The sequence below is a fragment of the Hydractinia symbiolongicarpus genome, chromosome 8 (genome assembly GCF_029227915.1).
Source record: "Hydractinia symbiolongicarpus strain clone_291-10 chromosome 8, HSymV2.1, whole genome shotgun sequence".
NCBI lineage: Eukaryota > Metazoa > Cnidaria > Hydrozoa > Anthoathecata > Hydractiniidae > Hydractinia > Hydractinia symbiolongicarpus.
Window position 1 is genome coordinate 2,338,287 of NC_079882.1, and position 530,017 is coordinate 2,868,303.

The 530,017-nt window shown below is 34.0% G+C and overlaps 50 protein-coding genes and 2 long non-coding RNA genes across 71 annotated transcripts; 22 read left to right on the forward strand and 30 right to left on the reverse strand.

The window, feature by feature from the left end:
- The first annotated feature begins 4,640 nt into the window (after nt 1-4,640).
- LOC130655042 (uncharacterized) lies at nt 4,641-8,860 on the forward strand. 2 transcript variants are annotated; one of them, XR_008984549.1, is made up of 2 exons: nt 4,641-8,388; nt 8,527-8,860. It is a non-coding gene; the product is annotated as an uncharacterized LOC130655042 (long non-coding RNA). The 2 variants fall into 2 exon arrangements; XR_008984548.1 differs by having other exon boundaries at nt 4,641-6,572.
- A 1,452-nt stretch (nt 8,861-10,312) lies between these two features.
- LOC130655041 (uncharacterized) lies at nt 10,313-12,170 on the reverse strand. Its single transcript, XM_057457742.1, has one exon. The coding sequence runs from the start codon at nt 11,780-11,782 to the stop codon at nt 11,345-11,347; it is 438 nt and encodes a 145-aa protein (XP_057313725.1). The 5' UTR covers nt 11,783-12,170; the 3' UTR covers nt 10,313-11,344.
- An 823-nt stretch (nt 12,171-12,993) lies between these two features.
- On the reverse strand, nt 12,994-13,709 carry LOC130655564 (leucine-rich repeat transmembrane neuronal protein 4-like). Its single transcript, XM_057458336.1, has 2 exons — nt 13,619-13,709; nt 12,994-13,550 (listed from the first exon to the last, which is right to left on the reverse strand). Exons 1-2 carry the CDS (start codon nt 13,707-13,709, stop codon nt 12,994-12,996), a joined length of 648 nt encoding a protein of 215 aa, XP_057314319.1.
- Nucleotides 13,710-27,215: 13,506 nt separating this feature from the next.
- Nucleotides 27,216-27,950, reverse strand: LOC130655608 (uncharacterized). The gene has a single exon (XM_057458374.1). The coding sequence runs from the start codon at nt 27,948-27,950 to the stop codon at nt 27,216-27,218; it is 735 nt and encodes a 244-aa protein (XP_057314357.1).
- A 16,348-nt stretch (nt 27,951-44,298) lies between these two features.
- Nucleotides 44,299-52,281, forward strand: LOC130654685 (uncharacterized). The gene is made up of 2 exons (XM_057457301.1): nt 44,299-44,768; nt 48,696-52,281. Exons 1-2 carry the CDS (start codon nt 44,378-44,380, stop codon nt 50,423-50,425), a joined length of 2,121 nt encoding a protein of 706 aa, XP_057313284.1. The 5' UTR covers nt 44,299-44,377; the 3' UTR covers nt 50,426-52,281.
- A 504-nt stretch (nt 52,282-52,785) lies between these two features.
- On the reverse strand, nt 52,786-59,693 carry LOC130655639 (uncharacterized). The gene is made up of 7 exons (XM_057458412.1): nt 59,616-59,693; nt 55,777-59,105; nt 55,374-55,693; nt 53,436-55,090; nt 53,297-53,383; nt 53,057-53,107; nt 52,786-52,812 (listed from the first exon to the last, which is right to left on the reverse strand). Exons 1-7 carry the CDS (start codon nt 59,691-59,693, stop codon nt 52,786-52,788), a joined length of 5,547 nt encoding a protein of 1,848 aa, XP_057314395.1.
- On the forward strand, nt 58,810-64,716 carry LOC130655408 (uncharacterized). Its single transcript, XM_057458160.1, has 8 exons — nt 58,810-61,015; nt 61,126-61,168; nt 61,421-61,468; nt 61,547-61,711; nt 62,101-62,359; nt 62,813-62,851; nt 63,207-63,254; nt 63,700-64,716. The coding sequence occupies exons 1-5, from the start codon at nt 60,950-60,952 to the stop codon at nt 62,199-62,201; spliced, it is 423 nt and encodes a 140-aa protein (XP_057314143.1). The 5' UTR covers nt 58,810-60,949; the 3' UTR covers nt 62,202-62,359; nt 62,813-62,851; nt 63,207-63,254; nt 63,700-64,716.
- A 5,240-nt stretch (nt 64,717-69,956) lies between these two features.
- Nucleotides 69,957-73,487, forward strand: LOC130654566 (uncharacterized). The gene has a single exon (XM_057457176.1). It carries the CDS (start codon nt 72,264-72,266, stop codon nt 73,314-73,316), a length of 1,053 nt encoding a protein of 350 aa, XP_057313159.1. The 5' UTR covers nt 69,957-72,263; the 3' UTR covers nt 73,317-73,487.
- Nucleotides 73,488-76,218: 2,731 nt separating this feature from the next.
- On the forward strand, nt 76,219-79,669 carry LOC130654568 (uncharacterized). Its single transcript, XM_057457177.1, has 3 exons — nt 76,219-76,851; nt 77,192-77,326; nt 77,406-79,669. Exons 1-3 carry the CDS (start codon nt 76,462-76,464, stop codon nt 79,260-79,262), a joined length of 2,382 nt encoding a protein of 793 aa, XP_057313160.1. The 5' UTR covers nt 76,219-76,461; the 3' UTR covers nt 79,263-79,669.
- LOC130654570 (uncharacterized) lies at nt 79,550-80,279 on the reverse strand. Its single transcript, XM_057457179.1, has 2 exons — nt 79,746-80,279; nt 79,550-79,680 (listed from the first exon to the last, which is right to left on the reverse strand). Coding segments are annotated over exons 1-2 (387 nt in total). The 5' UTR covers nt 80,131-80,279; the 3' UTR covers nt 79,550-79,678.
- Nucleotides 80,280-80,859: 580 nt separating this feature from the next.
- On the reverse strand, nt 80,860-85,441 carry LOC130654569 (uncharacterized). Its single transcript, XM_057457178.1, has 12 exons — nt 85,324-85,441; nt 85,029-85,065; nt 84,876-84,929; nt 84,282-84,437; nt 84,117-84,187; nt 83,855-83,972; nt 83,699-83,737; nt 83,478-83,510; nt 82,902-83,219; nt 82,226-82,447; nt 81,727-82,070; nt 80,860-81,265 (listed from the first exon to the last, which is right to left on the reverse strand). Exons 1-12 carry the CDS (start codon nt 85,384-85,386, stop codon nt 81,029-81,031), a joined length of 1,692 nt encoding a protein of 563 aa, XP_057313161.1. The 5' UTR covers nt 85,387-85,441; the 3' UTR covers nt 80,860-81,028.
- A 4,533-nt stretch (nt 85,442-89,974) lies between these two features.
- On the reverse strand, nt 89,975-99,781 carry LOC130655377 (uncharacterized). Of its 2 annotated transcripts, XM_057458126.1 has the most exons (13): nt 99,667-99,781; nt 98,167-98,253; nt 97,454-97,487; nt 97,137-97,184; nt 96,634-96,801; nt 96,481-96,554; nt 96,292-96,400; nt 95,758-95,796; nt 95,049-95,108; nt 93,625-93,930; nt 92,949-93,173; nt 90,600-90,928; nt 89,975-90,277 (listed from the first exon to the last, which is right to left on the reverse strand). In XM_057458126.1, the coding sequence occupies exons 2-13, from the start codon at nt 98,248-98,250 to the stop codon at nt 90,089-90,091; spliced, it is 1,665 nt and encodes a 554-aa protein (XP_057314109.1). In that variant the 5' UTR covers nt 98,251-98,253; nt 99,667-99,781; the 3' UTR covers nt 89,975-90,088. The 2 variants fall into 2 exon arrangements, with proteins under 2 accessions (XP_057314109.1, XP_057314110.1); XM_057458127.1 differs by lacking the exon at nt 99,667-99,781 and having other exon boundaries at nt 98,167-98,812.
- Nucleotides 99,782-102,656: 2,875 nt separating this feature from the next.
- LOC130655657 (alpha-1B adrenergic receptor-like) lies at nt 102,657-106,462 on the forward strand. Its single transcript, XM_057458436.1, has one exon. It carries the CDS (start codon nt 104,272-104,274, stop codon nt 105,229-105,231), a length of 960 nt encoding a protein of 319 aa, XP_057314419.1. The 5' UTR covers nt 102,657-104,271; the 3' UTR covers nt 105,232-106,462.
- Nucleotides 106,463-114,370: 7,908 nt separating this feature from the next.
- Nucleotides 114,371-116,085, reverse strand: LOC130654753 (forkhead box protein E1-like). The gene is made up of 2 exons (XM_057457368.1): nt 115,960-116,085; nt 114,371-115,496 (listed from the first exon to the last, which is right to left on the reverse strand). Exon 2 carries the CDS (start codon nt 115,449-115,451, stop codon nt 114,630-114,632), a length of 822 nt encoding a protein of 273 aa, XP_057313351.1. The 5' UTR covers nt 115,452-115,496; nt 115,960-116,085; the 3' UTR covers nt 114,371-114,629.
- Nucleotides 116,086-120,613: 4,528 nt separating this feature from the next.
- LOC130654406 (uncharacterized) lies at nt 120,614-123,420 on the forward strand. Its single transcript, XM_057456977.1, has 7 exons — nt 120,614-120,721; nt 120,930-121,132; nt 121,216-121,582; nt 121,775-121,887; nt 121,969-122,158; nt 122,268-122,411; nt 122,534-123,420. Exons 1-7 carry the CDS (start codon nt 120,622-120,624, stop codon nt 122,704-122,706), a joined length of 1,290 nt encoding a protein of 429 aa, XP_057312960.1. The 5' UTR covers nt 120,614-120,621; the 3' UTR covers nt 122,707-123,420.
- A 2,293-nt stretch (nt 123,421-125,713) lies between these two features.
- LOC130654808 (FRAS1-related extracellular matrix protein 2-like) lies at nt 125,714-142,316 on the reverse strand. The gene is made up of 23 exons (XM_057457445.1): nt 141,814-142,316; nt 137,384-140,012; nt 136,716-136,901; nt 135,283-136,441; nt 133,629-135,118; nt 133,150-133,275; nt 132,956-133,053; nt 132,633-132,789; nt 132,396-132,545; nt 132,088-132,297; nt 131,757-131,977; nt 131,377-131,503; nt 130,979-131,160; nt 130,379-130,663; nt 129,886-130,076; nt 129,343-129,511; nt 128,888-129,186; nt 128,226-128,635; nt 127,774-127,958; nt 127,464-127,665; nt 126,860-127,047; nt 126,481-126,627; nt 125,714-126,293 (listed from the first exon to the last, which is right to left on the reverse strand). The coding sequence occupies exons 2-23, from the start codon at nt 139,983-139,985 to the stop codon at nt 125,838-125,840; spliced, it is 9,240 nt and encodes a 3,079-aa protein (XP_057313428.1). The 5' UTR covers nt 139,986-140,012; nt 141,814-142,316; the 3' UTR covers nt 125,714-125,837.
- A 3,286-nt stretch (nt 142,317-145,602) lies between these two features.
- Nucleotides 145,603-149,059, reverse strand: LOC130655144 (solute carrier family 15 member 4-like). The gene is made up of 5 exons (XM_057457851.1): nt 148,183-149,059; nt 147,919-148,081; nt 147,408-147,633; nt 146,739-146,903; nt 145,603-145,991 (listed from the first exon to the last, which is right to left on the reverse strand). The coding sequence occupies exons 1-5, from the start codon at nt 148,998-149,000 to the stop codon at nt 145,651-145,653; spliced, it is 1,713 nt and encodes a 570-aa protein (XP_057313834.1). The 5' UTR covers nt 149,001-149,059; the 3' UTR covers nt 145,603-145,650.
- Nucleotides 149,060-153,296: 4,237 nt separating this feature from the next.
- LOC130655106 (N-acetylglucosamine-6-phosphate deacetylase-like) lies at nt 153,297-159,197 on the forward strand. Its single transcript, XM_057457807.1, has 8 exons — nt 153,297-153,541; nt 154,074-154,213; nt 155,201-155,255; nt 155,502-155,714; nt 156,266-156,493; nt 156,879-157,008; nt 157,311-157,357; nt 157,840-159,197. Exons 1-8 carry the CDS (start codon nt 153,337-153,339, stop codon nt 158,052-158,054), a joined length of 1,233 nt encoding a protein of 410 aa, XP_057313790.1. The 5' UTR covers nt 153,297-153,336; the 3' UTR covers nt 158,055-159,197.
- Nucleotides 159,198-163,538: 4,341 nt separating this feature from the next.
- On the forward strand, nt 163,539-164,429 carry LOC130655702 (uncharacterized). Its single transcript, XM_057458483.1, has 2 exons — nt 163,539-163,581; nt 163,939-164,429. Exons 1-2 carry the CDS (start codon nt 163,539-163,541, stop codon nt 164,427-164,429), a joined length of 534 nt encoding a protein of 177 aa, XP_057314466.1.
- A 4,360-nt stretch (nt 164,430-168,789) lies between these two features.
- Nucleotides 168,790-174,295, forward strand: LOC130654966 (tetraspanin-33-like). Its single transcript, XM_057457665.1, has 8 exons — nt 168,790-168,876; nt 169,547-169,744; nt 170,089-170,163; nt 170,348-170,443; nt 170,524-170,634; nt 171,063-171,113; nt 171,470-171,586; nt 173,717-174,295. The coding sequence occupies exons 1-8, from the start codon at nt 168,805-168,807 to the stop codon at nt 173,825-173,827; spliced, it is 831 nt and encodes a 276-aa protein (XP_057313648.1). The 5' UTR covers nt 168,790-168,804; the 3' UTR covers nt 173,828-174,295.
- Nucleotides 174,185-176,857, reverse strand: LOC130654967 (uncharacterized). Its single transcript, XM_057457666.1, has 2 exons — nt 175,635-176,857; nt 174,185-175,102 (listed from the first exon to the last, which is right to left on the reverse strand). The coding sequence occupies exons 1-2, from the start codon at nt 175,803-175,805 to the stop codon at nt 174,569-174,571; spliced, it is 705 nt and encodes a 234-aa protein (XP_057313649.1). The 5' UTR covers nt 175,806-176,857; the 3' UTR covers nt 174,185-174,568.
- Nucleotides 176,858-177,563: 706 nt separating this feature from the next.
- On the forward strand, nt 177,564-183,477 carry LOC130655505 (golgin subfamily B member 1-like). Of its 2 annotated transcripts, XM_057458271.1 has the most exons (4): nt 177,564-177,691; nt 178,501-181,441; nt 182,579-182,885; nt 183,225-183,477. In XM_057458271.1, the coding sequence occupies exons 2-4, from the start codon at nt 178,722-178,724 to the stop codon at nt 183,453-183,455; spliced, it is 3,258 nt and encodes a 1,085-aa protein (XP_057314254.1). In that variant the 5' UTR covers nt 177,564-177,691; nt 178,501-178,721; the 3' UTR covers nt 183,456-183,477. The 2 variants fall into 2 exon arrangements, with proteins under 2 accessions (XP_057314254.1, XP_057314255.1); XM_057458272.1 differs by lacking the exon at nt 177,564-177,691 and having other exon boundaries at nt 178,379-181,441.
- On the reverse strand, nt 183,400-197,860 carry LOC130655506 (histone acetyltransferase KAT6A-like). Its single transcript, XM_057458273.1, has 14 exons — nt 197,593-197,860; nt 196,761-197,008; nt 192,154-192,517; nt 191,789-191,966; nt 190,897-190,965; nt 190,275-190,384; nt 187,348-187,528; nt 186,997-187,069; nt 186,789-186,878; nt 186,118-186,258; nt 185,889-185,982; nt 185,648-185,797; nt 185,158-185,242; nt 183,400-184,909 (listed from the first exon to the last, which is right to left on the reverse strand). The coding sequence occupies exons 1-14, from the start codon at nt 197,831-197,833 to the stop codon at nt 184,027-184,029; spliced, it is 2,907 nt and encodes a 968-aa protein (XP_057314256.1). The 5' UTR covers nt 197,834-197,860; the 3' UTR covers nt 183,400-184,026.
- Nucleotides 197,861-203,963: 6,103 nt separating this feature from the next.
- Nucleotides 203,964-207,271, forward strand: LOC130655512 (transmembrane protein 258). The gene is made up of 3 exons (XM_057458278.1): nt 203,964-204,122; nt 206,346-206,461; nt 207,089-207,271. The coding sequence occupies exons 1-3, from the start codon at nt 204,120-204,122 to the stop codon at nt 207,213-207,215; spliced, it is 246 nt and encodes an 81-aa protein (XP_057314261.1). The 5' UTR covers nt 203,964-204,119; the 3' UTR covers nt 207,216-207,271.
- Nucleotides 207,272-208,328: 1,057 nt separating this feature from the next.
- Nucleotides 208,329-215,986, reverse strand: LOC130655510 (nucleoporin Nup37-like). The gene is made up of 8 exons (XM_057458276.1): nt 215,699-215,986; nt 214,910-214,982; nt 214,184-214,262; nt 213,730-213,839; nt 213,365-213,552; nt 213,162-213,212; nt 213,007-213,088; nt 208,329-208,517 (listed from the first exon to the last, which is right to left on the reverse strand). The coding sequence occupies exons 1-8, from the start codon at nt 215,971-215,973 to the stop codon at nt 208,401-208,403; spliced, it is 975 nt and encodes a 324-aa protein (XP_057314259.1). The 5' UTR covers nt 215,974-215,986; the 3' UTR covers nt 208,329-208,400.
- Nucleotides 215,987-216,253: 267 nt separating this feature from the next.
- Nucleotides 216,254-216,748, reverse strand: LOC130655511 (endoribonuclease YbeY-like). Its single transcript, XM_057458277.1, has one exon. The coding sequence runs from the start codon at nt 216,740-216,742 to the stop codon at nt 216,260-216,262; it is 483 nt and encodes a 160-aa protein (XP_057314260.1). The 5' UTR covers nt 216,743-216,748; the 3' UTR covers nt 216,254-216,259.
- Nucleotides 216,749-218,015: 1,267 nt separating this feature from the next.
- On the forward strand, nt 218,016-223,019 carry LOC130655507 (lysosomal acid lipase/cholesteryl ester hydrolase-like). The gene is made up of 7 exons (XM_057458274.1): nt 218,016-218,516; nt 218,838-219,151; nt 219,385-219,628; nt 220,619-220,774; nt 220,847-220,918; nt 221,323-221,391; nt 221,695-223,019. Exons 1-7 carry the CDS (start codon nt 218,418-218,420, stop codon nt 221,941-221,943), a joined length of 1,203 nt encoding a protein of 400 aa, XP_057314257.1. The 5' UTR covers nt 218,016-218,417; the 3' UTR covers nt 221,944-223,019.
- Nucleotides 223,020-223,145: 126 nt separating this feature from the next.
- Nucleotides 223,146-229,563, reverse strand: LOC130655509 (uncharacterized). Its single transcript, XM_057458275.1, has 9 exons — nt 229,072-229,563; nt 226,738-226,866; nt 226,472-226,637; nt 225,698-225,861; nt 225,483-225,539; nt 225,293-225,403; nt 224,870-224,999; nt 224,326-224,434; nt 223,146-223,327 (listed from the first exon to the last, which is right to left on the reverse strand). The coding sequence occupies exons 2-9, from the start codon at nt 226,848-226,850 to the stop codon at nt 223,182-223,184; spliced, it is 996 nt and encodes a 331-aa protein (XP_057314258.1). The 5' UTR covers nt 226,851-226,866; nt 229,072-229,563; the 3' UTR covers nt 223,146-223,181.
- Nucleotides 229,564-232,385: 2,822 nt separating this feature from the next.
- LOC130655851 (A disintegrin and metalloproteinase with thrombospondin motifs 16-like) lies at nt 232,386-257,457 on the reverse strand. The gene is made up of 32 exons (XM_057458664.1): nt 256,820-257,457; nt 256,203-256,275; nt 255,281-255,390; nt 247,804-248,007; nt 246,633-246,795; nt 246,421-246,521; nt 246,135-246,348; nt 244,841-244,989; nt 243,900-243,983; nt 243,611-243,738; nt 243,228-243,247; nt 242,728-242,833; nt 242,261-242,410; nt 241,252-241,378; nt 240,485-240,595; nt 240,221-240,393; nt 240,053-240,116; nt 239,386-239,491; nt 238,925-239,083; nt 238,510-238,775; nt 238,212-238,308; nt 238,003-238,133; nt 237,764-237,884; nt 237,364-237,599; nt 237,017-237,149; nt 236,116-236,242; nt 235,209-235,913; nt 234,640-234,818; nt 234,070-234,207; nt 233,611-233,870; nt 233,303-233,396; nt 232,386-232,953 (listed from the first exon to the last, which is right to left on the reverse strand). The coding sequence occupies exons 1-32, from the start codon at nt 256,883-256,885 to the stop codon at nt 232,832-232,834; spliced, it is 4,917 nt and encodes a 1,638-aa protein (XP_057314647.1). The 5' UTR covers nt 256,886-257,457; the 3' UTR covers nt 232,386-232,831.
- A 2,130-nt stretch (nt 257,458-259,587) lies between these two features.
- LOC130655853 (MAM and LDL-receptor class A domain-containing protein 1-like) lies at nt 259,588-265,741 on the reverse strand. Its single transcript, XM_057458666.1, has 8 exons — nt 265,725-265,741; nt 265,416-265,542; nt 264,376-265,080; nt 263,790-263,968; nt 263,575-263,712; nt 262,433-262,692; nt 262,166-262,274; nt 259,588-260,283 (listed from the first exon to the last, which is right to left on the reverse strand). Exons 3-8 carry the CDS (start codon nt 264,930-264,932, stop codon nt 260,156-260,158), a joined length of 1,371 nt encoding a protein of 456 aa, XP_057314649.1. The 5' UTR covers nt 264,933-265,080; nt 265,416-265,542; nt 265,725-265,741; the 3' UTR covers nt 259,588-260,155.
- LOC130655852 (A disintegrin and metalloproteinase with thrombospondin motifs 18-like) lies at nt 265,724-277,610 on the reverse strand. Of its 4 annotated transcripts, XR_008984764.1 has the most exons (16): nt 277,171-277,610; nt 276,765-277,026; nt 276,489-276,585; nt 276,282-276,412; nt 274,519-274,639; nt 273,770-274,005; nt 273,423-273,555; nt 273,005-273,131; nt 272,098-272,802; nt 271,527-271,705; nt 270,958-271,095; nt 270,496-270,755; nt 270,238-270,281; nt 269,586-269,719; nt 269,277-269,403; nt 268,800-268,941 (listed from the first exon to the last, which is right to left on the reverse strand). XR_008984764.1 is itself a non-coding variant. In XM_057458665.1 (14 exons), the coding sequence occupies exons 2-14, from the start codon at nt 276,915-276,917 to the stop codon at nt 265,780-265,782; spliced, it is 2,403 nt and encodes an 800-aa protein (XP_057314648.1). In that variant the 5' UTR covers nt 276,918-277,026; nt 277,171-277,610; the 3' UTR covers nt 265,724-265,779. The 4 variants fall into 4 exon arrangements, 1 of the variants encoding a protein (XP_057314648.1); XR_008984766.1 differs by lacking the exon at nt 270,238-270,281; XM_057458665.1 differs by lacking the exons at nt 269,277-269,403; nt 269,586-269,719; nt 270,238-270,281; ... (2 more) ...; nt 271,527-271,705; nt 272,098-272,802 and adding exons at nt 265,724-265,858; nt 266,377-266,420; nt 266,635-266,894; nt 267,097-267,234; nt 267,666-267,844 and having other exon boundaries at nt 268,237-268,941.
- Nucleotides 277,611-277,852: 242 nt separating this feature from the next.
- Nucleotides 277,853-291,622, reverse strand: LOC130655854 (A disintegrin and metalloproteinase with thrombospondin motifs 2-like). 10 transcript variants are annotated; one of them, XR_008984767.1, is made up of 11 exons: nt 291,341-291,616; nt 290,526-290,598; nt 286,775-286,884; nt 284,201-284,384; nt 283,713-283,866; nt 283,329-283,408; nt 282,754-282,838; nt 281,681-282,436; nt 281,256-281,602; nt 281,015-281,098; nt 280,694-280,873 (listed from the first exon to the last, which is right to left on the reverse strand). XR_008984767.1 is itself a non-coding variant. In XM_057458668.1 (7 exons), the coding sequence occupies exons 3-7, from the start codon at nt 279,752-279,754 to the stop codon at nt 277,939-277,941; spliced, it is 540 nt and encodes a 179-aa protein (XP_057314651.1). In that variant the 5' UTR covers nt 279,755-279,844; nt 279,971-279,990; nt 282,754-283,310; the 3' UTR covers nt 277,853-277,938. The 10 variants fall into 10 exon arrangements, 4 of the variants coding, with proteins under 4 accessions (XP_057314651.1, XP_057314650.1, XP_057314652.1 ...); XR_008984770.1 differs by having other exon boundaries at nt 281,015-281,179; XR_008984769.1 differs by having other exon boundaries at nt 280,694-281,179.
- Nucleotides 291,623-300,812: 9,190 nt separating this feature from the next.
- On the reverse strand, nt 300,813-308,680 carry LOC130653867 (G-patch domain and KOW motifs-containing protein-like). Its single transcript, XM_057456366.1, has 14 exons — nt 308,448-308,680; nt 305,738-305,847; nt 304,997-305,130; nt 304,802-304,908; nt 304,046-304,166; nt 303,866-303,947; nt 303,719-303,780; nt 303,391-303,450; nt 302,386-302,452; nt 302,250-302,313; nt 302,040-302,151; nt 301,629-301,698; nt 301,365-301,450; nt 300,813-301,048 (listed from the first exon to the last, which is right to left on the reverse strand). The coding sequence occupies exons 1-14, from the start codon at nt 308,636-308,638 to the stop codon at nt 300,911-300,913; spliced, it is 1,404 nt and encodes a 467-aa protein (XP_057312349.1). The 5' UTR covers nt 308,639-308,680; the 3' UTR covers nt 300,813-300,910.
- A 77-nt stretch (nt 308,681-308,757) lies between these two features.
- LOC130653863 (DENN domain-containing protein 5B-like) lies at nt 308,758-336,883 on the forward strand. The gene is made up of 26 exons (XM_057456362.1): nt 308,758-308,948; nt 320,932-321,050; nt 322,302-322,414; nt 322,585-323,227; nt 323,356-323,543; nt 323,678-324,734; nt 325,431-325,511; nt 325,587-325,647; nt 325,854-325,947; nt 326,022-326,063; nt 326,295-326,408; nt 326,864-327,016; nt 327,803-327,859; nt 327,931-328,030; nt 328,213-328,477; nt 331,682-331,810; nt 332,213-332,334; nt 333,329-333,471; nt 333,842-333,893; nt 334,017-334,083; nt 334,181-334,293; nt 334,534-334,617; nt 335,212-335,288; nt 335,614-335,737; nt 336,035-336,197; nt 336,476-336,883. Exons 2-26 carry the CDS (start codon nt 320,936-320,938, stop codon nt 336,660-336,662), a joined length of 4,344 nt encoding a protein of 1,447 aa, XP_057312345.1. The 5' UTR covers nt 308,758-308,948; nt 320,932-320,935; the 3' UTR covers nt 336,663-336,883.
- Nucleotides 328,310-331,512, reverse strand: LOC130653871 (uncharacterized). The gene is made up of 2 exons (XM_057456372.1): nt 331,345-331,512; nt 328,310-330,767 (listed from the first exon to the last, which is right to left on the reverse strand). The coding sequence occupies exon 2, from the start codon at nt 330,765-330,767 to the stop codon at nt 329,697-329,699; it is 1,071 nt and encodes a 356-aa protein (XP_057312355.1). The 5' UTR covers nt 331,345-331,512; the 3' UTR covers nt 328,310-329,696.
- Nucleotides 336,884-338,412: 1,529 nt separating the features above from the next.
- On the reverse strand, nt 338,413-341,625 carry LOC130653866 (E3 ubiquitin-protein ligase MYLIP-like). The gene is made up of 4 exons (XM_057456365.1): nt 341,400-341,625; nt 341,091-341,284; nt 340,573-341,001; nt 338,413-340,454 (listed from the first exon to the last, which is right to left on the reverse strand). Exons 1-4 carry the CDS (start codon nt 341,484-341,486, stop codon nt 339,701-339,703), a joined length of 1,464 nt encoding a protein of 487 aa, XP_057312348.1. The 5' UTR covers nt 341,487-341,625; the 3' UTR covers nt 338,413-339,700.
- A 3,290-nt stretch (nt 341,626-344,915) lies between these two features.
- Nucleotides 344,916-357,445, reverse strand: LOC130653870 (TAR DNA-binding protein 43-like). 4 transcript variants are annotated; one of them, XM_057456369.1, is made up of 9 exons: nt 357,158-357,445; nt 352,107-352,417; nt 351,459-351,637; nt 350,947-351,087; nt 350,661-350,855; nt 349,542-349,931; nt 348,466-348,999; nt 345,751-345,887; nt 344,916-345,483 (listed from the first exon to the last, which is right to left on the reverse strand). In XM_057456369.1, the coding sequence occupies exons 2-6, from the start codon at nt 352,390-352,392 to the stop codon at nt 349,545-349,547; spliced, it is 1,188 nt and encodes a 395-aa protein (XP_057312352.1). In that variant the 5' UTR covers nt 352,393-352,417; nt 357,158-357,445; the 3' UTR covers nt 344,916-345,483; nt 345,751-345,887; nt 348,466-348,999; nt 349,542-349,544. The 4 variants fall into 4 exon arrangements, with proteins under 4 accessions (XP_057312352.1, XP_057312354.1, XP_057312351.1 ...); XM_057456371.1 differs by lacking the exon at nt 357,158-357,445 and having other exon boundaries at nt 348,466-348,561; nt 352,107-352,638; XM_057456368.1 differs by lacking the exon at nt 357,158-357,445 and having other exon boundaries at nt 352,107-352,634.
- LOC130653865 (dopamine D2-like receptor) lies at nt 346,668-348,602 on the forward strand. The gene is made up of 2 exons (XM_057456364.1): nt 346,668-346,804; nt 347,035-348,602. The coding sequence occupies exon 2, from the start codon at nt 347,037-347,039 to the stop codon at nt 348,600-348,602; it is 1,566 nt and encodes a 521-aa protein (XP_057312347.1). The 5' UTR covers nt 346,668-346,804; nt 347,035-347,036.
- Nucleotides 357,446-362,117: 4,672 nt separating the features above from the next.
- On the reverse strand, nt 362,118-371,539 carry LOC130653862 (uncharacterized). Its single transcript, XM_057456361.1, has 13 exons — nt 371,426-371,539; nt 370,137-370,275; nt 369,500-369,787; nt 368,852-369,357; nt 368,412-368,580; nt 367,661-368,221; nt 366,939-367,267; nt 366,600-366,744; nt 364,816-366,525; nt 364,418-364,570; nt 363,714-364,004; nt 363,353-363,510; nt 362,118-362,990 (listed from the first exon to the last, which is right to left on the reverse strand). Exons 1-13 carry the CDS (start codon nt 371,525-371,527, stop codon nt 362,406-362,408), a joined length of 5,136 nt encoding a protein of 1,711 aa, XP_057312344.1. The 5' UTR covers nt 371,528-371,539; the 3' UTR covers nt 362,118-362,405.
- Nucleotides 371,540-371,669: 130 nt separating this feature from the next.
- On the reverse strand, nt 371,670-372,138 carry LOC130653875 (lactadherin-like). Its single transcript, XM_057456375.1, has one exon. It carries the CDS (start codon nt 372,082-372,084, stop codon nt 371,737-371,739), a length of 348 nt encoding a protein of 115 aa, XP_057312358.1. The 5' UTR covers nt 372,085-372,138; the 3' UTR covers nt 371,670-371,736.
- LOC130653873 (lipoxygenase homology domain-containing protein 1-like) lies at nt 372,124-374,637 on the reverse strand. Its single transcript, XM_057456374.1, has 4 exons — nt 374,062-374,637; nt 373,116-373,263; nt 372,651-372,753; nt 372,124-372,396 (listed from the first exon to the last, which is right to left on the reverse strand). Exons 1-4 carry the CDS (start codon nt 374,117-374,119, stop codon nt 372,217-372,219), a joined length of 489 nt encoding a protein of 162 aa, XP_057312357.1. The 5' UTR covers nt 374,120-374,637; the 3' UTR covers nt 372,124-372,216.
- Nucleotides 374,638-376,699: 2,062 nt separating this feature from the next.
- Nucleotides 376,700-396,549, reverse strand: LOC130653864 (reticulocyte-binding protein homolog 2a-like). The gene is made up of 11 exons (XM_057456363.1): nt 396,277-396,549; nt 392,466-392,586; nt 391,743-391,959; nt 390,372-390,964; nt 380,435-381,159; nt 379,705-380,192; nt 379,312-379,531; nt 378,963-379,074; nt 378,621-378,751; nt 377,830-378,005; nt 376,700-377,625 (listed from the first exon to the last, which is right to left on the reverse strand). Exons 2-11 carry the CDS (start codon nt 392,506-392,508, stop codon nt 377,337-377,339), a joined length of 2,994 nt encoding a protein of 997 aa, XP_057312346.1. The 5' UTR covers nt 392,509-392,586; nt 396,277-396,549; the 3' UTR covers nt 376,700-377,336.
- Nucleotides 396,550-396,890: 341 nt separating this feature from the next.
- LOC130653869 (T-complex protein 11-like protein 1) lies at nt 396,891-403,074 on the forward strand. Its single transcript, XM_057456367.1, has 8 exons — nt 396,891-397,139; nt 398,809-398,929; nt 399,488-399,708; nt 400,032-400,168; nt 400,249-400,406; nt 400,847-401,025; nt 401,364-401,527; nt 402,045-403,074. Exons 1-8 carry the CDS (start codon nt 397,027-397,029, stop codon nt 402,248-402,250), a joined length of 1,299 nt encoding a protein of 432 aa, XP_057312350.1. The 5' UTR covers nt 396,891-397,026; the 3' UTR covers nt 402,251-403,074.
- A 254-nt stretch (nt 403,075-403,328) lies between these two features.
- LOC130653872 (uncharacterized) lies at nt 403,329-407,491 on the forward strand. The gene is made up of 6 exons (XM_057456373.1): nt 403,329-403,607; nt 404,430-404,572; nt 405,599-405,773; nt 406,067-406,195; nt 406,635-406,894; nt 407,258-407,491. Exons 1-6 carry the CDS (start codon nt 403,556-403,558, stop codon nt 407,420-407,422), a joined length of 924 nt encoding a protein of 307 aa, XP_057312356.1. The 5' UTR covers nt 403,329-403,555; the 3' UTR covers nt 407,423-407,491.
- A 159-nt stretch (nt 407,492-407,650) lies between these two features.
- LOC130653861 (protocadherin Fat 4-like) lies at nt 407,651-425,509 on the reverse strand. The gene is made up of 6 exons (XM_057456360.1): nt 425,174-425,509; nt 418,291-419,999; nt 411,767-417,934; nt 411,331-411,506; nt 410,284-410,562; nt 407,651-410,135 (listed from the first exon to the last, which is right to left on the reverse strand). The coding sequence occupies exons 2-6, from the start codon at nt 419,957-419,959 to the stop codon at nt 408,510-408,512; spliced, it is 9,918 nt and encodes a 3,305-aa protein (XP_057312343.1). The 5' UTR covers nt 419,960-419,999; nt 425,174-425,509; the 3' UTR covers nt 407,651-408,509.
- Nucleotides 425,510-428,626: 3,117 nt separating this feature from the next.
- LOC130653954 (ras-like protein RAS2) lies at nt 428,627-437,145 on the reverse strand. The gene is made up of 7 exons (XM_057456452.1): nt 436,787-437,145; nt 432,508-432,530; nt 432,287-432,366; nt 431,973-432,023; nt 431,029-431,128; nt 429,954-430,030; nt 428,627-429,288 (listed from the first exon to the last, which is right to left on the reverse strand). The coding sequence occupies exons 1-7, from the start codon at nt 436,965-436,967 to the stop codon at nt 429,222-429,224; spliced, it is 579 nt and encodes a 192-aa protein (XP_057312435.1). The 5' UTR covers nt 436,968-437,145; the 3' UTR covers nt 428,627-429,221.
- On the forward strand, nt 434,942-435,670 carry LOC130653957 (uncharacterized). The gene is made up of 2 exons (XR_008984310.1): nt 434,942-435,037; nt 435,263-435,670. It is a non-coding gene; the product is annotated as an uncharacterized LOC130653957 (long non-coding RNA).
- A 138-nt stretch (nt 437,146-437,283) lies between the features above and the next one.
- On the forward strand, nt 437,284-441,708 carry LOC130653956 (BLOC-1-related complex subunit 6-like). The gene has a single exon (XM_057456453.1). It carries the CDS (start codon nt 441,197-441,199, stop codon nt 441,620-441,622), a length of 426 nt encoding a protein of 141 aa, XP_057312436.1. The 5' UTR covers nt 437,284-441,196; the 3' UTR covers nt 441,623-441,708.
- On the reverse strand, nt 439,398-440,368 carry LOC130655799 (uncharacterized). Its single transcript, XM_057458599.1, has 2 exons — nt 439,835-440,368; nt 439,398-439,784 (listed from the first exon to the last, which is right to left on the reverse strand). Exons 1-2 carry the CDS (start codon nt 440,366-440,368, stop codon nt 439,398-439,400), a joined length of 921 nt encoding a protein of 306 aa, XP_057314582.1.
- Nucleotides 441,709-442,990: 1,282 nt separating the features above from the next.
- Nucleotides 442,991-447,401, forward strand: LOC130653953 (uncharacterized). Its single transcript, XM_057456451.1, has 7 exons — nt 442,991-443,238; nt 443,399-443,564; nt 443,746-443,842; nt 443,965-444,066; nt 445,143-445,245; nt 445,770-445,837; nt 446,456-447,401. Exons 1-7 carry the CDS (start codon nt 443,160-443,162, stop codon nt 446,600-446,602), a joined length of 762 nt encoding a protein of 253 aa, XP_057312434.1. The 5' UTR covers nt 442,991-443,159; the 3' UTR covers nt 446,603-447,401.
- A 26,014-nt stretch (nt 447,402-473,415) lies between these two features.
- On the forward strand, nt 473,416-477,521 carry LOC130655387 (uncharacterized). The gene is made up of 2 exons (XM_057458139.1): nt 473,416-475,685; nt 475,807-477,521. The coding sequence occupies exons 1-2, from the start codon at nt 475,409-475,411 to the stop codon at nt 475,890-475,892; spliced, it is 363 nt and encodes a 120-aa protein (XP_057314122.1). The 5' UTR covers nt 473,416-475,408; the 3' UTR covers nt 475,893-477,521.
- A 196-nt stretch (nt 477,522-477,717) lies between these two features.
- Nucleotides 477,718-482,975, forward strand: LOC130655386 (uncharacterized). Of its 2 annotated transcripts, none has more exons than XM_057458138.1 (5): nt 477,718-480,069; nt 480,156-480,490; nt 480,571-480,676; nt 480,765-480,856; nt 481,041-482,975. In XM_057458138.1, the coding sequence occupies exons 2-5, from the start codon at nt 480,371-480,373 to the stop codon at nt 481,194-481,196; spliced, it is 474 nt and encodes a 157-aa protein (XP_057314121.1). In that variant the 5' UTR covers nt 477,718-480,069; nt 480,156-480,370; the 3' UTR covers nt 481,197-482,975. The 2 variants fall into 2 exon arrangements, with proteins under 2 accessions (XP_057314121.1, XP_057314120.1); XM_057458137.1 differs by having other exon boundaries at nt 477,718-479,666; nt 479,742-480,490.
- The last annotated feature ends 47,042 nt before the right edge of the window (nt 482,976-530,017 follow it).

The following is a 530,017-nucleotide window of genomic DNA, read 5'->3' on the forward strand; positions in this document are numbered from 1 at the left end:
TGCAAAAAACAGAAGATAGTTTTTTCCCACACTTCGGTAACTTCTCCGCTTGTTTTTTTTTTTCGTTCAAACCTATTTTTTCAGATTTACTTCGATTTTGACGTCAATACGATGCTCAGGGGTGCGCTACTTATGAAAGGACGCGATAGGGGTTGTACAATCGCTATTTCCCTGTTTATGTTTTCATCGATCCAATTTAGGATTAAAAATAGCGGCTTTGTTGATATCTACAAGTTTTCTATAAAAGTTTTGAACATTTTGCCGACGAGCAAAGTAATTTACGCGGGAGCTCTTATCTAAGTTTGCGGACGGAATCGCATGTAAATAGCATGTCAATCCTTTGTGTTTTATCTTACTCTCTTGTGAATCGGGCAAAAGAGATATTTTCTCTAAAGTACTAATATGAGTGTTTTTGATTGTTGTTTTTTGAAGTGGAAAGTAAGGTCCAAATTTACTACTGACATTACCAGACTAACGTATGCCATACTAGTACTGTAACACACCAGTGTGGCCGCCAGACAAATTTCTCTTTGTTTAGAAAGGCTAAGTTAATATTTAAACGGGACCTGCTTTACTGTGTTACTTTTGCCGATACAAACTAGCCATCAGCGTCGAGAACTCGTCCCTACGTAGCGACTAATTGAGATAGTCATCAACACACAAGTTCGAGTTAGTGAATATGATCTCCCTCATCCAAAGATTATCTATCGTTTTTTCTTTGCAAAAACAATAGATAAAATGGCACCGAAGCTGCGCACCAAAGTTTAACTCCATACAAAAACCGAATAATATCAGGGAAAATATCGCGCTAACCGACTCATGATAGACCTGCCTCAGGAGGTCGATCAAAACTCGTTCCCAGGGTATTTTGTGTCTTTTTAACATCGAGACGGCGATACGTTTGATGTCAGAAAAGATACCAGATTCTCTGGGGATGAGGTTGATGCTATTTAATGTTTTGCCATTGGTTAAGATTCCATGCAGGAAAAAAGGAGAGTGAAGTCAAAATTAATTACGTTGAAATTTGAAAGCAAGGCCATGAATGAAACAGAATTTTAGTGACGTGATGTCTCTGTGTGCAATAGGGAAGACATTTACATACATTTGTGGTAGGGTTTCTATCTAGGGTAAATAGGAGAGATAAGTGGTTGAATATACCACCCAAGACATTGCAAGTAAAGACACCTAAAAATGTCTATTTTTATGGCGTTTCAGCACACAGCGAGAATTCTTCGTTACCATGTCGTTTGATCTTGACGACTTCCCTATACGGCTGCTGAAAATATAGTCGTTCAGTACTTTTGTCAAGTTGTCCGTCTAAGTTATCCGCACCGAATTACATAAGAAAAAGTTTAATTCAAAACTTAGGCGAGTGTAACGTGGTGCTAAAAATTGAAGTTGTATATCTGCAAGAAAAATTTTGTACACAAAGACGTTATTTAGAGGAGTGCAAGTGCAAGGAGATCATAACGCATAGCATATGCTACCTTAGCAACTCTGAGATGAAGGGTTCATCTAGTTGTATATACTTAAGCTTTACACGGTTCATGCAAGACAGAAGCCAAAGCGAGACAAAACAACCTGAGGATAGCGACTGCAAGTTTACGCATAAAAGAAAGGTAGAGAATGTGTAGGCAGAAACTATATGATGAAATCAGAAAAGTCAAGTTTTACGATGATTCGATGAGGCCATGGAATCCCTGTGTAGAAATTGTGCAGCCTGAAAGGCTGTATATGCATGAACTAACTTAACAAGAAACTGGAAGCATAGTCCCTGACGGGAAAGTACTGATCGACAGAGATACTGGCAGACCAAATTTGGAGCATAGGTTGCATCAACGCAAGTCATAAGCCATATACATTGAAAGATATCTAAGAGAAAGTTGCATACCGTACAGGCTAAAGTTTCAATCGACCCACTTTATGAATTTATACTTTTTGACTTCTACATTTAGTCACTATTTCATGCATTATTTAGCCCTTTCTTCTTCACTCCCTTTGACAGAGCAGTGCTCTAAGGCTGCAGTGAGAAGTTTCAATCCTGTTGCTTGTGCCAATTCCAACCAAGACTTGATGTACTTCTCTTTAGAGATTTTTAGCCTGTTATCACTGTGTGTTCTGTCTATATCGGTAGCGGTAAAAAAACTCGGCAAAAAAGTATTTTTTGCTGACAAACCATTTTCTGCCGATTTATTTTTCACAGATTACAATTTACAGATTTTTGGCCATTTATGATTTTTTGCCTACTTTTTGATTCAATACTTATGAGACCATAAAGATAATAAGGCTGATTTCTGATTCGCAATGTTGTATGCGATGCACAGTCCGGTAAAATATTGTATGCTATGCATTTTAAAACTAGATTTCAGGCAGAGATGGTGTATTTGTAGCGAATTCGGCTTGTACTCGTATGGTTTCAGGTTCGACTTACTCACTTTATGTTAGAAAAACTGGCGTTTTTTCTATTTCTTAATTTTTTATACACTTGGCGTTCTCTTTCTTTATCGGTTGCACTATATGATAATAAATGATGTAATTTCTCCTGTTCCATATGAAATTTATAAACACTTACGTAGTAATTGTTGTGACCACTACTTTTTTATTAGCGTGAAATTATTCGATAAAGGACCCTTCAGAGAAAGGTAAAGCGGAGAGTATCAAAATTCAAAGTAAGCATGATTCCCCAAGTTGCTTCTTGATAGGAACGTTTTGCCAACCAGAAGATCTACTCTTCATCAAAATTATATTACGATAAGCGTAGTTGATGTTACTTGTTGCTAGGACATAAGATAAGATAGGATAAAACAAGATAAAATAAGATAAGATAAGATAAGATGTAACAGCCTTGTAGATCACTCTAGAATCCCAAAGCCTCTTAGATGTTTGAGTCTTATATACAAACATACATGCTTTGATTCATTAATCCGGGTCTTGATGCTCTCCCTGTCATTGATCATATTCGTCTAGTCGTTAAAAAGATAGAAACATAGAAAAAGTTGCTTTTTTTGCTTTTAAAGGTTTGCGAGGAGTGCGATATATGCTTGCGGTAATAGCCAAAAGCTATGCTTTCGTTGTCTTCGATTCGTCCGTCATACATTCGTCAATTGTGAATAGTGTTTCCTCGCCGGACAGGAGCGACGAAATTTTACAATCTATTAACCCTATTCATACCGGCCTTTTTTGGGGCCGCTTAAATCCAGCAGTGTGCATATAGGGCACATGATCCTTTGTTCAGTTAGCCCCATGACTCGTTTGTCTGGATAACATTTTAACACTAATGTACCACTAAAAAAAATATTTTGGAAAAAAAACTTTCTGGGCGGTCACACGGGTACAAATCGAGTTGTCGGCCTTTTTTGGTAAAATGGACCGAAATGTAATAAAGAGCGAAAATAAACAGGTCAAAAATTGTATGCCATGTTTTTTCTTTTTGTTAGATTATAAATGGTTAGTCTTGCTTATATGTTGAAAAAACAATTTTGTATTAGTGAGGAGGACCTCACAGATTAAAAAAAAATTTGGATTTTTTGAAAAAAAAATTTTTTTTAAATTGTATGACAATATTCGCAATGAAGGAAGAGGTGGTAGGTGGTTATTTAACGATATGCACAAGTGTTACAGAGGTGCTTCCGAAGTGATCTATCTCTATCTCTGCATTATTGGGATGTCGTTGCAAATAGCGTTGGTCTCTCTGCTGGCAGGCATCAGAAACACTTCTGTGAAGGTCAATTTAAGTGATGTTATAAAGACGAACCTTTGCACTCCCTTGCTAGAAAGATAATAAATATAAAGGGTCGAAAAGTGTAGCAAGGGGTTTTAAAGGGAATATTAGAAAGAGTAATAAGGGGGGGGGGGGGGGGGGGTTATATTGCTGATTCCATTATTTTTGTGTGACAACTTTGTTTATTATGAGTTGATAAGATTGGCTGACGGGTGAATATACGCTAAATGGTTACGACATATTTTGTCACATTAAATTCGATGTCAATTTTAGGACACATATTTAATTCTAGGAATAAAAATGCTGAAACATTGGGATTTAATTCTTAGGTCACATTTCGCGACCCCGTTCCCATAGCAACACTATAAGTTGGATTCCAATATATTTAGCGGAAAGTTTCAAAGTAGAAAGATTAAAATTTTAGTTTTTTCGGAACAGCATTTTACGAGTTCTAATGAGCAGGTGGTGAATTCTATCCTTTAAACTTTATTCGATCCGGGGCTTTTAAACATATTATGACCGGGGGATTTCGCCTTACTCCTCCATAACCTTTGATTATAGTACGTCGTGAGAAATAAATGGCAGCAATAAATTTTGGCTAATGTCAGCACTTTTTGCCTTAAGTTCAATTACTTTATTTCTGGAAAGAATTTTTTACTTTATGTTTGGACAAATTAAAATTATTTGACATAAATTAACCGCCGGATATTTTCTAATTATCTTCCGTTCTATTTGCACTAATTCTTTTTTTGTTCATTAATTAACTGCGGACAGTGTAGTAAATACTCAAAGGATACGATGACAAATTATTGAAGAAAAATGTATCAAGGTAGAGTAAAAAAAATCGTTTAGTGATAGAAATTTTTCCAACGAACAAACTTTTTCTAACAAAAACCCTTCCGTTGACAAAAAAAGTCAATTTAAAACTTTTCATCCATGCAAGGTTGTAAAATACTCAGCTGCAATCCTGTTCATAAATTCCTCGAAATAGCAAAACAGCATTTCCTGTCAAATGCTCCCCAGTTGAAAGGGGACAAGAGTTCTGCTTTTACTGAAGTTGAGGGCCAGTGAGGAGCGTTAAGAATACGCTAGTCACAGTTTCTTGTCTCCCTTTGACAAATTAAAAGTGCTTTGGTGTAAAATATTAAAAACCCGTAAGTCAATGTTTGTGTGTGTGATATGTGAAATTAGGCATTTATTCCAATAATTTCTTAAACATCATTCTAGTAAGAGGTAACTGTACACTGATCCAATAGTCAAAAAATTGTGTTGATTCTCGAATTACCCTGGAAGAAGTATCTTGGGGGGAGCAAAATATGTGCTTATCAACGTTTTTCATAACAAAAATACAAATCAAATTTTTTTTTTAATTTCATTGAAAATTTGTTTGATTTTTTTTTTTAAGTAATTATTTCTCAATGTATCTCTTCCCGACAAAATATAAAGCAATAAAGTTTAGTAAGGTCATCTTGATCATTGATTTCCGCCGCGTAAGGCGTAATCTTTAAAATCGCTTTGGAAGATAGAGAGATAGGGACCACCTATAGCCTGAACGCGCGGTGTCCAGATTAAAGTATTTTACCCTGGGCCTGGAAGTTGTTTAATTTCTTAAAAGCCAATAGAAATCCGTTATGTGATTTTTTAGCCAATACCTTATCGGTAAAAAAAAAGTCGGCAAAAAGTGACCAAATTTTGGCTAGGTGACTAAATTTTTTACCGACCAATTTTTTTACCGACATTTTTTTTTGCCGACCGAAAATTTTTACCGACTTTTTTTTTACCGACTAGTAATATTTGCCGATTTTTTGAATTACTTTTTAACCTCCAATTTTTTAGTTTTTTGACTTTCCAAAGTGATTCCAGGGATTCTAATCAAATTTAGACTTTGTCGTTTTATGAAGCCTCATCCGCAATATTATACGGAGTATACACCAAATAGCGGAGCTCCGCTATATTATGTCTTTGTATACACTAAGTTTGAACCAATTGAACCAATAGCTTTCTCTTAAACCCACGTGAGATGATAAAAGCAAATAATTTGAGAGCCGGGAGATGTCCAAAATATTATTGATAAAATCATTAATAAAGATGTTATTGAAATAGATTAGATTGTTGTAAAATCTTTGTTCTCTTTTAATTCAGCGGTGTCAAAAAAGTCGGCAATAAGTGACCAATATTAAAAAAATTAACCGGTAAAAAGTGACTAATTTTTGCAAAGTGACTAACTTTTTTGCCGACTAAATTTTTTGCCGACTTTTTTTTACACCGACCTTTTTTTTACCGATAAGGTAGGGTCTCAGATTGTCAGAACCTGATATCGTGGCTTCCTGTGATGCTTTGTAGATAGATAGATAGATGTGCATATTTTACATGGCTAGCCTCACAAATATACAGGGATATACCCTGTCTATTATTTCCAGGAGGGGCCATGGCGTAGATGGAGAGTCCTAGAGTATTTAATGCTCATTTTGAGCTACGCAGACCCAATTAGAGCCCGAGCTCTACTAGACAACTCCCGGCAACATCCAACGGCCCACACACTGTGCCATCTTCCCATCAAACCCCGGTCTCCCGCACAGAGTACGAGAGCTATAACCACTAATCTACGGCGCCACATGGCTTGGGTTAACCCGGGGCTATGGTAACATTCACACTCGCCCATGTTGAATCGCCGTCAAGAGGAATCGAATCTACGGCGCCACAAAATTATTGTCTCGAAGTTCTTCGAGTTTCAGGTCCCACACGCCAAAGTTTCTTGCCCAAAACAATCGGTTACCGTTCCTCTTGATATGTTTGAAACTCCAAATCAATGTTTTGCAAAACAGGATGTTTGGTCGATGAGTCTTCTCAGGTAAAAAATGCTGTATGTTCTAGCTAGTTTGTTACTTAGCTATGTTAAAGTGATTTACATTTGCGATTCTTCAGAGTGTTTAAAGCTCTTATTTAAGCTACGCATTTCCCTAGCATTTCTGTCCAACTATAAAATGACCTTCCTTATACGTAGTTAGGGATCAAACCCATTACCTGACTTAACAGTTTGGGAACCAAAACTGATGATTAATAGCCTAAAAGGTGCAGTAGTTTTCAGGAAAGTTTGACCGATTTAAGCTACATTTGCATGTCATGTAGCTAGCTAGCTCTACAGACTGTATTGCATATAAAGTTTCACATAAAGAACGTAAAATAAGCGTTTTCTTATATTTAACACGACCATCGTTAAAATGCAGCATCAGCAGCAGATCAGAATTACAAACTTTGACAAGCAAATCTACAGTGCAATTTTCTGATAATATTCTTCATGAACTTTATGAAAAGGGCTGTGTACTTTTGTACTAAGATAACAAGTCCTTTATTAATTGCTATTTTGTTTTGTACACAAATATTCAAAAAACATTTTTATAAATTTGAATCCTAAATCGAACATTTTTTCTTATATATTTTGGCCTATGGACTACATTGTGTTACATTGTGTAACAAGCAAAACAATTTGCTCCATAAAAAACCTGACATACGAGCTTAAGTTGTATGTAAGTGTGTCGTAACTTACATAAATGAGGTTATGAATAAAAATTCTCCCTGATGTGCACAAAAACATGTGAATGTAGCTTTAAAAAAGCATCAAGTATACTGTACATATTTACTCTATTATCCAGTTTCCCTGTTTTTCAAGTAATCCTGCCTTTTTTTGCCATGGATTGTAAAAAATATTTTCAAAATTAGCATATATACACTATCTGTAGAAGAAATTTTTGTGGAACTTTTTTTTGCAGAACTTTGGGCCAAATCTGTAAAAATGTTCCACAGAAATTTTAGAAATCAGTCAAACATCGCTTCTGAAAAATTATTCCGCAAAATTTTCCATTTCAGCTAGCCGCAACAATTAAAAATTTTTTTATTTCTTCATACTTTGATTTCTTTAGGATGTAAGTTATTGGGTTCTATGTTGCTCATTTGTAAATGCCCTAACTTCTGAATACTATGTTAGAAAAAATACTGATTTTGCCTCCGCTGAAATAATTGAACTTTAGGCACCCAAAAATTAATATTGCACATTTCGCATATATTCTGCAAATTGAAGCATTTTTGTGTACCACTCACCCACAAAAATAAGTTTCAGGAAAATTTATTGTGCAAATAAATTGTACCCTTGGCAAAGCAAGCAAGGCTCTTACAACAAGTTTGAATGCATATTGAAATTGAAAAACAAAAAGTTATAAAGGTATTGCTTATAGCCTGGAAAAGATTTGAGGTAGGTGTTTATACTTCTTTTGCTTCATATTTCCAAACTTTGTTAAAAAATTCCTAAGTTTTGCTAAAAACAACACTACACTCAGGTTTTTTACCCAAAAATAATTCAACATATCCGGCCTATATATCCTGCAATATAGGATTCCTGCTAAACCCACCTTTATTTGTAGGTTAAAACACTAATCCAGTGGTGAAGTAATAATAGACTAGAGTAAATATGGTATTCTTGGTCACTGTTGAATATAACATTTTAGGGATGCTTTTAGGCAAGTTTAGGAACTTTCAAATAAATTAAATATTTATAAAACTTCCAAAATTTGTCTTTGAACACGCAGGTATTCTTTTTGGAAAGACAGACATCACAAATACTTGGCGTTTCACAGTATCACCTGATTTTTTTATCAAAACTTCATAAAATGGTGAAATATTTTATTTTATCTTGCATTTATACCTGTCATCTTTAAATATATAGGGCACAGAACAATATCACATTAATGTGCTAAGATTATTTTGAGTTCTTCATATATGTTTTTTTAGTATTTTCCTTTCTTTTTTAGGTCAGCCATAATCTAACACAGCCATTATCAGCATTTCCAAAAAAATGTTGATAGAGTAAACTGCAAACATTAATTTGTGAAAAATGAATCACTAAAACTAATATATATTTATATAATTTATTATAGTCTTATTTTGGTTAATAGTATTTACTTCACATTATTTTTAAGGGAAACTAGACGTCTATGGTTCTTCTATGATTTTACAGAATTTGTATCATGAAAATTTTTAGAACTTTCTAGGTAGATCCCAAGTTTTTATACTTTTTATAACTGTGTGTAAATCTGTATATTTTTGTTATTTATTCAGGTGTAATTAAATTGAAGTATATCTAAATTGCGTTATTTGTCGCCCATATTTAATACTTTTCAGACCAGGTTACTTTAACCCCTTTTTTTATATAAGAACAATGTTATAAGAACATGAACCTTAGACTCACAATCCCAGACTCAAATCATTGTTTTTACAACTAAAACTACTCAAGAAATGGAATAGTCAAAAAGCCTCAAAAAGCGGTTAAGTCACATAGTTTTGCGCAATTATTTAATCATTTATCCTGTTTTTAAATTGGAAATCTCAGCCTTGGGTCGACCATTGGACGTTTTGCTCTGTGGAAAGTTTCTCTTGACAAGGCGGAAATCTTCAAGCCTTGAGGCTTCTTGTGTGTATTTGAAAGACACTACTTTAACGTCAATATCCTATGTTAAATTAATGAAGACATTACAGTGCCCGTAAAATTTTGAGGCTAAATAACTTGAAACGAGTTGGTGACGTCAATGATTTTTCACCGCGTGGGTAACTTGGGACCACCTTGGACCAATTTGGGTAAGTTTCCCAAACCTAGGTCCCCAAATCCGTTTCGGACTGGACGGGTTGATGACGTCATCAAAAAACCTTTAAACTTTAATATCTCTGCAACCGTTTGTCCAAAGTACATGATCCTATACATGTTCTTGATCAGCGTTTTAAGATCTATACAATGAAGGCAACAGGTATACAAATTTCTAAAAAAAGTTTTTGAGGTTTTGACTGGCTATTGGTGACGTCAGCAAAATTTTTGAACCCTTAAATCTCATTAACCGCTCATCAAAAGCGCATGATCATATACATTTTCTTGATCAGCAGTTTAAGCTCTATATATTATAGGCAACGAATAAACTAAATTTCGCCAACTTTTTTTTGTATCTGCACTGCTGTCGTCATCAAAAAACTTAAAACAACCTATTTTTCCATTGTCCTTCTGCCTAAGTAGATTTCTCCACGGGCTTTATAGACTAGTAATAATAATACTGTCTAACTTTTCGTTGTGGTAAAATGCATTAATATCTTCGAAAAATGTTAAATCAATTGTGTCTCCTTTTTTTGACCATATTTCATTCACCCAAAGTCGTAAAATATGTAAGCGGCACATAAAATAAAACTCGAAATAAACACCCGCAAAATAAAAAAATAAAAATCAATGGGGATGTATAGCGGATGGCGCTAATAACAGCGAGGGGGAGAGGGGTTTGGGACTTTAGAGTTATCTGTTTATAAGTACTAATACAAGTTCATTAAAAAATTATTATATTATAAAAATTAAAAAGACGGAAGAAATGTGGACACTGGAAAAAATGACTTAACAGACGCTAGAGGTTTGTAATCGCTCGAGGAAAATATTTCAGTTCTGAGAAATAACAAAATACTTCTATTTTCCACCACGTCCACCTTGAATAACTTGTGACGATTATTTCTCGATAGGATTTCACTGTCTGTTACTGTAGTTTTCCTTAAAAAGGGAAAGCGGAACGTCTTTTAAGTAAAGGAGTAAGTAAAAGAATGGAGCACGTTAGCGTCTTATGGATGCAAAACAACATTATTCATAATAAATGTTACAGTTTTTTAGTGCTCGGAATGTATCTTATTCGTAGCAATAAAATAATAATAATTAGCAAATTGTAATAAAAATAGATGAATAAAAATACAAAAATAACAAACCCTTTTAATAAGTCAATAAGTAAGCAATGGAAAGTTTAACAGAGCATATTCATCTACTGGCTAATCTCTTACACTCCAAAAGCAGGCATCTTTAAACGGTCGAAAAGTGATCGCATCAGCAATACCACTCCCAAATCCTTACAATGGACTCTCTTAACATCGCACATTAAAGCTAATGAGAGCGTCAAGTTATGTTGTTATTTATCTCATTACAAAATGTCATCTTAGCATTTTTCATCACGAATAACGTTTTTTCGTATACTCCGTTATCACGTATATTAGCTTCATCGTTTTCTTGACACTCATCTTCACTCATCTTCACTACACGTTATAAGAGTTCATGTGTTCAGACATTCATTTCTTTGCGCTTTCTCATTTGTTGTGTTTCCCTAGTTCATTATTTTGCCGAGTTCCGCCTTTAAAAGAGTAGGTAGACTCAGTATTTTGTTTAGTGTCATAAAAAAATTAAAAAAAGAAAAGTCAAAGATTTTCTTTCTTCATAATTTGTGCGATATTGGTTGCTACTTGAGTTGACCACACAGCCTTTCTCCTGTATAAAAAGTATAATTGCATTATATCAAGAATAAATACTTAACCCTTCACAGCCTGATAGTTTCCAAACATTTTCTAAAATTTTTTAGACAGTTTCAAACTTTTCCTGCGAACTTCTCGTAAATAGCTACTTGCTTAAAGTTCTCCAGTCATCATTGGAAAGCCATTTTACCGTCTTGCGCGTTCATCCAGCGTACATACAAATAAAAAGGTTGTTGGAAATAATTATCCATACCTTGGCTGACTTAAGTTTCTGGCATCTCTTCAAAACAAACACCCCAACAAGGATTATTAAAATGCAAAAGAACGCTGTATCCAATCCAATGACAATCCATTTCTTAATGGTATGTTCACAAAACTGGCCATGATATGGAGATTATATCTAATGTCAAGTAACTGAAGTCTCTCAAGATGAATGGGGATCCAATGATTTGATAGAATTGTTAGCCAATAGAATTTGTCAAAAGTGTTTACAGAAACACTAGTAATGAAATTTTCGGATAGCTCGAGCACTTTTAGTGTGTTGCGAAACAAATCCTGTGAAATATGGTACAAACGACTTCCTCTGAATAATATTTCAAGTAACTTCTTTTTCGTCTCTTTCAAACTAATATCTTCCAATTCGTTTCCAGCTAAATATAACTTCTCCAGATTTTTATTCTCCAACAACAAATTTCCAACGTGTTTTAAACGGTTCTGTGACAAATCTAAGTATTTTAAAACTTTCATTTCCTTAAACGCTGCAGGAGATATGCCTAAAATCTGATTAAGTTCAAGATCAAGTTTTAATAGTTTCGAAAGTTTTGAAAAGTTTAAAATCACTTTAAATTTGTTGCCGCTTAAATCCAAATAATTCAAGTTAATGGTATTGTCAAACAAACCTTCTGGTAAAGTGTCTAAAAGATTATTTGCGCTGTCGAGACTTGTAATTTGTGACAGTCCAGCAAATTCGTCACCGTTGAACCGTTTGATATAGTTGTTTCGTAAATTGAGATGTCTTAACCGATTTAATCTATTAAAGACACCAGGTGTAAGTTCATTAATAAATTATGACTCAATTCAAGATGGTGCAAATAACTTAAACTTCTAATGGACAAAGGTAACACAGAAAACTAGTTATGGTTTAGATTAAGACTGGTCAAACCTCTGGTGTTATTAAATATTTCAGTTGAAACTTTGTTAAGCATGTTTGTGCTTAAATCTAAAGTTTTTATTTTTGACAAATTTGTAAATATTGTCGAATGCAGGACTTTCAGTTGATTTTTAGAAAGGTCGAATGTATTCAACGACACTAAGTCTGCAAATGCGTCCTCTTCCATAATTTCGAGCCAATTATTGCTGATATTTAAGGTATGTAGATTTTTCAGCTGATTAAACGTGCCATCATATATGTATTTAATGTTGTTGTTATCCAATCTGATTGTGTGTAAGGCTGGGTTATACAAAAATAGATTTAGTGGCAAGCTGGAAATGTTATTTTTACTCAGGTAAACAAAACTTAAGGATTTTAAACCATTTAATGACTTTTTATCAATATATCTTATTTCATTGTTACCCAGATATAACCTGCTTAGACGAGCTTAACTATTAAACATTCCAGATTGAAGTTTTCTGATGCAATTACCCTCAATGTTCAAACTTCTCAAATTCCTAACTTTCTCAGAAAATCCTCTTCTATATTCTTCAGCGCGTTATTTTTCAGATTGATGTCTCTAATACTTAGCATTTCAGGGAAGGCTGAAGTTGATACTTTAGACATTCTATTGTTATCCAAGGAGAGCCGTCTTAGGCTCTTCATACCATAGAATGCGTTGTGTGGTAATGTTACTATTTTGTTACTGCTCAAATCGATGTCTTAACTTTTTGAGTGGACGAAATATATTTGGAGGTAGTTTAGTTATCTTGTTTTTATTCAAGTATAAAAGCCATAAGGACGAAAATCAAACAAAAACTGTATCTTTTAAAGACATCATTTTGTTGTTGCCCATATCTAATTTCAGCAAATTTGGCAGTCCTCTGGAAAAAGAATTTTTCACCATTCTGATGTAATTAGAATTGATGTATAGACCTGTTAATCGAGAGGTTTTGTTAAAAAAAGCAAAATCAATCTCGACTAATTTGTTGTGTGACAAATAAACGGATAACAGATTTTGTAAACCTCGAAAAGGTGCAAATGCATGAGCATCAATTCTGGTAATAATATAATTATCCAAATATAAATTTGTGAGAGACTTACATCCTTCAAATGTTCCATCTTCCAACATCCCAATGTTATTATGTGAAAGTCTTAAAGTTGACATGTTACCCAGTTGGTTTAATACACCACGATTGATGGATTTTATCAAGTTGTTTTGGAGATATAATGTTCTCAAACTTCTTAAGCTGTGAAATGCATTTTGTTCGATATTGGTGATGATGTTTTCGTGTAGTATTATGCATATTAAATTTGTTAAACCATAAAACGTGTTATTTTTAAGGATCGTGACTTTGTTATTGTCTAAGAACAAGTCCCGTAATTAGTCTCTCTAAAAGTCATAGGTTCTATACTTTTAATAAGGTTTCTACTCAAATCAACGAATTGTCTGAAAGTTTCACGTTCCAACTTTTTGATTTTATTGTTGGAAAGTGTAAAAGAGTGCACTTTCAAGTATGCCATGCGGTAAACTTCCAATCAAGTTATATTCCAGATGGACGTATTTAAATGTGACAGATTTTCAGATGTTGACCTCGATATTGTCTGTATTGCATTGTGATTCAAATAAAAATACTTCAGGACAGAATCCTTAGGCATTATCAAATCGATATAATTAATGTTGTTACCAGAAAGATGCAAGGATGAGAGATAATGAAGGTTTGAAAATGCTTCTTTAGGGATGATTTCCAATTTGTTTACTTGCAGTGCTAAATATTCTAATTGTGTTAAATTCGTGAATGTTTTTGGATGCAGCACACGTAGTTGTGAAAATTTTATGACTAAAGTCATGAGGTTGGAAAGTCCAGATAAGGAATACTTCGAAAGCTGTCTAAAATTACCCCAAAAGAACCTCAGAGATTTCAATTTTCCAAATCGTTGGAAGAAAAAATCAGAAATTTCTTTTACTTTCGGATAATTCCCCTTTAATATTTCCAACTCATAGGAGGTTATATTCGGCAAGTATTTCGCAGTAGGGCTGTCGCATCTCAGGTTGCAACTGGAACACAATTTTTACCATATGCTAATCCAACACATAACGAAAGAACGCAGAGCATACAAGTTCCGAACAAAATCGGCATTTCTTTCTGCTTTGTAACCATTTAAAAATCTTCTTTTCTGGAATTTTTAAAATGTGATTGGTTATCAAAGTTCTACTGCTACTAAAACATGTAAACTTTCTTTCGTTCAACATATAACTTTTTAATTGGACGCTTCGTTTTTAACAAGCGGTTGTCATGTCAACACGATCTTAAAAAATAGTGAAACAAACAACTTCCATTTTGCGGCAACTGAGAAATCATTCAAGTATATCCAAAAACTTATATTATTCCATGTTCGCCCAAAAGGAATCTAGTTCCCAGAGTTTCTCGGATCCTGAGCCGCTATTACGAAGCGGCAAACAATTTCGCCGCTATTAAATTAATTAAAAAGGAAAATCCTCTGTGAATGAGATTAAAGTAAACAGGAAATGGTATAAATCACTGAAATATAACGTAGCGCAACTACTGTAGTAGAAAAACATTGTCAAGTTGCAGAAACATTTAGTTACCAATCTTCTTTTTTTGTATTTATCCTTGATTAGGGTCAGAATTAAGCGAGAACTATTAGTCTTTAAAAAATCCTAATCTATAGTAAGGTTCTAAGACAATTCCTCCGCTAATTCGTCCCCTCCCTCTAGTACAACTACCCCCAACCCCATCCCTATGACTTGTTAGGCTGTTTATATATATTTTAAGGCCGTCAAATATACAAAGTCCGACAAGTCCTGGGGAAGAGGTTGAATGAGACCATTTGCGCTCAAAACAAAGGATTTCTCTGTTATGATCACATGATTAAAGAATAATAGCCCAATTAAAAAGTAGGAATTGCCTCTATAATTAGTTATAATTATAATAAGTAACGATTGCCTCTATAATTTCCCTCATTTCAACTATGTTCTAAATTCAACATTTCGAAATAATTTCATGCATGTAGGTTGTGTCCGAGCCTTTCAACCTGGGGACGAGGTTGCAAGCCTTTCTGTTTACACGAATTGTGCATTTCTGCTTCCGATTCGCATTTTAAGTAATAAAAAGTTGTAGTGTTATTTTGTCTGATTCTTAAAAGTAAATTTTGATATATAATTTTATCTTAAAAATTGCTACATTTAAAAATTAAACCCACCTTATGACCTAGAATTTTCAAAATTGGTAATTCACTTCTTATATCCCTGTAGACAAGATAAACCTTGCTCTCAGGCTCTTTTGGTAATTTCTGCTGACTTAATTTAGATGAGTAAAAAAAATCGTTTCTGTATGTGTTAAGGTGCATATTTTTAAGAAATAGTAAAGGAAATTTGTATACATAAAACACTGAGTAAATAATTCAGCTGTTTGGGCAGCTAAAAAAGGGTTTACTTAAAAAGTTATAATCTTTGTCATATTGTTATTATGTTTGCTGGTGAAAGAATTTCTGATAAATGCAAATGCAATGAAATAAATAGGATGTGTATTTTATTTGATTTCCGCCAGCAAAGGCGGAATCTTTAATATCGCCTGAGGAGATAGAGGGGGAGATAGATAGAGCAGCGCAGCTAGGCTAGGCTGGACGCCCGGAATTTATCCAGGCTAAAGCCTAAATCTTGGTTTTGACAGAATTTTTTCTGAGAACGAGGCTAAAATGAGTTTTAGGTCAATAAGAATCCCAACAGTGCAACAAATTGTTTTACTATCCAATGAACAATACTTTATTTTAAAGTTTATATGCTATCGAAAGTTAAAGCTTGTGCAGTGTAGCAGAATGAAGATCGTTTTATAATACGCCATCTTTGATGTTATATAATTACGTCATTTTCTTCTGTACTATAAGCTATATTCAATATTCAAAAGAACTAATTAATTACCAATGTATTATAGCTTTAAAATCGTGACAAGTATGTCACGATTTTATATCGTTTTTCAGATTATTGCTAATGACGGAAATCTTTAAGCCGCAGGGCTTCTTGTTGTTAATTAGAAACACCTTGTGAGAGACTTAGCGTTGTTAACCAAACCGGGTTACATTTGTGTATGGTGATCGAGTGCTTTTCTGTGTCTCAATTATAGGTTTTAAAAGCAAGCGGTGACATGTGTCAGGTGTCCTTTATGCAGTTTATCATATTGCTAGGTTATCTGGAGTATTTTTTGAAGCATCAAGATATAAACAGAAACATAATTGCAGCAGCGTGTGGTTTGTCTTGTTTTATTAGAACTAATAATTTTGTAACAAAAAATCTAACTTATTTTGTAATAAGATTATAATACATAGCTAATTACTAGTTTTTAAAACAGACTGGTGATAAAAGTTCTACGAATCATAGTAAAACAGCTACAAGCCTTTTTTCGTAAAGATAATGTATTTTCGTTTAAACATGAATATTCTTAACTCTTAAGCATAAAATATATAAAACTCTTTTTATAGTGCTGTTGTTTAAGCAGCCTAATTTGACTGACAAACAGACAGCTAAATAGATCAAATGCAACCTGAGCAAAGACAATTTTACATTAAGATGCATGTTTATATGAGTTGAAAAAGAATAAGTATATTCTTACAAAAAAGCGTGTTTCTTTTCACTTTTTCCCAGCAATGGGTGATTAAGAGTAAATAACAACTCAATATGGTGATATTGGTATTCTCGCCTCGTTGGCTTGGCAAAGCACATATACAATACACACAACTATGATGAACGGCATGATGATCAACAACTGGATGAAAAAACTAGACCATGGAGCCAAACGTGGGAGCTTTATAGCCTTTTTTCTAGAGAAGAAAAATGTGAAGATGACCATTTTTTATGCCGTGCATCTTACAATATATATCTTCGTAGTCGATTTTCGTCATAAACTCGAAGTTTGGTGGTGCATGAAAAAATAAAATATATGAAGAACATTAAACACTGTTAGCAAAAGTTTGCGACGACAAGGCCAACTGAAGATCGAGGAAGAACCCTTGCGAGAATCGCCTTAAATACTAACTCACTGCGTATGAGCAGTCACACCTGCAAAGCATTGCCGTACAGAATCTGAAAAGAAACTTAGTTTCCAGCAATCTGCAACTATTTCAAAATTGTAGTAAGCGCTGTATGCAAACCTATTTAATTTTGGCTTATTAAACTGTATGCTTATTTGAAAGTGAGAGGTTTTTCCAGGGTAAACTAAATGACAAAATTACGTTTAGTTTATGTTTGTCAACACAATACTTCGCGAAAGTTGGAATGTTATCTGAGATATACGTTCATTACTTCAAGCTGTTAAAAGCACGTATGGTTATCCCCACACACCCATAGTTTCCATAACAACTGGTGAACTTTTTATATCATTTTATGTCATGTTAATTATTTCTTTTTTTTTGATTTCTACTCGATTTCCGACGTTTCGGCAGTCGCTTGAAAAGAAGAAGGAAGAAAAAACAAACAATTTATACTTCATATGATAACAATTTTTGGATGCATCATTGTTTTTCGCCGTATGACAAGACACAAAAGCAACAATGAGCATAGCACTGTTGTGATAACAAAAAAAAGGGTTGAATTATCTACGATATATGCAGATAAAAATCCACCCATTAAGTAACCAAACTGTCTCCACACTGAACGAATACTTTCCACATAACCTTGATACTTTGAAGTGACCATGTTTAATGAAACTAGTATCAAAAAAACCTGTTCTCCTATTTCAGCCATAGCTATGTTACTTGAAAGAATTATCAGTATGGCAATTTTCCCAGTTGTTGACATGTGTCCTTTAATAAGTAGCATTTGTGACAGAGCCGAGATAAACATAGCTAGAACACTGATTATGCCACAAGAATAAACTGCTTTATTAGACAACTTACATGTCGTGAAACCGAGTAATAAAAAAAATGCACCAATTGAATAAATTGCGTAGAACATCGTAACGAAGTCATAAGGAAACAAGATAGATTTTAGAACAATAACTGGCACCATTTGACAATAAGCCATATCGTAAAACGCATTACAGAATGTCATTGTCATTATGAATAGAATGTCAAAACGCTGAAACAGGTTCCACAACGCAACGTAAAATGTGTAGTCTGTAGGCTCCTTTTCCATCTCTCTCTGCTCTTCTTCTTCTTCTTCTTCTTCTTCTTCTTCTTCTTCTTCTTCTAGATCTTCTTTGTCTTGCTCTTGAAGAAGACTGTATTCAGCTTTAAAATCGTATTCTTTAGATAAATCACTAGCGAAAAATATGATGACTACCTGCGTGATTGAAATTATTGCAAACAATATCACACCTGAAATATTTCCCAGTGTTATTGGTATACCAAGGATTGAAAAGTTGATGTGTTGACAAAAAACGATAAGAAATGGCCCCACAGATATGCCCGCAAAAAGGGCAGACATTAAAATTGTAATTTTATTTCGCATTTCATGAGTGGGGTACGATCTGCTTACTTCTACGCTTGTTATGGGTTTTGTGATGACAGTAAAGCCAATCAACATTTGTCCGACGGTCACAAAAAGTGGTGAGTAGGGAATGATGTATATAATGCAACCAAGCATACTAATGAAGTTACAAATTAATAAGACGATCTTGATTCGTCTTGTTTTTTCGCAATACCTTGCAAAAACAAGCGATAAAAACACTGGCGGTAAATAGAACATTAATGTTGTGAATCCATACACAAATTCCGGGTTTGTTGGTTTTATTAACGTTGTTACATATAACCACAGCGTCGAAGGATTCGCTCCTCGTTCAACCCCATTTAAAAAAACTTGAAAAACGTAAGCCACCATAGTAAATTTTCTTTTCTTTTTCCACGAGTGCAAATCAATACTTTTTTGCATCATGACGCAAGCTTTGGAACTCTTTATGGCTTTGACTTGACTTTGTGTAGTAATAGCGATTTTGATTTTAGCCACTTTTCAAACGCAATTATAATTTTGATTAAACATTATACCTGTTTAACCAGAACACAGACAGTGGATAAATACTGGCGCACTAATTTGTTGTACATTCTTATGTTCTCCTATTGCTTGTTGTCAATAACTATTAATTCCTTATTAAATTAGGATAAAGAAGTTAAGTGCAAGTTAATAAATCACCGTGGAGTTAATAATTTTTAGCAAAACCATAACAAAAATAATTAAGGCTTTACATTCTTAATTAATTTTTATACAAGGTGTTTTGTTAAAAACATGAAAATTAGAAATTACGGAGTTTAATACCGCGCAGGTCTGGGCGCTAGCGAAGCGCTTTGTAGGGACAAATTTTTGGCTTGTTTTCATTTGCCCTGATAGCCCAAATAATTTTCATGGTCAGTTTTTCATAACTATTCTGGTTAGTGCTGCGAAAAGAGGCAGAAATGCAAAATCCTGCCTGACGTTTCTTCAACTAATTTTTTACTTTAACTGACGTTTTGCTTTTTAATAACACGTTTGAATGGTGTTGCTAAGCCTCTTTGTGACATATTGACATGGGTAAGATGTTGGAATCAAAGAAAACTTAAATTACTGACTTTTATAGAGAGGCAAGAGAAGACATATTGTTGATGTTGGTTTTAGGGATTTTAGCTTCCTGTTGTTGCAAGCTACATATACCATACATTTTGTGTTGTGATGAATAAAGTAATGGTTAAAAAGAAACACTATTCTATCATTATCAGTGCACTTTGGCAAGAAGAAATAAAAATTACAGCTAGCTATAGGAAGACTTAAAGGAAGTTTTTTTACAGTAAGCTATAGCTAGCTATATATGGATCTGTAAGTTTGAAATGGATTAACGTGGAAGAGCATTTAATAAAGGATTTATTTGCAAAGTATAGCTAATTAGTTATATAAAAAAGAGCACAGATGAAATAGATTGAAAATAAAATACACACTTCAATGATATAATGACTGGCTTTGACTTTTTGTTGGAAATTATTGTATATATATATTACATAACTAGCTAGGAAGAAATATATATAATAGCATGTTACACTGTGTTACTGTGTTCTTAATTTTGGTGAAATGCAAGAATAAATTGGCAACCGAAAATATTTGACGAAAACAGTTAAAGTCACTAAATTTGTTTAAAAAGTTATTTTCCATTAAATTTGTTTATTTAAACCACATTATATTATTTTATTTTATATTTCGCAGCGGTTGAAACTTTGTACTCTACAGATTAAAATTATTCCAACGCAAAATTGAGGGGTAGCAATTTTTAAGGTTAAGTTGGTGTTCGAACTGCACTGTTTGATATTTCTTGAAGTTGAGTGATATTAGAAATGAGTTTTTATGATCCTATTTTTAGCATCTGGGCACTTGCCTATCCTATATATCTGATTACTGTATGAATAAGGCTATGATATATATGAGCGACCCAGTGTGACCCCAAGCTAGCAAAAACTACATTGAGACAGATACAGCCAGTTTTTGACAATTTGGTATAAAAAATGTAGGTATCCCAGCCCTGGTTAGTTAAATAAAGTTTCTAGCAAACACAAAATAAGAACTTTTGAAATTGTTTTTTTATATTATAGCTAGCTATGTATCTGTTTAATGAGCTACATTATTTTCGCTGTACTAGTAGCTATATAAATCTTGAATGACATGCTAGCAATCCCTCCTTGATCAGCACTGTGATATTTTTAAGACAATATTAAAACTTGTGATGTAACTAGCTACTAAAAATAAGGTTTCTTTCTGTTTTGACTGCTATCAATGTATCGCACCAGTTTAAAAAGCGAAAATACAAAGGAAAAAGTGAATAATTGTCTGCATGCTGCATGTTTTTCTTAGCAAATGCCTTACACTCTGCGGGGGATATAAAAATTTGACCCTACAAGCGCTTCGCTAGTGCCCAGACCTGCACGGTATGAAACTCCGTAATGCAAGGTCAAAATGTTTGAGGACGTTCTAACCTAATTTCTGGTCACGCGATATATTTAGCAGATAAAAAAGTTTATGACATATATTTGTACGGGCTCTCCTCAGATGGTAATGATGGAAAAGACAAGGTTTTTAATAAAAAGTGACAATTTTGCGGAGAGTAGCGTAGCGAGCGGAGAGCGAAGCGTAGCCTATTTCCTCATTAATTAAGGCAAATAATATAAAAAGTTACTACGGTGGAGAGTATTTCGTATTTCTATCAATTTCATCCCGATACATCAAAAACGGCTAGATTTCATTTATGGAGCACTCGATTTCCCAGTATTATTATCTGGTTATATTCTTGTAAATTTTTGATTAAGCAAAACTACGTTTTTTCTCATATAAACTACGATGGAGTGCTTTTGTTGTTTTTTAAAGATGGCTAAGCGGGAAATCGGATGGTTTTAGTTGAGACCAAATCAGCCTACACTTTTTAGCCACGTGATACATAAGTCACCTTTACTAATATCACATGACCACTTCTCGGACACATAGCGCCTCAAACTCAAACTTTCGCTAACCTAAGCTATATCAAAACTGACGGAAGAGCTTGTTCAAGAAAACGAAGAAAGGGTATGTTTTATCACTATTTTTTACATGTCATGAACCCTTTCTTATTCTAACTCACACCCAAGACTATCTAACATAAATCTATTGACTGAGCTGGGATTATAATAGAACTTAAATAGACTTTTAGCTGGCATAAAATAGAGCAAATGTAGGCTTGGTCTTATTCATAAAGAATAAAAACTCAAGTTGCAAATTACTTTATCTTAACTAAATCTGGTTTTCACAAGTTTTCTGTCCTTTCAGGTTGAAAGTCTATGAACAACTGCAACTCCCAATGTAGGGTCAGAGCTCAGAACCACACAGGGGGCTGAGACTAGAGAGCTCTGAACTCCTGCACTGGGCCCCACAAAGCACAAACGAAGGAGAGCTTGGGGGGGGGCAAGATGGGAGAAGACTCTAGGACAAATATGGCTGCCACTGTCCCATCTTGCCAAGGGCACTACAAATATGTACAAAGTATCTACATATGATTTATATACAACAGGATTAAAATAAAACTCTTTTAGCAGGATATTTCTGTGCTGCCCACATTCGCCCCAACTTTAAAGATGACATCACCGTCGAACAATCGTCATACCCAAATCCACTCCAAGTTGGAATCATATTTTGATACAGCAGTCGCACCAGTAAACGTCCACAATCCTCGTATTTTGAAATACAGTTTTTTTCAACGTCGTCACTATTCTCGAACATTGATCATGTTTTTCATTGATCATAATTACGAATATGCTAAACATATACTAGCACGAGATTTTTCGTTATCGTCGACAAGTTGGATGTTCTTGAGAGCCAGTTGTAGGTAACTTTCCGCACTCGATTTTTTTTTTTCAGAAATTGTGTATGCATTCATGCCCTGTTGGTCTAATGGTTATGACACTCATTTTTAAATGAGTGATCCAGGTTCAAGTCCTGGACAGGGCTAGGAAACACATTATTATCTCCTACCTACAACGCTAGCTATATCCTGAGGAAATTGAGAGTTGCACACAGCTCTCTATCCCTCATAGCACCGAGTCACCAATTTCATTCACAGAATATAAAAACACCATATCAAACAGAAAGTGTAGCTATATGTATTTAACTATAATCTACATTATTCCATCAGAAAAGGCACATCACTTACACTGGATAATACACATATCATGTTGGTCAAAAATTTTAAGCGTGGGCAGATAAAATTAAACTTTTAAAAGTTGATACTACAGTATTTAGTTATCTGAGAGCATCTGCTTTTGTTGGTCAAAAAATCGTCTTTTTAACCATACGGGCAGGCAAATTGACGCCGGATGCCATGATTGTTTACATTTTTGCAATTCATGATTCGTCGGATTATAAACAAAACTAGTCGAAAAGACCCATGGAAAAATCCACTTAGGTAGGATAACAGAGAAAAACAACCGTCATTTAAATTTTACTGACGTCAGCAGAGGCCTGTAGGAATACAAAAAATAATTTTTAGAATTTTCTATGCCTGTTGCCTTCATCGTATGGATCTTAAAACGCTGATCAAGAAAATGTATAGGATCGTGTACTTCTGACAAACGGATGCAGAGATATTAGGGTTTAAAGGTTTTTTGGTGACGTCATCAACCCGTCCATTCCGAAACGGATTCGTGGACCCGGGTTTGGGAAACTTACCCAAATTGGTCCCAGGTTGTCCCTAGTTACCCACGCAGGAGATGACGTCAGTTATTTCCACCCGTTTCCAAGTTATTTAGCCTTAAATTTAAAAGTGCAATGCAATGGCTTCACTAATCCTTATATTCTTTCCTTTGACGTCAATATTGCTCTAACGTCAAAGTTTGCTAATTTACAAAACAAATTTATAGGCGATGTTTTATAGACTTTATTAAATAACTTTTATCCACTTTGCAAAAGTCACAGACAGAAGCTCCGTATTATTATAAGAGACTAGTCGATAAGGCCCGTGGAAAATCCACTTAGGCAGGATCACAGAGAAAAACAACCGTCATTTAAATTTTGATGACGTCAGCAGAGACATGTCAGAACACAACTTTTTTTTCAGAAATGTGTATGCCCGTTGCCTTCATCGTAGAGATCTTGAAACACTGATCAAGAAAATGTATAGGATCGCGTATTTTTGACAAACGGTTGCAGAGATATTACGGTTTGAAGGTTTTTTGGTGACGTCATCAACCTGTCCATTTTCCAAAACGGATTCGGGGACCCAGATTTGGGAAACTTACCCAAATTGGTCCCAGGTGGTCCCTAGTTACCTATGCAGGAGATGACGTCAGTTATTTCCACCCGTTTCCAAGTTATTTAGCCTTAAATTTAAAGTGCAATGCAATGGCTTCACTAATCTACTTTCCTTTGACGTCAATGTTGCTTTAACGTCAAAGTTTGCTAATTTACAGAACAAATTTTTAGGCGATATTTTATAGACTTTATCAAAAAAATTTATCCACTTTGCAAAAGTCACAGACAGAAGCTCCGTATTATTATAAGAGACTAGTCGATAAGGCCCGTGGAAAAATCCACTTAGGCAGAAGGACAATGGAAAAGTAGATTGTTTTAGATTTTTTGCTGACGTCAGCAGTGCAATTACAAAAATATTTGGCGAAATTTAGTTTATTCGTTGCCTGTACTATGCAGATGTTAAAACGCTGACCAAGAAAATGTATATGATCATATCTTTTTGATAAGCAGTTAATGAGACATAAGGGTTTTAACATTTTGCTGATGTCAGCAATGGCCAGTCAAACCCCCCAAATTTTTTTTTTTAGAAATTTGTATACCTGCTGCCTTCATTGTATAGGTCTTGAAACGCTTATCAAGAAAATGTATAGGATCGCGTATTTTTGACAAACGGTTGCAGAGATATTAGGATTTGAAGGTTTTTCGAAGACGTCATCAACCCGTCCATTCCGAAACGGATTCGGGGACCCAGGTTTGGGAAAATTATCCAAATTGGTCCTAGTTGGTCCCTAGTTACCCATGCGGTGAAAAATCATTGACGTCACCACCTCGTTTTCAAGTTCTTTGACCTCAAAGTTTTAGGTGCACTGTAATGGCTTCATTAATTTAATATAGGATATTGACGTTAAAGTAGTGTTATTTTCGTCGCGTCGTAACGTCAGAAAATTTAACATATTAGACATGCATATTGCGGCAACATCAGAGGAAAATGAAGACATCCACTTTGCTTGTCACAGACACACAGACAGACACACCTAGCGTATTATTATAGAGATTATAAGAGATGCAATGTCATTGGCCCATGAAGCACTGTTCTGCCCGGATTATGAACGCTGCCCGGATTATGTACGGCAGCTTGTCTTGTTTATAAAGAAAATACATAATCGGGGCAGGCCGGCTTATGTGCCCCGGAATCATTATTTTGCTTTGATTGGACAAAGAGTAAAGCTACGGGGACACGGCAACAATTTTCATGCGATTGCAACAAAAAAATTGTTTTGTTGCAATCGCATGAAAATGTTTCACTGTGTCCCCACATCAAATATCCTCATTCTGCAACATTTTTCGCTCAAATTTTTTGTTGCTGCAACAAAATTTTCATGTTGCAAATGAGGATCAGGAAAATTTCCTCGTGTCTCCGCACTTTCAGGAAAATTTTTGCAACATTTTTTTATTTTAACCAATCAAATTCGTTTAAAAACTCAAGACAAATCAAAACAAAAGTTTTTCAATCACAACAAATTAGACAAGACTAGACGAGACTTCGAACTAAACTACATAAGACTTCAACATGGCGGAAGATCAAGCGAAGCAAAAACTTTCGGAAGAAGAAAAAAATGAACTTATTAAATTTTATAACGAAAACAAATCACTGTGGTCTTCCGAAGTCAATTTTCGGAAAAAAGAAGAGAAAGCGGAGGTCAAGGAAGAACTAACAAAAGTTTTTGATGGAAAATATACCGAAGCTTTCCTTGATAAGAACTTTCATGCTCTCCGTACTGCTTTCATACGAGAGCGGAAAAAATACCAACAGAAAGAGCCAAAGAAGAAGTGGAAGTTTTTCGATCAACTTTCCTTCTTAACAGAAGAAATTGATAGAGTTGAGAAGAAAGTAACATTTAATATGGAGGAGAAAGAAATGCTAATTGACTTCTTCAATTCCAACCCATCGCTTTGGAACCACCACCTGACCGAGTACCGAGATCGCAATTTGAGGGATTCTCTTTATGAAAAACTAGTACAGCTATTCGATGGGAAGTTTTCAAAAGAAGGTATAAAGCGGGAATGGCATAATTTGCAGACAGTTTATAAAAGAGAAAAGGCGAGAGAAGAAGGCTCAAAAGTTTCTGGTTCGGATTCTTGTGATGTGTATGTCTCGACATGGGAACTCTTTAGTCAAATGGAATTTCTTGACGTCACAGGTGATGTGGATGCATCCTGTACATCACTTGACAATAATGAAGGATTTTTTCAGCCGCCAAAAAGATCAGGAAGCAAACAAAAAACAGCAGAAGACGATGCCAAAGCAGAGTTGTGGAAAACGTTGGCTGCTTCTCTGAAGCCACAAGTAGCACCGCAACAAAATACCGCAAAGATAGAATTATCTGAACGTGCAAATTTATTCGGAAAGGTTGTTGCGGATTCACTGCTTCAATATGAACCCGAAGATTGGTCGTACTTAAAAAAGAAAGTGATGGACGTGTTCTACGACTTCGAACAGCAGAAATTAACTGGTCGTTCAAACTATCAAATTCCACTCTTCAACCCGAATCAATTCCAAGGAAATCAGTTTCAACAGGGACCATTCCTTAACATGCTCGCCAATGCTTCGACAAGCCAAAATGGACAGTTTGATCCTTTTTCACCTTCCTCAGCATCATCTGATGCTTCTTAGACACTCAGAAAGGACATGTAATGAACACTTTACGTAGTATATTTTTTACAAATAAACTTTTTACAACTATAGCAAAAACTGATAAAACCTTTCTCGTTTAGTCCAGTATTCACTTGTTGTTTCATTTTATTCCCTTAGACACCAAGTCTCGCACAACGCCACTCTCACGGAACACATCCCTCATTGTAGAAATATGCATTAAATTCCTCTCTGATTGCTTTCGCCTCGTGAGTAGCGTTACTAGCTTTATTTAATGACAAAGAATTCCATGATTCAGTTGGTGGGTCTCTTCGCCAAGATCCCTCTATTATTTCTCCCGTTGTCACATCTTCACTGTCAACCAAATCCTTAGGAATATACACTTTTCCGTAGGTGGAATCTTTCCGTAGCCAATTATGAAGCGTTATGGCAGCAATTGCGATGGTTTTAACCTTTTCTGGTTCCAGTGAGAATGGGCGTCTAAACACTCTCCAACGATTGGCTAAAATACCAAATCCATTTTCAGAAATGCGTCGCATCCTGGAAAGTCGGTAATTGAACACACGTTTTTCGGAGGTCAAACCTTTCTGAGGGTATGGTTTCATCATAAAAGTAGAAAGGGGAAAAGCATCGTCACCTGTACATACATATGGTACTTTTCTAAGACGACCAGGAATGCTGATGGTTCTGGCTAATTAAGTGCGCCGGACTCTAGGGCAAGTTTCAAGGAACTTTGGGACCAATTCCCGCCATCTGAATTTCTGCCATTCATCCCTACATCAGCGAAAAGGAATTCGTATTCTGGTCCAATCATTCCCATCAAAATTATACTATCACTCCCTTTGTAATTTCTATAATGCGAGCCAGAGTTTTTTGGTTGCTGTATAGCAATGTGTTTTCCGTCGACACCACCTAATCCATTTGGAAAATTCCATCGATGATAAAACTTTTTTGCAATTTCCATCCATTCTTCTGTTGTTTCCGATGTTTTAAAGTTATTTTTTCCCAAAGCTTCAGCGATAGCACTACACACTTCCTGAACTATATAAGATATTGCTTTCTTACTGATACGGAATTGATACTCCAAAGATCTGAATGATTCACCGCTTGCAAGATATCTTAATGTGATACAGCACATTTCCTCTGGTTTTATGCATTCTCTCATGTTGGTATCTTGCTGATGCAAAACTGGAGCAAGTAGATGGACCAGTTCATCAAATTGGCCAACGTCCATCCTTACATATCCTTTGAATCCTTCTAGATCTTCTTCCTTTAATTCTTTGAACAAGGTGTGAAAGGCTCCATCGACCTTCCTACGTTGTAACCATGGCCTTGTCCATTTGGATTGTTTTTTCTTTGTTTCTTCTTCATCAAGAAGAAGTGCAATAGAAGCGATTATTATACTTCGATCAACTGCGACGGCCATCATTAATTACTGTCACACATGTTTTGGTTTCATTTTCATAAATTTTGTTTCATGTGCCGGAACTCATGCGACACGGAAACAACTTTGCATGCGATTGCAACAAATTTTTTTTGTTGCAATCGCATGAAAATTGTTGCCGTGTCCCCGTAGCTTAACACGTGAGAACTCGGTTTTTCAGTCACCTTTCAACCAAAAGTGGCATCAAGTGCCTGGTACATGAAGGCAGAAAGTAAACCATCGTTTCGCGGTCGAAATGCGTTTTTTCAAACCCTCTGGAAATTTACTGGAGCGTGTTTGTTTGCGAGAACTTTACTGATATTGCATTTAATGAATTGATCTCCCTGGAATATTGGATAAGTATTATTTAATAATTTCATGCTTTTTCATTGTTGAATTTATCATTAGGTTCACTGTTTGCATATAAATAACTGAATTATATATTTGATTATTGTTTACATCATATTATTTGTCCCTGCTTTTTGTCCTGTATTTGGCGTCTATAGGTATCACCAATTTACCAGACCACAACCGTAGAGACAAATTCATCATGATACCTGTCCAAGTATATCGTGTCACCATTGGCTCGTTTTATAATATAGCTGCTAGTCGCTCTAATAACATTAAGAATGAAATCATAAATTTTCACAGACAGTCAGGAAAGCCTTTTGAAAAACTGGATAATAATAACGACTTCATTCCTTTTTTGAAACTTTTTATTTCAATAATTTTGATGTGTTGTCTGAACTTTAATATCAATCTTGCATCAGTTAAATTACTGTTATTGCTATCTGGTGACATTGAAAGCAATCCTGGGCCCTTTAACAACAATGACATTGACTTTCAAATAGCCCAACAGGAATCTTATGCCAGCCATGTTCTAAATATTTAATAATGTTGGTGGGGACTATTTTGATAACATCTGATACCAGTACTGTAATACACCCATATACCCTTATTAGTCCCACTCATGATGAAACACATGATATTGCTGGGGAACAACAAGTGGCACATCTGTTGACTGATGGTACCACTGCGGGTGCTTTTATTTTGCTTGGTAGGGTTAATGACAATCACTACCAATCATTGATCTTTGATGACAATGTGAGCATTCCTTTTGCTACAACATCCACATCACTTAGTCCACCTAAAAAAATTCCCTGTTTGTCATCAAATAATTTAATTCAGCCAAAAAATATAACCAATCAACAGCATCATGAGAAGGAAGGGATTGCTTTGAAAGAAAAACAAAATATTCTAGTAGAAAAAATAATGAAATCTTATATGTCTGCTGCTGTACAAAAACAACAACACAAACGAGGTCCTGCTTTAAAGGAAAATGCTTTGAAGGAAAAGTGTAATCAGTTGAATATTCATTATGAAGAACCTAAAGTCAATGAAACAAGTATCGAAAAAAATAGAAGACACCAGCGAATAAATTATAGGTGCAAAAAGAAACTTTCCAAAACATCTGTAGATAAAAAAACACCTGTTACGTTGCCAATTACTCCACATTATCATGGAAATATTTTGTCAACTAATGTACCAACTAAATGCTCCTTAGCAACAACACAGTCAATACCAACAAATTTATCAACTAAACAGTCAGTACTAACAAATTTTTTAACTACACAACAGTCAGTACCTACAAATTTAATAACCACACAACAGTCAATATCATCAAATTTAACAACCACACAACAGTCAATGCCAAAAAAATTAACAATTACACAACAGTCAATGCCAACTAATTTACCGGCCACACATTCAGAACCATCAATTGTAACGGATAACCAATTCGGTAACAAAGATGATGACATTGATTCGCGTATCACTGTCATTATGAATATACACCTCCTACGGTATGGCATGCTTGCATCAAAAGGTCATTGCATCAGTTTTCCTCAAAGAATGCAAATTGCTACCGAACTGCCATCATTACCGTCAGAGGTTGGAATAGTAGTTCCTACCAAATGAATACTATAAGGATGTCTCAATAAAATATGACCGCATTCAAAATTTACCAGAGATGCGTTCTGAATTACCTGATTTGCCAGTTGTGGAATTGCCAAATATCATATCAGAAGGAGACAAGGGTCCTGCTGAAAATCAATTTCAACAAAACTTTCCTGAAGATGATGAAAGTATAACCCGTTCTGGTTTAGTTTGCCCGGTTGAACCTAACGATGCTGACAAAGAGTTACGAACAATACTGGAGAAGCTCTTGGGTTCTGAAGATGCAGTTAATCAAGCTCTTCAACATGGCACAGTAGCGAATGCAAATTTAGAATATACACGAGAACATCCTATTCGGGAATTAAAAACTCCTGGTTTTTTACTATGGCATACCCGACTGTTTTTATTAATGGAAATTGTGACTTAAATGTTCCAAGGTTGAATAAAATTAACTTTGAAGAATACATCGAACATATATATTATTGTTCTGATAATCGTGTAGCACGTCATCCGTACTTAAAATTTTTCTTATTGAATATGCGTTTGAGAATGCAAGCATTGCAGCAGGGTAGCTTTCTTGTTTCCCAACAATTGAATGATGCTCATCTTACAATCGCTGAACTGAGAGATAATTTACAAAATGATGATGATTCAGTTCCACGAAAAATTATTAGTATTGGAAAAAACCTGGTGAATACCGATCCATACTGGAGAGACCAAAAAAAAAATTGGATGCCATGTTGTTTTTTACACGAAATGAATTTGGCGATTTACCAGCATATTTTGATACCAACAGTTGCGCAGAATTTCATTGGAAACCATTGCATGAACTACTTATTAAGTATTATGCGTTAATAAACAATTTAAACGAAGATGCTGTACGCCAGCAAATGGAAAGTGACAATAAATTCAAGCGGGAAATGATTCTACAAAATCTTCATATTGTCACGCAGTATTTTGATGCAAGGACTATAAATTACTTTGCCACAGTTAGTAAGGAAGTATTTCAATATGATGACTATTGGTTGCGATATGAATTTGCTAAAAGTCGAGGTGAGATACATGGACACGCAATAATATCGTCATCTAAACATGCCCGAAAAGTCAAAACTATTATGGATAGCTTGTCTGATGATGTTGTAGATTCACAAGCATTAAAACCTGCAGCGCAAGAACTTCAAAATTGGTTACAAACAACAAATGAAGACAGTAATGACTTTTTTTCACCAATGTTTACTTCACTGCATCCTGCTGGTGGAAATGAATTTATAGATACTTCTGGAATTAGAACTTGGGTTCCAAACAAAGATCAATGGGCCAGACCAGAAGGGACTCAAGCTCCACCGGACTATAACCAAGGGCAAGAACTTTCGGATGTTGCTAGTCATGAAGGTAGTATAAAAGAGCAACATACCCATCTTGTGAACAGAATTGGCCTCCATAATTGTAATTCCAATTGTTTGCGTTATCGCCGTAAGAATAAAAAAGATACTGCTCCACAAAAGTACTGTCGCTTTCATTTTAGTGATCTTGATCCACAAACCAAAAAAACAAGTGGTAAAGAGATTCATCCTTTTAATGCTGTCATAACAGAAGGGGAACATCCTAAACATGAGGGACCACGCGATCATCCTCGTTTGATGATGCATGTAAAAACACGACTACTTAGTTGGCTAGCAAATTGTGATAGTCAACCCATTATCGATCAGGACCTTCTTGCTCTACAAAAATACATTGCTAGTTATGCTTGCAAAGGTGCTGCTTCAACGGAAGATTTAGTACATGTTTATCGCCATCTCATTGAAAACACTGATGATGGAAGCACTGTTAAAAATTTGGCTCAACGACTACTTCAAAAAATTGCTGGTCTAGTAGATGTTCCGGGTGCTGCGGCGGATTTCATTAATAGTGGTGGTCGTCTGATTAGATGTACCAGGAATTTCCGATACATTGGTATCAGTGGTTTCCGAGCCTTGGATACGTCTGGTGATGATGGAACTGTTACAAAAAGTAGCACATTAGACAAATACTTAAGCGATAAGCGTAGAGAAACTGAGCCAGAAATATCATTATGGAACTGGAGCAAGAAATGTAATTGTACCTGCAAAGTAGATCACGTCCCAGTTTTTACAGGAATATCTACAAAACCTGTCTGGCCTGTTACTGAGGACTATGCAAAAGCTATGCTCATTATATTTTCTGTTGGAACATGGCACAATACCGAAGAATTGAAGGGACAACATGAGTCATTTGCTGCTGCTTTGGCTTCCCTTGTTCAAACCAAAGAATGTCCATCAATATTAATTGATTCATTGAAAGAGGCTAAACAATCATTTGATAAAAAGAGCGAGAGAACACACAGTCACACTCGTGCAATCAATATTGAAACCAATACTCAGTCTTCGGATCAATCATCACAATATACAGATGCAAGTTCCCAATGTTCCCAAAATTCAGCCATTGCCCAAATGAACATTGGTAGAGCAATAATGAGAGTTATTGCTAGGCACCATGTTGCTGATATCAATGAGCCGAATTTACAACAAGTTCTTTCCGATGGAATTTTTTAATTTTGAAATATTTAAACATAGCCACAAGTCAGCATTGATACACTTTGTTATTTCTCATTTTTATGTTGTAGGAGGAACAAAAGGCGGAGTTAGCCGCCCTAAAGAGGCAAATGGTGAGCATAAATTTTTACTTTCAACATCGCATTAGTAACACACCCACACGTTTTAGTCATAAAGTCAGCATTTATTCAATTTGTTATTTCTCATTTTTAAGTTCTAAAATTAGCATTTATTCACTTGTTATTTTTATGTTGTAGAAAAATGAAAGCGAAAAGTTTTTAAACGAGTTGGCCTCTTTGAAAACAACGGTAGTAAGTATATACAATTGAACTTTAGTTTCATTTTTGGTGAAAGATATTTCACGGTGTGTAAGTTACTAGCAGAAATATAATTTCACAGATCAAATTAAAAAAGGCAAAACCTCGTAAATTTAAACCAGTAGCGTATTTCTTGCCAAAAGCAGCAAATCATGTCATTTCATATAAGCAATAAGTCATGAAGGAGATGCCTCCCTAAAAGTTAAGTAAGTTCGCAATATTCGTCGTATCATGTTTACCCTGCACATTTACTTGTATTATGACTGATTTTCCATTTAGAAGCAGGCTGAATTGACGTGGGATATTTACAAGGAGGGTGTGGTGTTATCGAAGGATATAGGTGGCTACGCTTGCCGCGAGAATTTTGATTTGTGGCGTGCTGCTGGGGGAAAAGGCCTTTTCACCCGGGAGGACGCCATAAATGCCCGGAAGCGTAGGCACCCAAATCCTTCAACACCATCCAGCCACAAAAGGAGATAATTCAATTAAAATCTTCTGAAAATTAACCACTTTTCTTTTTTCTTTAACTTGGCTGGTCTACCGAAAATTTAAATTTTTATTTTATTGTCCTATTTTTACAATCTGCTTTAAAAAAAAAATCGACGCGGAAATTTATCTCCTATGTGGTCATATTACCGTGATATTGTATTATATTTTATAATATCTATTGTGTTGACATTTTTTTAAAAAAAAGTCTATAATAAACCTTTGGGGAGAATAAAAGAAATAAAATCGTGGAAAAACAACAATCGATCTGCTAGTCTTCGTAAATTTGTATTTACATGTATGTATAATATGTATTTATATTATTTATTACGTTATTAAACACTGAAATTTTATATATTTTTATATGTTTTTACAACAAGGTAGTAGCTGAGAGCTAGTAACGTCTGATTTTGACAAGTCGACAGGTAGCAAAAGCGCGATTTAACCAAAGCCAGCTTTCATTCTCCACAAGGGTACATACAATCAAGTGCCTCTAGGCGATTTTTAGTTTTCGTTCAAAAGACTTACCCATGCATTTTTTGACTTTATAAATTTTGTCCGAAAATTTTTCCGCTGAAATAAAAAATTGTGTCCGAAAGTTTTTCCGCCGAAAATTTTAGTTCTTAATTTCTGTGATATAGGCTTTTAATATTTTATTAAACTGTTTAGCACATGGCTATTTTATGAAGTTTATCTGTAAATAAATAAATTAAAAAATCTTACTGTTTTTTTGCTGCTCCCTGCATACCTGTTTAGGGGTGAAATAGCGGTATATTGTGCACACGGGATTTTAGATGAGCCTTGCGGCTGTGAGTGCCTTATTATGGGCTGGGAAAAACAATTATCTCGCACCTACCACCACCAGGTAATCATCAGTATATGATATATATAGCTATCTTGAGGATAATAGGTCATCTTTGAGTCGTAGAGGGGAGAGTTGCATACAGTCACCACCACTGTCATTTATAGAGCACAAAAATGCCATGTTGCATAAAGAAGCTCTTTTTTATTCCATCGTAAGAAAAGGCGGCAATACTTGTTCGCCTCGACATGTCTAAAGGCATCTTTTCAGGATAAGACTTGCTGCGATTTCGGTTAACAAGATAAAATATATATGTCAATGATAAAACCGAGTGAAGTACGTGGGAACTTCGTTTCTATACGATTTGACCAAAAGTGGCACCTATAAATTTCCGCAACACTTTCTATATGAAACACCTTAATGCTGTGTGTGCTTTACACGATTGTTGTCATTGGAACCAAGTTAACTTTTAATCTCAGAATTATCAAAAAATGATAGTTTTTTTGGCGTTATGACCGATTGTTTAAATACTTGTATTGGCACATAATTCTGCTATGATTCACTGTATATTGACCTGAGATAAATTTGAGATTTTTGTTTTTAGATATTGAATTTGAAATATTTGCACCTCAATATTTTCTATACTCCTGGCCTAATATGATACTTATCTTAGATATATTGAGTATACGCAATCTTTGAGTTGTAGGGGGATTTTCTATTAAAGTCAGGCACCCCTGCCTTGCCGTTCCATTGCCTTGCCAGCACTGACCTTCCCTTTGCCTACCCTTCCTATGCCTTTTCTGGTGCCTGCCTACTATGCCCTTGCCTGTGCCTCCCATGCCTTGCTGATTCCTCTCCCTCTTCCTGTTTCCTTGCCTGCCTTTGCCGTGCTTAATGCCTTTGCCTCGGCAACCTCTCCGCAACACTTTCTATACTGGTAACGAACGGAGATATTGCGGTTAAAAGTTTTTTCGATGACGTCATCAACCTGTCGGTTCTGAAACGGGTTGGTAGACCGAGCTCTGAGAAATTGCCCTAAAATAATTGGCTTTCAAATAACGGTTAAGGGAAAATAAAGGTCAGCAAAACTCGCGAAAGTACAAACTTTTTAAAGAAATTTTCGTGTTCGTTGCCTTTATTGTATAGCGCTTAAAACGCTAAGCACAGCATACATAAGCATACGTAAGCTTAAAATCTTGCAATAATGAGCATAACTCTACGCATACCTCGAAACCGAGAAGTTCAGCTCATCAAAGTTGAATACTGAATATCAACATGTGCAAAGATAGAATCTGTCAATATCAGAGGTAAAAGGAAAAACAAAAAAACGCAATCAATTTTAAATATCAGGAATAGCAAAATATGTACAGTACATGCATGCTATTAAGTCAAAAACAGTAAAAACTGACATGCCTCCTTAAAACATTACCTATGCACTGGGATAAGCATAACTTAAGGCTCAAAATGAAAAATTCCTAAGCATACTGAGCCTAAGTGGAAGTTTACCGCATGCTTCTAAAAAAGGGTGTATACAATCATGTTATTTAAGCTATCGTTTACTTGAAATTCAAGCAGTTTAGTTAAAATTAAGCGTATTTTACTGAATTGGTTGGTCAGCAAGCACTATTTTACAAAACTTGTAGCTAGTGGAAACTTGTTGGAAATTGGTTAATGATTTGCCCACTTGACTATAATACTGTGTTATTTGTGCAAAAATGGCTACATTATTTTCACATAATTATGTGATTCCAGGTACATGACTGAAGGTAGCTAGGCAGAAACTCAACTTTATATTAACATTCTTATTTTATTCACTTCCTTTAAGTGTATATCTGCGTTTTTGTATTTCATCTTTTATATGATGACCAAAATTTTGGTTAAGGTTGCCTTTTTATAATAATCTTGACAAAATGTCATCAGAAAGTGAAGACAATACACTTCTTCACATTCTAAGTCATTCGCTCATGTTCTGTATCAAAAGAAATAAGTAAGGGCATTGTGAATATTTCTTATTTTCTAAAAAAATAATTAGTCTCATGGCATGAAAATTTGGTATGTTGTTGGCATTGACCCTAACTCTACTTAAAACATATGTGAAGAAGTTGTTACTTCTTTTTATGATCAGGGCCTTTTGAAGTCAGAACAGTCTTCTTCTTCCTATTCTCAACATCGTAGCAAAAGAATAATATTTATTTTCCCAATGGTTAACATAAAATTATGAATCCGTATATATTGTGAACTCACTGTGTCCAGTTATATTTAGCAACTGGAGCTGGAACTGGAGGAGGAAATCTTACATGTCGATGAAAAAGATGACTTTAAAAAATAATTCACTTAAGGAGGTTTCTCGTCTTTGATTTTACATTTTGTGGCCTTTACATTCCCAAAAATGCTCCCATTTACTGATAAATTCTGTGTTTACAACGTTATTCAGCGTTTTTATATTTCACTCGACAAGCTCACATTTTAAACAATAATAATCCAAAAATTTAATCTAGGTTTTTGAGAATTGAAAATGACAAGTCTACATGTTATCCAATACCTTATCGGTTAAAAATATGTTGGACTCTTATTTCGTCGTATTCTCGCTGTTAATTCGTTATTAGTACGTGTTTTAGCATCCTCTTTCACTCCATCCACATCTCCCAATGTGATGTTGAGATCAATATCGTACTCTTCATCTGGTGAACTCAGTTATTTTAATTAAAAAAAAATTGCCGAATAAAAATTTTCGGCGGACGTTTATTCGGTCGTCGATTAAAAATTTGCATCATAGAAATTATTCCAATTTGCCAAACCAACCGTGAAGATTAATTCAGCATTCTCATTATAAAGCATCCAATCATAAAATATATATAAACAAAAACATATTTCTGTAATAAAATTTTTTGTTTACTGTAATAATTGACTGCCCTAAATTTAGATTGAACCTATCAGACCTATTTCTAAGGTTAGAATTGCTTTTCATAGTTCCTGAACCAATATCTTAGTCAAAATTAATTATCTATCAAAAACGTTGTCTCTGAAAAGGACTAAATTCTGGAACTGAGAAATAATGATGATAATGAAACTATTTTTTGGCTTAATTTCATCAAACCAGTTAAAAACCATATAATGTTAAATCTTAAGTTAATATTTTAATTTGTACTGAAGTTATGGAACTTGTAATTGAAAATGACACCACCTTTTTTGGACTTATTTTGTGATTTTTTCATGGTCACTGACTTGTATTAGTATCGATAGTATATCACTCTTCAATATCATCAGACATTTAACTTCACTATATACGGGCTTTAACAACATGATGCCAGTAAAAGAAGAACTAATATTATTATGCGTTATTAGAGTAAGAAACATTTTTTAAATTTGAGGGGATTTTGTGAGACCTGATTTGGTAGAAAAGCATCTCATATTCTTTAAAAAGCAATATTATTGACAGGTGGTATTACATGTGAAATATTAACACTATCTTGGGAATCTTGGACTTGACAATATGTCATGATAATATGATTACGGTTCGATTTGTCTGAAATATCTTCATTTCGTGTCCATAGGCGTAGCAAGAATCATTTGACCAAAATTCTTCTTACATTTTTCATTATTTACTCAGAATTTAGAATGTTTTACTTTTCCTGAAAGTGCCTATATATTTTTTTAAGCCCTATACAAGATTATCTTTTACCAGATTGGTTTGAAAGTACTCTAAGAAGTTGCAAGTCAATTTATTTACTAAAGTTATTTCACTTTTAATTTTCTTAAATTACGCTGATAAAATTGTGCTTTCCATGATAAAATGGTTAACCTTCGTATATTTTATATGGTAATTAAAAAATCAAGTAATAATACATGCTTGTTAACGACAACCTGATATGAATAAGTTAAAACATGCGATATAAATTTGTAAAAAAACATTTTCAACATTAAAAAGCTATTTGTCTATAATAAAGGAAAAAATGTCAAATAAAATGGCTGAAGTGACATGTGTAGTGGGCGACACTGGATCTCTGAGCTAGTAATTACATGTACTGTCATTCTCTGCATAAAGCTGCAAATTAAAGCTCGCCACTTAGAAACAAGTGGATTTTCTTTATATGGTCTTATCTTTAGTTAGCTAGTAAGTGTAGATAGCTTGGTATTACTTTTCTACTTATTGAACTTTTCCAGCTATTAAAATATTTCCATGTAAGCAGTATCACCCTATGGTGTATTTTCTTGCACTTTCATTGTTTAGTGATACTTTTTGTGCATTTTCACTTTGAAAAAAGCATGCTACAGCCCACCCACCAATTTAATACGAACAGCTTTCTCCTGTTCGTCCCAGACTCGCCGCCTCGCCAAAATGTTTTTTGTAACGAAATAATTATGTCACACATTCGCGCCCATCACGTTTTATATCGGATCAGCCTTTTCCAGGGTCATGTTCGTCTTGTCGACCAATATAAAAAAGAGACGTGGTCGCTGAAAAAGCAGAAACCTTTCCTACTTTTTTTTCAATCGCCGGCGAACAATTCATTGCGTATTTTACTCCAATTAAAATGTTTTTTATTTAGTCAGCAAGTACGATATATTCATGCGGCAAGTCCTTTGCGGACATCAGGTTAAAAGTGTTGCGCGTGTAGTAGTGAAGTAAAGTTAAAATGGAAGAACGGTATAAAGAACTTGCCACAATTAATCATGAACTTCTAAGACGGTTTATACAATAGAATTCTTTAATTAGTCAACAACAACAAAGAACAGGAATCGCAGAGAAAGAAGACGTAGCGCAATTTTAACCTTACGCTAAGCAATCATCATTTCGATTGCAAGAAATGAAGGCAAGTGCAGAAATAGGTCACTAGAGGACATTCTGGTAGTAAAAGTTCACAAGTATAATTGTCTGTGGAGCACTAAGTTCTCTTCTTTCAAAGAAAATCAAAAATAAGTGTCAAGCATGGCGCAATAATTTTGACAAACTATGAAAAGATGGTATTTTTTTCTTTCTTTCTAATTTTCTTTTTTTTTCCATAAATAAAACAGATAAAAATTTGTTCATCAATCCATCATTAAAGTCACTCATGGTTTGTTTTTGTCACGTTTTTTAATCGCCTGCCAAAATTTAAACAATTGAGATTGAGCACACTAACTTGTCCTGTGCGCTTTTTGCACTCCAAATCGCTAACAGGAGACCCGGCTTGATGTAGTCCAGTTAATAACTACATACAATTTAAGTGGTTGCATTTCACAGCAGTTATTTATTTGTCAGTGTGTTTTACCGTTACAAAAAGAAAGTAAGTGTTTACACAAAAAGGAAGGATCCGACCGTGCTCAGGCTTATACTATCAAACTACACTGTATTATACCATTTTATTCTACAGATACTGCTTAATTAAATTATTTTTGTTTCGCTTCTTTCGCCAAGTTCCGCTCTCGGATAAGTTGCTTTTAAATATATAGTCGTTAAGATAATTATAATACCAAGCAAAACACAACGTTTTGGGAATATGCACATAGCAAGATATATCGTCCTTTATATAAATCATGAATAAAATTGATCATATTAAAAACTTTAGTGTCTGGGGTATTCTGAGCTCTGCCTAAGACGAGGGTGCTGCCATGCTGCTGCTAACGTGGATTGTATGTCAATTCTTTTTTGCCATACGAGAATTGACATTAAATCAGGCTACAAATAATATGACAAAAGGTGAGACTCTTGTTATAATTTTGTTGGAGTTGTAACTTCATTCAACATGCAACATCTTAAGCTTTCCACATTAGAAAACCAATCACCTGTAAAAGTAAATTTTTTGTCTACCTATGCTATTGTACAAATTACAATTTACAAGTAGTCGATTCAACCGTCAATTGGAAAACTAGATTAGCACATTACAAATCATCTGTACTTAAGTGGCCAACCTGGCGCTCAACGCTGGGTCATGTAGTAGATTTATATTCTAAATTTCGAAAATCTTCTTGAAACGTTCAAAGATAATCCGAATGTTAACAAAATTTTGCGGTATTAACAAGGTTTACCAACCAACCAACCAACCAACCAATCAACCAATCAACCAACCAACCAACCAACCAACCAACCAGCCAACCAACCAACCAACCAACCAACCAACCAACTAACCAACCAACCAGCCAACCAACTAACCAACCAACCAACCAATCTCTATATTAATAATACCTGTACTTTGTCTGTCGTGGTAATCACGAACGAATTCATCTTACGAATACACATTAATCTAAATTAACATTTTAGGAACGTCGTGGTAAAGCGAATCATAGGACAAAAAATGCCGACAGTTGAAAACATAGCAATGAAACGGCTGTTTTCGTACGTACATGCTTGTCTGAAGACGTTTGTCCAAACTTTCAAGTATATTTCGAATTGCGAAATCACAGAACGAACACAAAAATAACCAAAATATACTAGTATTGGAAAAAAAATATTTTTATTTCATTAGGGCAAAATTATATAATGACGTACCTATTATTGTTAAAGGAGAAAAATGAGTAAATGATTTTTTTAATTTAACTAAAATTTTTTAAGTAAAATTATTTTTTGTGACTGGCTTTATTCTTTCTGACTGTTTTGAATTAATTCTGTTTGTTTTTGCGTCCGTTTACATTTTTTAGTCTTTATGCTTTTTTAGTCTAGTCCCAAGAGAGAACACATGTTGATAACAGTAAAATGATAAATAACTGTGTATCCTCTTTAAAGATCCAATAATACTACTACTAATACTACTAATAATTGTAATAAGAACTGTGCTTTTATTTCAGCCGAAGTTGCGGAATTGTTGACCCGAATCACTGTATTGATGTGATCGCTTCACGGGATCGACATACTGTACAGTTGTACTAAAGCGCTTTGCCCCAATATACGACACGGTTTACCTGTACTTAAGCCCTCAACCTGTTGTCCAACATCCGGTTACTCAGCTAATTTCCGTGATAATAGCCGTTGTCTGTATGTCGGCTAAAATTGGGTTATGCTTAACCACGGACGAAATCTTGAAGCTGCAAATAACAAATACGATATAAGTTTTATGGACTTTTATTTTGATAGGCGAACTCCCGTGGATTTTCCACAGGCTAACGACTAGTCTGTTATGGTAATACGCTGTCTGTCTGTAACACCAAAGTGAATATGACTTTTCTTTGATATTGACTTTTCTTTGATGTAGCCAAAGAGTTATGTCTTTTTTGTTAACCTTTTTGACATTATTGTACGCCGTTTATGCATAAGATTGACGTCAATATTATTGTTACTCGCAATTCTTGACTTAACTCAAACCAAGGCCATAGCATATTTATCACGTAAAATTAAAATATATTGAAAAGTCGAAACTGAACTATTAGATTAATGTGACGTAATTTTTGATCTTCATGACGTCATCACATTTTTACCTAGAATTAGTTTGTATTAACACGTTTTACATCTAGCCATGTCCAGTTTTATCGCCTGAATACAAGTACTTCAGGGTATATGCCTCGCGCGCACTTTATCCCCACCCCACCCGCTCCACCCGGTGCTACACATACTCATTATGACATTCTCAGTTAACCCTATTCGGTCCGGGGTTTTTCGAACATACTATGACCGGGGGGGGGGGGAGCGGATTCCGCCCCCCCCCTCAATAACTTTTTATAGGATTTTTCAAATTGAATCTAACTTGGCACACTTATAGTACGTCATAAAAGGAACAAAATGGCGGCAATAAATATTTGCTTGCGTCAGCACATTTTCTGTGACGTCATCAGAAGCTTGAAAATTGTTAAAAATGCCACTATCTGCTTAAAATATAATTACTTTTGTTCTAGAGCGAATTTTTACATTCTGTTTGAAGTTTCTGAAAGCTAAATAAAATTTTTTTAACATATCTTCCGGTTTTTACATGGATCGAATAAAAAATTGCCAAAAATTGGCCGAAAAAAAGTTTTTTTCCGATTTTCGGGTGAAATCCGACAAAATCGGGAAATCGGAATAGTCACGTGTCAAAATTATTCAAAATGATTCTTCTTGATGAAACAAAGTTGTGTTGCAAGTTTCAAGTTCTAAGGATAATCCTAACAGGAGTTATTATATTTTCCCCATTATAAGGATTTCATAAAGATTTTTAGGGGTAGTTTCGAGTAATGGCCAATATCAACGCCTTTGAAAGGTATGGCACCTAAAAATTTAGCATGCAGGTGTCTAATAGATAAATGTTGAAACTCAGTAAGTATCATAGCCATATAAGAAAGCAATCAGGAGTTATTAAAAAAAACCGTCAGGGGGGCTGAATCCGCCCCCCCCCCCCGGACCGAATAGGGTTAAATAAAAACACCTTGAATGGACTCTCAAATGTAAAAAAAATAACGTGACTTTTGAGTTGTTTTACAGGAATGTTTGTAGTAAGTAATTTGTAAAAAGTTGATGTAACATCGTTAAAAAACATTATTGTTAGTTAATTGTAACCCCCACACAAGAGATTCGCATAAGAAAGATCTCATTTCCTCACGAGGAACCAGATTTTTTTGATCGTACACAATTCTGATAAGGAGAGTTAAGGGAATCCGTAAGGATGAAAAATAAAATAAAAATAACGCCTGCACAGAATTATTTTTATTTGGATCCAGTCCGAATTATATATTACTCCACCCTGATTATGTCCTCCGATCTTTAAACTTTTATGTATCTTAAACCTAACAGCTTTCTTATTGACTAAATTAATTTCCACTTATAGATTACGTGATCAAATAGTTTATACTTTCATATATGACCTCACAAGCGTTAATCCCAGCAAATTCTCACAAATATTATCTAAACCTCCAACGGAGTGTACAAACATAACCCTTTTATATGTTAAAACATGTGAAACCTCTTCAAATATTATAAACCACAAAAACAAAGAACTTGTGGACACAAAACTTTGAAAATATTATTTTATGTGCATGTAAATATATATGAATTTAATACTGATCAAAGTGCGTTTTAGCAAATACGTGTAATTTTACGATGTATTGATTCTCGACTTCTGAAACTTTAATCCAGTTTTTAAGATTTTAGAAAAGAATCTACGAGGAGAAAATAAGGATATATTGGCCACAATTTACAAGACAGAAAATGCATGCACGTTATAACGTGATCCATCTTAACAAGAGATTTGAAACATCATCGGATGAGAATAAAACAAATAACAAGAATAACTCAGATGAAATATGGAAGTACCAGCATCGATAAAGGTATATTCACAAATCATGAGAAGAAGTGCGTACAGTTTCAGCCGGTAAAACACTTATTTATTCCTGTAAACGCAACCACTTTTGTGAAATACCCAGAGATACATTAGAACATGGTCAAACGCAAGTTTATTTTTATGGCATGTATTTATTAATGAATTCTTTGTTTTATGAAATATTTTACAAGCTTTGCTAATCTTGTGCTGTTGTGTTTGCCTTTATAAGTGTGAGAAAACATAAAGTACATGAATTTTTTTAACTATTAGCCTTTTTTTATTCCTACTATTGTTTTTACTTTTATTTTTTATTGATTTGTATTTTTTCTTTGTATGAAAGTTGAGTGGTACTCTTCCCAAAGGTTAACAAAATAAAGCAGTTACTTCGTCTCCAGGGCTTTATGATGGAGGGGCTTCACAGTGGGGTTTCCGTGAAAAAGCGTAGAGACGAGGTTTTGTTAAACCTATGAAGTGTACTGGTTTGCATGGTGTTTAATTTCTGTGATGTTTCAGTCATATTTTCCCAATAATTCCGCTCTTCTTATGACAACTATTTCATTTGGAAATTTTGGATGATGTAAGCGCTACAAAGGTTTCGCCAAAGATTTGCTTTGCGCCGTTTGCTCTCCAATTTAATAATGGTGTTATCTTTAATAATACATCGCATTTTTAAGATAATGTTAAATAAAATGCCTTCGGCTATATCGTATTTAGCCCGTTTTTGAGAACTTTAAAATGTTTTTTCGAAAGTTTTTGCTACTATTGGCCTTCTTTCGTTGAACAGCCATAATATTCCAACGATTAACTCATTTCAGCCTTCAGTCTTGAGCCTGACAATATATGTTCTTTTAAAAATCTTCGCTAAATATTTTTTTCTTGTATGTAATACTTATATCAAATCAATTTATTGTTACATCCACGAGGCTGATTCACGGCGCGGTTTACCGCAACGACCGACCGAGTCTGCTAGGGAATGCTTTTATTGTCTAAGCAAATCTGTTCGGCAAATTATATATTTCAAGTCACATAAACAAAAAATAATTTCTAATATGTCGGCATGGTTTTGTCACCAACTTGAGATAAAGTAATTTTTAAAATGGGTAAATGTGATACTAATAAGGTGATAAAACATCATTTAAAACCTTATAGAAAAACTGTTCTCGGTAGCAACAACTTAGCTATTTTTTTGCGACCGTCTTTGACTGATATTATCTCCTCGTCTAAAGTTACATCTCAACTGCAGCATGGTAATGAAAATCTTGATGGTCTGTCTGCAATAAACTTATTCGAAATGTTAAAAGATATTAATAAAGTTATGGTTAAAGGTACAAAACTATACGAGAGTTTAAAGGAGTTGCGTCTTTGTGGCTGGATTATGCCTTATACGTTGATCTTAGCTGGACCTCAGGAAGACATGAAGATTGTTAAGCATGCTTGGGTAAAAAGGCATTTAAAAAGCCCACAAGGTTATTTTATCAGAGATATAGGTGTGTACCTGTGTGTATCTTCTTTGTAAAACAACTTCTTTGTTGTTATATGTAAGCACCCATAAAGCGAGCATGTATAAAAGTTGAGATTGCAGGTCACCATACAACAGTACAGCACTGGATTGGGGGGGGTCACCTAGCCGTTTTGGTGTATCCTGTAAGTATGCAGTAGCTGTCATCTGTGCACGTAATAAAAGACTCAAATATACTTATTATTCACAAGCTAGCTAGCTTTGCTTGCTTCAGGACATCAAAATAATAAAATCTCTCTAGCATGTTAGCCAGAAACAAATAGTATTTTACCATGTTGTTGATCCAACGTAAATAAACATTAATAGTGCCAGAGCGGCATGGTAAATTTTTTTAAATCATGAATCGCTGTGAAATACGTATGTGACTTCATATAAAAAAATTGTCCAGCGGGTTGCCCTTTTACAAAACAATTTTTTTCCAAAAAAAGTACTCACCCGATCCAGGTAACTCTCAACTAATTTGGAAGTGGTGTTCTGCCCGGATAATGAACATTGGCCTGATTAAGTACGGCAGCTTGCACCGGTTAAGAACAGGGCAGAAAATACATAATCAGGGCAACATAATCAGGACAGGCCGGCTTATTACTCAAAAATTTTATTTGGCACTTATAAAAGGGACATATAATCAGGGCAGGCCAGTTTATATACGACAGTGTAATATTATTTCTCATTTATTATAGAACGAACATAATCGGGGCAAGCCGACTTATGTATGACACAGTCAAATATTATTCGAGACTTATAGAACGAACGTAATCGGGGCCGACCGGCTTATGGATGGCATTTTTCTATTATTTCTCACTTATTATAGAACGCACATAATCGAGGAAGGCCGGCTTATGTATGACAGTCAAATATTATTCCAGACTTATAGAACAAATATAATCGGGGCCGACCGCTTTTATATCATTCGTCATCACTTCTGACAAGCAAATAGCCCTGGTGGCAAAGTTGTTGTTGCTCTCAAATGAAACGAAATTTCGCGGAAAATACTAAATTTTGGGATTCGCAAGTTTAATAACTTTTCACCAAACTTAATTCCCGCAAAAAGAATAATTTAGGTTCTGTAAAATTTAGTTACTTCAAAGTATATTATGCTGAAATGTATTTACTACAAGATTAGTTTTATTACGTCGAGACTTTTTTCTTCCGCTATCTCTAGTTTTTAGGGGTGTTCTATCTTCCAGAGAATGTTTAATTCACAAAAGTTCGAAGAAAATGCCAATCACAGCCTGCCTGACCAGCCATTATATCAGCGTTCATAATCCGGTCACCACTACATAACCAGTGCAAAAAAAACATAATCGGATCATGTGTACATAATCCGGCTGTCCCGGTTGTAAACAGGCCGTTTTCGCAATCTGGGCAGAACAGTGGCGGACTCCCCTGATCGGGTGATAGCTAGTGTGACTATAGCTATTAAAATTTTTCTGCTTTGACGTCGAAACTTTTAACCGATTTATGTCACCATTATTTTATATATACGAAACTATAGTTGAAGTAAAATATTTTTTTTGAGCACCTTTCTTTTCGTAAATTTAAAGTTTATTAGCATGACAAATAATATTCACCTATTCTTCATCGTTACATTGTCCTTCAGTATTTTTTTTAACCCAAGTTACACAAAAGATTGGTTAGTTGACAAGATTTTGTGGTCAACTTAAAGTTCGAACAACGATGAGGAATTATTTATCACACACTCAAATAAACCTAAAGATTTTTATTACTTTCAGTAATAATAATTTTTAGTAATACTTTACACATAAAAAACTGAATACCTGTGATTTTTTTTTAAGCTTTTAGCATTTTTGTGGAATAATATTTCATGGTTCAAAACAGAAAGAAAGTTTCACAGAATTTATTTTTGCAGTTTGCACAAAAATCCTAATATTTCACTAAGTTAAATTTTTTAAATTTTCAAAAAAATACGTGAAACCACTAAATTTTCTTCCTGTAAAGATTTTTGACAATGAAGTAGTCAAAGTTTTTAAGGAGTTTCAGGATACAAAACAGCAAAAGAGAATATTGTCCAAAGCCTTAAAATGTTTATTAATAATTAATTTCTGTGAGGCAGGAAGTTATAAAATAGTACACTTTTTAATTTATTTGCTTAAAATCATTTTTTATGCTTAAATTAAATTCACATTAACACAAAAAATATGTTTTTTTATCAAAGCCTTCTTTATGATAGTATATATAAGATCTTTTGTCTAATGCTTGCATATGTGATTCTATTCTGTTGTATGTTACATTGCTCAGTGTGTGCCTTAGCAACTTTTAAATAAAGAATGCTACTACTGTTTTTGTTAAGAGGATATAAAGGATTAAAACAAAATTTAGTTTTTGCTTTGCTGTTAATCGTATTTATTAGATCAGTGCAAATCATGATTAAAAAGTTGATATTTTGCAGAACCGAATATGTTTTATTTTAACAGGCCAACACAGCTAATGAAGAAATATTCTCTCATGGTTTAGCTACCTAATTTTTTTCACTGTCAACATAGCATTCAGGATAATGTAAAATTCTATATTGCTTTAGTTCTGGTTTGGTTGATTTTGGCTTACAAAACACAATGTGGAATTAATGCCAACATTAAAATTAATATTTTTAATGATTCTATTTCCTCACTTTTAAGTATATATTTGAGCTTTGATCTTTCATAAATTATGAATGAATCTTTTTTTTACTTAATAAAATATTAAATATGAATTAAAACAAGAATCCTGATATTAGTATAGTTTCTTTACATTTTCTTTGTATAAATTTTGACAAGTTTACAAAACCGCTTTTTGCATAACAACTTGATGAGATTCTTTAAAAAAATCATATAAAAAATACTGGGTGTCTCTTTAACATGTCTTTTAAAATGCTGTGATAGATTAAACGATTCTCTAGATGTTATTTCCAAGTTTTGAGAATTCTGATTATTATAAGTATTACCAAAAGCACGATATTTTAGTGATTGGATAGCAAAATAAATTGCAAAATGTAAGTTTGGCATCTTTTAAGATAACGAAAGTAAAGTTCTATAAAATTAAGTGTTAACAAGACAACCTCTTGTAGAGTTTAAAAAATACAACTGTTTGTAAAAAACAGCACATATAGCTTTAATAACAATCATGTCTTTATGAATTAAGCGATGTCATGCAATGTACTACCAAATATTTGTCCTGAGTTTTGTCACAATACAATGTCTCCTGCACTTTTGATGGGCTTCAATGTTCAAATTATACACATTATGTCTCCATCTCGGCTTGGTGATGGGGCTCGTTAGGCTAGCAGTAATTACCCCCTCTTTAAAAAACACAAACGTTAATCTAGCGTTCTCTGTCAACTCCCCTTTTGCACTTCCACTATTATCCAATACAATAGGGCAGAGCCTGACAATTTTTTTTTTAAGTAACTTTGAAAACCCAAATTTACGCCTAAGGAATTGAACACGCGTCGTGTTTTTCATGTTTCTCTAGGACCTATTAAAACATGTTATTTCTAAGTTAACCATTACCTGTGGTTCTTGTTGACTAATATTTACAGTTCAATGCAACAGTTATTTAAGACCATTGCGGAAGTTTAGTGTGCAGGCTAAGTGTGATATACTGTGCAAGCTGACTGTTATATATGTCCAGGTTATGTGAAGATTAAGCTAAACCTTAAAGTTAATATTGCACTACTGTATTCAGAAATATAAATATACTGTGAGGTTTAAGCTTAAAGATCGCCATGTGATGTCAAAAACATTTCTGTCTCGCTGCTTCGCAAACGGATTTTTGTATTCTGCGTTGTCAACTACTGTGTTGAACTGTTCTTATTTTTCATTGTAAAAATAATATCATGATTCTTAGTAAAGGTAGCGCGATATCGTCGCTGTTTCTTATCATATTCTTCTACCTTTAGGTATGGTTCAAGATTTTGTGGTGGAATTGATACCTCAGTCTCCATTTATGTCTCTGACAACAGCATTGTTTGATGCTGTTGCTGATCTCAACCATCAAAACATCTTCCCTACCAAGCACAACCTCTACGATTATCTGAAGAAGCATTACCCTGAAATCAAAACACCAGAAACTAGAGTTATCCATGACTGCTTGGGTAGGCTGATAAAAAGTAGGCGATTATATCACAACGGGCGTGGTTATTTTGTGTTACATAACGAGAATGTTTTAAATGAAGTTATTGCTACAAAGGTATTAGAGAAAGAAGCTCATGCGAAAGATGAAGCATTGCTTTCTGTGAAAGGTTTTGCGCTCAGCAGTTCAATGACAACGTCAAGTTCACCTGGACAGACAGACCTGGAGGTAAACGGTGACACTTCTGCTGCCCAACAGACCACCCCAGATGTGACAAGTATAGACAGTGGTGCTGGTACACCACATAATATGAAAAAGTTTTTTAAGCGTAACTTTAATAAAAGCGAGAAGAAAATCGAAAACAAGGTATTAAAACCGAAAGTGTTTTCTTGCGGCATAGGCGGTACTATGACAGACAGCGTTACTATCCTTGCTAATAAGCCTATTTCCCCAAACGAAAGCAAAACGTTCAAAATCAACGGATCTGCTTTATCACATAACAAGGACAATTTGTGTGATGACAAAAATAAAACGATTCTTAATCAGCATTTTAGCTCGGACAGTGAAACTGTTTGCGAACATTCTTGCAGCGATGTCACAGTAACTGGGAGTGAAAAAGCTAAAGCAAAGCGAAGTCGAAGTTTCGGCGGGAAAGACAGTAAGAAATGTCACAAGGAAGTCTCATTTGCTTTGTTTGGTTCACCAACCCATGGTTTGGAAGGTGATAGTGACAATGATGACGACGGCAATGATGGTGAGGGACGAAAAAATAACAATTATTTCAAGAAACGCAGTTATTCATTTGGATATTCCAAACGTCTACACAAAAGACCTGTTTACACTGAAAAGAATGAACTAAAAAAGACATCGGAAAGCAAAGGTCCTGTGAATAACAAGGAAAACAGTTCTAACGCTATAGACTTAGATAATTATTCCTCATATGTGGACGTTGAGAATTCTTTTGTCGATGACAGCTTGCCTTTGCATTTAACACTACAAGATCATCTTGTACATCAACCTGACATGAGACCAGTTCAGACCCATCCACACGAGCAACTATTTAATTATACCGATTTGGGTAGTGCTTTGAGTTTGCAAGTGAAAACAGTGCCATATTCTGTGTGCGATTTAGCGTCCCCACCTAAAAGTGTTTCTTTAGCAGCGGAACTTTGTGAAGCATACGATGTTAAAGAGTCGTGTGCTCAGAACGATCAGGTGACTGAAATAGAACAACTTGATAGAAGTTTATTAAGTCCTCGATCAAGAAGAAAATTTGGTGGCACTCCTTATGAAAGTCATTATGTTGAAGATCTTTTGGACGATGTTAAAACTCGCGATGAAAATATGAACGTTGCAGAAACAAAAAATGTATCAAAACAATTTGAACTTGAACATAAAAACGATGGAAAAAAAGAAAAGAGTAAACTAAAGAATAATGTAAAGCTGAGAACGAGATCTACGAAATCGGCTGAACAAAGGAAAAAAGACCAAAAAGAGAGAAACTCGCTTTTATTTGAAGAAAAACGCGCTTCATTAAAAGTGATGGGCATAGTATAGCATTTGAGCGCAAATTTCGACCACGCTAAGTAACTTGTATAATAAGTTATAAGTGTTTAGGTTCTCCAGGTCACACCTTAAGCGTCACTGGAATCCTTAAATTTCAACCTTCAATTAATCAGGATAAATTTCTATGCAGATGAGAGCTGGGCTGGGTGTTGTGAACCTGCTGCTAATTAAAAAAAACACACACTGAAACTATCGACGCCGACATTTATAAAATGAAATCACTTGATAAGTTAAAATCGTTACACAAATTTAATTTGTGCGGCATGTGGCTGCTAAAAGAAAGTGAATTTTCGTAAGAATTATTTTTCTTCAAAACTTTTTGTATGCTGCGTTTTCATTTTTGGTAACATCGAGAGATTAAATATAGGTCAGAAATCTTACTTTCTTTGGCAAAAATTGATTTATGCAACAAATCTATTAAAATTTGGGGTAAACCTCATATGTAGCTAAATGATTAAAAACATGCATTTAATTGTACGCGATGTGAGGGGAACTACGCCAGCTTTGATTCGCATTCAATTTTTCTGTTTTTCGTTTAAAGGTAGATAAATAGGTAGATAATAGATACCTGCTAACTTTTGTTAGTTAGTGATTTTTACCAACAAAAGTTAACAGGTATCGATTTGTGAAGATTTCTATTCGCAAAATCTTTTAGTTTGGCACAATTGCGAATGTTTGTCTTCGCGTAAAGCAAAAACTTCGCGAATTTTCAATTTGCGAATGTTCTGTCCGCAAAAGTTTCTTCCTCTTGTTATCACGTTATACGCACATAACTTGATTATCATGCGGAATTGTTTTCTTTGACACTATTGTTTGTATATAACATATATTACTCTTTATTTTTCACACTTGTTTTTTTATTAACATCCTATATTTTTATAAGTGCTATATAATTCTCTCTTTTTATGAGCATTATTTATGCAGAGACTTTCTGCAACTTTGACTTCATGACACTTTTAATAACTTTTAGACTTATTTTTTACCATTAATTGCATGTTTATTTGCCTTTAAATTTTTGCCAAACGATTTTTTAAGGAAAGCTGATGTAACATTAAGTTTTACACATTACACTTTTAACAGGGGCAGTGCATATTATCTGCTCCTTTAAGCAAATATGTACTCCATCCTACAGAAAAGATCTATTACAGCCGTCTTTCTATAATGAATTCTTATTTCCCCTGCTATTTTCAGTTACTTAAATCGTAACCCATCAAATGCCATAAATTTGTTTACCCGTTTTCATAATGATTTTAAAGGATGTTCACAAGGACGTGAGCTGGCATGATAACCTGAGCTTGTTTGCTTCGCAAAGATCTTGCTGTTGTTTTAACTTTGAAATAGAACATTGGTTCTTATAAGCGACTCAACCTACCCTGTAATTTTGGCTGATTATGTCCGATGAATTTGATTTTCAAACAAATTTCGTACCTGCAAATAAATACAAAGGGACTAGTGATGACGCTAGGTATGTTTATTTTAATTTAAAGAGCTATTTATTTATTTATTTGTTAATTTATTCGATGCCAATTTACGTTTTTATTTTTCTGCATGATTCATTTATTTCAGTTGTAACTATTTAAAATCAATGTAATATATTTTTTCATCACCTAATTGATTCTTTTCTATTTTTTTTTTTTTTTTGTGTGTAGCCGCGTTTTACACTGTTATTACCCAGTCATAGCAAAGAAAATCACTCAATATAATTTTATTTTGTATAATAAGTTTCCGTGAAAATTGTACACACAGCTATGATAGTAATTACACCTTACATTTAGCATAAGTGGATGAAATTTCTCATGGTCTAATTTTCGAAAAAGTACATTTCGTGAGGATTAATTTTAGCGAATCGGCCGTTTCCAATTATTTCGCGTGGACAAATCTTCGCGAATTGACCATTATCTAATCTTTCGCGGGGGTTTATTTATATTGAGTGTTGTGTTACCGTCAGAAGTAACAAATGGTTTTTGTAAAGAAACTATGTATTCGCTGTAGTAGTAAAGTTACAAAGATCTATATGTCATCACAGATCTACCTCACATTCAAAAAAAGACGAGTCAAATAAATGTGTGTGAAGTGACGGTCACCATTCCAGTATTAAAGGCCAATTGCTGTTGCAACGCTATGAAGAAATGGTACAAGAACTCTATTGTGAACCGAAAGATGAAGTAATATGGGTAGTTTTATTAACAGGAATGCTAATGCCAACGTTCAGTTTGATGTACACCCGAAAGCAAAAAGGAAAACGGTCCTGCTTAAAACCCCCGCAGAATGCAAAGACATTCGATGTGTCTTTCAGAGACTGTAAATATTAATCTATGTATACTGCAAGCACGAGGCAAAAACAAAAAAGATCAAACTTCTACATGACTTACAGAATTCTATGAAAAAAGAAAAAAAGATGAAGAAAAAATGCTGTTTTTAAAATTTTCGCGTGGATTTATTTTCGCGAATGAGCCCTTTTCAAAATTTTCACGAGGATTAAATTTCGCGAATTGAGCTTCTTTAAACTTTTCGCGAGTACTTATTTCCGCAAATTTGGCCGAAATTCGCGAAAAATAATCCTCACGAAAATAATCCACTTAAGGTAGCATAAGAATTATTGATTTATTTAATTATTGATACTTTCACTTTTAAGCCAGATATAAATAAACAGCTAGCAGAATAGTCATAAACCTAAACATAAAAATAAATAATTTTAGCTAGCATAAGGAGCTCTTATATCTAGCTAACTGAATAACAACTTCAAAAGATTAGAAATAAGTTAGTCTAGCTAGTGTTGGATCCCGGGAAAAGAATTACGATCAGACGGAATATTAAGTTTTTCTCTCTCAAACATAAGGTTTTAACTATTACCTAGTTCACTACACACAAATATATCCAAAGTGAGGGAGGCTCTCCACCAGAGAGATCTGACGCACTCCCCCCTTGAACAAAAGTGTTCAACAAGTACTACGTTAAGATGCATAAAAACTAAAGAGTATATACAATGTCAGATTTGCGCCAGAATGCGTCGTATAAGAATGCAATTGTCTGCTGCAATCCTTCTGGGGCGTTCTGTTGCAGTGTCATCGGCTATAACTGTCATATCACTGTCCATAATTTTCATACTTTCTTGTTTCTCCTCGTAACTCACAGATTCAACGCTCTTTACCTCTAAGGGATACAATTTTTCAATTGGTCGCTTCATATAGTTAATGACTTTGGTATACGGCGTAAACACTTTAACTATAGCTGCACGCATGTTATTGTCCCTGCTCGTAATAAGGTACGTCACCTTTCCCATACGCCAATTGATGCACTTCTTATCAGAATGAATAATGACTATTTCTCCAAGCTCAACAGAACGACTGTGACTTGGTCCTTGTGCGTGAAGCTCTCTCAGATTGGTTATGTATTCGTTACTGAATCGATTCCAAAAATGCTCCTTTAAGGTCATTATGTACATCATTCGTTTTGAAAGTTTTGCCTTGCTATCAAGTTCGTCCGCATCTCCAGACTGAACACAAGGCCTACATATGTTGCGACCATGCATTATATGTGATGGAGTGAGCACCTCTTCGATGTCATCGTTATAGACGTATGTTAAAGGTCTACAGTTAAGAAAGCTTTCAACTTCGCATAGCACCGTTTGAAGTTCTTCATAAGATATACTACTTCGAAACAAGGCCTTTGTTAATGACCTTTTAACAGATTGAACCAAACGTTCCCAAAATCCGCCCCACCATGGGGCTGCTTCAACTATATATTTCCATTTTACGTTTAATTTAGATAACTCTTCACTTAACCTAAGTTCTTCGTTTTTAAAGCACGTTGCGTTGTCGGAAATCATTAACGTAGGTATGCCGCATCTGGCTATAAATCTTTTTAAAGTTCGTATAAACGACGAGGCTGACTGATCAGGTACTACATCCAGATGGACTGCACTAGTAACAGCGCAGGTAAATAGTGCAACATGTACCGGAAACATTGCACTTTGATCTTCGTTAAATATAGGTTTGACCATGAGTGGTCCCCAGTAATCCACTCCTGTAGATTGAAATGGATAGCTTGTAGAAACACGAAAGGGGGGTAAGTTGGCAGATTCTGTAGACTTGTAAGCCTTCCCAAACAACCTTTTACAGTAAACAAATTTGTTTACAATAGCATGTACATATTTTCGACATTGCAGAATCCAATATTTTTCTCGAATGCGACAAAGCGTGTGTTTCACACCTGCATGAAAGGTTTGTTGGTGGACTCTTCGTATAATTAACGTTGATAGGTACGAGTCACCAGGCAACAAGATGGGATATTTAGGGTCGTTAGGCAAGTTGGCATGCAGGAGTCGTCCTTTGCAGCGGATGATGTCATCTTTGTCAATAAAAAGCCCAAGAGTATTATTTAACTGATTTAAACGGCTTGTTAAGTCCTTTTGACATGTTTTAACCCACAAAAGTTCTGCATGTTCAAGATCTTCAGTTGACAACAAGGTTTGTTTCGATACGTTACCATTAATTCGAGATTTTAGACAATCAATAAATTTAATCACGTAAGCTGTAACGCGCAAAAGTTTGTGCATTGAGCTGAATCGTTCGACGTCAAATATTCGTAGTAGGTTTACAGATGTGGAGTTGACCAGCTCCTCGATAGGTAGAGTTCTTGAATTTAATATGCTACCTGAAAAATAGGGCTGTTGACCTTGGGGTCGAACCCCAACGTCCCCAGTCCGTTGTCTAAGGCTGGGCCGTTGATCTTGAAGATGATCCTCAAGGTCCACGGTCCGTTTGCAAATAAAAGGTCATTCATCAGATGAAACAGGCTTAGTAGAACAAACATTTTTTTACAGTGTCTAAGTTCTAGTGGGACAGTACAGAATGCAGGGTAAAAAATTTATTAGGAACACTGTTGGGCCGTTGATCCTTGACTGACTGCCCAGGATCAACGGTCCCGGGATTAACACTTGTAATTTTTATTTTATTATTATTTGGTTCTTCCGGCCATTGTAGTTGATCTTCATATATAAAACTAGGTCCGACAGTCCATGTTTGAAACCAATTGTTTTTATTCGCCTTGTTCACACCACGAGATGGTAAATCAGCAGGATTCAACTTTCCGGGACAAAATCTCCACATAGCTGGAGGCGTTAAATCCCTAATTTTTGTCACTCTGTTCTTAACAAATTGCTTACTAGAATTATTATTTCTAACCCAACATAGGGCATCAATTGAGTCGCTCCAACAAAATTTCAAAGCTACTGGAACGGCGCTACCTAACGACTGACTAATGCACGCAATTAAGAAAGAAAGAAGTAAACATGAGAGAAGCTCCAGTCTAGGGATAGACAGTTCATTGAGAGGGGATACTTTTGTTTTACTACACACAATGCCTCTAACGTTCCAATAATGTAGACAACAGCAGCGTATGATCTTTTACTTGCATCACAAAAGCCATGCAGGGTGATGTCTTTCAAATCACTTAAAGGATAGTTAGCGAAGTAATAACGTGGCAATCGATATTTCGACGAGATTGAAAATAACTGTATTAACGAATTCCATTCGTCCTTTAATTCCTCACTAACCTCAGTGTCCCAATCGTTTACGGTTGTGCATAACTTCTGGAAGAATACCTTAACCGGTACAGCGAGGGGCGAAACCAAACCGACTGGGTCGTAAATCGATGCGATGATTTTTAGGATGTTGCGTTTAGTTAGAAGGACGTCGGATTGAGCTAACTGTTTTTGTCTTGACAGGTCCATTTCCATTTCGTCATTGGCCGTATCCCATGTGATGCCCAAGATTTTTTCATCGGGAGGAGCTGGATCCTCAATTTCGAATTTGGAGATTTGCGATTGGAGAGTTGGACTGTTAGAAAGCCATTTTCGTAAGATTAAACCAGCTTCCTTAAGCCGTGCTTTTGCTTTTTGGTAAAATGTGAACACCTGATCGCTGGTATCTCCTCCGCCAATGCTGTCGTCGACATAAAGGTTTTCTAAGAAAGCTAGCACAAAGTCAGTGTCGGCACTTTGGTATTTCTCCAAGTGCTTTATAATTGATGCAGCTAAAAGGAACTGTGAAGCGTTCATTCCAAAGATTACACGAGTGTATCGGTATATCATGAGTTGAGGATTTTCTTTTGTTATATCGTCAAACCATAGGAAGCGTAAGAAGTCACGATCAGGTGTGTTGATCGCCACATTTAAAAATGCTTGTTTAATGTCGCTTGCTACCGCAACCTTGTAGGTCCTAAAACGGATAAGGATGTCCATAAGTAGAGGAAGAAGAGAAGGACCCTTTTCCAAGCAATCGTTGAGTGACGGAGAATTTGAAGAAGCATCGTAAACAATGCGCACCTTGGTTGTGGACTTATCTTCCTTTAAGACGTAATGATGGGGCAAGTAATGGACTTTACCTGGCGGAGGTGGCGGCTCTGTCACCTGCTCGATGATACCGTCACGTTTTTGCTGTTTAATGATGTCGTCGTATTGTTGCAGAAGCTCGGGCTTAGCCTTAAGTCGGCGGAAGACTGATGTTAACCGATTTCGGCTGTTTTGGAAATTGTCCGGTATCTGTTCATGATCTTGTTTCCATGGTAATGGGACGGAATATCTTTCTCCATCGAAATCAATTTTCTCGCTGAATTTACCTATGTTAAACGTAGTATCTACTTCATTTATGTCCTCGATTTGCCAAAATTTCTTTAGATTATCAGTTGACAGTTCGTGCCCGCCATGCAAAAGTAAAACGTGTGCAACGTTAACAGTCGAAGAAGATGCCCGCACATTTCCGTTAAGAGTCCAACCAAGGATAGTTTGAACAGCGGTAAGAGCGTTCTCGGTTTTTATAATTTGTCCTGTTACAAAGTTCCAATAATAATTTGCACCTATAAGAACGTCGATCTGTTTATTGTCAGAGGCGTTGTTGTCAGCAAGACAAATGTTTGGGAGAAGGGTTTGCGCTAAATCGACTCTTTGGTTAGATAGAGGTGAGCATATCATGTCCATAACATACGCTTCGATTACGGAATAATCGTTAGAATGGGCGTTTTTAATTTTAACCTTTACAACGTCTAATTTTCGAGGTTTTTCAGAGTTGTCGCCAAACACTTTTACGTTTAAAATCTCGCTGCGGATGATTTTTAATTTTAATCGTTGTTTTGCGTTACTTGTGATGAATGATTTTTGCGAACAGTTATCAAAGAGCACACAACCAGAAAAAACAACGGAATTTTCGTCAGTATTTAACAAGTGCGCATTTGCTGTTTGCAGCAGCGTACTGTCATGGCAACCAACGACGTTCACATTTGATAATGGATTTTGTTCATCATCCTGAGAATGCGGAACCTGTCCATCGTTGTTATTTTTGTTTCGCTCGCCTCCACCCTTAGGGTCACAAAGGGAGATATGATGTCTTCCCTTGCACTTAAAGCACGTGTTTTTAGAGTTGCAATTTCTAACGAGATGTCCGGACTTTAAACAATTAAAACATCTGTTTTTAGCACGAATGATTTGCTTCCTTGCTGTGACGTCTGTAACTACGGTACACCTGTTAGAATTATGGGAACCCTTACAATAAGAACAGGAGATAGAGTTGACTCGTCCATGCTGCTGTTTCCGAGGGTTTCTTTCAGCGTTATATTGCTGAGAAAAAAGAGTCAAAGAAGGGGATGTGGAAGCAAAACCTGTGTTAGGGTCCATCGCACAACAGCGCTCGCGCGCCATGAGTTCCTCTTTAAAGCAGTTCATTAAGTCGCCTATTTTCCATGTTCCCTGCTGCATTTTACGAGTAATATCAAGTTTAAAATCACCTGGTAGTTTATTCATTACAATAGAAATTAAGACTGGACAATACGCCTTGGATTCAACGTCAAGAGACTGAAGATTACGGGTATGCACTTCTATCAAATCAAAAATTGTGCGCAATTCTGTCGTATCACAACTTTTAGCAGGTGCGATATTGAGGAGCGCATCCATGTGAGCACTGATAATAGTTTGAGTATCGCCAAATCTTTCCTTTAGAATTTGTACAGCCACCTTGTAATTGTCAGTTGTAAGCGCCAATCCTTGAAGGCTCAAACTAGCGCTTCCTTCAAGCAGTCCTTTTAAGTAATTAAATCTCGAAATATCATCAAGCATTTCGTTTGAGTGTATAGCGCTCTCAAATCCGTCCCAAAATGACTGGAAGCTTAAAGGGTCGCCGCTAAACTTTTGCAAGGTTAATTTAGGAAGCTTCGCGGACTTAGAGAAAGAAGTGGCAGAATGAAAACTACGCGCTTCGTCAGCCGAAATAGTAGACACACTATCCAAATGAGTTCGCTTCAACCAAGATTGAATATTAATTATACCCTTCGTTACACTTCTTTGAAATTCGTAACAGTCCAAACTAGCGTTTTCCATTTCATGTTCTTCATCAATATTCGATAAAATTTTCTCATCCAGATCCTTAAGAATGTTCATCTTTTCGTTAAGAATTTTCTCATTTGTCAAAAGTTCTTGTTCTAAGTTATGAAATGTTTCTGTCGTTACGTTTTGCTGCAAAATAGCATGTGTTTCAGAAAGACATTTTTTAGCGACTACTCTGTGCATAACACGTGATCTTTTCCATGTTTTAATTTGTTCTTCCATCTTTGTGAAGGTTGTGAAAAAAAATTTCTTTGGTAAAAAATGTCCAAGTAAGAAAAGTAAAACCACGAATAACTAAGCACGTGTTTGTAAAATATAAATCAACAACAATAAACTTTGGTAAAATCTCCAATCAACAAGAATATTCTTCTGTTTAATTTTAATCACTAAAATTTCCTATATAATTATGAACTAGATTTTCTAAAAATTTCCCGGGTCTCGGCACCATTTGTTGGATCCCGGGAAAAGAATTACGATCAGACTGAATATTAAGTTTTTCTTTCTCAAACATAAGGTTTCAACTATTACCTAATTCACCACACAAATATATCCAAAGTGAGGGAGGCTCTCCACCAGAGAGATCTGACAGCTAGCATGCTAAAAGAGCTGGACTTAGCTATTCTTCTTCGAAATCTACGTTTAGCCCAAAATCCTAAAAAATCGTTTGTTTAAGATTTAAGCATGGCTAGAAAACGTGACAATATCTTATGTTAACATGCCAAACATATAAAAAGCACAATACAAAGTTTTTTGAATACTAAAAGGTCAAAACGACCAACAAATCTTCAAAATGGCCACCATTACATTAGATCCTCCACCAACCACGCTGTCAACGCTAGAACTTTGAAGCGTACGGGGGTTCATAATTAAAATGGCGTTCATATTTCATGTTTTGTTTTTGATAACACGCTTTTTTTAAAAAAAAAATGTTAACCATGTAAACTATTCTTTTTAATTAATGAATAAAAACAAATAGCATAATAACAGATAATAAAATGAGATGTTTCACACCCCCGGTTTCTCAAGGACTTAGCGAAATCAAAGAAACCACCGCTACCAGTTTGCGTGACTGACAGACAGCAAACACACAGACGTCATTTCATTAAAGCAGAGGTTTCTCGCCAAAAGACTACTTGCTTTTGTCTCCCTAAAACACTAGAATCAGTCGAAGTCGCGAAAAAATGCTTAATAATCAGTTTTTATTCAGTTGTAATTTTTTGACGATTGTTCTTCGTTTTTGGTTTTTAAAAAATAACTTTACAGGATATGGGGAGGGGGCAATGGAAAAAACTATGATGCAACCATTTTAATCAGAAGAAAGACGAATATCGTATCATCGTTAAAGAGGCGCGTTAATTGGAGTTAACGCCCAAAATGGGCGCACTTCTTTTGACTCAAATTAGCTCGCGGGTGTTAACACGAGTTAACGCGAACATACATTTGTATTTATAATGAGAATATTTTGCTGTGCAAAAACTTCTACAAAAAAAATTTAAAATGGCGGAGAAAAAAAGATTAATCATTATAGTTATTGTAGAAGATGGTGATATTACCCTTTTTTAATAAAAATTACGGACCGATAATATAGGTTTTATTTCTTGCTTTTGTCTCTTTTAATTTCTCTTATAAAAAGACATAGCAAAAAGTCGCCCCCTCGAAAGTATTAAACATATTTCGAATTCAATCAGCGTTAATTTTTACTTGTAAAAGAAATGACCCGCGCTAAATACTCAAATAACTAATTCTGAGATCAGGAAAAAGCGCGGAAAAGTTAACGCGCATTTAGTGAGTTTTCTTACGTACTTTCAATTTCCGCACGTAATGCAAAATCCTTTTCTCTAGTCCTGTTTATTCGCTTGTCGGAGCAGAGAAAACAAAAGACAAAGCATATTAGTGTCTGTTTTTTTTTAGTTTCTAAAGTTCTTCGAAACCACTTACTTGTATAAATTAATTTTTTTGCGTATATATAACGTAAAACAAGCTAAGCAGTTAGTGCAGAAATTAATATTGCGGTAAACTGTGTTTGTAGTGAAGAACAGTTTTGAGTTGTTCGTTACTTTATGTACAACATAGTTAAAATAATATTTTTGTTTGTTTACGAATTTATACTCGCGTAAAACATCAACCGTAATTGTATCATGTATAAACTAATCTCGTTCGTCGTTCTAATAAATACGATGGTATGTTGGGGTAGAAGTCTACAGGTGAGAAAAATTAAATTTGCAAGAACACCTTCTCTTAAAAGATACTATAAATTTTTATTGTGCTATATTTTGCGTCGAGTTAAGAACATGCGCCCTTTTTTATACAATAGATTGTTCAAGTGGCAAGAGAAAAGGCTTTTGAAAAGGTTCAAGGTAAGGAGAGTAACATTTTGTGCTACATGGATCTGTCATCACTAACAAATTGAGTTAGTAAAAAGTTAAATTTGGGAATGTTATTTTTATGTCTTGGTGTTTAAAAGTAAAAGATTTACCTATGCAGATTCGAATATATCAGCATGTTCTTATCTCAGGATATTCTATTAGTCAACCAGCAAACGAAAATATTTACTGTCCTTGGATAATTACCTATCGCTTTTTACTATATCATTGTTTTCCTCTTTTTAGGGATTCCACTAAAATGTCAAAAAGAATTATTTTTGAAGAAGTTAAAAGGTAAAGGACTAAACCATATTTGACATTGATATCTGTAAAGCAAATCATTTTTGTTGAAATAATACTTTTACGTTTCAGGAAGTTCTGGGGAAGCATTGAATATTAATGAGATTAAAAGATGTAAAAGATTTTATCCACAATGCAACGGAAAATACACTACAATACGTAGCACGTATGGGTTTGATCCAAAAACCAAAACTGTTTCAATAGTATGGGGCGTAGCAATGAGTGAGAAAAGTCAAGGTAATTTAAATAAAACGGTGTAAATGTATAGTGTAGGAAAATTAGAATAAATGGATATAACTAATTGACTTGATGACGTCAATACCTGCAAGTCCAACACCTCTAATTTTGATGTCAATTATTATTCCTTTCATAGTATCAAAATTAATCTGCAATTCGTAACTACTCTGCTTTGAAAATATGAATTTACACTGTTACCTATTTGAATGTTTTGTAACTCAATGGCGCCATCGTTGGATGTATTTTCTCTTGATTACGTGATTATTTTTATTTTTTATTAAGGAAACCCACTGCTAAGATAAGCAAAAAATCCAGCAGTGCTGTCCTTCACTTGGTCATATTTTCTTATTATTTCTTAGGTGATCCATATGAATTTGTTTTATTTTTAGGATGTTGGGGATACATTCTAAACATTAAAAATACGAAGGGGTCGAAATCAAAATATCTTAATTTGGACACTGAGGCAAGTCCTTATTTCATTTCTACCTAAACAAAAAATTTTCATTTTTAAAGTTATTAATGCATGATTTCTTTCATAGAATCACACGTTTCAAGATGAAATACCTGCCATGTTTGGAATGTCGTATAACATTACCGCGATTTCATTACCTGATGGGAAACACGTATCAGTCGTTGAGACAATCCCAGGTAAAACTGTTGAAAACAAATATGATAAGTGCTTTTTCTGCATACTTCTGCACAATAAACATGATTTATGAGGCTCCTAAGACTGATAATTACTTTTTTCCTGGCCTGGTTCAAGCGCAGTTTTCGACGTCCGTAAAAGAGTCCAAAAATTTAGTTCTTTTTCGGATTCTGCACTACAATACAATCGGCTTATCGGACATGTGCATGTGCATTTTTTAGAAAAAATGTTTCACGTTGTGTCACATCAGTCTTCTTCGACAGTTAGGATGTGGATATGTACAGTCCAACAGATATTTGTGTCATATTGTTAGAAAGATGTGAAAAGAAGAAGGGACACTCTATCTTTATTCAGAAATTGTTATTCGAAAAATTCCAAAAGATTTTCCAACATTTCAGAAACTTTTATTTTTACATATTTTCTTACTAATTTAGTTGTGAATAATTTTATTTTAGATAAATGTGAGGTTGAACTCCTTGACAAAGCCTTAAAACGTAAGCATATGAAATGTTTGACTGTTGATGGATTTCTTTCCATTACAATAATGTTTTTAAAACATTTGTGCTCTTTCTTGACGACAACAACTTCACAGATAGAAAAAAAAAACTCATTTATAGATATATAAAGGTTTTTTACATTAGGACAGTGAGAGGTAGACGAAGTTGATCTTTGTTATCGTTTTCATATAAAAGGATTACAAATGTTTTAGTAAACAAAGTATCCTGTTTTTTAACATAATATGGCCCATTTAAGAGGTGGTGCTTATGAAGTCCCGTTGTTAATTTAGACAAACCTAATACTGCATATTTTGTGAAGAGTTTCTAATCATGTATCTTTTTACACCACTAGTATACTTAACTGGGCAGATTCACATGAGAAAGGATAACCTATCATGGGGTATGTATTTTTTATATTTCGACGTCTTTTTTGACATATGATCTTACAAATAATTTTTTTTAATTCAAACTTTTATTAACCATCTTGCATACTAACTACCAATAAGTCCTAAAAACGAATAAAGTTTCTATAGCTCTATACTAATAAAAACTATACCAATAAAAACCATACTAACAAAACATAAACTCAATTCATATGTTGTTTCCAGGTTGTCCTATTTTCTGGTTATTTTTATGTTTACTAGTGGAATATAATGCACACTAATTTATAAATACTACATCGTTATCGTAGACATGAAAACCTAATTTGTCGTCGCGTCTTCAAAAAATTGAAGTTTGCATTATAAACTGCTTTTTTAACTCAAGAGACTTAAAATTTATAAAGGTATTTGCTTCTGGTTTCTTTTTGTTTTGAATTTAAATAAGTGTATGATTTACTTTATTAGCGATCAAGAAGTACTGCAGGGACTAACGTAACATGCTTGATGACTACGGATGGTGACATACAACCCATGCTGGAATTCTTCAGCCCGAATGTTAATTAACTGTTAGATTATATGATTTGTATTCTTTATTACAATAACCCTTAAACAATTAAGTACACCTATTGTCGCTTTTTTAAATGGCTAGAGTACCTGCCTTATCTTCCATAAGCTAAACGCATGAGCATTTACTTTTAGATATCGAAATAGAGGCTTATATAGAAAAAAAATTAAATTTACTATCTGTCAATGCTCAACTTGGTCCATGTGGGTTGTTTTGAGGTTTTCGGCAAATCTAAGGGTTAAATTGATTAGATAGACATTGCTTGAATGTAGCGTTTAATTAGATTGTAAATATATTGCTTAAGTAAATATTACCTAAAGGGAACATATCCCTAAAAATATATATCATTGTCAAATTTTTTTTTCCGGTATGTTGTATTATTTTCACGATAGCATGCTAGCCTTCAACTTTACGTAACACTTTTTCTCTATTATAAATGTTTTAGGAATTAGTTGATTTAATGGAATGAAAACATAAAAACATCTAACATCCTAAGTTGACAGTATGTTATAACAAAAAATCTATATTATTTTAACACACAATTTTGAAAGAAAGGGTTAAAGGCAGCTCAAGGTTTCTTGCTTTTCAAGGTGTACAAAGTGAATTCCTAATAAAACTGATAGCCTTGTGGTAGAGCGTTCGCTTCCAGTGCGGGAGGTCTTGGGTTCAAACCCCGGCTGAGTCATGCCAGAGACTATAAAAGTGTGAATCTATCCTTTCTGCTTAGCGCTCAGCATGAGAATAGGATTGATATCTTAGGCGGTTGTCTAGTTGAGCGATTGCTGTGCTTCCACGACTTTCGTAGCTCAAATGGGAGCTTTAAATGCGCTAGGACCCCCTTCGCAGGACCCTCGTTGATAGCAGTACCAATAGGAACTGAAGAGGCTATCCTGAGAAAATAATAGTACTAATGATAATAATAATAATTATGATTATAATAACAGTAATTGATGACTACATCGAGAATAAACGCTTTATTATACCTTTCACTGTCAAATAACAAAAATGCGGAAAAGAGAGCCTTTGATAACTTGGTATAACTTCCAGCCCAAGAATTGACGAACTTTTGTTGGACCTAAAACTTTTGTAAAATGTCAAAGAAGTAATTAGTAGGGGTCAGGATATAACTACTGTATCTTTACATTCGTGACATCGTGTGGTGCATGCCTTATTGAGTGTACCATTACAGAGTGTCTTTATGCTATAAGACTATATTGCTAAAATACAAAATAAGCGAACATCTTCAAACGTTCTTTGTGTGTCTGAACAGCGCTCAAAAAAGTAAAACGATTTGTGATGATTTTTTACACCCTTATTTCCTGTCTTTGTACTAATACAGTGTGTTTTGTGACGAACGTCTTACTAAATAATCTGTCAAAATACATTGAGATGTGTCAATTGAATTTTACGTAAATAACAAAATATAATTCTCTTTGTTAGAATGACTGCACAGCGTCTACACAAACTACTTTAATACTATGGAATCTTTTTGATGCAGTTCAACGACTTCCAATTTCTACACCTTTAGTCAGAAAGTAACAAGATATCAATTAAAATGACATTTTAATTGATATCCAAATGGATGCAAAATACGACAAAAAATTGTGATACATTCCTAGTGAAATTAATCTGATTCTAAATTTGTGAAAGAAATATGTCTTGTGTGGTACAACATGTAAACAGAAATGCGAATGTTATTATATTTTTAAGTGTGTCCCTCATCTATGTATTCCTTCCTTCTGTGAATTTGACTTTTCATGCTCCTAACACAAAGCTTTATATTTTATCAATGGGAAGGAGTATACCATTCTGCGTGTTTTGGCTCAAGAGCTTGTTACTTTTAGACATCTTCTCAAAAAAATTTTAAATATGTTTTTCGTAGATTTTGGATCTGATCACTCTCGTGTAGCAATTGACAAAAAACATGTAATTCAGTAGTAGGCCTTTTTTATCTACAAACTTTGATATCTCAGCAAAATGCGACTATTTTGAAGCGGTTATCATTGTTCAGAGACGGATGTAGCATATAAAAAATGGACAGAATACCTAGGGTATTGTAGGAATTTGAAGCCATAAAAAAAAAGGGTATAGGGCTTTGGCCCCAATTTTTCTATAATAAGCTCAGAAGCTTTTCTGTTCCGCGGAACATTTTCTTGAAGTGGAAAACAGCCTTTAAAAGGACATTTTACCCAGAACATGCTCATAGAAGTCTGTTACAAAATTCCAGTTTTTACGTTCAGCCTTGAATGTTGAGTTAATTTATTTATCTCTTTAATAATAGCCGTATTCCATCTATCTGTCTGTCCGCGAAAGAGGCGTCCTGTTACGGAAACACGAAATGCGATATATAACGGACGGGCGACCCCGTGGATTTTTCCACGGGGTCGCCCGCAATCTTCTTTGCAATCTTAACTCCAATCAGGTCGTAAAAATGGGCAAATTATTATTCAATATATGAATTTTACGAGAAACCGGCGTTACACTACTTTCGATAAACTATACTATGAAAAGAGAAAAATGTGTAGTTTAAACTGCTTCCGTGCCTATAACAGATACGCGAAATAATTTTATAAAAGTTGCGCAAAATAATCACGTTGGCTAATTCCCGTTGATTGTTCCACGGGTTAACGACTAGTCTACATTATAACACCCGTATACGTCTGTTCGTCCGTCTTTCTGTCACGCAAAATGGTAGCTTAGCTGCGCAAGTAGCGAGACGCACGCAATGCAATAAAAAAAGGACCGGCGAAGCCGTGGATTTTTCCACGGGCTAATTATATTTCAGTATTTTTACACAATTGCGAAACTGGTTGTTATATTCAGAAACAGTATTAAATCTTTCTCTATATTGTAAAGGCCACGCGTCGATGATCACACTGTTTTATACTAAACTAATTAATGTTTGATTTATTAAATTTGGCGCCATCTTATGGCAACAAACATGATAATACGTTCAAAGTTGGAAGCATGTTGTTAAAAAACAAACCAAATTACGAAACAAATAATATTATTATTGTCTGTGACAGATGTTTATAAAGTTCCAAGAAGTATTAACGAAGGTTATAAAATGCTGGCACTACAATTATATGTAAAATATTCTTGGTTATCTTGAGTTAAAGGTTTCATAAAGGTGTCATAAAAACTTTGTGAAAATGTTGCTTAAAATTTATTTTGTGGCTGCCACAGAAAAGGTTTTTTGTTTCTTTTACGGAACCACAAATCAATCACCTTTTAGTAAAATTTAATGAAGTGTCAAAAAAACGTTATATAGAAAAGAAGGGACCATTGCAATTTTAAGATATGTAAGCCATGAAACTATTAAGTAATAACCTGGATTGGCTTAAAGATAATAAAATTATACATTATAATTCTAGCTACAACTCATTTTTATAAATGCAAGTCATGGTGCAAAGTGTCTTGCGTTGATTGGAGAATATAAAAAACTTTCCTATATTATATCTATAGCCATTTTTTATCCAGTTTAAAAAAGTATATAATCCACACAATGTTTTCCCTGTTAATCTGTGACTGGAGAGTGACAACATTCCTCTGAATTTGTTAGTTAATACTCTTCAAATTCGTTAATGCCAAACTCAGCCTTACCTATATAATCACCAAGTGCTTTTTGTCCGAATTATGTTGTTGTTAATATCCCAAAGGTGAGAACAGTGTACTGATGTTCAAAATTTTTGACAGTTGTAGTACAGCAAATATAATTTAAGATATTGTCATTCTTATCGAAATCTTTAGAACATATGTAATTATTATTATTATTACTAGTCAATAAGCCTGCGGAGCCACCACTCAGACCACGTTTACACGCAGGCGGGATGAAATCTAATCCTGGAATGAAACTCATCCCTCAGAAACGCAAAAGTATGGTCCTGAGACAAGAAGTTTAATATTGTTGATTACATTTATATCCACAAGTTTAACTATAGCATCTCTTCTGTTACAGTTGCATATAGTAGATATAGTAGATATAGCGATGAAATAAAATAAAAATTGAAGGTATATAAATTAACGAAAAAAGTTAAAAACAAACTCTTTATATTTGTTGTGTTTTTTTTTGTTTTTTTTTGCTTTGTCGGTCATCACGGAAAGAAAGAACGAAAAGTTTTAATGGCTCCTGTATGTAAAATCATGTTTAAAGAGTGAGATGGTGAAATCTCCACGTACACAGAAAAAAAATTTTCATCCCGAAATGAAACTACGTTTTTTTCTGAATTTTCTTCGAATAATTTCATAATTTGAATTATTCAAAACTCGCCCCGGGATGAAGAAGAGATGTAAACAAAAAAAGTTTCATCCCGGGATGAAATTTCACCCCGGCTACATGCAAACGTAGTCTTGAGTGTTTACATGCATTTTTGTCTTCATCTTATCCCTGGTAAGCTTATTACTTGTTATTATGATCAAACGTTGTTTAATAGAGACAGTGGTGAACTGGTCCTGGGATGAGATTTCACGTGTAAACGGCCACTCATAGACAGAAAAAGAATGGAAAAGATCTGTATTTGAATTTTGATGACATCAGCTGCGACCTGTCGATATACAAAATCTTTTAGAGAAACTTGATTACCCGTTGCGTCTATTATGCAGAGCTTAAAACGCTTATGAAAAAATTTTACAGGATCATTTCCTTTGACTAACAATGTAAAATATAGGTTATAGAAATTTTGGTGAGTCGCTAAAGCGTATTCAAAACATTTTTTACAAATTTATAACCTTTGCTGACGTTTTTTAGAAATTGTATGTAAGCAGTGGTGATATATCAACTTGTTCTGTACAAATTGTGGATCCACGTCGTGGAACTAGCACAACTTTATAATGATTAAAGAATTGTTGTTAACGAGTGATAAGATAATAAAGGAATTTATTTAAAGCGAGAAATTTAGAGTAAAAAACATGAAATGAATGCAACTGATAAAAGTTGCTTGTCTATTTCACACTATTAATTACAAAGTGATTAGCCTTTGATTTCTGAATTCAAGCCTCCCCTGGATAAGGAGATCCTTAATAAGTTTATCGATACCATCGATACTGAGAGATCGTTATTTCATTTTTTATCAGGTAGCTGTAGAATATAACAAAAAAATTATTTTGTCAAAAATCTTTTCTATCCTAAAAAACTATTTTAATGAGTGTAAGAGAGTGCTTCTCATCTTATGGTTTTTACTTATTTGAAGATATTATTATTTGAGCAAGCAATTATATTTCTGTCTAAATATTTAAACACATCAGGAAAAGACATCAACGGGCATGAATCTTTCTATAAATTAAAATGTAGAGATGGAAGTAATGTTATGTGCAACACTGTTCAAACTTTGTTTACAGTTTTGTAATTTTTATAAAAAGTTTTCTACTTGCTTAGCCGGGTGGGTGAGTTAGATGACTTTAACACAGTTTAGTATAGAATCACCTTACGTCGATTTCTAACTTTTTTCTTTAAACGATGAACCTTCAATACGAAACGTAGATTTTTTTCATCTGATTGTATTTTATTAGACAGATATTTCGTTGTAGCTAATATTGGCGTGAATATTTTTTTCAAAAAACTTTCCTTTGTTCAATACACACCTTGTCTTCTTTCTTTAACTTTTAAATTCATTCATCTCTTTCTTATTTCTAAAACTTATATTGGTCTTTGCAAGTTGGAGAGAGTCCAGCAGACTTTTTTAATCATCAGGTATAGTCTAATACCACTCACAGTTACGAAGTGAGAGAATATACAGGTCTGCGCCAATACATAATTCGAGCTAAAAGCGACAGCTCATGTTCGTTGAAAAAATAAGACGTGCTTCAAAGGTGGTTTGAAATGTATGCATTACGCACCTAAATCGACTCAAGTCGGATGTATCCTTTAAAAAATAAAATAAAAACAAATTTTAAAGAACACTTGTTTTGTAAGTAAACAGATGTCACCCTCTCATCCTTTTAAATTATTATCAATAAACACGGTTACAGCTGACCACACTGCTGTGTTGGTGAAAACAATTTTTTTGTCAGATTTTTTCTTCGCTGTTTAATACACCTTTTTTATTTCGTTGAAAGAAGTTTATTTTTGTATTTATTGTTTGATTTCTTGAAACAAAAAATCTAATATTTGTCGCATTTATTAAAAGGTGTAGGCTTGAAATAGACAGTATTCAAGTTTAATTTTATGCAGGTGAGTAATGTGGTACCATTTCCATGTTAATGAAGTTACATAAAGTTTTGAGTAGTTTTATACCAAACTGTATTAAAATAATGTCTCTTTCACGATATGTTATTTCTGTGATAATATTAATATATATTGTCTTTTCATAACTTGTTTTTAATTTTAATTTAATTGAAATGTACACACGAAACAAACATGCAGGAGAAGGAGAGAGAAAATATAATTATTGATGAAAATGCCAGGAACGAAATTTAAAATTAACAGAGATAAATTATTGATGGTTGGGAAAAAGAAGATTGTTTGGAATAAATTTACTCTGCGTAGATGATGAACTCTAAAGAGATATTATAGAATTCTCCCACGGGAAGAAAACTGATTCTAATCGATTTTTCTGGTGTGACATTTCTTATTACTCCCAAGTTTAAGTCTTTCAATAAAATTTTCTTTTGAAAGTAATTTTGTAATAGTTCTTTCTTTCCAGGCGCAAGTTCGAGATCAGTCTTATTAGGACCGCTTTGCCCGCTGAATCACCCACTGCTTGACCTAATCTCTTCTTTCTTCTGGATTTACTTTTGACACGATTACAAGTTTGAAAACAGTAGCAGCAAATTCTCATCGTTGTGTTCATATAAAAAAGGTAATTAAAGTAAAATTTGATGAACTATATATAATAACAACAGTTCGTGCGATGAAAAGAGCAGGTGGTTTATATATCATATATCATATAAAATTTGTTTGTGTAAGAGCGGCTAGAGTTAGCCGTCCTTATTCATTTCTTAGATAAACAAATTTCTTGTCGAAACAAGGAAGGAAGGAAGGTGAAGAAAACAGCAACACATTCTCTCCTACGTAGATATTATTTACTTTCTAATGGCTTCCCACTCCATCCCTGTTTATTTCTATCAGCATTTCGATGATTTAACGTGCGGCCTTTGCAATATAATATGTTTAAGATCTCTGCACATATAAAATAAAGGAACAGAGATTGGAAATTAAAATGCTTTTGGAAGTGAATATTTAACTAGTCAAAAAAATAGAAGAAGTGTTCAGACGATCAAAAGGAGTATAAATTTACATTAATCACTTGTTCGGAACGCGCTCCTTTTTTCCGTATTGTATACGGTACCGAGAATTCGGAAAAGGTTGATACAAATACGATTTAGGTCAGAAAAGAAAATATGAATACGCTTTTAGTTTCTCATTACAACGTAGCAAGTTATACGAGTTAAAAGCACTGCATGTTGGTACAGAAAAAAGTAAACGAAAACCACTATTATCTAGCTGTTTTCCATCGCTAAAAATATCAGAGAATCAAATGTTTAAAGGATTACTTCATGTAAGTTACATAACATTTACAAGATTTTTAGGTCTGGTGACTTCTTTCGTGGCACAGCAACAACCATAAGTAACCAATATTTCAGCCTTAAAATGCGTCATGTTAGAACCAGTTAAGTGAGAACTCACAAAAAGTCTCTTTCTTATTTCTCGCACACGATTCAACCGAATGAAAGATATTCACACACTTTACAAACAGTACTACAATTCGCCGAAGAAGGGTTGAAAAAGCCAATATAGTTATTAGGGTTAGAGCGGCTACCCCTTGAAATAGAAGTGTGCGAGGGAAAGTTTTTCTCTGACATGATTTGTTTTCAAAAAAAATAGAAAAGTAAAGTTTGATGATCAAGCGCCATTTTTTATTAAGTTTTTAAATACGACAGCTTTTAGGACATGTCTTAATGCTGTACGGTTGTCATAGCATCTAAGTTGCGATTTTGGAACTTCTAACGAACGTTCGTTTTCGCATGTAATTGTAACAATCGCAAAGATATCAGCCAAACAAATGGTGTTTTCCTTCAGACACCACCTTAAATGTGCCTCTTCTCCAATGTCAAACATTTTACAATCTGTATCCTTTTTTTGTCTTACTATTTAAAATAAGTTATCTTAATATTCTAACTCTTTAAAATGTTAAAAAGCGATGTTTAAAATCAGAATATGAATGCTTGCTTGTCTTCTGTCAGTTGATATAAAAACGTCTTTCACTTTTTGGCAGACTTGTCATAGTGAGGTAACACGTAATATAGATATATTTCGTAATAAACTGATACACCCATAAATAGCAGCATGAAATGACATGTCAAACGTTATGTCAATAAAAAAAGTATGTCAGTTGTTGACATATCTTAAGTGCTTAGTTGTTAGTTTATTCCTCTTTCGTCAAAATGACACAGATTTTTTGTGTGTGTGGGAAGACATTATTTAATCATGTTTTGAAAATAGTTAAGCATTACATATTTAGAAAAAATGCAAGAAGAAATACTCTCTACATTCAGCAAAACGTCCATCTCATTGATGGCAGAACCTGAACCATTTACACCAAGTGATCTCTCACCTGAACCAGAACCAGATTTTGAAATAGCAAAAGAAGTATGGGGAGATGCATGGCCAGTACACTTTTATTTATTTGGCGCGATATTTTCGCTACTGCTGTTATATAACATAAACAGTTTACTTGGATTGTATTTTAAAACAGCAAGAACAATACGAAGAAGAAATGTGTTTATAGCAATTAACTGGTTGCTTTTGTGGTTTAACTTTAGTTCAGCAACCCATCTTCTTATCGATCCTTATGAATCGAATGAGTATTTCAATTCCAACCTAGTTCGAAAATCATTCTTTATTATACATGGACTACGAATGCCTTGCTTAACAGCCTCGTTTTCGTTAGTGTTTATTTCATTATTGGAAACAACCAAACTAAACTTGTACTCACCTCGACTACAAGACAGACGATACATATCAACACTTATAGCTATCCATTTTATCACGTCGTTAACAATCCATTTATATTTGGTTTTTGAACCAAGTAAATTTCGTATTTTGATCATATGTAACGTTTATTTTATATTATTTGGGACCATCTTAGCAGTACTATCAGCGTACGCATGTTATCGAATCATTATGTACATACGAACGTCGAATACAAACTTACGCGACATGATAACTCCTAGTACAAGCAGAATGGCTATGCTTGACATGGAGTCGGACTTACGCAAGTCAAGAACGAGCATTCAAAAACTTTTAGATTACGATCCTTCGATGTCAATATTTGCTGACAAATCATTGGAAAGACTGTTAATCTTGATAACAATAATATCAGGAAGTGGATTGGTGTTATTTAGTGCGGTTGTTTACTCCTTAAGATTGCTATTGGACAATCAGGGAGACGGATTACTACCTTGGCCTTGGTATATATATCAAACAACTGCACGATGTGCTGAAGCTATGATGGTGTTTGCAATGTCAAAAATTTCACGTAGGTCAATACTACCGCATTGTAAACAAGGGATTGTGTAAGCAAAGAAGGTGCAGAGTATAAAGCAGTAGATATATGTTTGTTAAAGTTAAATTATTAGAAAGATATATATTATATGTTACCATCTATTTGACTCGGTTATATAGGTAGTAACATAAATCTTGTGTAATACAAAGTTTGTGTCTTTTTTAGAAGTTATAGAAGTTGTTCTATATCTTTTTGTTCTATATCTTTTTTATATTATTTTGCACTTTAAGCGTAATAGGTAATGTCGATACCGGATTTGATTTATAATGTATTATTGTTGCTGACGCAAGCATGACCAATTTTGTTACCTTTATGGAATCCCATTCTAACATTTTAGAGGGTTTTATTAGCACATTCTGAATACGCCAACGCATCTGTACCTGCAACAGACTGCGAAATTAGCCCTCATAGTCACAACTAATCTGCGGAATATCATGGTGCAATCTACTGACCGCTAATCGGCTTGTGTGGCAAGCAAGCAAAATGGAACAATGCTACACGTACCTCTAGCGGTAATTTAATGTAGTTACAATCGGAGTGGATGAAGAGCCAGCCTTTAGGGTAGAATTAAAACTTCCTGTTTCTTACTTACTTTACATACAATATTTTAACCGACCACACACCGGTTTATCAAAAGTAATGCGTTACCATTTCGCCTAAATCTTGTCCACAGTACAGTAAAAGTAACTCAATTTTAGATTTTGTATAAGAATGGAAATTGTGTGCTGCATATGAAGTGATAGAAGTAAAAATCTGTCAGATTTCCTGATTATTTGGTTTCCTAAGCAACAACGTCGTTATTCAAGGTACTAACGTTTTAAATTTTCTTTTATTTGTTAAATTTCGGGGATTTTTTCTTGTTTCTTGACGTGCCCTTAGAATCCACATCAAAGTATAACTCAGTAATTAATAATTTCTCTAATACAGTGAAATTTTCCACGGTCCATCTGGCTGCTGGATACAATATGTGAAACGGCATATTACGTTAAAAGATGAATTTATGGCAACAGAAATGCTCCGACGCAGCAGATTGACTAATTAGGGTGGCAATGTGAAGTGTTTCTTCTGAGGGTATCCATTCTTAAAGAAACTAACCAATATAAGGATAGATTCAGCCATATTGAGTGGCTAAACAAGAACTTTACACTATATTATCACGGAAAAGTGTATGTCGACGCGCGAAAAACCTAGTACAGAAACGTGTTTGTAGGAAAATATTTATTATTTTCTTTGAAGGATTAATGGACTATAGATCCATTCATAAACAGGAACACACGTCGTAGGCTTAAATCGAGCTGCAAACCTGCGGCTTTTTATATACTAATAACACGGCGGCTGTGTCAAAGCTTGACCTTGATAATGATCTCAACTACGTGTTGCGTAATATGTAACATTGCTTTCATGATTTGTGGCTGCAAGAAAAGCCTAGATGTTGGTACAGCTGTGTACAGACGGACGGATGAAGAAACAAACAACTTCCCTTGGAAACGCAATTAGCACATAATATAGTTGTGCGCAACCATTTTAAACAAAAATGGTATATATTACGAGTTTCCGTGGCACGACCTTTTTTCCTTCGTCAAATAGACAGAATACAGCTATTACAACTACTTTAATTCTTCGAATAAACGCCCGGGCGTTTAACAGAGGGGGCGTTTATTAGCGTTTTTACACTTCGTCTCTCTCGCAGTTTTTAAGGATACCTATAGTTGATAATATATAATTCACAACAGAAAATAAGAGATATTCACATGTTTTAGAGAATGAACTTCAAAAGCGAAAAACTAAATTTCCAACCTCTTTTAACCTTAGGAAAAAGGGTGTTTATAGAATATTTCCTTATTTTAACGATGTATCAATATGAGACATAGTGTTTAGTTGTATTTATGAAATTTCTATATTATAATAGCACCATTAAAATTGTCTTTTAATTAAAAGAGCAAAACAATAACAATTATTGATTTTTTCATATACTTTTACTATCGCCTCGAATAAACGGTCCCTTAAGAGGGAGGGGCGTCTATTCGAGGGGGGAGGGCGTCTTATTGCGGAGGCGTTTATTTAAAAAATGACTGAGAAAGGGGCGTCCATTCGATTAGGGCATTTAATAGAAGGGGGCGTTTATTCGAACCATTATGGTATTTCGTGTATATACAGTAACTTTTATATTGGTCGCCTGTTCTAACGTTTTTAATTCAGAAATCTAGTAAAAGCCTTATAGTTAACCTGCCGATGACATCAAAAAATGAAAGTTTGTGCAAAGTCTTATACAATAGGTATTATGTTACACCATTACCAAGAAACAAAAGAATAAGCAATAAACAAAAGGTGCCAAATTAAGGGCGCTAAAAATGGGTGTTAATTTTTAACCTCACAAAAGTTGAATTAATGGCGGTAAAAAGGTCTCAAGCACTGAGGACAAAAACAACATCTTTATTTAAAGTATGATATAAGATGCCAAAAATGGCTGAAAAGAACATAAAGATTTCCCATATTCTAAGTATCCGAATTCAACAACCCTGTAAAAGAATAGAAATGTGCCACATAAAGCCAGTCGAGACAACAAGAAATAGCTAGCTACAGCTCTTCTGTGGTTGACAGGAAATTTAACTTTGCATAAACTGGAGAGTCTAGACGTCTATGTGGTTGTAAAGTATTTTTAATTTCTTGCACTTTGATCTTTTGGTTGCTTCGTTTATTACATTTAATTTTTTATAATGTGCGAGAATTCAGTGTAGCATCAATGACACGTGGAGGTTAGGTTAAACGGCTTGGTAGCCCCTTAAATCCACGAAAAAGTTCATTCCGTATAAACAACGTTAAAGACAAAGATTTTGACGTCTTTAAAAGTTGCATTAAAGGGAAACTAAGGTCAAAAATTTTTTTTTCATAAAAACGTTTATTATACTATTTAAAAAAGATACCTTAAATTTTTTTTCAAAAAAAATGTATTTTTATGAGGATTTTAGTGTAAAAAGGTTATTATTACATCTCCGTTAGAGTACATAAAAAAACTCTACGATGGAGAGCAATGACGTATGATCCGCGAGTGAGTAAGTGAAACCATACTATAAGGTTCGCCTGATTTGATGTATGAAGACATAAAAGATGAATTTTACTTCTTAACTATAATTGTACATTTTGTCTTTACTACTCAAAATGCCAAGTTGCCTGGCATATGGATGTTCGCAAACCACTGGGAGAGTAACTGCTAAAAAAAGTTTTTTCATGATCCCAAAGCCAGTGAATACAACTGAGAAACTTCGCGCAGCACAATGGTTGCATAATATTGGTACTGGATTGAATGTAGAAACATTTCCATTTGGGAAAAATAAAGTTGTATGTGAAGACCACTTCCATCCTGACTGCATAAAAGATGATTTAAAAGGACGTCTAACGGGGATACCATCGAAACGGAAAGAGCTACTTTGTGGAGCAGTTCCAACTATTTTTAAACACAAAACTTACGAATTTATTAACATGGATGGCACTACCGTATTAAAACGTGATTCATCTTTAAAAAGAAAAATGCAGGAAGAATGCCTACATGTGAGTTACAAAAATCATGTTTTTTAATTTCAACCTTTTCTGGTACAACTCTTTTAGCGAACATATTTAATTAGATAGCCTGGTTTCTATATTGTAATTAAAATATAAATGTGTTTCGTAATTTTTTTTAAGTAGTGAAAACAAGTGGAAATTTTATAAAAATTTCCATGAAAAATTCTTAATAAAATTTGGAAAAATGCACGAATGGTATTACTTTTGATTATCATATGTTATTTTTGTTATCAATGTTAATGAAAACCAGGTTAAGTTTTCATGCGCACCTGGCTGGACTTCGAAGAAAAATATAAGGGTTGATCTACACTTCATTTTTTTATTCTAGACCGTAAAGAAGTTACTTAGTGAAAACAAAGAAACCACACTTTCACAGACATTACCGACATCATCATGCGTCACGGAAAATTCAAGTACAAACCAACTTGGGCTAACAATTGATCTTTGTTCTAATGAAAATGAGGTAAGAATATAAATCCTGGAAACAAGGTTGGTGACATTGAAAGATGTATCCAAGTATAATTTTTTTTTTTTTATTTTAGTCTATTGAACAGCGTTTCAAAGACATTGGAATTCAGTGTTGTATTAGAAACGCCGTTTCAAATGTTGCAGCTCAAACAGGATGTGAAGAAAGAAATGATTTTAGCGCCCAATTCCCAGAGATATATTCACCAGATACCTGTCAACTGGACCCCACTTACAAATTAAAGGTTAAAGCTACGTCAACTCCCAAAAAGAACATTTTTGAAGTAAATAATGTAAACATTTTGGAAACTACCACAGATATATCTATCACTTCTCTATCGCTTACAGCAGACAGTAGTCAGTTAGAAGACGCCATTGAGGAGGATAAAGAATATGTGCCTGGTAATTGCTCAAATGAAGACGACATGGAGGAGGATGAAATAGATCTTATAAAAGCAAAAAAGTTTGTAGTTTACGAAAGCATGTTGGAACAACTATTTAGTTTTGTTCGATGTCCTGAATGCAACTCCTCAGTCACCGTTGAAAAAAGCCATGTCGGCACAAGTATGCATTGTAAATTCACATGTTTGCTGCACACTCATGTCTTCAAATGGAATACCCAGCCTCTACTCGGGAAACTACCAGCATTTAATTTGCTATTGTCTGCGACAATTTTCTTTTCTGGTGAAACATATGATAGGATACGAAAGCCATTAGAATTTGCTGGAATGAATTTCATCAATCACACAACATTTTATTCTATACAGAGAACACTTGTTATTCCCACTGTCAACAAACAATTCCAAGAATGCATCAAAGAAGCGCGTCTTGAATCAAATGGTACGGACAACGCCATTCTTGGTGATGGAAGATTTGATTCACCTGGTAAATCAGCAAAATATTGTACTTATTCGTGCCAGTCTCCTACAACAAAAAAAATCATTGCCACCTCAACTATACAAGTTTCTAAAGGAAAAGGTTCGGCACCACTCGAATTACAGGGCTTCAAGAACTGTCTTGCTGAATTAGAGGAAGATGGATACAAAGTTAATACTGTAGCTACCGACCGCAATAGGCAACTTGCAAAATGGCTGCGTGTAGAAAGGAACGATATCAGCCATAAATTTGATCCATGGCATTTTGCGAAAAACATTAAATCAAAACTGAGACCACTTGGCCTAAGAAAGGGATGTAAAATTCTGCAGGAATGGATCAAACCCGTCGGTAATCACCTATTTTGGTGTGCTGAAAATTGTGATGGAGATGCAGAAAAGTTAGTGGACATGTGGAAATCATTGTTACACCACGTGACAAACCGTCACAAATTCAAATGCTACAAAAAATATAAGCGTTGTGCTCATAAAAGTTACACTAAAGAACAAGTAAGACGAAAAAAGTGGATCGAAAAGGATAGTCCTGCTTATAATAACCTGGAGAAGGTGATAATGGATGCGAAAAACCTAAATGACATGGTACATTTGACGAAACCTTATCACACTGGAAGTTTGGAAGTATTCCATTCCCTGATAAATTGTTATGCACCCAAACGCCAAGAATTTGAATTGAACGTGATGGCCTCGCGGGTAAATTTAGCTATTCTCGATCACAACTGTAACGTAGACAGAAAGCAGGCTGTTATCACTAAGGAGAGAAGTGGTTGCGGCGCTTTGGGCGAGAAGAGATGGCGATATTTATCAAGTAAACTTTCAAAGGAGTGGATTGCGAAGCCAGTCATGGAAGCAAAATCTCATGATTTTATTGAAAAGTTGCTTATGGAGGTAGTGCAACGAAAACTAGATGGCCAAAACATCTACAAGAAAGTAGAAAATATAGAAGGCAGATTTGACACTCCAAGGAATATTGCGTATACAGATCGTCCAGAAAAATTGAGTATACTTGAAAAAAATAAAAAAGTAAAACGATTTTCTAAGTAGATTTGATTTGTTTGTTATACACTTTTTTTTATAAGAACAAGGAAATTTGGCTTGTATATTTTCTGTATATTTTCCATCTTTTTCTGGGAAACTTTCACGAATTTTTTTCACAACGCATGCCGGTATAACAACTCTACATCCTTTTCCCAGTGTTTCATAGTAATGCACCCAAGCCGTATATTGTCTGTATGCTGAAAAGCGTAGTTGTCTAAAAAGAATATAATATGTTTTGTTGTTGTGGAACCTAGGCGTTACAAAATGTTGTATATATATTTTTAAATATTCTTTGACTCACATTCAGTAAACGAACTTTTATGTAGATAAAGAACGCATTTTTTTTTCGCATATGAAGTAATATTTTATATTTGTTTTGAAAGGTAGAATAATAAGCTTACTTGTTTTGAAAAGATTTTATATCCTTGAAATTATTTTGATATCTGCGATGTCTAATGCTTGCTGTCTCTAATACGGTGCGATTTAAACAAAGAATATTAAAATCTTTATGCAAGGTAATACATGTATTCTCTTCCAGCTTTTCTCCCAGTAAAGTTGTAAACTCCAAACAACACTTGCATTCTGCAACAGTCATTAACTCGTGTATATCACATTTTTTACACTTACACCAATGTAAGTTTTCTAACCTGCTTGAGTCTAAATCCTCATCTTCGTCGTCGTCTGAAATATCATTCGCAGTTTTTGATGAACAAATGTTTTTCAACTGACTTTCAGTATATTCAGGTTCGTTATCATAACACCCTTTGCAAATACTTTCATCTGTTTCAGAACTATATACTTCGCTATGTTCACTAGCACAACTACTTTCTTCGCTGCTATCCATGTCTAAGTGATTTTGAGTCTCGCGGCTCATACGTCATAATTCTGTATGGTTCACGAGGAACCGTGAATGGAGTACACGGTTAATTTCAGAAAACCTTAGAACTTTAATGGGCTAAAACAGCCTAAATAATGAAAATTAAGAGTTAATTTTTTTTTCAATAGTTTATTTAGATGTTATACAACGTTCTTAATTTTTTTTTAATAACATTTTTTTTTGACCTTAGTTTCCCTTTAAACTACATGGACCTAAATTATTCATCTACTCATATCTCAGACAGCTTTAATTTTTCGTTAACCTAATATTTTGTCACTTGTTTAAAAATTTTTCACCACTACTACTATATAAACTACAAAAGCGAACGATAAAGTTTGTTATCATGCGATGGCGCCAAATTTTATTGTTAAATCACTGTGTACATTGACCCGTGACAATCACAATAAAGAGAAATATATCCTGTTATTTTTTAATTTAGCTACTTGTTGGGCAAATGTGTAAAAGTATTCAATTATTAATAATTCAGCACTTACAAAGATATAAACAAAATTGATTTACAGTGAGGGCCAGACGACCATTGCCGCAGAGCAGTACGCTTCTCCTTTAAAAGTTCAATACAAGGTGATTTCGTATTAAAAGCATATTCTGTGATTTAAGTTTAAGGGTGTACTTGTGGATTATATTTATTCTTATTAGCAAAAAAATTTTTCAAACTTGCAAGGTATTTACATCACTTTTATTACTTCTAACGAATAAACAGATCCATCCGTTGCTGTATATTTCTCTATTAACAGATCTATTAAGCTATTTATAAATTTATACACATTAACCCGGTCATTGATTCAAAGACCAAATTGAAATCTACATCTTTTACATCTCTTTACATTGATAAATATTTATTACTTTAATAAATAATTTTTGATGATTATGAAAATTAGACTGCACCAAACGGAACATCTTCCTCTTTTACCCTAGTCAGTATATTGTCGTAACTGTAATATTTGTTTCGCCAAAATTGCTTCGACTTGTGAAAACCTAGAATATCTAATTTGCTGTTAACCAGCAGTTCAGGTTTTATGTCGCATGCTATTGATGTGAAAGATGAACATCTTGAATTGATTGTAGATGACCATATTGATGACAGATTACTTCTGCTGATGTAAACTTCTCCCTTAAAATAAACAATAAAATAATCTTGAACTAATCAACCAACAGACTCTATCAATGTGGTCAAAATAAATTAGTGAACCTTATTGTTTCCCGCAGGGCGACTTAAGTTAGAAAGCTCCCCTCTGTAAATTACCCTATAGTGCGACATTTCACGCAGGCCCTTTTACGCTGCGTTAAAATGTTTACCCCTTGAAACAACGTGTAAAAGAGGGCCGATACGAGAGTTAATTAAGACGTTATAGAACCTCAAGTTTTTTTGTTTTTTTTGTGGTGAAATTTTGAAATAATGTGACGCCATTGTCCACCTTAACCATAAAAACAAATGTTCTGACGAGGTAAACACAGAAAGATTGTTACGGGGACAGTTTGTAATCAAAACTTTGATTCTGATAATCCTTGTAAAGGAGATATATGTACTAAAACGGTTATTCTTCCAGTTCACAATTAAATCTAAAGTTTTACCTTTCTGCATTTTTCCCCATAACATTCTTGGTGAGATTCTTCGAGATATTTTTTTGATAAAGTTTCCATGCGTTTAAATATAATACGATTATGGTTTTTCTTTTTCTCTATTGTATTTTCATCCACACTTGGAGATAGTAATGCTATAACGTCTTTAAAATCATCTGGTATTTTAAATCCTTTATGTTTAGCAGCAAGTAAAAAACTTGGAAACCAGCTCACTGTCTCTTGGTAAGAGGATAAGTAAAGTGGGAAATATCTAGAACAATTATTGGTATTTAATGCTATTCCACTGATGATTTGAAGAGCAAATTCGTACGGTTTATGTTTCAGTAAAGGAGGTTCTAAAAAGGGAAAAGAAATAAAAACTAATACCCAAACACTTATGCAACATAAGATTTTTGATATTTTGCGCATGTTGTCATCTGATGTAGTTTTTATAATATTAGTCTAATTTTAAAAATCGGTTTAAAACAAGTCTCTTTTACTTTATTTATACCTTCTTTTTGCTCTGTTAATAATGTAAATATGTAATCACATGACTGTAGATTTCTTTGCAGATATGAAGCTATGCCACCTTCATTATCCAACGTTGACTGCTCCAGCAATGCCACCTTTACCTCAACACCACAAACTGTTAGCACATATGCAAAATCACGAATAAATTTTTCGAGAATATCACATCCTGGACGATGTAGTATTAATACTGATTTCTGCTGATCTAAAAAAGGTAAGTTCTGAATTATAGTTATGTAGGCTTACAGCCTTTCAGGTGTTTGATGCTGGGCAAATAATCAACCTGCATCTGTATTATAATTCTCTCTATGCGTTTATCTTTGAATTACAATGTTAACTGCGTCAATACTCGCAATGATTTCACAGACCAATGCCCGTAGATTTTTCATGGGTTAATGTCTAGTATATTAATGTATACTACTAGATAATCCCGTGAAAATATCCACTTTGTCAGAAATACAATGGTGAACATTTGTCATTTGAATACTGATGACGTAAACAATGACCTGTCCATAAGTTTTGTAAACTTTGTTAAAATATATTGTGAAAAGTATAATCTAATTTGCGGAAGTCACAGGGAGATATGCAGACGTAGCCCATTATTATATCCCGATAACATTGTATATAAAACGTTCGGCAAACTTTCCCGCTGAACTTACCATTGAGAGCACATTCATCACGTTGAAGTGGCTTTAGTCTCCTCGGGAATAAAAGACATTTTCCATAACGAACACCTCGTTTTAGCATTTGAAAAACCGCAACCGCTAACACAAGGAGAAACACTAAGATTCCAAGAACTACGTATAAAATGTCTTGCGTATTTTTTATTTTATATGTTACGGATGGTACAGGTCGAAGCTTTCCATCGCAGTCCATAGTTGATAAAAGTTTAATTCGTTGACTAAATGATTTAGGATGTTCGTAGCAAATTCGAGTAGCAATGCTGTTGGCAGTATTTGTTTCGATTTGGGCATAACCTAAGCAAAAACACCTGCAATCATATCAACGTAGACAAATCAACGTTATATAGATAAAAGTTGTTATTATTCCTTGTCACACGTTTCTAAGCAAGAAAAAAATTTCTAGTGGGGACATTTTAAAGATAGGAACATGTGAACATAAACAGCTAATACCTTTATAAACTACCAGTTTGTACAGACGTATTAATAAACGTTCAGGAAAACGGTGTAGGATTTAAAAACTGTGTAGGATTTAAGAAAGATGTATTTGCGTACCTTTGCACTTCTCTTCAAGGTTTTTTACACTTTCTAAATAAAAATGGTAATTGTAGTAGTTATTATTGTGCATTGGCAATGTCTATAATAAAAATAGCAATATTAGTAACATAAAATTTCACAAATAAAACCAGCACTACAATAACTATATTTAAACAGTATTTGGAAACACATAATGCCCTTCTTTTAACTTTCGGTGTAAAAATAAATAAAAATCTTACGATTGTAAACACTTAACACCATTTCCTCTCCACATTCATCTAGAAAAGAAGCAAAAAATTTAATTAACCATGCACAAAAATGTTTCTTAGCTCCTGTGTAGTAACTTATGGAGTGAATTTTTTTATTTTTAAAAAGTTATCCTAGCTGGATCTTACCAAGAGATGTATATTCTAATTTTCTGCTAACCATTGTAGGAAGGGAAATTATGTCTGCTTCATATTTTTGGCTTGGTTTTAACATAATCGCATTTGATATGTAATGGGTCTTGGAACTCTAAAAAAAACTAAAATAAGTAAGGTTTGTTCTTTTTTCAAATAACCAAAATTTTTTTTCAATTAACCAAAAAATTGATTTTGTTGGCATTAATATATGCATACATTTTTGGAATGTAGAAGGAAATAGGTATATGTTTCATACCTTGTTTCTTGGGATGTACATCTGTTTATATGAAGTAGGCGTCCATATATTAATAAGATACCCCCAGCAATCTAACATAAGAAAACTTTGCATTGACTAAGTCCCCAATATTTAACCCAAATATTAAGATTAAGAAAATATACCACAAATGTAGTAACTATTCACCTTTGTTGTCTATCATGTTATCCCTAAACACTAAAAGCATCAGGTATGATCCGTTATGAAGGAATGATGCTTCCAACACTGCTTTATCACACTTCAAATTCTGATGAGCGCAAGCTTGAGCAAGTTGGTTGCGTGTGTCATTGCCAATAAATATTGCTGAAAAGAACATTATCGTATGAATTTTTACGTTTGTTTTTGTCAAACAGTATGGTTGTAATTCTGTTGCATATTTAAGCAGAAAGCTTTTTTGCACTTCTTAAATGAAACAGTAAATATATTGTAATGGTTAAAGTATTGGATCAGTCACGCAATAGTTCAAATGATCAGTTTTTTTGGTATTCTTTATTGCGTAAATATCTTTCTCAGAGATTTTAAAATGTTTTCTTGGTATTTCCCTGATGACATGGGCTCTCTTATCAAAAACATACTAAAAAATGGTAGCATAAGACTATCATAAAGCAAAAGGTAATGGCGGGTGTAAGCACAGACACGTCATTACTTAGAAAATTGAAAAAGGGTATGTTATTGACGAAAACAAAAACAACTACAAAATTAAAAACGTGTGTCTATCAAAATAAATATCGGCACGCTTACATTTGTCCATGTACTGGTTTTTAAAATAGGCAGCATCGCACGTTAAGTTGTGATCTAAACCATAAATAGTTTATTAATGTACATGAAAAAAAACAAAAATTAATTGTAAATAAAAAAATTATTATAAACAAAAGAAAGGATATTCATAAATACCTTGGGATGAATGGACTGTATCGTTCTTTAAATATAGCTAAAATTATACACAACATACAAGTTTATCAATGTCTCCAAATTATATGCATTTAAGTCTCGAAAAAAAAGGAAAACTATATAAATTCGTAGTCAGAATGTTTTCAAGTGAATTCTATACGCGAACTTAGAGCAAGCAAAAATAAAATCACGCTCATTATCCTACGGATTCTCTTAAGCTATAGAATCCCCGTGATAAGATCAAAATTGATAAAAAATAAAGACAAACACACAACACATTTTACAGAAATAGGCTTACATGCACTGGTACAATGACTTCAAGCAACAATAGGAACCATATCAGATAAAGGCAGTCTGCCATTTAAACTGTGTCTTGTTCTTTTTATGTTTTCTATAATGAACCACAAGAAAATTAGTTCAACACTTCACTGCATGTAAAAATACATATTTCTAAAACAAATTACCTAACAATAAGCATTCAAGAAAAGATTAGGTATTGTATGATGTCGTGTTACAAAGACATGGGGTCCTAAATCTCCTTTCAACAACACTAAAATACGCGAATTTTTCTTATTGTTGCGACATTTTAAGATTGCTGTGTTGCCCGAGCGATAATATAACATTCTAATATGTCTTCGCATTGCAAACAGCGCTATTGAAAGGCTATATACCCTGTAATCACCCACAGTAGCTTAGGCATTGTTAATTAAATTAGTCACAATAGACATTATGACTACCCTTTTTTATTAAAACTCAGACCAAAAACTCATCGTGCAAAATAATATCAAGCCATCCTGATGAATTTAGCATTGATGACGAAAAATAGAGTGAAACATTTGGGCCAAGGAGAATTAAGGCCAGTGAATATGAATCTTTTTGACTAAAAAGGATAGTCTGGTTTAAAAAACCAACTATAACAACAGTGCCATTTTATTACTTGGTTAAAGCCATACAACTCGTAAGCCAATTAGTGCGTCTAATTGCGACCATAGGTGTATAAAACGAAAGAACAATACAGGTCCATTGTTTTGTTGACTAAATGTTTTTGTGAGTCATCATGATTTAGATTGCAATCAAGATAAACGAATTATTGGGGCGAGACGAAAATTACAAATATTTGTCTAACCTAAAGTTTTAATTACAAACTTTGTATGATGCAAAAAAGAATGATGATGATATATTAAATTGAATTACATTTAAAAAATAAGCTACATTCTCTTGTTTTGTAAGAAACCATGTTACTTTAAAGCACTACGCTTGACCAAACTTGACTGAGCTTTTTTTCGTCATAAAAAATTGTCATACCATAACAGAAATATCTCTCCTGATTTGAATGATGAAAACGAGTTATAAAATCGTACTGTCAACGATATCTTATACACTAAATTTCACAAGGAAGAATTAAGTACTCCACAAACCATAACAGACAACACAAGAAGAATGTTAAAAATAGTTAATAAATTAGGGTTAGCCAATCAAAATGCGCGTTCAAGATTGTATTTAGATCTATTTTTAATATTCCCTCTAATTGGGCTCGTCGGTGACTCTCACTTCCACAATATGACAAATGTTTTTCCGAAGCAATCTCCGAAAAAGGTTTTTCTTTGAAATTTTTTCTAAAAACGTTATTGGCCATAATGTATGTTTTGAACAAGTATGCAACACTATCCTGGAATTAAACTGAAACTAAACTGAAAAAAAACAATCAAGTGCCATGTTCGTGAACAAATTATAACTATTTTAACAACGCATTTCAACATAGTAGAGTCACAAATTGGAGAAAAAGTTACTAAATTTTGCTTTGTACGCATTTTTAAGTTGTTTTATTATTATATTCACAGCTCTCACCAGTTGTGCGGTAAATTATATTCCTATTGTCCTTTTCTGTCGTCAATGGCAAAGCTATTAAAGTTATTGTATACCTACAATACACTAAATGTCATTGACAGTGCTTGCCAAAAAATTAATCTTTCGGATTTTATTAGCTTGCAGAAAAAAAAAATCTATAGCCATGAACTGCACGAGTTAATGGGTCTTAGTCCATATTTGTTTGTTTGTTCTTAACTTATTAATAACACTTAAAAGAGGCTGCATGTCATGTAGTGCTCTTTGCGAATTCTTTATGTAACTTATTCTCTTTTATATTGCTAACTAAACTAATTGAATCAATTTAATACATAAAATAACGCAGAATGATAACTAGACCTTACGAGTAATTCGTATTTGATAAAAGCAAAGGTTGGAAGATTTTGTGTTGCATCTACTAGATTAATTTTAATAAATACGACCATTTCGATGAATAGATTCGATTGAAGCTGTAACAGTTTTATAAATTCCACATTTTAAACGAACATGTGCTGTAAATAACAAAAGAAAGAAAACATACTTCAAAAACAAAATCACATGAAACAAAGTGTTTGTAAAATTTAAAGAATTATGTTCATTCATGTTTTTATTTGTCCTTCATTGAAAAACCTAAATTATTTTAGCAATCTGACACCTTAGGTTGAGAGCGTTTATAATCAAGTGTGGTTTGAAACATATATTTAAGAAAGCGTGTTGTTTTTCTATCTATTTGAACCATAAAGTGATCCTGCCCATATCGAGTGGGTTACTAGGTGCTTATGATACAATTTTTATATTAAAAATAAGTTCGTATTTTCGTGTTAAAAACTACAAACAAAAAACAAACATCATTACACGGACTGAGCACCACAAACAAACATGCAGAACACAAAATCTGGCAAAGACTTTAGTTCCAAAAGTTCTCTGTGAAATTTCACTCTGTGAAACTTCACTTTTGAAAGTTTCTTAAATTTAAAAGCAAGTAGAAAAAGTGCATTATTGTTCTTGAGAATCTGTGTTAAAATTACACCAAAATATCGCTTGTTGTTGGGTTTACAAATACTGAATCTACAGGAGTAACGAAAACAACCTTGTTCAGTTTTTAAATGTTTTCATACAAAATTTTTAGCCAGATTTATGTTTGAGTTTTCTTACAAATGAACTTCCTATGAAAAGGTGTTTAAACATACGAGACAGACAGTTCAAAAATAAAAAATGGGTTTCCTCTCTCAACTTTTTGTGTGATTCTTTGACCTATGAGATCCCAACATTTGCTCAATATTGTTAACCCTACAGAGAGCTTTCGTAACAAAATTCCGCCACTAGTAGCCTTTTGTCGAACGTAGCAATAGCAAGAGGGGTAAATAAGGCAAAATCATTGGTTTTTCTTCTGATTTGGTCCTGATTTGTCAAGCAGCTTTTTACTACAATCTTAAAGCTGAACGAACACACGCATTCGTGCATTTTATGTCCGCTTATTAGGACATACTTCCTTGTACAAATATTAATAATGTAGTGTGTGATAACTAATACCAATTAACATGAAGTTGTTTTGTAAATCGTATTTCTAGCCTAACTAATGCTAAACTTTGTAGGTACATACACATCAACACATTTATCAGAAAGTACAGTATATGCAAAAATTCTTCGGCTGCCGTCTTTTTTAAACCATAGTATTGTATTGTATACTATGGTGCGGGTTTAAACACTTGACACTGAATAACCTTTAGAGGAAATCTAACGTTTCTAAATAATTGTGTCGGGTAATATACAACACACGTCGTAGCATATACATATGACGCGTCATATAAATTAAAAAAAAATAAAAACACGCAAAACTTTTCTAATATTTCCGAACCATCACCACCACATGTGCTTGCAAGTAAATCTTTAGTTTGTCCGAATACAACTAACAAAAAAAAAATTCAACTTCAATTATCATCACTCTCGTGTTGTTAATAACACATGAGCTTCCAGCTCCTCAGCGTAGCACTTAAAACGCCATCAGGGTAAGAAATTGTGTTTGCTTTTTATTAGACACTCTCCACCGTTGTGATTTTTAGACATCTCTAACGCTTTTGTTTGCAATCTATTAAACACAGAGCTGGAGTTTTAATGCGCTTAATCTTATATCGGAAGGCAATTACAAGGCCTTGGTTATAAAGGCATTAATTTCTGTGGTAATTTCAACATTTTTATGAAGAAACAAGAAAGACATAGGCTTATATTTGTTTATTTATTTATTTGTATATCTTTCTTAATCTTAACAATTTTAGCTTCAATAAAAAGCTTCTAGCGCTTCATGTAACTATAACCTAAGATAAACAGGATCTCGATAAGAAAACATTTTTACAGCGATATTTGAAGAAAGATGTAAAGACTATAACAGAGATATTTTTGTATCGCAGCCTCTTTTAAATAAATACGTCAATTGATATTAAAGTTTGATTTGTAACTTTAAGGAATTGCGTTTCTATGATTTAAGAACAGAAGTTTTAAACATCATATCAGCGCGCGCAATTAAATTTGATAATCAATACATTGCATAGTGAACGATCCTTTATTTTTCATCTGATTAAATAATAGTCATAATTTTATAGCCAATTTCCACGTACGTTACATGTTTATAGCTTATAATAAGTCACTCCATATTTTAGTTTGCAAGCTTTTTCGCTATTGGGTTTAATAAAGAATGCAATCATTTATTCGGACATTGTAACTCATATAGCTAACTATGTCACCTAACTACCCTGTGAGATGAATGTGTTTCCAAAATAAACATATTTTGATAATTTTATTAACAATGATACTAATTAAATGGTAATTACTACGGTACCTTGACTAATGAGAATTGTAATCTTGACTTGACTGTTTAAGAATTAATTCATCATCAAACAATTTTTTATTAATACTTTTGATCTAAAAGCGTGCATAATTATTATTATTGTTCCCTTGGCAAGAAGTAATTGAGATCAATGACAATTAAATTGGAGCCCTTCTCTATAAGTTTATTTCATCTTCCAAGAATTAAATTTTTTTTTCCAAAACCATCGAAATAAGAGTAATTCTTGCTGGGTAGCTATTTATTTTTATGGCAAAATATGTAAGTAAGTGAATAAGTGAATAAATAAATACAAAAAGTAAAAAATATCAGCTAAATCAATTTTATACATGACTTGTTAAGCTCTCTCACTTTTAAATTCTTTGCAGAACTCTTGTTAGATAACATGTGTCTTTAAATTATACACACTGTTCCATTTATATGTGTGACTGTTGCTTGAGATCTGCGACGCATGTGACATAACGTCTGTCTCTAAATTTATTCTCTCATTTAATACTCTGCTGCATATAGAATCAACGGATTGCCAAACCGAACACAAGCTGCTTGCACTGATAAATCGTTTACCCTGAAAGAAGCAAAATTAAAGTTGTTAAAACATGATGATACGAATTGACCGGCAGAATCGCGTTGTGACGTCAGTGGATTAAAAAGGATAAGAAAAGATTGTTAATCTGAACAAAAATAATATCTCAAAGAACAACAATAATGTTTTTACACTGTGATAAGGGGCAAAGGGAGTTTAAAAAAAAGTTATTGAAAATATTGATGGTAAAATTTACCATTTTGAAAAGTTCATTTATTTTGCGACAAACGTTCTAGCGTTGTTGATGGCAAGTAAGAGAAACTTGAGAGCTGTGTTAGTCCACTATCAGTAACAATGTTCTAACCTTATCGCATTTGTCTCGAAAGCAGCACAAGTGTTCCTTTTCTTTCATCTTTTTTGCTAGCGTTTTCATCCTGTTGAGAATAATGACGTGTTTGTTATCTGGGTTGCTTATTTTACCATTCAGCACTCTCAATAGTTTTTCCAGTTCGTCAGGTATTTTAAATCCTTTATGTTTAGCAGCAAGTAAAAAACTTGGAAACCAGCTCACTGTCTCTTGGTAAGAGGATAAGTAAAGTGGGAAATATCTAGAACAATTATTGGTATTTAATGCTATTCCACTGATGATTTGAAGAGCAAATTCGTACGGTTTATGCTTCAGTAAAGGAGGTTCTAAAAAGAATATAGAAAATAATGATATCAATTGCAATCATGCCTTAAGGGAAGAATTCGTTTGCGAACAATTCTTTTATTCCGGAAACAATTTCTTTCGTCACGATATTCTTTTTAATTAAAGCTAATTTATAGCGAATACTTCTTCCTATTTCTCAGGCACATAAATACATAGTTTGTTCCTTGTACGATTATTTTTAGATGAAATAGATGACAATTATATTCAATCGTGACAATAGGAAACATGTCTGCTTTTGTTAAAACAAAAGAAGATTGTATTTTCGGATTAATCTGTTTTTGTAAAAAACATTAGGAAGGATGTCTAGCGAATGTTCCTGTTTTGTGCTTAGCGTTTTTTTATAAGAACACTTGTTTAAGAAAGCCTTGAAAATTTAGTTGCATTTTGAAGTTCTTTGGTTTACCAGTTCTTCTTTTGTGCGATTTTCTTAAGTAACAAGTCATTCTAATCCTACAATATCTTTAATACATATAAAAGTTTTGACCAATTGTTATTACAGTTTTTGTGAAGAAAACATAGCAGTTTTCATTTTGAGCTAATCTTAGTCCAAAATGTAATTTAGGTAAAAAAAACAATCATCATCGTGACGTCACATTCGTTTAGCATGCTTTTTTGCTTGTAATGTTTTTATAGTATGTCGCTTTGTGACAATGTTTGACGTTATAAAGGAAAATACAAGCGTTTGAAAAGAGAGTCCGATTAGCCAACATATTATAATACGTTTATTTGCTTAAAAAATAAACGTAATGTCATTATTATCAATGAGAAGAAAGGGACCGACTGTTTTTGTTTTGTGATGGTTGCAACCGGTTTTTAACTGTTCTTGCTGACGTTACCAGGCTATTTGGCAAAAAAGACTTTGTAACGGTTAATTAGTTCTATGATGTACTTTCACAAACAAACTAGATGTCACAGTTAAAAAGCTTTACCGAAAGCACGAAATGTCAAAAAAGAGGAAAAATAAGGCCTCAGGCTTGTAAAGTAAACATACTTTATCACATTGTGTGTCTTGTCAACTAATTTAGGTAGTCAATGAAGATATATATCGTACCTAACGAATTGTTGTGAAAAGGTTAGAGGTATCACATGACTAACCTATACTTTGCCCTGTATTCGTAGCAGTTGCAAAATCAGCACTGTTGTATTGGCCAATTTTTTTCGTCCAATAAATGTGAAGGGTATGTTTTGTTTATTAAAGTTGTGACGTGTTAAAGACGAGAGATGTAATTAATACTATTTTTATCATAGAGCTTAAAATTGACCGCAGTATCATCAACTAGTGACTAACAATGCACGTGAACATCATTTCAACCACGTGATGCAAATATGTTGAAACAAATTAGCGAGTCAGTGACAATGCAAACGAACGTCAAACTGAAATTAATTAAAAAATAAACAAAATAAAGTAAAACCAGCTTAAGGTTCAAATCAATGTGTTTTCCAATCCATAAACAAAGCAGTCTTAATTTTGCCATAAATTAAGAACGGATGTAAATTCGTTTTTTCTTTTCTCACTTGTTATTCATGTCGGTTTGATTGTTAATAAAAGCAATTGCAAAGCTCAGTTAGCAACAAAGCATTAAATTATTTCATAAACCTAAATTTTAAGGAGATTTAAAAGAAAGTACATAAACAAGAACAAAATAAGGCCGACTTGAAATATAAGAACTGTCAGTCCCAAGTCAGATGTTACTGGTTCTGATAGAAAAGAAAAGTTTTAATTCCCCTTCGATAGATAAAGGAATAACTTTTATTCCTTTCTGATGAGTCATGTCTCATGTAGACCAATGGAAACAGTAAAATAACCTTAATTTTATAATTTGTGCCAATGCGTTACAATTAATAAAAATTAATGCTACCGTTTGGAATTCGTTGTTTATTATCCTTATCAGACAAAAGAATTCGTTGGATAAATTTTCGTCACCTGCAGAAAATTTTGTCACTTTTGTCCAACAGTTTTTGTCTGATAATGTAAGCGAGATTTGAAGAAAAAGTTTTAACCTTTTCTTTGCTCTGTAATTAAAATCAATATATAGTCACAGGATTGGATATTTCTCTGCAGGAATGAAGCTATTCCACCTGCAGAATCTAAGGTTGATTGCTCTAACAATGTCGTTCGCACTTCAATGTCATGGATGGTGAGAATGTAGGCAAAATCACGAAGAAATCTTTCTAGAATATCACAACCAGACCGATGAAGAATCAACACTGAACGCACATTCTTTTCTAGAGAAAAAAAATGTCACTATATAGTTTTACAACATCATAAGTTCTTTTACAAGATATATTATATGCTGCTTGTTATGGTTCAAACGGAGCAAATAGATAGACTGCAATAAGGACCTGTGAATAGGCCAATTAATATCTTTACAGAAGAGACTTTTTCCTAACTCAACGTGTGATATTTAGGGCATTTAGGCAGTAAAAATCAAACAATGCATCATACTCGACATTTGACAATTTTTAATTTGTTTCAGTGTCATTTTCAAGCACAAGTCGAACAGTACAAAATCAAATAGTGTCAAATCTAATTGATTATTCGTTATACGATTCTTAAAAATTTAGATATGAGCAAGCTTCAAGATTTTAAACATAGAGTCTAATTTCTGCAAAAAATATGAAAAGGCTGCCGTTGGTTAAGAAAAAGTAAAAAAGAAGAGGAAAACGTATCACTTACCCTCTAAGAGTAGAGTACTTGAACTTCTCATATTGGAAAACAATTTTATGGAGATATGTTTAAACATTTTTACAAATGTAATGCTTAAAATGATCAATGTGAGCGAAAGGATGACAAAGGCTAGTGGAATATCAACATTGAAGATATTTTTGTCCTCCTCCTCATTTTTGTTTTTGTTATTAAAACCTTCCAAATTATAATCACAATAAGTTCGTCTGACATTTTGCAAAGCTTTAAACCTATCCTGACCAGATTCTGGATGTATGTTGCAGAGCTGTTTGGCAATGCGTCTCTTTTGGGAAAATGCTGGAAATAAAATTAATAACAGCAAAATATAAGAAGGTCTATAAGTAAAAGTGAGCACATATCATGTTCATGCAGACAAAATTTTTTTTGCCTGTAGAAAGCGTTTTGCTAAATTTAATCAAGTCTCAAACAGCTTGTCGGATATAGAAATAATTTAATAATCGGAACAATTAACATTACAAGTCTTTTTTGGGCACGAACATTAATCAAAGAGAGCTGTTGACGAATTTGAGGAAGTTAAATCCCTAAGTAATTAGTCAATCATAAGTTAACGATGCTTGCTTAAAAAATTAAGTATGTGTATTGTGGTTAAGCCTTAATTTTCAAGTAAATAAAATGTTTAGTCTCATCAAGATATGTTTAACTAAGGTAGCCTTTACTTGAAGTTTTATTTCGGGGTCGAAAGTAAAAAGCTATTGCGCATGCTCAAAAAGTTATTGCACATGTGTACAAAGTTATGGCGCATGTGCAGCTCACACAACCCCGTTACGAAACACTTGATGTACGATATTTCGGATCCAACGGGTCCAAATGATCCGTTTTGGAATATCTTATCTTTTGTTAACGTCAGCAATATTAAGAACGTTAACTTTATGACGTTCCAATTTGTGTGTTCCTAATAAGCATTTCCGTTGTTGTTGTTGAAGATAAAGAATCTAAACTTAATTAGTAAAATATTGTTTTGTCAATAGAAAAGGTATTTTAAGAACAAATTAATTTCATAGTTCTCAAACGCCGACAAAATTTGATTAATGTCTGTTCTGGTAAGACTGGCTAATTGCTCCTCAAAGAACTTGTTTCCACGTGGCAGATTTAATGTTTCGTCATCAAAATAAAAACATAAATATCAGATCAGTGGAAAAACTTCAGAACTAAGCATCGATGTTAGCCTGTACTGAATTGAAATATTGCCAATTATTGCAGATATTCGCAGAAATACAGACATAATAAAAGTGAAATAAAAAGATTTCCAGTCTAGATTTTGTAATTATTTGTAAATTTAACATAATAGTAAGACAGATAAGTGATGCATGTAATTTTAAGATAGTGGGGTCAGCTCATTTTTAATACAATTTTTACTGATAGATTTGAGTACCATGGAAAGATAGTTGACATACCACTGTATTGATTTTGAAGTTTCTTTACATGACATGTTGAGTCAATTAGTGATGGAAAATCTATAAATAGATATATAATTAAAATTGAGGTTCCTCGAGCTGTCAACATTTTGCGTCATATAAAGCTAGTGAAATTACAGAGCGTGGTTTTTGTAACTTATCTTATCGTTAAAAAAAAATCGGTATACTGTATCGAACAAAATCTTTCACTGACCATTCATTTCTACCAACTTTATCTTTTGATGACTAAGTGTTGATTTTATTTTGAGACCAAATGCATATAGTGATCTTCTTTTTCAACTCAAAAGTGACCGACATTATTTAGAAAATTTACTTGGTAAAAAATGTTACCAACCCTTTTTATGCGACTTTTTTTTGGTGATTAGCTAATAATGTATCGAATTTACGAATCAGGATTATAATTTAGCCGTAATTGACAACACTAAATTCCAAAGTAAGATTTTATATTCTTCAAAGTTTATTACTGTTCATTGAGCAGAGTTAATTTGAATGACGCAAAATTTTTACAGATTTAAGAGTTCTCTTAAGGGTGCCAGTATGCTCGTTATATATATTTGCTTCACTTTGTAAAATACATCTTTCTAGAAGTTGATTAATTTCCGATCCAGCTTAGTTAGTTACACGCCACTGATTTAATCCTTTAATCAGAAAAAAATGAGAATGAATAATAAGAAGTATAAAAACTCACTATGATGCAATTCCAGCAGCGCGTCTACTTCACATTGGTCTTAAAACGAAATAAATTTAATAAATTTTAAATTGAGACTAAAATATGCATTCTTTTAGTTCGTATATTGGTCGAAAAACATGACTAAAATGGCGCGAGTTGCCCAGCGAGAATAAGGCATGGCATTCTGTAAAGACAATAAATGCATTATGTTCGCCAATTAGTAGGCAGTAATTGTGCCAAACGTTTTATTTGTTAGACTATGCATCACAACTAAGATTAGTATGGCCTGGAATAACGCCTTGTGTCTTTATCCACCGTTAGTTTTCTCAACAAACACTTTGTCTTCTATAAGAAAATCCTTTATAAGAATATGATGGCTGCGATTTCGGGTTAAAAACAATAGGTCTATTGTTTAAAACAATAGAGAGATAAGAATAATAATGATTAGAATTTTTGTATTCTTTTTAAAAAAGGTTGTAGTACCTTATGTAGTACCAATTGCAAAATTTCTTGTTTCGCACACTGGGTAAGAAACAACAAAATATAACTCACTTGGTACGTTCAGCGTAAGTTGTGCTTTAATATTTGCAGGTATGGAGGTGATGCTGATTACATATGTAGAATTAAACTCCACTTTTTTAATAAGTTCAATTCTTGATGCCTATTGAAAGACAAAAGGTTGTTGGTTTAAGTGACGGAAAATATGGCGGCGAAAGTAGAAAAAGTATTTAAATCACTTACCTTTTTGTAGACATTTATGTATTGAAATGAAATGTGTGACGAACCTTGGACTTCTGCAATATATCCCCAACAATCTTAAAAATGCAAGATTATTACATTTACTTTCAAGTCACAGTAGAATTATTCTACTTCAACAAACTCCAGCATGCCTACCTTGATTTTCATTGGTTGAAAGGTTTAAAATAATTATATTTGTATGTGGCACCGACGTGTGCTCATCTGTCATAAATTGCAATTGAATTTTCGCACTGTTGCACAAAAAAGAACGCGATGAACATTTCTGTTGAAGTTGCTTCATCGAGGCTTCATGGAAGAACAAGTCTAAATACAAACAGACCAAAAGTATAGAGGGGAACGTACCGACTTGTTTTCGGGCCTTCTTAAATTTTTGTAACGCTACGGAATCCGAAAAAAAAATAGCCCCGAGATTTAAAAAACTGGCGTCAAATGAAGGCTTTCCTAAAAACAATAGATAGAACCTTGATGTCGCCAATAAAATAAAAGAAATATTAACTGATTTTTGACGTAATTTTGTAAAAAAAAGAGCTTTTTAGAGAGAAGGTTTTCGGAATCGTCCTAACAAAAAATCGTAAACCAAGTCTATATTTATAGATGGCGAAATGTATGGTGATTATTATGGCTAGTGATGTGTTTACCTTTATCCACGTAAGTTTTTGTGAAGATACCCCTCTCGCATGAAATATCTACAGATAGAATGTGTTATGCAAGTTAAGTAAATTTAAAAGTAAAAAACAATGACTATTTCAATTAAAAAAGTCGCGATAGCTTTAGTAAAATTGTTACAGCGCTACAGTGACGTTATTTTAACGGTATGGTATGAACGTTGTTCAAACAGCATCTTCGCAACATTGTTATTGCGTTCGAAAACCATATCGTTGCAGTTTTCATTCGCAACTTTCATGTTACAATGTTTCTGTGTTTACTGCGAGACAATATCATAATTAACGTTTACTTTGATGCTGTTTCGTGGAGTTCTTTAGCCAAACCTACAGGGAAAAAAATGATAAACCACGTAATAATTTACTATGCGAAAGGTACATTTTTTGATTATATTATTTCAATGCAAATAAACGGTGTGAAGCATCGCAATAAATTTCCCTTGTTATTATTGCTGGCAAAGTAAAGAATAAAAAAAGAAATACTAATATTTAAAACAAACAAAGGAATCTTATAAAGATATTCTGGACTGGCCACTTATTTAATTTAGGCGTTTAGCTACACGATTTTTTTTATAAAAAACTTTACTCGCTTCAAAAAATTATTAAGCAACTTCAGTTCTGTACAAGTATAAGCACGAGCCACACAAAATAATATTTGTTGGGAAAATAGCACGCTTTCGAAATAAGAGAAATCAAATTACAAAAATAGAACTTCATTGTTGCACACTTCAGTTCATATTTCAAGAACTTTTTTTTTACCAAAAATATGAAATTAGTTGAATAAGACCAATAAAAAACTTCAGATTTAGATATTGACTAAAAATTAAGCTAGTTGAGATCTGACGAAAATCCTAATTGGTTTAAAAAAATCGTGAATTGAATTTCTTTGAGTTGCATAAGCGCTGATTCTTTGAGATCACTTGATTGATGCATGATTGATACTGGGAGGTATATATATCACTAAGAATTGGAAAATAGTTTATTACAATGAATAACATGTACAAACCTTCCAAGATAACGTCTCTGAAATTGCATAAATATTCAACAGAAGCAGAAGATTACAAATAAACCTTTTCACTGCCATTGGCATTCTCTAAACAATATAAAATGTATTAGACAGATAACGCGCTAAAGAGTTAACAGTATTAAGTAGTTTTTGCTCATATTTTTATCATTTATATAGGTGGTTTGCCTCGAGAGTAAAGATTCTACTTTTTACACTTAAAGTTTTGGTAAAAATTGTAATTTTAACGTCGAAAAACTTTCGATGTGAAAATCATTTTATTTGTCCTAGGTTGTCGTTTTCACTGTTCTTAAGATCTCAGCCTGCCTACCAAGACAGGCTTGCATATAAAAACGCAATATAATAACCATCTCCGCAAGGCATAAGTTTGTTTGGCGCCTAGCCTGCCTTTACACAAACAGCCCAATATCAATTTGATAATCATAACTTATCACATTACGGTGTAACTCACCTACGAAAATACACAGTAATCAAAAATATCACGTTACGTAAAATTACTGAAAACACACAAATAAGACATTCTCAAAACCCTCTAAAGGTTTTTTTTTAAAGTATTTTTCAATCAAAAATTACAATAGACGACATGACATTACAACATATTATGTATTTCGCCACCTTTTCGTTTTTTCACATCGCCACGCACCTATCAAAATATTTTTTTTGGTTAACTACATCTAGTATTATTTTCATAAAAAAAATCAGAAGCACAAATGAGCGCTAAAAAATGAAGAGAAAAATTAAGGATGCTAAAAATTAAATGTATTGTTAATTTGTTTCAAGAAGTTTTAACGCTATTAAAAATCCGGCATATAAACCTGAAAATGTAACTGTCTAAAGAAATGTAACGAAACAATGAAATGAAGAAACACTTAATATAGCATGATAAAAATAAAAAGTAGTACTAGCCTATATACATGTATATATTTGACTACGAAATTTATTAATTATGGTAATCAATGCATAAATTATGTATTTGATGTAAATGAGGTGCTGTTTTAAGGCAAGCTATACTAACTTTATGCTGATGTAAACATGTTCTTCACTGTCCAGTTTGATAATTTGAACATAATACATAAATATTAACATATAGTTATTCTGTTTTTCATATGTTGAGCAGCATCTAACTTGTGATGTCAAAATTTAACTTTTAAGGACAATATCTCGAAACCCAATAAAAGTGTTTTTCAAAAGGTAAGAAGATTCATTGACAACTTTTAAAACTTTTTCTTCTGAAGCCAACTTGTTTTTTCACGAGAGGTAAACTTTAAACAAACTTATAACAGTATAAAAAAGTTTAAAAAAATTTAAAAAGCATACTTTTCTAAAGATTTTGAAGAGGAACATACTACCGAGACTTACAACAGCCCAACACTTTAAGATTGGGCCACCCTTTTGGTTGTTCCAACCACAAAAAAACGACTTACACCACAAAAAAATATATTATAAACAACACATAGTTTCTAAAAACAATAAACCACCAACCTTTTATAAAATACTGTATCAAAACACTGTTGACGTATGAAAAATCCGATCCAAATTTGAACTGTCAAACTTGAACTTTTCCTTGATTTATAAAGAAACAAAAACAATAAGTGGAACCAGGCGCGTTTTAAAAAAAATCATATTATTTTAGTATGAATGCGAAGAATAGCTAATTAGGTACAAGTCCCTTTTTTTAAAACTTTGTTCTGTAAAAGATTTATTCCTGGGTAGAAGGTTCCAGAGTGTGAACTTTGCTTGTTATTTTCAGTATAAAGATCAGGAATTTGTTGTTAGCGATCAGTATAGACATGTGAACCCATGCGGAACACTTCGGCTTCAATTGCTGAAAAAGTGCTGAAAATGATAGTAGCTTTCCAAGGTATAGTTCCTTTATTTAACTTTGTGAGAATAAATACATATTATATATAAAAACTAAATAATACACCTTTTCCTACCACATGTTTTAAAAACCTTTGATGATTTAAAAAACGTTTTAAACAGTATAAAGTACTCACACAAATGTTGAAATTAGCATGTATAAAAAATTGTCAACGCTATGTCACAAGGGAATGTAATAAACAGGTTCATTGTTAACGTTTTAAGGCAGATATTTATTAACGTAGAATTGTAAAACAATAGCTGTAACTGGTTTATTTATTTTGACACATTCAAAATTCATCAAGTTTTTTGTCAGGATTTCAAATATTACCGTGATATTATTATGAAATTACAACTATTTATTGGACCATATTATTCCCCATATCAAGCCACCTATTGAAAAGCTGGAAAAGATTCGGTACTTCAAAGAACATACATCTAGAAAAAGGAAAGAGAAAGAGAGATAGAGAGACAGAGAGAAATGAAGAACATAGAACAGATGTTCTACTCATGGTCAAAATCACTGAATGTTTTAAGAGGCAGCACAAGTCCAAATGTGATGTAAATTTTCTAAGAAGTTCTGGCACCGTTAAAATTTTTGGTGTTCTTATCATTTTTTATATTATTGTAGTCGTGTAATGTAAATATGTATCTCTTTCTATCTTTTGGTTTCTGATGGAGATTTTTATCTAAATTTTGATGCCAATTAAACAATGCAGCTTTTCTAAATTACAAAAATATGAAAACATTTATCGTGGTTTTAACATTGAACCATGAGATCGTTGACGTCTTGAAGGGCATTTTCCGAGACGTAAATTTTAAAAATTTCCCATTTGACGCCCATCAATTATTGTTGGCTACGTTTCGACTACGTTTTAGCCTAGAATTAAACTCACTTGTTCATGACAAATTAATATCTATATTATTCAATGACAATGACTGAAAAGGTAAGTGGTATGTAGTATTTTTAAAGATATTTTCTATTGTCTAGTATTCTTTAAGGTTTTATCTTTAAAAGGAATACGAAACAATAGAACATATATTATTGTGAAAAAAGTGTAAATTAAAAATAAGTTGTATAAGTAAATAAATAAACAAGTTTAAAAGAGGAAACAAATTAAAAAAGTAAGTCCATTTTCAACATTGTAGATCTTAAAATGAAATTCAAAGTTTTCTTCCGTTTGTTCAATTTTTTTTTTGGTATTTAAAAACATGATTTCATATAACATGATGATAAATAGCTACGGAAGCTCATTAGTGCCAATTTAAAAATAGATTTTACGATTTCTTCTACTATTAATGCTACTTTGGGTAAAAACCTTCGCGGCCAGAATGTATAAAAATTGCGAAAAGATCATGTTTTTTGCAGATTTAGGGGAGAGGGGTTATGGGGAGGGAGGGGTACATTGACGCGTAGAACTAGAAATCAATTTATATTTGGCTTTGCCCGCACTGGATACATGGACACAATACGCAATCATCGCTTTTTTATGTTGCAGGATTAAAGGGTTCATTAATAAGGTACTTTATCTGCCCACTCACGCAGCAGAGAGAATCTTTTTCCAAATAATAACAATTCAAGAAAAAATAATGTTTTTTAAGAATGGTCGAAAATTGTCTTTAAGAACTAAAAATAAAACTAGCAATAATATAAAAAAGAAAACTTACGGAGAAAGAGAGAAATCACTTATTGAATATTATGGATGGTGAAAAAACAACAACAACAACAACTTAACTGCTTAGAAGAAACAAAAAACTATAATTACAAAACTGAAATAAAAACTAGACGATGAATTCATAAGATTCCTGAAATAAAATAGCAAAAAATGTAAAACAATAGAAAATATAATAATGTATACAGGATGTAAATGAAAAAATATATTGAAAATAAATAAATGCATAACCTGAAGAAAGTTAAACAAAAAATATCCACCATGAAATATGACACAACCTTCCGCATTCGTACTTTTACGTTTATTTGAAAGAAGGAAAGTGTAGTGGTTTAGACTCTCTTTCTTCTTTCTCTTCGTCCTGTTTTTAAACCGATAAATTTATAAGCTAAGTACGGAAATTTATCCGCACGTCACTGTATCTTCAATTGTATTAAATTGTAGTGTAATAACCGAATGTCTGATTTTCTCAAACAGTAAGTATGTGCAGCTACAGTGCAGCTCTATAACCTGTTATACTGTAAGTTATCTAGCTCACTATGATACGATGGCTCTGGGTGGTCACTTTTATTATTTGTATTTGTTTGATGAATGGAGCTACTCGGTCAAAACACAAGTGTGCCCTGATATTCACCCCCCCAGAAGAAACAACTAACCAAATAATCAATAAGTGTATGTATTAAGCATCCTGGCTCGAGACTTATTTCACTGCCTTTACAGTAATAGGAAACATCCCGCTGGATCTCCTGGCTATTTACATGATTAAAAGTTACAATTTAAGTGCCTAAACTCGTGAAGATCAAGATAAATGATGTTACTGACATATCTTAATAGAACTTGTCTAATACCTTGCACAATTGATGGAAAAAAGGTCCCCGAATCTGACGCCATTGATATACATCATTGAATCAATTTTCGTTTGCGTTAGTCCACGACAAAATAAGATGTTAGATATAGCTTTTTATCGTGAAGAAGAACTAGAAAACCAGTCACTACCGAATGCAACAGATTTCATTTCACAGATTTATTGCGTAAAGTCTTGATGTCAACGATTGGGAGAGATTGGAAGAAAGCAAGTCCTTGCTGAAGACAGCACTTTATATTTTACCGCATTTATACAGAAGACGAAGTTTTTTATAGTAGACGAAGCAAATAAAACGTATTACGCCGTTACTTGTGATCTTGATAATTTTTCCAAATTATTTTCGCGCAAACAGAATAGATTTAAGTTTTAAGTAATAAAGTCAAACTTGTCACAAAAACGGATTTATATGACCCATTACTAAGCGTATTTCCTATGGAGAGATCAGGTCTAGGGGATGATGTAAGTTGGGACCTTAAATGACGTCTGCAGTAAAGAAGCCTCCGCGATAAAGTCTTCTGCTACGTGGTAAGAGCTTAACCGCAATTTCATTAGTTCCTGAGCAGAAAGGTGTCCGCTGTAAGAAGGTGTCACTGTTTATGAGTTACATGACATTTCATTGCAGTCCGATACAGTTTCTTGCGTTCTCGTGTGTCGAATTAATTTAATTAGGACGATCAGTGAATTGGTTTGGTGCTTCAAATAAGTTGAATACTTTTCCTATCTTATTAAAATACATAACGTAAGAGGCAAAGGAGGGATGGAAGAGACTATTGTTTAGTACTCTGGATGTTGTGAACGGACAATATGCGCCAGATTATGTATTGTTGACTTAGTCTTCAGCATTGAGAGATCTCAAAAAAGTACGTCTCTAGCACCGAGTCTTAAGTAGGTGGGGGCACTATATACTGATTTAAATTAGAAAATTTGTCGTCTTAACCACTGAAGAAAATAATGCAATGGTGTTTTTCTGTCTGTCCACAAGAAAAGTGTCGTGCAACGGGCACACGAAATAGCGTGTAATTTTAAGACGGACGCCCCGTGTATTTTTTACGGGTTAACAACTAGTAATTTATAATTATTGCCCTCCAATATACTAACAAACATTTTGCTAAGTGTTTTGGCAATATAACCTCTTCTTTGTCACTTTTAAACACCGCCTAACTCTATACAGTGCTCCTAAATTCCAAGCCTGAATGGAGTTAACGTAAAGTTTCAACTATCTTCAGTATACATAAATATTTTGATATTTTTTATACATATATTGTAAGCAAAGAATATACTGTTTTCTGAAAGAAAAAATAATTTGTTTTGGTTGAAAATTAAAAAAAAAACACTTTCTAACCATTATAAGGATAGAAGATGTTAAATTACAGTAACCTTGTTTTTACTGAAAGTAAAATGAAAAAAGTGCAAACAGTAATTATAAACATAAAGTAATATGTAAAATACAAACATTATTGTTAATTAAAAACTAAGAAATAATAATGAAACAAAATATATAATCACACATAATCATAATAAAAAAAAAAGGCGAGAGAAAATGTTATGTGAAGTTAATTATAAATATTTCTCACTAATATTCTTTTTTTTTTCTTTTTTTTTTTGCCTAAACAAAATATTCAATCACGCTTTAAAAAAATAGAGAAGAAGAAATCATCAAAAACATCGAAAAATTCCAGATAAAGTTGAAGGATGTCAGCCATAACTTGTTTTCCTGGCACATGGGCGCCATACGAGCTTTCTATCACCACATCAATTATTTCAGTTACACTAGCAGTAACAGCTTGTAGTGGAAACTTGTTAGTCATAATTTCTGTTATCAAAGATCCAAAACTACAAACACCTTTCAATTATTTTCTCACGAATTTAGCTGTAAGTGATTTTCTTTTTGGTGCCATTGCGTTACCGATATCAACTTACGTACATTATAAAGAGTCCCGGAGAGAGCTGAGTATTCCGCTAATGCAAGCTGTTCATATGTCCTATTTCATTGCTGCTACAGCAAGCCTGCTAAGTTTGATTGCATTATCAATTGATAGATTCATAGCTATTGTATACGCTGCAAGGTATAAGTGCATTGTATCTCCAAAGCGAAGTCACTTTGCATCTTTTATGATTTGGTTGGTGTCATTGACCGTACCATTTGTGTACTTTAAGTTAGGAATGATCAATTATCTCATGTTTTTTGCCAATACTGTTTTGGTTATTGGTCTTTTCTTACTGATTGTTATATACGCAAGAGTCTATAATTTTCTTCAACGTCAATCGAAAGAAATGCGGCAGCATTTAAATCTGTCAAGAGCTGTTGATTTGGATAAACTTGCTCTGAAGAAAGTTCTTCTAGAGAAGAAAATTGCCGGAGTTTTTATCACAATTCTATTGGTGTACATACTAACCTACCTACCTGCCATTGTGATGGTATATACACTGCATTATTGCACACAATGTAATTGTATATTGCGTCACGTTTTCCGAGATGGTCAGTTCTGGTTGATTTCATTGCATTGCGCTGTCAATCCGTTTATATGCACTATTCGATTAAAACATTTTAAAAGAGCAATAGTTAGGCTGTTTGGTTGCCTGTCAAGAAATAAAGTCGCTACTAACGAATTTATAAACACACAAACAAGTATTGATATGCAAGCCCTTTAAAGCTATAACTTCTGCTTAAAGTTTATAAGCAGTCTAAAATACTCGCGAAGAACTTTACCAAAAGCTTTAAAGAGAATTACGAAAGCTGAAAATATTGCCATAATTTTCAGGAATATATAAAAACTGATTTGATTAAAAGCACAAACATTTGAAGAAAACTGAGGTATTATTTGTTTAATAATAGGAAGACATTGTGCGTGTTTTATTGTCGGATTTTTGTTGGCGGAAGAAGAAGAAGAAAGTTTTGATGCACTGGACTTCTTACGGATCTTAATGTTTGATTTGTTTTTCTTTATTGTTAATATATACATAGTTTTTCGATTAACTATTAATTTGTGTGCCTGGAACAGTATTTATTTTAAATATATAACAGCCTTCACTAAAATGTAAAAAGCAGCATGGTCAACAAAGATTTTTTAGTGAAATATTTTTTGGTGAAGGAGGCCTATACTTAATGGTGTGTTATATCTAAGTACTATTGATATTAATGTTATCGACGTTTAAAAATTATAATTTGAGCATCTGTTGTTTTTATTTGTTAGCGATTAACCATGCACGATTCTTGTACTTTTATTCACTGTGTCAGAAAATTACATTAATGTGTCTTTAATGAGCCAAACCACATCTTTCAAATCCAGCAATCACTGCGACCTTAGAGGTCTTTTTTAATGACTAAAAATAACCAAATTTGGTAAGTATCTGTCTGCAAAAGCAAAAACGTCTTTAAGCTTTTCAAACAGGGTATTCTAGATTAACTATAAACATACTGTGAGCTATTCCTCTTAAATATGCTTTTAAAATTTATACAAGACCCGCCTAAGCTACCTAGCTCCTGTCATACAATATATGTCAACAATATTTATTTGCTGCCCAGCATCTTTTGAACTCACTTCACATACATTTCAAGGTTTTGTCTTTTTTAAAACTTTTGGTGAATTTCCAACAAACATGGCCTCGCAGCAAACGATACTTCGCAAGTCAATGCAAATAAAAAAATTCAGGAAAAGTGAATCTATGGGAATAATAACTGTGCAAAGAACTTTACGCGGAAAAGTATCAGAGGCGGTTTAGTGTTATAAAGGCACTACGTGCATTATTTTTTTAGCTTTCTAAATCATATCCATCAATATGTTGTTCATGTTCGTTCTCTCTTCGTAAAAAAAAAACAACGTGGTTGACTTTTTTCTTTCCTTTTGAAACTGAATACAATATATTATTTTACAAAAATCAAATTTTATATGCCAGCATATATATGCTTACAAAGTAACTAAAAATGTTCAATTTATTGCCGGTAAAATCTAACGGTGAATTTCCAATCACAAGTGACGAATCAGATCGAATTGGAAAATTAGAATTACTCGAATCTGGTTGGTTAGTAAGATTTTTCGTTCCGATCCAAACTGAAAGTTGAAATCATGTCAATATTTCTTGTGGAGAGGAACGAAAAAATCTCTATCGACTAATAATTACCAGAAAGCCAATCAAATTAAGGTATTACTATTTCCAATTTGAGCTGTCTTTTTCTTGAGCATAAGTTCAGTTTAATAAATACATTATTACTTTTAAATATATTAGTAGGTTTTTTTTAGGTTATTTTAAGCAATGATGTTTATTGCTTTGACCAATCCAACATACAGCTGATGTTTTTTAACTCATTTCTGATGATATACGTCTGCATTTTCTTGTTGTCAGGATATGATTTGCAAATCTTTTCAGCTGCTAACCTTCTCTCTGCAAATCCTAAAATTAAAAACGATGAAATTAACATGTACTTTGCGTAGTGGACGCCAAAATGCAGCCTACACAGTAACAAACAAGTATCTCCTATATACGGAAGTATTTTAATAAGTTTGCCTAAAAACAGGTGCATCCAGTCTAATTATGATTTGGCGCTCTTTTTCTATACAATCAGACGGGGATTTTTATTACGAATAAGCACGAATATACTAATTTTTCCATTGTGTTTCACAAAAGCAAAAGCAACATAAAATAGACTACCTGGCAATTCACAACCGTCAAATAGGTTAGACTGTTGGACTTCTAAAATATAAATAAAGTAACATAAGCTTTACAATAAGAAGTCTAGTCGTAATCAATTGTGTTTAAAGCACTTAGAATCCCTTTTGCTGTAAACAGTCTCTTAAATATGATATAATTACCAAACAGGCTCCTAAAAATTGGAGAAATGTGAGAAGAATTTTTCGTTTATTTTTTTTGCTTTTGCTACCTACTGTTGCAAAAAAGGAAAAGATGCCAAGCGAAGTTATGCTTACCAAGGGTTATTCCTTGCAAAACTTCAGATACGCATGTACCTAAAACACAAAGATATCATTTAAAAAATCAAACAACAGTATATATGTTATATATATATGTTACAAAAATTAACAGAATATTAATTGATATTTTACTGAAGGTAACTTACTTGGTGATTTGAAGACCAACTTTTTAGATGGCCCATTTGGTAATGGTATCACTGTAAAATTATAGGGAGTACCCATTTTGAGATAAACAACTTTTTTAAAATCTTTGTTCTATAATTAAAGAAAAAATGTATTTAATGAAAAAATCTCAACCAATGATGTAATGCAATCTGGACTAAATATAACAGCGTAAATCTCTACATTTCATTGGACGCGAAGTATACTGTAATTCAGAATCTCAGACAGTACAGAAATGATCATTGTACATTTTATTACTTACAATGTCATCGAAATTGAAGTATTCTTGTGTTACTTCTGAACCTTCCCGTATTTGCAAATAAAATCCCCAGCACCCTACAAAAATTTATTAATTTGGTACTGTATCTAGTCCCTTGCTACGGTTACATAAGATGTGTTCAAAAAAACTTTACGATGGCCAGAAAGGTTAAATCAGTGTTCTTCTACCTACCTTCTGCAGAAATTTTATCAACATAAAATATCAGGGCCGTTTTTCCTTCTTGATTTCTTGCAAAAACACCGCCAACAGACATCTTTGTTTTAGCACATCGTGCTGGTAAGCTCGGATTGGAAGTCAAGTGTAGGTAATGCATATCTGTTATCCTGCTACCTATAAGAAAAATGTTTTAAAATTTCTATATTGTGGCACTAGAGTGAAATATAATTAAAAAATCTATAATTCCAGCCATTTTAAATCTAAGTATTGTCGCAAATAGTAAGCAAACTGATAGCGAATAATACCAATGCTTCTTGATCCCTTTTTAGCATTGTGCTTCTTTTTTTAATATGTGCAAGATTTATTCTCATTTTTATTGATGAAAATAGAAGTCAAATGGTGTAGGCGAAAATTGAAACTCATATAATACTTGATACTTACTAGTTTCCACAAATGATGCTACAAATTGACTCTTTGAATAGCCTGAAAAAAAAAAATTTGCAACATTTTTAGAAATTAATGCTTTAGTTATACATTCTAAAGGTATATGCGGGATAAGATTAAATTAAAAATCACCTTTGCTATCAGTTGCATCTTTCGAAATTTTGTCCTAAAGAAAATTTAATAGAATATTTTAAATCTAGAACATTGATTGTATTCTTGATCTGAAGATTTTGCTATTTTTCTCACTGCATTGCATAACGTTGCATTGCAGCCACGACACACAATGTTAACTTACCAATGGATTTCCTAAAGTTACTTGGAAGAACATGAGAACTAATACATTTGCTGTATTCATCATGCGTTTTTTTTTCAAGTAAAAATATATTATTCCAAGATTCCAACGAAAGTGATGTTCCTAAGGTGCTGGTAAATGAATTTATATGGTTAAATGACTTTGTATGGTAAATGAATTTATATAGCACCAATAAAGGCGTAGGTTGGTGATCTTGCAGAAAAATATTCACTAGTATTCGAACTGTGCGTCACAATGCAAACAGTAATAATTTAGAAGTCTAAAAAAAGTAATATTGTGTATGATGTACAGTTTGTTTACTTAAACATACAGAAAGTGTATTCTTAGTGAAATTTGAGTAAAATAAATGAGTAATGGGGAACATTTTCGCCTACACATTTCATTTTAGCTTGCAAAAATATTTTCTGTGTGGGAACTTCGTGTAAATACATAAAATATTTACAACAAAATCGGGAACAATTGTTTCTTTTTAGACTGACTCAATAAACTAATTTAACAAATTAATTTATAATGAGGTAAAATCACCTTTTTGTTGTGGGAGGAAAAAATATGTGCGAACTGTCATTTGTAAGTTTGTATTGTATTTCAACGCCTTTAACCTGATAACGGTTTATAGATTACATTCCTGGTATACACTTCTCTAAAGACGCCTGCAAGGTAACAAAGCTGGAAACTCAATAATATATTTAAAAAGCATGTCGGATAGGAAAAATGATTTTGTTGCTAGTTCTTATATTCCTAAGCAAAACAAAGTAATGACGTAGAATTTCTGTCTGATAAAATTAGCCACTTTCTACATGTCCTCAGATTCCAGTAACTATAGCAAAACTCTGTCCCCTAAGCTAATTATTTTTCTTCAGCTACTAAAGGAAATTAAAAGTTAATGTCAAAAATAGATGCGGGACATTTTTGTTGTTGTTGCAAGAAATTTTACCTAGTGTTGTTTGGTGATGACTATTACTAAAGAAACGCATTTATACGCGGCTGCTGTATGTTATTATTTTATCTTATTTTTTAGATTTTGATAACATAAAACAACTTGTAGGCTACCCTTTAAGTTCCTCGGGCCATGTAAAAAACATGTCCGCATACTAAAACTAAACTGGTTGTAGTTAAAGAATTGTGCAATTAGACTCTAGTCTTTAGAAACATGGGGACATCTGGCAACACCCTAAGAACTTGCCGTTCCTCGTGTTAGCAAACAATAGTAAGAACAAATTTAATTTAGGATTGGGTTTAGTGTTTCTCATCTCGTTTTCAAAACAGAAAATGTGAAAAAAATCGGGTATACAAGAACGTATTGAAAATCACATAACAGCTATCAAGCTTTCTTGCATTATCGAAGAATTGTTTGGATACAATGTATTGAAGACAGCTTCGGCCTTGATCCCTTAAAAGAAGCATAAAAAATCACAATCAAGACGTAGCATATCATTTTTTTAATAATATATCCTCTTGCAAAGGCATGGATAATACGTTACTATTAACCCGACGGCTCGGAGCCAAAAAAGGGTCATAATAAGTCAAATCTTGGAGGGAAGGGGAAATCAAGAAATTATAGTCATATTTAATCACTAAGTTTTTATGCGGTAGCTTCATTGATTTAGAAAAAGAAAAATTTTTGAAGATATTTGGCACTCGTGGCCTATGCAAAAATTCATACAGTGGAACTTCGACAAGACTCATAGTTTGAAATGTCCCGAACTTTTTCTTTGAGAAACTCTTACAGCGCTACCCTTTAAATGAAGCACACACTTCCTAAAGTGGACATTTTTTATTTGTTTATTTTTAATTATATTAGTTACCTTTCTTCGGGCTTTTCTTTAGGCATTTAGTAATGATTGCAAGGTGTTTTATAGTTGAATTCTATGAGTTGTGTGAAATATCTTGAACAAATATACTCAAATCAGACACCTTAAAACGGACAAGATTGTTTTCTCGTACGTAGCTGCTTAAAAGAGCTTCTTAATAACATATTTAATTCATTTAAGTCTTTTTTTATTTTCCCACTAAATTCAGTTGTTTGTTTGTTTGTTTGTTTGTTTGTTTGTTTGTTTGTTTGTTTGTTTGTTTGTTTGTTTTCCTGTTTTCTAAGTTATGATTTATGTTTTTTAAGCATTTCAGATGTTTATATTAAAGTAATGTAGAAAGCTGGAGAAACTTGAAGCCTACCCATATCTTATTCATTAAAACGATATTTTTAAGAATCCGTATATTTAGAGTCCGACATTTTCTTATAAGGGACGATAAATTTAGAGTGCTGACATTTTCTATAAAAAACGATAAATTTGGAGCTCTACACGAATCTAAAGTTTGATATGCCGATGCATTCGCTGCTTTAAGTGCTGGCCGACTTTTTACGGAGATTTAGAACTCTTAGAAAACGTTTTTACAAAAATTTCAGGAACAACTACCTACCGTTAAGTTTAATATAAAGGCAAAATACGCTGAGAACAACGTTAACATAGGGACTCTTTCCACACGGTCCAGGTCAAACACATTTTTAGCCTTAGCTGGGGACTTTCTATTCCTTAGAAAAAAATTGGTTTCGCTTCTGAAGTAAGTCTACATGAATGTAAACAATATTTTTATACTTCTAATAAAATCATTATAATCACACACAAAAACTTCAACATAAATAGGTGGAAAAACTCAGCTGTCCACAACTTCTTCGTAATTCGTTTTAGAAGTTCACATAGTCTTGATTTCTTAAATTTACTAAAAATGACATTACTAAAAATTCAAGATGCCCTACAAAAATGCTCCAAACACAACTAATTTATTGCGAGACAATATACAAACTTTTATGAACATATCTATAAGAAACCTAGCGAAGAGTCTACACGCTGCTCATCAGGGGCGGCGCTACAATTTCTAAAGTGGGGGGGGGGGCTTAGGCATAGTTAGGGATTTTGAGATTTTATTGACAATCAATCAGCCAATCAAGTTGCCGAAACAGCAGGGGTCCAGGGGGGTAAAAACGCATTTTTAGAGTCCTAAAACACGTAAAACGGCTATACCTTGGACTTCAGAAAAGCTTTGTTTATTAGCAGTAAATATAAATCGTTACTTAATAGAAAAGTGGAGGGGGGGGGGGGCTGTTCATAATATTTGATTGTGTTTTGGCTATTTTTTGAAATGAATGAAAGCATCACTTGGCCAATACTTCATTTTGGTTTAAGTATAGGTTAAGTAACGAACGTCAAAGATGCGCTTTTCCATAATGTCTTCATTATGGATAAATCAGATTTACGACTCGGAAAAGTTCAAGAAATAAGGAAATTGAAGGTTGCTGACGCTGAATCTAACCAAATAAACTAAGCTCCAGATTTCTAGTCCCAAGTCTGGTGCAAACATTGCCAGCAATTTAGAAATGGGTGTTACTTAGACCTATCTATTCTCCTAGCTAAGACAGGAACGGCGTTACTAATCCTCCGTCAGAGTATACCGTTCCACTAGTTTATGTTCGGAGTTGTCCTCCAAAATGCCATGTTTCTGTTTTTTATTTTACTTCTTAGTATTTTGTAACTTTTCTTATGTGTTTTTTCGTTTCATGGCGACTGTCTAACAAAATGACAAAAATAATTTAATCAATTAAAATCACATCGCGTTTAATTAAAATCATTTAATCTCAAAAATTCTTCCAGATTATCGCCATAAAGGTGTCAAAAACATTTATTATCGTATTATTACTACTAGAAAATCCCTAATCTTCAAAATCCTGCATGTCTTTCTTTTAAAAAAGTTTCATATCAAATAAAAAGTGTTATGGACTAAAACTAATTAACGTTAAAAATACGCACCCATGTTTGTAAAGACCTGTTTTTTGGTCAAAAAAGATTTAGCTTGCTGACATTTGAGCTGTAATCTGTGACTAAGTAAAATTTGTGTTGAACATCATGCGTGGGAGATTAAGGTTTCACATTATATCTTCATCCTCCCTCTCCTTCCTCCTTTTTTAAAAGTTAGGTTTAAAGCTTTCACTAGTAGGAAAAAACACGTCAATGCTTAAAGGGTCCAATTCTTTTTTAATCCTTCTTTTATACTTTCATACTGCCCTGTTCTTTAGCTCGTACCGCCCTGCTCTTAAACTCGTACCGCCCTGCTCTTAAACTCGTACGGCTAACTTAGTAAATACCTCGTTCTATATGAAGCTAGTTAATTCTAGTTAACAATTCTTTAAACGAATGCTACAATTGACTTCTGACCATGAGACCCATTTGGAAAAGACCGCTCACATGCAAGTGCAACGTCATGGTTGTTATGTGGTCAAAGGAAGCCAACGTAAACAAGATTATTTTTTAATGAAACTCAGTGTATATTTTATTCCTGTTTTCCAGCACTCCTTTCCTTCTTAAAATAATTAGATTGATCAAATGACCAAATCACAATTTGATTATAACATTATGGATAGTGTGAACGGTTCTTAGTATAACATAAGAATTTAAATTACAGTGACACACCTTTACTAAAAGTAAATTCGGTATCGCCAGTTACCACATTAAACCTACGTAGCTGCAAGGTGGTATCACATATTTTGTGATCAAGTCATTTGCAACTATCAATTCTATCAATTCTTACCTCTTTTACAAATGTGTGGCACGCGTCATATTTTTTCTGATTTTGACAAAATGGAATTTGTTACTATCGTAGGAAAACATTGCTTCGTGTCCCATTGGTTGAGGAAACATGTGGAAATTTTGATTCAATTCCTTGCGACATTAGCTCAAAACAAAAAATATTGTAAAAAGCACAGTATGGTGTTACTTAAAGGGGCTACGAACCAGTTAAAATGCTCACATTCCGTATATCCCACGCACATATTAAAAATCCGGCAAACCCGTTTTGCGCAATGAACAGACCAGCGCACTTTGCTCGCCGGTTCAATTATTTTTTTCGAAAAGTAACAAAGAAATATTTCAGCGAGACTCATTCTGGATGAAAACATGACCAAGGCTTGAGAAGATAAAAATTCTAGATATATCTATATGCTCGAGTCTGTAAATTACATACATGTCGGAAAAATAGCCAGTTTGTTTTTCGCCGCCAACAGCTCGACTTTTGTGTAAGTCACTAAAGTCGAAAACCAACAGCTGTTCCGTAGCCCCTTTAAACACTGTCTCTCAGAATTTTTTGTCAAACCAGAAACATTGTTAAGTAAGGGGAAATTGTTCACGGCGTGAATGTGAGGCCTAACGGTTGTTAAGAAATTTGCTCAATTAAAGTCCTAGACCATGACGTACTTACTTGCTAAGTGTTTCATTAAATATTAAAGTTGGATGTAAAAACCATATCATAAAACCTCCTTCATAGATATTACACTTCATAACATCAGTAATCTTCGGCGAAAATATGATGAGCTGCTTACGTTACAAATCCGATATTAATTTGCACGCAGTAGTTGGCCAAGTGTCTCATTGTGAAAATCTGAATATGTTTTTCCACCTCATGAGGAGAGGAATAAAAACGGAGATTAAACTGAAAACTTAAAAGACGCCTGGAAAAAATTTCTTTGTACAAAAAATGCGGATTGTGATTAGACTCAATTTTTATTTATTAGATACAATATTATATAATAATTACAAAAAACTAATTTAATTAAAAGGAGGAAATAATTATGCAAGTTATTTTCCAAAAATAATAGCTACTTTTATAGCGTTAAATCTGTATATTGGAATGTATTCGTTAAATTTCTCTGTTGTAGACTTTCATTCAATTCTGTAAGTATTTGCGTCGAGTTGTGTCACCTTGATCGTTTTTTCAAAAGTTAATAACAGTGGTAACAACCAAAACAGTATCGTTTTGAAGCATGAAAACGAGGCTCTTGGTTGGGAATAAATAATGTGTAATGGGGCAGATGCATAGGTGCAAACAGAGGAACGTTTAAATCCGATATTGCTCTGTTTGTTGAGCTATATCTAAATTCCTTTGACTGGCATAATTTAAATGCTGATTTGCAAATTTCATTTTTATCCCCAATTAAGGTATTAATTGAGAAGTCTGTGTTTCTCTTTTCTCTCTCCTTGACTTTATAGTTAATCTCTTGTTTTTCATGACACATGTTTGGAGATGTGTATAAATCTTGGTGTTTTCCGTGTGAAGTTAAATCCACACAATCATATCGTCGGGTAATATCATGTTTATAAGGGTTGTCAGAAATACTATGTGAATATAAATGCGATCGTTTAAACCTTTTTCTTCTTCTTAGAAAACTTCCATGGTCGAACATGTCTGAACTTTCAGGATCCAATGCCCAGTAATGTCCCTTTCCAGAATTTCCTGATTCTCTGGGAACTTTCACAAAGCAATCGTTTAAAGATAAATTATGTCGTATCGAGTTTTGCCATGATGGGAATCTATCTTTATAGTATGGAAATTTCTCCATGATGAATTCACATATACCACTTAAGGTGAGCTTCTTATGAGGAGAATGCAAGACTGCCATTGTAATAAGAGCTATGTAGCTATATGGTGGTTTTACACATTTAGTGTTTAAGTCATTTGCAATATTTTTGTCATCCTCCGTGACTTTTTGCACAGATTCTTTCTTTGCTTCAGTAATAAATACCTCTTTTCTTATTTCATCCATTTCAGATGTAATTGCAAATTGGCTTACGTACGTTCCTTGTTTTAACTAAATAGAGATAAAATATGTGATCAACAATACTTGTAAACTATCAAAATCCAAGATAGAGAGAACGACATTAATTTAAAATATGAGAGAGATGTCTTCTCTTACTTGCTCTCAACTTTTTTGTGATTCTGCTTACTGTACATAAGCTTATAAGGTATCGCAAACGACTAATCACAACTGAACCGCAGGAGGTCTATTTATTGTCAACCTCAAAGGTAGGTAATAAGCCGTTTGAAATAAACAATAATCTTTCCAGACAAGTTTTCTTTACAAGTCGAAAAACATTTTGTTTTTATAATTTAACAATCTTCAGAGGAAATAAAGGTTTTTACAGTCTTACCTACTTGATTGCCTGAGTTAATCAATAAAAAGTAGTGAAATCAAGGGAAACGATTTTAAAAATCACAAAAACACCACCATACAAGCCCATATATGATATAATATGTTAAAAGTATACGCTTACTTGGTGCAAATGGGGTCTGACTACTTTTCTCACTACCTGTATATTTTTTTGTTTAATGATTTCCACAAATCGATTTAATTTTTTTCTTTCGCTTGCAAAAACTTGCTAATAAGCTATTAATCTATTCTTAAATGATTTTTAATGATCACTAATTGTTAGCAAGCATGATAAGCACACAAGAAAGCACAAATAATTCTATCGATGTGTAATGCCATCGAAAGAATGTATGTTTTATTAATCCGTGCTAATAAGCTTCAGAAAAGCTCTCTTTATCTCTTATTTTCACCAAACAATCAAGTTAGTTTGCGCTTTGCTATGATCTTAACTAAAATAATCATATCCTTACTAAGCTAATTGGATCGGATTGTTTTAAAAAAAGATATCGCACCATGCGTTCTTTGCATATACGTTTGTTGTTATAACTTGCCAGTGGGTGCAACTTAAAGCTGATTAGACTCCATACTACAAAAAAAATGCACAGCATGTGTTTTTTCTTGTTTGTCTAAGTGAATCCATTTATCTGCCAGCAGGTTTGATATTATCAATTAGACGAAACATTTTAAGAGCATGATAAGATCGTGAATGCCAAAAGAATAATCTTGAAAAAGGATTGCAATGTGTTCGATTTTTCTAGAAATACCAAGAGGGAGAATAAAATTTAAAATTCTCTACCTCATATACTCATAACACAATAATGTTGCTATTATCGAAATATTATTTCCTACAAACATTTATATAAATTGATTTAAAGTAGTCTTCTTATGAACCTTCTAAACCTACATTTACCGGCAAACGCATGTGTATTTTAAAGCTACAGATCAGTCACATGTGCAGGAAGTGATATTAACCATTGATGTGTCTCAAATGCTTAATGCCATACTTGCTAATTGTTGGGTTAAAAATTGACTATACCTATTTTTTTTATTGTATTTTGATATTTTTCTGCAAATATTGACACCTATGCGAAAAACGCAACATTTGACTAATATAATTTAGCTAATTATTTCCAAAATATAGGTAACATTACTAACTGGGGCGTCGGATCATTTAAAGTATGAATGCTTGCCCGAAATTTTTTTTAGGATTCAAAAAAAATTGACAGCAAAGTACATTTATAAAATTTTGTGCTTTAAATAAAAGTAGGTAATATACCGCCATCTAATTATTTCTTCTTTTGTGGCAACAGCTTAAAAATTAGAAAGGGGATAATATTTCTTCATTACTTTATAGATATATACAAATTGGTATAAACAAGCGTGAAGCTATTACTAACTGTGAAAGTACAAGAGAATCAAATTCCCCATGGTGTTGGGTACCATTTTGAGTAACGGTAGTTGCTAAGCAACGATAAACTTAACTTCTACTTTGCTTGGTATTTTTTATCGTTCTTAGAACGATTTTATACATCGGAACTTTCAAAAAATGATTCCACTTAGCTAATGTTCCACTTAACTGGGGTTGAACTTATCCAAAGAAATTGAGAGAGTTTGATAAAGCAAATCCAACAGACCGGGTAAAATGGTTCCACTTAGTAAAGGTTATTCGGGGTTTCACATGTATCGAGTGACAACTGCATATAAAACCTTTTCTGAAAAACTATTTTACGTCACGTAATGCCTTTCTCACGGCTGTTTCAGCTAGCGAGATTTCGGAAACTCAGACTGCGCATGTCAAAAAAAAATTTAAAATAAGGACTGGGGCGAGTTGCGCTTAAAAGTAAACAAATTTTAGGGTAGCTAGCACCAGGTTTAATAGGCATTTTAATCACATAAACCAACTTAAGGACTGGAAACTAAGTGGTTTAAATAAAATATAGTCCTATACCAATAAGATTAATTCAAATACAAAGCTATTCGCTTGTTGCCTAGCTAAAACAAAACAAAAACTTTCAACCTCCATTTTGAAGACTGTGGACACCATGCCAACTTAAAGCAAAATATTTTCAGATACGAAGTTATCCAACAGATAATTTTTATAAAAATCATTCCAAGATAGTTACGAGATACGAATAAAAAAAGAACTGTAGGTGTATCAGTACATTACGAATTGATATTGTATCAAACATTAGGTACTTTTTTTTCAAAATTTTTGTTAAAGTTCAAGATGGCTACTGGGGATTTACACCTAGCTCGGTTGAACAAGCTGTGTCGAATATGTGGAAACACTCTGCCTGGACGATCACATATTGTCCAAGAGCACATAAAGAACTTGGACAGTATTTTCAGAGCTGATTTTTATTCTGATCGGGCAGGCATTCACCCAAAAAAATTCTGTCACTCGTGCTTTGCTACAATAAGTAATGTCCTAAAACGTGACTCAGCTACCGCTATTGTGCCTGTTAAATGGTATACACATAAAGACACCGAGTGCAAAACATGCATATTAAGTGCACAAAAAAAGAGAGGTGGCAAACCTATGAAAAGAAGGGGCGGTGGTAACCCAACACACAAAGCTGTGGATTCCGCAGAAAAAACTTGGACACCCCTAGAACTTAATAAAATTTACAGAAAAACCTCTGAACTTTTTGACTATAGTGGAAACGTTCTCTCAGACATAAATATCAGTGAAGGCAACTGGGAACATCTGATTTGTGCTTTGTGTAGCAATATTTTAAAAAGGCCATTAATGATAAACCAATGTAACCACGTGTTTTGTGCCTTGTGTTTAACAAATTGGTTGGAAAATTCAAATAGATGTCCCACCTGCAGCATCCCAACAACACCCGGGGATGTCTCGCCTGGTTTGTGCATTTCCAGGATTTTAAACACACGAGTTGTCAAGGGAACATGTGGTTGTTCATTTAAACTGCTGTCTGCACAATCGCACACATGCTCTCCAGCATTGTCATTTACAACACTAGAGATGATGCAGTTGAGCCCTTCCAAGCCTGTACCGAAAAAGGTAGAAGAATGCATTGCTCATGTGGTTGGAATAAAAATGCAGCAGTCAAACTTGCCGAATAAAACTGTCCAATTGCCCAGTGGAAGTTCACAAGTAAGATTACTTATGTATGGAGTGGACTCAGTAAAAGTGATTTGACATTGACTTTTTTTAACAAGCAACTGATTTTCAAACGGCTGATCTTAGCTGATCTTTGATCTTAGCAATTTTAAGGCTGAAATCAAAACTGAAAATAAGTTGCTTTTGTATATGTCTATATATGTGCATACCTAGGTTATCATTTTTTTACAATTCCAGTGAAATGTTTCTTATACACATTTTTTATACAAAAAACAAGCCATAATAAGAACAAGACAAATTTTAAAATGTTCAGAGTAAATAATTAAAAATAATAATAAATATAAGTAAGTGGCTAGAGGGGTCACAGAATATAGGAAGTTTTGGGGGTCAATAAAAACCATTCTATATATTAGGAGATTTACTAAAATTTTGATGTGCCCACCCTAAATGCTAAGGCGTCTACATCGTTAAGTGATCTTATATAAAAAATGTGTATAACTACTTTATACAAAAATACAAAACTATGCTATGTTATATTAAAAATAATGTACACATAATTGTCTGTAACAATATGATAATTTTAATAGTAATATTACATTTTACATAAAACAAATTAATAACATATGTTCCATATTTTAGCCATTGACAATAACACCCATTAGAATTCCTCGCAAGTCTTCTGATGAAACATGTGAAAGGAATGTGCGGAAAAGAGCAAATACAGCCAAGGAGTTAATCCATCTGATGTCTGGTGAAGAAACCCAATCTGTCACAAAACAGACCACAGCACTGCTAAAGTCTATGGAAGAAAGTGACAGAAATACTATCATTAAAAATTTGGGTACAGAAGTCATTATTCCAGCCAATCACATCACAGCAATGAAATCAAATTTAAACATGCCATGGAATCAACTACGTGAAATATCACGTTGGTTGAAAACATTCAACATAAAAATTGAATCAGAAAAAAAAGCAAGAAGTGTCGCTGCTGAATGGGTAGGCCAAGGACTGAGAGTTGAGCTGGCTCCTCTCACCAAATTATCAGTTGGAAACAGGGTATCCGTTATACCTAGGCCCTGGGGGTATCTGTATAATGTAGTTGGCCACATTCTGTATCAACTCAAAAAGCTAGAATGTCACAATTTACTTGTAAAACATAGTTTCATTCCTGACAATGAGATCCATGTTAAAATTGGTGGAGACCATGGAGGAAATAGTTTTAAAATGGCATATCAAATAGGCAATGTTCTAAACCCAAACAAGAAGGAAAACACAATAATGTTTAGCATTTTTGAAGGTAACAAACATTAATGCAATATATTACAAATATGAAAAAAAAAAAATTAAAACTGGAATTTCCAAAATTCTATGCATGTGATGTCTAATTGTGATCTAAAGTAGAAATGATCTAAGTGATCTAAAGTAGAAATCAAAACATTTTTTATATTTTTTTTTTAAATTAGGGAAAGACACAAGAACAAACTTAAGAGTCTGCCTTGAACGGTTTCGACCACAAATAAAAATGCTGCAACAAGTCAAATATAAAGAGTCGATATTCCGTGTATTTATGTATGGCGACTACGAATTTCTGTGTGCAATGTATGGTATAACTGGTGCAAATGGTAAATATTAATTACTTAAGATCTGGGGCAAGTTGCTAGTTGATAATCAAAATTAATTAATTTTTGACCACAAATAAAAATGCTGCAACAAGTCAAATATAAAGAGTCGATATTCCGTGTATTTATGTATGGCGACTACGAATTTCTGTGTGCAATGTATGGTATAACTGGTGCAAATGGTAAATATTAATTACTTAAGATCTGGGGCAAGTTGCTAGTTGATAATCAAAATTAATTAATTTTTACAGAACTTTTTTTGCAACTTCATAAAGTTCCTGTAGTTTAACAATGGGTTTTTACTACGCAGATATGGGAAATGCATAGTTAAAAATGGTTTATTTTTAAAAGTTTCTAATAAAATATGTATACTTTAACATTTGTGTTTAGGGCGTCACAGCTGTTTGTTTTGCAACATTACCTCAAAACTAATGAACATCCCAGTGTTTACTCGCAAGAAATTTAAGAAAAGGTCACTGGCGACACTTGAAGAAAATTTAGCAGATTTCCGTGAAAGTGGTGGGAGCCCTAAAAATGCGAAAGAATTTTATAATGTCATTGACAACATATTTTTTGACATACCTATTGATCAAGTATACATCATATTTTTATGCTTTTCCACTGCAAGTTGATTTAATAATCCCAAAATAAAATCTATATAAACACCTAATTTTAGGTCTGTATTCCTGGTCTTCATATTTCCTTGGGTGTATATCAAAAGATGTTTAAAATGTTTGAGTCTTCTTGCCAAGACTATGATGTAAAAATAGCTCTGCTGTTGGCAACAGAAGACAATGAACTGGATTCAGATTATGGTGACTACATCGAAGTCCTTAAAGAAACAAATGACTTGCAGCAAAAGCTGGAAGATGAAAAAGCCAAATTAGCAAACCAGCAAGATCAGTTAAACTGGCTTGTAATATCTGGTGGCTTACAACGAAATATACTGACGTACGAGAAAAGTATAATAAAAACTGAGAAGAAAATCACAGAATTAGAATTAGAAATCTCAACCTTGGGAAACAACAAAAGAATTTTAGTGGGTATGATCATTTTTATTACCTAAGTAATTTTTTGTGATATTCGCAAATGTTTTTTTGTCTGGAAATTCCAAGAAATTTAATTCCCGAAAAAAAACTTTCCAAAATTATAATTTTCATTCTGATCTTATGATGCAAGCCTTATATTCTCTCCAATCTAAAGCTATGTTTAATAGTTTGTTCATCTTATTTTAGGTGTTGGTCCTTGTGCTTCTTCAATAGATAAAACGCTGCAAAAAATGGGTGTTGAACGTCAGGCCTACCATGGCCAAAGTTTTATCGGCAACCATGTACATAAATTGCTAAAGGTTTGTTAATACTAACAATAATGTAGCAATTTAAAAATAACATATTTAAAGAAAATTAAAAAAACAATCTTGCTCTTATAGAAAGAAAACATCCAAAATTTAACATCCAGCATTAAAGAGATTGTTGCAGCACAAAAGCATGATGACCAGCTTATTCACAGTGTGAATTTAGAAATGGATAAGTACGACATGTTATTTACTTACTTTGCAGAAGTTCATAACATTTACAATTCGGCAAAATATCTGTCATGTGAGGAAATACTGGCTTTAGGTGAGAAACTTGTTCCTTTTTTTAATAATAAATAAGTTTTTTTTAAAATTTCATGTGCCAAAAACAAAACAAAAAGAAAGAATAATATACATATAGTACATAATTCTAGAAATTTCAATTAATAAATTCATGATGCATCTGCGAACTAACTGGCCAAAAGTTAATATTTCACCAAAACTGCATATGCTTGAAGATCATGTCACTGAGTTCATAGCAAAATGGAATGTTGGATTTGGGTTTTATGGCGAACAAGGTAAACAGCCACTTAAATTTGTAACCTGGTAACACCAAAATTTGTGTTTTTTACCAAAATGTGTTATTTTTCAGAAAATGTGTAGCTAGCTAGCTTAAATGTCAAATTATAACATTTTTAAGGTGGAGAAAGCTTGCATCATGAAATCAACAGGATGTCGAGCAGGTACAGCTGCATCAAAAACCCAGTCGAGCGGTTACGAAATACATTAAAGCAACATTTTGTTAATGTAAATCCTGAATCGAGCCAATTAAAACCAAAAATTAAAAAAAGAAAAATTGCACGTGAAGAATAACTTTTAGACTTACAGCTTAGATAGCTAGTTATATCTTTAACTGCATATTAGCATTACTTTGCAAGCTCCTTTAGTCTTTGCATTATTTCAAAGGTGGATCAGCTGGTCTAGAAAGAAAAAGAATTGAACAGTTAATTAGCTTACTACATGCATAGTTCATTTTTATTTGACTTTTTGTCGAGCTTACGTTAGTAGTGTATGAGACGCAGAAACCTTATTTAGAGTTACAGAATTGTTTATATAGAATGTTGTTTAGTGTTGTTATTCTGTGAAATATTAGCTTAGTAAACTACAACAGTTTTAATGCCTACAATAAATCATACAGTAGATTATGTCAAAGAGGGAGTTAAAATTTTCAGGTTTTACACTAACTTTTATTGCCAGAATTCAGCGCTCTAGCATTCTTTCAGAAGTACTGATACAGTTTTTTCGTTTTTCTTACCTTGTAGATGAGCCTTTCAGCTTTCCAAAAATATATAATACACCAGCCACATAACTTCGCAACGTCCACAAAACCAAAAATTAGTTGGAACAAGTTGCCATGTTAATTTTAACAAAAAAAAGTATGCCTTCAAAACTGCCACAGTATTACTCCAACAGCATGCTTGTCGCAAAGGTAAAAGAAAGATTTAGCTTCCAGCGTGTTGAAATGCTTTAAAAAACTAAATTAAATCCACTGAAATAGATTCTATCATGCAAAAGCGATTTCAAAAAGTTAGTTACTTATTTATCATGATTGTTTTTATTTGCGCCCGCCATCTTGCGCCTCAACGTGGCCGTAATTATTGACGCATGCGCAGTCTTAGTTTCCGCTCTGAAACAGCCGTGTTCTCCAAAAGGAGCATCGCAGTCATGGAAAATACAGGGACAGAGAAAGACACTCAGTTATGAGTTTTTTCACTCCATTTGATGCGTTAAAATGTTTGTTGCCTTTATTCTCTGTTTTACTTTACGTGACACAAAGTGATAATCTCTGCCTGTCCCTACACATCCGCCCATTCTCCTGACCAAAAATGATTGGGTGAAAATAGCATTTGTGGTGGCAAAATTCACAGAAGGAAATTTGAGTGGATTAACAATGCTTCGTATCAGGAAAACCAAAATATGTGTAGCTATTTCTTCAAACTTCGCTTCTTGAAATGTGGCATAATTCAGTTCAATATCTTCCAAATAAACAAAACCCTTTGAATTGCAAATATATTTGCCTCATACTATAGTCTCTTGGATTTTCATTTCATTCACTTGAATAATACCATACTTCTTAATATCTTTAAAGTATTGCTCAGCTCTTTACTTTCATTCAGTAACGGGAAGTTTTAACGTCTTTAGAGATTCCATCGTAACGTTTGACTCTTTTACCCTTCCCACGGTAACTAAGGATTAAGTCCTTGCTGTGGACGAATATAATTTTCATAATCCCTTAAGCATCTGCGATTAGGCAAAATCAAAAAACTCGTTTAATTCTTTTTCCATTACAATGTCTTCGTTTGCAGACAAGGCAATAACGAATTGTCATGGGATGATATTACACCTCTTTTTCTGATATAGATAGGTACTTTTGTTGCTCTTCCCAAAATGTTTTCATAAATGGAGTAATCTCACTTTGATCCGCACAAACATAATAATTACAGGTTTTTGTTAATCTCAATGCGTAACTGTTTATTTTCTTGTCCTACTTTTTGAATAACAAGTTTGACACGGTGCAGAGAAGGTAATTTTTTTTTGGCATTTGGTTTTGCTGTGATTTTATGTTAGCATTTTTTCTCTTCAAGCTCAACTCCTCTTTCTTTTACACAAGAATACTTTTAGAGTATTTATCATCTACTGACCGCCAATTGGCTTGTGTAGCAGGCAAGCAAGTTGGAGCAATGCTATCCGTATCTCTGGCGGTAAGGTAATATAGTTAGAGTCGGAGAGGAGGAAGAGCCAGTCGTTAGGATGAAATCCTCAAGGACGGTAAAACTTTCCGTTACTTGCTTATTAAATGTCCAAGTCATAACAATAAAAATACTAGAAAATAAGAACTTAAAATAATTTTCACAGAGCGTTGTTGCATACTGTAAATATATGTCATGTTTTATTGGAACAGACCACAACAAACAATGTACTGTGATCAACATATACTTCACATTTTTGACCTGAATTAGTGTGATCGTGGTGAATGAAAAGGCAAGCAGTTTGTAGATGTTGAAGATACCAGCCATCCAATTAATTTTAACGAACTGGCTTTTAAACATTTTCAAAGGATTTGTACTATGAATAATTCGTCTGAGGAGTAAGACGTCTCTTTTATTTTTTAATCACGATATTAAAAATTACAATGTTTATAGATCATGGATGACATTTTTGGCAAATTAAATACTCTCGGACTCAATGTTGCTTTTGTGTCACCTCTATACTGTACTGGTCCTCTGTGAAATGACGTTGGCAAATGTATAAATTGTATTTTTCAATTTGAGAACGAATAAAAACATTTGATTACACGATCTTTAGTGATGACAGAGATGAGTTTTTCCATGCAATTATTGTCCAATTCAATTCTTCAAGCTGAAATTGGAACAAAGACAAGACCATTGTACTCTGGTCGACGAGAGACTAAACAGCTGTAAATGGAACAATTAACATTCCGCATGACTGCTACCAACTTTCAAAAACAGAACCAATCTAAGCAATTTAATTTTCACTTGAAAGTGCAGCAAATTCTACAACAACTATTGTAGAATTTGATGCATCGTTGAGAATGAGCCTGAGGTTCAAGATCACAAAAAATCAACAGAATAATAGCCGATTGTTTCTGTCCAATCATATTTGAGAATTTAAATCTGCTTAAACTCTTTGCTTTTACCGCCATTGCTACGATATTTGTGGTCACGTGCTCGGAGCAATGACATAGCATGAGTTCTCCATGTTCCCATCGAAATTCATTGCTTGACAGTAAGCTATATTAATACGCAGGCTATTTTTTTATCTAAACGTCGTCCCGATAGAAAGGTGAAAAAACTGTGCGTATAAAAACGTCTAAAGATGAGGTTATTTTATAGAAAATTATCATACAACGGTTAATAAAAAATAAAAATCTAATATATAATATTTACACATCTATGTTAAGAAATAATATTTTTTCTGTATATTTATATTGCGGTACCACCATCCTCTCCACTCACCTGAGAGTCACCACCACTGGCTGCGCTTTTACGTTTTATAAATACCGCACCCAAAATGAGACCAATAAGTATAAGAATGAGGAGGATAACAATTATAATAATCAAGAGATTACTACTTGGACTTCCATCGTTTTTCTTGCCGCCATCTTCTTTTTCGGGTTTCTTTTCCTTATTAGCTTCTATATTTGGTCTGTCCAATAAAACCATTTGTATGTTTGTACCTTTCTCATGACCAATCGAGCGAATTTCTCGACTTGATTCACTAGATAGCTCTCTCCTTCGTCGTATTTTCTCCTTAACAATGGTTGACAGTGCATGGTAATGTTCTACATCAATGCTTCGTCGACCTAACCCTCTGTTTTTCTCTTGTTGTGAACGTAGAGTATATATAACGTGTAGAAACCAGTTTCGACCAGCAGACACCTAGGAGAAGTGCGAAGGAGACAAAAAGTTTACAACATAACAATGTTACAAAGAGTATCCAATTTAAACAAATGCACAAAATATATGAATTGCTGGTATTTCCATTAGCATATTCTAGTCAACACCGGAAATGTATTAATAAAATTAGGTATTTCAGATTTAAAAATTTAACATATTAGAAAAATACCTTGAAAAGTGGAGTGCTTTCAATACGAAATCCATCTGAACCAGCTTGATTGACAAGGTCGTCTGCTTCAGGATCGTCAACTGCTAATAATGCTTTGAAGTCAATGTTACCAAATGATTTTTGTTCAGTCTCTGGATTTAAGCGATCCTAAATGAATAATTAAGTTAACTACTTTTGAAAGAACTGAATATTTAAAAAAGCTAAACTGTGAATAGGCATCAGTTTAGTACTCCAATAGCGTCTTAACTTTCCCTTTCGCCAATAAGCAATTCGAGCATATATTTACAGGACAGTTTTATCAACTTAATAATAACTGTTTTCTATAAATAATAAGGTTAAAATGGTCAAAAGCAAATGGCAATTCCTGGGAGATACATACCAAAACTTTGAATCGGTACATGAGATTAGGAGAATCAGCTACGCAACCATAGTTGTTAGTTGTAGGGTCGAAAGTTGGAATGAAGCCATCTAAACCGCTGCACAAAAACACTTTCTCAATCACAGTGTGATAGGCGTTACCAAGAGACTGCGATGGGTCAACCATCACGCGACCAAATATTTTTTCCTCTAAAGAAAACAAAAAATAAATTGGGATGGAGCCTGAGATTATTTTATTTATTTTGCAGTACAATATTCAAAACCTAAGCAACAATTTCTAAAAATCGCAACAATTGATTTTGCTAAAATTTCTATTGTCAAAGAGATATTTTTTTTGTGTGTGCTTTTTCAGAAACCTTTATCCTTATTTTCTTTTCAAGCCACTACCTGGCATATTGTTCTTTTAAAATTATTTTTATAAATAAATGTGCACGGTTTTATGATGATACTTAAATCATTTTTCTTAATAGTTAACACTAAAATATCTGCGCAAAAATCTAAATGCTGCGTAATTTACAAATTTCAAAACGACTGCCAAAGAATGGTGTCATTCGAAATATATTTCGAGAATCCCTTTCCTGAAACCCTTTCCATATTTATCGTACCTTCCTTGAAGTAGACATCTGTTACTTGTGAACTGGATAACCGAGACGAAAGCCATTGTTCTCTACTGTTCAACAAGAAAAAACGAGTATTCAAGGTGAAAGACGCCTCCACAGGTTCACTGGTCTGTTGAATTGTGAAATTCAGATTAAATGAAACTGGTTCGCCCGGGGTACAATCCGGTGGCAGTGAAAACTCTTCCTCCTAAAAAAAACAGTTAAATTATCAAATTCCTTGTCACATTTATTATATCCAGTGCATCAAAATTTCTATCCTTTGTTTTTTAGGTAATGCGCTTAAGCAGTAACTTACGTCAGATACAGTACAGGGTATCATTTTGAAGACGTATGACCCTGTATAATCACGCACGGCGTACTTGGATTCCATCTGCCATAACTGCTCTGGCTCAGCATAAGTTGGATCACTTCGAATTAATTTTAATGTGAACGGTAACTCGGATCTTTCACGCAAGACAACTTCACTTTTTGCTTTCCCATCTAAATTTGTAAACAAACAAAATTATCACACTATTCGTTTTATGTTAATATTTTCATTCCGTCAACATCATATGTATGGTCAAGAGTAGTTGCGTAATGGAAGTAATAGTTAATTTTAAAATATTTTTTTATTGAAAAATACTGAACAGCCTGGGCATTCTCCTACTAAAAAATAGAAAAAAAATTATTCAGTTCCATAAAAGGTAGCCAGCAAATACTATAATCAATTTATTCGTTTTCTTTACTAGAAAAATCTTTTCCCTTCACCTCTTGTTTGCAGAACAAACAGTCCCCTAAATCTTGCTTTAGTACGAAAGTTCATCTGCAACTTCCGATCGTTCTTTCTAACAATAATACTGGCTGGATATAAATTTCCCTTTAACTTGGCTTTTTCTGGCAATCCAACTCCATCTTTCCAAAGAATACCAGTGTTATACACAGCTGTTAACCTGATCGATGATTGATGGTTGAAATCAGTCCAGCCGTCTTCGTCGTTTGGCGAGTGGTATATATACGACACAAATAACGGCAAGTTTATAGCTAAATGCGACTGGACGGCGTCCTTTACCATTCCGTCAGTAACAATCTTTCCTCCACATGTCTGGACAAGCTCGGTCATATTGAAATAACTCTCAAACGTCCACAAGCATGCATCAAGGTTTAAATGGTTGTAGAATCTAAATCAATAATGGAAAAGGATATGGACGCTGCTTAACAGAATATCATTATCAAACTATATTAACGCCTTGTTATGTTGAAATTGTCCAAATGTTAAAATTGGGATTTTCTTAAAGCCTTACCACCAACGTGATAGTATTGTACCTCTTTAACTAAGGAAGCAAAATATAATTTTTTTTAATAAAAGAATTATTTTGCTTTAATTCTCTGGCCTTTAGTAACATAGAAAATATTGATAAGATTATAAATACCTGGTTGTGTCGTTGCCCCTTAACCGCCAATCATATTCGAATGGTTGACTATTAGACTGTTGGATATTGTTTTCCTTTTGTTTTGCATTAAATCCGTACTGTGTTGTCACCTCCCCAGGGTTTAAAATGTTTGAGCAGGTATGTTGTGCGACACGGCTCGCATCTGGACTTAGGGTTAGTTCAAAGTTGGATAACCTCTTCGTGGAAATGACAGGCAAAAGACCATCGAAATGTGGAATCAATACTTTTATTTTGATCATGTTCTTGTGAGTAGGATGTGAAGCACCAGTGTAGGCTACCTGAAGATGAAGTTTCAAGTCATTTTCATAATACTGCACATGTTTTTAAACAAGAAAACAAATTTCATTCTTGTTAAATTCTTTAATTCTTCCCATATAAGTTTTATATTGTAATTGAGTCTCATTTAGCTGCTCTTGATAATTCGATTTATTTACCTGTGCAGAGAATGTTTCTGCGCCGATATCGCTTGCTCTTTTTGGTGTGCACAGACCGACTGTTGGATTTATAACTATGACGTCACTAGAACTCTCCACCCCTGTGTTTCCATCTTCAGAGAATGGTTGTGCAATGCAACGTATTCTGGAACCAGCACTGAAGTACACGCTACGAAAAAAACAGTAAATATTACCAAAGTCAGTGATTTAGATATGGATGAATTGCACACCAACAACAAAGGTTATTAAAAAAGGAAAGCATAGTGGATACTTTCCATTTGGAATACAGACAGCGTTAAAAAGCCTGGAACGTAGATATAAACATGTTTTTTGAATTATAGAGTACAACATTGAATCCTTTTTTTTTCAAGAGAGATAGCAAAGTATACTCAAGCCACAGAGCTTTCTCACTTTCTTATTCGCTATAAGTGGAAATGAAAATCACGGCTGCAGTTTTGGTTGCACTGGCAGGTATTAAATAAATAGATCGTAGGAAACACTTTTTCTTAAAAAACAACGGTGTTTTTTCACTGTATAGCATACCTATCTAAAGTGATTTGATTGGGCGAGGTATAAAATAATTTCATATTGACGTCTTTCAGTTTGTTCTCGATTCCGTCAGTGTAATCAGGAGCTGCTACTTGCCACCTGTACTTAGTAAAATTGTCGTTAATGAGTTCTTCTTTACAAATTGATTTGATTTCGTCATATCGTGGGTGTCTTGGATTGCACGCCTGAAAAAGAAAACATAGCTTAGATATTCAGTCTTGATATCATACATTATATAAAGCAAATTAGCAATAGCTGGTGCGTCATGATTTCTTTTTTTAACAAAAACATTTTATTACTTCTTTTTATTAGTTTAACAAATTGGGAACGGTGAATACTAGGGGTCTGCATTAAAAATCAGGATTTACTCCTCTGAAAACTTTAGTAACTTTACTTTAATAAGACTCTTAAAAAAAGTTATTACAAATTACAACTAGATAAGATAAAAATATAAATCTTTTAATAATGCTGTTTGTAGCTAACTTACGGTGACACAAATCACTGGATATCCCTGTGCAGGCATCTTTCTTGCCAATTCAACTCTGTTGTAATCCATTAAAGATGCAACTACAGGTTTCAAAGGGAATGTTACACCAACTCTATGACCAATCTCCTCAATAAAGATGACAGCTTTATTCTGACCAAGGTCATAGGTGTGTTCAGCATCTGATGTAAGTACTAACGAGAATGCTGTTCTAAGATTCGTATCTGCTACGTAATACACTGTAACGTCGATGTCAACTCGTGTAACGTTTACATCAAATTCTAAGCGCTAAAAATGTAAAATTGTTATGCTATATATGAGTTTCTTAGAAATTTAATATAATTGGAAAACTTGAGTTCGTTTCGAAAGCTATTTTGGGATAGCGAAATAAAATATTATTTTCTTCGCTGGAATTGGCATTAGTCTATTCTTAAAAATCAAAATTTCAATATTTTTTACTTGTAAACCGTGTTCCTGCGTGGATTATAAGATTAGTTTCATGATCATCTCATTGAGACGATAGTATTAGTACCTTTATCTTTATTACTTAGATTGATTTGTTTAGAAAAAACATTGGAGAATAAATACATGCTATATTTGTACCTTAGCCAAAGGCTCATAAGATTTTCCGGACTTGGCAGATCCATCTTTTGTGTGGACTGTTACAAAAGAAGCTTTTGAAACATCACCTTGACGCTGCACAGGTATCGTAATCGTGCGATCTTTTTCACTTGAAGTTGGTTCACGAACATAAAAACGTTTCTCTTTAAATCCAATTACAGGCACTGCAGAAAAAAAAACATGTTACAATTGTACATTATCATACTATTGCATATTTTTTTCTAAGTATATCATGGAACCACAAACCATAAAGAAGTCCGGAGTCCTAACTGTGTTTATTATATAAACTTTTGTCATACAACACTGGGACGATTTAAAATTAGTACTGGTTTGGAGAAAGCTTAACCTTATATAAAATAAAATAAAAGAAAACAACTCACCGTCATCGTCAATAACCTTGACAACTGCTTCCTTGTTAGCATCAGTGACGATTCCACCTTTTGATTTTCCAAGAACAACTTTAAATCTTTCATCACTTTCATAATTGTTGTCATTAATGATAGTTACCTAAAAAGAATGATTTGTTTTTGTTTATTATTTTAATACTTTAATCTTTTGTCCAATACAATGTGATTTGAGAGATATCAAGCAAGATCTGTAATTTTTCAGAGACCAAAGTTAGTAGCATCATATTATCAGCTCGTCCATTAAACAAAAAGTAAATAGAAATGTGTATGCAGAAAGCAGAAAGGACTGAGGTGAGAGGTTAACAGACACTCCTAGTCACGTCGTGCACTTTTATTTTATAACATTTTCGAACCTGACATTTAGCTTGATGTTCTTTCCTTTCAAACTTAACAAACGATACGTTCGTGTTTCTTCGCTCGATAAAATCTTCGTTCACGCGAGCGCTCATCTGACGAGTGTAGCAACGTACATAGGTATGGTGTCTTAAGTCACCCTCTCTTTCAAGCAGAATAGTCACATTTCCTACGTTTTCTTTCACAGAGTATTCTGATTGGGCGAAATAAACACGTGGTTCTAAAGATAATAAAATACATGATATAGAGAATAAATCTGAAGTTTGAATAAGCAATTTCCCTCCAGCATAGAGACAACGATTTCTACAACGCATATATGATAATCCTTACGATCTGATTTTGTGTCGTCAATAATCACGGTTGCTTCTGAAGGTTCACCTAACCTGCCATTTCTTGGTGTTCGAATTAAAACGTCAAAATGTTCTTTCCCTTCTAATCGCACGCGTCCTGTGTCGTCAAGTATCTTTACTTTGACAATTTTTTCAGTTTCGTCAGGATTAAAACGGAGCGATGTTACAAGTGGATGATAATCACTGTATGCTATAGGGGAAACAAGTGTTAAAAAAGTTAGAAATTGAGCTGCAGTAAATCAACCATGAGTTTTATATAAATCTCTCCCAGCTAACACAAACTAATACCTTTCGCTGATACTGGAGAATTTTGTCGAGTGGCAAAAAGAACATATGACGTCATGGAAAGATCTGTTCCAACTCTTTCTACACTGATTTTCACAAAACCAGATTTTTCTTCCACATTGTAAAAGTCTGATGATAATGAGAATCTTGGTTCTAAATGTGAAAGAAAAAAGATCAAGGATCTTTAGTCAAAAAAGTGAATCAGCTATGGTCCAACATGAGTGTCAACATTATCATTACCATCTTTAGCGTCTTCCTTTATTATGACGTCACATTTTGCTGCTGAGTCAGCAACTCTTCCACCATACAAAGAAAGAATTTCGACTTTAAAGTTTTCTTCACCCTCATATAAGGAGTCATCGATTATTCTCACTGGACAAAATTTAATGATTTCGTTCTAAACAATGTGCATGTAATATATTATTGCAGCTGGATGTTTTGAGAATCAATTTGATGTTACGTGTAATGAGGTAGTCTTAACGCACTTCTAAGTTACAAGGACTAAAGAGGTTGGGAAAGAGGGTGTTTTATGTATTTGACAGTAACATGAAGAAAATAATTACCTCTTGAAACGTGATAATGCTTGACCGATCATCTGCATATCTCGAGATATAATCTCGATATGACGTCACTTTTGATCTGTCAGTACCATTTGCCGTATCTAGGATCATACATAAAGCGACGTGTTTATAAACTATGGTAAATGGATCAGCAGGTTAGTTAGTTAACAGATTATATTCAAGATATTGTGACATACCTGATCGGGTTACACATTTAATTCGTATAATGCTTGAGACATCTCCTTTTCTTCGTATCGGAATGTTGACCGTTCCAATTGATTCGGATATTCTAACAACTCTTTCACTGATCATCACGGTTGGTTCTAAACAAAACATGAACAGGTGTTAAATTCATGTTCGAAAAAGCTGGAACACGTGATCTGGCATGATGGTAAATTCATAATGGCCTTAATTTTTATATCATGTTCAAACTCTCACGGATAAACATCACGCGCTGATGTTTTAAGCCATGTCTTAAAAATTACCGCCATTAAAGAAGCGGCGTAAAAATGAGTTCATAATGTTGATAACGTTAAAAGTAAACGAGGCAAGGAAAGGGGTTGACTCGTTTCTTCTAAAACATAGTTGCATAACAATAATGACATTTTTGTGAGGTCTTGCATGAAGAATCTGTGTTTTAAATAAGCGAATGAAACAACAGTTATATAAATCATACCGTCTTCAGGATCATAAATCTCTATCGTAGCGTTGTTTCGTGATGAAACGAGTCCATTGTAAGATTTCTTCAATAAAACTTTCACAGATTTTACTTTCTCATACATATCATCGTCAAGTATTGAAAAATGGAAAGAAGCCTTCGTTTGACCAGGACCAAACTGAATCTGTCTTTTACTCCTTGTATCAGGTTGATTGTTTTTGCTTCTTTGAACAAATTCTACAGTGACGAACGAAGTTGTCCCTAAATACCCGTTCCGGTGAAAATCTAATTTTACGTGCTTATCAGTTTCATTTGCTTTGTAGTGGCTGTTAGCTATTGATACCCACGACCATTTAAAATGGAATGTTTGTCCGTATAATACATTCTTTTTCTCGTCATAAATATCAAAATGAAAAAAGTCGTTCACAGCTGTGCTACCCACATCCAAAATATAAGCAATCTGTTTTTTATTGATATCCTCTTGAGTAAACTTTCTCACAGGTTTCTTCTTATTTGTCATGCGTACTATTTTTCCATGTTTTGGCTGTTGTTTTATAGAAAATTTGATGTTACTGGCTGCACTCGCATAGTCTTCTGCTTTGAGGTACGAACTTGTAAATTTAAAGAGAGTATACGATCTTCGCACTCGCAAACTTGATGCGCCAGTGTTGGTCACTAAAACTGGAGCATGAGTGTCTACCTCTTTAATTTCTATGTCAATTTTTACGGGGTGTATCGTGCTTGCAGTTCTATCAGGACTCACAAAGAAATCAGTATGTCTTCCATCGGTTGCCGTCACAGAAAACGAGTCAGATTTACTGAGAGATTTATCATGCTGGTACGATATTTTGTTCATATCAAGATCATATTGTGAAAATACAATCACTGGTTGAGAATTGAGCAGAATTTTACCATGCTTCGGCATGTCATGAATTTTAAATCTAACATGCACAGCTTCAGTATCATTATCAACTGCTTTTAACTCAAATGGTGTTATAACAGTCTTTTGTCCTCTCAAAGCTTTTATTATTTGTCGGTATAATGTCGGTTTTTTATTATTTACGTCACCAATATTTATGCGGAAAGTACGATACACTTTATTTCTGCCGTCCGTCACTTCGAACTCAAAGTTATCTAAATTTGTTTCATCCAAACTATTGTGAACATAGGATATTTTATTTGAGGCTAAATCAAGTTGAGAGAATTTCGTAATTGGAAAACCAACATTGTCTAAATGCTCGACATAGCCCTTTAAAGGTGTTTTTGTGATAATAAATAGTAAATTTTCATCTGGAGTGTTCAAATCTGAAGCGCTTAGCATATCAGTAGTTAGGATAACTCGTTTATTCTCTTTTAAAGTTACTCCTTGGTTAACTATATCTGGCATTATATTATCCAATGGTGTTATCATGATATTAAACATCTGATTGATAAGTCTATTAAATCCATCCGTCACATCCAGCCGAATAATTTCACGGTCGCCGACATCTTCGCTTGTATGAGTGTATCTAGAAAAGAAATCAGAAGCTATTATGCATTCTTGTCTCACATTGCCCATACTCTTGTAACCCCGTATTAATTTTTATCTTTTTCCTATCATGTGTGGTAAGAATAACTAGGGACCAATTCAGACTTGATGAATAAAAGCAGAAAAAACGAGAAAATCTCTAACCTAATTTTCCTGGTATTAATATCATGTTGAGAAAAATTTCCTCCTTTGTTAATATCAACAGTCATTGATGGTGAAATTACTCTTTGCAGTTTTCCATAAACCGGTTTCATCATGACGTAATACATCAAGGAGTCGTCGTTGCTATCTAAATCAACGGCTTTTAAATTGTACGCAGTGATCACTTTAGTTTCACCTCTATCCAAACGCAAGCCTGTATTGACCGTCAATCGCGGTGTTTCGTCATCCATTGATATGACAGTTATATTGACAACTTTGGTGACGTTATGAATACCGTCGTCAACACGTAATTCAAACGAATCACTCGTCGTCTCGGTACCTTTATGTTGATACATAACTGTAGCGCCTAAATCACCCATCAACGCCGTTTTTGTAAAAACGTCGGCAAGCTTTAACTCCGTTGTCTTTTGTAGCAACAGTTCTCCATTGATTGGTTGCTTAGTGACAGTGATAGTTAAGTTGTCTTCCGGTTGGTCTTGATCATAGGGATTTATTTTTGATAGATCAAGTAGGATTAAATCGTCTTCAACGCATATTATGTTCGGTTGGACGAAAATCATCGGTACTTCGTCGTTAGTCGGTGAAATTACGACATTTATCGTTATTGTACTTGCAGTATTGCTTCCATCACTACATCTTATATCCAATTCGTCCATAACAGGTTCAACTTTCTTGTGTTTGCTTTGAACATAAGAAATATGGCCATGCTTAAGGTCATATGCTGAAAATGCTTTAACAGGGATTCCTAATTTTGTTACTTCAGATCCTTTCCATGTCGCAGAAGTTTCGATAAAACCATGCTTTGAAAATTTTGTTATGTTGCACAGCACATGTTTAAGATTGGTATCCGCATCAGTAATGTTCAGTTGTTGTTTAGCTATTACTGTTTTTCCACCTTCATCAACTTCAACAAGAAACGTTCCGGAGACAGTTGGTGGCTCACTATCAACAGGCTCAACTACAACTTCAATTATGATCCCAGAAACAAGATTCCCGCCAATAAATAAGTCTTCAGACATATCAGTTAAAGTCAAATTTAGTAGATCCATTTTATGCTTAGTGCCGATCTCGCCACTTGTGTGTTTGTATGAAACAAAACCGCTCAAGATATCTGTTAGTTTAAAAGTGTCAGTGGGTTTACCTAAATAGACAGTCAGATATTTAAATATTGTTACTCTCAGTGTAAACCACTTATTCTTATTGCTAAAACGTTGTGTTCAAATTTCCAGCAAAAAATAGCTAAAAAAATAATAAGAATGATAAAAAAAACCAACAAGATAAGAACAAGTTGTAATGAGCTAAAAATGGTTTTTAATCACAAGTTTTGGAAAAAATATATACAGAAAAAATGCCGTCAATCAAACTAGAGCTGACGAATGTCTTACTTGCTAAGTTCAAACATGTGCAAAAAATACCTTTAACTTGTAATTGTCCATGCTGTAGAGGTTTGGTGACTAGAAAGGTTAGTTTCTCATCAGCTGAATCTTTATCTGTAACCTCCATGACGTCACTGGCAATTTTAACAACGCCATTTTCAGGCACTGTCAATCTTTTCTTTAGAAGTTTTAAAACAGGACGCTCGTCATCCGATGGTGTTATGACTAAAGTAGGGTATAAATAGTACTAATTTGATGATAGTTGAGAAAAGATAAATGATAAAAACAAAAGTAATTATTAGGCTCCATGTTACAAAATTTAAGTTTTAAACCTCAATTTAACTTGAACGTTTATAACAACGTTTAGTCAGGGTCCAAACCCAAAACCAGAAGACCTCCGTTCTTGTAACTATGAATCAGTGTGACTACCTATGAGTTTGAGATTTTTGTCTCCCAAAATCTCTCCAACGAATAATTTTTGTGAGAAAAAAAACGCATTATTTAAAAAACTCTTTGTTACTTGTGATTGTCAGAATTTGGGTGTTGGCGATCGCGAAAGACGTTAAGATTAGATTGAAAGCGAATATGTAAAAACTGATGAAACTTGTTTTCGCTTTACACTGGTATGTCTTATTTCAACTTGCAAGTTATGCTTATAGGAATTTAAATTTTAAAGTTAGTAATTGACTCATTAATAGCGTGCTTACCTACGGGAAGTTCTATATGCACCATATGAACAGTATCAGTAAGAATTAACTTGATTTCGTCTGCCGTAGTTTCTGATGAATCATGAACATACTCCACTCTTTGTTGTTTTATATCGTCCATGCTAAATGAAGCGCCAATAGTCAGTTTTTGTTTGTTTAACAACACCTGTCCATGTTTTGGTAATTTCTTTAATCCAAATGAAAGTTCTTCGTTTAAATTATCAGGATCATATGCTCGGAGTTGTTGTGCTGATATTAAGCCTCTTTTTCCCTCCTTTAATGTTATTGTATTAATGACAGCAACTGGTGCCATGTTATTCACAGGTTGAATGTCAATCATGAAAGTCTGTCCCGCAATAGAGTTACCAGCGTGATCGGAAACCGTAAAGTTAAACAGCACTTGACGTATCTTTCCACCGATTTCTGTCACTGGTGGTACATAAATCACTTTAAAGTGGTTTACTTGTTTCTGTGTAAATGAAGAGATTTCTTTTTGTAGTTGATGACTAAACGCAATCTTTCCGGCGTTAGTTTCCCCTGTTGTATCGCCGACAAAGTATGGTTTATTTGTGACGACGTATCGAAGTGATTCGTCGAGGGAATCGCCATCTGTGTATTGCAGAACCTGCTTTGAAAACTCTTTAGGTTTGCCCTCAATTACTTTCATTTTTAAGGGACAATCTACATGCAACGTTGGCTGTAAGTCATCTTTTGGAATAACGTCAATGATAAATGTTTTGAGTCCAGACTGGTTTGGTGGCTCAGCTCCGTCTGACAAGCGAAAAGTAAAGACGTCATTGAATATTTCCTCTCCGAAATGACGGTAAAATATTCTTCCCAGAATAACGTCGACTTGAGAGAACTCTGTAATACGATCCTGGTTGTTGCCGTCGCGTACCACAACGCCTCTATTTGTATTGACCCGAAAGAGAACTCCAGCGACAGGTGGATCAACAACTTTAAACAAAACTTTTGTATCATCAGAGTCAACATCACGCGCACTTAAATCAAATTGATTAATTTTGACCAAAGATCCTTCATCTACCGTAACTCCTGTGTTATAAGCTAAAACTGGAGGTTCGTCATCCACTGGAACGATAGTGATAGCGAATAATAAATCCACTGAGTTCGTTCCGTCTGATATTCGTATTAGTAAGCTATCACTGTAAGTATCTGAATCATCATGGACGTAACGGACCAATTTGTTGACAATGTCATTTATTGTAAAATGGCTGACTTCCTTTCCATTCTTCTCAAGTTTTCCATGGAAGAGACCACCCACCACGACAATTTTAACATCCTCTTCGTTATCAGGATCACGAATTTTTAGCACATCTTTTGTTATCGGGCGAGATTGTCCCTCAAACATGGCCAATCCGGAGTTTTTTATTACTTGGGGTGCGTAAGTGTTCATCGGCTTAATGACGATAATGACATAAAAAGGCTGGGACGAAGCACCATAGCTATCACGTGCTTCCAACCATACTTGTTGTAATCGTTGATTGGTGCTTAACTTGTCAGGTGGTTTAAACGCAATTTTTAGTTGGTCGATTTCTTTTTGATAAAACGTGGTTAAAGGCCGTGTTGGGTCATCTGTATGCACTAAATAACCTTCACCTGGAATATTTTGTGTCGTAACGTTGAAGATAATCGAACCTGATTCGGTTTCACGGTCCTCTGCTTTTAAAACTGTGGAGGTTAATGCTGTCAGTACAATTTGGTCCACCTGTAAACTGTAACTTGCTGAATTGTAATTTACTATCGGTGGTGTGTTTTCAGGTGCTCGTCGGATCCTAACCGGCACTTGAATAAATTCGCGCTTTTGGACTGCTTCAGTTTTCTTATCGGACAATTCAACCATTAGAGGAACATAGTCACGGTTAGAAGATCTTCCACGTCTTTGATGTGCATACCGTAACATTCCACTTAAAAAATCATCACAAGGGATATATTTGTACTCCTTTCGATGCAATAAATTTAAGCCATACTCTCCATCGCTGGTGTTAACAATTGATCCAAAAAATGGTGGACCATTTTTTCTTGGCAGGAAACATATTCTACATACTTGATTTTCTTTTGTATATCTTACATTCAAAATTTTGGGATCTATGGGATCAGAAAGACCTCCTATTTCGTCAACAAATAAGTTTTGAACTTTCTGCAAAATATCAAGAGGTTTGGTGAAAATGACTTTAACTTGAATTGTAAATGGAGCTATTATAGTTTCATCTTTGGTATCCAGCCTAACTTGCAGTCTTATTGTGTCTGTTGTCCGTGTCAAGCTACCAAAATGTTGATACGATAAAGTAAACATGTCGAATTTGCACGGAAACGAAGATGGTGTGATTTTTCCTAATTGGGAACTCATAGGATCGTTTTTAAGAACATAAACTTGACAATGTCCTTCAATGTCATACGATATAGTCAAATTCTTTGGATTTAAATAAACCTCCCTGCCATAAGGTACATTAATTTGAAAATTTCGAACAATTTTAACCTGCGATGATTGTCTTTCCACAACATATACGTTCGCTTCACATGAGTAATGTATAAACATCAGACACATAACACACGCGCGAAAAATTAAACTACTTCTCTCCATTGTTCTGAGATGTCAATTTCACTGCATCTACAACAAAATAAATTTTGTACAAAATGGCGGCAACTCAACACAGCCAGGAGTAATCGTATTCAGATTTCCCCTGCGTTGGCTGCTAATAAAACGCGTGTTAAAATAAATCTATTCTTGTTTGTCATATTGCTTATAAGTAAAAATTTTTAAATAGACGCCTTTATCTAATCAATTTCGTAAGAAGTTATTTCAATTTCCTAGCGGGTAATTAGACTAATTAATTTGGTTTCCTATTTTAATCAAGCGTTATGGCTTGACGATACCACAAACACCTAGCAAGCACAACAAAATAAAAAACGTGCACATGTTTGGATCAAAAGGCGAAGTCATTGGATTAATCCTGAGCAATTGTCCTTAGAATTACATTAGCAACCATTTGTTATTAATTACGGATTAAGAAAAGTACACAGAAGAGGAAATAACAACCTACTATCTAAATGAATGAAGAAATAACTTAAAATTATCTTGGTGCCTGTATGTTTAAAATTGTGATGCTCTTCTGACCTAAGGTTGTAAATGCCGTTACAATAATACACGTGTATTAATAGCTTCTAAAAGTCATACTGCCCATACCACTCATTCAGACGAAAACTATGGACTATACTTCTGAAGTCGAATTCTTTCAGTAAATAAAAGAATAAGTCAAAGCAATGAGAAATTATTGTTCTATAAAAACGATAAATAAATAATGTGGATAAGAGAATGATTTTACTACATTTCAAAAGCCCTACATTTCAAAAACCCTCACAAACACAGAGTAGACACAGACACGAAATTACAACATGCGTTTCATACCAAGCTTTTTAAACTTTGGTTGGAGTAAAATAAAATTCTATCAACATTGCAGGTGCTCAATGTATACACTTTTTTATAAGAACACCAAAAAGACTAACCAGGCTGTTCATTATTCTTATTTCTCTATTAATTTAGAAAATTGTTTTTAACCTGAAATCCCAACCTGATATTTTTATACAATGTCGTGTACTCCAATGTTAAGCGTCCAAGCAGTTCGATTATTTTTCTTTGTCTTGTAGTATTACTTTTATTTTGAATTTTTTTGAGTAGAAAATGACATTTAAGGAACCTGAATTTAATTCAATTCCAAAATATTTTTTCATTCGATGTAGAATGTTCTTATAAGGAAAGGTCACCCGGCTTGTTACACTCACAGGTTGGGAAGGATAAAATATATATTGTGATCATGTACAGTTTTTGTCCCACTGAGCTTAATTGACAGCCTTTCTATGTCACATGAGATGCATTGTTTCCTTCCCCTTAGTCTGGCTGGCATGATTCCTAGTTTATTTGTAAGATAAGTGAGAGTCCATTGAAATGAACTGGTCTACTTATCATACAAACATAATTTTTTAAATAACATCTCGACCGAATAGACCAGCAATAAAAACCGGATCAGCTCACCTCTACGTAAGCAACGTCTTGGAAACGCTGACTGACTTGTGCCAAAAAAATTCTCGGTATGCCCAATTGTGCAAATTCTCGGTATGCGCAAAAACGAAATGAGTTTCTAGTCATGTTTTAACGATATTTCAAAAATCAGTGCATATGAATTGGAAAACATATAAATATATAAATATAACCAAATGAGGTTCACTCCCTTTTAATTTTAAGTCACTGGCTAGAGTTAATGCAAGCAAACTTATCGCCGGCGTGGAATTTGCACGAACTCATTTGGAATGTAAAAATACTTTTGAAATTTATTAGCGTAAACCACACAATTTTATCTTATAATAAACGTTGTCTCGTTCTTTCGATACTATCAGGTAAATCTTTAACTTACCAAACACCACAAAAATGCAATTAAAACTACCACAAGTTTGACCATGCACGCGTGCGTGCCAAATTCTTGCAAATTCCGCTTCGCTTTTATTACTGCTAACTCCTTTATCGCGTTGTCTTCTTTTATACTTGCACCATTCCCAGCGAAGTTTTTTCTTCGTGACAGCTTTGTAAGAAAGCTTAAAAAAATAATTTGTGCAAATTACTTTTTTGAGATTGTTGTTGTTGTTGTTGTTGTTGTTGTTTCAAAGCTTTATTACTCCTTAGCATTTTCACCTTTTTAAACTCATCATCTTTTAAGAAGACAATTAAAATCCGATTTTTCTTTTGTGTATTTATTATATTATTTGTCTCCTATAAGTCTATTTTTTCTTTCATCCTTGCCTCCCGAATGATGTAACAAAAATATCTTGTACATAGTACTCAACAAAAATGTCAACATTTAGACTCCATGAATAAGAAACAGTCATCAATCTGAAATTAGAGTGTCTGTGTAAAAAGATTAAAAAAAATTTTGTAACACAGAATAGAATTTTTTTCCTTTCCTAAATCATCAAGCTTTATGAATAAATGGAGAAGAAAAAAAAAATCAAAAATAATATTTTTATAAGCTATGTACATAGTTTATGTACAGGTCTGTCTGATGTTGATATCAATTACGTCAGTCCTTTAATTAGCTAGTCGCCAGCTTGAATAATAATGAGTTTTTCGAGCCATCCTTATTGCATGATGTATTATTGTTGTGCAGAGCCTATATACGTGCTTGTCAGAAAGGGTGGAGACTCCTATATAAATGAAATCGTTTTCATGTAGAATGAAGAGTAAAATATTAACACATCTTAACCGGACAATCTCTGGTATGCTTTAAAAAATGTTTTCATCTTCTGCAACAGTAAACCAACACGGGTAAAAAGTTGCAAATTTTTAATCCATTAAGTGGATAAAACAGAATGCAAATATCCCAATCCATTTTATTTAATTTTTCCCTAAATGAAAAGAATTCTGATTTTTTTGTTGATTTTTTAGGTACCTTAAATTGCTTTGCCGGTTTTAAATATTATATATCGGTTTTTGCCATATCTGGACACATAACAATCAACGTCACACTTTATTTGCAGTAAAATTTTTGTACTTTTGGCTTTAGTGCCAGCATGGATGTATAAGAAATCAAATGTAGTTATCTGAATGGCGTTAACTTACAAGGAGAATTCAACTGAACAATTATTTTTACCAAAATTAGTGAGTCACATTGAACCAGCTAAAAATAGATAACTGTCTTTCCTCCCCGCTATTGTTATCGCCCTGCATTTTGTTACAATTTGAAAAAGAAAAAATGGCGGGTTTAATTCATTAGACTATGATCTAACTACACGTTTCATGTTTTATGTGTAGGGAAAACAAAACATGTAAGAAGTTTGAGCGTGGTTATTCGGTGCAAAAAAATGAAAACACGGTGAGCACGAAATTTTCTGCACGGTTAATTGAGTGTAAAATTACACCGTAAAAATACAGGAAATCACAAGTTTGTTCACAGTTCTTGTTTTGAACTCAACATTAAATGTAAGTTTATTAGATAGGAAGTTCCCTGGGTTGATTCATTGTTACACGTGCTTGTAAGAAATGATTATATTTGTAGCCGTTGTAGAAAAAGCTGGAAGCGACGTGTGGAAAAAAAACATGTTTAAATCTATAATCCGTTTACACTCGTCGTTTTGTTGCTATGGTGATATTGTTATTGTTATTTTAAGCCCATTATGAAATTAGATTCTTATAACACCGACCAACGTTAAACAACAACGGCTAAGCCGAAAATAGCATCATTTTTTCTTTTATCTATTTATTTTCAATATAGGATACGCTCTTAAGTCGAGTGACTGATTGTTCTAAAATGATTTTATTTTCAGCCTATTTAATACTTAAATATTTTTGCATCTATTTTTTTTAAAGATAAGGAACTCAAGTCTGGGTTCTTTAACAAATAGGGAATAACGCCTGATTTTCGCATGCAAAGTCGGCACTCTCTCTGTAATAAACCTAAAAGAACGCAAGGCACTTAATTACAGTTTTGTCTGTGTAAAAACATCGAACTCGTCTCAAAGAACTTTCCTTCAAGACTGTTGCAATACCCCACCCTACAAAATTCTTCGGATAAAATTCGTCTAATATTTGAGATAAAGTGTGGCTGCCCAATGGAAAAAAATGTAAAGGTTAAAATAAAATTGCAAAAACCCAACACCGAGTATTCGAGTTGATATGGTGCGCAGAACTGTCACTACGTCATGAAATTTAATCAAGCGTGCTGACCACTTCTAATCTAACAACAAGACAACAAAAAAGACATTATTGCCCTACTAATCACATTAAAAATATTTGGATACTTTCTGATTTACTGACTTTGCTCTATATTATAACTGTGTGCATGGTCTTGCATGAGGGTACCAGCCGCCTAATTTCAGATTCAGAATGTAACTCTGTTTCAACATTTTTATTGTATCTTTTCTCTTTACTAAGCGCTACGAGTGACGTCACAGGGAAAGTATACTCCTCCACTCCGTCATGAGAGTCGAGCTCTTTGAGATAAAACCTCTGCGGTCGAGAATGATCCCTTGCAAATTTTTTAAAGTATGTTCACAAATTTTTTTTTATAAAATCCAATAATTGTTTCGTAAGTCAACGCCACACGCTAAGTTCAGCATTGTGGAATACATATAAAAGAAAAGCATTCGCGTAAAAGTGATCAATGCAACATCGTTCCCAAACTCTTTTTTTATTATATGATATAATTCTAGAAGTCTTTTTCTTTTTTATTGAACAAGGGCTCTTACTTTCAACAAATAAAGCAGATTTAATTTATGAAAAAAATTTGAGCATGAACATAATTATGCAAAGCGATGCCGCATCAGTTCAAGAAAAACAAAAATGGAGTCTCGAGTGGTACTGTTGCACAGACTGGCGTACACACATCATGGTCGCTGAATATTAGATTTTAAATTTTCTTTTAATAATATTCGAATTACATTCCAGCCCTAGTCAAACAAATATCTATGTTTTACCCAGACCTCTGGGTAAACAAGAATATCGATTGATTTGAACCAACAACATAAAAAAATCGAAAATTATTTTAACGGATATTATCACCTACCTTACCTTACGAACGTAGAAAACCTGATCCAGTAGAAAAACATGCGAGGATTAACTAAAATTCGCAAAGAGTAGAAGAAAAATATTGTTTGTTCTCAGTTAGATTGCAGAGACATGATGCATGAGACATCTTTACGTGTCTACTTCGCACAGCACATGGCAAATATAAACATCAAAATGATAAACATGTTATGTGAATGGCGAGCGATAAAATAAATAAATAAAAAACGACAAACCTAACGTTCGTACCTTCGCTTTGTGTGAGAAATAAAAACATTAGGCCTTGGGACAATTATAGGCATGCGACATGTCGTATTTAATGTCGGGAAAACAATCAGAATGACGTGTAGCGTTGCTAAGTGTGTTGGATTGTTAAGCATGAAATTGTTTCCCAGTGACAAATCTTTGAATATACACAGATAAAGCTGATGGTCTATAGTTTTATATAGATAGTTTAAATTCAAAACCATATTAATATATTTAAAATTGGCACGAAAAAGATTTTTTCCCGATCAACATTGATCTAACAATTTCTCACGAAGTTTACAACATTTTGTAATATGGCCTGCAAAAGACAAACACCAATTACAGGCTTAACACGGGAACCATATCCCTTTAAACCGTTATAAGGTGATAAAAAGATTAAATGTTTAAGATTTATGTCTGTATTTACATTATAAAATTTAAAAAAACTCTTTTATACAACATTTTCTTCTGTGTGACCAGGGAAATTATCGTCATGCGCACAAATCTCCACGTGAGACGACTCGTATTCTGTATTGTATCTACTTGAAGCACTGACGTAATCTTGTCTCGATTGTACGAACATAAACAGCAATAATCCCAGTAATGCCACTCCAGCCAAACCGAAGAAATATATCACCATTTCATGCCGATTAAAATACTCTCCGGTCGGAAACCAACCAGATCTCACAACTACAACGGAAATAGCATTTCCCATGGCAACCATGACGTAATATACACTGGTAATAAGTTTTTGAAATATTCCCGGACATAACTTGCATGCCAAACCAAGACCTAAAAAAAAACATCTAACGTAAGTCAAAGGGCAATTCATGTCTAAGAGGGTTCTAACATTAAAACTGAGTGAATTCACACCTTATTGAGTTTAATGGGCGCACTCAAGGAAAGCAAAATATTCGTGAAAGCATGGTTAATTTCCAATCAACTGGAAGTCGCTGTTTTTATAGCAATAATGAAAAACAAAAAATTGTAAAATATTTAAGTAGTAAAAATGGCAAGAAAAAGTAGTTAAGAAGTTTAAGTCAATTTTTTTCTCTGCTGTTCAATGAAAAGTTATTGTGATTTGTGCGCGAGGGATTATATTATTTTCCCGAATTTTTGAGTTTAATTCAACGTGTTTAGTTTATAGTACAATCATTAATTTTCCCGCTTTTCGCAGATTTTAATTAAACTCGTAAAACTTAAAACCTGCGAAATATTTTCAAGATACGCGAAAGCCAATATCCGCGAAAAACGGTGTACCTATGTGAATATGTCATTCAGAAAGGAATTTTCTTTTAAAATATTTGATAAAATTTACCTTAAAATTATTACTCCCGAAATTATTCTACCAATGAAATTAAATCTCGCGAAAAAAAGGTTAAGGTTAGTTTATAACAGACACATACTATATATTTTGAAAACTTTGTGCAAAATCTTATTTTTCTCACAATTTAAAATTATTTGCATAAGTTTCCTCTCCATTGTTTTTTTCTTCTGTTTCTATTTCTTGTAATTTGCTAGTAATATAACTAGCCTTACCTGTTAAGCCAACTAAGACTTCGCTGATACCAAGAAAGATGTACTGTGGTACTGTCCAGAGGATGTGAATACCACTGACACAAGTCATGTTCAATTTCCCAACTGGTTGTAAACAAGTACCATTGTTGGCGTGAATTCTATGTGCATAAAGCTGCACTCCACCGGCTGGTAAATAAGATCAATATATATAAGCTAAATTTCGAACTTCAAAAAAAGAAAATAAAAGTTCTTCAATACCGTTCTGTTCTTATGAAAAAGAGGTTTCCATAAATAAGGAGAGAAGATAATAGGATAAAAAAATAACACGAAAATCAAGAACATAACTAACTTTAAAAACAAAAAGATCATTTTTTTCTTAAACTTTTGTGAATGGCTTCTGTAAGTAAAGATTTGTACGTCTATTTTATATAAGTTGACGATTTTTTATCTTCGGTACTAGCACTTTCAGAATGCTGTGAATAAAAAATTTACTCAGATGTATTGACATGCAATGGAAAGAAAAGATATTCATCTATGAATGCACACAATTACACAGACTACCAAAAGTTCACAATCAAACTTGGACTCAAATTTTAGGGTTTAAGATGCTTAAAAGATTGACTGTCTACTACTACATAAAAATAATGATAGTACATAAGGGGAGGGGGTATGTTTTTACATAGGACTGACCTAACATCATAGAAATACAAGCAGCAAACATCCCCATCATAATTCTCCATGAAGTTGGAAAGGAATACCCCTTTCTACGTAATAACGGATAGATCAGTTTCTCCAACAACTGCACAAAAATCAAGACAGCTACAATGTTCACTAGAGCAATCCATGATACTGGAACATAAACACTTCCAATTCTTTTATCAAGATGAAAACCTTGATAAATGAAGGTACTATAACCCTAAATAAAATATATAAATATACTACTCTCGCGAAACTAGTTTTGTATTTTTTTGGCCCTATATTGTTGTATATATATACAAATAATTTTACATCCTTATGAATAAGTTTATACAATTTATATTATGAGTGGAATGAGCAAAAGAAAATAATATTCAAAATAGGTGAATAATGCAATCTTAAAAATAGTGCTTAACTATAATAAAATAATTTTCTGTCCACTATGGATAGTAAAAATTTAAAATGTAAAAATTGCTTAGGGACAATAAACTAAATATAAACCAACCTGGGCATTGCAAATCCAATATGGTATGAATGATAAAAATATTGCAAAAATCTTGAAAAAAGATTTAGCTTCTTGCACTTCAGCATGGGAAAACCTTCCACCAACTTTAATTGTTGCATAATCTAACCAGTGTAGGGTTGGTTCTCTGGAAATTGAATATCCACTGTAAAAGACAAGGAAAGCTAAATCACAACTGTTGAAAGGCATAACATAATAAGTTGTTAAATAACACACAAGTTTTTAATTTTGATAAAAAACCACAACCTTTTTCTTTTCAGTGAGACAGATTTTTTAACTGCTTTTGCTTCAGTTATTATGTTGTAAAGCAGCTTCAACACATTAACTTTTGATTTTTCTGGGCGTTTAAACTTTGACCATCCAATACAAAATGACATAAAACCAGCACCAAGGCAAACGCAACACAATCCTAACCCCACTTCATAGCTAGCAAACTCCATAATACCTAATAAGAAAGCTATCAACACTAAAGCGAACAGGTGGCCAATCCAATACAGTTTAGTTGTGTACGAATGAAGTTTTTCTGATAACCTTGTTTCGGAAAACTGGTCGTGTCCAAAATCTCCAACAAACGTTTTGCATAATCCTTCTCCCAAGCATATCAGATAAAGAGGTATAACAGTAAGATATCGTAGTATAAACGGGCCATTTAAAATGTGTGCAGATAAACCTGTCAACCCAGCAACACCGAAAAAATAGATAACAAAACCAACAACAATAGCAGTTCTTCTGATCACAAAATGTTCTGCAAATAAGTTAACTGTAGCTGCTGTTATCCATGAACAAACAGCAAAAATAAAATAAACAATCAAAGAATGTTCGTAAGTGCAATCCAGATATGTAAAAGCATATAAGACAAAGCTTGTTATGATTGTGGTGTATACAACTTTCTGAAAGATGTCTGCCAATGCAATTGCAGAATATACTTTTTTTTGTTTGGCTATTAATACATGATTAAGAAGATCCAACCCTGGTTTAAATCTAGGTGATTTAGGAACTAGTGGTGTTTCTTCATCAATTTGGTGATGAACAACGGTTTCCCTATGGTGTTGTGTGATCGACATTATATATATAATAAATATCTACAAACACCTATAAACAAATGTGTGAAACAATTCAAATTCCTTTTCTTTATATAAACTACAAATAATTAAAACAAAACAAAATTCATATAAGAAATTGTAAAATGGTGCAACTTTAAAATATGTACTGAAAAAATAGGAATGTAAAATAAAAACTGCAATGTCGTATATGCATAACAGCTTTTATATGATTCTAGAAAATTCTGACAAAAATATTAGCTACGGAAAAAAAATTCAACTTCACTTCATTAACAAAAGTCAAACTCGATTTAATTTTGCAAGTTACATCTACAAGAATTGAATCATTTTGCGATGTCCCTGTAAATTTACGATATCTTAAAATTTTTCTTGCAAAAATAAATTTTAAGGTAAGTTGAAATTGATGTTGCAGAGGGAAATTCTCTTTTAGTCACTGAAGTTAAACAAGAGTGAGTTGGGGTTTGATGGAGTGTCATTAAAGACTGACTGGGGGTCATTTGAGGTGGTTTGGGTTCATTACACGGTTTACAGTACTGTAAAAAGGTATCTTAACATCGCGATCCTCTATCATGCGCGACGCGAACAATACGCGATAGCTTTTTGAGCATATTTTTGTCTCGATAGAAGCGAATCATATCACGTCTATCAGGATGTCGCGATAGACTCGATCTATAGCGTAGTATTACTTGATGACGTAAATTGCATTATAATACTTATTTCAAATTAAATACTGAACTTCAAACAAAACAAAACAATGCTTAAAAGAGTTTCTTTTTTTTCTATGATAATTTAGGAATAATAATTCTTGTGTGAAAAAGTTAAACAAAGTTGCCTGACTTTCGACGAAAGTAATAAAAAGTAAATTAAATATTTTTTGCTGGGTTTATCTGGAGGCGTAAAACGTTGTTAGTTTACACACATTTTTATATAAAGAATCATTCCTTTTTTGTTTGTTAAAAATCGACATTTTGACTCTTGAATAATTCTTAAGATTCTTAAAATGCGATCTAAAAAAGCTTTTCTATCGCCATTCTTTGTTCTTGAAATTTTAAAATGCGATTTGTGGATCTTACGATAAAAAGCAACCTTCAAAATTAGAATGTTCTTTTACAAAAAGTATTTAATTTCTATACTTTTTTTAAAAATAGAAACTACGCTATCTAAAATGTAATACTGCATGACTTCGTCGATACCATTTAGGAAACATAATAAAAACAAGGTAGAATACGATTGTCGTAACACCCTCCTCCGTTATTAATTTCAAATATATAATTTTAATGCTGCGAAAGACTTTAACTATTGTCAACTAAACTATAGTCTGTAAAAGGATTTTGCACTTAGATTTTAGACTGTGCAAAAAACATTAAAAGAACACTGAAAATTTTTATAAAAATTATTTTTCCTGTTTTTTTCTTTTATTTGAAGTAGGAGGAGAATGACTTGCTGTATAAATTTCAAAACAGCGCAAGAAATATTCTTGCTGCATCTATAAAAAACAAGTTTTTGAGCCTGCAAGTATTTTTATCTCTTCACCTTGACAGCTAGTTATTTTAATAATTCAAAACAAGAGAACAAATTTATCCAAAAAATTTTTAGTGAGACAAATTATTATTATTTTTCCCTTCGCAACAAAAAATATTAACTGCGTACGTGATGCAATAATACATGAAAAAATGCTTGTCGTAACACCCTTCTCCGTTGTAGACACTGTGTTGAAGAATTAAACTTATTATTTAATTCTAGCACAAGCAATAATATTTAAACTTATTTAAATCTCATAAAGTAAAGTTTAGTTTTTTTATGACAAAACGCAGTGAATTTATTTTGAAAGTTTTTCTTATAATAAGACGCGTAATAAGCGTGGATAATATTTGTTAAACGAACTTCGTTAATGAGACGAATTTTGTCATTTGTAAAAAATATTAAAATATAAAAACCTAATAAGTCCAAATAAAATAAACGAACTTCGTATACTTCGTAAACTTTATAATTGTTCATAATCAAACAAACTTTATTTTAAATTATACGAACTTTATACGAACTTGTAATTTTGATGATACAAAAAAGTTCGTATTAAAAATAAAATGATACGAAAGATTTAATAAAATGATACGAAGTTTTTTATACGAATTATACAAACTAAGTATGAACGTTTTGAGACGATTCCTTCTTCTTTTTTTTCTTTACGTTGTGATTTAAGAGCAGTATATATAATAAAATTATTTCTTTCGAGATTATCGTTTAATTTTTTTTTTCTTTGCACTACAATTTAATATCAACAGATATTTAATTACTTTTAACACATCACGATGTATCGAGACTGCCTATCGAGGAAGCGCGATAAGGCTTCACGCGATAGAAATTCCACTTCATTCCTTTTTTTACTTAATTAATTCCAGCTTTGTTTTTGGACATAGCTAGCTACAAAGTTACAGAATTTTCAGCTATTCTCTTATCTTCCTTGTAAATCCACTCATTTTTTTCTATAGTATTTTGTTATATCAAGTATATTTATATACCTATTTATGTATGAGTTTGCGTGAGTTTCATGTAATATAGCTAGTTAGCTAGCTACACAAGTCTTAGTGTGATTCTTGCTTCGATTTTAAGCCCTAACAGAGCATATAGCCAGCCAATAATTTAGCTAGAAGCTATCTCAGGGCTATCATTTAGGGTGTTTTGCAATAATATTTTGCATATATTCCTACATAGAAATTAGGAAAATATAAAAAAGCAACCTAATCTGGCCTTTTCCTGGCTTTCGGCCGAGGAAAGAGATAATGAATTACTTGTTACAGGGCAAAGTAGACAAAATGTTATTGTTATTTGGCGTGATCTCTTATTTGCTATCCCTTGTTGCAAAAAATATTAATAAAACTTTTAAAGACATTATTTAAAAGAACAAACAAACCGGAACAATAAAGTAAAATGGCGGACTGACGTCTCTGTTCAATTTAACAAAAAGGGATTAGTCTACAGAAGCAAATGACTTTAAAGTCATTTGCCTCGCCTAAGATATATAAAAAATTTATGTTTCAACTTTATGTCCTTGTCCCTTCTTGCTGTAAAAGGTTTTGTAAGTTCTTAGAAACAACTCTGTTTCTATGATTTATAAAGAAGTTGTAAAATCAGGAGCTTGATCGCACAGACAACATCCCTGAAAAAACGTTTCCCAAAGTAGTGAGCGTGTTTTTGTTAAGCCAAGCAAAACAGAGACATGATAGAAAAAAGGAAGTTTTGGGGCGGGTAAGCTTTTTAAGGACGACTTTACTGGGTGGAAATGTTATTGTAGCAAACTGTTTATATCCGCAACTTGTTTAATAAACCCAACTCACTGGCTACCTAATGCTTTTAGCTAGCAAGCTAGCTTACGTTCTCGCGGCTGGATGTTGCATATAGTACTGTTTTGATGCCAGTCCAACTTTAGACACTTTCTCTTTTAAAAAACGTGTGATTAAATGGGACAGGCTTATTTTTTAACAAAGAATATTCACATTTTTAAAAAACAGTGTCATAAAGATAGGACACAGAGAATATATTGTTTAGAATATAAAAACATTGAAGACAGGTTAGGCTCAACGGTGAAAAAATGCAGTGTCTATAGAAGAGGAATAAAAAGGAAAAAAATAGGCATGATCTTAGAATACCCCTTCTCATTTTAATTTTACAATTAAATTAACCTGCATGACCAATGCATAGGTCAATAAAAAGTATGACAGACAGTGTATATAACATAGTGCCTAGGACTAAATTATTAATTGCTGTTGAAAATGTGTAGATTACATTTTTTTTGCAAACACAGAAAGCTCATAGCTATATATATACATGAAGTATGGCCTTCCAGAAATATTTTTTTAATTTCCATAGATTCTGTTTGAAATATTGTAGTGGGATGTGATTTTCATTGGAGCTGCCAAATTTTATCTAGTTTCTATTTATGAAGTAAACATATACACCATACTGCCCTGACATGCTAAACTTATGTTGCTGAAATATTTATATTCATACAAAAGCAACCTAATAAGGACATCATGCAGCCTAATGTTGATACCAGCATGGTTTTAGCCAGAGGAAAGTGCCCAGTTATGCTATAATAAGCTAATAATACTGTGCACATAATATGTTTCAGTTCCATCTTACCAAATAGAATTTGGCTGCACATATATTGGAAAAATATGATGGTCAATCTTTTAGACTATTTTAAAAATGGTTGTTAGACTTTGAAGGCTTTTTTGCCTAAGCATGATTGTCTTCTCATTTTAAAATATATTATTTGGCACACATGTACACATGTTTCACACATAACCTTTTTCTTTAGTCTAATTTAGTGTAAATCGCCATGCCAATAAGTCCAGGTCTGGTTCAATTTTGCAACTGTAGAATTCTATATCATGGAGAAATATTACGTGAAGACTTTTGGGTTAGAAATGGAAAAATTATGAATCCAGAAAAGTTGTTTTATGATGAAAAGGTGACAGCTGAAAAGCAAATAGATTGTGATAACATGTTGATTGTTCCTGGATATATTGATGTTCAAATAAACGGTGAGTGTATTATTGAGTTTTTGTTGTTGCCTTAAAATGTTAGTTTCGTGGTATGCACTTTTTTATAGTTACTTCAAATAAAAGGCTATAGTTTGCTTTTATTTGATTGAGTGAATAATGGAAAGTCTTTTGAGAGAATAAGTTGAGGTCATGTGTGTAGATGAGATATTTTACTAAAGAAAAAAAATGAGTTTAAATGGTATTTTTCTGCGTGCTCTATATTTAGCTATAGCTATATATATACTTCTTTTATGTTACTGTATATGCATATTTATTTTGCAAAAATTCTGACTTTTGAGTGGTTAAAATCAAATTAGTCATTGCGAATGGTAAAGAAGTTAATTGAAATTTCAGACAAAAGTTTACATAAATGTATCTCCAATTATATCATAATTATTTTTTCTAAAGTTTGTGTGGTGCTTTTGTTATTCCCATTAAATCATTTATTCTTTTGTTAAATCAATTGTAATGTATATAATTATATACATTGCTATGATTTTGACATGCTTTTTATTCAAGCCCTTTATTTTAGGTGGTTTTGGATACGATTTTTCTTCCAACATTGAAGTATTTAGTGAAGGATTAGATGTTGTCTCAAAAGGGCTCCTTCAACATGGTGTCACTTCATTCTGTCCAACTCTTGTGACGTCTCCTGTTAATGTATACAGACAGGTAATCTGTTTTTAAAATGTAAAAAAAGAGAAATGATTTCCATAAAGTAGGAACCAGTGGTGGCCGACAGTATTTCAAAATAACCGCAATAGAACCAGCAGTATTTCAAAGTAACCATAAGAGAGCTGGCAGTACCTTCGAGTATGCACCAAATAACAATGCAATAAACACAAATATCCCTATGAATGTACAAAATTTACTAATGTACAAACAGCTGATAACCTGTTTACTGAATTAGTTTTGACATGTCCAAAATATTAGTTATGTACATATATTGCTAAAAAATCAGCTGAAAAATCGTATTTTTTGTTCCATATGAAATATTTTACTAAATAATTTTAGTCGAAACTTTTAGGGTAACAAAATGAAATGATTAATTTAGGCTTTAAAGAGTTTCTTTCTATATACTGAAAAAATAAAATATTTAATATGCCTTTTTTAATTGATCTCCTAACGTTATATGTTTTGTAATATATTGTAATATATATTGTATTCTTATCTTTGTTTATTTTGAACTGAAAATTATACTTCCTGTATGATTTTTCCTTAAAAATATTACATTTTGTTTCAAGGGATAAAGTCAATGTCATCTTAAAAAAGCTGTTTTCGAAATAAATAAATTAATAAATAACTAGTTTGCAAGCAGATTTTGTTGAAAATGAGTAAAATATTTCGAAATAATAACTTCTGTTATTGATAATCATCCTTTTTCCAACGAATTAATTTATGTTAATTGTCACATTGCTTTGTCCCTTATGAAAAAAAATTCTCAAAAATTTAAAAAACTATTGTACCAAATATTCTGCATTAAAATATTCAGATTTATGTAATATTTGTAAATTCACTTTAGACAATTAAAGTTGTTTCAAAACAAAATGAAAAGGGGAAGTAACTGTCTGGAATGTTACAAATTCAATCTTCAGTTAGGCAAAATTCCTTCTGGTTGTTTGTCATGATGCAAAAGAAACTGTTTTACTTTTCTTGCAGGTGTTACCGAAACTGAAAAGAAGACCTGGTGGCAAGCATGGTGCTGAAATAATTGGTAGATATATTAAATAAATATTGCTCAAATCTATAGTAACTAGTATAATCAAGATCATTTGCTTCTTTTTTGCTACCTGTGTGGACATATTCTTCACTATAAATGAAAATGGCTTCTTTATTATGTTGATTAAAGTCTTTTTGTTTAAAACTCATTCGTAGTAAATTTCCTGGCTTTCTCCATAAATAAAACAGTTTCAATTTTTCCTGGTGCTTACTATAACCACTTTTTTATAACTTTGCCTAGGTGCTCATTGTGAGGGTCCATTCATTAATTGCAAAAAAAAGGGTGCCCATGATGAATCGTACATCAAAACAGACGTCAGTGACGGATTGGACTCGTTTATTAATACCTATGGATCGTTGGAGAATGTCTCTATTATTACCGTTGCACCTGAAATACCTGGCATAAACGATTGCATCAAACAATTGGTGGAGAAAAACATCGTTGTGTCTATTGGTAAGGTGTTGATTCACTAACATAGCTAATTTAATATTTGTAAAATTTGCACATCATGAATAGTCATTCAAATATTGACTTAAGTGTTTATTAATAGGATCTTGTTAGATTTTTAATGTGAAACAAGTGTGTTACTTGGTATGGAATCCTGTCAATTTCCTGTCAATGTTTATATGTAGTTTTTGTAGGTCATGGTCAGAGTACTCAACAAGAAAATTATTAATACCAGAAGTACTGCGAATTCGGAAATTATTGTGTTATAGAAAAAAATACAAAATCACAATAAATCATTATTTAAGTACTCTGCTGTTCATATAAAAGGATTGCAATAAGCTGTATTCCCTACTTTTATTTGAACCGATGTTACAGGAAATTTTTTGAATAACAAATTTAACAAATGTGGCGTAAAGTATATCTACACTAAGCGGTCCACAGGCTCACCTGTCAACATAATGTACTACCCTGCTGGAGCCCGAATAGGGTTTTGCGCAACCATTTTCAGGAGACCAAATACTGGTACAAATACAAGAGAGTCTGGCTTCCCTTTTTAGGACACAGTATGGGTAACCTAACAGATGGAGAGAAATCAGTTTGCAACGGTGCGTCTTTTATAACACATTTATTCAATGCCATGTTACCATTCCATCATCGTGATCCTGGAATTGTTGGCGTACTCACAAGTTTGATCACACCGAAGCAAGCCTTTTACGGGTTGATATCCGATGGTATACACACGCATCCTACTGCTCTTCGTATTGCGCAGAGGAGTCATCCAAAAGGTTTGAAAGTGAATTTCTAAAAATAATTGAATTAAAGCATCAGTTTGCTAACGTTTAATCTTGGGATAAATAAAAGAGTTTGCCGATAAATTTATGCATGACGCTGCTTAAATATGAAATTTTTTTGTGTTTGACCACTAACACTTCACCGTTTATTTCGATAGATTTACCAGGGTCGTTTCTCCTTCCCTTTTTTCCCCCTTTGAAGTTTGACTGAAGAAAACACGAAATGTACTTCAATTCCAAAACGCATCTGTAAAACGGTTAAATAGTGTAGGTAAAATTTCCCAAAAACCTCTTCTTTTTATGCATTTAAGCATTCTAACAGTGCTCTCTTACTTATCGATAGAGAATGTGATCGATTTAACATGTCGCTTTGTGTTAGGTATTGTCCTCATCACTGATGCAATTGCTGCCCTGGGATTGCCACCAGGGGAGCACAAATTGGGCACTATGGATTTGGTGATAGATGACAAGGTTGCAAGAATAAAGGGTACTGATACACTGGCGGGAAGGTATAGTGCTTTTTATTTGTTTGTTTTTTTTATTAGAAGAAATTCTTTGAGATAAGCGATAAGGGAAGGAAGAAAAACGGAAAACAGTTGAAAAATAAGGAGTGAGAAGATTTCGAATTTTTAGAATGGCAAAAATTCTTTTCTCATAGAATAACAAATTGTAAAAAGGTAGTAATTACTATCCCAAACAGCGTACCTTTCTTTGGTTATCACAGCTTGTTGTGGCACTTTTTTCCAAGACATCGTGTGCTCAGTTATCATGTTTTGCATTGTGCTGTGAATGATTTTGTTTTCCTTTTTAGTATTTCCAGTATGGATAAATGTGTACGGCATTTCAAGAAAGGAGCAGGTGCGTGTAAGGGCTGGTTTTCATTCAGTAGAAAATGTCACAACAGGGAAATTAAAAGGTTTCTGGGCGGTTAGCAGAAGAGTTTAATGAGGAATTTTAAAAACATTGAAAATTTCCATCTTCTAATCAGAATCTTCCATGCATTGCCATTGGTGACATTTTTAATCTCGCGGAGAGAGATATCGATATCGTGACTTTTTTAGATTTTGAGAGATTCCTTCATAAGAAACTCGGTATTATAAACCGCTATTATGCAAATCTTGCAGCTCAATTTCACACTCCAGCATAAATCCTCACCTTGTACTGTATTACCTGTCTGTTTCATATATTATCAAGCTTGATACGATGCTAAAATAATTTACATCAATGGTCATATATCTTACACCTTTTTGGCAGCCCTATCCTTCCATAGGCTATGATGTTGCTCAGTGCAATATCTTTAACCTATAAGCAAAGTAACTGAAATTATTTTTGAATAACAGGTTGTGGTGTGGTGGAAGCGATAGAGGCTGCGACTCTGCATCCTGCACAAATGCTTGTAATCACCGACAGAAAAGGAACACTCGATCATGATACAGATGCTGATTTTATATTCTTAGATGATAATTTAGCCGTCCACGCAACTTTTATAGCAGGAGAGCCCGTCTGGATCAATGAAAACTCTCCAATGGCTAAATTGAACAACTTTTATAAGTAGTCTTGATTTATGGTCATAGTTTAAAATTGCTGTGTGAGTGAGCTTGCATGTATGTTGTGAAATTTTATTTTTGATGAGTGTATATCTTTTAGAATATTTTTAGACTTATTGAAATTATTGTTTAGTTAGGAGTTAGATCGTTATCGTTCGCTTTTAATTTTTATTCTTTTTATCTTTATACATACTGTTTAAAATACGAAGGTTTGATTGTTAGACTTAATTTTACTGAAATTTTTATAATGATTTTACCGTTTTATTAATGCAGGTATGCCCCTTTGAATGCATTCATCAAGTGTATACGTTTTTCTACAAACTGAATTATTTTTTACTGAATTTACCGACATAAGGACACTCCTTTTTCCCGCCATAGTGGCTTCTTTTAGCGAAAATAACTTTGAATGTTTTTTTCGGATTGAATAGATAGATTGTGCTCAAATTAAGTGTGGCGTGAAATCACGGAGAGTCTGTGAAACTGTGTGGTTTTGTTTTACTGTTGTAAATTTGAATGTATACCTTATATTTGGCAGTCATAGATGGCTAAATTAAAGTAAACTTTAGGAGTTTCCATATATTACATAAATTGGTGAAACAAATGATATAAAAACTTTTTGATAACACTTCTGGTTTCAAATTTTAGCACGACTTGGATAAGCTTTGAATGTTGAAAAAAGTCTTTTAGCAAAGTTTAATGCTTTTGAAAATACGTTTATGAACACTGCCAGGTAAAAGATACGCTTCAATTCCCTTTTATAATTCCATTCCTTCGTGTTCCCTTCCCATTATTTTTTTATAATGTATGTACCTCCTTGGTATGTTGTTTACCGCGACGCGATACAACACTACCAAAATATTTTATGTGTGAATATTTTTTTTGTGTATAATATTTATGATGGATTTTCTCACATGTCAAGTTTTTATTTGTGTAATAGCTACCCTCATTGGAAACCAGGCTTTGGATAAATGTAATTATTTTTCGTCAACCAGGTTTTTTAACGGTTGCGAATGTGTCGAGTTTAAAAACACGAGAATAATATGCTGGTTTGTATGGATTATGCTGTGGACGAATTTTAAAAATGTGAAGGAAGGAGGTTTAAAAAATCTTTAAACCACCTTGAGTAAAGAGAATAAAAGTGTTACAGCGTATCTGTGTCTGTGTACATCCAGTCTATATTCTGTCACTCTCCCTTTGCCGTAAATAATGAACTTTTGTATACCGTAATGCATCGATTGAACGCCCTCATCTTTTAGGAGCCCACCTTGATTAAACGCCCCCTTTTAATGATTTTTTCCAATAAACGCTCCCTCTAATAGCTTCCCTCTCATAAACATTTGAAACACTGGGTATGTTGAGTTTCACCGATAAGAATCTTCATAAATACCCAGATGAAATATGAGAAGACAATATGGTTAGTTCCTAATATAATTGACAAGGACGATATTGATGATGATGTAGATATTATGTGAAAAATATATGTATTCTATCGACAAAAGAAAATAAAAAAAATTATTAAACGACCCCTGTTTTAAACACCTTCCTCAAAAATTTAATAAACGTCTTGGGCTTTTATTCGAAGCATTATACGGTATCTTCTGTTTGTAAATGGAGTTGCAGATTAAAAAATACAGAAAATGTTAGGACAATTATTTCTGAAATATTTCTGTTGTTTTAAGGTAGAAAGGGTTTTTTCTGGCTATTTTATTTTATTGAACCAGATGTAAAATGATTTTGCTTTGTTTAAGCAGCTGTTTGTCGGCTGTGATCACAAAATCAGTAAGATTACGTTGTGAGTTTGATTCACTGGGTAGTTTTTTCATCATAAGCACGGGCGTGTTCAAGTCCAGCTATTATGCATTTTCTATTCATCGGCATGATAACGGTCGCGGTTTTATCGCATGCGTCATGCGATTCTATCAGTGAAAAACACGTGTTGGTGAAACGTGGAATGATCGAAGACATGATAACAGCAGGTGATGGAACAATGTGTAAATACATTATCAAGTATTGTTTTTATTTGGCGCAAAATGTACTTTCAAAGTTAGTCGCGTATCTTCAAGCAAATATTATGGGTAAACGAGACATAGATGAATTTGAATTTCAGAGAAGAAATAAACGAGATATTAATGATGTTTTCAACTCCATTGTTAACAGTTCACGTGGAATATCGTGTAAGCTTGTTATTCGGTTTTTGAAAGCAAGCGCACATAAGCAGTTTAATAATCTTATAACCTATTTGACATCAAATATTGCAAGTATTCTTGGAAAGTAAATAATTAACTTATTATAAACTATAGCTTTTACTTTTGATTGTACAGTTTTCATATTTACAATCCAGTTGTTTGGAGGAAGGCCTACCGCACCTCACTTTCATGTCTCAATAATGTCATGTCTAAAATAATCCTTTTGAATTCAATTAGGCCCGGTCTTTTTAGCACTGTTATAATCCAGGAGAAGCATGATGGGATCGTGGGTCATATATTCTGAAGCACTTACGCTTAAGGTGTAATCATGGGCATTCTTGTCGAATGTCGTATCCGCTTTGAATATAGTGTGCCAAATATCTCATCAATAACATGCAGTATATAAACATGATGTAAATAATCAATGGCAAGCGTTTACTTTAAATTTTCCCCAAAATGCTAAATTTATAACAGTTCCAATCAATCAAGGTTAGGCACAGTTAGTTTAAAATAGACTAGCTAGAAGACCTGGCACAGAGCGTCAGCTTAAAAGTTAAGTTTCAGTAAATCGTGTCGCACGTTTACGTAGAGTACTAAAAATTCGATTTTTCTTTTTTAAAAGATTGATGAAAGTCATTTGGGCTTCTCTTTCGATGTCTTATATGTGACTTGCGAATAAAAAAGTAACAATCTTGTCCCCAGGACTTAGGTTCCTAACATTGGGACGAGCAATGGCGTTGCTAAATGGAACCTAAAAATTACTGGGTTTAAAATCGCAGAAAAAAAGGCGTGGTATAAATATATTTCAAATGGCTAAGGGTTATTTTTTAAAATCCGAATAACGTGGTAGCGTAAACATAAAAACTTTTGTTTTATTCTAAGGAGTTGTGAAATTCATGGAACGATTGATGTTTTAACTTTTTCTAAAAGTGCTGGCTAAAAGTTGAAAATATTTCAGGGTGGAGTGCCTTTGTACAACGCTTGAATTTCTAAGAAGTTTTAATTGCAAATATTAAATTCTAAAGGTCGAAGCAAACCAGCATTTCACCCGACATACCATGTTGGATTGTATGTTGGATGAAAAAATATGCGTTTCATGTGACGAATTCTCTGATTTGCACATATTCATTCAACATTTCATCTGAAATTCTCACGTCCCTGTGTTTATAAATTCAAACTCATTGATTAATAAATTGAAAATGGCAAAGAAAACATCTGCAGCTTTGTTTTTGTTTTAAATGAACTCAGCCCCGTAGGAAGCAAAATTATTTTGTAAATTAATGAGTTTAGATGGCGTAAAAACAATGCAAATTATGTATTATAAAATCTTTTGTTGGTTGTGAAAATTGCAAAAAACTATTGGGGATAGCAATTTCCCTCTCCCCTTGAGTGTACACAAACCAAGTGGAGAGGGTACAGGGCTCTATACCTCCAGTTTGATCCACTATAGTCGCTTGTTTTTTCTTGCCTGTAAGAGGGATAACTTAAACGTAAAAATGAAGAGAAAAATGAGGAAGTAGAAAAAAAAAAGGTTTTCTACAACAGGACTCGAGAAAATAAACTATCGCTGAGAGGAAGTAGACTTACTATCTAAGTACGCTGAAGCTATTATTAAAAAGCGACTCGAAAGCCATAACATTTACTATCTACGTAGATAAGAAACTAAGCAAGCCTGCATGAAAAAATGCTAAAAAAACATTTTGATGCGATGTTTGCAGCTAAAATGCAATTCAAAAGTGAGATATGGAAATAATGGTCGTCTTTGAGTGAGATACGAAAGTTTATAACAATATTGCCATTGACAACCTACAACTCCTTCGTTTATGAAATAATCTTTAAAATTGTCTCTGACTGTTTTCGCAGCAATAGAATATACATTGTGCGCACTGGGAATTTGAAGCAAATATAATGAATACATGGCAAGGTTATAACGCCATTCTCGTCTAATACTCCACCATCTTTAAGGACAATATCTGCTAAATTACTTGAGTTTGTGATAAATCATATTAATGCAATGAAAAGACGGAGAGGACTATGTTTTTGTAAGCTTCACAGACCCATATTGCATCGGTTATAAAAAGGAACTTTTATTCCATGCATCGTTAACCCGGCCGTTAGATACAACATCAAAATATAAACATTTTTTTACTCTGGGAGAGCAATTGCCGAATAGACTGGAATGGGTGTGGGGTCCTCCGAGTCCCCCGAGAGGTGAAATATTTTCATTACTATTTTCAGGCAGCTCTGCTCTATTTTTAGCAATGTTATTGTAAAACGTCAGTCACGTTGGAAAGTTTATACACATGGTATTTACTAGGGATTTTATAATATAACACCCAATCATTTTTTTTTATCAAAAAATCTGGACTGATCATAACCTGAAAGATGTAGAAGGAGGAGAAATTCATGGTGTAACGGAGTGGAAACAATAGAGGCAGTATCAATCAAAATAAAAAAACACAAAAGACACCGCTGCTAAACCATGACTAGTCATCAAAACTCAATTTCTGTGATATAAAATGCTGTTTAATTTTAATTCCTAGAACCTGAAGAAAGAGTTCCGTCTCAGCCTGACCATCTATACCTCAATGATAAAATAATTTCTAATACATGCTAAAGACGTTGAAAGTTCACGAACTGATATAACAACTGGAAAGTTTGGAGCGCCTTCATTGCATTTTCGTCGCCAAATCTTTTCAAGATACTTTCGAGCTTTATCTCAAGAAGCTGTGTGACAAAAATGTTTTCACTGAGATATCTAACAAGGCGTTGTACCAAATTTTTTGTTATATTGTTTTGCGAAGTGGAAGAATCAGATATCTTTCAACTTCCAATTTTCTTCTGTCTACATTTACCTACCACGCATAAATAGAGCATTAACGGATTTTCAACTTCACTACCATTACCAAGGCCTTGAAATTAAGAAAAAATCGCCTAATTAGTTGTACATAGCTTGTAATGTACATGTGCATTACAAGCTTCTGGTTCCTTTTCAATTGAATTTGAAGGACTGCATCACCCGAAGAATTAAGAACATACGGGAGTGACATCGAAGACGAATCAAATAGATCAAGTAGCCGTCTCTGAAAGTGACTTTGTAGCAGAAGTATTAAAAACACTTCATCGTCAACTCCCTCTCAGGGCATACTGCCTTTTTGATGAATTTGTTAGTTGCAAAAATTGTTGCCGCTCCGTTATAACGGCTCAGGGACCACGAGACCCTGTGAGGACAAGGGTGTCTAAGGCCTTGGTAATGGCAGTGAAGTTGAAAATCCGTTAATCATAGTCAAACCACGTGCCGATATAATGGATGCGGGGTGGGATCGCTTCTCAACAAGCTTAGTCTTTAGTAAGACATTCTTCAAATTCAGAATTAGTCGTTATTGTAATTTTGTGTATTATTTGATTGTTTTTTGTTTTGTTTTAAAAACCTTGTGAAAATCTTGTTCACAGAAACGTCCTTTCCGCCGTAAAGTTAAAAAGCCGTTCGTCAGCATATAAAAAACAAGACTGTTTTTAAGACAACCATATATATTTTAAAGAAATGGCCTTATATTTTTTCAAAAAAGGCAATTTATCTTAAAAATGGCCATCTATATATTTTTTTTTTAAAATGGCCATATAAATTTTAAAAATGGCTATATACGTTTTGAAAATGGCCATATATATTTTGAAAATTGTATTTTTCCTGATGTGCTGAAACTAGCGGAGCTTATACCTATTTACAAAAAAGGAGATCGCAATAACAAACAAAATTATCAACCTGTAAGCTTACTCTATAATCTATCAAAGGTTTCTGAAAGGCTTGTTCTCAAACAGGTAAATAACTTTATGGCTAATAAACTGAGTCCATGTCTATTAGGATTCAGAAAAGGCTACAATACCCAGCATGCAATTGTAAGAATGATTGAGAAATGGAAATGTACACTAGACAATAAGGGTGTTGTTGGGGCAGTTCTAATGGACCTTTCAAAGACCTTTGATACAATTAATCATAGCTTACTTATTGCGAAGCTTCATGTCCATGGTTTTGCTAAAAGTGCTTTGCTTTCCATTTATTCTTATCTTAGCCACTGTTTTCAACGAACCAGAATAAACTCTGTTGTTAGTACTTGGCGTCCTCTTCTTGTTGGAGTTCCTCAAGGATCTATTCTAAGTCCTCCATTTTTTAATATCTCTATCAATGATTTATTTTAGTTCGTCTCACTTTCACAAATTTGTAATTTTGCTGACGATAATATTTTATATGCTTGCGGCAATGCCCTAGACAAAATTAAATCAATTTTACTCACAGATTTATCTATATTACATAATTGGTTTAATGAGAACTTTCTTTTCGTAAATTTAAATAAATATCAATATATTACGATAGTAAGTGTATCGACAAATTTATTTCTTTTGAAGGTCAGACTATTAAGTGGAGTTCGACAGTTGAATTGCTCGGTATTACAAGTGATACAAAACTAAAATTTGCCGCACACATTAGAAACATTTGTTCTAAAGCCAGTAGGAAGCTTAACGTTCTTCGTATATTTCTCCAAGAAGGAGGAAACTTCTTTTTAATACCTTTATTCTTTCTCAGTTCTCCTATTGTCCTTTGGTATGGATGTTTTGTGGATGCGTAGCTAATAATCGTATCAATCGTATACATGAAGTTGTCTACGCATAATTAATAATGATAGCATATCTAGTTTTGAGGGTCTTCTTAGTTTATCAAATAGTAGTTCTATCCATGTTATTAACTTAAGAACTCCTATGAAAGAATTATATAAATTTTTAAACGGAATATCGCCTCGTTATATGTCTGAAATTTTTTGCATTAGGGAAAATAATTATAAATTACGTAATTTTATTCTGGTAAAGCGCTCGACTTACCACACACTATCGTATGGTTTAAATAGTCTTGCCAATCGTACAGGAATTTTATGGTTATCTGTCCCATCTTCCGTCAAAAACTCTCCTCCGCTTTGCAGTTTTCGTCGTTCCATACGATCTTAGAAGGGTCCTGATTTCTCATGCAAAATATGTAACCCAGTGCTAACATTTTGTTGAGCATTATTATGCGATTTTCTTTTATTTTTTTGTTTTCTTTTTTTGTTTTCTTTTTTAGTCGATTTACATTAGTATTTCTTTTTAACTACTATAAAATTGACTTTATATAAGGAAATAAATAAATTACCATGTTTAGTAATAATGTCATTATTGGCGCCTTATATTTTGAACAGTGTATACAGCGTGCTTGATATTCTGTTGTCCCACACAAGGTCCGGTTCGTATACAAAGTCGGGCGAAAATATTTGCTTGGCATGTATGAAAATTACCATGTTATCTATTGAAAAAGTCGGGTATTTTTAGGTGATTTTTGGAGAAATAAACAAATTATTTTCTTCAATAAAAAGAAAAAAAATACTTCTTCTGATAAAATTATTGAAATGTCCTTTTTGGGAAGTTATGCCTTGGTAATTTTAAGCTAAAAAGAAGCCGTTTTGGCCAAATTGTGTTGATAAAAGTGATTTTTCCTAAAATAGTAGTTCAGGCATCTTTCATTGAAAATAAATTATGATTTGAACCTACCGTAAAGCTACCAACAAAGGTAACTATGCGCCGTAAATGACGGATTAATTTAATTTTTTTTTCAGAAAAGCAAATTCTTTAAACATCATTCTCATAATTTTAATAAATAAAAAATAGAAATACAAGCAAAAAAGGAAGAAATACAATAGTAGTAATATATATTTTATGTGTATATGTTGTCCTTCGTGTACCGATCCGAAAAAGCGCCCCTTTTCAGGAGGAAGAAGGGAGGGGGCGCTTATTCGACAGGAGGGGCGCTTATCGAGCATGGGGCGCTTAATTTATTTTACTTTGTATAGTTTTTTCCTCTTGGGATACATTAGAAAATGCTTGTGTGTCTTACTTTTGGTTAGTTAAACTGTCATTTACGAAGTCCGTTATTGTGTGTTTTGTATGTTTTTTAATTCTGACTTAGGGTTAGATAAGGCTATAAGTTTAACGTTGCGTTTCGTATTTTTAGCTACCTTTTTTATAATAAAAAGCTTTGGCGTGCTTCGCTAGCTAGTTAGCTATACCCACAGCTAGTAGGACAAACTCCCTTTTTTCTCGTCTCTCTCCCACATTGTTATTGACATCACAAAGATCAGTAAGTGTACTGTTATAGTCACCGATCTGTGATACAGTCAGGAAAGATTTAATAAATGAGAAATCCATCAGAGTATTATATATTCCTTATGTCCTTATCCTAGTGCTGTTAGGTTAGTTCTTCATTCTTCTTCTCGTCATTATGCGAAATTATGACATATAATCATATATATAATGTTAACAGATCAGTTGTTTATAAACAAACAAAAACTTTTAATAAAAGTTATTATTTAAGTTTAATAAAATCCAATTTCAGCTAAGCTTATTTTATTTGGCACTTAAAATGAACATAATCAGGGCAGACCGGCTTATGTACAAATTTTTATATTATTTCTCACTTATAGAACGGACATAATCGGGGCCGAACGGCCTTCATATCATTTATAACAAGCAAATAGCCCTGGTGGCAAAGTTATTCTCAATTGAAACGAAATTTCCTGGAGAATAAACTTTTATACTCGCAAGTTTAATAACTTTTCACCAAACTTATTTCCTGCAAAACGAATAATTTAGGTCATCCCCAGAATTCAATTCTTGTGAAAAATAAAAATGAATCCACCCATCTGCAAAATCTAGTTCCGTAAAATTTAGTTGTTTCAAAGTGCATTATGTTGAAATGCCCTCACAGGAGAAATTTATACTAAGAATTACATTGAGACTTTTTTACGCTATGCCTAGTTTTCAATGTTATTTTATCAGGCAGGGAAAAATTGCGTCGAGACTTTTTTTCTTTCGGCATGCCTAGATTTCAATAGTGTTCTATCTTGCAGAGACAATGGTTCATTCACAAAAGTTCAAAGAAAATGCCAACCACAGCCTGCCTAGCCAACAAATCAGTGTGTCCTGCTGACATTATGACTATATATATTGAACTTAGATTGACGACATGGTGCATATGTTTACATATAGCCTAGATCCCACACATTCAGGTTCTGAAACTCCCCTTTTGAGTGTTTTAGACATATGGGTTTAGTTAGTTTAGTAGGAAGAAAGTATAAGTGGCTATATAACGAAAAAAAGTTATCATATCTGATTTGAAGTATATTTATATATTTAGCATATAGCCAGCTAAGCTATTTCTAGCTGGGTAAGCCAGAACTAACTACTTTAAGACTTTTAGTTTGTTTATGCATATAAAATAAAGTCTTGTCTGTTGTTTTGACATTCTAAACATTGTAGCTACCCAGTCAAAAGGATGATTTACCTGACTGGGGTACAGTCACCCACTGGGAATAGATCATGTACTGTCTTAGATAGATGTGCATATTTTACATGGCTAGCCTCACAAATATCGGGGGATATACCCTGTCTATTATTTCCAGGAGGGGCCATGGCGTAGATGGAGAGTCCTAGAGTATTTAATGCTCATTTTGAGCTACGCAGACCCAATTAGAGCCCGCACTCTACTAGACAACTCCCAGCAACATCCAACGGCCCACACAGTGTGCCATCTTCCCAATTTCCCTCACATGGCTTGGGTTAACCCGGGGCTATGGTAACATTCACTCGCCCATGTTGAATCGCCGTCAAGAAGAATCGAACCCTGGTCTCCCGCACAGAGTACGAGAGCTATAACCACTAATCTACGGCGCCACATCAAATGCAGTGTCTGTAAAGCCATTGTATTTGGTTCCTTGAAAGCCCTGCCCTTTAACACCCTTTAATGGTCAAAACCGCCTAAAAATTATGTGTTGTTTCTAATCTGCTTAAGTTATTACTTTTCTTTAGTTGTCACGATTATTTACTGTGATTTGCCACTAAACAGAACGTTAAGTCACAAAATTGCAAATTTGTTTTGTTTTTTAATTTATTTTTGTTTTTTAACTTATTCCTATTCTATTTTTTTTGTCACTCCTAATACTACTCACACTTGTGCATTGGCTCAATAAACTTAAGATTTTTTGTGCTGAAACTCAACTTTAATATCAAAACTTCATAAAGTTAGAAACTCAAGCCTAAAAAATGCTTGAAAATGTATAAAGGTTGTTATGCATTTAATTTAATCATTTTCACAAACAAAGACTTCACAGCTCTCACCAGTTTTTTAAAAGTTATGTTAATATCATATTGAGTATGTTGGGTGAAACCATACTAAAACAATAGGTGGTTTACAACATTGATTTCAGAACAACATATTTAACATGAATGAAGTTCACTTTCCTGAAAACCTGAGATATTCTTGTTTCTAATAAAGGCAGAACAAAAATCTTAAAATAAATCAAAATAATGTCTATGACAATTATAATATGACAATTTTTTTCCTATTCTTTAAAAAACATATTTTCCTGGGTACCAGATTTCATTAAGTTACTTTCATTAAGTAGTGTCATTAAAAATTAATGATTAACTCTTAAATTTTCATTTGCATAAAGTTCTCACATCACAAAACATATCATCTCTTTAGAAATAAAAAATGGCAGCCAGAAACTCTGAAGTGAGCTTGTGTATCAAGTATTTATTGTTTTTCTTCAATGTCTTCTTTTGGGTATGTATACACCTTTTTAATTATATATTTTGTATTTTAAATTTACCATCTTTTTATTCAAAAGTTTTTTAGGACTAACTCCAAGCTATTTCCCAGAAATAGAAATTATGTTTTTGGGTTTTGGAACAGAACATTTCGCAAAATATTCTGATGGTTTATGATATAAAATAAAAACATTCATTTTAACTAAAAGCAAATTGTATACTTGGCTATAAAATAACTACCTAAAACAGTGATGCATTCAGCAGTATTTTGTGACAGTTGTGGTCCTGTATAGCGTTAAAATTAGCAGGGTCATTATACGTCTGCGTTTTTCCTTCAGGACTCAGGTGTGCCAAAAAAAACCTGAATACATTGCTGTAAAAGGTTCAAAAAAACATAGATCAAAGGTTGTAGAAGCATAATTGCTTTTTTTGTTGAACTATCACATGACATATAAAACACACTTTTTTTCTAATTAAATATGCCAGGTTTTTTTTCCATTTACGTCAATGGAAAACGGATGCAATCCTATATTTTGCAGTTGTTAACATAAATCAATTCTACCAATTTCGGTTGCTTAAGTGGAAACCCTCCTTAATGAATGATGAAAAGCTTTCATAGAATAAATGGTATATGTGAGAAAAGTTTGCCTGTATGCGGTGATCTTGGTTATTTCACTATTTTTTAGTTGATTGGTGGTGTGATATGCTTTGTTGGATTATGGGCACGTGTTGCCTACACACAAGAGAATACATCACTTAGTCTTTTCAGTGGATGGGATTTAGATCCAGCCATTATCTTTATTTTTGTTGGTGTCATAATGTTCATGCTTGGCTTCTGTGGTTGCATTGGTGCTCTACGTGAAAACATTTGTTTGCTAAAGTTTGTAAGTGTTTTACTTTGTGTAGTACTGAGCTTTTTTCTGTTAAGAAATTTTTACGGTATTCATTGACTGTTATGTGTTCTGTTGTTGTTGTTGTTGTTGTTTTTGATGTTGTTTGTTGTGTTGGTGTTGTTGTTGTCGTTGGTGTTGTGTTGGTGTTGTTGTTGTTGTTGTTGTTGTCGTTGGTGTTGTTAGTGTATTTTGTTGTAGTGATTTTGTTGTTGTTTTTGTTGTTAGTGTTGTTGTTTTTTGATTTGTTGCATCCATAGTACTGAGAAAGCAAAGAGTGTATATTTATCATAATCAAAAATACAGGTAAATAACGTTTTATATTTTTTGTTATATAGTTCTCCATATGTCTATCCATCATTTTCTTCACGCAACTTGCTGCAGGGATACTTGGTTTTGTCTACAGACACAAGGTGAATATAAAAGCTTTTTTTCAAAAAATGTGATACACAAAAAATATCTATAATATCAATGGTATTGATATTATTTCAACGTAATCCTTTCTGGCAATTTATCATATTTTTTTTTATTTTTTTATTTTTTTAGAAAACTAAAAAATTGTGATGATTAATCCTTTTGATTTTTTTTTAAATATAGATAAAGGAACTGGTAGCTGAAAACCTGGAAGACACCATTATTCATTATAGAACAAACCCAAATTTGCAGAACATTATCGATTATTCCCAAGAAACGGTAAGTTGTTTTTGTTTTGTTGTGTGTTTCTTTTGTGTTGTGCATTTTTTGTATTTTGAGGTTTGTTATTCTCTTTACAGTTCAAGTGTTGTGGACTAAACAGTTATAAAGATTGGCGAAAAAATCGTTATTTCAACTGCAGTCAAATTGGACCAGAAGCTTGTTCTGTTCCCTATTCTTGCTGTCGTGTGGTATGCTTTATCAATATCATTTGCTGTTTATATTTTTTTCGTGTTTTAATACTTTTTTCCACACTTCTTTTAACCTGAAAAATTAAATGTAAACCCCCTTTTGTTTGTCCATCATTTTTTTTCGTTTCTCTACCAGGGGTTGGTTTTGTGGTAAAACTCTTTAAAATTAATATGAAATATATGAAAAACACAGCATATACTTCTGGCAAACTCTCATAATGTTCAGAAACTCGAGACTTAATCAAATCGACAAAAATGCAAGAAAGAGAAAATGCACAAGAATTTAGAATGATATGAATATGTAACCCCCTGTTGCATGCTTGTTTGTTGAAATAAAAAAAGATTGACCATGACGAAAATCCTACGTATGTTTGATGCATACATTTTTCTGTTTGTTTGTATACAATGTGTGTTACATTGTGTTTTAGGATCAACTGAACACCCAGTGCGGATATGGAATAAACAGAGACGAAATGCCCGTAAGTAAATTAATTAATTTATTTGTTTATTTATAAGAATTTAGCTTTGATTTACGCAAGTAGAGGTACACAAAATATTAAAGAATGTCCTAAAACAGTACTGATAAAATACAGATTTTGTTCTTGTCTATTTTTAGCTTCTTTAATATTGAATATTTAAAATTTTGAATGGATTCAAGGAAACCTCTTTCTGTCTGTTTTTGTATTATTAGAGGTACACAAAATATTGAAGAATGTTCTAAAGCAGTACTGATAAAACACAGATTTAGTTCTTGCCTCATGTTAGCTTCTTTAAAATTGACTATTTAAAATTTTGAATGGGTTTAAGGAAACCTTTTTCTGTCTATTTTTTATAGCATTCGAAACGTGCCTCAATAATCTACACAGATGGTTGTATCGATGGAATCACCAAATGGTTTAATCGAAACTTAGAAATTGTAGGTGGCGTGGGCGTGGGAGTAGCTCTACTACAGGTATCATGTGATGTTTTTATGCTTTAAGTGCTTTAGCAGTAACGTGGGAAATTCTGAGGTTTGGTGTTCCAAGTATCTCGAGAGTATTGACCACTTTTAGTACGGGGTATTTCTGTTAGTCTCATTTTACACTAGCATGTTTTTGTTTTGATTGAGTTCTTTTGTCTAATGTTTAGCCCCCCTTAACTGTTACGGTTAACAGATGTTTTTTTGCATCCTAAAATGCATGGTGTCCAATTATACTCACAAATTTGATCTTGGTTTTAAAAAAATAAATTGGAAAGATATTTGCATCTTTTTTATCAGAAGAAAATAACATACTTTATTTTAACTTCAGTTGCATTCAGGGTTTACAAGAAAGTTTGTGATAAGAAAGGTTATAGCGAACCTCTCATATAGTGGAACTTTTAGCGGAACCAGTTGTTTTAGGTTTACTGATTTTCGCGATTTTTTGGGGAATGAATACCCGCGAAACTGTCTTCGAACCGTTATGTAAACAAAAATAATTAAAATACAAGTAGATAAGATTTTGGGGTGTCAATTTAATAAGACTTTACCCATTCAAAAACAAAAATTGAGCATTTGTGAAAATATGTTGACGGGGTAAGTTACTTTTTAATTCACGAAAATAAATACACATTGGAAAATTACTTCGACTATAATATGCTCCTGCTAGTCCAGGACTTCTTGAAAATATATATATATATATGCATTGTGCATAGCTCTGGTAGCTTGTAACTTCCTACAAGTGTTTTATACGAAAAAAACATAAACTGGAGTTTTTATAAGAAAAGTACCTGTTGGATTCAGTCTTAATGTTTCTTTGAAGAAGAATTTGTAAAAATTTACAATGCCTGACCCCTGTTTTGTTCCTTTAACTGTTTTTAGCAAAAGCTCAATTTTTTGCAATATTATTTGAGTTACCTACTGTTATCACAAGGGTCCTTTATAATATGATGTATGTGGTTGGTTAAAGCCTAGTTATTGGCGTCCTAGAAATTAGTGGAGATATAGTTTTTTATTTAAAGGAGAGGCGAACACAAAACATTTTTTGGGCAGCCACAAAATAAATTTTAGGCCAGGTAGCAAAAATTAAGGAACGTCTAAATCCCAAAATCTAATAAAATAACTACTATAACGACACACAAATAACTATGTTTTATAAATAAATATCCATGTTCCTTACAAGCAACATTTTATATGGCTGTGTGGGTAAAAAAGAAGCAAGTTTTAGGATGTACTCACCCATAAAAACTAAAAATAAGACCTTTAACTCAAGATAACTAAGAATATTTTGCATACAATCATAGTGCCAGCATTTTATAACCTTCGTTAATAATTCTTGGAACTTTATAAACATCTTTCACAGCCAATAATAATTTTATTTTCTTAATTTGGTTCGCCTTTTCACAATATACGTCCAACTTCGAACGATGAAGTTTTTTGTGATGAGATGACGCCAAATTTGATAAATACACAGACCAGAAACAACAAATCGAACATGCAATATGGCGGTTTCAGCTTTGTTTACAAATATTTATTTTCTTTATCTTTTCGTATATTTTTTCGTCGTGTTATTCAACTAATAGCATTTTTCTATTTTGATCTTCAAATTGTGTATTTTTAATAAAACAGTGTGATCATCGACGCGTTGCCATCACAATGTAGAGAAAAATCTAATATTGTTTCTGACTAACCACTAGTTTGGAAATGTGTAAAAATACTGAACCATAAAATGAATGATTTAGCATTCAAGGATAAAAGTAAAAACTGGTATTTTGTAATAAACTTTTATTCTTTTAAACAAGCAGCTTTAATTTATTACCCCCTTAATATAAAAATAACAAATATTTTTTTGTTTATAGCCATTTTTTACTTGATTTGATGCTAACTAAATATTGCAAAAACTTAACAATTGTCAAGCTTTTACGGGATATTCCAGACCAGCGGATCTGGTCTTTGAATTTTTAGTGAGCAGCTGTGCCGCGACTGTTCGCCTCTCCTTTAATCCTCGATCTTTGAAAAAAGACAGGACCTCTTCGATAACCCTTTGTTAATCTATCTTTGACTTCGATATCTAAAATAGTAAAGTATCGGGGGTTTATCTATTTTTTTTTTTTACTTTTTTAGGTGATTGGTATCGCATTTGCTTCCACGTTGATATCTGATATTCGACGACAAAAAGCAAAATGGGACCAACCGCGTGGCTTGCACACACCCCTCTATCCAAATGACATGTAAAAAAAGCGATTGTGTATAGATGTATGAAGAGAAAAAGAACATGAAAATATAAGATAATTAATCGACATCTCACCACTTTAAACCATTTTACTGATTTTATTGAAATTTGTTGGCGCTTTCTAACATTTCTAACATTATTATTTTCTTTTAAGACAGTTGTTTTTTACCTAGTTATTTTGGTCATGTTCCATAAAAAAAAAGAAATATTCAAATAAAAATATTGAATTTTGATTTTGTTCACCCTCAGAATATGGTTATCGTATGGTTAAATTTAAGGAAATTCTAGCCTGGATATGCTTATAAACTTTATGCTTATAAAAAACATTCCTACGTCTTATGTATTGTAATGTAAATGTATTGTAGTGTAAATAAGTATTTTATTTTTGTGTTGATGTTTATTATATATTTAAGTCTGTTTGTATTTTTCATATACAGTATTTGTTCGCACAAGAATAATGTTATCAAGTTTCGTTATCGGATTTAATCTGGCAAACATCCGAATATATCGTTCTTGTTTTTATTTTTCTGCGTGCTTTTCTAGGTAACATTTAGTAACCATCTTTATTTCGTACTTCACGGAATACTTCGAATTTCCAGAGCGACTAGCTCTATAATATTACGGAGATATTTTTTTCTCTGACAGATAGAGGAAATTAATATTTACTTTCCACCTCTCTTCAAAGTTTTTTCTTTAAAACGGTGTAGCTTTGCACTGGTGACACCCTTTTGGAGACGACGCCTTTAGAAAGGCCTCAAGAAAAACATATGATTGCTGGTCTTCAAGTCCAGCATCATAAACTCTTGATTAAAATTTTGCAACTGTTGATAGGATATGGAGATGATTTTCGTCTCGCTGACGTCGATCTCCACAGCCACTGTCTTTTTTACTTCTTTCAGTCTCAGTAAAAATAGTTCTGCTTCTTTTAAATATTTAAACGTAGCAATGTGGACGTAATCTGAAGGATTGTCGTTAAGACATGTGTCAATTCCTCTACATGTTTTACTTCCAGCAGAAAGAGGCGAGTCTTTCGTATTCATATTTTTATCAGGCTTTAATACTTCGTCTCTGATTTGTCCAGTAGAATATCGTTTTTCGGAATTTCTGTTTTCTCGCATCATTGGTGACATGCGTAAAATAACTGAATTCGTGACTGAATCACATGACACTATATGATCACTGGATTTACTTTTAAAAATATTAGGTTGGCTGTTTCTTCGAGTATTTAATAATCGATCGCGAATAGAACCATGTTCAAAATTCGTGAAGTCTGACTCCTGAAATACCATTAAAAAAACAATGATACACTCTCACACTTTGCTGGGTTCTCCGAAGTAAGTCAAGGCAACCTTGTGCCTCGTACCTTTTCCCCTAATTTTCTAAACAATAGACCTTATCCTGAAATCCTAGCCTGATATTCTTATAAAGCATATTCTTATAAAAAAGCATGCCATCAAAAATTAATGTGGCGGAAAAAACTCAGTGTTTTGGCGTCTGCACATAAAAGAACACAACAAGATAGAAATGGTACAGATAACTGTAATTTGTATCTCATTAGCTGATAAACTTTTCTTTTGTTTTCCGCAGAAACATTGAAATTATTTTAACTTTCCGGAGAACTAATACGTAAAAATAACAAAAGAATAATTAGCACCATAAGCTATTAACTTTTAGTATTTTTCCTGTTTTGTTTCACAGAAAATGTTCTTGAGTTGGGAAGCGACCTTTGAAATTTCAGTAGACAACAGCCTTTTTATGTTAGTACCCAGTTTTCTACAATGGTTTTCTGAATAAAAAGACTCGACTTACCGAACGCCGATACGTAATTCTCTTACACAGCAGTTCTTTAATCTTCGTCAAAATATCGTCCAAATCTAGAATTTCCACAGGGATATAATCATTCTTTATAAATCTGCAGCGAATAATCATGTTATCTGAAAATACAAATCTTTGATCAATAGCCATTTCTGTACTACTCATGTTTTCAAACCTCCACACTTATGCTCGATTTGCTCCTGACTTTCCCTTTATGTAACGTTATAACAAGATCGCTACGTTGACACAAAAGCCACTTGATCTGTGAAGAGTTATTTTTACCGCAATAATAATAAAGTTGACCGTCATATCGCAAGTGTTTCTCACATGGGGTTTACTTAGATTTATTATGTGAAGTTAAACAATTTGATCATGAGTTGCGGTTGATGACCTTTCGCAATGTTTTGCATTTCGTGAGATAATTGTGGGAAGAGGTACAATAACAACTTCAAGCGTGTTTACTTTTTATTTGTTGAAACATAAAAGCCATTATGTGAACACACTACACGAAAACGTTATATTACTTTCCTATTCTCTAGGGAGAAATGTCACATAAAAGGTTCTCTTTTATATAGGAGGAGAAACTAGCTACGACGGAGAATTATGTTTGTTTACCATCTTCTTGAGCTTTTTAATTAGATGAAGACAAGAGGAGACAATTATTTTTTTGTTACTTTATTATACGACTTATCTTGCTAAACTTAAGCATTATCCTTATCTTTATCTGCTTTTATGGTTCCTTATATTCTTCCTCTTGATGGTCGTTTTTATAAGTCAACGTTTGAGGTTTATATTCGATTTTATTTGGAGAAAACAATGGAATAAACCGGTCATAATAAAGACTGCTTACGCACCGAAGATGCCAACGTTTCGCTTTGTATTTTCGATTTCTATCAGAATAAAAATGGTAGCGTTTTCTGAATTTTTATTGGTTGTTAAAAAAAAACATTTATCTGTCCGCATACGCTTGGAAATCAATCACATCACTAGCAAATCATCACAGCCATCACAAATACGTGGTGTAAATCCTCATTAAAAGACTGAGATAAGCGATGCATCGGCTTTGTTGCCTCGCTTAAACCTGGAGTAAATTAGCAATCTGTAGTTCAAACCACTTTATCGGGAAAAAAAGTCGGAAAAAAGTGACTAAATTATGTCAAAACGACTAAAGTTTTTGCCTACTTTTATTTTTTGCTGACTTCTCTTTCATTGATAAGATGTTAGAGCTGAACCCCTATTCAAATCAACCAATAAACACAAAAATAATTTCAAAGCCAATCTCGAATTAATTTTGCTCGGGTAAGTGATATATATATATATATATATATATATATATATATATATATATATATATATATATATATATATATATATATATATATATATATATATATATATATATATATATATATATATATATATATATATATATATATATATATATATATATATATATATATATATATATATATATATATATATATATATATATATATATATATATATATATATATATATATATATATATATATATATATATATATATATATATATATATATATATATATATATATATATATATATATATATATATATATATATATATATATATATATATATATATATATATATATATATATATATATATATATATATATATATATATATATATATATATATATATATATATATATATATATATATATATATATATATATATATATATATATATATATATATATATATATATATATATATATATATATATATATAGTAGCGTACTTTTTTTCTCTTTTTACCATTCCAATTTTCCGGTGGTAAGCAAGTTACGCGTTATGTTTATGTCATCGATCACGTTTTTTTTACGGCTGTATCCAATAAGACGGTTAATAGTTTTTTTTATCTTCCCGCCTTGCTCACACTTACCAAAACAATTGGGTTGGTGTGCACGAACAAGTTGTGAAAATTGAACAGATGTATATTATATGTAGCTTGGATATTTCTCAGGATAACTTAGGAATACGTTGGATTTTGTGAGACATTTTCTAAACGTAAGTCTTTTAACCAAAAAAATGGAATTGGAAGTTTGTTTGAAAAATTAAAGATAGCTCATAACTTGTAACTTATCCAGAGAGAAAGTGAGCGTTTATAGAAGTTAGTATTGCTAGCTGTAAATGCTGTAAATGCTGGAAAATTTCAATATTATCTTTATTTTCGTCGGAATAAATTTTATCTAACCCATTTCGTGCAAAACAAGAACAAAAATACCCAAGTTGAAAAGGGGGAAATTTGAAAAACGCAATTATAGTAGCTATCTTATTTGTAAACGTCAAATTTTATAGTTCAAACTGACGTCAAATTTATGACCCAAGTTTGGTCTTTCACTTCACAACACACTTCATCCATACAATGCATATACACGGAATGTAATCTCCATCACAGCAAACTTGAAAAATGGTCTATCAAAGGTACGATCATAGGAAGTTGCCTTTTAAGAAAAATCAACGTTTGAAAGTATTGAACAACAAAAAGAAAAAACAATCAGTTTTTAATGAGCAGCTACCTGAAGATTTAAGACGTAAATCGGTTGACATGCATGGAGGTTATCTAGGCAAAGGAAGAGTAAATGCTACTGATGTAAATGTCTTCACAAAAGAGGAAAAGAGTCCGCAAAAGATTTTAATGAAAAGAAAATACAGCAGACATGGCAAGTACATTTAGGTGCAAAAACTTTCGCGGGCAGATACTCTCGTAAATTTCTCAAATTTTCACATTTCGAAAGATTTACTAAAAGTAGTTCTGAGCTGAGTAGCTGATCATTATTCTTGTCAATATTTGTGTATTGTTCTATGTATATTAGGTACAGTTCATTTATCTGGAGTACTTCCATCAGATGGTCAAAAACATGGCAAAGGTATTATTTCCACAAGCGCTTTTAGCAAGTCTCGTCAGGATGGTTTTGTTAATGAGGAGTATGATCTTCCTAATCAACGCGTTCGGTTTGGTGACCTTGAATTTGAAGATTCGTCATCAGTTGCGATAGAAGATCCAGAAGGAGATTTCACTGCACTTGACAGCATTATGAATCGTTTTGAAGAAAAGCAAAAGCGGCGAGAGCAGGAGAAAATTAGTGAGGAGTTTTCCGAGATTAAAGCGAGAATGTCTGAATTGTTAGAAGATTATGGCGACATAGAAGACACTGATGAATTTGATATCAGAATGCTAACAGATCCTGATGGTTTTGGAAAGAACAGCGAGTCTATGGTACTTCGAGCCATCATCGACGAGAGCCTTGTCGAATTTACATCGGCATGTCAAGATAAAGAAGAAATTTTGTCAAACATCCTGGAATCCTTGGAAATGGAAGATGTTCTTGATAATCTTCAGCTAACGGTAATAGATGACATTGATGATATCTCGTCAGAATTTACTTACGCAATTGAACTGATGAATAACAGAACCCAAAGGTTGCAAAGAATTTTTCATAAACTGCTTAGAATATCAAGAACACAACCACTTTCTCATGAACAGGAAAATCGCGAACAAAAATTACATGAAACAAACCTACAAAAAAAAGTTGTAGGACAATTCAAAAAGTTACATGATATGAAGAGCCAACGCAAGGAGAAGGTTGATACCTGGAAGTATGCAGCATCTGAGATCGTTGATTTATTAAAATCTGTTCGGAAACAAGGTGCGACAGATTTTGGGAGGTTAGAAAAGGAATTTGAGAAGCTTTTAAATGCATTTAAATTGCAAACCCAATGTGTAGATGATTTGCAAAGTAGTGTTGATAAACAAAAAGAAATGCTGCAGCAATCTGAAGCTTTAAAAGAGAACGTGAAAAAAGAAAATCATATTTTACAAGATGAATACGATCGCTGCAGAATGAAATTGAAAACTGTTGAGATGAAATGCAGCAAACTTGAATCGCGCCTAAGAGAAGTACTCGACGAAAATGAAAAGCAAAAGGAAATAATGAAAAGAAGTGAAGAGGAATCACAGCAGAAAAAGAATTTATTAGTCAGTAGCGATTATAAAGAAAGTGAACTTATGGCAAAAATTGAAAAGTTGGAAGAAAAGTTAAAGAAATGCGAGGGCGAATTGAAGCAAGAGAAACGGAGAAACGAAGAATTGTTAACTCAGGAGAAGACAGAGGTTAAGATTGAAAAAGTAAAGGAACCTGAAAAGGATGAGATCGAAATAAAACTGAACAACACAAATACAGAACAGACTGATGTTGATTGCATAAAGTGCAAAAGCTTTCAAAGAGAAATTGTTGTTTCGGTTGAAAGGTATAGGAAATTGGAAATTATTTGTGAATCTTTGAAAGCACAAGTGTCTTCTATATCAGACAAGAAAGAAAAAAATAATACAGAAGTTGTGACAACTGGAAATAATAAGAAAGATGAGCAGGACAGCGAAATTGATAATGTTGACGAAGATGAACCAAATGATACTGTCAATCAAGTGAAGACAGAAGCGAATAACGAGGAATTTGTTAATACACCTTTAGAGGAATCGGTAGATTCCAGCGTTCAGGACGAAACAACGGTAGAGCAAATGTCATCTATTAGTGTTAAACCAGTTTTGAGCAACAAATCAATTCAAGTGGAAATGGCGAAGCAGCCCAATTTTATATGTGAAAAATGTGAATCTGCAGATGCTCCTCAAGGAAAGTGGAATGACAGGAGAGAAGACAGGCCACAACACGAAGACAGGGCATCTTCACCTTTACCTGAAGAAGATTTTGCATTCTTGCATAAAAAAATATTTGCGTTTGTTAAACTTGCCAGCAACTTGAGTAAAGAGAAGAAAAGCGACCCTTTGGATATTCAAGTTACAATGCCATCAACATCAGATGAAGGAACAGAAAGAAGTAATGAAGAGAAAGAAATGTCAAAATTGCTTTCACCTCCAAACGCACACGTACAAGCTCAAAGAAGCAACGAGTTAAAAAAGATGGAAAATGTATTAGCAAATGCAGGAAATGATGAAAGAAGCGATAAAAATGAAACAATTTCAACATTACCACACGCACAAGAATATAGTAAAACTGATAGTTCTGAACTTCAACCTGACGAGGATGGTTTACACAGAAGTTGGACTGAGAGTGGGTTTTTTGACAATCAAAATCTTGCTAATCAGGACAAAAGAGATGCCAATGAAAACGAATCTAAATGGAAATTGATAAAAAGAGACAAGTTAGCGCACGTGATACACTTTTTAAACAGCATTGCACAAACGAAATGTTCGCATTTAAAAGAGAAAGTTACTTTCTTGAATGACAACATACATGGAAAAGAGGAAAAGGTGAAGTCTGAATTAAATGCTTTTGCTGAACACGCAGTAGAAATATTAGGCATAATATCTTTTGTAGTCCAAAGAATGAAGCACAATTCTAAAATTGTAATGGAGGAACCACCGGAAACCATGATGACAAAAGTAAGATCAACATGGCAACCCATTTATTCTCCAATTCATGAAACTAAAAGGAGTAGTATTGAAGACAGGAAGACCTTGCAATTTAAGGAACCAGAAATTCCACCTGCAGAAATGTTCTTCCCAGACATACCTATACCAAGTCTTGTAAAAATAGAAGAACCCTCACCACCTCCGCATCAAGTTAATGCTGTACCGGCATCCAGAACGAAAATGAGCAGTGCCAAGAAGAGGTCTGCATTAGTGGCTGAGAAAAAGCGACAGAAGATACTTGACCGCCACAAAAAGTTAGTCGAACGATTAAGAGCTAGCGGATGTGGTCTAAAACAAATATATACAATCCTTGGAATTAAAAAAAGGTAGGCTTTTTTCCTGAAATCTGATAGACAATGTGGCTCCGGGCTTACTAACCAATTTTACACAAATAATAATGGAAAGTGATGTTGGAATTCTTGTAAAGCAAAAAAGTTATTTAAAGCTTACCTCCTGCGAAAAAATAAGTTGGCTTCATCTGAAAGAGCTTAAAAAGTTGTTTAGAAGTTTTGATAATTATGCTAATAAGATGCTGTTTTAAGGATTTATCCAGGTATGTGGTTACGTAAATATGTTTTCACATTTCCAGTTTGATATTTTGCACATTTTCATGTTTCTTGAAATTATGCACGTTAAATTTTATGATGAATTTGATACTTTTTATATTTTTTTTTAAAAAAGAAAATTTTCCTTTAGTGTTCGTTTTGGCGATAAAATATATTAAATATTAGTAAATCAAAAGTTTGTTTTGAGGAGGAAACAGACACGACACGAGAAGCTGTATTTATTAAAAAAATGTTACTAGCTTTAAGAAGGTAATTAATACCTCTAAAAAGAATTTACAGTCATTGTTGTTGCTTCGACTGGCTTTATGTGCAATAATCTTGTATGTTTATGCAAATTTTCGAAGAACATAGCGAGCTAGTTCAAAATGTTTGAAGTATATTTTATTAAAAAGTTTGAGTTAAAAGCAAGGTATATCGAATAATTCATTCATAATTTCCAATATATGTAGAGAAATTTTCTGTCATTTTCAATTATATTTTGATATCCAATATTATATTTAAGATGATTGTTTTTGCCCTTCAGTGATTTTTCACCACTATTAGCTCGACTTTCGTGTAAGTCACTAAAGGCGAGAACCAAAAGCTGTTTCGTGGCCCTTTAAGCCACTTTTTCAGCTCTACATTATAGTTTAACATTTTCCAACCCAGGTTCCTCTTAAATGTCCCTCAGTATTTTATTTAATTTTGAAGTATCATAATGCATATTTTAAATATGACTCAAAACGAGAGAAGAAAAATATATACTTTCAACCTTTCCTTAATTTTCCTTAAAGTCATTCCTAGTAATTTCGCGTATATAATTTCTCGCAAACATACATTTAAAAATTCACGTCATATCTGATAAACAAGAACTACGGTGCATGTGAAGATGCAAATGAAATTTAAAAACGTTTTTAGACCAAGTGATGAAGAGATGGAAGAAGATAATAGACGATACATGGAGAAGCACACGCCGTCATTCCGACACCAATGGCATGGCAAAGAAACAACTCGTCGAATATCACTGGTAGGTCATGCTTACCAAAAAAGACCATCAATAGCACCTATTCATCATCAACAAACCATGATAAATCACCCGGCGATGTTAAACCCATCACAAACCAACTCGATAATGTTGAATTCTCCGCTGACTAATTCGATGATGGTAAAGTCGCCAAAAACCAACTCGACAATGTTGAATTCGCCACAAACCAATTTTGGACAGGTAATTTACATTTACAACCTTTTGTATGTAGGCATCGAATTTATTTACTATTTTTTACCCTGAAATTCCAGTCTAATGTTCTTATAAAGCATATCTTTTTAAAAGAAAAATCGTGTGAATCAAAGACATTGTATTCAAGGAAGATCTGATAACACAATGTGAATAAACCCCCTATTAACCCCCCGTATTACACACCTATAAAAGAAAATCTGCTCACTTTATTTTTTCAACACTTCCCCAAACAAACCCTTACTATTATTAGGTGTCCAAAGGTAAGATATCAGGGCTGGCTGGGCTAATTAAACTATTGGCCTAAATTTCACACATATTTTCCCTAAGGTTGGTATGAAGCAACATCTTCCAAAAGTTGGCAATCATACGCTCAAACAATATCAACAATTGCGCATCGAATCTTCAAATCGTCACACGAAAGCAGAGCTTCCTACAACTTCAGCAAATAGACGACGCATGACTGTTTTTCCGCCAATCAGCACGAAGAATATGACAGCTCCAATTACAATGAACAATTTTTTAAAGACAAAGCCGTTAACAAGCTACAAGCAAATTTAAACATGAATAAATATAAGCACATACAGGACATCTTTTCTATATACTTTCTTCGATTACCTTACAAAGATACCTTACTCGAGAACGGCTCCGTTAAATAGTTTTTAAAGAACTCAAAAGTAGCAAATAAAAAAGCTTGTGTTTATTTATTTACTCAATTTTCTCTTACAAGTTGGTGAAAATTGCATCAGAATTTCTACAAAAAATGTATTTTAGGTGTTATGGCAAAAAAAAATTTTTTTGAAATAATTTAAGAAAGGAGTTTTTAGCAAAACACACAAATACATCGTTGCATTTAAATTTTTCATATACATCCACTATCGAAAACTAATGAAACTACATTGCAAATATTAATTGAACTAATCTTCTGTTCAGAGGAGCATTCGTATTTCATATAGCTTTCTATGTACAGTATTAAGGTCATTCATTATCTTAATGTTTATTCACAATAGAATTAATTGTAACGCGAGAAAGTGCGAACGCCACTGTCAGCAATCCATAGTTCTGTGTACCTAACTCTGTATTCTGTTTCGTTGCAGTCAGAATCACACGAGTGCACGTGTTTCTATTCGAATTAAGATTGCATCCCTTCAGCCTGTTTTTCGTCAACTGAGGATTTTTCATTCGAAGATTCTGGTTTTTCTTCTTCTTCGGGAATTGTGTCTCTTGGTGTCTTCTCGACTTCAGTTTCGGATGTATTCTTGACTTCAGTCTCACTTGGTTTCTCGACTTCAGTCCCACTTGGTTTCTCGGCTTTACTCTCATTTGGTTTCTCGACTTTAGTCTCACTGGGTTTCTCGATTTCCGTCTCATTTGGTTTCTCAGCTTCACACTCACCTGGTTTCTCGACTTCAGTTTCACTTGATTTGTCCACTTCAGTTTTAATTGGTGTGTCGACGTCAGTTTCTTTCGATTCTTTGACTTCAGTCTCCGCCTTCTCGTCTACGTTGTTGGTTTCCATCGGCTCATCAGGAGTGGTTGGTGCTACTTTGGTGTTTTTAGCTTCTTTCGTTTCTAAATTGTCATTGCCACTAGCACTATCACTTTTCGTTATATCGTTATTGTTTTCAGCAGTAACACCTTTCTTCTCAACTTCGTCTTTTGAGCTTTCAGATTCTTTCGAATCACCCGATTGTTCTTGCTCTTTTTTTAAATCTTCGCCACTCATTTCAACGTCGCTGTATTCTATCTTTTTTACAACTTCATCATTTTGGACACCATTGGGTAATTTTTCTGGTGAAGTATCAGAGCTTTCTGTAGATTTCTTTTTCTCTCCATCTTCAGTGTCGTCTTCGTCCTCGGAAGAAAGATGAGCATCTTTCATGATCTGTGCTGGATTACCGGACTGTACCAAAGGGGTCCAACGTAAAGCCTCTTCGTCAATAGCGATGCGCTTTTGCAGTTTCACCTTTGCCATTTGATCGCCAATAACACGCTCGTTAATAACGATCGTAACTCTGGAAAATAAAAACAGTGTTAATTTATTGAATTATCTACAAAACTATATAAAAAGATCGTTTCTTTTGAAAAAAGCAAACTCTAGCTTTAAAATTCATAAGTTAAAACTACAAACGCAGACAAACTAAATTTAGTCATAAAGTGTGGTGAAATTATTCGAGTTTTAAGGAAGGTAATCAATTTAACGATCATGCTCAAAACCCTCGCTGCCAGTCTATATAAGAGCATGTTCGTAATTCTTACTTACTTTCCATTACGAAGTTGCACGACATTTAACTGTTGAAGCGTGGCTGCAATATCATGTGGATCCATGCCAGTCGCTAAACTAATAGCTAGACAGAACAAAATTAAGATCAGTTAATATTCCCTCCAATTTTCATGCCAAGGCTTAATCTTAACACAATTTCATGTTTTTTACATGCAACTTTAATTTTAATAATAAAAAAGTCGGCAAAATATCTTATTGTCAATTTCGCAAAAATTAGTTTCTGTGAAAGTTATTGGGAAACACACTATTTGCGAAATTCGAGAAAATTTAATCTCCTTTTTGATTTCTTAATTAAAAGCCCTTGAAAAATGTCAATTTCGCAAAAATTAGTTCTCGCGAAAATTAAATGTTGTTTGGCAAAACAACAGAGATAAATACCAAGTACTTAAAAATTCCTAAGAACCCCCTTACTAATGCAAGTTTGTCGTGGCCTGTGACAAATTTGAATGCAATAATGTCATATTCTTACATTTAATAGTTACGGCTTTATCATACATATGGTTATATAAATATTCAGCAATGACGCTCTTCCAATAATTTCTATACGTTATCAAGCCTAGGTCACTAAGTGGCTTTTCAGGAGATCCAGGCTGGCCTTCAATTCTTGATAACAAGTAACCTAAACACAAAAACGTTAACCATTTAAAAATTCATTTGCACTGAGGGTATTAATATTTAGATACGTCAACCATCTTTGCTCGCATACTTACTAAAATCTATCAGAAAGCGACCATATCCTTGTCGTTGATATTGAGGCATCGTCATTATACACGAGACGTTGTATTTCTGTTGACAAGCTTTTTCCTAAGCAACACAAGAGCCAATAGGAAACGTTAAAAAAGGGAAAAGATATGACCGCCACACATTATAATTTGAGCATCATCAACCCGAATGAAAGAAATTCAAATCATAGAAAAAACTATAAAAAATCACAATCACCTTCGAGAAGTATCCAACAAGATGGCTTCCAGTGTTATCATTTTTGGTTAGAACGTAAAATAAAAACGGTTCGACATCATAATACAATGTTTTATGATCCAGAAATAGTTTGGCCAGTAAACAGAGGTTTTGGCAGTATATCTAAAAACAAGGGTATCATTACAATAAATTAACGCGCAACAAAGGAAATCCAAATGGGCAGTGTAAGCAATTAAGTGTGTGAGGTCAGAGAAGATAAAAAACCTTATCTTGATGTACTAGAACTTTCCTTAATAGAAGCGATTAAGGTCTGTTAAAACAACACTTCTGGTATTTTATACAGATTTGGAAATCTTAGCTGCCTGAAAGAAAATCAATTTTAAGTCTGAAAACATCATGCCATATTAAAGGGAACGCAAATAAACGACCAACATGCCCCAGTCTTATGTATATTAAAAAGTATTTACAATTTGACTGTATATGTATATATGTATATATTTTCATAAAAAATTTAATACACGCTTCCCAAATTTTTTTAAAATTTTGGAATTTGGATGTTTTGACTTTGTTTAAAAAAGTTTAAAAAAAGCAGCAGTACATCAAAGAAAACTAATTCGGGAAAGGTGCATTTACTTTTTACATTTGCGATGAATAGTAATTAAGCATTCAGTCTGACGCTAAAAACACTATACCTTGCTCACAGCTCCATCCACTTCAAACATTGATAAATTATCTTTTCTGTATATTTCGTTTGCTGGTGGATGACTCCAATTACATTTAAGCTAAAAAAAAACAAAAAATTAAAATGTGTATTTTGCGCATGCGTAATAAAAGGTTGTTTACGCATCTAAACCAACGACAAGCCGGTTAGCGTCCATAAGATGAAACTGGATAACTCACTAAATGTCTTTTTAAAATCGTCCGCGTTTTCATATACTTGAGACAGAATTCGCATAGGTAAAGCTTCGGAGCACTAAAACAAAAGCATAAAAATGAAATCGATCTGTTTTTTGTTAACAGTTACGGTGGGTCCGCCTTGGAAGTTACCTCCAAAAAAACGCTTTAAATTATTCCCTGTTACTGAATTCATTTAAACATCGTCCTCTAAGACAAGAAAAAGCACAGTAAGCGACAAAAAGATAAATCTCCAAGAGGATAAGTATCACACAAAAGCGTGAATTCAAATTTTCAGATACTGCATCAGTACAGGAATATCAAACACATGTATACGCATAAAAAACGGGGTCTTACCTTGCATATTCTTGAGGGTAAGGAGAAGAATACCACGTTTCGATTTCGTAGCGTCCAAATTCAATTCTGGGTGGAAATCTGACATTGCCTGATGTGTTAGCTGGTTCGTTGTTGGCAGTGAGATAAGAATTCGCCTTCTCGCGTGCGTTACGGAAGAGTTCCTCGTCCTTTTCAGTGACTCCTAAAAAAAATTTTAGCGATAAATTAAATGACATTAAGATTGGCAAAGGAAATTGTTGTCAACAGAGTAGATGCTACATTTTCTTCAAATACCTGTTACCTATTTTACCTGGAAGTTTTTTAATAAACACTACCTTTAATCAGTTTATATCACTCGATATATTGGTGGTTACGTCATTGAGTTACTAAACTTGAAGGAAGTTTATGCGCAATTCCAGAAAAATCATATAATCAAATTTAACTCACAAACTAAAAATTGCAGAAAAAGACACTGATACTTTTGAAAATTGCAGCAAATATTTACGTGATTCTTTTTTAAAACTGTTCACTAGGGCTTATCGATGTAGAGGTTACACACTATATATTTAAAACTATTTATTTTCTCTAAATCCAAAAACAATTTCAGAGCAAGCATTAAGGTAGCTTTTTTCAGGAAAGATATCAGTACGAAAAATAATCAAAAACAATTTAAGGAATGGATTCAGAAAGCGTTTCCAAACAAATTTAAGTTCGTGTAATCAAACTTGCAGTTTCCTTGCCAAATATCGCATATGGACAGTTGTTACTCTGGGTTATTTAATGCGATTGCATTGTTTATTGTTTCACCTGTTGAATATACGTACAACTTAATAAACATTTATAAGTTAAAATAATTTATTAGTTCGACTTTAATATGCAAACCCAAACAAAACCAAAGAAACAAGACCGGCCCAAACTAAACTCTACGGTGTTCATGCAATGCAAATGATGAACAGATGATTGGCTACGTTCTTAACTCAATAATCCTTAAAAGCGAGAGAATACTATCAAATTAAGCTTTTAAAAAGATAATTTACAGACACTTTTGAAACCCAGAACTAGCTGCAAAAATGCTCTAATTAATTTTACGTCATCCACCAGCGGTCGTAACACATTATCCCGCTAATTGTTCCGTAAGCTCGAAAATTTACTTGATGCTCACTATATTCTGAACGTGTTGATATTTAAAATCATTTAAAACATTTTAACAAGAAACTTTTTGTGTCAGAATGGATATTTTTGTTACAATAAGAAATAATTTGCATAACTTACGACTAATAATTCTGATCAGATTTAAAAGCGAAAAATAAAGTAAAAAAATGGTCCTAGTTTTTATCTGTACATTGCTGATAAACAAACTAATCTTTAGAGCTGCACCTCTCGTCAGGTCTCTTATGAAAAACATGTCTACAGGTGATTTCTTTTACTTTCAAGCTTACAGCTAAAACTACTTCTCCTTTCAATGACAGTTTGTCTTATCAAAATATTTGCATTTTCTTGTGTGAATATTTTGTAAAAGATGTAGCATTTTTAAAAAATTAGCTCTAGTAGGCACTTTTCTTTCACTCATGGACTAAATACAGAAGCTCGTTATGCGAACTGTGATAACTCATAGTAACCAAGCTCCAGCACTACTACTTGGAACAAGAATAACAAAATTAGGCATGAATCAGCGCGAAGATAAAGGTAAGGGCTTATGGTTTACCCACCATCAGAATAATTTTCTTGAGAAAACATGCAGCAAGTTTTTGCCTTACCTTGGCTGAACAAACAATGCAAACCGTCTACAAGTTCTTTCTCTAAATTATTTAACTTCTTTCTTATCGACACCAAGTTGTCGGTGGAAGTGTCCGCATGGCTTTCGTTTTCAAGTCGTTTCAACTCTCGATAATAATACTCCCCTTTCGCTTTGATAAAAACCATGTTAAGTTTATAACTATATATATGTATAAGATTTCTTTTATTATTTACTATTTTTTTCTGTATATATTATTTGTATAATTAAAATCTCTGTGTACGTGTTCCACGTAAAAAAACTTCACTTCGTCGCATTACGGAATGTTTTCTGCGTTAACAAATATACGCACACACGTTCTTTCCAGCGCTCACTTCTTTATGAACAACGTAAACACAACAATTTGTTCGCTCTATTCTTTTGATTCAGAAGTCTTTAATTTTGTTAACAAAGTGCAGAAGCGAATGCGTAATTTCAGAAGCAAATATGGTGGCTGAAGCGACGGCGCGTCTTTAAAGAGCGTTGTTCATATGACAATACATATTACGTTTAAATAGATATTTTTAAGTAAATATGAATATTATTTCACAGTATTGTTGTTTAGAAAACGTAATTAATGAAAAATGTAAGACATCGGTTATCTGTGGTCTGCTCCCGTATGCGATTGAAAAGAAACTTTTTTTAAGAGAAAGAAAAGAATGAAATTCTTTGTCATTCTTTTACTTGTTAAAGAGTGAAATTCTTTATCATACTTAACTACACTCTAGCGACTGGCTACACAAAACATATACTTTTCATTGAGGAGCTTTATTTTATAGCTATTATGAGTCAGGTGCTGCAAGTATTTTAAAGTTTCTTCTAATTCAACTCATTAGCGGCTGTTGATAATAGCAAGTAATTACAAAGTAATCAAGAAAGAATGTCAAGTAACAATTAAAAACAAGAAGTAAAATTGCGTAAAAGATATTAGAGGCCTGGAAATGAACGAATGCTTTTTTTTTGCTAGACAGAATTTTTTCGATTTTTTTAAACCTAAACAGGGGCTTCAGAACAGAAGCACTAGACAATGTGTGTTCGTAAAAAATTGAGGATGGAACTTTGACATTATATAAAAGCGTTTAGCAACAACAACAACAAATTACGTAAATAGCTGATTATTTATTATTTATAGTGATTATTATAAGACGCACGTAAAAACACATACAACTCTTACCGGGTAATCGCGGAGGAGGAGTTAATTGTCTATCCTCTTCATCGTCCTCATCCTCATCAGTTGCTCCCCGCTTTTTCTTCTGACCATGTATCAATGGACAAAACTGGGCACTAAAATGACATAACTTGAATTTTACAAAACTAATTTAAATTTCCTAACCTGACAGGATTGTAAGGATTTTTGAAACCAATCAATTTTTCCTGAATTATACCAACTGTATTATTTTATATTTCTTAAAAACCCTTTTAATCTTTACTATAACCATTCGGTCACTAATCATTTTTTAATATCAGAATGTTGATATTGTATTCAATTAATTTTATTAAAGCGATTTTTATCAGCATATAAAACTTATAATGCTTGAAGAACTTCATTTAAGGTTCAGAATATGTTTGTGGTCTTACAATATCAAAAGCATGATTTTATATTATATCCTTCAGAAATGTCAGTAAAGTTAAAAAAAAACTAAAACATTTTTTTTCTAGCAAGGAAAATTACTATTTTTTCACCTGCAACTTTTGAATCATGTTGGAATAGAATTATATCTACAGACCTAAGCCCAACCATTTAGTAAATAAATATCCATCGATTTTCTTATTAACACCAGCAAACAAGAAATTACCTTCTATGTTTTTCAAATTTCCCTACTGAGTTTCCAGAACCATCACAACCAGGAGTTGGACATCCTTTACTAAAATGGAAGAGAAAAGTGATAAAGACAAAATATATAAAACCCCATGCTTGTTGTGGTGCAACGAAAATAAAAACAATTAATCTCAAATTCTCAAATTATCAGTATATACTGAAGAAAGTAGTTTTTAAAGAGAATTGGGATGTTTGAGATAGGATAGAAGACTAACAAAGTCTTTCCTAGAATATGACGGTGTTGATCTTCTTTTAAAATAAATTATCATCCTTTTGAAATGGTTCTTCACATGCTGCTTTAACTCTTTCTTTCAGATCTATTATTTTATCTATCGTCACGTTTCTGATTCTTTTTTGTTTTACTTGACGCAACTAGTCTCATCCCTTTACATGAAACTTTAAATATCGCTGTTGCAATTGTGTTTGACAACAATCCCAATATATATATATAATATATATAAAATTTCAAGAAGTGGTCTAAAAACTATTTCTCTTTTGTGCTGCGCAAACTCTTTTTTTGTTTAATGACCAATACTTTCATTAAATAGACGGTATAGCGATGGGTTCACCTCCCAAATTAGCTAAAATTTTTATGGGTCATCGTATAAGCATTTTCTACTGCAGATATGAGACAATTTCTTTTCTATTAAATTTAAAGAAAAAAAAGCATGTTGGGTTAAGTCATTTTAAAAGGAATCAATATTCTGGGTTTAAATTTTAACTTGTGATGGGAGTTTATAAAAGGGTTTTCATTTTTTAGATTCTTTCACAGATTTTAGATGTGGCCGACCTGTTTTTTTGGATCTGTGCTAAGCAAAACAACAAACATTTAAAATTAGGTGTCACAATTAATACTAAAACAATTCTACCTATTTTCTTCATCCATAGGTCCTCCTGGCCCTTTTCTTTTTTGTGCACCTTTTCTACCCGAACTGGGAGTTTTTACAAAATGCTGTTCAGGAGACTGCAATAACAAGGAAGCAGGTATGGAAGTTCTTCGTCGTTTACCATTTTGTTCAGACACACATGGATCACACACCCAACTACCTATGAAAACGTAAAAAGTTGTTTTAGTCAAAATTCTCTCAATTTTATACCAATTCACTTTTTGGCAACTATGATTGCATTTTTTACAGTTTCTTGATCAAGCTTTGTTTCCTTTTTTGAATACCCATTTGTAAACTTAAACGATAACATAAACATGAAATGAATTGCAAATAAAACTATTTCATACCAATTGGCATGTCATCTAGGGGTGGTTGTAAGCATTCCATATGATATCCTTTATCACATGCATCACAAAACAGCAAATTAGCTGCCTCCCCTTGCTCTTTACAAATATTGCATTTTTTACATTCCATACACTGCCATGGTTCTTCCCTAACACGAGCTGTAAGATCACGAGAATACTGCATACATGTGGGATGGCCGCTGTTTCCACAATCATCGCATGTAAGGAGATCTTCATCCTCGCCATATTTATTTTTATCCCGAGTCCCTTTACAGAATCCACAAATTTCGCGCAAAGCAGCCCTTTCTTCTGCTGTGATATCTTCTTCTTCATCATCCCCATCGTTATTCTCTTTTTTCACCCTTGGCTAGCAATGTAAAGAATTACATTTCATAAAATTACAGACGATCATTAATTAATGTTCCGCAAATTTATACATAATACATAATAATTTATACATAAAGTTAACAATTGCAGAAGGTTTTCTCCCAACATTTTGCATAAGTTTGATCGTCAGAAAAAGTAAAATAGCAGTCCTACAGTTCTATGCTAAATCAATGAACTAAAACCTAAATAATAAGGTTGACTTTGTTATTTAGGTTCAGGATATTAATTATTATTATTGAAATTATTTACTCAGGATAGCCTCTTCAGTTCCTATTGGTACTGCTATCAATGAGGGTCCTGCGAAGGAGGTCCTAGTGCATTTAAAGCTCCCATTTGAAAGTCATGCAAGCACAGCAATCGCTCAACTAGACAACCGCTTAAGATATCAATCCTATTCTCATGCTGAGTGCTAAGCAGAAAGGATAGACTCACACTTTTATAGTCTCTGGCATGACTCAGCCAGGGTTTGAACCCAAGACCTCCTGCACTGGAAGTGAACACTCTACCATAAGGCTACCAGTCCATATATGGTATAGCTCTGAAATTACTTTCTTCTTTTTTAACTTTTCCAGTGGTAAGAGAAATATTGAATATGCCATTTTTTAAATACTACATGTACATTTGAGGACTTCCATGTATTCTAAGAAAGCATTGAGAATTAAAGACAAATGAAAATGTTTTACACACTTTATACAGTCGTGATCTTTTGTTTTTTCTTTATCGTCAACTTTCCTGTGAGGTGCTTTGCATTACCTTCACATTATATGCCAAGATTTTATAACTTATCATTTATATAATGAATTTAAACTCGACTTATGAATCCAAATAATATCTACTCACATAATAAGAAAGGCAAAGAGAATGAAAATATAAGATGCATCTTGTTTAAAGCTAAGATGTAACCTGATATAAGGTATATATCACAAAGATGGAAGTGCCACAAAAGGTGGTAGAAGTGGACGATGTAGGAATGAGGCTGATTCTTCGGAAATTTTTTGTAGTTTAAAGAAAAGGAAAGATTGAGCTTTTAACTAGGCTAAATATACATATTTAAAATACATGAAAAGAAAGAACAAATCTGCAACAGAGAAGTGACTTTAATTTGGAAATTATCTGAAGGTTAGGTGTGTACGGAGACTAGGGGTTCGGGAGCAGAAAGAACGGCAAAAGACATGGTTTTAACACATTGTTCAGTGGTTGTCAGATACAGACTATTTCTTGGTTAGGAAGTCTTACAGGGTGGTAAATATGTCTAGTTTTTCTTGACATTAGAGTTGCCACTTCCAGGCTATTTCAGTTCTTTGTGAAGATAGGCCAATTTTCAAAGTTTTTTTCCCCGGAAAAGTCAAAGTTCCCAGTACCCCAAACTAATTATGAAAAGGTTCATGACAAAAATTATATTCCAACGTCTAGTCATTATAACATGTAAAAGTCAGGAATGCATGGAAATTTGACAATTAGAAAACTAAAAAAATCTGTCAGCTAAGAGAAAAACATTCTGTGGGAAAATAAAAAAAATTAAAGTAATTTAAAGTTTACAATTTTTAAATCCAGCTCCATCTTTTAATTCTGCATACTCGCTGCAGACTACGTGAGGTTAATTTATTTTAAGTCAATCATCTTTGGTGTTACAACTGTAGAGATACTACACCAGTTTACCAGTCGGCCCTTTGTATGTTACTTGGTAACCATCACAATAATAACTTGCTTTTTTCTATACTCTTGTACATTTAGTTAAAGATAAAGTAAATTTGAGTGTATTAATGTGCTTTTTTGCTTGCTTGAGCTGCAAGTTCTTTTGAAGTGAAAAAAAAAACAATCAAAACTATTTAATATCATAACTTTTCATAATTAATGAGAAATTGTTTCCTCAGAAAATTATTTTTTAAAAAAATCAATTTTGGCAAAACACACCACCACAATAATGACTTGTTTTGTTATCCTCTACTCTTGCATCATTTAGTTAAGGATAAAAACAAAATAGTGATATGAGTGTGTTATTGTGCTTTTGTATGCATTACTTGATGAGCTGTCAGCACCTTTTGGCGACCTTTTCTAAAAAACTATTTAATAGTATGACTTTTCATGATAAAATTGTTTTCTCAGAAAATTATTTTTTTAAAATCGTTTTTGGGACAATGTGACCACTTTAAGGTTACGGTACACCTTTATTGTAACTAACTTTTTTTTCTGGTCTTTAAAGTGAAGAAGAGTTAAAAGTGAATGTTTTTAAAACTTATCATCCTCTTAAGTATAACTTTTAAATATAAAATATATTTCCTTTTCGAAAAGCAATTATCATTTGAAAAAAAAAAACAACACCTTAAATCTTCCAGTTCTAAAAATGTATGCTATCCAGTTTTGTTTCTGCAAGTCACAGAAAAATGTTAAATGACTTAGAAAGTTCTATTTCTATCATATTCTTAGTCACGTCTTTGCGAATAATAAAATTTAAAAGGACAACCTTCTGAATATTCATTGCCTCGGAAGTGTGAGAGTATCACCATCATTAGAATATGCTTGAAAGGTGTGTTATTTTAAAAAAACTTTTAAACACTTTTTCGTAGTGTGTTTTTCTCCGTATACCATCTATTACATTTCAAATCTCTTTTACAAAACTACAGAAGATCTACAAGGGAGAGTGCTACTATGCTGGAGCCAACGTGTTTATCTAAAAGCAATTTTTTTTTTATTTTCAAAAAATCAACGATTCTCTATTACGTCTTAAGACAAAAATTTAAGTTAAAAAATGGCTTTTTTAGAAAAAGTAAAATAAAATGAAAACAGGGACTTTGTGGAAAATAATAAAAAAATCGTTTTTACATACATCTATCACGATTCTAAAGAACATTAAATGAGATTTGGAAACGAAGTAGTTTTGTAAACAAAGGCACTTTTTTGAAGGAAGGGTGTGTTTCAAAAATGTCTCTGTACTTTTCACAAGTTAAAAAGTTTCAAATTATTTTTATACCATTTGATAGGTGTTTATAAATGCTTTTTGGTGATGTATGAATGATTAACTATCGCTGAAGAAATCACAATTTAAAAAACCATGTTCAAAATGTATACTGTCACCTTAATTAGTGTAATATTAGTGTAATATCAAAAGAATAATTTTATGTCCACCAAAAAAAGTAAATTACCTTAAACTTTCACCAGTGTCACTTTCCACAGTACTACTTCCTTAGTAATTATTTTTAATTAAAATCAGTTTTGGCCTCTCAACTGTGTATGTTTAAAAAACATTTTTAAAACTTTTTTAAAGTAACATTTTCCTTTCAATAGCATGGAATTCAAGTGTAAACAATAGTTCTAGTAGTTAACATCATAAGTAAATAATTAAAGTTTTAAATATGTTTTACCAAAATAAGTTTGATTTTTAATTACAGCTCAAATGGCATATACCATTTTGGTTTCTTCAAAGATTAATTCTGCAATAGAATCTTTTATAATTACAAAATTGTAATAGTAAAATAGTTTATGCAACGTTTGCAATTTGTTTTATTCAAGCCCAAGTTGTTAAGGCAAAATCTTAAGAATTTGCTAAGCACAATTAGTATTATAGAAAGTTGGACTCATTGGAAAAATTAAAAAATATTGGTTATAATAGAAATCTTTTGTAGATGTTGCTTCTTAGATTATTCAGGATTTTTTAGGCCCAGACTATTTTCCATATTTTTAGCCTTGTAAGTTGCTTAGATTTTGTTCTAAATCTCAGCCTCTCCTAGCAACTTGTTTCTGATAATAATTTGAATTGTTGTTTTAAAGCTGGCAATCAAATAACAACTTTTGAATGCAAATCTCTTGAATTCCACTTAACTTACGAGATTTTACTATGTAGTCATCCTACATTTACAAAGCCCTGTTAGTATTCTACAAAGTAAAAAATAATGTGACTATTGGTTTTTATCAAAGATTAGTCAGAAATGTAATGCTTTTTTACTTTCAGGCTCTTGGATTGATTGTGATAGTTAAAAAAGCCACAGTACAGACCTGTTGGGCGATCTTATAGAAGAGAATATAAAAAGACAATTCAGAGTAGAAGTTAAGCAGTTGTCAGTGTATTAGTGATAGAATGATTATTTTTTGATCAATTAGACTTTTATTATCAATCGTTATTTTATGTCAACGACTTCAACACGGATTCAACACTGTGATCACTAGGAATTGTAAAACTGCACTGTTAAAACCATAATGTAAAAACAGTAAGCAACACAAATTACCCTAGCACGTGGAAAGGATGCCATCTTTATGTACTTTCCTTCTTTCACATATCTTCTTTTGTTGACACCATTTTTTAAAGCAGCTTTGAATTGTGAAGAAAAATCTGCATTCTCTAAATCAAGCTCATCTGATTTTTTGCAACGAATCGCATTTTCAATTTCTTCTATAGTGCTACCTTCTTCTCGACAAGGATTTGCAATGATCTCATCTAAGCATTTCTTAAGTTGCAGATGGTTTATGGGAGGTGCTAAAATAATAGACAAAGTGTATATGGGTGGCTGAAAATAAAAAAGCCTTTAGTTAAATTTATTGCATAAGCTGAAAACAGTTGAAATGGTGCTAAGTTTAACAGGTTTTATAACATCACATGTTTTATAACCTGCAAAAGGCCTTATCTTCTAAAAATTAAGTGCGAAGTTCTAATTTGTTCACATCAACACAAGATATTGTGTGTGACAGCAAGTGAACTATCAGCCTTAAACCTGCAAGTGTCAATAGAAAAAATATTCAAACAATAATTTTTTAAAAAAAATTTGCTATAAAACATATTTTGCTTTGAATGCAAGGTATATCCTAAAAAGATTAATGCAATAACAACAGTCTGTTGAAATAACTCTTTCACAGTTTCTATCATTAACAACATGGACCACTTTATCTGTGGAAAATGTTTTGTTGCATATTTGTAACCATAGGGTAAAAACAATGTCCATCCTATATAGATCATTTGCTTTAATTGGTTACTTTTTTTTTAGCGAGCAAATTTGTTAAAAGTCTTTCTCACAAGTATAATATCTCTAATTAAAGTAACCAACCAGGACTATATTGTATTACCTCTGATTCCAGAAACAGATTTTGCATTGCGATATGAATATTTGCCATTCTTAGCCATACAAGCAACTACATGTCCTTCTGTGACACATCTTTGTAAATGCTCTAGAGATTCTTCCTTCTCCAATCCATAGGATTGTAACAACACTTGAGCTATTCTTTCTTCATTTGGCTGTTGTTTTTGCCCCTTTACCTTTGCAATTGCAGCCAATACCCAAGACACAATCTTTGCATCTTCACCCATTATAACTTAATCTACAGAGAATTTCGTTACTAATACAATGGAATAGGATAAAGGAAGGAACTCCTGCAGAAAAAACTTTTGCAAACCGTTATATTTCTATATATTTCGCAACAACAAAGTTTAATAAGTTTTTTTTACTAAATAGTTGGGCAGGAATGCTTTGTGGTGCAGTGTATGGACATTCTGCATTTAATTATAAAACAAATTCAAAGGATAAATTAAAGAAAACCTAAGAAATAAAATGATGTTGGACTAATATTATAGAGCTTAAAAAGTTGTTAACAAGTTTTCTAAATTTTTTAAAAAGCTCTTTTTTCTTTAAATGTGAAAGATAATGACACTCATTTGCTCTCTGAAACCCCATAACTAGGGATCTGCATGTAGGTTTGCAATCAAATTTTGTGAGTAAATATAAAATCATCTTACTGTGGAAAGTTTATCATTTCTTGAATATGATAGTTTAGTAGGCAACGTTTCGGGAGATCCTTCTCCCATCATTGGGCAAAGTAAAATGATGTATTTATATATAATTGCAGAGGATTGAAATTCATAAAATTTTTATGTCAATCAGAAAGGAGCTGATAATTACAGTTAATTACGATAATTAACATTTTCAGACCTAGATGTAGGTAACTACTTCTTCTGTAGGGCTGGTAACCAAATTTCAGGAAGTTGATAGGAGATGCTGTTTATGTGTTTGCTACGTGCTACGCTGTTGATGGTTTCTTTAATCTTCCTGGCCGTTGTTCTGGATTCTCTGTCAATGATTTTCTTCTCATCTCAATTAAACTGATGACTTCTGCTCCAGCTGTGGTCCGCAATTTCGTTTTTCTTCACATCTCCGTTTCTCACTGCGCGCATATGTTCTTGTACTCGTTACTTAAACTTTCTTTTTGTTTCCCCTATGTACACTGCATCACAATCTTTACACGGGATTTTGTAAACAACATTGCATTGTTCTTCCAGGTTTATTTTGTCTTTTGGTTGCCTACTAAACTATCATGTTCAAGAAATGATAAACTTTCCACAGAATATGAATACTGAAAAGACAAACCGAAATAATATCTTCAATAAAATCATCTAGTTTATTAAATGTAAGTTACCGATAGAATTATCATTAAAGAACCTCTTCAAAGAAATGGATGGCAAAAGTTATAAGCATCTGCTTAAACAATAAAAGTCAAGTGAGAAGTGTATTTGTTCAAACGTCAACACGAAAAGTATACGAATGAGCTTTCAAAGATTGACTTGCTTCTAGAATCACGTAAATCCCTGACAAAGAGCCAAAGAAAGCATCACTGTCGACTTGAGATACATTACAACTGATTTGTGTCGGCAATATTTTTTTCGTAGTGAAATTGTTCAGCTGGTAATATCTTTCATCATTCACCTTTTATTACGGCTAGACCTCTGATAATGAATGGATGGATAGTTCCAGTTCGAGTCTTAGTGAAATGCACCAGCCAAGCATTAGAGTGTCAGCATGAAGGAAAGGGGCAGACTTTAATATTTTCTTTATACGTTCTTCCTATTACAACCAACCATTTTTGGTTGTGGGATTTATAAGCATTGTGTTTTTGGTGGCTCTTATTTCAGATATTGTTTTAATAAAAAAAATTAAATAATAAATTAATTAAAAGTAATAAATTAAATAAAAAAAAATTCCGACCGACTGACCAACCAACCAACCGGGTCAGTGCTGAAACCCTTACCCGGGTGACTGCAAACATATATATTTTTAAGTCAAGCCTAATGGCCTAACTAACCGAAAATCGAATGTAATTATTTTGTTGTTGCAATGATTTGTTTTAGTAAGTATATATATTTTTTTACGTTTGTTATTTATGTTGTATGTATTGGCCATTCAGCACCAGGCTTGCAGAATTAGTTTTGTTTTATGTCATTTTACTTATATACATGTTTGTTATAGAACTTAGTTTTTGTTTGTTTGTAGTCAGAAGCAGAGAGAAACAGATTTGTAGATGTGTTAAGAAGGGAAGACCAGCGCAATGAGGTATTCAAGATAGCAAAGCAAATGAAGAAGACTAATCAAGATATTGTAGGTGAGAAGTGTATACGTAATGATGAAGGTGTTTTGGCTAGCACAGAGAGGAGAAAAGGGTAGCTTGGAAGAATCATTATCAGAGGTTGCTTAACACTGAGTTTGATTGGGATGAGGATAATTTGTCTGATGATGATGTCGTAGAAGGGCCAGCTATGCAGCTCAAGACAGAATGGGTAGTGGAGGCTATTAGGAAATTGAAGATTGGCAAGGCTGCAGGAGTATCAGGTATTGTTGCAGAGATGGTAAAAGCATCTGGATATATTGGAGTTGAGCTTATTACAAGTCTTGCTAACCAGATTATAAAGGATGGTGCTATTCCGAGTGAGTGGCAGTCGAGTGTAATAGTGAATTGTTTCAAGGGCAAGGGTGATGCATTAGAAAGGGGTAACTATAGAGGTTTGAAGTTGGTTGCTCAAGTAATGAAAGTTATTGAAAGAGTGATTGATAAGTTACTTAGAGAAAGAATTGATATAGATAAGATGCAATTTGGTTTTGTTCCAGGGCATGGCACTACAGATGCAATATTTTTACTCAGACAGCTTCAGGAAAAGTATTTAGGAAAGAGAAAGAATCTCTATTTTGCCTTTGTAGATTTAGAGAAAGCTTTTGATAGAGTGCCACGTAAAGTTATTTGGTGGGCTATGAGAAAATTAGGTGTGGATGAGTGGCTAGTTACGATGGTTCAGTCTATGTACAGCAATGCTAGAAGTCGTGTCAGGATTAACGATTCACTTAGTGATGAATTTAGTGTGAATGTTGGTGTACATCAGGGTTCTGTACTTAGTCCTTTGTTGTTTATTCTAGTCTTAGAAGCGCTGTCGATGGAGTTCAGAACAGGTTGTCCATGGGAGTTATTGTATGCAGATGATTTGGTTCTCATAGCAGAGTCGATGGAAGAATTAGTTGAAAAGTTTGAGAAGTGGAAGAAAGGACTAGAAGAGAAAGGGCTGAAGGTAAACACGGCAAAGTCTAAAGTCATGATAAGTAGCATTGCACCCAAGTGTGACCTTGTAGTTGGAAAGTGGCCTTGTGGAGTTTGCAGGAAAGGGGTTGGTAGTAACTCAATTTTTTGTCAGACTTGCAAGCATTGGGTACATAAGAAGTGCAGTAGTATTAGTGGAAGGTTAAGAGCTGGCATACAGTTTGTATGCAAGCGTTGCAAAGGTGAGATTATAGAGAATGAAGTATTTCCAGCTTTAATGATGTACAACAGTGGCTCGTTAGAGATAGTTAAGAACTTCTGTTACTTAGGTGATATGTTGGGCAGTGAAGGGGGTGTTGGAAGAAGTGTTACTTGCAGGATAGGTTCTGCTTGGAAAAAGTTTAGAGAGTTACTTCCTTTATTGACTAGCAGAGTCCTGTCAATTGAGGTAAAAGGTAGGTTGTATGAGGCCTGTGTAAGAAGTGTTATGTTGTACGGTAGTGAGACATGGGCAGTGAAGCAGGAAGCAGGAAGATCTCGTTTAGAAAGGAATGATATGAGAATGGTTAGGTGGATGTGTAATGCCAGTCTGAGAGACAGAAAGAGTTCAGATGAGCTAAGAAGCAGGCTAAGTCTCCGTAGAATTAAAGATGTTATCCAGATAAGAAGATTGAATTGGCTGGGGCACTTGGAAAGAATGGAGGAGGATAATTGGGTAAGAAAGTGTAGAGACTTGATAGTTCCTGGGGCAAAGCCCAGAGGCAGACCGAGAAAGACTTGGCAGGAGGTTATAAGGACAGACTTGATAGAGAGGAAGTTGAGTTTAGATCTAACACAGTCTAGATCAGATTGGAAGAGGGTCATTAATATACCCCGTCCAACCCATGCTAGCATGGAAAACGGACGTTAAGCCGAGAATGATAATGATGATGATGTAGTGTCGCAAATTGTAAAAAAGGGTAATCGTCGCACTTCGCGTCAGTAAAATTAGACACTGTAGTCGCTACTGCTAAGTTGCGGTAACAAATCGAATGGCGTGTTTCTTCTCACTGGCACCCTCAGAAAACATGTGTGTCCTTTAACTGCATTGTGTTTTCTTCTCTATTGCTGCAAATCATTTTTTTAAACACGCTGTGATTACTGAGATAAATAAAATTAGAAAAACGTTAGAAAAGAATATTTTATAAATTATTGTTGCAGACAATCAATGATAACGTTGTTTATTTTTATACTAAAAAAAAGTTGGTGGCATATTACATTTAACATTTAAATCACTGAAGTAAAAATACTTAACTATATCAAACTGTAAAATGTTTTCAAGGTGCTTTTTTACAATTGGTTGTGCAAGACCACCAAGACAATGTGCACAGTGAGAACCTTTTTTTCTTGTCAATGATCCTTGAATACCACTGCATTTTTTATGTATGACGCTACAGTCTTGTCAATGAAAAAAGGTTAAATAAAAATTTGTGTGTTTACAGAATGTACATTTTGTGTGTGGGATGTGTTTTAAATGTGAAATAGAGTTGAAATCAGCACAACCAATGAGGCAAAGTTGTGATTTGAATTTTATGAACAGAATTCAATTTTCCTAGGGTAAATTTGGAGAACTACTGGCACTTTTAATGTGAAAAAACATAATTGTCACTCATGGTAAAACACCCCTCTTGAGTTAACTCAGCATTCAGCTTTTGTTGTTGACAGGCTGTTGTGTTCCAAGTTCATGGACGAGGGTGCAGACTCACCGGAAACGCTACAAAAATTGTTTCAAAAACAATGAAAATGTGCCCCCGAGAAACCCGAAACAACATTTATTAAGCATTTATTACCATGTATAATTTATTCTTTCAATGTCCATCAGTGGTAGTGTAAGAGTTCAGAAAAAAACTGTTTTTTATATCATTTATTCCATAAATAATAAAATCCTACAAATAAAAAACTGAGAGTATAACGACAAAATAACACCTTCCTTCTTCTCAACAAAATTTAAATGAAACAATGAACTCGCGTGCGTTGCATTTCGAGCAGTTTCGGATGGGCCCAGGCTTTCCCGGGAGGCTACAGAAGAAAACCTTGAAAAAAGTCGCCCTCACAAATACAGGGCTTGTGGCGAGTCAGCACCCTCTTATTCATGGTTGCGAATTTTCTTTGCGGAAGATGTTCTGGTCAATATTTGATTATTGCCCTTATGCAATAAATCATAATTGATATAACATGGTCAATACAGCATTTGCAATAGCACACTCAAAAACACTTTAGCTTTCATAGAGTAAGAAAATAACAGAAATACAAAAGAAAGAAGACATGTCTTTTTAGTCCCATAAACCCAAATTACTAAAAGTTTGCACGATACATTTTGGTGACCTTACAAGAAAAATAAGAGACACTCCAGGGGTCAGAACGTTATATTCTCTCTTGCTCTGGGAATTTGAATTAAAAACTCACCCTAACTTGCTAAATCTTTTGCAGACATGTTTATTTTCCTTATATATTAGCATAACAAAGTCAATTTTTCAAAGTCCGAAATAACTTAAATGTGGATTTTATGTAACACATTAAATGGAATATATTGTGGCAGGTTCCAATTAAGCATGTCTGTTAATAAAATAATCATGAATCAATTCAGCTCAGTTCAGTAGCAAAATAGTTTTTTCGATAGTAGCCTCTTTTTTCGAAATACTTTTAAATTTTTAAATAATCTGTAGGTTTTAATTATTGCCAATTTAACCTGTATTCCTCTCTACCCGGATGCGCGCTCATTCGCGTAAGTTAAAATAAAAAAGTCTAGCTAGCTAGCTATAGCTGGCTAGCTAGTTACGGACAACGAACGAAAAAACTAAAAGCACTAGCCGTTTTCAACTTTTTCAAATTTTCGTTCTCAAATTTTTAACCGGTGCATATATAAAAATTAAATAATACGCTTGTTTATAAAAAAGTGTACTCTTTTGAAGAACTGATATACAAAATACGGTCCTTTGTTTTGTGTGTACTGACTGGTCCTCGTGAAGATTACCGCTCTTTACACTACCATTTTTAAAAATCCTCGTACACGATTTTGCACGGCGGGAGCAGTCTCCATATAAAAATTGCACCATGAATATTGAGGTAAATCGTTATAATTTTGTTTATTTTCCGCACCCTGAGTGATAACTATTGTACTTGATCCAGGCTGGCATGTTACACGCTTATCGCTTAGTTTCAGCTTGGCCAACTTGGTATAAAACATTGCTCGACGTGGTGGTCGGAGGCCATTCTTTTCTTCGTCACAAATCTAGTTGCCAAATAAAAATAGTTTTAAAATGGTGAGTTCTTTTCAGTTATTTTTTTGATAGATAATGCCACTTTGACATGCAGATTTTCTTTAATTTTTGAATCAGGGGAGATCTCAGTCAATCCCGGATTTGAGTTGACTGGGTTATTGTCTACAGCATTAAAATACGTACAGCAAAATCTTGGTTATTGTATAACCCAGATATGCAGATATGCACTTCTAAAAAACGAGAATTTTAAGCATCATTTTTTAAGTTAAAAAACTGGAGAAAACACGCTTTCGTCTCTAAGAAACTCTCATAAAAACACGATATTTACCTCCTTTTTTCTGATATTGTAAAACGATGGAGAGCCGTAGGAACGCATGCACAATTGAATTATCGTAAAGGTGTATTCAACTTAAGGAAAATGTGAATCCTTGATCAATAAAAATTGTTGCATAAATATATCCAAAGTTCATTTTATGTGCACTGGACAGGCAAGAAAAAAAGGCCAAATTAGCTATTTATGCTAATTTATAGATTAAGATTGAAAATGCACTGACATTTATTCTCAACTATTCTGTTTGAGAGCTGACTTTAACAAATTTCAGTGTTAGTCTTTATTTTACACTTGATATCTTCGCTCGTATCATCTATCTATCTATATATCTATCTATACTGCAGAATACAGTCTTCTGTTCTGCTAGCTATTTGTGGCGGCGTAGATTAGTGGTTATAGCTCTCGTACTCTGTGCGGGAGACCAGGGTTCGATTCCTCTTGACGGCAATTCAACATGGGCGAGTGAATATTACCATAGCCCCGGGTTAACCCAAGCCATGTGAGGGAAATTGGGGAGACGTCTCTGTGTGTGGGCCGTTGAGCCACCGTCAAAAATATGTTTGGTTAGCGTTATTTCTAATTACAAAAGTGAGTCGGTCGGCCGGATAAAAAGTTTTCCCGAAAAATTACAAGAATACTATATTTCGCAGCCATATTTTGTTAAGGGGGACCAATTATATCTTTGAGGGTGGCCTTGGTTGTTGCCAGGAGTTGTCTAGTAGAGTGCAGGCCCTAATGGGGTCTGTGTTGCTCAAAATGAGCATTAAATACTCTAGGACTCTCCATCTAAGCCATGGCTCTCCTGGAAATAATAGACAGGGTATATCTCTCGATATTAGTGAAGCTAGCCGTGTAAAATATGCACATCTATCTATCTATCTATCGTTGCAGCCTGTTGTTTATATTTTTTGCCTGTACATATGCATCTATTGTTTTCCATGCAAAATCAAATTGTTTTGTTCTGGGTACAAAAAAAAGCAATTGGCATATTATATATATGTATACAGGATGCCAGAGTGAAGTTAAGGGATTCTCACAACTTCTGCCTCAGCAGCCCAGAGATTTAAACCTGGGATTGTATAGCATTTGATGTGCCACGAGCTCTTATCCACTGAGCCATGTTGTCGACAAAAGGATTTGTTAGAATCCAGGCAATTTTGGTATTTCGACCCTTGCGGGCCTTTGTCAGTGGGATACCAGAGTCAGCATGGGGTCACTGAAAGGAACTCTGGTGCAGCTCAATGTAGAATAAACAATGTAGAGCCATAATGAGCGCATATAATGTATACAGATGTATATATATAGATACATAAATTTACCTTTTAAAAAGAACTACAGGATAAAAAATAAACTGTTTACAAAACCATAACTATGATAACTAGGGTACCATATCGCTTATGTGCGAGGGTGAGCTTCAGTGATTTTTTGAATAAAATAACCCTTTTCTCTAAAAACTTCATTTTTCGGAAAGTTACCCAATCCGTTCCCCCAATGCAAAACAACGCTTTTGATTTTGTTGATTTTGCCACAAAAAGTGCCCTTGAAGTAAACAGAGCTGTGTGACATGATTAACAACTGCATTCAGCTTTTGATGTTAAGTGTGCTCTAAATTTACAACTTTTTATGCAAAAGAAGGATTATCGTTGGTTTTGGTAAAAAAAATATTCACTGTATGCAATAAGTCACTCACATTACACAATAAATACAATAGCCTTGCACACACACAAAAACTTTAGCTTTCGTGTTTTTAATGTTAGTTTTAAGTTTTAAAATATGTGCCTGATTGTATGTGCCTTAAGGAATTCCCTTTGCTCAAATGACTTTTACACCAGATATTTGTGTTGTGGTTAAGTTTCTTCACAAAAACTTCTACACTTGAAGTAAATTGAAGTACGGAATTTCAATTTTGATTATTGTTTATTGTTCTTGTTTAGGATGTTGGCATTGAACACATGAGCAGGTATATTAGTCCTGTTAACCCTGCAGTTTATCCTCACCTCACATTAATTTTACTTGGAATTGGAATATTTTTTACAGCATGGTTTTTTGTGTATCCTTTTCATACTGTAATTGACCAATATGTTTAACATTCACTTTTCCTGTGATTCGAATAAAATAGCCCCCTAAGCCCAGAGATGATCATCAGGCATCATTTTTACAAACTATAAAATATTAATCATTTAGTTAACTATGCTGTTAACGTAAATTTATACTAAATACTTATATAAATAATAATAACAGAAAGCCTAGCTGATTTTTTCAACAATTTCTCAGAATCCCAAGGTTAAACAAAAAGTATGATTCTTGAAAAGAAAGTGCTATGTGCTACCTAAACATTGTTAAACTTTTTTGTTAATGAAGTTAGGCAAAATAAAATTTCTGGTTTGCAGTACGCTAATAAATTTTAAAATTCTTCATTGATAATGGAAACCCAGTGAACCTATGAAGCGAAAAATGACTACAAAATTAGACAACTTTCAATAAAAAATAGATCATCTTTCTTTGACTATCAAATCGACACCTTGGCAATGCCATGTTTTTACCATTGCTCCATTTGACATTTCCATTTCTTTTCGAATACTGTTAAGAATTTTAATGGTGTCAGTTTCGTGAGCTCATATCGAATTTTTTAGCTTTGAGGGTTATTAACCATTTTTCCTTGACTAGTTTGTTACAGATATGAAGTAACTTCCACGAAATACACTCGAGACATTTATAAAGAATTGTTGGTCGCTTTGTTTGCTGCGTTATTTATGGGCTTTGGATCACTATTTTTGTTATTGTGGGTTGGAATATATGTGTGACATCAAAACTTTTAAATAGATTTTTCGTAACATTTAACATCATCTAATTCTTTCAATATCGTATCTTTGTTTTCTCTGCCCATTGAAAAACGCGAAATTTTGACTAAGAAAATTCTTAGATTTTCAGGGTAAACCAAAGTTTTGGCCGAAAATAACCGGTTATTTTTAATTGTATTTGAAAGTGTAAAAGACAATATGAACAACTAGGCGATTAATTTTCGCAAGACAAAAAAAATGACATAGCCAGTTTTTAATTAAAAGTCTCAATTCTTCTTTAAGTTTTATTTTTCCGAGTAAAAACTGTTTCCAGTGCCCCTGGCACGATTGTTTAAGATTGTGACCAAAACTTTCCTCAGGGTATCGTTTAGTCAGGGCCATGGGACTGATCAAGCACAACAAGTCTAGTTTCTGAGTTAGACGCAGGCGGGATGAAACGAAAAGTCTTTACGAGTGAGCCTCATCCCGGAATGAAATCAGCATATTTTACATTTAAGGGGGCTGCGAAACGATTCAATAATCTTGATCACTGATATTTTCGAAGAATGGCGTGTAATGAACGGACTACTCAAAAGGTCAAGGTGCAAGAAATATACACACTTGAGATGTCTACGCAACCTGTTTATGAATAATCAATGTTTTATGATGAATTTGCCACTCTTTTTTTTTAAATTAATACCTCTAAATATATTTTACAGTCATTGCTGTTGCTTAGACTGGTTTAATATACGATAAAATTATGTTTCTATTCAAAAAGGATATGATAGTTCAAAAAGTTTGAACTTTATATTTTATTGGAAAGTTTAGTTAAAAACAAGGTAAGAATTTATATTGAATAAATCATGGATATCCAATATATGTAGGAACCTTTCTGCCATTTTCGGTTATATTTGGATGCCCAATATGATATTTAAGATGAATTGAATTGTTTTTGTCCTCGGTGATCATCAGCGTAGCCCTTTTAGACAACCTCGTTGTCAGGTCCTGTTGTTTTTTTTTATATCGGGTTGGAAACATTTTAGAATGAGATCGGGATCTAAGCATATTTGCATCTAATGTACGCTTCTCATGAAAGGGGCGGTTGAACACCAAACAGGTTATACATATCAAGTAAAATTTAAGCAAAAGTAAAAAGGATTTTGTTTTCTTAATATCATACACATTGAATCTATTAAACAAGTCACTAATTTACAAAACATCGACCTCGTAAAGCAAAATTTTACGATTCCCACCGATGGCACACACAGGTAACAGGTTGTGCCAACTTATACCATGTCCAACTTTCGTTTGAATAGATATCGGTAGCTAAAATAGATGAGAAAGCATGCTTTTAAGAAAGTATACTGTGTAAATTTTTTTTTTATTTTGCAGTATAGTACAATATTCGTATATTTCGCAGGAGTAGACTTCAGAATATAAAAAATACACAAGAGTGCCCACCAGGCAACAGAGAGATTTTACCAACCCCACCGTGCTGTTTGACCCTTTTAAACTTTAAGTAAAGGTGGTTCGTTCTTACTTATGCATTAAAGTGTATGACGGGTTTGCCAATGTAGGCATATTATTTTCCGAAAATTTCCTAAATACTGGATTTAAAAATATGCTGTAAAATTTGCTTAGATTTGCTCAAAATCGGACTGGTACGACAGGGATATTTAACATGGTTTTTCTCACTACCATAAACCGTAACAGTAAATCTTACCCTTGGAACACCTGTAATAAAAAGTTGCACCATGAGTAACAAACACAAAAATTAATAAAATTTGAGTTTTTGTCAGCTTTGGCATGCATCACGGAGAACAAAAAAAGTGAGAATCACCCTCATATTTCAAGACTAAATGTTTTCTACATTGAAAGATGTAAATTTTAGGTCACCTAGTCTAATTTCACGGTTTTCAATGTTTAACATGCGTGTAAATTTTGAACTTATATGAGCTTAGGAAATCCTGTTTTAGTGGCATTGTCGACGATTTAATTGTTGCGAACATAATTTCTTGTAGTCATAAATTGTTGCGGACATAAATGATTGCTTTTTTACTCAAAATCGTAATAAATTGTGTCATGAAATTAAGATTATTGAAAACATACCAAAACGGTATAATTAATATCTTTTTCACGAAAAATGAAGTTCGCGAGCAACCTCGTCCCCAGGGCATCTTGTATCTTTTCTGATCCTGGGACGGTGATACCAACATGGCCCTGGAGGAGGCCTTGTCAGGTGACCCTCCAATACAGTTTTTCTGTGTGTAATATTTAATGAGATTTGTCTCAATTAACCAAAGTTTTATATTTAACCTTGCAGACCTAAGCGAGCTCGGCGATTTACGTAACAGATACGTGCGGCGAGTTTGTTTTGATTCCTCTCACGCAACACACAAACTGCTCGCATATTGCCCTTGATTTTTTTCTAAATGTATAAATATACAACCAAGGCTGCTGTTCACTTGAAGAAATTCAAGCAATTTAGTTGTGTGTATTTTACTGAATTGGTGGGCTAGCAAGCACTGGGTTGCAAAACTTGCACTTCGTTGGTTCTCTAAGGTGCAAATATGGCTACATAATTTTCAAATGGACGTGTCATTCTAGGTGCCTGACTGAAGGCAAAAATTTAACTTCATATTACCATTTACATTTTTTATTCATGTTGACTGAACTTTAGAATTCTCATTTACCGTAAGTTCATATCTATGTCTGTATTACTGCTTTTATATGATACCAAGATTTTGCTGTACGAATTTTTATGCACAAAATTTATTTAAACAATAGTTAACTGAAAATGAATTCGTAAATATATATTATATTAGGTAAAAAAGGCTTCAAAAAAGTACTCTTGCTTCACATTTTGTGGCCTTAACATTTCAAAAAGACATTACTGATAAATTCTGCTTTTTCTTTTCCTAATGACATGTTTTTAAAACGCCTTACAGATATACAAAAACGAGGTTTTTTTTGTTTAAAACATAAATAATCCAAAAACTTTATCGCAAGCATTATGCTGGTTGAAAATTAAAATCGACACTAAAGTCCACATGTGATCTGTTTTGTCGAATCAATATATAATACTGTCTTAAAGGTTACCTTCCGCGAAAAATAAAGTTTATTGCATATGAAAGAGTTTGAAAGGTTGTCTAGGAATTTAAACATTCTTTTTAAAATTCTTGATTGGTTCTTTAGAAGTTGGACTAAGAAGATTCACTAATTATGCATCATGTCATGAGTATGCTCTGCGAGGGTGGTTTATTTAACATTTTTGACAAGCCCTAAGAGTTAAAAATGTTTTCTGGCTGTTCACTCTGACGCGTTTTAAACATTTTACATAAAATTCAATATTTAGTTACCATAATTATTCTCGATGCTAACTCATGACATCATAATTTTGCATAATTAGTGCAAATTTTAAGACATATATCTCTAAAACGGATAAAGATGTTTTAAAAAAGTAAACAGATTTCTAGAGAACTTTTGAAGATCTTTCATATTTGCTCAACTTGATTTTGCGCATGAGGTAACCTTAAATAGTTTACAGAAAGAATTGGTATACAATTTTACCAACATCAAAGTATTGCTACCTTAAAAGAAAAAAAATGTTTGGGAAATAATTTTTTGAGTAAATTATTTTGGGGATTTTAGACCAAAATTAGTTCCATGAAGTCACACTTTTTAGAGCTCATCAAAATTCTGCTGCTGTTGGGATAAATTCTGAAACTTAGAAAGTATAATGATAATAGAACTATTTTTTGGGCTTAATTTCATCAAACCAATCTAAAACCATATCATACCAAATCTCAAGTCTATATTTTAATTTTTACCGAAGTTATGAGACGCTATATATACATACTATATACTCGGTTTAGACTTTTTTTGTTATTTTTTTATGTTCACTGCTTTATAATTAGTATTAAAACTCTGGAGATAATATATCTTAGTGGTGAGCTGTTTAATATCTACCACTATCTTCAGTACATCCTGGATTTAACCAAATGCCAGATTTAGCGCTCAATCAAAGTGTGACTTAAAGTTTGATTGAGTTCGATTTTCTTAAATTTCTTCATAGTGTGTTAAAAAGGTCCAGCAAGAATCAGTTTAAGAAAATCTTCATTTTCTCTTCCTTAAAATGGCTGTGTAATTTTTTTATGCCTCGTGTAAAATTATCTTTTATCGGATTGGTCTAAAAGTACTCCTTAACAAGTTTCAAGTCAATACCTTTATTTTTTAATTCCACTTTAAATTTTCTTAAATTAGGCTGGGTAAATGTGCAGTCAGTGATAAAATGGCTAACCTACTGGCTTTTTATATCTTTTTATGGTAACCAAAGCATATAAAGTAATAAAACATGCCCACTAATAACAACCTGATATAATTTAAACGTAATGATACATATATTTTGTAACAAAAATTTTTCGATATTTTGTGCAAAATTATTTTGTCTATAAAGGACGTGGGGGACAATAGGTCTCACAGCTAGTAATGTTATGTAGCGTCATTCTTTGCATAAAGCTGCAAATCAAACCTGGGTCCTTTAAAACAAGTTGAGTTTCTTTTTTTTCTTCCCATCTTTTTGCTAGGTATAGTATGCTAGCTAGATATCTTTCTAGTTTTATTAAACTTTCCCAGCTTTACTTTCCCAGAAATATTTCCATGTACGCAGTATTACTTTATGATGTCTTATTTTATACTCTCATTGCTTAGTAATGCTTTTTATTAAATTTTTTACTTCGAAAAAAAACATGATACTGATACAGCTCCTCCGCCATTTTAATACGAACAGCTTCCTCCTGTTCGTCACAGACTCGCCGCCTCGCCAAAATGTTTTGTATGGCGCAATAATTATGTGACATATCCACGCCAATCAGGTTTCATATCGGACCAGCCTCCTCCAGGGCCATGTTCGTATCGCCGTCCCGGGGTCAGAAAAGATACAAGATGCCCTGGGGCCGAGGTTGGTTCACTTGGTAAATTTTTGCGAATTTAACTTTCAAAAAGTTGAAAATGCTATTTTCTTCCACGAAAAACCTGTCAAGTAAACCGTTAAATTAGTCTACACTTTGGTACGGTGGCATATTTGTGCCACCTCAACTTATATTAATTTTTAACTTGTTTTCTAGTTATAACTCGAGCTATAACTTATAACTTAGTTATAATAAAGTCGAGTTATAAGTTATAACTCGAGTTATAACTTGTGGGCATCAACTTGTGTGTACATAAGCTGGCTCATAAACAGACGTGTTTAAAACATCGTTGTACTTCAAGAACAGACGTGTTTGAAACATCGTTGGACTTCACACAAGTTATAACTGCAGTTATAAGATATAACTCGATTTTTAACTTGAAAACGAGTTAAATTTTACCATAAGTCGGGGTGGCACAAATATGCCACGTACAATTGCTACCAAATACAAAGAATTTAATTTTAGCGACAGAAAAGCTTGCTATTCTGTGAATTGCTTAACTTTTCTGGTCGCATAACACGGAACTCAGTACTCACAATTTCTTTACTTTTTCGTCCTCGCAAAATCCTCTGTATGTTATTAATGTCGATGGAAATTAATAAAATCGCTTTAATTAATGCCGCAAAATCATCTATTGTCAAAATGCGATAATTTATGTCGAGCATTAAAACCGCAATATATTATGTCGCAATAAGATTTTCAAGATATTAATTTTTAATATAATTTTTAATGAAGACTTTATATTTCATTCATTTTCTGTGAAATCTTTCTTAAAAAAACTGCGGCATATCGAAGAAAATAAATTTAGCAACTGTTTATTGTTTAATGATAGGATATATTATTACCTTGTCTTCACCTAAAAAAACCTTAGCTTGGTTATTCGGCGTGCCACGAGTAGAAAACATCGCATCGTTACAATTGCTCCATCTAAAGAGTTTAAACCATGGTAAATAAAAATCCTCACCGGAATCGCATTCATATACAATTAAAAACACCGTACCTAAATTCCCTTCCACACCCAGTATGCGCTTGTCCAGAAGAAACAGGGAGGCTACAAAAGAAAGGTTAACTAAAACAACGTTCTGCTTTTTCATACAAACTCGCAAAAATTGACATTGACTTAACATGTAAAGTATTACTACTTTCTTAATTATTATGCTCTGTGAGTATAAAATACAGAAATAAATGGCGCAAAATACTTGCCTTCCTCTAGACATATCCCATACATGCCACTCTTTTCCGATAACAGCACCGATTTTTAACGGGTTTAGTATTGACCAGTCGCACGAAGAAAGTCCTGACGTTGCTCGCAAACAGTTTAATGATAGTACTGGTTGATAATTTACCGTGTCATATAACCGAACGCAACCGTTTTGTTCCGCTACTAAGAGCTAAAAAAATATTGAAATGGAATTAAATGAAAACATTAGGTGTAGAAATTTTCGCGATTATTGTGTTAAGTACATTGATTTCGCACGATTTAGCTAGTGTAATATCATTTAGTTCAGTTCAATGCAATACTCTTCGCATTTCATAAGGGTTATCATATGCAGTGAAGTTGTGCTAACTTTCGTTGGATCGTTTGGATTCCACTTCACGCTCTTTCCTGCACTAGTGAGTGGGATACACATTTCTTCTTCACATGAATCAACATTCCATATTCTGCATTTTTTATCATCTATGAGTGGATGTAGAGTTAAATTAAAAAAAAATGCTTATAACAATACAACATTGCGTCATGACAAGTGGTATAATGTTATTGCTTAAAAGCAAGAATTAAAGGAAAAGTTATGGTACGTTTTTAGGCATTCGTGACTTCTCCAGGATTTTGCAATTAAACGCACATTTCAATGTTTTTCTTATAAAAATAGAGTCGCAGAGAAAGTTTGCAAACAGCTCGTGTACAAAAACATTTTTTTACAAAATTACGGAATTTGTAGGCAAGATTTTTTTTTAATTTCAGGACAATATTTATACTTTCCAGAACTTTCTAAATTCTGGAAATAAACAAATACATCATACCGCCAACACTTGCTACTTGGTTTCCTCTGATTGGTTGAAATGAACAATCATTGACAAAACTTTTGTGTTGACCTATAATCTAAATATAGTATCACAACAAAATAAGTCGTGTCGTTAATTTTTTTACAATAATTTTTTTCTTATATATAATATACATAAGAATTTCAACTTCGACAGTCTTTATTTTATGTCTCCTACATAAAAACCTTCGAAAAACGGTATAAACTGAACTGAACTTGCCAGCTTCGCGAAAATTAGTTCTCGAGAAAATTAAATTTTATTTTCAAAAAATTTCTCGCAAAAATTATTTCCCTAAAATAATTTTTTTTCTTGTTATTGAACTGCAACGGGGATCCCGTTGTAATGGACTTCCTCGACCGAGCACATATCCATTTTGTGGTGAAGGACGGAAAAAAAATTACAATACATTTTATATTAACTACACAATGCATCAAAACAAACTTCTCTGGGTTAAATAATACTCAAATAATTGCGGTGTACCATAAAAAGCACTTCATGTAGAAAATTCGTTTGCAGAGGTATTTCCCCTTCAGTGAGCATACCCACGACGCTGATATTAAAAACAACCCATCAGCTAATACTTAGTATAATATAATATCCTGTGAGACATGTTAAAATACCTTTTTATATTAGTTCTCCCAAAAAAAAGGTGTTCACACTATACGAATGAGTAGAAAGGATCCCTAAAAATAGACCAACACACACCTTTATAGAAACTTTCATTTTATTGTCCACTGAAACAAGTCTGAGTTGAAAATCCAATCCAATTGTACAAAATCTAAAAACAATGATTTTGTTGATTATTGTTAAGAAAAAGAGGAAGTGTCTCAAAATAAGCATCAGAAACAAACAGATTGGTCAGCCAAATCAATGCACACATTTTTTGAAGATTCTAGAAGGTTGTTGTAACAAGATATTAAGCTTAATTTAGATCAAATATAAATACATAAATACATTTGTACAAATAACATGGCCATTGTTAGATATTCCTGAAAAAAAAAACATTTATCAATAATCACAACAGATGACAAACAAAAAAGTGTATGCATATACAATTAAAATAATTTTAAGAACATAAAGAAATGCAAATAACTTGCTTTATTAACAATTCTAAAGCAGACAATGCAATCATATCAAAGAGGAGAATTATAGTACTTCTATCTTTCTTAAGAGATCCTAGGAGATGAAAAAATTCTTTCATGGTGGTGTTCGCAATCATGCTATGGAATGATTTGTCATGTACACTTTGTAAATTAAATTTAATGTTAGCAGGAACTAATTATAAATTAATAATAGTCATTATTGCTAAAATATGTTAATAAAAAGCACAGTCATTTAGTATTGCGAATTTGAAGTTAATTTGTAAACTGCAACACTAATGCTAGTTTTGGTAAGGTGGGATAGGAATTTAATACCTAAAGATTATTCTGATAAAAATCTCCACTCACCCCATACTTACCATTGCAATATTAGTAAAAAAATCAATATACATACATAATGCATACAGGATGAATCAACATTGATGTTCTCGGACTCCAAGCACATTTTAATATTGATGGACCATGCTCAATGTCAGTTAGGTTCTCATAGGTGAACTCTTCTATGTTTGGCTCAAATTGTGGAAAATGTAAAACCGACAATGTCACAAAATTCTCCCATGTGTGTGCTAATAATACAGGGCCAGCATCCTTTTGGTGAAACAAGTCAACATAATTTGGTGATTTGTTGGTAATGATTTCAGCAAAGCAACTTCTCTCATTTGATATCATAATTTCTGAAGGTTAAAAAATGATTGCAATATTTAAAGTCAGAAAAGTTTAAAATAAATTAAAGATTCATTGTACTCCGTTTCAAATTAAATTGGAAAACTAAACATGAACAGATAAGAAAACTGACTTGAAAATTCATTATATAGTTAAAAATTTCCTAAGTATTAATACATATAACTTTAACCAAGAAATTTGAAATCTTATTTAATAAGATTTACTTTTTATAGCCATTCTAAACATATGATGTTATAACTTATAATTTAAAATGCTAATTCTATAACCACCACTAAGCAGGAAAAAACACTTTTCCAGTCTTTTTAGAAAAAAGTTGTAATATTTCAATTTCTTTGTTATGCATCATCTCGTATTGTTCTTCAGTGTCATGTAAATAACCACAAAGATGACATAAACCATGTGTTAACAAAGGTACAAATATTTTCCTAATATTATGATCCTCAACTTCATATTTGCTTTTAATCACTTGTGGACACAAAAATATATCTCCTAAATCATGTTCTTCATGACTTATATTTCTCTTAGTACTTTCATTTATATGACTGTGTACAGGAAAGGACAAAATGTCTGTTGGTTCATGTATAGATCTGTATTTTGCATTTAGTTCTTTCATCTTTCTACTGGACAAAAATATCAAACCAATGTTAAATGAATGCAAACCCATGATACTCCGCAGCAACAACAGATCTCTGCGAACTGTCCACAAGTTCAGAACAGTTGACTTTTGAAAATTTTTAATTACAACACTCATCATTGAATCTACAAAGAAACATATTATGCACAACTATTAGAGAGGAACACAAAGTTTCTTTAGAACGTATCTTCTGTTTATTTTGGGTTTGTATTAGCAGTTTGAAATTTGAATTAATAACAATATTTTATTTATTTGTTAAACAACTTCATTGCAGTCTTTGTCATATAAATATTGAAGGGGAGTGATGAGCCGCGTGCCTAAGCTTTAATTTATGAAGGCAAGGTGTGTGATTTACAGCACCTCTAAATTATCAAGGCGTGCAATCTCAAAGAAGATAATGCGGCTGAAAATAAATTGTTCATTTTTTTTATCGGCTGTGTAGATAACTGGGAGGGCACAACAAGGCCGTAAAACTCACTTTCGTTTTACTTATGGCTTAAGCATGCATTGAATTAAAATGGGAAATTCCCTTGCCCTCTTCAAAATTAATGGGAAATACCAAACAAAAAAATCAAGAAAAGTTTTTTAAAAGTTTATTAATTGCTATGGTTCTGAAGCAACAACACGAAAGCAAACAACAACAATGACAGATAATGTTAGATGTCTGTTCGTGAACTTCACGAACAGAAAAATTTAACAATATTTAACTCAGAACAATTCAAGAGAAAATAAAATGATTGACTCAAGCGTGCTTCCTTTCGCTCGTCTACGATAAAAACGAACACTTTAGAAGTGTGATATTTCGCACGTCTAAAGTAAACATTGTCATTGGCAATATTTTTTTAAGAAGGGAATATCTGGGCCTTTTGCATATTTTATTCAACAAATTTTCATAATTTTTGTAAAAAAAAAAGAAAGTTCTTGAAAATAAACTGAAGTGTGCAACAAAGAATTTTTTGTAACTTTTTTTTCTTGGAATTTTATTTTTGCAACAAATTAATTTTTTTTGTTGCTTAATAATTTTTTAAATCTTTAAATTGCTTATAAAAAAAGTTGCTTAGCTATAAAAAAGTTGTGTTATGCCAGCAAAATTTTACCTGTGGCATGGCACTAGCAAAAATTGAATTGTTTTATTGTGCCTACTAAAAATATTAAAACCAAAAAAATTTATCAAGATAGCAAGTCATTGCCTAAATGTCCAGTTAGAAAAATCTCCTGAATAGATTATCGTATCTTATTTATAGACTAATTATAGCTACATATCCTAATTTGCAGACTGTGTACATCTACAAAAATCCAAAACACCCTGCTCATTGCTATATATACAGCACCATGCCATATTTACTAACCGGGAGAGTAAAAACCCTATAGTCTAGTAGCTACCAGACCAGGATCGACCATGCGAAATCGCTCCAAAAATCAATTGAAGACGGGCATGGAATGCTATCTCTGTATAGAATTTAGTTTAAAAGAACAAAATGAATAAAAATTTACTTGATAAGTTTTTGTTTTCGAATTTTGCGCAATATGGACTGAATTGCACATATCTATAAATTAAAAATATATCTGAAGTTAAATGCGTAGTTATTTCTTTTAAATTTTTGAGTTTAAAGGATTAGAAGTCTTTGTGCATTCTCTATTTTGATTTATTCGGTGTATTACATACATAATGGCAGCAACAAATGTAAACATAGCGCGTGACAAAACAGTCGTACGATACGCACAACAAGAAAAGACAAGACAAGACAAAGCAAAAGTGGCTATCAAGCTTTTTTTTTTCTAAAGCTAAAGGAAGATGTTAAAATTATATATTTTGACATTACTTTTGGTCTTTTTCTTATTTATCAATACGAAGACAACTTCGGCCGTTGATCCCGAAACTGGCATGACAGTGGTAAGTATTAGCAATCTATGTTACTGCTTGCTATACTGATAGAAAAAAATTGAAAAAAACTGATATAAGAGCATACTTGATTAGGCCACAAATCAACGTTAATGAATTTTACTGCACCATTTTGCTCGCATTCTCTTATAAGTAACAAAATATTCGCTTAGGCCCAGAAGGCTGGATGTTGTTTAGTTTCCTTGCCTACTGCTAAGGAAGACCAATTTTACGTGTTTGTTCAAGATTAACTTTGTGTTTCGTATAAGATTTTGCTTATAAAAAATGTATACTGCAAATTGTAGCTATTTATAGTAATTTAATATTTTGTAGCCAGAAATTATTACATATCATGGGTATCCTGCTGAAGAGCACTTTGTCACAACAAATGATGGATACATTCTTGGAATACATCGAATTCCTCATGGGAAAGGCATGAAGTCATCAGAAAAAAGACAAGTAATATTCCTGCAACATGGACTCCTTTGTTCCAGTGCTGATTGGATTGTTAACCCAGTTAATGAAAGTTTAGCTTTCATGCTTGCCGATGCTGGATTTGATGTTTGGTTGGGAAATAGTAGAGGAAACACTTACTCTAGATCACACAAGACATTAAAAGTCGAGTCAGATGCCTTTTGGAAATTTAGGTAAGTTGTTGTAAATTACAAACACGCGATCAATACTAAAGAAAAAAATTCTGCGTGTCAAAAAATATTTTTATTCCCGTAATGTTTTAAATACGCACACCGTGAAAGTTTTTTCCCGTGAAATAAAAAATTCGCGGTCGAGCTGGAATCGCAAAACTTACAAGCGTAAGTTTCTTCATTTAAATCTTTTTTAGTTGCATTACCATTAATGTTGCTATACACTTTATTTTCAGTTGGGATAGCATGGCTTCAGAAGATCTGCCTGCAGTTATCGAATATATAGTCTCAGAAACAGGTCAACAACAATTGCATTATGCAGGTCATTCCCAGGGTACAATGATAGCTTTTGCTGGATTTTCACGGAATAAAGTTTTGTCAAAAAGAATTAAGAAGTTTTATGCACTTGCACCAGTGGCATATTTGGGTCATATGGAAAGTCCACTAAAGTATTTGGCAAGCTTTATTCCAGAGATTGAGGTAAATAGAGGGTTGAAAACAACTTTATATTGCCTTAATTCGTGAAACTTTTGCGCACATCTAAATTTCGCAATCCTTCAGCGACAACAATTGGAAAAAAAGAGCTTTGGAGTATTTTACACAAAATTCTTAAATTAAATAGCTTTGAAAATCCTGGCCTAAATCCAAAGCTTTTAAAGACATAGAAAATATCCCTTTATGTAAAATTAAAAAAAGATAGGTATTGGTGCGTTCATAAAGCTTTTTTCATATTGACCTGTAAGGATTGCGCGAATATTTAATTTGCGCTTAACTTAGGTAGATAAAAGTTTTTTTCGATTCATGCAAAGAGCATTTTAGAGTTAAGGCCAGCGCAAATGCATCCAAATTTTCAGCAAAATCCATCAAACTGGTTCATCAAAATAGATTTTAGTTTCTGATGCATTTGGGTTGATTTCATCAAAATTTATTTCTTATTCCACTGCGTTGAGTGCAAAATCGTGTAAGATGGAGTCTTTCGACCTGCTATAACCATCGGAATAATAGAATGGGTATGTTTATAATTATAATAGAACGAGCCACCATTTTTCGGTTGTTGTCTCACATGTTTGCCGTCGATAGCTTCCAAGGCATGAACGATACTCGACTCTTAATTCTTTTATTATATTATTAAATATCCCTTATTTGGTCTTCTTTTCACCCAATCTCGTGTTGGTCCTCGGGTAGGCTTTTCGTCGTCTGAATCAACGAGCTCACTCATATTAAATTCTAAAATGACTGAAATACCAAAATTCGAATGTTTTTATCAAACTCATTTTGATGACATTGCAAATGACAAATTCGATTTCATCAAAATATTCGGGTTTTGATCAAAATCTTATCAAAATCAAGATACTCGATTTTGATAAAAATTTTGATGCATTTGCGCCGGCCTTTATATTACCTAAAAATGATTTCTGTAGTATGAAAAGTGAAGTTTTAAATTAAACGATTTTTTTCAAATTTTACTAGTGGCTCTTCAAAATTCTTGGTGTAAGAGATTTTCTGCCACAATCTCCACTTATCACATGGCTGGCATCTCACATGTGCACAAAGTCTGTCTTAAAGAGCGTGTGTGCGAATATTGTTTTTGTAATTTGTGGATACGATAAACCGCAGATGAATGAGGTACATATGACTTATTTTTTGTTCTCACTTGCTGATCATTTTAAAAAGTTGCTACACTATTGTTTACATTAGACTCGTTTGGATGTTTACATGACTCATTCCCCAGCCGGTACTTCTGTGCACAATATGGTTCACTATGCTCAGGTACTTCTTTCATTCTTTTGCTATGATATGTTATATCTATTTATAAAATGACAATGTATATATTTTGTTTTGGCAGGCCGAAGTTATACAGAGAATACAGCCTATGTCGGGAGAAACGTTTATAGTTTTTCCACCGTTGTTTTAAAAATACTTTGAGAAACTTTGTCTACCTTGGTTTTAGATATATAACAATTCTATGAACTTTCGCGAATTCTGTCTGTGATAGGAAAAATCCACGAGACACTGAAACGCTATGCATTGCGATTTTCGAAAATGTGTTTACACGTTTCTACTAGTTTTCTGAATGACTATTTTTTACACCTTTGTCATTTTTCCCTGACATAAATGTTTATTATAAAGTTTTTAACACATAATGTATTTGAACCTTCTTGTTTTATTTTAAGGCATATAAAACAGGAAATTTCCAAATGTACGATTGGGGAGAAAAAGAGAATTTGGAACGCTACAATCAGGTGTGTCTTTGTTTATTTTATAGACTTCAAGTTATAACGTTTTAAATTTGTGGAATATCGTTTCTGAATTAAATGCCGTACTCCAAACTTACGGAAATACGGCAGAGTTAAAAAAGGAAATGGAAATCGCTTTTACGTCTTTCTTATACCGAAATTTTTATTTTTTCTGAATGTCCAAGTTTAAGAATTTTTGGACTTTCTTACTAACTTTAAAAACAAGTTTAGTTAGCGAATATTTTGGCCAAAAAACTGTTACGCTAAGATATTTCTAAAAATACTTTTCAAGAAATATTCATTCTTTAGTCCACCCCACCATTGTATGACTTATCAAACTTCCATGTCCCCACCGTCCTGTATTATGGTGGCCATGATTGGTTGGCTGATATTAAAGATGTGAACGTATTGCTGAAAAAACTTCCTTCTGGTGTTGTCAAACTTCAAAAATTGGTTGATTCGTGGATGCATCTCGATTTTATTTGGGGCATGGACGCTCCTCAGGAGGTCTACAGAAGTCTTATTGCTGATGCGTTAGAAGATAATAAAAATTATTAGTTTTGCAATTTTTGCTATTAGAATTTTTTTTACTACTTTTATAATTTTGCAAGACAAAGTTCGGATTGATTTTGCACTCTTATCCGCAAAAATAAACTGAAATCTTGCAGAACTGTAATTATCAATATTAATATATAAATATTTTAAAAATTTTGAAAAAAATTACTAGCTTTGACGATAAAACTATATAAATTTTTAAACAAGCATACGAAAATTATTTTTATATGGATAATGATAATTTGATCACTTTTATTTCAATCCAATATTGACTAAGCATATAGATAAATGACAAAATTTGGAACTCGTTTCATACACGCTATGTTTGAAGTAAATTGCAGAACAAAAGAGTAGCTTTTGATTCATTTTCGTCCCCAAAGCTGTTTGAGATGAACCTCTTAAGACGAGAATGCCTATTTTTTCAGTGATATTATTTTTAGGGTTTGGGACATAATGGAATAAAATTAAATATTATTGGCTCAAAATGAGCGCTATCCTTTGGCCAAAACCTTAAAAATTATCATTAAACTCTAAAATAAAGCGGAAGAAAAGTTTAGGAACAAGAGCTACCCAATTATGCGAAATTCAGAATACAAAATTGCGAATGTGAATATTTTTAAAGTGCGAAATTTACGATTGCGAATGAATAACATCAAATAGCTATTTTTGCTGATGTATTATGAATTTTACACTGAATAAAGAGGAAAATTGCGACCGCGTCAAAATTGAGAACAAAATGAGAAATCAAAGATTGTGAGCATCTATCCTTACTTTCAAAGTGCGGAATTTAAGTTTATAAATACAAGACAACTCCGCAAACGTTAATTTCACTTCTTTTTCTTTCGCAACTTTTTTTTGCACCTACGAAGTGTTTCATCATCCTCGGAGATTAATACTGGTGAAATGTATTAATTTTAGCTCGCAAAATTAAATAGCCGCGAATACTACTACTATTAATAAGGTAGTATATTTTTTATTGTTTCGTTTAATAGTTATTTGAATTTTATATATCTTTTCAGATTTTTATTTACATATGAGATGTATGCAAATCAGAATGGAAATAAAAAAAGTAAACTTGATTCCTAATTCGTTAACTCGGAAAATAATTTTGGTTTCGATTTTTTTTGTCTCGAAAAAAGGGACTGTGTAATTTTTCAATTTTTGTTACTCTTTTTAATTGTTTCGTGAAAATAAGAGAAATTAAAAAATCGATAATAGACCACAATTTTCTGATTCAACATTCACATTAAATCTAAAAAATCTGTAACTTCTTCAATTTCTCTTTTTCTAGCTTCTTTATGAGCCCACCTTTCTTCTGCCAGTTCGGGCGAGATGTTCCACTTTTCATGATATATTCTAGATCCGCATTTTAAACATTTTTTACCACCTAAAAAATACAGAATAACATGGCTTCTTATCAATTATTTGGCACCTGAATTATAATTCTTTTTCTCGGTGAAGTTGTTTAACCCATACACAATTGAGGCTAGCAAATACCAGAAAAATAAGCAGAAGTGCAGGATTATCCCAGCCTTAAGATGCATAAGCATTTGAGCATGAAATGTCGGTAGAAACCTCTGAAAACACACACATACATACTCTAAATACCTTAAGGGAATTAATTTTCGCGGGAACTAATTTCGCGGACACGACCCTTCCTTAAATTTCGCGGAAAAAAAGGGAATTAATTTTCGCGGATCTCTCAGCAAAGGAAATTTTGCGGGAATTAATTTTCGCGGTTGAAGCTTTTAAAAGAATTTCACGGATATGTGAAATCAGGGAATACGTCTTTTTCACTTCAAAACTTCTATATAATCGAACACTGGGAATACGAAGTTTAGGTATACATTTCTAAAGAAGGAAATCGAAGAAAATTTATGAATTTTAAAAGGTTTTTTTATCTTGGAAAACCTTTTTAATAAATTTCTTAGTTACAATTATTCATCGTCGAGGTCATCTTGTAGAATGCTAAAAATATTTCCGTCATCATCTTTGTATTTCGACTGGCTATCTGTATTAAAAAATTAAGGATTTTGATTTTTTTAGCAAATTTCGCGGGAATTTATTTTCGCGGTTGAAAGTTTTCTACGTAATTTGCGGGAACTTATTCTCACGGATCAGGCCTTCCCAGACTTTTCGCGGGATTTAATTTTCGCCGAAATGGTCAAAAACCGCGAAAATTAATTTCCGTGAAAATTAATTCCTTCAAGGTAAAGTCTTTGAAAATTCGTTGTTGCTATTATGAACAATAAGAATGTGAACGTCTAATAATTTCGGCGAATTTTCGGGGTTTTTTCTTCAAAGAATAGCAAAATTACATTTCACGAAATACAAGGGTTTCTTTTTGAACCGCGAAACTTTACGTAGAAGTAACTTGTGTCCTACCTGTAAATGGCGGAGACTTCATGTATTTATCGAGACAAGTGTGGTGATAAATATGCTTGCAATAAACCCATTCGACAAAGAAATCAGCATATGGGTTTCTTTCGCATTGCTGTTCAAAAGTGTAAAAGAAAAAAGATGAAAATAGCAAAAAATGCGAAATTTACATAACACAGCTACAGTGGAATCTCTCTAAAGCGGACACCATCGATGCAAATACATTGTCTGTTTTACAAAGATTTTTTCAAAAATATATAGTTTTAGACAGAACTTCAACTGAAAAAAGCTTTTCAAGCTTTCGCAAAGTCCTATCATTTCTCGAGAATTAAATTTAAAAAAAGGATTGACTGAAAAAGGATTCGATGAAATTTTGTTTCAAAATTTACACCATTTTTCACGAAGACTGCTAAAGTTAAAATTTATTTATATACGTATAGTTCTAGTTAAACCAGAAAAAGAAAAGAAATAATTATTGTTAAAAATAACAGCCATTGTATTATTTAGGAAAAAACAACAGTTTTTTATAGTATGGTTATTATTACATTACCTCTGGATCTTCTGCTAAAGCTGGTTTTCCACAACATGGACACGTTTCAACAGGAAATTTATGAACGCATTGCGAGGAAACGTATTCCAATACCGGACGAATAGATGGTTTCGCTTCAAATGGTGGAGCTCTAGGAAGTGAAATACATAAAAATATTTCAGTACTTCGGGCAATTAAAATGCCATCAATGCTTGTCCTAGGCAGGGAATCCCTGTATACCTATCCCAAATACGAAGAACCTGTAAAGGCACTCTGTTGCCGTGGTTATGAAGGTCATTTGGGAGAATATAATGTCAAGGGGACAAATTTTACATCGCATATTGAGTTTGGGGTGAATATATCATTGCAAATTGTTTTCGGATTTTTCAACATTAAAGTAAAATCCAGTCAACGATTTTAACCTAATGTCTGATAATTACTTACTTCGGATCTTTCCTTAATGGTGGTTGAATACATTGTCTGGCTATTTCTTTAGCTTGACCGAAAAAATGAGCTTCCAAAATAGAAGGGAAATTGGATCCTTTGAGTTCTATACTAAACAGAAACTAGAATTAGAAACACTGGAATTTAAAAACAAAGAATAACTGATAAGATAAAATGAGATTTTACCAACCTTATACATTCTTCTGGGTATCGGTCTGGAATTGTTATTTTTATGTGTAAAAAATATCTAAAAAAAATTGATTTGATTACTGACACATGTTTTTCCTATTTGACCTTCATGGGGTATTTTAAAAATACACAAGATCTGTTGGCACAGGCTCTGGACATAGAGAAAAGGGGTAATATTTTGAACAAAATAAAGCAAAACACAGAGCGTTTACTAACCTACATGACTTTATTTTGTAATCTATAACACCAGCTTTTTGCTTCACTTTAAATTCGTCTTCTTCAGAAATTATTTTTTTCTTTATTTGAGAAATTTCTTCAGAGCATACCAACAGTGGGTTGTCTTCAATAAATTTATTTATAAATTTTACAAGCGATATAATCTATAAGGAAAACCGGACAGTTTTTTACACATGACCATTTAAAACCCATGCAGATCTTATTGGGATGATCATTGAGTTTTCATTGAGTTTGTACCCAACCTACATTTTCTAACATTTCCGCTGTGTAGCATTGTAAGAAGTTCACCAAGTAAAATATTAAGCAAAAGTTCAATTGTTTTTAACAAAATAGATTTGTGATAAGCCTATTCGTGTTTTGATGCTTTTGGCCCATCAAAATTATGTGACCCTTATAAAAATTCCGAATTTCATGTGTTGAAAATAATACAATGCAATTTTCTTGAATTAAAAAAATAATTCCGACTCTCTGATATTCCCGCCTTTCTAGCAAATCTTCCTTTATTTCAAGGTTGAAACGTTAATCCTGTTGCAAGAATATATAAGATTTAATACAGTATCCTAAAATCAGACAACCACTATTATTATTGACCCTCCTTTTTTTCTTTCTCTTGAAGGAAATAACAAACTTATGAAACCTATGAAATGTTGACAAGTATACCAAATGTTAGTTTGATTTTCATCCTATTTGTTAAAGGAGTAAAATACAGCTAGGGGGCAACAGGTATTTTAAAATATCATCACGCTTGCTTACCTGCGGTTTTCCAACCAACTTTTTAGACTCTAATTCAGTAACATTCGCAATGGCATTCAGTACTTTATCTGGAAACCGTTTACTCTTCAGTTCCAACAAAATTGGAACTTTTGGATAATCTTGAGGAAATTGGAATTGACATACACATTGCTTGTGTTTTGTTCTCCTGAAAAAATGTTTATACAAAAAAGTAACATTGTCTGGTGTTTCTACCAAGAGGTAACTTACAGAGATACATCCAATCCTTCACTTAAGCGAATACTCACGTTATTCTTATTTGCACGTTAGCTGGATGACACCCAATTATTTCTGCAGTTGGAACAAAGGTATTTAATCTGGATTTAACATCTTTTAACTCTTGTGTAATGATGGTCGACATGGGCGTACGTGGATACCTAAAAACAATATATATAAGTCAAAAAGTAAGATCAAATACAAATAAGCAATTAATAAAGTGTCGTGCCACATTTTGCAATTCTGGAGTGGGATATTTTTATGGATGAATTTCATTGTTTACATTTCCAGTAGTAAGCTCTTTTGGCACCGCCTTAGGTAAAGGTGATAGGTGAGGGAAAGTTATTTCCAGTCAATTTTGTAATGAAGTCATTGTTAGCACTTTAAAGTAACTCAAGTAAATCATACAACAATCTGCACTCAATAATGATTCAAAACCTCAAACAATGTTTCTGTGAGAAGAAATCGACATGAAAAGACCTATCTTCACCAAATCCTAGCACCTTTTTTCCTGCCACAGCAATGCCAGAATCAAAGAGCTTACTGCTGAAAAGTAAACAACACAATAATTAGTGAATTGAAGTGGGTAAACTTATATTCCCTTACAACCCTGTGACCCGAAAAATTGAAAGTTGGCACGGCAGGCAAGTGCCGATCTAAGTCGAAGGTCAGCAGAATTTTTCTGACCTAAAGCATAAATTAGGTCGGCAAACCGATCTGACAGGTCGGCATTCTTTTTGTGAAATTCAGATCACTGCTGATGCATGTGTCTTTGATAGCTTAACATGATGGGAGAAATTATTTTTTTTAATCACTGTTGCTGCTTGCACGTATTTTTCTGTTCCAATTTAAGCTACTCCTTTTTTTGCCTTTTACATGAGTTTTGAATATTCTCTGCGTTGTTAGAGTTTGTTTCAAACCCTAAGGAAGAAAATTTCCAACCCTTAACAATTCTTTTATAAATTAACATGTCGCACTTACTTCTTCGAGAACTAAATCAAATTTTGAGAAATAGAAAATGTTATTCATTTATAAATACACCTGAACTCCTCCTGGGTGATTTTTTTTAATAAAAAAATTAGGTTGATTTTTTCGCTTGTCACACTGAGAAAATACAGACGCTATACTGAGTGCAAGGGTGAATAATTCACATACTGATTTAAGAAGGTGCCAATAAGCCGTGAATCTTGCATATACAAGGGCGAGTTTGGGTGACTTTTTGAATTAAACTGGCGATTGTCGTCCAAAATCGCCCGCACTTTCCCGAATTCGCCCGGAACATTCCCGAAATGCAAATCCTAACATACCATGCGGACAATAGTTGGAAGAAGGAGCTTGAAGATAAAGGAGTTAATAAAGTTTATATATAAGTTATTTATCAAGTAAATCTTATTATAAACTATCAAAAACAGTTCTTTTAAGAACTTCGCTACCACATAGTAAGTTTATTTTAATTTTTATAGTTGTCTGTTTTTCTTTTCTTTTTCAGACATTGTTCGGGTCTATGTGGGTTTATTCGGGAAAATACTTGATTTTTTTTCGAAACCCCTGGCTCACCCGAAAATGCCTGCACTTTTTACAGCGTATGCGGCTTATCTGCACCCTCGTACTGGTTCCTGGCCATGAAAAAGATCAAGCAGTGTTAGAAATTAATAACTCTCCATAAAATTTAGTATATATACTTCTAGCGAAAAGTGAACAAAATATACAGACCATGTGAGTAAATTTACAGACAAGAGGGATAAGCTGCAAATGCCTGCATATATACAGGCGAGTTCGCGTGACTTTTCGAATTAAATTGACGGTTGTCCGCTGAAACCACTCGCACTTTCCCAAACACGCCGGATCTCGCCCGGAACATTCCGAAATGCAACACCTTGTAACACAAACATGGCGGACGACAGTTAAAAGAATGCGTTTGAAGAGAAATGGGTTAATAAAGTTTATATATAAGTTATTTATCAAGTAAATCTTATCAAAAATTATAAAACACAGTTCTTTTAAGAACTTCGCTACCACATAGTGCCCCCGGCGTATGCGGCTAGTCTGCACCCTCTTTGTAGACCAGATTTAGTTGCGAAGAGAAAGTTTCAAACCACATGCACAAAAGTTTTAAGTGCAGAAGAAGAGAAATGTCAAAATGCAGAAGAGCTAGTTTTTCAAATTGTATGATCAAACCTCCTTTAAACACAAATTCCTAATAAGTATTTTTTAAATTCCTGATTAGGGTCCAACGACAAAACTTTTGATTTCAGCTAGCTAGCTAACCTTCGTTGCTTTTGTGCAGAGGCATTTTCAGACATGATTTTATTTTCAAAAGGCCAGACTAGAGGCTAGCTAATTATATATATACAATTAATTCTTACTATTGTTCTATGTATGTATTTTCTTTTAAACTGACGTATGCCTAGAAATATAAGTATCTTTTGGTGAGTGCAATGATGAATTAATCGTTGATAAATGGCTAAATCTTAACAACTTCTTCCGCCATTTTGAAAGAAAAAAGGCAAATCGTAGTAAATTTACGGCTTTCAACACCCGAGTCAATCCGTTATGAGAAAAGTGACACCCGACGACACACTGGTTGATTGCCCTGGCCCAATACCCGCCATAAACTGACACAAATGCCCGAGACCCATACCCTGTTGCCGATATTGACATAATTTTTGATTTTTATTAACCCTAAGGGTGATGGTGCGATTTCAAAGACTTTGTCGTGTTCGTCAGAAAATATGAATGGAGATTAAGTTAAAAACAAATTAAAGTCAAAGCTAGCATCAAAAATTTGTTTTTTCTGAACAAACAAGCATGGATAGAATGATAACAAACGTTTTTAAATACGTTTGAAAAAGATTGTTTCTTTGTTTTAGGATAATGTTTCTTTATTTTACGAATGGTAAGATTCGTTTTTGAAATATCAATCAAATTTTGCGCGTGATCAGATGAAACACCAGTGGCCAAACGTACCTTGATTTTTCCATCGTACAACGAGTACGATGCCTTACTCGATGAAACACAAATGTTTCAAAAAGCTTTACCAAAATATTATAACGTAAAAAATAGTCTTCTAGATTTGCTTGCTCAAAATCAAGTCATATATGCTGCGCATGAAATAAATTTCAGCAGAAGTCTAGTTACCCAACCTAACATGTAGAGAAAGTGGCTTGATCTTCTCTTTCGAGCCCATTTTTTTTTTTCGAGCAAAATTTTTTATTTAAGAACACATTTCTGATTTTATTATTATTATTTAGGAGTATTTGTTGGTTATTTCGGCAAACTAAACTGTTTTTTTTCTCTATTTTGCCAAACCAAACATCTCATCACCTTGGGTTATTAAATTTCAATAACAAATTATACCCAGGGTATGTCCGGGTATCTCTAAGCAGATAAACCTCGAGGTTCGCCTGCTCAGAGATACCCGATGTTGACATAATTTTGGATGTCTATCAAACTTCAGGGTGATGGTCGAATTTCAGAAAATAGAAATAAAGTCAAATAGACAAATCAAACTTGTACTTTATTTTATTATGAATGATATTAGTTACAAACGTCGAAACATTAAAACAAACGCCAAGTTTTCGCTTAATTGAAAAGTAACTGACGTGTTAATTCAAAACCAGTTCTTCTAGTTTGTCCTTACACATTACATTCTGCTATGATTTTTCTCCGGAATAATACTTATTCGCAACATGTGAACACATGGTCTAAATCAAATGAACGTTTAAAACATACTGATATTTAAACTTGAAATAATATCCAAGAAAAACGCATGCCTTGCAATAATTCCAACTTATGTGGAGAAAAAGTAGAAGAGTATTTCCGGCTGCTGATTAATCGTAGATTCGCGTTGAGTAGTAACTTGTCTTTGGAGGTGTTGCAATCAAAACATTTCACGTGATGTCAGATTTACTTCTTTAAATAAATCATTGACAACCAGAAATGAAAATAAAACGTTAATTTATAGCTGTGATAAAAAGAAATCAATAAAAATCAATATAAACGAGAGACTTGTACGAAGACGTGGAAGAGTAAATGAAACATTGTATATACAGAACATTAAAGCCGTCAACGACTTGATGCTTAGATTATCGCCATTTTTCAGCACTTACTTCAAACACATCCAAAAGGCCAATTTCCGTCCCCAGATTTTAGCTTGTGGACAACCTAGTCCCCAGATTTTTTTCTCTTTCTGACAATTTTGGACGACGACGGTTTTTCTTTTATTTCTTCAGAAAGAGAAAAAAGTTCTGGGGACTAGGTTGTCCACAAGCAACAGATAAAAACTTTGATGTAATTATGGAAGGAGTGGTACAAAAAGTTTATTCTATAATAATTAATTCCATTAATAAAGAATCTGTAGAAGAATTTGCTCATCTTATAAATAACCAAAAAATGCTTTGAGGGCATTGAACGATGGTGGCTAGTAGGATGCTCAAACACTAACAGAACGACACGATCCCTATCTGAACTAATATGTGGAGGAGGGGATGAACCTAAGGACTAATTACAAGTAAAGTTATGATAGGATTGCCAAGAGGATTGTATTTAGCGGATTGCAAAACTGTATCTAAAAAGAGATTTTAAGCGAAAATAATCTGTTGCGAACTTATTTCTCCGATTTCGATTCCTAAAAAAACTATTTAATTAACTTAATTAACTATTTAAAAAAATGGAAATTCTTAGGGACAATAATGATCTACAAATAATACATTGTAGTTGACATTTGGTCTTGATATTTTGTGGGTGTAAAACGGGTGTGCCGTGCATAATGTCTTTCAAATAACAAATGTTCGGCAAAATTGATAAAAAGCATATAATGTAGCGTGAGAAAGGTAGGGTCACTATCCAACGTTGCAAGGGTTAAGTAACATTGCGTCAAAACTGCTAGATAGTGCTTACAAAGATAGATGTCGAGTACACTTTTTAAAGAAAAATTCCTACAAAAAACTACAAAAACATGATTTAAAACAAGATTGAAAAGGCTGGATGAAACTTGTATTCACATTTTCATTTCATTCATTTTGAAAAATAACTTCACAGGGTGTAATAAATATTTTTACCTATCTAAATAGCAAATTATGTCGTGTCTAACTTCGTAACAGAAATCACGATCTAAGAGACAGCTTTTTGTAAACTTTATTCGTGAGGTTGTTTACGTATCATACGTCTTGTTTATTATTACTTTGGTATGTTCAATTGCTATTAGAACACAATCTCTGATATAAAACATTAGGTATAGGGCATTTAAAAATACGTTTGCACCGAGAGGATGGAGTGTCATGTAATAACAAAAACAAACAGGGAGTGGGGTTCTATTTCTTCGTGCACGCTTGTGTAAAAAATAACCACCTGATATTTGCTATTCATTGCTAACCTGCTAAGATTTTCGTCTAACGAACAAAATTTTACCGGTACCAGGAAATCTGTATATACACAACACAGGCAAATGGTTTGTTATTTGGTATCTTCTTTCCCACTACTTATCAGATTTTACTATAGATGATCTTTCTTCTACTGTCAGTATTATCATTGGTCATATACACAATATGGCAATTTTAATCAATAAAATGAAATTTTCCTAGCACCCCTCCCTAATTTCCAGTCTGTTGAGAATCGGGGTGCGATTGTACTGACACGGCGATATCATTTTACAAAGGTGAAAAAGACATGACTCGAGCAATTGGTTAAATAAATTATATTGTCATCTAATGCACATTTTTTTACAAAACAAATAATTTTACAGGACTAGAAAATTAGTGCTTACATATACAAGTCATACCAGCGTACCAATTGAGTACTTCTTTGTTGCAATGTCCAAATACAGGCGCAAGCGCAAAGCTAAGTTGCAATGATGCAAAATTTCTTGTATTCAAAAAAAAGAACTTAACAAATGAAAATAGGTTGAATGACAAGTAAATAAAAAAAAATAACTGCTTTAGCTTATGTAACAGACGGCGAAATATTTAAAGTCTTCTTGAATATAAATCAATTTTCTGATATAATTCTTCTTTCTGTATTCCGCTTCGTGTTTTATCCTTCTTTTATCCTTTTCTTTTTAATGGATTACAGACTTTACAAAGAGTTTACACATGATGTTTCTTTCTTCTTGGACATCGTAAGATATAGTTACGTTAAAATCGCAGCGCATGTTTTACAACAAAGTTTTCGATACGCTTCACTTTTGACACAGTAGTCATTTCTCTTCTCATGTCGGCAATATGGAGAAATTTCGCGACAATTCTTTAAAACTAATAAGAAAAAAAGAAATGCACATAAATTAAAATTATTGGTAAAAAAAAAATTCTATGAAGGAGTTTACTACAGATCCAAATAAACAAAGTGACACGAGCAAGGAAAACAGCGCCTCTCCTAACATAGCAACCGCGACATAGCATTTAAACCACATTCGAAGTTCTTTTTGTGAATTATTTTCTAGTAAATCATGGAAATGTTATTTACAATATCCAGAATAAACGATGCAGTTAAATTAGGGAAATATTTCCATCGAGGATGACAAGTGGTTGCCAATGGAGTCAGAGGGCATTTTGATGAAATACAGAGTATCCAAATTAAAAATTTTTGAGATCGATTTAATACCTGTAATCTTCCCACATGATTTGTCGTGAAATTTGATGTCATCTATTGCTATGTCTCCATAAACTCCATATCCGACAATACCCTCAATCACGTACTAAAATGGAGAGCTTTGCATGCATAAATTATTTTTTCAATGGTCTTGCATTGTGTTGGCAAACTCAAATGCAATTTTTATATTTATTAGTCCAATACTGTCAGAAATCTTTATGCATGTATTGGTATTTTTGTAGTTTAATGTTATCCATAATTTAATCGTTTATTATTACTTAACACAACTGGTAAAGCAGTACATCAAAACAAAAAAATACCTTGTAGCCTGATGCTGCTTCTGTCTCGTTGGCAAGTATTTTCGCCTGCAACCAACGTCCACCTTGGTGAGCCTCTTTTTCAAACGCTACCCGCTCACCAAGGCTAGATACAGCGCGAACTCGTAACTGGCCTACCGATGGACCTTTCATGTAATACCAAAACTCCAGACAGCCTTTTTTCATCTTGAGGTATTTTGAGGTTAATTCAGCTTTATGGCCACGTTTTCTAGGTCGAGATGCTTCGATGTATGCGAAATAACCTGAATTATTGTAAGTTAAAAGTAGAAATTACTTGTTTAAACTGGTGTGTGGAAAACAAATACATAAATAAGTGAACCCTCAGACTAGGTTTTAATTTATAATCAAGGATTTTTTTTGGGAAATAAAGTTTAACAAAAATATGTGCAAGTAAAAAAGGATAAAAAATTACGTATACTCATTTGTTTTCACAATGCTTACCTGAACGCGTTGTATGATCTTTCGACGGGCCGGTATTAATTGAAGGTGTAGATTTACCAATTGTCCAATCAAAATCATCGTCTTTAGTGTTCGCCCAATCACAGTAGGTTTGTGAATCAAAATTACAGAAAAGTTTATCTAAAAAGTTAAAAACATTGCCTAGACATAAAAATACATCAAAATAAATTCCAGTATTCCCAACTCATCTACTTCGGGATATCTATCAGAATCTCAGGTTCAATTTTTCTGATTTTATACGCTTTTCTTGATCTTTTTTTTAATTTTGAAACAAGTTTGGAGTCAGAAATGACCACCAAGTATATGCACCGATGTAAAAATGAATCTTCTCTGATAGACATCATGTACTCTGAAAAATTATGATTAGTTAAAAAACATCGAGAAGACATTGTGTATTTTGTTTCCCTAATTTCCATTTGAAGTTATTTGCGTAATGCCTAATCCTCCTTCAATTTTGAGATCTTTCCCATATAGACCCCCCACCGAAACGAAGTATCCTATCACATAAGTGGAGTTCAGAAAGGACAGCTACAGTAACTTTAAAATATCTACCTGATCTCGCGCATGGTGTTCTTTGACAGCTTCTCTTTAATAACAAATCTCCCTTTGCACATTCTTTAGGAGATAAGATCGTCTCATAGTTTTCTGATACACAGTAAGCTTCTCTCTTCTGGATACCACGTCCACAAGCTGCACTACAACTACCCCACGTGGTATAGGCTACATTGAAGCTAAATATAATACAAACAATTGATACAAACAATATTTGATAATATTTCGAAGCAGATTTTCCAAGCAACGGAACTGAAAACTTTGATTTCAAACACTAATTGCGTTTCTGTCTACAGTAAAGTGGATTTTAAAAGTTTTTAAAATAAAGGAACTGGAAATTTTAAGCATACTTGCAGTGGGCAGTCATCAGAGAGGCTGTTGAGTATTACTTGGAACTTTCTACTAATTAACCAGAGAAAAACCAAGGGGAAAATAAAATGGGTGACCGTGTATTGGATTTAAAATATGAGGTCTCCTTTTCACCATCTTTCCACCCATTATCATCCTTATCAGAATAAAAAATAAATCTTTTTTTTTTACTTTACATATTGCAAAAACCAATTGCTTACCCTGGACATTTTCTTTCGTAACAAGAAATGATTTTTGGAGGCTTTTTATGCAAGCACTTTTTGTCAGCTGTGTTCTGATTGGTTGCTTTATCAACACACTGTATTGTTCTTTCTTTTGTTCCGTTTCCACACGTGACTGAACACGGACTCGATTCAACAATACCCCAAGCATATTCAGGACATTGTTGTTCATTGCACCGCACTATTCTCTGCGGTGAAGGACCATCGCAGTATCGATTCTCAACAAATAACTTAGTCTTCTCGTTAACGCAATACACTATACGAACTTTATACCCTCCTCCACAGGTCTGCGAACATTTCCCTTCTAAGTGAACGCGCCATATGAAGATATCGCACTCTTGTATGTTACAAGGCTCCAAAACGTTTGGCTTGCTTTTGGTGACACATTTGACGTCATTAACAGTGTTTTTACTTTCGGCATCAATGCATTTTACTGTTCGAGTGCGGGTACCAATTCCGCATGATTTCGAGCAACTTTTCCATTCGCCTGTGGTCCATTTATATACTCGTGGGCATTCTTTGGTGGGGCATCGTATTGTTGTGATGGGAGTTCTTCGAGGACAAAAAGAAGGTTGGGTTAAAACATTTTCAAATACATTTAAACATTCTACAACTCGAGTTTTTCTAGAATCCGCACCGCACGTCTTAGAACAGTCGCTCCATTTCCTGATGACCCATTTGAACCTGAAAGAAATAGGTTAATAGTAGCTTCTGAGACGGTCAGATGTTAATGATGAAGATGAGGAAACCAATCATTTTTATCAATATTATGTAAATGTTCATTTACAGTCAAATTTTAAAAAAAGGCATTATACAGTTACGAAAATACGTCATCATAAAAATCTATACGCAATCCTCATACATTGTTCAAACAAGCTAAACTTACTTTCTTCGGCATTCTTGCAAATTACAAGATCTTATATAAAGCGGCTTTTTCTGATGTCGACAATGTTTGTGATTAACTTCTTGTGAATCTTGTAAGCGAATGCAAGCAACTACAGATTGTTGTTTTCCTATAAAAAGGTGAAAACAAATATAATCGAATGCATCCCTTTTGTTTGTATTCTCAGTTATTCTATCTTTCTTTCTTTCTTTCTTTCTTTCTTTCTTTCTTTCTTTCTTTCTTTCTTTCTTTCTTTCTTTCTTTCTTTCTTTCTTTCTTTCTTTCTTTCTTTCTTTCTTTCTTTCTTTCTTTCTTCTTCTTTCTTTCTTTCTTTCTTTCTTTCTTTCTTTCTTTCTTTCTTTCTTTCTTTCTTTCTTTCTTTCTTTCTTTCTTTCTTTCTTTCTTTCTTTCTTTCTTTCTTTCTTTCTTTCTTTCTTTCTTTCTTTCTTTCTTTCTTTCTTTCTTTCTTTCTTTCTTTCTTTCTTTCTTTCTTTCTTTCTTTCTTTCTTTCTTTCTTTCTTTCTTTCTTTCTTTCTTTCTTTCTTTCTTTCTTTCTTTCTTTCTTTCTTTCTTTCTTTCTTTCTTTCTTTCTTTCTTTCTTTCTTTCTTTCTTTCTTTCTTTCTTTCTTTCTTTCTTTCTTTCTTTCTTTCTTTCTTTCTTTCTTTCTTTCTTTCTTTCTTTCTTTCTTTCTTTCTTTCTTTCTTTCTTTCTTTCTTTCTTTCTTTCTTTCTTTCTTTCTTTCTTTCTTTCTTTCTTTCTTTCTTTCTTTCTTTCGTATTTATATAGTAATTTCTTAGTTTGTTAGTCACTCATTCGCTTATTAACACAATTTTTGCATTAATACTTCATCAAATATCTATCGGTGAATTATTTACAATTTGTGCACTTGTACGTCCGACCCACCTGTGCCACAAGAACGAGAGCATGTTTGCCATCTTTTAATCTTGTATTGGTACGTTACTTTCCCACTGATTGGACCAAAGTATTCATAAGCCAATGAAAGAGGTCGTATTCGTTCACTGGTAAAAGTGTACGCCTGCAAAAATAAATAAATAAACGTGCACAAAGACGACGCATGGTCGCAAAAGTGGCGGGAAAATATCACGGCAAAACATTTCATGAGTAAGACTTTAAACAAACAGATTCCTTATGCGGAATACAATTTTAACACAAGCACTTTTATAAAATGTGGTATCTTCACCATTATACATTTTAAAATCATTATAATTAAGCAAATAAAGTAAACCTACAACGACATCGATATCTTTTTGAAGAGGACCTTGACATGAAATGTGTTGAAAACCATTAGAAACTTTCTGAAAGTGGAAAGAAACGCCATCAATCACAAAATAATCTTCATACTTCGTACTCAAGTAGATACTGTTGTGAAACATTTTACGTAAGCCGATATAATGTGGTTTATGTGATGTTTCCGTTATGTTGATAAACGTTGAACCTTTCGGTAGCTTGAGAACGGTTTCATAATCTAAAACATCAAGAAATTTTTAACAGGTCTTACAGTTTTAATTTTTAAGTACTGGCTACAGGGATTGCTACAGGTATTTTGCCAGCATTAAAAACCCGGACATCCCTTACGCTAGTGTAATATGTCAGTAAAATAGTAAAAGTGGCGACCAATGGTTTATTTACCTTTTGTTGCGGTCAATTCTATTTTGTCCGTTTGTCTTATACATGAAGAGCCATCGCCACCACAAACCATACAGTTGTCAAATGTTAAACTGGAACCAAACTTGTTGTCACATCCAAATTTCTATAACGATATGTGAAGGATTGTATTTAACTTGTACTTGTGTTGTCTTGATATGTGAGGGCAAAAGTTTGTTAGTTTAATTAACGACTGAATTTTGTTTCACCATGAATTTTTATACCTTGCATACTCCTTCAAGACACACGTCGCTGCTTCTATTGGAATAGCATTTTGTTCCATCTTTAACTTTTATGTTCATTTTAAAAGATTGTGCATTGCGCGAACGACAAGAAATCACACAGGGATTCTGATCTGGAAAATACAGAGAGAATTTTAAATGTTTCAACTATTATTCTATTTAAGAAGTGATTATATTCTATATTTCCATACCTTTCTGATCAGAATTACACAATCCAGCCACCACTGATATGTCATCTATAGCAATATCACTAGTCCAATACACTCCACGCACAGCTTCTACCACAATCTATATTATAATACCCGTATACGTCTGTCCGTCTGCCTGTCACGCAAAATGGTAGCTTAGCTGCGCAAGTAGCGAGACGCACGCAATGCGGTATAAAAAGGACGGACGAACCTGTGGATTTTTCCACGGGCTAATGACCAGTACATATATAAAAAACAATAAGTATAAATATCAAGAAATAGAGATAAGAAAACGACTTACCCTGTAGTCAGAAACAGACTGCAAAGAAATTTGCATGTTCTTCCAGCTATCTCCCTGGTTTCCTGATTTATTCCATACTTCCTGTTCAGTACTATTCGCATACAGAAGTTTAATTTTCAAGCTACCCATGTCTCTACCGTACATATGATAAAACATATTAAAACAAATTCGTGGTACTCTGATATTTGGACTGATCAATCTGGCAACATCTCCTTTTTTTACTTTGTTGTCGTAAGATATAGATGCTTCAATGAAGACGTATTTTCCTAAAGGATTAATGGTAATTGACATCAGAAAAATGTGTAAAAGTAAAATTATTTAACTCAGTATGGGGAATTTATGGCTTCAAACTTGATTTACAATTTTACTAAGAGAATAAAAGGACTTGGTAAATCGAAGATAAAAAGATGCAGACCTTTTTCATTCTTGAATGTATGATCATTGGAAGGACCAGTTTTGTAGCTTTTTGTTTTTCCACTATTCATTCGCCAATCCATATTGTTATTAAGACTATTTTTCCAATTGCAAAATCCTTCTTCAAATGAGCAGTTGACATTGTTATATCTTTGTTTCACTTAAAACAGAAAGATCAATATATAAATTAGATTATATGTCAATGGTTTGCATCGAAGTGATCACCCTACGCAATGCTGGAAAGGGATGGAACTGGTAAGTAAAATCGAGAAAGGTTAATGATAAATATCTAAATTACAGTTATTCTCTTAAAAAGAAACTTCATAAAAACAAAGACAGCCAATTATATTGCAGATTACGAACAACTTTCGACATTGCAATAACACCTATATAAATCTAAAAATATCGAATTCTACAACATCATGAAGTCTTTAATATGTTTCGTTGTAGTGACATACTTACATCTTACATTAAAAGCATTATCTGTATACAATGTCCATCCTTTTGACTCCAAGCTCCTGCACTGCTCAGCACGAATGGATTTATACGACTTTAGGATGGAACATGCCTGTACGGTACAATGAATACTTTACGTAAAAATTAGATTTAAAAATGTGTTATTATGCTTCTGTTTTTATCATTCGATGAAAGAAAATTCTAAGGCTTGAAGGGACTCAGAAATTGTTCAAGTAGGCGCCTCGTCATTAACATTACTCATAATACTTAGACATCATGAAGAAATGGTGTAATAAACCGAAAAGCCAAAAAGTACAAGAAATTATACACACTTTACACACATACGTCTTAGTAGTGGATAGTGTTTATAACGAATATTATTATAACGAATTATTGTGATATAAATATTGGGAAATTTTATGCCATTCTTAAAAAACTAATAAAATATTTAGGTTGATTTAAAATGTAGTTTTTGTCCACATTGACCATGAATGATTTTCACCACTATAAGCTTGGATTTCCATGTAAGTCACTAAATTCGAAAACCAACAGCCTTTTTTCAGCCCCTTTAATATTATTTAAACTCAGTTAATCATCCAACAATAATTCAATATTTATATTTTTTATTTTTCTTAGGAGTGGTGCAAATCTTAAAATAATTTTAGCAACTTACTTCAGTATTACATAAATCAGTCTCTATATTTTTTCCAAAACATGGAGAACCATTTGGTCCTGGCCTAAAAACAAATACACAGTAAAGCATATGAACAGGAAAGAATTAATTATGATTTTAATAACAGAATTCTTAACGCGATAATAGGAATCTTTTCTTATTACTCACTTAGGAGAATCACATTTTCTTATTTTTTTACGAATACCAACACCACAACTTTGTGAGCAACTCGACCACGAGTACCACGATCCCCAGTTTCCATGTACTATATTCATTTTTTTAGTTGTACGAGCAGGAAAAATTGGATTTGTATCTGGAACACATAACCCTTTTGAGCAATGCTACAAAAGAAATACCACGTTACAAGCTCTATTATACTTCTCAAAATATTGAACATTGAGATAGTTGTTAGGCTTACTTATATTCACAAACCTTGTTTCTGCCACAAATGGAACCATCAAGGGCAGGATTTGAATTTGTTTGACAGTTGTTTCTTCGTTGGGGATTTTGACACCATAATTTCTGACATGGATTAAACTTCCACTTAAATGAATAAAAAATAGAAGGTCTATAACATGCATGCTCCAACTGTACCTTGAAACCAAGAAAAAACAACCTTCGTAAACGCTTTCACCGCACTCACACACACACGCACTATACGTTAACGTCATTTTTTACGACAGACGTCCTAAGAGATTTTGTGTAATTAAAAAATGGATAAAAAAAGTGTTTGATTGTCGTAATTTAGATCTTCTGTTGTGAGGGCTTTGTGCTCTGAGTGAGCTGATTGCTTCAACTTTTAAAGCATTTAGATTCGACTCCTAGGTGCTAATTAAAAATTTAATGTCAAATGTATAAGCCTGTATATGCAAAAAAAAATTCCATTTTTTTAAATGAAATAAACTCATACGCAAATTGCTCTATAAATTGTTTGTTCATGAAAATTGCTGCGTTAATGCAATTGTTGAAAAAATGATGCGTTTCCATTCATTATTTTGGTATTTTATTTACGTTTTAAGGTTGTTGTTACAGTGTTGAAAAACAACGTTGTTAACTAACTATGGCAAGCTTGCCTGCAGGTTTATAAAAAATATAAAAAATTGCAGGAATAATATATAACGAGAACATTAGACATATTTCAGTTTCAACACAACAAATCACCATGAACGAGGAATGTGGGTCATATAAGAACAACTTACAGCTGTGCAGGCTGTTGAAGAACTGCCAAAATTGAATTGACATTGTTCAGTCAATGTATAAGGGACATCACAAGCTCCAGTACATTGCTTCTTATGCTTTGGTACGTTCTTCAAACATGAAAAGTATCTATGAGAAAGAATAATAAATGTTATTATTTCCATATACAATCACCGGTTATTTGGTACTTAAAAATTTTCCAATTATAAAACCAAAACGCATATAGGTTTAATATCCATGCATCCCAGAAACTACTATTTTTACAAACAGCATCTTCAAGGGACAAGAACTTTTTTTATAACTAAAAAGCACGTGCATTCATTATGTCATTGATTCACAGTTTAATTGAAATAAAGTTCACATTAAAAGATTTTGTGTTTGGTCAGCATTGGCGAAAAAGCTTGACCTACCATCATTATCATTATTATCTCTGTATCAATAATAGCCATATTTTGCCTGTAATATGGCTGCCAAGACCTGAAAATTCATGAAGTGTGTATGGAAGCCGAAACACAGGCTAAGCTATGCGGGGTATAAGGGGGTGAATTTATTTACTGGCTAACGATTAATCTCTATAATAACACATGGTGATTTTGAATTTCAAAGTAACAAATGTGATATATTTTTATTGATTTCCATGCATCATCCATTGGCTAACAACTAGTTAGTCAGTAACAAATATTTCCCAAAAACTGCACAAAAATTGCACAGATAAAATCTTTTTGATGCAATATTAAATATTCACACACATATGTCGTTGCAATGTACTTGTAAATAAGGATGAAGAGAAGGTCCCTTTGATGTGGGTGAAGTGATCGAGAGAGTCCTTTCTAAAAGAATGTCGAAATTGCAGCCAGGAGATTAAAATAGGAGTTTTGAGTGACAATTCTCCTGGATTTGCTTGTGCAGCTTTCCTAGCTCAAATAAATATACACAGACTGGTATTAATCAAAAACTGCATAGTATTGACAAGTAAAATTAGAACTTAATAATTCAATTATAATATCTCACTCAATGTTTTCTTTTGCTAACTTTTTACTACATGAGGACCAATGAAATCGATCGGGTCGAGAAACAATGGTAGGTGCCATGACTGATCCTTTTGATCTGTCTACATCACACTTTTTAGATTCTCCTTCCCCATCGTGATCCAGGCCTAACCTATTAAAAAATGAAATTTTAAATAAGAAATAATAAAAATATGTTGTATCAAAGTAATAAAGTAAAAGAAGAAATTTCAAGTTTCTTAATTCATCGACCTTTAGACCTTGAGAATGTACGATTTTTCTTAATGCTAAAAAACACTACGCAAACTATAAAAATTCTTGCTTTGAAATATTATCTTGTGCTAACCCAGATTATATTAAATCATAAAACCAATTTTTAAAAAAAGTAAAGGATTTTCTGTCAAGAATTTCTTTAGAGACCTCTAGATTGAGGTGCGTTTTTGACATGTATGTAAAAGTTAAACAACTTACAGATGACCAGTTTCGTGAGCAACTATAAATGCCGAGGTAAATCCCTCATCTTGGACAATAACACAGCTTCTAGAGCTTGTACACATAGAGTATAGTTGGGCATAGCCTGAAGTGAAATAGTATATTTTATTAAAGGACGTTTTGTATACCTTACTTTGGTTGCCCTAAAAGAGTTGCCACATGCCACATGTATATTTTTGTTGACATTATTCTTTAGGGAAAATATATTAGGAAAATATCAGGACAATCAGGATATCACCCTTACTTTAACAAAATACATTACTACCATAACAGACAGGTTGGGAAAAATTGTTCACAATTTTACTATACAAAAAATACACCTATTTTTAGCATCTTAGGATGCTAAGGGGTACTAAGATTTGCAGGGGGCCGCCAATACCTTTAAAATTTGTTAAAAGCAGAAAAATATTCAAAGACCCAGATCCGAAAACAAAACAGATGGGGTAAAAAAAATAGAAAATTAGTAAAAACGACTATACCTGATGGACCAAAATCTTTCCTAAAAACGAGGATAAATATATTCAAACATAAAAATTTAGTAATAGTAAAAAAAAACTGTGTGACATTGCAGATGTGAATGTAATTGCTGACATTCAATAATTAATATCTCGAAGTTTTAACTCAAAAACTAAAAGACCCTTGTTTTTGACATTCTTTGGATTACCACTTTTACCTAAAAATTGTATGGCGCGCTATAATGGACTTTAATACTAAGTTATCGATTATAATATAAGTCCTCGATTATAATACTAAGTTATTGATTACAATACTGTTAACTGAAATAAGGATTTCAAAAGCATGTTTAAAAAAATTCAGGTTTTTATTTTCATAGTATTATTTATATCCAAGTAAAGAATTTAACCTTGTAAGTGCTACAGCAAAATCAAAATGATCTCGATGCGTTTCATCATTATTTTGTAGTGTAGATATATAGTTACAAGCTGAAACTAATGTTCTGGAAGGATTTCGGCTATACACCCTGAAGCCAGTCTAAATGCAATAATCAATTCACTTTATTATCCTATTAAATTGCTTCCTCTAATTTAAGGTAACAGGGTAACAAGCACCAAAAAGAAGATTTCTTCTACGCAAATGGCAGAATGATATTTTATTAACATAGAAAATTAAAACTTTGTATAGCATATACAAACCTGCGAATTATCGATTATAACTAATCGCACCACGTGAAAATTTATTGAAATTCCCAAACTCTTGTCTTTCAACACAAGTGCTGCCTAAAAAGCAACATAAAATTCAAAAAATATCATTTATTAACATTATTTCACGATGATCACTTCAGCCTTGCTGTCTATAATTTTTTTGCAAGTAGATTTTCTGCATGTCTTGTTTTGAAAATCAATTTTTAGTTTACAGGACAGAAACGCAAAATACATAAAGTGAACATGTGACTTTGGGGCTATTTCTTTCATACCTGAGATTTAAATCTTTAGGCTCCAATTGCTCCAGTGACAAAAGAAACAATGCATATTCAAATTCAAGTGCTTCGATTTGTTGCATAGTTCAAAGCTTATAGCTTTTCTTGCATAATTATGAAATCAAAGTAGATTTGACTTAATGTATTCTGCAAAGAATCTAATTTAGTTTATGTTTTCAGCATAATTAGTTCAGATCTCTTGTGCTTTTTTTTAATTAATGCAAATTATTCAAAATGGTTTCTTACTGCAAGGATTTCAAAAAATGTGACCAAAGAAATGGGTTTTCAGAGCAAGAAGGCTTTGACCGTAGTAAGTCCAATTATTAGTTTTGAGTGCTCTAAATGCTTCAAGTGAACTGCTCCTCCAGGAGTTCATCCAGATTTGAATCTGAATGCCCCAAATTAGCAGAGATAAAGTAAATGGAGTATTTGAAGCATCCAGAAAGGAATCTCATGCGTGACAGAAATAATCCCTTAATACACAATGATCAAACCTAAGTATTCGGACAGGTTCAGCAAATACAAATACAGAAATAATTAAAAATCATGCATGTACCCACGGTCTCCCTCCTAAAGTGTAGGGTACTATGTCAACCTCTTTGAGAAAACCAGTTTGAATTCACTTTTTGTCTTAAACAATCAATCTGGTACACGTACCATTTTCATCATTGTGAAAACATATTTTTCGACTTTATCTCTTCCATGAAATTTTGTAACTGATTCATCCACAACTACCATCACTTCTATATGACGTTCAGAGCCTTCAACTTCATTCGTTTCCGGTTCATCAACAAATTTTAAACCAGCTAAAATTATAAATACAGTGTTGGCATTACAGTTGGCAAAACAATAAAGTATTATTTATGACAAGTGAAACATTACTAACCATAAAGGTATATATTCTATAAAGTCTTCTAAAGTCTCATAGAGTGTACTTTTACCGTCTATTTAAGGTAATAGCATTTTACGTGTACCATTCAAAGCAGCTATTTCTTATCAATAAAAATTGCTGTTTTAATTTCAGGCCAATATCAGATTTACACTGTTCTGTCAATAATTTTAAGCTTGATCTCAAACTTATGATATGACTGTAATAAATTTCATATAGTAATCATTCTATATACTATAGTCTCTATAAGTAATATACAGACTTATAGTCTTTGATGAAACACATTGTCATGCCATAAGGCATGACAGGGAGTGTTAGAGAATCTGATATTTATTATTTTCGACAGTTGTTACAATAACTTATGCAATCCATGCTAGTATGCAAAACTGAAGTTAACTCGAGATTACCTTTTTTCCACAAATATGTTAAAAGATTTTAATCGTTAGACTCCAAAGAATTAGCATTTCAGCAAAACTGAAATACTGACATGCTGTCTATTAGCCATAAATCACAATCATTTAACTTTGAGATAACAAGATGGAGGCCTACCCAAGAGAAAATTAAATTTACATTTAGTAATGCCTAGGTTCACCAACATCAAGGGATTTTTAGAAAGGTATTTAATAATGTTAACACTGAATTTATTTAAATTTAATTTAGAGTTTGGGAAATTAAAAATTTGAGTTTAGAAATAACACAGTCTATATTAGATTGGAAGAAGGTCATTAATAACATGAAAAATGGACGTTAAGCTGCTGAGGACGATAATGATTTAACTCTATATTATTTTACAAGTTGTTAACAAATAGGGGCCAGTAATTTTTTTATTTTTGTATATGAATTAAACTGTTTGGCAGTGTTTTATGATTTCTTCACTTCTTTAATAAACTTAAAATAACAAAAACAATTTTTGGGACCTGTGATCAACCACATAACAAACACCACACAATAAACGTGGCTTTTTAACCATGCAAAATACAGATGTTGATCATCAGAGTTATTGTGCTGCGTATTCTTGAAATTACAATATTGTAAGGGCCCAAGAAACAAAATAATACACACTTGGAGTTGTTATAATAATTTCTATCCGTCTTCCAATGCTGCTCAGCGGAGCCACATACTGTTCTTTGCCATTTAACAGGAGTTTTTTGTTCGTTTTATCATCTTTGACAATCCAAATTGTATCAATGAAGGTATTTACACCACTAACTCGTCCAGGAAAAAGTGCTCTTGGTGGAAATGGTCTTTCACGTTTATATGAATCTAAATAGTACAACTGAAGCCAAGAAAAGTATTAACTGACATCTGCATTTGTATATATAATAACTTTTGACTATGTAAGACTTACCTGAACACTACGGCCAGACTTATTTTTGAACTTTAAGTAACTGTCATAACCACTCCTCCTGACACGTGACTTCCCTTTATTTTTGTTTGCAATTACGGGCACTTAATAGAACATAAATACTTGAGGCACACTTTGAAAAGAATATACTACATACTTATACTAAAGGAAAGTTAAGTATGTTTAAGATACTGTATATGTATAACTAAACTTACTATCAAATGGTTCTTCTGTAGTGTAATCGCCAAAGCCTGTGGATTTGGTATTAACAACATCACTACTTCTGTAAATAATGTGCTGGTGAGGAAACTGTCTTTTTAATGTGTTTTTTACTGGTTCAATAAATATTGTTGCAGATTCGGTTTGTATAATGCCTTCCTATAAAAATCATTATTTTTTAAAAGTAAAGAATGTGATACTTTCAAATCTCTAGCAACAATATGAAAATCAATGTATGCTTAGTAAATTTTAAGTAATCCTTTTAAAATCCAAAATTTTTCTCTCTTAGTTACTAAAGTTGTTTTTGTTATAACACTCTTGTCATGATTTATAGCTACAATACTATCATTGTTTACCAAAAATATCCAGCTTCAACAATTCTTCATAAAACTCAAAACATCATAAATAATTATTTGTGTCGAATGTGTTATGCGTTTGTAAAATTATATATACAAAAAAGATAACATACTATTAAAAAGAAATGTTAAGAACAACAAAAATGGCGGGTAATATAGAAATGACAACTTTCATAATACTAAACTGCACCAGCTCCAACTTCCTATTACACTTTCGTTTTTTCTTTACAATTTTCAGACATGTCCAGTAAATCAAAAAGTTATCTGATAAGGTGTGTGGAAACATTTTCATAAAGGATATCTTTCTTTTAACAGTGCTGGTTGCAACAGAGGATTCTACCCAAAAATCTTTCAAAAAAAGCCTATTATAGAAAAAATATGAATAAAGAAAAATTTTGTATCAATATGGAAGCAGATGGTAATCATGAGGTAGTAAAAAGTTGGAGCTCATAAAAATAACCTTTTTCTCTTATTTAAATGAAATTTTAAAGTTTTTTTTATACATCTTAAGCTTCATATCTTAAAGAAATAGTAAAGAAAATTTACATACTCAAAGCACTGGGTAAATAATGTTTGAACAGCCAAAAAAAGGTCACTACCACTTCAAAAGGGTACTGGCGAAAGAAGTCATTAGGGATGAAAGTCTGACCATAGCTTATTAGATTAATCACTAAAATTACAAATCAACAATCTCGTAGGCCTTTAATAATAAATATCATTATGAAAAACTCATACCAGTAGGGTTAAATAACATTAGGTTTGTTAACAAATACCTTTCACAGGCCACATGATAAAAGAAAATCATATTTACCAAACCATCACAAACATTAAGGATAACATCAGCAGTCTGGTTACTAAGAGTATTGGCATGTCCTGAATATATGCATTCTTCCTCCTGTACAATTTTTCCCTCATAAGAATTATTTGTTCCAAAGTATTCCACAAAAACACTGTATGAAGAATTGGTATAATCTTTGTAAATATTGATATCAAATCTTGTGTTAAAAGCAGAAATCTAGAGTAAAAGAATATTGCTTAAAAAAAATGTATAGTGAAAAAGAAAATTGAAAGAGTTAAATACTGTGAGTTATAATTGTCTGTCAAATTAACTACACCAAACTGTGCTTAGAAAGCTTTGCCATTAAAAAGCTGTATAAAGCGCTTCAAAGATATTGAATTTCTAAAAATTCTTAATTATTATATTATAAAATTGTTGTGACAAAAGTTCTTTTAACTGGCACTTTATCTAAATCTCTTTATCTCCTATCTTTATCTAAAAAAAATTAGAAATATGCAAGCTCTGTAACTTTAGCACTTTATAATACAGCAAACTATACCTTTTATTAGTCCAATATTCCAGCTTGTAAAATATGTTGCCAGAAAGCTAACCCATATCTCATTTTGTGAAACTTAAGTTATATTTATTTTTTAGGCATCTGAGTCTGGGCCATACCAGTATGCCAATATCAAAAATATTATGTTCAGGGTTGAGGATTAGTTTTGCTTGATACCAAAAGATTTGTTTGCACTATCATGATTTCAACTTAACAAGTGTAGCTCAAAGTTAAATATGGTGTATACCTTTTAGTGCTGTAAATAGATGAGTTGCCAATATTAAAAAAGTTCAGTATATGCAGGCGCATCCTGACAGGAAAGAAAAGAAGAACTGTTCTGCCAGGATTATGAACGTTGCCTGGTTTATGTACGGCAGCTTGCCCTGTTTATTAACAGGGCAGAAAATATATAATCAGGGCAATATAATCAGGACTGGCTGGCTTAAATACGGCAGTTAAAAAATATTCTTTGGCACTTATAAAACAAATATAATTGGGGCAGGCTGGCTTATGTATGACACTTTTATATTATTTGGCACTTATCTACGACAGTTAAAAATATTATTTGTCACTCATAGAATGAATATAACCAGGGCAGGCTGATTTATGTATGACAGTCTAATATTATTTGTTACTAAAAAAGGCCAGCTTTTTTATATTATTTCTCACTTATAGAACAAACAAAATCTGGGCAGGTTGGCTTATGTGCAACACTTTTATATTATTTCCCACTTATAGAATGAACATAACATCTGCAAAATCTAGTTCTGTGAAATTTAGTTACTTCAAAGTATATTATGTTGAAATGTACTCACAATATACTAAGAGACTTTTTTCTTTCGCCATGCCTAGTTTTCAATGGCGTCTTGCAGAGAAAAATAGCATTTAGACATAGCCAGTCAATGTTTCATTCACAAAAATTCGAAGAAGAAGCCAATCACGGCCTGCCTGGCCAGTCATTAAATCAGCTTTCATAATCTGGTTACCGCAACATAATCCAGGCCATTCCTAAAAAGATTTACAAGTGCTTTTTACCGCACTTGTGACTTTTTTCTTTTTCTAAAATATTATAGAGCGATGAAAAACCCTATTACGCTGATTACATAACATTCATTTCTTTGTTATTGAATTGTTTATAAAGTATAGAGAACATTAAAGTCGGCCCGTTTCCTTCATGCTGACACTCTTATGCTCGGCTGGTGCATTACACTGAGACTTGAACGAAGACAGAAGACCATTTGGAACCATGTCACAAGTCAGTCTGACCTTCATCGTCACAGAGAATACTGCGAGAAGAGTGCGCACCCATGCAAGTTAAATATAATCAGAACATGGGAGAGGTTAGGTGTCCTGTACCTTAATACAGCTTTCGGACGAATGTTCTCATGATGTAATACCAAAGAAAAACATGTTGAATAAAGTTATAAAATCTTTTTAAAAGGGAAAAGAGAAATCAAAAAATGTCTAGAAATATATTTAATGCCAAAAACATATAGCGAATCTGCCAACACATAATTGCGTTCAATGTTGTTTCAACCTTGCACTTGTGGTTAATACGTTTTACCATGGTTTTACAAAATTCATTTCTATACAGCTTAAATAACATATAACGTTTAAACGAATAACGTTTATACCGAATATTTGCAAGTGTGAATCACACTTGCAAATATTCACATCGCACTTGTAAATTTTGCTTAAGAGTGCGATTTTTCGCACACCATAGCAGTCGTAATTTTTTTAGCGGGTGCTTTTTGTAACTCTGGCATAGTTTTATTCAAGAGATGGCCTGCATAATCAGGGCAAAAAAAGCATAATTGGGCCATGCGTACATAACCTGCCCATCCTGTTTATAAACAGGCCGTGTTTGTAATCTGGACAGAACAGGACCACATAGGCCAAATTAGCTATTTATGTTAATTTATAGATTTTTAGGAAAACAAGATAGAACATGTACTGGAAACTATATCTTTTCTGTTTAAGATAAGATAAGATCATTTTACTGTTCGTTCAAATAATGAAGAGAAAAAAAAACTATTTTTGAAGGGAGACCTTATCTAATAGCAGAAGCTAAGACGAGGATAAGGCCACCCTTGGACGAGTACAATAGACGGCACAGGACACACAAAACGGCACAAACATATATAATCACCAGATAAATAAACCGTGTGAGAACAAAGGGAAAATTTGTTACAAATTAATAAGAGGCAATAAAATACTTCTTTAGATCACTTTTAAGACCAAAGTAATCTATGGAAATAAATTTTTTAGACATTGATGTCAGTATCTTATTCCAGGATTTAATGGTGTTAAATCTAATAGAATTTTCACCAAAACAAACGGTGTTGACAGTAGGAAGATTGATCAAGCCAGCCTTTTCTGCACGAGTGCTCTGGATAGTAGCAGGCATTTTATCATGAAAGAGCTTATGAAACACAGAATGTTCTGACACTGGATAATATCATTGAATTTGAGGATTTTTAGATTGCCCTAGATAATACTAGATGTTGCTCTTCGAGATTCAAAAGTCAGTAGTCTGATAGCAAAATTTTGCAAAACAGCAATACGATTAACATCAAGACTGTTTGGATAGATTTTAGATAGACTGTTTTAGATAGATAGATAGATAGATAGATAGATAGATAGATAGATAGATAGATAGATAGATAGATAGATAGATAGATAGATAGATAGATAGATAGATAGATAGATAGATAGATAGATAGATAGATAGATAGATAGATAGATAGATAGATAGATAGATAGATAGATAGATAGATAGATAGATAGATAGATAGATAGATAGATAGATAGATAGATAGATAGATAGATAGATAGATAGATAGATAGATAGATAGATAGATAGATAGATAGATAGATAGATAGATAGATAGATAGATAGATAGATAGATAGATAGATAGATAGATAGATAGATAGATAGATAGATAGATAGATAGATAGATAGATAGATAGATAGATAGATAGATAGATAGATAGATAGATAGATAGATAGATAGATAGATAGATAGATAGATAGATAGATAGATAGATAGATAGATAGATAGATAGATAGATAGATAGATAGATAGATAGATAGATAGATAGATAGATAGATAGATAGATAGATAGATAGATAGATAGATAGATGTGCATATTTTACATGGCTAGCCTCACAAATATCGAGGGATATACCCTGTCTATTTTTTCCAGGAGGGGCCATGGCGTAGATGGAGAGTCCTAGAGTATTTAATGCTCATTTTGAGCTACGCAGACCCAATTAGAGCCAGCGCTCTACTAGACAACTCCCAGCAACATTCAACGGCCCACACAGTGTGCCATCTTCCCAATTTCCCTCACATGGCTTGGGTTAACCCGGGGCTATGGTAACATTCACTCGCCCATGTTGAATCGCCGTCAAGAGGAATCGAACCCCGGTCTCCCGCACATAGTACGAGAGCTATAACCACTAATCTACGGCGCCATTTGGTTGACCCCAAATTTGATTACTATATTGCAGGTGGGAATGCAAAATGCAATAATAGACTAGGATAAGGACATTTTGAGGCACAAAATAACAAAGTTTAGCTAAAGCTCCATTAGCCCTCTTGAGCTTGGCAACAGTATTATGGATCTGAGTCTTCCAGCTTAAATCAGAATCTAATAGAACACCAAGATATTTAATAAAATCACTAGGCATAAACCTTTTACCATTGATGAGAAGCCTAAAGTCATAATTAAGAGGTTTATATGCATGTTTAAATATAATGTACTCTGTCTTGCTAGCATTAAGAGAAATCTTATTAGCATTCAGCCAATGGCAGCTTGAGGTCTAAATTCATTTGTTTGGCCAGTTGTTTTAAAGAGTCACTATAATGCAGGAGGTTTGTATCGCAGGAGGTTTGTATCATCAGCAAAGTGGTGTACCATAGAATAGTTAATTGCACAATTCAAGTCGTTTATATAAATTAAAAATAAAAGTGGTCCTAAAACAGAGCCTTGAGGGACACAATGTCTGGTAAGAGCATTACCTCGAATTCCATAATGATAAAGCTTTGTAAGCAGAATTTCATGATCAACAGTATCAAAAGCCTTCTAAAGATCAATAAACACACCACATGCACAATTTCCTTTATCAAGAGCATTCATAATTGTTTGAGAGATATTCATTAATTTTTGAGAAGTTGAGTAATTTTTTCTGAAACCAAATTGTTGCTTATACAGGACATTGTTAGCTTCGTAAGGATTAGGTCGATAACTTGTAAGTTCCAATTTGGATCCTTTTTTATGAATAGGGATAACCCTGGCAGTTTTTAAATTAGAAGGAAAAATGCCTGAAGTAAAAGACAAATTTATAAGTTTAGAGAGTGGAACAGATAATTCAGTTTTAACAGTAGAAAAAATTTGGGCAGGAATACTAATTGGCCCAGTAGATTTACCAAGGTCCAAGGAAGAAATACAGTGGAGAACTTTAATATCATCAGTTGGTATAAGAAACATTGAATTAGGAACAGAATCTTTTAAGAAGGAAGAGAAATGTTTTGATGTGAATAAGATGTCATTCTTATATTGTTAGCAATTGATGAAAAATAATTATTAAAAGAGCTAGCAATTGTCACTGGACAAAGTATCCCACTTGACAGAGTTAAAATAAATATTATCTATAATTGTGCTGGTAGATTCAGTGACTCTTGTGGGCAAAATTATATGAGGCATTAAACTGGGAGGTAATATTAATATAATCGGAAACTTCTTTAACCGATTCAGACATTAGAAGGTCAATATTAAAATCACCAAGGTGAAAGATTGGCTTATTTTCAGAAGACGCTTTCTCAAAATGGGGTATTAAAAATTGGTTGTTGAACTCATCAACAGACATTGAGGGGTGTCCATAAATGAATCATACAATCATGTTTTTATCTTTAGCCTGTACAATTTCAATGAATTTAGATTCAAGTTCACTGCTTTTGTATGCAAGTGTATCAAGATCAAGACGTTCAATAAATTGCAAGTGATTAGAAACATAGAACAGAGCACCAACTTCTTCACCTTCAGTAGGCGTGTGTGTGAAGGAGTAACCAGGTAGATCACAATTAATAAAAGGGACATTAATCTGAAATTTAGTTTCAGTGATACCAATACTGAAGTCATGCCCAAGTTGTTGTAATAGAACCTTCAATTCATCAAGATAGCATGGAAAAGGACATTAGGCCGAGAATGATGATGTTTTGACAGAGATGCAATATTCATTCAGGGAGAATTTATCAGAAGTTACTTGAAGGTCAGTGAATTCATTTGGATCATAATATTTGCAGTTGAGACCACCCATGGTTTCAGGGATTTCATTGATTTTAAGAGTATAAAGCTTTGCAAGAAATGTTTTGATTTCAAGGGAAGAAAGTGACTTGTCGTAGACTAGAGGGGGAGCTTTTATGCCAAAGGGGAGAATTTTATTATTACATTTACAGCAAAACCATTTCTGTGTAGAATTTTGAAGAGATTCATAATCCTTGACGTTGAGACCATTGCATTTAATATGAATCAAGAAATCACAAATATCACACTGAATTGCCTTTTGATTACAGTTTACAGACTTCCCACATATTCCACATGGATAATTTATCATAATGTAGAGAGAAAACAAAAATGACATAAAAGAAAAAAACTATGGTATATACAAAAATTTATTTAACAGACTCTAGGCTTTTCCCTTCCCTAAACAACAAATGGGAGGGGAGTCAGTGAAACTCAGAAACACTAAAGCAGAACTAGGAAGTTGCTAAAAAAATAAAACAACAGTTTAAAAGTTTATAATAGGAAATGATGTTGGGATGATAGCTAATACCCAACAGGGAGACGAGAACCCGCCCCCTCTTGGGAATTCAGTTCAATCGATACATATGTTCTGCCCAATCTTGGAACGCGCCCCGTCTTAAGACTGGCCAGGCCAATCTTCCGACAGTGACAAATGGGTGGCCAGTCTTAAGACTGGACTGCCCAATCTATGGACGTACATGCCCAATCTTAGAACAATTGTGGAAGACAAACAGAACAATAAAATTTTTAGAATTTACCTCTTAATAGGAACTTTAAATTGAAACTTTTCTTGGAAAATCAAAAGCCAAAAATTTATATATACCATGTATTTTATGTATATATATAAAATTGAAACTACCCAACCATTTTAGCATAGTCTATAAAGTTTTTCTTCTATAGACTATGATATTAGCTAGCTGGCTACAGCTCGCTAGCTGGCTAAACATCTCATCCAATGAAATTAACGTCTAGCTAACTAATAATATGGTTGAATACGACTTTTCTGATACTTCATAAATATAAACATTTTATTTTTAAAATTTAGCCACTATTACAAGCTGTATATAAATGCTAAATGTATAACACATGCTCTACCAGCTACCTAGCTACGATTTTCACTCTACTGTGTCCAAAAACAGGCGGGGTCAATTTAACAGTACCCAAAATAAGATGTTTTAATGTGCCTGAGAATGTTTGTTGGGAGTCGCAAAAAACACAGCTCGTGTGGTGCATCCCTTCCTTAAAATTTAAACAGCGCCAAAGATGGGCCTAACATGGTCTTTTGCCCAATCTTGTGACGCCCTGCCCAGTCTTAAGACTGGCCGGCCAGTCTTAAGACTGGGCAATTTTATGTCCAAAGATTGGGCAGCGTCCTAAGATTGGGCAGAACACATACACCACACGAGACAACAACAATGTGCAATAAATATCAGAATTGTCTAGCGGATGAAACAAACGTTAAGCTATAAGAAACAAAGGGAAAATGTGATTATGCTGCATTATTAGCAGAAATAATCACATTTAGTTAAAATCTCCATCCATCAAACATTGTATGTTTTAAAGTACAACATAGCTAGCTAGATAAACCAAAAATAACAAAATAGGATAAACAACTAGCATGGCCAGCTAAATATAGCTATTACCTGAATGTGTTTAGAACCTGGTGTAAATTTTTCATCGCCATCAAGGTTTCCAGATGAGAATTCTATTGGAGTTACTACTTCATAATATTCAAAATTCTTTACTTGTTCACCTAAAAAACGAGTTGCAAAATTAGTGAGTCGACTCTCACGTGGTTATTAGTTTGTTTACAAATGGTGTAAACACGCACACGAATTTTTCAAAAAATTACAGTTGAGCCTCGTTTTAGCGAACGAGGGTCAACTGTACCGTCAAAAAAGCCCTCTGGGGAGGGGTATATTTATACCCCTTTTTTGTGTATGTTATACAGGCCCGTAGGCGACGGGGGAAATGGGAGAGGGATAATTGCCCTCACCTCAACTTTTCTTAAACGTGACTGAAAAGTTTTTAAATCCTTATATTCTTTATTATTTCTTTTCCTAAATTATAATTCCCCCAGAATCTCCGAGAAAGGGGACATGATCGCACTTGTATTTATAATGAGTTATTTAATGCAAACAAAGTGTTAGAAACACGTACAGAAAGTTTAAATATTTTTGAGTGTCAGTTGTTCTGTCATATCTTTGAATATCTAAACTGTTAAATTAATGTTTTTTTGTTTTTGTTTGTGCTAGTTATAACATGGGGATCTATCATAACCTTTGTAGCTCAATCACTTCTAAGGGCTTGATTAACCGCCGTGTCAAACTAAATTTATTGCAATAATGCATAAAAGTTAATACTTTTTTGCACTGAAGCCTAAAATTACTTTTTACTAGAATTTCAATGCGGAAAATTATAACTTATTTCGATTTTTATTGTCATGAAGTGTAGTAGCTTCGTGTAACTCCGCCCTGGTGCTGAGAAAACTCGTTGGAAATCTCAGAAAAGAAGAAGTTGTGATCGGCCTAGCTAAAAAGGTGTTTTTTAGCAATTAATACATACCTAAGTCTTCGACTGGTTCCTTTTGTTTATTTTCAGTTACGAAATCCCCTAATTGCTCCGTCACATTGCGAGGCTAAAAATATGTTTGAAGTGATAAGTAATAAATAAAAGTGAACAAATTAATTGAATAAATGGCTAATTACATTACTAATGAGATGGGATGGAATAAGAACTATGTATAAATGTCATTTCGCGGTTGCTTAGAAGACACCGAAACATAGAACAAGTTTTGCCATGTCAAACGCTTTGAAATATTTCGAAGGAGAAGTGAAACAGCCAGGTTTATTTTAAACATACTTCGTAATTCAATATACGAATGTCATAAGCTTCCAACTTATAACACCAAACTTTGGTTATAGAAAAGCTTATTTTTTGATCTATGCTTTGATAGTGGTGATAACTGTATTTTGATTGCTTTAGTTTATAGAAACATGTATGCAGAAGGAACGTATCTGGTAGTCATATCTATTGTGATGCATTAACATAGTCTATACAACACTAAATTGGCGATTACATTAAGACGCGAGAATAACACGTTAACAAAAGGCCAAAACGCGTCGATAAAACACACAACATGAAATAAAATATAATGAAATAAAATATGTTATAATTATTACCTGTACTAATTTTCCATAAGCAAAACTGCATAAAAATTGAATGCATACCAAGACTGGTAATTTCATACTTATAATATATACAAATTTTTATTCCCTGTCAACATAAAGAAAATCTTTAATACATAGTCTTAACTCGATGCGTTTGTGTTACACCAACAAGATAAACTGTTTCTACGTAAGCTCTTTGTAAACAGAATAATCTTTTTCTGTTTTAACCCTCTTCCCTTACTGATGTCCGTTACACCACAGTCTAATAGAAAAAAACAATATAACGATTTTTTTTATTTCACTTAAAGGTATAATTAATATTATTAACGGAAGTGATGGCTTGTTTGGCTCACCACAATCCATTCATTATAATGTTGTGTAAAAATAGTTATAAATCCTTGTTGATATAGATTACACACTTGATAATAAAAACAACAGAGGCTTTTTTGTTGAGAAGTTGTAAGAAGTGTTCAAACGAATCACTTATATAAACAAGTTCTTTTTTTTACTGATACTTCGTGTTTTTTATTTAATTATTTACAAAAATATTTTCCGGAAGTATTAAGAAAAAACCAATTAAACCGTTAATTTTTGGTCATAAAAAAGGACGTTTCAGTTATCTTGGGTTTGCTTTCAGTGCGGTCAAAATTTATGTGTAATATTGCAACAAAACGTCAATTCATCATGTCACATTGTCTGCAAAACTTCACAGTTAGTTTTGAAAGGTTGTTATTTTTAAGCAACTATACAAATCTTTCAGAAGTTTACCGCTACAGCGTAGCATGAATCAACTTTGACCGTTATATTTCTTTTTACATAACAGCGCACATGGAAAAACATTTACGGCAGAAGTAAAAAAGCTTCTTACTAGCTTAACATTAAAAGTTGTGGGTTATCAATAAAACATTTTTTGAACACTGTGTTTGTTTGCTTGTTAAGATTTGAGGTATTAAATTGCGCGGTAAAGCAGACTTGAAATTACTTAAGAGCTTTCTGAGTGTGTCTGTGTTTGTACTAATAGATGCACGTGACTTTTACAGCTTCCCATTATCCAACCTCACTAAAACTAACTCCGTCCTCGGGAATTCTTGTCAATTGTTATATACATCCGATGCGGAATATGAAAAAAGGCTTAAGAACACGGTAGACATCACATTTGGGCGGTATCGATGCAATTTTTATGCAACAGTTTTTGAAGCATTAAAATACGCAACGTAAAAAGTTGAGATCGTTTCACATTATGTCTATATCCATCAGTTTATTAAAAATCAGCTCCATTTTTTATATAGACCGTTGTCAAGTCGCCAAGGTTTCTGGAAGTTTGACATTTTGAAATCTAAGCAGTGTACCTAACACCGTAATGATGTCAAGGGTTTCGCAAAAAAGACGCAATCTCGTATCTATGCGGGAAACAAAAAAAGACTCTGTTAAAAAGCATACAACGCAGCGAGAATAAATAATATTTGGACGAGATTAAGAAAACAAATATCGTGATATTTTAATCAAAATAAGAAACAGGTAAGATACGTGATCCTTTTAACTTTGCGTCAAAATAAAATTCTCTTGCCAAAGAAAGAAAATTTTTATTTGCACTGATATTATTGATTAAAATTATCGTAGCAGCAATTGTTAACGAAATCCTAACGAAAATAAAAATAGAAGCAACTTGCAAATTTTTTTGTAGGCTTACTCTCGACAACAAATTCGTGTTTGTGTTTTTTAAAAATAAAATGTAAAAAATTTTTGTGTACTTGTATGCATTAACCCCAGTTACTTTACAAAACTATTACACTGCAAAACAAACATATGATAAGAAAATAGATTGAAATGAATAAACCCTTGTTTGTTTATGCATGTCTTGACAACAAGAGTAACAAATACGGTAGAATGATGAATTTCAAATATTTGTTATGTAACGTTTAAATATGACGTAAATGGACGGAATGTGACGGTGCAATTTAGTGACTTATTCTCTAATATCAGTCAAATTTGTACTACTGCTCCATTTTAAACATTTGTAAAGAGCTGCACCCTTATTTCTAATGCATGAAGCCATTTTGTCCTGCAAGAACTCATATACATGGACATGTCAAGATTTATGTGCTTGCATGTGCGACGAAGAATGTAGGCGTAATATGAGTAATAGTAGAAAATATGATGACGATGAAGTGCCAAGGCCACTCCATACACACCATCCTAAAAAAAGCCTTTTTTGAAGTTCTTTATTCGTGATTTTATGTAGCGATTAACGTTGTGCAACTTAGTTATTTATTTTGTGCGACATTATCCTGATCCGAAGTATGATACCCGTAGAGCTGTTAATAACAAGATCAGAACGAGGGAGTCACGCGAAGCACGTATGAACAGTGAAAATACTTTGGTAAAACGTTATAAGGATAATAATTGTGATGATTTCCGTGGAACCTCCTCAAACGGGACATCTATAAGATGGAAATCAAAGAATTATTTAAAAATGTAACAGGTACCAATGCAGGCAATTTCATAAGTGGACATCGCATAAAGGGGGCACTTTTTAGGTCCAGGGTCAACATTTTGGCTGAAATATACCTTCATAGCGGATTGATCAGAGCTAGAGGAATTTATACAATCTAAAATTCTGTCCTGTTGGGTCTCAAATATAGCCTTTTGTCAAAATTTGAAGGTACAAAAGGATATTTTTTCGCGGCGTTGAATTAATTTTATAACACAAACGTAGTGATATAATTTGACTATTTTAAATACGTACGAAATCGATGATTACTCCTCTCTATCATTTTTGTTGTCGACGAAGAAGATTTTGTTAAAAAAAAAATTTATTTCGTTCTAACAAAATAAATTAGAAAATAAGCTAATGTATTACAAATTACATTTTTTATATAATTTTACAAAAACAAAAAACTTTACAAGACTATGCAAAATAAATGATTTACATAAAATACTAACATTACAAACATTCATATTAGCGTATCAATGCAGTGTCTTTAACAAGCATAAAGCACGCGCAAACTTACTAACGACTTTATTTGAAATAGTGCAATGCTATAATTTCTTGTTTATAACTTAAACAAAACATACTGAAGAAGTTTTAAAATGGAAAGTCTTTTGAAAACGTACTGGTATTTGAATAACAGTAAATATAAACAAAATAGAGTAGCTTTTTAACCCCACTGATACAACAAAAATGACTAGCTTGGTGTCTCATTGTGCAAATACCAACTCTTTTGCAAGTTAATGATTCTTCCATCTGTATTGTAACATCTGCTATATCCAAGCTGTTGTAATGACTTGCTGACTTTATAAAGAATATTCACATGTTTCTTCTGGGACATGCCCGTCTTCGTTAACTAGTTACGTTAAAAATGCAGCGCAAGTTTTACAACAAAGATCTCGAAACGCTTTACTTATGATACAATAGTGACTTCTTTTCTTATGTTGGCAAAATGTTGAAATTTCTCGACAATTCATTGAAGTTAGAACTAAAAGAAAAAAATCATACAAAAATAAACTACTTACCGATTCTAATTAGTGGTGACTAAAGGACTCATTACACATACTAGAATAGAGACATATGCAAATACTTGTACAATATGATTATATTATATGAAACAGCTGTTAATATGCTTTGATTAATCAATAATTATCACCAAAATCAAGATAAATAAAAGTTTGAGGTGTACCCTAAACTTGAATCCAACGTTTAGATTTTTTACACCCGTTTTACTGTGCCATAAACGTCAAGAAATATTTAAGTGTTGTGCATCCCTGAAATAACAAACACTTTAACATACGCTTCCGTAAACCATGAAGACAACATGCCCAGTTAAAAATACTTTCTATTATTCGAAAAATCGATGTTTCACAGTATGAAATATTTAAAAATCGAAGGATGTTGTTACCCCGCCCTTCCTAACATCAGAATGGCGTTCAGCGTACATTTTCCGATTTGTGAGTCACCCCTGAGTGGTATGATGAAACTATAAATGACGTCATAAAAATAGTAAGAAAAATGAAAAACTAATTTCTAACAAATCTGTTTTTGGTCAAAAAGGAAATAAGGATTGAAAATTACCCTAGCTCCCACGTACTATCGTAGATATGTCGACGACATTTTTTGATGCTCTTTGATCATTATCATAATTTCTTTGATAATTAAAATAGGTTGTTCTAGCTCACAAACTCTACTAGGCATTAAAACAAGGGTTTGATAAGAACCCTTATTGACTTGAAAAACAAACAACGAGTTTTTTTCTTCTAAAATAGTTTTTCAACATATTTCTAATTATTAAATGACAAGCTAAGTTCACATTTCTTCTATTGGTCTAACGAAAAGGTAGCAGCATAACTAACCATTTATTGGTTAGTGTTGGATGGTTACTAAAAGTATAAGCAATTCATCAATTCTATAGGAATTAAGTATTAGTTGGCTTCAAATTACACAAAACTAAGAATTTGTACTCTTGTTAAGGTTTTATGAATCAGCTTTTGTGCTAGCTGTATTGCTTATTACGTAGGGTAGAACCACTGAACACTTTTCTTGTAGAACTATGAAGTATGGTAACAGTTTACACATTCCCAAACACCTGCAGATATGCCATGCTTGTACAATGATGTGTTCTACACTTTTTATTAAAACAATTCTATACGAACAATGAGATTGAGAAAGGCTAAAAATAACAATAAAATAAAATGACGATGCTGAAATTTTGTTGTTATTCTTTTTTCTTCCTGAAAACAAAACACGATAAATATGAGAAAATATATCTTTGGAGGCAGAAATTTTGGCAGAATTGTTGCGATTTTTAGAAACTTAAACTTAGATTTTACATCACAAATATATGTAACAAAAAATGAACAAAAAATAAAAGCAAAATATGGCAATTTCAAGTTAAACATGTAAAAAAAACCTCAGGCTGAAGCAAATTTATCAAAATATTGGATCATGATTGGTAACTCGAACTTAAAGACGGTTTGCACATTTTATGGTTGAAATCGGGTAATCGGGTGTTACCGATATGTCTGTTTCATATCTGTTTATTTTTCGGACATCTTTTTATTTTTTTTATTTTTTGGATATACTGTGCATTCTTGTGTTGCTCAGATGCTATTATACATTGTGGGTGGGCTCATACAACAACCATTGCAGTTCTGATTTGACAAAATCCTCGTTTGGTATATAGCAAGTAAACAATAAAAATGTTTACATGTACGAAACTTCACCAGTTTAATCATTATGTACTTGTTTCTATTTTTTTTCTTATTATAAATTGAAGTAATCAACATTATAAAAAATGTTTAGCTGTGCGAAGATTTCTTAAAAGTTAAAAAATCAGAGTCTTTACTAAACAAACAATGAATAACCTGGTATAGAGTGCTTTCCAATCTCCCCACATGATCTTTCGTGAAATTTGATGTCGTCAATAGCTATGTCTCCATAAAGGCAAAACCCGACGATACCCTCGATAACATACTACAAATTTCAAAAACAGTTTTTCTTAATACAAAATTATTCTAGTGGTATAAACGAAAAAGAGACTCAAAAACTAAGGGTGCAGTCCTTACACACGGAGTTTCCTGGTTAGTTAAAGATGTGGTTTATGCAGTAAATTGAAAGAAAAGCTTATTTACCTTAAAGCCTTTTAATGCTTCTGTCTCATTGGCAGTTATTTTCGCCTGTAACCAACTTCCACCTTGGTGAGCCTCTCTTTTAAACGCTACCCGTTCACCAAAACTTGATATGACGTACACACGTAACAGGCCTATGGATGGACCTTTCATATGATACCAAAACTCTAAACAGCCTTTCTCTGCATTAATGTATTTAGAACTCAATTGAGCCAGCTCTCCACGTTTTCTAGGTCGCGATGCTTCGATGGATGCGAAATAACCTACATTATAGTAAGTCAAAAGTAGAAATTACTTGTTCAAATTTGAGTGGAAACAATAAACATACGCAAAACACATTTTAAGTGTAAAAGCAATTTCAACGAAAAAGCGTCGACTAGTGCTAGGGTTGATAATCATCTACCTTTTTAGCACGATTTTGTTAAAAAATATATTTTAAGCATTTTTTGAGAAAGGGTTTTCCACAAATACGCGAAAGCGTGGATTTGTAAGGGAGGAGTCATTTCTCAACGTGAAATTGATGTTTACCGTACACTTTCAAGTCGTCAGTCATCCTTACGCTTTCAACAAAAAAATTATTTTCGCAAAAATGTTGAACATGCTCTCTATAAAAAAATATGCGCTTCTGAAGTGTACCTTCTATATAGAGCATGAATTTACCTGCCCGTTTTAAAATAAATTACATTACCAAAAATACTACAGAGCAATCCTGGCGCCGAAATTGGCTCTTAAAGTTACATTTAAAAGAGAATAACACAATAGAGTCAAAAGGTCATTTTCATTGATCTGATAAAGTCTTCTACATGTAAAAATTTCTATTGTTTATTTAATATCGCGAAACAAGGATTTTTTAAAATCATTTTTAAAACCTACACAAGCTTTCTAACAAGCATATTTATTGTGGAGTTTTAAGTTTTGAGTGAACTTACTTCCTTGCGCCCTAGTAAGATTTTAAATTTGGCAGAAAAATGTTGAGAGTTCCTACATGGCTTGACTGCAAAATGAATCAAATTGAGTGGCTGGATTTATATCTGTAAAATCTAATTTAAAGGAGTCAAAAATTGAAGTAATTTTCGTAGAGAATGGTGTAACAGAGAAGAATTATTTCAAAAAATAAAAAAAAAACGCAAAGAAACCTTTAATACCTGAGCGCGTTGTATGATCCTTCAACGGTCCAGTACCAACTGAAGGTGTAGATTTACCAACTGTCCAATCAAAATCATCGTCTTTAGTGTTTTCCCAATCACAGTAGGTTTGTGAATCAAAATTACAGAAAAGTTTATCTAAAAAGTTGCAAACAGTTGTTAGAAAATATCCTGCAACACTCCTTCAGACCAGAAAGAAAGTCCAAAAAACTTACTTGGTTTTACGCATAATTCTCTTTCACAACTTCTTTCTAATATCATATCTTCTTGTGCACATTCTTTAGGAGATAAGATTGTCTCATAATCTTCTGTTACACAGTAAGCTTCTCTTCTTTGGATACCACGTCCACAAGCTGCGCTGCAGCTACCCCACACAGTATAAGATACGTTGTAGCTAAAAATAATAGAGATTTAGCAAGGTGGATAATTGATAATATTGGGGGAATAATTTACAGAGTGGTGGTATTTCAAAGCACACTAAAAAAACGAAGAAGACTTAAAGAGTACTATTATTTAGAATGTTTTACCCGACGGTAATCAATGTTTTAATTTCAGTTGGTTCAAATCAATAAAGATGAAAATCTTTAAAAGAATTGTTTAATTGGACATATATTTACGTCAGTGCCTTTTCTTCTACCCCAAACATCGTAGGAAGGGGTTATTAAAAACAAGGAGTTTACAAGAGCATGTTTTAAGGTCTTTTCAATAAAAATTAAAAAAGTACTTTAATAATTCAAGGTTGCTAGAATGTTTTTCAATTTTTTATTCATATAACAAAGTCGTGAAAAACAAAACGCTTACCGTAAGCATTTTCTTTCGTAACAAGAAACACTCTCTGGTGGTTTTTCACCGAAACATTTGTCTGCAGCTGCATTCTGATTGGTTGCTTTATCAACACACTGTATTGTTCTTTCTTTTGTTCCTTTGTCACACGTGACTGAACACGGACTCGATTCAACAATATCCCAAGCATATTCTGGACATTGTCGTTCATTACATCGCACAATTCTCTGTGGTGAAGGACCATCACAGTATCGATTTTCAACAGACAACTTAGTCTTCTCATTTACGCAATACACTATTCGAACTTTATACCCTCCTCCACAGGTCTGCGAACATTTCCCTTCTAAGTGAACGCACCATATGAAGATATCGCACTCTTGTATATTACAAGGCTCCAAAACATTTGGCTTACCCTTTGTGTCACACTTAAGGGGATTAACTATGCTTTTACTTTCGCCATCAATACATGTTACTGTTCGAGTGCGAGTACCAACTCCGCATGATTTCGAGCAACTTTTCCACACGCCTGTTAACCAATTGTACATTCGTGGACGTTCTTTAGTAGGACACTGCATTGATGTAATCGGAGCTTTCTGTGAACAAAAAGAACGATCCGCTAGAAGGTTGTCAAATACGTTTAAGCATTCCACAACTCGAGCTTTTCTGGAAGCAGAACCGCAAGTTTTAGAGCATTTACTCCATTGTTTGATGACCCATTGAAACCTAAAAAAGTAAGGTTTTTTACAAACTTTCTAACTATTATATTTGAATGAGAAGAATAACAATGAGTCATGATGCACTTCTGGGGTTGGACCCTTTCAAATAAAAAATCTCCGCCATAGGTCCTTGCACCCTCCCATATCTCAAGAAAAAATCCCAGGGGCCACAAAAATTAATTTTCAAAAAAATGTTTGCCCCTTGTCTTGGGAAAATGAGTAAATTATGTAAGCTATGTTTTTTTTAATCACAATTTGCAACTAAAGTTTGTCTATATCTGAAGTTACTCGAGAAAAAAGTTCTATTGCTTATAAAGTCTTAAGTCCTTAAACTAAACTCACTTTCTTCGGCATTCTTGCAAATTACAATATCTAATATAAAGCGGTTTTTTCTGATATCGACAATGTTTGTGATTAACTTCTTGTGAATCTTGTAAGCGAATACAAGCAACTACAGATTGTTGTTTTCCTGTAAAGAAAAAAACAACAATATAATCACATGCACTGCAAAGGCAACCTGCTTTATTTACCGATTTATATTCTTACTCGTTCACTCACATAATTTATTCATTCATTTATTTATTAACCCTTTTATACTCGATCAATTATTCTATTATACCTATTATGGATTAAACAAAAAAAATTACCCACCTGCACCACAGGAGCTGGAGCATGTTTGCCATCTTTTAATCTTGTAATTGGTACGTTACTTTCTCAGTGATTGGATTAAAGTATTCATAAACCAATGAAAGAGGTCGTATGCGTTCACTGGAAAATGTGTACGTCTGCGGAAGGAAAAATAAATTGTCTATAAAAGTAGCCTTAATATGAAGTTTCATTTAGACGGTGAAACGAAAATTTCAGTCTAGTCTTAAACAATGATTGGATTAAATGAAACTTAGGTTAGTATTTTCTGCCTCAAAATTTTATTTTAAACACGAGATGTCTGAAATGAAACTTGTGAACGTGCACAAAGCTATTGAACAAGTTTAAAAAGCTGTTTCCCATGTGTATAAGTTTGCACAACCCTGACTTAAAAAACTTCATACATAAACGACGAAATTTTAATGTGGTTAGAAATCTTACTTCTGGTGCATATATAGGCTACTAAAGATGTCGCAAAAGTGGAAACTTCTGACGAATGAATCATTTTTGAGTAAAACTTGAAACAACCAAAGTAGAAAAAACACGCTTACTCAACTTAACACAAGCACCTTAAAAAAATGTGAGTGAGACTATTTTTTTGCATTTTCACATTATACATTTTAAAATCATTATAATTAAGCAAATAAAGTAAACCTACAACGACATCGATATCTTTTTGAAGAGGACCTTGACATGAACGTACTAAAATGGAGAGCTTTGCATGCATAAATTATTTTTTCAATGGTCTTGCATTGTGTTGGCAACCTCAAATGCAATTTTTATATTTATTAGTCCAATACTGTCAGAAATATTTATGCATGTATTGGTATTTTTGTAGTTTTATCTTATCCATAATTTAATCGTTTATTATTACTTAACACAACTGGTAAAGCAGTATATCAAAACAAAAAAATACCTTGTAGCCTGATGCTGCTTCTGTCTCGTTGGCAAGTATTTTTGCCTGCAACCAACGTCCACCTTGGTGAGCCTCTCTTTCAAACGCTACCCGCTCACCAAGGCTAGATACAGCGCGAACTCGTAACTGGCCTACCGATGGACCTTTCATGTAATACCAAAACTCCAGACAGCCTTTTTTCATCTTGAGGTATTTTGAGGTTAATTCAGCTTTATGGCCACGTTTTCTAGGTCGAGATGCTTCGATGTATGCGAAATAACCTGAATTATTGTAAGTTAAAAGTAGAAATTACTTGTTTAAAGTGGTGTGTGGAAAACAAATACATAAATAAGTGAACCCTCAGACTAGGTTTTAATTTATAATCAAGGATTTTTTTTTGTGAAAAAAAGTTTAACAAAAATATGTGCAAGTAAAAAAGGATAAGGAAAATTACGTATACTCATTTGTTTTCACAATGCTTACCTGAACGCGTTGTATGATCTTTCGACGGGCCAGTATTAATTGAAGGTGTAGATTTACCAATTGTCCAATCAAAATCATCGTCTTTAGTGTTTTCCCAATCACAGTAGGTTTGTGAATCAAAATTACAGAAAAGTTTATCTAAAAAGTTAAAAACATTGCCTAGACATAAAAATACATCAAAATAAATTCCAGTATTCCCAACTCATCTACTTCGGGATATCTATCAGAATCTCAGGTTCAATTTTTCTGATTTTATACGCTTTTCTTGATCTTTTTTTATTTTTTAAACAAGTTTGGAGTCAGAAATGACCACCAAGTATATGCACCGATGTAAAAATGAATCTTCTCTGATAGACATCATGTACTCTGAAAAATTAAGATTAGTTAAAAAACATCGAGAAGACATTGTGTATTTTGTTTCCCTAATTTCCATTTGAAGTTATTTGCGTAATGCCTAATCCTCCTTCAATTTTGAGATCTTTCCCATATAGACCTCCCACCGAAACGAAGTATCCTATCACATAAGTGGAGTTCAGAAAGGACAGCTACAGTAACTTTAAAATATCTACCTGATCTCGCGCATGGTGTTCTTTGACAGCTTCTCTTTAATAACAAATCTCCCTTTGCACATTCTTTAGGAGATAAGATCGTCTCATAGTTTTCTGATACACAGTAAGCTTCTCTCTTCTGGATACCACGTCCACAAGCTGCACTACAACTACCCCATGTGGTATAGGCTACATTGAAGCTAAATATAATACAAACAATTGATACAAACAATATTTGATAATATTTCGAAGCAGATTTTCCATGCAACGGAACTGAAAACTTTGATTTCAAACACTAATTGCGTTTCTGTCTACAGTAAAGTGGATTTTAAAAGTTTTTAAAATAAAGGAACTGGAAATTTTGAGCATACTTGCAGTGGGCAGTCATCAGAGAGGCTGTTGAGTATTACTTGGAACTTTCTACTAATTAAGCAGAGAAAAACCAAGGGGAAAATAAAAAAAGTGACCGTGTATTGGATTTAAAATATGAGGTCTCCTTTTCACCATCTTTCCACCCATTATCATCCTTATCAGAATAAAAAATAAATCTTTTTTTTTTTTACTTTACATATTGCAAAAACCAATTGCTTACCCTGGACATTTTCTTTCGTAACAAGAAACACTCTCTGGTGGTTTTTCACCGAAACATTTGTCTGCAGCTGCATTCTGATTGGTTGCTTTATCAACACACTGTATTGTTCTTTCTTTTGTTCCTTTGTCACACGTGACTGAACACGGACTCGATTCAACAATATCCCAAGCATATTCTGGACATTGTCGTTCATTACATCGCACAATTCTCTGTGGTGAAGGACCATCACAGTATCGATTTTCAACAGACAACTTAGTCTTCTCATTTACGCAATACACTATTCGAACTTTATACCCTCCTCCACAGGTCTGCGAACATTTCCCTTCTAAGTGAACGCACCATATGAAGATATCGCACTCTTGTATATTACAAGGCTCCAAAACATTTGGCTTACCCTTTGTGTCACACTTAAGGGGATTAACTATGCTTTTACTTTCGCCATCAATACATGTTACTGTTCGAGTGCGAGTACCAACTCCGCATGATTTCGAGCAACTTTTCCACACGCCTGCTAACCAATTGTACATTCGTGGACGTTCTTTAGTAGGACACTGCATTGATGTAATCGGAGCTTTCTGTGAACAAAAAGAACGATCCGCTAGAAGGTTGTCAAATACGTTTAAGCATTCCACAACTCGAGCTTTTCTGGAAGCAGAACCGCAAGTTTTAGAGCATTTACTCCATTGTTTGATGACCCATTGAAACCTAAAAAAGTAAGGTTTTTTACAAACTTTCTAACTATTATATTTGAATGAGAAGAATAACAATGAGTCATGATGCACTTCTGGGGTTGGACCCTTTCAAATAAAAAATCTCCGCCATAGGTCCTTGCACCCTCCCATATCTCAAGAAAAAATCCCAGGGGCCACAAAAATTAATTTTCAAAAAAATGTTTGCCCCTTGTCTTGGGAAAATGAGTAAATTATGTAAGCTATGTTTTTTTTAATCACAATTTGCAACTAAAGTTTGTCTATATCTGAAGTTACTCGAGAAAAAAGTTCTATTGCTTATAAAGTCTTAAGTCCTTAAACTAAACTCACTTTCTTCGGCATTCTTGCAAATTACAATATCTAATATAAAGCGGTTTTTTCTGATATCGACAATGTTTGTGATTAACTTCTTGTGAATCTTGTAAGCGAATACAAGCAACTACAGATTGTTGTTTTCCTGTAAAGAAAAAAACAACAATATAATCACATGCACTGCAAAGGCAACCTGCTTTATTTACCGATTTATATTCTTACTCGTTCACTCACATAATTTATTCATTCATTTATTTATTAACCCTTTTATACTCGATCAATTATTCTATTATACCTATTATGGATTAAACAAAAAAAATTACCCACCTGCACCACAGGAGCTGGAGCATGTTTGCCATCTTTTAATCTTGTAATTGGTACGTTACTTTCTCAGTGATTGGATTAAAGTATTCATAAACCAATGAAAGAGGTCGTATGCGTTCACTGGAAAATGTGTACGTCTGCGGAAGGAAAAATAAATTGTCTATAAAAGTAGCCTTAATATGAAGTTTCATTTAGACGGTGAAACGAAAATTTCAGTCTAGTCTTAAACAATGATTGGATTAAATGAAACTTAGGTTAGTATTTTCTGCCTCAAAATTTTATTTTAAACACGAGATGTCTGAAATGAAACTTGTGAACGTGCACAAAGCTATTGAACAAGTTTAAAAAGCTGTTTCCCATGTGTATAAGTTTGCACAACCCTGACTTAAAAAACTTCATACATAAACGACGAAATTTTAATGTGGTTAGAAATCTTACTTCTGGTGCATATATAGGCTACTAAAGATGTCGCAAAAGTGGAAACTTCTGACGAATGAATCATTTTTGAGTAAAACTTGAAACAACCAAAGTAGAAAAAACACGCTTACTCAACTTAACACAAGCACCTTAAAAAAATGTGAGTGAGACTATTTTTTTGCATTTTCACATTATACATTTTAAAATCATTATAATTAAGCAAATAAAGTAAACCTACAACGACATCGATATCTTTTTGAAGAGGACCTTGACATGAACGTACTAAAATGGAGAGCTTTGCATGCATAAATTATTTTTTCAATGGTCTTGCATTGTGTTGGCAACCTCAAATGCAATTTTTATATTTATTAGTCCAATACTGTCAGAAATATTTATGCATGTATTGGTATTTTTGTAGTTTTATCTTATCCATAATTTAATCGTTTATTATTACTTAACACAACTGGTAAAGCAGTATATCAAAACAAAAAAATACCTTGTAGCCTGATGCTGCTTCTGTCTCGTTGGCAAGTATTTTTGCCTGCAACCAACGTCCACCTTGGTGAGCCTCTCTTTCAAACGCTACCCGCTCACCAAGGCTAGATACAGCGCGAACTCGTAACTGGCCTACCGATGGACCTTTCATGTAATACCAAAACTCCAGACAGCCTTTTTTCATCTTGAGGTATTTTGAGGTTAATTCAGCTTAATGGCCACGTTTTCTAGGTCGAGATGCTTCGATGTATGCGAAATAACCTGAATTATTGTAAGTTAAAAGTAGAAATTACTTGTTTAAAGTGGTGTGTGGAAAACAAATACATAAATAAGTGAACCCTCAGACTAGGTTTTAATTTATAATCAAGGATTTTTTTTTGTGAAAAAAAGTTTAACAAAAATATGTGCAAGTAAAAAAGGATAAGGAAAATTACGTATACTCATTTGTTTTCACAATGCTTACCTGAACGCGTTGTATGATCTTTCGACGGGCCAGTATTAATTGAAGGTGTAGATTTACCAATTGTCCAATCAAAATCATCGTCTTTAGTGTTTTCCCAATCACAGTAGGTTTGTGAATCAAAATTACAGAAAAGTTTATCTAAAAAGTTAAAAACATTGCCTAGACATAAAAATACATCAAAATAAATTCCAGTATTCCCAACTCATCTACTTCGGGATATCTATCAGAATCTCAGGTTCAATTTTTCTGATTTTATACGCTTTTCTTGATCTTTTTTTATTTTTTAAACAAGTTTGGAGTCAGAAATGACCACCAAGTATATGCACCGATGTAAAAATGAATCTTCTCTGATAGACATCATGTACTCTGAAAAATTAAGATTAGTTAAAAAACATCGAGAAGACATTGTGTATTTTGTTTCCCTAATTTCCATTTGAAGTTATTTGCGTAATGCCTAATCCTCCTTCAATTTTGAGATCTTTCCCATATAGACCTCCCACCGAAACGAAGTATCCTATCACATAAGTGGAGTTCAGAAAGGACAGCTACAGTAACTTTAAAATATCTACCTGATCTCGCGCATGGTGTTCTTTGACAGCTTCTCTTTAATAACAAATCTCCCTTTGCACATTCTTTAGGAGATAAGATCGTCTCATAGTTTTCTGATACACAGTAAGCTTCTCTCTTCTGGATACCACGTCCACAAGCTGCACTACAACTACCCCATGTGGTATAGGCTACATTGAAGCTAAATATAATACAAACAATTGATACAAACAATATTTGATAATATTTCGAAGCAGATTTTCCATGCAACGGAACTGAAAACTTTGATTTCAAACACTAATTGCGTTTCTGTCTACAGTAAAGTGGATTTTAAAAGTTTTTAAAATAAAGGAACTGGAAATTTTGAGCATACTTGCAGTGGGCAGTCATCAGAGAGGCTGTTGAGTATTACTTGGAACTTTCTACTAATTAAGCAGAGAAAAACCAAGGGGAAAATAAAAAAAGTGACCGTGTATTGGATTTAAAATATGAGGTCTCCTTTTCACCATCTTTCCACCCATTATCATCCTTATCAGAATAAAAAATAAATCTTTTTTTTTTTTACTTTACATATTGCAAAAACCAATTGCTTACCCTGGACATTTTCTTTCGTAACAAGAAATGATTTTTGGGGGCTTTTTATGCAAGCATTTTTTGTCAGCTGTGTTCTGATTGGTTGCTTTATCAACACACTGTATTGTTCTTTCTTTTGTTCCGTTTCCACACGTGACTGAACACGGACTCGATTCAACAATACCCCAAGCATATTCAGGACATTGTTGTTCATTGCACCGCACTATTCTCTGCGGTGAAGGACCATCGCAGTATCGATTCTCAACAAATAACTTAGTCTTCTCGTTAACGCAATACACTATACGAACTTTATACCCTCCTCCACAGGTCTGCGAACATTTCCCTTCTAAGTGAACGCGCCATATGAAGATATCGCACTCTTGTATGTTACAAGGCTCCAAAACGTTTGGCTTGCTTTTAGTGACACATTTGACGTCATCAACAGTGTTTTTACTTTCGGCATCAATGCATTTTACTGTTCGAGTGCGGGTACCAATTCCGCATGATTTCGAGCAACTTTTCCATTCGCCTGTGGTCCATTTATATACTCGTGGGCATTCTTTGGTGGGGCATCGTATTGTTGTGATGGGAGTTCTTCGAGGACAAAAAGAAGGTTGGGTTAAAACATTTTCAAATACATTTAAACATTCTACAACTCGAGTTTTTCTAGAATCTGCACCGCACGTCTTAGAACAGTCGCTCCATTTCCTGATGACCCATTTGAACCTGAAAGAAATAGGTTAATAGTAGCTTCTGAGACGGTCAGATGTTAATGATGAAGATGAGGAAACCAATCATTTTTATCAATATTATGTAAATGTTCATTTACAGTCAAATTTTAAAAAAAGGCATTATACAGTTACGAAAATACGTCATCATGAAAATCTATACGCAATCCTCATACATTGTTCCAACAAGCTAAACTTACTTTCTTCGGCATTCTTGCAAATTACAAGATCTTATATAAAGCGGCTTTTTCTGATGTCGACAATGTTTGTGATTAACTTCTTGTGAATCTTGTAAGCGAATGCAAGCAACTACAGATTGTTGTTTTCCTATAAAAAGGTGAAAACAAATATAATCGAATGCATCCCTTCTGTTTGTATTCTTTCTTTCTTTCTTTCTTTCTTTCTTTCTTTCTTTCTTTCTTTCTTTCTTTCTTTCTTTCTTTCTTTCTTTCTTTCTTTCTTTCTTTATCCTTTTATTCACTAATTCATGTATTTATATAGTAATTTCTTAGTTTGTTAGTCACTCATTCGCTTATTAACACAATTTTTGCATTAATACTTCATCAAATATCTATCGGTCAATTATTTACAATTTGTGCACTTGTACGTCCGACCCACCTGTGCCACAAGAACGAGAGCATGTTTGCCATCTGTTAATCTTGTATTGGTACGTTACTTTCCCACTGATTGGACCAAAGTATTCATAAGCCAATGAAAGAGGTCGTATTCGTTCACTGGTAAAAGTGTACGCCTGCAAAAATAAATAAATAAACGTGCACAAAGACGACGCATGGTCGCAAAAGTGGCGGGAAAATATCACGGCAAAACATTTCATGAGTAAGACTTTAAACAAACGGATTCCTCATGCGGAATACAATTTTAACACAAGCATTTTTATAAAATGTGGTATCTTTACCATTATACATTTTAAAATCATTATAATTAAGCAAATAAAGTAAACCTACAACGACATCGATATCTTTTTGAAGAGGACCTTGACATGAAATGTGTTGAAAACCATTAGAAACTTTCTGAAAGTGGAAAGAAACGCCATCAATCACAAAATAATCTTCATACTTCGTACTCAAGTAGATACTGTTGTGAAACATTTTACGTAAGCCGATATAATGTGGTTTATGTGATGTTTCCGTTATGTTGATAAACGTTGAATCTTTCGATAGCTTGAGAAAAATTTCGTAATCTAAAACATCAAGAAAGTAACGTTTTTAACAGGCAATCTATGATCTATGATGATGATGGCAAAAAATACTACTGGGTGTGAGAAAACAAATTTTGCCTAAAATAGTATTTTTATGTGACACAAAAAGCAACATTTTTATGTTACCATTATCAAATTTGTTTATCCTGCTAAATTTAAACGAATCACGAAACATTTTTGAAACAATGTTAGCTTAACACATTATATTTAGGTGACCAAAACCCATTGTTTTTATGTTCTATTCGTTCACTCTGTGCCAAACTTTGTTTAAAAAGGGATTGACGCCAGTCAATCAGTTAATCTGTCTTAAAAAACCACTAAGGGCATGGAAACGGTACTCATGCAAGAGAATCATATCATAGTGAGATAAAAATGATCTTACCATGACTGCAGAGTCTGTTTAAATACATTTTATCAGAAAGCTTTCAAAAAGACACGCAATACAAGAGTACTGTAGATTTATCAAAAAAAATACACTTTAATCCCACTAATTACCTTTCGCTGGAGTTAATTCTGATTTGGCAGTTCGTCTTATACATGACGAGCCGTCGCCACCACAAACCATACAGTTATCAAATGTTAAAGTGGAACCAAACTTATTATCACATCCAAATTTCTATGATACATAAAAATTGTATTTACCTTGTACTTGGTGTTGTTGGCACAAACAGAATACACAAATAATACAGGATGCTTATAATAAACGCGAAATTGTTCACAAAAACATATAGTGCACCACTTTTCAATTTTTTTTACCTTAGTAATTTGAAAGTTATATTTTTTCAAAAGCTGCACAATAATAACACCTGCATTGTTAAAAGTTTTGTAACTTGTGAATTTAATCTATTTTTCAATGTTTAGTTCTTAGCATGGGAGTATTAACAGATAATGACTAAATTTGGGTATTGTTAACCATCTGGATTTTACAAGTGTGCAATACAAGTTTAGCCATTCTGATTGGCTTAGCGCTCTTGACGACGGGCTGATATGAAGCGGTATTGCCCGTCGTCAAGAAAAAGGTTGCTTAAAATGTAAACAAGCACGACAAAACAAGTTTCAAGAAGCATTCGAAACGATTATACCTCTAACTCCTACAATACATTATCGAGAAAAACATTTCAAAGGAAAGAAACAATGTCAAGTTTTACTGTTGAAGTACCCAGATTTTGTGTCAATAAATTTGTCTACAAGCTTCTTTAACATAGCTGGTAACTATCTACATTGCCTCTCAAAAACAATGATGAGATATCCAGTTTTATCGAAAATGCAAAATACAGGACGACCAATTTTTTAACAACTGCATCCTTCCTTATTTGCAGACTCGTTCCTTCAGTTTTTTTAGTTATCCAGTCAACAATAAAAATCGTGAAAGCCCATGTTATTCTTGGCTACCTAACTAATAAAAAAATCTTTAATATTCGCTGTGTCTCAACTTTAGTTGCACATACAACTCTACACATTCAAACATCGTAATGTTTTGTTTACAAAGATTTATTAAATAATGAGTTTCGCATTTTGATAGTATGTTTCTGTTTTTAGACAGGACTGTTTGGAATTTTGACCTCGAGTTTCAACAAAAGTAGTAAATTATATTCTTATTTAAAACCGAATTTCTGATTTTTAGACGGTTAACAAATACAATAATAACCGACTACGTCTTGCTGTACCAAAATTATCGCTCTAGTCTTTACAGCAAGCTTGCAAGCTCGGTCGGCAATTAGACCTTGGACGATATTTTGCGGTATAGCTAGGCGTAATCAGTTAATATTGTATTACTAATAGAAATATAAGTCTAACTCTTGGTATCTTTCACATATCAGAGTTCTATGTTCTGTGTGTAAATCACTACTCTGATATCAAGAATCAACTGGAGGAGTCTTTAAATTTGTGCTTTAAGAATGTGGAAATAATTAAAAGAACAATGACACAAAAATTGTATTACAAATGATGGATTGAGCACCCAGGAGAATATTTTAAACCACCCTTTAACAAAGGAAGGGGAGTATTTAAGAAATGGAGAATAAACGAGAGGGTAGGTTGGTACAACAAATTGAATTTGCCACTCTTTTAATCTTTCCTCTCTCTGAAATACACACAACAACTAAAGTCAACTTTGTCGATATTAACGTTAATTAATACAGTATTTTAATTACACTCACTTAAATTCCAATAAGTTGCTCACTCGTATTTAAATAGACCCTTAAGTAGGGCATTTATGGTATAACTGAACAATCTTGATTCACCACAAATTTTCTAACCTTGCATACTCCTTGAATACACATATCACTGCTCCTATTGGAATAGCATTTCGTTCCATCTTTAACTTTTATGCCCATTTTAAAAGATTGTGCATTGCGTGAACGACAGGAAATCACACAGGGATTCTGATCTGGAAAATAGAGAACATTTTAAATGTTTCAACTATTATTCTAGTTAAGAAGGGATTATATTCTATATTTCCATACCTTTCTGATCAGAATTACACAATCCAGCCACCACTGATATGTCATCTATAGCAATATTACTAGTCCAATATACTCCACGAACAGCTTCAACCACAATCTATGAATACAAGTTGATAAAAGACATTCTAGCATTGTTACTTACAATGCCAAATTAACTATTCACATTTATTCTACAAGTACATGCAAATATAGATAATATTGCCTATAATAAAGCAAGCTTGGAAGGGGATAACAAAAAGCACACGAAATGATTTAAAAAATGAGAAAACGGTTTACTCTGTAGTTAGCAACAGAATGCAAAGAAATTTGCATCTTCTTCCAGCCATCTTGTTGGTTTCCTGATTTATTCCATACTTCCTGTTCAGTACTATTCGCATACAGAAGTTTAATTTTTAGGCTACCTATATCTCTACCGTACATATAAAACATATTGAAACAAATTCGTGGTGCTCTGATATTTGGACTGATCAATCTAGCAACATCTCCTTTTTTCACTTTGTTGTCGTAAGATATAGATCTTCAATGAAGACGTATTTGCCTAAAAGTTTAGTGACATCGGAAAAAATGTGTAAAAGTAAAATTATTTAACTCAGTATGGGGAATTTATGGCTTCAAACTTGCTTTACAATTTTTCTAAGAGAAAAAAAAGGACTTGGTAAATTGGAGATTAAAAAATGCAGACCTTTTTCATTTTTAAATGTATGATCATTGGAAGGACCAGTTTTGTAGCTTTTTGTTTTTCCACTATTCATTCGCCAATCCATATTGTTATTAAGACTATTTTTCCAATTGCAAAATCCTTCTTCAAATGAGCAGTTGACATTATTATATCTTTGTTTCACTTAAAACAGAAAGATCAATATATAAATTAGATTATATGTCAATGGTTTTGCATAACTTTTTTACAACTGATCAACATGCACCTACTTTTACAGAATTTATTTTTGCATGAAGAAGTGGAAAAACATCATTCCTTGGAACAAGTTTCACTATTATCCTGTAAAAATGATACCTACATCTCATTTCAATAGCTTTATCTGTGTACAACACCCATCTTCTTGGTTTCAAGTTTGTACACTGTTCTGTGCGAATTGCTTTATATGACTTTAAGATTGGACATGGCTGTAATGCATAATGATTAATTTAACATGGAGATAAGGGGAAGCTTTAGGTGGGTTTATTAGATGAAAATGGTTTGCAAATTTTTTAAAAACGATAAGAAAAGAAATTTTTTGTTATAGTTAGATGAAGACACCCTATTTTTAAACTTTCATCAACTTACTTGAGTATTGCATATATCTATTTCCACATATTTTCCAAAACAGGGAGAATTATTTGGTCCTGGCCTACAAAGCAAACTTAATAAATAAAACCATGTAATCACTTCAGAATGTACAAAGATTATGAAATACACACAAAGTTTAGAGGCAATAGTTGAATTTATTATTTTTTACTTAGGAGAATCACATTTTCTTATTTTTTTACGAACACCAACACCGCAACTTTGTGAGCGATTCGACCATGAGTGCCACAATCCCCAGTTTCCATGTACTATATTTATTGTATTCTTATCTACAACACATGACCAATTTGAACAATGCTATAATGTAATTACAACGTTATGGGATTCGTATTTGTTTTGTAAATGCTAACCAGCCAAACAATTGTTAAGTTAATCTGCTAATATGCACAAACCTGGTTTCTGCCACAAATGGAACCTTTAAGTGCAGGTCTTGAGTTTGTTTGACAGACTTTTTCTGTGTGTTTTTTGCACTGCAATTTTTGACAGGGATTTAACTTGCGTTAAAAGAACAAAAAGAAATATTAGTTGCAAGACCCTTGGTAGAATACACTTTTTAGAAAAAGTAGCTGTAGTATATAGGATAAATGTTGTACAAAGTTTTGTTTTATCTTTCTATTCTGCCTGTTACTTTCACATGTAAGGGACACACATACTAACATAAAAAACAACAACAAATAATGTAGAACAAGCTACAGCAGAGGCACACATTGACAACACAAACAAAGACAGAAACAAAGGTAACCTAACGTCACATTTTTATTGGACATAAAGTTAAAAGCAATATTGAAAAAGATGAGATTATAGAATTTTACTTATTTAAATAATAATAATTGAGAAATATATTTTATCATCTCACATTTTTATGGTAACACATTTTGTTTATTACAGGATTAGAATGTTAGTACTTATTTTGGCTCTAAGACAAATAGACAGAAGCCACAGCATAATGATATAGATAACTTGATAAAAGAAAAATTGCTTGCTTATTCTGACTAGAATTCCAAATAAGAATTAAAAGCAATGCATGTGAGAAGGTAAGATGTTGAATATTGGTAACATTCTCTTAGAGGTTAACAATCTGGGACAAGAAAAATACGCTCTTTCATTAATAAGAAAATGCAAAAAAATAAACTAAAACAAACATTCTAAGGATATAGATATTAAGAAAAATTATCTCTAAGGGATATAAATTTGATAAAATGTAAACAATGTTCTCCAAAACTCGAAACTTACAGTAGTGCAAGCTCTGTATGATTTACCAAAATTGAATTGACATTGCTCTGTTAATGTGTATGGAATGTCACAAATTCCAGAACATTGCTTCTTATGCTTCTGTACGTTCTTTAAACAAGAAAAGGATCTATCAAAATAACATATAATTATTTATTAATTTAATTTATTTTATCATTAACTTTATATACCAGTTGAGGTGGCCTGTAAGATTAAAAAATTAAATCATGACAATTACAAACTGAGAATTCAAACCTTGAAGCACTGGGAAATTCTCATTCTGATATGGGGTATAGTTTATTGACAGAATTGAATAAGGCTTTAAATAAATGAAGCTTTAAATGCAGTATCATTGGAATTGACCACAAAAATATAATTCTTAAATCCAACACTTGTGAATTTACACACAGGGCGTATTAACACCAAAGCCTTCTGCGAAGTTACTAAAAATTATTTTACCCAATTGTTTTCTTAACTGTATTCCTACTACACGAAGACCAGTAAAATCCATTAGGTTTTGAGACAAGAAAAGGTGCCATGACAGAGCCTTTCGATTTATCAATATCACATTTGCTGGCACTTCCTTCTCCATCGTGCTGCAAGCCTAAACTAGTGAAGTTGCATTTCATTTACAAGGAAATTGCTAAAAGTCCAAGTAATATATATTTTATAGCTAATAAAAATGGAAAATTCGAAAAAACAAAAAAAAAAACTCACAGATGGCCAGTTTCATGAGCTACCATAAATGCAGAGGCAAATCCTTCATCTTCAACAATTGCACAGCTTTTTCCTCGTTTACACATAGTGTTTAAACGAGTATAGCCTAAAATATAATGATGTTCTTACCCTTGTTCCTATTACTTCATCTATCTCTATTTCAAAACTTTTGGATAAGTCTATACAAAAAAATTAGAAGTAACCAATAAGAAAGAGAATGGGAAGAACTTACCTGATGGACCAAAATCTTTCCTAAAAAATATTACAATACAAAGTTTATGTGAATGCATATATAAGGGTTTTTGTTAAATTGGAGAGCATTATGTTATTAGCGATAGAAAAATAAGATCATAATCAATAACTTTTAAAGGAAAAATCAGTTTTGTTATATGTTATACTTTGTTATATATCTTGATTTTAGAGCCTTTGTCAGTGAATATGGTTGTTGAAGTGTGAAAATAGTCAGTTTTTATAGCAAAAACTATGAGAGATCAAAGAAACAGAAGACAAGTTGATAGGTAGTAAAGTAAAAGGGTTTAAGTTGTAAGCACTGGGTCCACAAAATATATGTATATTTAAATCTTAAGCACTACTATATTATTAGTCAGGGGCGGATCTAGGATTCTTATTGACGGGTGTAAAAAAGCCTCATAGAGGCTTCACCGCTTGCAAGGGTGGTAATTTTACAACTGGAGGTTTCTGTGGCGTTGTGAGGTCCCCTGGAAGCCAACGTCCTAAAACGGCCTCAAATGGCTAAAATAGCTTAAAATCATCTCTCAGACTTATCTTTGGTAAGTAAGTGTAAGGTGGTTTTTTTAGTTTTTTAGTCGAGGAAAATTATATTTTTGACTGTTTATTGTACAACTTGAGTAATTATAATGTTGTTTTTAAAAATTTTGGTGTCATGACTTATTACTTTTAGGGAATTTATATACAGGGAAATTTAAACAACAGATAATAATATACAAGATATATTCCTTTTTTTATCAAGACTGTTACACTTTTAATCGTCGTTCAGGATATCTAACATTTTAAGTCTTTTTGGATATTTTATTGCCAGCATATGAATTGCGTCATCTAAATTTATTTTTATCTCTTCGTGGATATTTAGCAACACCAAGCCATTAAATCAATCCTGAACAAAAGTTTCAAAATTATAATTAAATGCATTAATGTGGTGTTTCACAATCAAAACAATAAATTGATTGGGAAGATACAAGCAAGATAAAAATGTCACAATCTCCTTAATACGCAACGTGATATTGTAGAAACATACCTGGGTCATTTAGTTTTTTGAATATGTTCTTTACTAGTCGTAGTGTTGGTATAGATCTCTCACAGGAACATGTCATTACTGGCACTACGGCAAGACAATGTAAAATCTTGAAGATATTTAGGTACAACATAATGCATAATGCACATAATGCATTATTAATTATTTCTAAGAAATAAAGCTGAATGTTTACTTGCAATGTATACAACTTTGTCTTTTAAAAACACAAGCATAAACTTCTTACCTCTCAAACCCTTGCCAATTAAATTCATTGTTGCTGACGTTTTGTCTTTTTTCATGGTGATTGGACGTATAAACAAAGTGATTTGGCTCAAATAACCCAAATGACATTTTTTTCACCTTACCCATTCTTGACCACATATTGGTTATACATTAGCTCGTATATTCTGGGGTAATCAACCCATTATAAAAACTTTCATGGATGTCATCTATATCATGAGGGTATCCAACTCTTGCACCCAATTCTGATACTTCTCCAATACATGTCAAAAAATGTTGCTTTACATCTCGCTCCAAATCTTCAATTAACTTCAGTTGTTTATCTGACATCTACTCCGCCACTTTAACACTCTTCAAGACATAAATCAAGTAAAAAAACACTGACCTGTTTCACAACAATCGTAAAGAAAAAGTTTGCAAATCACTCACCTGAATATATGTCCTGGATTGTCATGTCATATAGTTTTTTTTTACAACAGTTGGCTAGACCAGAGAAATACACCAGGATATTTTTCGCCCAGAAGAATGTGCAGCTTACACCAGTTGAAATAGTGTAAATAGTGAAGCTGGTACCGATTATGATATATAAAATTTTGCAGGATGAAACAGCTGCATTCGGCTAAATTGACACAAAAACAGGACCACAAAACACAAACAGGGGGAGGGACTCCGAAAATCAGCGGGCGGCAGTTATTCTAGTTTATTTTAATAATGGGCATAAAAATCAGAGAGCAAAAGGCTCACAGAGATACACCTTAATTTTTTGAGCAGAATTTTTGCTGGTGTATTTACACCAGTACACCATAGCTAAATCCGCCCCTGAGCAAAAGTGTTGAGATAAGTGTAAATAGTACGATATGAATAACATGAAATGTCACCTTTCTAAACCAGTTACATATTGTCACTTTTTAGCAGTCAGATATTGTATGCATATGGGACATTGGATTAAAAGGAAGGAACACCTTGATTAATTGGGCAGGAACGGCACATACTGGGTTTCACTTGACTTAATATTATTTAAAGTAGGAAAGTGGCATTGACAAATAACAAAACAGAGAAAAATGTTAGTTTAAGTAGTAGTTTAAAATAGTGAACAGTAGTCTGTGGTACAACAGAAAAGTTAGAATAAAAAACAATGTTACCTATTTTAGAACGCATTCATTAGTAAACCTAAGCCAAATATTTCTAGCGTAAAAAGGTTAAAGCAATGATAAAGATAATAATCTTAGGTGCCAAATAAATGGGGGTCTAATAAATGGGGTCTTAATAAATGGCGGAGGGGGGAGGGGGGCTGTTTGAAAATATTAATAAACGGGGGTCTGGATAATAAACAGGTGTAAAATGTTGAAATATACAGTTTACAGTTTTATATATACAGTTTTAAGAAGCCTTAAATTAATAAACAGGTAGGGGGGACGTTTATTTTGCACCTACAATTATCCTTAATCTATTTTAGAGCAGAAAGGTTTGTAGGAGACAAAAAGACGAAACAGTATACATACTTTCACTGGAAAAAATTGGATCTGTCTTCCATCAAATGTTGTTCCATTTAGCAAATTCGTGAGAAGGCAAATACAAACGGTTTTGCTAAAACCACAGAAATTATAAATTGCCATTTTGCATTTTAGGGAGTTATCAACAATACATTAAAAAAGACCAAGGGGTAAAAGTCAATGTTACTAAGAAAATATATAAAACCTATTGAATACGTTTCTTTAGTTGTCTTATGTTCTTTTTTTAAAAAAATACATTTTCCGCCTGGTACTTTTGAGTTGTTTCCAGCAATGGAATGCACATAACTGTAGAACGTTTTTCTAGCCTGTTTCTATAATGCTCGCAATATTGTTTTAGCAAGATTGAATTCATTTTTTGACAGAGTTTCGAAAGTTGGATGCTCTTTTTACTAATATTCAGTGCTATAATAGTTAAATTCAAATAAATAAAAGGATTTAAAGTAGTTCTTTTTTATTTGTTTGATTTCATTTGCTAGGGGTGTGGGGTCACCAACTTAGAAACAAATTTTAGAAACACTTTGTTGACAAACACTAAAAACTTTGTGTTAACTATATGAACTTACCAGACATTTAAGATTGTAATTTTTCCTGAATTTTAAATAACTGTCATAAACAATTCTTTTCACACGAGATTTAACTTTATCTTAACGAAAACATAAACAATGTGATTAACTATCACAAAAAGATGAAATAAATCAGGACAGACTTATTACTGAAGCTAAATAATACAGTTATAAGATGAAGACTTTGATATATATTTTCCTGGTTGCAGAATATTTATTCAAAAATCTATTATGAATTTTTTTTTTTTTCAGGGTGAGATTTCTTAGAGAAATTCTTACAGACATGGAAAGAACATGATAAACTTTTAGCACAACTTTTAAAAAACTTTTTACCAACTTTCAGCCCAACACCCAGCAATGCTTGGAATAATTAATAAAACTTACTTTGAAAAGGTTTTTCTGTAGCATAGTCACTAAATTTAGTATATTTAGTAACAACATCTCTCCTTCTGTATATAATGTGCTGTAGTGGAAATAGTTCATTGTTTTTCACAGGTTGAATGAATATTGTTTCAGACTCACTTCGAATCATGCCTTCCTACAAAAAAGTTTACCATCACTACTAAAAACAATTTCAACTTTAAGCTTCTTAACATTTTAACTTAAAGAAAATTTTGGTACATATATAGCAAAAAGCATGCATACAGTGTTTACGTGTGCTATACATTGGTCAATTTCTTATACCATTTGGCAACTTTCACATGCTTGAAAAATTGTTAGAAATGGTAAGAAAGACACTATAATACGGTTAGTATCAAATGTTCAACACTATCAATGACAATGCTCATTTAACTTTCTTTAGGATGGGCATAGGGCTTTGCTAATTAATTGTTGTTCAGATGACAGCACAACAGACAAAAGCACATACATACCAAACCTTTACAAACATTAAGGATGACATCAGCAGTCACATTATTAGAAGTATTGCCACTTCCTGAATATATGCATTCTTCCTTGTGCACAATTTTTCCTTCATAAGAATTATTTTTCCCAAAGTATTCCACAAAAACACTGTGCGAAGAATTTTCATAATCTTTATTCACGATTATATTAAATCTAGAGGAAACATATACTTTAAAACATTAAGGCACAGTGCAAACTAAAATTCTGTAATGCTTGATTCACAACAGTGGCTTAAGACTTATCTTTGCTCAGTGACACGAATTTGGCTCACTGGAAAAAATATTTTGACTTAAAGTAGTGGATTAAACCACAGGTTTGCCTGTTTATCCATTAAAATCTTCTAAATTAGAAATTTGGCCGTGTTCTTGTATGAAATAAAATTGGAGGGAATATTCTGCGGGTACCGGCGGAATAGTAACACACGTTAGTCGGACAGTACAGGCAGGTTAAGGCAGAAAATTATTCTGCCAGCAGTACATTTCCCACCAAATCAGGTGCATCAACATCATTCAGGCATTATCGTAATGTTGGATGCGGTTGATGGTCCATTAACTGTTGGACAGTTATAGATTAGAACGTTTTGAAACATTTTGTAGATTTATGGATTAGAAATTCTTGGACAATAAAACTTCTTAAGGTAGAGTGAAGAAAACACTAAATCCTGATTTAAAATATTATTATGAGCTTAAACTGTCAAACTGTCTTGTGTTGTGTTCATGGTGGTCGTAAATTTTAATCAGAAAGTTCAGGAAAATGCTTCTCGCAGTAAGTACATATAAATAAGTTGTTTACTTTTCAAGGTTGATTCTAGCTTTTTATTAAAAAGAATTTCTGGCATAGTATTAGTTAGCAAGCTCTGTTCACACAGCCAGCCTAGCTGGCTACTGTTCTTTTTTCTTTATTACATAACACTAAAGAATAACTGCCCATTAAGTATCAAGATTAGGGCATCTGCAGATGGCCAAGCGTTAGAAGTAAAAGATATAGTTGATAAGTATAATCATGAACTCAACAAGGTAACTAGCTAGCTATACACGGTGGTACAATTTTTATGATAAACATCATTTACCTTTATGGTGTTTTGCCACCCTGTTGTGGCTTATTATAAAGTCAACTTAAGAATCCTTATGTTTGAAGGTATAGTTTAACAGGAAAACAGCATGGCTCTTGTCTTGCAGTTGCAGGTTCAATTCCTGCTGCCTTCATTTATTATCTGTACATAAGATTAAAAGTAATCTTTGTATTATAAATTTGATTTTTAATTGTGTTACACTTTTGATGATACATATAATGTTATACGTTTAAATGGTATATTTTTCAGTTGTTTAACCACTTGTCAAAACAAAGGCGCCTCACAGACTAAAGCAAGGAAACAGCTAATTACCTTTTCTCGATGGGGATTTCCAAATTTATGATTTTAACAAGATGAACAAAGAAGGAAAAGCTAAAATGATTTTGTCTGTTTTGTTTTCACCCGAATGTGCTATGAACTGTATAAATAAAAACGAAAGCATAGATGTTTCAAAGGATGGTCAAACAGGATCTTCCTAATTGCACAATTGACAAATCATTCAATATAAAACTAATTAGGAGATTTTACCTAAAGAAACTTATGGTAAGCTGTACGAATACATAAAGATGCAGTTGAATCATGGAAAGAAATTTGTGTGGAAATTGTAATGCAGAGTTTGTCGAACCACGCTCTTGTGCAAGGTGCTTAATTAGATACCACAACATTTGTTTTAATAGATGGGAATATTTGCTTTTTTTTACCAAAGTTTACAATACAAAAGTCAATAATTCCTTTGTCATTAAATTCTTAAAATAATGTTACCATATTCTGTTGGGAAAAGGGGAGATGAAAAAGCAATCGAATAAGGTATATAGCCGGCATTATATTTTCCTCCACTTGACTCGTGGTTTTCCACTATTACTGCCGGCAGATTTATTCTGCTAGTAGTTAGTGCCGGCAGACTAATATTCTCTTTATCCTGCCGGCAGTTGAATATCCACGTCCGAATAAAATATTGTCTGCATGTTATAGAGACACTTTCTTTAACCAAACGATTTACTATTTTTAAATAGCAACTGATTTCCCGTTTTTCTTTTTTTGTTTCTTTTACAATTTTCCTGTAATTAATTTATGACTAATTTTAACAGCCGCAGTTAAATTTCATTTCAAAAGATGTCAGTCGCTTGCTGGTTATGATTTACACTAGATCTGCCCCTGCCTATCTTTTCTTACCAAAATCATTACTAATCTGAAAGTTTATTCCAACTATGATATGTTTAATAATTGCTTGAGCTATAACACATATATGTGGTATAGCTCAAGCAATTAATAAACAACTCCGGTAGCCCTATCACTTCACAACCACCCTTGTAGTCCTTCTTTAAAAAAATTGCCAGGATAAATCCCCTCAAATTTATTGAGCTATTGACATAAATCGCTAATTCGAGCTACAGTACTGTCTGTAAAAGTGCAGCCAAAAGTTTTTTTGCTGAACTGAAAGAAAAAGAATCTTAATCGCGTCCTAGTATACCTAAATATGCTTAGAGCTTGGTGCAGATTTTTCATCGCCATCAAGGTTGCCAGATGTGAATTCTATCGGAGTTACTACTTCATAATATTTAAAATTCTTGACTTGTTCACCTGAAAGACAAGTTTAAAAAATCAAATCGGGATCACGTGGTTGTTAGTTTGTTTAGAATTTGTGTAATCAACTGCACGAAATTCTCTGGAGAACACGAAGCACAAGCTTAACCTTGCTCCCAGAGCCTTGTTTAGTATTTTTGTTTAGCACCCCAGAGAGGAACCGAAATAGGCCGTGGGCCAATGCGTCTTAAAAGCTCTTAAAAAAATTGCGTACCCCAAATTTCTGGACAAAGGTTTCTATATATAAATTTATGATATTAATCATGCTGAATTCAAAAATAAATGTTACAGAACTGATAACCTCGCGGTTTTCGAGAAATTGAGCATCAAAAATAAAACAATCGTTTGTTTCGTGTTTTATCGTGTGTGTACTTTCTAAAGTCTTTCTTTTAATATATAGTTTAAATTATTTTATGCATATAAACACAATATAAGTACCAACTCATATTATTTTTTTGCATAACGGTAAAAAACTAGATAAAATTAGGTAAATACATAATTATCGAGTCGTATCGAGAAACGTTTCAAAACATTTAAATTTCGCGTGCTCCTTTCCTGTAGTTCCTTTTCTTTTCGACTAGAAAACGCAAGTCAGAAAGTAGCTTAATCATAAGTAAAACGAGCTATCGGAAAAATTGTATCGTGTGTTATCGATATTTTCTGTTAAAAGAACATTAAAATTGGTCGGCTGGCAGCGTCTGAGTCGTTAATGTCCGATTCATCAATAAAAAAATTGACATCACTTAAGCTGGCTTCATCATCATTGCGATCTTCTTTGCTTGTTTCTCTGTTATTAACCTTTTCCATTCCCTTATGCATTTACATATAGTTGTGCACGAATTTTTCAAATATTTGCACCACCTTTTTGTTTTATTCGACTTTACATCCTCAGCTAAATAATTCCTTCAGCACAAACTGTATGCATCTAATCTATACTAGTTTCTTCACGTTCTCTCTTGATTTCGTCATGATTTCTTACAACAGGGGCACCTTTTTAACTATAACCCTGATAGCTTACGCGCTTTGTATGTTTTTGTAATGTGCTTTGTTGAAAGAATTCTACTGTAGCTTCGTTACAACGCTCTTTACTGCTTCCGTATAATAAGCGTACGAACTCTTTAACTGTTAAGGCATCAAAATATTCGCTACCGCTAATACAACTAATTGAAAATTGAAAAGCCTTGTTGGTATTCAGGCCCTGTCAGCTCCAATATGTGTCACAGACGAAATCAACAAACAGATTTAAAACAGAAGAAGTTTAGATGTGTTTGAAATTAAGTTTTTTAAAACCACTTCACACCAAGTGGATTACACCATTCCATGATCACATGCAAAACCAGAAGTCTGTTGTCAAAAACGTTTGGGAGCGAGTAGGGATAACAAACTTTTTAAAGCTTACTCTAACACTCAAAAATGAAGATCCTTTATTGGAATTGGAAACCGTCGTTGAGTAATATAAATTCATAATAAAGTAGAAAATAGAAGGGATAAAATTATCGTTTTTTTTAAATACCCTTTTCTGTGTTTAATTAACTACTTCTTAGCTCCCATAAGGTGTGCGAATGTAAATCTGCCTAAAAATAAGTTCTACACGAATTTAATACACTCCTCAACACCTTCTCTATAATAATAGCTGTATTTTGTCTGTTGGTATATGTCCAATAAAAGCGTTTAGATATTTTGTATCTTTTCCGTGTTTCTTAATTTGATTAACGGGGATAAATAAAGACACACCCTGTCACATTGCATTTGCCAGGTACTTCTCACACTGTTGATCGTTCAGGGTGTGACCTTTAACATCCATATATCCCGATGGATTCCATGTAAGAAAAAACTAAATACTTCATATGTTTTGTTGTATTGTTTTCTAGTTCTCTGACCACATTCTCGTCACCAGAGGTCTTTGAGATAAAATAAATTTCTTTAGATGGAAATGATAGAAGAATATAAGGTGGAATAATAAATATTGGCCTCGACGTCTAACTTCAACTTTTTTGAGAGAATATTGCGCTAGATTGGTTTCTCAACCATGTTCATCAACTATTTAATATCACGCCTGCGAGGATAGTATTGGTTTCCAACTCCTAACTGACTACCCAACTATGTCCCAAATGGTCAATTGCAACGTCATTAATTTGATGCGAAATACAAAAGTTTTTTAGATTTTTTTCACGAAATGATTCCTCTTAACGAAATAAATTTGCGTTGTGACTTTCAAGTTCCAAGAATAATCCTAAGGAAGTTCCCCATTATAAGGATTTCATAAGAACTTTTAAGCGGTATTTTCGAGAAATGGCTAAAGGTTCCCAGAGGTATGGGACCTAAGAATTTCACATGCAGGTGTCTAATAGATAAATATGAAAAGTCAGAAGTGTCTCTAGCCATGCATCATATCCTTCACGCCAGGAACAGCTGTAAATCAATTTTTTTTTGTGGAATGACTCCGTTAATAAATTAAAAATATATTGTTGCAGTGATGTCTAATTGACATTGACATGCGAGATAATATTGAAGAAAATTGTCAGAAAAAGAAAGTAAAATATGCTATTTTTGCAAAATAGAATAAATATATCCGTATTTAGAAGTAACTGATATATCCACTCTCGGCTATCGATCAGAGTGAATGTGGTAGTTGCCTGCTGACAAAACACAACCTCGTTCCCAGGGCAATTTTTCGCTTTTTTGAAATATCTTTGCCATTGTGCATATGTCCGAACGAGTTAGCGCATTCCACAGAACATTGACGCAAGCCATTTTATATAGCAAGACAATGTTCTGCAAAGTAATTATATCATCATTGTTGGTAAAAGGGTGGCATTGGATGTGAACGATAAGAGAGTAGAAAAGTAACACATTTTGTCAAAATTTAAAAAAGCTGCGGATTTTGGGTTTTTGTAACATTTAAAATCGTGATCAGCTTTCTTGAAAGTATCACAATAACTCAAGATACGTTTGTCCCGAGATTTGGAGTACGCACCTAAACGTTTACGCCTCTTAGCCCACGGCCTAAAATAATTAAGTTGCAGGTATGGAACATTCTCTTTCACGAGGAAACTCACCTTACAACACTTTTTTACCACAAGTTTAAAATTACCAAATCTTGTTGACAACCCAAGCACAAGAAGAACACCAGCTAACCGAGATTAGCTTAATTAATGCTGTTCAATTCAGCTCAGATATAAAGATCCGAAATTTCTCATACTTGTTCCTTTTAGGATAAACTCAGAAGAGTACTTTAGAGGTTCATTTCAAAGAGCTCTGGGATGGTACAGAAATTTCCTAATATCTTTTTCCAAGAGGAAAACAGAAACACAAAATAATCAGTTCGTTCTTGTCCGAAAGTCTTTTATTAGAACATACGTATAATAGGAAACGCTTGTGCCCAAAGACTTTGGCCCTTGATCCGTTTTTAAGTCAACAAAAAAAAATAAGAACGAAGTTGCAATAATACTAATAATACCACTTGAAAGAGGACAATTTTATTTTTTAAGTGCAATGGTCGATTAACGATTGCCGCGTAACGTTTTAGATTCAGACGATATTCTGAGAAAGGCACTCGGCGGAGTTTTTAGGCTGCCTGTCCCAGCGGCAACAAGATTGGGAATAATGAAAACTACTTAACAACGAAAGATACATACCTAATTCTTTACCAGACTCTTTTTGTTTATTTTCAGTTACGAAATCTCCTAATGGCGTCGTCAGACTTCGGGGCTAAAAGTACATTTGAAGTTATAACTGAAAGTAAATATTTTAAATTGAATGAACTTGAAATGGAGTGGCATAGAAAAACGGTTAGAAAAGTTTATGTTAGACACGTCGGCGTGGTGACATATTTGAAATCAAGCCTTACCAAAAAAAGAAAATAAAGGAATAGAAAAAGAATTCCTTACTCGTAATAATTGTGGTGCTTGTCAAATTTCGCACAAGTTTGTTTCCTGGTCCGGATTGGAACAAAAGAAACAGGGTGCAGAAATGCAAAGATTTGAAAATTATGACCAATTAAAACGGTATCAAAATTTCGATATCACAAACAAGTATTAATTATTGGACTAATTTTGGCCTAAAACGGTATTCAGGTGATAAGAAATAAACTTTTATCATCTCGATTATGTTTGGTACACTTTTCTTATTGATCGTATCATTTTTATTTCTTTTACAAATAAAAAGAAATTTTAATTTTTGGGCATATTCTGGCCCAAAGTAGTTTAATTTTTGACCATTTTTGACCTGAATATGCATTTTGTTGACTAAAAAACAACATTTTGATATCCCCATCGTGTTTAGCCTGCTCTTCATCTTCGTTGTGCTTAATTTATTCCACAAAGGAAACGAGGCCCAGTCAGTCACTCAAACCCAAGAAACCACCCAGGAAAAACATTGGTTAGGATTCGTTATCCTGTGGTTTAATGCAGGGCAAAAAAAAGAAAAACAGAATAAAGTATATTTTCCTTACTTGAACCGATCCTCCAGATGAAAAACTGCATATTTGGACACACAATAAGAATGTCAATCTCATATTTTATAACTTTTCCTTTCACCCCAATGCATTAGCAGTCTAAGTCCATGCGTTATATATCCGTGTATTTACAAGCTTCAGTCTTCATTGATCTGAAATTTTCTTATTTATTATTAGCAAAAGTTTATAATTTCCATAATACGTCAATTCGCCATGTCACAACATCGCAGTTAGTTTCGAAGATTGTTGTTTTAAAGCAACTATACAGATCTTCAGAAGTTTGCCGCTGGAGCGTAGCATGAACCAAACATCGTACGTGCTAAAACAAATATGACACCGCGTATCACTTGAATAACAGCAGGTTATTTTATCAGAACCGATTAAACCTATTTGTATTCAGGGGGCAGGAGGGCTAAGGTCCCCGGGGCCTCTTTGTTTGAGCAAGAGTTTTGTTGTGGATGTGATTTAGACTTTTGTGACTTTACTTAACTTCTCTTAGGCTTTCTATGGTTAAAAACAAATCGAAATAATATTTGCTTTGCGTCAATGACGTCATTATTGTACCTTTCTTAATGCGAAATTAATTTCTTCAACTCAGTTTGTAATTCTGTAAGTATCATGGCCATAGCATACGTAACATGTGAGAAATTAATATGTGTTAAGAAATGGTAGGGGAGTTTCTACCTGGAATCGGTTTGTACTAAGATACTGCACAACTGTGACGAGTTATATGACTGAGGGATAAGTAGTTTAGGACATATGGCGCACGGACACTTCATGCCCCGAGTGGGAAGGGAATCCTCCGTTTAGTTAAAAACTTGAAGTTTAGTTTTGTAAAAGTTGCTAAACCTTGGTCACTAAAAACAGATAAAATGTATAGAAAATATTGTGAAAACTGAAAGCTTTTTTTCTCGGTCTTTATACCGCCTGTCTCTAATAACGCCGGCCCTTTTTTACGCCAGCCTTAACTCCACCAATTTCAGACTTCAGCTTAACTAAACTAACTCTTTGTTTTCCGCCATCAATTGAGTTAAAATAGAAACAAGAAGCCCTGGGGGCTCTAAGAATTTCCGCGCGCTACCAAAATATTTGATGAAAACCTGCTAATTCGTTGTGTTATTGTGCCAAACATTCGAAGGGGCTTGGTGCATGAACCTCTGAAGATAAAGCCCATCAGTGACATTATATCTTACAACAAACGCAAACAAAACAAAACGTGTCATAATAAACTCACATTTTAAAAGAAATTGCTAACAAAAAATACAGCCTATCATTCATGGTTGAAAGTCTTGCGATTGAGACGTTTATGGTCTTAAACGGCATTAGTTGACAAAAAATCAAAATTTTGATGTAACCATCATTTTCAGCATACTTTTTTTATTAACTGTGTCAATTTTTGTCGAAAATAAAGCAGTTTTAATTTTTGGATAAATTTTGGCCTGAAATGACATTTAGGTGACAAAAAATCAAACTTTTGTACCATCATCATTTTCAGCATACTTTATTTGTTAACCGTGCCAGATTTAGCCGAAAATGAAGTGGTTTTAATTTTTGGACCAATTTTGGTCTAAAATGGCATTTAGGTGACAAAAATCAAAATTTTGATGTCACCATTATGTTCAGCATACTTTTTTTTTTAACTTTGCCAATTTTTGTTGGAAATGAAGTAGTTTTAATTTTTGGACCAATTTTGGTCTAAAATGGCATTTAGGTGACAAAAATCAAAATTTTGATGTCACCATTATGTTCAGCATACTTTTTTTTTTAACTTTGCCAATTTTTGTTGGAAATGAAGTAGTTTTAATTTTTGGACCAATCTTGGCCTAAAATGGCATTTAGGTGACAAAAATCAAAATTTTGATGTCACCATTATGTCAGCATACTCTTTTTGTTAACTTTGCCAATTTTTGTTGAAAATGAAGTAGTTTTAATTTTTGGACCAATTTTGGCCTTAAATGACATTTAAGGTGGCAAAAAACCGAAATTTTGATGTCACCATCATGTTCACCATACTTTTTTTGTTAATTGTGCCAAAATTTGTCAAAAATAAAGTAGTTTTAATTTTTGGACCAATTTTGGCCTAAAATGACATTTAGGTAACAAGAAATCAAAATTTTGATGTCACCATCATGTTCAGCATACTTTATTTGTTAACTGTTCCAAATTTTGTTAAAAATAAAGTAGTTCTAATTTTTGGACCAATTTTGGCCTAAAATGACATTTAGGTGACAAAACTCAAAATTAATATGCCACCATTATGTTCAGCATACTTTTTTTGTTAACTGTGCCAAATTTTGACGAAAACAAATACCAATTTTGGCCTGGGGCGTCAATACTAGACTTCCCAGTAGTTAAGGAGCTTGGGTACGAAGTTTACATCTGCGACGGACCAACGTGAAATCCCAGGGTCGATTTTTTCTCAAAAAATGCTCCGTAAGAAAAAAACGACGGTTTTAAAGAATTTCCTACGCCTTCGGGCGCGGAAATTCAAAAAAACGCGATTAAAGTTTTTAACAATTTTTTATCGCGTAATAATCAAATTACAATAGAGTTAGCTAACTCCTTGTAACTCGAACCACCAAGGGACTGAGGAAAACAATTTGACTTAGCGAGTGTTGGAGTTAACCAAAGCTCCCTATGATGAGAATTATATTTCGATCCAAAGAGATTTTTTCAAGAAGTGGGGCAACAGTTTCCGGGAAAAGTTAGCAATAAAAAAAGACATGCTAGTTCCGTGCAAATTGAATTTTCCTTGACAGACAACATTATCCATCTATATTACATCAGAAGTTAATAAAACTAAAAAAAAAATATTAAAATATGACATTTATCTAGTCTTATTTTCTTTTCTCGAGTAAAAAAGTTTAAGTGATCCGAGGAAATTAGCCTCAGGGGGTACGAAAAATAGGTATTCGAGTTACCGGGATCTAACTGTAATATCTCGGTCTATTATTGTGTTCATACGCTTCATAATTAATTGATGAGATTTGATTGGTTGATTTCGATCATCTAATTATTTCCTAAACTAATAAATAGTAAAGGCTGAAATACACTATCATTTTTCAATGATCATTTTCCAATGATGCATTCCAATGAGATTAAAAATGGCAAATTTTGGCGCAAATACACTATCATTAAAAACATGAAACTTGAGCATGTTTTCTTTGAAACATGACTCTGAAGAAGAAATAGCAGCTGCTGTTGTTGTGTATATGTTATCAAAAAAAGAGAGCTAAACATAGGAAAGAAAGCAAAGAAATGTATGGGTGAAGCTGTATAGGCGAAATGAACTTGGCATCTACAATACTCTCATGTATGAACTGCATGTAGAGGAAATTGCAGAGTATACGCGATTTTTAAGAATGCCGCCGAATATTGAGCTCCTAAATCTCATAGAAGTTGACATTGAAAAAAAAAACGCATTTGCGAGACCCAATTCCTGCTAAAATCAAAGTAGCTGCAACTTTGAAGTTTTTCTCATGTGGGATAAATAACGCCGAATTACAGTATTTATTTCGCGTTCACAAAAGTACTTTGTCAGAGTTCATCGCTGAAGTTTGCGAAGCTATTTACATGCAATTAAAAGAAAAATACCTCAAGGTATATATATATTTCGTTCAGTAATTTATCAAACAAACGTACTAAACTAGCAGTCACACATTAATACCCTGCACTTTGTGAGCCCTCACTTTCTGGGTTGAGATCTGACAAACTTTCTCGACTCTGATAAGTGTTTTGATATATGTTCACTGGGTGTCGGTACATATTCTGTAATGTGTGGCATGTGTTGAAAAGTTCCTTGGGATCGGAGATTGAACAGGCGGTGTTCTGAAAGAGGCTACGGCGAGTAATCTCATCTGAACAACTACAGAAATGATGCGAAAGATATCAGGGATAAATTTTGTGCGTACTTTAACTCCACCGGTGCTGTTCCATGGCAATAAAAATTTGTCTGAAATTTATACCCACTATCAAAGAAGTTTTTTTTCTTGGGACGATGGAGTCACGTAGGAATAGCAAGGACTGAAAGTATGGCCATTTACTTTCGTAAACATCATCTGTTGCTGTTGTTTACTTTCTTCAATTCTGAGCTGAAATAACTTCGCAGTATATTTATTTTACTCCTCACTAATTTCTCTATAAAGAAAAACAGATCATAAAATCATGCATGTTTTTCTTTTCTCATCCAAACCATTCGAAATAACACAAACCTTCCATTCCTAGTCTGCCTTTAAATATCTTTTGCCTTCTCGTTTCTGTCCTTATAGAACGGGGATTTAACATCCCACCAAATCTCAAATAAACTTTCGGTGGCTTCTTGCGTCTTCATTCTCGGGTGAATTACTTGTTCAAATCTTTATTTTTATTTATGTTTACGCCTAAACTATATCGCGTGCAACAAACACGTGTGCCAAAACAATGGATTCGATTTAAAACAATAGAAAAAAAATGTCATTGAAAAATTAAAAGTTGAACATGTTCAACTTTTAATTTTTAAGGATCATTGGAAATGAGAGTGTAAAAAATGACATTTTTTCCTGTATACACTGTCATTTTTCAATGATAATTGGAAAATGATCATTGAAAAATTAGAGTATATTTTAGCCTTAAAAGATGGTAGTTGTCGAAACGTAGCCTAGAATATACTCACTTGTTCATGAAATATAATATTATTCAATGACTGAACAGATAAGTGGTGGTACTATTTTTAGAGAACGCCATTTCTTTCATTTATCTATAAATATCTCAGAAAAACGGGTAAAAAATAACCCGATTTTTGCTTATTGTTTCAAAAAATTTTCAACCTCTTTTAACACAGGTCAATACGGCACCCGGCAAAAATTAACGTTCTTTAGAGCCGGTCGAATTAAAGCCGATATAATACCTGCTTAAAAAATTACTAAAAAAGTTGTCAAGAGTAAATTTTCTTGAGCAAGAGACAACCTAAAACATTTTAAAAGTATGTGGAATATTTTCTTATTGAAACTTGTTAATGAAGACTTTCCCATCGTACGTGTGTGAGTAATCCTTGTCGAGACATGTTCCCGTTAAACAAATAAAAAGTGCAGCTCGTAAAATAATGTTTGTAAACAAGGCGCTAAATACGGCGGAATAACAAAGTAAATAAATATTTGATTTTTGATATTTACGTTTAAATATGACGTAAATTGGAAATAGCAATTGCTAGCGATTATATCCACAACAATGTTACTTCGTGTCAACGCCATTTTGAAGACTTTTTGAATGCTAAAACCTATGGACGAGATAAAAAAAAAAAAAGGTGTTTGCTTCGCTCAAAAAAATCATAGCAAGAGAGAGATAAAAATGTACAAAAGTACTGTGATTTACACTATGAAATCAGTCACGGAATAGCCAGGCTGTAACGAAATTTTTACTAAACAAATTTTTGCACGTTGTATTTTGGATATGCTTATGTGTCTAATTTTGAGTACGGCCAATTCATACCCTGTAAAAATTCGTCGGTAAAAAAATTTCATATCAATATGGTTAAAACCTAGTAAAACAGTTTATGTTAAAACATTTAGCCGGATTTCAACTTAAAAAATGGTACCCGCATCGTAGCGAAATCAATTAATCTGATTGGACATGCTTGATCTTTTGATGTGTCAATACGTGAAAAACTTGGATTTAATTCAACTTTTTTTTTCGTAGTACGCGTATCAAAAATAAAACAAACAAAATAATTATTAAGAATATTATCTTTTGAAGCAATCGTTAAAACCACAATAATACGTTACGTTACGATGTATTCCTAAGTGGAAATCCGGGTTGTCGCCAGCCGTCTCGTTTAGGAGGTGTAAACAACATTGGGATATATCTGAACATTGTTTCGGAATCTGTGTTTATAGTGGCAACTGTGTTGTCAACGCGTAATGAACAAAGTTATTAAACAATTTCGTGGGAGGGGTAGGAAATACTTTGGACTAATTTCTTCCTGTGTCCCCATAATTCTTTCTTATCCAATCCTAATTAAACAGGTCATTTTATGATTGTCTTATCAACATTACTGTGCAAGAGGATGAAAAAAATTTGCTAAAATAACAAAAAATATAATCCGAAAATCTCCTTTCATCGAACGTTATAAAAACAAGACATTTGGCATAAACAGGATTCATGTAAACACGAAAGTAAAAACATTGCATAAATTCTTCTAAGGGTTAAAGGTACTGTCCGATTAAAAAACAATATCTTTTCTTTTGTTTTATTAAGTATCAAAAATAACGAAGATTGCACTCTTAAACAACAAAGATTTATCCAATACTTAGCACCATCGTTTGTTTGTTTTGATCTTGCTGCACTAGCCTACCATCTTCACGAACTTTCGAACGCGGCAAAAGGACTGGGTCAATTCATTATTCAGCACATTTTTGCTTGTGACGTAGTTACCTGGCTTCTTATTCGGCGAACCCCCCCCCGACTTGCGCATCGAACGACTAAATGTTTATTTATAATTTTTTTCCTTTGTTTAAAAAAGTTCTTCATGAAGATAGCAATGAATGAAAATAATTCGCAGGTTCTAGGATTTCAATTCGAGCCGGAAAGAACAGCGAATGATGAGCTAGTTCCGAATTTTCAAGACGTAGACGAACATAACATTGGAAACCTTGTTGCTCCTACTCCTAAATGTGAGAGGATGCCCTCTGAAGTGTAGAATGTTTTTGCTGTCACGAGACAGACTCTCAGTCATTTTCAGGAATATTTGAGTAGGTGTGCGATGATTCGCACGTGTAAATCAAGTAACGCGTGCGATGTAAAACGCACGTGCAAAGAATGTTACGCCTGCGATACGGGCTCCGAGGTTATTTTTGTTGCGCATTCATTTTGCGGTAGAAAACTGGGGGACGTTTTAAATCGTGAACCCCAAACACGATGATCGAGCGTCTACTGATATAGCGACTCTCTCAATCTTAACTTCCTTTTCTACATGTCCGAAATAGTATGCATGACTATACTGTCATTTTTATATTTATTGTTTATTTTTCACAAGCAAATAGGCAAAAATATGCTTTGTTTTCAAATTAAAAAAAAATTTTATCCACGTGGCTTAAATAAAACTTCAAAATTCATTCAAAAAGTTCAGCTACACTTTACCAAAATTTTTACAGAAAAAAATTTATACCGCCCGTGGGTTTCGGTTTTACAGGCATAAAGAAAAAATCCATTAAATTCGGACCTGCTATGGTTTCCAATTATTTTGTCAAATGAAGAAATTATCTACAATTAAATCCATGAAAAAATGTCTATTCCGCCTGTAAGTGCAGTTTTGCAGACTTGCTTCATCCGTGCTCCGTCGGCGTTCACCTCCGCATTAGTTAAGAACCGCATGGCTGGATTTCTTGTGTAAGACCTGGTTACCAACGACGAAGGGGCCAGGCAAAAGAGATTTATGTCTACGTAGTTCTTTTAACTAAGTCAGGAGTCGGTGAATTAGCTAGGATGGTCAGGTTGGCTATGAATAGGCTTGCTCGTGGATTAAAAGGACCAGGACTATTCAATAATTTCTGAGATCTATGGATTTTATAGGTTGATTTTGAAAACTCAATATTTATTTTTCAGGCGTGCGTTAAAACCCACGCCTTAAACGATTTAGGCGTGTGCCAAGGCGTGCGCGTGCGATCGCACGCCTCTCCTGAAAAAGACTGGACTCTATTAAATATTTTCAATTACATGGTATAAAAGTTTCTACTCCTTCATGAGTAATTCTTAGATGCGAGTGTGATTGAGTAATATTGTAATATTTTTCAGATAAAAAATGTATTACGGGACACGAAGAATTCCGAGCGGTGGTTTTATTGAAGAGTACGCTGTGAACATCTTTGGTGGCACTCCATGACAGAGAGTTTCGAACGACCACCTAGTTACCAGCCCCCACTCACCTCCTTAACATCCTTTTCTTTCCTCCGTTCAGATATTTCTCTGACTTTTGGTTTTTCCTTATACGGAAGATTTTTTTTTGGATCCTTGAGCAGCGAAAAAAAAATTTTATCCTGTTTTTTTCGACTGTTGTTAGTGCAATTCACAACAGCGCACCACGACATTATTCTGCCTCTCAACCTTACTGAATGTGCGATCTGAGTCTAATCTCTCTGTGGCGGGACATCTAGTGAAGAGGAAACTAATTTTTAATTATTGATTGGTTGTCTTTAGAGTAGCTGAAACAACTATGCAACCCTAAGGCTAAAGTCATATTGAACTTCAAGTTTTATTAGCGAAAGCTTCTTACTTAGGTTCGTACAGAATTAGCACAGTGTGTGTTTACCTTAAGGTCTAGACACATCTCTCGCCTTCGATTTTTTAATTCCATATGAATAATTCATAAAAAGCGGTCTTTCACAATTCAGGGGGTAAAATTACCAAAAATTTTAAACATATAATAAAATATAAGCCCTGGCCCACGTTTTATCTATTTTGGTCAGTTCGGCGCGCTCCAGGTAAATACGTCACACGCGACATATTATTTCAGCCTCGCTTTAGTGCCTATCATCCGCCATCCATATAAACAATTGAAGCGAGAGACCGCATGCTTTTTTGTAAACAAGAATGAGATATTGTTCAGTTGGTGTTAGGAAAGAAAACAAATAATTATTTAATTATTTTATAGAAATTAGTTCCAAATAAGAATTTTTTGTCAAAATTTTAGTTGATTTTTAATCGGACAGTACCTTTAAAGACAGAGACGTACGTGACCAGTTTTCCCTTACAGACATTTCAAAATTAGCGGGATGCCTTCCGTTCAATTGACTTTGCAAAAAAAGAAAAAAATATTTTTTTTTTACGACAAAGAAAATTTTGCATTTATACAAACCTTTAGCTTGGATAAATAAAAAATGTAAAAAAAACAAATTTATAAACGGTTCATGTTTGATACCGTTGAGTATATCCCTTTGAGAATTTTTTCGGCACTTTTGAAAAGTTGTAAAAACATAAACTCGCGAATTCTCTCCAGCCAGTATGCTGTAGGAGTGCTGCCCTCTCCGATGCATAGGTTAGATGAACAGCGTTTAAATTACGCTGGTCGCACTTTCTAACATGACTGCTTTACGTAATAATCCGGGCCAATGAATGTCGTCAGCAAAAATTAGTCCTAAATCCACTGTAAACATTGACAAGGTGCTTTGACAAGTTAAAATTGCGCGAACCTAGTATAGAAATAGTCTATACAACAATCTGTGGGGACGAACTTTGAGATTTGACACAACTTAACATATTTTTTTTTTTGGGGGGGGGGGGGGGATTGCTGTTTCTTTTGCCAAAATCACTAATTTTTAAGGAAAATATCCATTTTCCAACTCTATAAAATTCAAGATAAACCAGGAAGTCCTGTCAGAGAGGTATGGATCTTTTTCTATTGTCCTAGCCTATATAGATAAACACCAACTCTTCCCCATGCTTTTAAGATATTTCGGTTAACGCAAATTGTGGTTAGGACTTCTAAGTTAAAACTTACTTTCTTGAAAATAAATACCATAAAAACATAATATACATTTAATTCAAATGTAAGAAAAAAAATCGATGAAATTATATAACAACTAAATATAATAAATGCTATAAAAATTCATCGTCGGGCAATTCCCCCACATATTCCGACATGTAATCATAGCTAATTTTCGTGATGTGTTTATTTGACGTCAGTTGAATCGTTGCTTTGCATTTGCTTTTGTCTCTTTCCATGAGTTTACCCAACTAAAAATAAATAAAATAATTTGTGAAAAATTGTGGCAGCTGGTGATGCAACTCGCAATATTTACCGACTATTTCAGCAACGCGTTGTCCCCATATGCAGCCTGTTTGCAATAATTGAAACTTTTCCTTTTGATTTGATATGGCATGAAAATAATCTCCCAGAAAGCTAACTAATTTTTTTACATTATACACTACAATTTCTTTGAAATCCCGAAACGTTACAATTTTGTTTCGTGAAATAACCCAACATCATTGTATTCCTTTAAACGTTCGATCTGCTTTTGAAATATGAACACAAATACAATAAATACCTAACCTGTCCTTGATATTTGCCACCTATGACCATCACGTAAGCTCCTTTACTTTTCGGTATCACCGTTTCTAAATCTTTTTGACGTACATCTTGAACAAGAGAGAGAAAAATTGTATTTATGAAAACATCTACAGAGTAAGCACAAGGCAGACAGTCAGGTTGCAGTTGTTTTATAGACAACTTTTTGCAGCCGCGTCGATTAGAGCACACAAATAGATTGATAATCAGAAAAAAATTGTAAACATTAGGGACACAAACTTCGCTTACCTTCTAAAAGTTTTTTCTCTTCAGTTTGGCAAGTGCATAAACTCTGGCTGATCACATCGAGAATACGAACCTAAAAGAATAGTGGTACATAACAAAAAACGTTTTGCCACCAGATCGCCAACGCAAGCAATGATACACATAAGCAAGATTAAATGAACTCCAAGGCATATCCAAAGTGACACTAAAGGACCTTTTTGCGTGTTCACAAACAATTTTTTGCACAATCTTTGGTACAACGCAGCCAAACAATACCGAGCAAAGTTATAGTAACCATTCTCGTATTTTATTATATTTGTGTACTAATACAGTCATTGCTACAGTGAAAACATGACTGTGAAAACAAATTTATGTAAGAACTACACAAGGGAAAAACAATTCTATTTTATGCAGCATCTATTTTAAAACGCGTACCTTTTTATTGTAGCATTTCCCTTGTTTATATTTTTTACTAATTATTCGCACACGTATGCCAGGTACAATCCAACTTGGTTCTGATTTTTCATCGTCTGAGCGTGTGTCGTACCTTAAAAAAACAATAAAAATTGTCAATAAAACCAACGAATAAACAAAAGAAGGCGAAGATAATGTCGCAAGAAGGGAAGAAGTAAATAAGTTTCTCACTCGATGTGTTCTTTCTGTTTCTTTTCTACACGCCCTGATTTTGAGGAGTCGTTTTTTCTTTCTTCTAAAAAACAGAAGGCAATGTTTTGTAGCAATTTCACATAAACTGTGTAAATTTTAAAAAGATTATACATACGTTTGTGTGCGGCTTTATACGCATCTTCATCAACTAAATACGAATTGTACTGGCTAATTTCGACGACCTAAAAAAAACGTACATATTATGTAGCATGAAAACGAACTTAAATTTTGGGGAAACAAAGTATCTAAAAGATTAGCATACTTATTCAACTACTAAAACATGATTATTATAGGACGATTTTAGAACATCAAAAAATCAAAAATTCACATTATTACAGGCTGATATGGTTAACAAATACACATTGAAACGATAAGTTATGAACGTATATATTCGCACGAAAGCTTAAACTATTAAGCGAGAAAAGGGATATTTTGGTAGGCGTTTCGTTAAGGCAATTATGTTCTTACTGGGATATTTTTTGAATAATCTTCAAGTAACACGAAAATTTAAAATTAGCCACTGTATTCAGAAAACACTGGCCTATTAAAATAGAGGTTATGTACAGTATCTCGAATAATATCAAAAGATACTGAAGTAAAAATACTTTAGCTTTCAATTTTATTTGCACTTTAAATCAAACATTATTTACCCATATAACGTTAATTTTTTTTATTTCAAGGTATTTTAAAAATTAAATCCGTCTACTTAATGACTGTTTCATAAAAACATTTTTGAGGGGTTTATCTATAACAAGGTTGCCACTTTTTTATACAGTCAAATTTGAGCAGATTTTTTATGAGAATTTTCAAACTTTTTTGTATTTCCATAAAAAAAATGAAGAGGATTTGAGGAAATTTTCATATTTTTTAAAGAAATTGAGATTTAGCCATGAGTGAAGAACCAATTATTGTCTTATCCATATGCAGCATTTTGTGCCTTTTGGAAAAAAAACCATGAATTTAATGAGAAAGTTGATTGAAAAATCTACCTCTAGTAGAGTTTTGAGGAGACAATCGCTTAAAATCGATTGCTTAAAAAATTAGTAATTTCAGGTGATTGTTTAAATATTTCACAAATAGAGTCATAAACAGGCAAATTTTAAATTTAATGCATGCGTACCTCTCCACTCAAAGAAAGTTCAACAGACAATCTTGCGTTATCTTCATCAACTGAAATTATCTAAAGTAAAACGCTAAATACTTTAATCGTTTATGTACTTTGGGTCCATAACTTGACAGTTAAAAGCAAAGCAACGCACAAATTTCAATTTCATTTAAAAACTCTTATCTTTTATGAAGGGCTTAAGAACAACAGATATTAGATGTTTAAGTCACAGCTTACAAAATGTTTAAGAAAAAACAAAAGTAAATTGGCTTTAGAACTTTCTACGTACACACTTAGTCAACGATTTTCAGCATTTATAAGAGCTAGGTTTATATATAATTACCTTTCCATATAGATCCCTATGCACCCCTCCTGTAATTTGAACAAATGCATCTGGAAAAAAACCTAAAACCAAAATAGATTCTTTTATAAATAGACCAATTGAAATTACAATAATATATACATCTTTTTAATTTAAACATAAACACACCTTCTGGTCTTTTTTTTACCTCTTCACCCACACCTTTCACATGACGCACTCTACCATCTTTTTCAACAATAGGCGTGTAACGCTAGTGACAAAAAAACTCAGTCTGAATGGACAAAAAAAGAAAAGTAAATCATGTAAAAGAAAAACGAAATGGAAAAATATTAGAAGTTATGTTCTCACATTTTCATCTGGTTTTACATCGCCCAGTTTTCTTTTTCGTTTTGATTGAGGTTGCATCCGTTTTTCAGCACCTAGACCAAGTCCTTTATGACGAGGAATATACTCGATTGGTTCGACTAATCTGTATGGAAACACAAAATACAGGACTCGTTACAAACAGCACAATCAGTTCTGTTATAGGAAGAAAAATATGTTTGTGATTACATACCTTTAAGGTATTAGTTTTTGCAAATCAGAAAGTTAAAGAAGTTCTATTTCACAATATTAATTCTCCCGAATCAATAATTATGTGTTTTTTCGCAAGCAATAATTTTTTGCAAAAATCTAATTTACAGACACAAAGAAAAATGTCTTAAACATGTACAAGGACATTATTAATATAAGACATTCTGATTTCTTAATTTTTTTTTAATTTTAAAATCTGACAACCGTTAATTGTCATAAAAAATTTCTTCCCCAAACATTTTATGAAATTTAATGAAACTCTCAGTGAAAATGCACACGCTTAAGGCAAGACTACGTTTTTCATAAAAAGAATCCACTGTACACAAAGTTAAAGAATATTTAGGCCACATAAATAATAAACATAAATAAGTTCTATATGACATACAAAACATCTAATGAAAAGTGGTTTTGTTGTATTCTTGACAGCCTCAGAACTTTAGAGTGTCATACGGCAAAATATATATATATATATATATATATATATAAATATATTTAAATTTGCACATTATCCAAGATATGCAAACTTCTTACCCTTTTGAATTCAAACCAATTGGTTTTCCTTCACTCCAGCCCATTCCTCTTAACATTGCTGTTCCAAATGCAGATATAGGGATGTTTTCATAATCATCCATTGAGCTCTTAAAAACAAACATGCTATTAAAGAAACATCTTCTGACTGAAAGACAATTTTAACTTGACATGACTATCAAATTTTTAGAACTATACCTGTTCTGGTCTCAATGATATATCATGCATTTCATCTCCTACATCAACGTCTTTTTTGGCAGGTAACTTGTTTCGCATCAGAATTGGAATGGACAAATTAGATGCTGATTCATTCTCAGCTTCATCTCGCAAAGCTGCCAAAATAAATTAAATTCCAGTAAATTAAATTAATACACCTTTAGGTTAAGAAAAATATTAAAAAAAATCAGATATTCCTATAATTTGGATTCAGTTGAATTTTGACATAACACAACATTCAAATATATCAAACTGAACAATGCATGAAGTAAATTTAGCACCAACTGCCAAATAAGGACACAAGCATTTTTTAAAAAATCTAATGGTTATGAGAGCTTCCCATGAGAAAAATTAAATGCATGATGGTGTAGAGACCATTTTAAGTTGAGCTTTCCAACCATTAGTTTTTTTGCTCAGCAAGAGAATTTTTTTTAACTAAAGTGGTGAAAAGTGGTGGTGTAAGCTGTGTTAAACAGTGAAAAAAGAAAAATATCAAACAACAACATTATATTTAAACCTATAGACCGTCGATGGAATATAACATGTGGAATTTATTTATGGTAGACAAGTTTAAAGGAATATTCTGATTCTGCATGTGGTTGTAGGCATAATCAATTGATAGACCTTTTGATTCACAAATAGTGTGATTTCAAGGAAAGAAAAGTAGTTTATGAAGAAAACACAAATGGAACCGCTTTAAGAAATACTGATTATTTGACTCACATTTTATTATTTCTTCAGCAGCCTCTTGGTCAGCATCATCTGAGACACGCCAGTTATTTTTCTGAATCAATGGAATAACAAGCTGTGTTGGTTTCTTTTTCGTCACTGAACTAATATGCAAGTTTACAAAGTTTTACAAAGAGACCAACCCAAAATGCATATATATTAAGATGTTGAAATACTTTACTTTTTTTTACATGCTCGGCCTGAAAATGTTATTATTTTTCAGCCATTCCAAGAGTCATTGCTTTTTTAATTAGTTTTAATAAAAACAAGAAAATTCTTACAATGTTGACACTTGTTTTAAATCAAATCTTAAACCAGGAAGGTGTTTGCCAGTTCCTCCAATATTTTACTTAACTAGAATATTCCTAACATGACAAATATAAACTTGTAATGGAAAACAAAAGATGCAACATTAAAGGGAACCCCAGACATGAGTGAGTAAACATATAGGGCTTATACAAGCTTATTCACAAAATTTTATTGCTAACAAAGGTGAAGAGTTATAAGGTCATCAGCAAAAGGCCTAGGACGAGCGAACGAGTGTCGTTTTGGCAAAAAAATTTATGTTAATCAATTTACCTTTTAAATTTTCATTGATAAAGTTTGAATGCACATCCCCCCTTTAACAAGTCTAAAATTTCTTATGACAGAAAATATCAAAATTTAATTAAATATATTACTTAAATATGACATCATAATTTATGCAGCAAAATTAAATCTGAAATTCTTCAAATGTATATATCTTGAGAACGAAAAGAGCTTTTTAAAAAATTTTAAAAGTTTGTTAACCAACTTTTAAGCTCTCTAATATCACTTTACACCTTGGATTCCCTTTAAGTAACCAAACTAAACAAAACCTGGCTAAAAACACTTATCTGAAGTTTTGTTAGTTTACTTAGGTACAGGTTTTCAGTGTATGTATAGACATGGGAGCAAATATATTTCATATTGAATCCAGATTTTATATTACAAAAAAAAGATTTCTTGCTCACAATAAAATATTGTCTTTTATATCACTTTTGCCACAAGTTTAGATGCAAATTAGTTTCTCAAACAAACTCAAATCAATGCTAGATATTCTGGCTAAATAAACCAACTGAAGAGAACATACTCTTTAAAATGTGCACTGAGGTTCTTTATTGCATATTTCTTAATATAAAACTGTTGGAATTGGTTGTTGGTTCAAAATTGTATCATTTTTTGTAAGTTTTATATAGTATGAAACAAAATATGTAAAGCTGCACAAAAATTGTTGAAAAAAATTAATTTTTTAATGTTCACAGGATGTTTACACTTCATCATTAAAAATATGTACTGCTATTGATAGTATCCTCATGGAGGTATAATTTCGATTGTTTAAAAACGAATTGTGATTGCCCAATCCGGAACCAACTTTCAAACAATTTAATTCATGCAAAGAGTTGCCAAGTGTTGTGTGCAGTAGCAGTAGTAAACAAAATTACGATCACGGTCCTTATAAAAGAGTTAACCAAATAAATAAGAAATAAGTTTGTCTGTTAGATTTTATCACATGGTCTAAAAATGTTAACAAAATCTTCCTCAGGATCTTAAGTACATTATTCTATAAAAGCGTTTCTCTCTTCAATCTTATTTCACATTAAACATTTCACATTTATTATCTTATTCTTATAGGCTAAGAAATAAAGCAAATGAAAAAAACATGATTTTTTAGAAAGCATATAAAATTAACGTGTATTAATTAGACATGTTCTGCCCAATCTTGAAACGCGCACTGTCTTAAAACTGGCTAGTCTTAAGACTGGACTGCCCAATCTATGGACGCGCATGTCCAATCTTGGAACAATTGTAGAAGTCAAAGAGAACAATAAAAATTTTAGACTGTACCTCCTTAAAGGAACTTTAATTTAAAACTTTTCTTGGCAAATCAAAAGGCCAAAAAATTATACTAAGTAAACTATTCAACCATATTAGCAGGCTATAGCTAGTTAGCTAAACTTCTCGTCCAATGAAGTTATCAGCTAGCTAACTAATATTGTGGTTGAAAACGATTTATCTGATTATTCATATATAAACATTTTATTTTTATTTTTAGGTGTCTAAAGATGGGCCTAACATGGTCTCCTGTCCAATCTTGTGACGCCCTGCCCAGTCTTAAGGCGTCCGGGCGGTGTCCCAAGATTGGGCAGAACAGTCATATAAATATTGCTTGTTTCAAAGTAGTCACAAAGTTTAATTATTGACTTAACTTACAAAGTGTAAATTGATGCCTTCTGATTCATTTGAATTTATTTCAAGTCCTAACAAAGCCTTTGTGTGATGAAATGGATTGATAATAATTTTGCTTCACCTAGACAACCCCTATTATTTTTCCCACCATGATGCCCCAGCAGAGCCAAGAGCTTACTGCTAAAAAATGTAAATAAAGACATCCATCTATGGTATCGTGTTTACAAACAGGACGCTTACAGACAGGTTTTGCTTCACTAACTGATTACAAGCAATATATATGTCCTATTTGCAAACAGACTGGCTAAAGTTTTCAACTCTCTGGATAGTGTTTAGCAGCTAAAGCTATAACCAGCTCTAAAACCAGAAAATAACATATATAATCAAGTAAAAACACATTTGGGAAAACAGCATAAATCATTTGTGGTTGTACTTAGCCTTATTAGGGTACAATATCTCAACAAATCAAACAACCTTTTAACAGGGAAATTCCTACCTTTTTAATTGTTTTCCCTCTGCTGCAACTATAAACTCTTTTTCATCGTTATTTATCTTATTTTCATTGATAAAGGATTTCGGTTGAGCATTGTGAACTTTCTTTCCCGCCTTTGCTGTTAGTTTAAACGAAAAGGCATTTGTTTTAGGTGAGTTAATTTCATTTTTTTCATCCTCTGTCACCGCCGTCATTTTGTTTTATCTCTAAAAATGTTAGGTGCAGGTTTCTCCGTGCATATATAACGAAACTAAATCAGGCTGTAGATAGTCGTATGTTTTGGTTTGTCAAACCAAGACAAAAACATTATCGAGCAAAAGTTAGATTTTCAGGAAAGACTGTAAAGTTGAGTTGAGTTGAGTCTCATGAGTTGAGTCTGAGTTGATTCTATTATTTAGCTATAGGCTAATGACAAGATTTACCCTAACCCTCTTTTAGTTAAATGCCTTTAAGATCGTACACCTGACGTTACTTCGGCTTATCTTATCATGAGGCGAAATAAAGGTATGAAATTTCTTTATTATATATTTGGTCTTCTTTAGGCTTAAAATCAAAAGCCGTAGGGGCTAGCTATAGCTATTTTTGAATGTATAATATTTCTTCTTCTTTTGTATGGATTTGTATCCCCAGCCAAACATGCAATCTGTTATCTTTTATCAACTTGGTCTTTTAAAATTTTCTGATATTGTACAAATCTCCAACATTCTCTTTAATAAAAATGTTCTCACTGATTCAACTCCTATAGCTCTAACAGAAACCTACAGTATCAAGATCCATCAACACCATTACAATACCAGGAACAAAACTGCTGGAATGCTTGACCACTTTCTCTAAAACACTACTCTTACTTTGGTACCAACTCAATTAGATCTCAATACACTACTTCCTTGGAATAATTTACACAAAAATACCTCTTTATCCTTTATAACATTGTCAAATTCTGTTATAAAATATAAACTCAACAGATTTTGGACACTTATTAAATGGACACTTATGAAATCACCCTTCAGTTAGTGTGTGCGCATGTTTGTACGTGCTGTGTATATATGTGTCTGTCAACATGGATTTATATCTTAAAATGCATGTATGTGTGTGAGTGTGAGTGTGTCAATTTTCTTTGTACTATTATTATTATTACTATTTGATAAAGCCCATGGAAAAAATCCACTAAAGCAGGATAAAAATTTTGATGTTAATGAGATAAAAGGGTTTAAAGATTTTGCTGATGTCAGCAATGGCCCCGTCAAAACCGATAAATTTTTTTTAGAAATTTGTATACCTGTTGCCTCTATCGTATAGATCTTAAAACGCTAATCAAGAAAATGTATAGGATCATGTACTTTTGACAAACGGTTGCAGAGGGTTTAAAGGTTTTTTGATGACGTCATCAACCCGCCCATTCCGAAACGGAGTTGGGCACCCAGGTTTGGAAAAATTACCCAAATTGGTCCCAGGTGGTCCCCAGTTACCCTCGCGGTGAAAAATCATTGACGTCACCACCTCGTTTCTAAGTTATTTGGCCTCAAATGTTTTAAGCGCACTGTAATGGCTTCACTAATCTTAATTAACTTTCCTTTGACGTCAATACTATTTTAACGTTAAAGTTTGGTAAATTACAGAACAATTTTATAGGCGATGTTTTATAGAATTTGTTAAAGAAAATTGTGAAGAATATAATCCACTTTGCAAAAGTCACAGACAGACAGACAGAACTGGCGTATTATTATATAGATTATTATTACCCTTTGGTTTGTATGGAGAAAATGGAATAGTATTTTCCCTCCCTATACATTTACTCCTTTTTACTCCCCCACTTGGTGGCCTTCACGTTCCTTCGCTATGGTGTTGGTCCCCAGCCATTGAATATTTTATCTAACTATTTATATAATGTATTTTATATACCTACTGTAATTTCAACTTTTCTATGGCAAATAAATAAAATTGAATTGAAATTGAATTGAATTAAATTATAGGGGGGTATAAACTTGTAATTATCATGTCTGTTGTCTGTCAATTGTCTCGTTAGTTCACTGGTATTGGATCAGCACATAACAAAACTTCAAAACTCTATGTTTTGTCCCCGGGACCTCTATTTATTTTTTGGCTACATAAACCAGATCAAGTGCATTCTGGAAAGTCATCCCATTTTGTAAATTATGTCAACCTGACAGGTTTTTCATTGTCATTTAGAGCTTGCTAAGGCCTTAATCTCAAATGTGTTTGGTTTATGTCCTTTTGATCTCTCACTTTAGGGATGAGCGGGCGGTATGAAATATTGTCACGATTTCGCTTAAAATCAAAAAGAAATACCAGTAATCTTCACTTTGTGAAGCTGTAAAGAGTAAATATTGCGCTATGAAGAAGAATGTTGGGGCGGGTGCAATCAATCAAGATCCGCTTACTTCGACACACGTTGAAGATTTTTTTGTAGCTTGTTTGCGATTAGACACTAAACATTCACCTGCGTACGCTTCCACTAAGTAAAACAAGACACTTCCACTAAGTAAAACAAGAGTTCCACTGAACTCTAAATCCACATTCAGATTCTATCATCACAGAAAGCTTCACACAGCTTGTTTAAATTTTAATTTCTGTGCTTTTTTTCTGTGTTTATAAGCAAAAACGCGCTGGGAACAATTAGCAGTTCAACCGTGCGTTGTTCCCAAGACATATACCCGACATAATATAAACTAATTAAAACGGCATTAACAAAGAAGCTACTTGTTTCTTGGTATCAAAGACATGAAATATAATCAAAATAATATCATTCCTGGTGCTTCTTCTGCAAAAAGCCACGTATGCTTATAGGTGCTGGGTATGAGGTTAAACCAAGTTGTTAAGAAATTTATATCATGGGAATAAGATCAAACTAGTAGAAATTTATAAGATGTTCATAAAGATCAGATGATTTTATATTACTTCTTATCAAAACAATAGTTATTTCTATTATCAACAACAATGTTTAAAATAATTAAAAAAAAATTACATCTCAAACAACATTTAACAAACAAAATGTCATAGGTAGTAGTAGTAGTTATTTATTCGGAATAAGAAAGTTACAGGACTTATTCATTTGTAAGGATAACAGCAAAAATAAAATACAATATAAATATAAAACTAATGATATCCACACAACTATAAATATTAGCCACAAGACCACACTATAGCATAGCTAGAAAAATGTGAGGCCACCTTTGATTATAGAACTATGATCAGTGACAATTTAGGGATATATGAAATGGGGTATATATCAATTAAATAATCTGGAATAAATAAATAAATAAAAACAAACAAACAAACAAACAAAACAAAAACTGAAAACAATTGGACACACACTTACACACACAGAACCAGCACATTGACACACAACACACGCACACATAACCCTAGTGTAATGACAAAATTTTTAAACAATTGGCTTGAAATACTTACTTGAAACACTTTAAGAAATAAGGAACTTTTGTTGGGTATAAGATTGTAAAAAAAAATCAGTTAGTTTAATCCTTAAAGCATTAGATGATAATTCGAGGAAGGATAAGTTGAAATGTTGGATAAGCTTGTTCCATGATTGAATGGATTGAAAGCGAATTGAATTTAAACTGTAGGATACCGTTTGAACAGAAGGAACACTTATATCCACCAGTACCATAGTTAACAAAAAAATCAATACCAAAAGTTTTAAGACAGAGAATGGGAGTGTGTTTAAAGTAATTTTTTTAAGAATTAGGACATTGTGAAAGTGGACATAATCAGGAAATTTTAAGATTTTAAGTTGATAGAAAAGTGGATTAGCATGAGAATGAGGATGTGAAAAAGTAATAATACGTAAGACCTGTTTTTGAAGAGTTAAAATTGTATTAACTAAGGAAGAAGTGCCCTGACCCCAAATCTGGCAACAATATGAAAGATGGGAATGAAAAAGTGCAAAATAAACTTGACGAAGAGTATTTCTAGTGACATAATGGCATAGTTTAGATAAAATGGCATTAGCTCTTTTAAGTTTGGAATTAATTAAATTAATATGAGATCGCCAGGAAACGTTGAAATTGAGTAAAATACCTAAATATTTAACCATGACACTAGAATTAATACGTTTACCATTAATCTTTAATTTAAAATTAAAATTGTGAGTAGATTTACGTCTAGGTTTAAATATAATGTATTCCGTTTTTGATGTGTTTTTCGAAATTTTATTGGCGTTAAGCCAATAAAATTTCGTTTATTATTGGACTGACATTAATTTCATTTAATATCGGACTGACATGTCTTTTGTAGATGTTTAAGATTTTTATTGACGTGTAACAAGTTGGACTCATCAGCAAAATGATGGACCTCCCCAAACTTAATAGCATGAAATAAGTCATTTATATAAATTAAGAAGAGGAGAGGCCCAAGAACCGAACCCTGAGGAACACCATGTTTAATAATGTTGGAGCAAGATGAAATACCAGAAAGGGAGACAATTTGTTTACAATTGGAGAGGTAAGATGAAAAGAGTTCTAATGAATGTCCATGAATGCCATAATGTGAGAGTTTACGAAGAAGTATAATGTGGTCAACCAAATCGAATGCTTTTTCAAGGTCAATAAATAGGGCACATGCAAAGTTTCCTTGGTCAAGGGCAGTTATGTCTATCACTCAGCTTAGAAATAAGCTGAGTGATAGACATAAGTGGATGAGATGTGGAAAAAGATTTACGAAACCCAAACTGACGAAAAAATAAAATATTATTGTGCTTAATGAAGTTATAAAGACGTTTAAATATAATTTTTTGAAATATCTTCTCCACATTAGATAAAAGAGAAATAGGACAATAGTTAGAACAATCGAGTGGAGAACCCTTTTTGAACAGGGCTATCACTTTGGCAATTTTGAGAAGATCGGGAAAAACACCACTAGAACAAAATAGATAGAGTAGCTTTGATAAGTGGACAGCAATTTCAAATTTTAGAAGGATTAGGATTTTATTGGAAATACTATTGGGACCAGAAGACTTTTCAAGGTTGAGAGAATTAATATAACTTAGTACTTCACCAGGATCAGTAGGCGAAAGAAAAAAGGTATTTGGATTTGGACTGTCAAAAAAATCAGAAAAATGTTTAAATGAATTTTGAATCTTTGACCGAAATTTGTCAGCAACAGTACAGAAATGATTATTAAGAGTGTTCCCAATGTTTTGTGGGTCATTACAGATTGAATTATTAATGTTAAGGGATTTAATTGAATTATTTGATGACTGATTAACACCAAGAATATTATTGATACCTTTCCAAATTAGCTTAGAATTAGAGCTTAGAGTTAGAGTTTGAATGTAAGAATTAAAAGAAAAATTTACATCTAGTTTACTAAGTTTTATTACATTGTCCCAATCAATTTCAAAAAAGTCAAGAATAAAATTTTCTTATTTAAAGTTCTTCCAGTCACGATATTGATGACATGATTTTATAGCATGTCTAGGAGATTTATCAACAAAGAGAAATTGAGGTACAGTACAGTCTGAATGTAATCTACCGCGTAGACGCTAATATCACACCTTTGCGTGGAGGACGGCAGTCGTTTGTCTTTTGTTATAATTAAATCCCTTGAGCGTTTTGCGAGTTTATATTTGCGTGTTAAAAAACAATGCGCTCGCGAAGAAATATCGGAGTAATTATATTTTTTCTAATAGCGAGATGCATTGTGTAAATGTATTGATAAGCTATTCCCTTAAGTATTAGCGTGAAGTAATTAAATAATAAAAATCTTTTGCGAAGTTTTATAATACATTGCGTGAGAATGTATTGTTGATTTAATAACTTAAAAAAATTCCAACGTGTTTAATCTAAGAAACATATGAGAAGCATTGTTCACAACTATTAAATGCCGCTTTTCGTTTTTAAACTTTTAAAATGCGATCTAAAAAAACATTTCTATTGCCGCTATTCGTTTTTAAACTTTTAAAATGCGATCTAAAAAAACATATCTGTCGCCGCCATTAGTTTTTAAACTTTTAAAATGCGATCTAAAAAAACATATCTGTCGCCGCCATTAGTTTTTAAACTTTTAAAATGCGATCTAAAAAAACATTTCTATTGCCGCTATTCGTTTTTAAACTTTTAAAATGCGATCTAAAAAAACATATCTGTCGCCGCCATTAGTTTTTAAACTTTTAAAATGCGATCTAAAAAAACATATCTGTCGCCGCCATTAGTTTTTAAACTTTTAAAATGCGATCTAAAAAAACATTTCTATCGCCGCTTTTCGTGATCAGATATGCCTGCTACTATATTACCAGAAATACAAGAAGAACATTTAACAAATTAATATTAAAATCTTCTAATAAGACTTCATCTTTATTATCCATAGAAAGCTTATATAAGAGAGGACTTAAGTAGTTATCACTGATGTCAGAGATTTCCATAGATGGATGCCTATAGATACAACCAATTATAAGAGCTTTGCCTTTGACTGTGGGAATTTCGATAAAACATGATTCAAGTTTTCTTGATAGATAACATATTTTATTCACATCAAGGCTTTCAACGAAGGGGATGTTATCTGCAATATAAGAAGAGACCCCCCACAGCTAGATTCTGATGGAGTGTGGCAGTAATTATAGGATTTAAGACAAAAATCACCAGAGATGATACTAGAGGGAATTTTTGTTTCAGTCAGTGCAATAATGTCAAAATTATGCCCAAGGTCATTAAGAAGAACATTAAACTCATCAAAATGACATGGTAATGCAGCTGTATTTAAGTGAAAGAACGAAAAAGAAAATTTCGTAAAATTAAAAGAGGTTGAATTGAACTCAGTTATATCATAATACTTACAGTTGAGAGAGTTAGAATCATGAGAACTAGAGTTCGCAAAAAGAGAATTTAAGAATTGGGCATTACCTGGGAGGTCAATATCTTCACTACTAGAGTTTGAAATTGGATTTTCCGAGGTGTCATTTAATGAGTCTGAGAAAAGATCTACGTTATGAGGAAATATAGAACCAGTACATTTATAACAAAACCATGGATCAGGAGAATGTTTAAGAGACTCATATACAGTAGGGGAAACTTGATTGCATTTAATATGTACCCACTGGCCACAAATGTCACCACACAGGGTACGATGGTGGTGGTTAGCCACAGATTTACAACATATATTACACATAAAACTGTACAAAGATTTTGATAATACAGCCATAAAAAACAAACAACACACAATATAAGAAAAAAAGAGCTACCTAGTTAAAAGGTGATAGCTAGTTAGCTAGTAAAAGTGATGGATCTCTAAAATGTCACGGATAGGAGTTCAGTACGTCTGATAAAAGAATGCAAAAGTTTACCAAAAATTATAAGGGCTAGCCATTATAAATAGGTATAGATATTTTAACGGATATTTCGTCTTGTTACTACAAGACATTATCAATGTAAATTGTTACAATTATCTTAAAAGTTTTTTAAATACCCTAAAACAATTTTATACCCTACGGTTGGTACGAAGATATGAAAAGCTTGGTATTAAACTTGTTAGAATTAATTGCGATATACAGTTCTTACTTGCTTGTAAAAAGGAACAGTTAATTCCGACGTTTGCTCGACCAAAGCTGAGTATATACACGACGAAAAGGAGGAAAACAGCTGAAGCCATGTATATTCGCAATAACAGTCCCATGGTTAATGTACAGGAATTGTCTGTTCCATTAAAATTGTTTTAGGATATTTAAAAAAACTTGTAAGATAATTGTAACAATTTACATTGATAATGTCTTGTAGTAACAAGACGAAATATCCGTTAAAATATCTATACCTAGCCCTTATAATTTTTGGTAAACTTTTGCATTCTTTTATCAGACGTACTGAACTCCTATCAGTGACATTTTCCGTGACAAGACGAAATATCTGTTAAAATAAAATAAAAAGATGTCATCATCAAATCAAACTTCTTGTACTTATTTTTATTGTAAAGTCATATGCCCGAATTAATATATTTAAGGTATAGATATATAAATAGGTATAGATAGGTACCCAGTTGGAGTTGAGAACAAAGTAAATAAAAATATATTGTTTTATTTTGAATTAATTCATCATTGTCATATCAATTAATCAATCAATCTATAAAAAAGTTATAGAAAAGTGGTCTAGTAACAAAGTTATTCATGCACCACGCTTATAAGTGGTGGGGTGTTGCGATGATGTTGGCCTGAGTTCAGTAATTCTAAAAACAGCAAAGAATTTATGAGATAGAAACAAAATATTTCGGACACTCTAAACCTAAAATTTTCAGGGGGGAGGTATTTTAAAAATTGAAGTGGGTGAGTGACCTCAACCAAAAATATTTGCTATTACAGAGCACAAGGAAAGAGCACCTTATGTTTTTATGTGGCTGCAGACGAAAAACTGCAATGTAATTTTCCTCATGATTATGAAAACATTAAAACTTTAAAAATTAACAAAATACGATGGGTTTTTTTAATAGATAAGCATTCGGCTTGAACTCTAGCCATGATCAAATGACAATTTTTTTATTGGTATATATACAGTTGGTAAATTCCCTAATTGATAATTGAAATAAATACACTAATTAAAAAGGTACAAAGGAGCCGAAGTTATATTCTTATTAAGCATGTGTTTGTCTTTTTGAATAGAAAGACTTTCTTTAATCTCCAAAATTATTAGTGGCGTCTGACATCAAAACTGTGAAATTATCCAAGCTAGATGTCAACAATAGATGATCGCTAACCGCCAAGGGTTAGTGACCAGAGATTCTTTTCCCTGTAAGATGGGGAATTTCAAGGTGCTCACAAGATCTGACCCTCAGGTGTCGTATAGTTTTGCCAATATAAAACGCATTGCAGCCACTACACAAAAATTTATATACAACACCAGAAAGTAGAGATCTTGGAAGACAATCCTTGAAACGAAACGTGGCAGACAACCTTAACGAAGATCGGAAAACAACCTGTAACAACTGGGCAAGTGTTCAGAGAAAGCTTTTTTTAAGACAAGACTCAGCCTGTAATGAAACGGTCCTAAATATGGTAATACCACCAATACCTTCTTCTTAGGCAAATCAAAACACGAAGGTACAGCATGTGATCTGTGTACCTTATCAACAAATTTCTTAATACATAAATCAAGAAAAGAACTAGGATTACTATTTTTTGACAAAACCTCCTTTAAAAAACTAACCTCAACATGAAACTTTGAGAGATCTGAAACAATATTAAAACATCGAAATAATAAGGAAAAGACTAATTATGTAACACTTTAGAATAAATCTAGTAAAATTTGTGTAAACACCACTAAAAGTTGGTTTACGAAAAACACTGGCGACAAACTTATTATTTTCTCTATTAATTTTTACAACTACAAAAGAAAAAGACTTATCTTTTTTTTTTTTCAAAAGTATAATAATATTAGAATGCTTCGTATTCATGTAATCTTTAAAATATACAAGATAGTTTATAGATAAAGAATGCAAAAAAAATATTATCAACACAGCGTTTATTCCATAGTGGTTTAATTGCATTTGGACCTTCCTCGATCCACTTACGTTTATGAAAACAAAGGAGGACATTTGCCAGGGTGGGCCCTAAAGGTTCTCCCATTGAAACTCTGTCAATCTGTTGTTAATATTCCTCGTTTGAAATAAAGAAGGATTTCTTTGTTGCCAATAATAATGTGCGAAAGTCATTTTTATGACTGCCATAGCAATATCGATACTTTCATCCAAAGGAATGTTTGTAAACAGTGAATCAACATCTAAACTTGACATATACAGATTTTGATCTCGACCATGTACATATTCTGCAAAAGAGAATGAGTCTTTCACCGTAGCAGAATTGGTTGGCAGATGGTATTTCCTGCTTAGTAAATTTTTCCAGAATTAATCAAAAGGCTTTGCATATTTTTAAAATAAACATCTTTGGTGGTAATTACAACAGAGTTTCCTTTCTATCAAAAGAAAAGGCAAACACAGTCAGAGCTAAAGTAAGCCTCACACTCTAGAATAGCAAAAGACCAAAGGACAATCTATGTAAAGACAAAAGACTCTCATTAAATAGCCTAAAAGTAATTAAAAAAAGAACAACAATCATGAAAATAACTATGTCAACAAACGTATTTAACACATCAACAATAGGCCTTATAAACTTCTGAAGAAAGATCATACAGCAGTTATTAAATGAGACACTAGAAACATCTTAATGGAGTAAAGAGAAAAAAATACATCGACGAAAAAAAGTAATTGAAACCCTTTGACAGACCCAACACCTTGATTCTACGGACTACCGAAAACTCACAAACAGATATCCAATTATTTGTGTCTTGCATGGGTACAACCTTTTTGCTTTTTTCTTCAACAAATTCACAGCCACTGACCATAGCAAGACCTCAAAAGAATTCTCAGAGAAGCAAATGTTCCGATGAAGGACACCCTGAACATCATAAAAGATCTCATTGAGAACAATGCATCATTTTTACCGGATTTTCTGTGTTCAGTGGAACTTGTGTTGGTAAGAACATGGTATTTGTTCAAAAACAATTATACAATTAAAAAAACAGAGTTGCAATAAGTGGTCCTGCATCGTCAGTAGTTGCTAAAATATTCATGCAAGCACATGAGACAACAACGTTGCTCACATCAGACAAAAGGTCGGAAGGTTTGGAAGGGATTTTTTGACTACATATTCATTATAATCCAGAGATCTCATCTGGAAGTGTTTATAATCACATCAAAGGCCTCCATCAACAAATCAAATTCACTGATAGCATTGCTTTCCTTGACACATTGGTGAAATGCAAGAACGGTACAATTTCAGTTTCAGTGTATCAGAAACCCAGCCACACTGACTGGTACCTTTACTCAATCAGAAATATTGCAAAGAAAGTGTCATTTTTTCATTGTTAAATTGTGCAAACAACGTAGTTAGTGATGAAAAGGAGAAGAAACGGGAGATTGGACATGTAAAGAATGCATTGATCACAAATGGATAAAGCCAAAAAGTCACATAAGTAGAAAAAAAAATAAGGAGAAAAGCTAATGTAGCTAATAATAAAGCATCAGTGATCAGTGAAGCTCACATCACCAGCATTTCTTTCGTTTGTCCCAGGCACCAGTGAGATCCTTCAACAAGTTCTAAAAAAATACAAGATTAAATGCATTTTCTACTCTACGGAAACACTATGTATAGCATTTTGTCTAAACTAAAAGAAGATCACGCCACTGTCATTTGTGATGCTGTATATATAGATGCAAAAGAAGAAAATTTAAGCAACAAGTTCAAGAACATGCTTGCAGTATAAAAAGGAGATGTGAAAAAGAACAAAATTTAAGACGGCAGATGAAGCAATAGTCTGATTGGTTAAATTTTATGAAATTTAATCCTCTGGAAATTATAAATACATCTCCAACATCATTATACTTTGCCTGATGAGGGGAGATGGAACTTTCAAAACATCGTCTGCTAAACTATATCATCAAGAAATAAAAACCTAAAATATTAAAAATAATAAAAAATATTAAAAAATTAATATGAATACTGAACTGACAAACCGAAACAATGTGTGTTTTTTATTTATTAGATAAAGTAGATTTTGTTCACAGAAAATTATTGGAATTGTAGAACTGCATATGCCCTGTATGTGTTTACTTCCAAAATTTAATTAAAAACAAATTGACATGCATACCCTAACTAAGGTGATTGTCAGCAAAATTTAAAGAGGCCTGGGATTTAGAAATGAGTACCATCTTGACATAGTTTTTGTATCCCTGGTCTGAAATTACTGATGACAGAAAATTTCAACAGTCTTTTAATGCTAGTCTTTATAATGACATTAATTATGCAGCTGAATTAAGTCTAAAAATCTTAGTGTGAATATCATGAACAAAAAGAGTTTTGTTAACTAATTTTTGACTAATTATTTTTTCCATGTTCCCTATATACATATTTTTATTCGTTATACATTTGGTTATACATTTGGTGATGTCAACTTACGCAAATATAGTCTGTATTTGTCTTTCATTTTTTTAAATCAACTTGTCGTGGAAATTGGTATTGTCGTAACTCTTAACGCGAGAGTTTTGATTTAAAGGAAAATATTGTGAAATATTGTGAAAAAGGTCACTTTACACAGAGTGTTGCAAAAATTTAGAACATGGCTGTTTTCAGATGTCTTAAATAATTCGTGCTCTTCCCTATTTTATAATAGTAATAATATTTGAGCTGCTTGTCCGTTGACATACTCTGTTCATTCTCTGGTTGTTCTGTTGAAACTACTGACTCGTTGCTGACACTCTGGATGTTTTGTGAAATCTGGTGTTTACCTGTTTTAGTCCTCACAACTAGCACTTAAAACAGACAAAGTTTTTCTCAGATATATCCTTAAATTGTCTTTTGCAGTCTTCTATCAGTTCGAATCTTTCGTTTTGATGTTTGTTATATTTTTCCTAATGGACAGAAAGCAGATTTTAGTGAAATTATTTTATGTATTTTATATCCTTTTTTTTTTAGAATAATGTCTTTGCATCGTAAAGCATCTAATGATACAGCACCAGCAGAGAGATTTGCAGATTATTTCGTTGTTTGTGGTCTAGATGAAGTTGAAGGACTTGAACCTCACCAGTCCGGTGGTAAACATTTTTTTTACATGAGTAATTTTTTCCCACGTTTCCTTGGTTTTTATCCTACACAAATAATGTTTTGCTAATTAACTTGTACCAGTGTAGCTATGTGATAGGGAGTTTGCTGCATAATCATGTTGGGCATGGTTTACATCACAGACATGCTAACTAGTATAAAAATAGATAACTATTATATTAGTAGACTAAGTTTTTTGAGCAATATCAATTTATCTCACATGGAAATCAATGTTATCTTTCTTATTTTTTTCAGTAAAAAATAACCAAAATATTTAAAAAGACAAGATAAAATAGATAAAAAAGATTTTGTAAAATATGCATTTATAAACTTAATCTATTTATTCAGATTGCTTGCCCAGTCTAAATTAATGTAACCTTGGGCAAGAAATTTATTGCTTTGGTGTTATTTCTTATTGATAGGCTTGAAATACTGAACCAGACAAAAATCTGGCTCCCTAAAGATGATATTTTTTTCCTTATAAAGAACGCACAAATTAGGTGGCAGCTGTCAAAATGTTTTCATTACAAAGTTTAATGTCCATAGTTTTAGTTAGTAAAGCCATTGCAGTGCATTTATATTTTTCACAATTAATGTTTAAACTTGCACAGCAAGTTATTTCACTTTACCTAGATGTGCAGCATGGTTTACTTGAACTTAAGTTCTCAACGCTTGGTCACTTGACTACTCTCTTATAATAATACACTAATTGCATGTGTCTGTCTGTAACAGGCAATGTAGACGTGTTCATTTTTCTTCAAATCAGCTAAAAAAATGCTTTGTTAATTTCTTTTACATTACAGCACAACTCCAATGAAATAGATTGACATCAATACATTAAATAAGAATAGTAAAGCCACAATGCTTTATTAAAATTTATGTAAAACCTTTTTATATGAACGCGCAGATAATGTCATCCTTTTTAGTCCTAATATGTCTTTACCAGTTCTTTGATAGCCCACGATCTTAAGTCTTATTTTGATCAGTATTTTAAATTCTACACAATGAAAGAAACAAGTTAACAGGATGCTATCATAATGTCTGTAACAGTTATCCTCTTAATTAATATTCCCAATATTTTTAACTTTTCAAGTGCCTTTAATACAGTATGGGTCAACCCATGCCATTGGATAGGAAACCCCCTTATATATGTATGTGTATTTATGGGGAGCACATGATCACACATGGTATTAAATATGGAGCAATAATAAGAAGTAGACTGTTTTCTATTACTGCTAATTTAGAATCTGACTTGAGTGCACTAACACCTTTGCAGTTATCTTACAAGCCAAATGTGTTGTGGCACTATCCTGAGAATGATCCTACAAATGTATTTGATCCTGATGGCATAAAAATTGTGAGTTTACTTCTTTAGCTGTTATTTCTATGCCATTTTATATTACATGACATATTATTTATAATTAGGTAAAAAATATGTGCAGAGGTGTTATATCAACAGTGTTTTGCCTCATGTTTGACATTTTTAATTTTTACATGTGCATACATTTTATTTATTTATATGTATAGCTTTGTATGCCACGTGGTTGTTACTTTCGGAAAACTATTGCCAAGAAAAAAGAAAGGTTCCATTCTTTCTTGCAAACAAGAGAAGATGGTACAAAAATTTATGGCTTTGTCTTGACGTTTTATGAAAGGATTAAAAACGATAAAATGGTTCTTGCTATGGATACTCTGTTTCGTATGTTCGATAACGAATCTTTGTTAAAATCACCCAGTCGGAGTTCTAAACAAGAATCTAAAGAGAGTCGCCTGAAAAGAACACGTAGTTATTATTCTTACAGTAAGGAACGAGAGGAATTATATGTTACAAAATGTATATGTTTAGTTATGAAAAAACCATATGTAACAATTGCTCGACGATGTCTGGAGAATATTTTATACACTGCTTTAAATGAAACAGAAAGCACTTTTCCAGTTGAAAGTTATATATATAATGTCTTGTACGAGATACCATCGCCTCCACCAGGTCGAGCCATGAAATATATTTCACTGGAAGGTGATCCAGTTATTGTATTAAATCCAAACGTAAATGAACTTCCCTTTTTTGACTATTCAATGATAGAAGTTTTAATGACATTGGGTTTTGATAATTTGGTTGATTTGTTTACATGCATGCTCCTGGAACATCAAATTTTGTTTCTTTCAAATGGTGAGTTTTATTGCATTTTAGTCACACTAAAAAATAGCTAGAATGTTTTTTTAAGAAATGCAAGTTGACTGCTTATTAGTATGATATTGTACAGTATATACCAAACAAATATTTTGTTATGTTTCTAGATATACATAAGTTAATGCTGATTGCAGAATCTTTAACTGCGCTATTCTTTCCTTTGTTATGGCAACATGTTTATGTACCTGTTCTTCCACCATCTTTGCTTCATTTTCTTGATGCACCAGTTCCGTTTATAATGGGGTTGTATTACGAGACAGAAGAAGAAAAAAATAGACTGGAAATTCCATGTGAGGTAGGCAAATAGAATATAAATGTAAACAAGGGTAAAATCTACAACATTAAAGGAACGAAATGTTGTAATGAAAAAAAACATAAGAGTTGATTATTAATAATATGTTAAAATTATAACATTTATTTTATTTTTAGGGCGGTTTATGCTTACTAGACATTGACAACAATGAGATACAGCTTCCTCAAGAAATACCTGAACTTCCCGGTCGAACGGATCTTATAAATGAACTAAAAGCAATGGCAACTAAATATGGAATACACCCACCTGAAGGTTCAATCTCTTTTAAAAATGAATTATCAGGAAGTGCTCAATCTGGATTAGATTCAACTTTAGATCAAACACACTCTGATTCTGAACAGAGCTCTTCCCTTGACACCTCCTTGACAGATCATTCACTTACAGGCACTTGGCCAAGAAAAAAAAATAGATCAGGCCAAGAAAATGGACAGGGAATGATCGGATCACCTGCTATTAACAGAAGAATGGCATCTGCCAATTCACCTTTGACTGCCAGAAAAAAATTTCCTGCCAGCAACTGGGCGGGTGAGATGACTCCCCAAGTGCATAGAGATGCAACTGACAACTATGCACCTAATAATGGTTTAGTAGATGATAATTCGTCTTCAAACTCTTCTCCTCGTCCTGTGAATCCAAGACTTGCAGCTATGATGGCGCTAGCTGAGAAAGCAGGACTAAATACCACAGAGATACTTAAAAATCAGAAAATTCAAGAAAACAGTGTTTCCGAGAATTTGTCAAAAAAAGATGATTTATTTGTGCTGAATACTCGTGCCTTAACAGTATCACGTAAACAGCAACACGAAAATGAATTTAATATTGTTGTCAGAGAACTTTTTGTTAACTGCTTTACTCAAATGCTTGTGGACTATGAGCATTTTGTTATACTGCCAAGACAAACCAAAGAAGATTGGCTAAATAACCGTGAACATATGCAAAATTTTGATAAAGCTTCTTTTCTATCTGATCAATCTTTTTTAAATCTTCCATTTATGACATTATTTGTTGAAAGCCAAGGTTTTGCTAGTTTGATAGACATGAAAATTATGGCATTGTGGGAAGAATGTGATCCAAGATTAACTTATTTCGACAAACGTATTGATAAACTAAAAGTTAAACTTGGGATAATAAGAAGCCATGCTTACGAAAAATGCACCAGTATAAATTCTGCTGGTATGAATTTTTATTTTTATATTCTTTTTTTAAAAATGCGAACCCTGATGTTTATTGTGTTGAAAGTGGATTGCAGATACTCCTAATGAATTTTCAATTGTCAGCTAGAACATTGAATAAATCAATACATTTTGAATAACAATTTTTTGAGAAAAAAGAACTATGCTTCAAGAAAACACAAACACTGAGTTGAATGTCTATACAATGCTAAGTTTTGTTCACATTGGTGACAACAATATGCATAAGTTTCTAATGTGGTATATTGCACTACAAAAGATACTATATTATTTTGATTTTTATTAAAAAAAATACAAAATAGTAGTTAATTATATAAAAAAGGCAGGGACCTAAATTCTAGCATAGTATTGATAAATATTTTAAGTTTGTTTATTGGTGTTCGTTAATTTCCTTCTTTTCTTTTTCTTTTTTTGTTTTGATTTGTTTTTTTGACCAAATATTTTTCTCTGTTACATTATCTTTTTACAGACAGTCGTGAATGTAAATTGGGTTCTGGCGCCGAAAATATTAATGATGATTTCTTATGCTTAGGCCTAGGTTTTTACTTTATGTGTATATAAAGCAGGAAGTAACTCACCTTTTGCACTTAGCTATAGAAATCCAAATTCATTACCGTGAAACTGTAGTATTAGCATCCTCAATAAAACATACATGTAACTTTTTTTCTTCTTCATTTAGTTGAGACGTACGTAAAAAGATGCAGTCATATTGATCACAACGCAGCTCAACCACACGCATTGAAAGTTGAGATTACACGAGGTGTGCACTGTTACCAACTTCTTCCTCTTACTATGTTATCCCAACTTCTTTTAATCGATGTCTTGTTCACTTTAGAAAGAGCAAATGGATACTTTCCAATTCCAGAAAAAGCTGGCATGGTGGAAACGAAAAGAAAGTAGGAACATTTACAAAGCACATACAAATATTTTTGTATCAGCAAAAAATATGTTCATACCACGATATAAACAGCGTGCAAAGATGCAAAACTAAAAATATAGTTTTCTTATCAAAATGAATATTTTGCCAATAATAACCATGGAGTGATGCTTGCAAGTCTACAAACTAGGACTTGATTTTTTTTATTGACTGTTTATTCCTTAGAAAAGCTGGCAGGATAAATTGGCGTAAACGAGACAAATTGCAACAACAGAACGAACATATTTCAATAAACGAAGCAATTAAAGTTAGTCATGCTGTAAGTAAACAACACATTACAACAAATATAAAAAAAAAGATGAGAGTCTTGTTGTTCATTCTTATTTATTTTAGGAAGGTCAAAAAATTAAAGAGAAGCTTGCTGAAAAAGTCAAGGTACAATTACTTTTCTAATTTTTTTGTAGTATTAATAATTTCTATTGATGTGATTCCATTTGTTGAAGAAAAACATGCAGAATTAAAAGTTTACCCCAACATAATACCATTATCTTACAGAGAATAGAAATTGATCAGCTACTGTTACTTTTTATGTAACTTCTGCAAGTCTACGATCATCGCTGTTACTTTCACCTTCTTAGTTGAAGTTTGCTACTCCAATATTTCTAGAAATATATGCAAGAAAGTAAAATGATCACCAAAGACACATCAGCAGTTGCAGGTGGTGCTCACAAAACATTGTCTGCATTTGCTGATAAGTTACTGAAAGAGTGTAAAATAAAGGTTTGTTATGAAGAAAATTAAATACGTTAATGTCTGCTACCTTTGCTTACTCTTTTAAAGCACCTTGAATGAGATGTTGGCACTGTAATTTTTGTGTTTGAGCTCCCAAGATCATAATCTACGTCATGTAAGGAAATCTTTTTATCTGTCTTAAAATAATATTTTTATTCCTTATTGTGTTTTCCTGATTTTTTTTTTTTTAAAACCTGGTTGGGTGGCTGTATAGTTTCTGATTAAACCAACAGCTTTACTTTGGTGACAAATTTATTTCCACCTCAATGTTCCTTAAAGATTTCATAATAGTAAAAAAGCATGTTAATTTTTTTAACATTGCTGAAAAGAAAGACGCCAAGCTTTGATCTAAAAGCAAATAATTTTGTACAAGAATGCATTTTATCTCAGTCATAAATTATTGTCCACAAAGCTTTTTTACTTTATTTATTTGTTTATTTTAGACCAAACGACTGGTTGTACTGAAGTTAGGCCAGGAAGCTGTAGAACTTGGCCATGCTGGTTCCAACACACTTGGTATTGAGGAAAACACGTTAATTGCAAGTCTATGTGATTTGTTGGAACGTGTATGGAGTCATGGTGTACAACTAAGAAAAGTAAGTAAATTGATTTGTTGGTTTCTCACAAAGGTTTATTTATAACTTTTTGAACTTCGTCGTGTGTGTGTGTTAATGTGTGTAAAAGGAGTTGATGTAAAAACTGTTATGAACACAACTAATTTTTATCAATTAGTCAGCGTTGTCCAGTGTATTTACTAGCCTTCTACACTGTTCTAAAATTAGAAAAGTTTCCTTCGTTTAGTTTTCGATTAGTTTTATTAAAGTATGTGTGTATCTATGGTGAGAGACACCAGATACAAGTGGTTAGTGTTCTTTCGCTCTCTAAAACCTTTAATTATTTTTCCCAAAGTTGGCAAGTCATAATATTTGACGAAAATTAAATTTCGCGAATTTTGAGAAAAATCAATTTGGTGACATTTTGTTTCTCAATGCTGTTGATTTTTACTGGTTCACCAACAGTTTTCTAAAATAAAGACTGTTGAAGTTGAAATTCACACATGTTGTTCTTCAAAAGGGAAAAAAAATCTTTTTTACAAGATTTAATTTTTTTAAATGCTAGAATTAATTTTTACGAATCGAGAGTAGCAAGTATTCCAATAATTTTCGCGGGAGCTAATTTTCGCAAAATTGTCAAAAAACCCTCGAATTTTGCGAAAATTAATTCCTTTAAAAATTAATTCCGTTCAGGTCTTTTTTTCTGAAACACCACCTGTTATTTTCACTTTTAACGTCGAAACTTAGACTGTGAAATCTTAGTAAAGAAGACTTGATCAGCCGTGCAGTTTGTTGTCTTAATATCACAGTGACTTAATGTTTTTTTAGTTAGAATTTGGCGGTAAGGAATCATCTAGATCTAAGTTCGTGCAACGAATGAGACAGGTAAGGTCATGTTTGCTTTTGTTTTTAATTGCGCACTTCATGGAAATTAAAGCTTTCTATATTTGTTTCAGTCAAAATCAGCTCTGTGGTCGCATTTGATAGCGTTCTATCAGAAGGAGAGTGAAAGGCTTGCTGCTGTGTATGGTCTCTCAAATGTTGAAAATGTAGCCGGTATGTTATTACTCGGTTTTTTAGTGGGGGACAAATAGTCTCATCACGGCACCAGTATTGTGTGTGAGATACTACTGAGAGATATTTCAGTCTTGCTATTTTGATTGTCCATCGTTCTTTCGCAAAGAGTAAATTTACAGGTTATAAAAGAAGCCAGGATAAGAAAAAACTTTTTTTCCTAGAGGAAATTAAAAAACTTATTGTGGAAGCCAACAAACAGCCACCAAAAAAACACAGCACCGTGGACGCACTTACTGAAAATCTAACTAGAGCTATTCGCAGTAAAAGTCCCGACTTTGATAACGAAGCATCGCAAAATAAAGAATTGGAACGCCTCATGGAAGAACACGCACCCACCTCACTACCGAACACGCCCACCATGCCCAGTGCGGAATCAAGACGCCAACAAGAACTTTTGGATAGAGTTGGATTTTTAAATAATTTAAAGTAGGTTTGTTTTCATTCTTATTTATGTAATTTCTTGAACTTGTAGCACTCGTGCTATTAGACCGTAACATTCACAACAGGCTAGTACCAAATACTTTAAAATTTCTGTGCGACGGCTCCGTCTCTCACCGTTCTTACAGACTGAGGAAAGTAGCGTAATTCGGGGCAAGACGAGTCACTTAAGGGAACAAACGTAAAAAAAAAACTAAGAAGACAATGGTTTTTTGAAAAAATTTTAATACAGGCTTAAACAATGATACAAAACCTTAAAACAAACCAAAAAAAATTTACAGAAAAAAATAAACATGGCTGCCATTTTATTTGATATACTGCAATAGTGTGGTGACTCATCTTACCCCAACAGTTGGGGCAAGATGGGTCACTATAGAAATCCAGGAACAAAGGAGAAAATATCGAGTTTTTAAACTTCTATTAGATGTCTGACAGAAGTAAAATTTAGTATCACTACTTAGTAGCAACAAGTTGGCAGGTTAAATGAAAATAAAGTACTAAAATATAGCTATAAAAATCCTAACCGTATATAAATTGTATATAAAATAATTAAAATAAAAAACATAAAAATAAAATTAGTCACAGAAGTCACAAATAGGTTTATCTGAAGAACAACATAGTTCATGAAGCCATACTGAACATTTTATACACTGTATCCAGTTTTCTCCTGGCAATGACTCGTGCCACCAATCACCGCAAACTAAACATTCGCAATCTTCTACAACCGGTGGTGTCGTTTTTGTTTTAGTCGTTTTTTTCTTTTTTAATGTTTCTTTTTTCGCCTTTGGTTGTTTCTTCGAATTTGATAGTTTCTTTGTCTCAGTCTCAGATTTCTCCAAAGATAACTTATATGGTGATCCTGTAATAATTTCTGATTCTTCACTTCGCTTCGTTTATTTTTTTCAACAATATCGGGAACTTTTAAATTTTCCCTAAAACTCACCGGCGTTGAATGAACAATCATGTCAATGGCATCAACACTGGATCCAGCTTGCGATGAAGATGCAATAGGCTCTTCTGTAATGCTGCTAACATCTGGGGTAGCAAGTGGTTCTCTCGGATCTGACAAAAATTCTTTTTCTGGCAAAATTGATGCATCGTAAGGAAAAATTCCAGTGCATCGAAAACCGGATATCGCGTTTTCAATTGTGGCTGCCTTAAGATATGCAGTGTTAAACAAGGCACCAATTTTGTCAATAGTGATTCTTCAGGCAGGATGTAGTCGCATCCAAGAAGTACAAGCTGTATTAAAAGCAACTTTGAGCGGTTTAAAAAATGTCCGATCAAGAGGCTGCAATTTATGTGAGGTGTGTGGTGGAAGGGAGACAATCTCAATGCCATTATCTCGTGCAAAGTCTATAAGTCCAATATTTTTTGTATGGCTTTTGTGCCCATCTAAAATTAAAAGGACACGATCATCCTTTGTCGGCTTAGTATGCTCAGCAAAATGCTTAAGGTAGGTCATAAACAATTCCGTATTTATCCACCCACTATCAGAAACTTCATTTAGTGTTCCAACTGGAGCACCTTCGGTTAGATCTTGCCTTTTTCTTTTACGTTTGAAAATCATCATTGGTGGAACATAACTGCCCGTAGCACTGCAACAAACAACAATGGTAGTCGTTACACCTCTTTCGCCACTTGTTGCGGTGGCTACAACACGCTTGCCCTTTGGTGCCAACACCTTTATTGGTTTATGAACACATGTTAAACCAGATTCATCAACATTAAATATTCGGTGTGGCCTAATGTTAAATTTCTCTAAGACTGTTTTAAGATTTTCGAAATATCGGTCGATGGAGGTTTTGTTTAGTCCGAACACTCTATTTAATGAAACAGCCTCTGGTTTTCGTAATGACAATGTCTGCCGACGTTTAAGAAAACCTGACACAAAATCACGTCCTGCCATTTGATGAACTTTATTAAAAGGGTGCTTAATTTTATTCCTTTCACAATATTCATATATAACCCTTCTTAGTTCATTTATGGATAATCCATAAAAAGAATTGTCTAGAGCAAGTATATATGACTCTAGATCAGTCTCTTGTTCTTCAGTCAGGACAGTACGGATAGGACCCAATTGTTTTTTATGCATATTTTCTCCCGAAAGTTGCTTTAGCTGTCCATTACAACATCGACGTAGAGACTCTAAAGGAACATTGAAAGATGAAGCAGCTTTTCGTATCGACATTTCTTTTCTTTTTACACATTCAATTGCTGTTTTCATTTGATCCTCGTTCCAATTTCCTCGATTTGTCTTTCGTACATAGTTTCGCATCTTAAAGAAACAAATGAGAAATAAGAGCCACATATTAGCAGCTACATAGTAGGAGGTCACAGGCCTTGGTGGTGTATATATATTGGAAATGAAAAGGAGCTCATCACAGTCAGGTAGCTATACACGTAGCCAAACCAGGTAAACTTATCAAATTTTCTTGAACAGTTCGCATTAAACACAGACTTAATAAAGGAGTTTGCTAATTTAATAAACAAAATTTCTTAGTACATGGTGGCTTAGTAGGTATTAGCTACCTAACCAGCCTTTCTTTAGTGACTGGATGGACTAGGTAAACTACAGTGTAAAATGTAAGCATGAGAAGAGCAGATATTCACTAATTTTTATTCATTGTGTGACCCATCTTACCCCAAGTACCCCTTTGGAGAAAACCCTAAATTATTTTCATATTGGAAAAAGTTTGACATTTTGTGTTGATATGTTTAGGTTTAGCTAGGATTAAAGTTTCTAAAACATATAGCTATGCTGTGCTTACTACAGTATTTGAGGAGCATAGAGAAATTTCCTAACATGTGTTTCATATAACAAAAATAAAAAAATAGTTTAAAAATTACGGTACCTTTATTTTTTCTTTGTAATATCTCAATCGTTGGTTACAGTAAAGTTTCAGCTGTTGAATGGCGCTCAGAGATGATGTAACTTAAACAATAGCCCTTTAGATAACTATTTTACCGAATCAATCTCGGCCAAACAAGAGATTTTAAAATCTGACTCGTCTTACCCCGCCGACCCGTCTTGCCCCGAATTACGCTAACGACGGAGATAGCAAGGGCAGCATGAGAGTTTACACCAGAAAGAACTCTCATGTAATATTTTCTATTTTTAATGTTGTTCATATTTCTTTTATTCATATATTATGAGGTGGTAAAAAAATGGTTGTTGTTTGTGTTACATAGGACAGTTATCGACATGAAGGAAATAAAAACAGACACTGGATATGCTAGAGCCTGGACCCGACTTGCTTTAGAGAAAAAAGTTCTCGCCAAAGAGCTTAAACTTTTATTAAGTCAAAAGAAATTGCTCAAGTAAGTCTGTTTTATTTTGAAAGTAATTTTTAGAATCCGTCTATCTTTAGACTTAAATTCCGCGATTGAATAATTTTGTTTCTGCCGTTGGTGTAATTGGCTATATGTCAGTTTGCTGCCAGAAATGAACGTTCCTCCTATGGCCAATCAAAATCTTCGGCCAAAATTCATAAAATTAGGCAAAAGGCTTTTTTCCATTTGACTGCATTTTTCGTCATTACGCAAAAAAAAACATGGGCTGCACTTGGACAAAACCTCTACTTTTTTTAACTGCGCACACCTAAAAGGCTTTTAACCTTTCTGTGCGTTTAGGCATTGATGCAGAAAAAAATTTGATTTGGTCACGAAGATTTAAATTCACTCGTTGTTTTTTAATATTTTGTTATTTCTTTTGAATTGTAGTTCACGTTATAAAGAATACTCTTTCATAAGAACAGACGATGAAATGGAGCAGTTTCTGTATCATTTGCTCTCACTCAATGCTGTTGATTTTTACTGCTTCACCAACGGTTTCTCAAGCACGAGTAAGTTTTTTTTCTCGTCAAAACTTACACACAGGAATTTTTAAATCCAATGAGCTCAACGTTTCCTCCATCGAACAGTTTTTAGAGTTGTTCTATCAAGGGAGTGAGTGTTATGTGAAAGACATCAAGAAAATTGTTTACCTTCTACCACAGAAGAAACTATTAAAGGATTTGTGCACCTAATTTGTAAAGTTAATATGGTATTAATATGCACATGTCATGCTAAGTAGCAAGCAAAAAAGTGCATCAAATGTCTTGCTAGAGAGGTCAAAATGATTTGGCTTCAAAAAATACCAGTATTATCACGTATGCAGGAGGATAAAGATTATCTAAAGAGATTAGTGTTGGCCTAAGTGTTTTTATGCACGGATTTATATTTTATCTTCGTTAAGACAGGCATCCTGTGTTCTGTAACAAGATAACCTTTGTTTGATTTATGATTGACATTGCCATGGAAACAAACTCAAATGGCGCTTATTACCATTGTCGAATTAAAAATTTCTTCTTCACAAGCTCAGTGCGACAGGAACACAGAATGAATAGTTGCCAACGTTGAATGTTAATAGCATGCAAAGTCTTAACAAAAAAGAGACTGTTTTTAGAATCGTGGTTGACAGAATAAGATCAACAAAAAAACTATTACCTTTTGCCTGGATATCCTCAATTGCTTACTTTCTTCAGAAATTCTGATAACTGATAGCTATCTAGGTGCCAAAATAAAAAAGTCAAAACCTATTGGTCTAAGCGCATTACCTAACCTAGGCTTTTTTTACTGATATCTCATATCAAACGAAACATAGACAAATAAACAAACAAACAAAAAACAAAAACACATGGCCAGTTTCTCGTCTGCATGAAAGTCGTCATTGCTCCCTTAAAAAATGTTGACATACTTTTTTAATTTCGGCTTCAAATTTGATAATTATTTTCAAAATGAGTGTTTTATGTGAAGAATCTTTTCGATCAAAATAATTAACGACGTATTTATTTACAGTGACCACATACAAAGTTCATATTCTTCTTGGTAAAAACATGGGTTCAGCTAGCACTGCTAATTGTTGGATCAATCTGTCTGGTAGTTTGGCAAATACTGGGACCATTGCTATACCCAGAGGTGACTTAGAGTTCCGCTTTATGGTAAGTTCCCTACCTCGAGTCCTGCTGATTTAGTCTAAGGTATTGTATGCAGACATCTGTTACCTTTTATTTTGGACAAAATAGATAGTTTCCAGTTGTGGAATTACATCTTTTTTCTTTTTAAAACAGAAAAATGCAGAAAAATTAGCTTTAAAGGCATCATTGTTTTAAATATGCAGGTTTCCACGTAAACGAAAGTAGTCGAATCGATTGGCATTAGTCGACATCAATGGATTAATTCGACTAATTTCGCTTAAGTGGAACCTGCCTGTTTCTGATTTTTTTTTCAACCCTTATAATTAATAAAACACAACAAGCTCACACTTGTTCACTTCGTAATCTATTTTAAACAGCATTTCATTTCCTTCAGCACAAGAACCTGGGCATCTTAACTGCTTTAAGGATCGGTCATGACAACACTGGTAAGCCCTGTCAACTCACTTTATTTATTTCTGTCAGGCTAAAGTTGTTTTGCTAACAATTCGCTTGGTTTGTGTAGACAATGAAAGAATTTACTCTCACATTTTATTCGTTTTAAAATACAGGTTTGTCACCTGGCTGGTTTATTGACTTTGTTGCCATAACAAACGAAGTTACAGGTCAGCTGTACAGGTAAGTTTCACTAAGAAACTTTTAAAAACTAAATATTTATTTTCTGGAGTTTAAAACATGGCTATAGTTTTGCTTAACATATTTTTTTGCTGTTCAGATTTCAGTGCGGTCGTTGGCTAGCAAAAAGTCAAGACGATGGTAGTACCGAAAGATTGCTTATTGCTGAAATGGTGAATTTAAAAAGGATGAATGAAAAGAGAACAAATTCCAGTAAGGTTTTATTTTTACCTTCTTTGTCTAAATTTTAGTGATCTTAAGTACGAGCTCTTTAACCATAATTCCACCGAAGGTGCTTGCACTGTAGCTTGCTTGATCAAATTGTTATTTGTTTTGTTATATCATTTGACTCTACGAAAGGATTTTCTCATTGGAAAAAGAGAACCTATACCCTATTTTATCTATAATTTATGTTGTTCCAAAGGGTTTTTTTATAGTTAAATTTTATTTCAGCTTTGTGTCTTGGCATCTCAGACAAACCACCTGTCCCTGCAACTCTACCAACAGTTCGAAGAATGACGTTATTTTCAAAGAAATGTAAATATTCACACTTAGTTTCTTATCCTTTTGTTGCTTATACAAGCAACTCTCGCCACGAGCTTTTTACTTTTTCTAAAAACACTTCCTCTTAAGACATTAACATCAACAGGACTAGGAAAGTTCGTCTCCAGTTAGTATGCAATTCTCAAGGCGTGGCATTTGTTGCCATAGTGAAGAAATTTATTTTGCATATGACTCAGACAGCGGTTAAACTCATAATTTATGCAAACAACCACCAGACCACGAATGTTGTTAAAAAGCATTTAATAGAGTTTTAAACGTAACATTTAATCGTTTTCCAAGTAGAAATGACGCAAATACGATCATAAGAATTTCCATGCATATTCCTACTATCACAATTAGTTGTTTACTCTTTCGCGTATAATCTTTACCTCGAAACATGAAGCACATTAACTTTTTTTTTTCGAGTCAATGACATTGAATTTCATTGTAAAAACATATGTGGTCGCTTTCTGCTAGTATTTTCTCTCGAGTTATTTAAAAAAATAAAATTGCTTTTTAGATAGTTTCAAACATTAGTTAAATTTTTTGTTAACCCGTGTTTTTATTTTTATTTATTTATTTCCGTAGTAACTTCAGGTGACGTTCAAGAAAAGGTGGCTGACGCCGTCAACAATATCGTCAAATTTTTTTATAAAGACAGTGACGTAAGTAATGTTTGCTTGCTGGCTGATCAGCTTTTCTTATGTAGATTTACATCATTACTGTTTTTTAATAACAGTCTGCGAATAAAAAGGTTGTTGATTGATCTATGCCGCTTGCCTGCGTGTACAATGCTTCCACAATATATATCTTGTGGGCTATCAAGCCATGACGTTTTGTTATTTTGAAAAATATAATTTTAAGCACCGGCACGTGACTATTTATTAAATCTGTAAGAAGTTGGTTTGTTTTAAGTAGTACTAGGTTAGTCAGTGTTGTCAAATAAAAACCACCAAATAAGCTGATGTCGCCTCTTCTTATTTCATGTAGGATAACATGACGGACTTACTCTGCGGCGAGGGCGGATTCTGTGATGCGTTACAACTTGTCTTTCAATATGGCTTTAAATCGAGCAGGTTATTTGGGAAGAAGCTCTTTGTATGGGATTACATAGGTAAGTTAGAAAAATACGAGGGTGTCTGTGCATTGCGAAATTAAATACCCTTGAAATTTAAAAAACTAGGCACTCGGGAATATTGTACTCCCGAAATTAGGCTTCTTTTAAAAAATTTTAAAAAACTAGGCACTCGGGAATATTGTACTCCTGAAATTAGGCTTCTTTTAAAAAAATTTAAAAAAGAAGAGGGTATAGTTTCTACTGTACAGACACCATCTGAAATCTATTTCTCAAAACCTTTCAATCTAGTTCCCCTTGCTGTGTGGAATTATTTAAATCTTTGTTTAATTTTAGAAAGAGTGCACGAAGATTTCGTAGGAGTAGCTACTCGATTAGTGTCAGCTGAAGAATTGAACTTGCGAACATCTTTTTGTACTGTTGTACAGACAATAAACACTGCAGATTTATCTATCGGCAAGAATCAGAAGTTTCAGGTCTTTATTTGCTTTGGTTTAAGGTAAAAGATGTGTTTTATTAACGTTTGATGTGGTTGGAGGCTTTTAAATGAACGAGTTCTTAAGCTAACATTGTGGTCGCACTCATTTTTTTGTAATCAAAGTCTAAAAAACACAATTACCTTTGATCATTAACTCTAGGCTCTTAATATTTAATATGAAAGTGAAACACGCCGTGGTTGACATAAACTTTCGTATCAGAGTAAAATGGCGGTTGCAACGTGGTATTTTACGGAATAAAAATATTAAATTTCTAATAACCTTTTTTATTGTTTAATAGGGGTCATCACCTAAAGACGTGGTTCAAATTACTGCATGAGTCATCAGTAACCTCACAGATGTACGAAAGCTCTTCATTCTTTCGTGACGTCAATTTTCTGAATTTTCTTATCGACGTCTTAGAAGCCTTGGCTGAATTTGATGTCGTACTTGACAAGTCTATTACAAGGGGAATTAAAATGAAATAGGTGGTGTGTTCGCATAACATGATCGGTGCAATGTTTTCTGTGTTGGACAGTACTGCTAAATTATGCAGTCAAAGAACGCTTCAAATATGCTAAAGGTTTCATTGCTAAATGAACGTAAACTCTAAAATTTATACAAATAATAGGCTAATATTCAAAGTATAATATGATGGAATAGTTTATATAGTTCAAATTTTTGTACAGATTATTCTTATACAAATCCACCACAAGTGTCAATAATCCCATTTCCTATCCTGTCTGAAAAGAAAATCTATGGCTATATAATCAAACGTTAAACAAACATAGGTCAAACGCTAGCTGAAACCAAAACAAACTTGAAAGTTGCAAAAGCAATGTTTGCATAAAAACTTTTTTTATATAGAAAATGTACTCTCACGGCAAACTCTACCGCAACCAGAATGTAATCTGACTTAAAAAGCCCAGAAAGTTAGGAAATGTCAGGGGGAAGGGGGGAAGGGCCATAAGTTTGGCCAGACACATGAGCGAGAAGATTTCATTGGAATATATGTTCTGTTACACAGCAAAATTTCCCCACAAAAAGGAAATGGCTTGTTCACGTCTGAAAGTCAGGGAAAGTCAAGAATTCTGTTTTTGAAAAAAGAAACCGTTTCATACAAATGTGATGAATATTTTGTTCTGCTTACAAATAGTATCCTGTCTTAAGAAAATAAACAAGACGAGGCCTTTGACTCAATTATTACGGTTCCTGTCAGGGCGGCCAGAAATCTTGCTGCTACAAAAATAGCAAGCTGCATCTCTGTTTTTTTAACAGAGAAAAACGTTATTTTGTAGTGCTTTAACACAAAAGAAGTCATAATGTTTTGATTATGAAAAATTAAAATCCCACAAACGATCTCTTTGTGGCCAACAAGAAAAGCTTAGTGAGAGTGTCAACCTGGAGCACGCACGAGATTAGCACCTAAGCGAGTAACTATCCTTTATGTCATAACAAGTGCTGTTAACCAGGTGACATTATGAATACACCATTCTTTATAATGTCCCACGTGGTTGGAGGTCAGCTGCTGCCTCGTCCCCAGGGCTTTCTTTCTTCTTTGTTGTTTGAGATTGTTAGGAAGAGAAAAAAGCCCTGCGGAAGAGGTTGAGGATAGCTGATTAAAGCATCAACAATGACACTAATATAACTGCAATAAAAAGCCGTCGCATAGAAACTAAACTCTTTAGATACTTGTTATGACAAGATTACTGTCTTCCTCTTTCCTGTTCCTCACAGGTTAAACGACATGATCAATATGTATTTGTTTTACTTAAACTTACAATAACGGATAAGGATAAAGCTTACAAAAAACACGAACTGTCTTTTTCGCGTTTTCTCTTTTTTCCGTAAGAATTACCTTTAGCAAGCTAAAAAATAGATTTATTCCGGGTATAAACATTAAACTCCGTACGTTATCTTTTGCGAAATACATCAGGCTAATTCAGATAAGATTTTAGATCTTTTTTACCATATATGGTATTCATTTGGAAGGTGCTCAGTAAATAAGTAATGCTTGGACATGAAAAAGTCCAACCCTGACATATTACTTATTCAAGACAGTTCATGTACAAGTAGTTCTCCACCACTGGCGCTTTTCTAATTCAAGCTAGGCAAAAGTTAAACATAACTACGTAATTACATTTCTGTTCAACGAAGTGCTATTTGTGCAACTAAAAAAAAATGCGTTTTTAAAAAGGAAATGAATAACTTGTTATCAGAAAAAAACAGATACCACAATTTAAATTAACTCATAATTATATTTTGTGTCAACATTAATTATGACAAATTTGGATTCTCCATAAATTCTTAACGTCTTACATGCGGATTAAATTCTATATAACACTAAGAGTTACAAGTGAAAGATGGAACTCGGAACCACAATCCGAAAAATGGGGTTTTTAGACTCAAAAATAACATAAGCAAGTAAAAAAGAAATAGGGGAAGAGGGTAGGGGGGTCAGGACTTTTCTCTAAAAACATTAACCACAATATGTCCGCATTTTTAAGGATTGTGTGTGTACAAAATCCTGTGAAATGACAAAATACAATAAACTTTTTCAATTAAATAAATTCCACATATCTACAATAAAAAGGACTACTAGATGTAATGATCAGTTTGTTATTTATTTATTTTTATTTTTTATCAATGGATTAGTAAAACAAAAATCATTAAAAAAAATACCTGACTATTAAAGGAAGGTCTAAACTATACCTTGATTTTATGTTCAAAAACATTTTAATGACATATTCACTGAAAAGATACAGAAAGGTCATACAAGTCTACGAAAGCCCAAAGGTAATACTGTCAGATCAGTACAGGACTGTGATTTGTATGGGTCACTATTTTTATTCTAGCTTTCAATCACAATCCTGGCTAAAAAGACAAAAAATTTAATAACATGGTAAAAATAAAACGCTTCCTACTAGAAGCATCTATAAAGAACTATTTATTACTCTAAAAAAAATTCTGAAATCAGAATTATATATGAACACTGCACCTCAATTTAGTTAAATTTTTCAAATTTTAGTCACAAAGGAAACTCTAAATGCAAAACATTTAACAAAACAACATATTACCTCTCAAAAAAACATTCAGGGTAAAAATTAAAAATATATAATAAAAGGTCTTTTTCTCAATATATTTTAAAGATTCATGAGCACCTTTTAAAAACAGAAATATTTTATTCATATGTGGGGAAGTGTTAATTCATCAGATGAATAGACCACAGTAGAGTTAAAAAGAAATTTTAAAGAGAAAAATATTGAAGCATAAAAAAGCAACCTAAATAAGAAATGCATAATTTATACATATTGCTGATGAAATAACATCATTTCTTTCAACATAAAAGTTTTTTATCAAGAAAAAAAAAGATAAACTATAAAAACGATAAATTCCTTTTAAACTTAAGGATTTTAAATATATTAAAATAAGCCAACGGCACATAGGACATATCTACCACAATTTTTAGGACATTACAAAATAGCTGCACACAGTATATACAAAAATTACAAAATAAAACAATCCACTAATAACCAGTGAAAAAAACTCTTTGTGCATAGGTAATCTGCATTCTACAAAGTGGACATTCTCGACACATGGTTGCACAGTCTGTACAACAAACAACATGGCCACATGGACAAAATGCTGTTGAAACTTTTGCATCCATACACACTTGGCATGTTTGATTGTCCATCAAATTATTTACAGTTTCACGAAGTTCCTCAAATGTGAGGGTGTTTACATTATTGTCTAATATTTCTTCCGGGTTGGTTGTTTTATTTTCGGATTCAGTTATAAAAAACTTCACACCTCCTGATAGTGGTCTTGGTTTTTGTTGGGGGTTTTGAAGAGAGTCTTGACCCTCATCGATTTTGCTAACACTGTAAACACTCTTTCTATTAAAGTTTCTTTCACTATGATAAAATGCTGATTGTCTTTTCTTATCAGGTGCATTTAAAAGAGACCAGGCATGATCATATGCCTGTCTTCTTGTGCGAATAACATCAAATAAAAACATTCTTTTTTGTGTATCATCTGACTTAAAAATGGACAGCATTCTTCTTAAAGAACTGTTTGAGCATTTTTCAACAACTGACTTTTTCACAGAATTGCATTGAAAGAACGAGTGGAACTCTGTAAATGTACGAAATAAATGAATAGCACCTTGATTCTTTTTAAGGATGAAACTTGAGTGTACATGTTCGCCGTCTGTATCTCCATGAACAATAGTGAAACGCTTTCCTTTGTATGATACGGTTGAGATTTCATCATATGGAATACTATTTAATAAATTAAAAAAAAACAATTAATTACAACTAAGAAGGCACAAAGAGAAGAACTAGGACAGTAAAAACACTAATAAATAGAAAAGAGTATAAAAGTAAAATAAATACTTACAGTCTAACTGCATCAGTACCTTTTCCATTTGATCCGGATGAGTTTTCTGTAATTCTCAGACCATCGTGTCGTACTCCCAGCGTTAATTCTTGAGGCTTATCTGAAACTGATTGCACTTGAAAAAACTCAACACCATAATCAGTAAATTCACCTAGAAGTTTTAAAAACTCAATCTTTGCTTCAGAAGTTGTCATCATATCCAACTTTAAATGATTGGTTTCAACCAACTGTTGAAATTCCCTCGACCAGGCTACATCTGAGGGTATAATAGTAGAATAATCGGGAAGAGAATCTGCATTAAAGTCACCATAATCCACTTGTGCGATGAGTGCAATAAGTTTGGCAAAAATGTCGTTACAAATTTTATTTTTACTAATATCTATTTTTCCATTATGAATATGGTTGAGTAAAGTAGAATAGTACAAATCTCTAAAAACAAAACATATGGCAATTAAAACAAATAATTGAACTGTTAACCAGATATAAATATAACTTGTGTACAAAGCTAAGTTAGCTACCTTGTAACTGGTTGTTGTAACTCTTGGACTTTCACATAAAATTTCACTAAAAGCTTTATCCTGTATGGAGCTTTTCCATGTAATTGATCAGAAAGTTTATTTCTTAAATTCAACCAAGTTTCAACACCAGTTGAAGGATTCGTGTAACGAAGTCCAAAATAATCTTTTTCAATTAAATGAATTCTGGATGATACCTACAGAGAATAATCACATGTTGATAGCAACAAAGTAGCCTATTAAAACCAAGTCCAATAGATTAAGGTAAGCTAGCTAATTCAAAAAAAAAACTGAAAACAAGTGAAAACTTACCATGTCCAGGCAATCCAAACCACGGCTTCCTTTGGGCAATATAAGCTCGTGGATCGTCCCATTCGGTTCTGAAACGAAGCACCACATCTCTAACTGTGTCTAAGTCAGGTAAAGTTTTTGTTATTGTCATGTGTTTTAAGGAAATAAGTGGTTGGGGGATTGTTAGTTGGTTTGTTGAGCTGGTTCTGCTTGAGTGGTCATAGAGAAAAGGGAAGGATTAAATTTGTCATTACCGTTTTCATAATTTTTTTTCAATCGACAATATTCTAATGTTATATACGGGGGTGATGTTAAGAATCTTAAATACTACAATAGGTACTTAAATAAGAGATTTATTATTATTAAAAAAAAATGGAAACAATAATGCATTATGATACAAAAATACATTTTAGTAAGCATAATTTCAGCATCGTTTCAGACCTTAAAAACGAATAAAACCATTTTAAACACCCCTTAAGTATACAGAGCATACAACATCAAAAACACTTTGTTTTCAATGTAGTTTGGCTCAGCAAGTCAAGAGGTTTTGTATTTTTTGCCGACACAATATAATTTCGGGACGTTGATCCTCTCCCCCACGTCCGCAAGCCGAAATTTTAGTATACTTAGTATACTAAAATTTCGGGGAGTATACTTTAAGAGACTACTACAATAATTTGTTATATTGTGAGGTCCCACCGCTAAAGCGACAGACGAAAATTGGACATTTTAGATTGCCCCTGAAAACGATCCTCAACTCGTGAGGGACCGTGCTCCTCCTGCCCTCCCCAAGGCTATTTTAGTTATCCAGCAGGAATGCACAATAAAACCTCCTTTTAGCGGACATCCTTTATGCGGATAACTCTCAACAACCGACACTTTTTCAACTACGGATGGAGCGACGGTATAAACTGTCATAACAAAACTTCCATATAGACCTCTCTATTAGCGGCATTGTTTTAAGATATAAATTTACATTTACCCCTAAAACTGACCCCTCTACAACGGGCAAGCCCAGAATGTGGTCACATAAAACAATTCACTTAGATGTTCTTGAAATCCAATTTATAAGATAATTGGCCAAAATCCCTGAGAAAAGAGTCCAATAGTTTCCAGATTTTACGTAGGTGTTTGGTTTCACAGACTTGTTGACAGTAAGTTTTTTTTAAAAAATTTTCCCTTTCAATTGTGTCTTTGCTCGTCGTTTTTCTTTCTTGTCAATTTTTGCGTGTAGCGAGCCAAGATATGTTCATGTTGTTTTTATTTGATTTTAATTTCACAACAGGTGTTTTGTCCTGGTGTCCCCAGAATTTGCGATTGATGATTAATGGTGGCCATCTAAACAATTATCATCTCTGAAAGCAGCAGTTACCAAAATCTTACTGCAAAACCATCTAGGCTTGACGGGGAACCATTTTTGTCCATCGCCAATGACAATATGGTTCTTTTCTTGCTGGAATAAATTTTAGTCAGGTTGGAATGGCATTAACCTAAATGCTGTCAAACTGGATATCAACCATTATGACAAGACTGCAACCTCGATCCCAGGACCCGTAGAGTTTTTTGATATGAAGATGAACACCCGTAATTTTGGATGAATCATTAACAAGGGCCAAGCGATACTTAAATCTCCATTGCTTAAAAAACCTTTATTTTTCTTGCATACGCAGTTACTTATCATATTGTAACATGCTGGACAAGCAAAAATGTTAATAAATTAAAAAAAGTTAATAAACAAAAGCATGCTTGTCGCATAACTTTTGGTCAAATTGGGGCTTGAACGTCTAAATATTTTAGTATAAGTTTTACTTTTTATGTATAAGATAAAACAGAACGTAACACCAAAATTGTTAACTACCCTATTTAATTCAATACAACATAAATATAATACCAGATTTTCAAAAAATAACTATGAAGTACCAAAGTCTAGCACATTTTCGATTAGACATAGGGGACCATACCTTAAGAATACTTTTTTATCTGATGCAATTCAAACAAACAAAACTCTTAAATTTTTTAAGAAAAATACAAAAACAAAAGTAGCTATTTACAACAGAACTTATAGACATTTATCTGTACTTTTAGATACACACTCGTATATAGACTTTTGTATAGTTAAAATATTTCTTTACTATATTTGATATCTATTTTAATATTTTTTTAACTGTCTCTGTTTTTCCTAAAAACAGGGCTTGGTGATAAGGCAAGCTGTGCCTTCTTCTTGCTCCAGTCATTTTTGTAAATATTTAAAGAAGTTAAAACCTGTAACATTTAAATAACGGGGAAATTTATACATATATATATATATATCTATCTTAAATAACGCTAGGACAAGACTGCAGTCGAATTAGGAAATCTAGGTTGGGATGAAAAAAAATCAAGAATTTCTCTAAATTCCTGTCGAAGATTAAGTGTCGTACTTTAGAAGGAATTTAAGTTTTTTTTATCTTTGTCTATTATCTACACCTACGCTACGACGAGTAAAGACGAAATTAAGAGACCAATGACTCGGTAAAATTTTTGCTTCATCACGTCTCAGCAAATTGATTGTTCATTTATTATCCTCTCTGTTTGTGAAAGCCAGATCCAGGATAGATTTAATGATTTGGTGTGGAAGATAAAAATCTTTTTATTCTCCTAGGTGTTGCTAAATATCCATAAGACGAAAGTAAATTTAGATGACGTAATCGATATGCTAGCAATAAAATATTCAAAAATACTTGAAATGTTAGACATACTGAACGGTGTTTAAAATGCGACAGTCTTGGTAAACCAACTAATAAATTGTGTACAATCTCGTTCCCAGGGAATCTTGTATCTTTTCCACCATCCCGATGTCAGAAAAGATACACGATGCCCTGGGAACGAGGTTCGAATTGTGTATATTACATCGTCTGGTACTTGTATATAAATTCCCAGAAACTAAAGTAATAAAGAAAAAAAACAAAAACACTTGCTAAAAAAACTAAAATAGTAAAATTAAATGTCGCAAAAAATCCGGGCGATAGCTAAATCGCGAATGTGTGCGAAAGCAAGTGTTGGTTGCAAAACACAAATGTCGCAAAATGCGAAAAGAAAATAACGGGGTAAATTTAGGCGAACACTGACTTTCAAATTTTTCGCTGGAATTAAGTACTGCAGACGGCATTGTTTTAGCATTTCTCCACGTACAGCAAATTTTTAATTAATTTTTTTTAAAGTCGTAAACTTTGGAAAGAAATAGCTATTTCATAAACTATAACTCCCGAAGTTGAGGGGAATGTAACGCATGAATTACTTTCTTTTTTTAAAAGAACAGCAAAATTCTAACCAGGTTAGTTATATTTTTACCTCTCTATTGTTCCAACCTACTGTTTTCAAACTGAAATCCCAGTCTAATATTCTTATAAAACGCATAGTGTGTAAAGCTAACGTACTTTTCATTTTCTTGCCCACAAATTGATTTTTAAGTTTCAGAAATTCAGGGCAAATATAAGAGATGAAATAGGACTTTTTACTATTTCTTTTAATATGACCAACAAAGAGAAACAACAAACGTCCAGTGTCTTTTTTAGCTGAAATTAAAACTACATCTAAAATAATAAGTTTGTTTCTATTCTTCATATATTTGAAGAGGTCTTGTACGCATTTTTCTTTTACAATATACCAACAGTAATCGTCTCTTTCGGTTGCCGTGTGATTTGCGCTCGATTAATTTATTAGGCTGTAACAATTCCTCGCACATAACGGCAGCAGCCTCGCCCAATTCATTCTCCAACAGTGAAAATTCTACGTCGAAAACAGGATGTCTGTCTATATTCTTGATTTTCCCTCTTTTTCCAATTCGAAAGTGACACAACACCGAAGCAGCCATTAATACAAAAAACAACATGAAAATATATTTTCCAACAAACATTTTGTCACAAGAAAAAAAAAATCTTTTATTTTCCACCTTATGACTAAAAAATAATGACTGTTTCCTTTTTAAAGCTTTTTTTTCTGCTGAGATCTAAATTAAGTGTGAACAACCAGGATTCACGTCTAATGAAAGAACAAAATAATTCTTCTTTGATTAACGGCAGACGATAAGTACCACAAAGCACCAAAATCAGAAGATGTTGTTTTTCTAAAGAATTAGAACATATGTTACAAATCTGAGGGCGAGATAAAACGGTAACAGTGCACGCTTTTCCTCTTTTATTATTAAAAAAAAGATAAAACAAGAAGAACGGACATTCCTGTGTCACATTTTTTTTCAACGCATGAAACAAGACACGAGTAAGGAAATAGGAAATAAAAAAAACGACGACGACCGAAGTGTAAATTCTAAAAGTAAATACAAAAAACAAATAAAGAAAAAAGAAAAAAAAAGAAAAAAAAGGAAAAACCAAACCTCCAAACGTCAGAGAATCTTTTCCCAAAATAACTTTTCACAAATAAAAGGAACTTCACTGCCTCCCTCACGGCATGTTTCCATTAAGTTGCCCAAGCTCTCCATCGTAGATTCTTTCAAATTTTACTCCCCAATACCTAAAATTATAAACAAGATGAAATTATTAGTGAGTCACAGCAAGACACAAAGCAGTCTTATAGCGCCCAAATTTCCCTCTTAATTTGTCACATAAAGAGACACCGTTTTGATCTGTGGTGGGCTTTTCGCAAACATCGAGTGGACTTGTAATTAAATTTGTTGGTAGCTTGATTTGTATGTAAACATGGTACCACGTCAAAAAATAAATAAATAAATAAATAAACAGAGAGGAGTAGTACACAACAACAAAACAGAAACACCTCCCATTTCAGCAGCGAAGAAAAAACAAACAGGAGCAAAAAATCAGTTCTTCATTAAAGACAGAAAAGAACGGGAAAGATGCTTTTTTTAAGTCGAAATAAAAACACCCTTTGAATTTTCAAGTGAACAAAAGAGAAGTAACATAAAACACTATACAATTACCTTGCTAAGCTATTTTTCTTTTTATCAAGTTTTTTTTTATAATTTAATAATTGAAAAAAGTTTCTTTGAAAAAAGGAAGAAAAAAATAAAGAAAAAAAATTCTTGCTTTTTTTCTGATGGAACTGTATGAGTCACGTGATAACGCAGTTTTAGAAGAAAAGAACAAGATCTCTTTTTATATAAAGTGGTTTCTATAACGAAAAAGAATTTCTTCAAAAAAAAAACAAGTTAGATGAGGAAACAATAAATCAATTTTATATTTCTGACAGGTGAAGAAAAGAGGGAGATTCATAGAACTCTTGATGGTCCTTGTGAGAGCAAATGTGAAAATAATTTTTTCCAATTATATTTCTATATGCAAGCGTTAGTTAAGACAGAAGAAACTGTAGATGTTAATATAACAAATAAATAAAATACAACAAAAAAATCTCAATCATTTAAGTAAAATAGTTCTTTTAATAAATTTCAAATTAATCGTAAAACAGCCGTTTAGGTAAGTCTGGTTTTTAGCGTTAACATTCAATGTCATCTTATTTATTTTTATCCATCCTTTTTATTTACTCCTTCACTCACCCACTCAATAACTTATTGATTCACTTATAAGTCCATTCCGGATTTGTTCATCAATTAATTCATTTATCCATCGATCCATCTACACATTTATTCATTCATTTATTTATTTATTTATTTATTCATTCATTTGTTCTTGTATTCTATTTCCAGGTATGCCAAACAACTCGAGCAACACCGATTCGCCAGGGACGAAGCACGTATCACCATATATATTGTTAGCACTATGTTCAATCGCACTTATAGAGAACATATTTGTTTGTTTTATGATATTAAACTACAGAAGGCTACGTACAGCCACGAACGTGTTTATATTTGGTTTGTGCACAACTAATGTACTATGTGCAGGCGTGCTTTTGCCAACACACAGTATGATACCCAACAGTCTAGCAGATAAATTTCTAACATTGATTGTCATACTTACATATATCAACAATCTCACCGCTGTCACCTTTGAACGCTACATAGCTATTAGCAGGCCGCTGCGATATCATCAAATCATAACCAAAAAACGCGCAGTACGAATCATTATATTTTGTTACATTGAACCTCTGATCTACTGTGTTCTTCCATTCGCATGGGAGGTAAGAGTGGACACAGTGATTCATAAGGTTTACGTCACTTTTACTTTGGCATTGTTCTTAATAACGCCTCTTGTATTTATATTGGGCGTTTACGCCAAAGTGTGCCACACTACGCATAAATTTTTCAAGAAACATAGTAAGCTCATCGTCACATCGGAGAACAACAGTGGTTCAGAGCTATGGGAGGAAGCGAAGTTTTTGTGCTGCTTACACAAATCAAAACTTCGAGACGACGACGATGATAGCAACAGCGATAACGACGACGACGACAAGTTCGACGACGAATTGTCATTATCGGATAAAGACTCCCCGATTATTCCGAAAAAATTGAATGACGAAAATAGAAACGGATTAAAATCGGTAAGTCGGAGTCAAAATGGTGTCACACACAAGTTTAACGGTTGTAACCATGCAAATAAAAATGGTGAAATGTGCAAGAATGGAGATACCTCCAATCCAATCATTTATCCAATATCAGATTTAGTTGACATTTATGAGCACGAATCAGCCCCTGGCGACTTTTTAAGAGATAATAAACGAAAAATTTCCCGACAAAGAAGCTTAGGTTACTTGGAGGGGTGTAATCGGAACATCAACAACAAAAGAAAACCTTCTCTCGTATCTTCGAAGACGAACGACACAATCCTTGTGATGACAACTTCGTCAATTCGTAAAAACGAATACGTCGTCAAAAAATATCCATTACAAAGTAGCATATCTTTCGAAGGTTCTAGCATACTGCCAAAGAAGATACTAACGAGACATGACAGCGTTCTATCTGAAGCGAGAAAAAAACAAAACTACTACCAGAAGCGTCGATCTAGCACGTTAAGAACGTCAACTAGATCTTGGGTTAGTTTCAACAATAAAGCAAAGCAAATGCTGACAGAACTAAAAGCGTCGTTGGCGTTCGCTTTAGTCGTGCTAACGTATATGTTCACATGGTTACCTGTCGTGTATATGTCGCTACTAGAGGTTATTGGAAGAACAGATTTAATACCTGTAACGTTAACTGCGCTTTCCACCTACACGATCGGTTTAAACGCCATGGTGGATCCGCTCTTGTATGGAATCATGATCAAAGAATTTCGCCAAACTATAAAGTCAATAATGAGAAAAAGAAAGTCAATTTTGTGAAATACATAATAATATAGCACAGAAACTCTTGAACTGGAAAATAGCAAACAAAACTAACCGTATATTACCTAAGAAAAAAGAACAATTAATACATTGGTCACAGGACACATATAATTCTTTGTACAGTAAACTGACATGTGTCATTACGAAACGGTAAATGACACAAAACAAAATGACAACTAGTAATGTCTAAGAACTATAAAAAAACACTCCACGGCATTCAGACACGTCTTTTCACCACTCGAAACATATATACACTTGAAAATAATAAGCTGCATTAAATACAACGTTAATTTTATTTGTCTCTACTATTTACAAAATTATTCTCGCTCATCTCAACATTCTCCGACATGTTTTGATTCTCATCTCACAACACCAGCGTCACATTTAACTGTCCCTAGAGCAAAAAACATAGATAGTACAAGACCTTTACACCGCACAGCCCTCGTATTCACTAGACGGGTTACATACAAATTACATTGAAATTTACAATACTCTTCTTACCCTAATTAAGGAGGAAGGGATGGTAATTTTCTTAAAATTGATAGTTGGGAGGGTGTTCGATCATCGAAGTGGGTGGGTATCGATTCTTAGGTCTGTAATATATGGGTCAACAATAGTCAGAGAGTACCTTTCAGCACAATGCATTTGATATAGACTTTCTTGTCAGAAAGTTATGTTATTTCTTGTATTACATCTACATTTGTGATGTTTTTGACTTTATTTAAAGTATGAACATTTTATATTTCATTTCATTTCACAATTTTTGGTGTCGTTTCCTCAATTAGATTAAAAGAGTGCTGTTAAAAAAATATGTGTTATAATAGAGGCACATACCACCTGGTTTAGACTTAGACAAAAAGTCTGCGATCAAGACTGCTGGAATAAAATCCTGTATAAATAAAAATACAAATATTGACCAAAAGAAGCATACTGCACCTTTCATTTGTTATTACTCCAAAAAGCTTGTGGGACAGCTCTTGTATCACCAGGAGAGTACGACACGCTACTAGAGATCGGCGACTGCAAAATCTGTGGATAGCTGTAAGCGTATTCGATATTCCTCGAATCTGTTCCTCGCGGAGATTTACTTGATGCCACGTAGGGATTGTAAGCTTGCGCATAACTTGTTTGGACTGTTCGTGAATTGTTATACATAACCTGGCGCATATCTTCGAAGTCAAAAGGGGGATCTTGTGAACGCGAAGTGTGTCTTACACTGCTACTACTTCCTCCACCGCTGGAGTGGTGAGAACTGGCACTATTATTGCTGCTACGAGATTTAGACTCTCCCTTAGGTTCAGCATAGGTTACATTAATACGACTACCCTAAAAAAAAGGTTAAAATAAAATGTAAACTAAGAAAAAAAAATAAGTAGGAAAAAATAAGCCAAGTATTCTCTAATTTTTTAGAAATTATTTGACAATGGCCAAATTATTTGACAATGGCCTAATTATTTTTCGCTATTTTTGTAAGAGTAATTAGGACCAACAAAAACTAGCCTAAAAAGTTTGGGTTAAGGGGTCTAATATACGAAACGAATTCATCCTGTTCCAATACAAATGGGATATCTTACAACTGATACTGCAAACAAATAGTGTAAATAAAAGAAGAAAAAAAGGCCACTGAAAAGATCAAAAGGGTAATTTAAATTTATTGCATTTATGCTACCTATGAATTGGTCACTTCAAACTTGTTTTGGTTTCACCTCACCAAACAGATCTTCCCACCTGCTCTACAACTATCTCTACATATTTCACAATGCCTTGCGGGAATGCTTTACAATATATAGTAATTGTAAAGAATAAATGCACCTAAATCTTTAACACAGCACCTACCAAGTATTGTACTTCTAATCAAAAAAATTGTACCCATCACAACAAATTGCGATGTGTTGACAACCTTTTAAACCTCTTTCATTCAGACACTCTGTTTTTACACCTTGCAATAATAAGTATATGACTATAAAGTTAATGGTTTTATCACCCTTTCATGCAAGGGAAGCTTTTTTTCAAAATTATTTACTTAACTCTATGGATAACAATACTGATGTGTACCTGAAAACTGTGAGTCATGTGCAAGACTTGTCGAGCGATCTCTGAAGATGCAAACGTAACAAAACCAAAGCCACGAAAAGGGCTTGGAATATAAACATCAGATAATTCTCCATAATCCCCAAAATATTTGTGAAGATCATCTGAACATGTACCATCAGGAAGTCTACCAATGAAAAGTTTCAGTGGCATTTCATCCTGTAAAAAAAGAAAAAACAATTAAAGGAAATTACTCTCTGGCGTTTAAGTGGAAATATCCATGGTTCAAAAAATCCATGTAATGACTTACTTTCTTTTTTGGCATTCGAACTTCGCATCTTCTACCTAGAATAGCATGGTTTGATTTCAATGCCTTCTGTGCTGCAGCAGCTGCTTTAAATCGAATAAATCCAAAACCACGTGATTCTTTAGTAACTGGATCGTATTTTACCTACAAAAAAAAAAGTTCATACAAATTTTGAAAAATATAATACAGTGTTGCAAAGCCGAAGTCTAACAAGTGGCTATCTTAAGGGTGATTATATAAATTCAGATAACATTTTCTTGCTTCATTAGAACATGTTGTCATGTTCTTAGTTTCACCAAGCATTTAAATTACAAACTTCATCCAATCAGCTAAAAGTATTATAAAATGGTGACAAAAAGAAGATTAATCTCTAAACAAAAATCACTAGAATACTTAATGTTAGCAGCTGAAATATATTTTACTAATAATGACAAATTGATGCGAAACATTCTTATGTTGACTAAATTAGTACACAGATTTTTCATACAAATGCTTTCATAAAAAGTCAAGAGTACCTCATGCATTGCTAATTCACCAAACTGTTGAAAGTATTCTTTCATGTCATGCTCTGTTGCTTTGTATGGTAAACCCAAAACAATCAAATCTGACAGAAAATCACTGTCTGAACCAGTCTTTACCAACTTAGCTTCAGGTTCACGGTTTGGCGACTCCTCCATTTTCCTTTTAACAGAGTCTAAGAAAAAGGTATTTCTTTTAGAAAGAGCTTGTGCTTATTTTTAACATTTTTTTAGTCAAAGATGCCTTGACCTGAAACTTTTAATCAGTCAATTTTTAGCTATTTGTAACATTTTTATTAATTTTTTAATATATTAGAACTTTAAAAAGTCATTAAATTTTTTTTGTCTACTTGTCCCTCAATAAGCTGGTGGTTTAGGTATTAACAGATGAAATATTGTTATCACAAAATGCCAAAATCATATTTTTTTTGCATTTCTTTAAGCTATATGGTCATCAAAAACAATGTCAAGAACCCAATCTTCAAAAACAAGAACTTAGAACATTTTTATTGGTAGTAACTAGTGCTAATGTCTAGTTTCAGACGTTATTTATAAACCATTTTATGACATGTAACAAACAAAGTTATAACGTAATATATATACCCTACTGTGTGCAAACAAATACAAATTAGATAGATAAAACACCTGTTTTTGGCAATGTGATGTGATATGTTGTGTCGCCCCAACCTTCGAAAGGAGGATCTAAAATATTATCTGATAAACGAATTCCTCTCCATGCACCAGTGGAACTTTTATACTTTAAACCGATAGCATTTGGAAATTGTGCTTGAATTGTTGATAGAAGAATGGTCCCACAACTTTCTGTTGGTAATTCAATGCAGTTTTCACCATTTTCTTCATCAGAAACTTTTACAAAACATGGATATTTTTCTGTTACCACCTTTTCCTCATGGACATCTATTTCAGCCATTTTATTTCTTCTGTACTAAAATCAACTACAAACAACAATAACAAATTAGGTGACTAATCATTAAGTAATTAGTACTGTGCAAATTTGAGGGCCAATTCTTGATGATGTTAGCTTCTACCCTGTTAACTAGTTATGCAGAAACTTCCAGGTCCTTCTTGCCCTCCAGTCCTATGTTGTAGCTGTTGAACAGGATATCATCATGTCATGAACAAGCAAGTATATTCTAGGTTACATTTCAACAGCTTAATAAAATGACTGAAAATATAAGTGGTAACATTTTTAAAGAACTACAGTATTTGCATATTTAGTTAAAAAAGTTGCAAAAAAAATGACAATAATATCAGTGTTGTTTCATTTGTTGCTTATTATTAATAAGCAACAAATGAAACTAATTAATATTTATTACATGTATGTTGGTTACCAGTTGGTTACCAAGGGGGGGGGGGGGGGGGGTGCTAAGGATGTATACATGGGTACTAGGAATAAAACACCGATCATATTTAAAGGAAATATTAGTCCAGTGGAATGATGTCATTTCTGATCCAACTGACTTCATTTTATAATTGTTTTCCTTCCTCGAAAATCTTTAAATGCAATATTCTACATATGTGGCAACAGCTCTTTTTATCTGTACTGTTAAATAGCAAACTTTGTTGCACATATGACATTACTTTTAAAACTACTTGTTGCTGCCGTGTGCTGAAGCATTGTTCTCTCCTTCGAGGTGCCTCACAAGATGAATAACTAAATCTAATACAGTCTTATTGCGCTTTGGGTTATCGTCTCTGTGTGGTTCATGTTAAAATCGCTTATAAAGTTTTTTGAGTTCTGTGTTGTGTCGCTAGTGTTGTTGTTAATGGTTTCTGTGGTGTATGGTTTAAAAAAAATTGATTTAGTAAGTTTGTGTATATTGTTGTTTCTTAGTTTTTAGTTAATGTGTTTTAAATTCTGTTTTATTCTACTCGGTTCTGTTTTTTATAAGTTTTTGAGTCTGTGTTTTAAGTTCTTGTTTTTATAATTTTCCATTTTTTTATTGCCCGGTATGTTGTATTTATTTAGCCAATGTTTATGTGAACATCAAACATGTGTTCCTTAATGTATGTTAATATAAACAAGACGCATAATTACGTAAACTAGCAAAACAACAGCCTTTAATGAATTTTGCTTTACTGTAATAGCATATGTGATGCTGTAACTTAGTGGTTATAAATCCCGCACTTTCTGCAGGAGACCAGGTTTCGTTTTACCTTGGTGGCGATACAATATGGGAAAGTAAATTTTATCAAAGTCCGGGTTAACCAAAGACATATAGAAAAATAAGGGAGATGGCACAATGTGTGGGCTGTTGGATACCAGGAAGTTGTTGGGTACAGCAATGACTGTGTGACTTAAAATGAGCGTTAAATACTCCAGGACTCCTTATCAAGCCTCATTTGGCCCCTCCTGGAAATAATATAGAGGGTATATCCCTTGCTATTTGTGAAGCAAGGCTAGCTATTCATAGACCTTTTTAAATGTTTACATTTTCACGGTAAGCTCTCCTGGCTGTGTGGCACAGAAAGATGAGAAGCTTGCTGAAAAAAGGTCTTTTTAAGTCCATTTCTTTCTATGGAAACATTGTAAGTAGTATCCGTTATCTTGTGTTGTCTTGTTATTTGTACAGTATTTTTAAGGTAGTTTTGTCAGCAGCGATTGATTTTTCCATCATCTGATTGGCTAAACGTTGTATTTTTGTCTGTAGTTAGCTAGCTAGTGAATCATTTTACTAGAGTATTTATTAAGCTTGCTACAGACAGATTTCTTTGTTTATATGCATTTTAACTACGGGCTCTTCTAACATGTGTCTGGCATATAAAAAAGATGCTAGTGAGCTACAACTTTCTACAAATGCCTTTTCCCATTGATTTCTTCAGACAATAGTCAGTGAGGTTTTGAACTTTTTGAGAGTGACTGGATTGACAACAAGGGTTATAAAATGAGTCTTGAATTCTTCAAGTCGGCATGTCACATAGTACTACTTTCAGCTGAGGGAAAGCATGGACCTTTCCGGTCAAACTCTCACAGAAGATGCTTTGATTAAACAAGAACTTTAAGTATCTGAATTAAAGTAAGGCTAAATTAGCAAAAACGCACCTATAACTACACAATATGACAGGTGTGAAGTTAAAAAAGAAAAATTCTACAAAAAATTCAGCCCCTATTTATAAAAAGGTGACTGCATGAACGGCGTGTTTTCCCTCAATTCATGATGGCTACCTGGAAAAATACAGACATGTAATTGGTTGAAAAGTATCACGTCATATTTGCTGACAAGGAGAATAGATTTTTGCTTATTAATGCTATAGTGTGAGCTTTTTAAAATCATTTCTAGCCCAAAACAATCTGCCCAGGGTAAAATCAGAAGTAAGACACAATCCCTAATATTTTGAGGCTTCAATGTTTTTTAACTTTTTTTTGGTTAAGTTTAACCAGTATATTTATATAAAAATTTCAAAAATATTTACCTAAAAACAGGTGACAATTATGTCAAAGCGACGAGTTCAAAAAAATTGGTGAAAAAGTCGCGAACAGTTGTAAAAAATATAAAAAAGAATATAAAAAATATACTAATACTGTGTTTCCTCCTGTGTTAATCGAATACAGCGTTCTTTTATCTCTTTCCTTCATGGTTTTGAATAGCAAGAATCATATCAGTGATCACATTTTACCCCCCTTGAATTTAAACATATTGATTTTTTTCAATATAGCCAATTTTCCAAGTGGAGAGTAACAGATACTTCTATTAGAAGATTGGATCAAATTTTTTAGCTGTAATTTTTGACAATGTATATTTTTGTATATGGTGGGATGGAAGTAATGATTCCAGAATTTAGTATTTTTAGGGGTATAAAAGTACCAAAGGTTGCAATAATAGTGACAAGGGGTGGAAAGTAATTTAAAAATAACAAGTTAAAAAAACACTTGCAACACACCAACGTGTCACCTTTTTTCAAATAATAAACATTTTGCAGGTGCATTAAATCTGTTTACCGCAGATAAAAACAGCGTTAGCTTTTTGCGCGAAAAGCTTTATGAGCTAATTTTCCATCAGGCATCAGTCCAGGTCTATTTCAGACTATTCCAGTGAAAATAACCACATTAAAAACGGCAGCCGTATATTTTTTAAACTCATCAACTCACCAACTCGCGACTCACCAACTCACTAACTCACCGACTCGAAGATTACCTATACTCAGCAATTAATGCCTCAGTTTTTATCTCATTTTACAGAAATGGGCATGTTTGCATGCACAGGAGTTTTCACATGCTTCTTATGGATAGGACTGTTTTAATGCATAAGGCTGTAATACTATTCAGTGTTGGTGTTTTGTTTTCTTGAAGAGCTCAGAACTTTATAAAGTGTTTATGATCCAGCTTTCAGTTGGTATTCTGTTAATTCGAAGACACGAATATACAGGTGCAAATCCTGTCTGAATCTTCTATTTAGTTTTTATTAGACCAGTGGTTATTTAAGAATACTGTTCTGCCCGGATAATGAACATTGGCCTGATTAAGTACGGCAGCTTGCCCCGGTTAAGAACAGGGCAGAAAATACATAATCAGGGCAACATAATCGGGACAGACCGGCTTATTACTCAAAAAATATTATTTGGCACTTATAAAAGGAACATAATCAGGGCAGTTTATATACGACAGTGTAATATTATTTCTCACTTATTATAGAACGAACATAATCGGGGCAGGTCGACTTATGTATGACAGTCAAATATTATTCGACAATTATAGGACTTAAATAACACAAATACAATTGGGGCTGACTGCTTTTATATAATTCGTGGCAAATACTAAATTTTGGGATTCGCAAGTTTAATAACTTTTCACCAAAATTAATTCCCGCAAAAAGAATAATTTAGGTTCCGTGAAATTTAGTTGCTTCAAAGTATATTATGTTGAAATGTATTTACTACAAGGGGTAGTTTATACTAAGAATTACGTCGACACTTTTTTATTTCGCCATGTCTAGTTTTTAGGGGTGTTCTATCTTCCAGAGAATGTTTAATTTACAAAAGCTTGAAGAAAATGCCAATCACAGCCTGTCTCCCAGCTATTTATATAAGCGTTCATAATCCGGGCACCACGACATAACAGTGCAAAAAAAACATAATCGGACCGTGCGTACATAATCCGGCTGTCCTGGTTGTAAACGGGTCGTTTTCGCAATCTGGGCAGAACAATACCAAGGGCAATATATATATGTTTTTAATTGTAGCTATATACTTTTATATGTTAAAAAACGCAGCAACAAAGATTTGCTATTATAGAGTCTTACCATGTTTCTGCCTCTTGTTTTCTATAGGGCAACCTTTATTGCTGACCTAAGTTGACTAAATCCTTTCTAGTCACTATGGGACAACTCTTGCTGTTGACCCAAGTTGACGAAATCCTTCCCAGCAGTCACTATGGGGCAACTATTGTTAAGTTGACCAAAGTTTCTAGACAGTATTCGGTCAACTTACGTCAACAAAAAATGTTGCCCCCATAGTGAATTGAGAGTGTTTGGTCAACGTGTTGGGTCCAAAATTTGGTCAATACGAGGCAAGAGGTCAATACGGGTCGGAAACAGTGCTAAGCTAGTGTCCAAATCTTTTTGCCTGCCATGAACACCAAAAGGGCTTAACATTCAAAAAGGTCTATGTAAAATATGCACATTTATCTACCTGTCTCAATACCCTAAACAATATTTAAGGAATAATTTCAGCAATACCTGCTTTGTTTTGCTACGAACTGGAAAGATTGGTGTGGGATAATACATTGAGGAAGAGTGTGGAATTTTGAGATGATTAGCCAGGTAATCCAGCGTAGTTTTTACACCCACCGGAAAATCGGAATACTAAAGGTCGGAAAAATTACGCTGGGTCGAAGTAAAGCTGGTAAGTCGTCCACGTATTACTTCCTGAATATGAGGGAGATATAGTATTTAACATGCGTTAGACCTATGTACGTTCCCAAGCCTTGTGGAGATAATGATGTGCTATTCTCCATAAAGCACATTGTAGTGAGGCTCATCAATGTCTGTTGTCGAGTGTAGCAAGCCCTTTCTTTCCTTGTTGTACAATGTAGTAAAGCGTATTTTTTCGTAGCGATCTGTAGCAGTACGTTATTTTCTGTAGCAGGCCGTAGTAGAACGTATTTCTTTGTAGTAGAGTGTAGTAGCCTGTAGTAGAGTGTAGTAGAGCGTATTTCTCTGTAGTAGAGCGTATTTCTCTGTAGTAAAGCGTATTTCTCTGTAGTAGAGTGTAGTAGCCTGTAGTAGAGCGTAGTAGAGCGTAGTAGAGCGTAGTAGAAAATAATTTTTCTGTAGTAGAGCGTATTTCTCTGTAGTAGAGTGTAGTAACCTGTGGTAGCTTGTAGTAGAGTGTAGTAGCCTGTAGTAGAGCGTAGTAGTACAGCGTAGTACGCTGAAGTAGAGCGTAGTAGCCTGTAGTAGAGTGTGGTACGGCGTCTTTTTCTAGTGCTGCGCAACATAGGCATCCACATTTAGAATGTGACAAAAAAGGCAATTACAATTCATCACTATACAAACTCTATTTACAAGAAAAATAATTATTCACAGAGCACTATGGTTAAGAAGCGCAGGGGCTTACAGCAGTTAAGCTTCATACAAATAGTTTCAGAAAATATTCTAACTTTTAAGTTAAATTGAACTGGGGAAAACGGCGTTCAAATGACTACCATCGCCATAATGGTCTCGCACTATATACAAACGAAAAATTATCTGGACATCTTCCCACAAAAAGATTCTTATCAGTACATCAATTGTAGTTGGTAGATAAACAAGCCATGATGGCCGATTCGCCAGTGGTCATCATAATATCAGAGACAAAGAAACAAATTTAGCAGACACGCCTAAATATTCATTTTCAATTTCACATCTTGTGTTTTACTGCGCTTACCCAACGAGACATGATCAGTTTGTTTGAGTCTTACAGAATGCATCACAAGCAATGTATGTTCCAAATACCATTAGTGAAGGCGAGTGATCAGTATTACGTAAGAGATACGGTTGTTTCCGTAAATTAGACCTTTGATAAAATTTTAGAAAAAAGCTCCTGTTTTAGAAGCAATCCATACATCACAGATTCGGTCGTTTCAGTAAATTAGACCTTTGATAAACATTCAGGAAAGAGCTCCTGTTTCTAGAAGCAATCCATACATCTCAGATTCAGTTGTTTCGGTGGATTGGGCCATTGTTAAGCATTCAGGAAAAAGCTCCTGTTTCTAGAAGCAATCCATATATCACAGATGCGGTTATTTCGGTAAATTGAGCCATTGATAAACATTCAGGAAAAAGATCCTGTTTCTAGAAGCAATCCGTACATAATAGAATTAGTTGTTTCGGTGAGCTAGGCCATTGATAAAAATTCAGGAAAATGGTCATGTTTCTAGAAGCAATCTATACATAACAGGTTCAGTTGTTTTGGTGAATTGGGCCTTTCATAACCTTTTAGATAATGCTTTTTGACATTCAATTTTGGCCGGAATATAAAATTTCAGAACAAAAGTTACCGAATTTGGCGCTTGTCTATGATAATATCAGTTAAACACTCCATGTTTCTCTTGTTTCGTTCAATTTTGACAATATAAAACGAAATTTCAGAACAAAAATCACCGAAGTCGGCACTTGTCTATGCCATTATCAATTAAGCGCTCCATGTTTCTCTTGTTTCGCTTAATTTTGGCCGGAAAATGAAATGTGTCTAAGGTATTGTCACATATACGAACTCTACTTGTCTTGTTTCGATGAATTAAGACCTGAATACTTTTGTATATGCCGATTATCTCTTGGTTGAAAGAAACCTTTTTTTTGTTTCACAACATTAAAACTTGTTAACATATACCGGAACAAAGTTTAAGCAAATATGTATCACGCCGTCTTCGGTAAGGATTAATCTGTTATGCTTTCGAATATAGAAGAATCCGTTTTTTGTGAAACAATTGTTAATATATATTGAACGATTGTAGTTTGTAGTTGTAGTTGAGTCTTGATGAAATCTAGTAGTGTTTGTGTATTTCACAGACTAAAAGCTACTTTCTAAAAATATGCTCATGCACTACGAAAGTCAAAATAATTAGCATCCGTGGCATCACAGAATGTTTCACAAGAAGATTGCTATTTCTTTATAAATTGCTTTTTATTAATATAGGAAGTTTTTTATATGATTACTTCAAAAATAATATGATCAAGCTTGTGGCCATCCTTTTTTAATATATTAAAATCTCTTTGTGGGAAGATGTCACGATAATTTTTCGTTTGTATATAGTGCGAGACCATTATGGCGATGGTAGTCCTTTGAACGCCGCTTTACTATAGAGAAACACACTCTACTACAGGCTACTACACTCTACTACAGAAAAATACGCTTTACTACAGAGAAATACATTATGCTAGGCTCTACTACACGCTACTACACTCTACTACAAGCTACTACACTCTACTACAGAGAAATTTGCTTTACTACAGAGAAATACGCTCTACTACACTCTACTACAGGCTTACTACACTCTACTAAAAGTTACTACACTCTACTACAGGCTACTACATGCTACTACAGGCTACTACACTCTACTACAGGCTACTACATGCTACTACAGGCTACTACGCTCTACTACAAAGAAATACGTTCTACTACGGCCTGCTACAGAAAATAACGTACTGCTACACATCGCTACGAAAAATTACGCTTTAATACATTGTACTACAAGGAAAGAAAGGGCTTGCTACACTCGACAACAGACATTGATGACCTCACTACAATGTGCTTTATGGAGAATAGCACACCATTATCGCCACAAAGGCTTGGGAACGTACATAGGTCTAACGCATGTTGAATACTATATCTCCTTCATATTCAGGAAGTAATACGTGGACGACTTACCGTAAAACTAGACTGGACGTATTTAAAAAAAAGTTGAATGTGGAAGAAGTGGTATTTTTAGCTATGTGGCTGCAGAGACAGTGAGCATGAACTACGCTGCATGAAATTCGGTAATTCGCGTAATTATGATACCGGCTAAAGATTAATTAAGATATTTGCGAAAATAATATCCGTAAAAGAAATTGAGCAATTCCTATAAAAATTCGTAGAATTAACTCAGAGTGAGCAAACGTCTATTGACAAAATAAAGAGAATGAAACACCGATGTCAAATTCATCACAAAAAGTCAATAAAAATGTACTTTTGTGGGTTTTTTTCTTTTTATCCGCGAAAATTCCTACTTGCGAAGATTAGTATTATTTGTCTTCGAATGATATTTCATCTCAATAATAAAAAACGTTTCTAAAATTTCTCAAATAAAAGCGAAGCCTGGGAGACGTCCTAAGTAAGAATTAGAAAAATAGAAAAATAAAGAATGTTTTATTACGACTTCTATTTATTACGTATTCTATATTAAGAGTTATCTGTTAAATCGTCTGCTTTCTCTACTTTTTGTATATATTGTTGTGTCTTATCGTTTTTGATACTGACCCTGGAACTCAACACACTTCTTCGTTGGCTTCTGAGACAATGAATCTATTCGATGTCACTCGGGGTAATCTCACACATACTAAATATTTCTTCATAATGTCAATATCAATGATTTCGAAAAGCATACCTCCCGCGAAAAAACAAGTCAGTCTCATATAAAAGACCTTTAAAAATTTTGAAGGAATCTTTATTTTTTTAAAAAACCTTGATTAGTTCTTAATAATTTACATTTAAAACTCCATTAACTTTGTATGACATCAACCGCGATAAGTCACATCTAAAAAGAGGCCACATTTTCCGCCTGAAAATAGCCTAAATTGAATAATTTTCACGAATATTTTTATCTATTCATCTGCTCAAAAAAAGAGAAACCTTTTGATGAGACCAACGACCCTCTATGAACTGGAGACCTTGGGGTAAAATGAAATAGTGCAATAAGGCCCACTACCTGATTCTACTTCCTCACACCCTCCAAAAAAATAGGTGCTGAACGAACATGAGTAACGCCTGGAAGCTTCAGAATACGCATTTATTAGGAATATTTTTTTCACGGTTATAACACTTACACCAGGGTCTCGGGGCACTTTCCCATTGTTCTACTGTTTTTGAGTGGTTTTCCTTCAGCTTTGTAAGCATTAAAAAAACTTAACAAAAATTCACCATTCAGATCGTTGGCTACTAGACCTGTTCAAAAACACAAAAAATTAAAGTTATATTGTTCTTGATAGGTTCTAAATATATCTTTATAGATAAAGAAAAGCAAGCACAGAATATTCTGATATACCTTAACCACTAACATGATAGCATTACATATTTCATGCATATCATCTTTTTTCAATTTCATTCGGGGAAAGTTAGAAAGGGGGAAGATATTTCAATAAAAACACACATTACTGACTTTACATGGGGTATCTAAATGATCTAATCATTCTGAGGCGACATTTAGATTCACTCTGACCTGTTTATGCGGAATTACTCTCTCTTTCGCCAAACAAAACGTGTTTTCTCCTTTCTTACGTTTTCCCTCATTCTGGAGCTCCCTGTCAAGCCACGTCAGGCGTAATCTTGTACCCTTGGTTGTGCAATAAAACTTGTGTTAAATAGGTGAATAATTTATAGGTTTTATGATACTTAATAACAGATTTGCCTTTTCTCTCTCTCTCTCTTTCTCCTCTTAGTGTGTGTGAAATAAAGGTATTAAGAAGAAAAATTATATCGCTGTTATTTTTACGTACAAAATAAAATTATTAGGCTATTAACAAAATGTCATTTAGTACCGTAAACCGGTCACTCTTTTCTTCTGCGTATCTTACATTGCATACACATATTTATACATATTTTCACTGATGAAGTGCTGACATTCAGAAGATCTTATTCTCTCATTGTTGAATATTGAAACATATTAACCAACAGAGAGAATAATCACATTCCCCATTGAGGATTTCGGTGCAGTTAATCGGGTTTCGGTGCCGTTAATATTAATGTCTATCTATGCGGCTCCTTTTTAACGTTTGTTGTTTTAATGTGACTACTTAATTTTAGGAGTTTCGGTGCCGTTGTATTCGACCTGTTTGTTCTTGATAAGTGAGAGGTTTTATTGTTTTTACTTGCAATATTTTTACCTATGATACTCTTCAAAGGTTTTTCTATGATTTTATGCTTGGCAATGTTGTTTTTGAACTTCGTGTTACGTAGCTTCTGCTTCGTATTTATCTTTGAATTCGCTCGTTCCTCGCTTAGTTTCACTCTCTTAACGTGTTCTATTTTATTGTAAAAGTCTTCGTCTTCGTTTAAGCTTCTTTTTAAATGATTATCCAGTTTCAAATTCTCGAATTTAAAAGCATCAATTTCGATTGTAGTTGAATTACCGGTGGGACAACGCATTTTGCCAAGTAATTCGAACACTTCGTCTTCACCGAGTGGGTAATCATACATAATAAACTCGTCGAACCAACCGTTTAATCGACGATCATCAAAATCATAGTAGCCTATTGAAGCTTTGTAGCCCCAATCAGCTGCAAGCAAACCCGCTCCTTCTTGACTTCCACGTTCTTTACCATCAACAAATACCTGAAAAAAAAATTCAATCTAAGATGATCTTCATGTGACGTTCTTCATGTGAAAAAGAGAGAAAGGATGAGAGGATATTTTGGTTACCAAGGATGTTTTCTAGAACATCTTTGTTACCAACGAATAAAATTCATCAAACCACCTATAATTCTTTTAAAAGTTCATTTAAAATGAACTTTATGTTGTACTGTTTTGCCAATTCCAGTTGTTGACTTGTCGCTTCATCTTACATTTAAACCTTCTTTAAGTTGATCCGAAGTTAAAAAATTAGTGAAAAAATTATTGATTAAATAATGCTTGTACATAGAGAATATTATTTGTGCAGGTTTCATACAAGACAGTATGCTGGTTAATGATCATACCTTTGCTAATCCTTTATATCCATCATATGTCACAGTATAATGCATCCACACACGTGACAGTGTTACCACGTTGGTGGTCATACTAAAAATTTCCGTCCCCTTTTCATCACGATGGAACCAACGTACTCGACCACCGTCTAGTTCGAAATGATAGCCACCTACAAAAGTATGACACATTTAGGTAAAATATGAGAACTGAACCCAACCTCTTCCCCAAGGAAGTGCTTGTTATTTCATATTGGGGTAAAATCCTGTCCTGGGGACGTACTTGACGTGGACCCGAAGTAAGTGCACACTTTCTGGAGCAGTAACTTCGCTTCAGTTAAAGTTCTGAAGGTTAATACACTTCAACAATACCTACCTATAAACGTATTATCGCCAGTTTGGCGCACAGTGCTAAATATAGAATGCTTTCCGCTGAGGTCTCCTTGTATATTTACCCAACATGCAATTGAAATGCCAGTTCGAGGCTTTCCAAAAAACGAATCCGGATAAAATAATATCTCTCCATTATTTGTAAGGTCGGCATAATGTCCACATATTTGTGGATGTTCCCTTATAACAACTTGTTGATCCAAAAATCCATTATTACTGTGTCCTGATTGGTCAATAACTTCACGGCTCTGCACAACTTCAAAATCCAACACGCAAACTAAAAAACAGGGGAAAATATCGTTGTAGCTGTAGAAACGCACGCTTTTATCGAGTACAGGTTGATCTTTCTAACGCACAAACACTAGGCAACTTCAATTTTAATCGCATTTTAAAATACCATAACTCTCTCTATTTTTTTAAAATTCAAGAAAAAAGATTCTCATCGTTAAGAAGATATTAGCGTTTAACTGGCGGTAACATTCGGCCAACAGCAAAATTAATTACATAATCTTATCCACATAAGCTAACAGAAAATTTCCCATTGTCAACGATGTAGTTTATTATTGCGCCTAAAATCTTATGAAAATTATATTTGCAATATTTCGTCGTCCGTCGTTTTTATTTATAGAATTCTAATTTAGGCCAGTGCCAAATTTCACGTGCAAAGGTAAACTTAAATTGGAAACGTACTTGGGCAGTTAGGTTTGTAGCAGCTGATCTGTTCTGTTTCATATCCATCAGCAGCGCAGTTTTCACCTCTGCACAACCTATACCTTACACTTGTACCTTCACCACATGTTGTACTACATGGCGTATAAGCCGACCAATCGTACGGATTGACTCCTTAAATAAAAAAATAAATAAATAAATAAATAAATTAAATGCGAATATTACCCTTTATAACATCGTTTTGACTCCTTCAATGGATTAGCATTACAAAGGCATGAGAAGCAAAGATTATCCAGATACCAAGAAGTAACGAATTATAAAAAAATCTTGTATTTATTCCTAACTGAAACATATTTTATATTTGACTTTCATTCAACATACATTCTCTATAGCAAACACCAGAGCAGTTGAAATCTTACCAGTACATTCCGCCTCTGCACAAGGCACCGTTTCAATTTCCACGCCACCAGAAGGACAGTCAGGTACGGTACACCTTCGAAAGCGTTTCTTTTCACCTCTTCCACATGTAGCACTGCACGAACTGTATGGCGTCCAGTCAATGTTAACTTCGTGTTCCACCACAGGCACAGAAGCAGGTACCGACTCTAATTGATGAGTGGGAAATGATGCTTGTATGCTTACCGGAGGTAGCTGCTCCACAGTAGTAGACAATTCAATATAAGGCGGCGGCGGTGGGGGTAGAGGTGGTGGCGGAGGTGGCGGTGGCTTTGTTGGAGGATATAACGTAGGTGGCATGACTGGTTCTGCATCTTTCCCTTCTAAGTAATTGTGATAGTAATTCACGTATCTTGGGTCAGGACCAGGCGGTGTAAGATAATCCGGCGTTATTTTTGTCTTGTCGTGATAGGATGTGACAACTTGGGAGGCATCCTTTACATAAATGTCTGGCTTCGGCGGTGGTGCGTGAGGTGATTTATATAAATAGCTTTCGGGTAAATCTGCGCAGCCTCCACTCCGAGTGCATGGTTTCTGATAACCATAAATATTACTCTGTTGACCATACACGGTGTCGGCTGGTAATGGACTTCCAGTGTACTCTTCAACTCTATGTTGTTCGGGAAAAATATTTTCTGGCGGTCCTGACGGATTATTCGTATCAGCGTATTTCATATAGTCTTTGTAGTTCTTCATGAATGCTAAGTTTGACATGGCAAGGTCATTTCGAATTGCATTGTTGTTATTCATGCTACTCTTCATAGCAAAGTGAGCGTATATGCGTTGTTCTAAATTCGGTACACGTGTGGCCAAACTTTCCAGAACATCCTCTGTAATTCCATTTTGACGCAGCTCTGGAAAGTTCATTAACACTTGGGTTGCGTCTATAAGAGGGGCTGGTTTTTGCTGCATAGTATACTGAGGATACACGGCATGGTTTTGTACGGGATATAAAGACGGCATATCAACGACATTAAGTTGATTAGCCACTTCTTCTGCGTTGTTAGTAGTGGCTTCGCTCTTAGATGGACAAAAACCTTTTTTGCATTGTTCTTCTGCGGCGGCTGCTTGATGTTTTCTTTGCAAATCTTCAATCAACTTTGCTTTTGCTAATTGCAATATGGAGCCTTTTAATTCAGCGGAGATTTTATCCTCGGGAAGTTCTTGCAACTTACTTACAGCTTGAAGTATGTCTTGCTCGTTGTGTAAATCTAATTTATTTTTTTCGTGAGCACCACTCTTTCCGCCATCTTGTTTATCTTTGTTTACCTTCACCAGTTCTAATTTCGGCTTGTGGTTTTTATCCAGAACTAATTTCACTGGTGCATGCGGCTTCGTGTGGGTATCGAAGGGTATCGTTAAGTTTCTAACAGGTGGTCTTAAAATCTTTGGTTGTGGGTAACTAACTTGTAAAATTTCCTCGTTTGTTGGAGTAGTCTCACCAGTGAATCCATGTGTACTGTGACCGGGTGTTAGTCGCTTTATTTCATGCGCATGCGCCTTTACTTGAGATCGTAGGCGTTCGGCAGATGTATGATGCTTCCCTGCTGATTTTTTCGGGATGAGATGTTTATCGTCTGCACGCTCGGTACTTACACGCGGACGATGAAAATGATCTCGAAGATATATACTATCAAGCTCGGGTTTAATCGAGACGGACTGTTTTGATGGACCTAAAATAGATTCAATACTAAACTTTATAAAAAAATCAAGAATAAAAAATGAAAAGGCATGATAAGCGACTTACCTTCTTTGCATCCAAATATTTCAAATCTCATACAAATGTGTATCCCATGCCACGCTCGCGGATTTAATCTCACGTATCTTGCTTGAACGGGATGTTTGAGGAAATGCTTCACGATTGTAGTGCGATCCGTGTTACCGAGAAAAAGCTATAAAAAAAATAAAATATTAAACAGTTAAAAACATTAAGGAAGGATTCTTCTTTTGTACTGACCATGACCAAGTTTGTTTTTTAATGTCAACCATCTTTAATAAGAAGTAAGAGTTTGTGAAAGGGAGAATAAGAAGAACGGTGTGTTAATACGGCTACGACAAGTTGCGCGACAAGTTCTGTTACACTCACCCTTTCGTCGTCTTTTTCACGATACCACTCAAGTGCATTCGAATCGTCGCTATATCCTAATCGATAGCTAGCCACCCAATTGTCATGCGCAACATAACCTTGAGTAGCGATTCCTGTGATCGTTTTTACTTCACCTAAATCTGCTTCGATATATTGTCGCAGATTAACATCGCGCGCACACCAGCAACCTTTAATATCTGATTGGTCGATAGACTCTCGTACAAGCCTTCCATAAAATGGTAGATGGTTTTCGTCAAGGGAAGAAGATACCGTCAAATGCATGTCGTCGACTTCACCATTGGAAACACCAAGAGGATTATTGCACGCTTCTAAAAATAACCCCATGGTAATGTTTAAAACGAACTTTACTTTTACTACCTTCCCTCAAGTGATAAAAAATCTAGTTCCAAGTATATCCAGTGTAGCAGAAACTCACAGCGCGTCTATCCGCCAGCCGTGGTAGTTTTTAAAATAGTTATATAGAGAACACTCTTTTTTTAGAGTTACATAAAAATAAATCCATTTTCCGACGGAGCTTGTCTATCCCTCGAGATAAAGAGTTCAGTGAAAGAAACACTTTACACAAACGTAAGCCTGACAAATGTTTTAAAATTCGGAGTCAGTCCGGAAGATTTTTTTCTTAGAGAATAAAAGTGTACGCCATAAAACCAGCGTAATTCGCGATATAATATTATGGCATTTTAAAACAATTAATTTACTACCTTTCGGCGAAATTTCTGCTCGCGTTTGTGCTTCGGTATCTTCCATAAAAACATGTAAACTTCCAAATGAATCATAAGGATCTGGTAACAAGTCCATCGTACAACCGTAAATTTCGACTCTCATGCATAAATGATTGCCATACCAAGATTGCGGACGTATGCGTACATACTTTCCGTCTACGGGGTGATGAAAGTAATGTCGTTTTACCGAGTTCTTATCAGAATTTGCTTCGAAGATTTTATCGTACCCTTTTTCTTTATAACAGACCCAAACGGCTCTGTTATCACTGTAACAAAATAAGTATGATGTAACCCAATTGTCAAATATGGAAAGACCCTGGGTTGCCACCCCAGTTAACGAGGTCATCTCTGGTAGCTCGATTTCAAGGTATGGGTTTTTATCGTCTTTAACAGCACACCATGCAGTGCGAGCCGGATCACCTCCGAAAGAAGCAAGGTTCATTCTAGCATAGAACGGTTTGTGCAAGTTATATGTGGAGCTGGATGAGATCTGTGAATCTTGTATGAGTTTTGACTGCATTCCAAGTGGACCTTGACATTCTGGAAAAAAGTAGAAATAGGTAGGTACTATCTAAGTAGTGGAAAGGTTTTGGAAAAATACACTGGTGTTTAGATGCTACAATTTAACGAGGATTGTTTTTAAAAAAAGTGATGAGTAGGTACTTGACGAGATAGTAAATAATGGAGTAATATAAGATAGAGTTAATAAATGAAAATAATCAAAACAAACCAGTTTCAAAGCTACAACGTCTCATCAACATTTCGATTTTGCTGGGCCTTAAGGCCTTATTAAAGATATAAAACTCATCAATTTCTCCGTTCAATATTCGCTGCCCTTTGTGTTTTCCTATACCAGCGCGTCCAGTCCAATCTTGAGATAAGGAGCCAATACCAAACCCCTATAAAAATTAACACACATGATTTATATACTTACAAATGTTTACGGAAAAACTTTTTAACCTAGTAAGTTTACCAGGTAGGTTCACCTGAGATAGGTATATCTCGCTTGCTTGCCACACAAGCAGGTTTGAGGTCAAGGAATGGCTGAAAGTACTGTCGACAATGGACAAGTTTCTAGATCACTTTTTTTCAGCTTTGAAACTAATATTTTAAACGATTAAGTTGTTATATAATTATTTTATTCTTTTGCTAATAAAATCTATTGCTGACCTGAGCTCCAAGCTTCCCGTTGACAAACACAGCCACCCTTCCAGTTATACTGGAGTATGTAGCTGCACAATGCGTCCACACGTGTGACGGAATCATTAACGGAGAAGAGATATTAAATACATTATCTTTGGCCTCGTTTCGATGAAACCAACGAAGACGACCACGGTCAACTTCGAAATGATATTGTCCCTCTTTGTGAGCCGAATCTTTTCCGCCGACTGTATCAAAGATAGAATGCTGTCCGCCATTACTAAATAGTTTTACCCATGCTGCAACGGTTATTTCTTCTCTAGGTTTATCAATGAAAAACTCTCCATCAAAAAACACGTCGCCACCGTTTAATCGCAAGCCTCTCTCGCATGATTTGCTAAACGATCTGATGTCGACCGGACGTCGAAAATGTGCGTCGTTATGGTGACCGCTAACGTCTGGAATAACGTTATCGCGCACTTCGTCGAAATCGAGATGCACAATAGGAATTATGTCTATTGAAACATCACTTTGACCTGAAAATAAGATTATAAAAATGTTAAAACTGGAGAGTAATAAAATTTCATATAGTACGGACTAAACTCGGTCCCAGTGCCTCCTTTTATCTATTCGTAACGCTTGTCAAGATTTAATATTAAGAGCAACTATATACCATACCTGACTCAGATTGTGTGAGTTGTGTATTCAATGATCTTGTTGCACCCTCCTCCACGTCGACATGATGATGTTGTGAAGGGATATCTTCAGTTTTTTCTTCACCTTCTAAACTTTCCGCTTGATTCTGTTCAGCCTGATGATATACAAGGCTCCCCGCATTTTCGGGAAGCTGATGTTGTTGTTCGACAGATTCTGATTTTATAGTTTCAAGTTGTAAAGCAGCATCGTGATGTAAAGGTTGTGGCGTGGTTGGAAGGTTACTTTCTATATCACTTAAATCCGCGCGTGCTAAAAAATAAAGTACGCAGTTGTTTAGATAAATACTATTTTCAGAATTGATCACTACCACCATCATTGGGCGAAGAAGCTTTATTATTGGTCGGGACAAAATATGTTATTGACGGTATAAACAACGTCTTAATGCATTAGTCATTCCGACATAGTTCCACTCAGCATAGCTGAAAACTAAGTAAGTAGATATAGCATTTAGGAGAGTTGGTAGACCTTTAAAGACATATTCGTTTGACCTTTCTGCAGGGGTGTCAATGTTTAGTCAAAATAACATCAATAACTCTGTCAAAATTTGACGTTCTACAGCACCGTAAAATGAGAATCACGTAATTATGTGGACGCTTACCTGGACACCCATAGAGTTCAGCTCTTAGACAGCCTTTACCATGCCATTTGAAAGGTGATATACGGACGAATCTTGCAACAAATGGACTCCTCAACCAATGAAGGACTGTTCCATTTTGATCATCGTTACCCAAAAAACTCTGCAAAGGAAATTATTTTACTCATGTTATTTAGGTACACATACTTGCATTTTCTAATTCTTTAGTTTCTTTTCTTCAAGACGGTAATAATTGATTAAAAATGGGATTCCGCCATTAGGACTTAAAGGCTCATAGCTAGTATTTGACGATTGAAACTGGTTTTGTCTATTATTTGAGAGGTTTTTAAGACATCCAAATATTGCAATTCAATTTACTGCATTTACAAAAAGAATCGTGAAAAAGTGACCTTTCAAATGTGATTTTTGTTTCCGCTTATTACTAGTGGAAAATATTGCAATATGCTTAACAAATGAAGTCATATAAAATTTTTTTTCATAAATAAAAAAAAAACATTCGAAATTTTAGAAGATCATTAGATTTCTGTTTATATCCCCCGCCTGTTTCATCCAAATAGCGTCTGCCCTGTTCCTTATTGTGCCTAAAATAGTTCAAAAGGAAACTTTTAGAGAGGTTTTATTTCATTCACTTAAATTTAATTTTACTTGGTGATATGGAGGTTTCAATGCGCTTTATTACTTTGCCGAACATAGTCATCCATGTATTTAAGGAATTGCTCGAAGAACAGACATTAAAGCTACAAAAGAACCTATTGTTTTTTAAAAAAAATAAGCGAGATTAAAAGGGTTTCCCCCATTTCTTCGATTCTAGGAAATGGAAAGACAACCATTAGAAGGATGGAAATATATTGTCCCGAAAAGGAACCATGTAAGGTACATATTAGGGACAAAGAACGAATTTGGGGTTAAAATGAAATAGTTTTTTTACTGGACTTTTTTTTTTAATGTAACTGTAATGAAAAAATCAGGATAAAAATTATTCAGTATTTATTGAGAATCTTAGAATCATGGGTCATTTGTGATTTTGACGTTGCTGGAAAAAGTATTACCCAAAGAATTTTTAACATAAAGGATTCTAATGAAGTGATTATTAAACTGCCGCGTTTTCATTGATTATACACGACAGTCTGTTATAAATTTACTGTGATTCAACACATGCCTACAGTTTTTAAATGTTATGTTACCGCTTGGAGAAAGAGATGTGAATTCCTGACGTGAAACGCAAGTTTGCCGACGTGAAGCAGATAAATGACATGCCACGTCGTGAAATAAATTGTGTCTAAACTAGCTACCTTGACGTCATTTCCATTTTCAGAATACTCTTTAAAATCGGCATCAGAATTGTTTGAATAAGCGAGTCTGTAAGCAGTCGTCCATTCGTCAACCAACCCCATCCCTTGAGTCGCCACACCTTAAAAATAATAAAGCAGAAAGGTGATCGAACCGTTTCCAATCCTCGATTCAGGAGAGCAAACTATAACTTTTTTTCCATCTATGTTTTGACTTTCACATTAACTATTTTAGTCCGTATTTCAGTTTGAAATATTCTTGATTACCAACAGTAAATATCCTGCTCACATATCGTTCCCAGGCCACCATACCACTAGTACGCGTTTGTCATGGTACACTTACCAGACACCTTTTTAATATCTGCAAGATCGAACTGCAGGTGTTCTGATGTTCCATCTTTGTAGGGACACCACCCACCTAACGAATTTGGCGCTATGTTACCAAGTCTTCCATGATAAGGAAGATGAAGATCATTGAATGAAGTGGAGGCTGATATTTGAGAGTCTGGCATATTACCATTGCCAACTCCTTGTGGCCAAGAACAATCTAAGACAAAGAAACACAATGTAATTATACCCTTATAGAAAATGGAGCACTTAGAGGATGTCGAATAATGCCAGACCGTATTAACTATATGAGTGCTTGGTAATGGCTTCCTCATATCTAATTAACAGGCTTTTTACCCTTTTTTATACGGGACTTCTAAGAATATATGAGGATAACTATGGAGAAGGTGTAAAATGAAATATGGTATCGCCAAAAAAAATTGAATCGCAAAAACTCAAATTAGTTATTAGTTACCCAATGGTTGTCGTGGTTCCTCATTTAAGATCTCATCCTTCTTGGAGATTTGCTCTTTTTGTATCAACTTTGGTACTAGCTCCCTTATCGTTTTACCATCGTCTTGATGTTTATCAAGCCATTTATGGACTGGAAATTCGTAGTAATCGCCATCTTCACTTGTTGCTGTCAACTGAAGAAGAAGCATATTGCAAAATAATTGGTAACGCAGTTTTCCCTACAGATTAGACATAACCTTGTCTAAACTACTTTTCATTTTGGCTTTCTTAATAAAAAGGTTTAAAAAAAGAATAAAACATAAAAATAACAATAATAATAATAACAATAAACGAATGAATAACGAATAAGGAATAAAAACTATCCTCCTAGGCAATAACAAAAATCAAATTGAATTCTTTTGGCTAAGGAGCAGTTGCTATCAATTACCTTTTCCAGGTACCAGCCTGGACCTAGCCAACTATTGTCATGTCTTATTTCGGCTTTTTTAATTCTTCCAACGTCCTTTCCATCCAAAAGAAATGTGTCAATCCTAGCAATTCGAAAATAAAAAAAATATAATTAAAAGAAATGAAATAAAAATATCATTTGATTATTTGATGCTGCGATGGCGTCTAAAGCCGAATCTCCACTGGATGATATTCATGACGAAAAGTAGAAACCAATTCAACTTTTCGTCATGACGAAAATCGCGATCAATCAAATTCGAGTATTAATGACGACTGTCGTTATAATCGTCCAGTGGAGATTCGCCTTAGCAGTTGAATCAGGACATAACCTTTTTGGTTACCAATGAGTGTTCACTATGTACAGGATTTTTTGCTTACTATAACAGAAAATAAAAGAACCATGCAAAAGAAACAGTTGATGAAAGAAGAAACGAATGCAACTTACTGTCCACGTTCAAAATTATCTCTTCCGGATGATTTTAATTCTTTTTCGTCCGTTTTTCCATTCGATCCGAACAATTTAAAAAACACTCTAGCATCGGTGCCGGCACCGAAGCGATCACCTGTGTACGTCGTCACGACATAGCGATACGCTACAAAATAACGAAAAAGTTTTTTTATGAAAACTTGCATCATCGTCTGGATAGTATAAGCAACATAGGTACTGGGGACGAGATTTCTTGTTTGTTTTGTATCGCGTAAAACAACCTAGTGCCTAGGGCTATGCAATTAAGTAAAAAGAAGCGCTCAAGATTATTGTATGTGATGTGATACATAAAGAAGAATGGTAAAGAAGATTGCTTCTTCCAGCCATAGAAAGTGTTTTGTTTTAGCTAGAAAAGCATGAGACAACCTTTTTTCTACGACTCTCTGTTTTGGGGGTTGGGTGAAAGAGTAAAATAGAATCATTTTACGTTACCGTTTGTAATGCCCTGCCTTTCTGATGTCACTACTTTTCAAATAGTTAAGTGATTTAGCTTATTCTATCCTTTGCTCTGGTCCAAGTTTGTTTACAAAAGGGTGGCGACAAAAGAACATAAAAACAAATGTTTTTCCAAATCCTGTCTTGATTTGAATCCAGAAAATAACAGACAGTTCTTTTCTACCTTAGTCATCGTCATCACCTGGACATAGATGTTCCTTATTTGCTGACAAACTTATAATGACTATATCGCTTAAGATAACGTCAGACCAAATATGAACTTCAGAGCTTTCACATACAGAAAATTGAGTTTTCAAAGGCTTTACAAATAAAGAACATTATTTCGTGGTTTGGACGATATCAGCTTTGCGTAGCTTAAGATTTCAAAAAAGACAATGTTCCTAAAAGATGTAACAGTAGACATCAAGCTAGTACCACACTTACTGATGATTATCATAAAACTTCTTACCGTCCGAGAAATTGCAACAACACAACAAAAATTGTAAGAAGCAGGCTAGAAGCCGCATGTTTATCGAATTAAATCAAAACTTTCTTCGTGTTACGTCGTATTAAAACGATACATCGTGTATAGTTCCTGTCGGGGATCGCTGTAACGATAATACGGATATAAAAGCGCTCCCTCGTAAGTTATAAACTCGTTGTTAACGAGATTTTAAATATTCATGATACCAAAAATTTTGCGGTAATGTGTAATTTTAACTTCTTTCACGTTCTTTTACGATCTGTTACGAATGTTGTATCGACGTGTCGGCTTAAATATTCTTTACGGTGTGTTGATGTTAAGAAAGTATGACGTAATAATTAAATCTTGGAAAAGCAAATGTAAATTAAAGTCTCAACCAAATACCATTTTTTAACAAATTATGCCGAATTCAAAAAGGGAGGACTCATTAATTATTTATGATTTTGCAAGAAGCTGCATTTTAGCTGCACTCATTGCGCGTGTAATTTTTCGTGCATGCCTCACTGCGCTTGCATTATCTTTCGGGATAAATTATAAACACAAAGAAAAACATGATAGTAGAATATTAAGAGTATTAATTTTGGCGAGTACTATTTTGGCGAGTTTAAATCATCAATGTTGTGTTTCGGCCGCGGTAATTTTCGCGAATTGATTACTATGGACTTTTTTAGCGAACATTATTTTTTCACAGCTTTGGATTAAAATGAAAAGGTTTAAGAAGTCAAAGAATGTTTCATGGTCACAATATTTTGCAGAACAGAACAAGTTGCTCAACCTCGGCCTTAGGCCTTCTTGGCATTTTGACATCGAGTTCGGCGGGGAAACTTGTTAACGGTCAAGTAAGCGCTAGCGGCTTTGGCATCAGGCAATAAACACGGGACACGAGGATGCAAGTTGCTAAACAAACACTGGTTATTTTATTTAAAAACTAAAAATTCTGAATAAGGCGAGAGCGATTCAGCAACAAAGATATTTTAGGGTCGGTCGGTCGGTCGGTCGGTCGGCAAAATAAGATACAGTGAACTCTCTTTATCTCGAACTAGCAAGGTACCAAAAAAATTTGTTTAAGAAAAAAAATTTCGAGATTGAAAAAATTTCAATTAAAAAACAAAATAATGGAATTTTCTTGCCCACCTTCGTCGCTAAACCTGGCAGTATCATTTAACACATCTAAAGCAGATTCAGTTACTGATTTTGCCTCTTTTCCACAACAGGAACAAATTTCTTCCATTGAAACCTCGTTATCTCTCTCTCTTCCTCTCCATTATTTTCTTGCCCATTCCTAAATTCTTCTAGATATCAGCTTCAAAATCTCGGGTGCAGTTGCATCGTCATCGTCTAGACTCACTGGTGGCTGTGATATATGGCACCAATGAAGAATCTGCTTTTTTAATTGATTCAAACTTTTTTGGAGATCCTTAAATGGATCGTCTTAAACAGCAATAACAGCGTGTTGAACACCAGGAGTTATACTGGCCTTCATGAAACAGTTGACGATGGTTTCTTTGGTTACAACTTTCCAAGAATCAACCAGTACCTTCATGGCTGTTAAAATTGAAGTCTTTGGGCAAGACTCTTTTTTCACCATGGCTCGGCATAGCAAACGTACAACCCTTCATAGGTAATGTGCTTTAAGGCCACCTATGACACCTTGATCGAAGTTGATTGAAGTATCGATGTTGTATTTGTTGGTAAAAACCAACGTTAATAGCTGATTAAATTTTGCGATTGACGGCTGGGCTGGACAATTGTCAATGATTAGCGCAATTTTACAATCATCTGGACAATCGAGTAAAACAATGCCTACTGTTTTTCTTGTTTGTATCCAAATTTCAAATTTCTTATGTTTTGTGTGCATTCGAACTTTCATCTTTCAAACATTATTGTTTGGTTTTATTTACTGTGTAAATCAACCCTTAAAAACAAAATGTCTCATTTGTTTTGGAAAGGCTAAACGAAAGGCGCCTTTCTTCTTCCCGCCATGCTGACGAGAAGGAGAAGTCTTTGAATATTTCTTACTTCTTTTTAAGGTAAGTGAAGCAAATTACAAAAGTTATGCGTAAAAATAATGTGTACCTTTTTTCTGATAAGATCCTTAAAATCTTTCCTGCCGTTTGTTCTTAACTTTCACGCTCAATTTTTCGTTCTTTTTGCTAAAATGGAATTCAACATTAAATTTAGCAGATTGCAAATAAAGATCAACCTGGTATCAGTATAATTTAGCATCTCCTTTTACATAAAATTAGGCGTGGTAATATTTACTGACAAAATGAGATGCAAATCGATTAAGCGTGCCCTTCAAAGAGGGGCCTATGTCAGTAAATATATTTAGGTTTTTAAGCATACGTTCGAATTTTGAAGAAGTAATACATTTTTTTAAGCCCGCGTTAATTTGGCAATGGGTCATTGTCTATTTTAAATTTAATAATTTGGCAAATGGCTATTAAAAACTTGGCCTGGTATTAATTTGGTCTGTTTTGACAAATTTTTACAGTTTTGTTTAAATATCTCTGATTCAGGTATATTGTTTCCGTTTGATGAAAAATCCTCTCGCAGCCTCTGCCAAAAAACTGAAATTATACAATGCATAAAAAATTATAGCCCAGTTTTAACTATTTGAATACTCATTTTAATTTATATTACACAAACTATTTCATAACTTACAAAGTAAATTCTTAAAAAAATTACAAACGCTACCAACTTCGTACCCAATCTGTTTGGCGTTTATTTTTATTATGACATCTGGGTTCGAAGTTGTGATTAAATAAAGGAATAAATAATTTCTCGTAAAAAATGAAAATAAAAAAATGTACATAAAAATATTCCATAAAAAATATAAAAAGTATGAAATAAAAACAAACTTAAAAAATCAATAAAAAATGCAACAATTCTAAACTTAACTAAATACAAACAAACGTCTTAATTTTTGCATAATTAAGAAATAAGAAAAAATATTGGTTTTTCTAATAAGAGGGTTTGTATTTGAAGAGAAAACATTTATTACGTAGTTATATTACTTATCCTGTGTTTACTAGTCAGGATATAACTTTCGTAATCAAAGAATTTTCATCGTAGGACGATTCGCGCCGTGAAAATTTTGGAATTTAAGAATATTTTTCAGAGAACCGTGAAAAAGTAGACAATCGACTAACAAAAGCAAATTTTCTTAGTATTTCGTTTGTTATATAAAGATGTTTAGCGAAGCCTCGTAACTAGTTTACCACGCTTGTCTGCATGGTAGAGTTAAAAATAATTCCCGTCTAGGAAACTTTAAATTTTCCTCCTCCAGCTTTGTATTTCGGTTTCTTTTGCCAACCTATAGGTAATTCCCATACTTCTCTTGGCACCTTTACAAAATACGAAAATGTTCGGGATCTGGTAAGAAGTTGGTTACGCTTGCTGGCACTCAAGCTCCGTCTTTTTTCGATGTTATTGGCTCGCCTACTCAACAATGCCGCCCTTTTTCTTTCGATTTCCAACATGGCGTTTGTTAGAGCTTCCTCCTCCAGCCGTTGGGCTTCAATTCGTTTTCTTTCTTCCTCAGCAAGTCTAAAAAGAGTGCTCTATATTTTATACACTAAGAATTCTTGAGAGCATCGACTTGGATTTTTGCGATAATTTTTGATGAAGAATAATCAAAGAAAAAACAAACTTAAAATAGTCGTAAGACCGATGAAACTTTTATCAAATCCTTAAAACCTAGGCACGTGTAATGGACAATCAACACGTATAAAGACACTTTAAAACTCGCACCTTTCTTGCTCGCGACGTTTTAGAAGATTCTTCTCCTCTTCAATGCGAAGTAACTCCATTCTTTTTATTTCTTCTTGACGCTCTTTTTCCATCTGCAATAGTTTCAATTTCAATTCTGCTTGTTTTAAAAGTTCTTCTCTTTCAAGTCGTTCTTCTTGTAAACGTTTCAGTTCAGCCTGATATATAAAAAAGAAAATGTTAATATATCTACGCAAAAATAAAGGTTAGCGTTTTTTAGGTCAACAAACGAATTTTACAGTTTAACCCCGATCTTTTTTAACTTTTCCGGGACGGACAAAATAGTTCGAAAAATCATTTTCAGATAATCAGCCAAAACACTAAATATAGATTTTTTGCCTTCGTTTCAAAACAGTTATTCCATTGAGCATCGTACATCACGAAGTAAAAAAAGTGGTATTATGTTAGCACTTATTAAAGACATATTTTCAAAAAATATGTTCTTTTTTCCGCATAAAAATTCGAAAAATCGAGGTTATTTTTTGAAGGGGCGTTTCCAGAAATTCAAAGAAAATAAAAAGAGTGTCTTGGTAAATCCAGGGGCTCAAGGAAGTAGTCCGGAAAATCGGGGAATTCGAAAAATACGGTGTTCGAAAAATCGGAATTAAACTGTATATTACTGTATATACCAAGCTTTTTAATTAGGCTAAAAATGCCAGCAAAAATCCCAAAACAACAAACAAACACAAGTGATAGGATAAAAAGAAAATATTTTGCGATATTTGAGATGACACGGAGAAAAAGGTCAAGCATAGAAAGATAAAACATTGTACCTCTTCACGTGCTGCAGCTTCAGCTGCCATCCGTACTTTTTCTTTTTGACGCTCTTTTTCTCTTTCATTCTCCAGCAACTTTTCTTCTTCTTCTCTTCTCTTATCCTCCTCCTTAAGTCGATCGAGTTCAGCTGAAAGCACAAGAAGTCAAGCATTAGTTACAACGCTTATGTATCAAGCCACAGAAACAAAATATTTTCTGGTAAATTTTAACCTTGCAGGAGATGGTAGTCTGAACATTCGACTGAGATCGATCCTGAAATGCCTAGTGATTTTAGCAAGACTTAAAAGCAGTGTCTCCATGCATTGAAAATGCTGGATAAATACATAAAAAAGAAATACCTTGCAAGACTTCAGCTTTTTCACGTTCTTCCCGTGCTAAATTTTGTAATTCTTCGTTCTTTTTAGCTAACTCGATATCTGCGAGTCTCTTTTCTTCACGGCGGCGTGCAACCTAAGTTAAATAATCATGTTATTTGCATGAATAAAAACAACACATATATACAGTCATTAAGGAGAGACCACAAAGACATGCAGCGATAATTAACTATGTAAATTGATCATTTGATCAATTTTTGAAATATTCACAGCGGGGGAGGGGGGAGGGGGGTTGTAATTGATTTTTATTGGTGTTAGGGAGGAGGGACACCTATATGCTACCTCTCGCCAATCACCAAGCTTTTAAACTTACTTCTAATCGTCGTTTCTCTGCTTCTTCCGCTCGTCTTCTCTTTCTTTCTTCAACAGTATTTTTCTTTTTTTCTTCTAAAGCTATCTTTAACTCCATTTCTTTTTGTTTCAACAGCTCTGAAGAATCTTCCATCTGCTTTTTATTTTCCAACAGTAGCTTCTCTTCACCTTGAAGCTCTTCACTTTCCTTTTTATGATTTTCTTCTTCTTCGTTAAGATATCTAAAAACGGGTATACAGGATTCTCTCATTAATAAAGATGGCAGCATTTAAGTGAGGACATCAAGTCAGTTGTGAAAGCGAATCTAATGTGCCTGACAGAAACGAGACTGCAAATCAGTTTGTTGAAGCGTCACTGAAATTGTTAATTTAACATAACGTATAATTTACAATACCTGAGCTTTTCCTCATCCAATTTCCTTTCCATTGCGAGACCTTTTTCTACAGTGGATACATTTCCCTTTCGCGCAGATTTGCTAATGGATCGGTTTTGTTTACTCGCTTTTTTGGCTTGACTGTTTGCACTCTTTATTCTTCTTGTAGATGACTTTTTACGCTGCGCAGGAGAACCTGGCTGTTCTAACGATATTTTACTTAAATCTCTTAAAGATATACTTCGGGCAGACTCAGTAAGCAGGCCATTTGAAGATACTGGGCGACTTAAAGTTGTCGAGGTCGGTTGTCCAGACGAGTTTAGTAGTCTTGTTAGGTCATTTTTCACGTTCGGTGAATTGTTTGCATTTTTAGAGCTAATAGTAGGCATCCCCTCTTCCTGTGAGGATTTCATAAGTCGTGTGTCGATATTGAACTTCTGAAGAGTGACAGCATCTTCCTGCTCAAGTTCTGCTGAATTGTCTGATTCAGATTTCGCAGGAAGAACATTCTATAAAAGTGAGCAAAAATAAGTTTCTCAAAAAATTTTGATAAGCAAAAAGAAAACGTCCTTTCCTTATACCTGGAAAAAGATGGAGAAAAATTTCGTTTCTAAAGCTTTTTTAAAACTATACTCAGTGCTAACGTTTTAGTTATAGGTTTTTCTTCACGTTATTTCAAAATGTTTTATCTTTTGATTCAGAAAAGTGTTGTGTTTAAATTTCATTTTTCCACTTTAAAATCTCTTCTCACCTTCTCAAGCTTTGTTCGAACCAACTGCGTTCGATTTCCTTCCGTTTGATGTGTTTCAGAAGCAAAATTATCCGAATCTAAATTTTCTATAAACAAAACTTCTTTACCATCCAAATCATACTGTGCCGATTGTGTAAGGTTAATTGGTAACGAGCTACTATACTGCGACTGTGTCTCGTCTTCTGATATAAAAATGCTTATTTCAGGCCTCTTGTTTATGAAGTCATTATGATGGGTTTCGCTTTCGTTGTCAGCCCCATTGTGTGCTGCTGGGTGATGCTGTTTATGCTTTACTTGTTTCTGGAAATTAATGCTGGTACTTTTACTGACGTGGTCATTTTTATCTAGGATGTCATTTAAGACATCATCATTTATCATGGTGTCGCCACGTTTATTGATATTTAGACTAAAGTTGTTGTTATTTCTATCGATGCCGTTACGGTAACTCACACTGCCATTTTTGTCAGCGATCCTATTTATACTGGGGTCATCGTCATTCTTTTCGGTGTCGTCACTTTCAATTATGTTGACCTTTTTACTGGTATCATTTCTACCGAAATCATTGTTTTGATGGATCGAACTATTCTTGTTATCGACGACAGCTGGTCCGTGCAACAAATTGAACTCATAATTTCGTTCTCCTTTTGATGTTTCTTGTGAAGGTGGAACACTGAATTCAACTTCATGTTGATGATTTTGAATTTGTGACAACGAATAGATCTCACCTAGTGAAAATAAATGCAGACAACCTGAAAAACTAATCTCTTTCAACGACATTGATGACACTGTACAAAACATAAAATGTACAGACATTTAGAAAAAATCGTTGCTTATTTATAACTTAAAAAATTAAACAAAACAATACCAAAATCATAAAACGCAAAAAGCAAACATAATTTCTTCTAAAGATACAATGAGGTTACCAAATACAGTAGTCGAAATAAGTAACATAACTGGTAAGATTATAAAGACATCCTATAAAAACCACTTTGTTTATCCATCTTATTCTAACAAAGTGACTAGACCTATGGTCATGTTCAAAAATTGTAAATAAAATCGGCTGATATTGACAAATCGGCTAGATATTGACAAATCGGCTAGATATTGACAAATTGGCTAGATATTGACAAATCGGCTAGATATTGACAAATTGGCTAGATATTGACAAATTGGCTAGATATTGACAAATTGGCTAGATATTGACAAATCGGCTAGATATTGACAAATTGGCTAGATATTGATAAATTGGCTAGATATTGACAAATTGGCTAGATATTGACAAATTGGCTAGATATTGACAAATTGGCTAGATATTGACAAATTGGCTAGATATTGACAAATTGGCTAGATATTGATAAATTGGCTAGATATTGACAAATTGGCTAGATATTGACAAATTGGCTAGATATTGATAAATTGGCTAGATATTGACAAATTGGCTAGATATTGATAAATCGGCTAGATATTGACAAATTGGCTAGATATTGACAAATCGGCTAGATATTGACAAATTGGCTAGATATTGATAAATTGGCTAGATATTGACAAATTGGCTAGATATTGACAAATTGGCTAGATATTGACAAATTGGCTAGATATTGACAAATTGGCTAGATATTGACAAATTGGCTAGATATTGACAAATTGGCTAGATATTGATAAATTGGCTAGATATTGACAAATTGGCTAGATATTGATAAATCGGCTAGATATTGACAAATTGGCTAGATATTGACAAATTGGCTAGATATTGACAAATTGGCTAGATATTGATAAATTGGCTAGATATTGACAAATTGGCTAGATATTGACAAATTGGCTAGATATTGACAAATTGGCTAGATATTGATAAATTGGCTAGATATTGACAAATTGGCTAGATATTGATAAATCGGCTAGATATTGACAAATTGGCTAGATATTGACAAATTGGCTAGATATTGACAAATTGGCTAGATATTGACAAATTGGCTAGATATTGACAAATTGGCTAGATATTGACAAATTGGCTAGATATTGACAAATTGGCTAGATATTGACAAATTGGCTAGATATTGATAAATTGGCTAGATATTGACAAATTGGCTAGATATTGATAAATCGGCTAGATATTGACAAATTGGCTAGATATTGACAAATTGGCTAGATATTGACAAATTGGCTAGATATTGATAAATTGGCTAGATATTGACAAATTGGCTAGATATTGACAAATTGGCTAGATATTGACAAATTGGCTAGATATTGATAAATTGGCTAGATATTGACAAATTGGCTAGATATTGATAAATCGGCTAGATATTGACAAATTGGCTAGATATTGACAAATTGGCTAGATATTGACAAATTGGCTAGATATTGACAAATTGGCTAGATATTGACAAATTGGCTAGATATTGACAAATTGGCTAGATATTGACAAATTGGCTAGATATTGACAAATTGGCTAGATATTGACAAATTGGCTAGATATTGACAAATTGGCTAGATATTGACAAATTGGCTAGATATTGATAAATCGGCTAGATATTGACAAATTGGCTAGATATTGACAAATTGGCTAGATATTGACAAATTGGCTAGATATTGATAAATTGGCTAGATATTGACAAATTGGCTAGATATTGATAAATCGGCTAGATATTGACAAATTGGCTAGATATTGACAAATTGGCTAGATATTGACAAATTGGCTAGATATTGACAAATTGGCTAGATATTGACAAATTGGCTAGATATTGACAAATTGGCTAGATATTGACAAATTGGCTAGATATTGACAAATTGGCTAGATATTGACAAATTGGCTAGATATTGACAAATTGGCTAGATATTGACAAATTGGCTAGATATTGACAAATTGGCTAGATATTGATAAATTGGCTAGATATTGATAAATTGGCTAGATATTGACAAATTGGCTTGATATTGACAAATTGACTGATATTGACAAATTGGCTAGATATTGACAAATTGGCTAGATATTGACAAATTGGCTGATATTGATAAATTGGCTAGATATTGATAAATTGGCTAGATATTGACAAATTGGCTGATATTGACAAATCGGCTAGATATTGACAAATTGGCTAGATATTGACAAATTGGCTAGATATTGATAAATTGGCTAGATATTGATAAATTGGCTAGATATTGACAAATTGGCTTGATATTGACAAATTGACTGATATTGACAAATTGGCTAGATATTGACAAATTGGCTAGATATTGACAAATTGGCTAGATATTGATAAATTGGCTAGATATTGATAAATTGGCTAGATATTGACAAATTGGCTTGATATTGACAAATTGACTGATATTGACAAATTGGCTAGATATTGACAAATTGGCTAGATATTGACAAATTGGCTGATATTGACAAATCGGCTAGATATTGACAAATTGGCTAGATATTGACAAATTGGCTAGATATTGATAAATTGGCTAGATATTGATAAATTGGCTAGATATTGACAAATTGGCTTGATATTGACAAATTGACTGATATTGACAAATTGGCTAGATATTGACAAATTGGCTAGATATTGACAAATTGGCTGATATTGATAAATTGGCTAGATATTGATAAATTGGCTAGATATTGACAAATTGGCTGATATTGACAAATTGGCTAGATATTGACAAATCGGCTAGATATTGACAAATTGGCTAGATATTGATAAATTGGCTAGATATTGATAAATTGGCTAGATATTGACAAATTGGCTTGATATTGACAAATTGACTGATATTGACAAATTGGCTAGATATTGACAAATTGGCTAGATATTGACAAATTGGCTAGATATTGATAAATTGGCTAGATATTGATAAATTGGCTAGATATTGACAAATTGGCTAGATATTGATAAATTGGCTGATATTGACAAATTGGCTAGATATTGACAAATTGGCTAGATATTGACAAATTGGCTAGATATTGACAAATTGGCTAGATATTGACAAATTGGCTAGATATTGATAAATTGGCTAGATATTGACAAATTGGCTAGATATTGACAAATTGGCTAGATATTGACAAATTGGCTAGATATTGACAAATTGGCTAGATATTGATAAATTGGCTGATATTGACAAATTGGCTAGATATTGACAAATTGGCTAGATATTGACAAATTGGCTAGATATTGATAAATTGGCTAGATATTGACAAATTGGCTAGATATTGATAAATTGGCTAGATATTGACAAATTGGCTAGATATTGACAAATTGGCTAGATATTGACAAATTGGCTAGATATTGACAAATTGGCTAGATATTGATAAATTGGCTGATATTGACAAATTGGCTAGATATTGATAAATTGGCTAGATATTGACAAATTGGCTAGATATTGACAAATCGGCTAGATATTGACAAATTGGCTAGATATTGACAAATTGGCTAGATATTGATAAATTGGCTAGATATTGACAAATTGGCTAGATATTGATAAATTGGCTAGATATTGACAAATTGGCTAGATATTGACAAATTGGCTAGATATTGACAAATTGGCTAGATATTGACAAATTGGCTAGATATTGATAAATTGGCTAGATATTGATAAATTGGCTAGATATTGATAAATTGGCTAGATATTGACAAATTGGCTAGATATTGACAAATTGGCTAGATATTGACAAATTGGCTAGATATTGACAAATTGGCTAGATATTGACAAATTGGCTAGATATTGACAAATTGGCTAGATATTGACAAATTGGCTAGATATTGATAAATTGGCTAGATATTGACAAATTGGCTAGATATTGATAAATTGGCTGATATTGACAAATTGGCTAGATATTGATAAATTGGCTAGATATTGACAAATTGGCTAGATATTGATAAATCGGCTAGATATTGACAAATTGGCTAGATATTGACAAATTGGCTAGATATTGACAAATTGGCTAGATATTGACAAATTGGCTAGATATTGATAAATTGGCTGATATTGACAAATTGGCTAGATATTGATAAATTGGCTAGATATTGATAAATTGGCTAGATATTGACAAATTGGCTAGATATTGATAAATTGGCTGATATTGACAAATTGGCTAGATATTGATAAATTGGCTAGATATTGACAAATTGGCTAGATATTGATAAATCGGCTAGATATTGACAAATTGGCTAGATATTGACAAATTGGCTAGATATTGACAAATTGGCTAGATATTGACAAATTGGCTAGATATTGACAAATTGGCTAGATATTGACAAATTGGCTAGATATTGACAAATTGGCTAGATATTGACAAATTGGCTAGATATTGACAAATTGGCTAGATATTGATAAATCGGCTAGATATTGACAAATTGGCTAGATATTGATAAATTGGCTAGATATTGATAAATTGGCTAGATATTGACAAATTGGCTAGATATTGACAAATTGGCTAGATATTGACAAATTGGCTAGATATTGATAAATTGGCTAGATATTGATAAATTGGCTAGATATTGACAAATTGGCTTGATATTGACAAATTGACTGATATTGACAAATTGGCTAGATATTGACAAATTGGCTAGATATTGACAAATTGGCTGATATTGATAAATTGGCTAGATATTGATAAATTGGCTAGATATTGACAAATTGGCTGATATTGACAAATCGGCTAGATATTGACAAATTGGCTAGATATTGACAAATTGGCTAGATATTGATAAATTGGCTAGATATTGATAAATTGGCTAGATATTGACAAATTGGCTTGATATTGACAAATTGACTGATATTGACAAATTGGCTAGATATTGACAAATTGGCTAGATATTGACAAATTGGCTAGATATTGATAAATTGGCTAGATATTGATAAATTGGCTAGATATTGACAAATTGGCTTGATATTGACAAATTGACTGATATTGACAAATTGGCTAGATATTGACAAATTGGCTAGATATTGACAAATTGGCTGATATTGACAAATCGGCTAGATATTGACAAATTGGCTAGATATTGACAAATTGGCTAGATATTGATAAATTGGCTAGATATTGATAAATTGGCTAGATATTGACAAATTGGCTTGATATTGACAAATTGACTGATATTGACAAATTGGCTAGATATTGACAAATTGGCTAGATATTGACAAATTGGCTGATATTGATAAATTGGCTAGATATTGATAAATTGGCTAGATATTGACAAATTGGCTGATATTGACAAATTGGCTAGATATTGACAAATCGGCTAGATATTGACAAATTGGCTAGATATTGACAAATTGGCTAGATATTGATAAATTGGCTAGATATTGATAAATTGGCTAGATATTGACAAATTGGCTAGATATTGATAAATTGGCTGATATTGACAAATTGGCTAGATATTGACAAATTGGCTAGATATTGACAAATTGGCTAGATATTGACAAATTGGCTAGATATTGACAAATTGGCTAGATATTGATAAATTGGCTAGATATTGACAAATTGGCTAGATATTGACAAATTGGCTAGATATTGATAAATTGGCTGATATTGACAAATTGGCTAGATATTGACAAATTGGCTAGATATTGACAAATTGGCTAGATATTGACAAATTGGCTAGATATTGACAAATTGGCTAGATATTGACAAATTGGCTAGATATTGATAAATTGGCTGATATTGACAAATTGGCTAGATATTGATAAATTGGCTAGATATTGATAAATTGGCTAGATATTGACAAATTGGCTAGATATTGATAAATTGGCTGATATTGACAAATTGGCTAGATATTGACAAATTGGCTAGATATTGACAAATTGGCTAGATATTGACAAATTGGCTAGATATTGACAAATTGGCTAGATATTGATAAATTGGCTAGATATTGACAAATTGGCTGATATTGACAAATTGGCTAGATATTGATAAATTGGCTAGATATTGACAAATTGGCTAGATATTGACAAATTGGCTAGATATTGATAAATTGGCTAGATATTGACAAATTGGCTAGATATTGATAAATCGGCTAGATATTGACAAATTGGCTAGATATTGACAAATTGGCTAGATATTGACAAATTGGCTAGATATTGACAAATTGGCTAGATATTGATAAATTGGCTAGATATTGATAAATTGGCTAGATATTGACAAATTGGCTAGATATTGATAAATTGGCTGATATTGACAAATTGGCTAGATATTGACAAATTGGCTAGATATTGACAAATTGGCTAGATATTGACAAATTGGCTAGATATTGATAAATTGGCTGATATTGACAAATTGGCTAGATATTGACAAATTGGCTAGATATTGACAAATTGGCTAGATATTGACAAATTGGCTAGATATTGACAAATTGGCTAGATATTGATAAATTGGCTAGATATTGACAAATTGGCTAGATATTGACAAATTGGCTAGATATTGATAAATTGGCTGATATTGACAAATTGGCTAGATATTGACAAATTGGCTAGATATTGACAAATTGGCTAGATATTGACAAATTGGCTAGATATTGACAAATTGGCTAGATATTGACAAATTGGCTAGATATTGATAAATTGGCTGATATTGACAAATTGGCTAGATATTGATAAATTGGCTAGATATTGATAAATTGGCTAGATATTGACAAATTGGCTAGATATTGATAAATTGGCTGATATTGACAAATTGGCTAGATATTGACAAATTGGCTAGATATTGACAAATTGGCTAGATATTGACAAATTGGCTAGATATTGACAAATTGGCTAGATATTGATAAATTGGCTAGATATTGACAAATTGGCTGATATTGACAAATTGGCTAGATATTGATAAATTGGCTAGATATTGACAAATTGGCTAGATATTGACAAATTGGCTAGATATTGATAAATTGGCTAGATATTGACAAATTGGCTAGATATTGATAAATCGGCTAGATATTGACAAATTGGCTAGATATTGACAAATTGGCTAGATATTGACAAATTGGCTAGATATTGACAAATTGGCTAGATATTGATAAATTGGCTAGATATTGATAAATTGGCTAGATATTGACAAATTGGCTAGATATTGATAAATTGGCTGATATTGACAAATTGGCTAGATATTGACAAATTGGCTAGATATTGACAAATTGGCTAGATATTGACAAATTGGCTAGATATTGACAAATTGGCTAGATATTGATAAATTGGCTAGATATTGATAAATTGGCTAGATATTGACAAATTGGCTAGATATTGACAAATTGGCTAGATATTGACAAATTGGCTGATATTGACAAATTGGCTAGATATTGACAAATTGGCTAGATATTGATAAATTGGCTAGATATTGACAAATTGGCTAGATATTGACAAATTGGCTAGATATTGACAAATTGGCTAGATATTGACAAATTGGCTAGATATTGATAAATTGGCTAGATATTGACAAATTGGCTAGATATTGATAAATTGGCTGATATTGACAAATTGGCTAGATATTGACAAATTGGCTAGATATTGACAAATTGGCTAGATATTGATAAATTGGCTAGATATTGACAAATTGGCTAGATATTGACAAATTGGCTAGATATTGACAAATCGGCTAGATATTGACAAATTGGCTAGATATTGACAAATTGGCTAGATATTGACAAATTGGCTAGATATTGACAAATTGGCTAGATATTGACAAATTGGCTAGATATTGACAAATTGGCTAGATATTGACAAATCGGCTAGATATTGACAAATTGGCTAGATATTGACAAATTGGCTAGATATTGATAAATTGGCTGATATTGACAAATTGGCTAGATATTGACAAATTGGCTAGATATTGACAAATTGGCTAGATATTGATAAATTGGCTAGATATTGACAAATTGGCTAGATATTGACAAATTGGCTAGATATTGACAAATCGGCTAGATATTGACAAATTGGCTAGATATTGATAAATTGGCTAGATATTGACAAATTGGCTAGATATTGACAAATTGGCTAGATATTGATAAATTGGCTAGATATTGACAAATTGGCTAGATATTGACAAATTGGCTAGATATTGACAAATTGGCTAGATATTGACAAATCGGCTAGATATTGACAAATTGGCTAGATATTGACAAATTGGCTAGATATTGACAAATTGGCTAGATATTGATAAATTGGCTGATATTGACAAATTGGCTAGATATTGACAAATTGGCTAGATATTGATAAATTGGCTGATATTGACAAATTGGCTAGATATTGACAAATTGGCTAGATATTGACAAATCGGCTAGATATTGACAAATTGGCTAGATATTGACAAATTGGCTAGATATTGACAAATTGGCTAGATATTGATAAATTGGCTAGATATTGACAAATTGGCTAGATATTGACAAATTGGCTAGATATTGACAAATTGGCTAGATATTGACAAATTGGCTAGATATTGACAAATTGGCTTGATATTGACAAATTGACTGATATTGACAAATTGGCTAGATATTGACAAATTGGCTAGATATTGACAAATTGGCTGATATTGACAAATTGGCTAGATATTGACAAATTGGCTTGATATTGACAAATTGACTGATATTGACTAGATATTGACAAATTGGCTAGATATTGACAAATTGGCTAGATATTGACAAATTGGCTAGATATAGACAAATTGGCTGATATTGACAAATTGGCTAGATATTGACAAATTGGCTAAATATTTAGAGTATTGACCGAAATATAGTGGACTTCCAGAAGATTTAATTTTTTCCTACAGCAGTGTGAAAACCAAGTCAAATTTATGTCCTTTTTATAAAATAAAATATTGAAGGCATTGAAGATGTCACACTCACAAAACTATATTTTTTAGATCTTATATTGAACTATTCCTTACAAAAATAACGAATCTTGTTTAAACCCCTAAGATAATTTAGCATTTTAGATTTTTTTAAAAATAAATGTGAATAAAATGAGTACATACCTTCATGCATACAATTTACGTTTTCTTTATTTACACCTTGTTGTGGTGTTAAAAATGGTGTCTTAATAGGTTGCAAACAAAAATTTTGATATCTAGCCAGACTTTCTTGGTAACGTTTCACATAAAACAAATCCCGATTGACAGGTGCACTGCGGCAGGCTCGTTTCCGTTCCGTGAATCTCTTTTGATGAAGGCTTTCTTGAAACTCGATGTTTGTAACAGGAATTGGAGAGTACCTCTTCAATAGTTCATTCCCAGGTTTATTTATATAACGCATAGTGTCTTGAATGCTTCTATTTGAGTTTTCAATTGTGTTGATGATGGACATAAACTGTTCAGGTCGTGATTCCTCTCTACTCGAATAATGTATGTCATTTGGCCAAAAATTATTATGGTAATAGACATTGTCTCTTTTTTTACCTTTATGTGGCTTATCTTGTTCTACATTAACCGCCCATGCCTCCTTTTGAGTTTTGAATTTATTATGTTTGACTTTCAAAGTTACAACTTTAGGTTTCTGGTCATCATATATATCATGCAGTGAGTTAAGAAGAGACACTTCAAGGTTTTGATGATGTCTGACTGGAGCATTGCTGAAAAGAAAGAAAAATGTTTTTTAGATGTTTTCTTTCTATCGTTTGATTTCTCACAATTTTGTCAATGGTAGACATGAATATGGAAATTAAAAAACTACTAAGGAAGGATGTGGTTCGACTTTTTTATAAAGGATTATCAGGAGTTAAAAACTAATGCGAGGGAGTGGCTGAAAGAAAATGTTAGTCGAATCCTTACAGTAAAGATACAAAATAACTGAAATTAACATAGTAGATTGTTAGGAAATTATATTTATTTCTGTTTTTAAAGGCTAATGCAACATAAGTTTATCCACTTTCAATCACGTCAATCAAAATTAAGTCAAAATATTAGTTTTTACATTGGCAGTTCTAATTCCTGTTATTTCCTTTGCTTTGTAAAACAAATTTAAATTATATATAAGGGAAGTAATTTTGGTGGGAAGAAATTTTCTTTATTTCCTGAATGTTAAAATTTTTTCGCATGAAATAATTTTTGAGAATTAGAGAAAATAAGAATGACTATACACTGATAAGAAAAATGAATGACACAAATACTAGTAGCAAAACCAAAAGAGTAATAGCACATAATTGATTATTAATAAAGAAGAGTCTATTCAAATTTGTGTATCTTCCCAACCATACCCTATTTAACTAGGTTATGCAGACCATGTTTTATTTTTGTGAATTAATTTTCACAAATGGCTGACTTTGGTTTATTTTGCAAAAAAATGTTTGAGCGAATCTGAAATTAATGAATATTTCTTCCTGTAAAAATTACTGAAGGTATAAAACCTACCCTGTTCTTCGTTCCAGTGATTTCAAAATATCGATTAAATTTTCATGTTCCAGCTGGTCAACCATTTTGCTGTTTATATTTATGTAGGCTGATCTTGGTCGAACAGGTTTGTAACTGTCACAATAGGGGATCTCTAAGCTTTTCTCTGGTCGAGTGTGACCGTCATTGAAAGGGCTTAACCATACTATTTTAGTTGGGATCTCCTTTGAAAACATTCCTAAAATAGTAGAAATTAATCTTACTGTGTGAAACTTCTAAATAAGCATCAAGGAAAATCAGAAATGCTAAAAGTTATAAAATCATCAAAATGAAAATGGCTAAAGCATTTTACATCAACATGGAAACCAAACTTCTTCAAGTCTGAGTTCTTTTCCTTTTAAAATTTAGACAGAATATAAAGTGCCTGTAGCCATATTTCCTGAGTATAACAACCTGTTGGCATAATTTTGAAATATCTTAACAAACTCCTTCCATGTAAAAAAATAAATATCATGACATCGTTGGGATTAGAAATGACATCATATTTGCAAGAAAGTTTCTAATTTTACCAATTAAGACTTTTTATTGGATAAAGAGACACGAAGATATGCAAAAATACTAGCAACTGAACATTTATAGTTACTAAGAGTCACTCAGACAGTAGGTCTAAAGTCTGGAAAATCTAGGTATATCGAGTGTTTAGAATTGGAGTTACTGTACTCTCTGAGGTAAAAATGTTCAAACCTTTGTATTGATCAATGAATTTTATCATTCCTGCTTCTTCCATAGCACAAATTCACATCAATCACCACATAACTTCCACAATTTCAAGTCAGTTTCTCATCTTTGTGACTGAATATTCTTTCTAACATAAAATAAAGACTCACCACATAAATATATTTTGTAAAACAATGTGTCTTTTTTCACTACAAGAATTGTAATCATTTTTAAACAGTTCTCAGAGCTGTATAAAACAGGCCAATCACAATTAAGAGATTGATATAAGACTAGGACAATCAGGTTTTATGAAATTGCATACATGCAAATCTTGGAAGTGACATTTACAAAATAAGTCTTTTATAACTCTGGCACCATTATCCCCCTAAAATTGTTCAACACAGCTGTTTTACAGGTCCATACAGCATCAACAAGTCAGATGTGGAGGATTTCTTACACATATCAGTTGGCTTATATCGGCAGTGCTGCAAAATCCCTCCTTAGTAAGAGCAATTTTAAAATCATACATCCCAGTTAGTGTTGAAGAGTGGTGGGGTGGAGGGGATAGGTGGGGGTTTTAGCTATTAAAATTATACCTATGGTATTTCTGATGTATTTGTAAGTATGTAGCTTCTGGAAGATAACTTTAAAATATTGTTTAGATGTTGTTTAAATAAGCGGTAAATCACATTTTGCATGCGCTTTTATTTTAATGTCATATCGAATCATACATACTATTCTATATAAAGCATTCTCCATAACTAGTTTTCTATTTTGAGAATGTTCAACTAGATGGATGGATGGATATTTTATTTATCAATAGCAGTTATATACAATTAAAATAAAAATAAATAAATATAAAGAAAAAGAAAATAAATATAATAATTAGTCATGGTAACAAAATTAAAACATATAATGCTATTGAAGGGAGACCATACCTAATAGCATAAAGCTAAGGCAAAGGGTATGGCCAACTTAGACAATTACAGTAAACGATACAAGATGCACAAAACAACACACACATAATAGTGGGTCAAATGATAAACAACCAAGCGAGAAACAAATGGTCAAGTCTGACAATTCAGGATGGAGTAGTAAGAGAAAACAAAGTTTTTTTTCAGATCACTTCTAAGATAAACATAATCAAGGAAACAAATTTAAAGACTGCAACTTATTCCAGGAATTAACGGCATTAAATCTAATTGAGTTTTTACCAAAAAAATAGTATTAAAGGTAGGGAGATTGATCAAACCAATCTTCTCAACCGCAAATGTATTCAAGTCAACAGCAAATGTATTAAAGATAGAAGCAGGCAATTTTTCATGAAATAGTTTATGTAAAAATAGAATATTGTGACATTGGACAATATCAGAGAAAACTTAGCACCCCTCTTTACATGTTTCACATCGAAATCTACAATTGTTAAGATAAAAAAAGGCTGTCTTGTCTTAAACCAAAGAGAGAAGTGTTTTACTTGTTACTGTTTCAAGGTATTTACCTTTGGTACTCAGTAAAATACAATTAACAAGGCAATTAGCAAATTTCCATGAATAGCAGATGTGGGAAAATTTGCTTTTTAACTGGAAGTTAATACATAAGTGAGGAAACTATACATTGAATGACTTGCATAAATTTTTTTTTCTTCACATGATACATATGTCAAAAACTATTGCATCTTTACAGAGCGTTTTAGACTAAATTTACCCTAAAACGAAGCATCAGTAGATAATCATCAAAAAAGAATCCAACCGCTTCTGCTTTATAATATTCCAATGCTAACATTTTATAACCATTTTAAAGTCATCTAAATGTGAGAGAAGATTTCAAAACATTCTTGTTGGTATACATACAGCGGCCCTGTGAATCTGAAGAATTTAAAGTCAACACGGAAGTGCCAATCTGAAACTGCCGAAGGCAGGCGAAATTTTGCCGACCTAGAGCATAAATTAGGGAGGGAAATTGGGAAGATGGCACACTGTGTGGGCCGTTGGATGTTGCCGGGAGTTGTCTAGTAGAGCGCGGGCTCTAATTGGGTCTGCGTAGCTCAAAATGAGCATTAAATACTCTAGGACTCTCCATCTACGCCATGGCCCCTCCTGGAAATAATAGACAGGGTATATCCCTCGATATTTGTGAGGCTAGCCATGTAAAATATGCACATCTATCTATCTATCTATCTATGTCATGAACAAGCGAGTTTAATTTAGGCTACGTTTCAACAGTCACAGCTGTCATTGACGGGCAATGATTGTAATCATCTATGGCTATTTATTATTTGAATAATAACAAAATGACTATTGTACGGACAAAACTGAAACAATCTTTTACGGCAACCACAGCCAGTTAAAAAAAGTTGAGAACAAAACTATCAACTGTATGGGTATTCTTTGAAGAGGAGCAAAAATCTTGGGATAACATTTGATCAAAAAATGCAATGGGAAGAGCACATTAATGTTTAACATCCTGTTTAACACTTCACACAAAAAAACTTTTAATTAATGCACTTGTCATGCCATATTTCAACTATTGCTCCTTTGCATAGGCTTGTGCCACCCAAGGTAGATTGGGAAAACTAGAAATACGATTAAAATGTGTCCGTACCTTTTTTGGGAAAGAGAGGGAATATTCAACAAATAATTTACTTATTAAAAACAATGCCATATTAGTTTCAAGGCCATGAATCACATTGCTCATGATTACATGCGCTCAAAATTCCTTTTGACAAAAAACTGTCATAATCATCAAACAAGAGGAGCTTCAAAAAACAGGTTGTGTGAACCTGTTTTTTGAAGCTCTTGGTCAACACAGAATTTGGCAAAAAGCCTTCCCATTTAGAGCTGTGATGGAAGTCTGCTTTTGTTTAAGACTTCCATCTCTAATGTATTTGGCAATTTCTAATGGAGATCACTTTTTAACTTTTTAATTTTTGTTTTTTATTCTTTTTCTTTTCAATTTTCACAGATTATAAATGTTACTATGTTTGATTGAGCTGAAGCAGTCTAAGGTTTATCATTTTTTGTTTTGTTTTTTTGTTTTAGTGGCCCCCAGTGGAAACAATCCACCAACTATAGATTTTTGTGATTTTCTAGGCTAGCCACTTTAAATATTGATTATTATTATTATTATTTTTTCTAAAAGCCAGTGTTTCATAAGCTGGTGCCAAGGTTTGAGACATATATGTTAATAATTACGACCTTGGGAAACTGAATGAAAATTTTAACACAGTGGCCCCTTTTCTAACACAAATTTTCCAGCCGTTAGGCATGGTCACTAATTTAAAGAAAGTAATTGGATCAAAACAGGCCAAAGTAACTGTGAAAAACTCTAACAAAAACTGGTTCCTGATAAATCAGACAATGCTACCTCAATAAAACAAGTAGTCCAAAACAATAGTGCTGAAAAACATGTCACCCAAAAGAAATTGCAAACACATTTAATTCATTTTTTGTGAGTAGTCGTGCCAAACTAGCCTCAAAGTTTTCTTGTGACGCTACTAAAATATTAATCCACCTATTAGCAGACACAAATTTAAATTGGCTCCTACTGAGAACAAAAGTGTCAAAAATAATTAGTTCGCCAAAACTTATCAAGCTTAGTAAATATTTTATATACCTTCAATTTTACAGTCACTGCATGTACGACTATGTACTGTACATAACCTTACCTCACCTACGCGTTTTTTTTACCTGGTTATTCTTGTTGAAAATGATCAGAAAATTAAAGTATATATATAGCTATATATATATATCGAGAATACCTAGCTAGCTAGAAGCATTAAATTCAAATTTGTAAATAAAGATTTTTTTTGTTTTTCCCTTACTTTAGCTCTAAAATTTACCTCTGCATCGTCAATTGGAACTAGGATCTATCCTCCTAAATTGAAATGAGCAACACCATGGTGTAGTCGATCCGGTTGGGAGATTGCAGATGTCAAGGTAGCGACCTCTTGTTTACATGTCCACAAGGGCGATGTTACGCGATCACGAAATTTTATGTTTCACGCATGATTATTTTCACACACACAAACTTTTTTTGAAAAGTAATTTGTTTATGAAAAATCTTGTTGGGAAGATTTAGAATTTGTGTCTTTTCTCTATTTTGCTTAATTTCTTAAAAAAAGGTAATAAACCAGCAAGCACAAAACACGTGGGTATGTTTACATCATATTCGAAAATTGACTAACTCGCACCTAGTCGACTATAATAAAAAAATATGTCTTAAAAATTAGACTGCTCAAGCAAAAATAGCCACTAACAGAAACGCAGTAAAAAAGATTACAAGCGAATTTCTTTTACTTATCGTTAGTAAAAAATATTTTGTTCCTTCTTTTACGTTTATAATAACTTTAGTAGGAAGTAAAGACCGTGCCATCATAAATTCCTGTTTTCTTGGCATTTCAGTAATATTTTTAGTGTGAAGTTGCGCATGTGCAGAAAAGCATCAACAAAGACAAAAAAAAAACAACAACAAACGAAATAGAAAGCGAATGAATGTTCTGGAACAAACAAGAAACAACCGTATTACAGTTAAAACATTTATTTCTGTGGTTAACACTTCACACTTAGCTATCAAAAACATTTGGTAAATAATGTCAGAAGATTTAACTAAAGCCTCTTTGTCTTCCATCATCGGAAATATGACGTTAGCTCACGAAATGATAATGAATGACAACTTTGAGTTACAATCACTCCCTGAAAAAAGGTATATATATAGCTAGCTAACTACTTATAAAAACTTGCTAGTTAGAAATAAATATATTTTACTTTTTTATTATTAAATTGTATCAATATTTATAACTACTGTAGGTATATAGATATGTTAATTTTAATGATAATCTCACACATTTGTGGACAAAATCTATAAAATTGAATGGCAATAAAATGCAGACTTAGGTGAAGAAAGTCAAATTATGATTAAAAACTTTTCTACAATGGCTAGTAGTAGCATCTTTTTACTGATATTGTTCTAAATGTGAAAGTGATTTTGATTCTCTCGCCAAATTTTTCTGTTCTGCAAGACTAGTGGCTATGATATGATATCCTTAACCTTACGTCTGGAATCTGTTACCAACTTCACTGTTATCGGAACTTGTGTATTTTACTTAAAAAAAGTCCAATGTGCTGAGATGTGAATTTATGTGCAGTAGGAGTTTGACATTTTAATCTATTATTATCTTCGTAATAAGTCATTAAATACAAAACAATCTTATGTATATTATCATGAAACTAGACAGGCTAAAAATATTTGTAAGAAAATTTTTTTTGCCCCATATATGTTTGCCTCCATATATCCTCTTTTTTAATTCGTTTCACAAAGTTTTCCTAATGTTGTGCCTGTGCGATCTTAAAAGCAGCCACTAGTTACACATCTGGGGCAAGTTGGCAAGTATTGCAGCCATTTTAATCATTAAATAAGCTTTATTTAATGATTATTAAAATAAAATAAAAGAATAATAAATAAAAAAGAAAATTAAAATAATTCCAGTTAAATTGAAATAAACACATTACCGAATCAAGACGTAAATCAAGCAACTAGGTTGATTCACCCATAAAGCTATGGAGAGAGCGAAGTTGCCAGATTGTTATAAAAGCTGTTTGTTAATAGAGCCTTCTAATGTGGATGGTATACACTGCATACAAACTGAAGATATACATGAGAAAACATTATTCAAAAAATTTTGTTGAAAACTGACAATCAAGACATTTCAAATGTTTTACTGAAAATCTAAGTTCTGACCAAATGATAAAATGATAAAAGTTTCTGTGCTATTCTTTAGGAATTCAAGTTTTAACTTACTTAAATCAGGCTTCTTGGCAACACCAACCTACCTCTTGTTGTTACTTTTAAATCTTAAGATTTTCAGAAATGTCATAACTATAACATAACCAAATAAATCCGAAAAATGTACATGTAAATTTTTTTTGATTAGCGTAATTACGCTCCTTTAAAAGCACACGTTTTTATGTGCAATCACATATTTTTTTTTAGCTCCGTAGGTCATTTCACTGGATGAAGAATCCAAATTAATATATATAACCACAAATGTACTAATATTCCCAGTTAATACTTTTTCATAGGTTTCTTCAGAATTAGGGAAAATCAGGAAATTATTTTACATTCCATGGTTATTTTGTTATTTTATATATATACTATAATTTTTATCATGGAAATTACAATTATTATTTTTTTTTGATAATTCTCCTGACTTATGAAGATGTTAAAGTTATAGTTCGGCAACTTTTTTCTCCTCCTGTTGTACATCTGAATAATACTTTGAATCTTGTGTTTAAAGGACAAGATATGCACCACATGACATATATAAACTTTTGGTAATTTTTTCCTCTTTTGTCTATAATTTATTTATTCTTAGTTTCGAAAAACAAGTTCATGATATCATGCACAAAGCCTTTTGGGATTTACTCGAAAGTGAAATAAAAGAAAATCCACCAAAGTACACACATGCTTTAAGTTTAATGGGAGAAATGAAAAAGGTATATAGCAAGGAAATTGTTTATGATTGTACCTAACCTAAAATGTACTATATATACGCATTTTGTTTAAAGAAATTTTTAAACAAAAAATCTATAAGTACCAAGACTAAATTTTTAGATAAAAATTATATATGATGTCTTTGTAAACTACTTATTTTTTTGGTCCTAATGACAATAAAAGCTTAGTATATATACTCTATTCAGGACTTTAAATACATGTTTAATTATAGGCACACCTATGTAGCCAACCCAGGATGGTTAGCACTCCTAGAAAAGCTTTAAATAATATGTTTCTTGTTTGCCAACAATATTTGTCAAATTTATAGTATTTTACTTAAAAAATTCTGATTTTAAAAAAATGTAGAAAGAAAAAAATATATACAAAAGGAATAGATTTTTTAGAGTGTAGTTAATTGTTTTTTGTTTTTTTGCAGCTTGAAATCTATTATTATTATCCCCTGCTGACATACAGCTTACTACATAAACCTTAAGCAATGCCCTGTATTAACTAGCAGCTAGTTAGCACCCCACCTTTAATTCACTGGATATTCTTTTTAGTTACTCCTGGACTTATTGCATGCTAATCATAAAAGTCTTCGTGAGCAAGTTGAAGACACACTAGATGAAGCACTTATCAAAAAACAAGTGGACAACAACAGTTTTGATATGCATGCATGTGCCAACTTTATATTGGATACGTTATCGAAGTTGTGTGCTCCCGTTCGTGATCAAAATATAAAAGATATTAAAGAGCTGACCGAGATAGTACCCATGATGAGGTTAATGCTTTCCCTTAGTTATTTAATTTTAATATGTTGAGCTCTTTTGTACTGATGTAACTGTATGTAAGTACTGTACACAACTGCATTTGTTAAAGAATCTGTGTTTCAGTTTATAGTATTAGAAATACGCTTTGGTATAGACATGGTATATTTTTACCCATTCAATGTAAGGATTTGATTATCAAACCAGGTTTTTGTGCTTAGTGTTGGAATGCAGGTGCAGCACTGGTAAACAGTACCTATGTTATGTTCCTAAATTGACAAGATTTCAAAGAGCATAAGTGCATACATTCTGTGATTTGCTTATGTCAATATTTTAGGGGGATATTTGAATTGATCAACTTAATGAAGATCGACATGGCTAATTTTGAACTGCAAACCTTAAAACCAGTGCTTATTCAGCAAGCTGTAAAGTATGAACAAGAGAAATTTGCAGAGTTCCTTGAACAAAATCCGGGTAAGAATTTATTTTTTTCTTGTTTTATGTACGTGGATTGTCTCTGAACTTTTCAATTGTAGTGTAATTCTTTCCTTCAGATGGATTAACCTTAACTACTGCTTGGCTGAAAGGCGCTTTTGAGAAAATTGAAGAATTAAAAAAGTCACACCCGTCAATAAACATTACGTCACCTCTTGTCATCACTCATGCATATTTATCACTTATGGAACTAAAAGATAAACTGGTGTATCCAGAGGTAATAAAAATGCACCACCTTATTTCCAGTATTTGAAAATGATAGTAGAAACCTTTAAAACGGATTCAAATTAGTAAAATAAACACATATTTTTTGGTTAACTTGACCAACTAATCTTCTCAAAATGAACGCTTTCTCTTTTAAAAGAATATGCTTTATAAGTATATCAGGCTGTGATATCCGATTAAATACAATAGATTAGATAGTTTAGAACAATAGAGAAATAAGAATAATGACTAGCCTGGTTAGAATTTCAGTCTTACCAAAATTAGCCTGTTCGTCGCAAAAAAATACGACTGTTATGAAAAAAAGTGGATATATTTTTTCTATTATTTCTTTACCTAACCTTTGATACTTTTCTCTCAAAGGCCGCAATAATTGTTTAAGGATATTAATTAAAGTTCTTCCCGATGTTAGTAATGGTTAGAATTTTTATTTAGACTCTACTGCTAGATGAAGTTCGCTTAAAAAAAGCAGCCGCAACATTTGAAAATTTGACATTCATCACTTCGATTTTAACGGTGAGCTTAAACTTTCTGGGAACTCATTTGTCAAGCGATACATCTTTTGTTGCACACTTAAAAGACACCATCAAAATATTGACTACCGATGTGCAAAGGTAAGAAACTATTGTACAAGACTACTGTGCGAAATTTCGACTCTTTTCCTGCCGCCGTAACAGGGTTTTTGCCCCTCCTTAAATTTGATATATTCTCCTATACTTGATTTCTTTCTGCATCTATGAACTTATTTTCCTTCCCAAAGTCTAACATTGAACCCTTCTATTGTGTTGTTTTTACTTATCTTTACTCACTCAAGTATATCCGTTTGTATTACTGTATTGTTTATGAAAAGGAGGATGCTGCTTCTTATGACAATCGTGGAAGGGAAAAATAAACCCAAATGTCTCAAACGAGCTCTGTTTATTTCGTTAAACAATAATGTATATTTTTGTAGAGATGCTTCTTTGATGGAGAGTATCTACCTGCAAGTAATGGTTGAAGGGGAAAAAGAATGGGAAAAGAAAGGTTTGAAAGGAAGAAATGAAGATGAAAAACATGTGTTAAAGAACCAGATAGCAGATCTCATTTCAGAAAAAAATCAGTTAAAGAGCCTTCTTAGTAAGTTTTGTTAGGACTAATAGAAAGGATGAAAATAATCTCATGATGCGTTTCTATGATCTAACCTTGGGCTTCATGCTTGCGCCAATCCAGAGTAGAAGCTTGGCAAAATTTTCAGACATGTGGTAATAAAACAGTCCTGCTTAGAAATTACATGGGATTTGTCAGGGAAAACGGTTAAAGTTTGATCTGTTTATAAATTATATGAATGAGTCTTTTAAAGTCACTTGCTGCCTATATTTAAATTTTTTGCTTGTGGTAAGCTTGTTGTATTTTCTGCGGGTTATTGCGAAGTGCGCATCAATACAAACGTTGTTGCCATCCTTTCAATATAGTGAGAAAAAGTTTGGAAGGCCAGGATATTTGACCCTCGCGGGAATGTGATTTATAAGGGTGTTTGGGCTATAAAACAGTGTTTTGCTGTTATAGCAGCGTCTGAGTTTAACCTGTAAGAATGTTAACTCGTTAGTCCATTATTTACGTAGCTAAGCTACTAATGTCGTATTCATTTGTTTAGAATCGCGCATCAGAGACCACGTGTTGTTATCAATGACGTCACAAAATGCGAACAGCCCGGTATCCAATGTACTTTCACCGGTACAAGCCGAACTGAAAGATGTAACAAGAAAATATATGCGTGTGGTACACCACAATCGGAATGTTTACATTAGTTATTATACAAATATCGTAGAAAAGCTGTTAGAGGATTCCAATGGAAGTTGATTATTGCTTCTTGATGCAGGTGTTAGCGTTAGATGGTCCAGCTTTATGTTTTAGCTCAATTCCTATGACAAATGGCAGAATCTTTAATATAAGACGCGAACTAAACCAGGATTGCAACTCGACTGCAGTAATAGTGATATGCATTACTATACTTCATTCTAAGTTCTACTTCATTTAATTCGTTTGACATTGTTCGGAAATTGGATACGCCGTCTTATATACCCAGGGCTTTTTTACTTATTGTCGTATTTATTTCTAAAATTTCACTTGGAACTTCCTACAACCTCCAATTTCATTGTTGTTGATTTTACCTTAGGAATGTAATTACTTCCTTCAGGGTACAATTTTTATTTTTCCATTGTTGGTCAAGCTTTAGCAGACGATTTTCCTGATAATTCTTGAAAACACCAAAATGAATATTTTTAACATTATTTATTAACTTTTAAGAATTTTTTTGAACGTGAATAATGTTGTTATTTATATTATTTGAGTTGTGGTAAATATTGCATTTCGTTTGATAGGTGGACACAGGTAAAAAAAATTATACACATAACTGTAAAGTGTCCATATCACGTTCGTCTATCAAACGAAGTACAATAGGTGGTCTGTGTATATTCAAAAAATGTTTAAAAAGTGGTAAATGTTTGACAATACCTTTTTTCAAAACTTTTGCGTTATATGTGCTTAGATTTTATACTTTTTTGTGTGGAGAATATAATGATAAACACGATAGTGTAAATATAGAATTATTTAAAATATTTTAAATTTATTATTGATTTAAGCTAACTCTACCATTTAATACTACTATAATACTAGAATTATAACTGTGTCGAGTTTTCATTAAGGTAGCACTTTACCGAGTACCATTGTGCTTGCATTCTCGATATTATTTCGGAGAGAAGTCTCGCGTGTGCATAGAGTGGTAGCATGTTTAACGAGCTGCGCTGAAGTAGCTTAAATTGTTGACGCTTTTGAAAGACGCAGTTTTACGAAGATTTACGAAACAAGGGGGTTAAGTAACAAAGCATCTTACAAAAAGTGTCCGAAAAAGCAACATTTTATCCCCCGTATTTTCAAACAAAATGGTACATAAAAACAGTACACATAACTGCGCAGCGAATTACTTGCCGCACTCATGCGCATTGAAAATCTGCATCAATGCGCAAAGCGTGCAAACCCACAGAAATTATTTCAAATGTAAACAAAACTTACTTTCATGATGGCGCAGTAAAGCTATGTTCAGATTTTCTTTTTTCTTACATATGAAGAACATGAAAAACAGGAGGGTGTAACTTAACACCGAAAATGAGAGGGTTTATTATAGCCCTGCTATGTTTTATTCCCTCAGTATGGTCGGGTAAGTGTATCTTTTTATTATGGTTTTTTGGGGTAGGTTTTTGCCCATCATGTAGCTAGCTAGCGAAACAGTCTTTTCTCCGAATATTTTTTGATTATTTATTGCTTTCTATTATACATAATCTGGTAATATGCGTATATTAAATCTTCCTGTATAACAGGCTGAAACATAAGAATAAACAAACATGGCGAAATATTATTCAAAGCAGAATTTTTTGCAAAATAAATTGCTTTAATTTTGCAAAACTTGTACACATCTAGGTTTTTTGTCGAATAAAATTGTGTATGTAATGTACTACAAAATAAATAGAAGCTAAAATTTTATGGTTCTTAAGTGTAGCAAGCTACAGTCTTTTTTTTTATTTTTTTTTGTCTTTTCAAATTTATGTTATTCGCAAAAATTACATGTAATTTTCTTATAACCAGACTATAAACATTTCAGCTGAAAAAAATAGCAAAAAAATTGAGAACAGCCGATAACAAAGCCAAAATTTTCAGTTTCTAATGAACGCAGCTTTTGACATTCTTCTTTGCACAGCCGCTATAACACAAAATTTTGTAGATTTTTTGCTGACCTATGGCCAAAAGAATTCAGCGGTAAATACTCCGAAGCTGGCCACTGCGAAATTGTTCTTTTGCACATGTGTAGACCAGGTCAGTAGCATGCTTTCATTACAGTATAATCCACACCAAGGGCAAAATTTGAAGAAAATAAACATGCTGACGTCAACACCAATTTAGCACCTTCCAGGAGTTTAGGTGTAAGGTTATATGTCGTAATTGTGCTTTCAAAGCATTTTTTAAAATAAATTCTTAACAATAGATTTCAAATGGTCCTCCAAAGAATATTCAGAACAGGCCGCCAAAACAACATGCAATCCGCTGAAAAGAGAAGATTCGAAGACGTTAAAACAACATAGTAGAACAGCTAATTTTACTGAACTTGGAAAAGTTTTGGATGTTGAGGTAAATAACGAACTTTAGACCACTTTTTGTACAACGTAATGATTTTGTGTTGAGAACAATAGGCATATTGCTATTTTAGCCATAAGAGTGTGTGCACATGGACACAAATCCGCAAAGTTCCGTAAACCGTTGTAAACATTGGCATTGACAAGTTTTATGTTTTAGACATTACTCAAAAGCTTATTCTTGTTCCAGGATTTTTCCTTTTATAAGTGAAAAATTATTTCCCGCGGTCTCTCTCATAGACTCAAAATCCTGTGATTTAGAGTGTTGAAAACGAGAGCGCGACGAAATGGCGATAACAAGGTCAGACAGTGTGAAATACTTTTAAAAAACCCTCTTCTCTCATACAAAACGTTAGACGTTAACGAACGTGTCAGAGCAAATCCCTTAAAATCAAATCTATCATAGAGCAAACCCCGACTTATAATCAACCAATAAGCACAAAGCCTGCGTGGTCGCATCTTATCCTCCTAATTAATACAGAAATTATTTTTTTCGGGTGAGTGAGGCTATTTGCGCTCAAAACAAAGGACTTTCGATTGATCACTTGAGTAATTAATAATAAATAGAAGTAACCGATCAATAAGTGCGGTCAGTATTCTTTCCGCACAAAATTCGTTTGCGTCCCAGCGTAAATCCATATAAGAACTGACATTATCATGAAGAACAGTTCTGGGAAGTTTTTTTAAAGTTTTATTATAATTTAACTGTTATTGTTATACTTCTTCAAATTCCAATTCCAATTGGAATGAATTTACTAATTTATATACTTCCAATCTCCAATAAAACAAGTCCACTTGAATTTTCTAGCAATTGCCTATTCACGAAAATAACTAACTAAAATAAGCTAAGAACAGAATAAATTTAGGAAGATTTACGTGCGGAATTTACAAAATAAATAAGATTGGTTTTTAAATTTTTTCATAAAATTCATAAAATCACGTGTTTTGCTTCAAACTGTAGTATGTTGTGTTATTTCAATAAATCAGCATAACAAACGCGTGCTTTTGATTTTATTTACAGACATGTGGCATTCTTTGTTGCGAAGTCGAGTCATGTGATTTGGCCTTGTTTGAAAATGACCATTGTTACGCCGTTCAATGTTCGGATTTGTCGAGTTGTGAAATGGTTTCGTCTCAAGCAAAGTCTCAAATTATAACGTTTACAAGAAAATCGGGAAGTGACGTATGGACAAATGGTATGTAAGCAACAGACCATGCAAACATAAACACAACCTCGTTCCCAGGGCATTTTGCCTTTTCGATTAATTTGATGGCTTAGGGGTGACACGACCCTGGGGACGAGGTAGATATAAACAAGAAACATAAACGCTAGGAATACAGATGGATATATTTAGTAACTTAGAAACTTAAATCAAAATTTTGCCCTTAACAATTTTGATTCAAATGAAAAACGAAGTTGCTTTAAACGGCAACCTTTATAACGATTTATTCGAAACATTCTTCATGTCATTTTTGGTATGAATTTTAGGAGATCAAGGAAAAAGTAAAAACGCTGGTCCCTCTGACCAAGAAAACAAGACGAAAATAGTTACGAAACAAGCAGCGGTTCAGAAAAGTTCTATACCTGAAATCACCACAGTCTCAAGTGAAAATAAAGGTAGGACATTTGATGTTTATGACGGCTATATATCGGGTTACTGACTAGGTGAAGTATTCCATGAACAAAGAAGACTATTTCCCTGCATTATCATTGGCTGCCTAAGGGTGATTTTCCCCTTTGTTTTTCTGCAGATCGTTGAAGAGAAAAGTTGTCACTACGTATGCTACTGATGTTTCTTTAGAAAAAAATTATTCCTGTGCAAAAAAATCGAACTAGTCTACAATATTGAGCAGTTAAATAATATATTTCAGTGGATGCGCTTTTTCATGGCCAAGCAAACACTAATCATCTATCGACTTGACTTCGCTTAAGAAACACATTTCGCTCGAACGTTTTTTAAACTCGAATCACGCTTCACGTTGCCAATTTTTTAAAATCACAAGCATCTGATAGAAATTTATTGGTCAAGACTTGTAACATTAATGTTGACTTTTAGGTTCTGTTATCACCTTATCAAATAAAGACAATAAAGTGGAATCTCCAATGGATGCCCTGTTACATAAAGAAGTTACCATGGTGAGAGATAAACAGAAACAAAATGATGAATCAGCTAAAAAAGAAACAGTAAATAGAAAGATGCCGACGGGTAATGTCGGAGAAAAAATACAAGATATCACAGAACATTATTTGAAAGCTGAAGAAAAAAGTGATATGACGGCGTTGCAAGAAAATGAAACTAGTGTCACACATACTAAGGTAAATTGTCATAAGTTTTTGCAAGATTTGGGCCTGAAAACGCAGTGTCGTTATGGAAGTGCAAGTCAGTTTGTGAAAATTTCAAGGTACCAGTAATTAATAAAAAAGCGCAAAATTTTTGCGAACATACATTTCTGCGAAAGGTAAAGAGTGAAATTTCAATTTCAGCGCTGTGATAAAATTGTCTTTTTGAGAAATCGTCGACCCTAGTTTCCGTAACTTCAAAATTTCTTCGCTCAAGGACGATAAAGTATAAACACCTATTAATTTGTGAATACAAACACGAAGCAGTGTTCATGTTAACTGTCATGGATTTCTCTCTGGCATTTGGAATGTTCCAAAGACAAATATGTTTACATTTAGGCTAAAAACCATCGTCGGGATCTACGCCATACGTTGATTTCGCCTATAACCATTGGAGCATTCACGTGTATGACCGTTATAGCTGTGAGCGGCTTTGCTATGGCTATCATCAAGTATCAACGCGAACGAAAAGAATTTGAAGATAAACAAACGCAAGAACCATAGCATTACTCCTCATATATTCTCTAGACAACTTTGTACTCCGTTACCAACTCCTTTACTGTTAATACTGTATTAACATTGAAGTTTTTGTTAAGAATTTTAAATTTAGGGCGTAGCGTATTGTAGAAGGCAGCTTTAGTTAGAGACGTTTATATTTTTTGTGCGTTAGGGTCACAGGTCTGGGAACGAATCGAGATCTTTCAAAGCAGAAATGATAAGCAGTTTTATTGAAAGGATATATTTACATGACATGTTTTTTACGAAATAATCATATTAATGTATAAGTTAAAACTAATGATAAAAACCATTAAAAAAATTACCAAGAAAATAAATTCTCTTTCTTGAATTTCGAAGGTGATTTAAATAGTTCACTTGATAAATATTTATAAAAATAAAAAAAAAAATAAAAACGCAATAGGTATTCAATTAAGTGATTTGATTTTTAACAATTTTTGTGCAATGTTAAGATTTTTGTTTCGAAAAAGAATGAGCAAAGTCGATGTTTTCGACATGCTAACACTGTTAACGATTATAATGACCGAATAATAAAGGTTTTTCTAATTGTTTGGAAAACTTCGTTGCTGATAAAACTTCGCAAAACGTACTTTTGTTGTAAGCAGAAAAGGTCGCAACATATAGAGCACAGAAATCTAGGACATTTATGTTGTATGAGATTATCTGAGGTTTACTTCAAGGTAGCGTAAAGGCAATGATTGGTTCCGTAATATTTTATTCTCGCCCCTTTTTTTCACCCTAAGGTATTCGTTTGCTGGAACGCGAGGTAGAAAAAATAACGCAAGGAGGGAGGGCCATTCTTTCAGGTGGGAAAGTAGGTAACTGGGACTTTATTTTGTTACAAACTTCAGGCGAGATTTTATCAGGCTTTGTCGCGTTACAGCAAACAAATTATTTACAGACTAACTGATAAATTTCGTTCAAATATTGAATTCCAAGCAGCTATTTAACTGATCACATCCGTGTTAAAAATAAAAAATATACATGTCCTCCTTTTTTCGAAGGAAATCTTTTGATGTGCAGCATAAAACTTTCTTGTTACAAGAAAGCAAACAATGAACCAGTACGAGAACAGTTACACTTCTTCGTCCGAAACATCAATATCGGATAACGTAATCATGCTTTCTGTCCTGTGCAATGGAGAAGTTAGTCCGATTTTAAACCCACCCGCACCGGGTGAGTGGGATCCGTAATTTTCTTGCGTACCGACCGAGGAAACCGACGGTGAACGAAATACAAGCGGCGTAAGTGCCGGAGTAAAGTTCGGCGATAGTGCACCGGACGTATAAGCTGACGGGATTTCTTGTGGTGTACGCGGTAATGATGGAACAGACGACAGCATGCTTGTTCGTCCGGATTTTAGTACTTGCAACGGGATTTCATCCGGATGATTTGGTATATTTTGATCTCTTGTACAGTTATTATAGCGATTATCAGTAGTATTCAATACGCTGTGTTCTGGTATCGAATGTGTTGCGAGTTTGTTAGTTCTACCTATCTCCGAGAAAACAGAATTCACCGGATTAAATTGTGGTCCCCAGTTATTCATATACTTATAATCATAGTTCCCTCGAAGGTCATCTTCACTACCAATAATCGTGCTCAGAGAATCGCCGTGAGATAACACTCCTTCCTCTTGGAATGGTCTCACTCCATCCATGACAGCATCTTGCTCCTCAGCGTCTACTTCTGCTAACTTGACATAAAGGAGATTCCCAACATCGATTCCACTCGCGGCTTCACCACCTCCTTCTTCTCGGAAATCCTTCAAGCTTTCGTGACTACTAGCACGCTCGGTGATTTTAGATTGCTTTTGAGCAGGCGGGCGTGTAAAAGAAGTTACTGCCGTGCTAGAACTGATGCTGTACAAGCTGCTTTGCTGGGTAGATCTAGACACGCAGCTTCTGGTTGGCTTTTTTTTAATTTTCGTCGATGGATAAGCAAATACGCTATCTTGCTCGAGATCTTTTAGGCTCATGCTGGACAATGTATCCGAAAATGGTCGGATTTCCGATTCTGGAATAGCTTGTTCATGATAAATACCGAAAGAATATGTGCTTGCTTTATCGGTAGCTGACACAGATCTTACCGTATTGCCACTCTCTGGAACAAGACCTCCTGTATCAGAAGAGGTCTGGGTTTCTGGCTTGTTGTTGTAGCTTGAAAAAAAGGGAGGTTGTAAAGGATCGAAAGACGAGGCGTTACTGTGCAAAAGTTCGCGTTCCACCGATGAGCTAGGTCCCAAATTGTCTTTTTTCGGCTTGCAAAATGGACTTTGGTTAGTTTGTTGTAGACAAGTTCTCTTGCGACGGCAATAAACCACGACACACAATAGAAACAACACTAATACGAACACAGACACTGATGCCACTATCACCAGGGTGGATATGGTTGCGGACTTAGGTGCATGTATAATTTCGGTAGTTATACGAGCACATCCTGGACATGTAAAATTAACAGCAACCGTTATCTCTGTACTACTCGCGGTCGTGTTAGGACCGTTATCTGCAAGCACTTTAAACGAAAGAGGTTGGTCGCCAACACTTCGTCTATTTCTCTTGGATTCTCTATTTCGGCGAAGGTCTTGCATAACAACAATTACACCGCTCGTTTGATTAACAGAGAACTCTTCGATATTTATCGGGAATATCAAATAGCGTACTATCCCAGCCGTGCCACCGTCCTTATCTGTCGCATTCACCTAAATGTTTTTTAAAAACATTTTAAGTCAGCAGAATTCTGGTGGTAAGAAAAAAAGACGTGAATTCAATTTCACAGGCGTCACTTAAAGTAATCGCCCTGGGTAATCGAGCATTTTCGGTAAGATTGTAAGAGAAATAGATTCTTACCCTTCCTATTTCGCTACCAACTTTTAGGCTAGCAGGAATTTTGAACTCGTACGTCTGTTTTAAAAATTCCGGTTGATATTCGTTTACGTCTTCCACAGTAATTTGATATTCGAAGCTTGCAGATCTGGGCGGTTTGCCGTTATCGATGGCTAGCACACTCAGACTGTACACACGGACCTGTTCGTAATCCAACGACTTGGTTGTGTACACCCAGCCACTGGTAGCATCTTTCATGTGGAATTTACTCACACCTGTCCCGTTGATAATGCGATAATTGACCTGTAAAGAAGATTTTGTCACCCTTAAATGAAAACCGGTTTTGAATGACAGATTTTTCGCGGGTATTTATTTTCGCGCTTTTTTGTAGCTAAAAAAACGTGATTGCACACACAAAATAAATGGAACGCGAAGATAATCCTCACAAGGGATCATAAACGTACTTGTGAGAATCTTTTGTCAAAAAATATTTGGTAACGTTTTTACGTCATTCGCGAAAATTAATACCGGTAAAATATAATTCGCGAAAATGTCTACCCGCAAAAATTAGTAACATTAAAGCAGTTGTTGAAATTAACTTAACAAATCATACTGAACAAAGATCTAAATGTGTATGCCACACCCATTGGCCACACCAACCCAGTAGTGGTATCTGTGTTACGGGGTATATGATCATATTTTCCGGATAATATGTGTAAGAGTTAACGTTAAGGTTATTATGCATAATGACCGAACAGAGGTTGTCCGCTCAAAAGTTGACCTCGATTTTTCTGATATTTCTAACATTCCTGACATTTTTAGCTTAAAACCATGATGACATTTTTACCTTAAAACAATGACATTTTGGGGGTTTTTCACCCCTTCTTTTTCCTATAGTTATGATGAACTAGCCAACTGTTTAGGACACTTCATAAAGACCAAATTTTCCTGGCATTTTATTGACAAATTACCTATATTATTAAAATTGCTGACAATTCTTGACACAGTAGACATCCTGTCCTGTCACACACATTTAGACGTGCCATCTGCAGACAGACAAAAATTACTCACCAAACCATTCGAGCCTTCGTCTTTATCTACTGCATTTACTTTTAAAGCCATGCTATTGGGAGGTAAATTTTCTTTGATTTTCAAAGGAACTTGAACTTGAACTTTAAATTGCGGTGTTTCGTCATTAACGTCAAGAACTGTTACGTTTAAACTAACGAACGTTTTTCGTCCTAATCCTATGAAAGAAAAATTGAAAGTAAAATATTTTTAGTCATTCTAAGGTTTTAATAACCTCTTTTGTTTGATCTTCTTACCATATTAATGAATGAAATTATATGCTTCTTCAATTTTGATCTGGAAAATCATTATAATTTCTTTACAAGAAAAACAAACAAACTGAATCTCAGTCATATTGACTGGACACCTTAATAAAACATTTCAAATTTCGAACAGCATTCTTCCGTTAGGGGAAGAAAGAAATAATAAGAAAAATTACCTTCCCGGTCAGCCGCTTTAATAGTCAGTTTGATTTGCGAAGTGGTTTCACGGTCCAGTTCTTTTGCAGTACTCACCCAACCAGTGTCCGGGTCTATGCTCAACCAACCGAATAAATCCTGTCCTGAGTGAATTTCGTATTTAATTTTCGCGTTGCCAGTCGTCGGATCGTCGGAATCATACGCCGTCAACTGAATCAACGACGAACCAATATTTACGTCTTCCTTTACAGAGATATTATACGAATTCTTCAAAAAATATGGCGAATTATCGTTAGCATCTTCAATCTTTATTCTCGCAACGCATTTGCCAGATATATTTAAATCGTGGGCTGTCGCAATGATCTCTAGAGTATAACCATCTTTCTTTTCTCTGTCTAACGGGTTGTTAACTTTGATTTCTCCCGAGTACACACCAATGCTAAACGCATCGCCATCATTACCTTTATCTAATATGCGATACTGTATGGGTTGGTAAACATCAGAGGGAGTCGCAAGTACCTTGTCAACATGGGAACCGATTGTTGCGCCCTCCGAAATTGTCAGGTAATACACACTTCTTCCGAAGACAAGATTGATAGCCTTTTTACCGGAGATTGTTAATAATACGGTAGCCGTGGAGCTTTTACTACCATTTCTTCCCAAAAAATCGTAAGCTAAAACGCCCAGCTTGAACGTTTTCACTTCAGAAGGAAACGTGAAGTCCTTATTTGTGAATATGATTCCAGTCTCCTGTTCGATGGTAAACGCATCCTTTGGGGGGTCGACCTTATATTGCACGTGTCCGTACCAGGTGCTATCTAAATCGGTAGCCGTTACTTTAGTAATATACGTGTGCATTTTCAAGAAGTTCGTCACGTTGACGGAGTATTCCGCTCGATTAAATTGGGGACTGTTATCGTTCGAATCGTCGACTTTAATTCTCAGCTCAGTGTACGACCTGTGAACGGTGTCAAACGCAGAGATGTTCAATACATACCGAGTTTGTCGTTCATAATCAAGTCTTTCGCTTAAAGTCAGCGTGCCAAGTTGACTGTCAATATTAAACACAGAATGGCAACGCAGGCACTCTAAGCTGTACTTAATTTCGCTTTTTATTGTATCGACATCGACAGCCGTGATTGTTGTAATGACTGTTCCCACTGGAGAGGCCTCACTCACGTGAATTGGTTTCAATTTAGGCAAAACAGGCGGATTGTCGTTTTGGTCTTGCACAATAATTGTGATTTTGCTGTCGTCCCAGTGATTGGCTGTATCCGTAACTCGAACCACCAAGTGATATTTCTTTTGTTGTTCATAGTCGATATTCTTCATAAGCACTAAATAATTATGCCTGATAGCAAACACTTTGTTATCATTACCGCTAATGATTTCAAGTTTCAGCTTGTATTTATCCAATTTATCGTTGTCACTTATAATAAATTTAGCCATCATAGTCCCTTGCAAGTCTTTTTCGTTCGTTTCGGGATAATCAAATTCCGACTCTTTCGGGTGAATGCTTGGAAAATTATCGTTGACGTCGGTTAAGTTGATAAGGACATTTAAAAAAGAACTGATCGAACTGGGACCATCACGCGTGGTTGCGAGCACACCTAAAAAAAAGCCAGGGTTTGTTTCATAGTCCACGGCTGCACTGTTATTGACGTAGAGTTCGCCTGTGCTGGTAATCGCGAATGCATGTCCTGGGTTACTTCCCTTAACTATTTGATACCATATCGATTTATTTAAAGTGCTTACAGCCACTATGCGACCAAGCTGAGTATTTGGTGCTGGGTTTTCTTGCAAACTGAACACGACCGATTTATTCAAAAATGACAAAACCGTTTTATTCGGGTTGCCAATGGTAATGAAAACGGGAACAAACGTTTTGTGCTGGCTAAAACCAACATCTTGCGCCTTGACATGTAAGCGATATTGCCCTTGTGTTAGAGTTGGATTGATAATTCGAATCGCACCCGTTCGTTTGTTAATCGCGAATTCTCGACTCGGTGGGTCGATATAGTAAGTCACCTTTTGCCTACCGTCTTCATCGGCGTCTGTTGCAGTTACTTTGACAACGGGTGTCATAGCAATGTTCGACACGGTTACTGCATAAACACCACTTTCAAAAACAGGACTGTTATCATTTTGGTCTATCACTCGTACAGTAACATTAGCCATATCAGAAAATTTATTTTCGGGACCGGTTGCTTTAACTTTCAAGTGATATAATTTTGTCTTCTCGTAATCTAATTCTTTCAGCAAGAAAACTTCTCCGGTATGTGGGTTCACGGAAAAATACCCATCCCCGTCTCCGAGTAACGTGTAGCGTATGTTTGCATTTGTGCCACTGTCTTTGTCAATCGCCTTCACTTGAACAACAGACACATTCGCAACTTTGTTTTCCCTCATATTTTTTATGTATGATTTTTGTTGAAACACTGGCTTCTCGTCGTTAACATCATCAACTATGACGGTCACATTTTGTTGCGCCCTTTGCTTTGGCGGGCTTGTGTTATGAACTTCAACTAGAAATTCGTATTTATCGATCGCTTCACGATCAAGTCTTCTGAGAACAGACAGCTTTCCGGTTTTACTGTCCAGGTGAAACGCATCATCTCCGTGAAACTTTGAAATGGCGTATTCCACTTCGGCGTTCGTGCCGATGTCGTTGTCCTTGACGAGAAATTTATGAAGAAATGTTGGCTTGGAATTCTCGAGAACATGCAACATTATACTACCATCTGGCACGAATATCGGCGCATGATCATTTTCGTCTTCGACATTTATGACTATCAGGCAAGTTGTTTTGTCGTTCGATGCAAAATTTGAAACAGACGCTGTCAGGTTATACGATGGAACAGTTTCTCGATCAAAAGTTATTTTTGTTGTGAGAACACCTGTGTTTGTATCAATGTCGAAAAGCTCGTAACCAACAAGAAGCTCGTAGTAAGGTTTTTTATATTCCGGGTTTATATCCGCATCTGTAGAATTTAACTGCATAACAAATGAACCAGCCGGTTTGTTCTCCATCACGTTTACTACGTACTCCTTCTTCGTGAATTGCGGTATATTATTATTAACGTCCACCACGTCAATAATAACATCGACGGTGGCGTTTAAAGAAGGGATTTTCTTTGCCGAGGCTGGATCTCGATATTCTTTCGCGACGATTACAAGCTTGTATTGTTTTCGGCGATAAATATCCAAGTTTTTTTGCGTTTTTAAATGTCCCTGGAAAGAATTAAGCCAAAATGTTTGATCTTCATTTCCTGACAAGATCTCGTATAAGATTGAAGTTTTAGTAGATCCTCTATCGGGATCTTCGGCTTTAATAGTTGTTACAAAAGTGCCAACAGCGGCGTCTTCCATCACTTTTGATTGGTTAGACGACACAAACACAGGCCTGTTGTCGTTCACGTCCTTTACAACTAAGTATATCGTAAACGTCTGTGAATGTCTAGCAGCTACGTCTAAAGCTAAATCCGTTATGCGGACTTTTAACACAAACTGTTCAATTTGCTCCCGATCAATCGATTCTGTAAATATAATTTCCCTTTTTATTGGGGTTATTTTGATAGGGGCATCAGCTGGGGAAGCTTCTGCAATGGAGTACATAAACGTGCCCTCCATACCATCATCGTTATCTGTAGCTAGTTTTAAAGTGGTAAACACTGTACTAGGCTTAGAGTCTTCGCTAATGGCGAATCTTTCCGGATTATTTGGATAAGAAGGAGCATCGTGATTAGTTGGAATGACGAATATATTTACAATGATGTAATCCTTGTGAGTCTTTCCGTTTTTTTTCCCTTCAGCTGTAACTTTTAATTGGTAATAACTCCTTATTCCACGATCTAGATCTAAGTCGAGCATGATCAATCCAGTCGTTTTGAGCACAGAGAACTGTCGATTAGGGTTGGTTGCTTGTTCGATTTTGTAACTTCCAATCACGTACGAGCTGTCGTAAGGAAATGCTGTAGTGATGGATCCATGTTTAGGCCGACGGGATTCTTTTACTGCCGCTTGAACACAGTTTTCGTTAAAAATTGTTCGACTTTTATAAGGTACAACAAATACAACCAACTTCTGGTAGTTAAACATGGGGCTATCCGTTCCTATCTCCATTACAGAAACCGTAACTTCATATATCCGTTTATGATTGGGCAGGATTTTGGTCTTCGTATACACGCTTCCATTAGTCGGATTTATACGAAATAAACTTAGACCGGCTTTATCCTCGTCAACCAACGCCACAAGGGAATACTTTAAAGGCAACTGAACAGCATCAAGGTCTGCTGCACCAACTTTCGTAACAAAAGCATTCTTATTAGTCCCCTCTACCAGGCAAGAGAGGTAGGGAAGACCTTGAGAGAACTTTGGCCGATGATCATTGATGTTTTTAATTTCGATCTGAACGACAACTTGGTTTTCATTTGCCGGATGCCCACGGTCTTTTGCTACAATAGTGACTGTAAAACTGTTTTGATCTGTCTCACTGTCGAAAGGCCTGCTGGATGTTATCACACATACAGAATTTTCTTTCGCAGTTGTTCCTTTTCGAGTAGTTATTTTAAACAAACCATTATCATTGAGCATGGAGTATGTAAATTGGCCATTATCACCTATGTCGTCGTCGTGTGCGATGACTTGTCCAACTTCAGTGCCAGCAGGTAGCTCTTCACGCAGTTCGAAGAAGTAAGAAGACTTTTCAAATTGCGGAATTTCGTCATTGACGTCATCGATGACGATCTTCATGGTGGCTTCACTTCGTTGCGGTGGGACTCCTTCGTCTTGCACAGCAAAGTTAATGTCATAGGTATCTTTGCGTTCGCGATCGACTGCCTCTTTCAATGACAACACACCGTCTTTGTCGCAAAAGAATGTTTTAGCGTCCAACGACGGTGACAAAATAAAGTGAAACGTCCCGTTTTTACCAGAATCTGGATCGGAAGCGTTTAATGTTGTTATGACTGTACCAACCTTTAAGCTCTCCTTCACATGAATCACGTACGACGCTTTATCGAATATTGGAGGGTTGTCGTTAATATCCATAACACGCACTTCTAGTTTAATGTGCGACACCAACACAGGAGTACCTCCGTCGGCAGCTTGCAAAACCATCCAGTAGGATTGTACAGCTTCGTAATCCAATGAACCAGTGGTAGTAACCTCACCTGTGATGTTATTGATTTTAAATGGTCCAGTCGTGTTGAAAATGCTATAAACAATGCGGTTTGTATCTCCTTGATCTCTATCGTAAGCTTTGCATACATACAGTATGTGACCGATAGAGACACCTTCTTCAACATCGATGCGCTTTTTTGTGGAGATAAATATTGGCTTGTTATCATTTTCGTCTCTAACAGAGATACGAACAATGGCGATCGAAGTCAAAGTACGATCTAAAAGATCAACAGCCTGTATTCGCAACGTGTATATGTGTCTGCGCTCGTAATCCAACACTTGATTGGCAGAGACTTCGCCATTTTTGTTGATACTGAAGGGGTTATAAGTGTTGCCATCAATTATAAGATATTTAATAAAGGCTGTACTCCCTGAGACAGGTCTGTTTGCACTAACTTTTCCAATTATTTTATGCTTCTTGTTGTTCTCGGAGAGAGCGAAATGATATGACTTCTGCTGAAAGATTGGCGCTTTAGTGTTTTTCGGTAAAACATTTAACAGCACCCGCGCCACGTTTTGGCCTTTTAAACCAAACGCGTCCTCCACCTCTACTTGAAAGTTATACTTCCGTTGAGTTAGTTTGAGTAACGATTGTTTTAAAATAACACCGCCGGAGGTTCGATTGATTGCAAAGACGTCTTCTTGGAATCTAGCTGAATATATCAAACGTGCGTTGCTCCCTTCGTCTTCGTCAACAGCCTTCACGTATGCCACCACGTTATTGATGGGAAAGTTTTCATGTATGGACAAATTCAAGAATGTCTTCTCAAATTTCGGAGAGCAATCGTTGACGTCAACAATACGTATGACTACTAAACCGTTGCCTTGCCGACCACCACCGTCTGTCGCCGTCACCGTCAAATAATAATACGCCTTCTTTTCGCGATCGAATACACGACGAGCACTGATGACGCCAGTAGTTGGAACAATGTAAAATGACGTGTCGTTTAACTTGTAAACTATCTCAGATGAACCGACGATGTCACGATCGCTTGCACTGACTTTTCCTTAAAAACAAAAATGTAAATTTAATAAAAACAAGCTGTAAAGTAAAATGTGTTTATATACATACATTGGTCATTGTCTTCATATTATATTTCCATTGCAGCTTTAACGCATTACATTAAGATACCATCATTAGCTAACCAAAAAATATATTCAGAATTCTAATGAGTAAAAAATAATGGAGAAACTTCAGAATCTAGTTAATTTATAAAAAGCACACTTTTTGGGCGTGGGTCACTGAATAGCAAGATGTAAATCAAGTATTAGAGACAGGTCAAGCATTAGTTCCTTCTTATTTATGAATAACATATAAATAGTAGAAAACAGTAAAACAAGAGTTGTAAATTAAACAACTCACCAATTAAAATGTCTCTTTTGTTATTTTCAGATACATTAAAATTCATAATGTATGGATCAAAATAAGGATCGTTGTCGTTTGAATCGATCAAAGTAACAGCCACAGATGTGTTTCCAACTAAGACAGGTGAACCATGATCTCTTGCAGATATATCTAACCGAATTGTCTGCATTGCTTTTGGATCAAGAGGCCTTCTTATATAAATATTTCCTGTTGTTTTATTTATGGAAAGAAAACCATTACTTGAATCGTTTTTTATTTCATAGGTTAATTTTCTGTTGGGTCCAATATCTAAATCTGATGCTAAAACAGTTAATATAATGGATCCAACGGGTGTCGAATCATTTACTGACGCTTTATACAATTTCTGTGGAAAGGTTGGAGCATTGTCATTAACATCCCCTACGTTTAAAATTACTTGGCGAATAGTTAATAATGAGGGACTTCCATTGTCAATTGCTGTGAGGTTTACAAAGTATCTTTGAGTTTTCTCACGATCAATACCTTTGTTTACACAGAGGCTATAGACACCTTGTTTTGACAAGTCTTGTTCAAGCTTGAATGCTTGATCTGTATTTGTAAGACTTAAAGTTACTTGGCTACTCTGCAAATCGGCATCCTTATCAGAAACAACAACAGTTCCAACCTTGGTACCGATCTTTTCGTTTTCCATAACATTATACACGCCAGATAAACTATACGTAAAACTGATGTCTGGAGCATTATCATTACAGTCTAAAACAGTGACTACAACAGTGGCTGTGGTTTTGTACACAGGTGGGTGGACATTAGCAGCAACTACAATGATTGTATAACGTCTACGGTATTCGTAATCAAGAGACTGTTGCAAAATCACTGCTCCTGAGTGAGAGTTTATAGTAAAGTGTGTATGCTGTGGCTGAATGGTGTATATAATGTTTGCGTTAGAACCTTTATCAGCATCTGAGGCGTGGACAAAAAGGATTGTAGCACCAATGGTAGTATTTTCATAAACATCGGCATTGTAGGTATTTTTTGAAAATGTTGGCTTATTGTCATTTACATCAGCAATTGTTATATTAATGAAACCAAAATTGCAAAGGTTACTCAATTTATCACACGCTGTTATGTTTAATAGTATATTCTCTGCCTGTTGCTCACGATCTAAGTTCTTTATGATTTGAAGGTACAATCCATTTCTATTTTTGACAAGTTTAAAGTTATTGAATTTATCTCCAGAAATTATACGATATAAAGTTATTGCATTGGTACCAATGTCTTTATCAACTGCTTCTTCAATTTTTATGGAGTGGTTTATAGGTACATCCTCACTTATTGTAAAGCATGAAACCAATTTCTGAAAATAGGGTATGTTATCGTTTATGTCTGTAATATTAACTATAGCTTTGACTGTTTGACCATCCACATCAAATATAAGTCTAATACCATTCCTTCTTTCATTCCTACTTAGCTTCTCTCGATCAAATACTTTTTTTGTATAGATTATCCCGGATGTTTTGTCTACAGAAAAATCTTTCTCGTGCAAAAGTAAAGTAACATGTGAATTAGGGTTTTTTTGTAGTTTGCCAGCTTTTGTGTGAGCTGGTTGTTCTTCCGGTACATGAAAAGTGATTGTATTGGCAGCTGTTTGTAGCAATGAGTTTATCAACAGAAATAGGCAGCTTTTCATCTTTACTTACTAACTTCATTTGAATAATTTTTTCATACTTCTATAATAAGAAAAATATTTATAATGGAAAGGTTTACAGGGTGATATTTCTCCAATTATGCATTTTTATAAGCAACTCTAGTTACTAAATTGAAATGGGATCAAAAATTGATCAACTTGCTCAACTTGCTTCAGCCATAGCATCCATCCTCTGAACACTTTTTCCCATTTAGCAACATTCCTAGTTGGACTAAGGCCTTCTCAGAAGCAAGCATGTATATACTTACGTAAAAAGCAATTGTGAGCCTTAAAGAATTTTTTTGTGTGTTAAGTCACACCATATTGAACCAATAACACAAATTTAAACATTTTTTTAACGATAACACTGTGTATGTAAAATAAGTGTTAAGCAGACAACCAAAAAGCTCTTTACCCTCAGCGTCTAAAGCCTGAGCCCAAAAATTAAGTGGCTTTAAAAAGTGTACAAAATAAGCCCTAAACCAAATTAATTATTAATTCAATTTTAACAAAATGGAGAGCATTGGAAAAAATTACATAGCAAAACTAAAATTAGCCTCTTTGTTTTATCCATGCTAAATTAGGGTGTCCACATATTTATTTTGTATTTTCCTTACATGTTCAATAATTTTCCGCTAAAATTCCAGACATTCCTCACATTTTCAGACATTTCAGGTTGGTACAAAAAAAACTTTTAAAAACGGAATTATTAATATAGCAGACTGTAAAATGTATAATTCTTTAAAGACAAATCTAAAATTCAATTTTTTTATTATTTAGTATTATAAAAATTTCTCACAAACTCTTTGACGTACATGTGATTTAAGGCTAAATCTGTAACAATACTATACCACAAGATAGAATTGTTGGTAATGAACAATCATGGTTTATAGATTATCTTTTCAATAGATCCATGACAGTATGCTATAAAGGAGTGTTGTCTGATGCTCAACCAATCTACTGTGGAGTACTCCTAGGCTCAATTTTGGGGCCACTTTTATTTCTGTTGCCTTTAATGAAATTTCTTCTTGGTTTAAAATATGTGAAATCGTAATGTGCACAGAAGATACCGTCATCTATTGTCACTATCATGACCTCCATAACATTGAGGGTGCTCTAGTACAAGATTTGGCTGTAATTTTCTTAGATGAAAGAAAACGAATTGATTATAAATCATAAAAATCTTAAAAAGGAAAAGCAGAAGTCATGCTGTTTGATACAAAATTTAGACTTAACAAGCAGAATCATTAAATTGAAGTAAAACATTGGTCAGCAGTTATCAATGTTACAAACTGCAAAAAATCTTCCACACGATTACACATTCTGAAACAAATAAGGCGTCTTCTAACTGACGTTGAAGCTCTTCGGATTTATAAGCTTATACATTGTACCTTTGGCAACGTACTGCTTGCTAACTATACAGAAGAAACTGACTTGTAAGCATAGAAAATCTTGCACGTTCACTTGTGAAAGAGGTCTGCAAAGAGGTCATGTACAAAAACAGTATTTTATTTACTGATGTAATTTACCTTGTAAAATATTATTGAATAATAAAAATAAATAAAATTTTGTGATTTCCTGTCTTTTATGCTTATACCGTATTTTCCGGTATATAACCCGCGGGTTATAAGTTGATTTTTACGTCTTCCACCGGTGGTGCGGGTTATATTGTGGTGCGGGTTATGTGATAAGTTTTATAATTTCTGTCATTTATTGTGAAATTTAAAGTTTATACATTCAATGAAGAAAAAATAGTACCAGCGGGATAAATATAAACATTAATATAACTGCATGCGCGATACTATATCTACATAATCTTACTTCAACTAGGTGATTTAATTTTTTTTACACAGTGAAATTTCTTTCTTTGACTTCCTATTGCTGGCCATTGCTATTATTACGAGCTCTCTCTGAAACACAATTCTGGAGATCATTTTTCTTTTGTGTTGAATGTAATTCTAATCTATTTATATCTTTGCAATCACATTAAGCACATTGAGATGATTTGCTTTTGGTAATAGAGCATAATAGCAGGTATCATTTTTAGGTTTAATTGACACGTATTTCACAACCTAGTGCCTAGGACTTAATTATTAATTCCTGTTAAAGTATAGATAATTATTTTCTTTTTTTATCTTCGCTACCTTCGAGCAACAGATGGCCACTGAAAATATCAAAAATAAATATAAAATACAATTAATAAGACACACACAACTATCTCCTCCTCATTGCCGCCATTCATTTTATTATGCACGCTGTGATTGCTGAGATATAAATAGAAACAAAATTCTATAAACATTAGAAAAGAACGTTCCGTACATCGCTGTTACAGACAATCCGTGATAATTATTATGGTGTTTATTTTTATGCCAAAAGAACTTAAAATACATAAAAAGCAGAGATTTTACTTTAGGTTTATAACCTGATAGAATGGTTTTTTATTTGTTTGTTTGTTTGTTCAATCGCAGGGAGCAAGAATTATTATTGGCTGAAACTAATGTCTACAAATAAAAAGAAAACAGCATTGTCTGATTTAGTACTGTCAACATTAGCAGAAGATCAACTTATCAAATTAATTTGAATTCATTATTATTTCAGCAGTCGGAGACAAGGAAGTTGACACTCAGACACTCGGTTCTCGTGTTTGGGGTTTAAACGTCCCCCACTTGTCTCCAGCATGAAAAAACAGAACACACGCACATGTTTATAAAATGATTAGGGTAAGTAAAAATATGCTGAATTTTTTTCTTAACATGATGCGGGTTATGCAAAGGTGCGGGTTAGTAAAACACATTGATTGAAATTTTATGCGGGTTATACGAAGGTGCGGGTTATCTGATAGCATCTAGTTTATAACTCCCTAAAAAAGCTGAGCTGTGGGTTATACGATGTGCGGATTATATACCGGAAAATACAGTAACAAAAAAAGTTAAATATCTCCGCATTTTTGGGATTGGTATAAGTTTTTTAGTATTTAAAAAAGGGATAAAATTCATGCTACAATGTTGTTTGTTCTAATCAGCCTGTTTCCTTGAAGAAAGAGGCATCAAAAGAAGAGAACTTAAAGTTAACTTTCAACTTCACTGACAATCAAAAAATGCAATTTGAATGTACGTGAATCAAAATTTTTAACATGCCTAGATAGATAGATAGATGTGCATATTTTACATGGCTAGCCTCACAAATATCGAGGGATATACCCTGTCTATTATTTCCAGGAGGGGCCATGGCGTAGATGGAGAGTCCTAGAGTATTTAATGCTCATTTTGAGCTACGCAGACCCAATTAGAGCCCGCGCTCTACTAGACAACTCCCGGCAACATCCAACGGCCCACACAGTGTGCCATCTTCCCAATTTCCCTCACATGGCTTGGGTTAACCAAGGGCTATGGTAACATTCACTCGCCCATGTTGAATCGCCGTCAAGAGGAATCGAACCCCGGTCTCCCGCACAGAGTACGAGAGCTATAACCACTAATCTACGGCGCCACAAATCTATCTGAATATGAATAGATAACATACAAAATAAAAGTTATGAGAATCTAGATGCTTAAGTAAAATTTCCATCACCTTTCTATTGCTGCCCTTTTAGTGTTGCTCAAAGTAAAATAATTTATTGGTCATAGCAACTCCAACAACATTAAGCCTAGGTTTACAGTAGCAGGTGACAAGTAATATTTCACATACACATGCCAATAATTTTATGTGAGCAATTTACAACTCACATAAGACTTGTTTATTTAAGATTTCCGTGTGATCTGCAGGCTTTAGCATTTGACTTAAAATAAATTGATATTTTCGCAAGCACATTCAAACCTTAAAGGACAGGTCACATGGTTGTATACAAAATAAATTATTCTATTAACACTAATTTATTTGAGTGCAGCCATAACTAAAAACAAACCATAACCCTTGTTGAGGAGTGATTTTTGAAAGAACTTTTTTCAGTCAACAAATAATCTGCTTCAAAACTGACAAGACCTAGACAGTTTATGTTTGGTACCACAGAATTGCCAGGCAAAGACTGCGAAAAAAACAGCCTCATCGTTGAACCACCAAACTAGGTTACAATGAAAAGTTCTCCTTATGTTTTAGAAAGAGGATGAATTGGGTTACCTAACAGCCAAACATAAACCGTCTAAGAAGTATACTTGGCTAACATGTGTTCAATATTTACCAACAGCTTTATATTGTAGCAGGTTTCTGTGCAGGTACATGATTAAAATAATATCATAAATCAAATCAGCTTTTAGTAACAGGGTAGTTAATTTTACTTATCAATCGACACGATAAAAAACAAAATAGCTACCCAGAGTCCTGAAAATTATGGTAGTGTCCACCTAATTGCTACATGATTTTTCTTTTATAAGAAGGTGCTTTATAACAACTAGTCAGTGGCCCATGAAAAAATCCACGGGTTGTCCTTTATTCACCGTAATTCGTTTGTCTCGCTACTGCGGTTACCATTTTGAGTGACAGACAGACGCATATGGGTATTATATTATAGATATCAGAATTTTAGGCTGAAAAAAACAGGCCTTTTGTTTCCAACGATAGAAAATTAAGAATAATAAGAATAACATGGTGCACCACATATAAATCTTTGGAGAGCTATTAAATACAAAGAACACTTAACCTTTTTCATGGCTGGGAGCCAATGTATGTCATTTTATTTGAAAACAGGAGTTAATAAAATCCAGCTCTTCAATCAATATTGCAAACCAGAATTGGATTAGGGAATTTTTTTAATTTACAAAAGAGAAGTGTTTTCACGCATTATTTCAAATGGAGGAGAAGATTTTGGAGGAAAGAAGAGAAGATTTTGGAGGAAAGAAGAGAAGTGTTTTTAGTAAGAAGAGTAGTGAGCCATAGGAGCCATCGGTCGTAGATATATGTTTGATATGCTGCTGGGGGTAAATAGTATAACACTGAGAGTTCACCTTTTTTATCATATATTTACAGTAGGTCACTGACAAAAGCCAATTTCTTCAGTTCAACTGTAGTTACAAACATGTAGAGCTGGCTCGCCAACATCATTATGCTCAAATACGATAAGAGCTGGCCAGAGCCAGGAACTAATACATCAAATCAATACATCAAATAAGCAATGTTGTTCTTGCTTGCCTAGCTCTACAGCTAGCTAGCTACGGTCTAACTACTCAACAAAAAAACGAGAAAAGCAAATTAATTTAATAACGAAGAAAAAAATAGCATTACTTCAACTTTCTTCTGTCCTTACGAATCATCTCGCTCTGGAGTTTGGAATAGAACAATCATGTATTTTGAAGCTACTTGAGCTACCATTGGCTCGGTATCCCTTTGGGCAAATACATTTTGAGACGGCAGCCGAAAAAACACACTTTTATAAACAGCTCGCTCTACGCGAGTTGTTTCCTGTTTGTATCTGATCACTTTATGTTATATATTTTGTTTAATCCTGTCTTGAAAATAAGTAACCTTAGCTACGGAATTCCTGTAAGTCTTAAATGCATAAAGAGTAACTTTGGACATAACTGAGAAATCCAGCGTTGCGACCAACATCATCTCGATCACCAAAAAGGCTCTGGGGACAAGGTTGCTCTTTTGCAATATTTTATTTGTCATCATTGTAACTAATTATGAGATTGTTCTCTTTAGCCCCTCACATAAATTCCCTCTAGTAAAAACTCGTCCACATGACTGTACTGACCTTTAGGACCGTCCCAAATATAAAAACCTAACAAGCCCTGAGGGGACGAGTTTGCTCCAAAGAGAGACATTAACACTCGACAAAAGAATCACGTGTCCGCCATATAGACATTAATTTATTGATATTTCCATTTGTTTTGAGAAATCGAAAACAAGACCAAACTCCTGGAAACGAGGTTGAGATTGATATGTGGTAATGCATGTAAGCCTAAGTAAAAACAAACTTGACGCAAAAAAATAAAAAAAGCGGTACATATTTTAAAACCACATAAATCGACTTGTGGTTTATTTTTGAAAAAATCGCACGTTCCTTATTAGGTAAGACCCACTGCCGCATCTCATCAAGTGAATTATTAGTTTACATCATTACCAATACTTTTACTATATAGTTTTCATTTCAATTAGGACAATCTACATAAAAGATCCACTTAGCCGAGTCCTCAGAAAAGGATACTGTATCGACGATGACGCAAAAATCAACTTCCGTCTTCGTCGTAGGCACTAAATAAATGTAGGCCTATAATGTTATCCACAAAACTAAAAACCTGTGACAAAGAGTTACTAATGAAACTTTATCTGGGTCTGCAGAAATTTAGTTCATCTTGACAATTAATTGAAACAAAAAAGATATTATAAGCTATAAATAAAAAGGTAATTTATTTTCGTTTCTGAAACTCTTTTATAAACCTTCGAGATTTACCTCCTAAGAGGAGCTCGAAGGACAAGATCGAGAAGGTTTTGAATTTAAAATATCAATCTCTCTCAATCTCGTTACCAAATTCTTCTTTTTGGCTCTCTGGCTGCTAATACTTTGACTGTCGAAAAAAAGGCCTGGGAACTAAAAAGTTTTGCCCGCATTTTTGATTCTTTGACATCACAGCAAGAAAAAGAGACAGGTGAAAAACAAAGTATTTGTCGTGCACATTTCTATGACATCTTTTAGTTATATGACTATGAAAAGCGCGACATTCCATGACGTCGTGAAATAAGAAACCTAATTAACTCAAACAAGTTTCGGAAATCGGTATCTCTTGTTAAATGATGGACTTCTATTTTTAGCTATAATTTATTTGAATGTTTTTTGAGCTCATTGGTTGTTTTCATCCACATTCGTCCACAGAGCTCTTTGAGATAAACTTTGAAGGCTTATCGAAGAGCTCTGGGTACAAGAATGGGTTGTTTTGCATATTTTAATTCAAGCACACTAATCCCTTTTTAATTCTTTTTTTTTATAAATAGAAATTCCTTTTTTAAGGGGCTGTTTATTTGCAAACAAAGTTTGCAGGGGCATCCTCATTCCCAGGTTATCTTTCACTTTTCTCATTGGGTTGTATATTTGCGTGACCAACCGTGTAGGGGTTAAAGCTCTGTTCACATTTGCCGCTATCGAACGAAAAAAACACAGAAACAAAACGAAAAAGAAAGCCTGGGTTCACATGTTATTATAAATGTGTGCTTTTCCACGACAAAGATTGTGTTTGTTGTTATTACCTTTACGTTTATCTGGAAACAAACAAAATTGTTCCCAATATAAATAAAGGATTTGGCTGCAAATTATTTAATAATCCAGAAAAATCAACTTACACAGGAAGAACAAATTTCTTAGTTACTTTATAAGTTTCCTTAGGCACAGAAACGTTTTAACTGACCTAACATTTGACGGGTACCTTTAGATAAAATCCATCGTTCAAAGGATCGTAAATTTTAGTTGATCTCGTTGAGTTTTTGAACGGAAAAATTAAAAAGATGTTTTTTCGTTGCCTATCGTTCGTTTTTGGTAAAATTAACCATGTTAGTTCTCGTCTGGAAAATTTCCCTCGAATTCTCATTTTAGTCCCCTGCCAACTCAACGTTACTAACAACAAAGCTCTGCACTGGAAGAAACCAGTTAAAAGAAAATCGAAAACAGCCTTATCACCGGGCCAATTTCCTTTTTGTCTGGCGCTGTGCTTTTTTAGCAATTCCATGGTAATTAATTTTCATGGTAAAATGCGTAAGTATCATGCTAAGTCCAAGCTTACCTCCAGGGCTCCCTTATGCCTATGATATGCTATTGAGACGGCTAAATAAAATTTCAGAGCTGTCCCAAGGATGAAAATAGACGTAAAAGAACCCTGAGGGCTAGATTCGGTTAATTCAAAAAGCATTCTCGTTCCTAGAGCTCTTTGAGATTAAAACCTTAAACTTAAGTTTATCTTAAAGAGCTCTGGGGTCGAGAATGGTCAAAAAGATAAAAACAGCAAGGCTAGTGAGCACTGAGAGAAGAGCGTTGTAAACAAACTAACAGGCCCGGTTTTCTAATCTCACATTTAGTAACTGAAGGTCAATAGCCAATTCAGCAAATATGCTACTTTTGTTGTTTGTTGTTTATCCTAGACGTACTAAACCACGACGAGAAAGCCGGTGTTTATATACCGATTTTTTGCCTTTTTTTAATTTTTAGTCTTTCATAGGTTATTATAAAACACAAAAATAAGCATCCTATATCTTTATAGGAGTATACTTTATAACAATGAGGCTGAGATTTCAGGTAAAATTTTTTAGTCTATTGTTAAGAACAACACTCCTTTTATGAACTCAAATATGAGAACTTGTTGGGAGAATTTTCAAGCTCTTTTTAAAAGACAAAGGTATTTTTACATAAAAAAAGGGGAAGATTTAAGGACATTTTCAGGTAACGCCAAGAGTGAAGAACAAATTATTTCTACACTCAAGTAGGATTTTAAAAATAAAAAAAGGTTACAAGCTATATAATTTTGTAAAAGGAAATTCGAGATTTGGTGAGAAAGTTGTTAAAAACTCTACTTTTGCAGTGAGGAGACATTTCAAATTTGAGCCGTGTAAGCCAGAATAAGAACACTGACCAGCATGGTTAGAGTTTTGATATTCTAAAAAGAGTATAAAAGATTTTGGGGATATCTCAAAAAGCACGGAAACAGATATACAGCAAAAGACCTTAAATTACAACTAAAAAGCATCACATGAAAGCACATGTTATTTTTCCCAGATACTCTCATTTCTATTTACAAAACAGCGGAAATATTAATTGGTAAAATATAATTCGGTGTAGAATATACATTAATCCCAACGAAGGAGAATTATTTAAAATTATGTTATAATTAAGCTCTATGGTGGAGATGATTTTTCTTCTGTTTTGAAACAAAACAACTTTTAAAACTTGGTGTTACCGTAAGTTAAATTGCAATAAAAAAGAAAATAGACAAGCAAACAAAGGTTATTGTACAAAAACTTTTGATCAAACGTTCCATTCGTGCGTGACAAATATATTATAAGAAACAGAAAAAAAATAACAAAGAACTGATATTAGAGGATAGCCTCTACTGTATGCTTTTTCTTATCTAAATCCTCCACTCTTCTAAATGAAGATTCACAATGCAAATATATAATCATACTTTTGGAAATATATAAAAAAAATTATCCATTTATATATGTTCAAAATCGTTCTCATGGACCTGCAGTACGATACCGCAGCAACAACATTTCACTCGATCATCTTCTTTTCCTTATAATAAAAAGTATCTATATTTTGTTTTACTGGATAATATAAATACACGCTTTATAGAATTGTGCACTTGGATTTTTTCTTTTTCTTCACTGGCTGATCAATAACTTCATTAGAACGCCTAAAATACAAAAAAACATAAGTGATATTGAAAAGCCCTTGCAAACCCAACGATTGTCGCAAGTTTTTTATAAGATACCCGGTCTTAAGTGTCAAATCTTACAAGAAAAAACATTTTTGACAGAAAAATGTATACGTCTGTTAAAATAGGCATATTTAAGGTGGGGATGAAAATTACTTGCTTTTAACTTTATTTTTAATATTTTACAGAAAACTAAAGTATTAGCAGGCAATTAATAGAAAAATTCTTCTTTCCTTATCTCTAAAGTTTCTTATACGGAAATTGCACACCGAAATTGTCATTTATTTTCCGAACCCAAATTTCCGAAATTTCGTACTTCGGTTTGGTAATCTGCTACTAATAAACAGTTTTCTTATAAAAAAAAAAAATGTAGCACATGGCACATTTTTTTTATTTCTTGCTCAATATACAATAAAACTTGTGTAGAAACATGACAATTTTTGACTTGCTTTTTCTTACGCCAATGTTTAAACAATATTATAGTATACGTGTCAAGCCTGAAATCAACACTAACGATATGTAAGTGGCAAATATCAAAAATTTTGTATTGCAAACATCATTAAAAAAAAGCGGTTTTATTGAAATTTGATTTGTAAGATATTAAAACCAGAACAACGAAAGAACAAGTTATATATGCACCATACCTAATAGCTCGAACTAAATCGTGAAACGCTGCGTCGACGTTAATTCGCTGTTTAGCACTAGACTCCAGGTAAGGAATCTAAAAATAAAATAAATTTAATTAAAAGATGATCAGAATTCAAATGGATTGCTCAGTTGTTGTATTTAAGGCTGCAAGTGATTGTAACATGAAGGATTGTATGAAAAACAATTGTATTACGTACAAATCAATCACTTAGATAGCAAATACATCGTTTTTAAAAATATACTGACTTTATCAGACTTTTAAGTTAGCAGGGACACTAAAATCTCTGCAGGAAGGCCCATCTCATTCACCTTTAAAATAACTAACAATATATTAACAACTCTTCCAAAGTAACTATTTTGTTTAACAAAATACGATTATGGCGAGCCAAACAGCAATCGGTTATGAATAGAGTCACTCTCTGTATTTTAACTGAACAAAATGATTCCTTGTAATGCAAACAGAAGCGGAAAAGGAAAAGCGAGGAATTTAGATTGCATAAAATTTAGAAACGATTTTAATATAATTAATTTTAATTGTTTGTTTACCAACATTATGTAAAATATTTATTAACTTATCTCAGGTTTGTTTAAGTTTACTTTTATGGTTAACAATAATTAAATTAAAATATTTTTTATTAAAAGTTATTTAACCTTGACAAAACCAGAATCTTTTAGCTGGTGCAGCACCATGAAAAGGTTAGACATGAAACTTGGCAAGGTTGTTGAATTTATTATTGCAAACTCATTACACGTGAAAAACAATATATTAAATTTTCTAATTGGAATCAGAAATAAAAGTCATTTTTTAATAATAGACACTTATTGAATGACTTTCTTTTGTGTCAGCAACAAAAAAGAGAAAAGCACTGAGTTTTTAAGACGGGTTTTTTAACAAAAATTGCTGATTTGATCCATGACCATAAATGAAAAAATTTTTATTTTATTTATCACCTCAAATTATTTTTTTTTAGATGCCACTCTCAAGTTAAAAAAAAGACATAAATTTATATCACCAAAAAGCGTGTGTAAAAAAATCTACACAACACAAATAATTGCAATACATTAACGTACCTTTAGTTTTCTACCTAATTCTTGTGCTTCTGCAGTTGAAACAGTTCGCTCATTCTCTAAATCTGACTTGTTACCCACTAGAATCATCGGGAATTCATCTCTAAAATTAAAAAAAATATACAGATTTTCTATAAATAAATTTAGAATTGCAAAAAATGTGATTTTAAATAAATATAAGTCAAAATTGTTTTTCTTTCACCTAAACAAGCATATATATTCTTGGTGAATGCAAGAGTTTGCAAGTGCCTCACACCTTAAGATTTAATGGAGAAGGAAATTTACGACTTTTGTAAGTAAACAATTTAAATTATTTATTTTAAAAGAAAATAAGTAACCTTAACAGGTTTTGTTAACATTCATTTTGCAAGTCATTAGAAGTGTTTTTGAACACCCCTAATGACTAGGAGAATGTTTGAGTTATTGCAGGTTTGACTTATTGATTTTTAATCAGAAAGTATTTAAAGTTGAAGGGGCATTTGAAAACACGTTGTTCAGAGGATGGCCAATGGTGGTGTCTGAAGAAAAAAATTCTAAATTCTATGATCCGAGAAACAGCTCTCCCAAAACTAATTCTTAACATCAATCGAAGATTTTAATGATTAAATTCAAATTATTCCATTGTTGCAAGCTTCGAAAAATAAAAAATAGAAATCCATATACAATAAATGATCTTTGACTAACTTTGTAGGCAGGTTTTAAGAAACGAATACATCAGCTAGGTAACAGAGAAAAGTTAAAAGTCATTAGGAAAATAGATGCCTGATTGAGAAACCCAATTGCAAATTGTCTGTCCCACAAACAAAATAAATACCATGGCTAACACCTTGACTTTATTTTCATTATTTATTAATATATTTTATATGTATTTTTACGATAATATTTAAAAATAAAAAATATTTTCCACCCTAAACTCATTATACCTAAACATAGAAAAAATAACTTACTTATCCTTCACTCGTAGGATTTGTGTGTGAAATCTTGGGATTTCATCAAAGCTAAATTCAATAAGCATAGTGAGTAACTAGAAATTTTTATCTTGGATACATAATGGGTACAGTAACTTAGGCTAGCAGTATGCCCAAAATTATATACTACTGTAATACTATTTGTTACTGGCATTTCAAATGTCAAAAATACAGTTACAAACTAACAGTAATCTTTACAAACTTTATAAAAAATGGTTAAATGGTAAATAAATCATTTGTTTATTCCCATTAAAAAATACTATACTATATTATCCATAAAAACAAATACAAACCTGGAACTATCTGTTACTGAAAACACTAATAAAAATCCTTCCCCAGTTCTCATATACTGTTCTCTCATTGCACTAAATTCCTAAAAAGCAATATTTTTATATAATTATCTTAGTAAAATCTGATTATTCAATATATTGTTAATGTATATCATATAACAAGCTAGCAAAACAATAATGCTACAGAAAATAAAAAAAGAATAAATATAGCATAAGGGAAATACCTCTTGACCAGCAGTATCCAAAACTAAAAATAAAAAGCATGTTAGTTAAAAACAAATACTAGAAATAAATACAATTAAACATAAATACATTTCTCCAGCATACAATCTAGTTAAGCTAATTATATCAAGTAATTAAAAATTAACCCTGTAACCTTTACACATTTGCAGCTACATAAATCAGAATTAATAAAAAGATTTTGTATGGTTGTAATGTAATGTTGTTATTAATAGTTTCTGATTTCACATTCAGGAATACAGTATAAAAGAGCAATACACAAAGTAATGAAATGCCATAAAACACAGTTTTGCTAAAATATATAAAGGAAGTGAAATTTAGGCAAAGTGAAATTCCACGCAACTGTTTACATGACATTTCGCTACTAGTTGAAGTTAATTTTGGGAAGGGGTTAGGCTTTAAAGGATCAAATATTTTGTATTTATTCAATCATGCACACATTTTTTTATGCCTAAAACAATAAAAACCCATGCATATAAACAGTCCTGAGAAACACACCGTGGATGAAAGTGACTGAAATCAGATTGAGTTTACTTTGGGTATCATGCAAATTGCCCCTTAAGTTTTTGTCAAAGTTTTGAATGCAGGACATTTACGCAAGCATTACAAATATTTGGTATTATTAAGTCACCCCACTAACCTTATTTTTTATCAGACTTTTTGATTTACATGGACGGCACTTGAAACACCAGACTTTGTTTTTTGATGGCCCAATATAACTGAAGTGTATGTTTTTTAATTTTACAAATTAATATTAAAATGTTATTTTTTTAATTTTACACACAGAACTATGTTTGCAGGCCATTATTTTGACAATAAATTTTTGATAGTCAAATACATAATGGGATGTAATTGAACTCCTGGATTTATTTGCTTGATATGCTCAAGTAGGGATGCAATTTCCCTGCATTGATACGAACATTTGACTTAGCATAGCCAGCTACATACAAATAAGGTAGACGTTGCAAATATCTGGTGTTAGATTCGTTAGAGTCAATTGATCCCTAAAAATATGGTCGGTCATACAAAAAACTCAAAAGTATGTAAAAAATTATATCCAAAGATCAAAGCATATCATTAAACTCAAATATTCAATGATAACATGCACATCTTAGTTAAATGGAGTTTTTAGACTTTGTTTTAAACTACTTCCCAGGACACTTGGCACTCAGAACCTGAATGTTTAAAATTGCAAAAAATTTGCAACTCGTTATTTGTGTCTGCCAAAAGTCAAAAGATGTGGATTTTTTTTCTTTTCCAAAATTTTCTATAGCGTAAATTAGAATATCATAGGTCAAGTTAGGCTAGGAATCCTTCACCTACTTTGGGAATACCCAATTAGTTTCAATGTCCTCTAATTTGTCTCAACTGATACTAGGTTAGGGTTTGTTGACAATTGGGTTTTGTTTGTATTTTTTGTCAATTTTTGTAATTCTGTTTTCTCCCCTCTGCAATAAAAATAATAGTTAGGCTCAGCCTCCAAACCAAGGATTCCATGTTCCAGGGATGCTTGTTTTGTCATAATTTCAAGTGATACTTGAACTATAATATACCAGTTCAAACCAAGCGTTGTTGTTACGTGTTTTAGTTTCTGTATTTGGAATGCACGGCCACCATTGATTGCAATACATAATCGGCGTATATTTGCAATACAACGAATTCCGTGGGTCAATGTTTTTCAAGCTCAATGTTTTGGTTGATTACTTTTCACAATTACAATGATGTGGAGACTAGGTGAAGTGAGGTCCTTTTTTGTCTGTTTCTTCGCACGAAGGGATCATTACACGGCTGTTTCGCTATGGTCAAACCAAAAATTAAACAAAATTAAGATGGCTTCCACAATTTTTTTGGAAATTTTGTATTTTTATCATTTTTTAAATTATTGAAACTTTTTTTGTGTTGTTTTAATTTTACTGAATTAAAAAGTATTAAAACGATCTACTTTTCCCCTTTTTAAATATATAAATATGTTATACATGTGTGTTATAAATTTCGAGTTATTTCGTCAAACAAAACACACAAAACTAAAAAAAAACATTATTTTTGGCGAAAGTATACCATCTTTCCAACCTTGTGCCAACGTCGCGCTACTAGCTATGGACTTGAAAATTGGTATGGGGGGCCTGGAAACATGGTTCTATTGGTCGGTACCGTGCACTGTTCGTCTCGCAAACTATAAACTACTTAAATTTTAAGTTAAAGTCTTCTTTAGGCGCTAAAAAAGAGGAGAAAAAGTTGCCAAAGTGGTGCACGGCGATTTGATGTAGTGTGATCCCTTTTCTGTCTAATTAAATAATTATCTAAACTTCTAAGCAAGTCACAGTGATGGCGTTTAATGTTTTGGTAGGTATGTTTTTTCCCAGCAAAATTACAGCAACCCGGTGTTTACTTTTGACTTGATTGCTCGACCCAGGAATCCTAATCCGAAACCGGGATTTTTTGAAAATGTTGGAATAAGCGAGACAACGGTGTCTTAGCAATTTTGAAGCTAGCTAAAGTTTGGCAGAGCACGAGGTAAGGGAAAAACAGTAAACTACTTTATTTTGCAGGGATTTTAATATTATTTTTTTGCTATAAGATCACCTTTGGTTTTAAGAAATTGTTTTATAGCTTGTAAAACTTCTTTTTTCTTCTGTTTTGTATTTTTCTGTAAAGAGTAGCTATTTTTTGGTCCTACAGTTTTGCATTTTGCATCGTGTTTTGTATTTAAGTCACTTAATACTTCTTTTTTATATTTAGTTAAGACTTTGGTGGGCTTTTTCAAGATAAAATTGTTGAAATCAAAGATGTTTATGGCTAGCTAGCTAATCTTGGCTTTATCACAAGATTGGGTGCTATTTTATACAATTTATAAAGAAACACAACATGATTGCTTTGTACATATTTAATGTATATAATAAACTATTTATGCACAACTTGAGTTATTTTCTACTAGCATGATAAACTAGAATGTTGAAACTGTCGACTCTGAATGACGTTTTATTTAATGTATGATGTCACATATTTGGCCTGAAAACCCTTAGGACCAAAAGTGACCCTTTGGACAATTTCGGACAGATAAATATTACATCTACATCATCTTTAATGGCCTCAGAATCCAAAGTAATGTTTTTTATTCAGTTAATAAACGAATTTTAAGCATACATTCAGGCTCTAAAGGTCGTTTTTCAAATAATTTTTCCCATTTGGCCCAAAAATAACCCTTTGGACAATTTCGGACAGACTAATCTGTCATCTACATCATCTTTAATGGCCTTAGAATCCAAAGTAATGTTTTTTATTCAGTTAATAAACAAACTTTAAGCATACATTGAGGCTCTAAAGGCCGTTTTTCACATAGGTCTCACATTTGGCCCAAAAATAACCCTTTGGACAATTTCGGACAGTAATAAAATAAATTAATTTTTATTCCAGATATTTAACCTAACCTTTGGACCATAAAAAACATGTTTCCTTAACTTTATTCTAGAGATATTGTGGAAGACATTGATCTAAATGATAATTTTTAAGTCATTTTTAGACATTTTGGCCTAAATATACCAATTTCGGACAGGTGTCCAAAAATTTTTTTCTTTTAATAATATGGACAATTTATCCAAGATTATTATTCTTTTTACAGAATATAAAAATTTTATTTCGTTCTTGAGATATCCTGTTTTGACTGAGAGGGTAATTCGAATTATTTTTTCGTAACATTTTTGTCCGCTTCGAAACAGCTGTGATTATGACTTTATTTATTATAAATATATGTCATTCAGAAGTTATCAATCTACACTCCATAATAGTTTAAAGCCTCAAAAATGTATCCATAGAAAGAAATGGGCTGAAAAAGACCTTTTTTCAACAAACTTCCTTTTTAAAGCCAGCAGGGCTTACCGGGAAAAATATAAACATTCAAAAAGGTCTAGCTATATATTGACCAAAGTGGATGCAAGTTTGTAAGACTGTAAAACTTCTAATACTGTTTAATCTATGAAGATACAGAAAACTACCTCCAAATTAGGAAACATGAGCAAAAACGGCAATATTTCTGGTACAGGGAATTTGATCCTTGGATCACAGCATGATTCCTGATTTGTAGGTTGAGTTTTATTTCTCATCTCTATTTCTTCTATCTTAAAGGGAATCTGCTTTACCCCTTTCCCTAACAACCAATTTGGCATTAGCAGAGTCAAAACCTATTAATTAATGGTGTCTTACAACTGTGCAGTTATATATATTAAACATTTCAATATTCCTTAATATAACTTAAGTGAAACTTACTGTCTAAATGTGCAACCCGATCATCTATTACACATTGTTTTCTATAGGAATCTTCGATCGTAGGATCATAATCTTGAACGAAATGTGATTGAATAAACTGGATTGTCAAGGCACTTTTTCCAACACCACCCCCTCCAACTACAACCAGTTTGTATTGTCTATCTAATTCGCCTCCAGCCATGTCTTAATAGAGGTTATGTCAAGTCTATCTTTTTATATAATTAATCAAAATGTCACAGCATTAGACAATAATGTGTGTAAACATTCCTTTTTTTAGCAGTAGAACACTCGTTACATCTAGCGTCGTCCTTGTGTGCCGCACCCCGCGGAATGGTTTATAAGAACTATGTTCACAATTGTAAGATATCACAACAAACTGATCTACGGTTATCTATAATGGTGGCGGTTATTTAAATCAAACGCTATCCCCCTGCACATAACAAAACAAAATTATAGGCATTTTGTCTGGGCCTCTCTTTGACATTTACGTCACAAGATCAGAGTTGTTCCCGAAGGTCCGCTGGGCTGGGACGACGGTTTCGATTTCATTGACTGTTGACTGTTTCTACTGGCATCATACACGCTTTTTCTTTTTTTTCTTTTGTATCTGGTATTTTGTTTGATTTATTTTTCCCTTTTGTCTTTGACTCTCATGTCCCACTCGCTTCTGTTGCCATTAGCTAAGTAGAATATTATTAATCATGGACACACTAACAAAATGTACAAAATCTCAACAACTTTTTACAAAGTACTTTTTAGGTAAAAAAAAGTGCAATGAGATATTTTTTGTAACAGAAGAGTGTATATATAATCAAAACAAGGTTACTAGAGGAGAATCTGCATAGATCTAAATGATTATTTAAGTAAAAAATTAATTATCAGTTTTATATTTTTAACTTTTGTGAAAATTTAAGCGTTAGACTGGCCGTTATAAAAATTATGTCATGTTTGCATTCTGAATCTCTTGCAAAAGTAACTTGGTCAGTTGATTGTTTTTTTCCTGGGATTTTCTGATATTCTTTCGGTCGGAATGTGGAGGGAAAACACAGACTTTTCATGGTCAAACTCTCATAGAAAAAGTTTTGATTAAACAAGAACTACAAGTATATATTTGAAGTATAGTAAAGCTAAATTAGCAGAAACTCAAAACTACACAATATGTCTTGTTCGAATTTACCCCGGTTTATGAAGAGCTTACTGCCTGAAGGCTGTGTTATGGCTATCCTAACAAATGAGGGCCTGACATTGGTTAAAAATTATCACATATTATTTACCAACCAGGAGAATGCAAAACTAAATTAGTTTTTAGGACCATATATATAAAAGAAATGAGCATCCCAATTACTGATCTGGTTTTTTATAACCTAAATAGGTCAGTCAGAGGACCCAAACATAACATATAATACAGTCCAAATATGTAAACTTCTGCATTCACACAACTTGGATGAATAATTACTTCCATAATCAGGGAAAATTATAAAACAACTTGGAAATATTGCATTCTTGTTGCCATTTTTAAGAAAGCGTTAACTTCCTCTCCAAAACGTGGATATGAAAAAAATGTAAACATACCTACGTATACAGTTATGAAGCAAACATGATTGTTCAGCGCTTTTGAAGAATTAATTGATAACACTGTTCTTGTAAATGGTGTTTTTGCTCAAGAGTGCAACTTTTTAAAAATGATTTATAGATCAAAAGAGAAATCCATATAATAATAGCCATCCTGTTTGTCTGTCTGTTTGCCTGTCTGTTGCATAAACACGCAGTGCTAAGTTATAGCTAGCTACACTGCTATATACTTAGTGCATAGAGGTGAGGACCATCAGTGTAGAACATTGTGACCTAAATTAATGTGCATTGTAAATAGAAAGCAAAAAGGTTTTTCTCCTGATGTTCCTCTTAAAAAAGATTATCGAAATAACAATATGTTGTATTATTGCACAAAGATTGTACTCATCCCTTACATGTACTATATTTAAGTGTGTTTGTTAATTTGAAAAAACAATGTGGTTCTTAATTGTTAGTGTTATAATCTCTCTCTCTCTCTCTCTTTCCTAGAACGTTCACATTGAAAATCTATATATTTTCATAAAAACAATGTTACAAAATTGCAAATTTTTTTAAAAGCTAACTACAGTGTTCTTCTTCCCCATTTCTTCAGCATATTTTTCATCTGCTTAAGCACACTCACCATTATAAATGCAGGTTTTTTAAAATAGCATGGGCATGTGATTTGAAAAGGTAAAATTTAGTAAAATGTTTTAGCTCTTTTTGGAGATACTAGATCAGAACGAGACTAATAATTAAGAAAAGGTGGGAGGTCCTTTAAATTTTCAGAAAATGATAAATATCTATGTAAGTGTGTATGTTAATCAATTATTACATACATTTCATAATAAATTTTTGTATAACTGTATTTTCATAGGTAATTATGACACCTCCAATCCAAAAAGACTCACATGAGGAATTTTATTTTTCTTTCTGATCCATTTTATTATAAATGAACTTGTATTTGTTTCTTAAATTCGTCTTATTTGGAATGATCTCATAGGAATGTGTGCCAAAAACCTTAGTTGTTTTATTTTTTATTATACTTACTTTGAATACTTTACTCGGCGAGTCCAATGCTCATCATGTCAATGATGCTGTTCGTGTTGGCCTTTAGAAACTGAACATAATTTGGTATCAGTGGCTCATCAGGAACAGTAGCAAGAAAGCAATCCAACTTTGACTTGAAACAGTCTATGCTGCAATCAGATAGGTTGCGTATTGCTTTTGGTAGACCATTAAACAATCGTACTCCTTGGACAGCCAAACTAGCACAACGAGTCTTATAAAATGGCCCTTTCTTCACTACAGGAACAACACATTTTCGACCCAAACGATCATTCGTGTACCATGTGATGCCTCCTTTCCCAGTTTCCTGACCAAAGTTTGGTACTATTTTTGCAATCACTTTCCAGATGTAAATTATGGCATACTGTTCTCTTCTTCTCTCCAGAGAATACAGATTCAAACTTTTTAGTACGTCCCAGTACGAAATACTTGAGTTCCAAGGATTTTTCTAGTAAAGTTTCTTTGCACCATTTCTATATCTTGTATTTGTCCTTTCATTAGTGGAGACCAAAACTGGGAACAATAGTCAAGGTGGAGAATAACTAATGATTTCCAAAGAGTCAACATCACGTTTTTTTCTCTGCTCTCGAATGTTCGTAATATCCATCCAGTTATCCTGTTTGCCTTTGATATAAGGTTTGAGATATGCTTATTAAATTTGCAATCATTCGACATTATAACTCCTAAGTCCTTCACAGTGATTTTTTTGTTAATCTTTTCTGACGTGTTACTTAGATATACAGAGAGTGGTTTCAAAAACTCAATCTTTCCATAACTTAGGTGCTCGAACTTACACCCATTGAGTTTCATATTATTTTCAGTTGTCCACTTATAAATTATATTTATAAGACAGTGGAGTTTAAAGGTGTCCATGAGGCCATTAATCTCTTTCAGAATTTGTGTGTCGTCTGCAAAGCTGGATGCTAAAGAATATTTTAAGTTCTGATTAATATCACCAACCATGATTAGAAAAAGCAGTGGTCCAAGAACAGACCCTGTGGAACCCCTGATCCAACGTTAGCGGGTATAGATTTTACACCATTGACATAAACATGTTGTATTCTGTCTTTAAGGAATGATTTAATCCATTTTATCAGTTTGTCATTTAAACCAAGTTGCTTCAGTTTAGCAAATAAGATGGAGTGGTCCACTTTGTCAAATGCCTTGTTAAAATCTAAGTAAATGGTATCTACATTTGAACCGCTTTCAAGAAAGGATAGGATTGTATCATAATGGGTCAGTAGCTGTGATAAACAAGAACGACCTTCTCTAAAACCATGTTGTGAGTTGTTAAAGAGATTGTACTGTACAAGATGATCAACTATGTTCTTTTTTAAAACTTTTTCAAATATTTTAACGGCATGTGAAGTCAAGGCGACTGGTCGATAGTAGTCACCTTGGTCGCCTCCTTTGAAAATGGGGGCAATGTTTGCAGTCCTCAAAAGCAGAGGTGTTACACCTGTGTTAAGAAGTTTGACCAAAACATAAGAAGTGGAGTTGCCACAGCATTCTTACAATTTTTAAGAAATATAGCAGGCCACCATCTGGGCCAGAAGCTGAGTTAGCAGATAGAGTGTTAATTGCTTCAATTATGTCATTATTGTAACAATAACAAAGTCAGTTAAAGTCACATAAAAGTAACTGCTTTTATTTTGTGTGTTTTTTGCACTTTTAAGATTTAAATTTAAACTCTAGCAAACTATTTCAGACTGAGCTCAAAATAATACAGTATAGTTAAAAAATGCCGCTATTAGTTTATATTGATGTACAGTTTATTTCAGCATTATCAGCATGAACTCATCTCCTCGGTCGCACTCCCCAATAAGTTATGTGTCAAGCTCATCAGAAGAAGAACATGAAAACAAAAACTTAATAAATGAAACCTTGCAAAATACTAAAATTCCACCTGTTGATCCATTAGTGTTAACTGATTTGGAAGAACAAGCAAAGTACACTAGTAAAAGTCTATCCAAATTAATGGCTTATCTTACAAAGCATTTAAGTGACATTAGCAATGTTACGAATGAAACAGTTTCCATATATGACCAGACAATACAACATACTCAAGCAGAAGTGGAAAAAAATATTCATGCTATGTATGGTTTGATTGCAAAATGTGAAGAACTTGATCGTAAAATGAAACCAGTAACAGAACTTGCAAATCAGGTGTCATACTTAAATAGAATGCTAGATGAATTTGAACACCTATGCAAGTGATAGTATAAATGTTAATAATTATATTGTATTTATATTGTAGTTTTTCTTACGGATTTTTTATTTTGTGATTTGTCTGTTAGTGTCAATTTTTATGCTTTACTGTTTAACAATCCTTTCTTCAATATGTTTAGACATTGCAATAATGCCAGAATTATTGATAGAGAACATTTCTAGTTTCAAAGGTCTATAATAATCATGGTGAAAAAATTTTGCAGCGACAAATAAAGTGAAATTTGCCATTAATTTAAAATTAATATCCACTGTCATATATACGTTTCCTTCTTTTATGCTAAAAATCAAAACTAAAATAAAGCAGCATAGAATACTAAACTTATACTTCCTTAACTTATGATCTTGTAAGTATTACAAATTAAAAACATAACTAGTATATACCATATATTTGTATAAGTTAGTCAGAATAATGGTTTCACAGACAAAACACAAACGTTTTTATTGCATGTCTAACACTACTTGTAAACTTCGAAATTTGTGAATATTATATTTTTGTTCTTTAAAATAGTGTTTAATAACAAGATGTTTTGGAATCTATACCATACGAGGTTTTAAACTAGGATATTTTATTAAGCTTATTCATATTGGAATTTTTGGGTATCTAATATCCTAAGGTAAAGAGAGTTCGGCTGTTTTAATGAAACTTGATAGAAATATAGTACAGTATTAAATATAATGATATGTAGAAATAAAATATTTTTGATGTTACCAATTTTGCTATGACATCACTTTTGTGAGATATATTTTCTCTGTTGACTATTATGAGCCAGGTTTATGAGTGAATTTTATTTGCTAGATGATTCCTAAGTTCAGCCTTATAATATTACCATAATGCAGGGAGTGAGTAAAAACAATGCTCAAAAGATCAGTATTTTTTCGCTTGGATCTTAATTTTTTTTGAAAATAAATTGTGGAGTTAGTTACAAATCTAACCCAACTAAACCATTATTTAAGGAGTTGTAATGAGAAATGTGAATTGGTGGAATCATGCTCCCTTTTAATAATAAAAAGTATATCACAATCTGTTAACATGACCAGCATTTCAACAAATTCAACCTTTGGTGAAAGAACTTTTATATTTTCATAATATATGAATTTGTAGCAACAGCATTTAACAATGAATCAAGTGAATGCTTTTACCTTTTTATACTTGTCGAATACATATTTAAAATTTGTTTTCTGTTCTGTAATTTTCTACCTAAAGAGCTTTTGCATGTTTTTATAATTTAGTAAAAATAAAATTTTGAAAAAATGTGTCAAAAGGTAAACTATTGTTTCTTTTTTGTCAATTAATTTTCTTGATTACTTTAGAAAATTTCTTCCAAATTTAGAGTCCTTAAAAATTTTCTATGGTGAGATATGTTGAAGTATAAATGCGGTGTAGCAAAAGTTGTACAACAATTTTTTAAAAAAACTGTTTGTTCCCAAGATTTTTTTGTTTGAAGATTTTAGGATGTATATAATTATGTTGTATAAATTTTATTGCCTGCTAGGACATTTTCTTTAAGAAACTGTGAAGAAAGTGATGTCATTCACTATAAATATTACTTATTCATGGCCTGATGACACTACCTTGGGTTCCACAAATAAAAATTATACTCAAAGTATGGAACTTAAGTATTTATTCACTGTTTTGGTCAATTCAGTTGTATAATAATTATGCATTAATAGAGTGGGAATAATACGGATGACTAAAAATCCTTTAAATTGATGAAAAAATTGAAATTATGATTGTAACCCTAATTATCCTATCTCTTTTTACAGAAACAAAAACCAACACAATGTCAATATATTATGCACTGATATCACGTGAGTCAACGGTTTTAGTGGATTACACTGAACATTCAGGAAATTTTCAGCAAATCACCATGGCCATACTTCAAAATATTGACACAAAGAAGGACACAATGTGTTCTTATTCGTCTGGAGAGTAGGTCATGTATTATTTCAGGTCCAAGGAGAATTTGACTAAATTGTTATCAATTCTATATAGAATTCTATGATTATGGAAAGCACTGCTTTTATTTTCTTTTTCACAATTAACATTATTCTGTGAATGTGTTACAAAATTATAGAAAATACTTGCTTTAAATTTTAATCTTATTTTTTAGGTTTATATTTCATGTTGTTGTTAGCTCTGGCTTGGTTTATTTATGTATGGCAGATGAATCAATGGGCAAATCTTTACCATATGCCTACTTACATAAGGTACTATTTTGCATCAATTAGTTTTTTATGATTAGTTTATTTATTTGTTTATTTGTTTGTTATTATTTCTGGTAATTGAAAAAAATATTTCACTAATTTTTGTTTCCATTTATAATGTTTAGATAAAAACTCAGTTTGAATCGAGTACCTTGTTTGAACGAGCAATGCATTGCAATGCTTATGAGTTGAAAAGAGATTTCACTCCAGTTCTTGGTCAGCACCTAGTAAGAACTATTTACTCTGGTATTAATTTGAATAATTTGATTAAATTTAAAAGCAAGAAAATATCACAGAATTTCTGCAAATATGTTAAAGTTAATATTATTTATACATTAATATTATGTGATATTAGCTAAAACCACCATCGTTTAATTATTATATTTTTATGCAGGATGATATTGCATATCTGTAACCTTGAGTTCATTATAAGACACTGTAAATAATATATTACTGTTCAATCGAGTTGGGATTAAAACGAAAGTGAATTATTCAAATGGATAAACAATAAGAGTTGTAAAAATATTGAAACAGTAACATATATAGTTTAAAAAACTGATCTAAAAAAAACTGCCGACGTTCACACTAGATTTATTTTAAAGTCAAAACTTCTTTTTTGTCCCTACATTGTTCAAAACATAATGCAGAAGTACGAAGAAAACACGCAGAAATATGTTAGCTTTCTGTGATCTCACATAAATCTAATACTGAAGGGATAAATTTCGACTCACTGATTTAAAAAGCAGAGTCAAAACTATATCATTTTTCTCTGAGATTTCTTAAAGATGGATGAAATAGGATAACAAGAAGGTTTTAAAGAGCAGAAATTCCAAGGTCATATACATTATATACAAGTTTAATTTCTTTGCAAACGTGCTGATAAAAATATACACTATACTTTTACAGGGCTATTTGTGTTTGTGTTGGACTCAAGTTCCAACTGAATGCCATTGAAACAGCCTAATGTTTTGTTATGCTGACATTTAGGAGTGTCCTTGCCCTTTCGTGAACAAATAAGTTAACTAAAAATGCTATGGGACCAGTCGTTGGCCTGTGAAAAAATCTATGAGTTTGCCTTTCGTACTTAACCAGTCCGCAGATTTTCACCCATCGTACATATCTCGTGGTTCCTTACCACAAAGTATCATTTCAACTACCATTTTGAACAGAAGACGGTATTAATATTAGAGATTAAAACACCCAATTGTAAGGTATTACAAGAAAGACAAATTATATCAAATTTAGGTGTGAAATTTAGTGCAATAACCATTCTTCCAACTTCAATCTTTTTGTTTCATTTTAGCGCAAGTTTAACAAAGGAGATGTAGATGATGCAAGCACAAGTAAAATCAGAAACCTACAACGAGATGTAGATGAGGTGAAAACAGTGATGACTCAAAATATAAGTACCTACTTTTAATATTTACTTAGCCCTTGTGAGTGTTATTACGCGAGTTGCATGCACAGAGTTATTACAGGGAAAGTAAAAGCCTGAAATCTCTGTTTAATTGTTTTTGAGGTTTGATTGCAATAGTGTTAGATCTTGCTGCAGAAATTTTGTCAATTCACACGCAGTTAGTAAACATCCCCCCGGATTGTTGTCATTTTCACGTTTCTTGACTTGACCTTTACTTACTGCTTGTTTGGTCTTTGCTTTTACTTATTACCATTTTATCAACAATAAAATAGACATTCTAAAAAAGCGAGCGACATTTAAGCCACTAGTACAAAATTTCCTAACACTGATTACTTTTTACAGACCTGATCTGTCATGACAGGAGATAGAATTAAATGCGTGAATACGGAAGTAACTTAAACTGTTGAAACTGATCGCCGTATATGTCGACTTGAAGCTAGTTCATCATAAATGTTTTGCTACTAATAACAAACGTTAAAATCTTGTAAACGTATATAAATCCTTTCTGTTTAGAAAAAATATTCGACAGGGGTGACAAATTGGACATACTTGTCGACAAAACTGAAGACCTCTCAAAATCGGTATGTTTTATTTTTAAGAAATTCATCTACAATATACTACCGATTATTTAAATCTTACTTATCGTACAGTCAAATGCTCTAGCTCAAATATTAGAATTCTTATTTAGCAGTTGTATTTGTCATGTTTGGTTTGGACCAGGAGGCCACTAAAATCTTTGACTTTTGGAGTTATCAGAGGCTTGACTGTGATTTTTAGGAGAAGGTATAAGTGGTTTGAGGGAGAATATCAAACATTTCGGGTACTTGAAGTTCGAGTTGAGGGTTTTAATTATCTAAATTACGCTGTGTAATAAAGTCGGAGGTGTTTTTAGTTTTGTATTACTCGAAGTCAACACTGTAGGCATTAGGGTGTAACTGGCGGTATACGCAGTCCTTTTAGTGGATTCGTACTCACTGGCTTTCTTGTTACAGTGTAACTGCAGCCGTTGAGGTTACAACCACATATAAAAGCATGAGTAAGCCTCATATGGGAGGACATAAGAAACCAAGAGAAAAACTCAATAAAAAATAAATAAATCAGGACATTCAAATCGAAAAAAGAACGCGTTTAAATCTAGGTTCTGTTTCGCCTATGTTGAAAAGTTCTTGTTAACTAATTTCCTGTTTTATTCTTTATAGTCTGAATCATTCGCCAAATCGTCACGTCGTCTTAAAAACAAGGCATGGTGGGAAAATAAAAAGTTGTGTGTTATTATGGTTGTTGTAATTTTGGCTATAATTGGTATCATTACAATCGTTGTTCTCGTCGAAGAGAATGTGATATAAGAAGAATGGTGTCGTGTAATGAATCGCGAGTATATTATATATTATATATGTATGAAAAAGGCCTTCACGCGAAACCATTATGAGTTATCAATTTTGCAGATGATGTTTATATGAATTCACAGCAAGAACATTCTTTGGTTTGTGTAGACGTTTGCAGTAAAAATTTCAATATTTATCGATCCTTTTTAGTGTTCCTTATATTTCTATTCTGTTTCTAGTTGATTCTGGAGACAAAATTGTCGGCAAATTGTAGACTCGTGTTTCATTTTCTTTTCTCGCAAACAACCTGGTACATAGGCCTCCACTTGAAATAAGGGCATATCTTAAGTATAAACTTGTTTGATCTTGTTTTAACAGTTTGAGTGCAAAGCATTCGTATCTTTTTTAAAATTGTGCAATTTCAAGTGTTTCAAGTGTCATTTTTCTTGTTATATTTTGTTTCCGACATCTTTTAGTGTAAACAGGGTTTTAAGTTCCTGCAATTAAACTTCTTCGTTTTTTTGCTAAACTGAGCATGGAAACGAATAGCTGAATGTTATGTAATGGCAGCGCACAGCTTAGAAAATTATGTTTATAGTAGTGTAATTAAGGGCATGTAGGAGGAGGCAAATATTCTGGTCTGCTCTTTAACCTAAAATCATTTAGAGGACTGTTAGTAAATATATTTAAACGGACTAGCATATTTTCTTAAATATTTTTTTGTGCATTTCTTTTCAGAATATTTTATAGTTGTATATATCCTATCGTTAAGTAAAATTCTATTACGTCACTTTATAAGAAATAAAATCGAAAGATAAAATTTATTATTTTTTATGTTTCCCCATTTTTTTGTTTTTCTCGTGACACGAAAAAAAGAAGAAAATAAATGAATTGAACCTACCACAAAACATTTAAAAAAATATTTTTATTGTTCTTGAAAGTTACAAACACTTCCATTATGGCTCAAGTTAGTGGGAAAAGGTTGAGTCGTGGCGGTGGCTATGGTCTGGAGATTCCTGTAATTTATTGCTTTCATGCGACAAGAAAAGTTGATCAACTGGTAAAGAAGATCAATAAATCTATAAAAAGTGAGCTAGATTGTGAAGTTTCAAAGGGTTTAAAATAAATATTTGAAAAAATATTCATTTTTCTCTATTTATGTTTGCTGGCTCCCGATATTCTGGACCGTCTGCTAATTGAATTTCCGCGCCCGAAGGCATAGGAAATTCTTTAAAACCGTCGTTTTTTTCTTTCGAAGCATTTTTTGAGAAAAAATCGACCCTTGAGTTTCACGTTCATCTGAGAGGAGGATAGTATTGGTATAACTGACTAACTAACTAACCCTGTCTAATGGTCAATTGCAACGTCACAGATTTAAACTTCGTACCCAAGCTCCCTAAGTACAGGTCAAAATTTGGCAGAGTTAACAAAAAAAGTATGCTGAACATAATGGTAACATTATAATTTTGATTTTTGTCACCTAAATGTCGCTTTAGGCCAAAATTGGTCCAAAAATTAAAACTACTTTATATTCGACAAAAATTGGCACAGTTAATAAAAAAAGTATGCTGAACATGATGGTCACATCAAAATTTTGATTTTTTGTCAACTAAATCCCGTTTAAGACCATAAACGTTTCAATCGCAAGACTTTCAACCATGAATGATAGGCTGTACTTTTGTTAGCAATTTCTTTTAAAATGTGAATTTATTATGACACGTTTCGTTTTGTTTGCGTTTGTTGTAAGATATAATGTCACTTGTGTGCTTTATCTCCAGAGCTTCATGCACCAAACCTCTTCGATGTTTGGCACGATAACACAACAAATTAGCAGGTTGTTATCAAATATTTTGGTAGCGAGCGGAAATTCTTATAGCCCCCTTAGAGCTTCTTGTTAGAAATACAAAAAATGTTGTCCGCTAATTAGAGTGTTCGCTATTTAGAAAGTTTTTTATGAGACTTTTCTGCTGATAAGAGGTATCCCCGCCTTTTAGAGTGTCCTAATTGGAGGAATACTGTATTCCGCATACATCAATTTTAGCGAAGCAATCGTTCAGTTCATTCCTTAAAGTGTTGCATTGTGTGCTTAAGAGAAATATGTTGTCTTTTTGCAAGATGTTCATTGACGAACATCTTGCAAAAAGTCAAGGTAGAATTATAAAAAATAAGCACCTGGCTCACAATATGGAGTTTCTTATAAAAAAAGTAACGTTTAGAAGCAGCATTCTAAATGAAGACCAAATTCGCGTGGTTGCAAGCTCAGTTCGGCTGGTGCGACAATAGAAATCAAATGTTTTTATCATGTTTTTTGTCGTATAAATATGACTTTTTAGTGCAGGAAAAGTCTTGCTGTAAAATATTAGTGTTTCTATTATATCCCTGTTATATGCCCTATTTAGTTGTTTTAAGACAGTGTGGTCAACACAGCTCTTAAACCGTCTGGCTCTTCATTCATATGGAGTAACCTCTTCCGATTTTCAATCAATAAATCTTTTCATTGCCTTTAACCCTCATCGTGTAATTTCCTTCGTTCCCGCCTAATCCATTTTTTTTTCATTTTACCTGAGGGAGAGTGGTGATTTAGTAAGCAGGCTCCTGCGGTCATCGTAATATCATTTTTCGTGTGTACGGAGCACTGTTTTTTTTGTCAGTGAATGGTTTCGTGAATTTGACTTACTGACTGGGAAAGGAGGAGTGCATGCTTACCTCCTTGTTAATACCATTGGTGACAATAATTTTTTTTATCACTTAAATACTGTTTTGGGGCCAAAATCACTTAAAAAAGAATGAATATGATTTTTTAAGTTGGTAGTAAACAAAAAAGCATGCTAAGGCCAAAATTGGTCTAAGAAATAAAACTTCTTTGTTTTCGACAGAATTTGCCACAGTGAACAAAAAAAGCACTAAACATGATGATGGCACTAATAAATTGTTTTTTACACCAGATTTAATAAATTTATGCCCAAAATTTCTCAAAAGTAAAACTGCTTTATCTCGACAAATTTGGCATAGTAAACAAAAAATGGCATGCTGAAATGATAATCGAAATTTTGTATTTGGGTTACGTAAAACATACCATTGTAGGCCAAAGGGTAACTATTTCATGCTTTTACATTCCAATAACTTTTTCTCCAAACTAGGCCAGGAATTAAAGTTAATTTTTCATCCTTGTCCCAAGGGTTTGTTGCATAAAGCCGCTGGCGCTTACTTGACAGCTAAACATTTTTTTTCCCGCCGGCTCGATGTCAAAAAGGTAAAAGACCCTGGGGACGAGGTTGTTCATTTTTACGAGTATTCACAAATCTTCTGTTACTCGGTAATTTTCCCTACGGCTACAGCATTACATTGATTTTCTTACAATTTTGTTCTAATAAAAGTCGTTATTAACAAGGTGTTTTTTTCAAGTCGCGTCGTTTATGTTCTAATTTACAACTAGACATTGTAAAAAACTTAAAATATCAAACTCCAATCGATCCAGTCTAACAAAAAGGACTAATAATCGTCGTTCATTATACGAAAACAAGTGAGGTTACAGCTAATAAGCGTAGTTTAATGTCCAAGTACGAATTAAGGTTGTATTTTATAAATTGAAGAGCCTAACCTCGTTTCCGGAGGGCATTTTGCCCTTTTGATGAGTTTTATAGCGCCGAAAAATTGTTGGCCGCCAAGAGAACCTGAGACGAGGATGTGAAAAAAACAGGACCCAGGACGATAGTTCTTGTAAAGTTCTCTTATTTAGCAGAATATGCTGCATATGGAACAACATTCGGTTAAAAATAACAATTTTTTTCCTAAATTAAGAAAATTTTCAGGGACGAAAATTTTTACCGACAAAATAAAGGATCGACGGATTTTTCACCGATAAGGTATTTGCTATTAGCGGGAAAGTTTTTCTTTAACCATGTTCAACTTTTTCTTTTTGAAAATTTTCATTTTTTTTATTTTTTATGGTCAAAATCATGCAAACTTTTAATTCTTTAGAGAAAAATATGTGTTCCTTTTATTCTTTTTGAGTCATAAAAACCCGAATTCTCATAATTTTCTTCTTTTATTCCTGGCATGTCATTTCTTTTCTTTATAACTATGGTTTCATCATAGTCATAGTCATCATCGTGATGCAGCAAAAATTCGTCATCTTGAACTTTTGATAAGAACTCTGCGCTGGAGAACATGTCAAGTGGAGTGAGACGAAAATAACAAATATGGCAGAAAGAATTCTTAGTGAAAAAAGATTATGATTTATTTATTTCATTTTAAAAAGATTTGAAAAGACAATAAGGGTAAGTTTTAGACAAGCTGGGTAAAAATGCCTATACTAAGCTAGCTTGCGTAAAGGACTTGAAAAAAGGGCTAGGGTTGATTCGCATGCTTTATGGTTTCGAAAAGTTAAGTTCTACTCTATTTAGCTAGCTAGATACAGTTTTTAGAAAGTATTTTTAATAACATTTTGTGTACAGTCCAATTAGATATAGCAAATAGCTAAATCCTTTACAAAATTATCTAAGCAAACAGCTTCTTATTTGTTGATGATTTAGGGAACTCTGCTTGCTAAAACAAAACCTTTTGTTTTTGACACAACCCCTTAAAAACAACCAGTGAAATTGGTAATGGTAAATCCTAGACATAGACTAATAATATCATGTTGCAGTGTAGTGTTTCAGTTGAACAGAAAATTAAACCTTGTAATCTAAGACATTCAGGTACAGGTGTGGTAGAATATTCTGCCCCCCTAGAATATTCTGCCCCCCCCGTAGTTGTGACTAATTACTTTAAGTATCAAATATTTGTCCGGCGATTGCGTTAAAGATGGCGGAGTTCGCTGTGCTGACTGTACACAAAGCTATTATAGGGATATAGGTTAGTGAAAATGTATATATTACAGCCACATATTTGTTCACATTTAGCTTAGTGACAATGTATTACAATACATATTATATTTGTTGACTTACAGCCCCCTTGATCGTGTTTTATATATATACTCCATATTCATATTAAAACAAAATTCTTTCAGAACATATTAGCTAGCTATAATTGACTGAAATACGAACTTTTTCGTTGCATATTACTACATCATCAAGTAAAATGAATTACTAAAACTGTATTACGATTATATACATTAAAAATTACAAACATGTCCCGAAGGACGTAAAACTAATAGATGAATTCTGTTGTTTACGTTTTTAGCAGTAGCTAAGCTCTTTCGAAACTTGACACTTGTGAATCATGCCAAAGAAACATTGGGGCTACTGTCTCATTTCTGAGCAGCTTAAGATTTACTATATATACATCCAAACAAGTCAGTTCTAGTGTCTGCCCAATGCATAGTTTTTAGTGTTTGTGTTAAACTCTGCTCAGATGACAATAGCCTTAATCAATGAAAGGGTCAAAAAAAAGGAGTCTAATGTAAGGACTTGTTGTGCATGCCTCACCCCAGGTTTGTTTGAAGAATTATCGGAACATTAATTTCTGTCTTCAATGCCATGAAGTATGGCAAGTCACATTATATAAGTCTTTGGAAAGAGATAACAACCTAGGACTTAAGGTAGGCCATGGAGATTTTTGATTTTTTCTGTCAGAATTTTCTATTAAGGATGTACAATGGTGGCTCAAAGTGGCTCAGTTTACCAGACCTATACATTTGCCTAAAATTTATCTAATTTTATCCTTCGATGTTATGTATGTTCTTCAGGGTTAGGTGGTACTGGTAGAAACTTTTAAATAGGTAGACGTTGGTCTGAGGGAGAATTGCCACAGAGCATATCAATACACTTCAGAGTTGTTAGTTGCATTTTTTGAACTCAATATCTTCTTAAAAATCATTCAATATAGACATTTTCAATTAAGATTCGAAATAACACCACAGCTGTGGCTCACATAACAAAGAAGTAAGTAAGTAAGTAGTCATTTATTCGGAATAAGAAATTTACAAGACTTATTCATTTGTAAGGATAACAGCAAAAATAAAATACAATATGAATATAAAAATAATGATATCCACACAACTATAAAAATTATCCAGGAGACCACACTATAGCATAGCTAGAAAATTGTGAGGCCACCTTTGATTAAAGAAATATGATCAGTGACAATTTAGGGATATATGAAATGGAGTATATATCAATTAAATAACCAGGAAAAAATAAATAATCAAAAAAACAAACAATATACAATAAACAAAACAAAAACTGAAAACAATTGGACACACATTTACACACACACAGAACCAGCACATAGACACATGCACACATGACCCTAGTGTAATGACAGAAGTTTTAAACAATTGGCTTGAAGTAAGCAGTTTAAGAAATAGGAACTATTGTTGGGTATAAGATTGTAAAAAAAAATCAGCTAGTTTAATCCTTAAAGCATTAGATGATAAATCGAGGAAGGATAAGTTGAAATGTTGGATAAATTTGTTCCATGATGGAATGGATTGAAAGCGAATTGAATTTAAACTGTAGGATACCGTTTGAACAGAAGGAACACTTATGAAACCATTACTATATCCACAATACCGTAGTTAACAGAGAAATCAATACCAAAAGTTTTAATGACAGAGAATGGAAGTGTTCAAAGTAATTTTTTTAAGAAATAGGACATTATGAAGGTGGATATAATCAGGAAATTTTAAGATTTTAAGTTGGAAGAAAAGTGGATTAGCATGAGAACGAGGTGTGAAAAAGTAATAATAAATAAGGCCTGTTTTGGAAGAGTTAGAATTGTATTAAATAAGGATGATGGGAATGAAAAAGTACAAAAAGAACTTGACTAAGAGTATTTTTTGATACAGAGGAATTTGAGTTTAGATCTAACACAGTGTAGATCAGATTGGAAGAGGGTCATTAATATACCCTGTCCAACCCATGCTAGCATGGAAAACAGACGTTAAGTCAAGAATGATGATGATGATGATGACATAATGGCGCAGTTAAGATAAAATGGCATTAGCTCTTTTCAGTTTGGAAATAATTAAATTAATATGAGATCGCTAGGAAAAGTCGGAATCGAGTAAAATACCTAAATATTTAATCATGACACTAGAATTAATAAGTTTACCATTAATCTTTAATTTAAAATTAAAATTGTGAGTAGATTTACGTCTAGGTTTAAATAAAATGTATGCGGTTTTGGATGTGAAAACAATTGTGTTATTGGCGTTAAGCCTTTTGTGGATGTTTAAGATTTTTATTGACGTGTAACAAGTTGGTATCATCAGCAAAATGATGTACCTCCACAAATGTAATAACATGAAATAAGTCATTTATATAAATTAAGAAAAGGAGAGGTCAACAAATAGGGCACATGCAAATGCAAACATTTTTCCTTTATCAAGGGCATTAGAAATAAGCTGAATGATAGACATAAGTGCATGAGATGTGGAAAAAGATTTACCAAATACCGAACTGACGAAAAAATATAATATTATTGTGCTTAATGAAGTTATAAAAAAACTTGCAAATAAGAACATTCCATAAATTCCTATATATAGATGTACAAAATACAGAAAAGGGGGTATCAATTGATACCCATGCTGGTTCCCATACTTTTGTACTTAAAATGTGTTCCTTGGAGATGCCAGATGCGTACTGATATATGTCAAGTCTAGAGAATCAACTTGACTGTTTAGTTTTGTGTCAATTAATTAACAATTGTTTTTTATGTCACTTATTTAGCCTTTTGAGGAAAAATGTAATTCATTAAGAATTATGATGTGCTTCCTGAAAAAGAAAAAGAAAGTATTAGCAGAATCAGATATTCTGTGTCATTTTGCATGTGTCACACAATTTCTAGGTATTATTTCTTTATTTTTTCAATTATCAAACTGTCAAAGCTATTTCCTCAAATAATTATTTTTAAATGTTAAAGAAGAACAAAAACAAAAATAAAAAGTTCTAAGCTGATAGACCTTTAGCAATGTCTATAAAACAAAAAATAATACAATTTAACTCCTTTTTTTCAGTTATCAGGCTTCAAATTTCGCATTTTTTCTGCTGGTATGTTGACCCCTTGAAAAATAAAAAAACTGGGCTGGTAATAGTATGACGTAACTGGTGTTTAAAACATTCTTTGCAACAGCTAAAAATGTAGCGATTGAATTGTTAACATCACACATTTGATATTGATATATCATTTACACATACTTATTGCTCACTTTATTTACCATCATGGTTAACTGTGGCGCCATCAACTGCATGAACAAAATCATTTGTCATTATAGAAATTTTTTTTATGAAGTTCCTACTCAGCGAAAAAATTGCTTTTTGGCTGCAAAACAAGTTATTTAGCCCCTTGCTTTATCTAGTATCCCCCTATGATATATAACGATATCCATATGCTGTATCAGCATTTCATTTTTAAAATATTTTCTTTTTATAATGGGCTGTTTATGTTCTAGACACTACAAATCCATCTTCAAATTTTGTGTGACAAGTGGAATAAAATACAATAAAGAATATATTAAAATAAATGAAGGTAATTATTTATATATCGTATTGTCTTAAAAAATATTTATTGTGTTTAAAGTTCTATTATTTAGCCCCCTGCCTTTATTTAGCTTCGTGTCAATTAGGCCTCTGTCTAATAACACTAAAATTAATTAGCCAAGAGCCTTAAAACAGGAATCACAATAGTACTAAAATGTTTCCTTAAAAAATTATTTTATGAAATTTTATGTAGACTTTATTCAATTTTACACCTGGTGCTTTGTTATCCATAGGTATTTATGCAAAAAAACAAGTAGTTCGTGAAAGGAAGAGTATAGTTAAATAGATTAGTTAAGATCTTTAGGAATTTAAGAGCAATTTGGAATCACGCACATATTCTTTATTCTTTGATCTTTCACAGTTAATCAACAATGGTTAAACAGGATTAGTGGAAAGTAACTTTGCACACCTCCATCAAAAAAGATTTTGTCTACCCTGCATATTTGGCTGGTCGTGCTCTGGGCGTATTTGCTTATTAGTGGTCAGACACGTTTTTGCTTTAAATAAGATCTTGGAAGACCTTTGCATGTATTTGGATGATGCGAATGTAATGCAAGCAACCTGATGCAAAGTCTATTGACGTTCTCGACAGATTAAGGTTCCTGTGAACCTTAATCTGTTGATTAAGGTTCCTGTGAACCTTAATCTGTTGAGAACGTCAATAGAATCTGTCCCACAATAGGTAAACACTGGAACAACAATACTTGTGTAAATCATTCCGGCTGCTTCTACAGTCAAGTTCGGACGTACTTTTGACAGCAGTCGTAATCGGGAACTAAGATTTTGTATTTCGAGTTAAAATCTTCGTTTAAGGTTAATGTTAAATCAAGAATGACTCCCAAATACTTGTATGATGTTGTTTGGTTTAGACTGGATCCGTTGACTATTAATTTTAGTGGTGCAGCCTTTTTAAATTTGTAAAGGATCATGTTAGCAATAATAAAACAGACAATTGGTTGGAAAATAAGACTACGGCACAAACAGCTACAATAAGATCCAAAAGTATAGGCAACGTCGAAAAGATATCACCTACAAAATTGACCAAATGAATCGAAAAAACAAAGATCACTAAAGTATTGATGAGAATATTTAGCTAAGCAAATAGCTAAAATGGGTAATTCTGATGAAAACTTTTTCTGTTCGGGTAATGCTAGCAAAAAATTATTGGATACATTACAAACACAGATATTGTATAGGAAGATCGTAAAGGAGAAGGTGCTTGAGGGCAAACTTTTGTAGATGGGAAAAATGTTGATGATGGTACAAGAAATATTGTGTTTAAAAGTTTCCAATGATTTGAAAAAATCTATTGAATATTTTTATAATCAACTGTAGGAGAGAACTGAATAAGTTTACAAAACACAAAAAGTTCTAAAAGTAAAAAAAGGAGCTTTTGTGTACATAACAAGCAAATGTTTGAAAGAAACGCAACGAAAAAATTTGCCATCTATTTTTGCTAAAACCATCTTACATAAAATGAATAATGATGAGAAAGATTTGTATGTAACAACAAAATTGATTATGATTGCCATCTTAAGGTGGCTCTTAAATTGTCTCCCTGTTGGGAAAACCTTACATATATATTCAATTATCTTTTTATTTCTCTGTAAAAGTTGTTTCTGTTTCCTTAACGAAATTTTAAAGAAATATTGTTTTGTTCAATTTTCTATCAGTCTAACTCCATTTGTTTTTAAGGAAATTGTAATGTTGCCAAGTGACAGTAAATTTATTCTAATTTGTGTTTTGTGTGCATAAGTTTATAGCAATTCTATTATTGTTACTAGGATGTTTTATTGTGTATTCTCAAATAGTTATTCTTTACATTTTTTTCTAGTTCAGTTACATCTGTGAAATGTCGACAAAAGTGAAACACCTATTTTACAATTTCATACAAAGTAAAAAGTAACGCTAAATATTTATTTTTGTCACTATTGGAAATATACTTCAGGGTATATTATTTTTACTATTTTGTGTTTAATTTTTTTTAGTTAAATTTAAGTTTAATTTGCCTTAATAGTTAGTTATGAGTTAGAAACCAATACTATCCTCATAGACAAGATGGTAATAAACTGGTTAACAGTTGTTTATCACTTTTTTAGTCAGAAATGAAAACCCAGGATGGGCTGTAGAAAGGAGCTTATTTTGAATTGTTAAGTTAAATAAGCTTAATAGTCAAATTTAGTGAACAGGTGCTTGTGAATATGAACATTTTGTGGTTGATAAGGTTATTATGCTTGAGTTTAGTTAACTAAAGATATATTGTTTAGTTTATTCCTGTTCCTCTGAATATGATTTTTAAGTTTCAGTTAGGAATCTCACACGTTAAAAAGTTATTCTCTTATAATTTTTTTTAAATAAATGATTTTTACATCCTATATAAAATAAACCAGGGAAAAGAGTATACCAGACATTGAAAAAAAAATCCAACATTTTTCGTTTATTCATTCAAAATTAGCTATTTAGTCTATTGCATTCAGCAACCGTTCCAAAGTTATACTTGAAATATAAGAAGACAATAGTTGAGAACACATAAAAGAGATGTGCAAAAACTTGAATCATTTCAGTGTATCGCATATCTACCGCAATATTTCATTCCAAAATAATAAAAAAACAGTTTACCTTTACAGACCCAACCTATTTTTTTTGATTTAATGTGTCAGGAAAACAGTACATGACAATATGTGCTGTACATGATAGCAATGCAGCGTTTACGGATTTCAGAACTAAATATATTTCAAACGATTGTAACATAACAGATGTAAATATTGATTTATGTTTGTTCACATCAACACTGAATCATTTAATCGTACCGTTAAAAACAGTAACAATCACACAATTACTTTTTATAGTTTCTATAAATTCTTCTCTAGGATATACATGCTGTGTTTTATAAAAATAGTGCGTTTTCGTTTCATCCTCAATGTTCTTAACTTTTTTGACATGACGATGGTCCCAAAATATATCAGAAAAAAAGTTCAGTTTGTTAGATATGCAATAAAAAAGTAAACTTCTAATCTACTTTATGCATCATACAAATTTTCATATTTAGAACAAACAATTAAGCTTAGACATAATCTTAGGATATTCCGAACTTCTGACCCATTGTTTAGAGATTATCTTCACAAAAACAGTGCTTAAAGAAAATATTTTCCGGCTGTAGACACAACAAGAACTTACTATTTAGAGGAAAATTTAGCTCTGAAAATTAAAAGGCTAAAAAATGATTATACATCTAAATTCAAATCTCTACCAGATAATCTAAATAACATACCTGCTTTTCTTTGGTTTTCTCAGCAGGTATCTAGGTAGCTTTTTCAGAATAAAAGGCCAATCAGTTTTTTACTTCGTTTACTAAACTTCATTTTATCCTGAAGAGTAAATTTTAGCCTAACGCCACGCTTTGAGTAGACAATGCATGGGTCGTAAAGAATTAAACCATGATTTTAGTGCCGTTAACTCACACAGTCACTTACACAAGTGTATTACTATAGGATATTAGTATTTGTCATGTGCTACGTGAATTAAATACAATGTAGTGTAAATAGTGTAGATTGTGTTCGAGTTGTTTCCTCAAATAATTATTTTTTATCAGCATAGAAGCTATCTATAAGTAATTTCTTTATATTCTTAGAATGCTACATACAGGGTTCAGACAGACCCTGGAAAACCTGGAAAATGTATTTTGTAGAAAATTACAGGAAAACCCAGGAAAAAAGTTTTCTTATTCAGGGAAAACTCAGGGAATTTTTTTTGTCAGCTTTACCACCTTTTTACCCCCTCAATCTGTTTAAGATTCTTAAATGGGTTATAATTTAACCCATGATGATCCCCAGCTTTAATATTTTGGTTATGGCAAGTTGTGCACTGTTTTCAACAAGTAAATGTATAGGTCTTATTTTGCCTACAACACAACTTTTTGGATGTAGTAACAGATGACAAAATAGTAGATTGTAGGCAGAGATGATAAATTTTTGATATAGGAATTATTTTACCATTTTTATAACCGAGCAAATGTTATTTCGTTCTTATAGATAAATATAAAAAACGAGTAAAAATAAAACATATTTGAATTCAAAGAGTGGCTTGGTAACTCAAGCAAAATGTAAACGCTGTTAAAAAGGTTATTGAACTTTCTAATATGGGTATACAAGCTCTTAAAAGTTGTGCAGTAGGCAAGAAACATCATAAAAGTCTCCATGTTTTTTGAAACAAGTACAGTAAAACCAGTTTCGAACTCTGACTAAGTTTTGACCAGGCCTTCTACCAAACCCTGAAACTAGACCCAGAAAGTATTGAGATAACGTTAACATATGCAGATGTTTCCAAAGCTGAGATTCGATGGACATTAGACAGCATACTTAAAGGGAACTCAAGTAATCAAAATGCTAACATAAGCAAGCTTTTCCAAGTCATGTTTCCTGGTCATGAGACTGTAAAACTATGCTCACTGGGAGCGGACAAAGTTAGATATTCATGCGACCATGGTTTAGCACCATATTTTCGGCAGATTCTTGATAAGAAAGTCCAAAAGTCGGAAATTTTTGTCATTTCGTTTGACGGAAGCTTAAATGGCGTTAACCAAAAGTTTCAAATGGATTTAATAGTAAGATTCTGGAAGAGAAAGACGATGCAGTGAAAGTCCGATATTGACAGTATTTTTATCTTCGTCAGCAACATCTGCTGATCTTATTGAACATTTCAACAAATCAACAGAAACACTCGACCCATCGAAAATAATACAAGTGTCAATGGATGGTCCGAATGTTATTCTAAAATTTCTGAAGGAATTGTCTGACACACGCTCTACATATGGTCTCTTTTGGGAAAAATTATCCTATCTCTCAAGGCATGAATTGTATACGGTTTTATTTTTTGTTTGTAAAAACTTAAAGATATTTTAATTTTTTAGTCATGGTCAGGCTTCAGTAGAACGAGGAATTAGTCTGCTAAATTTCACACCCAAAGACAATATCTCTGAACTCCCTATTGACTCCAAACGTGTCATCATTGACCATATGTTGTCTAATGGCTTTAAACCTGAATCGATTCCATTAATGTTAGCTTTCAAGTCTGTTCGTTCCAAGCACGAAAAAAGTAAAATGGTAGCTCGTGCATCCAAAGAATGTTCTGAGCAAGAAAAACAAAGAAAACAGCTGGGGACTAAAATCAAAGAAGTAAATTTAAAGATAGACAACATCAGAAAAACCGTAACCTATTTGGATGATGAATTCACATCATCTGTTTGCAAGGCTGAAAGTGAAAATTCAGAGGAACAGACAAAATTGATTGCAAAAGCCACAGCTTTGAAAAGAAAAAGTAACTAAAGAAAGAAAAAATAAAAGAGTTGAAAGAACAGTTGAAAGTTTTAGAGTAACAAGATTTATATTTGACGTCTAACGTTTTCTACTTATATCATGGAAAAAAGGTACCCAGACCAGGTCAGTTTCAGGTAAAAATGCCTTTAAAACGACCAAAAACTCAGGGAACTCAGGGAATTTATTTTTTCAGCCTTTGTCTGAACGCTGCAAAAGCTTTTGTTTTAATTTAACTACATTACGTTCTTTGAAAATATTGTTTTACAATGTCTCATTTTTTTGTGTATTTTTCGTTTAAAACAAAAAGAAAATGTTCAGTAGCAGTACAGTATATAAGAGTTAGAGAGCATCAATTAACAATATGCTGTCTTTAATAAAAAAAATTTTCAGTCTAAATACTAAATAAATAGCATTAAACTTGAATTGAAGATTAAAAAGATTGTAAGATAAAATTTAGTTGCGGAAGATAATACCGTAAGTAAAAAGAATTGAAATTCTGTAGCTCATATATTCTTTGTACTTTTCAGAGAATTTCAAGTTTAAAAGCAAAATTTATTAAGAACTTTTGAAGGACAACGACCCGCTTTAAGGTTGAATTAAAATTGAACATAAATTTGTACTTAGAAACAACTAGGACCACTCGTTCAAATCGTATTTGGTGATGTTGCCGCTGCTATCTTAGGAGTCGTGTCATTTTGAAGACAACGAATCATGAAGCGCTACAAATTAATAACCTTATTTTAGAAACACTTCTAAAAAAATCCTATCATATTTTCCTGTAATTCTGTTGTTTCAGATAATCCTGAAGAAATTGGCATATCCTATGGAGTTTTTGTAATAGCATTACACCTTCTGGCATGCCACCATACAGATTGCATTTAAAATCTGGGCCATGCTCCTAAGAAATCTCCGCTTAAAAAATTGACTCCAGGTTAGTTGTGTGTCTCTTGAGAGACAACGTTTTTGATTGTAAATTTTTTACTGGGATTGCTGCACGTAATTGTGCTGTGATTGCTGTGATTAAGCTTCGCATTACGTCCAAAATAATTGAAGGGTATTTATGGCTACTAAAAAGGTGCCACACAGTGTTGCTGCGCAGCATCTATCTTCTACAATGTCAAAACATTTGTTTTTAATATCTAACGCCTTTTAAAGTTTTTTAGTCTCATTTTTTTGTTGGACTAATGTTTGTTTTTCTATTTGGTGTTGCGTAAAGTTTAACCACTTTATTTCTGTCATATTAAAAGCATTTTTTTAATTTTATCCTTTCACACAAATACGTATTGTATTTCAGACTAGACAAATAATGGCAATACCTCACTCTGTTAATGGTGAAAACACTAACGATATTAAAGTTGAAGATAGACGTTGGTACTTTATAACCCATTGTAGTTTCCAACCATAGTGATTCATTTCTTCAAAAGCCCTTCCTTCTTTTTTTTAGGTTGTCGATATCACCATCCTTTTGTTTATATTTTTATTTGTTTTGTTCTTTATATAAAATGATGCACATTACACACCCAAAAGTAATGATTGAGTTCAAAGCTGGCGACAATGAGGTTCAAGCTTATTCAGAGAATTTATCTTTGAATAACCTTTTGGCAAGACTGATACCCCTGTGTATCACAGCTAATACGGGCAATACAAAATGTCCGGGGGACCAGCAGGCCTTAACTCAGTAAAGCTATTCATGGTAAAAACTAACAGCATTATTCCTTTTTTTTTAACTATGTAGGTACAACGTTCCTTTTTCTCATCATTAACCTCCCTACATTAACAAACAATTGCACAAGGTAACACACTTTCTGTTCTTCTATGATTGTATAAACACTTAAAAACCTTTTTTCTCCTGTACTTAAATACTTACCCTGGAGTGCGACGCCGTGTCTCCTGGCTATTATGTCAGCGTTACTTAATCTGAAGATTTCGTTGTTTTTTTTTATAAAAGGCGGGTTCGACGTTGACGTCGAACGAATGGATATTACTAAAAATAAAACATTACATAGTTTTCGTCGATCGACGTCGACCTGGTCGAATTTGATGAAATTCAAAAGTAGGATTGCTTTCTACTTTTCGTTAACCGATTGAAATTTATCCAATGAGATCATTGATTAGACACGTGATGTAAACAGTTTAACGCGGGAAATAAACATTCACTGAGAAACGGGAAGAAGTGAAAATGGCTGAAAAAAAATGACGATAAAGAAAAAAAACAGCCTTAGCGTGCTATAGTCCAATTTTGCGTGCTATAGTCCAATTTTTGGAAACCTTGATATTTATATTTACATGTTTCTTTTTTTCTGGTCAACCATAATCCTTACAAACTTTAATTTAAATGAAAGATGCCAAATAAAATACATAATATCGTAGTTATTTATAAACAAAAAAAAGAAAAGAATAAAATTAAGAAAAAAATTTCACCCTATATTTAGGCATTTTTCTAAGAAAATTGAGACTCCGGTGAAAAAATGTTTTTTTATAAAAAAAGACTGTGCAACCAAGACAAACAACTGCAAAAAAGCATCACCGTTACTTTATTATTCGCAGATGAATGTTGAAGAATTTAAGATAGCATAATAAGTTTGCGGATTTCAGTGTGTTGTTGAGAAGTTTCAAGGATAGTGTTTGGGAAAAGTGGCGCGAAAATATTTTTTGTTTATTTATGTCAAGAAATTCTAAGTACAAACTCAATTTCATTATTTCATATGAAATTTATGTTAATGTTTTGAAATAGATTTAAATGAATCGCCATCGATCAAGGTATGATCGAATGTAGGGGGAACTCAATTTTCATAAAAACGCCATCGATGAATTTAATCGACGATGATCGAGTCGACAACGTTTGTTTAAGTGGGAACCCGTCTAAACAATTGTCACATCTAATGTAATGTGTTTTCTCTAGGAGGATGAGGTTTCCTTTAGTGCTATTTTTTTCTAGTCAACATTTGACCAGTTCACACAAGAATCTGCCCAAATGATCTCTTTTTTAGTAGTAACCTTTTATATGTTTTTATGTTTTTTATAACTCTTATAATAATACGGAGGGTATGTGACAGTCATAGTGGATATCGTCATTTTCCTCTAAAGTCGCCGAAATTTCCTTTGAAGTTGCCGAAAAAAGTATGTCTCAAATGTTAAATTTTATGTCGTTTCGGGGCGACGTCAATAACACTACTTTAACGTTAATGTCCTATATTAAATTAATGAAGCCGTTACAGTGCACTTATAACTTTGAGGCCAAATAACTTGGAAACGAGGTGGTGAGGTCAATGATTTTTCACCGGGTGGGTAGCTAGGGACCACCAGGACCAATTTGGGCAACTTTTCCAAACCTGGGTCCCACAATCCGTTTCTAAGTGGACGGGTTGATGACGTCATCAAAAAGCCTTCAAACCCTAATATCTCTGCAACCGTTTGTCACAAGTACATGATCCTATACATTTTCTTGATCAGCGTTTCAAGATCTATACGATAAAGGCAACGGGTACACAAATTTTTGAAAAAATATTTTGTGTTTTGACAGGTGACTTCAGCAAATTTTTAAACCCTTATATCTCATTAACTGTTCATCGAAAGCGCATAATCATATACATTTTTTTGATCAGCGCTTTAAGCGCTACACAATGGAGGCAACGTGAATACAAGGTTCTCAATTATTTTTTGTTATGGATCGGTTGCTGACGTCATCAAAATTCAAATGACTCTTCTTTTTCATTTTTATCCTGCCTCTTCAGTGGATATTTCCACGGGCCTTATCGACTAGTATGTATTTATTATAGGCTCGTCACAACTACTCTGAGATGATTATGATTGAGCACAAGTACTCGTACAAGTAAAATGAGATCTCATTTTCCACCACAATCCTAACATGGAAATTTAAAACGAAAGAAACAATGCTCCTAAAAAATGCATATTGATATCTACACAAGTATTTTATATCAGAAACAGGTATCAACTTCACGTCAAAATTGTAAAACTTTGGAACTAAAATATGTATGACGCAAAAATTATTATTGTTTTTTATTTTTGCCTTACAAGGTTGGCAATTGTTTTCATAATTTTGAGAAAAGAAGACTATTAGCTGAAAAAGGTACTGTATCCAACTGAAGCAATTTCCAGGTTGAACGCCTTTTTTAAAGAAAGTTGTACTTTGGCAAATAATGTCTGTTTTCTTCCATATACGACGTAATGCGTATTTCTACATTTAGGATTTTGCTAGAAAGTAATTCAAACTATAAATTCCGCATAAAAACGTACTCTTCCACAAGTAAAAAGAAAAAAAAAAATATTAAACTAAACAACTTGTGCTTCTTTTTCTGATCTATTGTCCTAGGAAAAAAATGCTACGGAGAAACCAGAAATAATAAAAAGGACGTGTCCATTGTTTACTGTTGTCTATTTTATGTAATTAACGAATTAAAATTATTTTTTCTTGCGAAAATGAAATCAAAAACAAACTTTTGATAAAAAGGGCATTAAAAGCTTTATTTTGTTTATTTTGTTTTATTTTTTATTTATTTTTATCCAAGCATTATAAGAAAACTAGTCGTTAGCCCGTCCTTTAAATTAACCCGTTGCAACAAAGTGGACAGAAATATATTGCATTTGGTATTGATGCGCATTTTTAAAATTTCGTGTTTCCGTTACGGGACACGGCTTTTGCGGACACAGACAGACGACGGCTATTATTATAGAGACTAGTCGTTAGCCCGTGGGAAAAACCACGGGGTCGCCCGTCTTTTAATCTTGCCCATTGCAACAAACTGGACAAAAATATATCGCATTTGGTATTGGTGCGCATTTTAAAAATTTCGTGTGTACGTTACGGGACGTGGCTTTCGTGGACACACAGACACAATACGGCTATTATTAAAGAGACTAGTCCGTTGCCCGTGGAAAAATCCACGGGTTCGACCGTCCTTTTTTACCGCATTGCGTGCGCCTCTAGGCAGGCAGACAGACGTATACGGGTATTATAATATAGATTATTTTCCCTTTAGATTTAGAAGATGAGTTGAAATATTTCTACTCAGTCTCGAATTCGCATAAAGAGAGAAAAATGCGAGAGGAAAATTGGAACTTACCAAAGCCCATGCAGAATTTAGAATTAGATTTATCTGTTGCTTTAAGACAGGTTGTAGGTGTCAAGTAGAATAATTTGCGCAAATCTCGATGGATAAAATTATTTTACAATTTTAGAAACTGAAAATTAAACTATGTTTTCATAAGATGAATTGAAATGTATCTATGGTTTTTATAACTTGTATTTACTACACATTTCACTGCACTATTTTATTTAAAAACTACTTGCTATTTGATTTCTCTGTGTCCAATTTTTATGGCTTCAATATTTCAAAGAAATAATGTAACCTTATCCCCTATTTAATTTATCTAACTTTTGCTTGAGAGTTTCACTTTACCCGAAGTAAAGTAAAATTTTAAACTGCACAGCTTCTTTAAAAATATATATGACTCCAGAAAACCCGAGATAATTTATTCATCTTTTCCCGTTGTTGTCGGCAAAGTAAAATTGTGATACTCTGCTGATCAGATCCAAAGTTAATTTTATTCCTTATTGGTTTTGTTTCACCACTGAATTAAAAATATTTGCTAAACATGCAATATATCATTGGATGGGACTTTTAAATGTGTTGTATGCTCGTTGTCGTTAAATGTCGCCACATAGGGGTGACTACTATAATGTACGTAATTTATTGCAACAGCCTACAACCTACCAAATAAGAACATTTGAGAGCGTTAAAAACAAGCACATCTAGCCTAGAGAAAATCAAAAATGAGAATAATTTTTTATTTATTTTTTTAATTTGGAAATCCAAAATAAAAAATGTACATATTTTTCAAATCGGAAATAAGAGAGTAAATACTATAAAGTGACACTCTTAACAGCTGGTTATTTTTTACCACTTGTTTCCGATCACATCATAGCACAATAAACATATAAGTACCGCCCTTTTTGCTCAACTCTCCGCACTTTTACGCACAGGATTTTTATAGCTAGAGCATTTTCATAATTAGCATTTTTTATAGTGAACCATGATTCAGCGTTTAATATTTTAGGGAAATTCTAATATATGTCCGGACATAAATAGTCGTTTTGTTACCGAAAGAGAGCATTGTAACTGTTAGTCATTTCTCTGCTGTTGAATGCGCGTCAACATTTTTCTTGGACTTTGTTCTTTAAAATGTCCTGAAAATGAAGAGTTTGTATCCCTAAAAGTCATTGACAATTAAGTAGAAAACAACATCAAGTCGTTATTTTTTCATAATTTTTCAAATTTCTGATAAAACTTTTTATAAAGTCGCCTAAATTTCAGCTGAGGCTTGATGTGCGTATTGCTTCACATTTTTTTAGCCTCTGATGTTCTTAATTGCAAAATGTTGGGAAATACACCTTTCCCGAATTTCATAAACTATAAAAATTATGACGTCTCGTTGTATATCTGAGGAAAGTAATTATTTTGAAAACAAGGCTATTCTTAGAAAGCTCGTTTGTATGAAGGGTTTTACTGTAGCCAAATTTCAGTTAGCAATAGAGGCACTTAACAAACAATATTTACGAAATTAGGTTATTTTTTCTACCTTTTAAAAATGAACTTAGGGAACAGAATCATTTTCTTTCATTGAGTTTGGCATAATTAGGAAATCCGGTAAAGGTCTTCAAATTTATATTTTTAAACAGATTATCCTTAAACATTCTTATCCTAAATAATATAATATTATAATATTACTAAAAACGAAAAAAAGCTTTTCCGAAATAAGTGTTTATAGCTGTATACTTCTGTCACGCAAAATAGTAGCACATAGCATGCGTAAATAAAGGACGGGTGCAACCGTAAATTTATCCACGGTCTATTAAATAGATTGTTAGTAATTCTTTGTTATAGATTAAAAGCTACATAAAAAACATGTACTTTAGTTTTCAAAAAAGCAATCTGTCTGGAGTGTTGAGAATAGTGCAAAAAGTACATATGAATCAGAAACGAAGCCTTGGGAACGAGTAAATTTAAATCGGCAATATATCGACGTTGCATTTTAAAATGATTTTGACTTTTGAAACAAACGTGCAAAAGCCCTCTTAAATATTGTTGAATGTTAAGCACTCTGATACATGCACTTTAACCCTACGTACTAAAAGAAATTAATCTTAACGCAAAACCATTTCAATATGGCGAAGGAGAAGTGTCGTACTAGTTTTAATGTATTTACTCGCATTCAACTGGTGTTCTCCTATTGGGTTCTACCTTGCGTGTAGGTATTTCAGAACAGAATAAATAGTACTGGCTACATTGTAGGCATCTTGATGTCGGGGCCTGTTTAATGCTAGGAGTGCGGACCTATGAAAATATTATTACATGTTTACGAAGAAGTGTATTTTGTGACTTAGGATTTCCTACGCAACATAATTGGTAAGAAATTACAAGGCGCAACATTTAAATTAAAAAAGATTTAAACCTTGCATTTTCCACTTTTTTATAGACACAAAAACATTGGGAAATTTATCGCAGAATTAATTGTTGCAATTTTGCAAAACTTGTATTAACAGATCTTAGCATAAAGTATTTGGATCAAAATTATTTGTAAGCACTGTAAAATAAATAAAAAAAATATACAGAACAAGATAAGAACAACTTCAGGTAAAACAATTTGAAAAATAAGAAGGCTGTTACCAAACTTCCTTGTTCTTATATACAAAAAGAGCACAGGGTGGTCTCCCTAAAAGAGCCCTAGTTGACAACCAAGGACCCCGACAGCATAATATGTGAAAGAGGCCTAAAGGCTCATCTCCACTATAACCGGAATATTTCCGTTATATCGGAAATTCAGTAAAATGGAAACGCCTATAATACGCTTATTTAAATTGTGGTGGTGGTGATCCCAAACTTAAATTTTCATATTTTGCGAATAAAGATTTACATTCGTCAGCCAAGATTGATCACTGATCTTTAGAAAAAGTTTTCAATTTAAAAGCTGCTACACCAACCTTATTTCCAGGATCATCTCCCGCATGTGTTAACAAAAACTGCTAGGAAGGCAGAAGACGAAGTTGCCACAATAATAAGCTCTGTCCTTTGCTCACAAATAAAGCACATGTTATTTTGACATTGAACAGCGAGTAGAAACGATTTAAAATGGCGTTGGTGACATATGAATACGAAATGGAAGAGATGTTACATTTTTTGACGACAGCAACCTACTCAAGTAAGCTCTCAAAATCACAAAAAAAGAACTTACGCCGAAAGGCAAAGCAATATGAACATTCAAATGGTAATTACTTTAAATTTGTATTCTTTTCACTTAAGTATTTCCACAATTTTTTCTCCAAACTACACCTTCTACAAATTGTTTTTTTATGTTTATAAGAAGGCCAAGATTTTAACAGAAAGTAGACTTGATGCGCTTATTACTTACACTTTTTAAGTCTCGAATGTTTTTATTTACGTTTTTCCAAAAACGTCAAAAAAATTAAATTTAGGCTTTTAAATAGATGGTATTAAAACATGTTATTGTAGAAGGAAAATAATAGCCTTTTCAGAAATAATTGCTTTGTGATTCTGGACCTTATTTTTTTCTTGAAAATTATGAGGGAATACAGGCTGACCTTTCTTATGTTCTTATTTTTTGGCAAAATATCAGCCTTACCGTTCTTATAAACTATGTTTAAAGTGAAAAAGTGCATGCAATACCTAACTATGCAAAAAATCGTTTAAAAATATAAAAAATTTACAAAAGGTTTTTAATAGTATTACATTATCCGCGTAAATTTTCATGCGTTTCGCTCAAAATAGTAATAGTCAATGTGTGTTGGTTTAAGATACACTGAAACTGAAATGGTATCATTGTTGCGTTTGACCAAAGTTTCAAGGAAAACAATGCTTCCATCCTGTTCTTCGTGCGTGTTTTGCAAAAGTAAACAAAATACTAATAAACAACAGGAAAGAGGTGGTAATCAGGGCAAAGAAATAAATATTTTTTGTTCCCTTACTTTTTGACTGGCGCACAATAGGTCATGGATGGCGCTAGACCTAATTTCTCGAGTAGAGGAATTACGGCCGACGTAAATAGGGCCGATATGTATTTAGAGCCGGCGTAAAAAGAGCCCATAAAATTATTGGATAATATAACTGTAGGATCCTAGAAGGCCCAAACCTTAAGAAGTGGGTCTCAGGGATCCGATTTTGTTAATTTTTATTTTATTAACCCTATTTTAACCCTATTCGCCCGCCCCCCCTCCCTGACGGCATTTTTATAGCTCCTTATTGCTATGTTATATGGCTATGATACTTAATGAATTTCAATATTTATCTATTAGAAACCTGCATGCTAAATTTTCAGGTCCCATATCTTTCAGGGGCTTTGATATTGGCCATTACTCTAAACTACCCCTAAAAATCTCTATGAAATTCTTATAATGAGGAAATTATAACAACTCTTGTTAGAATTATCCTTAGAACTTGAAATTTGCAACATAACTTTTTTTCAGCAAGAAGAATCATTAAACATATTTTGGACACGTGACTAATCCGATTTCCCGATTTTGTCAGGTTTTACCTAAAAATCTGAAAAAAAACGGATTTTCGGGCAATTATTGGCAATTTTTTTGCGATCCATGTAAAAACTGGAAAATATGTTAAAAAGCTTTTACTTAGCTTTCAGAAACTCTAAACAGATTGTAAAAATTCTAGAACAAAAGATATTAAGCATCTAATGGCGTCACGGAAAATGTGCTGACGCAAGCAAATAATTCTATTATATTATATTATATTATATTATACTTATGTTATAATTATAGTCACATTAATACTTTATGCTGACAGGCGGGAAAAAATGCACCAAAAATGGATGCAAAAAATATGTACGACGGACAAAGAGCTGGGGAAAGGCAAACCCAACATACGGCTGCGCGCACCCATCTTAAACACACAGGCAATGGTATTATTGACATAGCGATGAAATTCTTAAGTACGAGACAACATTAGTAGTATGCCAGGAATGCAAGGAGTGTAAGATATATGTCGTAATTTTCTATCAGCGTTGTCCTGGCTGGAAAATTAGTCGCCCAAGAAGAATATGATGATGGAAAAGTCGGCTGAAAAAGTGACCAGGGAAGTGTCCTCTTAGCAATTTGTTTACTTAAAATGTTCTTGCGATCGCTACAAGCAGGACATTTGCAAATATGCTATCAAGATATATTATAGCAACTGCCTATAATTACATCTGTAAACAAAGCAAAGTAGAGATACTAAAAATAAAATTAACAGTAAACCTTTATTAAATTATAAAAGGAATTATCAATTTCTCTTTTTCTGTATTTCTGAATTCGTTGGGTTACCTGAAGTGGATTATATTTTCCATAAATTAAATTTCGCAGTTTTTGCGGCTTTTAAAATAGTCGCGAAATTTAATCCGCCCTAATTATTTTAAGTAAATGCTCTCCGCAAAAGTAGGCAGACACAAAATATCAATGGGATGGCAAGTCGAAGAAATGCTGGAAACGAGTATGTTGGTTAAAAAGGTAATCAAATATGGAACAGAGCTTTTTTGTTTTATCATGTTACCTAAACCCTAATTACAACATAAAAAATGGCTAGAAATATCAATCTGACTTCGACGGATCGATGACACCCATATTAACATCTGTTTTGCCCAGCACAAAATTGATCGTGACGACGACAACTTTTCCAAATTCGAATATAAATTAGCTATCGAAAACAGCAATGTCTTTGATAATTTCTTATAATTTAAACTTTGTTTTGTATGTTTTAGAAAAATTACTACTTTTACTGTAAATTATGTTTCATATGCGAAAAATTTAAAAATTGCTTATCCTGGAGCATTAAGTCACTCTAAATATACTTTAAACGGATCATCCGTGAAATTAAACCGTGAATATGGCGTCTGCAAAAATTAGCCGACTCGAAATTTAATTTAATCTAAGTTACGTTATAAAAAAAATGCGATAATTATGTATAAAAACGTGAATGGAATCAGATTACACTTGTGACATCTTGCTACAGTATTTGGACTTTATCTAAGGCAAGTTAAGAAAGTTAATCACCGACTCATGGATAAATCCACAGTTTCACCCTCACCTTTATATACCGCCTTTTGTGTCCTACTACTGCAGTTCCATTTTGCGTTACAGTGCACGGGTACTATAATATAAACTAGTAATATAGATAAAAATAAAAACATCTTACACTATTTTGTTTATTTGGTCAACCTAATATTTTAAATTTATGTTTTAATTTAACAACGGATAACTTCAACTTTCATTATTTTAAAGTGTTTTATGGGTTTCCTTGGACTCGAACCTTGGCTAACTCGAACATTCGTTAACTTTTTTCTCTCCTAAGGCTAATTTCTCAGGATAACACAAACTTTTTACTCGAGGAAAGGAAATCAAGTAAGTTTCCTCTCTAGCCTCTTCAAAGAAACCATAATAAAAATGCCTTATTAATAAGATTGGTGTGTTAATATTGTGTGTGTTTGTATTAGATTGTCTAAAGAAAAAACTCGAACTATTATCTCATTTAAGTTCGACTAAAGGGGAGCTTCGTTTAACTCGAACTTTGATAAGTCAAACTATTTTTTTTCAGTCCCTTTAGGGCTTGAGTTACCGACTGATTATATATTTGAACATAGGACTTTTTAAAACAGTTATTACCCTGTCCATTTCGTTAGGCCAAAATTTATATAGGGACTTTGAACAAGTGCTTTTATATGGTCCATATTTTAGGAAAGCTTCTGAGATACGTAACCCTAAACAGGCAGCGACTTCTTGCTGAAGTGGTTACAACAGAAGAGCAAAAAAATATCATCTTCGTGGAGAATCACGATAGTCCGATTGGCGGTCATCCTGGTGAAACAAAGACCATTCAGAAAATTAAAGAAAAGTTTTTTTGGCCAAATATGTCTACTGACTTGCGACAGAGAGTAAGTTTATTCTTGTCATCTTTTTTCATATTTAATCGATGGCACATAATATGTTGTGTTGTTCAATAACGGGGGCTTTAATTTTAATTCCAAATTTGTGGAACTTGGTTAAATTTCCTCGAATATGGCTCTTTTGACGTGAAACAAAGTTTAATGGACCATAAACTGTATCCCAAGGAAGTTTTTCTTGTTTTCTTAAATTTGAATTCAAAATAGGTTTGTTAAATTGCTACATATGTTGCCAAGCTGCAAGAACCTGAAATAGTGAAATACGTGTAATTAAATATTATTTTTAAGGTTCAAAAGTGCACTACTTGTCAAAAACATGGCAGCTTGCCATCTCTAAGAAAAGAGTTAGTTCCAATTCAGGTCTGTTTCTTTCTCTTTGTGTCCTTGCCATATCATTATTCTCTGTCTGTTGTCTGTTCTGATGACAACAATCAAATTAATTTTAGACAAGCAAAGTGTGGGAGCTTGTCGGAATTGATTTCGTGGGACCATTGCCGGAAACAGAAAGGGGGAATAAATACATTATTACTTGCACCGATCTTTTCTCGAAATGGCCGGTCGCGTACGCTGCACCAAACAAAGAGGCAACCACGGTGGCAAACAAAATGTTAAGAATATTTACAACATTTGGCATCCCAAAAGCTGTCTTGTCTGATAACGGCAGCGAGTTCTGTAATAAGGTAAGAAGCAATTGAAATTACTTACCTGTACAGGGTGAACAAAACACAATGATCACACATTGATGTGATTCAATTCGAATAAAAATATTTGTGTTAAACACACAGTCACCACATTGTCGCGTGGTATCCAGTTAAACAAGAATTACAAATATCTAAAATAAAAAGTAAACAAATTAGAGAAACTTACCTAGAACTACGTACTAACTACTAACAGACGAAATTTTTGTGGAATTTGAATTCGCTTTTGAGATAAGCAAAATTGCCAATTTTAATTAATTTTGCGATGTTAAATTCTCATAAGAATGTAAAGACATGTTTATCTGTATCTGTTTTTTGTATCAACTCATTTTAAGTACTAGGCTTATCATAAAAAGTTCTCGGAATTTTATTGCGCGATTAAGCCAAAATTATTGGTTTCGCAAAAATTATTTTCGCGCATCAAGGTCAAAATCGGTATGCAATATTTCAGGTTTAGGCTAAAATAAAAATATTTTCTAAAAAAACAGTCTGATTTATACAGCGATATCCTCGTAGTCCATAAACCAGGGTTCACATTGGTAAATTACGTCATCAAATATTAGGAATTTTATGGGTCTTCACAAAACCAAGTAAAAAAATGAACACAATGACACCTCCTGTACTTTACTTCACTAAGGTGACATATAAAACTTGCATACAATACAATTTTCTATTAGTTCTTTTTGAAAGAATGAATTTTAAAATCCCTCTTGCACATAAAGTTGATTTGTATTACCCTGGTCTATAAAATACAAATTTGAGGGAATTAGACTTCCCGTCTTTGAATATATGATCATTTCAACAAATTTGATATCAAACTTCAAAATTTCACCTCTTGTCTCAAGAACCACCGTGAACTGCTTGTTTTTATATATAAAGATATACCTTTAAAATAAGTCGGGCAGAGGTTTTCCCTCTAGGTTGTGTGGTGTTTTGAGAGATTTAAGTACTTGCACCATCAATACATTTAGCTCAATGATGAATTATATGAACAGCTAGGGATTGAAAGGCGTCGGACAGCTGTTTACCATCCGCAGGCAAATGGCCAAGATGAAAATACCAACAAAAACATTAAAAAGTAAATTTTACTGTCCTTGCGTTACTTTTAATTTAATTTAATTTTGTTTTACATTTTCGCTATAAACCTAATTCTAATTATTAAGTAAACTACGAAAGTTGGTAAATGAAAATGCTACAAATTGGGATGATCTTCTCGATGTTGTTCTATTTTCGTTGAGAACAGAAAGGCAGACATCAACAAAAGTATCACCATTTGAAGTGATGTTTGGAGGGCGTCTACCTAAATTTGAAGAAGAGTTTGATGGGGTACTTATATAGTTTTTTTGATTTCTTATGATGGGATTTGCCGCTTTTTTTACTTTTGTAATTACTCCTAAAACTTTTACAATTGTCAATTTGGAAATCACGTCGTTTCAGATTTTTTTAAGCATAATCAGACTATTGTTCATGCATTTACGTTTATTTAATTTCAATTAGTACGCTAAATTTTTTATCCTGTTTGATTTTATATTTTATTACATTTTTATAACATCAAAGAAACTTTGGTTTCTGTTATTGTGAATTATTCTTCTATTTACTATTTCTAAGGCAACAAATCTCGTGGAACCTTCCACTGAAGATATTCAAGCTGAAATGTTAATAGTCAGCAAAAAAGTAGAAGAGGTTACTGCAACAATACGAAAGGTAAATATTTTTGTAATTGTTGTTATTTGGACCCAAGTGTAATATATGTTGCGTCAGCCAATTGACACATAGTCAGGGGCCCCGTGTACGTTAAAGTTTAACGATGTTTAATTTTTCGCTTTGACAACATTTTTATTTTCAATAAAAGTTAACTGTAAACTCCCTCTTTAGTTAATGAATAAAATACAAATAGCATACTAAAGTATAACCAAATGAAGTAAATCAAAACCCTGTTTATTTCAACGACTTCGCGGCAAGTTAAAAAAGCCGCCATTTTGCGTGACCGACAGACAGACGTGTAGAAGTATGATGATATAGACTAGTCGGTGGTTCTTAAAAAAATCCACGGGTCTGCCTGTCTTTTTTTTGCGTCTCTCTACTTGCGGTACTATTTTCCGTGACAGATAGACAAACATTACGGGTATTATAATATAGATTCTATTCTATTTTAAACCAGTATTTCTTCTGTAACCCAAACAGAACCTAATTTAGGCAATTAAATGTTTCGCCGACAAACGTGAGAATAACAGCATGACGTGTCAAATAACCGGCATAGTTTTAGCGTAAATAAAAACATTATTGGCAAAAGGTTCTTAAATGATTGTTGAATTTCATAGCTTTAGTTTCTACTAATGATGTTCGAAATTACTTTTTGCAGTAAAAATGAGCATTTTAATATTTCAGAACATCAATGCAGCGCAAGATAAACAAAAGCGACAGTACGACCAAAGAATTAAAAAAAAGGCAGTCCAAAAAAGTTATCGGGTCGGAGAAAAAGTACTGATTGTTAACCAAAGAAAAAAAGGCTTAAAAGCCCGATTTAAGGGCCCCTACCTTATCTCTGGTGTTACCGAAAATGGCAACGTTCTTGTTAATGCTATGAATGGAAAAGCTTGCAAGGGTTCAATAAACATAAAGAATGTTAAGAAGTTTATTGAAGGTAATTTGATGATATATATCTGTTCTTGACATGTACGTTCCAGATCAACAAAACTATGTGTAAAATCAGTGAGTTCAATGCTGGCATAGAGATCAAGCAAGAAACAATTTTTTTTCTCTAGGAGACAACGATAATTCAGCAAGTCTGAATGCCACTGAATTTAAAGGTAACAAATTCCTCCGGTTTTCTCGCAATTTAACTCTATAAAAAAGCAGTTCTTACTCTGATTTAGAACTAAAACGCTCTATTGTCTATCATTCAAAGTTCAATGCATCTTTAAATGTTTTCCTTTTTATAAGTAGGTCTGACGTTTTTAACTATCCTACATGGTCTTTTTTCGTAACAGCATCCATACAATAGAGAAATGGAAAAAAATCAGATAAAGTGTTTATACGCAACGCAGAAGCAGGGAAATATTTTTACGAAAGAAAATAGATATTTAAATTGACTTTTGAAAGTCTTCCTATGTTTAGATAAAATTATGCCGCAATACCAGTAGTCTCATTCTCACAAATCTTGCATTGTTTGATTATTGTTTATGGCCTAACTCTATGGACTCAGTCACAACATAATTAGACATTGCAATCTCATTTACTAGTTTTATGCATGAAATAACGAATTAACTTTTTGTACAAAGGATCTAAATATTAACTATTACATATTGCTTTAATAAATGTAAATGTATCCTTAAGAACATCGTTTTTTCCCTAGAAATGCGATCTTAAGAAAATATGAAGGAAAAAATCTCCCATCGATATCACAATTCAAACACTTTTCAAGTCTTCCCAAACATATCGTTCCCATGATTCATATTTTTCCTGTTCCATTCTTACAGATTTTAATGAATCCGATTTCAAACCTTATCTGTACTTTATGTTACAATCAACATGGCGAATGGGTCTAAAATTTAAATAATTTTCTAAACATGTACTTAATTTTCTCCTTTGATACAAACACAAAGTTCGGAATATTTCAGAAAGTAATTAACGCTGTAATATTTTAAATTTCTTCCGAAAGCAGGAAAGATAATGCTTAACAAAGATTGTTATGGTTTATGTGACTATTAGCCATTTTGGCTAAAGACCAAGTGCGTACGAAAGATCAGCAACGAATGAACTCGATTTCAATAAATGTATTTTTCTTAAAAAAAATGATTAAACTGCATTTATTTGTATTACAGAGTTATATGACACAATCGCATGTGTGTAAAATGTTTTTCTTTAGGTCACACTGAGGCTGTAGAACTAATGAATGGTATTGGAAACGAAGGTAACCATAAACTATCTACGACAAAATCCAGTAGTTTCAATCCACTTGAGTATAGGTACAGCCAATACACCAATTTTTACTATTATATTTAGTGTGTGACGACCAACAAAGAGAAGACGGAGACAAACAAAATCCAGAAAGTAAGTGCGCCATTTTAAAAATAAATTTTGATGTTCGATTACTTGACGTCATCGAAGAATCTTAAACTGCATTTATTTGTATTACAGAGTTACATGACACAATCGCATGTGTGTAAAATGTTTTTCTTTAGGTCACACTGAGGCTGTAGAACTAATGAATGGTATTGAAAACGAAGGTAACCATAAACTATCTACGACAAAATCCAGTAGTTTCAATCCACTTTAGTATAGGTACAGCCAATACACCAATTTTTACTATTATATTTAGTGTGTGACGACCAACAAAGAGAAGACAGAGATACACAAAATCCAGAAAGTAAGTGCGCCATTTTATAAATTAATTTTAATGTTCAACTAATTGATGTCATTGAAAAATCAGTGTAGAGTTAAAAGATTAAAATATTAATCGTTATCTGCATCAGGAAAACCGGGTTGCGTGCTTACAGAGGTGAACGCGATCAGGTAAAGTCAACACGTTCCAAAATATTGTATCTCAGAATAATGCTTCATTTTGTACTCATAAAAAGGACACCACAAAGGCACGCTGTTTATATTAAAAATACCGTATCAAAATATTGGGGCTTCTAATCAAATAGAATCCCTGTTGTTGTGATAACTTTGCGGTTGGTCCAAAGAGCTCCCTCTACTTGGATGCTATCTTTGGGTCCCAGACAGAGAAGAAGACGGCGAGAATTTAATTATAGACTAACCGTTACCCCGTGGTTAAATGCACCTGAATTCGCGCCCGTCGCATATTTTTTTTGCATCCATATTTCGTAAATTTTGATTGCCTGTTAACATGAAGTAATTAAATTACTTGGGCAGGATTATTACTAAGAAACTAATTTTGCGGTAAATTAAGAAGCTATCGCTATTCAGTACTGCTTCGACTTGCGCACAAATTAACAGTTGAGATACGGCTACTATTATAAAGACATATCCAGTTTGACTATATTTTCCAAAAACGACGACTCTGTGTTTTATTTGTTACAGTGGTATAACACTTTCACATTTGCATAAATCATATTTTCTTCAGGTGATGGTGATTCCGTAATAATTGTGGATGGTGTTGAAGATGGAGGTAACCAGAAATTATTTACGTCTGAGGTTGGCACTATTAAGGTAATTAATTATGGATGCAGGGTATTATACCAATTGTTTGTTATTCTTTTTAGTGTGTGACGACCGACAAAGAGAGGACAGAGACTCACAAAATGCAGAAAGTAAGTGCACCATTTTATGAATAAATTTTGATAATCAATAATAATAATGATAATAATATTACGCTAGTCCTCGCTTGAGTTTCTATAAGATGGATATACTTTATAAGCGATCAATTTACATTTATTAATTGTTGAGAAAAAAATATAATATTTGTTCTCTTTAGACGCTAACGATTCCATACAATTCGTTATTAATAACGATAGAAAAGGTAACAGCATTATCGTTTGCGCAATTTTGATGTGTTTGTGTCATTTTAGGTATGCACGCGAATGTCTCAGTTTATTGAAAATGTAGTTTGGATCAATTTATATCTTGTTGCTTCTAGGATATACGACAACTGGTGATAATGAGTGTAAGTGCTTCAGATACAATTCTTCGAAAATTTTACTGAAATATTTGTACATTAATCTACCAAGGGAATGAAGGGGTGGACAAGAATAACTATAAAATTTTTTACGGAATTTGAAATGGATCGTACATGGAGCATTTTGTGAAAGTATTTGAAAAAAGACAAAAACAAACTAAAGGATATAAGGAACAATGTTTCTCATAGTTAATCAAAGTTATGTCGGTTATTAACCTACTTTTTGATTCCAGTGACAGAGTGCAACATTTTTAACATCGAAATGAATCAATTATCCGATAGTACAATTACCAACTACTTCGGTGAGTACTGTAATTGATTAAAATAAATGACTCTGTTTTGTCCTTACTACGTACGCTGGCCTTTGGATGCGGAACTGGTTCTTATTAAAACAGGATGACCTATTTAAAGAGTGCGTTTGCAGTTAGGACAGGTAAAATATTGACAAAAGACTGTCGCACTTTCAAAAAAACTGTGTCATAAGATGGGACAGGCCTAACTGCGAAAAAGGGCTCTAACCCTTTCAAAAAGACGCTAAAAATTTACCTACGTGAAAAAAATGACGTAAGATAAAAATCAAAGTAAAAGGTACCTAGCTAGATTAATACAAACCATACTGTGGTTGTTAACTTTGTCGCCAGATATTAAAAAACACCGAACTCACAAACTCCTGTGGGGATGTCACAAGTTAGCCATGGCCCGTCAAGCGCAGTGTGTTTAAAAATGGGCAGTCCGTTTATAGACGCGTCGTGTCTTAAGTTGGGTCAGAATAATTTTATTTGAGCTCTTATCATTGTTTACTTTGAATTTGTTTTTTTAGATAAAAATGACCAGAGAAGAGGTAACAATTATAACACACGTAGACTTGACAAATAATAGTTTGAAAGTATATTATCTATGTTACAAGTATAACAATGACATTATCTATTTGTTTACTAGCAAACGAAATTAGCAAGTGTTGTGTAAATGCTAGTACAAGTGAAAGTAAGTCCATCATATTTTTCTATAGATCAGTTCTAAGCTTGTAAAAATGTACCTTACTTTTCAATTGGCATATAGTTTTGGCGAAGTTGAGAGCGCAACCTGAAAATAATATCATACTGTCCATGCTGGGTTCTAAAACAAAAATTCGAACCTACCAACTGAAAGAAACATTGGAGGATAGCGTTGGAGACGATGTTATATTCGAGTATTTAAAGATAGTGGCAACAAGTATGAATGATGTAAGGAAATATTTGCAGCCTATATGCTTTTTTTTAATTGGATAATAAGGCTAAATTTAAAATTAGCTCTGGAATTTTAATGGTTTCAGAAAAACATTAAAGTTACTTCGCCCGGAGAATTGATAACAGATGAAACATATCTGCCAAAGGGCACGCAAAATATCGTACGTATTAATTTATTGTCTGATATACTAACGATCGTATTAGCGAGGTGCCTTGACTTTTATATTTTCTCACGAAAATGTTTCAGGAAGAACTGATGGCGCTCGATCTGTTGATCTCGTGTAATGTTCACAACTATCACTGGACACTAACAGCGGTTTTCCCCAAACAAAAAATGATTTCCCATCTTAATCCTATGGGTAAAGAAGTTAGCGCGTTAAATGGCGTGCTACATAAATGGAAGTAAGTTCACCAGACGGTATATCCTATCAATATTTTAACAAATTTCTAAATTTTTAACTCATGGTTTTGTTTAGTGCCTATCTGGAAAGGAAATACGGGCTAAAGGAAATATGGCCTCTGCAAACGATTCCTCACGCAAAACAACAAGACAGCGTATCTTGTGGGATATTTTGCGCAAAGGTAAATAAAGTTACTGTGATAATTCTTAAGGACGTTATGTGAATTTCGTAAATAAAAAAGTTAAATTTGGCTGTATTTAGTTTGCTGAGTGTATTATGAGCAATCAGAAAATCCCCGTTGAATTTACCAAAAACGAAGTCATCGAGTTTCGAAATGACATTGTGAGAAAATTGCTTCAAGAGGGAGGTACCAAGCATCAATTTTTAAACGTTTAATGACTAGAGCATATTTCCATTTTTAATGTAGCTACTTTAATAAATTGGTTTTGGTTTAGAAAAAGATGAGACCTGGCATTTAAAGTTTTGCAGACTGTGTGGATCCCTTGATGGTCCAAAAAAGAACAAGGGTCAAACAACGGATCGTTGGGTACATATCTATATTATAATCGCCGACCACCTGTCTCTCTGTAAGCCAACGGTAGCTGTGATTAGCGAAGGGCGTGGCACTGGCTTGCGACTAGTACACATAAATTAAATATTTTTTATTAAAAGTGTGTACAAACTTGTTAATATTGGTTTTCCAGTTTTAGTTTACAGTATTTTCCTTGTAGGTCCGATGCGACAACTGCATTCCCCAACGTTGGTATCACGTTCTTTGCACCAACGTTGTCATTAATGAAGAAGGCAACAATCCGTTTTCGTGTAAAGATTTAGTCAATATTCATACTTTGGAGACGCCAAATGCAACTAAGGCACATGTAAGTTGATTCTAATGTAAGATTGTAAATGTCTCAGCATTGATACCTCTCTGAACTGTGAAGCGTCAACTTTGGCTTTAGTTAGTTATGATAAGAAACTGAGTTACTTATTCTTTGGATTCTCATAAATGTGATACCATAGTTTGCGAACTTATGCAAGAAAGTTTTAAAAAAAGTTATGGTGTCTAATTTAGGTCCCAGTTACATTAGCCGAAAAAGGAATAATAAAACTCAAGAAACGCACAAAGCGTATTAAAAAATGTCATGGTTGTGGCTTAGAATTTAAGAGAGAAATCGTTTACCCCGACAATTTTTGCCTTGTCACAATGCTGGAACGCTTAATCCGTGGGGAAAAGGCTCCAAGTGGTGTGAAAAAAATGACAACCGTACATTTTCACGTAAGAAAAGAATGTTTACGGAAAAAGAAGCTGGAGCCCCGTGTGTTTTTACCGGATCATATCAATGTGACCGAAGAACAAAAAAAGATATATAAAAAAGACGGCATATGTATGTAATATTTGTGTGTTTTTACAAGAAATTCATCTTTTTCATTTACTTATCTGCGTAACGCTTTGTTATATGTTCTTTGTGTTAGAAATAGAAAAAGCAATCATTAAGTATAGAAAGGGGGTTAAAGAGTTTATATTTATCAGTTCATTGTCAATTGTAGAAAGATCATTTTATTCACGGAGTTTGTATCACCCCTTAATGAAAAAAGAAAGCTATGGCCTGATAAATAATATATTGTACTGTCGCTATTTACTATATAGCGTAGCTAGGAAAATCGTTTAGACAAATTCTATATAATGTTCTAAGGGGGCAGAATATTCTACGCCGCTTAGAATATACTGCCCCCCCCCCCCCTAGCCGTTTTTCCAGCCATATTGCACAAACAATTTCTTTTGTGAATGGATTGAACGTACTCCACTTGAGGAACATTTTGCGCCATTAGTGGATATGTGAAAACTTCATCTTCATGTAATTTACAGGGGGGAGAATATTCTAAGGGCGCAGAATATTTTACGCCGCTTAGAATATACTGCCCCCCCCTAAGCGGTGTAGAATATTCTGCCCCCTTAGAATATTCTGCCCCCCCCGTGTAAATTACATGAAGATGAAACTTTCACATATCCACTAATGGCTCAAAATATTCCTCTAGTGGAGTACGTTCAATCCATACACAAAAGAAATTGTTTGTGCAACGTGCCTGGGAAAACAGCCAGGGGGCAATATATTCTAGGCGGCGTAGATTATTCTCCACCCTTAGAGTATTCTGCTCCCCTGTAAATTACATGAAGATGAAACTTTCACATATCCACTGATGGCTCAAAATCTTCCTCTAGTGGAGTACGTTCAATCCATACACAAAAAAAATTGTTTGCGCAATATGCCTGGAAAAACGGCCAGGGTGGGCAGTATATTCTAAGTGGCGTAGAATATTCTGCCCCCTTAGAATATTCTGCCCCCCCTGTAAATTACATGAAGATGAAACTTTCACATATGCACTAATGGCTCAAAATGTTCCTCTAGTGGAGTACGTTCAATCCATACACAAAAGAAATTGTTTGTGCAATATGGCTGGAAAAACGGCTAGGGGGGGGCAGTATATTCTAAGCGGCGTAGAATATTCTGCCCCCTTAGAATATTCTGCCCCCCTGTAAATTACATGAAGATGAAACTTTCACATATCCACTAATGGCTCAAAATGTTCCTCTAGTGGAGTACGTTCAATCCATACACAAAAGAAATTGTTTGTGCAATATACCTGGAAAAACGGCTAGGGGGGGCAGTATATTCTAAGCGGCGTAGAATATTCTGCCCCCTTAGAATATTCTGCCCCCCCCCCCCCTGTAAATTACATGAAGATGAAACTTTCACATATGCATTAATGGCTCAAAATGTTCCTCTAGTGGAGTACGATCAATCCATACACAAGAGAAATTGTTTGTGCAATATGGCTGGAAAAACGGGTAGGGGGGGGCAGTATAATCTAAGCGGCGTAGAATATTCTGCCCCCTTAGAATATTCTGCCCCCCCCTGTAAATTACATGAAGATGAAACTTTCACATATCTACTAATGGCTCAAAATGTTCCTCAAGTTGAGTACGTTCAATCCATACACAAAAGAAATTGTTTGTGCAACGTGCCTGGGAAAACAGCCAGGGGGCAATATATTCTAGGCGGCGTAGATTATTCTCCACCCTTAGAATATTCTGCCCCCCTGTAAATTACATGAAGATGAAACTTTCACATATCTACTAATGCCTCAAAATTTTCCTCAAGTGGAGTACGTTCAATCCATACACAAAAGAAATTGTTTGTGCAACGTGCCTGGGAAAACAGCCAGGGGGCAATATATTCTAGGCGGCGTTGATTATTCTCCACCCTTAGAATATTCTGCCCCCCTGTAAATTACATGAAGATGCAACTTTCACATATCCACTGATGGCTCAAAATCTTCCTCTAGTGGAGTACGTTCCATCCATACACAAAAAAAATTGTTTGCGCAATATGCCTGGAAAAACGGCCAGGGTGGGCAGTATATTCTAAGTGGCGTAGAATGTTCTGCCCCCTTAGAATATTCTGCCCCCCCCCCCCTGTAAATTACATGAAGATGAAACTTTCACATACGCACTAATGGCTCAAAATGTTCCTCTAGTGGAGTACGTTCAATCCATACACAAAAGAAATTGTTTGTGCAATATGCCTGGAAAAACAGTTAGGTGGGGCAGTTTATTCTAAGCGGCGTAGAATATTCTGCCCCCTTAGAATATTCTGCCCCCCTGTAAATTACATGAAGATGAAACTTTCACATATCCACTAATGGCTCAAAATGTTCCTCTAGTGGAGTACTTTCAATCCATACACAAAAGAATCTGTTTGTGCAATATGGCTGGAAAAACGGCTAGGGGGGGCAGTATATTCTAAGCGGCGTAGAACATTCTGCCCCCTTAAAATATTCTGCCCCCCCCTGTAAATTACATGAAGATGAAACTTTCACTTATCCACTAATGGCTCAAAATGTTCCTCTAGTGGAGTACGTTCAATCCATACACAAAAGAAATTGTTTGTGCAATATACGTGGAAAAACGGCTAGGGGGGCAGTATATTCTAAGCGGCGTAGAATATTCTGCCCCCTTAGAATATTGTGCCCCCCCTGTAAATAACATGAAGATGAAACTTTCACATATGCATTAATGGCTCAAAATGTTCCTCTAGTGGAGTACGTTCAATCCATACACAAGAGAAATTGTTTGTGCAATATGGCTGGAAAAATGGGTAGGGGGGGGGGGCAGTATAATCTAAGCGGCGTAGAATATTCTGCCCCCTTACAATATTCTGCCCCCCCTGTAAATTACATGAAGATGAAACTTTCACATATCTACTAATGGCTCAAAATGTTCCTCAAGTAGAGTACGTTCAATCCATACACAAAAGAAATTGTTTGTGCAATAAGCCTGGAAAAACGGCTAGGCGGGGGCAGTATATTCTAAGCGGGGTAGAACATTCTGCCCCCTTAGAATATTCTGCCCCCCCGTGTAAATTACATGAAGATGAAACTTTCACATATCCGCTAATGGCTCAAAATGTTCCTCTAGTGGAGTACGTTCAATCCATACACAAAAGAAATTGTTTGTGCAATATGGCTGGAAAAACGGCTAGGGGGGGCAGTATATTCTAAGCGGCGTAGAATATTCTGCCCCCTTAGAATATTCTGCCCCCCTGTAAATTACATGAAGATGAAACTTTCACATATCCACTAATGGCTCAAAATGTTCCTCTAGTGGAGTACTTTCAATCCATACACAAAAGAATCTGTTTGTGCAATATGGCTGGAAAAACGGCTAGGGGGGCAGTATATTCTAAGCGGCGTAGAATATTCTGCCCCCTTAAAATATTCTGCCCTCCCTGTAAATTACATGAAGATGAAACTTTCATTTATCCACTAATGGCTCAAAATGTTCCTCAAGTGGAGTACGTTCAATCCATACACAAAAGAAGTTGTTTGTGCAATATGGCTGGAAAAACGGTTAGGGGGGGCAGTATATTCTAAGCGGCGTAGAATATTCTGCCCCCATAGAATATTCTGCCCCCTGTAAATTACATGAAGATGAAACTTTCACATATCCACTAATGGCTCAAAATGTTCCTCTAGTAGAGTACTTTCAATCGATACACAAAAGAATTTGTTTGTGCAATATGGCTGGAAAAACGGCTAGGGGGGGCAGTATATTCTAAGCGGCGTAGAATATTCTGCCCCTTAGAATGTTCTACCCCCCCTGTAAATTACATGAAGATGAAACTTTCACATATCCACTAATGGCTCAAAATGTTCCTCTAGTGGAGTACGTTCAATCCATACACAAAAGAAATTGTTTGTGCAATATACCTGGAAAAACGGCTAGGCGGGGCAGTATATTCTAAGCGGCGTAAAATATTCTGCCCCATTAGAATATTGCGCCCCCCTGTAAATTACATGAAGATGAAACTTTCACATATGCACTAATGGCTCAAAATGTTCCTCTAGTGGAGTACGTTCAATCCATACACAAGAGAAATTGTTAGTGCAATATGGCTGGAAAAACGGGTAGGGGGGGGGGGGCAGTATATTCTAAGCAGCGTAGAATATTCTGCCCCCTTAGAATATTCTGCCCCCCCTGTAAGTTACATGAAGATGAAACTTCCACATATCTACTAATGGCTTAAAATGTTCCTCAAGTGGAGTACGTTCAATCCATACACAAAAGAAATTGTTTGTGCAATATGCCTGGAAAAACGGCTAGGTGGGGCAGTTTATTCTAAGCGGCGTAGAATATTCTGCCCCCTTAGAATATTCTACCCCCCCTGTAAATTACATGAAGATGAAACTTTCACATATCCACTAATGGCTCAAAATGTTCCTCTAGTGGAGTACGTTCAATCCATACACAAAAGAAATTGTTTGTGCAATATGTCTGGAAAAACGGCTAGGGGGGCAGTATATTCTAAGCGGCGTAGAATATTCTGCCCCCTTAGAATATTCTGCCCCCCCCTGTAAATTACATGAAGATGAATCTTTCACATATGCCCTAATGGCTCAAAATGTTCCTCTAGTGGAGTACGTTCAATCCATACACAAAAGAAATTGTTTGTGCAATATGGCTGGAAAAACGGCTAGGGGGGCAGTATATTCTAAGCGGCGTAGAATATTCTGCCCCCTTAGAATATTGCACCCCCTGTAAATTACATGAAGATGAAACTTTCACATATGCACTAATGGCTCAAAATGTTCCTCTAGTGGAGTACGTTCAATCCATACACAAGAGAAATTGTTAGTGCAATATGGCTGGAAAAACGGGTAGGGGGGGGCAGTATATTCTAAGCGGCGTAGAATATTCTGCCCCCTTAGAATATTCTGCCCCCCCCTGTAAATTACATGAAGATGAAACTTCCACATATCTACTAATGGCTCAAAATGTTCCTCAAGTGGAGTACGTTCAATCCATACACAAAAGAAATTGTTTGTGCAATATGCCTGGAAAAACGGCTAGGTGGGGCAGTTTATTCTAAGCGGCGTAGAATATTCTGCCCCCTTAGAATATTCTGCCCCCCCTGTAAATTACATGAAGATGAAACTTTCACATATCCACTAATGGCTCAAAATGTTCCTCTAGTGGAGTACGTTCAATCCATACACAAAAGAAATTGTTTGTGCAATATGCCTGGAAAAACGGCTAGGGGGGCAGTATATTCTAAGCGGGGTAGAATATTCTGCCCCCTTAGAATATTCTGCCCCCCCCGTGCAAATTACATGAAGATGAAACTTTCACATATGCACTAATGGCTCAAAATGTTCCTCTAGTGGAGTACGTTCAATCCATACACAAAAGAAATTGTTTATGCAATATGGCTGGAAAAACGGCTAGGGGGGGCAGTATATTCTAAGCGGCGTAGAATATTCTGCCCCCTTAGAATATTCTGCCCCCCTGTAAATTACATGAAGATGAAACTTTCACATATCCACTAATGGCTCAAAATGTTCCTCTAGTGGAGTACTTTCAATCCTTACACAAAAGAATCTGTTTGTGCAATATGGCTGGAAAAACGGCTAGGGGGGGCAGTATATTCTAAGCGGCGTAGAATATTCTGCCCCCTTAAAATATTCTGCCCCCCCTGTAAATTACATGAAGATAAAACTTTCACTTATCCACTAATGGCTCAAAATGTTCCTCTAGTGGAGTACGTTCAATCCATACACAAAAGAAATTGTTTGTGCAATATACGTGGAAAAACGGCTAGGGGGGCAGTATATTCTAAGCGGCGTAGAATATTCTGCCCCCTTAGAATATTGTGCCCCCCCCTGTAAATAACATGAAGATGAAACTTTCACATATGCATTAATGGCTCAAAATGTTCCTCTAGTGGAGTACGTTCAATCCATACACAAGAGAAATTGTTTGTGCAATATGGCTGGAAAAACGGCTAGGGGGGGCAGTATATTCTAAGCGGCGTAGAATATTCTGCCCCCTTAGAATATTCTGCCCCCCCGTGTAAATTACATGAAGATGAAACTTTCACATATCCGCTAATGGCTCAAAATGTTCCTCTAGTGGAGTACGTTCAATCCATACACAAATGAAATTGTTTGTGCAACGTGCCTGGGAAAACAGCCAGGGGGCAATATATTGTAGGCGGCGTAGATTATTCTCCACCCTTAGAATATTCTGCCCCCCTGTAAATTACATGAAGATGAAACTTTCACATATCTACTAATGCCTCAAAATGTTCGTCAAGTGGAGTACGTTCAATCCATACACAAAAGAAGTTGTTTGTGCAATATGGCTGGAAAAACGGTTAGGGGGGGCAGTATATTCTAAGCGGCGTAGAATATTCTGCCCCCATAGAATGTTCTGCCCCCCCTGTAAATTACATGAAGATGAAACTTTCACATATTCACTAATGGCTCAAAATGTTCCTCTAGTGGAGTACGTTCAATCCATACACAAAAGAAATTGTTTGTGCAATATACCTGGAAAAACGGCTAGGCGGGGCAGTATATTCTAAGCGGCGTAAAATATTCTGCCCCCTTAGAATATTGCGCCCCCCTGTAAATTACATGAAGATGAAACTTCCACATATCTACTAATGGCTCAAAATGTTCCTCAAGTGGAGTACGTTCAATCCATACACAAAAGAAATTGTTTGTGCAATATACCTGGAAAAACGGCTAGGCGGGGCAGTATATTCTAAGCGGCGTAGAATATTCTGCCCCCTTAGAATATTGCGCCCCCCTGTAAATTACATGAAGATGAAACTTCCACATATCTACTAATGGCTCAAAATGTTCCTCAAGTGGAGTACGTTCAATCCATACACAAAAGAAATTGTTTGTGCAATATGCCTGGAAAAACGGCTAGGTGGGGCAGTTTATTCTAAGCGGCGTAGAATATTCTGCCCCCTTAGAATATTCTGCCCCCCCTGTAAATTACATGAAGATGAAACTTTCAAATATCCACTAATGGCTCAAAATGTTCCTCTAGTGGAGTACGTTCAATCCATACACAAAAGAAATTGTTTGTGCAATATACGTGGAAAAACGGCTAGGGGGGCAGTATATTCTAAGCGGCGTAGAATATTCTGCCCCCTTAGAATATTGTGCCCCCCCCTGTAAATAACATGAAGATGAAACTTTCACATATGCATTAATGGCTCAAAATGTTCCTCTAGTGGAGTACGTTCAATCCATACACAAGAGAAATTGTTTGTGCAATATGGCTGGAAAAATGGGTAGGGGGGGGGGCAGTATAATCTAAGCGGCGTAGAATATTCTGCCCCCTTACAATATTCTGCCCCCCCCTGTAAATTACATGAAGATGAAACTTTCACATATCTACTAATGGCTCAAAATGTTCCTCAAGTAGAGTACGTTCAATCCATACACAAAAGAAATTGTTTGTGCAATAAGCCTGGAAAAACGGCTAGGGGGGGGGGCAGTATATTCTAAGCGGGGTAGAATATTCTGCCCCCTTAGAATATTCTGCCCCCCCGTGTAAATTACATGAAGATGAAACTTTCACATATCCGCTAATGGCTCAAAATGTTCCTCTAGTGGAGTACGTTCAATCCATACACAAAAGAAATTGTTTGTGCAATATGGCTGGAAAAACGGCTAGGGGGGGGCAGTATATTCTAAGCGGCGTAGAATATTCTGCCCCCTTAGAATATTCTGCCCCCCTGTAAATTACATGAAGATGAAACTTTCACATATCCACTAATGGCTCAAAATGTTCCTCTAGTGGAGTACTTTCAATCCATACACAAAAGAATCTGTTTGTGCAATATGGCTGGAAAAACGGCTAGGGGGGCAGTATATTCTAAGCGGCGTAGAATATTCTGCCCCCTTAAAATATTCTGCCCCCCCTGTAAATTACATGAAGATGAAACTTTCACTTATCCACTAATGGCTCAAAATGTTCCTCAAGTGGAGTACGTTCAATCCATACACAAAAGAAGTTGTTTGTGCAATATGGCTGGAAAAACGGTTAGGGGGGGCAGTATATTCTAAGCGGCGTAGAATATTCTGCCCCCATAGAATATTCTGCCCCCTGTAAATTACATGAAGATGAAACTTTCACATATCCACTAATGGCTCAAAATGTTCCTCTAGTGGAGTACGTTCAATCCATACACAAAAGAAATTGTTTGTGCAATATACCTGGAAAAACGGCTAGGCGGGGCAGTATATTCTAAGCGGCGTAAAATATTCTGCCCCATTAGAATATTGCGCCCCCCTGTAAATTACATGAAGATGAAACTTTCACATATGCACTAATGGCTCAAAATGTTCCTCTAGTGGAGTACGTTCAATCCATACACAAGAGAAATTGTTACTGCAATATGGCTGGAAAAACGGGTAGGGGGGGGGGCAGTATATTCTAAGCGGCGTAGAATATTCTGCCCCCTTAGAATATTCTGCCCCCCCTGTAAATTACATGAAGATGAAACTTCCACATATCTACTAATGGCTCAAAATGTTCCTCAAGTGGAGTACGTTCAATCCATACACAAAAGAAATTGTTTGTGCAATATGCCTGGAAAAACGGCTAGGTGGGGCAGTTTATTCTAAGCGGCGTAGAATATTCTGCCCCCTTAGAATATTCTGCCCCCCCTGTAAATTACATGAAGATGAATCTTTCACATATCCACTAATGGCTCAAAATGTTCCTCTAGTGGAGTACGTTCAATCCATACACAAAAGAAATTGTTTGTGCAATATGTCTGGAAAAACGGCTAGGGGGGCAGTATATTCTAAGCGGCGTAGAACATTCTGCCCCCTTAGAATATTCTGCCCCCCCTGTAAATTACATGAAGATGAATCTTTCACATATGCCCTAATGGCTCAAAATGTTCCTCTAGTGGAGTACGTTCAATCCATACACAAAAGAAATTGTTTGTGCAATATGGCTGGAAAAACGGCTAGGGGGGCAGTATATTCTAAGCGGCGTAGAATATTCTGCCCCCTTAGAATATTGCGCCCCCCTGTAAATTACATGAAGATGAAACTTTTACATATGCACTAATGACTCAAAATGTTCCTCTAGTGGAGTACGTTCAATCCATACACAAGAGAAATTGTTAGTACAATATGGCTGGAAAAACGGGTAGGGGGGGGCAGTATATTCTAAGCGGCGTAGAATATTCTGCCCCCTTAGAATATTCTGCCCCCCCTGTAAATTACATGAAGATGAAACTTCCACATATCTACTAATGGCTCAAAATGTTCCTCAAGTGGAGTACGTTCAATCCATACACAAAAGAAATTGTTTGTGCAAAATGCCTGGAAAAACGGCTAGGTGAGGCAGTTTATTCTAAGCGGCGTAGAATATTCTGCCCCCTTAGAATATTCTGCCCCCCCTGTAAATTACATGAAGATGAAACTTTCACATATCCACTAATGGCTCAAAATGTTCCTCTAGTGGAGTACGTTCAATCCATACACAAAAGAAATTGTTTGTGCAATATGCCTGGAAAAACGGCTAGGGGGGCAGTATATTCTAAGCGGGGTAGAATATTCTGCCCCCTTAGAATATTCTGCCCCCCCCGTGCAAATTACATGAAGATGAAACTTTCACATATGCACTAATGGCTCAAAATGTTCCTCTAGTGGAGTACGTTCAATCCATACACAAAAGAAATTGTTTATGCAATATGGCTGGAAAAACGGCTAGGGGGGGCAGTATATTCTAAGCGGCGTAGAATATTCTGCCCCCTTAGAATATTCTGCCCCTCTGTAAATTACATGAAGATGAAACTTTCACATATCCACTAATGGCTCAAAATGTTCCTCTAGTGGAGTACTTTCAATCCTTACACAAAAGAATCTGTTTGTGCAATATGGCTGGAAAAACGGCTAGGGGGGGCAGTATATTCTAAGCGGCGTAGAATATTCTGCCCCCTTAAAATATTCTGCCCCCCCTGTAAATTACATGAAGATGAAACTTTCACTTATCCACTAATGGCTCAAAATGTTCCTCTAGTGGAGTACGTTCAATCCATACACAAAAGAAATTGTTTGTGCAATATACGTGGAAAAACGGCTAGGGGGGCAGTATATTCTAAGCGGCGTAGAATATTCTGCCCCCTTAGAATATTGTGCCCCCCCTGTAAATAACATGAAGATGAAACTTTCACATATGCATTAATGGCTCAAAATGTTCCTCTAGTGGAGTACGTTCAATCCATACACAAGAGAAATTGTTTGTGCAATATGGCTGGAAAAATGGGTAGGGGGGGGGGGCAGTATAATCTAAGCGGCGTAGAATATTTTGCCCCCTTAGAATATTCTGCCCCCCCCTGTAAATTACATGAAGATGAAACTTTCACATATCTACTAATGGCTCAAAATGTTCCTCAAGTAGAGTACGTTCAATCCATACACAAAAGAAATTGTTTGTGCAATAAGCCTGGAAAAACGGCTAGGGGGGCAGTATATTCTAAGCGGGGTAGAATATTCTGCCCCCTTAGAATATTCTGCCCCCCCGTGTAAATTACATGAAGATGAAACTTTCACATATCCGCTAATGGCTCAAAATGTTCCTCTAGTGGAGTACGTTCAATCCATACACAAAAGAAATTGTTTGTGCAATATGGCTGGAAAAACGGCTAGGGGGGGCAGTATATTCTAAGTGGCGTAGAATATTCTGCCCCCTTAGAATATTCTGCCCCCCTGTAAATTACATGAAGATGAAACTTTCACATATCCACTAATGGCTCAAAATGTTCCTCTAGTGGAGTACTTTCAATCCATACACAAAAGAATCTGTTTGTGCAATATGGCTGGAAAAACGGCTAGGGGGGGCAGTATATTCTAAGCGGCGTAGAATATTCTGCCCCCTTAAAATATTCTGCCCCCCCCCCTGTAAATTACATGAAGATGAAACTTTCACTTATCCACTAATGGCTCAAAATGTTCCTCTAGTGGAGTACGTTCAATCCATACACAAAAGAAATTGTTTGTGCAATATACGTGGAAAAACGGCTAGGGGGGCAGTATATTCTAAGCGGCGTAGAATATTCTGCCCCCTTAGAATATTGTGCCCCCCCCTGTAAATAACATGAAGATGAAACTTTCACATATGCATTAATGGCTCAAAATGTTCCTCTAGTGGAGTACGTTCAATCCATACACAAGAAAAATTGTTTGTGCAATATGGCTGGAAAAATGGGTAGGGAGGGGGGGTGGGCAGTATAATCTAAGCGGCGTAGAATATTCTGCCCCCATAGAATGTTCTGCCCCCCCTGTAAATTACATGAAGATGAAACTTTCACATATCCACTAATGGCTCAAAATGTTCCTCTAGTGGAGTACGTTCAATCCATACACAAAAGAAATTGTTTGTGCAATATACCTGGAAAAACGGCTAGGCGGGGCAGTATATTCTAAGCGGCGTAGAATATTCTGCCCCCTTAGAATATTGCGCCCCCCTGTAAATTACATGAAGATGAAACTTCCACATATCTACTAATGGCTCAAAATGTTCCTCAAGTGGAGTACGTTCAATCCATACACAAAAGAAATTGTTTGTGCAATATACCTGGAAAAACGGCTAGGCGGGGCAGTATATTCTAAGCGGCGTAGAATATTCTGCCCCCTTAGAATATTGCGTCCCCCTGTAAATTACATGAAGATGAAACTTCCACATATCTACTAATGGCTCAAAATGTTCCTCAAGTGGAGTACGTTCAATCCATACACAAAAGAAATTGTTTGTGCAATATGCCTGGAAAAACGGCTAGGTGGGGCAGTTTATTCTAAGCGGCGTAGAATATTCTGCCCCCTTAGAATATTCTGCCCCCCCTGTAAATTACATGAAGATGAAACTTTCACATATCCACTAATGGCTCAAAATGTTCCTCTAGTGGAGTACGTTCAATCCATACACAAAAGAAATTGTTTGTGCAATATGCCTGGAAAAACGGCTAGGGGGGCAGTATATTCTAAGCGGGGTAGAATATTCTGCCCCCTTAGAATATTCTAGCCCCTGTAAATTACATGAAGATGAAACTTTCACATATCCACTAATGGCTCAAAATGTTCCTCTAGTGGAGTACTTTCAATCCATACACAAAAGAATTTGTTTGTGCAATATGGCTGGAAAAACGGCTAGGGGGGCAGTATATTCTAAGCGGCGTAGAATATTCTGCCCCTTAGAATGTTCTGCCCCCCCTGTAAATTACATGAAGATGAAACTTTCACATATCCACTAATGGCTCAAAATGTTCCTCTAGTGGAATACGTTCAATCCATACACAAAAGAAATTGTTTGTGCAATATACCTGGAAAAACAGGTAGGGGGGGGGGGGGCAGTATATTCTAAGCGGCGTAGAATATTCTGCCCCCTTAGAATATTCTGCCCCCCCTGTAAATTACATGAAGATGAAACTTCCACATATCTACTAATGGCTCAAAATGTTCCTCAAGTGAAGTACGTTCAATCCATACACAAAAGAAATTGTTTGTGCAATATGCCTGGAAAAACGGCTAGGTGGGGCAGTTTATTCTAAGCGGCGTAGAATATTCTGCCCCCTAAGAATATTCTGCCCCCCCTGTAAATTACATGAAGATGAAACTTTCACATATCCACTAATGGCTCAAAATGTTCCTCTAGTGGAGTACGTTCAATCCATACACAAAAGAAATTGTTTGTGCAATATGCCTGGAAAAACGGCTAGGGGGGCAGTATATTCTAAGCGGGGTAGAATATTCTGCCCCCTTAGAATATTCTGCCCCCCCGTGCAAATTACATGAAAATGAAACTCTCACATATGCACTAATGGCTCAAAATGTTCCTCTAGTGGAGTACGTTCAATCCATACACAAAAGAAATTGTTTATGCAATATGGCTGGAAAAACGGCTAGGGGGGGCAGTATATTCTAAGCGGCGTAGAATATTCTGCCCCCTTAGAATATTCTGCCCCCCTGTAAATTACATGAAGATGAAACTTTCACATATCCACTAATGGCTCAAAATGTTCCTCTAGTGGAGTACTTTCAATCCATACACAAAAGAATCTGTTTGTACAATATGGCTGGAAAAACGGCTAGGGGGGGCAGTATATTCTAAGCGGCGTAGAATATTCTGCCCCCTTAAAATATTCTGCCCCCCCTGTAAATTACATGAAGATGAAACTTTCACTTATCCACTAATGGCTCAAAATGTTCCTCTAGTGGAGTACGTTCAATCCATACACAAAAGAAATTGTTTGTGCAATATACGTGGAAAAACGGCTAGGGGGGCAGTATATTCTAAGCGGCGTAGAATATTCTGCCCCCTTAGAATATTCTGCCCCCCCCCCCTGTAAATTACATGAAGATGAAACTTTCACATATGCATTAATGGCTCAAAATGTTCCTCTAGTGGAGTACGTTCAATCCATACACAAGAGAAATTGTTTGTGCAATATGGCTGGAAAAATGGGTAGGGGGGGGGGCAGTATAATCTAAGCGGCGTAGAATATTCTGCCCCCTTAGAATATTCTGCCCCCCCCCTGTAAATTACATGAAGATGAAACTTTCACATATCTACTAATGGCTCAAAATGTTCCTCAAGTGGAGTACGTTCAATTTATACCCAAAAGAATTTGTTTGTGCAATAAGCCTGGAAAAACGGCTAGGGGGGGGGGCAGTATATTCTAAGCGGGGTAGAATATTCTGCCCCCTTAGAATATTCTGCCCCCCCCGTGTAAATTACATGAAGATGAAATTTTCACATATCCGCTAATGGCTCAAAATGTTCCTCTAGTGGAGTACGTTCAATCCATACACAAAAGAAATTGTTTGTGCAACGTGCCTGGGAAAACAGCCAGGGGGCAATATATTGTAGGCGGCGTAGATTATTCTCCACCCTTAGAATATTCTGCCCCCTGTAAATTACATGAAGATGAAACTTTCACATATCTACTAATGCCTCAAAATGTTCCTCAAGTGGAGTACGTTCAATCCATACACAAAAGAAATTGTTTGTGCAATATGCTTGGAAAAACGGCTAGGGGGGGGCAGTATATTCTAAGCGGGGTAGAATATTCTGCCCCCTTAGAATATTCTGCCCCCCCCCCCCCGTGTAAATTACATGAAGATGAAACTTTCACATATCCACTAATGGCTCAAAATGTTTCTCTAGTGGAGTACGTTCAATCCATACACAAAAGAAATTGTTTGTGCAACGTGCCTGGGAAAACAGCCAGGGGGCAATATATTCTAGGCGGCGTTGATTATTCTCCACCCTTAGAATATTTTGCCCCCCTGTAAATTACATGAAGATGAAACTTTCACATATCCACTGATGGCTCAAAATCTTCCTCTAGTAGAGTACTTTCAATCCATACACAAAAGAAATTGTTTGTGCAATATGGCTGGAAAAACGGCTAGGGGGGGGGCAGTATATTCTAAGCGGCGTAGAATATTCTGCCCACATAGAATATTCTGCCCCCCTGTAAATTACATGAAGATGAAACTTTCACATATCCACTAATGGCTCAAAATGTTCCTCTAGAGGAGTACGTTCAATCCATACACAAAAGAAATTGTTTGTGCAATATGCCTGGAAAAACGGCTAGGGGGGCAGTATATTCTAAGCGGGGTAGAATATTCTGCCCCCTTAGAATATTCTGCCCCCCCGTGCAAATTACATGAAGATGAAACTTTCACATATGCACTAATGGCTCAAAATGTTCCTCTAGTGAAGTACGTTCAATCCATACACAAAAGAAATTGTTTATGCAATATGGCTGGAAAAACGGGTAGGGGGGGCAGTATATTCTAAGCTGCGTAGAATATTCTGCCCCCTTAGAATATTCTGCCCCCCTGTAAATTACATGAAGATGAAACTTTCACATATCTACTAATGGCTCAAAATGTTCCTCAAGTGGAGTACGTTCAATTTATACCCAAAAGAATTTGTTTGTGCAATAAGCCTGGAAAAACGGCTAGGGGGGGGGGGCAGTATATTCTAAGCGGGGTAGAATATTCTGCCCCCTTAGAATATTCTGCCCCCCCGTGTAAATTACATGAAGATGAAATTTTCACATATCCGCTAATGGCTCAAAATGTTCCTCTAGTGGAGTACGTTCAATCCATACACAAAAGAAATTGTTTGTGCAACGTGCCTGGGAAAACAGCCAGGGGGCAATATATTGTAGGCGGCGTAGATTATTCTCCACCCTTAGAATATTCTGCCCCCTGTAAATTACATGAAGATGAAACTTTCACATATCTACTAATGCCTCAAAATGTTCCTCAAGTGGAGTACGTTCAATCCATACACAAAAGAAATTGTTTGTGCAATATGCTTGGAAAAACGGCTAGGGGGGGGCAGTATATTCTAAGCGGGGTAGAATATTCTGCCCCCTTAGAATATTCTGCCCCCCCCCCCGTGTAAATTACATGAAGATGAAACTTTCACATATCCACTAATGGCTCAAAATGTTTCTCTAGTGGAGTACGTTCAATCCATACACAAAAGAAATTGTTTGTGCAACGTGCCTGGGAAAACAGCCAGGGGGCAATATATTCTAGGCGGCGTTGATTATTCTCCACCCTTAGAATATTTTGCCCCCCTGTAAATTACATGAAGATGAAACTTTCACATATCCACTGATGGCTCAAAATCTTCCTCTAGTAGAGTACTTTCAATCCATACACAAAAGAAATTGTTTGTGCAATATGGCTGGAAAAACGGCTAGGGGGGGGGCAGTATATTCTAAGCGGCGTAGAATATTCTGCCCACATAGAATATTCTGCCCCCCTGTAAATTACATGAAGATGAAACTTTCACATATCCACTAATGGCTCAAAATGTTCCTCTAGAGGAGTACGTTCAATCCATACACAAAAGAAATTGTTTGTGCAATATGCCTGGAAAAACGGCTAGGGGGGCAGTATATTCTAAGCGGGGTAGAATATTCTGCCCCCTTAGAATATTCTGCCCCCCCGTGCAAATTACATGAAGATGAAACTTTCACATATGCACTAATGGCTCAAAATGTTCCTCTAGTGAAGTACGTTCAATCCATACACAAAAGAAATTGTTTATGCAATATGGCTGGAAAAACGGGTAGGGGGGGCAGTATATTCTAAGCTGCGTAGAATATTCTGCCCCCTTAGAATATTCTGCCCCCCTGTAAATTACATGAAGATGAAACTTTCACTTATCCACTATTGGCTCAAAATGTTCCTCTAGTGGAGTACTTTCAATCCATACACAAAAGAATCTGTTTGTGCAATATGGCTGGAAAAACGGCTAGGGGGGGCAGTATATTCTAAGCGGCGTAGAATATTCTGCCCCCATAGAATATTCTGCCCCCCCCGTGTAAATTACATGAAGATGAAACTTTCACATATCCACTAATGGCTCAAAATGTTCCTCTAGAGGAGTACGTTCAATCCATACACAAAAGAAATTGTTTGTGCAATATGCCTAGAAAAACGGCTAGGGGGGCAGTATATTCTAAGCGGGGTAGAATATTCTGCCCCCTTAGAATATTCTGCCCCCCCGTGCAAATTACATGAAGATGAAACTTTCACATATGCACTAATGGCTCAAAATGTTCCTCTAGTGAAGTACGTTCAATCCATACACAAAAGAAATTGTTTATGCAATATGGCTGGAAAAACGGGTAGGGGGGGCAGTATATTCTAAGCGGCGTAGAATATTCTGCCCCCTTAGAATATTCTGCCCCCCTGTAAATTACATGAAGATGAAACTTTCACTTATCCACTAATGGCTCAAAATGTTCCTCTAGTGGAGTACGTTCAATCCATACACAAAAAAAATTGTTTGTGCAATATACGTGGAAAAACGGCTAGGGGGGGCAGTATATTCTAAGCGGCGTAGAATATTCTGCCCCCTTAGAATATTCTGCCCCCCTATAAATTACATGAAGATGAAACTTTCACATATCCACTAATGGCTCAAAAAGTTCCTCTAGTGGAGTACTTTCAATCCATACACAAAAGAATCTGTTTGTGCAATATGGCTGGAAAAACGGCTAGGGGGGGGCAGTATATTCTAAGTGGCGTAGAATATTCTGCCCCCTTAGAATATTCTGCCCCCCCTGTAAATTACATGAAGATGAAACTTTCACGTACGCACTAATGGCTCAAAATGTTCCTCTAGAGGAGTACGTTCAATCCATACACAAAAGAAGTTATTTGTGCAATATGGCTGGAAAAACGGCTAGGGGGGGCAGTATATTCTAAGCGGCGTAGAATATTCTGCCCCCATAGAATATTCTGCCCCCCTGTAAATTACATGAAGATGAAACTTTCACATATCCACTAAGGGCTCAAAATGTTCCTCTAGAGGAGTACGTTCAATCCATACACAAAAGAAATTGTTTGTGCAATATGCCTGGAAAACGGCTAGGGGGGCAGTATATTCTAAGCGGGGTAGAATATTCTGCCCCCTTAGAATATTCTGCCCCCCCGTGCAAATTACATAAAGATGAAACTTTCACATATGCACTAATGGCTCAAAATGTTCCTCTAGTGAAGTACGTTCAATCCATACACAAAAAAAATTGTTTATGCAATATGGCTGGAAAAACGGGTAGGGGGGGCAGTATATTCTAAGCGGCGTAGAATATTCTGCCCCCTTAGAATATTCTGCCCCCCTGTAAATTACATGAAGATGAAACTTTCACTTATCCACTAATGGCTCAAAATGTTCCTCTAGTGGAGTACGTTCAATCCATACACAAAAGAAATTGTTTGTGCAATATACGTGGAAAAACGGCTAGGGGGGGCAGTATATTCTAAGCGGCGTAGAATATTCTGCCCCCTTAGAATATTCTGCCCCCCTATAAATTACATGAAGATGAAACTTTCACATATCCACTAATGGCTCAACATGTTCCTCTAGTGGAGTACTTTCAATCCATATACAAAAGAATCTGTTTGTGCAATATGCCTGGAAAACGGCTAGGGGGGCAGTATATTCTAAGCGGGGTAGAATATTCTGCCCCCTTAGAATATTCTGCCCCCCCGTGCAAATTACATGAAGATGAAACTTTCACTTCTCCACTAATGGCTCAAAATGTTCCTCTAGTGGAGTACGTTCAATCCATACACAAAAGAAATTGTTTGTGCAATATACGTGGAAAAACGGCTAGGGGGGGGCAGTATATTCTAAGCGGCGTAGAATATTCTGCCCCCTTAGAATATTGTGCCCCCCTGTAAATAACATGAAGATGAAACTTTCACATATGCATTAATGGCTCAAAATGTTCCTCTAGTGGAGTACGTTCAATCCATACACAAGAGAAATTGTTTGTGCAATATGGCTGGAAAAATGGGTAGGGGGGGGGGGCAGTATAATCTAAGCGGCGTAGAATATTCTGCCCCCTTAGAATATTCTGCCCCCCCTGTAAATTACATGAAGATGAAACTTTCACATATCTACTAATGGCTCAAAATGTTCCTCAAGTAGAGTACGTTCAATCCATACACAAAAGAAATTGTTTGTGCAATAAGCCTGGAAAAACGGCTAGGGGGGGGCAGTATATTCTAAGCGGGGTAGAATATTCTGCCCCCTTAGAATATTCTGCCCCCCCGTGTAAATTACATGAAGATGAAACTTTCACATATCCGCTAATGGCTCAAAATGTTCCTCTAGTGGAGTACGTTCAATCCATACACAAAAGAAATTGTTTGTGCAATATGGCTGGAAAAACGGCTAGGGGGGGCAGTATATTCTAAGCGGCGTAGAATATTCTGCCCCCTTAGAATATTCTGCCCCCCTGTAAATTACATGAAGATGAAACTTTCACATATCTACTAATGCCTCAAAATGTTCCTCAAGTGGAGTACGTTCAATCCATACACAAAAGAAGTTGTTTGTGCAATATGGCTGGAAAAACGGTTAGGGGGGGCAGTATATTCTAAGCGGCGTAGAATATTCTGCCCCCATAGAATGTTCTGCCCCCCCTGTAAATTACATGAAGATGAAACTTTCACATATCCACTAATGGCTCAAAATGTTCCTCTAGTGGAGTACGTTCAATCCATACACAAAAGAAATTGTTTGTGCAATATACCTGGAAAAACGGCTAGGCGGGGCAGTATATTCTAAGCGGCGTAGAATATTCTGCCCCCTTAGAATATTGCGCCCCCCTGTAAATTACATGAAGATGAAACTTCCACATATCTACTAATGGCTCAAAATGTTCCTCAAGTGGAGTACGTTCAATCCATACACAAAAGAAATTGTTTGTGCAATATACCTGGAAAAACGGCTAGGCGGGGCAGTATATTCTAAGCGGCGTAGAATATTCTGCCCCCTTAGAATATTGCGTCCCCCTGTAAATTACATGAAGATGAAACTTCCACATATCTACTAATGGCTCAAAATGTTCCTCAAGTGGAGTACGTTCAATCCATACACAAAAGAAATTGTTTGTGCAATATGCCTGGAAAAACGGCTAGGTGGGGCAGTTTATTCTAAGCGGCGTAGAATATTCTGCCCCCTTAGAATATTCTGCCCCCCCTGTAAATTACATGAAGATGAAACTTTCACATATCCACTAATGGCTCAAAATGTTCCTCTAGTGGAGTACGTTCAATCCATACACAAAAGAAATTGTTTGTGCAATATGCCTGGAAAAACGGCTAGGGGGGCAGTATATTCTAAGCGGGGTAGATTATTCTGCCCCCTTAGAATATTCTAGCCCCTGTAAATTACATGAAGATGAAACTTTCACATATCCACTAATGGCTCAAAATGTTCCTCTAGTGGAGTACTTTCAATCCATACACAAAAGAATTTGTTTGTGCAATATGGCTGGAAAAACGGCTAGGGGGGCAGTATATTCTAAGCGGCGTAGAATATTCTGCCCCTTAGAATGTTCTGCCCCCCCCTGTAAATTACATGAAGATGAAACTTTCACATATCCACTAATGGCTCAAAATGTTCCTCTAGTGGAATACGTTCAATCCATACACAAAAGAAATTGTTTGTGCAATATACCTGGAAAAACAGGTAGGGGGGGGGGCAGTATATTCTAAGCGGCGTAGAATATTCTGCCCCCTTAGAATATTCTGCCCCCCCTGTAAATTACATGAAGATGAAACTTCCACATATCTACTAATGGCTCAAAATGTTCCTCAAGTGAAGTACGTTCAATCCATACACAAAAGAAATTGTTTGTGCAATATGCCTGGAAAAACGGCTAGGTGGGGCAGTTTATTCTAAGCGGCGTAGAATATTCTGCCCCCTAAGAATATTCTGCCCCCCCTGTAAATTACATGAAGATGAAACTTTCACATATCCACTAATGGCTCAAAATGTTCCTCTAGTGGAGTACGTTCAATCCATACACAAAAGAAATTGTTTGTGCAATATGCCTGGAAAAACGGCTAGGGGGGCAGTATATTCTAAGCGGGGTAGAATATTCTGCCCCCTTAGAATATTCTGCCCCCCCGTGCAAATTACATGAAAATGAAACTTTCACATATGCACTAATGGCTCAAAATGTTCCTCTAGTGGAGTACGTTCAATCCATACACAAAAGAAATTGTTTATGCAATATGGCTGGAAAAACGGCTAGGGGGGGGCAGTATATTCTAAGCGGCGTAGAATATTCTGCCCCCTTAGAATATTCTGCCCCCCTGTAAATTACATGAAGATGAAACTTTCACATATCCACTAATGGCTCAAAATGTTCCTCTAGTGGAGTACTTTCAATCCATACACAAAAGAATCTGTTTGTACAATATGGCTGGAAAAACGGCTAGGGGGGGCAGTATATTCTAAGCGGCGTAGAATATTCTGCCCCCTTAAAATATTCTGCCCCCCCTGTAAATTACATGAAGATGAAACTTTCACTTATCCACTAATGGCTCAAAATGTTCCTCTAGTGGAGTACGTTCAATCCATACACAAAAGAAATTGTTTGTGCAATATACGTGGAAAAACGGCTAGGGGGGCAGTATATTCTAAGCGGCGTAGAATATTCTGCCCCCTTAGAATATTCTGCCCCCCCCCCCCTGTAAATTACATGAAGATGAAACTTTCACATATGCATTAATGGCTCAAAATGTTCCTCTAGTGGAGTACGTTCAATCCATACACAAGAGAAATTGTTTGTGCAATATGGCTGGAAAAATGGGTAGGGGGGGGGGGCAGTATAATCTAAGCGGCGTAGAATATTCTGCCCCCTTAGAATATTCTGCCCCCCCGTGCAAATTACATGAAAATGAAACTTTCACATATGCACTAATGGCTCAAAATGTTCCTCTAGTGGAGTACGTTCAATCCATACACAAAAGAAATTGTTTATGCAATATGGCTGGAAAAACGGCTAGGGGGGGCAGTATATTCTAAGCGGCGTAGAATATTCTGCCCCCTTAGAATATTCTGCCCCCCTGTAAATTACATGAAGATGAAACTTTCACATATCCACTAATGGCTCAAAATGTTCCTCTAGTGGAGTACTTTCAATCCATACACAAAAGAATCTGTTTGTACAATATGGCTGGAAAAACGGCTAGGGGGGGCAGTATATTCTAAGCGGCGTAGAATATTCTGCCCCCTTAAAATATTCTGCCCCCTGTAAATTACATGAAGATGAAACTTTCACTTATCCACTAATGGCTCAAAATGTTCCTCTAGTGGAGTACGTTCAATCCATACACAAAAGAAATTGTTTGTGCAATATACGTGGAAAAACGGCTAGGGGGGGGCAGTATATTCTAAGCGGCGTAGAATATTCTGCCCCCTTAGAATATTCTGCCCCCCCCCCCCCCCTGTAAATTACATGAAGATGAAACTTTCACATATCCACTAATGGCTCAAAATGTTCCTCTAGTGGAGTACGTTCAATCCATACACAAGAGAAATTGTTTGTGCAATATGGCTGGAAAAATGGGTAGGGGGGGGGGGGCAGTATAATCTAAGCGGCGTAGAATATTCTGCCCCCTTAGAATATTCTGCCCCCCCCCCCTGTAAATTACATGAAGATGAAACTTTCACATATCTACTAATGGCTCAAAATGTTCCTCAAGTGGAGTACGTTCAATTTATACCCAAAAGAATTTGTTTGTGCAATAAGCCTGGAAAAACGGCTAGGGGGGGGGGGCAGTATATTCTAAGCGGGGTAGAATATTCTGCCCCCTTAGAATATTCTGCCCCCCCGTGTAAATTACATGAAGATGAAATTTTCACATATCTGCTAATGGCTCAAAATGTTCCTCTAGTGGAGTACGTTCAATCCATACACAAAAGAAATTGTTTGTGCAACGTGCCTGGGAAAACAGCCAGGGGGCAATATATTGTAGGCGGCGTAGATTATTCTCCACCCTTAGAATATTCTGCCCCCTGTAAATTACATGAAGATGAAACTTTCACATATCTACTAATGCCTCAAAATGTTCCTCAAGTGGAGTACGTTCAATCCATACACAAAAGAAATTGTTTGTGCAATATGCTTGGAAAAACGGCTAGGGGGGGGCAGTATATTCTAAGCGGGGTAGAATATTCTGCCCCCTTAGAATATTCTGCCCCCCCCCCGTGTAAATTACATGAAGATGAAACTTTCACATATCCACTAATGGCTCAAAATGTTTCTCTAGTGGAGTACGTTCAATCCATACACAAAAGAAATTGTTTGTGCAACGTGCCTGGGAAAACAGCCAGGGGGCAATATATTCTAGGCGGCGTTGATTATTCTCCACCCTTAGAATATTTTGCCCCCCTGTAAATTACATGAAGATGAAACTTTCACATATCCACTGATGGCTCAAAATCTTCCTCTAGTAGAGTACTTTCAATCCATACACAAAAGAAATTGTTTGTGCAATATGGCTGGAAAAACGGCTAGGGGGGGGGGGGGCAGTATATTCTAAGCGGCGTAGAATATTCTGCCCACATAGAATATTCTGCCCCCCTGTAAATTACATGAAGATGAAACTTTCACATATCCACTAATGGCTCAAAATGTTCCTCTAGAGGAGTACGTTCAATCCATACACAAAAGAAATTGTTTGTGCAATATGCCTGGAAAAACGGCTAGGGGGGCAGTATATTCTAAGCGGGGTAGAATATTCTGCCCCCTTAGAATATTCTGCCCCCCCCTGTAAATTACATGAAGATGAAACTTTCACATATCCACTAAGGGCTCAAAATGTTCCTCTAGAGGAGTACGTTCAATCCATACACAAAAGAAATTGTTTGTGCAATATGCCTGGAAAACGGCTAGGGGGGCAGTATATTCTAAGCGGGGTAGAATATTCTGCCCCCTTAGAATATTCTGCCCCCCCCTGTAAATTACATGAAGATGAAACTTTCACATATGCACTAATGGCTCAAAATGTTCCTCTAGTGGAGTACGTTCAATCCATACACAAAAGAAATTGTTTGTGCAATATGCCTGGAAAAACGGCTAGGTGGGGCAGTTTATTCTAAGCGGCGTAGAATATTCTGCCCCCTTAGAATATTCTGCCCCCCCTGTAAATTACATGAAGATGAAACTTTCACATATCCACTAATGGCTCAAAATGTTCCTCTAGAGGAGTACGTTCAATCCATACACAAAAGAAATTGTTTGTGCAATATGCCTGGAAAACGGCTAGGGGGGCAGTATATTCTAAGCGGGGTAGAATATTCTGCCCCCTTAGAATATTCTGCCCCCCCGTGCAAATTACATGAAGATGAAACTTTCACTTCTCCACTAATGGCTCAAAATGTTCCTCTAGTGGAGTACGTTCAATCCATACACAAAAGAAATTGTTTGTGCAATATACGTGGAAAAACGGCTAGGGGGGGGCAGTATATTCTAAGCGGCGTAGAATATTCTGCCCCCTTAGAATATTGTGCCCCCCTGTAAATAACATGAAGATGAAACTTTCACATATGCATTAATGGCTCAAAATGTTCCTCTAGTGGAGTACGTTCAATCCATACACAAAAGAAATTGTTTGTGCAATATGGCTGGAAAAATGGGTAGGGGGGGGGGCAGTATAATCTAAGCGGCGTAGAATATTCTGCCCCCTTAGAATATTCTGCCCCCCCTGTAAATTACATGAAGATGAAACTTTCACATATCTACTAATGGCTCAAAATGTTCCTCAAGTAGAGTACGTTCAATCCATACACAAAAGAAATTGTTTGTGCAATAAGCCTGGAAAAACGGCTAGGGGGGGGGCAGTATATTCTAAGCGGGGTAGAATATTCTGCCCCCTTAGAATATTCTGCCCCCCCGTGTAAATTACATGAAGATGAAACTTTCACATATCCGCTAATGGCTCAAAATGTTCCTCTAGTGGAGTACGTTCAATCCATACACAAAAGAAATTGTTTGTGCAATATGGCTGGAAAAACGGCTAGGGGGGGCAGTATATTCTAAGCGGCGTAGAATATTCTGCCCCCTTAGAATATTCTGCCCCCCTGTAAATTACATGAAGATGAAACTTTCACATATCCACTAATGGCTCAAAATGTTTCTCTAGTGGAGTACTTTCAATCCATACACAAAAGAATCTGTTTGTGCAATATGGCTGGAAAAACGGCTAGGGGGGGCAGTATATTCTAAGCGGCGTAGAATATTCTGCCCCCTTAAAATATTCTGCCCCCCCCTGTAAATTACATGAAGATGAAACTTTCACTTATCCACTAATGGCTCAAAATGTTCCTCAAGTGGAGTACGTTCAATCCATACACAAAAGAAGTTGTTTGTGCAATATGGCTGGAAAAACGGTTAGGGGGGGCAGTATATTCTAAGCGGCGTAGAATATTCTGCCCCTTAGAATGTTCTACCCCCCCTGTAAATTACATGAAGATGAAACTTTCACATATCCACTAATGGCTCAAAATGTTCCTCTAGTGGAGTACGTTCAATCCATACACAAAAGAAATTGTTTGTGCAATATACCTGGAAAAACGGCTAGGCGGGGCAGTATATTCTAAGCGGCGTAGAATATTCTGCCCCCTTAGAATATTGCGCCCCCCTGTAAATTACATGAAGATGAAACTTTCACATATGCACTAATGGCTCAAAATGTTCCTCTAGTGGAGTACGTTCAATCCATACACAAGAGAAATTGTTAGTGCAATATGGCTGGAAAAACGGGTAGGGGGGGGCAGTGTATTCTAAGCAGCGTAGAATATTCTGCCCCCTTAGAATATTCTGCCCCCCCCTGTAAATTACATGAAGATGAAACTTCCACATATCTACTAATGGCTCAAAATGTTCCTCAAGTGGAGTACGTTCAAACCATACACAAAAGAAATTGTTTGTGCAATATGCCTGGAAAAACGGCTAGGTGGGGCAGTTTATTCTAAGCGGCGTAGAATATTCTGCCCCCTTAGAATATTCTGCCCCCCCTGTAAATTACATGAAGATGAATCTTTCACATATGCCCTAATGGCTCAAAATGTTCCTCTAGTGGAGTACGTTCAATCCATACACAAAAGAAATTGTTTGTGCAATATGGCTGGAAAAACAGCTAGGGGGGGGGGGCAGTATATTCTAAGCGGCGTAGAATATTCTGCCCCCTTAGAATATTGCGCCCCCCTGTAAATTACATGAAGATGAAACTTTCACATATGCACTAATGGCTCAAAATGTTCCTCTAGTGGAGTACGTTCAATCCATACACAAGAGAAATTGTTAGTGCAATATGGCTGGAAAAACGGGTAGGGGGGGCAGTATATTCTAAGCGGCGTAGAATATTCTGCCCCCTTAGAATATTCTGCCCCCCCCCCCCCTGTAAATTACATGAAGATGAAACTTCCACATATCTACTAATGGCTCAAAATGTTCCTCAAGTGGAGTACGTTCAATCCATACACAAAAGAAATTGTTTGTGCAATATGCCTGGAAAAACGGCTAGGTGGGGCAGTTTATTCTAAGCGGCGTAGAATATTCTGCCCCCCTAGAATATTCTGCCCCCCCTGTAAATTACATGAAGATGAAACTTTCACATATCCACTAATGGCTCAAAATGTTCCTCTAGTGGAGTACGTTCAATCCATACACAAAAGAAATTGTTTGTGCAATATGCCTGGAAAAACGGCTAGGGGGGCAGTATATTCTAAGCGGGGTAGAATATTCTGCCCCCTTAGAATATTCTGCCCCCCCGTGCAAATTACATGAAGATGAAACTTTCACATATGCACTAATGGCTCAAAATGTTCCTCTAGTGGAATACGTTCAATCCATACACAAAAGAAATTGTTTCTGCAATATGGCTGGAAAAACGGCTAGGGGGGGGGCAGTATATTCTAAGCGGCGTAGAATATTCTGCCCCCTTAGAATATTCTGCCCCCCTGAAAATTACATGAAGATGAAACTTTCACATATCCACTAATGGCTCAAAATGTTCCTCTAGTGGAGTACTTTCAATCCTTACACAAAAGAATCTGTTTGTGCAATATGGCTGGAAAAACGGCTAGGGGGGGCAGTATATTCTAAGCGGCGTAGAATATTCTGCCCCCTTAAAATATTCTGCCCCCCCTGTAAATTACATGAAGATGAAACTTTCACTTATCCACTAATGGCTCAAAATGTTCCTCTAGTGGAGTACGTTCAATCCATACACAAAAGAAATTGTTTGTGCTATATACGTGGAAAAACGGCTAGGGGGGCAGTATATTCTAAGCGGCGTAGAATATTCTGCTCCCTTAGAATATTGTGCCCCCCCCCCCTGTAAATAACATGAAGATGAAACTTTCACATATGCATTAATGGCTCAAAATGTTCCTCTAGTGGAGTACGTTCAATCCATACACAAGAGAAATTGTTTGTGCAATATGGCTGGAAAAATGGGTAGGGGGGGGGGGCAGTATAATCTAAGCGGCGTAGAATATTCTGCCCCCTTAGAATATTCTGCCCCCCCTGTAAATTACATGAAGATGAAACTTTCACATATCTACTAATGGCTCAAAATGTTCCTCAAGTAGAGTACGTTCAATCCATACACAAAAGAAATTGTTTGTGCAATAAGCCTGGAAAAACGGCTAGGGGGGGCAGTATATTCTAAGCGGGGTAGAATATTCTGCCCCCTTAGAATATTCTGCCCCCCCGTGTAAATTACATGAAGATGAAACTTTCAAATATCCGCTAATGGCTCAAAATGTTCCTCTAGTGGAGTACGTTCAATCCATACACAAAAGAAATTGTTTGTGCAATATGGCTGGAAAAACGGCTAGGGGGGGGCAGTATATTCTAAGCGGCGTAGAATATTCTGCCCCCTTAGAATATTCTGCCCCCCTGTAAATTACATGAAGATGAAACTTTCACATATCCACTAATGGCTCAAAATGTTCCTCTAGTGGAGTACTTTCAATCCATACACAAAAGAATCTGTTTGTGCAATATGGCTGGAAAAACGGCTAGGGGGGGCAGTATATTCTAAGCGGCGTAGAATATTCTGCCCCCTTAAAATATTCTGCCCCCCCCCTGTAAATTACATGAAGATGAAACTTTCACTTATCCACTAATGGCTCAAAATGTTCCTCTAGTGGAGTACGTTCAATCCATACACAAAAGAAATTGTTTGTGCAATATACATGGAGAAACGGCTAGGGGGGCAGTATATTCTAAGCGGCGTAGAATATTCTGCCCCCTTAGATTATTGTGCCCCCCCCCCTGTAAATAACATGAAGATGAAACTTTCACATATGCATTAATGGCTCAAAATGTTCCTCTAGTGGAGTACGTTCAATCCATACACAAGAAAAATTGTTTGTGCAATATGGCTGGAAAAATGGGTAGGGGGGGGGGGGGGGGCAGTATAATCTAAGCGGCGTAGAATATTCTGCCCCCTTAGAATATTCTGCCCCCCCTGTAAATTACATGAAGATGAAACTTTCACATATCCGCTAATGGCTCAAAATGTTCCTCTAGTGGAGTACGTTCAAACCATACACAAATGAAATTGTTTGTGCAACGTGCCTGGGAAAACAGCCAGGGGGCATTATATTGTAGGCGGCGTAGATTATTCTGCCCCCCTAGAATATTCTGCCCCCCCCTGTAAATTACATGAAGATGAAACTTTCACATATCCACTAATGGCTCAAAATGTTCCTCTAGTGGAGTACGTTCAATCCATACACAAAAGAAATTGTTTGTGCAATATGCCTGGAAAAACGGCTAGGGGGGCAGTATATTCTAAGCGGGGTAGAATATTCTGCCCCCTTAGAATATTCTGCCCCCCCGTGCAAATTACATGAAGATGAAACTTTCACATATGCACTAATGGCTCAAAATGTTCCTCTAGTGGAGTACGTTCAATCCATACACAAAAGAAATTGTTTATGCAATATGGCTGGAAAAACGGCTAGGGGGGGCAGTATATTCTAAGCGGCGTAGAATATTCTGCCCCCTTAGAATATTCTGCCCCCCTGTAAATTACATGAAGATGAAACTTTCACATATCCACTAATGGCTCAAAATGTTCCTCTAGTGGAGTACTTTCAATCCTTACACAAAAGAATCTGTTTGTGCAATATGGCTGGAAAAACGGCTAGGGGGGGCAGTATATTCTAAGCGGCGTAGAATATTCTGCCCCCTTAAAATATTCTGCCCCCCCTGTAAATTACATGAAGATGAAACTTTCACTTATCCACTAATGGCTCAAAATGTTCCTCTAGTGGAGTACGTTCAATCCATACACAAAAGAAATTGTTTGTGCTATATACGTGGAAAAACAGCTAGGGGGGCAGTATATTCTAAGCGGCGTAGAATATTCTGCCCCCTTAGAATATTGTGCCCCCCCCCCTGTAAATAACATGAAGATGAAACTTTCACATATGCATTAATGGCTCAAAATGTTCCTCTAGTGGAGTACGTTCAATCCATACACAAGAGAAATTGTTTGTGCAATATGGCTGGAAAAATGGGTAGGGGGGGGGGCAGTATAATCTAAGCGGCGTAGAATATTCTGCCCCCTTAGAATATTCTGCCCCCCCTGTAAATTACATGAAGATGAAACTTTCACATATCTACTAATGGCTCAAAATGTTCCTCAAGTAGAGTACGTTCAATCCATACACAAAAGAAATTGTTTGTGCAATAAGCCTGGAAAAACGGCTAGGGGGGGGCAGTATATTCTAAGCGGGGTAGAATATTCTGCCCCCTTAGAATATTCTGCCCCCCCGTGTAAATTACATGAAGATGAAACTTTCACATATCCGCTAATGGCTCAAAATGTTCCTCTAGTGGAGTACGTTCAATCCATACACAAAAGAAATTGTTTGTGCAATATGGCTGGAAAAACGGCTAGGGGGGGCAGTATATTCTAAGCGGCGTAGAATATTCTGCCCCCTTAGAATATTCTGCCCCCCTGTAAATTACATGAAGATGAAACTTTCACATATCCACTAATGGCTCAAAATGTTCCTCTAGTGGAGTACTTTCAATCCATACACAAAAGCATCTGTTTGTGCAATATGGCTGGAAAAACGGCTAGGGGGGGCAGTATATTCTAAGCGGCGTAGAATATTCTGCCCCCTTAAAATATTCTGCCCCCCCTGTAAATTACATGAAGATGAAACTTTCACTTATCCACTAATGGCTCAAAATGTTCCTCTAGTGGAGTACGTTCAATCCATACACAAAAGAAATTGTTTGTGCAATATACATGGAGAAACGGCTAGGGGGGCAGTATATTCTAAGCGGCGTAGAATATTCTGCCCCCTTAGATTATTGGCCCCCCCCCCTGTAAATAACATGAAGATGAAACTTTCACATATGCATTAATGGCTCAAAATGTTCCTCTAGTGGATTACGTTCAATCCATACACAAAAAAATTGTTTGTGCAATATGGCTGGAAAAATGGGTAGGGGGGGGGGCCAGTATAATCTAAGCGGCGTAGAATATTCTGCCCCCTTAGAATATTCTGCCCCCCCTGTAAATTACATGAAGATGAAACTTTCACATATCCGCTAATGGCTCAAAATGTTCCTCTAGTGGAGTACGTTCAATCCATACACAAATGAAATTGTTTGTGCAACGTGCCTGGGAAAACAGCCAGGGGGCAATATATTGTAGGCGGCGTAGATTATTCTCCACCCTTAGAATATTCTGCCCCCCTGTAAATTACATGAAGATGAAACTTTCACATATCCACTAATGGCTCAAAATGTTCCTCTAGTGGAGTACGTTCAATCCATACACAAAAGAAATTGTTTGTGCAATATGCCTGGAAAAACGGCTAGGGGGGCAGTATATTCTAAGCGGGGTAGAATATTCTGCCCCCTTAGAATATTCTGCCCCCCCGTGCAAATTACATGAAGATGAAACTTTCACATATGCACTAATGGCTCAAAATGTTCCTCTAGTGGAGTACGTTCAATCCATACACAAAAGAAAATGTTTGTGCAATATACCTGGAAAAACGGCTAGGCGGGGCAGTATATTCTAAGCGCCGTAGAATATTCTGCCCCCTTAGAATATTGCACCCCCCTGTAAATTACATGAAGATGAAACTTCCACATATCTACTAATGGCTCAAAATGTTCCTCAAGTGGAGTACGTTCAATCCATACACAAAAGAAATTGTTTGTTCAATATGCCTGGAAAAACGGCTAGGTGGGGCAGTTTATTCTAAGCGGCGTAGAATATTCTGCCCCCTTAGAATATTCTGCCCCCCTGTAAATTACATGAAGATGAAACTTTCACATATCCACTAATGGCTCAAAATGTTCCTCTAGTGGAGTACGTTCAATCCATACACAAAAGAAATTGTTTGTGCAATATGCCTGGAAAAACGGCTAGGGGGGCAGTATATTCTAAGCGGGGTAGAATATTCTGCCCCCTTAGAATATTCTGCCCCCTGTAAATTACATGAAGATGAAACTTTCACATATCCACTAATGGCTCAAAATGTTCCTCTAGTGGAGTACTTTCAATCCATACACAAAAGAATTTGTTTGTGCAATATGGCTGGAAAAACGGCTAGGGGGGGCAGTATATTCTAAGCGGCGTAGAATATTCTGCCCCTTAGAATGTTCTGCCCCCCCTGTAAATTACATGAAGATGAAACTTTCACATATCCACTAATGGCTCAAAATGTTCCTCTAGTGGAGTACGTTCAATCCATACACAAAAGAAATTGTTTGTGCAATATACCTGGAAAAACGGCTAGGCGGGGCAGTATATTCTAAGCGGCGTAGAATATTCTGCCCCCTTAGAATATTCTGCCCCCCCTGTAAATTACATGAAGATGAAACTTCCACATATCTACTAATGGCTCAAAGTGTTCCTCAAGTGGAGTACGTTCAATCCATACACAAAAGAAATTGTTTGTGCAATATGCCTGGAAAAACGGCTGGGTGGGGCAGTTTATTCTAAGCGGCGTAGAATATTCTGCCCCCTTAGAATATTCTGCCCCCCCTATAAATTACATGAAGATAAAACTTTCACATATCCACTAATGGCTCAAAATGTTCCTCTAGTGGAGTACGTTCAATCCATACACAAAAGAAATTGTTTGTGCAATATGCCTGGAAAAACGGCTAGGGGGGCAGTATATTCTAAGCGGGGTAGAATATTCTGCCCCCTTAGAATATTCTGCCCCCCCGTGCAAATTACATGAAGATGAAACTTTCACATATGCACTAATGGCTCAAAATGTTCCTCTAGTGGAGTACGTTCAATCCATACACAAAAGAAATTGTTTATGCAATATGGCTGGAAAAACGGCTAGGGGGGGCAGTATATTCTAAGCGGCGTAGAATATTCTGCCCCCTTAGAATATTCTGCCCCCCTGTAAATAACATGAAGATGAAACTTTCACATATGCATTAATGGCTCAAAATGTTCCTCTAGTGGAGTACGTTCAATCCATACACAAGAGAAATTGTTTGTGCAATATGGCTGGAAAAATGGGTAGGGGAGGGGGGGGGGCAGTATAATCTAAGCGGCGTAGAATATTCTGCCCCCTTAGAATATTCTGCCCCCCCCCCTGTAAATTACATGAAGATGAAATTTTCACATATCTACTAATGGCTCAAAATGTTCCTCAAGTGGAGTACGTTCAATCCATACACAAAAGAAATTGTTTGTGCAATAAGCCTGGAAAAACGGCTAGGGGGGCAGTATATTCTAAGCGGGGTAGAATATTCTGCCCCCTTAGAATATTCTGCCCCCCCGTGTAAATTACATGAAGATGAAACTTTCACATATGCATTAATGGCTCAAAATGTTCCTCTAGTGGAGTACTTTCAATCCATACACAAAAGAATCTGTTTGTGCAATAAGCCTGGAAAAACGGCTAGGGGGGGCAGTATATTCTAAGCGGGGTAGAATATTCTGCCCCCTTAGAATATTCTCCCCCCCCGTGTAAATTACATGAAGATGAAACTTTCACATATCCGCTAATGGCTCAAAATGTTCCTCTAGTGGAGTACGTTCAATCCATACACAAAAGAAATTGTTTGTGCAACGTGCCTGGGAAAACAGCCAGGGGGCAATATATTGTAGGCGGCGTAGATTATTCTCCACCCTTAGAATATTCTGCCCCCCTGTAAATTACATGAAGATGAAACTTTGACATATCTACTAATGCCTCAAAATGTTCCTCAAGTGGAGTACGTTCAATCCATACACAAAAGAAATTGTTTGTGCAATATGCCTGGAAAAACGGCTAGGGGGGGGGCAGTATATTCTAAGCGGGGTAGAATATTCTGCCCCCTTAGAATATTCTGCCCCCCCCCCGTGTAAATTACATGAAGATGAAACTTTCACATATCCACTAATGGCTCAAAATGTTTCTCTAGTGGAGTACGTTCAATCCATACACAAAAGAAATTGTTTGTGCAACGTGCCTGGGAAAACAGCCAGGGGGCAATATATTCTAGGCGGCGTTGATTATTCTCCACCCTTAGAATATTCTGCCCCCCCTGTAAATTACATGAAGATGAAACTTTCACATATCCACTGATGGCTCAAAATCTTCCTCTAGTAGAGTACGTTCCATCCATACACAAAAAAAATTGTTTGCGCAATATGCCTGGAAAAACGGCCAGAGTGGGCAGTATATTCTAAGTGGCGTAGAATATTCTGCCCCCTTAGAATATTCTGCCCCCCCTGTAAATTACATGAAGATGAAACTTTCACATACGCACTAATGGCTCACAATGTTCCTCTAGTGGAGTACGTTCAATCCATACACAAAAGAAATTGTTTGTGCAATATGGCTGAAAAAACGGCTAGGGGGGGCAGTATATTCTAAGCGGCGTAGAATATTCTGCCCCCTTAGAATATTCTGCCCCCCTGTAAATTACATGAAGATGAAACTTTCACATATCCATTAATGGCTCAAAATGTTCCTCTAGTGGAGTACTTTCAATCCATACACAAAAGAATCTGTTTGTGCAATATGGCTGGAAAAACGGCTAGGGGGGGCAGTATATTCTAAGCGGCGTAGAATATTCTGCCCCCTTAAAATATTCTGCCCCCCCTGTAAATTACATGAAGATGAAACTTTCACTTATCCACTAATGGCTCAAAATGTTCCTCAAGTGGAGTACGTTCAATCCATACACAAAAGAAGTTGTTTGTGCAATATGGCTGGAAAAATGGTTAGGGGGGGCAGTATATTCTAAGCGGCGTAGAATATTCTGCCCCCATAGAATATTCTGCCCCCTGTAAATTACATGAAGATGAAACTTTCACATATCCACTAATGGCTCAAAATGTTCCTCTAGTGGAGTACTTTCAATCCATACACAAAAGAATCTGTTTGTGCAATATGGCTGGAAAAACGGGTAGGGGGGGCAGTATATTCTAAGCGGCGTAGAATATTCTGCCCCCTTAAAATATTCTGCCCCCCCTGTAAATTACATGAAGATGAAACTTTCACTTATCCACTAATGGCTCAAAATGTTCCTCAAGTGGAGTACGTTCAATCCATACACAAAAGAAGTTGTTTGTGCAATATGGCTGGAAAAACGGTTAGGGGGGGCAGTATATTCTAAGCGGCGTAGAATATTCTGCCCCCATAGAATATTCTGCCCCCTGTAAATTACATGAAGATGAAACTTTCCCATATCCACTAATGGCTCAAAATGTTCCTCTAGTGGAGTACTTTCAATCCATACACAAAAGAATTTGTTTGTGCAATATGGCTGGAAAAACGGCTAGGGGGGGCAGTATATTCTAAGCGGCGTAGAATATTCTGCCCCTTAGAATGTTCTACCCCCCCTGTAAATTACATGAAGATGAAACTTTCACATATCCACTAATGGCTCAAAATGTTCCTCTAGTGGAGTACGTTCAATCCATACACAAAAGAAATTGTTTGTGCAATATACCTGGAAAAACGGCTAGGCGGGGCAGTATATTCTAAGCGGCGTAGAATATTCTGCCCCCTTAGAATATTGCGCCCCCCTGTAAATTACATGAAGATGAAACTTTCACATATGCACTAATGGCTCAAAATGTTCCTCTAGAGGAGTACGTTCAATCCATACACAAGAGAAATTGTTAGTGCAATATGGCTGGAAAAACGGGTAGGGGGGGGGGGGGGCAGTATATTCTAAGCAGCGTAGAATATTCTGCCCCCTTAGAATATTCTGCCCCCCCCTGTAAATTACATGAAAATGAAACTTCCACATATCTACTAATGGCTCAAAATGTTCCTCAAGTGGAGTACGTTCAATCCAAACACAAAAGAAATTGTTTGTGCAATATGCCTGGAAAAACGGCTAGGTGGGGCAGTTTATTCTAAGCGGCGTAGAATATTCTGCCCCCTTAGAATATTCTGCCCCCCCTGTAAATTACATGAAGATGAAACTTTCACATATCCACTAATGGCTCAAAATATTCCTCTAGTGGAGAACGTTCAATCCATACACAAAAGAAATTGTTTGTGCAATATGCCTGGAAAAACGGCTAGGGGGGCAGTATATTCTAAGCGGCGTAGAATATTCTGCCCCCTTAGAATATTCTGCCCCCCCTGTAAATTACATGAAGATGAATCTTTCACATATGCCCTAATGGCTCAAAATGTTCCTCTAGTGGAGTACGTTCAATCCATACACAAAAGAAATTGTTTGTGCAATATGGCTGGAAAAACGGCTAGGGGGGGGGGGCAGTATATTCTAAGCGGCGTAGAATATTCTGCCCCCTTAGAATATTGCGCCCCCCTGTAAATTACATGAAGATGAAACTTTCACATATGCACTAATGGCTCAAAATGTTCCTCTAGTGGAGTACGTTCAATCCATACACAAGAGAAATTGTTAGTGTAATATGGCTGGAAAAACGGGTAGGGGGGGGCAGTATATTCTAAGCGGCGTAGAATATTCTGCCCCCTTAGAATATTCTGCCCCCCCCTGTAAATTACATGAAGATGAAACTTCCACATATCTACTAATGGCTCAAAATGTTCCTCAAGTGGAGTACGTTCAATCCATACACAAAAGAAATTGTTTGTGCAATATGCCTGGAAAAACGGCTAGGGGGGCAGTTTATTCTAAGCGGCGTAGAATATTCTGCCCCCCCTAGAATATTCTGCCCCCCCTGTAAATTACATGAAGATGAAACTTTCACATATCCACTAATGGCTCAAAATGTTCCTCTAGTGGAGTACGTTCAATCCATACACAAAAGAAATTGTTTGTGCAATATGCCTGGAAAAACGGCTAGGGGGGCAGTATATTCTAAGCGGGGTAGAATATTCTGCCCCCTTAGAATATTCTGCCCCCCCGTGCAAATTACATGAAGATGAAACTTTCACATATGCACTAATGGCTCAAAATGTTCCTCTAGTGGAGTACGTTCAATCCATACACAAAAGAAATTGTTTATGCAATATGGCTGGAAAAACGGCTAGGGGGGGCAGTATATTCTAAGCGGCGTAGAATATTCTGCCCCCTTAGAATATTCTGCCCCCCTGTAAATTACATGAAGATGAAACTTTCACATATCCACTAATGGCTCAAAATGTTCCTCTAGTGGAGTACTTTCAATCCTTACACAAAAGAATCTGTTTGTGCAATATGGCTGGAAAAACGGCTAGGGGGGGGGGCAGTATATTCTAAGCGGCGTAGAATATTCTGCCCCCTTAAAATATTCTGCCCCCCCTGTAAATTACATGAAGATGAAACTTTCACATATCCGCTAATGGCTCAAAATGTTCCTCTAGTGGAGTACGTTCAATCCATACACAAATGAAATTGTTTGTGCAACGTGCCTGGGAAAACAGCCAGGGGGCAATATATTGTAGGCGGCGTAGATTATTCTCCACCCTTAGAATATTCTGCCCCCCTGTAAATTACATGAAGATGAAACTTTCACATATCTACTAATGCCTCAAAATGTTCCTCTAGTGAAGTACGTTCAATCCATACACAAAAGAAATTGTTTATGCAATATGGCTGGAAAAACGGCTAGGGGGGGCAGTATATTCTAAGCGGCGTAGAATATTCTGCCCCCATAGAATATTCTGCCCCCTGTAAATTACATGAAGATGAAACTTTCACATACGCACTAATGGCTCAAAATGTTTTTCTCTAGTGGAGTACGTTCAATCCATACACAAAAGAAGTTGTTTGTGCAATATGGCTGGAAAAACGGCTAGGGGGGGCAGTATATTCTAAGCGGCGTAGAATATTCTGCCCCCTTAGAATATTCTGCCCCCCTGTAAATTACATGAAGATGAAACTTTCACATATCCACTGATGGCTCAAAATCTTCCTCTAGTAGAGTACGTTCCATCCATACACAAAAAAAATTGTTTGCGCAATATGCCTGGAAAAACGGCCAGGGTGGGCAGTATATTCTAAGTGGCGTAGAAGATTCTGCCCCCTTAGAATATTCTGCCCCCCCTGTAAATTACATGAAGATGAAACTTTCACATACGCACTAATGGCTCAAAATGTTTTTCTCTAGTGGAGTACGTTCAATCCATACACAAAAGAAGTTGTTTGTGCAATATGGCTGGAAAAACGGCTAGGGGGGGCAGTATATTCTAAGCGGCGTAGAATATTCTGCCCCCATAGAATATTCTGCCCCCCCTGTAAATTACATGAAGATGAAACTTCCACATATCTACTAATGGCTCAAAGTGTTCCTCAAGTGGAGTACGTTCAATCCATACACAAAAGAAATTGTTTGTGCAATATGCCTGGAAAAACGGCTGGGTGGGGCAGTTTATTCTAAGCGGCGTAGAATATTCTGCCCCCTTAGAATATTCTGCCCCCCCTGTAAATTACATGAAGATAAAACTTTCACATATCCACTAATGGCTCAAAATGTTCCTCTAGTGGAGTACGTTCAATCCATACACAAAAGAAATTGTTTGTGCAATATGCCTGGAAAAACGGCTAGGGGGGCAGTATATTCTAAGCGGGGTAGAATATTCTGCCCCCTTAGAATATTCTGCCCCCCCGTGCAAATTACATGAAGATGAAACTTTCACATATGCACTAATGGCTCAAAATGTTCCTCTAGTGGAGTACGTTCAATCCATACACAAAAGAAATTGTTTATGCAATATGGCTGGAAAAACGGCTAGGGGGGGCAGTATATTCTAAGCGGCGTAGAATATTCTGCCCCCTTAGAATATTCTGCCCCCCGGTAAATAACATGAAGATGAAACTTTCACATATGCATTAATGGCTCAAAATGTTCCTCTAGTGGAGTACGTTCAATCCATACACAAGAGAAATTGTTTGTGCAATATGGCTGGAAAAATGGGTAGGGGAGGGGGGGGGGGGGGGGCAGTATAATCTAAGCGGCGTAGAATATTCTGCCCCCTTAGAATATTCTGCCCCCCCCCTGTAAATTACATGAAGATGAAATTTTCACATATCTACTAATGGCTCAAAATGTTCCTCAAGTGGAGTACGTTCAATCCATACACAAAAGAAATTGTTTGTGCAATAAGCCTGGAAAAACGGCTAGGGGGGCAGTATATTCTAAGCGGGGTAGAATATTCTGCCCCCTTAGAATATTCTGCCCCCCCGTGTAAATTACATGAAGATGAAACTTTCACATATGCATTAATGGCTCAAAATGTTCCTCTAGTGGAGTACTTTCAATCCATACACAAAAGAATCTGTTTGTGCAATAAGCCTGGAAAAACGGCTAGGGGGGGCAGTATATTCTAAGCGGGGTAGAATATTCTGCCCCCTTAGAATATTCTGCCCCCCCCCCGTGTAAATTACATGAAGATGAAACTTTCACATATCCGCTAATGGCTCAAAATGTTCCTCTAGTGGAGTACGTTCAATCCATACACAAAAGAAATTGTTTGTGCAACGTGCCTGGGAAAACAGCCAGGGGGCAATATATTGTAGGCGGCGTAGATTATTCTCCACCCTTAGAATATTCTGCCCCCCTGTAAATTACATGAAGATGAAACTTTCACATATCTACTAATGCCTCAAAATGTTCCTCAAGTGGAGTACGTTCAATCCATACACAAAAGAAATTGTTTGTGCAATATGCCTGGAAAAACGGCTAGGGGGGGGGCAGTATATTCTAAGCGGGGTAGAATATTCTGCCCCCTTAGAATATTCTGCCCCCCCCCCCCGTGTAAATTACATGAAGATGAAACTTTCACATATCCACTAATGGCTCAAAATGTTTCTCTAGTGGAGTACGTTCAATCCATACACAAAAGAAATTGTTTGTGCAACGTGCCTGGGAAAACAGCCAGGGGGCAATATATTCTAGGCGGCGTTGATTATTCTCCACCCTTAGAATATTCTGCCCCCCCTGTAAATTACATGAAGATGAAACTTTCACATATCCACTGATGGCTCAAAATCTTCCTCTAGTAGAGTACGTTCCATCCATACACAAAAAAAATTGTTTGCGCAATATGCCTGGAAAAACGGCCAGAGTGGGCAGTATATTCTAAGTGGCGTAGAATATTCTGCCCCCTTAGAATATTCTGCCCCCCCTGTAAATTACATGAAGATGAAACTTTCACATACGCACTAATGGCTCAAAATGTTCCTCTAGTGGAGTACGTTCAATCCATACACAAAAGAAATTGTTTGTGCAATATGGCTGAAAAAACGGCTAGGGGGGGCAGTATATTCTAAGCGGCGTAGAATATTCTGCCCCCTTAGAATATTCTGCCCCCCTGTAAATTACATGAAGATGAAACTTTCACATATCCACTAATGGCTCAAAATGTTCCTCTAGTGGAGTACTTTCAATCCATACACAAAAGAATCTGTTTGTGCAATATGGCTGGAAAAACGGCTAGGGGGGGCAGTATATTCTAAGCGGCGTAGAATATTCTGCCCCCTTAAAATATTCTGCCCCCCCTGTAAATTACATGAAGATGAAACTTTCACTTATCCACTAATGGCTCAAAATGTTCCTCAAGTGGAGTACGTTCAATCCATACACAAAAGAAGTTGTTTGTGCAATATGGCTGGAAAAATGGTTAGGGGGGGCAGTATATTCTAAGCGGCGTAGAATATTCTGCCCCCATAGAATATTCTGCCCCCTGTAAATTACATGAAGATGAAACTTTCACATATCCACTAATGGCTCAAAATGTTCCTCTAGTGGAGTACTTTCAATCCATACACAAAAGAATCTGTTTGTGCAATATGGCTGGAAAAACGGGTAGGGGGGGCAGTATATTCTAAGCGGCGTAGAATATTCTGCCCCCTTAAAATATTCTGCCCCCCCTGTAAATTACATGAAGATGAAACTTTCACTTATCCACTAATGGCTCAAAATGTTCCTCAAGTGGAGTACGTTCAATCCATACACAAAAGAAGTTGTTTGTGCAATATGGCTGGAAAAACGGTTAGGGGGGGCAGTATATTCTAAGCGGCGTAGAATATTCTGCCCCCATAGAATATTCTGCCCCCTGTAAATTACATGAAGATGAAACTTTCCCATATCCACTAATGGCTCAAAATGTTCCTCTAGTGGAGTACTTTCAATCCATGCACAAAAGAATTTGTTTGTGCAATATGGCTGGAAAAACGGCTAGGGGGGGCAGTATATTCTAAGCGGCGTAGAATATTCTGCCCCTTAGAATGTTCTACCCCCCCCTGTAAATTACATGAAGATGAAACTTTCACATATCCACTAATGGCTCAAAATGTTCCTCTAGTGGAGTACGTTCAATCCATACACAAAAGAAATTGTTTGTGCAATATACCTGGAAAAACGGCTAGGCGGGGCAGTATATTCTAAGCGGCGTAGAATATTCTGCCCCCTTAGAATATTGCGCCCCCCTGTAAATTACATGAAGATGAAACTTTCACATATGCACTAATGGCTCAAAATGTTCCTCTAGAGGAGTACGTTCAATCCATACACAAGAGAAATTGTTAGTGCAATATGGCTGGAAAAACGGGTAGGGGGGGGGGGGGGGCAGTATATTCTAAGCAGCGTAGAATATTCTGCCCCCTTAGAATATTCTGCCCCCCCCTGTAAATTACATGAAGATGAAACTTCCACATATCTACTAATGGCTCAAAATGTTCCTCAAGTGGAGTACGTTCAATCCAAACACAAAAGAAATTGTTTGTGCAATATGCCTGGAAAAACGGCTAGGTGGGGCAGTTTATTCTAAGCGGCGTAGAATATTCTGCCCCCTTAGAATATTCTGCCCCCCCTGTAAATTACATGAAGATGAAACTTTCACATATCCACTAATGGCTCAAAATATTCCTCTAGTGGAGAACGTTCAATCCATACACAAAAGAAATTGTTTGTGCAATATGCCTGGAAAAACGGCTAGGGGGGCAGTATATTCTAAGCGGCGTAGAATATTCTGCCCCCTTAGAATATTCTGCCCCCCCCTGTAAATTACATGAAGATGAATCTTTCACATATGCCCTAATGGCTCAAAATGTTCCTCTAGTGGAGTACGTTCAATCCATACACAAAAGAAATTGTTTGTGCAATATGGCTGGAAAAACGGCTAGGGGGGGGGCAGTATATTCTAAGCGGCGTAGAATATTCTGCCCCCTTAGAATATTGCGCCCCCCTGTAAATTACATGAAGATGAAACTTTCACATATGCACTAATGGCTCAAAATGTTCCTCTAGTGGAGTACGTTCAATCCATACACAAGAGAAATTGTTAGTGTAATATGGCTGGAAAAACGGGTAGGGGGGGGCAGTATATTCTAAGCGGCGTAGAATATTCTGCCCCCTTAGAATATTCTGCCCCCCCCTGTAAATTACATGAAGATGAAACTTCCACATATCTACTAATGGCTCAAAATGTTCCTCAAGTGGAGTACGTTCAATCCATACACAAAAGAAATTGTTTGTGCAATATGCCTGGAAAAACGGCTAGGGGGGCAGTTTATTCTAAGCGGCGTAGAATATTCTGCCCCCCCTAGAATATTCTGCCCCCCCTGTAAATTACATGAAGATGAAACTTTCACATATCCACTAATGGCTCAAAATGTTCCTCTAGTGGAGTACGTTCAATCCATACACAAAAGAAATTGTTTGTGCAATATGCCTGGAAAAACGGCTAGGGGGGCAGTATATTCTAAGCGGGGTAGAATATTCTGCCCCCTTAGAATATTCTGCCCCCCCGTGCAAATTACATGAAGATGAAACTTTCACATATGCACTAATGGCTCAAAATGTTCCTCTAGTGGAGTACGTTCAATCCATACACAAAAGAAATTGTTTATGCAATATGGCTGGAAAAACGGCTAGGGGGGGCAGTATATTCTAAGCGGCGTAGAATATTCTGCCCCCTTAGAATATTCTGCCCCCCTGTAAATTACATGAAGATGAAACTTTCACATATCCACTAATGGCTCAAAATGTTCCTCTAGTGGAGTACTTTCAATCCTTACACAAAAGAATCTGTTTGTGCAATATGGCTGGAAAAACGGCTAGGGGGGGGGGCAGTATATTCTAAGCGGCGTAGAATATTCTGCCCCCTTAAAATATTCTGCCCCCCCCTGTAAATTACATGAAGATGAAACTTTCACATATCCGCTAATGGCTCAAAATGTTCCTCTAGTGGAGTACGTTCAATCCATACACAAATGAAATTGTTTGTGCAACGTGCCTGGGAAAACAGCCAGGGGGCAATATATTGTAGGCGGCGTAGATTATTCTCCACCCTTAGAATATTCTGCCCCCCTGTAAATTACATGAAGATGAAACTTTCACATATCTACTAATGCCTCAAAATGTTCCTCTAGTGAAGTACGTTCAATCCATACACAAAAGAAATTGTTTATGCAATATGGCTGGAAAAACGGCTAGGGGGGGCAGTATATTCTAAGCGGCGTAGAATATTCTGCCCCCATAGAATATTCTGCCCCCTGTAAATTACATGAAGATGAAACTTTCACATACGCACTAATGGCTCAAAATGTTTTTCTCTAGTGGAGTACGTTCAATCCATACACAAAAGAAGTTGTTTGTGCAATATGGCTGGAAAAACGGCTAGGGGGGGCAGTATATTCTAAGCGGCGTAGAATATTCTGCCCCCTTAGAATATTCTGCCCCCCTGTAAATTACATGAAGATGAAACTTTCACATATCCACTGATGGCTCAAAATCTTCCTCTAGTAGAGTACGTTCCATCCATACACAAAAAAAATTGTTTGCGCAATATGCCTGGAAAAACGGCCAGGGTGGGCAGTATATTCTAAGTGGCGTAGAAGATTCTGCCCCCTTAGAATATTCTGCCCCCCCTGTAAATTACATGAAGATGAAACTTTCACATACGCACTAATGGCTCAAAATGTTTTTCTCTAGTGGAGTACGTTCAATCCATACACAAAAGAAGTTGTTTGTGCAATATGGCTGGAAAAACGGCTAGGGGGGGCAGTATATTCTAAGCGGCGTAGAATATTCTGCCCCCATAGAATATTCTGCCCCCCTGTAAATTACATGAAGATGAAACTTTCACATATCCACTAATGGCTTAAAATGTTCCTCTGGTGGAGTACTTTCAATCCATACACAAAAGAATTTGTTTGTGCACTATGGCTGGAAAAACGGCTAGGGGGGGCAGTATATTCTAAGCGGCGTAGAATATTCTGCCCCCTTAGAATGTTCTGCCCCCCCTGTAAATTACATGAAGATGAAACTTTCACATATCCACTAATGGCTCAAAATGTTCCTCTAGTGGAGTACGTTCAATCCATACACAAAAGAAATTGTTTGTGCAATATACCTGGAAAAACGGCTAGGCGGGGCAGTATATTTTAAGCGGCGTAGAATATTCTGCCCCCTTAGAATATTGCGCCCCCCTGTAAATTACATGAAGATGAAACTTTCACATATGCACTAATGGCTCAAAATGTTCCTCTAGTGGAGTACGTTCAATCTTATACACAAGAGAAATTGTTTGTGCAATATGGCTGGAAAAACGGGTAGGGGGGGGGGGCAGTATATTCTAAGCGGCGTAGAATATTCTGCCCCCTTAGAATATTCTGCCCCCCCTGTAAATTACATGAAGATGAAACTTTCACATATCTACTAATGGCTCAAAATGTTCCTCAAGTGGAGTACGTTCAATCCATACACAAAAGAAATTGTTTGTGCAATATGCCTGGAAAAACGGCCAGGGGGGGGGTCAGTATATTCTGCGCGGCGTAGAATATTCTGCCCTCTCTGGGAATTACGGGAAGATAAAATATTCAGACATTCATTGATGGCTTAAAATGTTAATCTGTTAAAAAAAGGTTAATCCATACACAGAAGGAATAATCTATCAAACGCGCCTGCAAAACCAGCCAGCACATTAGAATATTCTGCCCCCCTTATAGGTGTTTTTCAAATGAAAAAACAGAAAAAACAGTGGCGTTAAATTATAATTGGAAATTTCTTTTCCTTGTATATGTACATTGTTATTTTCATATTCGTAACCATAAAAACATTACCCAGTTTTAATTTCAGAAGCGGTGTTTTTGGAGGGTCGGCCAATTCTCCAAAAATTTGAATTCTTTGCTTTTCTTCAAATTCTGTTGTCTTTTTAACGAATTTGTCTGTTTTCCTCTTTTCTGTTGTGTTCTTTCTATTTATACAAAGAATAATTCAATAAGGGTGTTTTCTTATGCTGATGCTCTGTAGCATAAGGTATGTTAAACAAGGCATGCAAAAGTTGTAAAGAAACTAAAATACACTTTCCTCTACACTTAATTTATTTCAAAAGAAATCAGTCAAAAAAACCCTTAAGCTTAGAAAGGCTAAACTTCTCAGAATATCAAACCTTAAGAAATACATTTACAGCAAAAAAATTACATAAAAACATAGCTATTGAAGGTCCTTCGTGACAAACTATAACTATAACTACATATCGTGCAAAAATGTCATTAATTAACCTTATGACTGGGGTATTTCGAACATACATGACATACATCCACCCTCCTCCTCCAATAAATTTTTGTCAGCACTTTTCCTGTGATATCATCGAAAACTTGAAATATTTCTAACATATCCCTATTCAATTCAATTACTTAGTTCTAATTTGTTACATTCTGTTTAAAGTTTGACAGTCAAATAAAAGTTATTTAACATATTATCTGGTTTTTACATAAAACTCAGTAGACTATGCAATATTGCCAAAAAAGAGTTATTAAAAAAAACCCAGCAAGGGTGGGTGGGGCCTTACAATTACAGAATTCTTACAATTTGTTTAACATGTTCTTGCTCTTCGTTGAATGGTTGCTGTTTCATTTATAACTTTATCCTCGCACTCTACATGGAATAACATGCATGTTCTATGGTACTTTTAAATATTCCAAATGGTAAAACAGTATATCATGCACTTACCTTCTGCTCTTTTCAGCTTAGTTGTTGTTTTGTTTATATATTGTCCCTCAGGATATTTTACTTCCTGCTGTCGTTTTGTACCTTAAATACGTAAAGAATACCTAGCATGATTATGTAATTTCTATGTCATTATTAAGGTTACTCTAAAGGAAAAACCCTTATAATTTCACAATACATTTATATTTTTTCTTAAAAGACGATGAAAGACGAGTTGATGGTGCTATTTTCGTGATGTGTTGATTTTCCAAAAAGAAAATATAATTAAGTACACAGAGACATGCCTTTTTTTTCACCGATGTTTTAAAATTGCTTCTTTTTCTGAATGAGTGGTCGCACTATTACATTCAGCATAAATTAAATTAAAAAAGGTTCCCGGTTTTGTTTTGTCGCTATAATAATATTTGTAATTATATATATGTAATTATTAAGAAAAATGCATATTTTTTTCTTCCTGTGGTCATAATTCGCTTTATAACTAACTAACTATAACTAACCGTTCAGAATTATTAATAGACAGAAGTCAGGGGTAGCACAGACAAAGAGTATAGCACAGAAGAAAAAAATAAATGAGAAGAATAAAAATACGACTGCTGAGGTTAAAGAAATTGGTTTGTTGGGGTAAGTTAAAAATATGAAACTCATAATATTCATCATGTTTTCTTGTATTACACAATCACAATATGTTCATTTCCTAGATTCCATGGTAATCTTTTCATTGAAAACCTGATGGAATCAGTAAAAATACGTCAAAAGGCTGGAAAAGTCAATAAACAAATCCGTAATGTGGGCTCATGAGTAGAAGGTTGGAACATAAATGTTGACTAATTGTCAAAAATATGTATCAACTTCGTTACAATGTCCTTTTATAAATAGTTTGGAAATTTGCATTTTTTCTCTTGTATATATGGACAAGTTCATAAATATCAGACCATATTTTGATGATTTTTGGACATTGGTATAAGTTGTTTTAAGTTTATTAGAAAATGTTTATAAAGAATAAGTTAAAAAACCAATTTGATTTTAGACTTAGCATTATAGCCAGAAGTTCCTGAATATGAAATCCCTGTTTCATAACAGCAAATATTAACATAGTTATTAACGTTTGTTTCAGGAACAATAAATTGATAAAAAATTAAAAAGTGCAGAATTTTGAAATTGATAAAAAATGCTCTAAACTCCTTTTTTGACAAGTTATGTATTTTGCTTTAAATATGATGTTTTTAGGAACTTTCTGAGCAATTTTGCATATTTTTTTATTTCCAGGACACAAAAATGATAAAAATATAACACTCTAAAGCTACGAAATTGTTAGGTTTTATCAGCTTGTGACCACAAAACAAAAAGAGACATAACTATTTTTTGTAATTATTTTATATGAAAATACAGTTAACTGGAACAGTACTGAATATATATCATATATAAAGCAAAAAAGTGATAATATCTTAACAAATCTGAATCAGGATATTCTTCTTTGTAAATATATACTCCATTTCTAGTTATTCTGTTATCAAATCCTGTCCAGAAGCATTTCAACATAGTAAACATAGTACGATAAACACACATAGTAAGCATTGTCAACCATATGTGGCAGTAACCATTTATACACTCAATACTCAATGAGTCTAACATAACAGTCTAAAACACTTAAAAAGGCAATAATAAAGTAGAGTTTGGCTATGTAAATTGTTAAGATTTTATCATTTTATTACCCCTAAAATTGTTTTTAGGCATTATTAAATAAGACTTGATATGATTTTAATGTTCTTTACAAAATACAGGACATTTATTTAATTGAAAAATGAGTATCATTGTGACATTTTCGTTTGTTAAAAATTTATCAGTAAATTGTTCAAATACTCTGATAAATTTGTGTCCTGATTTTTTTTTTAATAAACATACCAAAGAGTGCTTTAAAGAACAAGCGTACGCAGCATCCCTTAAAATTTTAGCAACCTAGGCGGATTTATAAACAAATTATGAGGAAATTTTGCTTTCTTGCTTTTTTGCAGTGTCCAAATCAGTGTCTGATATTTATGAACTTGTCCATATATAATATATATACTGATGGTGAAAGTAAACTACCTAAAAAATATTATTACGCATCTTTATTTTATCTGGCAATGCGTTATAAAAGGGACAAGCAAACCCGTGGATTTTTCCACGGAACACCAACTAGTATATATATAATTGCTAATTGTGCTTCAACAAAGTAAAAAAGCATTAACTACCTGCAATTATATTCATCATAAAGTCTTGAATGCAAATAACATTTTAGCACATTCTTAAAGTTACGCGTTTCTTATAGACTTCTTTGAATGTTTAACGTCAAGTGGTATAAGTTTGTTAGCCTCAAAATTAATATTCTGCCTCAAATAGCTGCCTCAAATTGCACCGACTACAAAGTATATACTCCAACATAAAAGGGTTTAAAATTTGCAATTAAATTTTGGCTGTAAAGTATTGTTTTTTGCTTTTAAAATAATTTTGCTGTCCCTTAAAATTGATTTACATTAATATTAATTATATGTATATAATGTAACCTGGCAAATTACAGGTCTTTAGGACGGTGGACGGAAGGTGATTAAAGACGCATAACCGAAATAAATATAACCTTTAGTAAATAAGCCAGCACTTGTAGCATACGTGTAAGGCGTTTTTGCTAAGTTTTGGCGAACTTATACTACTTGTGTAAGATAAAGATGTACTCACTGGAGAAAGGTCTTTTTTGGCCCATTTCTTTCTATAGAAACATTTGTGAGGCTTTAAAACTATTATCTAGTGTACATTGATACCTTCTGCTTGATTTCATGTAAAGGTAACAATACCTTCATGCAAAGAAAGAGACTAAATGAGACCTATAGTTTCATCTAGCGCTTGCATCCTAGCATGCAATTGCTACAGCCCAAAAAGGCTTAAAAATCTCATTTAAAAACATTTCTTACGGTAGTTCGTGACGATGATAGCTTTTCTGCAAAGTAATTTCTGGTCATGGCAATATTTAGACATCTCTGATAAAAAACAGACAACAAGGGTAGCTAGATCAGCTTGTGCAGCTAGCTGACCACAACCAAAACTTTTCCATTAACTGCCAGTCAACATTTTCGTTTCCTAAGAGAGTATGAATTTGGCTATTTTTAACTTTAAATACATTTTTGACTCCTTTTTTATACCAATTTGATTAATTCGTATTATAAAAAACCAAAGTCAGAGATTATTTTTGACATTCAACTAACCTTCCTTCGCTTCCTTGCCGAACTGCCTTGCCGGACAAATAGCTGCTACTTAAAGTAATTAGTCACAACTACGGGGGGGGCAGAATAATCTAGGGGGGCAGAATATTCTACTACACAGGCAGTATGTGCTACCAATTTAGAAAACACATTGGTTTTTTATACTTGCCTGAATTATACATTATACAAAAAATTATATTCTTACATAGAATCTTTTCTGTTCTATTTCATTAAACAAATATTTTTGTCTCTTTAAACAAATATTTTTGTCTCTATTTCTATATTTTTTGGGTTCAAAACAGTTGCATGCAGTCATGTAATATATAAAAAGTATAGGATTAAATGGGTATTACGGGTATTTACATAATCTGTATGAAATTGCT

Coding starts and splice junctions, on each gene's coding strand:
- LOC130655041 (XM_057457742.1), bottom strand. CDS start 11,782: ATGAAAGTTTTAAAATACTTAGATTTGTCACAGAACCGTTTAAAACAC.
- LOC130655564 (XM_057458336.1), bottom strand. CDS start 13,709: ATGGCATACTTGAAAGTGCACTCTTTTACACTTTCCAACAATAAAATC. Junction 13,551..13,618: donor CAGACAATTCGTTGATTTGA/GTAGAAACCTTA, acceptor ACTTGTTCTTAG/ACAATAACAAAGTCACGATC.
- LOC130655608 (XM_057458374.1), bottom strand. CDS start 27,950: ATGGCCGTCGCAGTTGATCGAAGTATAATAATCGCTTCTATTGCACTT.
- LOC130654685 (XM_057457301.1), top strand. CDS start 44,378: ATGGGTAAATGTGATACTAATAAGGTGATAAAACATCATTTAAAACCT. Junction 44,769..48,695: donor TTATTTTATCAGAGATATAG/GTGTGTACCTGT, acceptor TTCTACCTTTAG/GTATGGTTCAAGATTTTGTG.
- LOC130655639 (XM_057458412.1), bottom strand. CDS start 59,693: ATGAACGCCATTTTAATTATGAACCCCCGTACGCTTCAAAGTTCTAGC. Junction 55,091..55,373: donor TAATAAAATAAAAATTACAA/GTGTTAATCCCG, acceptor CCTATTTTTCAG/GTAGCATATTAAATTCAAGA. Junction 53,384..53,435: donor TTCTTATACGACGCATTCTG/GCGCAAATCTGA, acceptor ATCTTAACGTAG/TACTTGTTGAACACTTTTGT.
- LOC130655408 (XM_057458160.1), top strand. CDS start 60,950: ATGTATAAACTAATCTCGTTCGTCGTTCTAATAAATACGATGGTATGT. Junction 61,469..61,546: donor ATTTTTGAAGAAGTTAAAAG/GTAAAGGACTAA, acceptor TTTACGTTTCAG/GAAGTTCTGGGGAAGCATTG. Junction 61,712..62,100: donor AATGAGTGAGAAAAGTCAAG/GTAATTTAAATA, acceptor TTTTATTTTTAG/GATGTTGGGGATACATTCTA.
- LOC130654566 (XM_057457176.1), top strand. CDS start 72,264: ATGCAAGAAGAAATACTCTCTACATTCAGCAAAACGTCCATCTCATTG.
- LOC130654568 (XM_057457177.1), top strand. CDS start 76,462: ATGCCAAGTTGCCTGGCATATGGATGTTCGCAAACCACTGGGAGAGTA. Junction 76,852..77,191: donor TGCAGGAAGAATGCCTACAT/GTGAGTTACAAA, acceptor TTTTTATTCTAG/ACCGTAAAGAAGTTACTTAG. Junction 77,327..77,405: donor TTTGTTCTAATGAAAATGAG/GTAAGAATATAA, acceptor TTTTTATTTTAG/TCTATTGAACAGCGTTTCAA.
- LOC130654570 (XM_057457179.1), bottom strand. CDS start 80,130: ATGAGCCGCGAGACTCAAAATCACTTAGACATGGATAGCAGCGAAGAA.
- LOC130654569 (XM_057457178.1), bottom strand. CDS start 85,386: ATGGCAGACTGCCTTTATCTGATATGGTTCCTATTGTTGCTTGAAGTC. Junction 83,973..84,116: donor TGTACATCCCAAGAAACAAG/GTATGAAACATA, acceptor AGTTTTTTTTAG/AGTTCCAAGACCCATTACAT. Junction 83,738..83,854: donor ATTAGAATATACATCTCTTG/GTAAGATCCAGC, acceptor CTTCTTTTCTAG/ATGAATGTGGAGAGGAAATG.
- LOC130655377 (XM_057458126.1), bottom strand. CDS start 98,250: ATGCCAATGGCAGTGAAAAGGTTTATTTGTAATCTTCTGCTTCTGTTG. Junction 97,488..98,166: donor CAGAGACGTTATCTTGGAAG/GTTTGTACATGT, acceptor TTTTCCCTGTAG/GTTTGGCTAAAGAACTCCAC. Junction 95,797..96,291: donor ACTTACGCTGAACGTACCAA/GTGAGTTATATT, acceptor TTTCGTTTTAAG/ACCAATGTGAAGTAGACGCG.
- LOC130655657 (XM_057458436.1), top strand. CDS start 104,272: ATGTCAGCCATAACTTGTTTTCCTGGCACATGGGCGCCATACGAGCTT.
- LOC130654753 (XM_057457368.1), bottom strand. CDS start 115,451: ATGGATGAAATAAGAAAAGAGGTATTTATTACTGAAGCAAAGAAAGAA.
- LOC130654406 (XM_057456977.1), top strand. CDS start 120,622: ATGCTGCAACAAGTCAAATATAAAGAGTCGATATTCCGTGTATTTATG. Junction 121,133..121,215: donor TTGACATACCTATTGATCAA/GTATACATCATA, acceptor ACCTAATTTTAG/GTCTGTATTCCTGGTCTTCA. Junction 122,159..122,267: donor TGAGGAAATACTGGCTTTAG/GTGAGAAACTTG, acceptor ACATAATTCTAG/AAATTTCAATTAATAAATTC.
- LOC130654808 (XM_057457445.1), bottom strand. CDS start 139,985: ATGGAGAGAAGTAGTTTAATTTTTCGCGCGTGTGTTATGTGTCTGATG. Junction 131,504..131,756: donor AACATCAAGCTAAATGTCAG/GTTCGAAAATGT, acceptor CATTCTTTTTAG/GTAACTATCATTAATGACAA. Junction 127,959..128,225: donor GTTTGTTCTGCAAACAAGAG/GTGAAGGGAAAA, acceptor TTACAAATTTAG/ATGGGAAAGCAAAAAGTGAA.
- LOC130655144 (XM_057457851.1), bottom strand. CDS start 149,000: ATGTCGATCACACAACACCATAGGGAAACCGTTGTTCATCACCAAATT. Junction 148,082..148,182: donor GTCTCACTGAAAAGAAAAAG/GTTGTGGTTTTT, acceptor TGTCTTTTACAG/TGGATATTCAATTTCCAGAG. Junction 146,904..147,407: donor TTGTATTTCTATGATGTTAG/GTCAGTCCTATG, acceptor CTTATTTACCAG/CCGGTGGAGTGCAGCTTTAT.
- LOC130655106 (XM_057457807.1), top strand. CDS start 153,337: ATGCCAATAAGTCCAGGTCTGGTTCAATTTTGCAACTGTAGAATTCTA. Junction 153,542..154,073: donor TATTGATGTTCAAATAAACG/GTGAGTGTATTA, acceptor CCTTTATTTTAG/GTGGTTTTGGATACGATTTT. Junction 156,494..156,878: donor GCAGAGGAGTCATCCAAAAG/GTTTGAAAGTGA, acceptor GCTTTGTGTTAG/GTATTGTCCTCATCACTGAT.
- LOC130655702 (XM_057458483.1), top strand. CDS start 163,539: ATGGATGCGGGGTGGGATCGCTTCTCAACAAGCTTAGTCTTTA. Junction 163,582..163,938: donor CTCAACAAGCTTAGTCTTTA/GTAAGACATTCT, acceptor TGCTGAAACTAG/CGGAGCTTATACCTATTTAC.
- LOC130654966 (XM_057457665.1), top strand. CDS start 168,805: ATGGCAGCCAGAAACTCTGAAGTGAGCTTGTGTATCAAGTATTTATTG. Junction 170,635..171,062: donor CCTATTCTTGCTGTCGTGTG/GTATGCTTTATC, acceptor ATTGTGTTTTAG/GATCAACTGAACACCCAGTG. Junction 171,114..171,469: donor TAAACAGAGACGAAATGCCC/GTAAGTAAATTA, acceptor TATTTTTTATAG/CATTCGAAACGTGCCTCAAT.
- LOC130654967 (XM_057457666.1), bottom strand. CDS start 175,805: ATGAGTAGTACAGAAATGGCTATTGATCAAAGATTTGTATTTTCAGAT. Junction 175,103..175,634: donor GAATTACGTATCGGCGTTCG/GTAAGTCGAGTC, acceptor ATGGTATTTCAG/GAGTCAGACTTCACGAATTT.
- LOC130655505 (XM_057458271.1), top strand. CDS start 178,722: ATGAATCGTTTTGAAGAAAAGCAAAAGCGGCGAGAGCAGGAGAAAATT. Junction 181,442..182,578: donor ATCCTTGGAATTAAAAAAAG/GTAGGCTTTTTT, acceptor AAACGTTTTTAG/ACCAAGTGATGAAGAGATGG. Junction 182,886..183,224: donor CACAAACCAATTTTGGACAG/GTAATTTACATT, acceptor ATTTTCCCTAAG/GTTGGTATGAAGCAACATCT.
- LOC130655506 (XM_057458273.1), bottom strand. CDS start 197,833: ATGGGTGAAGATGCAAAGATTGTGTCTTGGGTATTGGCTGCAATTGCA. Junction 190,966..191,788: donor CCTATGGATGAAGAAAATAG/GTAGAATTGTTT, acceptor CTTCCATTTTAG/TAAAGGATGTCCAACTCCTG. Junction 184,910..185,157: donor GTGCAACTTCGTAATGGAAA/GTAAGTAAGAAT, acceptor TTTATTTTCCAG/AGTTACGATCGTTATTAACG.
- LOC130655512 (XM_057458278.1), top strand. Junction 206,462..207,088: donor TTTACAGCATGGTTTTTTGT/GTATCCTTTTCA, acceptor AGTTTGTTACAG/ATATGAAGTAACTTCCACGA.
- LOC130655510 (XM_057458276.1), bottom strand. CDS start 215,973: ATGATATCAAATGAGAGAAGTTGCTTTGCTGAAATCATTACCAACAAA. Junction 214,263..214,909: donor AAATGAAAGTTTCTATAAAG/GTGTGTGTTGGT, acceptor TACTATATTTAG/ATTATAGGTCAACACAAAAG. Junction 213,089..213,161: donor GGGTGTGGAAGGGAATTTAG/GTACGGTGTTTT, acceptor TAAACTCTTTAG/ATGGAGCAATTGTAACGATG.
- LOC130655511 (XM_057458277.1), bottom strand. CDS start 216,742: ATGATGAGTGTTGTAATTAAAAATTTTCAAAAGTCAACTGTTCTGAAC.
- LOC130655507 (XM_057458274.1), top strand. CDS start 218,418: ATGTTAAAATTATATATTTTGACATTACTTTTGGTCTTTTTCTTATTT. Junction 219,152..219,384: donor GATGCCTTTTGGAAATTTAG/GTAAGTTGTTGT, acceptor CTTTATTTTCAG/TTGGGATAGCATGGCTTCAG. Junction 220,775..220,846: donor ATAAACCGCAGATGAATGAG/GTACATATGACT, acceptor TGTTTACATTAG/ACTCGTTTGGATGTTTACAT.
- LOC130655509 (XM_057458275.1), bottom strand. CDS start 226,850: ATGTCGACCATCATTACACAAGAGTTAAAAGATGTTAAATCCAGATTA. Junction 226,638..226,737: donor AACGTGCAAATAAGAATAAC/GTGAGTATTCGC, acceptor ACATTTTTTCAG/GAGAACAAAACACAAGCAAT. Junction 225,404..225,482: donor TACCCAGAAGAATGTATAAG/GTTGGTAAAATC, acceptor GTTTCTGTTTAG/TATAGAACTCAAAGGATCCA.
- LOC130655851 (XM_057458664.1), bottom strand. CDS start 256,885: ATGAAATTACCAGTCTTGGTATGCATTCAATTTTTATGCAGTTTTGCT. Junction 246,522..246,632: donor TACAGAAGAACCATTTGATA/GTAAGTTTAGTT, acceptor TGTTCTATTAAG/TGCCCGTAATTGCAAACAAA. Junction 243,248..243,610: donor TTTGCTGTAGCACTTACAAG/GTTAAATTCTTT, acceptor CCTCGTTTTTAG/GAAAGATTTTGGTCCATCAG.
- LOC130655853 (XM_057458666.1), bottom strand. CDS start 264,932: ATGCAGTGTCCTACTAAAGAACGTCCACGAATGTACAATTGGTTAACA. Junction 262,275..262,432: donor AAGCATTAAAAGGCTTTAAG/GTAAATAAGCTT, acceptor TGAAATTTGTAG/TATGTTATCGAGGGTATCGT. Junction 260,284..262,165: donor TGGAAAGCACTCTATACCAG/GTTATTCATTGT, acceptor TTTTTCTTTTAG/TTCTAACTTCAATGAATTGT.
- LOC130655852 (XM_057458665.1), bottom strand. CDS start 276,917: ATGTTTTATATGTACGGTAGAGATATAGGTAGCCTAAAAATTAAACTT. Junction 267,845..268,236: donor TACGAAAGAAAATGTCCAGG/GTAAGCAATTGG, acceptor TATTATATTTAG/CTTCAATGTAGCCTATACCA. Junction 266,421..266,634: donor AAGCAGCATCAGGCTACAAG/GTATTTTTTTGT, acceptor TCTCCATTTTAG/TACGTTCATGTCAAGGTCCT.
- LOC130655854 (XM_057458667.1), bottom strand. CDS start 279,824: ATGTGTAAACGAGGAAAAAGCTGTGCAATTGTTGAAGATGAAGGATTT. Junction 279,631..279,738: donor GCTCATGAAACTGGCCATCT/GTGAGTTTTTTT, acceptor CAACTTCACTAG/TTTAGGCTTGCAGCACGATG. Junction 278,089..278,183: donor CCATTTGTGGCAGAAACCAG/GTTTGTGCATAT, acceptor ATTACATTATAG/CATTGTTCAAATTGGTCATG.
- LOC130653867 (XM_057456366.1), bottom strand. CDS start 308,638: ATGACGGCGGTGACAGAGGATGAAAAAAATGAAATTAACTCACCTAAA. Junction 302,152..302,249: donor AAACAGAAAGAACACATCGA/GTGAGAAACTTA, acceptor TGTTTTTTTAAG/GTACGACACACGCTCAGACG. Junction 301,049..301,364: donor GTGGCAAATATCAAGGACAG/GTTAGGTATTTA, acceptor ATTTATTTTTAG/TTGGGTAAACTCATGGAAAG.
- LOC130653863 (XM_057456362.1), top strand. CDS start 320,936: ATGTCTTTGCATCGTAAAGCATCTAATGATACAGCACCAGCAGAGAGA. Junction 326,409..326,863: donor TGAAAGAGTGTAAAATAAAG/GTTTGTTATGAA, acceptor TGTTTATTTTAG/ACCAAACGACTGGTTGTACT. Junction 327,017..327,802: donor ATGGTGTACAACTAAGAAAA/GTAAGTAAATTG, acceptor ATGTTTTTTTAG/TTAGAATTTGGCGGTAAGGA.
- LOC130653871 (XM_057456372.1), bottom strand. CDS start 330,767: ATGCGAAACTATGTACGAAAGACAAATCGAGGAAATTGGAACGAGGAT.
- LOC130653866 (XM_057456365.1), bottom strand. CDS start 341,486: ATGTGGTGCTTCGTTTCAGAACCGAATGGGACGATCCACGAGCTTATA. Junction 341,285..341,399: donor GTTTGGATTGCCTGGACATG/GTAAGTTTTCAC, acceptor TATTCTCTGTAG/GTATCATCCAGAATTCATTT. Junction 340,455..340,572: donor GGTACTGATGCAGTTAGACT/GTAAGTATTTAT, acceptor TTTATTAAATAG/TATTCCATATGATGAAATCT.
- LOC130653865 (XM_057456364.1), top strand. CDS start 347,037: ATGCCAAACAACTCGAGCAACACCGATTCGCCAGGGACGAAGCACGTA.
- LOC130653870 (XM_057456369.1), bottom strand. CDS start 352,392: ATGGCTGAAATAGATGTCCATGAGGAAAAGGTGGTAACAGAAAAATAT. Junction 351,088..351,458: donor GTGAATTAGCAATGCATGAG/GTACTCTTGACT, acceptor TTTTTTTTGTAG/GTAAAATACGATCCAGTTAC. Junction 349,932..350,660: donor ACATGACTCACAGTTTTCAG/GTACACATCAGT, acceptor CCTTTTTTTTAG/GGTAGTCGTATTAATGTAAC.
- LOC130653862 (XM_057456361.1), bottom strand. CDS start 371,527: ATGGGGTTGGTTGACGAATGGACGACTGCTTACAGACTCGCTTATTCA. Junction 368,581..368,851: donor ACGGGAAGCTTGGAGCTCAG/GTCAGCAATAGA, acceptor TAATTTTTATAG/GGGTTTGGTATTGGCTCCTT. Junction 366,745..366,938: donor GTGAAAAAGACGACGAAAGG/GTGAGTGTAACA, acceptor TTTTTTTTATAG/CTTTTTCTCGGTAACACGGA.
- LOC130653875 (XM_057456375.1), bottom strand. CDS start 372,084: ATGAGGAAGCCATTACCAAGCACTCATATAGTTAATACGGTCTGGCAT.
- LOC130653873 (XM_057456374.1), bottom strand. CDS start 374,119: ATGCGGCTTCTAGCCTGCTTCTTACAATTTTTGTTGTGTTGTTGCAAT. Junction 373,264..374,061: donor TTGTTGCAATTTCTCGGACG/GTAAGAAGTTTT, acceptor GTTATTTTGTAG/CGTATCGCTATGTCGTGACG. Junction 372,754..373,115: donor GATAATTTTGAACGTGGACA/GTAAGTTGCATT, acceptor TCGAATTGCTAG/GATTGACACATTTCTTTTGG.
- LOC130653864 (XM_057456363.1), bottom strand. CDS start 392,508: ATGGAAGAAGCAGGAATGATAAAATTCATTGATCAATACAAAG. Junction 378,752..378,962: donor AAAAGCTGAAGTCTTGCAAG/GTATTTCTTTTT, acceptor TTGTGCTTTCAG/CTGAACTCGATCGACTTAAG. Junction 377,626..377,829: donor AAACGTCGCGAGCAAGAAAG/GTGCGAGTTTTA, acceptor CACTCTTTTTAG/ACTTGCTGAGGAAGAAAGAA.
- LOC130653869 (XM_057456367.1), top strand. CDS start 397,027: ATGTCAGAAGATTTAACTAAAGCCTCTTTGTCTTCCATCATCGGAAAT. Junction 398,930..399,487: donor TAATGGGAGAAATGAAAAAG/GTATATAGCAAG, acceptor TATTCTTTTTAG/TTACTCCTGGACTTATTGCA. Junction 400,407..400,846: donor ATAAACTGGTGTATCCAGAG/GTAATAAAAATG, acceptor ATTTTTATTTAG/ACTCTACTGCTAGATGAAGT.
- LOC130653872 (XM_057456373.1), top strand. CDS start 403,556: ATGAGAGGGTTTATTATAGCCCTGCTATGTTTTATTCCCTCAGTATGG. Junction 403,608..404,429: donor TATTCCCTCAGTATGGTCGG/GTAAGTGTATCT, acceptor TCTTAACAATAG/ATTTCAAATGGTCCTCCAAA. Junction 404,573..405,598: donor GAAAAGTTTTGGATGTTGAG/GTAAATAACGAA, acceptor TTTTATTTACAG/ACATGTGGCATTCTTTGTTG.
- LOC130653861 (XM_057456360.1), bottom strand. CDS start 419,959: ATGAAAAGCTGCCTATTTCTGTTGATAAACTCATTGCTACAAACAGCT. Junction 417,935..418,290: donor CAAAAGAGACATTTTAATTG/GTGAGTTGTTTA, acceptor TTTGTTTTTAAG/GAAAAGTCAGTGCAAGCGAT. Junction 410,563..411,330: donor ACGAAGGCTCGAATGGTTTG/GTGAGTAATTTT, acceptor TCTTCTTTACAG/GTCAATTATCGCATTATCAA.
- LOC130653954 (XM_057456452.1), bottom strand. CDS start 436,967: ATGGCTGGAGGCGAATTAGATAGACAATACAAACTGGTTGTAGTTGGA. Junction 432,531..436,786: donor TCGGGTTGCACATTTAGACA/GTAAGTTTCACT, acceptor TTTTATTTTTAG/TTTTGGATACTGCTGGTCAA. Junction 429,289..429,953: donor GATTTAGTTCGAGCTATTAG/GTATGGTGCATA, acceptor TTTGTATTTTAG/GCGTTCTAATGAAGTTATTG.
- LOC130655799 (XM_057458599.1), bottom strand. CDS start 440,368: ATGGTTGGTGATATTAATCAGAACTTAAAATATTCTTTAGCATCCAGC. Junction 439,785..439,834: donor GAAAAATCCTTGGAACTCAA/GTATTTCGTACT, acceptor TATTCTCTGGAG/AGAAGAAGAGAACAGTATGC.
- LOC130653956 (XM_057456453.1), top strand. CDS start 441,197: ATGAACTCATCTCCTCGGTCGCACTCCCCAATAAGTTATGTGTCAAGC.
- LOC130653953 (XM_057456451.1), top strand. CDS start 443,160: ATGTCATTCACTATAAATATTACTTATTCATGGCCTGATGACACTACC. Junction 443,239..443,398: donor AAATAAAAATTATACTCAAA/GTATGGAACTTA, acceptor CTCTTTTTACAG/AAACAAAAACCAACACAATG. Junction 445,246..445,769: donor AGTGATGACTCAAAATATAA/GTACCTACTTTT, acceptor CTTTCTGTTTAG/AAAAAATATTCGACAGGGGT.
- LOC130655387 (XM_057458139.1), top strand. CDS start 475,409: ATGAGCATTTTAATATTTCAGAACATCAATGCAGCGCAAGATAAACAA. Junction 475,686..475,806: donor TGTTAAGAAGTTTATTGAAG/GTAATTTGATGA, acceptor TTTTTTCTCTAG/GAGACAACGATAATTCAGCA.
- LOC130655386 (XM_057458138.1), top strand. CDS start 480,371: ATGGTTTTGTTTAGTGCCTATCTGGAAAGGAAATACGGGCTAAAGGAA. Junction 480,677..480,764: donor AAAATTGCTTCAAGAGGGAG/GTACCAAGCATC, acceptor GTTTTGGTTTAG/AAAAAGATGAGACCTGGCAT. Junction 480,857..481,040: donor GTCAAACAACGGATCGTTGG/GTACATATCTAT, acceptor TTTTCCTTGTAG/GTCCGATGCGACAACTGCAT.